The sequence below is a fragment of the Bubalus kerabau genome, chromosome 20 (assembly GCF_029407905.1).
Source record: "Bubalus kerabau isolate K-KA32 ecotype Philippines breed swamp buffalo chromosome 20, PCC_UOA_SB_1v2, whole genome shotgun sequence".
In the NCBI taxonomy this organism is placed as follows: Eukaryota; Metazoa; Chordata; class Mammalia; order Artiodactyla; family Bovidae; genus Bubalus; species Bubalus kerabau.
The window spans coordinates 8434967-8961802 of NC_073643.1; the positions used below are offsets into that span (position 1 = coordinate 8434967).

Consider the following 526836-nt stretch of genomic DNA (forward strand, 5'->3'; position numbering starts at 1 on the left):
TGGCTATTCTGGTTGGCTGCTGCCATGTAGCAAACCATCCAAAACATGATGTAAAACAACCACCTTGCTATCAGGACATGGATTCATACATTGACTCAACAAATACTTGAGTGACAGCTGTGTGCCATGTTCTGTACACGTGTCTTGGGAAAAGGTGCCTGAACTCAAGGTACTCGGTCCAGAAGAAAAGCTGCCGGGTAAATGTCTGTCTCTAATAAGGTCATTCCAACAGTGAACTGTTGTTCACAGTCCAGTGATGGCCTGAGGGAGGCCATGACTAAGACTTCTAGGAAGAACTAACACAGAAGGACAGGCCGAAATTGGATCTTGAAGGGTAAGTAGGAGTTTGTCTAGTAGAGACCAGGGACAACGGGCAATCCAAGCAAAGGACCGAAAAAGCGCAACAGCATCCATGAAGAGAAAGCTACCCATTTGCTCTAAAAGTTCGACTTGAACCAAACTGCCGTAGCTTAGATTTCCCCCAGAAACAGACATGAGAGGAGGATTTTAGCATAAGTTGTTTATTTTGGAATCTGAAGAGAGCAGGAGGAAAGAGCTGGGAAGAGATAAAGGGAAGGGAAGACGGCCAATAAAGGGGGCATTGTTAAATTAGTTACAGGCTCTGGGAACCTAAGCTTGGTCCCTTGAGAAGCTCTCAGAAGCGGGATGGAACACACACCACAGATTTCTCTGGACCCAGGGCTGAGGACACTGGGCTGTGTATGCGCTGACTCCTCCAGGCCACGGTGAGGGCTGCACCTCTGCTTTTCTGCTCAGTCTTCCTCCCTGATTAGGTTTGGTCCTCAGTCCAGCTCCCCTTCACCCAATAGGCTTCTCTTCCAACCAATCGGGGCTTCCCTGGTTGCTCAGATGATAAAGAATCTGCCTGCAATGCAGGAGACCGAGGTTTGATCCAACCAATCAGGATGCAGAAATAGGATTACCCCTACTTCTTTGAACCAGTCGGGGACCAGCCATGGGGCTAAGGAACAGATCAAACTTACTCTCCCATCATCCTCACCCTACAGTGATGGAGGGGTACGATCGACTGTTGGGACAGGCAACCTCAAAGTTCACCAAACCCACTCTGTCACACAGGAGATTACCCTTTGACTTCAAGACCTGGTTCAGGAAAATCTAAGGAATGGTGTCTTGTTTTCACACTTCCAGAGGGCTGCTTCTTGGAGCCAGGTATGGTAAGATGACCCACCTCTCAGTTCATCCAGTTTTTCTCTACTCTGTGGGTGTTTCATCATTCACTAAGGCTGCTGAGCTCCTACAGATTTAAGGTCTCTGGTTTTGAGTTTCAGCATCTGCTTCAACCCATTTTAGGAAACATGATTCTTTCCCAAGAAAAGAAAAAGGAAGGAGCTGGTGAAATTGAAAGGTGACACAGAAAAGCCCAGGACTGGGGTGATGGGCATTCAGGGAAGAGCACAGACCCTTTCCTGTGAGGTTAACTTAGAGAATAATAAATCAAAGAAGTCCCCTCCCCCAGTGAAGGTCACCTTGTATAAAAGGACAATTGTTCTGCCATGGTTTTCGATTATTTCCCTCTGATGCTATCTGCCCTGGTTGAGGGACTCTGGAGTACTTTTCAGTTTAACTGCTCAGAGAAGGGGCAAAGCATAAACCAAGTTGCCCAGAAGCCTGAGGTTCAAAGCAAAATGGAAAATTTCCCTGAGTTGAGACGTCAAATCAATTTAAAACACAACAATGAAGTCCGGTGCTGTGGACACAGAGGTGAGTGTCTGGAAGCCTAATATTTATTCTCCCTTCCCAGGTGGCTCAGTGGTAAAGAATCTGCCTGCCAAGCAGGAGCCACAGGTTCAATCACTGGGTGGAGAAGATCCCCCGGAGGAGGAAATGACAACCCACTCCAGTACTCTTGCCTGGGAAATCCCATGGACAGAGGAGCCTGGCAGGCTACAGTCCATAGGGTCACAGAGTCAGACATGACTGAGCAACTGGACGGCGGCAGCAGCAGCCCCTGTCCTCAAGCAGTGGCTCGGCAAGAACTCCAGGCTGACACCTAGGGGTGCGGCTCTGGAGAGGGAAGGGGTGGAGAATTAGACAGGCCAAATCAATTCTTGTAAAAGTTCAAGTTGAATCTTTAGGACTGTATTTTTCCCGGAACTGTTTACCATCCTTAAGCCTAAAGCAAACAACACAAATAAGATAACTGCTTTCTTGGAATTCACCACGCTAATATATGTGGGATCTTTGGTACTACGCCCCTAGTTATTTTTTGTCGGGGGAGGGTACAGGGAGAAAAGTGGGGTAGGGTGTGTGGGAAGGGAAGACTCTTAGGACCATAGTTCAGAAACTTTGCTGTCTATTACGATCACCTGGGGAGGTCTCTGGTTGGTTTAGTCGCTCAGTCGTGTCCGACTCTTTGCAACCCCATGCACTGTAGCCCGCCAGGCACCTCTGTCCATGGGATTCTCCAGGCAAGAATACTGGTGGGTTGCCATTTCCTCCTCCACCCAGGCTGTACTTCAGGCCAATTAAATCAGAATCCGTGGGGGTGGAGCCTGGCCTCAGTAGTTTTTAACACTCCCCAAGTGACTCGGGGCTTCCCTTGTGGCTCAGCTGGTGAAGAATCTGCCTGCAATGTGGGAGACCTGGGTTCCATCCCTGGATTGGGAAGATCTCCTGGAGAAGGGAAAGGCTACCCACGCCATGTCCATGTCCATGGGGTCGCAAAGTGTTGGACACGACTTTCACTTTCAGCTGACTCCAATGTGCAACCAGGTTTGAGAACCAGGGCTTGAAGCAGTGCTTCTAGTCTGCACGGAAGCACCAAGGATTTTGTTAAAATGCAGAGTCTAGCCCAAAAGGTCTGGGGTGGGGCCCAAGGGCCTGTGGTACCGATGCTGCTGTGGCTGCTCTAGGGACCATGGGTAGCAAGATCTTCAGATGTTTCTTTAACATAAGAGAGGAATGGAGCCAGTGACAAATCACAGCAAAACAAACAACTTTTCAGAACACACAGCTTCCTGCTTAAAATCTTTCTGAAAATGTTCCTCTTTGCTGTAGAGATACATTGCAAACACCCTACTATGGCTACAAGGAATCCCCTGGTAAATTTTCCCCAAAACAGTGATGCCAGGGTTCCATATACCTCCTCATCCAGAGCAATGAAACCCAAGTCTCTGTGGGTGGGGATTGGCCTTAGGTTGGTTTGTTAAGTTTGTTAAGTTCCCCAGATGACCAATGTGTAGCTAGGCTTGAGGACGCCTGCACTAATCCATCTGGTGGCTGTTATTTCCATGGGAATGCCCCATTCCCACCGATCCACAGGATTGTGGCGCACCAGCCATTGGATGTTGATTGGATGAGGGGCAGGCCGTGGGCATAAGTTACTATCTTGGGCCCCTCCCCTTGGGAGTTTGGGTGGGAGATTCCAGCGTGGTCTGGCTGCCCTTGTTAACCCAAGAGAAATGGCATAGGGAACTTTTGGCCACCATGTCTTACAGATAAACCAGGAACAGAGAAAGTGGTTTCCTATTAGAAACACGAGATAAGGCAAAACATTTCTAAGGACTTGGGGGTCTTCAGGTCTGCCATCCTGAGGTTGTCTATGGCCAGAGTGGCTGAGAACCTCAGTGACCACCACCTCTGTCTCTCTAAGAGGGCCAGCTTCCAGGTTGGGGGTCTTTATGTAACTGTCCCCTGTGACTCAGAAGTTCTGATGTGACCGACAAAACTTGAATAGTCAAATAGGAAAAATCTCTAAAACTCAAATTAAACACAACACTTCCATATCATCAGCAACTGATCTCCTCCGCTTCTATCCCCAACCATTAAAATTCTCGAAAAATGAGAAGACACTTCATAAGTTTCAACAATAAGGACTTCTCGGTTCTCAAATTGGTTCTCTTTATAGAACAATCATCAGCCTTGAATTTCTGCAGCTGTGACTTCTAAATCTAGACCTTCTGTGGATGTTGGGGGTGTAATTGCTTGTCTTGTCTGTTTTCTCATCTACAACATGGAATTAAGAGTACCAATCTGATCAGATGGCTTTTTGGAGCAACTCATAATAGGGTTATGGATCACGATACAGATGGTGTAGAAATGCTTCTCGTAAATGAGTCACCTTTCCCCAGAGCATTACTGGGAATAGTGGGAAAGAGGCCTTTGGAAAAGGGCTGTTGAAATCTCAGCCCGTCCACCTACAAGTTGTGTGATCTTAGGCAAATTACTTAACTACTCTGAGCCTCAGATTCCTCATTCCAGATACAGGCTAACCATGCCTATTTGCAGAACTTCTGTGGGGAGTGAATAAGATGATGTGTGAAGACACTGGGTATACAGTAGATGCTCAAAGACATGACCTTCCTTCCACAACCTCACTCTTGACCTAAGGTGGATTCATTAGGTTATGTTCTTACAGTTTTACTATAAGGAAGACTGCTCTTCTCTCCCCAAACAGCAATGGTTAAAACTGGATGAAGATTTCTCTCTCTCTCCTGTAACAAGCTGATCATAAAGAAAGTGAAGACATTCAGTCGTGTCCGACTCTTTGTGACCCCATGGACTGTTCCCCAGGTTCCACCGTCTATGGGATTTTCCAGGCAAGAATACTGGAATGGGTTGCCATTTCCTTCTCCAGGAGATCTTCCCGACCCAGGGATTGAACCCGGGTCTCCCACATTGTAGGCAAATGCTTTACCGTCTGAGCCACCAGGGAAGATTCATAAAAGAATCTAGACAAATAGGTTATATGGTGTTGGGTACCCAGCCTTTCATCTTATTATCCCACCATCTTCAAGGAGCAGCTTCCTTCTTTTTTTTTTTTTTTTTTAATTTTAAGATGGATTTATTTATTTTTGGCGGCACTGGGTCTTCTTTGCTGCGCAGGCTGTCTCCAGCTGCTGAGAGTAAGGGCTACTTTCTGTTTGTGGTGTGCAGGCTTCTCACTGCAGTGGTTTCTCTTGCTGCCGAGCGCTGACTCCAGGGCGTGCGGGCTTCAGCAGCTGCTCCCAGGCTCTAGCGCTCTGGCTCAGTACTTAACGGCGCACGGGCTTTAGTTGCTCCGCGACATGTGGATTCTTCCCAGACCGGGGATTGAACCCATGTCTCCTCCACTGGCAAGTGGATTCTTTACCACGGAACCACCAGGGAAGCCCGGGCGGCTTCCAGCTTGTAGTTTAAGATGGTGATTTCCCGCTGGCAGGAAGGAGAGCTGGAGAGATGGGGAGCGAACCTCTCCCCTTTGAGGGCATGACGTAGAAAGCCTACTCACATTCCATTGGGCTGAATGTGAGTTAGAAGGCAATCTCTGAGGCCCCACTTTTTGGGTTAAAAAAATCCCCAGTTCTCCCACTTACCATCTGTAGTCATGGCCAAGTCAGACTTGCAATGTCTTTGCACCTCTGTTTCCTAATCCTTATGGGGTTATTATGAAATTTAAATAGGTTAGTACATGTAAAGCACTTAGAATAGTTACCTAACATATACTAGACTGTAAGATATACTATTATTGTTGTTGTTGTTATTTGTTTAGCAACATGGCCACATCTCACTTTGAAGGAGGTTGGGAAATGTCCTTAATTAGATGACTGTGTGTCCAGCTAAAACTCAAGGGTTCTATTATTAAAGGAAGGAGGGGACAGAGGACATCTGAAGACAATTAGGTTCTCTCATGTAAGAGTTGCTAAAATAACTTTTACGAAAGTACTGTTGGTGGTGAGTGTTTGCAATCTCCAATTTGGGCCTAAAATACCCATGTCAACTGCTCTTTGTGTGATGGGGTTGACGTGATCCGTTCCTAGACATGGGACAATAATCAAAATAAGAATAACACGTGAGCCTCCGTGTTGAGCACTGTCTCAATTGTCTGTGACAGCCTGTTTAGAGATCCCACAATCCTCTGGTTTTATGAAAAGTATTTCTGTTCACCCGGTTCCCTCCCCAGATCTTGTGTGCTTATCACCTTGCAGGCACCAGGGTGGGAGTCTGTGATGAATTTCATTCTCAAATTTACAATACATTTTGAAGCTCTCAGGCGATGGTGGGGGGGCCTTCCCTGATGACTCAGATGGTAAAGAATCTGCCTGCAATGCTAGAGACCCGGGTTCAATCCCTGGGTCAGGAAGATCCCCTGGAGAAGAGAATGGCTACCCACTCCAGTATTCTTGCCTGGAGAATTCCACGGACAGAGGACCCTGGTGGGTTACAGTCCATGGGGGGCGGTCACAAAGAGTCAGACACAACTGAGCGACTAACACCTGAAGCTCTCAGAGGATCCCCCACTCTGAAAAGCACCCCACAAAGCCAGTCTACCTGCTTCTTCTCCATTAGCCCCCACCCCTGACTGTGCAGGACACCTAACTGGCTTTTCTGGTTGCAGATTCACCAGGCCAAGGGAGGGGAGAAACCCAAGTGCAGTGTGTAATCCGTCCCTTAATAAACCTTATGCAGACGAGGCCCAGGCCGTGTGACCCAGGCTCAGAGCCTCTCTCCTACCGTCCAAGGCATGTGCTGAAAGGAACAGTACCTTACCTGTGAACACAGGGGATGTGAATGTGGGAATTCCAAGACAAATAAACAGGGGTGATTCTTGGCATTATTAACGGGCTGCGTGCTAAGTCGCTTCAGTCGTGTCCGACTCTTTGTGACCCCATGAACTGCAGCCTGCCAGGTTCCTCTGTCCATGGAATTCTCCAGGCAAGAATACTGGAGTGGGTTGCCAGTTCCTTCTCCAGGGGATCTTCCTGACCCAGGGATTGAACCCGGGTCTCTAGCATTGCAGGCAGATTCTTTACCATCTGAGCCACCAGGGAAACCCTATTATTAACAGGCAATAGAATTTCTAGAGCCACATAATGCCTTCTACCTTTTATTTGCCAGCAACTCTTCAAGAATGCATTTCAGTGTATCTTTTTGTACAAATGCATGCTTTTCATTTTGCATGCCTGCCTGCCTGCTAAGTTGCTTCACTTGTGTCCAAGTCTTTGCGACCCTATGGACTGTAGCCCACCAGGCTCCTCTATCCATGGGATTCTCTAGCCAAGAGTACTCAAATGGGGTGTTTTATTAGTGCTTCTCGGACTCTTTGGCTAAAGATCCTAGCCACCCTTAAATTTCTCAGCTCCATCCTCTCTCTTTAGTCAAATAGTTAACCATCTAGAAACAAACCCTCCAATTAATTCTTTCTAAAGCAAATGTACTTGGTAAGCAAACACCCACTCCCTAAGTCGCTTGCTTAATACGCTCCTTTCAGAGAGCCTTCTGGAGAGAACCATGATGGATATAATTATCCTGCTTTTTCATCTCTGCTGTCCAGTTTTGGGGTGTGCTTCTGATCTCATTTGGGAAGATTCCTGGAGCTTCTTAGGTGTAGTCAGCTATGTGGGGACAGGTCTTTGCTCATCCAGTAACTGGGGCAGAGGAATTTGTACGTGGGCGCCTAATTAACACTATTCATTAGCATTAATTACCTTTTATTCATTAAAAGGTGTTGGCAACAGGAACCTGATTCACCTCTGTTTCAAATTGTTATAAGAGCCTACAACTTTTTTTTTCAGTCCTACAAAAGCCTATAGATTTAGCCCACAGAGCCTCCCCGAGGCACTGTTCACAAGCACAGGGTATTCTAGCTGCCACTTGTTCCGATTTTCCATCACTTTTGGAACTTTCTAGGGTGGCTCCTCCAAACTCAGCGGGTCTCCTCTCTAAATCCAGCACCCAGCCACGTGGGCCTCATTCTCAGACACATTCAAGGGTTTCCATTCATTTGTGAGCAATGTCTGTTTTGTTTGAATGTGATAAATGGGTCCCTGCAAGATATTGCAGGACAATTTGCCCTTCCTCCTAGAAACCTCAGTTATTTTCCACTCTCAGACCTGGTGTGTGGGGCGGTGGGTCGTCAACTAACCCGCCCTTCCGGGGGGACTGACCTGGTACACACACCCCACCTCCCAGTCCTCTTCTTGATCTTTGGTTTGGTAGGGACGTTACATGTATCGCCCATTTAATTTTCTACCGGCTTGTAAAGCAACTCTATTTGCCAGCAACTCTCTGCAGAGAAAGTAAAAAACCTACAGACCAAGAAAGTCTCAAATACCTGACCTTGACTTTGTTCAGTTCTCTAAGAAGATGATATATGCATATACACCCAGGCACACCCCTGTACCTCTCAGGGTCCGGCATGATCATGAGCTTGATCCGTGTCACTGATGGAATTTCTCCCCATCTCCCCCTCTGCCAAGCACAGTGTAATCACTGTTTATGGACCAGATGGAGGGGGGCAGGGAGGGCCGGTTGTTTTTCACCCTGGACAGTCATGAGGGCTGAAACCCCCTCTCAGCACATCTCTCAGCACACAAACAGATCCAGTGCTTCCTGAAGGGGAATTGTGTCCTTCCTCTGGAATTTCCTCTTCTAGTCCCTGATTCTTTGCTTAGCTAACTTTGAATAACGGCCCTTGAAAACACTTAAATGTCTGCTTCTGGAAGAAAAGAACCCTGGTCCCCAGGCTGACCATGCCACCTTTCCCTGTGCAGGCTGACGTGGGCCCTCCCCTGGCCTGGCAGAGATCCCCCCATCACTCACTCACTGCTTTCTCCCTTCTCCTGATATCATAGTCAATAAAGGAAGGGACAGTCGTACCGAGCTGTGTAGCCCAATCGTGCATGGACCTTGTGGATATTAGATCAGTGTTTCTTGAATCAGTGGCTGCAGCCAAGAACTCTGGGAGATCCATCTCTTTCATTGAGATCAAGACCCATAATAAGATTTCTAATTTTTATTTTTACTTTTAAATTTTATTTTAGTTTCATTTCAGCACGGCGCAGCTTGTGCAATCTTAGTTCCCTGACCAGGGATCTAACCCAGGCCCTCTACAGTGAAAGCATTGAGTCTTAACCATTGGACCACCAGGGAATTCCCAAGAAGGTTTTAAAAAAATCGAATAGAATTCAAGTTAAGGCAGTGCTTGACCCAAAACAGACCAATAATAAATTAGTTGCTGCTTATTTTTATACACTCCAAATATTAATACCTACTTCTAAATCAGCTGATTTTTTTTTTAAACCACACCACGTGTGGGATCTTAGTTCCCCTGGCCAGAAATAAAACTGATGCCCCCTGGGTGGAAGCTCAGAGTCTGAACCACTAGACCACCAGGGAATTCCCTAAATCAGCTGATTCTTTTTTTTTTTTTTTTTTTTGGAGGCTAATTGCTTTACAATATTGTGGTGGTTTTTGCCATACATTGACATGACTGAGCTATGGGTGTACATGTGTCCCCCATCCTGAACCCCCTCCCGCCTCCCTCCCCATCCCATCCCTCTGGGTTGTCCCAGTGCACTGGCTTTGAGTGCCCTGTTTTATGCATCGAACTTGGACTGGTGATCTATTTCACATATGGTAATATACATGTTCCAATGCTGTTCTCTCAAATCATATAACCCAATCAGCTGATTCTTAACCCCCCTATATTTTCTTAACCTTCCTTGGCCCCAGAAAACCCTAGTAGACACTCATCTCTCTCCTCAGTAGGTCCCGCATGCCCGCTCCTGGCTCAGAGTCAACACCCCCACCCCAGGTTTCTGGAGGGCCTCCCAGAGGGAGGGAGAGGGGAGAAGAGGGCCTGCTCCCTTTGTCTCAATTAGATGAAGCCAACTGATGGAGTCTCGGATACACTGTTCAGCCTGCAAAGGTGACACATACAGTCTTTTTAAAATGATGAATGTTAGTTACCAGTATTTAAAAATTGGGGTACTTTTTAAATCAGGAGCTCCCTGGTGTCCCAGTGTTAGGATTACAGGCTTTCACTGCCATGACCCCACGGTTCAATCCCTGGTCAGGGAACTGAGTTCCCACAAGCCAAGAGGTGCAGCCAAACAGTAAATATAAATAAATAAAAACTGGGATTTCTAGCAATACTAGGCCCCAAGTTTTGGGACTGAGCTCCTGAAAGCTGCATGGTGTGAATAAAGTAAAATAAAATAAAATACTGGGATTTCTAGCAATAGTAGGCCTAAAGTTTTGCAAGGCAGCAGTCAGGTGGAGCAGAAACCCAGCTGGCTCCCCTAAAGCATTCCTGCTCCTGTTCACCACAGTCCCCACCACTCTGTTACATCCCCCACAACTGAGTTTGTGTGTTGGGCTGATTTCATTACATTCTCAGATTCCCAAATGTGGCTGTATGGTAAGAACAAAATGAAACATTTCTGGTCCCTGTGTTTAAAGCACCAAAATACAGTGTGACCCAGGATAGCATGTACTTCAAGAAAAAAGGGAGTGAACTGACTCCTTTGTGTGAGGGAAGAACTGTCTACAAAGTTAATATTTAAGCCCCAGGGTATCTGGTTAGAAGACCATAATTCAAGAAGCCATTCTGAAACAAACCCGACTGATGCATCTACTTGTTTGACCGTATCTGCCTAAACCCCAGAGGATTTAAGGCCTCTGGTCAAATCGATAGAGTGTCTTGCAACTCAAACAGACCCTATCTACACCCAGACCCCGGTGAGTAGATCTGGGCCCAGTGTCTGCCTGTTCTCAAATTGAGGAATAGACCAGACTGACTGATAGCTTTCAGGGCTGAGTGGAAAGAACATTCTCACTTCTCAGCCAAGCTCCTGGTTTCCCTACAAGACCTTAATAATAAGTGGATGGGAAACAGGAAGTTCTGGGGTGGATAAATCACCTAGTCAATTGTGCTGGGAGGATTGAATTACAGTTGGAATTGGAGAACTCTATTTGTAATCAACCATAAATCACTATTTTGATTTTCTTAACTTTGGGAAGTAATTTCAAGCTAACCAAAAAGTTGCCAAAAAAAAAAAAGATTTCCTATAAAGTATTATCCAGACCCCACAAATGTTAACATTTTACGTAAGATGTGAATTGTGGAATTAATATGGATACGATGCAGTTATCTATCTAATGTACAGAATTTTATTCAGATTTCCCCTGCCATCATACTCAGGTTTTTTTCAAAGTCCTTTGGCAATTTCACTTTGCACTTGGCTCTCAAGTGTGGAACAATTCTTCAGTGTTTGTCTTTCCTGACCTTGATACTTAGTAAAATGTCCCTTGAGTTTGGTCTATCTTGTTTCTTCCTCGTGATTGGAGCTGGGTTATTCATTCTGATAAGAAGCCCATGGAAGTGACATTATCTCCTTCTCGATGCCTCACATCGGGAGGTACAATGCTGTCGGTGACAGTGACTTTGACGTCTGGTGGTGTCTCACAGGTCTCCTCCCCTGTAAAGTTACTTATAAATTCATAAGTATTCAAAGGGAAAACTGTATCTTCTGGGGACATACTCTGAGATGATGCAAATATTCTTTTCATTCTCATCATACTTTCATCCACTAATTCTAATATCCATTGATGATGATTGCCTGAAACAGCCATAAGTAGTTTTAAACTAGAATAATAATGAAGAGAAACATGCGTTAAGCGTATCTCTAAAAAATTCTCTATAAATGAAAATGTCCCTTGATCCTCTTTTACATAGCAGGTGGAAATCGCAAGGTGCCCACCTTTTCCCTGGATTATTGACACGCCCTCATCTCTGTGGAGTGGCCTGGGCTCCGCAGACCCTTGGCACTGCTGTGTCTCATAGCTTGCTTGTTGGGTATTATGACCTAGTGGAAACCATAATTTGACTCTGCGTAAACCCTCAACACACCCCACACAAGTCCTTTCTTCCATGCAAACAGATCTCCTTAGAGTCTCTGCATCTGTACCTGGCCTACTCATGGGGGACTTGTGGTGTCACCGGGCCTGTTCCTATAGGCTGGGGTGATGTCTTTCTTACCTGTCCACCTTCTCCTCCAGTTTAACAAATTATATACCTCCCACAAGTCTCAGCTCAAAGCTCTGTTCTGCATGAAGTCTTTCACAGGAGAGCAGGGCCTACCTTTTCTTGCTCTGATACTTTTCTGGATTTAAGAGTACAGTTTAGGGGAGTTCCTTGGTGGTCTAGTGGTTATGAACCCACCTTGCAATTCAGGGGACACGGGTTCGATCCCTGGTCAGAAAACTAAGATCCCACATGACTCAGACCAAGTAAAGCTGGGCACCACAACTATTGAGTCTGTACTCCCCAACTAGAGTCCGTGTGCCTCAATGAAAGATGCTACATGCTGCAACGAAGACCCGATGGAGCCAAAGAAAGAATAAAGTTTGGGTTTCTGCATTCATTCAACACTTCCTCTGGCAGGGAGGGAGATAAAGAAGGGTAATTCAAGTCCCTCAAGAAGAGGTAAGGAGGGGTGCATAAAATTAATGAATCGTAAAGGAAAGAAAACAAAAGCAAGCTTTATGAAACTCTGGAGGAAATCACAGAAAGGTGACTTTTGAAATGGGCCTGAAGGATGCAGGTTGGAGCTGTGGATGAAGTAGGCAGCTTTCTAGGCCGAGAAAAGCTGGTTATGGGTATAAAGCGGTCATACCTACAGAGACATGTGGAAATGTATTTGAGGTTGGAATGGGAAGCATCCTAGAGCAGTTGGGAAAGGGGCTGGAAGTGTGGGGTGTACCTCCTCCTGCTGGCTTTTACACTGTGCACAGAGACGTTAGCCCAGCTCCGAGCCTGGCGTTTCGGGACAATACTTCTTGCAGCAAAATGAAGGGCGGATTGAAAAAATACATCATTGGAGGAATAGGCATCCCATTGGGAGGCTTGCAGGCAGAAGATGAGCACATGGGTTTAGGCAGCAGTTGGGAAGAAGAGGACATTTGTCAACAACCAATGTAATTTTTTTTGTAATTCTGAAATCTAAGACGCTGAAACCCAAAAGTTTCCTCTCAAGCTGGCAGAAAATGTACCTGGAGAAACATCCAACTTAACCTGGGAGGAAGTTAGTCATTGTCTTTATTTGCTCCACTTCATGGACGAAAACATGGCCACAATCGTTTTCTGCTCCTCTCATCCGGAGGTGGTGTCTGTTTCCCTGCTTTCTGAATCAGGCTGCCCTGGTTACTGGCTTTGACCAACCGAATGAGGCGGAAATGAGGCTCTGTGGTTTTCAAGGCTGGACCTTAAGAGATCTGCAATTTCTGCTCATTTTTTCCCCTCTGGATGCCAACTTCTGTGTAGAAGTCCATCTACTCTGAACCCACCATACTGTGAGGAAGCCCAAGCTTCATGAAGGGAGAGAGAGAGGGGCCAGGTAGTGGAGCACTGAAGTGCCAGAAAGGAAGTGAGGAGAATGTGAATGAAGGCTTTTCAGACTTTCCAGGCTTGCCCTGCCCCCATTGAAATCAGCTGAGTGAATGACTCCAGTAAGCATGAGGAGCCAAAGAATCTGCTGCCAAGTCCCACCCAAATTCCTGACCCAGAGATTCATGAGTAAGATGGTTGTTATTTTAAGCCACTAATGTTTGGAAGCATTTATCACATGGCAGTAGAAAAGCCAAACACACGCTTATTTCATTCATGTGTTTTCGTTGCCCCAAAGGAGTGTACTTGATTCAAGTGCCACCCCACCACATCAAAGGTGTTATATAGTGTATGGCATATGTACCTTTTACCTTCCTAAATTAAAGGTCTGAGTTTTGAAGTCCATTTGGGCTCAGAGGTTTTCTGAGATGGGCTTGTCCTTTGTAATACAGAAATAGAGCTGTCTTGGCTTCCTTCCTCCCTTCCTGCCTTTGATAATGTCCTGCATGATGCCACAAACTACTTCTCAAGCCATTCCATGTGTATCTTTTATTTCTGCAGCTGCAAGATCCGTTTCTCTAATCCACTAGCTCTCAAACTTCAGTGCATATCAGAGTCTGCTGGAAGGCTAGTTCAAACACAGCCTCCTGGTCCTTGCCCTCAGAGTTTCTGATTCAGTGAATCTAGGGTAGGGCTTGAGAACTTCCCTTTCTGAGAGCTCCTGGGTGATACGGATGCTGTTGGTCTAGGCACCACACTTTGAGAACCACTGCTCAAGGGGAAAGGGCTATATTTTTTGTTATATTTACCCACCAGCTAGAGATGCTCAGCAAATGCTCAGAGATGGAATTGCTCTAAATATCATCATCTTTGCAATGCTTTTTTTTTTTTTTTAACAAACAAACAAACATGTTCACACACCCTTGTCACCACTACGACCACAGGGAAGCTAGGGAGCCACTTATTTGCCATCCATGTATCTTCCTAGAAGTGAAATATCTAGCAGATTTTGCCTATTTAAAAAAAAAAAATGATTTATTTAATTTTTTGACTGTGGTGGGTCTTCATCGCTGCACTCGGCTTTCTCCAGTTGCAGGAAGCGGGGGATACTCTTTAGTTGTGGTGCGAGGGCCTCTCATTGCCCAGGCTTCTCAGTGTATTGGCTTCTCTTGTTGCAGGGTGTGGGCTCAGCAGTTGTGGAGCATAGGCTCAGTTGCTCCATGGCGTGGGGGCTCTTCGCTCACCTAGGATCGAACTGGTATCCTTTGCATTGGCAGGTGGATTCTTAAACGCTGGACCACCAGGGCAGCCCAGTAATGCTTTTGAAGTCTTTTACTTCCTGAGGTCCTCCTGCGTAGGCCCTAGACTTAAAAGAAACGAATTCCTTGTTTTACTTGAGTGTATCGATCGTTTTTGCCTTTTTCTCAGCTCACAGGACATGGTGGGAAAACATGTCCCTTCAGACTTTTTCCCAAAGGTGTTTCGGAACAGATTAAGAGGGAATGGAATGCTTTCGCTGTGACCTGAGAGCAACCCTCTATTTGTGAACAAGGATTATTTCCTTTCCTCTGGGGCGTGTCTGAATAAAATAGAATATTTCTTGCCATTCTTTCACCAGACAGGAGAGTGTGCCAGGAAGATGTTCTTGTTGGCAAGGTGTCCACCTAGGCATTTTACAGACGGTCCACTGAGGTCCAGAGACGTGGGGCCCCTTGCTCCTGGTCACACGGCTGAGAAATGCAAGTGTTGAAATTCGGGTTAGCCTGACACGTTTGCCTGCATGCGTGGGGCTCCCTCATCCCCTCCCGCACCCCAAGGAAAGCACACTTTGCACGACCCACACAGTTTTCTAGCTCTCCCCCCAACATTTCCTCCCGAGGGCGATGGGACACTGATTCATCGTGACCAGGGACCCCCCCCCCCCCTCCAAAGATTTCCCCGTTCCCATCTACTGGCCAGGCGCGGTCTCCATGCATCCGCGCGATCGAGCCTCTGAGAGCGCCTGGAAGCGTCTCGCCTTCCAAGCCCGGCGATGAAGCTGGTTCCTCAAATTGTTCCCGGCAGGAGGGGCAGGAAATCCCGCCCGGCTGCGGCGGCCGCCGCGGCGGCAGGGGGAGAAGCTCCGGCCGGACCGTCCCGGCAGCCACACATCGATCTCGTTCGGGTCTAAGGTCCGGCCAGGTCGTAACTCCAGCCACTCTTTCGCCACCTGAAGTCATCGCCCCGCCCACCCCTCCATTCCCGTAGCCACGTGGCCCGGAGGCCTGGCTCTTCTCGGGGGCCCCCGAGCCGCGGGCCGGCCGCCGCCAGGTGGAAAGAGACAGGTCAGCGGCGACCCGCCCCCAGGAGGCGGCGCCTGGCTGAGCCGAGCAGCCGGCGGCCGCGACCCCAGGCCTCCCTCCGCAGACCCCGCGCCGCGCGGAGCCGCGCCCCCGCACCCTCCAGGCCGAGCAACAGGTGAAGCGGCCGCCGGCCGGCGCCGCCTTCGCGGGGCGGTTCCTCCCCGCCCACCGCGTGCCCGCCCCTCTCCACGCCCCCTCCCCTCCGCCCGGCGGCCTCCGCCGCCTCCCTCGGCCGCCGGAGGCTTCCCCCTCGCCGGGTCTCCTGCCGCGGCGCCCCCGCGCAGCCCGAGAGCCCGCGCTCGCCGAGGAGAGGGGGGCGCCGCGCGCTCTCCAGACTCGCGCCGCGGCCACACGGGCCCGGCAGGCGCCCCCCGCGCGCCCCGTCCCTCCGCCGCCGCGCTCCCCTCCCCCCCACTGGCCGGTGTCCCTGGGCTCTGAGCCGCGCGGCCCGCCTGGACGCGCCGGGGGTCTCCGAGGCGGGGCCGGCGCTGCCCGCCCGGGCGCAACGATGGAGGAGCCGCAGCGCGCCCGCTCGCAGACGGTCACCACCACCGCCAGCTCCTTCGCCGAGAACTTCTCCACCACCAGCAGCAGCTTCTCCTACGACCGCGAGTTCCTCCGCACCCTGCCCGGGCTCCTCATCGTGGCGGAGATCGTGAGTGCCTCGAGGCGGGCGGGCGGGGCCAGGGGCGCAGGTGGACCCCGCGCGGTGCTCCTCGCCCGGGAGCTTGTTCACATCCTTCAGACGGCTTCGGAGGAACGCTTTAGGCTTAGCCTCGCCTTCATCCCAAGGTGCCGAACTCCGAGACCCCCTCTCAGAAGAGGGCCCCTTCTCACCTTGGGCTCTTCTAGGGGAAAGGGTCATGAGCTTCGGGATGTTGGGGAGAAACCCGACCTCCTGAGCCCACTCTGCGGTCGTGGCGTGTGCCCGGAGCGGGATGCTTGGTGAACATTGAGTTTGTGTTCATGAGTGTCAGAGATACCTGGTGCCTCCCTCACCTGATATCCACGTGGGTGGCCTTTTCCCCAAAAGCAAAGCTTCTCGAAGATCAGGGGAGAAGACTTCTTTTTCCTAATTATCTCCTTGGAAGTAAAACTGAGGTGAATCAGGAAGGGTTTACGGAAAAATTCCGAGGGTCTCCTGTCTGGTGCTGTTTGAGGATCAAAGGGGTTCTTGTCTGGTGCTTTGCACATCGTGGTTTAAGACTCAGACAGTTCCTGGGGAGGGGGCACATGAACCAGCCTTCTCCTCTAGAGGAGAACGTGGACGCTGAGAGATCCAGTTATCCCCCCTTTAGGTTTCCTCCTGGCTGAGAAAGGTCCCGGGCTTGTTAACAGCTAACGGAGGCTACTGTGTACTCTCTTCACCAGGTGCCAGGGTCTCATCAAGCCCCTTAGACACCTTCCTGCCCTCATGTCCCGCACAACACTCCTATCCTATGAAAAGTGAAAGAAAGTGAAGTCGCTCAGTCGTCTCCGACTCTTTGCGACCCTCTGGACTGCAGCCCCTTTACCATCTGAGCCATCTGGGAAGCCCATCCTGTGAAGGGAGCTTTGATTATGATCCCATTTTACTTGTGAAGAAACTGAGGTTTAGAGAGAGGAAGTAGGTCCCACCTGGGGGTGGAGGTGGGATTCAAACCTAGGCCTGCCTGTCTCCAGGGCCCTTAACTGTTAAGGAGCATCCCTTCCTTCTGCCATATCTCGCGCAGTTTACTTGTGGCTGTTCAGTTGCGGCCCCATGGACTGCAGCCCACCAGCCTCCTCTGTCCATGGGATTTCCCAGGCAAGAATACTGGAGTGGGGTGCCGTTTCGTACTGGAGGGGATCTTCCCAACCCAGGGATTGAACCCACATCTCTTGCATTCCCAGGCGAATTCTTTTTTTTGTTTGTTTTTTATTTCCAGGCTGGTGTGTTTCAAAAAGGATGTCATACAAAAGGGCAGGGGACCATGGCTTTTTCCAATGGCAGGCGGAATTCTTTACCACTATGCCACCTGGGGAAGCCCCACATCCCTCATACTTTCACTTAAACCTTTGTGGGGTTGAAATCTAGCTTATGTGAGCTTGGGGCCATGATGGTACCAAAGTGCTGAGGACCCCAGATCCCCTGAGAAACCTGCAACAAAGCATGTAACATAGCTCATCCACTTTTCCAGAGACTCGGAGCACACCCCAGACCAACTGAATACATCCCCATTGCTTCCAGTGCATAGAGAGTTTGAAGTGTTGGTTTAGCCCATCCCCCATTTCGTTCCCCCTGCTGGCACTGAGGCTGGGGAGATCCAATAGAAAGCTCCGGTATTGGAATCACCTTGCAGGGCCTGGCTTATAGGAATTCAACAAATATTTGCTGTGTGGATGAAGGAGTTGGCAGGCTCCTCTGCTCCAGCAGAGCAAATGGCAGCTACAGGGACAGAGGTGGGCCTTCTACCCTGGTGTGGATGCGGACCAGGTGTAAAGTAAAACACCTCGTGTTTTCTGATTTATGATCAACAGACTCCATGTTCCATGCTTTCTCTGAAAATAGGAAAGTAAAAGAAAAAATGTAAATGGCCCACTATTATGTTACTAGAAATAACCACTGTTGATGTGTTGGCACGTAGACGTTTCAATTTCAATACGTTTTTTGAAACTGATGGAAAAACATGAGAAAAATTATCCTGAATGACTACGAGAGTTTTTATTTTGGCAGATCTCTAATGCACAGGTTTTAGAGTCACTGGCCTACCGGTAGACATCTAACCCTCCCCCACCATTGCCGTACCAGAGGTACCCACATTCCCATTTCTTAGACCCTTCCCCCACCAATGGTGTTATCCTTGGCTTTGTACTCTGACAAATGAGGCTTTAGCCCTCTTGGGCCACCCCTTCCCCACCCGCATTATACATACACCTTTATGTCTTTGGATTAGATCGATAACCGGTGCTGACCTTAGGATATCATAAACACTGTTCAAGAGGAGCCTCTGAGCGGTCTGTGGGTGCTTTTCCTTTGCTGTCCAATTTCTTGTTGTTCCTGGAGATTGTAATTTTCCATTTCTGAGTTCTCTAGATACTTAGTCACTGACTTTACTGTTTGAGTCTTCACTCAGGAAACTGAGAGACAGCAGGTATTCCATCAGGGTCGTTTTCTTGACCAGCCCTCTCTGGGAGTGTCTGATCCCCTTTCACCTGGCCTTCTCACCTGGACACAGCTGATGGCCTGGGGTCTCCTGCATGTGCCTGTTGAAAGCCCCTTCCCCCTTCTCCTAGGTTGATCCTTTGCCTCCCAGGACCAGTGTCCTCTGTCTGGGGGGAAACACACACCCTCTGACACACACATGCGTCTCCTAAAAAAGGGCGCATGTGTAAATCGAGAGGCGCATCTTTTGAAATGTCTTCATTCCACTGTTACACATAATTAATAGTTTGACTAGGTGAAGAATGGTAGATTGGAAATTTTTTCCTTCAGAATTTTGAAAGTGTTCCTCTGTTATCTTCTAGCTCTTCTAATTCTTTTTAAAAGATTCCAATTCTTGATCCCCCACCCCCTTTCTGGAAACCTGTAGAATCTGTTTTCTTCCCAGAGAGCTGTGACATGACAGTGGTGTGCCTTCACATGAGTGTTTTCTTATGTAATACCAAGAACCTGTTCTCTCAATCAGGAAAACTCATGGACATTTAAAGAGATTAAAAACTTTTTTTAAATTTATTTGGCTGCACTGGGTCTTAGTTGCAGCACATGAAATCTTTCATTGTGGTGCACACACTCTCTAGTTGTGGCACGTGGGCTTAATTGCCCCACAGCATATGGGATCTTAGTTCCCTGGTCAGGGATCGACTCCACACCCCCTGCTCTGCAAGGCGGATTCTTAACCACTGGACCACCAGAAAGTCCCCTAAAGAGGTTTTTTTTTTCCTGTTTGCATTATATTCATTTATTCAACAAATATATATTGATCACCAGTGTTGAGCCAAGTTACTTATTCTTTTTCTAGGCATGCTCCAAATTGCCTATGTCAAATGTTTAGAATGGCCCAAGAAAGTAAGTAACATTCTCTAAGCCTGCTTTAGCCATTGTAGTGGAAATTGCTGTAGAAATTTAAGAAACCTCCACTGAAATGCTGTTTTAACTAGAATTTCTTTTACACCATCTTAGCCTCCAGCACAGTGACTTTAAAGATTTAATGAGCATAAAAATCACAGTGAGCACTGTACTAAAATGCATATTCTAGAGTGCTGACTACAGAAATTCTGTTACAGCAAGTTTGCTGCAGTGAGAAAGAAAGCAGCATTTTTAACAAGCTCACTAGATACTATTGCAAAGTGTTCTTGGATAGTCCTTTGAGAAAACAGCTACAGAATGCTTAGATACTTTCTTTTATCATAATATGCTGTTATCTATAAAACAAATGTCAATAGCTAATTATTTTAAAAATTCCATTACTTACGATATTTCAAGCGAGTCAATTGATGATTGTAGAGTTTCTTCCACTTGTGCAGTTTTATAGATTACTTTTATCTAAATAGATGTTGGGAATGTGGAATGGGAGAGGGTGTCTTCATTCATCGGAAGAACACTTCATGAACTTACTGTCCATACGTATGTGCTCGTTAGTTCAGTCGTGTCCGACTCTTTGTGACCCCATGGACTGTAGCCAGCCAGGCTCTTCTGTCCATGGGATTCTCCAGACAGGAATACTGGAGTGGGTTGCCATTTCCTACTCCAAAGAGATTCTTAAAATTTTCTTTTTCATTTATTTTGGCCATGCCATGTGGCTTGTGGGATCTTAGTTCCCTGACCAGGTACTGAACCCAGGGCCCCAGCAGTGAGAGCACGAGGTCCTAACCACTGGATCGCCAGAGGATTCCATAGAACTCTTGAAAATGTTAAGGATCACCCTAAAGAGTATATACTACATTTTATTGATTCAGTATACTGTTTATATTTTATAAATATTTTCATTTTTGTTTATATTTTAACATCTGAGTCAGAATGTAGCTTGCAGTGGATGGTTTCTTGAACCGTAAGGAACCATGAATTCTTTAGTGGAGGCAGGGCAGGTTTCAAACTTTGCTGTTCCAGCCCTCAGATTAAGTTAGACCTGCCCCCAGAAGAATGTTACTTTCCGCCTTGAAAAAGCAAAATACTGAGACAAAGAGTTACTAAGAACCTGACTTCCTGCTTGAGCCTGGGGGAAATAATAGAGAGTAAAACAGTGTTTCCCCAAATCTGTTGTCAGGATCCCTCGGCCTGGCTTTCTCACAGAGGTGACCTGCTAAAACACCCTAGATGGTGCCGGTGTAACATGGTATGGCAACCAAATTGTAGTGGTTTCCTTCCTCTTCAAGTTTTATAACAAGCTAGAAGCAATCCAGGACTTGACCTGTGACTTGTAGGATGTTGTGATCTCATAACAGTTATGAGGATTGGAAGAATAAAAGTGATTTGTCAGAAGCTGAGTTAAATTGCAGCCTTCCTGTTGTTGGCGACTTCAAAATGAGTTATGTCATGCAGGTAATAATGTCCGATCACCTTTTGTTTACTTACTGTCATGAGCAAACTTAGTTGGGGGAGGACAGATAGGGTTTCCTGAGAACTGGCATCTAAATTAATTTATCCTTGGACTTGCCTGGCGATCCAGTGGTTAAGGCTTCAAGTTCGCAATGCAGGGGACGAGGGTTCGATCCCCGGTGGGGGAACTAGATCCCACGTGTTGTGCGGTGAGGCCAGGAGGAGTTAAATTAGTCTATCCTGTTGATTTCTTTTTGAAGAAGGATGAACACAGGTTTCTAATCTTGGTAGAAAAATGAGAAAAATGCAAGTATGAAAAAAAAACCCTTGAACTATGTTCCCCACAGTGGTTCCTGTCAGGCGTGTCAATATTGACCCAATGTTTGGGCGTGGGGAGGCTTTTCAGAAAGTTTTGGTTATTGTCATGCCTGTTCTCCTGGTGTTCAGTGCCCTGGGGTCCAGGGAGTCTGATGTCCTGAAGCTCTTGGGACAGTCCCCAGCCATGAAGAGTTGCTTCACCAGCTGCCTACAGCCCCACTGTTGAGAAACTCTGGGCGAACCTCTGTTTACCCCCTGGAGTAAACCATTCCAGGGTTTCTTAAGTGGTTGTGTGTTACTTATCTGCAGTTTTTTTAAAAATGCGGTCACTTACGAACTACTCCTTGCTTCCTGCTATGACCATCTGTGCTGGACGTCTTGTATTCGTCACTCAGAGGCACCCTCCACCCAGCTCTCCACCCTGTAGTGACTTGCACGGACCCGGCCGTCTCCAGGGTCCCCTCTGATGCTACACTGGATTCCAGGGGCCTCCTGGCACCTGTAGGATGTGGTAGGTGGGAGGGGAGCAGGCTCAGGGCGCTCGTTCTTGGGACTCCTCCCTGCCGGGGCTCAGCAGCCTAGCTGTGTCCCTCTGTGCAAGGCGGGCTCTGGCAGCCCTCGGCCCTGGGCTGTTTTCCCTGGCTCTGTTATCTGGTCACTCCCAGCCACTTCCTATTGCCAGGCCCTGCGTTATGGCTTGTGGTTTTCCTGCACCCTACCTTCTAAATAAGACCTTTATTACACTCTGCTCAGATTACCCAATCTGAATGTGCCAGTTTCCTGGGGAGACCTGATAAATTACCTTTCCTCATCAGCGTTCATTTCTTTAGGCATTGTGTTTTTTTTTTTTTTCCAATTTTTAAAAACATTTTTTCTTCTGCTCCTGGCTTTAAAAAAAATCATTGAAGTTCTTCAGTCATTCTTAATGGCTGCCTGCGTGCGTGCATGCTAAGTTGCTTCAGTTATATCTGACTCTTTGCAACCCTATGAACTGTGGCCTACCAGGCTCCTCTGTCTATGGGTTTCTCCAGGCAAGGATACTGGAAGGGGTTGCCATTTCCTTCTCCCGGGGCTCTTCCCAACTCAGGGATTGAACCCGAGTCTCCTGTGGCTCCTGCATCACAGGTGGATTTTTTACCTCTGAGCCACTGGGGAATCCCAATGGCCACCTGCTGCTGCTGTTGCCAAGTCGCTTCAGTCATGTCCGACTCTGTGCGACCCCACAGACGGCAGCCCACCAGGCTCCCCCATCCCTGGGATTCTCCAGGCAAAAACACTGGAGTGGGTTGCCATTTCCTTCTCCAGTGCATGAAAGTGAAAAGTGAAAGTGAAGTCGCTCAGTCGTGTCCGACTCCTAGCGACCCCATGGACTGCAGCCTACCAGGCTCCTCCGTCCATGGGATTTTCCAGGCAAGAGTACTGGAGTGGGTTGCCATTGCCTTCTCTGGGCCACCTAGTATCCCATAAATATCCAGGCTCCCACTGTTCAATTTAGGTTTCTTTCTTTCCTGTAAGAAGGTTGTAACAAACATTCCGTAAGCCCCCTCTTTCTGGATACTCTTTTGAGATTTTCTATGGATGTGTACTTAGAATTGAGCAACAGGGCATATGAATCTTCCTTGAAGTAAAATTTTATTGATGTCTACGTAAAATTTACCCTTTTTAGTGTACTGTTCTATGAGTTTGGGCATATCCAGGTTTAAGATACAGCTTTATTGAGGTATTAGCCATAAGAGATTGATGATTTTTCCTTAAAAACTAAAAATACAGCTGTTGTCTGATCCAGCCGTCCCACTCGTGGGTGTATATTGGGAGAAAAGACACACGCACTCCAGCGTTCACTGCGGCATTCTTTACAGCAGTCAAGAAACGGAAGCCGCCGCAGTGTCCACTGACAGACTCATGGATACAGAAGACGTGGTGCATACGTACAATGGAATATTACTCAGTCATAAAAAGTAACGAAACAATGCCATTAGCAGCAACATGGATAGATGTAGAGATGAAGTGAGTCAAAGACCATTATCATGTAGGATATATATGTCCTTTGCTGTACACCTGAAACATTTAAAATCAACTATACTTCAAGAAAAAAATGAAATAAAAAACAAAAAAGTAAAAGTAAAAATATACATGAAAAGTTGACCTTTTAAAGGTGTACAATTCAGAAATTTTTTAGGATATTCACAGAGTTGTAGGGCTCTCATCATTGTCTGATTTTAGGACGTTTCTGTCACCACAGAAAGAAACCTTGTATCTGTTAGCAGTCACTCCCTGGCCTCCCCTGGCCTCAGCCCTTGGTAGCAGCGAATCTGTTCTCTGCCCCCTGGATTTGTCTGTCCTGGTTATTTCTTGTAGATGAATCCTATACTGTGTGGCCCTTGCTGTCTGGCTTTTCACTTAACATAATGTTTCCAAGGGTTGTCCATGCTCTAGCATGTCTCAGTACTTCATTCCTTTTATTGCCAAATAATATTTCATTGTATCATACATATATATGTATTGTTTATCCATTCATCAACTGATGAACAGTTGGGCTGTTTCCACTGTTACGAACACACTGCTGTGAACCTTCGTGCACAGGTTTTGTGTGGACTTAGTTTTCAGTTTTCTTGGGCGTTTACCTAGGAAAGGAGGGTTGATTGATACGGTAGGTCTTTGTCTACTATTTGTCAGGGTACTGCTAGACTCTTTCCAAAATGGTGACCCTAACTTATAATTCCAGCACCAACACGAGTGTTCCAATCTCTCCACATCCTCCCCGAGATTTGTTTTCTGCCTTTTCTAATCATCCTACAAGGTATGAAGTGATATCTCATTGTGGTTTTAGTTTGTATTTCCATGATGACTATTGATGTTGAGCGTCTCTTTATGTCATTTGTCTAGCTTCTTTGGAGAAGTGTCAGTTCAAATCCTTGGCCATTTAAAAGGAACAACCAGGCCCTGAAAAGTTGAAAAGTAATGTCAACAGCAGCCTAATAAAGATAATGTTAACAACCAAAAAATCCTTTGCTATTTAAAAAACTAATTTCTCTAATTGTGGACTTGTAAGCATGCTTTTCATATTCTGGATACAGGTTCCTTATCATATATCAGATACGTGATTTGCAAGTATTTTTCTTCCATGCTGGGTGTTGTCTTTTCACTTTATACGATGGTTTCCTTTAAAGAACAAGGGTTTCCTAATTTGACAAAGGACAATCTGTGTATTTTTTTTCTCTTGTTGTTTGTATTTTTGATGTCATAGCTAAGAAGACTTTGCCTAATGCAGGGTCACAAAGATTTGCTTGTCTGTTTTTTACTGAAAGTTTTATAGGTGTTTTTTAGGGGGGCGGTGCTTCATTGCATGGCATGCGCAACTTCCCTGACCAGGGATCGAACCCGTGCCCCTGCAGTGGAAGCACAGAATCTTAACCACTGGACTGCTGGTAAAGTCAAAAGTTGTGTAGTTTTATGTCTTACATTTAGGTCTGTGGCTAATTTTGAGTTAATTTTTTGAGGAAGGAGGGTAATTTCGTTCATTTCCGTGTGGATATCTAATTGTCCTGGCACTATATGTTGAAAAGACAATTTTTTCCCCACTGAATTGTGTTGGCACCCATTGTTGAACATCATATGGCCATAAATGTAAGGGTTTATTTCTGCATTATCAGTTGTTTCGTTGATCTAAATATCTATCCTTGTGCCAGTACCACACTAACTGTAGCTTTGTAGAAAGTTTTGCAATCAGACTGTGAGTTTGCAAGTTTGTTATTTTTTGAAAATTGTTTTGGCTATTCTGGGTCCCTTGCATTTCCTTGAATTTTAGTATCATCTTGCCAATTTCTGCAAAAAGGGCTGCTGGAGTTTCAGTATGGGTTGTGCTGAATCTGTAGATCAATTGAGGGGATATTGCTGTTTGAAAACTGTTTTCTGACTCATGGACATGGGATACCTTTCTGTTTATTTACATCTCCTCTAATTTCTTTAACAATGTTTTGTAGTCTTCAATGTATATATCATATATTTCTTTTGTTAAATTTATTCCTAAGTGTTTTATTCTTTTTGATGCTATTGAACATGGAATTATTTTCTTAATTTCATTTTCAGATTGTTTATTGCTACATCATAGAAATCCAGTTGAGCTCTGTATCCTTAACCTTATATTCTACAATTTTGCTGATTTCATTTATTAGTTCTAATAGTTTTGTGTTGGAGTGGGGTTGCTCTATGTGTTTTTAAGGCTTTTGGTATTACTGCCCAGTTGTACAGAAAGGTTTATACCCATTGGCATTCCCTATAGTTCTGTTTCAGTGGGTTTGTGTGTTTGTGTTCTAGTGGTGTTTCAGTGGGTTTGTTTCTTCAAATACTCAAACTTTTAACATTTTCCAATTTTCTTGGAGTGGGAGATACTCTAATAAAACCTGATTTGGCATAGACACCCACCAGTCAGAGCATCAGCTAATATTCAAGGAAGCCTTGGACATGTGAAAAAAGAGATTTTTTAAAATTTAAAAATTTTAAAATTTAAAATTTTATTTCTGTGATGATTAAAGTTTAACATTTAAAATATGCTTATAAGCCATTTATTTCTTCTTTCAGTAAATGCCTGTTTTTCCCCTTCTACTCATTAAAACACACAAAAAAGGGCCCTTTCTGTCTTTAAAAATGTTTTAAAGATATAAAAGGGAGTGAAAAAGTGAAAGTGAAGTCGCTCAGTCGTGTCCCACTCTTTGTGACCCCGTGGACTGCGGCCCGCCAGGCTCCTCCGTCCATGGGATTCTCCAGGCAGGAATACTGGAGTGGGTTGCCATGCCCTCCTCCACGGGATCTTCCCAACTCTGGGATCGAACCCGTGTCTCCTGTGCTGCAGGTGGATTCTTTACTGTCTGAGCCACCAGGGAGTGAAGACATTTATGAAAATTTACCTCCAAGGAGGGAAATAAGATTGGATTGTGGGATGTATTTGAATAGGGAGGTTTGCTTTTTAACTCCTTATTTTTTATATGGTTTTAATTTTTTTGTGATGAGAATGTATTTATGCATTAATGTAATTAAATGTGTTCATTGTAAAAAACTTCAAATCATTTATATATAGAGTGAAAACTGAGTATCTCTGATAACTTACCTCCTTCACTGTATCCAGCATCTACCCCCATCTACTTAGTGCTCACAGACCTTTTTCTCTGTGTGTGCATATATGCACACACATGAATGAGTGTAGTATACATATTCTGCAACTTCGTTTTCACTTAGTGATATCTTGATGTTTTTCCATATTGCTTTTTTGTTGATTTGTAGGTTTCCTGTATAAGTATTAACTTGTTCATGTCACTTGTTGTTAGTATCATTCATGCCATTTTCATCAAAATAAGTTTCTAATTTGCATGAAATCTAGATCTTACCTTTATTCAGCCTTCTTGGGTTTACTTTGCTTAAACATGGCTTCCTGACACCCAGGATTATACAGATATTTGGAGAAAATACCATTCTTTTAAATGTTAAAAATATTTACCAGCAGAAGTTCCCTGGCTGTCCAGTGGTTAGGACTCGGCGCTTTCACTGCCAGAGCCTGAGCTCAATCCCTGGTCAAGGAACAGACCCTGCAAGCCATGCGGTGCAACCAAATATAAATAAATAAACAATTTTTAAAAAATTGTCATCTAAAGGCATAAGTTCTTTCTGTGTGGATAAGAATGTAATTTCATGATCATGGTATCTCCCCTGCCAGAGTGAAGTAAATCAGAAAGAGAAAAACAAATATCATATATTAATGCCTGTGTATGGAATCTAGAAAAATGGATAGAATCTAGAAATATGGTACTGATGAACCCACTTACAGGGCAGGAATAGAGAACAGACTTGCGGACCCAGCAGGGGAAGTAGAGGGTGGGATGAACTGAGAGAGTATGACTGACATTATATGCGTTACCATGGGTAAAATTCATAGCTAGTGGGAGGTTGCTTTATAGCACAGGGAGCTCAAGCTGGTACTCTGGTCGGGTGGGAGGGGGTGAGGGGTGGGAGGGTGGTCACAAGGGAGGGGACATGTGTATACCTATGGCTGATTCACATTGTTGTATGGCAGAGACCACCACAACATTGTAAAGCAATTATCCTCCAATTAAAAATAAATTTAAAAGAATGTAATTTCATTTTCCCCCCAAATGGGTAGCTAGTTGTCTCACCATTAATCATATTCCCATATATGTGTAACTATTTCTTGATTCTGAGTCAATTCTAAATTGACTGTAGCTTTACATGCATTTAAATATTCAGTAGGGTCAGTTCAGTTCAGTTGCTCAGTCATGTCTGACTCTGTGACCCCATGGACTGCAGCACGCCAGGCGTCCCTGTCCATCACCAACTCCCGGAGCTTACTCAAACTCATGTCCATTGAGTCGGTGATGCCATCCAACCATCTCATCCTCTGTTGTCCCCTTCTCCTCCCGCCTTCAATCTTTCCCAGCATCAGGGTCTTTTCAAATGAGTCAGTTCTTTGCATCAGGTGGCCAAAGTATTGGAGACTGAGCTTCAGCATCAGTCCTTCCAGTGAATATTCAGGACTGATTCCTTTAGGATGGACTGGTTGGATCTCCTTGCTATAAATCATACCCGTTTCTCTCTTTCTTGCTATGCTTTTGTATACTTACACTTACACTTGGAGGTGATTTTTAAAATCATTGTTCTTTACATTCCACTCTGATTTTGATTGAGACTGCATTAAATTTATAAATTAATTTGAAGAGATGTCCTTATGATATTGAATCTTACCACTTAAGAATATTGTTATCTATTTATTTAAGGTCAGTTTATGCTCTTGAAGCTCTAAGTTTTTGCCAGATGAGTCTATGTACTTCTTATTATATTTGATAAATAGGATTTATAAAAAATGAATTGAATTTGGCAATTTGTAACTGTTTATAGCTTGAAAAAAAGCTATTGATTATCTTGTTTTATATGTAGCCATTTTATTTGAATAATTAGTTCTAATTATTATTGTCCTAATTATTATAGTTAGTTCTATTATTATTTTATAAGTTATAGTAATATCTGAACACAGGTGGTTTTCTTCTTTTTATATTTATATTGTTTTTCATTATTGCATAGGTTAGGAATGATTGAGACGAGATGGATATCTTTGGCTGACTCATAACTTTAACTGCAGTGTTTCCAATGCTTTAATTATAATACAGGTTTTACTGTGGGTTCTGGTAGATATTCTTTATTGAATTAAGAAAGGGAGGTTTTACATCTTAATCAGGAATAATTGTTGAATTTGGGAGCTAGTATTTGGCTGGGAGGGTGCCTTTTGTTAGGTCAGCATATAGGTTTTTTTTCCTTCTATTTGTTAATGGAGTGAATTACATTAGAAAATCTAACGTTGAGTCATTCTTGTACTTCTGATATAATCTCTATTTAATTATAATGTATTTTTTAAAGAAACTACTGGATTTTAAAACTTTCTTTCTTAACTCTTGGTTTGATTTGTTGGTGTCGTATCTGAGGGTTTTCTGTTTGTGTTAATACAAGACCAGCTTCTAGATCACTTGGCTGTGTTCTGTTTTGTCTGACTTTGCTAATGTCACCTCAGCTTTTTTGGCTGGCATTTATCTGATATGTTCTTGTTCCTTTATTTTTAATTGGAGTGAGATTCACATAACATATAGGCATACTTCAGAGATACTGTGGTTCCAGACCAGGGTAATAAAGCAGTACCAAAATAAAGCTAGTCAAATAAATTTTTTGGTTTCCAAGTGCATATAAATTATGTTTACATTATACTGTAGGCTGGTAAGTATTTAATTCAATACATTTAAAAAACAATGTACATACCTTAATTAAAAATTCTTTATTGGTAAAAAATGCTAACCGTCCCCAAGTCTTTAGCGAGCCATAATCTTTTTGCTGGTGGAGACTCTTGCCTGGATGTTGATGGTTGCTGGCTAATCAGGGTGGTAGCTGCCGAAGGTTGGGGTGGCTTTGGCAGTTCCTTAAAATAATGCAAGAATGAAGTTTGCTGCATTCGTTGACTCTTCTCTTCATGAACTGGTTCTCTGTAGCATGCTGTGTTCTTTGACAGCACGTGACCCACAGTAGAACTTCTTTCAGAGTTTGCGTCTGTCCTCTCACACCCTGCCACTGCGTTATCAGCTAAGTTCATATAATGTTCTGGATCGTCAGCAGTAAGTGAGGTTCACCATCTTTTATGGGCAAGGTTTGTGGCACCTCAAAACAGTTATGATCCTATCATTGGAGATCACTGATCACGGATCACCATAACAAATGTACTAGTAATGAAAAGGTGTGAAATATTGTGAGAATTAACAAATGTGACAGAGACCCAAAGTGAGCAAGTGCTATTTGAAAAAGTCAGTAAGACTTGTTTGATACAGGGTTGCCACAAACCTTCAGTTGTGAAAAACAGTATTTTTGAAGCACATGAAAGGAAAGTGTAATGGAATGAGGTATGTCTATAAAAGTAGCTATTTAAAATGAACAAATGAATGACATTTAGTATAATACATTCGATCACTTTTATCCAGTTCTGGAACATTTTCATCTTCTGAAAGGAAACTGTCCCTTTAATATTTTCCTTTCTCTGTCATCTTGTTAAGCCTTCTATATTGATCATGTAACTAGATTTTAGTTCCATACCCAGTCTGAGAATCAGTCTTTCAATATAGAAATTTTTAACACATTTATATTTATTGTGATAACTTATTTAGAATTCTTAGTTTTCCTTATTTTTTTCTCTAGTGATTGTAAGTTATAAATTCCATTTCTATTTTGTTTGGAGTTATCTTTTAAATTTTACCCAAAGTACTTATATATATATAAGTATAGAGAAGGCGATGGCACCCCACTCCAGTACTCTTGCCTGGAAAATCCCATGGATGGAGGAGCCTGCTAGACTGCAGTCCATGGGGTTGCAAAGAGTTGGACACGACTGTGCTACTTCACTTTACTTCACTGATATATATATATATATATATATTTTTTTTTTTTTTTTGCTAACTCCCCAGAGAATTAAGATGTGTAACCACATAATTCCATTCAAAATATAACACTAACCTTTTCCTTATCATGCTCTTTGTGTTAGACAGTTTTTTATGTTTTTCCTAAATAGCATTTTTTGAGATACAATTCACCCACCTGAAGTGTACCACTCAGAGGCTTTTGGAATATTCACAGTGTTGTGCAACCATCATCATAATCAATTTTAGAATGTTTTCATCATCCCAGAAAGAAACTCCGCACTATTAGGGGTCATTCTCCATTTCTCCACAACCTCTTCCTATGCTGTCACCAATTCCACGTTCTGTGTCCATCACATTTGCCTGTTTTGGACATCTCATATAAATGAATCCCATAATATGTGGTCTTTTGTGCTTAACTTCTTTCACTTAAGCTAACATTTTCAAGATTCATCCATGTTAGAGCATGAGCGAGTACTTCTTTTCTTTTTATTGCCAAATATTGTTTCATTGTGTGGCTTCATTTTATCCATCCATTCATGAGTTCATAGATATTTGGGTTGTTTTCCACCTTTTAGCTATTGGTAACACTGCAAGAAAATTAGAGATACCAAGGGAACATTTCATGCAAACATGGGCTCAATAAAGGACAGAAATGGTATGGACCTAACAGAAGCAGAAGATATTAAGAAGAGGTGGCAAGAATATACAGAAGAACTGTACAAAAAAGATCTTCATGACCCAGATAATCACGATGGTGTTATCAATCACCTAGAGCCAGACATCCTGGAATGTGAAGTCAAGTGGGCCTTAGGATGTATCACTACGAACAAAGCTAGTAGAGGTGATGAAATTCCAGTTGAGATATTTCAAATCCTGTTTGATATTTCAAATTTGAGATATTTCAAATCCAAGATGATGCTGTGAAAGTGCTGCACTCAATATACCAGCAGATTTGGAAAACTCAGCAGTGGCCACAGGACCGGAAAAGGTCAGTTTTCATTCCAATCCCAAAGAAAGGCAATGCCAAAGAATGCTCAAACTACTGCACAATTGCACTCATCTCACACGCTAGTAAAGTAATGCTCAAAATTCTCCAAGCCAGGCTTCAGCAATATGTGAACCGTGAACTTCCAGATGGTCAAGCTGGTTTTAGAAAAGGCAGAGGAACCAGAGATCAAATTGCCAACATCCGCTGGATCATGGAAAAAGCAAGAGAGTTCCAGAAAAGCATCTATTTCTGCTTTATTGACTATGCCAAAGCCTTTGATTGTGTGGATCACAATAAACTGTGGAAAATTCTGAAAGAGATGGGAATACCAGACCACCTGACCTGCCTCTTGAGAAACCTATATGCAGGTCAGGAAGCAACAGTTAGAACTGGACTTGGAACAACAGACTGGTTCCTAATAGGTAAAGGAGTACGTCAAGGCTGTATATTGTCACCCTGCTTCTTTAACTTCTGTGCAGAGTACATCATGAGAAACGCTGGGCTGGAAGAAGCACAAGCTGGAATCAAGATTGCCGGGAGAAATATTAATAACCTCAGATATGCAGATGACACCACCCTTATGGCAGAAAGTGAAGAGGAACTCAAAAGCCTCTTGATGAAAGTGAAAGAGGAGAGTGAAAAAGTTGGCTTAAAGCTCAACATTCAGAAAACGAAGATCATGGCATCTGGTCCCATCACTTCATGGGAAATAGATGGGGAAACAGTGGAAACAGTGTCAGACTTTATTTTCTGGGGCTCCAAAATCACTGCAGATGGTGACTGCAGCCATGAAATTAAAAGACGCTCACTCCTTGCAAGGAAAGTTATGACCAGCCTAGGTAGCATATTCAAAAGCAGAGACATTACTTTGCCAACAAAGATCCATCTAGTCAAGGCTATGGTTTTTCCAGTGGTCATGTATGGATGTGAGAGTTGGACTGTGAAGAAAGCTGAGCGCTGAAGAATTGATGCTTTTGAACTGTGGTGTTGGAGAAGACTCTTGAGAGTCCCTTGGACTGCAAGGAGATCCAACCAGTTCATCCTAGAGGAGATCAGTCCTGGGTGTTCATTGGAAGGACTGATGCTGAAGCTGAAACTCCAGTAATTTGGCCACCTCATGGGAAGAGTTGACTCACTAGAAAAGACCTTGATGCTGGGAGGGATTGGGGGCAGGAGGAGGAGGGGACGACAGAGGATGAGATGGCTGGATGGCATCACCGACTTGATGGACATGAGTTTGAGTAAGCTCCAGGAGTTGGTGATGGCCAGGAAGCCTGGTGTGCTGTGATTCATGGGGTCGCAAAGAGTCAGACACGACTGAGCAACTGAAGTGAACTGAACTGAATGCTGCTAAGAACATACATGTACAAGTTTTTATGTAGACATATATTTTTGTTTCTCTTGAATGTCTTCCTAGGAGTAGAATTTGCTGGTTCGTATAACTATGTTTAACTATATGAGGGCTGCCAGACTATTTTCCAAAGCAAATGCTTAATTTTATAATCCCTGGGTTACTTTTTAAAAAACTAATTTCTTAGGAATAATTTCTTGCCAGTTGTCTGACGCTTTTACCCATAATATTGTTGTTTAGTCACTAAGTCACATCCAACTCTTTTGCAACCCCATGGACTACAGCCTGCCAGGCATCTCTGTCCTTGGATTTTCCCAGGCAAGAATACTGGAGTGGGTTGCCACTTCCTTCTCCTGGGGATCTTCCTGACACAGGAATCAAACCCATGTCTCCTGCATTCGCAGATAGATTCTTTACCACTGAGCCACCAGGCAGTAATACCGTTTGATATTACACCTGTAATACCAACTGACTCTTTTGATGACTACACATTTAAATTCTTTCATGCTACTTTTTGTGGCATTTGCTTTCTTGGTTTATTTTTCACTTTCAAAGTACTTCCCTGAGTAATTCCTTTAGCAAAGGTTTAAAGGTGTTGAATTTTTTTGAACCCTTGCACTTCAAAGAGCGTCTTTCTTGTCACCTTTATACTTGAGTAATTTCATTGGGTAAAATAATAGGTCTTAAAATTTCTTTCCATTAGTGCTTTGGAGATGTTGCTTCATTGTCTTCTAGTGTCCCGGGGTGTTAATAAGAGACCTGATGGTCTGGTAGTCCCTGGACAGGCCTGTGAGTTTCAATATCGTACCCCACCCCCAACCCCTAACCTTGTGATTACCATTCCCACCTATTTAGTTGCGGTACAACCTTGCATGAATGATGCCTTGCACATTCAATAACCTTAAGAATGTAGAAAGTTGGTACGGATGGTGTAGCAAGAAATGGTAGGTGGATTGTCATTACACAATCAGGGTGAAATGGCTCATGCAAGGCAGTTTTGCAACCATATGAGGTAATTATTACTGGAGCTTCAGGTTGATGTGGTTAGGAATAAAAGAAGATTGTTGACCTTCCACTTGGAGTTTCCTGAGTCCTGGTGAGATCTGTCCCTGGGCAGGCTGAATACCCTAACCCCATCCTGGGAGAAATCCAGAAGACCTTGAAACCCCTTTCAGGACAGCTGTAGCCTGATGTTCCCTGCTGAGAACAAACCTTTGCATCTATTTCAGTGAACTATGAGGTTTATGGTATTTAAGTCACAGGCTTGTTTTACTAGTTTTCAAACCCACAACTCTAGGGGAATCAGGTTCTCACTTCCTTTTTTCTTTTAATGTCCTTTTAAGTAATCAAAAAAAAAAAAAAAAAAAGTCTCTTTGAATGCTTTTGGAATTTTCTTCCCTTCTGTAGAGGGTGACTTAAAACTCATCTGCCCCAGCATTCCTTGGACCCTTTATAACTAATACTCAGATCTGTCTTCAGTGCAGGGAGATTCCTTGTATTTCTTACATCTCTTCTTTCTGTTTTCTCCTTCAAAAAAGTCTGTATTCAATCCAGAAGTTCCAGGAGAAATTAAACTATCTTCAATATCTTCTAACTTTTCTTTTATACATTCCTTCTCTGTGTTCTCTTGCAGAGTCCTAAGGAAATAACACTTACGGCTCAAAGTCAGATTTTCAGTTGACTATGTTCTTCTCTTCAGCCCAACTGCTGAATTTAAAAAAATGTTTTCTTATTGAAGTATAATTGATGCTGGGAGGGATTGGGGGCAAGAGGAAAAGGGGACGACAGAGGATGAGATGGCTGGATGGCATCACTGACTCGATGGACGTGAGTCTGAGTGAACTCCGGGAGTTGGTGATGGCCAGGGAGGCCTGGCGTGCTGCGATTCATGGGGTCGCAAAGAATCGGACATGACTGAGCGACTGATCTGATCTGATAATTGGTTTATAATGTTGTGTTTATTTTTAATTTTTGGCCACACCCTGTGGCTTATGGGATCTTAGTTCCCAGATCAGGGATGGAACCCTCCCTCCCTGCATTGGAAAGCAAAGTCTTAACCACTGGACCACCAGGGAAGTACCCCAACTGCTGAATTTTAATTTTGGCTTTGATAGTTTTAATTCCCAACGTTTTGTCATTCTTTTTACTTTGCAGTCCGGTTGTGTTTTATTGAATCACTTTAAGACTGTTGGGTATACAGTTGACCCTTGAACAACATCGGTTCGACTGCATGGTTCCATTTACAAGTGGATTTTTTTTTTGTAGTATCCAACCACAGGAGCCAAGGTTGGCCAACTATAAGTTTTACTTAGATTTTCAACCGCAGAGAGTTGAGGCGCTCCAAACCCGTGTTGGTCAAAAGTCAACCGTATTTAAGCTTTCCTTAGTTTATAGAGAGACCCCTTGTACTTGTTGAGTCTGTTGCTTCCCATATGGCTGTTTTCCTCAACCATTTGTTGATGATTGTTGGTTTGTAGGGCTTCCCTGATGGCTCCCACATTGAGGAATCCACCTGCAATGTGGGAGACCTGCATTGGATCCCTAGGTTGGGAATATCCCCTAGAGGAGGGCATGGCAACCCACTCCAGTATTTTTGCTTGGAGAATCCCATGGGCAGAGGAGCTTGGTGGGCTACAGTCCATGGGGTCGCGAGGAGTCCAACAGACTGAGCAACTTAGCACAACACAGCACAGTTAGTAATTGTAGATGGTTGGAGGCTGATTGGCTTACATGAGAATCCATGAGCCCTCAGGAATGAATGCGGGTTTTCATCATGTGACCTTTCAAGACATGATCTAGTGTCTTTTTTTAGAGAAAAAAAATTATTAATAGGGGGAGCAACGTTGGGGGAAGTGTGGCCGCTTGGACTTTGCTGTGAGATGTGCTAACAACTTGTTGGAGTGTCTGGAAGTCTTGAGGCTTTATCTTGGGGGCTATTTCCAGAAGTAACTGCTGGAGAGGGTGTGGAGAGAATGATTAACTTGGCAGCCTTCTAAGTCTTTAAATTTTTTCCTTATCAGATAACCCTTGGCTCATTCTTTTCCCCATCTGTGCTGTTGCCTTTAATCATTGGACTTTTTTGAGTATCTGCTTGGAAACTTCCCTTTTTGATGGTCCTGTTTCCGTCTCCAGGGCTGGAGACTGGAAACCTTATTCCTTGTCATTAGTTTGTTGCCAAAGCCTCCCAGGATTCCCTCATGGTTACATATTGCTGCTGTTGCTCTTTTCGGTTTTTCAGCACTACTGCGTATTTTAAAATTATTTGTATGTATGGTGTGTTTTATTTTTTGTCATTTCAATGGGATTTAGGGAGGATGGAGAGAGAAACATAGAGGTCTAGTCAGCTGCCTTGAGAGAGCTCTGCTGTTTCATTATTTATGTGAAGGCATATTGTATCATTTTATTTATTTTGCCTGTGCTGAGTCTTTGTTACTGCACGTGGGCTTCTAGTTGTGGCAGGCGGGGGCTGTTCTTTCGTTGCAGGGCAGGGGCTTCTCTTGTGGTGGAGCACAGGCTCTAGGGCGCACGGGCTTCCGTAGTTGTGGCTCTCAGACTCTATAAAGATGTGGTGCATGGGCTTAATTGCTCCAAGACCTATAAGATCTTCCCGGACCAGAGACCAAACGTCCCCTGCATTGCACGTGGATTCTTAACCACTAGACCACTTGCGAAGCCCTGTAAAGGCATTTTTTATGTCATATAAGGAATATTCACCTTCTTTCTGAGTTGAAAATGTGTTTTTCCAGCTTTTCATGCTTTGACTTTATTTACAAAAGCTTAAAGATGTATCTTTAAGTCTATCAGTTGTGTTTTTTCCTTACATTTGGTTCATTAGAAAGTTCTTTCTCCCTAACAAAGCTAAATGTAATTAATTATACATTGCTTTTTAAGTTTTTATTTATTTATGGCTGCGCTGGGTCTTCGTTTCTGCACGCGGAGTTTCTCTAGTTGCGGTGAGCAGGGGCTCCTCACTGGTGCGTGTTGCCCGGGCTTCTCACTGCAGTGGCTCCTCACTGCGGAGCACGGGCTCTGGGTACCGGCTTCAGCAGTCGCGGCATGCAGGCTCAGTCGTGGTGGTGCATGGGCTTAGTTGCCCCCCACAATGTGGGACTTCCCTGGACCAGGGATTGAGCTCGCGTCACCTGCATTAGCAGGTGGATTCTTAACCACTGGACCACCAGGGAAGTCATTACACATTAATTTTTAACCTGTATTTTTCTTGTAGTATGTTTTTCTGTTTAGCCTTAATATTAAAATTTACTTTAGCTGGAGGTAGAAGGTTGGCTCTGAGGTTGGGTTGTTTTTAGGTGTCTTCTCAGTTGTCTCAACGTGCTATACTGATAATCCGTAAGTCTGTTTTTCATTAACTAATGTGGATTGCTCCCTCTATCTCACTGATTTGGTTCATGTGTCTGTTTGGGTTCACCTCTATACTTCCTAGTCTATTCCAGCCTTTGCTCCCAAGTTTGAAAGATACATTTTGACATCTGACAAGGCAAACCACCCCAACCATAATTTTTAGAATTTTGTAAAAAGTCATTCATTGCCGTGCCCTGTCTTTTCTGTGAAGTTATCTTGGCTTTTAAAAAAAAATTTTTTTTTTAACTTTTTGGACTCACCTTGTGGCTTGTGGGAATCTTAGTTTCCCTGCTGCTAAGTCGCTTCAGTCGTGTCCGACTCTGTGCGACCCCAGAGACGGCAGCCCACCAGGCTCCCCCATCCCTGGGATTCTCCAGGCAAGAACAACGGAATGGGTTGCCATTTCCTTCTCCAATGCATGAAAGTGAAAAGTGAAAGTGAAGTCGCCCAGTCGTGTCCGACTCTTAGCGACCCCATGGACTGCAGCCCACCGGGCTCCTCCGTCCATGGGATTTTCCAGGCAAGAGTACTGGAGTGGGGTGCCATTGCCTTCTCCCTACCAGGGATCAAACCCCACACCCTCTGCACTGGAAGACGAAACCTTAACCACTAGACCACTGGGGAAATCCCTGTCTTGGCTTTTGATTGGGTTATTATATAATACCTAGATTAACTTTGGAAAAGAGGTTTATACTATATAGTTTCTAATAAGAAGATGCCTTAGCTGTTCCCTTGTCTTCTGTTACGTATTCCTGTTGATTCTTTGCTCTTCGAGGTCTTTTCCAGTCTATAATGTGAGTTTTACAATGTAAATTAATTATGCATATCTTAATTATTCAGTCATCAAATGTGTGTTGAATAATTGTGCTCTAGAACCTTTGTCTAGCATTTAGAATATAGTGGTATGATACTTTTCTATTTTTATTTAAGTGGATGGTCAATGATAGGATGTAAGACACGAAAAGAAACATACACTCAGAATGATATTGAAGGATAGTTTTTTAAAAAACTCTCAAATTTTCAAATTTGAGCAGAAACTCAAGAGTCATTTATTCCTTGTTGGCCTTTTGTCCTTTACTCATCTCACAGACTTAAATCTAAAATTTAACGGATGCAAAATACAGTTTCTTTCTGTTTTTGCTAAGGTTTATGACTAGAGGTATTCCCAGGAAGGTGGTAGTACTTTTCCTTAGGTGCACACTTTACCATTCATCTGCATTTAGAAGTCATTGATTTTTCACATAGATTATCTCACTTGATATGAACCAGCCCCAGACTTTGGGGAATTCCTTCTTTCATTCCCGTTTCTAGTTGAGCAACAATTTGAGGAAACAGCTCCCAAATTATATGTGAGTGAGTCAGCCGTACCCTGTGGGGTGCAAGTGAAACAGTTCCATTGGTTGCATCTCCCTCTTCCATACTCACCCAAGACATTCATGGTAACCACCAGGTAGAATCTCCCTTCTACGAGAAAGTAATACATCTGTTGTCTCGGTCAAGTTTCACTTGCAGACAACATCTGCTCTAGCTAGTGGGAGCAGCGAGAGACTGATTATACATTACTGGATGGCTTCCAGAATTTTTGGTGAGGCTGGAGGCTGACCGGCAGCACCTCCCAGAATGTCAGCCCAGACTTGGCCTGCCTGTCCCGGGAAGTGGAAGCAGGATCTCCTCAGGGCTCCTGGATCTTGGACCGCCCTAGTGACACGTGGCCCCACGAGCCCCCTGCTTATCTCTCAATACTCTGAAGCTCGGCATGGGGAACTGGGATTTCAGTTACAGCTGCCACAAAAAACCAAATGCTGCCTTGGCTGAGTCTGCCAGTGGGAATGCAGAAGGTGCCAAAGCATGTCTTCTGGCCCCACGATGTTGTCTTTGGCTTCTGAGTCCTGCATGGGTGTGTCTGCCCAAACCCCACCGTGTGTGGGGCCTGAACTTCCGTCTGACTTCCGCGTCTCCTGAGAGGAGGCCATGCTTCAGGGGGAGGGGAGTGGAACTGAGTGGTCCATGCAGTGCTCCCTACAGCCACCGTCATTGGGTTTCACCAGGGTCACAGAAGACCTCCTGGGATTTGTCACACTTCCAGAACATTCTAAGCACTCGCTCCTTTTACATCTGGATGTGCATCTTCCTGCCTCCTTCCCTTCCTTTCTTCCATGCGGCTTGCAGGATCTTAGTTCCCTGACCAGGGATTGAACCTGTACCCTCAGCAGTGAGAGCTCTGTGTCCTAACCACTGGCCTGCCAGGGAATTCCCTCTAGATGTGCATTTGATTTCTAGCTCTGTGACGTTGCACAACCGATCGAAGACTTCCTGAACTTCCATCTAGAATAATGAGAAGGGTGATGATGACTTTACAGGCTGGCAGATGGAGTGAGCTAACATACACATAAGCCCTATCCAAGAGGGAAATGTTAGTTAATTTCTTGGGTAAATGTTGGCTCTTTTCTTCCCTTCTTCCCTCAGTAGGTCCAGACTTTGTAGAATAATTGCATTTGAATGGGGCTGCATTTGGAATGAGTGGCCAAATCTTAGTTTCTAGTGAGTTCTCATGCACTCAGCAATGAGCAAGAATATAGAGTTTGCCCTCTGTGGCTTGTAGTGGAATTAGGGTTAGGATCAAACTTTTTCTCTGCTGCAAGGCATGCCTGGTCTTCCCAGGGAATCAAACCTGTTCCCCCTCCAGTGAGAGCATGGAGTCTTAACCACTGAACCACCATGAAAGCCCTAGGATCAGACTTTGAACTAAAGAAAGCTTAAAAGTTACATTGAGAACCACAAAGACCTGCTTATTTTAACTTTCAACATGGGTAGTTCATTTAGACTGTGAAAGATTAATAGAAAGATCTGGCCACAGTTATGAGTGATTCCAGCTTTGTAGACGCAGTAGGAAGGTTTCATCGATTTTTGTTCCTGGGTAGACTTTACTCAGAGAAGGTCTGAAAAACCACTGGGTGGCTTCATTTTCCAAAGGTCTGAGTTGAATAGCCTGTTTTGGAAAACAGGCAAGTCATCGACCTTCTTATCTTGCGTCACCCTTTCTTTCGTCTATCCAAAATCTAATTACCAGAAATACCACTCTCCAGGGAAAAAGTAATTGAGAGGAGAGAGACGTCTTTATCGTTGATTTATAACCTGCCTTGTTTCCAGAAAGAACTCGAGGCAGGACAGAAATCTTTGAATTGAGGTTTTTAAAGAATACAACTAGAAATCTGTATCAGTCACAGATTGACAAGCTTCAAAGATCACTTTAGAAAAAGAAACACTTAATCTGAAGCACTAAACCTGAACAGACTCGCAGGGCCATTCCGAATGAAGTTCCCAGAGACGGAAAGCCGCCGTGGTGTCTAACACAGGCAGGTCAACTAACGCTGTTCTGCCGGTGGCCTGACTCCACGTGCAGCCGTCACGGGGAGAAAATATGGAAGACTTGTCAGCTCGTCTTTCTTCAGCTTTAAATTTACTTGAGGAGGAAAAAGTCGGTGTGCTTTGAGGCTCTGGCCTTCTGATTTCAAGGACCAGCAGTTTCCTTAGAGATGGATGTTTGAGGAGATCTGTGATAGCAATATCTAATACTCTACTAGCCTGTACTTTTGGAAGTCATGGCTCCTTTAACTGTGACATGAATCTTGAGTGGTTTTTCTTTTCACTCACATGTCAAATGAGGAGCTGATGTTCACACTGCCCTGGGAAGCAAAGGTTGGATTTTTAACTTCCCTTCATGTGATGAGGTTGTTTTCGTGAGAGTTGGGAGACCAGAGCTCGGCTTACCTAGGCCCCTCATTAAGATCAGGCTGGCTTTGCTGCCAGCTGGGGAATGACGCTTGGATAGGAGTCGTGCCTGTTCTCCAGCTCTAGCAGCGCTTCAAAAAGACGGAGCCGTAATCCTTCTGTTACTGACATACAATTGAGAAGTGGGGAAGTTGTCTGCAGATTTAATCATGCCCCCAGAACTAAGATTCCTTCAAACTTCTGTGTATGGAATATCAAACAGCACTAAAAGCTATGCATGATTTAAAGAATGATATAACAAGTAACCATATGCTATCCACTCAGTTTAAGAAATAGAACATTACCTGATCTTAGAGGCCCTGGTGTGCCCTGCTGACTTCTGCAAAGGTGACCGCTGTCCTGGCTTTGTATAATGTAAAGTCAATGGTCTGGCCATTGTTCAGCCTTAACCTTTTTAAAAGGCATTTAAAAAGAAGTTATTGTTATTTTATAAGTTTTTTTTGACTGTACCTTGCTGCATGTGGGGTCTTAGTTCCTTGATGAGGGACTGATCCCACCCCCTGCAGTGGGGGCACAAAGTCTTAACCACCGGAGCACCAGATAAGTCCCAGCCTTGACTTGCTTTGAATGCTAAGAGAATATAGGATCACATAGTTTCTTCTATGACTTGCTGCTTTAATTCATCACTCAGTGTTTTCCATGTTACTACATGCAGATGTTCACACAGTTTAGAAATTGTATTGTAGTCCATTACACGAATATACTGTAATCTCCCTCTTCTGTGTTGATGACCGCCTGGATTGCCATGTTTTAGATGAAGTAAGTTCTCTTTCTTGTATTTCTCGTTTTTTTTCTTTCTCCTCTTTGTTTGTGAATTATTCTCTGTTTGTTCTGTCAGTCAATTCTCCAGCCATCATAACAGGCATAATAGTCTGTCATCCAAGTCAAAATGAATCTGTATTTTTTCCCCTGTTCCCAAACAAAAAGAAGATCTTGGAACTCTTAACTCAGATGACATCCCTCACAATCTAAAACTGTTCTAGGAGTTTAGTTCTGTCCTCGTTCCCACCTGCAAGCCAGGCACGACGCTTGTATACCAGCGACAGTTTGGTCTTATCTGCAACCCACACAGTTGCCAGACATCCATGCTCACTGTTCTTTCTTCCATCTCAGACCTCCTGTTGGCCTTTGTTTTTCTGAAAATCTTTTTCTTCCTCATTCTTGAAAGATTGCTAGGCCATATTCCACACGACAGTCATTTTTGTCTCAGTTCATTGAAGGTATCGTTCTTTGTCTTACTGGTTTCCATGGTTGTTGTCAAGAGTCGGCAGTCAAAATGTAGTTCGCCATTTCTTTTTAACTGAGCTGTTTTGCTTTTAAAATTGTCTTTGTCTTTATATATAGCAATCTCACTGTGTTCAGTCAGGCTGAGGGGTTTCTTTTTATTTATTCTTGGGTTTAGTTGAAATTCTTGAATCCAGTGATTGCTCTTTCAATAGTATTGAAAAATCCTCAGTCTTTATATCTTGAAATGTTGGAAGTATTGCCTTTCTCATTTTGTTTCGTCTCCTTCTGAAATTCTTAATGTGTATTATTAGATCCTTAAGCTCTATTTGCCATGTCTTTTATTTTGGGGGGCAGTATTTAAAAAAATTTTTTTTAACTAATTAATTTGAATTTGGCGGTGCTGGGTTTTAGTTATGGCATGCAGGATCTAGTTCTCTGCTGCTGCTGCTAAGTCGCTTCAGTGGTGTACGACTCAGTGCGACCCCATAGACGGCAGCCCACCAGGCTTCCCGTCCCTGGGATTCTCCAGGAAAGAACACTGGAGTGGGCTGCCATTTCCTTCTCCAATGCGTGAAAGTGAAAAGTGAAAGTGAAGTCACTCAGTCATGTCTGACTCTTCACGACCCCATGGACTGCAGCCCACCAGGCTCCTCCATCCATGGGATTCTCTAGGCAAAAGTACTGGAGTGGGATGCCATTGCCTTCTCCGTCTAGTTCTCTGACCAGGGATCAAACCTGGGCCCCCAGTGTTGGGAATGTGGAATAGCCACTAGACCACCGAGGAAGTCCCTCCCATATCTTTTAAATTGATAATTTCCAACTGTGTGTTCCTGATACACATATCAATATTATTACTGTATCTTCCAATTCAGTGCTTCTTTTTTTAGCTATTTAATTCATATTGTTGTTTTTTAGTTGCTGAGTTGTGTCCAATTCTTTTGTGACCCCTTGGACTATAACCTGCCAGGCTCCTCTGTCCATGGGATTTTTTAGGCAAGAATACTGGAGTCAGCTGCTATTTCCTTCTCCAGGGGATCTTCCCCTACCCAGGGATCAAAACCAGTTCTCCTGCATTGGCAGGCAGATTCTTTACCTCTGAGCCACTAGGGGAGCCCTGTTTAATTCATATACTCAAATTTAAATTTCAATTCTTTTACATTTCTAGAAATTCTTAACCTTTTTCAGATCGATTGTGCCCATCATAGTCTATGTAGACTCAGACCAAACCCAAAGGAGAGACTGCATATGAGGCCAAATGGAAAGGCATATTTTTTAACCCCTTTACCAGTTGCCAAGGGTATTGGTGAAATTGCTGAGGACCTCAGTATCCCTGTAGGAGGAGCCTCAAGGCTTCCGCTAGCATTCTCTCGGTCTTCTCTGCTTCCTCCCCGACCTCCCCTGCCCTTCAGTGTGGCCCAGCTCCAGTGTCCATAAGAAGCCTAGCTGTCTGGGTGCTGGGTTAGTTTCCGGTGGTGACCAGTGATGGGTGTGGGGCTCTGGCCAGTGCAAACTGACCTCTCTCTTCTCTCCCCTTCTTGTGTTTCCTCCTAGATTACTCACCCTCCTCACCTCTAAATCCTTCTGCCTCTATTGTGCAGGGAAACCATCTCCAGCTCCTACCTGCAACTTGTGTCTCTTAACCCACTGAGGGCGCCTCAGAACATAGGCTGCCCAGTGAGCTAGGAACCAGCTCCCTAGAGGGATGGCGTTAGACATAGGAACTTCGTCTTCTCTAACCTGATTGACTTTTGTTCTGTGCATGGTGTTGCTTGTGCAGCAGTAAAACCCTGGTGTTTCGTGTATCATTGTATCCGCTCTCGAGGATGCCACAGGGTCTGTACCTGTCTGGGCACCTTGGTGGCATTGCTGCTTCTGGGCGGGGGAGGGGTTGGCTCCGGCTCCCTGTGGACCCTAGCCTGGGTGACCTCCTCTGCATTCCTGGACAGAAGGAGGGCTGACTGAAGTTGCATCACCAGGAGATTACTATTTAGAAGGATCAGTTGGAGCCATGCCTGGCAGCACTCAGGTGGTTTTCCGCAGCCTGTCTCATGCATGGATCCTACAGACTGAGCAGTGCGTCACACCTTCCGCATCTCCTGCCACCTCCCACTCCTCCAGGGAGCTGTCTGTCTGGGTGAACCTGTTCGATGAGGCTCCCAGGCCTTCCATATTGTCTGTCATATGAGGGATGCCTTTTTCATGTTCTGTTTTTCGCACAAATGAGCGACATCTCCATGACACTTCCGTTTGTCCCCTAATCTTGAGAACAAAGGGGAAGGGAGAGAAAGAAATGGAAGCGTTCACCCTGGTGAAGGCCCTGCATGGTGGGTGTGGGTGCAGGCAGGTAAGACCCCAGGACTGCTACTATTGCTGTCAGATTAGGGCAGTCAGTGGCCGGGGGCAGAGCTGCCCTGGGGCCCTTACTGAGAGTGGTTGGAGCCGGCAGGAACTCGCCAGCGTGGCCCAGACTTACTGAGAGTGGTTGGAGCCGGCAGGAACTCGCCAGCGCGGCCCAGACTTACTGAGAGTGGTTGGAGCTGGCAGGAACTCGCCAGCGTGGCCCAGACCTGCAGAGCTCTGAGCGTCTCGTCACTTCTGTCAGCCTCGGATCAGTCGCTCAGTCATGTCCGACTCTTTGCGACCCCATGGAATGCAGCACGCCAGGCTTCCCTGTCCATCATCAACTCCTAAAGCTTGCTCAAACTCACGCCCATTTAATCGGTGATGCCATCCAACCATCTCATCCTCTGGCATCCCCTTCTCCTCCTGCCCTCAATCTTTCCCAGCATCAGACTCTTTTCTAATGAGTCAGCTCTTCGCATGAGGTGGCCAAAGTACTAGAGTTTTCAGCTTCAGCATCAGTCCTTCCAATGAACACCCAGGACTCATCTTCTTTAGGATGGACTGGTTCGATCTCCTTCCAAGGGACTCTCAAGAGTCTTCTCCAACACCACAGTTCAAAAGCATCAATTCTTCAGCGCTCAGCTTTCTTCACAGTCCAACTCTCACATCCATACATGACTACTGGAAAAACCATACAGCCAAAGGCATAGTCAATAAGGCAGAAGCAGAAGTAAATGTTTTCTGGAACTCTCTTCCTTTTTCAATGATCCCACGGATGTTGGCAGTTTGATCTCTGGTTCCTCTGCCTTTTCCAAAACCACCTTGAACATCTGGAAGTTCACGGTTCATGTATTGTTGAAGCCTGGCTTGGAGAATTTTGAGCATTACTTTACTAGCATGTGAGCTGAGTGCAATTGTGCGGTAGTTTGAGCATTCTTTGACATTGCCTTTCTTTGGGATTGGAATGAAAACTGACCTCTTCCAGTCCTGTGGCCGCTGCTGAGTTTTCCAAATTTGCTGGCATATTGAGTACAGCACTTTCACAGCATCATCTTTCAGCATTTGAAATAGCTCAACTGGAATGCCATCACCTCCACTAGCTTTGTTCGTAGTGATGCTTCCTAAGGCCCACTTGACTTCACATTCCAGGGTGTCTGGCTCTAGGTGAATGATCACACCATAATGATTATCTGGGTTGTGAAGATTTTTTTTCTAGAGTTCTTCTGTGTATTCTTGGCAACTTCTTCTCAATATCTTCTGCTTCTGTTAGGTCCATACCATTTCTGTCCTTTATTGTGCCCATCTTTGCATGAAATGTTTCCTTGGTATCTCTGATTTTATTGAAGAGATCTCTAGTCTTACGCATTCTATTGTTTTCCTCTATTTCTTTGCATTGATCACTGAGGAAGGCTTTCTTATCTCTCCTTGCTATTCTCTGGAACTCTGCATTCATATGCTTATGTCCTTCCTTTCCTCCTTTGCCTTTAGCTTCTCTTCTTTTCTCAGCTATTTGTAAAGCCTCCTCAGACAACCATTTTGCCCTTTTGCATTTATTTTTCTTGGGGATGGCGTTGATCACTGCCTGGGGTACAATGTCAGGAACCTCCGACCGTAGTTCTTCAGGCACTCTGTCTATCAGATCTAATCCCTTGAATCTATTTGTCACTTCCAGTATATAATCATAAGGGATTTGATTTAGGTCATACCTGAATGGTCTAGTGGTTTTCCCTTATTTTCTTCAATTTAGGTCTGATTTGGCAATAAGGAGTTCATGATCTGAGCCACAGGGCCCTTGCCCCTGCAGCAGGCCGCTGCTGACCCGTGCCTCTGCAGAAGACACTCAGACTCTCAAAGGCAGGTCTGGCTCAGTGTCTGTGGGGTCTCCTGGGGCACACAAGGTTTTGTCTGAGCCCTCCTAGTGTGTCTGGTGGGTATGGTGTTTGATTCTAAACGTGATTTCACCCCTCCTACCATCTTGCTGGGGCTTCTGCTTTGCCCCTGGACGTGGGGTGTCTTTTTTTGTTGGGATCCAACATTCTCCTGTTGATGGTTGTTCAGCAGCGAGTTCTGCTTTTGGAGTTCTCGCAGGAGAAGGTGAACGCGCATCCTTCTACTCCACCACCTTGGGTGTTATTGTCACCCTAAATTACATCATTCTTTCTAAAGAAAAGTCTTTGCTTCAGAGAAGCCCGTGGACTAGAAATGAGACTGGCCTGTATAGTGTTGAAAATCAGAATTCATCACCAATGTGTAAAAGTCAGAAATTTTAGGAAAATCTAGATTTCCTCTGATTTTCCTGGCGGTCCAGTACTTAGGGCTCCGAGCTTCCAGTGCCGGGGGCACAGGTTGGGTCCCTGGTCTGGGAACTAAGATCTGCAAGCCCTCTAGCACAACCATCCCCCTCAAAGAAAAAATCTTAGGTTTCCATCTTCTCTTGGAAAATTGGATCAGGCCCAGCAGTGGGCTCACAGTCGCTTGTGGCGGTCATCCTCTGGCCTCTGCCCGTAAGGGTGCTGGTTGCATGCATGTTTGACTCTTGTGGCAAAGCCCAAGATGAGGGGCTGAAACCAGGCAGGAACGTGTTTCTGTCCCACTCAGCAGCCACGTGCTAGCGGCACGCTCCGAAGTGCCAGGGTCCTGCCACGTGTGTCCTGTCCTCGCTGTGTCCTGTGCAGGGGCTCCCCGTGGTCCCAGTGCCGCTTTGTTCGTCACCATCGCGTCTGCTCCAGGAGGAAGACGGGGTGGAGTCTTCCTGAAAGCTGCATGTGTCATTTCTTTTCTGTTGGCACGTCCTGTTGGCGGAGCCACATCTGGCTGCAGCGAAGGCTGGGGAAACATGGTCTCCGTCTGTATGACCAGGTAAATAGCCAAAGCCCACTTCTTCATGAGCAGAGGAGGTAAGAGTGGGTCTTGCTCTATGCCCCGGAGGCCCCATGTTCACCTTCCTGCAGCCCTCCATCCTGGGCAGTCTTCTCACGACTGAGACCAACAGTCACTGCTGTTCCTGGTGGGCTTCACTCACTTGTGTTACCTGCTTGGTCCCAGGACACATTTAAGGTTGCTTTCTCAACTGTGCCCTGATGATCCTTTTCAACATGACACCCCCGGCTGTTATTCTGCTGCCTCTGTTTAGAATTCCCTTCCCTCCCTCTCCATGGACAGAGGAGCCTAGCGGGCTACAGTCCATGGGGTCTCTAAGAGTCGAACATGACTGAGTGACTTTCACCTTCCATCTTCACTTTCTCTCCCTTTCAGGCCTGGCAAACCCCCTGAGGATAACTCACCTCCTCCTTCCTTTCCAAGTTGAGTTCTCTCTGCTTTTTCCCATCCTAATACACAAACTGCTAATTCTACACGTTACCTGTTATTTACCTTCATATCCTGAAAGCCTAAAAAATACCTGGTACATAACACAGAGCAATGATCAGTACCGTTCATTGAATGTTCAGAGAAAGGCAGTGTCTAGAACTTCTGTAGACATTTTTTAATGCACCACAATGAAATAGCGTGTTGGTCATGGCCTTTCTAGTTGTAGATGATGGTAACTTGACCCAGACTGACTTGAACGACAACAGAAAGGAGGAGCATTTACTGATTCATGTATCTGAGAAGTAGAGGTGTGGGACTATCTTCAGTTACAGCAGAAACCAAGAGCTGAAATAAAATGATAGCAAATCGCAGTCTCTCTCTCCATCTCTTGGCCATGCTTTCTTCAGTGTAGACTTTGTTCTTAGGAAAGCTTTGTCTGCAGGATGACAGAGATGTCACCCACAGTTCTGTATTATTTTTATAGTTACTGATTCCAGGGGAAAAAAAGAACATGAATCTCTGTCTTCATAGCGATAACCAAGTGGAGGAAGCCCCACATGGGCCCGCGTTAGTTGTATGGCCGTTCCTGGTCCAGTCAGTGTGGCCAGGGAGACCGAGTGCACGCACCACACCCGGGTCATCTGTCTGCTTCTGGTCGGAATGGAGTCACCCCCTCAGCCTGCATTGCAGAGAAGCTGGATCTCCAAGGAGGGAGATAACGGGTAAGAACACGTGCCCATTATATCTAGGATGAGGCTAAAAGAGGTTATGGAGACCTAAAAGCACAACCAGAAAGTAGCAGAACTGGCTTCAAACCAGGTCTTTCTGACTCCAGATGCTGGGTGCTTAATTGACTGCACCTCACTGTTTCGAGCCAAAGCTTTGACTGTGGATCACAATAAACTGGAAAATTCTGAAAGAGATGGGAATACCAGACCACCTGACCTGCCTCTTGAGAAACCTATATGCAGGTTAGGAAGCAACAGTTAGAATTGAACATGGAACAACAGATTGGTTCCAAATAGGAAAAGGAGTACGTCAAGGCTGTATATTGTCACCCTGCTTCTTTAACTTCTGTGCAGAGTACATCATGAGAAACTCTGGACTGGAAGAAGCACAAGCTGAAATCAAGATTGCTGGGAGAAATATCAATAACCTCAGATATGCAGATGACACCACCCTTATGGCAGAAAGTGAAGAGGAACTAAAAAGCCTCTTGATGAAAGTGAAAGAGGAGAGTGGAAAAGTTGGCTTAAAGCTCAACATTCAGAAAACGAAGATCATGGCATCTGGTCCTATCACTTTATGGGAAATAGATGGGGAAACAGTGGAAGACTTTATTTTTGGGGACTCCAAAATCACTGCAGATGGTGATTGCAGCCATGAAATTAAAAGACGCTTACTCCTTGGAAGGAAAGTTATGACCAACCTAGGTAGTGTATTAAAAAGCAGAGACATTACTTTGCCAACTAAGGTCCGTCTAATCAAGGCTATGGTTTTTCCAGCGGTCATGTATGGATGTGAGAGTTGGACTGTGAAGAAAGCTGAGCGCTGAAGAATTGATGCTTTTGAACTGTGGTGTTGGAGAACTCTTGAGAGTCCCTTGGACAGCAAGTAAGTCCAACCAGTACCTCCTAAAGGAGATCAGTCCTGGGTGTTCATTGGAAGGACTGATGTTGAAGCTGAAACTCCCAATACTTTGGCCACCTCATGCGAAGAGTTGACTCATTGGAAAAGACCCTGATGCTGGGAGGGATTGGGGGCAGGAGGAGAAGGGGACGATAGAGGATGAGATGGCTGGATGGCATCACCGACTCGATGGATGTGAGTCTCAGAGAACTCTGGGAGTTGGTGATGGACAGGGAGGCCTGGCATGCTGTGATTCATGGGGTCGCAAAGAGTCGGACACGACTGAGTGACTGAACTGAACTGAACTGAACTTTTTCGAAAGTGAGTGACCCTGGAACTCCATCTTTGTATGGGGAAAAATGAGGTTTGGTGCCCGTATGTATGACCGTCAGAATACTGAATTTTCTTACAGCCCCACCATGGGAGGAATTTGTGTAGAAGCACACATTTAGCAAATTCCCTAGGGGTCCAGTGGTTAAAACTTCACCTTCCAGTGCCAGGGGTGCAGGTTTGATCCCTGGTCAGTCAGTCAGTTCAGTTCAGTCAGTTCAGTTCAGTCAGTTCAGTTGCTCAGTCGTGTCTGACTCTTTGCGACCCCATGAATCGCAGCACACCAGGCTTCGCTGTCCATCACCAACTGTGATCCCTGGTGGGGGAGCTTAAATCCCACATGGCTTGTGGCCAAAAAAACCAGAACATAAACAATAGAAGTGATATTGTAACAAATTAAATAAAGACTTAAAAAAATACTACCGATTTAGATATAAATTCCACTTTCCCTGGAGTACTTCTGGTGCTGTACCTGAAAACACTTTCCTTGGCCAGTATAGAACTCACTTTACTTTCACGGAAGTAAGAGGAGTTGGGTAGCTGGATTCTTTTCTTGGAAGGTGTTGATTACTTTAGTACACACATTCCCAACTGAGGCAATGTTATCTGCAAGGGAGGGAAAACTGGTTCCAGTTTGGGGGGAGTGCAAAAAATCCTCCTGTTATTTATGTATAAGTGCATATGGACATGGGCTTCTCTGCTGGCTCAGCAGCAAAGAATCTGCCTGCAGCGTAGGAGACCCCAGTTCTGTCCCTGGGTTGGGAAGGTCCCCTGGAGAAGGGAATGGCAACAGACTCCAATATTCTTGCCTAGAGAATCTGATGGACAGAGGAGCCTGGCAGGCTGCAATCCAGAGTCACCAGAGTCAGACACAACTGAAGCGACTTAGCAGCAGCAGCATATGTACATACAGTACATAAATACATGTATGCTTTATCTGTGGTATTTTTAAAAATAGTTTTATTTAGGCATAATTTATGTACCATAAATTTCATCTGTTTTTAAGTGTACACTTCATTGTTTCTTAGTAAATTCACCAGTTTCTTAAAAATATTTATTTGGCTGCGCTGAGTCTTAGTTGCAGCACATGGGATCTAGTTTCCTGACCACGGATCAAGCCTGGGCCCTCTGCATTGGGAGCGTGGAGTCCTCGCCACTGGGCCCCCAGGGAAGTCCCGGGTTGTTTGTTTTTTTGATGTTTGTATGAATTCTTTGTGTATTTTGGATATCAGCCCCTTATCAGATACATCATTTGGAAATCCCTTCTTCCATTCAGTAAATTGCCTTTCCAATCTAAACTCCAGTGTTGTTGGTGGTTTTCCTTTGCTGTACAAGCTTTTTAGTTCAGTGTAGTCCCACTTTTTTTTTTTTTTGTACTTTTGCTTTAGTTGAGCTTGCCTGAGGAGACACACACAAAATGATATTGCTAAGACTGATGTCAAGGAGCTTTATTGAGAGTTATCATAAATGGATGTTGAATTTTGTCAAACTCTTCTTCTGCATCTAATGAGATGATTTTTATCCTCTGTTATAATGCGGTATATCACGTTGATGCATTTGCAGATGTTAAACCATCCTTACATCCCTGAAATGAATCCTACTAGATCATGGTCTGTGATCCTTTTAGTGTCTTCTTGAATTTGGTTCCCTTATATATTACCCAGGATTTTTTTGCATCTATGTTCATGAGAAATCTTGGCCTATAATTTTTTCATCCCATTCATTCTCAAACCCACTGCAGTCAGCCTGTGACCATCCCACCCGACCGCATTGGTCAGGGTCGCCAATGCTGCCGTTTTGCCCCGGTCATAAGGTTTCGGTCCTCATCTTACTGAACCTACTTTGACGCAGTTGACGATTCTGTTTTTTTCTTTCGAGTACTTCCTTTTCTTGGATCTGGGCTACTGTCCTAAATTTGTTCTTATTTCTTTGATGTGCTCCTCATCTCCTTTCCTCATCTCCCCAAGTCTAAACATGGGAGTGTGGGGACTCAGGCCTTAGAATATTTTTCTTGCCTGTCTATCCTTATTGATCTCCAGAATCATGGCTTTAAACTTTCTCTCTCTCTCTGTCTGTGACTCCCAGTTTCTATCTCCAGCTTGAACTTCTTCCCCAAATCCCAGATTTGTATATACCAACTTACTATCTCTTGTATATTTCATTGACAGCTCAGTGCTAAGTGCCAATTTTGGGGAAATACACAGGATAGAGAACCATGTTAAAAGAACTCATGAGGATGCAATGAGCAAAATCCAGACTGTGCTTATAGGACAAATGATCCAATTTCTTAAAAAAAAAAAAAAAAAAAAAATTAAAGAAAAAAATAAAGGGAGTAATGGAAGAGAAACCTTATAAATTAAGAGAGACTTAAGAGGTAACTGTCAGTTGTTAATATGTGGGCCTTACTTGGATACTGATTAAGCAAATGGTTAAAAAAAATAAATTATGAGATTATCAGGGATATTTGAATATTTATAAGTATTAATATTAGATATTACTGTTAATTTTGTAGCCATGATCATGGTGATTTGGTTATATTAGGAAAAAAACATTTTTTAAAAAAAGTACCCAGAATATTGTCAGTTCTCACCACCTCCAATATTGCCACCAGAAGTCAAACTAGTGTCCTCTCTTGCCTTTTTATATGTATGTATAATTGCCTCTTGACTGATCTCCATGCTCTTATTACCTGTTTTCAGCAAAGCAGCCAGAGAGATCCCACTAAGACAAGTCACATGGTACCCCATCCATCTCGCTTGGAATAAAAGCCAAAGTCTGTTCAGTCTACACAGCCCTGTGTCCTCCTCCCCTTCTGGGTCAGCCTCTCCAGCCACTCAGCCTCCTGGCACCTGCCTTGTTTTTCTGCATAAACATTTATCACCATCTGACAACCCTACGTGTAATTTTGGGGGGGCTGATAACTCCCACTAGAAGGAGAGTGATGTGAGAACTGAGACTGTTTATGTTGTTCGTTTCTAATCCCCAAGAGCTTGAAATACCTCCTCACACATAGCAGACTCTAAGTAAATGTGTGTTAAAAGAAAAACACGTTTCATGGTGGGGAGAAACGGAAGACTTTAGGACGACAATGTTTACACAGGTTCCTTGGGAGTGAAGGACAGTCATGAAAAACGGCTGAGAAATGGGCCCCGCCCGAGTCGTGGAGAAGCACGTGCTTGCCTGGGTCGGGGCTGCCGTCACCCTCATTGCTGGGCTGTTCTGTCGTCTTTTCCCCTGTGGGACACTCTGTCATTTTATCTATGACAGCTGCATATCACTAGGCAGAACTTGGCCAATCCGTTCTAACAAGGAAGTGGAACTAGCTCAGTCGTGTCCAGCTCTTTGCGACCCCGTGGACTGTACCCCACCAGGCTCCTCAGTTGCCCACCAGGCTCCTCTGTCCATGGGGATTCTCCAGGCAAGAGCGGGTTGCCATTCCCTTCTCCAGGGGATCTTCCCAACCTAGGGATCAAATCCTGGTCTCCTGCATTACAGGCAGGTTCTTTACTGTCTGAACCACCAGGGAAAGGCCGCTTGAATTTCTTCTTCTTGGATTGAAGTCTCTTGAACTTGTCCTCTGTGGCTAATACTGACCATCATGTGGGACTTCCCTCCCTCCACCCTGTGGCAGGATGTTTATCGCTTCTGGCTCCCAGGATTCATTTGACAGCAAAAACACATCTTCAGTATGTTTCACACACATGCCCACTCCCTCCCCCGCCATAAGAGAACTGGGGTTTCAGAGAGGCTTCTAGAAGGAATAGTGAAGAAATGAGGCAATCGTGCAGAGGCTCCAGTGCACTGTTATTTATGGCTGGAATCCGATGCTCTGGATATTCGCGATGCCTTTGGAGTCTTTTCTGAAACTCAGTTTGTAATTATTCACTGGGTATTTTATTTGTAGTTCACTTGTTTCTAAAAAGAGTTTGAAGTAGCTTTTTGAGTATATATAACCCCCCATGCAAATATACACTGAAATTTAACCAAAGTGGGGAAAGCTCTAGCCCGGGAGAGCAGGAGGAGGCAGGTGAGTGAGCTCTGGGGTTGGGGGGTGGTGAAGCGGGGTTCAGTGGAGGGTCACCTGAAGCCCATCCTCTCTGCCGCCCACCAACCAGGAACTGGGGAGGTGTGCTCCTACCCTTGACTGCTGCACTTTGCTTGGTCATGCATCGTGGTTTTGTTTTTCTTTTCCCCCTTTGGTCATCAGGTTGTGCTTTTTACTGAAAAGTCTAAAAACTGGCTCTATAGCATCACTGAAGAAGCTGGATATAGGCCTTTGAGTAGACATTATAGATGATTGGTGTCTGTCTCAACTTCCTGCCAAGATCACGGCTCCCAGAGGCCATGAACTGTGACTGTTCATCTCAGTACTCCAGTACCTGGAAGGCAGGAGGAACTTGGTAAATATTTTATTGAGTAAATGAATGGTGTTACAGTTCTCCTTACAGGAAAGCAAGAAGCCCGTCAGTTGTTTGAGGGAAAGTTTGGTTGGTTGGTTTTTTTCTGGCTCGTTTTGTTTTGTTTTTCGTGTGTGTGTGTGTCGATTTTTTTTAAAGTTGTGTTAGTTTCAGGCGTACAGCACAGTGATTCAGATATATATATATATGTATCTGTGTGTGTGTGTGTGTGTATTCTTTTTTAAGATTCTTTTCCCTTAGAAGTTATTGCAGAACATTGAGTATGGTTCCCTGTGCTATACAGCAGGTCCTTGCTGATCATCTGTTTTATGTGTACTAATGTGTATATGTTAATCCCAGCCTCCTAATTTATAGCTCCCGCACCCCCTCCTGAGTCCTTTTGAGAGTTGTCTCACGTGAGCGGTTATGTCAGGAATGTTGAATGGCATCCTGGATCTTGTCCTCGAGGAAACTTGGGAGAACCTTCAGACGTGGGGTCCACCTGGCCTTTCCTTGTCGAGGGAAAGTTGCAGGCCTGGCATCACAGAGCAGTTGAAAGGGGGCCAGCGTTTCAGAGGCCCCAACAAAGCCGTCTAGGCACACACCTCGGCTCACCCGACCCGACCCAGGAAGGGAGCTTAGAACCCTCCGGGCATGTGGAGAGCAGCCCCTAGGCATTACTGCTTCCGGGGCAAGCAGTGGGCACCTGCTGGCGCTGGTTCAGCTGGCAGGCACAGTAGTGAAAAAGCAGGGCCCTTGCACAGAGTTATATATTAAACATATACCAAAAAATAAATATGCCAAAGTGGATGAAATCCCTGTAATTTCTGTAGACTAGTTAAGTGTATTGTGCCTGTCTCAACGTATCAATGTCCTGTTTCTAACGAAGTACTGCAGTTATGTACGATGGGAGAAGCTGGGTGATGGGAACCAAAGACCTCTGGATACTATTTCTGCAACTTCTTATGAGTCTCTCATTTAAAATAACAATTTTTAAAAATTAATTATTGAAGCAGGGACTGGCACCAGAGCTGGCTTCAGCCCCATGCTTCCCTGTGCCGAGCAGTAATTTCTGTCCCTTTTCCCGACTGATAACTACATATTGCTCCGTGCCTTTCTCCCCTTGGGAATATAAACTCCTTGGAAGCTGTATCTGTTTTGTTCACTATTAAATTCCCCTCCACTTAGCATGGAGCCTGGCACCTGTTTTTTGTGCCCAGGTGTTTGAATGAAGCTAGCACAGGTGACTTAGAATCTGAGGCTCTTCTGTCCTGTGGCAAGGAGAACGATGCCACTTCCTCCGGGCATTGGGAGAATTAAATGTCCATAATGTGGATAGATGCTGAAGCTCTGATACTTTGGCCATCTGATGCCAAGAACTGACTCATTGGAAAAGACCCTGATGTGGGAAGGATTGAAGGCAGGAGGAGAAGGGGACGCCAGAGGACGAGATGGTTGGATGGCATCACCGACTCAATGGATATGAGTTTCAGCAAGCTCTGGGAAATGGTGAAGGCCAGGGAGGCCTGGTATGCTGCAGTCCAGGGGGTCGCAAAGAGGCGGACATGACTGAGTGACTGAACGCGAATGACAACAATGTGGGTAGAACTCAGGACCTGCCTGGGAGCAAAAACTTTGAGAAAAACATCATGACTGTGTGTCATGCTGATTTTGATAAAGACGAAATTAACATGACACATCGGGGTTGGCACACTCTCCTTAAAGAGCCAGAGAACGTGTTTGGGCCTTTGCAGGCCATGCAGCTCTGCAGGACAGTGAGGAGCCATGGATTATCTGTCGCTGAGCGAGCCTGCCTGTACTCCAGTGCAGTTTTACTTGCAGACATTGAACTTGAATTTCATATAGCTTTCACTTTATGAAGTGTTTGCCTTCTTTTTATTCCACACCCCGCCCACACACACACTTTGAAAATATAGAACCCACCGTTAGCTCATGGGCCTGTGGACTCTGCCTTTTCCCCTAGCCCACTCTCCATATCACTGGCACTCACGCAAGCTCGGGAAACTTGAGCCTCTGGGGGCAGAGTTAATGTTTCCCCTCACAAGGGGTTGGTGTGATGGTCCCTCTCTTGGCCCGGAGGAAGGCTGCTCCTCTGGCCTCAGGAGCCCCAGCCTGCATCGCCCTCAGGAAGCCCCTGTGTGGGTTTCACAGAAGCCCCTCAGTTCCAGGCTCCTCGCGGTGGTCTCTTCGGGTGACTTGTCTCCTGGAAGGTCAGAGGGGTTTGGGCTCAGCCTGCTCGGCCCCTCTCAGCCGAGGGGGCGCGCGGTAGGGCCTTCAGCCCCTCTGTCACACACCGGTCTCCACTTTGGGGTTGGAGTTGAGATGTGCAGTGGAGTCAGGTTTGGGGTGCTTCTCATCTTTTAATTTGGACTGGCTGAGAGACACTGAATCCCCTTTCCTGCCTAAGTAGTTAAACTCACGCGATGAAGAATCAACAGGCTGCTTTGAGAACTGACATGCAATAAACCACTGTTTTTATTGGGTACCTTCTGTAATAATTGAACCCAGATGAGGTAAGGGAGTTCCCAGCTAGAAAGGAATAGGGTAAGGCTGTCTCCATTCCTTTAGACACACACACAGAGCCAGTCAGTGTTCTCAATTGGAGCTTTTTTTCAGTGTTTTGTCTTTATCAAAACTAGCCTGACACATAGTCATAATTTTTTTCTCAAAGTTTTATTTAAACCTCCTAGATATTTTGTTCCTAAACAGCCAATGTAGTGACAACTTTTACTCCTAAAATCATGAGACACTTTAGTGGCTAATACTTTTAAACTAGTACTAGGTAAATTATTTTCTTAGTGGTCAAATAAGTTTTTTATTTTGTCTTGGTGTATGACAAGAATTATAGTTATTCTGCCAATTCAGAATACAATTAAATTAGGACATTGGATTTAGGAAGATGAAAGTTTAGTAAAATATCTAAATGTCTGTTGGGATGCTTTTAAAAGTTGATTGGGTTGGTAGAATCTGAATAAACATTTTAGAAAATTATTCTTTGAATAAAATCTACATGTTTCATATATTCTCTCAACCATATAGAGATGGCCAAATCAATTCCATTTCTGTACACAAACAATGGATAGTTTGCAAATACAGTTTTTAAAACTTACTATATAAGACCTTTATGGAGCAGAACTATGAAACTTCATTGAAAGGTAAAGATCTAAGAAAGGAAAAAGCTATACCATGTTCATAAATGGGAAGCATCCATATTGCACGGATGTCAACTCTTTCCCAAATAATTTCATTCAAAGTAATTACAATCCAAATCACAAAATCTTTGTGTGGGTATGTGTAAGGTAAATTAGGCTGCTTCTAAAATGTGTTCCCATGTGAAGCAGGATGATAGTCTGAGGCCAAATTTAGAGGACTTTGGTGCTAGAATATGGAGTTTAGATATGATTAATATGACAATGTTTATTAGACTGGGTCAGAAATGTAAAACAAAATTTTTTTTTGCCTAACTTTAACGTTATAAGCAAGTTCTGGACACTCTCGGTTTCCCCGGGGGTTGCCAGGCATCTTCAGGGGAGACACTTTCCTTTGTGTTTGCGTCACCGTGGTGCTGAGCTGTGGTCATCCATCATGGGCTGATGACAGAAGAACAAGCAGAATGATTTTATAAAGGTCCACTTAGACCGAGGGAGGCCAAGTAATGCCAGAGTTCACAAAGGGGCTTGCAGCAGCTGGAGTAAAGTGACTGGAGAATTGCATCGTCACACAGGCTACGACATGGCTGGTAAACGCAAAAGAACTGACACGCTGCGCTTGGTGCCATATCTGAATTTCAGAGAGTGTTTAGTTTCATAAAATCTGGCCACCAAAACATAACTAGTTGTGTTGATTTGAAGTTTATTGGATTTGTGGTTTTTTGTTCTATTTAATTGCAAATTTGATTTTGTTTTATCAATGTGAAGGAACCATGAGTAACAGATGTACGTTTAAGAGACAGACTCACAGACTAAAGAGAATGAACTTATGGTTGCCAGGGGCAAGGATGGGGGTGGTGCAGGGATAGTTACAGGGTTTAGGATGGACATGTAAACACTGCTGTATTTAAAATGGATGAGCAACAAGGACCTACTATGTGCAGGGAACTCTGCTCAATGTTATGTGGCAGCCTGGATGGGAGGGGAGTTTGGGGGAGAATGCATACATGTGTATGTATGGTTGAGTCCCTTAGCTGTTAACCAGAAACTATCACAACATTGTTTGTTAATCAGCTACCCCCCAGTACAAAATAGAAAGTTAAAAAAAAAAAGGTCTATGTTTAGCTCTTGTTCATACTGACATTACACAACTTAGCTGTCGCTGAGGGCTATTGTAAGAATTATTTTCACTTTATTTTTTTTATTAAAAAAATTTTTTTGGCTGTGCCATGTGGCTTGTGGGATCTCAGTTCCCCGACCATGGATTGAACCCCGGGCCCTTGGCAAGGAAAGCACGGAGGCCTAACTACTGGAGCACCCTGTTTTCACTTTCAAGAGGCTCATGTACTGTTCAAAACTGAGAAATACTGAAACATGCTGGATAGGACTGGACTATGATGGAGATTTTAGTTTTCTTTCTGCACTGGAAATCTGATGGGAGGGGGGAAGGTGAATTTTGGTGGAGAAATTTGTCTTAGGTCAACTGTTGACAAGTCTTTAGGCGTTTCACTTAATCAGATGAAGAAACTGAGAAAAGTTAAGTGGCTTATCGAAAGCCCCGTAGCTGGAAGTGAAAGGGGATGCCAGTTCAGCTTGAATCCCTTCTATCAGGCTGTCACATGGGGTGAACCGTGCCCTCACTGCGTGGTGACGGCTGGATCCAGAAGGGAATGAATCTGGAAACCTTATTTCTTGAATTTTCCTGTTCCCACCTAACAGTCAGAGATACCTGGCGTCTGCCTGGTGTGTGGTGAGTTAAGTTAAGCCAGTGGCCTGAACGGTTAAGTCCTGGGCCCCGCATCCTGCCTCCTTACACACTGTTTATTTGTCTGTTTATTTATTTGTTCATTGTCAGGTGCTGTCTTTGTCCACCTTTTTTGGCTGCCATGTGGTGTGCAGGATCTTAGTTTCTCGACCAGGGATCAAACCTACATCCCCTGCGGTGCAAGCACTGAGCCCTAACCACTGAACCACCAGGGAAGTCCCGAGTCCTGTTCATCTTGAACAGGGCACTCAGCGAAACTCAGCCTTGTCTGCTTTCGCCTGAGTGACAAGTGTCCTCCACACGTCTGTTTCCGGGCCTTTGCTCTTGCAAATGGCCGTGGATGTGTGTTCTCGTGTGTTCAACCCAGCCCACTTGGAATCCACTTGCCTTTGTGGAAATCCGGTTTCCCTCTGCCACTCCCTTGAGTGTTCTGCTCCAGGTGCATTACTGGCCCAGTGACCCTGGAGAGATGAGCTGCACTCCTGGAGCCGTTATTAAATGACCTGCTGGGGCCGTGGGATGGCTTCACTCGGAGCTCTGGCAGCATTATTCCACGGGAACGATGCCCTTAGGGTAGTGTAATGTGCTGTGTTGCTTCACATGTTCCTGTCGGACTTGCGGTTCCATGGGTCATGACCCCTGCTTTGTTCACCCAGGTTTTTCTTGGGAAGAACAGTGGCTAGATCAACCACAGAGGTGCAGGAGGGCTGTGTGCCCACGTGTTTGGGTGCCTTAGTGTGTTGTTGATCCTTGGCCCCGCCAGTAGAGGGCAGCAGAGCAGCCCGCCTGATGCCCACATTTTCTTTATTTTAATAAGCTTCATGAGGTTACCTTTTCAGCTCGTTCCCCATATGTTTGCTCTCAAAAGATGGTTGCTTTTCTGGAAGATTTGTGTTCTGGCCACTGGACAAAGAGAATAAGTCTCTCTATTATGTGTTATGTAGAAAGATGATTTTAGGGAAATTGCCCTCTACTTTTGAAGAGGGATTACACCAGTTCCTGGCCTTGAATGGACACATGACTTGAACTTCTTAACCAGGCTATTCTCTTTTATGAAGCAGCATTCATGACATCAACGCCTCTTGTGGGATAAATGGCAGCCTCACCCAGAAAACCTCCTGGCTGGTCTCAGCCCTGTCTGCTGCTGGGGTGGATGCTCCAGGCTGGTTTGTCTGCCTGAAATCCCAGGAATGTCCTTATAGTATCTTGTGCAAAATGGTGGTGGTGAAAGATAACAACTTCTTCTGTTGTTCAACAGCCTTATCTGGAGGAACATTTAATTACCAGCTTGTGGTAGTTAAGGAAAATAAGGTTGTTAAACTCAGGGGACTTTGGCAGTTGAAATAGGAAAAGAAGATCTGTATATGGGAAGAATTTGGAGTAGTTTGGGTACAAATTTAAGTATTTGAAGTGTTTGTTTCTGAGGGAGCCCTGGCTAAGAATAACAGTTAAAAGTTAAAGATGCTGAAGGAACCCAAGTGTGGGTGGAGGTAAAGAGGTTTGGTTTGTGTCCCCAGCACACATCATGGCCATTGGCAGTGTACCTTGCTCATAGAATTTCCGCATAATCTCAGTAATCCCCTGGCTAAAAGCTTTGCATATTGGAAGATCTAAAATATGAGACATGCAATAGACATGACTTTTTGTTTTTAAATATCTTCCCTTCTCTTAAAATTTTTTCTTCAGAACTCTGGGTCTATTTCCAGGGAAACCCTAACTAGGAATTTCCTTATATCCAGTTTCTGCTTATAAAATGAAAACAATTCTGATTTTATATTTCATTTGCTCTTATCAGCCAGTCCCACATGGCTAGTTTAAGCCCATCTTGGTTGGATTCACACCTTAAAGAGTATGGTGTGTTTCCTGTGGAGAACAGTCCACGGTCCTGGACATATAGCATGAGGTTTAGAGAATGTCAGGGCACCATTTCCAAATGTAAGTTCTCTTCCTTCTACTCCTTCTTTTTGGAGAAGAGTTCAAGAGGGAGGATTGGATTAACTCAATGATAATATTGGCTTAGGTTACCCAGTATTTTGTAAACATGTTGGAGTACTTTGGGTTAATCATAGGAATGCCAGGATTCTATCTAGCTCGGCTGTTCCTACACTAGAGAGAGGTTTTTCTTACATGGGGGTCATTGAGAAACATAAAAAACCAGTGGAAAGGAATTTTTAAGAAAAATTGATCCGAAACTTAAATATAAAGCAAAAAGAGATTACCGAGTATGCTTTCAATATCCCACTGGAACATTGTTTAACAAGCCTCCGGCGGAGCACATGATATTCTAGGGTGGAAGCCAGCAGTTTTTTCTGTAAAGTGCCACTTAGTAAATATTTTAGGCTTTGCAGCCTGTTTGGTCTCTGAGGTAACCACTGAACTCGTTTTGTGAGCACAGCCATAAACGATGCATAAACAAATGCATTCAGCCGTGTTCCAATAAAACTTTATTTACGGGTGTTGACATCTGAATTTCATGTAATTTTCATGTGTCATAAAATATTTTTCTTTGGATTTTTCCAACCATTTAAAATATAAAAATCATTTTCGTTCATAAGCCCTATGAAAGCAAGCTGATATTAATAAGTGGCAAATGATTTTTGTCCAATTAAGGTATAGAATGATTTCTCCCATGTAGGGAAGGCCCATCAAGGGTAAAAGCTTTATGCCCTATAGGATGTTAACTGGTTTTTTGTTTGTTTTTGGCACAGCTTGTGAAACCTTAATGAAAGTGGTGGAAAAGTACAAGATGGAATCATGTGCCTCTGTTTGCTGTTCAGTTTATGCTGCCGAGTGCCTTTCACAGGCTCTTTCTGTTCCTATACCTTAGGGCCGCTGCTTGCTTCAAAGCTGGTTTTTGAGTCTGAGAGCAAGGATTTCCTGGGCTAAGGGAGGAAAAGGTGAAACACAGCTTCGGAAAGGCAGGTTGGCATCCCAACAAGCCAGGACCTTGGGGAAAGAGATGGACACAGAAGATAAGGAACCAGAGGCCCTGTTTAATTAAGCAGTACCCTTGTGGGTGCTTAAAGCCCCTGAGTACTTCAAGCCCAGAGGAGAGATCATAGCAGCTCTCAGAAGGCGTTGGCCCTTAACCTTTTGGGGAGGTCAGGGGTCTGTTGCCAACCAGGGAAATCTAAGGCTCCTCTCCTCATAAATTTATGCACACACACACACACACACACACACACACACACGCACCAAGTTTTGCCTGTAACTTCAGGGTCTTTTGAAATCCCAGACAGAAAGAGATTGACTCACTAAATTTAAACAAAAAATCCAGGGCCTTTGGTGTATAAACTCGTCGTCTTTGGTCTTTAATGCCCAGGGGCCCTATTAAACTATTAAAATAAAATCCAGTGGTTAGGACTCGGCACTTCCACTGCTGCTGCTGTCACTTCCGTCGTGTCCGACTCTGCGCCACCCCGTAGACGGCAGCCCACCAGGCTCCCCCGTCCCTGGGATTCTCCAGGCAAGAACACTGGAGTGGGTTGCCATTTCCTTCTCCAATGCAGGAAAGTGAAAAGGGAAAGTGAAGTCGCTCACTTCCACTGCAGTGGGTGCAAATTTGATCCCTGGTCAGGGAACTAAGATCACGCGTGCCACATAGCATGGCCAAAAACAAACAAACAAAAAGCTGTTCAAGTAATTTTCTCTCTCTAACCCCTAACCCTCACAAACAGCCACACACCCGACTGGGCAGCCTGCTCCTGTTCTCAGCGAGTTGTTCTTGGTCACCATTACTTGAACTCTCCACTCAAAGTCCAACTGCATAGGTCCCAGAATCCAAAATAAATAAATTTGGGTTGTAAAGAAGAAAGGTTTTTTAAAGAAAATCTTTGTTATCTGAGAGTCACTGCTTGCTGAAATGAAGGCTTTTCCTGGCAATCTTTCCCTATATTCTCATGAGAACACTTGTGTTAATATGTTGCAAAGATGACTTTAATCTTCCTATGGATAACTTTAATCTTCTCTAAGGATTCACTTGGTGCATGCCTACGTCTTAAAGCCTGTTAATGTAGCCATAAATTTCTAGGATTTTTGAGAACTCTGATGCATCAAAACTTCTGGTTTCAGCTCCCATTCTTAATGTGGTAACAGAGTCAAAACATGATTAGATTCAAGATTTTTTTTTTTTTAATCGTAACTCTTAGGTTCCAAACACTTAGTAACTCTGGTTACCTATCTTCAGATTTGAGGAAGAAAATAAGGTTCTTAATACTTTCTTCCCCATCATGTGATATGTTTCTAAAGCGTTCTGGCTTGATTGCATATGGATAGCAAGAGATCTATACTTAGCTTTCTTTTTACTCCCAACTTTAATTTTGAAAAATTTCAAATCTGTAGGAAAAGTGAAAGAACAGTTCAGGGACTTCCCTGGTGGGCCAGTGGTTAAGACTTCGCCTTCTAATGCAGAGGGTTTAATCCCTGGTTGGGGAGGTAAGATCCCACATGCTTCTAGGCTGAGAAACCAAAACATAAAACAGAAGCAATATTGTAACAAATTCAATAAAGACGTTAAAAATGGTCCATGTCAAAAAAAGTTTTTTAAACGGAAGAAAGAACATTTCAACCCACTTTTGTAGACTCCATTTACATTCCCAATTAGCATTTTGCTGCACTTGCTGCATCTCCTTATGTGTACTTATTTTAATTTTTGTTCCGTTGCTATGAAGTTTCAGGTATGACACTCCCTAAATACTCTAGTGTATCTCCCGAGAACAAAGGTACTCTTACATAATTGCAGTCCCTTCATCACACTGAGGGCATTTATTAATAGCATCAGTTCAGTGCTGGTGGTTTAGTTGCTAAGTCCTGCCTGACTCTTGACGACCCCATGGACTGCAGCCCGCCAGGCTCCTCTGTCTGTGGGATTTTCCAGGCAAGAATACTATCGTGGGTGCCATTTCCTTCCCCAGGGGATCTTCCTGACCCAGGGACCAAATACTTGATTGTTAATGCAGCTCTTATTCACATCCGCCAAATGCCCTTTAAAGTGAAAGTGAAGTCGCTCAGTTGTGTGTTGCGACCCCATGGACTGTAGACTATCAGGCTCCTCTGTCCATGGGATTTTCCAGGCAAGAGTGCTGGAGTGGATTGCCATTTCCTTCTCCTGATCTTCTCCTGATCTCAGGGGATCTTCCTGACCCAGGAATCGAACCCAGGTCTCCCGCATTGCAGGCAGACGCTTTCCCGTCTGAGCCACCAGGGAAGCCACCCCAGTATGTCCCGATCCTGTCCTTTCCCTCTACCTTCTGTTTCAGGGTCCAGTCAGAGTCGCACGTTGCATTTGGTGGCCTTGTCTCTTTGATCGTCTTTAATCTGGGAGTGTCCTCAGCCTTTCCTTGTCGTAGGACACTGACATTTAGGAGTCTAGGCCATTTTCTGGAATGCTCCACAGCCTGGTGTGTCTGCTTCCTCGTGATGAGATTCAGGTTAAAGCATGTGGGCGAGGATACAGGTGAGTGGGGCTGCGTGTTGCTGATCAGGGCCCCTCAGGAGGCATGTGACCACGGGCTGTTCCCGTGACAGCGTTGCCGAGCGTGGTCTCTGGGTTCCGGGCGTACCTGCGAGGTCTTGTGAAATGGGGCCCCCCTGTCCTCAGTCTTCGGGGGCCTGTTTTGAAGCTGTGTGCATGTACTTTACCCTAATACACATTCACCCGCTGATGTTCTTCTTGGCCCTGTGGCATCTGTTGCTGGAGGCTGCAAGGAAAAGCAGAAAAAAAAGAATTGAAAAGAAAAGTTCGTCCAAGTAGATCTGTGTAGAACCATCCCTATTGCTCCTTTATTTGTATAATTGCAGGAAACGAATGCTGTGAGCGCTCTGTAGTTCCCAGAGTGTGCAATCAGTCTCTGTGAACAAAAGAAGCTTAGTTGGGCTCCGTCTCCCCATAGAGAGACCTCCAAGGCAAATATTTGTCTGGGGTCGGTAGCCTGCAGTGATTGCTGAAAGTCTGGGTGAGGTTACAGAAACCTGGTGTTTGCCCTGGTGGCGCGCACAAGACAAATGAGGCAGAATTGTGTGAGCAGTTACACGTCGGTTTTCATGTTTAGTTAATAGACAGAACAGGGACGTGGGCTTCAGCAGCCCCGGCTGGATAAACAACCTCTGCAGAGTCGAGAGAAGAGTCAGCACTGTCTACTGCTGACTTAAAGGGACATTGAAACTTTGTAAAAGGTTTGACTGCAAAATAGATAACCAACAAGGACCTAGTGTATAACACAGGCAACTATACTCAATATTTTGTAGTAACCTATAAGGGAAAAGAATCTGAAAAAAATAAAGTGTAATTGAATCAGCGTGCTTGCTGTATACCTGAAACTAACACAATAATGTAAATCAACTGTATTTAAATTAAAAATAAAATAATAGGTTTGGCTAAAATCTTAGAAATATTTCTGCATGGATGTGAAACTTTGAGTGGATTTTGTTTTTTGTTTTATTTTTAAAATTTTTATTATAGTTGATTTACAGTGTTTTGTTAGTTTCTGCTGTATGGCAAAGTGTATCAGTTACACATATATCAAGTGGATTTTGTATTTCCTCTTTCCCCTTAGGGAAGTGAGCTAAAACATTAGTTTGGAGCAGTGGGTGTGAACCATCTAAGGGAAATGTTGGCCATCTGAATGCTCCTGGGGAGGTGTTCTGCAGAGCATGGTGGGATTTGGTCATCTCAGACATTTGTTTCAAACATGCTCCTTGTTTGTAAAGTGCCACCTCAGCGTCGTAGCATCATGTAGCCCAATCCTTTATGACACTGATTCTCAGCCAGGGAGTGGTTTTGACCCATAAGGAACATACAGCAAAATCTGGAACCACTTTTGATTGTCACTGCCGGGAAGGTGCCATGGGCATCTACCAAGGAGAGGCAGGGTGTTAGTCGCTCAGTCGTGTCCGACTCTCTTCGACCCCACGGACTGTGGCCTGCCAGGCTCCTCTGTCCCTGGAGTTCTCCAGGCAAGAATACTGGAGTGGATTGCCATTTCCTTCTCCAGGGATCTACCCAACTCAAGGAGTGAACCCAGGTCTTCCACATTGCAGGCGGATTCTTCACCAGGAGAGCTGCTAAAACATGCTGCAGAAAACAGATGCCATCGTCCGCCACACACACACATTGCCGATGAGAAAGGAATATCGGGTCCAAAATGTCAGGAGTACCAACGTGGAAAGCTCCTTTTTATATGATTTATCAGCAAATGTTTACAGTATATGAGGCACCAGGTGTTTGAAGAAAATTAAGTCACTCAGATGACTGACCCTGAAGCTGAAGCTCCAATACTTTGGCCACCTGGTGTGGAGAGCCGACTTGCTGAAAAAGACCCTCATGCTGGGAGAGATTGAAGACAGGAGGAGAAGGGGATGACAGAGGATGAGGTGGTTGGATGGCATCACCGACTCAATGGACATGGGTTTGAGCAAACTCCAGGAGATGGTGAAGGACAGGGAAGCCCGGCGTGCTGCTGTTCATGGGGTCGCAGAGTTGGACATGACTGAGCGACTGAACAACAACAAAGCTGATCACCTCGCTGGCAAAAGAGACAGTAGAGAATCACCACATTCTGGTACATTCATGTTTTTATTTACAAGCCACCCTAGCTGTTGGAGAGGAGGTGGCGCAGCAGGCTGTGAACAGGAACTTCCTTTGAGTTAGCATTTACAGGGTGAGTCAGTGTGGAGGCTTACAAAACCACTCTTCTGTTCAGACATTGGCATGACCCCTGCTTGGCATCTTATTACTTACCCGTTAACCACCTTTCTCTCTACAATGGCAACTATACTTAGGGTTTACACGTAAATCTTTGACTTTGGGTTTTTTTACCCATGAAATGTTTTATTGACTTTCGAGGATATCTTAACACAACTGTATTTGCATAAATCTTCTCACTTCGTTTCTTTTCCAGTCAGCTCTGTGCTGTTGACTCAGTGCATTTTGCTACACACCCATCCGTTGGGTTGCCTCTCGTTGCTGCATAGCCCTCCTCGGAGTGGATGTCGGTTAGCTGTGCTCAGGCTATGGCATCGACAATGGGGGCAGGGACTTTGGGGTGGAGACTGTTCAGGGCAGGATTCTGAAACCTCAGCATCATCCAGAAGGTTATTAACTCGAAGCTCATTGATCTCCCACACACACAGCATTTCTGAGCTGGTAGGTCTGGAGTGAAACTCTCATGTGATATTGCTGCTGGTCTGGGGGCCACGCTTTCGGAACCCCCAGTGTGGGACAAAAGTACGCATGGGGGACCATGATCAGGGAATGTGTGCAAAGGGGCATAAAGCTGCAGGGCAGTCTGGCCAATGTAAGCTCTGGGAAGACAGGACACTGCTTCCAGAAGGAGCTGAGATGAGCGTTAAGCTCATTCCTGTTAGAAACTCAGTTCGGGAAGAAAAGAGAAAAAAGGGAGATGGAGAGTGGGCTTTTTTTTATCCTATTAGTAGTAGTTCTATTCTGGGCTTCCCAGGTGGCGCTGGTGGTAAAGAACCTGCCTGCCAATGCCGGAGATGTAAGAGATGCGGGTTCTATCCCTGGGTCAGGAAGATGCCTTGGAGTAGGAAATGGCAACCTACTTCAGTATTGGGCTTGGAGAATCCTTTGGACAAAGGAGCCTGGGGAGTCACAAAGGGTCAGACATGACTGAGCACCCCCCATTCACAGTACTGTTATTACTACTCGTATTATGACCATCGTTGCTATTTACAGTACCCCTTCAGGATGGAGGAGGCATAAGCTTCCTTTCCAGAAAAATAAAACAGATGAAGAGTCACGCGCCCTCTCCCTCCCCGCCTCCTCCCGTGTCTGATTTGCTCTGTGGGAAGATGCTTTCAGGCTGAGTGGTCCTGCTCTCAGCAGCTTCGGACAACACAGAAGCAGGCTCGTGTGTGCGGACTATTAGGGACCTTAGTGGCATAAAGAAGAAATGACAAGCAAGCTGCAGAGTAGTCGGTCAAGTTTTCCGTACAAGGAGAAGCAAATGTACAAGCTCTTCCTCCCCATCTCTGTGTCTGTGCCCAGAAGGAGACAAGGTAAGTTTGTAAGAATGTCCAGGTGGCTTAGTAAAGAACCATCCTGCCGGTGCAGGAGATGTGGGTTTGATCCCTGGGTCAGGAAGATCCCCTGGAGAAGGAAATGGCAGCCCACTCCAGTATTCTTGCCTGGGAAATCCCAAGGCCAGAGGAGCCTGGAGGGTTACAGTCCATGGGTTTGCAAAGAGTCGGACACGACTTAGTGACTGAACAAAAACAGCAACCCTTAGCACATCCTTGGGCACCTCTACCACTCAGTCCTTCCCCAGAATCTGGGGTGTTGGGTGAGACCATGGGAGGGGCGCTGACATAGGACTTGAGGAGATTGGACGCCGACTTCGTTCACAACCTCAGTGTTACCTGAACTCTTCGTGTCTCACTGCCAGGCACGTAGTAAATGCTTAGAAAAAAATCTGAGCATTTACTGCTATTGGTTTTTAAAAACGGAAGTATGGTTAATTTACAAAATTGCGTCAGTTTCGAACGTAAAGCAAAATGATTCAGTTGTATATATATAATATATGTATTCTTCATCAGACTTTTTTCTGAAACCTGCTATTAGATTTGAATATGGGTTGATAGGAACCATGGAGCTTAGTGAATTTTCGTACATTATCTGCTAGATCCCATGGTGTCACCTTTTAATGAAAATAATGGCGTTGCATCCCTCGGAATTTAAGGTTCTAAACTGTTTCACAGTGTGGGGTCATGGCAGCCCCGCCAGTTAGAGATACACTATCGTCAGAAGGCTGTCCTGACAGCTCTGTGGTCAGCAGTGCCTGCGGGTGGATGGCACCCACGTGGGCACAGCCGCTGCCTGTGGGGTCAGGGAGCTGTGACGGAGTGCAGACAGAGCGAGGTGTCCTGGGGAGTTGGCGCTCAGGTCATACAACTTGCGTGGCTGATCTCTAGACACCTTTAACCCCCTTCTCTGAGCTGTGAAAAGCCTCACTCCAGCAAGAAAAGCTGATTTGAGTTTAAATCGGGAGGCACCCATGCCTGAGCTGAAAACCAGTTTCTTCTTTTGCCCCTATGCTGGACTCATGGCCCACAAAGGGTCCCAAACTTGGGGTGTCCTGATATCTCATTTTGCCTCAGAGTCCCACTCACTGAGAGCTCAGCCATGTTTTCGGAGATGCAGCGATTCTAGCCGAGGGTTTGGTCCAGCAGGAAGTTGGGAGTGGACACTGAAACCCTGCAGCAGCCCTGTCCATGAGCGCCGAAGAATTGATGCCTTCGAACTGTGGCGCTGGAGAAAACTCTTGAGAGTCCCTTGGACTGCAAGGAGATCAGACCAGTCCATCCTAAAGGAAGTCAACCCTGAATATTCGTTGGAAGGACTGATGCTGAAGCTGAAGCTCCAGTGCTTTGGCCACCTGATGCAAAAAGCCAACTCATTGGAAAAAGACCCTGCTGCTGGGAAAGATTGAGGGCAGGAGAAAGGGACGACAGAGGCTGAGCCAGTAGGATGGCATCACCGACTCAATGGACCTGAGTTTGAGCAACCTCCGGGAAATGGTGATGGACAGGGAAGCCTGGCATGCTGCAGCCCACTGGGTCACAAGGAGTTGGACACAGCTGAGTGACTGAACAACAAAGTCCAGTAGGGGCTGGGAGCTTCGTGTGGCGGTACCAGAGCTCAGTGAGCCTCCTTCCGTGGGTGAGGGGAGGGTTCGCTGCCTCTGGTGACTATCACCCTTGACCGTGCTGGGTTGGCCCTGCATCTTGCAGGATCACTTGGGAGTCTCATATCCAGTCTTTCTTTTCCTGGCTTAATCTTTAGAAAAGAGGTAGCAAACAAAGGACATTTCAAAACAGAACACAAGCAGAGTAGGAAATTCACGCTTTCTAAGGTTCGCCGTGTAAGTTACATGCGGGGGAAGGAGCAGTGAAGGTATGCTGCTGCTGCTAAGTCGCTTCAGTTGTGTCCGACTCTGTGTGACCCCATAGATGACAGCCCACCAGGCTCCCCCATCCCTGGGATTCTCCAGGCAAGAACACTGGAGTGGGTTGCCATTTCCTTCTCCAATGCATGAAAGTGAAAAGTGAAAGTGAAGTCGCTCAGTCGTGTCCGGCTCTTAGCGACCACACGGACTGCAGCCTACCAGGCTCCTCCGTCCATGGGATTTTCCAGGCAAAAGTACCGGAGTGGGTTGCCATTGCCTTCTCCGAGTGAAGGTATGGCTGATTTTTAAAATTTTTTTGATTTTTTTTTTTTTTTTTCTTTCTCAGTAACTCAGATATCCCAAAACTACTACATGGATTTTAACAAGCCACATGGGAGAACTCCCTAGCAGTCCTGTGGTGAGAACTCTGTGCTTCCATGGCAGGGGGCACAGGCTTGATCCCTGGTCAGGGAACAAAGATCCTGCATGCTGCAAGGTGTGGCCAAAAAAAAAAAAAAAAGTCACATGGGTACATCTCTGAGGGAAGGTTATTGGAAGATCCCGTCAGAATCCCACCGTGGAGGGTAGAGGAATTTTGCCTGCACTGCAAGGCGTAGCTTGGATTTACAGTCCAGCGTCCTTTCGCTCTAATGAAAAGTACATCTGATGCTCGAAACTCCTGATCCTCTGGAGGTGCTTTAGAGATGGCCCATCCAGTAAATGGCATCTTAGTAGGGAGCTTCGTCCCTGACTGCAAGGGGTGCCAAAACGAGTTCAATGAAACTAGGTTGGACTTACAAGCCCTTGACTGCTTTGTTCTAGGGGCATTTTCCTGCAACGCAAGAGAGCAGTCACACTGCAGTTGTGTGGGGGTTTCCTCATGGGAACCTGCGAATTTCACTGCCGGGATTGTCTGCTCATCCTTTATTATCAGCTCTGGGCACAAGCTTTGAACAGTGTCTCTGCACCTCTGGACTAACCATTTAGGAAGTACCCTGACTTGAAGGCAGGGTTGCGCTCAGGGAGTATGAGTAAGAAGAGTAAGATAGAAATTTTTTATTTTTTAAAAAAGTATTTATTTATTTGGCTGTGCCTGCGGGGTCTAGTTCCAGCTGGGCCCCTGCATTGGGAGTGCTGCCTCTTAGCCACTGGACTGCCAGGGAGGTCCCTGTGAGAATTTTTTTCTTAATATATCTTGTTTCTTTCTTTCCATTATTGGTAAGGAGGGAGAGTTTTCTAGAATGGGCCTGTGGGTCCGGCTGAGGCATCACTGATGGAGACCTTGACAGCCTCTTGCAGAGATGTTGAATTGTGAGTTCTGGTGAGCTTGATGCTTGAGTAAGTGGGGAACTTCCCGTCACATCCGTCCGCTTCTGTGTTCCTACTCGCCGACTCTGGAGCGCCTCGGTGGGCCTTTGGGCATCCATTCGGTGGGTGAAGTAAATGGGGAAACATGCTGTTTTCAAGCTTTACAGTTAAAGGAAGAAGAGATGTGACACTGAGCAGACACAGGCAGGATGGAGAGTGAAAGAAAGAGGCGCCACTGGTGCCAGGAAGAGGCCACGCTGGGCTCCCTGCAGTGAACGGGGCCGTGCTGAGTCAGTGTGCGAAAGGCCGGGCTAGACAATGTTGATACTCTTCCTGGGAGGCCCTTCTGAGGCCGTAATGGGCTACATTTCTAAGACTAAGTCCAGCCTTTCCCACACTAATTGGACTGTGAACCCTGTTTGCTGGACTGTCTCAGAACATACTTTGAAAAATGTGACTTAGGGAGCTGGTGGCATATTTTTTGGTGGCTTGTGGTGTTAGACACTAATTCCTACATTATCTGGGGTTGACAACCTATGTTATTCCTTTTAAGAAAACCAAATGCCTGTCCCCCACATCCCCTTTTTTAAAATGAATTAGCTCTTTTTTTTAAAAAAGTTTACTCTCTTACCTTTCTCTTTTTTTTGGCTGCATAGCGTGCAGGATCTTAGTTCCCTGACCAGGGATTGAACCCACAGCCCCTGCATTGGAAGCATGGTGTCTTAACCACTGGACACCACTTAACCACTGAGAAGTCTTAAATTAGCTCTCTTTTGAGAAGCTCTTGACATTTCTTGAAATAACTAGACATCCTCTGGGAAGTTCCAAAAGGAAATTCCCTGAAATCTAAAACTGTACTCAATAACTCCTCTCATTCCACCTTTCTGACTTGTTGGGATCCATCTCCTGGTGGAGCTGATTGGATGAGATTGAGGCCATTGTCTTTTTCAAAATATCCCTGGAGATGAACTCAGACCCTTCCAGATGCCTAGTGTTTTTAAGGGTGGTCTCGAGCCCTGACAGATGGACAGCTTCTCAGAGCAACTTAGAATCCAGTTGACAAAAGGCAGGACATTATGTGAACTTTTCTGTAAGAGAGTTTGTGGCCAAACGTTTAGGGCCTTACAGAGGCGTTGAGTCATTTGTGAGCTTGAAGCTCTGTGAATATGAAACGGAAGCTGAATAAAAAAGCACCTGCTTTGCGAATTTGGGAGTAGTTTTCTTGGACGGCAGCAACTTTCATTGAGACTCAGAATGTATTTGAGGGGGATGAGGTGTGGGGGATGAGGTGTGAAGGAGAACTGAATGACTTGAGTTGAAAGCTTAACTTTTCAGTTTTTAGAAACCAGTCGCTTACGTGGTGAGAGACCTCCTCAGTGCTGAGTTGTTTTTTTTTTTTCCTACATCGTAGAATATATGGATGCTGTGGGTTTAAAAAAAAATTCTTTTTTGATGTAGACTATTTTTAAGATCTTAATTGAATTTGTTACACTATTGCTCCATTTTATATTTTGGTTTTTGAGCCATGAGGCATGTGGGATCTTAGCTTCCTGACTAGGGATCGAACCTGCACCCCCTGCATTGAAAGGCAGAGTCTGAACCACTGGACGATCAGGGAAGTCCCTCTCCTTTTTTTATGTGAAACATCTTCCATTTATGAATATTTCAGAACTCCACCCTCAGCTGAAATCTGACTGGTTGTGAACCCAATCTGAAAGTCTGTTTGCCAATATGGTAGATATTTTGCTCTGATAAGAAAATGCTTTTGTGTATAATTTATTCCTAAAAATGCAGGACAAGACTGTGTTTGAAAATGGAACCACAGACTTACATGTTACTATTACAGGCCTGGATATTGGGAAGTGGCCTGGGATCTGAATTGGTAAGCTTCTCCGACTCTCAGGGCAGTGGAGGGAGAAGTAGGGGACCCCTGACATCGCTCTGTCACTCTGCAGCCGTGCGTCCTGGGACGGTCACTCGGTTCGGGCTTCTCTGCTCATCTGAACTGAGATTGGTGGTAGAATTGACCTCAGAATCGTGCAAGGTCTAAGCGTGTGGATACAGGGAAAGGGCTTGAAGCACCGCCTAGCCCTCAGGGACTGCCCAGTAAACGGTAGCTTATTTTTTATGTAAGACTTAAAACATAGATTAAGCAGTAAGTGTAGTCAACCGTGATTACTTCTCTAAAGTCAACTCGTCACATCTGACGTGGTCCATCGCACTTAAAATGACATTTAGCAGGAAAATAAGTGTTCATGTTGGAGGAAAGACTTACTGTTAAAGGGTAGGAGGCAAGAGGTACTCCTAACGTTGTCCAGATTTTATTTTGAAATGCGCATATTGCCAGTGGAAAAGTAAATAAAAGTGAGCAGAAGTCTAACCTTTATGAAGGGCAGTTCAGCAGCTGCGCTTTGTAAGGACAGACCCAGGTACTCTGACCTAGGACTTACACTGCTGTATAAGTTTATCCTACAGCGAGCCTGATTGCGTATGAAATGATATTTGTACAAGGTGGTTCCTTGCAGTGCTGTTGGCAGAGCAGGAGACCGGAAACAACTAGCAGAGACCCTATACTCGGGAACATTATGTAGCAGTTTAATGAGAAATAGGATGCTTTCCGCTGGGTCATTGAAAAAGCAAGAGAATTCCAGAAAAACATCTATTTCTGCTTTATTAACTATGCCAAAGCCTTTGACTGCGTGGATCACAATGAACTGTGGAAAATTCTGAAAGAGATGGGGAATACCAGACCACCTGACCTGCCTCTTGAGAAATTTGTATGCAGGTCAGGAATCAACAGTTAGAACTGGACATGGAACAACAGACTGGTTCCAAATAGGAAAAGGAGTTCGTCAAGGCTGTATACTGTCACCCTGTTTATTTAACTTATATGCAGAGTACATCATGAGAAATGCTTGGCTGGATGAAGCACAAGCTGGAATCAAGATTGCTGGGAGAAATATCAATAACCTCAGATATGCAGATGACACCACCCTTAAGGCAGAAAGCGAAGAAGAGCTAAAGAGCCTCTTGATGAAAGTGAAAGAGGAGAGTGAAAGAGTTGGCTTGAAACTCAAAGAAAACTTAGATGATGGCATCTGGTCCCATCACTTCATGGGAAATAGATGGGGAAACAGTGGAAACGGCATCAGACTTTATTTTTGGGGGCTCCAGAATCACTGCAGATGGTGACTGCAGAAATTAAAAGACGCTTACTCCTTGGAAGGAAAGTTATGACCAACCTAGACAACATATTAAAAAGCAGAGACATTACTTTGCCAACAAAGGTCCATCTAGTCAAGGCTATGGTTTTCCCAGTAGTCATGTATAGATGTGAGAGTTGGACTATAAAGAAAGGTGAGTGCTGAAGAATTGATGCTTTTGAACTGTGGTGTTAGAGAAGAGTCCTGAGAGTCCCTTGGACTGTAAGGGAATCCAACCAGTCCATCCTAAAGGAAATCAGTCCTGAGTTGGAAGGACTGATGCTGAAGCTGAAACTCCAATCCTTTGGTCCGATGTGAAGAGCTGACTCATTGGAAAAGACCCTGATTCTGGGAAAGATTGAAGGCAGGAGGAGAAGGGGATGAAAGAGGATGAGACGGTTGGATGGCATTGCCAACTCAATGGACATGAGTTTGAGTAAGCTTCAGGAGTTGGTGATGGACAGGGAGGCCTGGTGTGCTGCGGTCTATGGGGTCACAAAGAGTCGGACACGACTGAGCGACTGAACTAACTAACTAACTAAGGATGCTTCCTGGGCTTCCTTAGATGGCACTAGTGGTAAAGAACCTGCCTGCCAATGCGGGAGACTTAAGAGACATGGGTCGATCCTTGAGTTGGGAAAAACCCCTGGAGAAGGGCATGACAACCTACTTGAGTATTCTCGCCTGGAGAATCCCATGGACAGAGGAGCCTGGCAGGCTACCGTCCATAGAGTTGCAGAGTCGGCGACGACTGAAGGGACCTAGCACGCGTGCACACGCAGGATGCTTTCTACGTTCTTGGACAAGATCTCTAAAACGTGTTGTCAGGACAGCAAGGGGAGGCGGAGGGGGAGAGTTAAGTATAATTTGGGAACGATGCAGGAGAAACCAAGAGCAGCGTTTGCCTCTGGGTGGAAGGAGGGCAGGAGGGAATCTGCTGTGGCAAGAGAAACCCAAAAGGGATCTGGTGACCAGGAGGCGCCTCGCTGTCTGACTCTGCACCGCTCCATTTCCAGCTCTAGCAGCAGTGTGTTACCTGTTTGACAAAGAATAAGCAGGAGGTGGGACTTCCCTGGTGGCTCAGTGGCTAAGACTCTGAGCTCCCAGTGCAGGGGTCCTGGATTCAACCCTGGGTTGGGAACCAGATCTCACATGCCATAACCAAGACCCAGTGCAGCCAAATAAATAAATAAATATTAAAAAAAATTTTTTTTAAATTAGAAGGAATTTCCACCCCAACTTTCCTCTCTTCATAAAGGTGACAGCAGACTGTCAGCATAACGGTGCTGAGACCCTGGGGATTTCTCTCTAGGTTTAGGTCTCAGGAATGTATGGCTTTATTTTAATTTTATGATGAGAAATTTCAAGCTGAGTATAATATACTCCCATCTACCTACCACCCAGCTTCAGACTTTGTTAATTTATGCTGCTTCTATATTCCTACCCATTCTGCCTCCAGGAGGACTTAGAAGGAAATGTCATTTTACCTGTAAATATTTTAGTAAGTAGCTCTAAAAGATAGGAATTATCTTTTAATATTTTTGACAATAATTATATTTTAAAATAGAAAATAATTAAGTCAACTCCCCAACCCCTTCTCCGGTCACCACACTGTCCCACTTGAAATTTGACCATGGGGTTCTTTTCTCGAAATGTTAACTCTCAGTCTGTGCTTTGAGAGGTTTCACCACTTCATTCATCACTGCACCTTGCTTTTTAGATGCTCCCCAGAGAACTCCTTCCAGCATTTCCTACATGTGAAGTTTGTTCTTCTCAGCTGGACAGTCTGCTCACTTTGGTCCTGTGAACACGTAGTTAACGATGCTGTTGCCGGCATCGGTGGTTCCACTCTTCCATGTAACACTCTGATGAGCTAAGAAGGGCATGAGGCAACAAAATATTCAGGTATTTGTGTAGACTAGCTCTGCTGAGAAGGCAGGCGTGGCAGACCTGTCAAAATCACCCTCGAGAAAAACAACCCACAATGGGAAGTAGGGGTTTGTCAGCTTACATCAGGGCGCTTGACATCAAAGGCCTTGGGAGTTGCAATCAGTAATGTGCAGAGTGAACTTGAAAGTCAAGGCCCCTGTGGACTTCCTCCTGCAGGCGCTCTGTGCCGAGCAGCTGTGTCAGAGAGCGAGCTCCACGAGAAGCTTCTGCTTCTCACTGGAGATCTATGAGTCTGTTGTCGAAAACCTAAACTGACCTCAGTGCCGCTGCCCCAGTCCTTAATCAGGTTCCCTGTGCATCTGAAATGGAATTAGAGTTCAGAGAAACGAAACTGTACGCCCACACAAACACTTGGCTCATAAAAGCTGAAAAGCAGAAACAACCCAAATGTCCATCAGCTGATAAATGGACGAGCGACAGGCAGTGAGGCGCACAATGGAATGTTACTCAGCCGTTGAAACAGAGTGCATGCTACCGATACATGCTACAGCATGGAAGCCGGGCGCAAGGGCTGCGCATTACGTAATTCTGTTTGTGTGAAATGTCCAGGTCTGCAGAGACAGCAGACCACTGGCTGTGGTCAGTGGTCAGACCCTGTGGCTCAGGGCTAAAGGTGGTGATGGTGGCAGGAAAGGGGAGAGACTGCCAGTGGGGAAGGAGTTTCTTTAGTGATGAAAATATCCTAGAACAATGGTGCCAGTTGTACAGGTCTGTGGATACACTGAAATGCAGTGCATTGTACACTTTAAATGGGTAGGCTTTACAGTTGGTAAATTACATCTCAATAGGGACTTCCCTGGTGGTCCAGTGGCTAGGATTCTGTACTCCCAATGCAGGGGTCTGGATTTGATTCCTGGTCAGGAAAGTAGATCCTACATTCCGCAGCTAAGAGCTCTTATTGGGACAGCTGAAGATCCAGTATGCTGCAACTAAGACCCAGTACGACCAAATAAATAAATATTAAAAAATAAGTCTCAGTAAAGCTATTATTAAATACCATTGACACTTCCCTGGTGGCTCTGTGGTAGAGAATCCTGCCAAGGCAGGAAACGCGGGTTTGATCCTGCGTCTGGGAAGATCCCACATGCTGAGGACAGCTGGGCCTGTGAGCCACAACTGTGGAGCCACAGCCGCTGAAGCCCGCGCGCCCTAGAGCCTGCGCTCCGCAGCAGAGAAGCCAGCGCAGGGAGAAGCCGTCACTGCAGCTCGAGAGCAGCCCCCGCTCCCCACAGCTGGAGAAACGCCTGTGCAGCAGCGAAGACCCAGCACAGCCAAAAATAAATTAAAAAGTTATATTTTAAAGGCATTGGATTTACCTTCAAGTGCCTTGAAATGTACCTGAGTCTCTTCCTTGGCATCTGTTTTGGTTTTTGTCTGGACTGGGGGTGTGGTGCAGGCCCGGGGTTGGGGTGTGTTAGGTGAGACGAGGAAGGAAGGAGATGGGGCTTCCTTCCCTCTCTGAAACTCCATTGCAAATCTTGCTTCTCTCCCTCCCAGATCACTGGGAAACAGAAGTGACTTTATTTGACCCTGTGGTCTTATTTGACTTCCCACCCTTCATTCAAGGTTAGGACAGTGGTTCCTTTAGCAGCTAATGACGTCTTTTTTCCTCTCTCTGCCCCCACCCCAAAACTTGTTTTTAAAGTATTCTTGTACCTGTTGGGTGACAGTCGGTGACTTTCCTTTTCTGGAGTTGTCCTGTGTTGGCAGTTGTTTTGGTCTTCAGAAATCAGTGCTGGTATGAAAAAGACTGCCCCTTTTATTTATATGACCCAAGAAGGAGAAAGAGTTTAAAAACAACACCTGTAGGACTTCGCTGGTGATCCAGTGGCTAAGACTCCCAATGCAGGGGGCTCGGGTTCAATCCCTGGTCAGGGAACTAAGATCCCACATGTCACAAGACTTGGTGCAGCCAAATAAATAAATAAATCTTAAAAAAAAAAAAAAAAAGAGAGAGGAAAGAACCCAAGGGAATTCCTTGGTAATCCAGTGGTTAAGACTCCCAAGTTTCCACTTCAGAGGACACAGGTTCCATCCCTGGTTGGGGAACTAAGATCCCGCAAGCCAAGTGGTTTTGTGACCAAAAAATAAAAAAATAAAACAACACCCAGGTCAAAGGTGTATTTTCCTGCTGGTGAAAAAGCTGTATGAGCATGCTTCCCTGGGAAACATGGTGCTATTTAAATGGCATCGGGGACCTAAGTGGGACTCGGGTCGTGCACCAGCTTGTTCACTTGGCAATCTGCTAAAAATAGAAAATTGTATGGGGAGAAGGGGGTGCTTCTCCAGTGGCTCAACCGCAAAGAATCCACTTGCAATGCAGGAGACATGGGTTCATTCCCTGGGTTGGGAAGATCCCCCCGAGGAAGACTTGGCAACCCACTCCAGTGTTCTTGCCTGGAGAATCCCATGGACAGAGGAGCCTGGTGGGCTACAGTATATGAGGTCGCAAAGAATCGGACATGACTGAAGCGACGTAGCACAGCACTTGGGGAGAGACGGAGAAACACACAGCTGGTGAAAGTGTGCCTGTGTGTGTGTATGTGTGCTCAAGTGTGTATGTGTGGACTGGCTCCACAGACCTCCCTCCTGGGAAGCAGAGGGAGAAACACGTCCTGCCCTGACATCTTCAGAGGAGCATCCTGGTGAAGAACTCCCAGGTAGGGGAGCCCGGCCTTAGTACCCAGAAGTACTTTTGAAGAGCAGGGAAATGGTGGCTGTATTTGCTGGATCAGGAGGAGGCAAACCATGGTCAGGGGGCCAAGTCTGTCCTGGTGCCAGTTTTCAGAATGTTTGTTCAGACGGCCACACCCCTTTGTTTAGCTATAGGCTGCCCCCAGGTCTCAGCCACAGAGCCGAGTTACTGCGACTGTCTGTCCTGCAAAAGCCTGAGATATTTACTGTCTGGCCCTTCACAGAAAAACTTTGCTGACTTCAGTGCTCAATGATGGAGTTCCCTTCCCATGGGAGTCCCGGGAAGAGGCCTGTGTCCGTGGTACTTGGAAATTGAGTCCTTAGAAATCCCTTACCCCATAATATGAACTCTGGGAATGCTGGCTGTTTCTTTTTATGTTCTCCTATAAAGTGATGCAGGCCCCGCCCAAGGCCGATTGGTTCTTTTAGTTGCCGACGTGTTTGGGTGAACGCAGCAGTGGGCTTCTTTGGTGGCTCAGGTGGTAAAGAACACACTCGCACACACAGCGGTGAGTGGCTTTGAAACAGGCCAGGTGGATTTGGGGCATTTCTGGTGAACCTGGGCTTGTACACCAGCCCCGTGTTTCTGCAACTGAGTTGTCTGAGCTTTATTTCTCCATCAGGACCGACCTTCCTTTTCTGTCTGTCGGCAGTGATCAGACTTCTCATTTTACTAGTGGTTCGCAACACCACCTCTTGGGTCCTTTTTGTAGGAATAGTCAAGTGTGGTATCTGGGACCTGGGCTCAAAGCTATTTGCTTATAACATGGAAACATTTCTCAAGTCTAGGAGCTGTATCTCCTGGGTTCAGAAGCCTGCTTCCATCCACACGTGCCCTCGAGTTATCCCCTGTGAAAAATACTCTCTGGGCCTCTCCTTTCCAAGAGAACATGAACTTGTTATAAAGATTATAAATGCCTGTTTGCTGAAATGTTCTGTCTCCAGTGGGCAGGCTGCCAATTTAGTGGAATCATCTCAGGCTTATTGACCTGTTTGTCTTCTTCTTACATGAAGCTTTTCTAGGCCTCTCTGCAAGAGTGAAGGTTGGATCTCTTTTTCTCATTTAGGGAATTATCGCTGTTAAGCTCGTCTAAGGGAAAAGGAGGTTGGGGTCTCTCACATCATCAGGCCCAGGCAGGAGCTTGGTGAACTGTTTACAGTCAGCTCGACTGGCAGCAGCATCTCACTCCAGTTTTAATGGGAGCTGTATCACTGATCCTGTCTGTGACGCCACTTGTCTCGCTGTTCACACTGTCCGCACTATTTGCTGAACTCAGGTTGGGCAAGGTAAGAGGTGAGAAGGAGCCGTATTAACTGCGAACGTGTTTATTCTCTCCTGGCTGGCACGGTAGCCATAACACAGCCTCTCTCCTGGCTGACGCAGCAGCCGAGCAGCAGTCATTCATAACCATAATGTAGCCACAGCGTAGCCTCCGATGACGTAACCATTGTATCGCTCCAGTGTAGCCCCAGAGCAACAGCAGCCAGGGCTTTCGTGGTGAAGCTCACACGGGCGTACCACACAGAGTAGTCCGTGACCAAGCCGGTACCTAATGATGCACATGCACGGCACCATACATGATCTCAGTGTTAACGGTGCTTATTTACACTGCATGGGGTGCTAGAGTCTGAACACACCATCTTGGCTAATTTGCTCTCTCCCCACAGGAGCACTGGTTTGTGACCATCCCTGGGGGAGCATCACCTGTCTATTTAAATAGTGAAATAGACCTAGGGGTTCCTGGTGTAACTCAGCTACAAGGAAAAGTTCCAGAAATAGAGATGCATTGTTATTGACTGCCTTCAAAAACACCTCCATGGTCGCCTCTTCTTTAGGGAAAGAAGATAATGAGTTTCTTGGATAACACGTTTCTCCCGGGGGAAGGGAGGGGACTTGTCTTTCAACATTCAGTGGAAGGAAGATGTGACAGTACCTGTCCAAATTAACCAGTGTTGTTTCCATGAATCTGGGCTTATCAAGTTTTTCAACCAAAAATTTTCCCAACCTCTGAGAGCAAACTCGAGGATCTGAGGGTGAGGCCTGAAGCTACCCAGGTGGGTTTTTTTTGTTTTTTTTTTTGACAGGGGTGATTTTTATATTATATATTTAAAATTCCTGTGAGCTTTCCTCTCTGCAGTATTTCTGATTCTGATTCTCAATGAAAAGGTACTGTCTCAGTCTGCTCAGCTACTGTAACAAAATAGGCTAGGGGGCTTATAAACCACAGAAAAAATTTTGACTGTTTTACGTATTTATTTGACTGTGTTGGGTCTTAGTTATGGTATGCGGATCTTCGCTGCACCATGTGCGACCTTTTTTATTTTTTTAGTTGTGGCACAGGGACTCCCTAGTTCTGGCGCTCGGGCTAAGTAGTTGCGACACGTGGGCTCCAGAGCACGTGGGCTCAGTCGCTCCAAGGCATGTGAAATCTTCTCCGACCAGGGATCAAACCTCCGCCGTCTTCATTTCAAGTGAATTTTTAATCACTGGACCACCAGGGAGGTTGCAGCCACAGAAATTTCTCTCTCACAGTCCTGAAGGTGGGAGCTCCAAGGCCAAGGCACTGGCAGAGTAGGTGTCTGGTGAGAGCCTGTTTCCTACTTGGTAGATTGCTGGCTTCTCACTGTGTTCGTGCATAGCTGAAGGGGAGAGGGAGCTTCCTGGTGACTCTTTCATAAGGATCCAAACCCCATTCATGAGGACTCCATGCTCATGATTGAATCATCTGCCAAAGGCCCCACCTCCAGATAGCATCATATTGGGGGTTAGATTTCAGCATAAGAATTTGGTGGGGGGAGACACAGACATTCAGTCTGTTGAAGGTACTTAGTTATTTATCTGTGATAATACCTTTCCCCTAACTTCCCCCTGAATCTTTGGCTTAAAATGATGCTAAGATTATGTGGCTTCCTGATGGCTCAGCTGGTGAAGAATCCGCCTGCAACGTGGGAGACCTGCGTTCAGTCCCTGGGTTGGGAAGATTCCCCAGGAGAAAGGACAGGCTACCCACTCCAGTAGTCTGACCTGGAGAATTCCATGGACTGTATAGTCCATGGGGTCTCAAAGAGTCAGACAGGACTGAGAGACTTTCACTTTCATACTTAGGCAGAGGGCCAGGTTCTCCCCATGATTAGGTGTGTGTACAGTATTGCTGCTTATCAAAGGAAGCCCCCGGGGGCCAGTGGTTGACTGTAAAATGCCAGGCGGAGCATCTGAACCCACTGAGTGGGGGGCATCACCCTCCCAGGAGCGGTGGTAGACGGCATCACCTAGGATGCAAACACTTAATGGTGCCCATGAAAGAATCCCGCTCAGGACGGCTGGCTTAGAACCTACTCTTAGGGCCGCAGGTCTGTTCCCAAGCAGCAGCAGAGGCAGCCAGGTGGTGTGGAGGCCAGCCCGGCAGGGCCCCCACTGCACTCCTCCCACCCGCTGGCTGTCTCGGCGACATTACATTGAAACAGATCCTCCCCATAGCTCGCCCACGCTCAATGACATGCCTGGCTCTCCCCATGCAGCTGTTGCCAAAGGAAATGTTGAGAATGTGCCTACTCTGAAACACTGACGCCAGAAATATCTGTTTCCAAAAGTGCCTCTGGTCCTATGATGCCTGCCTGGTGAATAAACTCTGAACTCCTTAACCTGCTGTTTTGAGCTCTGCATTGTGGCCCCAGTCACCCCGTGTGTCTCACTGCCAACCCTCTGGCCTTTGCCCACATCCTTAAAGCAAGTGGGTGCCAAGTCCCAGCCTTGCCCCTGCCTGGAGGGCAGCCACTCCCATCCTGGCCTTCCTGAGGCTGTTAAGTCATCTTTGGGGACCCAGAGTCATTTATTGCTCCTCTTGAATGAATCGCCCAGCATTTCCTGTCGTGACTGCACTTTCTCGGCCCTTACCTTGGGCTGTGCTACAGGCTTTTCTGTTTCTTTCACCTCCCTGGCCACACTGAACATTCTGCAAGGGAGAGCGCTGTGTCTTTTTCCTTGCACACACTCTCCGGCCTCGTGCAAGCCTGGCTCTTTGCTTATCCTGGTGTCCAGTAACCTCAGTGACCTTCATTCAGCTGTTGGAAGGAGGGAAAAAACGGAGTTTTACACAGATGTGCTATAAATAGGTGCAATCCAGGAAAACTCAAGTTTACATGGAAACTAAATTAAAAGGTAATTCTGCTCCCAGACAGGATTTTCAGCATCTTGTGAATGGCACTTCTCTAAGGCTTATAAATTTTGATTTACAGCAACTTGATAATCTTTTAGGAAAAAAAATTGAGTGGTTTGAATTTGAAACTCTGAAATAAAAACTGCCAAAATAATCCCATTGTATTTTTCTTAGTTGCAGAATATCAGATTTGGCACACAAGGAAATTTTGGAGGGCAGCTGGAAGGGTCCATCCCAAACTATCAAATTATATAAGGTGTTCCATAGCCTCCAGCAGTCCTTAATGTAGGAGATATTTCAATTTTTAGATGACAGGTCAGAAATACTGAAGTATGAAATACACTAATAAGAGAAACTGCCTGGTCAATCTTTAGGAACATGGTGAATGGCCTCCTTTTCCATGTGAATTCTTTTCTGTTGCGTAATAGGTAAACCTTCCACCAGTGAGTATTAAAGCTCAGGAGTATATACTTATGTCTGTGTTATAGAGGTATGTGATCCTCACCATTAGGAAAGCAACACTTATTTGTTTTTTTTTTTTTTGAAAGATCAACAAAATTCACAGATCCTTAGCTATATTAAGAAAAGAGAAAAAAAGACTGAGACAAAATCAGAAATGAAAGAGGAAACATTACAACTGATGCCACAGAAATAAAAATGCTGTCAAGAGATTACTGCAAACAATTATACATCAACAAATTGGGCAATCCAGAAGAAACAAATTTCTAGTAACATACTATCTTTTATGACTCAGTCATAAAGAAACTAAAAATTTGAGCAGACTTATAACTTAGAAAGAGACTAAATCAGTCATCAAAAACCTCCCACCAAAGAAGAACCCTGGACAAGATGGCTTCATTGGAGAATTTTAACAAACATATAAAGGAGACTTAATACCAGTCCTTCTCAAATTCTTCCCAGAAATTGAAGAGGAGAGAACATGTCCAGGTGTATTCTGTGGAGGCAAGCATTACCCTGATCCCAAAAGGAGACAAGGGTACTACAAGGAAATTGTAGATCAATGTCCCTGTTGAACACAGATGCAAAAATCCTCAACAAAATACTAGCAAACACAGTTCAGCAACATGTTATACTATATATCATGACCAGATGGAATTTATTACTGAATGCAAGGATGGTTCACCATATGAAAGTTAATTAGTATATATAACATACCACATTAACATAGTGAAGGACAAAGGCTACATGATCATGTGTCAGGGAATGTTTAACAGGAGGATTCCTACGTGCTGTTTCTCACAGGTCCTTTGTTTCTTTTTAAGCGGAACAGCAGGCTGCTCCCAGGAACTGGGGTCATTGTGTGAGACAGGCTTCAATGTCCTTTAGTAAACATTCTCTTTACGACAAAACTGCTTAGTCTCGATCCCCTTTCTTGAGATATGGATTGTCTCCTGACCTTGTGACCATCACCATCCCTTGTTCCCTTGGTTACGGTTACTGTATGTTTGGTTTTCTGATCTTTATCATTGATGAAAGAAACTTCTTGTACTATAGCCTATATATACTCACAGAAAAATCATTAAAGCACCTTTGCTCCATCAGAGCTTGGGTCCCCATGTCTTTCTTTCTCTTTCTCTCTCTCTCTCTCCAGCTGATTCCCTGGAGCGCAGAGACCCGTCTTGCTCACTCTCCTTCCTGGCCTTCTAAGACTCTCTCGAGAAGGCACCCTGTGCCTTCACCCCCACTTGAGAGGGCGCCCAGTGCCTTTGTGAGAGACGCAAGTCCTGTGTCAAGGACTTTATTGGTTTTCTGCGTAAACCAGAGAGTATCAGCCTCTTCTCTCTTTCACTTTCTTATCTTCGCCTCCGGACCACCAGGTCTCAGTCCATTAAAGGACCCCAACAATCATTTCAATTGATGAAAAAAACACATTTGACAAAATTCATCACCCTTTCATGATAAAAATGCTTAGCAAACTGGGAACAAACTCCACGTAAGACTGTATATGAAAACCCATAGTTAGCATTGTACTCAGTGGTGAAAAACTGAAAGCTTTCCCTCTGAGATAAGGCAAGGATGTCCACTCTCCCTACTTCCATTCTACTGAGTACTTAAAGTCCTAACCAAACTAGTCAAGAAAAAGAAATAAAAGTCATCCAGATAGGAAATGAAGGAATAAAATTATCTTTCTTCATAGATGACATAATTTTGTATGTAGAAAACCCTAAATATTCCACCAAAAAAAAAAAAAAAAAAAAGCCACTGTTAGAGCAAATTAATGAATTAAACAAACTTTCAGGATACAAAATCTACACACAAAAATTCTACTTTTATAAGCTAACATGGAACAGTCCAAAAAGGAAATTAAATAATCCCACTTACAATGGCATCAAAAAGAATAAAATGCATTGGAATAAACTTAAGGAGGCAAAAGATTTGTATAGTGAAAATTACAAAACACTGCTGAAAGAAATTACAGAGGATACAAATAAGTGGAAAGACATCTGTGTTTGTGATTGGAAGGCTTTATATTGTTAACATGTTCATACTGCACAGAGCAGTCTACAGATTCAATATAATCCTATCAAAACCCCAAAGGAATTTGTTTTTCAAAAGCAGGAAAAAATTCTAAAATTCATATAGCATTTCAAAAGATCCTAAACATCTAAAACATCTTGAGAAAGAAAAGTAAAGCTAGCGTCCTTACACTTCCTGATTTCAAAACTTATTACAAAGCTGCAGTCATCAAAACAGCATGGTATTGGCATAAAGACAGATGTCAAGCTGAGTACTGTCACTATTTAACAATCCCAAGGGATTGTTTCTTATTGATTACCAGTCTCAGGAAGAACTCCAGACTCTTCTGCCGTTGTATCTGGATATTAGAGTTACAAGGAAAACGCAAGTGATGGGACAAGGCTTTACCTATATGGTGAACAGACATCAGCTTCAATAGTAGACATCAGTCACTCCTCATTCGCTGGTTCCCCTCATTAGCCAACACAGGGCAGTTGGCCTGTGAGCACCCCTCTTAAGCCACAGTAGAAAGACCTCAACCCTTCCCCTGTGTAGTCTGAAATACTGAAAGCTGGGGGAGTGCCTGAGGGCTGCCGTGTACATACTAACACAGAACAAACAAAGGAACATTCATTGCGCTTGAAACAGGAAAAGTTATTCCCACACAAAGTGATAAGCCCTGCTCAGGCTCTCTGGGTTCTTTATCTCTTGGGTAATGCAGTATTCCAGGCCCAAGGCTCATTATTATACAGCTGAATGAGGGTCAGAAGACTGCACAGACAAGACTGCATTTCCCAACAGCATACGGCCCAGTGGGTCAGAATAGAGAGCCCAGAAATAAACCCTCATGTCTATGGTCCCAGGAGGCGCTAGTGGTGAAGAACCTGCCTGCCAGTGTGGGAGACTTAAGAGACGTGGGTTCCATCCCTGGTTCTGGAACATCCCTTGGAGGAGGGCATGGCAACCCACTCCAGTAGTCCTGCCTGGAGAATCCCATGGACAGAGGAGCCTGGCGGGCTACAGTCCTCAGGGTCGCAAAGAGTCGGACATGACTGAAGCAACTTAGCACACACATCTATGGTCACATGACCTTCAGCACAAGCTCCAAGGAAGAAGGACAAGTGCCAAGGGGAAGGACAGTCTTTTCAACAAATGATATTGGGAAATTTGGAATATCCGCAGGCAAAAGAATGAAGTTGGATACATCCAATGAAGTTGGATACCTTACCTTACATCATATACAAAAGGGAACTCAAAATAAATTAAAGACCTCAAGATAAGACCTGAATTATAGAACTCCTAAAAGAAAACATAGGGGGAAATCTTCATGACTTGGTATTCACCAGTGATTTCTTGGATATAACACCCAAAACAGAAGCCAAAGTAGGGAAAACAGGACTACATCAAATTAAAAAATTTCTGCACAGCAGAGGAAGCCATCTGCAGAGTGAAAAGGCAGCTGACAGAATGAGAGAACAGATCTGCAAGTCAAATATCTGATACAGGATTAAGATCCAGAATATATAAAGAGCTCCTACAACTTAACAAGAGATTCAGTTTTTAAATGGGCAAAAAAACTTGGCTAGACATTTCTCCAAAAAAGATAGACCGATGACCAACAACAAGCTCATGAAAAGCTGCTCAATGTCACTGATCATTAAGGAAATGCAAATCAAAATCAAATGAGATACCACCTCACACCCAGTAGGGTAGCAGCTATCAAAAAGACACAGTGACAAGTGCTGCCAAGAATGTGGAGAAATTGGAGCCCTTGTGCCCTGCTGGTGGTGGTTTAGTCTCTCAGTCGTGTCTGACTCTTTGCAACCCCATGGACTATAACCCACCAGGCCTCTCTGTCCATGGGATTCTCCAGGCAAGAATACTGGAGTGGGTTGCCATTTCCTTCTCCAGGGGATCTTCCTGACCCAGGGATTGAACCCAGGTCTCCTGCATTGCAAGGCAGATTCTTTACCGACTGAGCTACGAGGGAAGCCACGTGCCCTGCTGGTAGGAATGTAAAATACTACAGCTGCTATGGAAACAAGTGTATAAAGCTTCATCAAAAAATTGAAAACAGAATCAACATTTAGGTGCTAGTCTCTCCCTAGGTGCCTGTCTGCTCCCTGAGTAAGAACACACCTCTGCTGGGGACTTCCCTGGTGACTTCCACTGCAGGGGGCGTGGGTTTGATCCCTGGTTGGGGAACCAAGATCCCACGTGCCTCTCAACCCTCTTCACCTCCCCACAAAAGAACACACCTCTTTCTTACTCTCTGACAGCCTGGGGCAAGGACTCCAGGGCTTTTCTGTCTGAAAAGGAAGGAAGGGAAGGGCCGGAGCTGATCTCCGGGGATGCTCATGGGTCTGTCCAGCTGGTGCGGGGCTGCACCCTCGGCACTGGCCCTCCCAGCTCCCTTTCTGGGAGAGCTGGAACAGTATGGCGCCTTCCTGTTGATGCTAGTCTTCCTGCCTGCAATGTGTTTGTGCTCATCTCCTGACAGGTGTAGACTGGACTGGTGTTCAGGGGCCAGGTACACTAGCTGGCAGGTGGTGGGACCCCGATGAGGTGTACATAATAACGTGGGGGTCGGACTCACCTTCAAACAGAGTTTGACATTCTTGATTGTTTCTAGGGGCCAGATGGTTGTCTTTCTGCATTTCCACAGCTGTGACCTCACTGACCGTGGCCTTCAGCCCGCTCTGAGCCTGGTCTAGCTGGGGCCAAGGGCATGTGATGAAGGTTGCCTGTCCCCTGGTGTTTCCTGGAGTGACCGTTATGATGTATGTGTGCATGCGTGCTCACTCTGTTGCGTCTGACTCTCTGCGACCCCATGGACTGTGGCCCGCCAGGCTCCTCTGTTCATGGGATTTTCCTGGCAGGAATATTGGAGTGGGTTGCCATTTCCTTCTCCAGGGATTATGATGTATAACTCACCCCAGTTTCCTTCTGTTTGAAACAGAAAGGCCTGATAATCATAAAACACGGAATCAAGAATGGCCTTTCCAGCTTCCTAGAAGGAGAGGGATCTGCCACTCGAGGGATCCAAGCTCTTGGCCAAAGATGCACAGCCTTATTTTCTACACTCAGAGGCAGTCAGACACCCACAAAGCATGTGGACCGAGGGAAGGACAGACTGCAAAGAACAGCAGCCCGGACAGACAGCTGCAGAGCTCCCTGACCTGGAATGCAGTGGTCCGACTTCCTTGACATGAGAGTAATTTCTCACACCCGCCGCTGTGGGGCAAGTGCCTGGCATCCTTGGCAGAGGGAAGCAGTTCATACCTCCGTGCTTGGCTTTTATTTCAGGGCTTTTAAGATTGACATTAAAGAGCGGCCGCGTGGCTCCTGATGTTGTACTGTTGACAGCGTGTGAACCGCTCTGTCTGATCTCCTCCCTTCCTGGTGCCTCAGGGAGGACAGAGGTGGAAATTCCTGCCCGCCGGTGGACACAGACTCACCCGGGGGGCACGTGCCTGCAGGGGGCCTGATGCAGTGGTGGCAGCGTACAGGAAGACCAGTTCATGTGAGGCGGGTTTTTTTGACCTCAGATGGAGCTGTGCCCCTGTGGGCGGTCCTGGGAGGGTCCGTAGCGGAGAGAAACCCCAGACCCGGCTTTGTAGACTGCTGTTTTCAACCTGACCTTGCCCAGGGGCGCGTGATCCTCTGCACCATGTGGCTGCGTGTGTCTGAATGAGATGAGTCACGCGAGTGGGAGTACCATGGACAGACAGTGATGCTGCTGAGAGGCAGGACGGTCATGGTCGTGGTGGGATTGGAGCTTCCCTCCACGGAGAAGACGGAGGTGCTGCTTCGTACTGACTCTCACCTCCCTGCCCCCCCACAGTGCCTTTTTCCTCTTGCTTCCTACTGCTTCCTCCCTATAAGCCTTTCTTTTCCTCCTCCTCCTTCTTTTTTTAGAAATTAAAAAAGATTATTTTTGGCGGCACTGAGTCTTCACTGCTACACAGCTTTTTCTCTAGTTACGGCGGGTGGAGGCTACCCTCTAGTTGCACTGTGGGGCTTCTCATTGCTGTGGCTCCTCTTGCTGTGGAGTATGCATGGGCTTAGTTGCTCTGAGGCATGTGGGAATCTTCCCAGACCAGGGATTGAACCCATGTCTTTGCATTGGCAGGCAGATCCTTAGCTACTGAGCCATCAGGGACGTCTCCTATAAGCCTGTCATCTCTTTGCTGTTCCTTAAAAGGTATCCCTTTTCCTTCCCCCCTTTGCCCGCGCTTCACCCAAACAGAAGGAAATCAGCAAGGAATTCTGCTGAAAGAAGCCGGCAGGGCTGGGAGCCAGGCGGGCGTCCGACCTCAGAGGGCTCCCTCAGCCGTGGGGGTGTAGGTCGCCTTGGGGTATTGCTGAATCCAGTCTCCTCACCCTGAGAGTGTGGCTACCACTCGGTCCTATTTTCTGGAAGGCTCTAAGCTCTCTGACCAGGACTGGCTGCTCCTTTGCTTACCATGGTTACCCAGGACCATGAATGAAGTGTTATTCACGGATTCCTGGAGAATGTTGGAGCTGGTGTGTGTCCCTTGTGAGGAGATCTTTGATCAAGTCATTGTCACCCAAGATCCCTTGTAAGTCCCTGGCGCATGGGGCTCCTGAGGGAGTCAGAGGGAAGGCAGGAGGAAGGGCCTTCTCAAAGCCAAGCTGCTGGAGACTTGTGAGAACTCGAGGGTGGCCCTAGACTGCATTTCTAACAAGCTCAGGGTGGTGCGGGGCCGGCGGAGGGGGTCGCCTACGTGACCACATTGCAGTGGGGCCCACACCCTCTATCTCTGCAAGGCTCAGGGACAGAGGCTGGCACACGATCGCCCGCCTGCCATCTGTTTTATTGTTGGCTGTGCTCGGTCTCTGTTGTGGTGTGTGAGGGCTTCCTGTGCTGTGGAGCGTGAGCTCTAGAGCTCTCGGATTCTCTGGTTGAGATGCGCTGGCTTAGTTGCCCTGCAGAATATGAGATCTTAGTTCCCTGACCAAAGATTGAACCTGAGTCCCTTTATTTTTTTAATTGGAGGATAATCGCTTTTCAATGTTGCATTAGTTTCTGCTGTACAAGGTGAATTAGCTCTAAGTATACGTCTACCCCCGTCCTCTTGAGCCCCCTTCCCAGCACCCCCACCCCACCCCTCTAGGTCGTCTCAGAGCGCCGCGCCCTGCTCCCTGTGTCACGCGGCCTCTTCCCACCAGCCAGCTGTTTCACACGTGGTGGTGTGTAGATTTCAGCGCTGTGCTCTCCATCCGTCCCACCCTCTCCTTCCCCGGCTGTGTCCACAAGTGTGTTCTCTGTGTCTGCATCTCTATTCCTGTGAAAGGTGGATTCCTAACCACTGGACTGCCAGGGAAGTCCCTGCCGCCTGCTTCTGTAGTTCTCTTGGAACACAGTTACTCCCACCCTCCTGCGTGTGTCTGTGGCCCCTTTCATGCCCCAGGGGCAGAAGTGAGTCGTCGTGATGGAGATCATGTGGCCCAGAAAGCCCCAAAAGTTTACTCTGTAGCCTTTCCCAGAAAAAAACATGCCAGCCCTACTCTAGCATGTCCTTCACCCCTGAGCCCCATGGTTCTAACTACAAGAACAGACCCCACTGTCTTCCACTGGCTACATAGTCTTGGACCCTTAACTGCCAAGATGCCAACTCTGCTAAGCATCCTCTGGAGGAGAAAAATATGAGACTAGTAATGACTGCTGTTTACCTAGATCTTTGGAGATCACAAAATGCCTTCAGACCTTGCAGCACCTTGATAGTGTTATACCCATCTTATGGAGGCACAGACTGAGGCTTAGAGGGGACAGAAAGTTAGTGATGAACCTAGGTCTTTGGTTCTCTCTACCTCCCACTCTGCTTCTTGGATACAGCCCATGTTGGGTGCACTTGGTGTATTAGTCATCTGTTATGTGCATGCTAAATCGCTTGTCATGTCCAACTCTTTGAAACCCCATGGACTGTAGCCTGCCAGGCTCCTCTGTCCATGGGATTCTTCAGGCAAGAATACTGAAGTGGGTAGCCATTCTCTCTTCCAGAGTCTCTTCCTGACCTAGGGATCGAACCCACATCTCTTAACGTCTCCGGCTTTGGCAGGCAGGTTCTCTACCGCCAGCATCCCTGGGAAGCTCTTACTGTGGAACCGATTACCCCCAAGCGTCACAGCGTGAAACAGCAGTAAACACGTGTTACATGCGCAGTGTCTGTGGATCAGGAATTCAGGATCCGCTTAGCCGGGCAGTTCTGGCTCAGGTGTTTACCTGAGGGTCAGTCTGGTATCTTCGTGGGTTGCAGTCAGTTAAGGCTTGGCTGAGCCTGGACATCCACTTCCAAGGCAGTCGCTCACCTGGCTGGCAAGTTGGTGCAGGCTGCCGTGGGAGACCTTGTTCCTCTCTCTCTGGTTCTCCCCTCAAGACCGCTTGAGTGTGCTCACAACATGATCCTTTTCATGACTTAGTCTCCCAAATCACGCAGCATCATTTCTGCCATACACTGTTCATCAGAAGCATTTGAGGGACGCTTGTATCTAAAAGTGCATCAGAGAATTTGTAGATATGTTTTTAAATTTTTTTTTTAAACACCAGAAGCATTTTAATTGCTGCTGCTGCTTAGTCACTTCAGTCATGTGACCCTGTGGACTGTAGCCTGCTGGGCTCCTCTGTTCATGGGATTCTCCAGGCAAGAGCACTGGAGTGGGTGCCATGCCCTCCTCCAGAGGATCTTCCTGACCCAGGGATCGAACCTGGGTCTCCTGCATTGCTGGCAGATTCTTTACCGCTGAGCCACCAAGGAAGCCCATTTTGTCTTGGGGTATAGCCAGTTAACAGTGCTGTGTGGTTTCAGCTGAACAGTGAAAGGACTCAGCCATACCATATACATGGATCCATTCTCTCCCAAACCCCGCTCCCATTCATGCAGGCAACCTCCCATTAAACACAGATATATTTTTAAACCAGCCCAGTGTGCAGATTCCCATTCCATTGCCTGCTGGCACCATTGGGCTTCTGTGGATTCCCTCTGTGATTGAAATTTTTAAATATTTGCTTATTTATTTGACTGTCTAGTCTTAGTTGTGGCAGGTGGGGTCTTCATTGTATCATCCGGGATCTTTTGTTTCAGAGCATGGACTCTCTGGTTGTAGCACACGAGCTTAGCAGTTGCTCTGCAGCATGTAAGATCTTAGTTCCCTGACTGGGGCTTAAACCCGTGTCCCCTGCATTGCACAGTGGATTCTTAACCACCGGGCCAGCAGAGAAGGCCCCCTTAGTGATTTAATTGGCCGTACATGTCAGACTAAAGTTCTAAGTATAAGCAAGGTGAGGTCACAAAGTACTGGCATCACCTAGGCTCAAGCCTTGTTCTGCTCTGCAGCACCTGAAGGTCTCCTCTAGTGGTATTTGAGGAGGGGTCAAGGAGGGCCAGGGGGAGACACCCACTCTCTTGGGGTGTGTGGAAGTGGGAAGATGACCAAGAACAAAGTGGTTTAAAGCCCCACCACCCAAGCCGGGTCATTCAGATCTGCATCTCCTAGGTCCTGGCCGCCTACTCCCATTTGAAAACAGTTTTTCTAACCTGACCTTCCCCGCCTCCCAGATCAGAAAGCAGAGGCCCAAAGAGACACAGTTTCTTGTTGGCGAAAGCAGCAGGTATTTAAGCACACTTCCGTAAAACGTCATAGGGGTGTACAGATTAAATTTGCCTTTCCAAGTCTTTGTATTGATTAATCCTTATCGTAGCTGCTGCCTACATTTCTTGTCAAATCTCTTTTCCAGGCTACGTCTGGGTCTGATGGATAAGTCCTAGACCAAGTTCATACTTCTGTGTCTCGCCACCTCTGTGGAATGTGCTTCAAGTGGAAGAACTCCTCTAGACAGATGGTGAACTCTGATTTCTTCCCACTGAACAGGGACTGGAGCTCCTGAATCTTGCATAAGCAGGGTTTGGTCACCCTCTAGTGGATAAATGAAAAAGGTGGCCATGCTTGCTGAATAGAAATGCTGCTGATAATTGCTTTATAATATTGTAAAGCAGTTACCTTCCAATTAAAAGAAATCAAAAAAAGAAAAAATAGATTATTAAATTTAAGATACATACATTTGGCATATGGATGGAAAATTTCTTGAAATCTAATTTTAACTATCTACCATGTAAACTGGTATGTGATAAAACATAATTATTGATGATTACTAATAGGAACTTGGGCTTCCTTGGTGGCTCAGCTGGTAAAGAATCTGCCTTCAATGCAGGAGACCCAGCTTGATCCCTGGGTCGGGAAGATCCCCTGGAGAAGGGAATGGCAACCCACTCCAGTATTCTGGCCTGGAGAATTCCATGGACAGAGAAGCCTGGCAACCATGGGGTCGCAAAGAGTTGGACACGACTGCACAATAGAAACTCAAAAAAAAGAGAAGCACTGCTGATCTGTGACGTGGGAGTGACTCTAAACAAAGATCCACTGGTGTTGGGAGCCGTCATCTTGAGGAGTGTGTGGTTCTTTGATGGTGCAGAGAAGAGGTACAGGCTTATTGTTCTGTCATCTCCTGTGGCCCAATATATTAATAATCTGACTTATTTGCAACAATGCAGGAAACAAATAAAACAACAGTATGTGCACGTGTGTGTATTTCCTGATGCAGAGAGTAAGTACAATGGTCCACAGCGGTGGTCCCCACCCTTTTTGGCACCAGGGATCAGTTTGGGGCTGATCCAACCACATTACATTTATTGCGCGCTCTATTTCTATTATTATTATATCATCTCCACCTCAGATCATCAGGCATCAGATGTCAGAGGTTGGGGACCGTTGGTCAACAAGATTGGCTAAATTTTGTCTATAAAGGGCCAGGTGGTAGATACTTTAGGCTTTGCAGCCAAAAACCATGGACCCTGTCGTCATAGCATGAAAACAGCCTTAGATGGTGCTTACATGAATGAGCATTGGCTACATTTGTGGACTGTATGTAACAGGCAGTGGGCTGAGGGTAGCCATGGACCACTGTTATCAACCCCTGTGCAGAAGAAGGAACTGGACTGTGTTCATCTCTCACACAAGGTAGTCAAGTCCTCAGGGGCCGGCACTCATGCCCTGCTCGCCATTGGACCCTTGGGCACCCAGCACTGCGTCTGGCTTGCAGCAGAGATGCTCTGGTGTCAGCCTCCGTTGGGTCTCCACTGTGGCCTGCAGGTTTCGTCTAGTTGTGGTGAACAGGCCTCTCTCATCGTGGAGCAGGGGCTCTCGCTCACGCAGACTGAGTAGTTGTGCTCTGAGGGCTTAGTTGCTCCTTGGCATGTGGATCTTAGTTCCTGGACCAGGGATCGAACCTGCGTCCCCTGCAGCACTGGACCACCAGGGAAGTCCCTGCCTACTCAGTCTTCATCTGCTTCTGACCATCCAGATGTGGTTGGGACCTTGTGCTTAAAGGTCTTGTATCAGCCTAGTTTCCTTGTGTAGAACTTGTCACAGTTCATAGTCAGATATCCATTGGTGGACCTTCTCCAGAGGCAGAAATGTCTGCTCCACTCACCATGACACCACCAGGGCACACTCAGTGAGCTTTTTGATTGCATGTTGTCACATGTGTGTGGTATTAAACACAGCAAGAGGACACCACTCAGCATGGTTGTACTGTTCGGTTCTCTCCTTGCAGGACACCTAAGAGTAAATCTAGAGGAGCTGGTCTCCAGTGGTACTTTATTGCAAGGAATCAATATGGTAAATGATTTCAAGCCCCATGAGGTATTTCAGAGGTGTGCTGAGCTCACCTGCTGGATCAGCGCAGCTCCGAGGGGCAAAGGCAGCTGGGAACAGCTGGTACATTGCTCCCAGGGTAGCCTAGTTCGTCATCAGAAGTCACCTGTCTGTTTTGAAGACTGAAAGACAAATGGTAATCATGCTGGTTCCAGGCTAAAGTCAGAAAGAAATCAGCCAGCCGGTAGTGCCTAGAAGAGGCCCTGGCTCGTAAGAGGCGCTCAGTACACATTTGAGTAAACGAGGCCCTTTGACTCCTCTCTGCAGCGGAACAGCTATCACAGGCTCAGAGGCTTCACGGGCAGGAGAGTCCTCATGGACAAACTCAGTGTCATTTTTCAAAACCTAAGGCATCTCTTTCCTTGGTTCGCAGGACATAGGATATGGAAGCTAAGGCATCTCTTTCCTTGGTTCGCAGGACATAGGGTATGGAAGCTGTGCATGGGCGAGTACACGCAGGGGGCCAGCCGGGCTCAGTGACAGCCTCAAGAGGTCACCAGGTGGAAGGCTTTCAGTGTAAAACATTTTTCTTCATAGAAAAGCATGGATATCTGGTACCATTTGGGGGTGGGAGTGGGGATGGGGCAAGGAATCTTATTCCTCAAGGTAGTAATTGAAGAATTCAGTTCACTGCATCATCTCTATTGCTTTTCTTCTTTAAAATATATTTATTTAGCTGTGCTGAGTTTTAGTTGCAGCATGTGGGATCTTTAGTTGTGGCAGGTGGGATCTAAGTCCCTGACCAGGATTCAAACCCAGGACCCCTGCGTTGGGAGCTCAGAGTCTTAGCCACTGGACCACCAGGGAAGTCCCATCCCTATTGCTTTCCTCCTCCTTGTTATCATTTGTTCAGGTCAGTATCCAATATTTATTATCATCTCTATGTAAATATTAGACTCACATATTAGAGTGAACTCGTAACTACAAACAACTCCTGTAGTTTCTTTTGGTTTTCACTAAAGTCAGTAACATGCATAATTTTTAAAAATTTGCTCACTTGTCTTTGTAGCTAATTGCTCTCACATTTGTCCAGTAGCCTTTCAGTAAAGTCTCCCACAAGCCAGTCCCATCAGATAATCAGAGTTCTCATTTTTCACTTGGACAAATTTCTCCGGGGGATCTCCCTTCACCTTGAAACTCCTGCCTTTCTGTTGGGCTGAATGTCTTGTTCCCTGGATCCCTTATCGTCCTCTTTCTTGGCTTCCTGCCTCACTTGGGGTGGAGCAAGTTCCCCAGTAGTCTCACCAGGTGAAAAAGTAGGGAAAATAACATTCAGCGCGGTGCTGATGGCCGTCACCATGCCTGTCTTTTGAGTCACTTGGCTCCAGTCTGACCTGGTTACCATCCACGCCTGGGTGCCTGTCATGTCTAGATTTCCCCTCCTCTGGGGGCTTACCAGAGTTCTGTTGGCTTACTCTTTTGTTCCTCCTTTAGAGTTTATGACCTCATTTTGTTGGGTCATATCCTTCAGTAGATTCCTGAGAAAGAATGTGTGGAAGGTGGATTTTTTTAGACATTGCGTATCTGAAAAAAAAAAAAAGTGTCTGCCTCTTGCTCTTCATTGGTAATTTTCCTGGGTCATTTCTGGGTTAGAAATCACTTTCCCATCTGAAACCATTTGCCATTATTTTCTAACATCCTGTCTGCTTTTGGAAACAGTGAAAAGCCATTCTGGTTTCTGATCCTTGGTGGATCTTTGGTCGTTTGAAGCATCTTTGCACCTGAGGTTCTAAGACTTCATGCTGAGCCTCAGTTGAGTCTGTTTTCATCCATTGTGCTGGGTACTCGGGGGAGCCCCTTCTAGGTGGACATTCATCCAAGCTTCAGAAAAATATGTTACTTTGGTCTCCTTTCCTATTCATCTCATTCTGATGAAAGTTTTCAAAGGGTTTGGGAAAGGAACAAAATTAGATTCTTGTGTTCATTTTGACATCTTTCCCCCCAAACCTAAAATATATGCCAAAGCTATAGGAATTGGCCCTGGCATAGCAGTGCTAGGTGGAGGCAATAGGGCTTCCCTGGTGGCTCAGCGGTAAAGAACCTGCCTGCCAATGCAGGAAACACAGGATATGCAGGTTCAATCCCTGGGTCGAGAAGATCCCCTGGAGGAGGAAATGGCAACCAGCTTCAGTATTCTTGCCAGGAAAATCCCATGGACAGAGGAGCCTGGTGGGCTAAGGTCCTTGGGGTCGCAAAGAGTTGGACACGACTGAGCGACTGAGCACAGCACATTAGCAGTCAATACAGATGAGTAGAATAGAACAAAGATTTCAGACACTGACCACCAGTATGTGATAACAGATCACCTGACCATTTGCGAGAAACAAATAAAATTGAACCGTCTTCACCCCATTTGTAGAACTCAGTTCTAGTTTGTTTACAGATTAAGCAAACACACAAAGCTCTCAGAAAATATCAGAGAATATTTTTATGATATTGGTTCTGAGGAAGCCCTTCCTAAGCACATAGGAATAAAAGAAAGCTCAACCTATTAATAGTGTAAAAATTTTAAACTCCCATGTGACTGAAGACTGAAGTTTAAAAAGTAAACTGGATGGGAAAAGATTGCCGCCTGTGTTGCTGGTTCCCGTTCCTGTTATGTAAATATTTCTACAGATCAGCAAGGACATGGTTTTGTACAAATATCAGTAAATCAGAACTGGAAGTGGCTAATAAGCCTTTGAAAAGATGCTCTTCCATCCTCACGAATGATCAGGACAACTCGAACTAAAAGAAGAAGGATCCTGTACATCACTGGTTCTTAGTGTGCAGTCCCTGGACCCACAGCACCGTTTGGGAATTTGTTAGAAACGCAGATTCTCAGGTCCCTTCCTAGATCTACTGATCACAAGCTCTGGCACGGAGCCTCTTCGCCTGAGGGTTAGTGAGCCTTTCCGGTGATTCTCTGATGTTGAGAACTGGTGCTGTGAAAACACGGTGGTCAATGTCGTGGATGAAACTCACGTCGCTGAGTGAGAGAAACCACGCATGGGGGTGTGGCCAATAAGATTCCATGTCTTTCAAGTTCCAGACCAGGGATGGTAGAAACCAGGGGACTTGCTCCCCTCGGAGGAAGGAAGAAGTTAACCGGGAGTGAGGGTGGAGCCCCCAGGTGCCCTGTTTCTTGAGATGGATGCTGGTGACACAGGTTAGTCCAGTTTGTGAAAATCCAGGGAGCTGCTCGCTTAGGGTTTGTGCACTTTTCTCTGCACTGTGCTTCAGCCCAGCAGTGAAAGGCAAAACATGAGCTCTCTCTCTCTCTCTCTTTTTTAAAACCAGGTTTTTAATCATTTACGACCTGGGCATTTAATGAGGTTGGAAAGGAAGAGCCGGCATGCTCTGATGAGATGAGTTAGCACAAGATTTTTAATGGCTAATTTGACAGTACTTCTGAAGCTTAAAATAGCCTAGAAATTGCATTTCTAAGACTATTATCCGGGAATTTGGGTTTGCAGGGATATACATTCTATAAGAATGTTCCCTGGACATGTTTTGTAGAAGCATAAAGGTGACAACTTAAATTTTTCTCCATAGGGAGCAGGTCCCATGAATTATGGAAAGCTGGGCCGCTGTTAGAATCGACGTAGATCTGGAAGGAGGGCCTCCGTGGTATGGCTGACCGAAAGACAGAAGTTATAGGCATCATATACCGAGTGATCCATATTTTTAAAGGAAAAAGAAAAGGATTTGCAGGTGGTAATGATAGTGATAAATGCAAGTGAAAGAAGTTAAGAAGGGTAGACATAAAATTTTTATGTTGGTTTCTCTTGAGAATTTACAGCTGGTAGCTGGGGTTATAACTTCTTCGTGTGCTTTATATATGCTTCGTCTGCTGCCAGGTTCATTTTTGCCTGCATTTATCACTCTCAAAAGGTTTTTTTAGGTCTCAGATTTACGATTCCAAAAAAAGTGTTAGCCTAAATAATGCTTGTCAGTGAAAAACAAACAGTATTTTTGAAGTCTGAGCAAATAAAGATGAAGAGTTTGTCTTAAATACACACACACACACCCCACCCCCAAGGAGATGAGCGTTTTTGTAGAGTGGTTTTCATCAGCGTTGGTTATAGTGAGAGACAAAAGTTGCTTCTGGGTGTGTTTCAGTTGCCCAAGAAATTCACTCAAGTAGGAATTTTCTTGAAGACAATTTTCAAGAAAACTGTCTTTTCTTGACAGTTCTTTTCCTGTGTTTGCTGATGAGATCTTGGGTGAAAGATTCCTACTCTTTGGCAGACTGCTCAGAGATATCGTCCTTGTCTGTAAAAGATGACCACTGCTAGCACGTTAGAGCATCTCTGGACAGTGGCCCCCACTTGCTTTTAATAATTGAAAGCATTTTCACATTCAGAGTCAAGAGCTCTTAGTTAAGCCCATGTAGCTGGAGTTGACTCATTGGAAAAGACTGATGCTGGGAGGGATTGGGGGCAGGAGAAAAAGGGGACGACAGAGGATGAGATGGTTGGATGGCATCACCGACTTCATGGACATGCGTTTGGGTGGACTCCGGGAGTTGGTGATGGACAGGGAGGCCTGGCGTGCTGTGGTTCATGGGGTCACAAAGAGTCGGACACGACTGAGTGACTGAACTGAACTGAACTGAGGTGGATGTGAGTTTATCCTGGCAACTCTGAAACCCTTGCACGCTCCTAGAGAGACACCAGCCCCATTAGCAGTGGGTCCTCCCATGGTTATTTCCTGGGTGAAATAACCTGGGTCAACAAAGGACCCTTCCCACCCCTTCAGTTTGAATCAAGAAGCCCTTGATGTTATTTCGGATCCTGCCATGCCAGATGACATGTGTTACCTGTCCTATTGATACAATGGAATGTCACATCTGTGTGTGTAGGTTACCGCCAGTTATGATGAATTCTGGACCATAACCCCAGGGGTGTGCATCTTGACACTTTCTGGAGTTTTATCCTGTTTGATACTTCTTCGCTTTCAATAAATTCCTTTGCCACAGGTGTGAGCCCCAAAGTACATAAACACTTCTTTGGATTCACATATGACATCAGGCAGATAAAAGAACCTCAGCTTTCAGCTCCAAGGAGGGAAAGTAGCAGTGTTCAGAGTCTACTCTCTGTTCCCCAGTGCAGACATCCAGACTTGGACAGGGAGGTGGGCTTGTCTCCATGAGCACTTTCAAAGGTCCCCCAGAAACCTGTCTTAGTGATGCTCACTAAATGATGCTCACAGGAAGTCTTCCTTCCTAAAGCAGGGCCTGAACTCTTCCCCTGGACCATCCACTTCTAATCCCATCCTGAGGTCCCAGGCTCGCTCCAATGAGATAGGTTGTAACCTGAGCCCAGGTCAGCCCTGCTAACCTGTTCGTATATTTCATCTTTTCAGCTGAGGAGGTGACACCCTAATCCACTGAGGAGTTTTTCCAGAGACTCGGGTGTAATTCCATTTTATTGTAACCTAGTCCATCAAAGCCGTGAAGGTCCTGACTCCTTCTGAAATTTGCCTTGAATCATTCACTTCCTAGTACTCACCAGCGTCTTAATCTTAAACACATCGTCTTCTTCTTCCACTTGGATTATTACAACAGTCTCTGAATTTGTCTCTCCAACCCCCACCCAGCCACCTACATGCCCGTTCTTGCCATGTAGCCAAAGTGATCTAACAAAAACTTAACCTGTTTATATCATTGTCTTGCTCAAAACCCTCCCTTAGTTCGTAGGATAAAGTCCAAAGTCCTTAGGTGTCCTGGCCCGCAGAATCTGACCACCGCCAAGCCTTCTAACATCTTGTACCCATGTCCTAACATCCTCCACTTTTCTACAGGTTCTAGAAGGCCCTTCCCCTGCAGCTCTCTGCTCGCATCATGCCCTCTGCCTGGGACAGCATCCACCCAGCCGTCTTTGTAGCTCTTAGTGGGTCTTCAGGCTCTTCCTCAGCATGGCCTCCTCTGATACTTGCCGTTCCTGCCCGCAAGCTCACAGCCCTGTTAGAGACTCTGGTCACACCCTTTATTTCCTTCATAGCGTGTTCACGATTGTGACTGTTCGTATATCTCCCCTCACGAGGCTCTTAAGTGGTGCATGAGCTAGTCTGCTCAGTTCCTGCCTGGCTCTGTCCTCAGGGCCCATGAGCAGGAAGCCTGGCCTGTGGTAGGTGCTCAGCTGTCAAGGCCGAATGACCAGAGTGATCAGAGTCCGTTTTGTGTCACAGCCCACGGAGAGAGCTGAGACAGGAAGGAAGCTGCTTGCTCTGTCATACAGCACCCAGCGTCCACCCCGGACACCTGATGCTATCTCCTGGGGATAGGTTTTAGATGCCAGCATTCCTGTGACTCAGGAATGAAGTCCTCCGGGCCCTGGAAGCGCTGGGTGGGAGACGTACACTTTGTTGTGGCCTCCCTCCTTGAGGACCGGGAATCCCCACAGTATGGGTCAGCATCCTTTCTCCACTCAGTGCTGACATGACAGAGCTTCGGGCTCGCCCTGCCCTGCAGCAGCGGTGAAGCCGGGCAACTGTTGCTGGAATAAACCCATGGCTTGTTTCTTGCCCCCTTGATGGGTATCGGGAACAGATCCCAGCCACAGATGTGTGTTGTTTTGTCCGTCTTTATCAGCATTAACATTTGTTGATGTTCATTCATTCATTTATGCATGCCTGCATGCCGCACCTTGAGACTTGTGGGATCTGCAGTCCATGGGGTCTCAGAGTCGGACACGACTGAGCGACTTCACTTTCACTTTCATGCATTGGAGAAGGAAATGGCAACCCACCCTAGTGTTCTTGCCTGGAGAATCCCAGGGACGGAGGAGCCTGGTGGGCTGCCGTCTATGGGGTTGCACAGAGTCGGACACGACTGAAGTGACTTAGCAACAGCAGCAGCAGCAGTTCCCTGACCAAGGATCGAGCCCAGGCCCTCACAGTGAGAGTGTTGCGTCCTAACCACCGGACGGACTGCCGGGGAATTCCAGGGCTGGCATTTAAAAATCAAGATTATCAGCACGTACAAACTTGAGTTTCTGTGTTCTCCTGTGGGTAGGCAGGGAGAAAGATCGAGAAAACCAGCCCACAACAATTGGCAGGAGCTGGGCAGAGACAAGGGGTGGGCTTCCTGTTCGCCTGGTCTCTGCGCAGCCTGCTCTGCTCTGTTCATTTTACCTTTCTGATATTTGCGGTAATGTAAGTTTGCCCCCAGTCACATTTGTTACATGTATCCATATGAATGCATGAAAGTTGTAGTTGACACTTTGTCTAATTGTTTTTTTCCTCTGTGTCCACTTCCTCCTCCTCCTCTGTTTTCTTTTCCATCTCCCTTTTCCTTCCCACTGCCTTTCCCGCTTGACAGGTTCTGGGACTGCTGGTGTGGACGCTCATCGCTGGAACAGAGTACTTCCGGGTCCCTGCCTTTGGCTGGGTCATGTTCGTAGCTGTGTTTTACTGGGTCCTCACCGTCTTCTTCCTCATCATCTACCTAACGATGACCTACACCAGGATCCCCCAGGTGCCCTGGACCACGGTGGTAAGCAAACCACGAGTGTTCTTCCTGTCCGTTGCCCCTTAGGTGGGATGGAGTTTAGTCCTCCAGTCAATTTGCGATGGTCTCTATGCCAGGGAAGCAGAGGGCAAAGCCAGGGAGAGCCCAGCACCAGTGTTTTACACCTGAGTGTGGAGCATCATGTTGGAAGGTCCAGGAATTCCTTTTAGGCAAAGTAGCCAAGCGGTCCTCAGAAGACTGAACCAAGAGAAGCTCTGTTCTCTTGTGTAACCTCTTGTTTTATTAATTCTCAATAAACAGTGACACCTGGATACAGGTGTGTCAGGGCACAGCCGCAGTAGATCTTTCATCCTTCCAACCCCTTCTGATGTCGTGGCTTTAACTCTTTGGGCAGCAGAGTTCTTTGATAGTGAGATGCAAAGAGTTAGAATGAAAAATGAAAGGCACTGCTAGAACAACGAGGTGTGCTCATATTTGGGAGCAGGAGCGGTCAAAAGTGACTGGACTGTGGTCCTGACTCCATGCGGGATGCAGGACAGCAAAGGGAAACACAGAGTCCAGAGATGCGGGCCGTGGATAGGTAAGAGGACATATAGATTACAGAACCGTAATCTGCTTGGACGCCAGAACAATACCCTAGACCTTCGGTGACAGAAATTTCTTGCAGTTCTAGAGGCTAGACGTGTAGGATCAGGTGTCAGCAGAGCTGGTTTCTGGTGAGAGCTCTCTTCCTGGCTTGCAGATGCCTGCCAGTCTTGCTGTGTCCTCACATGGCAGAGAGAGAGGAGAGGATGTGAACTCCCTTTCATTTCTTAGAATGAAATGACCCTCCTCTGACCCTAAATACCTCAAAGGCTCCTTAACCGAATACTATCTATCACTATCTATCGCATTGAGGGCTAGGGCTTTAGCATATGAATTTGAGGGAAAAACATTCTCTCCATAATATTCTGCCCACCCAAATCACACCCATCTCACATGCAAAGTGCATCCATCTCAGCGTCCCTCAAACTCATTCGAGCATCAACTAAAATCTAGGTCCAAAGTCTCCTTTTAAGGGACTTCCCTGGTGCTCCATGGTTAAGACTTCACACTTCAGTGCAGGGGACATGCGCTTGATCCTTGATCAGGGAATTAAGATCCCTCATGCCGCATGTAAAAATAAATAAAACAAAAAATAAAGATAAATCAGACAGGTGCTAATCCTGCTTAAAAAACAACCGCCCCCACCCAAACCAAAGTCTCCTTTAAATATTATCTGTGTCAGATACGGGTGAGACTTGAGGTACAGTTCACCCTGAGGCAAAATTCCTCTCCAGCTATGAACCTGTGAAACCAGGCAAGTTGAGTGCTTCCAAAATACAATGGTGGGACAGACACTCCCGTTTCAAAAGGGAGAAATAGGAAAGAAGGAAGGGGTGACAGGTCTCCAGCAAGCCCAGAAAGTTACAAGGCAAATTCCATCTGATCTTAAGGCTCCATAATAATCCTTTTGGTTCAGTGCGCTATCTTCTGGATCCACCTGGAGAGCACTATCACCCCAGTGCCTCTGCAGGGTCCCTCCCAGAAACCAGAGAGGTAGCCCCACCCTTTGAAACTGAGGAGGAACCAGCCTGCCCAGTGGGCCCATGACAGGAGTGCCAGCCCCGACGATCTCTGAATCGCCTTTCTTTTTGTGAAAGATAAAGCTGTGTCTCAGTCATATAGTTCTGTGGTTCTGTCCTACAGAATCCAAGAAGTTCAGCACCCCTCCTTCATTCTGGCCTGTCTCCATCCCCTTCTGTTCTAACTGGCAGTGTTTCTACTGGTATAATCCCTTACTTATTCGTGGCTTCTACTGAGATTATTATTCAATTGCTAAGTCATGTCCAACTTTTTGTGACCCCATGGGCTGCAGCACACCAGGCTTCCCTGTCCTTCACCATCTCCCGGAGTTTGCTCAAACTCATGTCCACTGAGTCGACGATGCCATCCAACCATCTCATCCTCTGTTGCCCCCTTCTCCTGCCTTCAGTCTTTCCCAGTATCAGGGTCTTTCCCAGTGAATCTGTTCTTTGCAATCAGGTGGCCAGAGTATTTGGAGCTTCAGCATCAGCCCTTCCAATGAATATTCAGGGTTGATTTCTTTTAAGATTGACTGGCTGGATCTCCTTGCAGTCCAAAGGACTCTTAAGAATCTTTTCCAACACCACAGTTCCAAAGCATCAGTTCTTCAGCACTCACTCTTCCTTATGGTCCAACTCGCACATCCATATATGACCACTGGAAAAACAATAGCTTTGACTAGACAGATCTTTGTTGGCAAAGTAATGTCTCTGCTTTTTAACACACTGTCTAGGTTGGTCATAGTTTTTCTTGTTACAGCCACACTTTAATTCTAGTTCCAAAATCTGTACCCAACTCTCTGCCCCAAATTCTGTATTCATCAGGGTTCTCTAGAGAAATAGAAGTAATAGAATGTTTATCTATATAAAAAGATTTGCTCCAAGAATCAGCTCATGGGCTTATGGAGCCTGAGACATCCCAAGACCTGCAGACAGCAAGTTGGAGGCCCAGGAGAGCTAAGAGGCCTGAGAACCAGGAGAGCTGCTGGTGTAAGTTCTAATCCAAAAGCTAGCAGGCTTGAGACCCAAGAAGACCTGAAGTTTCAGTTGAAGTCCAAAAGCAGGAACAAAGACTGGTGGTCCGAGCTTAAGGCAGTCTGGCAGAAGTTCCCTCTCACTCACAGGGAGGCCAGCCTTTTTTTGTAGTCAGGCCATTACTGACTAGGGTGAGGCCCACCCATACTAGGAAGGGCAATCTGCTTTACCCAGTCGGTCTACTGATTCAAGCATTGATCTTATCTAAAAACACCTTGATACACATCCAGAATAGCATACCAGCATAAGTTAACACGTCAGATTAACCATCCCAGCACTTTGTGTGATACATACTAAAGTGGGGGGATGTACCAAGTGGGATATGTGTTTGGGGAAGCAAATTGACTGACTCCTGCCTGTTTACCCAGAAACAAAAGTGAAGATTCCCCATGAAGACCTTCAAGAACCGGGTGCAGTTTCTGAGAGTTAAGTCCATAGTGGTTCCACACATGCCTGGGGCAATGGAGGCAGCCCTGGGGGAACTGGCACCCTGCTTCCCAGGCAGGTGCAGGAAAGACTGCCTCGTTTGGTTGAGGGAGTCATGGAAGGCTGGCACCCCGAAGTTGTGGCACAGGGGATCCAGGTGAGGGGCAATCACAGTGAGTTGGGGAGATTTAAGAAAAGCTGTTTTGGAGGAAGAGGAGTCTTGAACCAGGTCTTGTTGAGTGCTGGGAAGAAGATGAGCCTGGAAAAGCTACCATGGGAACCAGTGGTCCAGATGTGGGAATGGGCAGGACCCTGACTTCCACCTCTGCCCAAGTCTCAGTTCTGAGCCGATGCTCTGGACCAGAGGCTGGCAGACTTTCTCTGTCACGGTCATCCAGCTCCGCTCACCACGGGAGGGCTGCCTTAGACACTTAGTAAATGAACAAGCATGACTGTGCTCCAGCAAAACTTTTCACATAAAGACTGGCAGGTAGGAGACCTCCCTGGAGGTCCCGTGGTTAACCTCAGTGCCCCCAATGCAGAGGGCATGGGTTCAGCCCCTGACTGGGGAGCTAAGATGCCCACATGTTGTGAGCGGTGCAGGCAAAAAAGTAAAAAACAAAAAACAAACAGAAAAACCAGTAGACTGAGTTTCCCTGGCCTTTTCACACATGGGTGAGCAGCCCTGACAGGGAGGCGATGGTCTTTCTTGAAGCGACAAAGGGATTAAACACTTTTGAAGGGACTCCAAGTCTCGTTCTGCTGACTGCCTAGTCAGGATTCTTTATCTTGCTGACCTTCAGCCCAGAGCATCTATTAGTCTCTTTCTCTCCTCCAAGCCTAAGATTCCTTCATTGATCTATTACATTAAAAATTTAAAACATTGCCTGTAATGTTACTTTTTTTTTACTTGTTTAACGATGCTTCCTTCTAAAACTCCCTGGTTTTAAAATGCTCTGATTTGCATTTTCAGAATTTGTCATCATGAGGCATGTCCCCATTCTACCATAAGGAAGCTGAGGTTTGAAGCCTCCTGACTTTGTACAGGTTCACACATATCTGGGCCCATGTCTCTCGACTTCCACCCAGCAGTTTTTTTCTGCCATCGTCCTGCTCTGGGTGTTTCTCTGCCCGAGAAGTAATTAGAACCCTGGCCAGCAGCCAGGAGACCCCTTCACATCAGGAGCTGCATGCTCACACATGTGAGGAGATCAGAAGGTCAGACAAATGAGTGTAAACTCAGAAAGTATGGAATCCTTGCCACCCAGACCCATGGACTTAAACAATTGCAGAATAGTCTTCAACTAGAAATGAGCCGTGTTCCCAGAATCTCTAGGTCTTCTGTTGTTGGCTTTTTTCCCCCCTCCCTGGAGAATCCAGAAATCTGGGTTTCTGTTTCAGCTCCCCCATTTTGGAGATGTTTGCAGCCAAATTTTGGAAATTTCATGTACTGCCAGTAGATGCCAATAAAGATCAGGTGTGTCCGGCCTCTAGTTGGGATATTTTGTTTGCTGCTCTCATTGAGGAGCCCTTTTGCAAACCCTCATGCCTATGTGAGTGGAGGAAGTAGCATGCAGCAGGGACCCCCTAGGCGCCAAGGAGCCGCCTTCTCATTAGCCTCGTCCCCTGCCTTCTTCCTGTGTCCATGTGAGTGCCTTGCCAAGTGCGATTCTAGCTGCTTCTGGGGTCTGGGGGTGCCCAGACCTTCCCAGGCTCCCTAAACACTCTGCACCTCTGCTTCCCAGGGTCTGTGGTTTAACGGCAGTGCCTTCGCCTTATACCTCTCAGCTGCTATTGTGGACGCATCTTCCGTCTCCCCGGAGAGAGACAGTCACAACTTCAACAGCTGGGCAGCTTCGTCGGTGAGTGAGCCTGTCATCCTGGGAGTCTCCTCCTCCCTGAGGCCGGCTGCGGATCAGAGGGAAAAGGACAAAATTACCTCCAGGACTTCCCCAGGTGGCTCAGCAGTAAAGAAAGCGCCTGCCAGTGCAGGACAGGCAGGAGACGCGGGTTTGATCCCTGGGTCGGGAAGATCTTCTGGAGATGGAAATGGCAACCCACTCCGGTATTATAGCCTGGAGAATCCCATGGATGGAGCAGCCTTGTGGCTACAGTCCATGGGGTCACAAAGAGTCAGACGTGACTGGGTGACTGAATAAGAATAATTCTGCTGCCTACAGCATCCTTTTGGGGAGAGACAGAAGATGCGCACTCTAGGATTCTGTTTAAGTAGAAATTGTTGTTTACACCCTAACGGTGCCTAGAGGGATAAACCCTAGCGGAGTTTCCTTCCGGGGACTGTGATGGACCATGAGGGGCGTGGGATGAGAGGCTTCTGCTTTTTAATTCATGTACTTCTGTACTGTTGGCATTTTGGAATCGTGTGTATTTTTCAAATTTAAAAAACTAACTTTAAAAGTTTCTCTGAGATTGGCCTTAAAATATTTCATCAGCATCAGAAGTGTTAGGGGAAGTGGGCAGTTAGACAGGAAGGCCAGCAGGGTGATGTTAAAGCTATGGGTGATCCGTGGGTGTTTATTGTACCAGTGCTTTAAACTTATATTTCAAAATCTCTGCATGCATGCATAGCAAGTTGCTTCATTCATGTCTGACTCTTTGTGACCCCATGAACTATAGCCCACCAGGCTCCTCTGTCCATGGGATTCTCCAGGTAAGGATGGAGTGAGTGCTTTACCCTATTAAAAGATAAATAGCATAAGTCCACATGAGATTAAAAATAATGGTCTGTTGTAGTTAACACACACAGCAAGAATCAGCTGGGCAGTTGCAAACTATTATTTATAGGATGGATAAACAACCAGATCCTACTGTATAGCACAGGGTACTATATTCAATGCTATGCTATGCTGTGCTAAGTCACTTCAGTCGTGTCCGACTCTGTGCGACCCCATAGACGGCAGCCCACCAGGCTCCCCCGTCCCTGGGATTCTCCAGGCAAGAACACTGGAGTGGGCTGCCATTGCCTTCTCCATACCCTGTGATAAACCGTAATTGGAAAATGATATGAGAAAGAATCTATATCTATCCATCTCTCTATATATATAGGCTTCCCAGGCGGCACTAGGTGGTAAAGAATCCTCCTGCCATCGCAGGAGATGTAAGAGACATGGGTTTGATCTCTGGGTTGGGAAGATCCCCTGGAGGAAGGCAGGGGATTGGAGTAAAACTACAGGCTTCCCAGATAGTTCCAAGAAAGAAAAACAGCCCAAATCCATTCCAGAAGGAAGGTAATTGAACCAATAAAGCAGTTTTAGATGAGAAAACTTGGAGTCAAGGGATGCTGTAAGTACATTATTCGATGGAAGTGAAGTGATAACTTTTGCTAATTAGGATGAATTCTAAACCCTCTTTCTACTGTGTTTTGTTTTCTCCAGTTCTTTGCCTTCCTGGTCACCATCTGCTACGCTGGAAACACATATTTCAGTTTTATAGCTTGGAGATCCAGGACCATACAGTGATTCACCATTTTGAAAATTAAAAGGGGGAAAACAAAAGGAAGACTCACTGTAAAACAAACAAACAAAAAACAAACCTGTAGGTATAATGTATATTTCCAGAGATTTGTATTTAACTAATGTTTTTATATACTTAGTTAAATTTGCTCACACTGGTTTGTTACAATTAAACTGGATACTTATTTGCTGTAGCTTCTAATGAACTCTTAACTATCTTGTTGCTGTCTTCATAGACCTTATTTTCTTAGGCAATGTAGAAAGAGATGAACTGCTGATACAAAGAATGCATCAGCTTTATAAACCAAACTTTTAAAAATGCTAGATTCTTTTTTGATTAAACGTTGCAGAATCCAGGGTAACAAGGTGTCTCATTCAAGAAAGGAGACCTTTTGCTGAAGCCTGAGGCTGGGGGCTGCAGGGAGTTCTTCGCCCTCACAGGGCTGCCCAGGGTTGATACTGCTGGGAGACACTGTCCACAGGCCAGTGTGTCAGAGCGACCATCTCCCCAAGCCTGGGGGTCATTGGCAGCCATGATTCTCACACGCTGACTGGTTGGCACCAAAAGCATCTAATGGCCAGTAACCTTGGAGCTTAGTAATGAGCTCCCCTTAAGTGATGCTCTGAGCACAGTGGCTGATGCGCTGGTGGGTGGTTTTTCTAACACTGATCAAAATAAACTCATAACCCCCTTAAAAGAATAAATACTTGGGTGTACCTTAAAACCATCCTGCTGACCCCAGAGACAGAGTACCACATTGAGCAGAACATGTGTGACCCAAAGGCCCCAAATCTCTAGGCTCCAGCCTGAATAGTTTGTAACATTGTTATCAGCTCTTAGGAGACAGTAGGAAGATGCCCGTTTGGGAGGCAGATGTGCACTCAGAGGAAGTGTTCTCGAGCAGGATGGCTCTTGCTGGCACGGCAGTGTATTTTGGGTGATTTTTCAAACTGAGCCTCTTTTGAAAAACAAAAAACCACAGAAACGTTAGTGTAGTTGGTGACAGGAGCAGGTTCAGTCGAACACTCTGTGGACGTGGCCTCGTGGCCCCCGCCGTTCTGCTCGTGGTGGTGCCGTTTCTTTCTCCTGTGGGTTGTTTGTGCTGGTTTTCCTGTTCCTGTCATTCCTCACCCAAGCTCTGTTTCCCCCTGTATAAGAAGGAAACAGTTGGGATTTCTCGAGTGTCTAATGACACCCACCCCAGACCTTTGAAAGTAACAGTGAAGAATGTTCTCGGCTTGTGGGTCCAAAGTGGTTGCGGGGAGGGGACAGCAGGAGGGAGGGAGGTGTGGGGCATGGGAAGCCTGTCTGAGTCTCACCTGTAGTCTCGATGCTTCGGCTTCTGCAGCTCACACCTGCAGCTGCCTGGGGCTGCCCACGATCTTTCTGGAGTTTTGTTCCCAGGCATCGCCCGGACAGCCTGCGACTTGCTGGTTTTGCAAGAAAAGCTGAAATAACTAGTCAGGGTGTGTGCGCACCGCCTCTCTGCCCATCTTTCCCTCTCACACTCGCAGAAGCCTATTCACCTTCCACATACCTTCCGTGTTATCGATTTTTCTTAAATTGAAATACAGCGGGTTTACAGTGTTGTGTTTTAAGTGCACAGCAAGTGATAACCTTTAACATATATGTAAGCATATATATTCTTTTTTTACATTATCTCACATTACCGGGTGGGTTTTTAAGTCCTTTGTATTGCAGTTAAGCCTCCATGAAAGGCAGAAAAACTGTAACCTAAGAGGTCTGTTTCTGGAAACAGTCATGAGGAAGAAGCCTGTTTTTATGTTCTGTGTTTGTGTGTGTGTGTGTGATTTCTACAACCATGGCCACATTTATAGGAAGTAACTTCTGGGGTAAAAGGTTTCGTTAGCCAAGTTGAAATAGCCTCCAAATAGACTACAACCAACTGTGGACCTTTCCTAAACTGGGAGCACCAAAGGGATCAGTTTCAAGGGATCTATTTCAAGAGATCAGTGTTTCATTTGTGTCCATGTAGGGTGTGGGGGACTTGCCTTCACGTCTCTATTTGTGGCTTTTCAAGAGCATGACCCTTGGTGTTGCCTTGAAAGTTCACCTCCCCAAAACCACCCAAAAAACAAAAAGCATTTATTTTTAGCTGAAAGGAAGTTCTTATTTCTTCTTTTGAATGCTGACTTTGTTCGTTAATAATTTTTAAGTGTGAATTTTTAGACAACAAAATGATTCTCTGCTGAAGCTGTAAGTTTTGAGCTGGGTTTAATTTTTTTCTGGAATAAGAAGGAAAAAAAAAAAGCAAAGCCACATGCCACACAGCCTGCATAACAAAAGAGTAGTTTTCTGGGGATGAAAAATATTATTCCAAGTATAATAGAATGTGCTTACACTCTGTCGTCTTAGCCCTTCCAGCACCATCACATTCATAGAACTGAGGGGAGCGGGTTTCATGTGGTGTATTTACCCACTCATGACAAATCAATGAAATGCTTTAGGCGTTTAATTTCTCTCTATGGCTATTTCCAACTCTTAGCCCCACAAGGTAAATGTTTAGCCAGTATTTTAAAACTGTAAGAAAATCTAGAGGCAAGAACGTTCGGCATCAGTTACTTTTGTCCATTTTTAAATTCTCCCTTCATAGGAGACTCCCTGCCGGGTATCAGGGCACAAGTATGTTAAATACACAAGCTGTCTCTGCATAGAGCACAGACATTTAACAATACTAACTGAAGATGCAGCCCTGGGTAGGAAATCAATTTAAAAGTCTGAATTTCTGTTCCCTAGACAATTCTTAAATTGAAAAGAGATTTTCACAGGAAAAAAAAAAAAAAACAATCCAGGCACACCTTATTTTATTGCCCTTCACTTTACTGCACTTCAAAGATACCATGTTTTATACAAACTGAAGGTTTGAGGCAACCCTATGTGGACCAAGTCCATTTTTCCAGTAGCATTTCCTCACTTCATATCTGTGTCACATTTTGGTAATTCTCCCAGTATTTCAAACTTTCTCATTATTATGTTTCTTACAGTGATCTGTGATCTATAATGTTACTATTTGTTTTCAGGCACCACCAACCATGCCCATATAAGATGATGAATTTAATCCATAAATGTGTGTGTTCCGACTGCTCATTCCCCATCTCTCTCCCTCTCCATAGGCCTCCCTGTCCCCTCAGACAACAGTATTGAAATTAGGCCAGTTAATAACCCTGTAACGGCCTCTTAAGTGTTCACGTGAAACACGTATCTCAGTTTAAATCAAAAGCTAGAAATGATTAAGCTTAATGAGGAAGGCATGTCGAAAGCCCAGACAGGCTGAAAGCTCAGCGTCTTGTGCCAAACAGCCAAGTTGCAAATGCAAAGGAAAGGTTCCTGAAGGAAATTAAAAGTGCTACTCCAGTGAACACAAGAATGATAAGAAAGGGAAACAGCCTAATTGCTGATATGTAAGTTTAGGGGTCTGTGTAGAAAGAAGATCAAAACAGCCACTATTCTTGAAGCAGGAAAAAAAAAAAAAGCCTAATCCAGAGCTAGGTCCTAACTCTTTTTAATTCTAGGAAGGCTGAGAGAGATGAGGAAGCTGCAGAGGAAAAGTCTGAAGCTAGCAGAGGTTGGTTCATGAGGTTTAAAGAAAGAAGCTGTCTCTTTAAGGTTGGAGGTGAAACAGCGAGTGCTGATGTAGAAGCTGCAGCAAGTCGTGCAGAAGATCTAGTTAATTCATAAAAGTGGCTACTCTAAATAACAGATTTTCAATGTAGACAAATCAGGCTTCTATTGGAAGAAGATGCCATCTAGGGCTTTCAGAGCTGGAGAGGAGAAGTCAGTGCCTGGCTTCAAAGCTTCAAGGGACAGGTTGACTCTGTCATTAGGGGTGAAACACAGCTGGTCATTTTAAGTTTAGTGTTCACTTGCCATTATGAAACTCCTAGGGACCTTAAAGTGAAAGTGTTACTCGCTCAGTCGTGTCTGACTCTGCTATCCCATGGACTGTAGCTCATCAGGCTCATGAAATTCTCCAGGCAAGAATACTGGAGTGGGTTGCCATTTCCTCCCCCAGGGGGGGATCTTCCCGACCCAGGGATCGAACCCAGGTCTCCCACCAAGCAGGCAGATTCTTTACCGGCTGAACCACCAGGGAAGCTCCAGGGACCTTAAGGGTTATGCTGTATCCACCCTGCCTGTGCTCTGTCAGTGAAGCAACAAAAGCCTGGATGACAGCGCATCTGTTGACAGCATGGTTTACTGACTACTTTAAGCCCACCGTTGAGACCTACTGCTCAAAAGAAAAAAAGATTCCTTTCCAGATATGACTGCTTATTGACAAGGCACCAGGTCACCCAAGAGCTCTGGTGGAGATGAATACGAGATTAAGTTGTCATGCCTGCTAACACGACACCTGTTCTGTAGCCCGTGGATCATGGAGTCATTTCGGCTTATTATTTAAGAAATACATTTTGTAAGGCTTTGACTGCTGTAGATGGTGATTTCTCTGACAGATCTGGGCAAAGTCAGTTGAAAACCTTCTGGAAAGGACTGTTTTTAACAACTGGTGTCATTTAGAATATTCGTGATTCATAAGAAGAGGTCAGAAGAGCCACATTGCCAGCAGTTTGGAGAAAGTTGGTTCCAGCCGTCATGGAGGACTTTGCGGGATCGAGGCTTCAGCAGAGGAAGTAACTGTGGATGTGGTGGGAATTGCAGGAGAGCTAGTTAGAAGTGGAGCCTGGAGCCTTCCCTGGCTGTCAGTGGTTAAGACTCCACACTCCCAATGCAGGGGGCCCAGGTGTGATCCCTGCTCAGGGAACGAAGATCCCACATGCCGTGGAGCAGCCAAAAAGAGCCATCCGACAGATGGGGCTGGGTTGCTGCCTCTCCTCTCATGATAAAACTCTAACGGATGAGGAGTCGCTTATGGATGAGAAAAGATAGTGGTCCCTTGAGATGGAATCTACTCCTGGTGAAGATGCTATGAAGACTGTTGACATGACAACAGAGGATTTAGAATATTACATAAACTCAGCTGCTAAAGCAGCAGCAAGATTCGAGAGGACTAACTCCAGTTCTGAAAGAGTATGAGTGAAAGCTATCAAACAACACGACCGAGTGCAGAAATCATTTGTGAAGGGAAGAGTCGATCTATGAGGCAAACTTTGGTGTTGTCCTATTTTAAGAATAAGACGGCCACCCCAAAATGTAACAGCCACCACCTGGATCAGTCAGCTGCCGTCAACATCCAGGCCAGACCCTCTACCAGCAGAAAGCTTATGACTTGCTGAAGGCCAGAGGATTGTTACCATTTTTTAGCGAAAAAAGTATTTTTAAGTATGTACATTGTTTTTTAGGCATAATGCTAATAATAGGCTATAGTATAAACAGAACTTTTATATGCCCCGGGAAACCAAAAACATTTGCGTGACTGTCGTTATGGTCCGGGACCAAACCCGCCCAATCTCCGAGGAAAGCCCATATCAGCCTAAATACACACAGGTGCACACTGAAAGGGCACCCTGGGAATATTTCCTGACTTGGTGTTACGTAACTATCCTGGCTACGTTCTGCTGCCGAAGTGAATTGTGAGCATACAGAGGTAAAAGAAGTTCAGTGACTCTTCCAGTGCTGGTGACTTTTGGGCAATGAGAAAGATGAGAATATCTGTTGTTAAAAGTAAACTTAAGTGTTTGGTGTATATAAAAGAGTATCAGGTTTGAGGGAAAGTGCTTGGCAACCCAGAGGTGATGATTTTTCAGAAATTTAAGGTGAGTGGCAGGAAAGTTGAGGCATTCATTCATTCCATCTGGAAGGTGTATTTCATGTCAGTGGCAGACTTCTTTTCTAGAATATTCAGAGTAGCAGTTAAGTCAGGATGTAGCAGACCTTGCCACTGCATCCTCAGCGTCCCTTCTTCCTCTTGTCATCTGACTGCCCTAGTTTTTTTTTTTTTTCAGTATCCGCACCACCCACTTACACCCCAGCGACTTCAGGGAAAGCCAGCTCCACTGTGCTCTGGGATGGAGCGTGTGGCCAGGGCTAAGCCCATTCCACCCTGGCAGCAGCAACTGGCTCAGGCAGGAGGATGTGACCCAGGCTTGCTGGGGAGTTCCTAGGAAATGTACAAGCGGAAAGTTGTTGACAGTTATCTGACCACGAGGAGGAGCCAGCCATGGGATGAAGGCAGCTGGAAGAAAGATAAAGATGTAAAGATACTTCATGATGACACAGTTGAACCTCCAGCTCCTGCAGCCTAGTGGATAGAAAACATCTGTACTGTGAGAAGAGGAACTAGGTGAAAACTACGTAGGCTGTGGGAATGAAGTGGTACAACATTTCCAGAAATCTGAGTGTGTGTGTGTGTATATATATTTACATATATATATATATGAAGAGTCTTAAAAATATTCATTCCCTTTGATTTGGGGATCCTTCTCTTAGGAGTCTTAAGATTCATGCCCAAAGATGCTAATCCCAGTCTTATGTATAATAGGGGAAAAAATAAATTTGCCTAAAACCCTAACAGTAGGAGAATGATGGATCAATAAATCATTGAACGAAACTTTATAAATGAATGCAGTACAACCCAAGTTTATTCAGAATCAGAATTGGCTAGCACCATCATTAATGATTTAATTTTGTATTTCTCTGGGTCAGGAAGATCCCCTGGAGAAGGAAGGGCAACCCACTCCAGTACGCTTGCTTGGAAAATCCTATGGGCCAAGGAGCCTGGTAGGCTGCAGTCCATGGGGTCGTAAAGAGTCAGACACGACTGAGAGACTAATACTTGTATTTTTAAAACATTTTTAAAGCTGTGCTTGAACTGTGGTTGGTAGGTTGATTGTGAAATTGTAAATCAGTTGTTAAAGTGCTGTCTCTTTAAATATATAGAATGAGGAAAATAAGCTATACACACACACACACACAAAATCAATGTTGCCATGAAAAATTCTTTGTGAGGAATTTCTAACAGGAAATTTGTGGTATAACTCAGAGCTTAATTGTAAAGGATCATGGGGTGATTTTTAATTTCTTTGTTTTTCCTGGAAAAAAAAAAAGAATACACAGTGAGCATTTCTGTTCAGACTTTTTTTTAATAGAACAGTGAAATTGATCTGACCTGTTTGATAGTCACAATTATTCTTGGGCTGCATGGCTCTGCTGTGCTCAGATGTGTCTGACTCTGCGACCCCATGGACTATAGCCAAGTTAGTGGGCCCCCTCACTCTTGTGAGTGGACCCACCTAAGCCCTTGCTCCCCAGGGGGCAGCCCTTCGCACTAAGACATTATCACATTGTGTAGACATCTCCATGTACTTGGCCACAGGTCTGGTCTGTGGAGCCTCTTATACTCCAGGCCAGCACACGGCTCTTGTGCTGCCAAGCCTCTCGCTCAGCTTTTTAAAAAAGAAAAAATTTATTTGGCTGCACTAGCTCTCAATTGTGGCATGCAGGATCTAGTTCCCTGACCGGGGATTGAACCCTGGGTCCCCTGTATTGGGATCGTGGAGTTTTAGCCCCTGGACCACCAGGGTAGTCCCTCTTGCTCAAGCTTTTAAGTGATCATGATAAAGTGATTAACACAGAGTGGGCCACCACCAGTGATTACTTCTGATCGAGGCTGGGTGGCACATGGGCCAGCGGCAGTCAGGGAAACCCACTTCAGTCTCGGCTTCACTGGACTTGGAAATGACAGTGGTTCTCAAACTCTGAAATGCATCTGAATCATGTAGGAGGCTGAGGGCCGATCTTGCCAGAACACAGGTTGCTGAGCCTCATACCCGGAGGTTCTGATTCAGCAGGTCTGGGCAGATGGAGGGGGGAAGCGGTGAGAATTTGCATTTCTCACAAGTTCCCAGGTGATGCTGGGAACACACATCGAAAGTCACTGATTTAGGAGATCGGTGGCCCCTGGAAGGAAGAGTAATCCAGTGTTAGTTTTTTTCTGCTTCCCTGAGGCCTTCACAGCAACGAAGACCTCTTGTCGTCTCCACAGTGTGTTGTGAACCCTTGGAAAAGCAGAGAAGCGAAGATGTGAAACTATATAGAAAATGACACGCGACATCAACTTCATGCCCGTGGCATCTGGAGCTGTCACAGAGCACCTGCATGGCTGTCACTTTGTCACAGCAGGCCTGAGGTGCAATTGTCTTTGTTCTAGAGAATGAAATGGGAGTACCAGGCACCATGACTGTTGTCTAAACAGAAAACAGATATTGGAGGCAGTTTCTTTTTTTGGTCATGAAAATTTCCTAGTGTACACAAAAGTAGAGAACGTGGTGTCATGAATCCCTGAATGCTTCAGCTTTGGCAATGACTGGTTCTCAGACTTGAGCGTTCAGTAGAAGCACCTGGCAGACTTGTCAAAGCAGAGATTTCATGAGTTATCTCTACGTTCTAGAATTATCAAAGGACTTCTCCAGTGGTCCTGTGGTTAAGAGGCCAAGCTCCCACTGTAGGGGGCCTGGGATCTTAGTTGGGGAACTAAGATTCTGCATACCACGTGGTCCGACTGAAAAAAAAAATTATCAAGACTTCACCACATTAACAGTTCTCGGATGACAGGATAACACTGGCATCCAGTGATCTCATGAGGTAGGTTTTTGTGTTGTGTGGAAACATTTGGTGGTTTGATGAGTGATACCATCTCCTTTCAGTGATCCTGCTTGCTCATTTAAAAAATAACCCAGAACGCAGGAAACAGCATCTCTCTTGGATAGCGGTTTGACAGCTTCTTATAGAGATAAACCTGTGCTTACTTTGTGACCCAGCAAACCCATTGATAGTTGCCCCCACACACAGAAATGAGAGCTTCTGTCCACCAAAAAAATTTCACCAGAATGTTCACAGCTTTATTGGGTCAAATGGGATTTATCTCGATGCATCCTGTCGAGTGAAAGAAGCCAGAAACAAATGAGAATACTCTGTATTATGTCAAGTGTATCAAATCCGAGAAGAAGCAAAACGAATCTATAGCGACAGGAAGTGGGAAAAGAGCACGATGGAACTTTTCCCCCGTGGGCGGTGATTACACAGATGTACATTCACATACAGAACAATTAATAGAGCTGAACACGGAAGGTTTGGGCATTTCAGTGAATGTAGTTTATACTTCAAGGGCCCTTAGCACACATCCGCAGCCTCGCCCACACCAGATCCCAGGAGGCTCACACCAGCTGTGCCCGGCCTCGCCCACCTCGGAAAGGCTAATACTCGGGGCATCCGTTTCTCTCGCCCCCCTCCAGCCCAACTTCCGCGCCTCCCCGAGGGCGGAGGCTACAGCGGCCTTTCACTTGCTCACCGGCCGGGGCCGCCGAGGCTGGGTGGGCGTCCCCCGCGCGGGCCCGGGGCGCGTGCGCCCCGCCCACCAAGGCCCCGCCCCCGCAGAAGTCCCGCCCTCCCCACGCAGGCCCCGCCCCTCTGGTACTGGCCCTTGCCCTCCGCCGGCGGAGGCGGCCCGCGGGCTAGGGCCGCGCGATGTCGCACGGAGCCGGTCTCGTCCGCACCACGTGCAGCAGCGGCAGCGCCCCGGGAGACGGGGTCGGCGCGGGGCCGCTGGGCGCTAGCTCCTCGGTGACGCTGCTGGACCCCATCTACCCCCGCACCCAGGCGGCGATGCTGAAGGTGGCGCAGATGGTAAGAGAGGCCAGGGCGCGGGCCGGGGTCCCGCGGGGTGACGGCGGAGGGCAGGGTCCGGGGAGGGGACGCGCCCGCGGCAGGAGCATCGCGCCCCGGGCGGGGTCGCGAGCCGCCCCACTCAAGTTGGAGGGGGCTTCCTCCGGCGAGGAATTCGGCGCACCCCCCGGCCTGCTCCCCCGGCCCCTGCTCCGGGCTCCCAAGTTTCTCCAGCCGCTCCGCGGTGTCGGCCTGCCTGGGACCGTAAGAAACCACGGCCAAAGTTCCGAGCGTCTTCCTTCCTCTTCTCGGGCCGCGCCGCTTCGGACCCGCGCAGGGGGTGGGGAGTCCCGGGGGGCGGCGCTCAGGCCGCGGAAGCCGACCTCTTCCAGCTCTCTGGCCGCCGCGTCTTCCTCGCTAACCCCGCGCTGGGCTTCCTGCCACCGGAGCGGCCTCGCCCGAGCGCGGGGTCCACGGCCCGGCCTTCCCGGGGGCAAAAGGTGCGGGGACCCTTGGGGCAGCTGTCCCAGGCCCTGTCCCTCGACTCTCAAGGGAGGGCCGGCCCTCGGGGCCGCTGGACGGCAGTGGTCACTCGGGAGGCCTCTACTCTGTGAGGAGCGGGCATCTCTGGAAAGGGAGCCTGGCCGGGGCCCCCAGCAGCGCAGACCTTGCTCTGCCTGTTCCCCATTCTTCTCTCTCTTCCCGTTTTTCTTCCTCACAATTTTTAAACCTGAAACACCTTTCCCGTTTGTCTGATGTGTTTGGAAGCTCGGCCGGGCTCTTTGTGATTCCACTCCTGACAATGTTTGCAGCGAGAATGGTAGAGGGGAAAGTGGTAGTTTTGAAAGGAGGGAGGGATGGGGCTTACACACAAGGTCACAGACCCAGAGGCCGGGCTGCCTGGACACAGGGTGGGTGAGAGCCTCGCAGGCATCCACAGATCGTTACTCTGGGGGCCAAGGGAGCGTGGAGGGGGCTCTGGCTTCCTGCTGAGGCCAGACCTGAAGGGAAGAGTTCCCTTTTCTCAAAGAAGAGCATCTAGATGGACTAAAAATTAGGAAGTGGAAGTATTTTAGCTACTAACCAAAATAAATCATGCACAGCTGTGTTGGCTTTGAGTGAGGCATTTTGGGGATTCAGGCTAAGAGATCTGATCAGCCAAATAGAGGGGACCTACCTACCTCCCCATCCTTAAGAAAGATGAATGGGAGCCTTGGAAGGTGTATCAGGAGCTGAATGATGAGATTAGTGGACAAAGATTGGGGTCAGACCCATCCATAAGTTTAATAGACACAGACAGTGGAGAAGAGAAACCGCCCCTTCATTCTTCTAAATTAGCCTCTTAACTTTGGCCCTTGGGCCAAGTTGCCGGTGACAGTGATGGCCCTATGCCCCAGAGAGAAGAGAGATTTGGAGAATTGCATCTCTATGTGCCCAGAGGGCTCTTACACCTTCCTTCCCTGGGAACTGCCCTATGGATGCAGGCTGGTTTGAGCAGACCCCCTGGGCGTGAAGTTGCTGTTGCCATGGTCATGTAACTACACAGAGACCATTTAGGGCTGATCTCCTCCTCCTTCTCCTCTTCTTTGGGCGTCCCCCCAATCCACTACTCGAGGAAGGAATGTCCATCTGGATCCTCACAGAGTGTGAGCTGGAGCCAGGCCTCCTGGCATCATCCGTGTCCTTGAGGGGCCTGAGCTGGAAGGAGTGCCCTGGGCCCTGCAGGCATCCAGAGGGCCTTGCCTGGGGCTCCACCAGCACTCCTCATCATTTTGTTTGTTCATCAGACTTCGGTGAGTGCTGTGTTCACCTCTCTTTCTCCGGAAATAGATGGCTGTGACAAAGCCCTTGCCCTCAAGGATTCTGTGGTTTTGCTGAGAAGACAGACTTGTCCCCAAACTGCCTGGATGAGGTGATGAAAGATCTGTGGTTGCCCACATAAGGAAGGAAGGATGGAGGGAAGATTAAGGTGACATTTGAGTTGAATCTTGAGAGTTGAGTGTGGGTGTGTTGGGCTGGGCATGCCCTGTTGGCCTCCCAGTGACTTTATTCCGGTGATTCTGGGGAGGGGGGACATAGAAAGGAAGGAGACAGCATGAGATAAGGGCCAGTGTTGGGCAGTTCTTCCTGACATTTAGAAATTGGTTTATCTCTCTTATTGAACATCTTGCTCTGTCCTTAGCTCTGTATAAGCCAAGCCTGTGGAGTACAGCCGTTCACAAGATAGAGCCTTTCAGCAGAGACTGTGACATTTGCAGAACCATAATAGGGACGGAGAATCAGAATGTAGTTTAATAAGCAGTGAAGATGGAAATCTAAGTGTCTTCCAGAAGCTTCCTTTTTTTTTTTTTTTTTAATTTTTTTTTCAGTCATGCTGTGCAGCTTGTGGGATCTTAGTTCCCTAATCAGGGATTGAACCCAGGCACTTGGCAGTGAGAGCCCCGAGTTCTAACTACTGGACCACCAGAGAATTCCTAGACTTCCTTTATTTGCTCAGTAAATATAGAGCACCTGCTGTATGCCAGGACAGTGTGGAAGGCCCAGTGAACAAGGGGTCAGCCCCCGACCTCTTTATAGTGTAATTGGGAAAATAAACATTGAGTGGTTTTAAATATAAAATTGTACACGGGGACAAAAGTTATGAAGGAGAGGCCCACAGAGCAGCAGTCCCCAGCCTTTTTGGCACCAGGCACCAGTTTCATGGAAGACAGTTTTTCCATGGACTGAAGGCAGGGGATGGTTCAGGATGATTCAAGTCCATTACATATATTGTGCACTTTATTTCTATTATTATTACATCAGCTCCATCTCAGATCATCAGGCATCAGATCCCAGAGGTTGGGGACCCCTGCCACAGGGAATTAACTGGGAGGCCTACCCTGTCGGGGAGGTAAGAAAGGGCTTTTCTGTGGAAGGGATATTTGGAGGATGAGGGAACAGCATTACCAGAAGAAGGAAGAGCAAAGACAGGGGCTCAGTGACTAGAGGAAGGAGGAGTGATGATGGTTGGAGGGAAGGGAACAAGGCTGGGAATGGTGTGAGTGAGTCTGGAGAAATATGCCAGGACTAGCCCTTCCAGGGTCTGCCAGAGTGTGCTGAGAATACGGTGCTTGTTCTAAGATTATCCCGGAAGTAATCATATCAGTATCAGTCGAAGCGGTGGTTCTCCACCCGGGACTGCACAGCCGCCTAGGGTCATTTTGGAACTTCATGGAAATTTTCTGGTGGCTGTCGCTGGGATTAGGATCGTATTCAGGATGTGTTTCATTCATTTCAACAAAGTAACGAAGGCATCACAAGTATTTAACTATCCTGAAGAGAGGTGTTATCAGGAATACTGTTGAAGGAGACCAAGTGCGTGTGAGAGTCTGGGGAGAGTGCCTGAGTTTTTCTGGCTTCCTAAAGGCTTTCCAGGAGTTTGCGGCAAGTACAGACTTCCCTTGGGTATTCACAGCCCACATCCCAGATGGAGGTAGACGGTGGGGGACCACAGCCTCTGATATAACCATGAAAAGACCTGTTAGTGGAGAATTAGCAAGCATAGCCCAGAACGGCTCACCCTTCATATTCTGTCTCAGGTCTGTGGGGAAGGAGGAGCCCCAGTTAGGTTCCCAAATGCAGCCGGCACTCCCACGCCCTGCTTCGTGGCAGCTGGAGGGTTGAGGGCAGCAAAGAACCTCATGTCAAGGGTTTTTGACCCCTTGGGACTTCCCTGGTGGTCCAGTGGCTAAGACTCCAAGTTCTCAATGCAGGGGGCCTGGCTTCAATCCTTAGTCAGGGAACTAGATCCCATATGACACAACTAAGACCCGACCTAGCCAGAAAAAAGTCTTTCACCCTAACCCAGTCCCAATCCAACAACAAGAAACTGCTGTCCATCAATGGTCAAACAAATAAAAATAATAAGACATAACTTACAGGCTTTATTCCTGATAACAGAAGTTAATACTTGTTCATTGTAGAAACTTCGGGAAACCGAGAAAAAACTAGACCCTCCCACTCCCTCTCCCCCTGGGTTTAATATTGAAAGTAAAATTTTACACTATTTCATAGGCGACATACAATTTGCAGTTGTTGGTTTTGTCTTATTTTTACAAAAGTAGGATGACACGCTAGAGTTTGTAAAGTGCTTTTATTTGCTTAACAGGTGATGGATGATTTCTCATGTCACCTAAGGTTTGCACGCAATGAGGTTTTCAACAGTGTTTTTGCAGCCAGTTATGAAGGTACCGTGGTTTGTGTGACCAGCCCCCTCCCCTTTTTTTGTGGCTTGAGGAGCTTTTGGTTCTGCCTGTTGATGAACAAGACAGTGATGAACTGCCCTGCAGAGAAGTTTTGGTGTGCAAAGCCATTAACACTTCCTTATGACCTTTCACAGAGAGAGAGATGGAGTGAGTCTTGCCCTGCTGAGCGTGCTGGCCTTAAATAACTCTCTAGCCTTGTTAACATCCAGAAATCAATGGTTGTCTCTGTATCATCCAGAAATTTCCAGGAGCCAAATGTGGTAGTGATAATATTTTAAGTCACAGTCTTATTTTCAGTGTCTGATGGTTTAGAAAAGAAACAGGTGGACTAGAAGACTTTGTAAGGGTTTTATTTTATTTTATTAAGAGCTTCATAAAAAAAGATTTATTTCTTCAGCGTTTTACATCAGTCATTGGTTGCTGGTATGAAAATATCTCTTTTTTAATTCTTTGGCTCAAGGGTGATACCGTTGGTCAGAGTAGTCACGTGTCCTTTTCAAAAGCAAGAGGTCTTGGAGAAATCTGTATGTCCAGAATGAAACAAGAACTGTGTAATGTCCATTGCAGTCTCTGTCTTTTATCACCTACTTTTGATGTGGACCGTTTTTGAAGTCTTTATGGAATTTGTTACAGTGTTGCTTCTGTTTCTTATGTTTGGAGGCGTATGGGATCTTAGTTCCCCGACCAAGGATCAAACCCGCGTCCCTCAACATTGGAAGGCAAAATCTTAACCACTGACCCACCAGAGAAGTCCCTCTTTCCATTGAATACTGTGAAAGGCAGTTGTGTTTAAGCAATGGCAACAGCCTCCACGTACATCGGAAGGATGACAACACCCCATGGGTGTGAGGATTTGTTTATTCAGGCTGCAGATGATGTGGATTTCCTACCTACTGGCAAGAATTCCCCTTCAGGGCACCCCGAATAACTGTCCGCACCCCAGTCGGGAGCCACTGGCCAGAGGAGAGGGTCCTGATGAAAACAGCAGCTGAAGGGGTCCACCAGGCTAGGGGATGAGGGTGGGGATTTGGGGGCTGTGCGTGGTCCCACGTGAGTCCAGACAGTCACACAGGGTCCCTGGCATCACAGTGGATCTTGGAGACCCTCCAGGACACCCTCCAGGACATTCCGAGACCGCCCTGTGTGGGTCAGCACATTCGCTTCAGTTCTTTGCTCCCTTCCTCCCAGGCTCATCCCCCTCTCTCTAGGCTGACGCTTCCTGCCTGGGGCCTCTGGCCACCCATCTGTTTCCTCACCCTGCCATCTGCCCATGGCACCAGCCCAGGCCTGCTGCCCGGGAGCCTCCCGGTGACCCTCCGCCTGCCTCATGCTGTCCTCCTTTGTCACCAGTTTGGCTCAGAAGTTTCTTTGCCCGCTGCTCACTCCCGGGCATTCCTCTGTCGGGTCCTTAGCAACCCCCTGGCATTGGGGGCCTGGCTCAGGGCCTGGCGCTGGCTGCTGGCCCTCCATCCCCTAGCCTTCCTGAGAGATGAGGGCTCGCAAGGAGAAGGGGACCTCTTCCCAGCACAGCCCCATCCTCTGGACCGGTGGCGGCAGTGACAAGGCTCTTCCTTTCCCTGGGGCAGCCTTTTCCCTTTAAAGAAATAGGTGGACAGATTCATTGATAGAGAAAGAGAGAAATTGTCTGGAAAGTGGTTGCCACACATTACCCACAGAAGAGATTACTGTGAAATTTTCAGAGTAAAACGGGTGGAGGTGGAGACAGTGAAGGGAATTCAGAAGGGAATAGGAAAGGGAGAGGAGAAATTAAATAAATGCTTTTGGGCACAGAGTAAATTGGACCTTCTGGAATGCAGAGAGAGTAACTAAAGAGAGCATGACCTCCATACCTTTTCGCTCATTTCTTCCTCTCAGGTTCTCTTTATTCCCCTAGGGAGACGGCAACAATGCTAGTATTGTTTAAAGGGAAGTCTTTTTAAAACTTTTTCTCTCATATGATGAAAGTGATACTTAGCTAATAATAATAGAAATAATAGCGTTTATCATACAGTGAGTTCCTGTTAGGTGGCAATGACTGGGCTAGGTGTTTTACATGTGTGGGCTTATTCAGTCCTCAAAATAGTTAGTTCCTATAATTATCTGCATCTTACAGATGAGGAAACGGAGAGAAATTTGGTAACTTGCCCAAAATCACAAAGCCATAAATAATGAAGCTGCATTTGGGGCAGTTTGAGTCTAGATCTTGAACTCATAAAAGGACAACTTGGAGTCACTTTTTTTCATTATCAATACGCCATGAAGAGTTTCCCATGTCTTTAAACCTTTTTTATTTCCTAATTACGTATTTATTTGGCTGTACTGGGTCTTAGTTGTAGCACACACATCTTCGATCATCTTTGCAGCATGCAAGATCTTTAGTTGCAGCATGGGGAGCTAGTTCCCAGACCGGGGATTGAACCCAGGCCCCCTGCCTTGGTAGTGCAGAGTCTTAGCCTCTAGACCACCTAGGAAGTCCCCTCATGTCATTACAGCTTACCTGGGAAGGATGCTCTGGTAACTACATACGAGCCCATTATTTGGTTAGAGGACCCCCCGGCCCCTCTTTGGTGGACAGGCAGTCGCAGAGTTAGAAGGAGGTGCTCTGAGAAGTGCCAGCAGGCGCTCGTGACAGTTTCACCTTTTGCCAGAGATGAACTCAGCCGAGTGGGGAAAATCCCTCCCTGGAGTATAGGGCAGACAGAGTGTGCCTACTTTAGAAAGCATTTCGCGTATTTCTCTCTGGGCCTCTGGAAGGCTTAAGAGCGAACCATTAGTAGGACTTCCCTGGCTCCCTGGTCAAAGAACTAAGATTCTGCGTGCCACACAGAGTGACCAAAAAAAAAAAAAAGTTAAATCATTAGTACCATCCTTGTGTTATGTCCTAAGTTCCTCCCAAGAGAAGAACTAAAGTTCAAGTTTCTGCTTTGTCATGTCAGGCAATTTCACATGCAGTTTCCCTTTGGCTGATCCTTAATGACTATTTGTTAATTATTAACCCCTTCTTTTGATTGAATGAAGGCTGAGAGATTTTGTCACTTGCACAAGGTTGGAAAATTCTATTAATTTCTGGAGCCAGCATGGGAACCTAAGTGCCATGGTCTGACCCTTGCCCCCATGGTGCACTGTCTCTCTGTGCGTGGCGGACAGGCTCCCGGGCTCCCCCTCTGTGGCTGACACACCCTAGGGGGACCCCTCCCGTGAGTCACTTCATTGTTCAGTCACTCAGTCGTGTATGTCTCTTTGTGACCCCATGGGCTGCAGCACGCCAGGCTTCCCGGTCCATCACCAACTCCCGGAGCTTGCTTAAACTCATGTCCATCGAGTCGATGATGCCATCCAACCATCTCATCCTCTGTCATCCCCTTCTCCTCCTGCCTTCAGTCTTTCCCAGCATCAGCGTCTTTTCAAATGAGTCAGCTCTTCGCATCAAGTTGTCAAAATTTTGGAGTTTCAGCTTCAGCATCAGTCCTTCAATGAATATTCAGGACTGATTTCCTTTAGGATGGACTGATTGGATCTCCTTGCAGTCCAAGGGACTCTCAAGAGTCTTCTCCAACACCACAATTCTAAAGCATCAATTCTTCGGCACTCAGCCTTCTTTACAGTCGAACTCTCACATCCATATATAACTACTGGAAAAACCATAGCTTTGATGAGATGGAGTTTTGTTGGCAAAGTGATGTCTCATCCCATGAGTCACAACCCTATGCAATTCCATCCTCTCAAGTGTGGATGGGACCTTCGACTTTTTCTAACCATTAAGGAATAGCAAAGGAGATGTGATGTCATTCCCATGATTATGTCTTGTGCCTGGGCGAAGGGATGCTGCAGATGTAATTAAAGCTCCAAGTCAGTTGATTCTGAGTTGATCAAAAGGACGTTATATTCAGGTGAAAGTCCCTCAGTCACGTCCGACTCTTTTCGACCCCATGGACTGTAGCCCTCCAGGCTCCTCTGTCTATGAGATTCTCCAGGCAAGAATACTGCAATGGGTGGTCATTCCCTTCTCCAGGGGAGCTTTCCCATTCAGGGAATGAACCCGGGTCTCATGCATTGCAGGTGGATTCTTTACCATCTGAGCCATCAGCCTGGCTTAATTAGGTGACAGTCCTTAAGAAAGATACTGGGATCTTCCCAAAGGGACAGATTCTCTTGCTGACCCCGGAGAACTAACCTGCCTTGCTGGGCCCAGCAGAGGGCCACATGGGGCGCAGCTCTGGGTCGTGTCTAGAAGCTGAGAGCAGCCCTCAGCTGAAATCAACCAGAAAATAGGATCCCATAGTTGGAACAGCACATGAGCATGGTTGAGAACTCCAAGCCTCAAAGGAAACCCCAGCCAGGCCCCCACCTCGATTGCAGCCTTGTGAGACCCTGAGCAGAAGACTCTAGCCAGAGCTCCCAACTGCTGAAAACTGAGATTTTAAATGAATATCAGTTTAAGCTACCTACTTGGGGTAATTTGTTAGGCAACAGAAGATATCTCATACACCAACAGAAACCCGTGTCTCCTGCATCAGATCTGGTGTTTTCATGGCTGCTCCTTAGCAAGAAAGGCTGGGGAGTGGAGGGTCAACAGCTGTGCAGGAGGCAGGAGGTACAGTGGCCATTTAAAAAATATATTTACTTTATTTGGCTGCATTGGATCTTGGTTATGGCATGCGGGATCTCTGTTGTGGCACATGGGCTTACCCTACAGCATCTGGGATCTTAATTCCTGGACAGGGATCGAACCCATGTTCCCCACATTGCAAGGTGGATTCTTAACCACTAGACCACCAAAAAAGTCCTTACAGTGGCCATTTTTACAATAACAATTAGATAAGTTTTTATCTGGGCTGTGGTCATATGTCTTTTAATTCTTGTGCAGTCAATCTGTTGGTTGGAATCCTTGCTCTGGGCATTGTGCTAAATGCTTTAAAAGCCAAGAATTCACTCATCGTTAGGACCTGGGTTCAGATCTTCCCTGGTGGCTCAGACGGTAAAGCATCTGCCTATAATGCGGGTAGACCTCGGTTCAGTCCCTGGGTCGGGAAGATCCCCTGGAGAAGGAAATGGCAACCCACTCCAGTACTCTTGCCTGGGAAATCCCATGGACGGAGGCTGGCGGACTACAGTCCATGGGGTTGCAAAGAGTCAGACTCGACTGAGGGATTTTCTCTTGAAGATAACATCCTTTTGATCAACTCAGAGTCAACTGATTTGGAGCTTTAATTACTTACCTCTGCAGCATCCTTCCACCCCAGCATGTGACATAACCATGGGAATGACATCACATCTCCTTTGCTATTTCTTACAGCGGTATTTCCACTTTACAGATGAGGAGACTGTGTGGGGAGTTTAAATACCTTCTGTGCAGAAGAATGGCCTCCACCGCCTGGCAGTCCCACTGTCCTCCAGGGTCCTTCCTAGAGGCATTCTAAAAAATGAAAATGCTGATGCTCACATTAACTGTGGTTGTACAATTGTTAAAAATGTATTTCCTGTTTTTAAGTAAATAACATTCACATGATCAATATTTTTAAAGTGCATAAACTCTTCCAGTTTCCACATTTCCTTCCCAGAGGCTCCCAGTGATAACTGTTTTCTTGTATGTCATTGCTACTGCTAAGTCACTTCAGTCGTGTCCGACTCTGTGTGACCTCATGGACGGCAGCCTACCAGGCTCCCCCGTCCCTGGGATTCTCCAGGCAAGAACACTGGAGTGGGTTGCCATTTCCTTCTCTGATGCATGAAAGTGAAAAGTGAAAGTGAAGTTGCTCAGTCACGTCTGACTCTCGGCGACCCCATGGACTGCAGCCTACCAGGCTCTTCCATCCATGGGATTTTCCAGGCAAGAGTACTGGAATGGGGTGCCATTGCCTTCTCCCTGTATGTCATTAGGAGTTATTAATATTTTATGTTTCTGTGTGTGTGTGTGTCTGTCTCTCCATTGGCTTTCCACCTTGGGGATCATTCCGTATGCATGCAGAGTGTTCTCATTCTCCTCATGTTCCATAACAGCTGCGTTGTGTCCCAGAGAATGGATTGACCATATTGTTTTTTAACCAATCCCCTACTGACGGGCACTTATGTTATTTCCCATCTTTTGTTATGTCGCAGTGCTGTAGTGGATACCATTTTACATATCATAGTTCTCTGTGTGTACAAGATTCTCAGAAGGAGAAATCCCTAAAGGTGGAATTCCTAGGCCCGCTAGCTATTACCTGCCCTTGGACATTTTTTCTTCTGTTCTGTAACTCAGATTCACAAACATCTCCTGTGATCTCCTCCCGGGGGTGTCAGAGGTCTTCCGCATCCATTGTCATTGAGAGGCTCTACTTGGTGCTCAGGGTTCATAGTTCAAGCTCTCTAGACTCCTACTTGACTTGATTTAAGATGTTAAGGACCAGAAAAGTCTGGGGAACAAGAAGACCTGTGTGATCAGCATTGTTAGAATTTCCCAGAATCCATCACAGGGAGTGTTGAAGTCAAGCTTCTTAAAAATAGAGCTAGAAATGGGGATTCTTTTATTTATTTAATAATATTTCTTTTTATTGGAGTATAGTTGCTTTACAATGGTACACTAGTTTCTGCCGTATAGCAAGGTGAATCAGCTACGTGTGTACACACACCCCTCTGTTTTTTATTTCCTTCCCATGTAGGTCACCACAGAGCACTGCGGAGAGTTCCCTGTGCTGCACACGAGGTTCTCATTATAATGTTATCTGTTGTATACACGCTAGTGTATATTTGTCGATCCCAGTCTCCCAATCCATCCCACTGTCCCTTCCCCTCTTGGTGTCCATGCTCTGGTTCTCTGCGTCTGTGTCTCTGTTTCTGCTTTGCAAATAAGATCACCTCTACCTTTTTTTTCTAGATTCCACATATATGCGTTAACATACAATATTTGTTTTTTGCTTTCTCATTTACTTCATTCACTCTGTTTGACCGTCTCTGGTTTCCTCCATGTGTCTGCATATGGTACAGTCTCGCGCCTTATTATGGCTAAGTAGTACTGCAAAAACTGCCTGAATGAGGGCTGCAGTCAAGGGCAGGGGAGGACTAGACGATGGGTCTGAGAAGTCTAGCCTCAGCCTGATCTTGCCGGGAACTCTGGAGAGTGAGCTGCCCCACAGAGATGCTCCCATTTGGGGCAGTGGAGTGGGGCTTTTGTTCTGTTCATTGGCCACAGACCAGAGAAGGGGAGTCGATAAACTCGGTATGGGGGGCCTCTGAGCCAGACAGCTCCCACTGTGCAAGGAAAATCTTTAGAAGGTTGCGGGTGCCGTAGCTGGAATGTGTACACTGGCCTGATAAAGGAAAGCCCAGTGGAGTAGGGGGCTTCCCTGGTGGCTCAGTTGGTAAAGAATCTGCCTGCAACGCAGGAGACCCCGGTTTGATTCCTGAGTCAGGAAGATCCTCTGGAGAAGGGACAGGCTACCCACTCCAGTATTCTTGGGCTTCCCTGGGGGCTCAGCTGGTAAAGAATCCGCCTGCAATGCTGGAGACCTGAGTTCGATCCCTGGGTTGGGAAGATCCCCTGGAGAAGGGAAAGGCTACCCACTCCAGTATTCTGGCCTGGAGAATTCCATGGACTGTGTAATCCATGAGGGGTCTAAAACAGTTGGACACGACTGAGCGATTTGGGAGTGACTTTCACGTTCACTTTTCACTCACTTTCAGCGGAGCAGGGAACCTGTGGAGCAGCGCCTGCCTGTGTTTCTCAGGAGCCTTTGGAATGAATGGCTTTTCCTCTGGTTGATCTCTGCCAAGGCTCTAAGCTGGTGTGCTCTGGGGACAGACAAACCTGACCCAAGCCTCCCTCCACCTGCAGAACTGGTTTATCAGTATTCTTCCCTCAGGCACACCCTGGATCTGCAAGGCCAGTCTGCACCGAATTCGGATGTTAATTTCTGCTGTCCACTTAAGCAGTTTTATTATTTTTGTTTTCAACTCTCATTTGAAACAAGGGGAGATGAAAACAAATCAATATTTACTGAATGAAAAAATGAAATCAATAGGAACCAAAATTATTTCTGTAACCTTTCAGGAAAGAATTGTGAGCAGTATCATGGTGGTATAAATAACTTGACCATATCTGTTTTAACACCTTGGAGGGACCTAATGATTTCAGAGATGGGGGCCTTACTGATATATCATGTTTGTTGTGAGTTTCACATGGGAAAGGTAAAAAGAAACACCACTGACCTTGTGTTGATAATGTGACATTGGTTTTACAAGGGTCCTCAAGTGTCAGTCATTATGGAGAGTGTTTACTGACTGCCACTTTGAGGAGAGGAAAAACTGCAGTGTATACAGCAGGAATGAACACAACATTGTAACTCAAAGCAAAACTGCAGTGTAGGGACTTCCCTGGTGGTCCAGTGGTTAAGACTCCACCTTCCAATGCAGGGGGCATGAATTCGATCCCTGATTGGGGAGTTAAGATCCCGCATGCCTCTGGGTGTGGCTGAAAAAAACACCCTGCACTGTAATATGCGTCCCCTAAACCTGATGGCGTCTCCTTGCTGACGGAAAGTCTGCTGTCACAGCTTGCTGTGTACATTTGGTTCCAGGCCACCACGATAAAGTGAGTATCACAGTAAAATGAGACATATGAATTGTTTGGCTTCCCAGTGTCATATAAAAATTATGTTTGTACTAATTGTAGTCTGTTACCTCTGCAATAGCATTAGTCTAAAAAATGTACATACCTTAATTGAAAAATATGCTATTGCTAAAAAAAATGCTAACCATCATCTGAGCCTTCATGTGTCTTTGTCTTTTTGCTACTAGAGGATCTGGCCTTGATATTCGATGACTGCTGGCCGATTAGGGTGGTTATTGCTGAAGGTCGGGGCACCTATGGCAATTCCTTAAAATAGGACAGCAGCAAAGTTTGCCGCATAGGTTGGCTCTTCCTTGCATGAACGACTTGTCTGCAGCCTGCAGTGCCATTTGGCAGCACTTGACCAAACAGTGGAGAACTTCTTTCAAAATTGGAGTCAGTGCTTTCAAACCCTGCCACTGCGTTACCACCTAAGTTTATGTAGTATTCTAAGTCCTTTGTTGTTATTTCAACAAACTTCGTAACATTTTCACCAACAAACTTCACAACTCGGTCTCAAGACACCACTTCCTTGGCTCATCCGTAAGAAGCGACTTCTCATCCACTCAAGCTTTATCAGGAGAGGCAGCAATTCATTCCCATCTTCAGGGTCTTCTTCTAATTCTAGTTCTCTTGCTGTTTCTACCACATCTGCAGTTACTTCCTCTCCTGAAGTCTTGAAACCCCTTGAAATCATCTATGGGGGTTAAACTCAACTTCTTCAAAATTCCTGTTAATGTTGATATCTTGACCTCTTCATGTGAATTATGAATTTTCTTCATGGCAGCAACAGTGGTGGATCCTTTCCAGAGGTTTTCAGTTAACTTTGTCCAGATCCATTAGAGGAACCCCTGTCTGTGGCAACTATGTAGCGTTACAAAATGTATTTATTAAATAGTAAGATTTGGAAGTTGAAACGACTCCTTGATCCATGGGCTGCAGAATGAATGTTGTGTTGTGTGGTAAGTCGCTTCAGTCATGTCCAAATATTTGTGACCCTATGGACTTAGCCCGCCAGGCTCCTCTGTCTGTGGGATTCTGTAGGCAAGAATACTGGAATGGGTTGCCATGCCCTCCTCCAGGGGATCTTCCTGACCCAAGGATCAAACCATGTCTCTTATGTTTCCTGCATTGGCAGGCAGATTCTTTACCACTATCGCCACCTGGGAAGCCCAGCTATGTAGCCTTACAAAATGAATTTATTAAATAATAAGACTTGAAAGTTGAAATGATCCGTGAGCTGCAGAATGAATGTTGTGTTAGCCGGCATGATAACATTGACTTTGTACATCTCCATCAGAGATCTTGGATGACCAGATGCCTTGTCAGTGAGTGGTCAGATTTTGAAAGCAGTCCTTTTTCAGAGCAGTAGGTCTTAAAATATTTAATAAACAGTGTTGTAAACAGAATGTGCCATCATCCAGGCTTTGTTGTTCCATTTTGAGAGCGTAGGCAGGGTAGATTTAGCATAATTCTTAAGGGCAGCAGGATTTTCGGAATGGTAAATAACCATTTAACATTGCAATAGCCCCAAACAAGAAAATCAGCCTGTCCTTTGAAGCCAGGCCTTGACTTTGTCTCCAGCTATGAAAGTCCTATAGAGCACCTTCTTCCCTTCATGCGTCCTCATTCACGTCCAACTTTTGCTACCCCATGGACTGTAGCCTGCCAGGCTCCTCTGTCCATGGGATTCTCCAGGCAAGAATACTGGAGTGGGTTGCCATTTCCTTCTCCAGGGATCTATCCAACACGGGGATCGAACCTGCATCTCCTGCATTGGCAGGTGGATTCCTTACCACTGAGCCACCTGGGAAGCCTGCTATCTTCTTCCAGTAGAAGGGTATTTGTCTACACTGAGAACTTGTTTTATAGTGTTTTCACCTTTGTGAAATTATCTTAACTAGTGAATTATCTTAACTAGTTCTTCTGGAGAACTTGCTGCAGCTCAGCATCTGCACTTTGTTCACCTTGCACTTTGATGTTAAGGAGACGGCTTCTTTCCTTCAATTTCATGAACCAACCTCTGCCAACTTCAAACTTTTCTTCTGCAGCTTCCTCACCTCTCTCAGCCTTCCTGGAATGAGGAGAGTTAGGGCCTGGCTCTGGATTAGGTATTGGCTTAAGGGAATGCTGTGGCTGGTTTGGTCTACTATCCAGGCCGCTGAAACTTTCTCCACATCAGCAATAAGGCCGTTTTGCTTTCTTATCATTACTTTTTTTTTTTTTGCTGGAGCAGCACTTTTCATTTCCTTCAAGAATGTTCCCTTTGCATTCACAACTTGGCTAACTTTTGGCACCAGAGGCCAAACTTTCAGTCTGCCTGGGCTTTCGACATGCCTTCCTCACTAAGCTTAATCATTTCTAGCTTTTGATTTAAAGTGAGAGACGTGCGGCGACTCCTTTCACTTGAACGAGTGGAGGCCATGGTAGGGTTATTGGTGGCCTAATTTCAGCATTGCTGTGTCTCAGGGAGCAGGGAGGCCTGCAGAGAGAGTGAAAGATGGGCACGACTGGCCGGAAGACACAGTGCTCTTTGTCCCCACTGCTTGAGTGCACGTTTCCCAAGAAGGCCCTTCTCTTACAAACCGCTGTGCAGTTCACTCTTTCAAGAGGTCTGTGACATCAGTTCTGTGGCATCTAATCTCGCTGCCGTATTTGGGTTTCACCAGTTGACCCACTAACATCCTTTCTCTGGTCTAGTGTTGCCTTCAATGATTGTGTCTCCGCAGTCTCTTCAGTCTGGAATGGTCTGTCTTGTTTTGCATGACTTTGACATTCGTGAGGAGTCCAGGACAGAGCAGCCCTCTCACTGGATGTTTAAGTCGGTGTGGAAGGACCCTCTGACTCCCGGTGTTCCGTAGCCACCACGGAGGCAGGAGAGACAGAAAGGGAAGAACATGTGTTTGGGTCATGGTGACCTTATCTCCATTTTCCTACTTCTGTTTTCACAAAAGTCCCCTTTGCAGACTTCCTATCCAGAGTTAATAGTTCAGGTTGGACTTGATTGCATGTCCTATTAATAATAATAATAAAACACAACAGCTTAGCTCAAAGATAACATCCTTAGGGGACCTCCCTGGTGGTCCGGTGGTTAAGACTCTGTGCTTCCAATGCAGAGGGCACAGGTTCAATCCCTGGTTGGGGAACTTAAAGGTGACATTCTTAGAAGAGTGGCTAAAATTGCTTGAGGGATTATCACCCACCACGTCCTGTTCTGTGAACTTGCCTGAATTACCTCACTTAACGCTCAGCAATGGCCCTATCCTCTACTACTACTACTACTAAGTCACTTCAGTCATGTCCGACTCTGTGCGACCCCACAGACGGCAGCCTACCAGGCTCTGCCGTCCCTGGGATTCTCCAGGCAAGAACACTGGAGTGGGTTGCCATTTCCTTCTCCAATGCAGGAAAGTGAAAAGTGAAAGTGAAGTCGCTCAGTCGTGTCCGACTCTTCGCAACCCCATGGACTGCAGCCTACCAGGCTTCTCTGTCCATGGGATTTTCCAGACTATCATTTTTCATATTTTCGGCCAAGCACCCGAGTCCATAGTGATTACACCATCAGATATGGAGTCCGGCACAGTATTTAGCAGTTTCCCCAAACCCAGGCTGCTTCTCCCGGGCTGCAGGCTGGTTTCTGGTCGATAGCCGTGCAGAGGCAGCTCGTTGTCACCAATGGAGTGAGCGAGAAGGGCTGTTGGTTACTTCCTGTTTGAGGCTCTGCAGAGGCAGGATCCTCTACTCTTTTTTTCAAAGTCAGTTGAATGCAGGGGACTCCAAGCCCTAGTTTGCATATTTAAAGATAAGGAATTGGAAACAATCCCAGGGTCTATAAATAGCCTGCTTCCCCTCCCTAACCGTGCCCCCTCCAGCCTTGGAAGGATCTTTCCCAACACCCACTCCAAAGTAGTCCCCCCACCCACCGATTCCACCCGACTGCTGCCCCCATCACCCTGTCCTGTAGCTCAGTTCTGCTTTCTTCCCAGCACTTCTTCATCTGAAATCCCCTTTCTTACTTCTTCATCCGAAGAAGTGGTGGTGGTCTTCTCCACCAGGACGCAACTGAACCGCAAGGGGGCAGCGGCCATCCTGCCTGGGTCGCCGCGGGATGCCTGGGATTAGAAAGCACTCAAAATCTTTGTTGTTGCTGTTTGTCTTAGCTTTAAAAAAATTTTTTTTAATGAAAGTATAGTTGATTTGGGGCTTCCCGGGTAACTCAGTGGTAAAGACTCCACTTGTCAATGCAGGAGACGTAGGTTCGATCCCTTCATTGGGAAGATTCCCTGGGAAAGGAAATGGCCACCCTCTCCAGTATTCTTGGCCTGGGAAATCCCATGGATGGAGGAGCCTGGCGGGCTCCAGTCTCTGGGGTCGCAAAAGAGTTGAACATGACTGAGCGACCATACAACAGCTACAATAGTTGATTTACAATGTTGTATTCATTACTGCCATACAACAGAGTGATTCAGTTATACACATATATACATTCTTTTTTTAAAAATGCTCTTTTCCTTGGGACTTCCCCAGAGGTCCAATGGTTAAGACCCTGTACTTCCAGCGCAGGAGGCCTGAGTTCTATCCTGAGTTGGGGAACTAAGATCCCATGTGCTATGGGGTGCAGTCACACAAAAACCTTTTTTTCCACTATGGTTTTTACAGGATATGCATAGTTTCCTGTGCTATCCAGTAGGACCTTGTTGTTTATCCATCCTGTATATAGAAGCTTACACCTGCTAACCCCAGCCCCCCACTCCATCTCCCCCACCCCCTCCCCCGTGGCATCCATAAATCTGTTCTCTGTGTCCATTCAGAATCTTTTTTTTTTTCCTTGAATGAATGAAAGAAGATTTTCTTTACCAAAGCCTCTGTTAATAGCACTCGTTTCAGAAAAGTCAGCCTGGGTAAAGCGCTTGAGAGACATGGATCTTCTTCTGAAGACCCAATACTAGTTATTAATCATGATCATGAACAGTGATAGCGAGGGCAGAGGGGTGACCTGGCTGTGGAAGGGCCCAAGGCAGTGGGGCTTGGAGGCCAGGAGGCAGAAGGGGGAGCCGGTGGGGAGAGGCTGAATGCCTGGCCTGGAGTTTCTGGTGGAGACACGGTTCTGTGCTGGTGGCCAGTGTGGGAGAACCTTTCTTTTTTATTGAGTTGGGCTGACAGCTTTGCACTGACTCACACACTCAAAACAGGGGGGTCCGATGCCAGAGCAAACAAAGATGAGCCGTGGGATGAGAGAAGTGTCTGCCGGTCTGTCCAGCTGTCAGGACCGGGCTCCTAATTTAAAGCGTCACCAGCAAACACTGAACAGTTGCATTGCCATGGTGGATTAGAGACTCAGGGCACAGTGTACCTGATGCGGGCACCTCACTCTCGGACTTGGATTTCTGGCTTGAGTGATGAGCCTGTGCGGTCCTGGTCGTGGCTCCTCACCCAGCAGAGGCTCAGCTTCAGGTCATGGCGTCAGATGTTTATTTGGTGTCTCCTCTGTCCCAGCTGTTTGGGGGTACAGCAGTGAACAAGGCCGATCGTACCTTTCCCCGCGGGCAGAAGATGTAGAGGTGTTACACGTCATCACCCCCGAGGCCCCATTGTTTTAGGCACTGCTAGGAAAGGAAGCTGGTATTAACTTTGTGAGGACACAAATCTCATATCACTTAGAAAATCTATGCTCATTGAAAGAATTCTTGTAGACTAAACTAAAGGGAGATTTTATATACTCTTGAAAGTAAAGTCACTTAGTCGTGTCCGACTCTTGGCAACCCTGTGGACTATACAGTCCATGGAATTCTCCAGGCCAGAATACTGGAATGGGTAGCCTTTCCCTTCTCCAGGGGGTCTTCCCAACCCAGGAATGGAACCCAGGTCTCCCTCATTGCAGACAGATTCTTTACCAGCTGAGCCACCAGGAAAGCCCAAGAACACTGGAGTGGGTAACCTATCCCTTCTCCAGAGGATCTTCCTGACTCAGGAATCGAACCAGGGTCTCCTGCATTGCAGACAAATTCTGTACCAGCTGAGCCACCAGGGAAGCCCTTTTATATACTCTTGTGAATACCTAAAAAGGAAAATTGATGAAGGAAAATAAATTGGTGAAGATATTCCTAAAATGGCCCTTCTCTGCTAAATTCTTTATTTTTTTTTTTTTAAGAATCTTTATTTTTTTAAATATATTTTATTTAGTTATTTTACTGCTCCAGGTCTTAGTTGCAGCACTCAGGCTCTTCAGTCTTTGAGGCAGTATGTGGGATCTAGTTCCCCGACCAGGGATCAAACTCAGGCTCCCTGCATAGGAGCACAGAATCTTAGCCACTGGCCCAGACCACCAGGGAAGTCCCTAAGGAGTCTTTTTTATTTTTTAAGGAATCCTTTTTTAGTATTTTCGCATACTCTGGTCCTCTGTGTCATCAAGAGTGTGAGCAGTGCAGCATTCCTTAGAAGCGTCCAGGGAAGAAGTGATAGCCATCCGTGCTGGGCTCATAAGCCAGCTGGCTTTTGACTCCTGCTTCTGGGGATGATGCTACATGTGCCCGTCTCACCGTCTTGCCGTCTCCACCCCACAGCCTCTGGTTCCCAGGCTTTCCGAGAGCGCTCTGCTCTGGTCTTGGGGGTTTTCTTATGCGTGCTGTGACTCCATTCCCAAGTTTTGAGCTGGCACATGGTAGGCAACGGTGACTGCTCCACATCTGCTCTCTGCTCTCGCCAGCAGAAGGTGTAGACCCATCTCTGGCTGGAGGGAACTGGAAATGTGAGAGACGGAGCATCTCTGCATCAGTGAAGTGTGGTTAGTGTGAGGGCGGTGAGCCTGCTGCGGGAGGAGGCAGACAAGGACGTGATCTCAGCTACCCGGGGTCCTCCCGGCCTGCACTCACACCTGCCTGGGAGAGGAACCTGAGGCTGAGACCTGAGTCTGGGAAGAGAGTTCCGAAGGAGCCAACAGCCTGTGCAAAGGCGTAGAGTCGGAAAACATTCTTGGTCAGCTCCCAAGCTGGGCTGTAGGTAGCGGTGCAGTACGGAAGCTCTGTTTGTTGTTCTGTTGCTCAGTCGTGTCCGACTCTTTTTGACACCATGGACTGCCTGTCCTTCACTATCTTCCGGGGTTTGCTCAAACTCATCTCCTTTGAGTTGGTGATGCCATCCAACCATCTATCCTCTGTCGGCCCCTTCTCCTCCTGCTCTCAAATCTTTCCCAACATCAGGGTCTTTCCCAGTGAGTCGGCTCTTCACATCAGGTGGCCAAAGTAGTGGAGCTTCAGCATCAGTCCTTCCAAGGAAATCAGGACTGATTTCCTTTAGGATTGACTGGTTTGATCTCCTTGCAGACCAAGGGACTCTCGAGTCTTCTCTAACACCACAGTTCAAAAGCATCAGTTCTTTGGAGCTCATCCACCCAAAAAGCCTGCTGGGCTTTGATTGGGATTGTATTGAATCTATAAATCAATTTGGGGGATGGCATGTTAACTATATTGCATCTCCTTAGCCATCAAAATCTCTCCTTTTATTTAGGTGTTCTTTGATTTCTTTCATCAGTATTTTGTAGTTTTTGGCATACTATAAAGTTAGATTTATATCTATTTATATCTATTGGGGCTTATAAGTAATCTTGTTGTCAACAAAGAAAGCTGTTTGGGGTTTTTTAAAATAATTTATATATTTATTTGTCCATATGACATGTGGGATCTTAGTTCCCTGGCCGGGTATCAAAACTGTGTCCCCTTCAGTGGAAGCACAGAGTCCCAAATAAAGTTTTATTTTTTCCTTTTCAATCTATATGCCTTTTATTTCTTTTTCTTATTGCAACCTCCAGAAGAACATGGACTATGGATGGTGAAAAAGGACATCTTTGTTGGCTTTCTTAGAGGGAAACCTGCAGTCTCTCACCACTAAGTGTACTGATAGCGCTAGATTATTTTGATGTTGTTGTTCAGTCGCTCAGTTGTGTCCCATGAACTCTTTGCGACCCCATGAACTGCAACACACCAGGCCTCTCTGTCCTTCACCAGGTGATTTTGTAGATGGCCTTTATCTGGTCAAGGAAATTCCCTGCTATCCTGAAAGTTTTTATAATGAACGGATATTGAATTTTGTCAAATGCTTTTTCTGCGCCTACTGATAAGAATATTCAGGTTTTCTTCTTCTGTCTGTTAAGGGGCATACATTGATTTTCAAATGTTGAACCAGCTGTGGATTCCTGGGATAAACTTTAGTTAGTTGTTGAGCACTTATATTTTTATAAATTGTTGGAGTCAATATACCAATACATTTTTTAAAACATCTTTTATTTGAACTTTTTCTTCTAATTTGTGATGTATTTTTGGCTGGGTTGGGTCTTCAGTGCCGTCTGTGGGCTTTCTCTGGTTGCGGCATGCAGGGGCTGTGCTTCGCTGCAGTCTGCAGGCTTGTCATTGCAGGGGCTTCTCTTGTGGCTGGACGCAGGCTCTGGGTGCCCAGGCTTCAGTCTTTGCAGCTTGCAGGCCCCTTAGTGTGGCATTCAGGCCTTCGGGCACTAGGGCTTTAGTGATTGGGTGTGTGGGCTCGGATGTCCTGCAGCATGTGGAATCTTCCCGGGCCAGGGATCAAACCCACGTCCCCTGCACTGCAGGCAGATTCCTGTCCACTGTACCACGTGGGAAGTCCTGTGTCCTTATTGCCTGCAAGGAGTTGATCCAGCAGCTTGTAATGCTCCACCGAGACTTGGGCACGCTGGTAGCCGAGCTCGGGTTCTTCTCTTTCCTCTTCTTGTGGCTGTAGCCCTTTGGGGTTTTGCCTGTGTCTCACTTCTGCACACACGTTAGAACAGGATAAAGTTGTGAAACTCAGTTCAGAAACAGGATGTAGGAGGAAGCACTTGACTCCGTGGCTAGATCTAGGTTGACTCGCCTCGCCTTGCTGAGGCTCTGCTAAGTGCCAGGCCCAGGGCAGCCCTGGGGCCCATGTGTCCCTGCTGCATCCATCCCAGCGGGTCTCTTAGCAGGTGCACAAGGGAGGCTTTGTTTAGCAGGAGCTTTTTGCTCCTGTCTCTGTCCTCCCGGCTTCTTCCAAAGGCATCGAGACTGGGGCAGAGGCAGGGCTGCTCCGCGGGGACCGAAAGGCTCTGTGTCTTACCAGCAAGCAGCTTCCAGCAGCCAGGAGGCCTGGAGTGAGCCTGCAGGCCCAGGAAGGGGAAACGTAGGGAGGGGCTGGGCTGCAGCCTTACTGGAGTTGTTTTGTAAGCAGAGGCCAAGAGGGTGGGGAACTTTCTGAAGGAAAGTCTTTGTTTTCACCTGGCACACGGGTGATTTGAAAGTGAGAGTCAGGGAGAGTGAGGCATGGGAGAAAGGCCTGCTTTGAGGAGAGATGTCACTGAAGCTGGGGGCGCGGACCACAGTTAACTGTGCCTTTGAACCAAGGATGTGGTGGCTGGAGAGAGAAGCGGTCAGGGTCAAGGCATATACTTCTGCCCCGTGGTCTTATCCCCTCTGGGGAGTCATTTTCTAAAACCTGGCCAAAGAGCAGCAGAGGGGACGCTGACAGCGTGCTGGAGGCAGGGGGCCTGGCACATTTTTTTCTTTCATCCAGGGCTTTGTCTGTGCAAAGCTCTAGACAGGTGGCTCTGCCAGCTGGTTTGGAGCCTGTGGTCAGCAGTCTGAGGAATCCGAGGCAGCCGCCTCCCATTTGAGCTCGCAGGGGGAATTTCTCATCTGTCCCCGAGAGCTGTGATGCAGGAGGGGCTCCCCACGTCACCCCAAAGCTCCCCCGGGACATCTGTGCCACCTGTCACCCTCCTCCCTTCCTCCCCGCCGCCTCTGCATTCCTCCGGCTGGATTCTGCTCCTTATCCCCCTGCCGGACCCAGGCTCCCCGCCTCTGAGCCTTGCTGCTTCTCCCCCATCTCCACGGCATGTGTTTTCCAAGCCTGAAGTTGCACTGTGGCTCTTCCTGCTCAGTGATCTTCACTGGCTCCCCACTGCCCGCCCCTGCCGTCTCCTTTCTCAGTCCAGGACCTGTTGCCCCCTTTCCTGCGCCAGCTTTTCCATCACACGGGGAGGGTTTGCTTACCGTGGACAGCTCACCTGCCCCCGAATACCTGCCCCATGCTTCTCCAGCCTCGCCTTCCCACCAGGTTCTTCTGCTGGAAGCCTTCTTCCCCTTCTCCATGTGCTCAAATCCTGCAGCCCCTGAGTCCACCCTGAACCAGTCCCACTCTTTACAGAGGACATGTCTGCCTTCCTGCCCTCCAGCAGCCTTCCTCACAGATGATACCTCCCTGATGTTATTGTCCTTTGTTTTATTTTCTTAAAAAAAAAAAAAAAATTATTTGAGTTGCGCTGGGGCTTAGTTGCAGCATGCGGGATCTTGAATCTTCATTTGGGCACGTGGGCTCTTTAGTTACGGCATACGGGATCTAGTTCCCCGACCAGGGATCAAACCCGGGCCCCCTGCACGGAGTCTTAACCACTGGGCCACCAGGGAAGCCCTCGTCCCCTTTTTCTTTTAATGTCCTTGTGTCTGGGTCTGAGGCCCCTTGTCCTTTGAGGCAGGGCCCGGGTCTAAACTGTCCTTCCGGTGCGCTTACTGCCTGCTGACAACTCGCCGTGCTTAGATGAGCCACCAGTTAACCGTTGCTGTGTGCCAAGAGCTTCTCAAACATCATCCCGTGTGACTCTTCTCAGAATACATGTGCAGGGACTTTTAATACTTGCCCTTTGTCGAATGTTCACAAGAGCACTACCAGCTGTTCTAAATGTTTTGCTCGAATCGTCTCATTTAATCTTCACATCAGCTCTTTGTGGTAGGTTTTCTTCTTACCCCATTTTAAAGATGAGGAGACTGAGGCCTACCTAGCGAGGTTAACTGGCCCATTAGTACTTGTGTTAAGTGACTATTTGACCCACGGGGGTTGCTGGCATGCTTTACTGCTCCTTTCAGGCTCACTTGTTCCGACTGAAGACCAGCCTCTGGCTTACGCTCAGGTCTCCTTCTTCTCTCTCTGGGTGCCATACGACAATCGTGTACCCTTAATCGCTGTGGCTTTCCATCCGTGATACATGCTTACAATCCCTCAGTGGCTCTTGTGTACTTGCTTTGTCATTTTTTATCCCAGACTAATTTCTTTTTCCCCCAGGCTGGCACTGAGTTGGCATCATGCTGCCTGGGTTTTTAATCAAGGCATCCCACACCCACATTGTCAAATCCAGCAGGCACTTACTTCTGGCAGGCGCCCAGGGCTGGATGCCAGGCCTCCTGCTGGGGCCGGGCCACACAGCTTCTCCAAATATTTACTTCACCGGGATCTGGGCAAAGTGCTGAATGGCGTAACTCTCTCCCTCCTGAGTCAAGGTTTCCTTAGGATCATCCTTGGCAAAATGGAAACCAACGTAGCCTTGTGTTCCTAAGCAGGGCTGGGAACATCGTTAGGACTCAATAAATAATCACTGAATAAATAACTTTATTCTTCTTTCCACTGTAAAAACTGGAGTTGCCTGAATGGGAAACCAGGGAAGTTCTGAAAACAGATGCGTCAGTTAGCTTATGCTGCATGACAAACAGGCCTAAAATCTTGGTGGCATTACCAAGTCTTCACTGCTCACGTGGTGGAGGTCAGCTGCGGTTGGCCCTGCTGATCATGACCCCGGCTTGCTTCTGTGTCTGGAGGCTGGCTTCTCGTCCGATCTGGACTGGGTTCATCTGGGGTAACTGGGTTTCAGCACTGTCTGAGTGTCTGCCACCAGACATTTCCTTCTTAGACGCCACTGCAGGGAAGCCCAGACCTAGAGCTGGCGGAGGTAGCCTCGGAAACTGTCGGTGGCGTTTTTTCATTTTTCTCAGCTGAGCCCAGAGCATCCAGACCCAGCATTTGTCGCCCCATCAGAGCCTCTCGTTGAGGTCCATCCAGGTCGAGCATCTTTTTGGGGGTGTGACATGGGATGGAGGTGGGGATTTATGGAGCCGTCCTCAGCCATCCCCACTGCAGCCAGCGGCTGCGCTGTGTAATCGTCGGCGACCGGGTTCTTGGAGGCAACAGCTGCCTTCCAGCTGAGCCGCCCGAGAGCTCTCTGCCGAGGGGTTGTGTCTACGCCAGGGTCCCAGGTGGGGACCCAGATGTGATCCCTCACCTGGGCCCCCCGCTGCCCTCTGAACGGACCTCAACTTCCCTTTGCACAAGAATCAAAACACGAAACCCAGAACAATGCATATGCAACTTTCAAAACAGGCCAGGTGGGACCTTTTTTTTTTTTTTTGGTTTAAGCGCCTGCTCCAGCTACTATGGTTGCACCGCAAATTACCGCTAAAGTTAGTGTGTGTAAAATAGCCGTTCGCTAGGCTCACAGATTATGTGGGTCAGGAGTGTGGGCAGGACACGGTGAACAGGGCTTTGTCTTTGCTCCATGGTGACTGGACAGCTGGGAGAACTTGAGAGCTGATGCTGGAGGAGCCCAAGGCCTTGCTTTCTCGTGTGTTGAGCTAGGTGCTGACTGGTAACCCACCCTCAGCTGGGGCTTTGGCCAGACACCCACTCTCGGCTTCCCCAAGTGATGTCTGGTGGGAGAGCTCCAGGGGTGCATTCGCAGACGGGATGGGGGCTCAGGGAAGTTGCATCAGGGTCCCTGACCCAGCCATGGAAGGCCTGTGGTGTCACTTTGACCACCTGCCAGGAGGCCATTCAGGCAACCCAGGTTCAAGGCAGGGGATGCGTTCTGCTTCTGGCTGAGGAGCGGCCAGGGTCTAGAGGAGCACAGGAGCCTGGAATTGTTGCTACGGCTATTCTCTGAAAGCGCAGTCAGCTGGCATGCGGTAACGAGGGGTGAGATGTTCCTCCTTCCCCTCACTGCTGAGGCTGAGGGCGTCAGAATATCTCCTGCAGGGAATTTAAGCCTCTTGTGGAGTCCAGTCCCATCGTGTCTCCTACCCCAGACCATTGAGTCCTCAGGGAGAGCTTTATTAAAGCTTTGCCGGTGAAGCCATCTGCCCTGTCCACGTGCACGCGTGTTACGTTGCTCCAGTCGTGTCTGACTCTTTCCAACCCCGTGGACTGTAGCCCGCCGGGCTCCTGGGATTCTCCAGGCAAGAATGCTGGAGTGGGTTGCGATGCCCTCCTCCAAGGGATCTTCCGGACCCAGGGATCCAACCCACATCTCTTTCATCTCTTGCATTGGTAGGCAGGTTCTTTACCACTGGGACCACCACCTGGGACCTCAGCCTGGGGAGAAAAAAAAAAAAAACATAAAAGGGGGCAGAAGCAGGGTTCTGTGATTAAGAACCAAACTGTGGAATTGGGTGGAAAAGACTGAATCCTGGGGTGGGCACTTCCCACATCTCCATTTCCTCATCTGCATAAGAGTACAACCCGGGGCCAGGCTCATGGGAGGTACCTGATGAACAGTAGGGATCCCTGAGAATAAGCTTCCTCATTTCAGCACTTTGTAGAAAGCTCAGGTCCCAGCAAGGGCCGTTGACCCTGCCCCTGCACCCCCCAGTCCTGGAGAAGATTCTCAGCAGTCTCTCTTATTTTCTTTTAATAATTCATCAGGGAACCTCTGAGAAACACTAGCTCCTACTCTTGAGTCAGATCCTGGGGGGGGGGGGGGGTCTTTTCATCCCATTCTGTAGGTTTTAGAATCTTTAAAAAAGAGAGAGAGAGCAGTTCATGTATTTTCTGTTTTCCCCCATTCTAAATTAATACTGTGTTTCCTCGGTTAAGGACTTCCTGTTTCAATAGGATAATTTAGTAAAAGTGACGTTACTGGATCAGCAGATGTGCTAATTCTTTTTAGATACACGCCAATTGGGTGTTAAATCCGGCAGTGCCTCCCAAGCCTGCGTAGTATTAATCCTCAGGCGTTAGTTTGCTGCTAACTGTTACTTCTGGTTCAGTGTGTGTGTATTTGGGGGTGAAGCACCAGGACGCTCTGTGTGTTGCTGGAAGTTATTCTCATCGCATCTTTACCTGCGTTACCTGTGGCAGCAGTCACCACCAGCTCATGCCCAATCCTCCTTGACTTTTTTTTTTTTCTTGTACCTCGTGGCACATGGGATCTTAGTTTCCTGACCAGGGATGGAACCCTTGCCCCCTGCAGTGAAGCTTGGAGTCCTAACCTCTGGACCACCAGGGAATTCCTTCCATCCTCCTTGAATTATATCTTCACCTCCTTAGACTTCCCTTTGTATTTTTAATAGCTTTGTTGATGTATCATGTACATACCGTAAAAGCTCCTCGTTTTAAGCGTACACTTCAGTAATTTTTAGTAAATTGACAGGGTTGTGCAACCATCACCGTAATCCCATTTTAGATTTTTTCCGTCATTCCCAAAAGATCCCTCATGCACACTTGCTCCCATATAATTCTGAAGAAGCCGCTACTGTACTGCTGTATTTATCGCATCCATAAATATTTCAGGGTGTGTGTGTGTGTCTTTTTTTTTTGCCGCACCACGTGGCATTTGGGATCTTATTTCCCCAGCTAGGGATTGAAACTGGGTCCCCTGCGTTGGAAAAGCAGAGTTTTATCCACTGGACCACCGAGGAAGTCCCAGGGTGTGTCTCAGTCGCCCAGCACTCTACGTGCTTGTTGTGGGGGGCCCCTACTAAGGCAGCACCCCTCCCGCTTATGCCCCCAAAGCAAACCCCTGCGTTCAGTGCTGACTCCCGAAACCCAAGAGCTAAAGCCACGTGATTGCAGAGAAGAGGCTGCAGTCCACCCACAGGCCGTGTTTACACTGGGGCGCTGGTGAGAATCCAGTTTTGCCCCAAATTCAGTCCTGCGCCCATCATCGAAGGCCCCCTCTGTGCTGGGCCCTGTGGGTGCAGCAAGGAATTGCTCCTGGGCCCTGCCCTTGTGCCCACCACTGAACTGCATACAGAGAAGAATGCCCAGGGCTGGGGTGGCCGGCTAGTCACAGCACCACTCTGGCCTGATCTGCACCTGAATGTGTGTGTGTGTGTTTTGCAGAGCTTCCCTGATGACCCCTTGTTTCTGGGGCAAAGCCTGCACCTGTCTCAGATGCACCAGAGAAGCCTGCCCCTACCGGTCCCCTCCCATGTGTTAATGGTGGGACCTGTCCCGGGGGATGCTTTCTCTTTCTCTCTCCCCCTCTCAGCATCAGGGAGCAAGAGCGTGGTCCTACCAGGTGCCTGGAAGGTGGAAGGCCTCAGGAGTGGGTGGACTGTAAACTATTCATTCATTCCAACCAAACACATTATCTGTGGAGAATCCACATGCCATTCAAGGTCCTGACTTGGGAACACCAACAGTGAGCAAAATAGACCAAAACCCTCAGCATCATGGGACTTACACTCAGGGGTGACAGACAATAAAAAATAAACAGATGAAAGACCCTGCTTGCTGGGGCTTGAAGCAGAATAAGTGAGTGAGGAGGGACTACAAATGATAAAACACTCATCTTTTTAAAAAGCAGGGTATCGCGACTGCCCCGGTGGGCCAGTGGTCAGGATGCCACTTTCCTGTGCAGGGGGCACAGGTTCCATCCCTGGTTAGGGAGTTAAGATCCCATAAGCCTCCTGGGCAAAAAAAAATAAAAAGAAAAAAAAGAAAAAGAAACCAGAAGCGATATTGTAACAAATTCAATAAAGACTTTCAAGATGGTCCGCATAAAAAAAAAAAAAGCCTTCCAAAAAATGAAAAGTAGGGTATAAAACAGTGTGTAGGGGTTTCCCTGGTGGCTCAGTGGTAAAAAAAAAAAAAAGAAAAAAAAAATCTGCCTGCTAGTGCAGGGGACACGGGTTTGACCCCTGATCCAGGAAGATCCCACGTGCTGCAGAGCAACTAGGGCCATGAGCCACAGCTACTGAGCCTGCGCTCTAAAGCCACAGCTGCTGAAGCCCGCATGCCTCGAGCCCACGCTCTACAACAAGGGCAGCCACTGCGATGAGAGGCCCGCGCACCACATCTGGAGAGGAGCCCCCACTCACCGCAACTAGAGAAAAGCCCACGCAGCAACAATAAATAAGTAAAATTTATCTAGCGCAGCCAAAACTAAATAAAAACTATTTTAAACAACTGTATATAGCATGCAATCCAGTCTTTGAAAAGGAAAAATAATACTGCTGATGCTAAGTTACAGCAGTCGTGTCCGACTCTGTGTGACCCCATAGACAGCAGCCCACCAGGCTCCCCTGTCCCTGGGATTCTCCAGGTAAGAACACTGGAGTGGGTTGCCATTTCGTTCTCCAGTGCATGAAAGTGAAAGGTGAAAGTGAAGTCGCTCAGTCGTGTCTGACTCTTCGTGACCCCATGGACTGTAGCCTACCAGGCTCCTCCGTCCATGGGATTTCCCAGGCAAGAGTACTGGAGTGGGGTGCCATTGCCTTCTCAGGAAAAATAATACATATGTGCTCAAAACATCCATATGTAGAAAGAAATACCCTAAACTCCAGAGGTGGTAGTTATCTCTGAGAAGTGGGATTATGGGTGATTTTTTGTTTTCTTAGACACTTCATGAATTGATTTTCTATTCTAAGTATTGATTATGTAATTAGAGTGACCCTTTTATGTAAGCAGGATGCCTGACATGACTGTCATTTCTAAAGGGCCCCACCTTTCTGAGGCGGAGCCCCAGAGCCCTGCCTCCTAGTGTGAGAGCACTGGAGTCAAGGCAGGTTTCCTTTCTATTATCCAGGGTCCCACAGGCTGTTCTGTGCTTGCTCCCAGTGGGAAGCAGACAGAGGGTTCAAGCCCTGGGCTGAAAACAGAGGCCAGGAGCCAGGAGAGGGGCCTGGAGAGACACAAGCAGGTCCCATGGGCTGGGCGGTGTGGTGGGGAGCAGGGGTGTGCAGCCGTGTGCCAGGGCACAGCTGGCCCCGCTGCCCTGCTGTGTGACATTCAGCAAGTCGCTTAACCTCTGTGTGCCTTATTTTCCTTGTAAAAGGACAACAGGATTTGCCTCCTAGAGCACTTATCCCTGGGCCTGGGTAGAATGCCGTTAAAGATCTCCACGAGGTGTCATAAAGCGCCTTTTACAACTTTGTATGGAATTTTTTTTGGGGGGGGGGCAGTTCCATGCAGCTTGAGGGATCTTAGTTCCCTGACCAGGGATCAAACCTGTGCCCCCTGCAGTGGAAAGTGGAGTCCTAACCACTGGACTGCCAGGGAATTCCTCATATGTGATCTTTATAATACAAGAAAATGAAACAAGTGAATTTTACCACGGGACAGTCTGTTGACACATGCCTTTCCATGAGCTGGCGCGGGCCCATTTCCTGGAGACTGGAGGAGGGGGTTTCACTGACAGGCAGGGGTGCCTGTACATGAGCCCAGGGCAGAGCTCAGCCACAGCTGGAATATCGCAGTCTCCTGCCATCCTCCCGCCCCCAGGCAGAGCCACCGATGGGCCCGCTTACATCTACAGATACACTTCCCTGTCACGGCATCATCAGCCACATCTCTGACTTTTTGAACAAGCTCAGCTTTCATCTCTTGGGCTTTTCCAGAAAAGCCTCTTAGAACGGGTCTGTGGCCTTTTGATGTTGCCTTTCATCACTTACTTTCCCTTCTCCTGCCTGTGTCTCTCACTGAAACATTATTCCAAGGTCAGAAGGAAAGCCCTGCGAGAGGGTGGGGTGGTGACCTGCCGGCACCCAGCCCTGGCAGGCTCTCACACAAAGGTGCGTGGTGCCATCTGCAGCCAGACGTGAGCAGGGTGTTAGGGGACAGACCTGCTGGGGGGATGTCCCTGGGCAGTTCATCTCCTGAGCATCGCCTCTGGAGGCTTGTCCAGAAATTGTCTTAGACTTCAGATTTCCATTGGCTCTTTGAAGGAGACCCACCCAGCCTGAAAACCTGGGCCCACTGCCTGGCACGTGGCTGTGGACCTCAGATCTGCCTGTATGAGTTTCCCAAGTTCTCAGGGGGTGACAGTCATTTCACTCGGGTGATGTTCAGTTGGTTTCGTCTGCTGTGAAATTGAAACTCATGCTGCTTTCACAACACTCATCTCCTTTCTCATAGTAAGAATTCTGATAGCACGCAGTCAGACAGAACTCCGTCTAGGGGAGAGGGAGTGGTTTCTCATCCGAGGGAAAGCCAGGCTCTCTCCAAACAGTGCCATGGCAGGTCCGAGAGACGTGGCTTTGAGTTGAAGGCTCTTGCAACGTGACTTTTAAACCCCTGGAGATTTATATTAGATGACTTATTTTCAACTTGCGTGACAGTTTGTTATAAAAGAACAGATTGGGAATTCCCTGATGGTTAAGACTCAGAGCCTTCACTGCCAGGACCTAGGTTCAGCCCACAAGCCGCATGGTGCAGCCAAAAAAAAAGAAAAGACCTTTATGAGAGGATCTAGAGAATTCCCAGGGATGGGGGAGCTTGGTGGGCTGCCGTCTATGGGGTCGCACAGAGTCAGACACGACTGAAGCAACTTAGCAGCAGCAGCAGCAGCAGCAGAGAATTCTGTGAATAGAGGAGCCTGGTGAGCTACAGTCTGTGGGGTTGCAAAGAGTTGGATGTAACTGAGCAACTAACACACACACACACACACAGGAGGCCGCCAGAGAAACAAATGAGTCCTTTAGGTGGTATCACACTGATATTACTCTAAACAGAACTGATTGTGTCTTCCAGAAATTCTCCAGCCTGCTTCACTTCAGTTTCTCTGAGTTCAGACTTTTTTAACTGGGAACACGAACAGGTCCTAATAGATAAACAATAAGGACTTAACAGGGAACTATATTCAGTATCTTATAATAACCCATAATGGAAAAGAACCTGAAAAAGTATATGTGTGTGTGTATATATATATATATATAACTGATATATATATCAGTTGTCCACATCCCAGCTCTTTTCTCTCCGTTGTCTGTTCTTTCTCTTGCTTCACCCTTCCGCATGCGCCCTGAGTGTCAGTCTGGAGGATTCAAGGCATTTGCAGAGGTTACTCACTGGCCCTGGAGGAGTTCCTGAAAAGCCTAGAATAAAGTACACTAGCTAAGATGCTGGCTAGCTAAAGTAGCAATGATGCCTCCTTGGGCAGAAAGGAAGCTTTTGGTAGCACGCACGAGTATACACCATCTGCCCTCTAAACGAGATTGGCCAGAATCGGGCTTTACGGAGAAGACTGCATGACTGGCGGCCTGAGACCCAGGGATGAGAATTCGGGGAGTCTTATTTCATAGTCAGGGTTCCCAGAGAAGATGGAGATGGGCTGGGGTCATAGAGCAATCGTGTGCTTCTCAGCTCAGCCCTGGGGCTCAGAGGGGAAGACCTGCCTGGGCCCCTTCTGTTGCTTGGGGAAACTTAACCGCGTGTCCTCAGACTCAGTCCCAGATAAAGACTGGTAAAAATGATTCTAATCTGTGCATTCAATGAGGTGCAAAATTGCTTCTCCACCTCGAAATCACACTGCATAATCCTGGGTTATTTGCATTTTAAGTGAATTAAACCACCCCAGCCTGTGTGAGAGGATCCATGTCAGGTGGAGGGACCCCCCCACCTCACTCCCCAGATAGAAGAGGGCTGAAATAGGGGGATGTTGATGGAGCAGCCGCGCTGTGACTATCAGGCACACTCCTAGGTGAAGCAAAGACTCCCTTTGGAGCTTTGAAACAGCCTCAAGGCATGAATCATTATATCATCTGTGGCCAGTGGGCTGGAGAGGAACCGAAAAAATGAAAATCTTCAGGCTGCTCATTAGCGAAGGGAAATATGCAAACATTGAGGGTCTCCATGTGTCAGGGCCACATTCTTCTGCTTTGATCTGTTAAGTAGAACACTCTTCATGCCCACTTTAGGCCTCAAGCTGAACTGTTCTTTGCTGGCTGACATCCCTGTAACCTAGGCCCCTGATAGAATGCTAGAATGAGGAGCTTTAGAAAACAGCGTTTTTAGCATTGGCCAGCCTTAGATTGATTTCGTGATTGAATTATCTTTATAGCTGCTCACTTTCTGCAGCTAGGTTTCCCCACGGCAGCACAGTAGCTTGAGGGCTACACTTGAAGCCAGATAGTTCTTTATTATGGGGACTGTCTTGTGCATAGAAGGGTGGCAGCATCCTCCCACCACACACACACACACACACACACACACACTGTGACAACCAGGAATGTCTGCAGATGTCACCAACTGTCTCATAGAACACAACAGGCCCTTGGACAATCACTGTTCTGTAGGCCAGAGGCAGCAGGAAAGATTTAACCTTTGTCCTAAATTGGTTGTGCTTTTAATATTGACCGAGACTTTACATACGTTTAACACCTGTGCGTTATCAGTTCATCCCCCGTTTGGGGTGAGCAAGACTTTCTTCTCTGTGAGTGGCCTTCACAGAAACTCAGCCTTCTCTTCCCTCTTCCAGTCTGCCCTCCCATGGTATTCTTTTTTTTTTTGGCCATGCCGTGCAGCATGTGAGATCTTAGTTCCCCAACCAGGGATTGAACCTGGATCCCCTGCATGGGATGCGTGTCGTCTTAACCACTGGACCACCAGGGATGTCCCTCCCCTGGTATTCTTATGTTGCTAATAATTGACCCAACCTAGTCATTCATTACTAGGTCATGAGTTTATTACTTCTGCACACTCATTCATTCAGGTAACAATATACTTAGCGAGTTCTCATAGCAGGCCCCAGGATGCTGGGGGGACGGGGCGTGGAGCAAGCAACACCTTGTAGCCGGGATCCCCACACGTTTGATGATGCATCTGGCCTCCTCAGCTCATTCATGCTCAGGGCTTGCATTTTGGAGAGCAAAACTGCATCCAAAGTGGAGGTACATGATCCCTGGAATCAGACAGCCTTAAGATTCAAATCCCTCCTCCACTGCTTACAAACTGGGTGTTAGTCACTCAGTCGTGTCCAACTCTTTGCGACCCCATGGACTGTAGCTCACCAGGCTCCTTGGTCCATGGGATTCTCCAGGCAAGAATACTGGAGTGGGTGGCCATTTCCTTCTCCAGCGGACCTTCCCAACCCAGCTATTGAAATGCATCTCCTGCATTGCAGGCAGATTGTTTACTGTCTGAGCCACCAGGAAAGCTCTAACTTGGTAGCCGTGGGCAGCCGTGATGGAGCCTGTCTGCCTGCATTTCCCCACAAGCAGGCATGGGGGGGATTTTGCTGACTCGGCAGAGTTCTGGGACATCGTAACGAGATCATGTACATCAACCACTCAGATCAGATCAGTCGCTTAGTCGTGTCCAACTCTTTGCGACCCCATGAATCACAGCACGCCAGGCCTCCCTGTCCATCACCAACTCCCGGAGTTCACTCAGACTCACGTCCATCGAGTCAGTGATGCCATCCAGCCATCTCATCCTCTGTCATCCCCTTCTCCTCTTGCCCCCCATCCCTCCCAGCATCAGAGTCTTTTCCAATGAGTCAACTCTTCGCATGAGGTGGCCAAAGTACTGGAGTTTCAGCTTCAGCATCGTTCCTTCCAAAGAAATCCCAGGGCTGATCTCCTTCAGAATGGACTGGTTGGATCCCCTTGCAGTCCAAGGGACTCTCAAGAGTCTTCTCCAACACCACAGTTCAAAAGCATCAATTCTTCGGCACTCAGCTTTCTTCACAGTCCAACTCTCACATCCATACATGACCACTGGAAAAACCATAGCCTTGACTAGACGAACCTTTGTTGGCAAAGTAATGTCTCTGCTTTTGAATATGCTATCTAGGTTGGTCATAACTTTCCTTCCAAGTAGTAAACGTCTTTTAATTTCATGGCTGCAGTCACCATCTGTAGTGATTTTGGAGCCCAGAAAAATAAAGTCTGACACTGTTTCCACTGTTTCCCCATCTATTTCCCATCAAGTGATGGGACCGGATGCCATGACCTTCGTTTTCTGAATGTTGAGCTTTAAGCCAACTTTTTCACTCTCCACTTTCACTTTCATCAAGAGGCTTTTGAGTTCCTCTTCACTTTCTGCCATAAGGGTGGTGTCATCTGCATATCTGAGGTTATTGATATTTCTCCCAGCAATCTTGATTCCAGCTTGTGTTTCTTCCAGTCCAGCATTTCTCATGATGTACTCTGCATATAAGTTAAATAAACAGGGTGACAGTATATAGCCTTGACAAACTCCTTTTCCTATTTGGAACCAGGCTGTTGTTCCATGTCCAGTTCTAACTGTTGCTTCCTGACCTGCATACAAATTTCTCAAGAGGCAGATCAGGTGGTCTGGTATTCCCATCTCTTTCAGAATTTTCCACAGTTTATTGTGATCCACACAATCAAAGGCTTTGGCATAGTCAATAAAGCAGAAATAGATGCTTTTCTGGAACTCTCTTGCTTTTTCCATGATCCAGCGGATGTTGGCAATTTGATCTCTGGTTCCTCTGCCTTTTCTAAAACCAGCTTGAACATCAGGAAGTTCACGGTTCACATATTGCTGAAGCCTGGCTTGGAGAATTTTGAGCATTACTTTACTAGCGTGTGAGATGAGTGCAATTGTGCGGTAGTTTGAGCATTCTTTGGCATTGCCTTTCTTTGGGATTGGAATGAAAACTGACCTTTTCCAGTCCTGTGGCCACTGCTGAGTTTTCCATATTTGCTGGCATATTGAGTGCAGCACTTTCACAGCATCATCTTTCAGGACTTGGAATAGCTCCACTGGAATTCCATCACCTCCACTAGCTTTGTTTGTAGTGATGCTTTCTAAGGCCCACTTGACTTCACATTCTAGGATGTCTGGCTCTAGGTCAGTGATCACACCATAGTGATTATCTGGGTTGTGAATGTCTTTTTTGTATAGTTCTTCTGTGTATTCTTGCCATCTCTTCTTAATATCTTCTGCTTCTGTTAGGTCCATACCATTTCTGTCCTTTATTGAGCCCATCTTTGCATGAAATGTTCCTTTGGTATCTCTGATTTTCTTGAAGAGATCCCTAGTCTTTCCCATTCTGTTGTTTTCCTCTATTTCTTTGCATTGATTGCTGAAGAAGGCTTTCTTATCTCTCCTTGCTATTCTTTGGAACTCTGCATTCAGATGTTTATATCTTTCCTTTTCTCCTTTGCTTTTTGCTTCTCTTCTTTTCACAGCTATTTGTAAGGCCTCCCCAGACAGCCATTTTGCTTTTTTGCATTTCTTTTCCATGGGGATGGTCTTGATCCCTGTCTCCTGTACAATGTCACGAACCTCATTGCATAGTTCATCAGGCACTCTATCTATCAGATCTAGGCCCTTAAATCTATTTCTCACTTCCACTGTATAATCATAAGGGATTTGATTTAGGTCATAACTGAATGGTCCAGTGGTTTTCCCTACTTTCTTCAATTTCAGTCTGAATTTGGTAATAAGGAGTTCATGGTCTGAGCCACAGTCAGCTCCTGATCTTGTTTTTGCTGACTGTATAGAGCTTCTCCATCTTTGGCTGCAAAGAATATAATCAATCTGATTTCAGTGTTGACCATCTGGTGATGTCCATGTATAGAGTCTTCTCTTGTGTTGTTGGAAGAGGGTGTTTGTTATGACCAGTGCATTTTCTTGGCAAAACTCTATTAGTCTTTGCCCTGCTTCATTCCGTATTCCAAGGCCAAATTTGCCTGTTACTCCAGGTGTTTCTTGACTTCCTACTTTTGCATTCCAGTCCCCTATAATGAAAAGGACATCTTTTTGGGGTGTTAGTTCGAAAAGGTCTTGTAGGTCTTCATAGAACCGTTTGACTTCAGCTTCTTCAGCATTACTGGTTGGGACATAGACTTGGATTACTTGGTCATGGTGGAGAGATCAACCAGTCAGTACACGGTAACGATGGGGTAAATCTTCCATGGCAGAACAGTCAAACTGAGACAGAAGGAAAAAAAGCCAGCAGTAACTAAGGACATGGAGAAGGCAATGGCGCCCCACTCCGGTACTTTTGCCTAGAAAATCCCGTGGATGGAGGAGCCTGGTGGGCTGCAGTCCATGGGGTCGATAGAGTCGGACACGACTGAGCGACTTCACTTTCACTTTTCACTTTCATGCATTGGAGAAGGAAATGGCAACCCACTCCAGTGTTCTTGCCTGGAGAATCCCAGGGATGGGAAGCCTGGTGGGCTGCCGTCTATGGGGTCGCACAGAGTCGGACACGACGGAAGCGATGCAGCAGCAGCAGCAGCAGGAACTAAGGACATGCCGCCTTTGTGAACGTTTCCCAAAGTGCGGTGTGAATCTATGTTATTCATTAACCAGACCTCCTCAAAGCAGAGAGATGAACTCAACCTCTGAGAAGAAGGCCTCTTTCTTCAGATTCTTTAGAACTCTATGATTAATATATTTCTTTTCCATCTCAAACAAGGGCTCACACTGACCAAAGGCTTATCTGTACGTGCATAATTGCAAAAAAAACAAAAACACTTCAGCGAATTGTGTACTCAATGCTGACCTGTCAATATGATACATAATTTCTTTGTCTCAAAAATGTATGAAACCGCACCTCTGACTTCTGCTCAGTGGAGGAGTTCGCAGAGTTTCTGAGAATCTGTTTGCCAGGCTATCATCCTCAGCTTGACTCGAATAAAATTCTCTTATCTATCTTCTTTGCTGGATTGTTATTTGATTTCCTGTCAACAGTAACTTACTGTCTGCCAGCTGGTAGGTTATTTGTATGAAGGGACACCTTGGTGGGTCAAAAATAGTCAAGTATTGGCAACTTCCTAGGTCAGCCTAACATGTAAACCTAGGGCCAATATCTGACCGACTCTGGAGGTTGAGCAGATAAGGGGAGTGGTCCTGCCTGGCTCTCTCCAGAATTCCTGCCCTCTCTCTAAGGTTACACCCTGCTGCTGCATAGACTCTTTAGAGCGGACATGCCACTCCCTCCCATCCTCAGTGTTCCCAGGGGCTCGTGCATCAAAACCTTGTCCTGTGGGGAAACTGCTGTTCCCTGCCAATTTGTGAGGAAGTAACCGCAATTGTGGCAGCTCCTCAGTTCCCTGTGGTTGGTTGTGTTCCTGTTGTTTTGTTTTATAAATCTGTCTTATCCCTGTGTTCATTTTATCTTATTTTGTTTTTTTTGGGCATGTGGGATGTTAGTTCCCTGACCAGGGATCGAACCCGAGCCCCCTGCAGTGGAAGTGCAGAGTCTTAACCACTGGACCTCCAGGGAAGTCCGTGTTGTTTGGTCGTTCGTCCCCTGGGTGGGCGTTCCTCTGATGTCTCTGTGTTCCCACCCCAGGCCACGCTGCTGATCGCCTTCATCTGCGTGAGGAGCTCTCTGTGGACGAGCTACAGCGCCTACAGCTACTTTGAGGTGGTCACCATTTGCAACTTGATCATGATCCTCGCCTTCTACCTGGCGCACCTCTTCCGCCTGCCCCGCGTGCTCACCTGTATCAGCTGGCCCCTGTCGGTAAGGGAGTGGCCCGGCTGCGCTCCGCCCGCACGGGTCAGGACGCCGGCTGGGCACTGGGGCCCGACGCCCTTCCAGCCTACCCGCCCTGCCTCCTTGGCTGCTTCAGCCCTGAATTTCCCACTGCTGGGTGGCCCTCTCTGCCTCCGGTCTTACTGGCCTCTAAAACTGACCTTCAAGCTGCAAGAAAGCTGTGCTTCTCATCTTGATGCTTCTTTTCTCAAGTGACAGAAAATGGGCTGTGTGGCGGGTGGGGGGGTGACCTGGAGGCAGAACGTGGAAGGATGAAGCTGATAGAGGTGCTGCGTATTCACACTGTCATACGTATAAGATCTGTCAGCTGAAGTGGACAGGCAGAGTCTGAAGAAAGATATCAGAAGTTGCTAAGGTTTCTTCTTCGCATTATATTATTTTTTAAATGGCTTTATTTACACCTTGGTGACATGTCATACAATTGCCGATTGAAGTGTACAGTTCAGTGGATTTCCGTATGTTTTTAGACTTGTGCAACCGTCACCTCATTTTTAGAATATTTTCATCACCTCAAAAAGAAACCCTGTACCCTTTAGCTGTTACCTCCTACCCCTCATCTCCTCCAGCCCTGAGCTACTGCTGATTGACTTTCTGTCTCTATAACTTTTCCTGTTCTGGAGATTTCATGTAAGTAGACTCATATATGTGGTCTTCTGTAACTAGCTTCTTTCACTTAGTAGAGTGTGTATCGGTTTATCTATTTATAGCAGTATCAGTACTTCATTGCTTTTTATAGCTAACAAATAATCCATGGAAAGGATATACCATAGTTTGGTTTTTGTTGACTTGTTTGTTTGCTGGGGGCGCACCACGTGCCATGAGGGATCTTAGTTCCCCAACCAGGGGTGGAACCCATGCCCCCTGCAGTGCAAGCACGGAGTCCTAACCACTCAGTCACATTTTGTTTATCCATTTATCATTGATGCATATTTGGGTGGCTTCTGCCTTTTGGCAATTGTGAATCCTGCTGCTGTGCACATTTGTATACAAGTTCTGCATATGGACGTGTTTTTATTTTGCTTGGGAATATACCTAAGGGTGGGATTGCTGGGTCACATGGTAACTGTTTAATTGCTTGAGGAACTGCCCGGCTATTTTCCAAAGTGGATGTACCATGTTGCATTCCAGCAGTCTTCCCACTCGTTGTTTTTCAGGATTATTTTGAATTGTTGTATTTTCATAAGGACTTTATAATCAGCTTTTCAGTTTCCACAAAGAAGTCAGCTGAGATTCTAATAAGAATGACATTGAATCTGTAGATAAATTTGGAGAGTATTGCCATTTTAATAATAATATAAAGTCTTGTGATCCATGAGCATAGAAGGTTTTTCCTTTATTTAGATCTTCTAAAACTTCTTTCAACAATGTCATGTAACTTTCAGAGGATGAGTTTTACACTGTTTTTGTTCAGTGTGTTGCTAAGTATCCTACCCTTTGTGATACTATTTCAAATGTAGTTATTAATTTCATTTTCAGATTGTTCACTGCAAGTGGATAGAAATACAATTGATTTCTGTTTATTGATCTTGTATCCTCAATCATGTTGAAATCATTTATTAGATCTAATAGACGGTTAGTGGACTCCTTAGTGTTTTCTATCTATGGGAGCATACTGTCTGTAAAGAGATGGTTTTACATTTGTTTGCAGTCTGGATGCTTTTTACTTCATTTTCTTGACTTATTGCAAGAAATTGAATGTTGAAGTGGCAGGAGCAGATATCATCTTGTTCCCAATCTTAGGAGGAGAGTATTAGGTTTTTATCATTAAATGTAACATTAGCTGGGGTTTTTGTAGATAAGTGTTAGTCATTCAGTCATGTCCAACTCTTTGCAACCCCATGGTTTGTAACCTGCCAGGCTTCTCTGTCCATGGAATTCCCCAGGCAAGAATACTGGAGTGAGTAGCCATTCCCCTCCTCCAGGGGATCTTCCTCATCCAGGGATCAAACCCAGGTCTCCTGCATTGCAGGCAAATTCTTTACTGTTTGAGCCACCAGAGATGATATTGATTTTCCAGGCAAGAGTACTGGAGTGGGGTGCCATTGCCTTCTCCCTCAAATAGAAGAAGTTACCTTTAATTCATTTGTCTATTAAGACAATCATGTAGGGTGATTAATCTCTCTAGGATTCTGTTATTGCACTGATTTTCATATGTGGAACTATCTTTGCATTCCTGGGGGAAATTCTGATTGGCTGTGATGTATAATTCAGTTTACATGTAGCTGGATTTGGTTTGCTAGTCTTTTGTTGAGCATTTTTGCATTGATATTCATAAGAAATATTATTGGTCTGTAGTTTGCTTGTGATGTCTTTGGTTTTGTTATCAAAAGTGTTTCCTTCTCTTATGTTTTTTAGAAAAGTTTGGGAAGAGTTGGTATTGATTCCTCTCTAAATGTTTGTAATTCTGCATGGAAGCCATCTGGTCTGGGCTTTTCCTGTGGGTAGTGTTTTATTATTCATTCAGGTTCTACTATTTTAGATCTTATTCAGATTGAGTCATTTTCAGTAGCATGTCTTTCTAGGAATATCTCCATTTCATCTAACTTACCTAACTTATTGGTGTACAGCCTATCACAGTATTCTTTTAAAATCCTTTTTATTTCATCAGTAGTGAAGTCTCCTCTTTCATTTCTGATTCTGGCCATTTGAATGTTTTTCCTCTCTTGTTTTTTTCCCCTTGGTCAGTCTAGCTAAAGTTTTCTTTATGATGTTGATCGTTTCAAGGAACCAGCTCTCAATTTCATGGACTTTCTCTGTTGTTCTTTTCTCTGTATCATTCATTTCTGCAGTAATCTCTGTTTCCTTCTTTCTTCTTGTTGTGGGTTCTAGCTTGCTTTTCTTTTCCCAGTGTCCTAAGGTGAAGGTTTAGGTTATTCGTTGGAAACCTCTCTTCACTTTTAATATATGCCCTAACAGCTACAAATTTCTCTGTAGAGCGCAGTCCACTATCGGTGGCCCTAAGCCCCAGTTCACCCTTCTGATCTGGTGTTGGTAGGGAAGGGGTGGCATGAGGAGAAGCATCCTCTTGTTGTCAAAAGACAGAGACCCCACCTCCTCCAGGACCTGCAAAGCCCCCATTTAATCGTGGAGAGTGAATGGGGGCATAAAGAGATGGCCCTGTGGACCCAAGGGAAGCAAAGACGGGGTCAGCCCCTTCCTGCTGACCCTCGGCAGTCTGGCCTGCAGGCACATTTTCAACAGCCAAGAAGAGGGAAGAAAAAATGCAGGTAGAACTGGGAGGACTGTTGTCTGCAGAATGGGGAGGCCCTCCAGGCAGCCATCAAAGCCAGCACGTTGTGAACCCAGACCTTTCTCTGCAGCAGAAGTGAAGGCACACATCTCTCTAAGGGGCTTTGCTTCTCAGAGCTGGAACTGCACTGAAACGCTCCAGCCTGGAAGTTGCAAGCAGCTCATTTGCTTGTTAGGAGCTTTAGCCGGAGGTCCAGGTAACCATGGACAGCCTGACCTCAGGAGTGCAGCCATCCTTAGGGACCTGTCTCCTCACCTGAGAAGCATCTTTGTCTTTGCCACCTCTCTTCCTGCTTTGCCCAGCGTCTTTTCTCTCCTGCTTGGCCTCATCCTGGCCAGCCGTCCTTTCTTGTTGCCTATGAGCTCCACTGCTCCTGCTGGGGTGTTACCGGAGAAGAGGAAGTGTCTCCGTCTCCCCTCTGTCCTTCTCTTCTGAGAACCGGGAGTGGAGCTCCCTACCCACTGGTCTGCTTTGTTTCTGCCCCAGGAACTCCTGCACTATTTAATCGGTACCCTGCTCCTCCTCATCGCCTCCATCGTGGCAGCTTCAAGAGTTACAGCCAGAACGGACTGGTGGCTGGAGCGGTGAGGACGTCTCCCAGGAGGCGGCAGGGAGGAATTCCTATTCTGAATGCCCACTTTCTTCCTCACAGGGCAGCAAAGGGATTGTTCTCTGGGGCCTTTCTTTCTCAGGATCAGTCTCCACCTTGATCCACCAGCAGCAGTCCCCAGGGAGCCTGAAACTTGGGCCCATGGCAGAGGGTATCAGGTGGTGATGGGCAAGGCTGTGCAAACTCAAATGGCCCCAGCGGCCCAGACCTCTTTCTCTTACAGCCACTCCTTAAATCAGGGGATAAGTAGGTTTTAATTCTCATGCTTGCCCTGGTCATTTGCTCGGGGCTGTCTCAGCCCTGTGCAGGGAAGGGTTCTGAGGCACCTTTGGGGCCCAGGGAACAGTCCTGTGATCAGCTATCCACCATGAGTCTCAGCTTTGCCATTCCTGACTATTCATAGTATTCAGGCCAGGAAATAACACTCCTGTACCTTTCAGAGGTGAAGACTGACCCACTGGCTAACCTGAATAGAAGTAGCATGAAGTGGACAAAAATAGAGCACGGTGGGAGCTATGTGTATTTATCACCCAGAGACGCACAGATGTGTCTATGTGAGTGTGAGTCACTCAGTCATGTCTGACTCTTTGCAACCCCATGGACTGTAGCCTGCCAGGCTCCTCTGTCCATGGAATGAATTCTCCAGGCAAGAATACTGGAGTAGGTAGCCATTCCCTTCTCCAGGGTATCTTCCCAACCCAGGGATTGAACCCAGGTCTCCCACACTGCAGGCACATTCTTTACTGTCTGAGCCACCAGGGAACCCACATGTGTCTTAGAAGCCACATATGGGAAGCCATATTTTTTAAAAGATCTATAGGTTCCTGTCATCTGATTTCTGATTTAGCTTATTGTTTATAGTTTGGAAGCCTGTGGGCTACAACCGATTTGCCTCACTTTTCAAATGAGTTTGAGGAGAAGCTGTCTATGTGGTAGTCACTCACTTCCACATGGAACTCAAAATCTCTTGACTTTGGGCTGAGAGCCAGTGAGTGCCTGGGATTCCACCAAGGGTGGAGTCTGCAGGGGGCAGAAGGTCAGCAGAGGGGCAGCCAGACCTCTGAGCACTCACACCCCTTGAGCTTAGTCATTCAGTCGTGGCCGACTCTTTGTGACCCCATGGACTGTAGCCTGCCAGGCTCCTCTGCCCATGGGATTCTCAAGGCAAGAATACTGGAGTAGGTTGCCATTTCCTGCTCCAGCGGATCTTCCTGACCCAGGGATCGAACCCTCATCCCCTAAATTTGTGCCCCTTAAGCCCCTCCCATTCCTCTTCCCCACCGTGGAGGTTAGTTTCCAAGAAGAAGCATGTTTCCCACCTGCCGGCTGGCAGATGAAGCACAGAGGAGATTCGTGCCCACCGTGTTTCAAGACCACACGGGCAGAGTCCCACTGGGTTTTCTGATTCAGGTGGCACATGACAGTACCCGGACTCCCAACAGCCCCCACTTGTCCTCCACCTGTCCTGTGGGAACCAGCATGGACCTGGAGAAGCCAGAAGAAATGAAAAGATACAGTCCCTGCTGTATGAGAAAGTGATGCTCTTGCTTAGGAGGCCAGGGCCATGAAACAATTAACACACAAGGCCCTGTCGTCCAGAAGCACATTATGTAGCCCTGTAATAAACTGTTCAATTATGCGTGAACAGTTGGGGAGCAGGACAGTGTATAATGTGCTAATTGTGCAGAACAGACAATGAGAGGCCGGGACAGGCTGTAATAGGCTGATTATGTGGTGCAGACAATTGGTACAAAAGGAACCAGGGAGATGGACAAGGGGGAAGAGGAGGCTGATGGGGGCTGGGAGGGCAGCCACGTGTGGGAACCAGCAGGCAGGCAGGATAGTCCTGCACTTAGGTTGGCTGCTGTGGGCCATTCCTGCTGGACCTCCGGGAGCCCCTGGCCATGCACTTTGGGGGGCCTGTGGACACCTGGGCAAGGTGAGCAGAGAGGAACCCTGGGCTCAGACCTCTGGTCTGGCCTGGCTGGCTCCACTGCCCTGGCTTAAAGAGTTGACCTCCCATTCCTGCTTTCTTGAACTGCAAAAACATGGGGGGGAAGGTAACAGCTGCGCTCCCATCTGGCAGAGCTATGAGGCTAAAGGAAGCCACGCATGTGAAGGGCTGATGAAGTAATGCCCCATCAGCGTTAGCACTTGCTGCTGCAGGTGCTGTTAACCAGAGGTCCCCAACCTCTGAGATCTAATGGCTGATGACCTGAGGTGGAGCTGACGTAGTAATAATAGAAATAAATGTAATGTACTTGAATCATCCTGAAACCATCCCTCTTCCCTGGTTCGTGGAAAAATTGTCTTCTCTGAAGCCCAGCCCTGGTGCCAAAAAAGTTGGGGACCTCTGGGACAAGTCGCGCGAGGCTACAGGCTTCCAAGTTCCAGGCAGACACACCTGAGTCGGTGTCTGCTTCTCACTCCATCATTTAATATTCCTCCGTGAGGTCCTTTAAAGTGTTAGTGAAGTTGTTAGTCACTTAGTCATGTCCGCGGAGAAGGCAATGGCACCCCACTCCAGTACTCTTGCCTGGAAAATCCCATGGACGGAGGAGCCTGGTGGGCTGCAGTCCATGGGGTCGCTAAGAGCCAGACACGACTGAGCGACTTCACTTTCACTTTTCACTTTCCTGCATTGGAGAAGGAAAGGGCAACCCACTCCAGTGTTCTTGCCTGGAGAATCCCAGGGATGGGGGAGCCTGGTAGGCTACCGTCTATGGGGTTGCACAGAGTCGGACACGACTGAAGTGACTTAGCATAGCATAGCATAGCATAGTCATGTCCGACTCTTTGTGACCCCATGGACTGTAGCCCTCCAGGCTCCTCTGTCTGTGAAATTCTCCAAGCAGGAATATGGGAGTGGGTAGCCATTTCTTTCTCCAGGGGATCTTCTGACCCTGGGATCGAACCTGGGTCTCCTGCATGGCAGGCAGATTCTTTACCATCTGGGAAAGTGAAGAAGCTAAAGAACTTCCCCACCAGGGAAGCCCGGGAGGTCCTTTGCCTACCACAAATGAGAAGGCTGCACAGGGGTGGGTGCTCACAGCGGAACACGGGAAGGACAGGCACGCTGCTTGAACTTACTTCAGCCTAATGTTACTTAAATATGTGTAAACCTGACACCAGGTATGGGGCCTCAACTTCTGGCTCCAGCACAGCTGGGAAGCCAGACAGAACAGAAAGCCTTTGTGGATGAAGTGCATATGATGCTACCATACCAAGATCCATTTGAACACTGAATGTTAAGAACCCCAAATAAAATGTACTGTTCCTCCTTTTCCTGTCTTATTAGTCCAGGATAAAGAGCGGGGCACGTAGTTGTCTGGAGAAGAGGTGAGGGGTGGTGCCCAGAGGCCTGGCTGTGACCCAGTTGCTGGCCTGACCGGGGCCAGGGCATCACCCCTCTGACTGCGTGAGGACAGGTGGCCAGGTCAGATGAGTGCCTGGGCTCCCTCGCGGCCACAGCCAGTACAGGAAGCAGGCACAGGGAGGAGCTGCCGGAGGGGCTGCCCGCGTGACTGGCCCTTGCCCTGGGCACCTCCTGGCCCCTCTCTCTTGTGCAGGTCTTCGGCTTCCTGGCCACCTTCCTCTGCCTGGCGAGCGTGTGGCTGTCCTACAAGATCTCATGCGTGACCCAGTCCACAGGTGAGTTCTGGTCTGAATACAGATGACCAAGAAGGTCCCTGTGCTCAGGAATGGGAGGACATGAGCTCTGGAGCTTGGCAGTAGGGGACCACTTACAGAGCACCATGCTGTCTCCATGGTACCCAGGGTCACCCCAACATTCTCATTCTCTTGATGGCAAAGCGTTTTCTTTAAATGAGTTTCCTAATGACAAAAATAAAAGGTAGTATATTTAGAAAATAGAAATAAGAAAAAAAAATTTTTTTAATAAAAACCATTATCACACTACCAAGAAATAGCACCTGCTGGGTGTCTGTCCCTTCAGCATTTCCTTGCTCTGAATTCACAAAGAGAGAGATGTGCCTTTGTTTTTTGGGCCATGCCATGCAGCTTACAGGATCTTAGTTCCCTGACCTGGGATCAAAGCCAAGCCCCCTTCAGCGGGGGTGCAGAGTCCTAACCTCTGGACCGCCCGGAAAGTCCCAAGAGATGTGCATTTATTAAAGGATCAGACTTCATGTATGATGTTGCAAACTGCTCCTCTGCTCCTACCCAGACCCTTATCGGTCACTTGCTCCACATTATTAAGTGTCCTGCTCTGGCATCCATCAGGCTCGGTGGTGTTGCACTGGTCCCTTTGCATGTCAGCATTGTAGTTTACTGAACTTGTCTCCTATTTGGGCACATTATATATATATATAGTTTTTTTTAATTAAAAATTCTTTTCTACTCAACAGTGCTGTAATGAACAAATGAACATCCTTGTAAATATACCCCAAGACACATAACCTAATGTTTTTTCACCTTTAGAATAAATTCCTAGAAATAGGATTGCTGGAAGTTGAACCAGTTATACTTCTTTCTTTGAATCAGCACTCTTTGCTCATTATTCTTTTCTTTGTTTTTAAAACATACATTAAAAATATCAAAGCACCTTAGAGAGGGCTTGCCACGGTAGAGCTGCAGTCTCCTTCTAATAGTCTCACTGGCAAAAAGCTAACAGAAGGCTGGGTGGACCGAGCCAGTCACCAAGGACCACGGTAGTAGGATTCCCTTTAGGGAAAATGTCCAGAATAGACAAATCCACAGAGACAGAGAGTGGAGTACCGGCTTGGGGCTGGGGGCAGGGGATACAGGAGTGACTGCGTACGTGTTTGGGGCTTCTTTTGGACACGATGAGACTGTCCTAAGATTGTGTGGATGGTTATACAATTCTGTGAATATAGTGAAAACCACGGAATTGCACACTTTAAATGAGTGAACTGTGTGGTAGATTAATTATATCCCTGTGAGGCTGTTTAAAGAAAGAATGAATGACGAAAAAAGAATGTGAGAAAGTTAATAGGTAATGTCTAAAAGTGATACATCAATCAACGTTGATATAAATGTTAAATTTATGGAGGAAAACCCGAAGGAAATAGCTGAAGGAGTTAAAGTACCTCTGAGAAAGAAGCCTGGGGTGGGGAGGAGCGGGGAGGGGAATCTTTTATTTCGTTTTTACAAATGGACTAAAATAGCATAAAGTATTGGTGTGGGCGGAGGAACGCAGCGCATGCGCAAGCCCTGGGGCAGCCCTGAGGACCCGGCCCCCTCAACCCTGCCCTTCCCTTCCCCCAGACGCCGCCTGACGCCCCCAGGGACCCCCAGCCCTGTAGGAGGCCCTGCAGGACGTGTGACCCCGCGGATGGAGGGTCATGAGCTGGCGACCCCAGAAGAAACCGGGGTCTCGGCCTCGCACCGGATCCCCCGGCTGGTAGGCGCGGGAAGGACTCCTTTCGGCTTCCAAGCGGGTCCAGCCTCTCTCTCCAGCCTTACACACTTCATCAGAGAATATTCCTCCCTCTCTGGGAAAGAAAAGCAACCGCCAGGAAAATCTGATCTCTTCCTCCAGCTTAAGAACTGCCTCAGGGACTGATGCCCACCCCACCCCCGCCCCCACCCCCCACCTTTAAGGTGATGGGGGGAGCGGATTCTGAATACTCTTGTGCAGCCTGTCCCTCTCTCCAGCCCTCGGGAGGAGCACTGCCTTAAATTCTCTTCGGAAAACACAGCCATCATCTTATTTATCTCGCTTGGAAATCCGGTCTTGAAGGCACCCTCTTCCTTAAAAGTGAAGCCTCGTGGTAGCACCATGCGGTCAGCCAGTCACCAGCTAGGAAGGTGTCACGGGCCCTTTCCCACTGTGTATGTGTGTTTTTAAATAAAATGTTGACTTGGCCAATTGCAGGAGTTCTTATTAAATTAGAAGAAGGCTGTCAAACCAGAGTGAAACACGTGCTACCTGGGAAACCACTAGGTTCCTGTGCCCACCGGAGGGGAGAGGAGGAAAGAATGCATATCATCCTGGCCTCAGAAGACTTGTGTATTTTCAAAGTACACTGAGGGTGGAAACCAGCATAATTCACATAAGAGTCAAAAGCAACTTGGGCAGCCTTAAGAAAGCAGGAAATTCTGACACATGGTACACCATGGATGAACCTTGAAGACATTATATTAAGTGAAGCGAGCCAGACATGAAAGGACAAAATACTGTATGATTTTAGTTACATGAGGTGCCTAGAGTAGGCAAAATTCACAGAGACAGAAAGTAAAATGGCGATTGGTTGCCTCCAGAGTCTGGAGGGCGGAATTGGGAGTATTTAATGGGTAGGTACAGTTTCTGTTTGGGAGGGTGAAAATATTCTGTTCTGGTTGGGTCTTCCTTGGCAGGCAGTCCAGTGGGTAGGCTCTTTGCTTCCACTCAGGGGCTGCAAGTTTGATTCCTGGTTGGGGAACTAAGAACTCATATGCCACCAAAAGAAAAAAAAATACATTCTGGAGATGGTGGTGACGGCTGCACATTAATCTGAATGTAATTAATGCCTAAAAATTGTTTAAATGGTTAACTTTTCTGTTATGTATATTTCACCAAGAGTTTTTCTTCTCTTAAAGCAAAGCAGGACCTTCTGTCTAAGGCTCCTAAGTAACTGACGAGCTTCTTGGGAAATGGAGAAAGACAGAGACGCCCACCTACAGCCCAGCAGAGGCCAGCACCCTGTTCTAACAGCTAAGCCTTCTTACAGGTCTAGAGAATACAGGTCTGTCATCTCAGGGGCAGTGCCCACGAGTAAGCCAAACTCTGCCCCCACCACCCCAGCTCCTAGCGCAGGGAGGTGACCCACCAAGCAGTCCCAGCCAGGCAGGACCAAGCAGAGATATGAGAGGAGGGACATTTGGACCCATAGTGGGAGGATGGTTAGGACTCCTCGCTTCCACTTCAGGGGGCATGGGACCTGTGGGGACCTGCCCCAAGGACCAAGAGCCAGTTTTCATTCATCATGACCACTGCAGGCCTAGGAAAGGGTGTTGACACCAGGGACCCTGGGAGGTGAGACCAAAGTGGGTCGGCCCACATGGTCTCCCATGAACAGGCGGCAGAGCCCTGGGGAGGGACCTGGAAGGTGGGGTGGTGCCCTCCATCAGGCAGGCCTCTGCACAGACGTTTCTCACCATCCACAAGCTAAAAGACTTCTGCTCAGTGAGGCTCCCAGGTGTGGCCACAGAACTGGCCCTTCAGGGGCCCCATGAGGAAGCCCACCTGTCCCGAAGGCCGGGCAGAGGAGGGGGGAGACCCCAGGAGAAAACCAAGGGCACATGAGGTCAGGGCTGGAGATGGGGTTTGAGTCCAGGTCCTCACCCTGGACCTGGAGGCTCAGCCTGGACTTGAAGGCTCCGTCCTCAGCCTGAGCCTTCAGTCAGGATGCTCAGGTGACCCAAAGCTGGCCCACTCCCTGTGCCACCACCTCCCAAGCCTCGTCCCCAGCCTGGGTTGCTACCTTCTGTTGCCATGGAGATATTGCAGGCCTTTGGGTCCCACTTCTTCCCCACTGTAGGGCGGTTTCTGGACTGTAGCAGTGAACAGGGGCTCACAGAGGTCAATTTTTATTTTAAATTTTTTAAAGTTATCCTATTTTTTAAATTAACTCATTAATTTGGCTGGGTCAGGTCTTAGTTGAGGCACTCGGATCTTTTCCTTGCACACTCGAACTCTCTAGTTGTGGCATCAAGGCTCAGTAGTTGCAGAACACAGGCTTAGTTGCCCGAGGCATGTGGGATCTTAGTTCCCCAACCAGGGATTGAACCCTGGTCCCCTACATTGCAAGGCAGAATGTTTACCACTGGACCATCAACGAAGTCCCTGGATGTTGATGTTCTGTTGAAAATACACTCCTCTGTAATTGATGACACTGACAACGGGAGCCCCTCACACAGCCCTAGGAGAAGGCTGGCCTTGCACCTTGGCTGGTCCAGGGAGACACCAGGAATGGGAGGTGAGCTTCTGAGAACCTTCCAGGATATCCTGGAAGAGCCAGGCTTCCTCCACCTCCAGCCACCAAAAGCAGGTAGATGAATGAACAGAAGAGGCTACAGCCCCATGTAGCGCCTTCCTCCAATTGGCATGCTGTTCCAATTAACGTCATTACTCTTATAGACTGACTTCATTATAAGTCAGTGTTATAAATGTAAATGAATAATTTATATGGATGTCATATTTTCAGTTTTATATAATGGAATTCGATGTGGTTTCGATTGACAAGGGGGACTTCGCTGCTTTAAAAAAAAAGGCACCCCTGGAGCTGAAGGGAGCTGCCAGCCTGCCCACTAGACACCAGACGAATGGACAGGGCGACCAGTCCAGGTTGGAGAAGGCAAAATAGCAGGAGAAACTTCCTCAGGAGGCCGCGGTGACCATACCTGGTGCCGCTGAACCTTGTCCTAAGGAGACTGAGGCAACTGGTAGCTTGTTGGGGATTCACTGTCAAAAAGAGACCATGATTAACTCTATATAGAGTTGTACAAAAAAGGAAAGGCTAGTATGAAGTGTTGCGCCGCCGGATTCAGTTCTGAAGAGGGATTAAACAGTCAATAGCCAGAAAGCTATTGATCTGGTCGAAACTATCAAAAAAGGAAAAAGAAACGCCAGGCCGGGGATGCACGTGGAGGGGCGGCCGCAAGCGCCGCCGGGGTCGCCAGAAGCCCCACGTGACTGAGAGAAGCAGAAATCTGGATTTTTAGGCCAAACAAAACTTGCGTGGGCTGGCTGCAGCTGGTTTGCAGAGCACCCCCGACTCCTAGCGGCAGTCCTGGGGCAGGCAGGGGAGGGGCGGGGGCGCAGGAAGTCAGCGGCTTCCTGCGCCCGCTCGGGCGGAGCCCTCCCCGGGGAGCGCCTCTGGGCGTCGCCACTGCTCCCCGCGGGCTCGGTTTCCTTCAGCGGAGAAGCACCCGGCCCCGCCGGTGGCTGCTCGGCTCCCCGCGCCCGCAGCGCCGCCTTCTGGTGGCCGTGGGGAGCGCCGCTGCCCGGCCCGGAGAGCCGAGACATCCGAATCCAGGGTTCGGGATCAGAAGCACAACTTGCAGGTTTTCTTGGAACCTCAGGCACTCAGACGCATCATAATTCCCTAGTTAGTGATGCTCACGCGCTGATCACTGGCTTCTGACCACATTTAACTACACGCTTCTCACCCCATCCCCGCTCCTAGTTCTCCTGTCTTTCGAAATCTCCATTCACCACACCTTTGCTTTTCTTACCACATAATTCTAGTTTCGCTCGATGTATTGCCTAAAAAGTGCAGATAAGTATGGCAGTTCTTTATAATTAACCGAAAAGGACCCCATGCGGTATGTCATCCTTTCACTGTGTTGCTGTAACAGACACACCACCCCCCGCCCCCGCCTCCTTTCAAGCAACACTTAGCAGCCTCTCGGCCCTTTTTCGCACCATCTCTTAATCCAGACCAAGGACCACGTGTCTGCCCCGCAAAGGCTGTGACCAGTTTCACTCCAGCGCAAGCACAGAGCTGGGCCGCAGGCTTCACTGACAGCTTTTGACTGCCACACCAGAGCTTTCCTGTGGACCCCGCCATGGGTTTGCAGCCCGCAGTTAGGAGAGTTCCTGCCCGTAGGGGGATGCTGGCTAATTGGACACAGCAGTCAGTGGATACATTTGTCCTCCTCACCGGAGACAGATTGGCCTGTGTTTAACCGCTCAGTCGTACCGACTCTTTGTGACCCCGTGGATTGTAGGCCGCCAGGCTCCTCTGTCCATGGGATTCTCCAGGCAAGAATACTGGAGTTGGTTGCCATGCCCTTCTCCAGGGGATCTTCCCAACCCAGGCATGAAACCCACCAGGTCTCCTGCATTGCAGGCGGATTCTTTACCGTCTGAGCCACTAAGGAAGCCCAGACTGTCCTGAGGCAGATTTTATACAGTGTCTCCCATGGGACCCTGCAAACGATCACACAGGGTGGTCCATTCGGCAGCTTCCTACTGGCTTCAGTGCCCAGGTAGGTGGTCCATCTGGGTCTGTGAGTACAAGCCAAAAATAGGCCACAGCTGCGCCAACTAACTGCCTTACTCAGGGGAGACCTTGGAAGACAGTAGTGAAGGTTGCTGACCCCAGTGGTTGGAGCTCGGAGCATCTGACTCTTCCAAGGAAAGAAAATAGCCTGGAGGGAGTGGTGAGCGGCCAGGGACATCCCCCCACGGCCCCCTGCAAGAAGTGGGTGGGCAGAAAGCCACCACGATTCTCAAATGAGCAAGTCATTTGAACAAGAAGTGAGTCACCTTCCAAATAAAATTCCTGGGTAAGGAGGCCACTGAATGCCAGGAAGAAGGCAACCCAGGAAAACCGCTATACAGATGAATCTATTTTACAATAGCCAAGACAGGTGATTGACAGGGTTAAAAGGGGCGGGCAGAGCGGACCAGAGGAGTCGTGAGCCTGCGCGTAGGAAGCAACGCGAGAACCTGGAGTGAGTCCGCGAGGCCTGTGCGCGAAGACCTACTCGGTGCGAGCTGACTGCCCTCAGACCAGGTGAACCAAAGCCATGGGACAAGCAGGGACAAAATTCAGGTATGGATCGGCTCTCCGGATTCACCCCACCCAGGGGGAAGCCCTGCATATTCCTGAACTTACGGAATACTGGCTGTAGTTTTGCGGGGGGTTCTTTGGTTGGCTTTGGTCTGGACTGTGCTTGCCTCTCTTTCGTAAGAACCTGCTAAGGGTCCTCTAAGGGTCACATGCAAGTTCCAGGAAAGGCGTTTCCCTGTAAAGTTCGCCGAGCATAACGTTTGAGACAGCGCCTTCTTCCTGGGAGAAGAAAGGGTGCACGATCTTTTCACCTGAGGTTTTGGATGGCCAGGGGTGCAGCACGGAGTTTCCACGCTTCCTTGGGAGCTGCACCCCCGCTGTCAGGCCGATGGAAGCCGGGAGCTTTACTCTGGGTGCTTAGGGAAGAAGGTGGCCTCGTTCATTTCCGCCACGCTCGACGCTTCCAACGTGGACGGAACTGCCACTTCCCTCATACCTGGCTCTTAGTCTTCAGTCTGAGGTATGGCTAACAGTGTATTTTTTAAGTGGGGGCGGGGGTGGCGGCGAGTTTGCGTCTACCTGGCGTAGCACACAATACACTCATGGCCCTGAATTCTCCAGTGAGAGAGCCTCAGTGTTTGGACACAACTTGTTATCATGTGAACTGTTGGTGGGTGTGCAGGCGTCTCTATAACGGCTTCACAGGCCAAACGCTTTTGCTGAGTGACCCACGCTCCCCTCAGCTGCCTTCCAAGTAGCCATCTTGAGAGCTGCATCACAGCTCAAAAGAGACGTTTCACAATCAGTTAACAAGCAACTTGGTAGTAACCACAAATTATGGCAAAAATCCCAGCTCCACTGGCCCCTTTGCATATTGTCTAATGAGAGACAGTACATCCCAAACCTGGGAATATTCCTGTAACCTCCACCCCGAGACGTCAGACCTGTGGCCGTATTTGAATGAGGGCCCCCATACCCAATAATCTTGGAAGCGCTTTAGGCACTGTACCCTAGCACCTCCTTCAGACCAGTGAGAAACAGGTGCCTGTTACTCATTGCACAGCTGATGGAGGCCTTTTACCATGATGGCTCCTCTGGTTCTCCTGGCCCTCTGAGCTGGTGGTGGTGGTTTAATAAAAAGTATAATAGACAATGGACGTGAGTCTCAGTGAACTCCGGGAGTTGGTGATGGACAGGAAGGCCTGGCATGCTGCGATTCACGGGGTCGCAAAGAGTCGGACACGACTGAGCGACTGATCTGATAATAGACAAACCAGAAGAACATAGAGGTTGAAGAAATTTTGGCCAAAAATATAATAGACAAATAAAATGTTACATATTTAAAGGAGATAGTGTGGCGATTTGACATATGTCTACTTTGTGAATGATTACCACAGTCAGGTTAACACATCCGTCACCTCACAGCTACCATTTTTTTTTTTTTTTTTTACGTGTGTGGTTGAGCTTCTGAATTTGAGAATTTCCTCCTGCCATTGAGAAGGAACTGTGAACGTGACTAACCTCTGGTCAAAACAGCCTCCAACTTGACATCCTGCAAATCTGAACTAAGTTCCATAGGTGGGATGAGCTCTAGGAAGTTCTGTCGTGAAAACACTATGGATCTTGCCCAGTCCCTAAGCCTCTGACTTCACCCACAGGTGTCTTCCCTCATGGAGTGCTAGTCTCATGAAAGCCAGCTGACAAGAAGCAGTGAAGAAGCCCACCCTGCTCCGAGGTGAGCAGGTCCTCTATAATGCTAGAGCCTTTCAGTGAAGGCAAACGGTGGATGGCCTGCAGCAGTGGGTGTCCCATGTGATGAGCTGAATTTCACGCAGAACTTTCTAGTCAGTGCACTGCCCACCCCCGCTCTCCCAGGAATCAGTGAACGATATCTGTGTATCAGCTCATGGACTGTCACTTATGACCCAGCTTTAATGGTCAGGTCTTTGGGCCCCCCAGGACTGGACTCTTAAAGAGATCCCATATATTGGATGACCTCCCCTTGGAAACATAACAGTTTTCAGATTCAACATTTACATCATATGTATAGTTATATGAAATAACCACACCTAGAGAACAGTGTTGAGACAAACATATGTGGAAAAGCCAACACGTGTGGCCATTACCTCTTGCTGCTGTTTAGTCGCTAAGTTGCAGGCGACCCCATGGACTATAGCCTGCCAGGCTCCTCTGTCCATGGGTTTTCCCAGGCAAGAATACTGGAGTGGGTTGCCATTTCCTTCTCCAGGGGATCTTCCTGACCCAGGGATCAAACCCAGGTCTCCAGCATTGCAGGCGGAGCCATCACCTCTACTGCAGACCAATGGACTGTGCTCAAGTCCACCATAGTTGTAATGGAACCACCGTAAAGCTTGAGATGCCTAGTGAGGAATCACTGCAAAAACTTGTATCGTTGGTCCACTATCCTAGAGTCCTCAATGAGGACTTCCACAGGGCCACCTGGTCTGTCTTCACCTATTGACAGCTTGCACAAGAGTGATTGGCCCCTCTGTCTACCTGAGCTCCTAGGCATTCAAGGGCTTTTGCACCTGCTTTGATCTCAGCAGGTGGATGGGTGGATGTTTCATTTTGTTCAAATCTACGTAGATAAACTTGACCACTTTGTCCCAGATATTCTATGGTCACCCTCCCCTGCCCACCGTCTATGCCATTGAAAAGTAGCAACTCCTGGGCCAGAAAGGAAGATGATTTGGACCATCCCTGATGCGGAGATGACACACCTCAGCTGATCACGTGTGAGCATGGCTGGCCCCAGAAGCGCACTGAGGTCCAGGGGAAGTGAGTGACTCTTTTTTTCTCTTACAAACATGGACCAGCAGTTTCAAATGTCCTTCCCCTAATATTCTAGTTCTCATGATGTTGAAAATCTCACCTTCACCTAACCTGCTGCAGGGTCCCAAGGGCCAGCGGCCAATCAAGACAAGCGTGGAAGGTCCTGGAGGTTCATTTCCTCTTATTTTGGGAGCTTATTGGAGAAATGGCTCAAAAAGACTGAGTTAGCACAATAGAAAAATATACTGATTCCAGCTCCTGGGCTTTAAAAATTTTTTTTTATTGGAGTATAGTTGCTTTACAATGTTGTATTAGTTTCTACTGTAAGCAAAGTGGATCAGCTCTATACATATATACATATATTTTTTCTCTTTTTTGCATTCCTTCCTATTTTACGTCACCACATAGAATCGAGTAGAGTTCCATGAGCTATACAGTTCATTCTCATTCAGTTCAGTTGTTCAGTCGTGTCCGACTCTTTGCGACTCCATGAATTGCAGCATGCCAGGCCTCCCTGTCCATCACCAACTCCCGGAGTTCACTCAAACTCAACATCCATCGAGTCGGTGATGCCATCCAGCCATCTCATCCTCTGTCTTCCCCTTTTCCTCCTGCCCCCAATCCCTCCCAGCATCAGTCTTTTCCAATGAGTCAACTCTTTGCATGAGGTGGCCAAAGTACTGGAGTTTCAGCTTTAGCATCATTCCTTCAAAAGAACACCCAGGGCTGATCTCCTTTAGAATGGACTGGTTGGATCTCCTTGCAGTCCAAGGGACTCTGAACAGTCTTCTCCAGATACACAGTTCAAAAGAATCAATTCTTTGGCACTCAGCTTTCTTCACAGTCCAACTCTCACATCCATACATGACCGCTGGAAAAACCATAGCCTTGACTAGACGAACCTTTGTTGGCAAAGTAATGTCTCTGCTTTTGAATATGCTATCTAGGTTGGTCATAACTTTCCTTCCAAGTAGTAAACGTCTTTTAATTTCATGGCTGCAGTCACCATCTGTAGTGATTTTGGAGCCCAGAAAAATAAAGTCTGACACTGTTTCCACTGTTTCCCCATCTATTTCCCATCAAGTGATGGGACCGGATGCCATGACCTTCGTTTTCTGAATGTTGAGCTTTAAGCCAACTTTTTCACTCTCCACTTTCACTTTCATCAAGAGGCTTTTGAGTTCCTCTTCACTTTCTGCCATAAGGGTGGTGTCATCTGCATATCTGAGGTTATTGATATTTCTCCCAGCAATCTTGATTCCAGCTTGTGTTTCTTCCAGTCCAGCATTTCTCATGATGTACTCTGCATATAAGTTAAATAAACAGGGTGACAGTATATAGCCTTGACAAACTCCTTTTCCTATTTGGAACCAGGCTGTTGTTCCATGTCCAGTTCTAACTGTTGCTTCCTGACCTGCATACAAATTTCTCAAGAGGCAGATCAGGTGGTCTGGTATTCCCATCTCTTTCAGAATTTTCCACAGTTTATTGTGATCCACACAATCAAAGGCTTTGGCATAGTCAATAAAGCAGAAATAGATGCTTTTCTGGAACTCTCTTGCTTTTTCCATGATCCAGCGGATGTTGGCAATTTGATCTCTGGTTCCTCTGCCTTTTCTAAAACCAGCTTGAACATCAGGAAGTTCACGGTTCACATATTGCTGAAGCCTGGCTTGGAGAATTTTGAGCATTACTTTACTAGCGTGTGAGATGAGTGCAATTGTGCGGTAGTTTGAGCATTCTTTGGCATTGCCTTTCTTTGGGATTGGAATGAAAACTGACCTTTTCCAGTCCTGTGGCCACTGCTGAGTTTTCCATATTTGCTGGCATATTGAGTGCAGCACTTTCACAGCATCATCTTTCAGGACTTGGAATAGCTCCACTGGAATTCCATCACCTCCACTAGCTTTGTTTGTAGTGATGCTTTCTAAGGCCCACTTGACTTCACATTCTAGGATGTCTGGCTCTAGGTCAGTGATCACACCATAGTGATTATCTGGGTTGTGAATGTCTTTTTTGTATAGTTCTTCTGTGTATTCTTGCCATCTCTTCTTAATATCTTCTGCTTCTGTTAGGTCCATACCATTTCTGTCCTTTATTGAGCCCATCTTTGCATGAAATGTTCCTTTGGTATCTCTGATTTTCTTGAAGAGATCCCTAGTCTTTCCCATTCTGTTGTTTTCCTCTATTTCTTTGCATTGATTGCTGAAGAAGGCTTTCTTATCTCTCCTTGCTATTCTTTGGAACTCTGCATTCAGATGTTTATATCTTTCCTTTTCTCCTTTGCTTTTTGCTTCTCTTCTTTTCACAGCTATTTGTAAGGCCTCCCCAGACAGCCATTTTGCTTTTTTGCATTTCTTTTCCATGGGGATGGTCTTGATCCCTGTCTCCTGTACAATGTCACGAACCTCATTGCATAGTTCATCAGGCACTCTATCTATCAGATCTAGGCCCTTAAATCTATTTCTCACTTCCACTGTATAATCATAAGGGATTTGATTTAGGTCATAACTGAATGGTCCAGTGGTTTTCCCTACTTTCTTCAATTTCAGTCTGAATTTGGTAATAAGGAGTTCATGGTCTGAGCCACAGTCAGCTCCTGATCTTGTTTTTGCTGACTGTATAGAGCTTCTCCATCTTTGGCTGCAAAGAATATAATCAATCTGATTTCAGTGTTGACCATCTGGTGATGTCCATGTATAGAGTCTTCTCTTGTGTTGTTGGAAGAGGGTGTTTGTTATGACCAGTGCATTTTCTTGGCAAAACTCTATTAGTCTTTGCCCTGCTTCATTCCGTATTCCAAGGCCAAATTTGCCTGTTACTCCAGGTGTTTCTTGACTTCCTACTTTTGCATTCCAGTCCCCTATAATGAAAAGGACATCTTTTTGGGGTGTTAGTTCGAAAAGGTCTTGTAGGTCTTCATAGAACCGTTTGACTTCAGCTTCTTCAGCATTACTGGTTGGGACATAGACTTGGATTACTTGGTCATGGTGGAGAGATCAACCAGTCAGTACACGGTAACGATGGGGTAAATCTTCCATGGCAGAACAGTCAAACTGAGACAGAAGGAAAAAAAGCCAGCAGTAACTAAGGACATGGAGAAGGCAATGGCGCCCCACTCCGGTACTTTTGCCTAGAAAATCCCGTGGATGGAGGAGCCTGGTGGGCTGCAGTCCATGGGGTCGATAGAGTCGGACACGACTGAGCGACTTCACTTTCACTTTTCACTTTCATGCATTGGAGAAGGAAATGGCAACCCACTCCAGTGTTCTTGCCTGGAGAATCCCAGGGATGGGAAGCCTGGTGGGCTGCCGTCTATGGGGTCGCACAGAGTCGGACACGACGGAAGCGATGCAGCAGCAGCAGCAGCAGGAACTAAGGACATGCCGCCTTTGTGAACGTTTCCCAAAGTGCGGTGTGAATCTATGTTATTCATTAACCAGACCTCCTCAAAGCAGAGAGATGAACTCAACCTCTGAGAAGAAGGCCTCTTTCTTCAGATTCTTTAGAACTCTATGATTAATATATTTCTTTTCCATCTCAAACAAGGGCTCACACTGACCAAAGGCTTATCTGTACGTGCATAATTGCAAAAAAAACAAAAACACTTCAGCGAATTGTGTACTCAATGCTGACCTGTCAATATGATACATAATTTCTTTGTCTCAAAAATGTATGAAACCGCACCTCTGACTTCTGCTCAGTGGAGGAGTTCGCAGAGTTTCTGAGAATCTGTTTGCCAGGCTATCATCCTCAGCTTGACTCGAATAAAATTCTCTTATCTATCTTCTTTGCTGGATTGTTATTTGATTTCCTGTCAACAGTAACTTACTGTCTGCCAGCTGGTAGGTTATTTGTATGAAGGGACACCTTGGTGGGTCAAAAATAGTCAAGTATTGGCAACTTCCTAGGTCAGCCTAACATGTAAACCTAGGGCCAATATCTGACCGACTCTGGAGGTTGAGCAGATAAGGGGAGTGGTCCTGCCTGGCTCTCTCCAGAATTCCTGCCCTCTCTCTAAGGTTACACCCTGCTGCTGCATAGACTCTTTAGAGCGGACATGCCACTCCCTCCCATCCTCAGTGTTCCCAGGGGCTCGTGCATCAAAACCTTGTCCTGTGGGGAAACTGCTGTTCCCTGCCAATTTGTGAGGAAGTAACCGCAATTGTGGCAGCTCCTCAGTTCCCTGTGGTTGGTTGTGTTCCTGTTGTTTTGTTTTATAAATCTGTCTTATCCCTGTGTTCATTTTATCTTATTTTGTTTTTTTTGGGCATGTGGGATGTTAGTTCCCTGACCAGGGATCGAACCCGAGCCCCCTGCAGTGGAAGTGCAGAGTCTTAACCACTGGACCTCCAGGGAAGTCCGTGTTGTTTGGTCGTTCGTCCCCTGGGTGGGCGTTCCTCTGATGTCTCTGTGTTCCCACCCCAGGCCACGCTGCTGATCGCCTTCATCTGCGTGAGGAGCTCTCTGTGGACGAGCTACAGCGCCTACAGCTACTTTGAGGTGGTCACCATTTGCAACTTGATCATGATCCTCGCCTTCTACCTGGCGCACCTCTTCCGCCTGCCCCGCGTGCTCACCTGTATCAGCTGGCCCCTGTCGGTAAGGGAGTGGCCCGGCTGCGCTCCGCCCGCACGGGTCAGGACGCCGGCTGGGCACTGGGGCCCGACGCCCTTCCAGCCTACCCGCCCTGCCTCCTTGGCTGCTTCAGCCCTGAATTTCCCACTGCTGGGTGGCCCTCTCTGCCTCCGGTCTTACTGGCCTCTAAAACTGACCTTCAAGCTGCAAGAAAGCTGTGCTTCTCATCTTGATGCTTCTTTTCTCAAGTGACAGAAAATGGGCTGTGTGGCGGGTGGGGGGGTGACCTGGAGGCAGAACGTGGAAGGATGAAGCTGATAGAGGTGCTGCGTATTCACACTGTCATACGTATAAGATCTGTCAGCTGAAGTGGACAGGCAGAGTCTGAAGAAAGATATCAGAAGTTGCTAAGGTTTCTTCTTCGCATTATATTATTTTTTAAATGGCTTTATTTACACCTTGGTGACATGTCATACAATTGCCGATTGAAGTGTACAGTTCAGTGGATTTCCGTATGTTTTTAGACTTGTGCAACCGTCACCTCATTTTTAGAATATTTTCATCACCTCAAAAAGAAACCCTGTACCCTTTAGCTGTTACCTCCTACCCCTCATCTCCTCCAGCCCTGAGCTACTGCTGATTGACTTTCTGTCTCTATAACTTTTCCTGTTCTGGAGATTTCATGTAAGTAGACTCATATATGTGGTCTTCTGTAACTAGCTTCTTTCACTTAGTAGAGTGTGTATCGGTTTATCTATTTATAGCAGTATCAGTACTTCATTGCTTTTTATAGCTAACAAATAATCCATGGAAAGGATATACCATAGTTTGGTTTTTGTTGACTTGTTTGTTTGCTGGGGGCGCACCACGTGCCATGAGGGATCTTAGTTCCCCAACCAGGGGTGGAACCCATGCCCCCTGCAGTGCAAGCACGGAGTCCTAACCACTCAGTCACATTTTGTTTATCCATTTATCATTGATGCATATTTGGGTGGCTTCTGCCTTTTGGCAATTGTGAATCCTGCTGCTGTGCACATTTGTATACAAGTTCTGCATATGGACGTGTTTTTATTTTGCTTGGGAATATACCTAAGGGTGGGATTGCTGGGTCACATGGTAACTGTTTAATTGCTTGAGGAACTGCCCGGCTATTTTCCAAAGTGGATGTACCATGTTGCATTCCAGCAGTCTTCCCACTCGTTGTTTTTCAGGATTATTTTGAATTGTTGTATTTTCATAAGGACTTTATAATCAGCTTTTCAGTTTCCACAAAGAAGTCAGCTGAGATTCTAATAAGAATGACATTGAATCTGTAGATAAATTTGGAGAGTATTGCCATTTTAATAATAATATAAAGTCTTGTGATCCATGAGCATAGAAGGTTTTTCCTTTATTTAGATCTTCTAAAACTTCTTTCAACAATGTCATGTAACTTTCAGAGGATGAGTTTTACACTGTTTTTGTTCAGTGTGTTGCTAAGTATCCTACCCTTTGTGATACTATTTCAAATGTAGTTATTAATTTCATTTTCAGATTGTTCACTGCAAGTGGATAGAAATACAATTGATTTCTGTTTATTGATCTTGTATCCTCAATCATGTTGAAATCATTTATTAGATCTAATAGACGGTTAGTGGACTCCTTAGTGTTTTCTATCTATGGGAGCATACTGTCTGTAAAGAGATGGTTTTACATTTGTTTGCAGTCTGGATGCTTTTTACTTCATTTTCTTGACTTATTGCAAGAAATTGAATGTTGAAGTGGCAGGAGCAGATATCATCTTGTTCCCAATCTTAGGAGGAGAGTATTAGGTTTTTATCATTAAATGTAACATTAGCTGGGGTTTTTGTAGATAAGTGTTAGTCATTCAGTCATGTCCAACTCTTTGCAACCCCATGGTTTGTAACCTGCCAGGCTTCTCTGTCCATGGAATTCCCCAGGCAAGAATACTGGAGTGAGTAGCCATTCCCCTCCTCCAGGGGATCTTCCTCATCCAGGGATCAAACCCAGGTCTCCTGCATTGCAGGCAAATTCTTTACTGTTTGAGCCACCAGAGATGATATTGATTTTCCAGGCAAGAGTACTGGAGTGGGGTGCCATTGCCTTCTCCCTCAAATAGAAGAAGTTACCTTTAATTCATTTGTCTATTAAGACAATCATGTAGGGTGATTAATCTCTCTAGGATTCTGTTATTGCACTGATTTTCATATGTGGAACTATCTTTGCATTCCTGGGGGAAATTCTGATTGGCTGTGATGTATAATTCAGTTTACATGTAGCTGGATTTGGTTTGCTAGTCTTTTGTTGAGCATTTTTGCATTGATATTCATAAGAAATATTATTGGTCTGTAGTTTGCTTGTGATGTCTTTGGTTTTGTTATCAAAAGTGTTTCCTTCTCTTATGTTTTTTAGAAAAGTTTGGGAAGAGTTGGTATTGATTCCTCTCTAAATGTTTGTAATTCTGCATGGAAGCCATCTGGTCTGGGCTTTTCCTGTGGGTAGTGTTTTTATTATTCATTCAGGTTCTACTATTTTAGATCTTATTCAGATTGAGTCATTTTCAGTAGCATGTCTTTCTAGGAATATCTCCATTTCATCTAACTTACCTAACTTATTGGTGTACAGCCTATCACAGTATTCTTTTAAAATCCTTTTTATTTCATCAGTAGTGAAGTCTCCTCTTTCATTTCTGATTCTGGCCATTTGAATGTTTTTCCTCTCTTGTTTTTTTCCCCTTGGTCAGTCTAGCTAAAGTTTTCTTTATGATGTTGATCGTTTCAAGGAACCAGCTCTCAATTTCATGGACTTTCTCTGTTGTTCTTTTCTCTGTATCATTCATTTCTGCAGTAATCTCTGTTTCCTTCTTTCTTCTTGTTGTGGGTTCTAGCTTGCTTTTCTTTCCCAGTGTCCTAAGGTGAAGGTTTAGGTTATTCGTTGGAAACCTCTCTTCACTTTTAATATATGCCCTAACAGCTACAAATTTCTCTGTAGAGCGCAGTCCACTATCGGTGGCCCTAAGCCCCAGTTCACCCTTCTGATCTGGTGTTGGTAGGGAAGGGGTGGCATGAGGAGAAGCATCCTCTTGTTGTCAAAAGACAGAGACCCCACCTCCTCCAGGACCTGCAAAGCCCCCATTTAATCGTGGAGAGTGAATGGGGGCATAAAGAGATGGCCCTGTGGACCCAAGGGAAGCAAAGACGGGGTCAGCCCTTCCTGCTGACCCTCGGCAGTCTGGCCTGCAGGCACATTTTCAACAGCCAAGAAGAGGGAAGAAAAAATGCAGGTAGAACTGGGAGGACTGTTGTCTGCAGAATGGGGAGGCCCTCCAGGCAGCCATCAAAGCCAGCACGTTGTGAACCCAGACCTTTCTCTGCAGCAGAAGTGAAGGCACACATCTCTCTAAGGGGCTTTGCTTCTCAGAGCTGGAACTGCACTGAAACGCTCCAGCCTGGAAGTTGCAAGCAGCTCATTTGCTTGTTAGGAGCTTTAGCCGGAGGTCCAGGTAACCATGGACAGCCTGACCTCAGGAGTGCAGCCATCCTTAGGGGACCTGTCTCCTCACCTGAGAAGCATCTTTGTCTTTGCCACCTCTCTTCCTGCTTGCCCAGCGTCTTTTCTCTCCTGCTTGGCCTCATCCTGGCCAGCCGTCCTTTCTTGTTGCCTATGAGCTCCACTGCTCCTGCTGGGGTGTTACCGGGAGAAGAGGAAGTGTCTCCGTCTCCCCTCTGTCCTTCTCTTCTGAGAACCGGGAGTGGAGCTCCCTACCCACTGGTCTGCTTTGTTTCTGCCCCCAGGAACTCCTGCACTATTTAATCGGTACCCTGCTCCTCCTCATCGCCTCCATCGTGGCAGCTTCCAAGAGTTACAGCCAGAACGGACTGGTGGCTGGAGCGGTGAGGACGTCTCCCAGGAGGCGGCAGGGAGGAATTCCTATTCTGAATGCCCACTTTCTTCCTCACAGGGCAGCAAAGGGATTGTTCTCTGGGGCCTTTCTTTCTCAGGATCAGTCTCCACCTTGATCCACCAGCAGCAGTCCCCAGGGAGCCTGAAACTTGGGCCCATGGCAGAGGGTATCAGGTGGTGATGGGCAAGGCTGTGCAAACTCAAATGGCCCCAGCGGCCCAGACCTCTTTCTCTTACAGCCACTCCTTAAATCAGGGGATAAGTAGGTTTTAATTCTCATGCTTGCCCTGGTCATTTGCTCGGGGCTGTCTCAGCCCTGTGCAGGGAAGGGTTCTGAGGCACCTTTGGGGCCCAGGGAACAGTCCTGTGATCAGCTATCCACCATGAGTCTCAGCTTTGCCATTCCTGACTATTCATAGTATTCAGGCCAGGAAATAACACTCCTGTACCTTTCAGAGGTGAAGACTGACCCACTGGCTAACCTGAATAGAAGTAGCATGAAGTGGACAAAAATAGAGCACGGTGGGAGCTATGTGTATTTATCACCCAGAGACGCACAGATGTGTCTATGTGAGTGTGAGTCACTCAGTCATGTCTGACTCTTTGCAACCCCATGGACTGTAGCCTGCCAGGCTCCTCTGTCCATGGAATGAATTCTCCAGGCAAGAATACTGGAGTAGGTAGCCATTCCCTTCTCCAGGGTATCTTCCCAACCCAGGGATTGAACCCAGGTCTCCCACACTGCAGGCACATTCTTTACTGTCTGAGCCACCAGGGAACCCACATGTGTCTTAGAAGCCACATATGGGAAGCCATATTTTTTAAAAGATCTATAGGTTCCTGTCATCTGATTTCTGATTTAGCTTATTGTTTATAGTTTGGAAGCCTGTGGGCTACAACCGATTTGCCTCACTTTTCAAATGAGTTTGAGGAGAAGCTGTCTATGTGGTAGTCACTCACTTCCACATGGAACTCAAAATCTCTTGACTTTGGGCTGAGAGCCAGTGAGTGCCTGGGATTCCACCAAGGGGTGGAGTCTGCAGGGGGCAGAAGGTCAGCAGAGGGGCAGCCAGACCTCTGAGCACTCACACCCCTTGAGCTTAGTCATTCAGTCGTGGCCGACTCTTTGTGACCCCATGGACTGTAGCCTGCCAGGCTCCTCTGCCCATGGGATTCTCAAGGCAAGAATACTGGAGTAGGTTGCCATTTCCTGCTCCAGCGGATCTTCCTGACCCAGGGATCGAACCCTCATCCCCTAAATTTGTGCCCCTTAAGCCCCTCCCATTCCTCTTCCCCACCGTGGAGGTTAGTTTCCAAGAAGAAGCATGTTTCCCACCTGCCGGCTGGCAGATGAAGCACAGAGGAGATTCGTGCCCACCGTGTTTCAAGACCACACGGGCAGAGTCCCACTGGGTTTTCTGATTCAGGTGGCACATGACAGTACCCGGACTCCCAACAGCCCCCACTTGTCCTCCACCTGTCCTGTGGGAACCAGCATGGACCTGGAGAAGCCAGAAGAAATGAAAAGATACAGTCCCTGCTGTATGAGAAAGTGATGCTCTTGCTTAGGAGGCCAGGGCCATGAAACAATTAACACACAAGGCCCTGTCGTCCAGAAGCACATTATGTAGCCCTGTAATAAACTGTTCAATTATGCGTGAACAGTTGGGGAGCAGGACAGTGTATAATGTGCTAATTGTGCAGAACAGACAATGAGAGGCCGGGACAGGCTGTAATAGGCTGATTATGTGGTGCAGACAATTGGTACAAAAGGAACCAGGGAGATGGACAAGGGGGAAGAGGAGGCTGATGGGGGCTGGGAGGGCAGCCACGTGTGGGAACCAGCAGGCAGGCAGGATAGTCCTGCACTTAGGTTGGCTGCTGTGGGCCATTCCTGCTGGACCTCCGGGAGCCCCTGGCCATGCACTTTGGGGGGCCTGTGGACACCTGGGCAAGGTGAGCAGAGAGGAACCCTGGGCTCAGACCTCTGGTCTGGCCTGGCTGGCTCCACTGCCCTGGCTTAAAGAGTTGACCTCCCATTCCTGCTTTCTTGAACTGCAAAAACATGGGGGGGAAGGTAACAGCTGCGCTCCCATCTGGCAGAGCTATGAGGCTAAAGGAAGCCACGCATGTGAAGGGCTGATGAAGTAATGCCCCATCAGCGTTAGCACTTGCTGCTGCAGGTGCTGTTAACCAGAGGTCCCCAACCTCTGAGATCTAATGGCTGATGACCTGAGGTGGAGCTGACGTAGTAATAATAGAAATAAATGTAATGTACTTGAATCATCCTGAAACCATCCCTCTTCCCTGGTTCGTGGAAAAATTGTCTTCTCTGAAGCCCAGCCCTGGTGCCAAAAAAGTTGGGGACCTCTGGGACAAGTCGCGCGAGGCTACAGGCTTCCAAGTTCCAGGCAGACACACCTGAGTCGGTGTCTGCTTCTCACTCCATCATTTAATATTCCTCCGTGAGGTCCTTTAAAGTGTTAGTGAAGTTGTTAGTCACTTAGTCATGTCCGCGGAGAAGGCAATGGCACCCCACTCCAGTACTCTTGCCTGGAAAATCCCATGGACGGAGGAGCCTGGTGGGCTGCAGTCCATGGGGTCGCTAAGAGCCAGACACGACTGAGCGACTTCACTTTCACTTTTCACTTTCCTGCATTGGAGAAGGAAAGGGCAACCCACTCCAGTGTTCTTGCCTGGAGAATCCCAGGGATGGGGGAGCCTGGTAGGCTACCGTCTATGGGGTTGCACAGAGTCGGACACGACTGAAGTGACTTAGCATAGCATAGCATAGCATAGTCATGTCCGACTCTTTGTGACCCCATGGACTGTAGCCCTCCAGGCTCCTCTGTCTGTGAAATTCTCCAAGCAGGAATATGGGAGTGGGTAGCCATTTCTTTCTCCAGGGGATCTTCTGACCCTGGGATCGAACCTGGGTCTCCTGCATGGCAGGCAGATTCTTTACCATCTGGGAAAGTGAAGAAGCTAAAGAACTTCCCCACCAGGGAAGCCCGGGAGGTCCTTTGCCTACCACAAATGAGAAGGCTGCACAGGGGTGGGTGCTCACAGCGGAACACGGGAAGGACAGGCACGCTGCTTGAACTTACTTCAGCCTAATGTTACTTAAATATGTGTAAACCTGACACCAGGTATGGGGCCTCAACTTCTGGCTCCAGCACAGCTGGGAAGCCAGACAGAACAGAAAGCCTTTGTGGATGAAGTGCATATGATGCTACCATACCAAGATCCATTTGAACACTGAATGTTAAGAACCCCAAATAAAATGTACTGTTCCTCCTTTTCCTGTCTTATTAGTCCAGGATAAAGAGCGGGGCACGTAGTTGTCTGGAGAAGAGGTGAGGGGTGGTGCCCAGAGGCCTGGCTGTGACCCAGTTGCTGGCCTGACCGGGGCCAGGGCATCACCCCTCTGACTGCGTGAGGACAGGTGGCCAGGTCAGATGAGTGCCTGGGCTCCCTCGCGGCCACAGCCAGTACAGGAAGCAGGCACAGGGAGGAGCTGCCGGAGGGGCTGCCCGCGTGACTGGCCCTTGCCCTGGGCACCTCCTGGCCCCTCTCTCTTGTGCAGGTCTTCGGCTTCCTGGCCACCTTCCTCTGCCTGGCGAGCGTGTGGCTGTCCTACAAGATCTCATGCGTGACCCAGTCCACAGGTGAGTTCTGGTCTGAATACAGATGACCAAGAAGGTCCCTGTGCTCAGGAATGGGAGGACATGAGCTCTGGAGCTTGGCAGTAGGGGACCACTTACAGAGCACCATGCTGTCTCCATGGTACCCAGGGTCACCCCAACATTCTCATTCTCTTGATGGCAAAGCGTTTTCTTTAAATGAGTTTCCTAATGACAAAAATAAAAGGTAGTATATTTAGAAAATAGAAATAAGAAAAAAAAATTTTTTTAATAAAAACCATTATCACACTACCAAGAAATAGCACCTGCTGGGTGTCTGTCCCTTCAGCATTTCCTTGCTCTGAATTCACAAAGAGAGAGATGTGCCTTTGTTTTTTGGGCCATGCCATGCAGCTTACAGGATCTTAGTTCCCTGACCTGGGATCAAAGCCAAGCCCCCTTCAGCGGGGGTGCAGAGTCCTAACCTCTGGACCGCCCGGAAAGTCCCAAGAGATGTGCATTTATTAAAGGATCAGACTTCATGTATGATGTTGCAAACTGCTCCTCTGCTCCTACCCAGACCCTTATCGGTCACTTGCTCCACATTATTAAGTGTCCTGCTCTGGCATCCATCAGGCTCGGTGGTGTTGCACTGGTCCCTTTGCATGTCAGCATTGTAGTTTACTGAACTTGTCTCCTATTTGGGCACATTATATATATATATAGTTTTTTTTAATTAAAAATTCTTTTCTACTCAACAGTGCTGTAATGAACAAATGAACATCCTTGTAAATATACCCCAAGACACATAACCTAATGTTTTTTCACCTTTAGAATAAATTCCTAGAAATAGGATTGCTGGAAGTTGAACCAGTTATACTTCTTTCTTTGAATCAGCACTCTTTGCTCATTATTCTTTTCTTTGTTTTTAAAACATACATTAAAAATATCAAAGCACCTTAGAGAGGGCTTGCCACGGTAGAGCTGCAGTCTCCTTCTAATAGTCTCACTGGCAAAAAGCTAACAGAAGGCTGGGTGGACCGAGCCAGTCACCAAGGACCACGGTAGTAGGATTCCCTTTAGGGAAAATGTCCAGAATAGACAAATCCACAGAGACAGAGAGTGGAGTACCGGCTTGGGGCTGGGGGCAGGGGATACAGGAGTGACTGCGTACGTGTTTGGGGCTTCTTTTGGACACGATGAGACTGTCCTAAGATTGTGTGGATGGTTATACAATTCTGTGAATATAGTGAAAACCACGGAATTGCACACTTTAAATGAGTGAACTGTGTGGTAGATTAATTATATCCCTGTGAGGCTGTTTAAAGAAAGAATGAATGACGAAAAAAGAATGTGAGAAAGTTAATAGGTAATGTCTAAAAGTGATACATCAATCAACGTTGATATAAATGTTAAATTTATGGAGGAAAACCCGAAGGAAATAGCTGAAGGAGTTAAAGTACCTCTGAGAAAGAAGCCTGGGGTGGGGAGGAGCGGGGAGGGGAATCTTTTATTTCGTTTTTACAAATGGACTAAAATAGCATAAAGTATTGGTGTGGGCGGAGGAACGCAGCGCATGCGCAAGCCCTGGGGCAGCCCTGAGGACCCGGCCCCCTCAACCCTGCCCTTCCCTTCCCCCAGACGCCGCCTGACGCCCCCAGGGACCCCCAGCCCTGTAGGAGGCCCTGCAGGACGTGTGACCCCGCGGATGGAGGGTCATGAGCTGGCGACCCCAGAAGAAACCGGGGTCTCGGCCTCGCACCGGATCCCCCGGCTGGTAGGCGCGGGAAGGACTCCTTTCGGCTTCCAAGCGGGTCCAGCCTCTCTCTCCAGCCTTACACACTTCATCAGAGAATATTCCTCCCTCTCTGGGAAAGAAAAGCAACCGCCAGGAAAATCTGATCTCTTCCTCCAGCTTAAGAACTGCCTCAGGGACTGATGCCCACCCCACCCCCGCCCCCACCCCCCACCTTTAAGGTGATGGGGGGAGCGGATTCTGAATACTCTTGTGCAGCCTGTCCCTCTCTCCAGCCCTCGGGAGGAGCACTGCCTTAAATTCTCTTCGGAAAACACAGCCATCATCTTATTTATCTCGCTTGGAAATCCGGTCTTGAAGGCACCCTCTTCCTTAAAAGTGAAGCCTCGTGGTAGCACCATGCGGTCAGCCAGTCACCAGCTAGGAAGGTGTCACGGGCCCTTTCCCACTGTGTATGTGTGTTTTTAAATAAAATGTTGACTTGGCCAATTGCAGGAGTTCTTATTAAATTAGAAGAAGGCTGTCAAACCAGAGTGAAACACGTGCTACCTGGGAAACCACTAGGTTCCTGTGCCCACCGGAGGGGAGAGGAGGAAAGAATGCATATCATCCTGGCCTCAGAAGACTTGTGTATTTTCAAAGTACACTGAGGGTGGAAACCAGCATAATTCACATAAGAGTCAAAAGCAACTTGGGCAGCCTTAAGAAAGCAGGAAATTCTGACACATGGTACACCATGGATGAACCTTGAAGACATTATATTAAGTGAAGCGAGCCAGACATGAAAGGACAAAATACTGTATGATTTTAGTTACATGAGGTGCCTAGAGTAGGCAAAATTCACAGAGACAGAAAGTAAAATGGCGATTGGTTGCCTCCAGAGTCTGGAGGGCGGAATTGGGAGTATTTAATGGGTAGGTACAGTTTCTGTTTGGGAGGGTGAAAATATTCTGTTCTGGTTGGGTCTTCCTTGGCAGGCAGTCCAGTGGGTAGGCTCTTTGCTTCCACTCAGGGGCTGCAAGTTTGATTCCTGGTTGGGGAACTAAGAACTCATATGCCACCAAAAGAAAAAAAAATACATTCTGGAGATGGTGGTGACGGCTGCACATTAATCTGAATGTAATTAATGCCTAAAAATTGTTTAAATGGTTAACTTTTCTGTTATGTATATTTCACCAAGAGTTTTTCTTCTCTTAAAGCAAAGCAGGACCTTCTGTCTAAGGCTCCTAAGTAACTGACGAGCTTCTTGGGAAATGGAGAAAGACAGAGACGCCCACCTACAGCCCAGCAGAGGCCAGCACCCTGTTCTAACAGCTAAGCCTTCTTACAGGTCTAGAGAATACAGGTCTGTCATCTCAGGGGCAGTGCCCACGAGTAAGCCAAACTCTGCCCCCACCACCCCAGCTCCTAGCGCAGGGAGGTGACCCACCAAGCAGTCCCAGCCAGGCAGGACCAAGCAGAGATATGAGAGGAGGGACATTTGGACCCATAGTGGGAGGATGGTTAGGACTCCTCGCTTCCACTTCAGGGGGCATGGGACCTGTGGGGACCTGCCCCAAGGACCAAGAGCCAGTTTTCATTCATCATGACCACTGCAGGCCTAGGAAAGGGTGTTGACACCAGGGACCCTGGGAGGTGAGACCAAAGTGGGTCGGCCCACATGGTCTCCCATGAACAGGCGGCAGAGCCCTGGGGAGGGACCTGGAAGGTGGGGTGGTGCCCTCCATCAGGCAGGCCTCTGCACAGACGTTTCTCACCATCCACAAGCTAAAAGACTTCTGCTCAGTGAGGCTCCCAGGTGTGGCCACAGAACTGGCCCTTCAGGGGCCCCATGAGGAAGCCCACCTGTCCCGAAGGCCGGGCAGAGGAGGGGGGAGACCCCAGGAGAAAACCAAGGGCACATGAGGTCAGGGCTGGAGATGGGGTTTGAGTCCAGGTCCTCACCCTGGACCTGGAGGCTCAGCCTGGACTTGAAGGCTCCGTCCTCAGCCTGAGCCTTCAGTCAGGATGCTCAGGTGACCCAAAGCTGGCCCACTCCCTGTGCCACCACCTCCCAAGCCTCGTCCCCAGCCTGGGTTGCTACCTTCTGTTGCCATGGAGATATTGCAGGCCTTTGGGTCCCACTTCTTCCCCACTGTAGGGCGGTTTCTGGACTGTAGCAGTGAACAGGGGCTCACAGAGGTCAATTTTTATTTTAAATTTTTTAAAGTTATCCTATTTTTTAAATTAACTCATTAATTTGGCTGGGTCAGGTCTTAGTTGAGGCACTCGGATCTTTTCCTTGCACACTCGAACTCTCTAGTTGTGGCATCAAGGCTCAGTAGTTGCAGAACACAGGCTTAGTTGCCCGAGGCATGTGGGATCTTAGTTCCCCAACCAGGGATTGAACCCTGGTCCCCTACATTGCAAGGCAGAATGTTTACCACTGGACCATCAACGAAGTCCCTGGATGTTGATGTTCTGTTGAAAATACACTCCTCTGTAATTGATGACACTGACAACGGGAGCCCCTCACACAGCCCTAGGAGAAGGCTGGCCTTGCACCTTGGCTGGTCCAGGGAGACACCAGGAATGGGAGGTGAGCTTCTGAGAACCTTCCAGGATATCCTGGAAGAGCCAGGCTTCCTCCACCTCCAGCCACCAAAAGCAGGTAGATGAATGAACAGAAGAGGCTACAGCCCCATGTAGCGCCTTCCTCCAATTGGCATGCTGTTCCAATTAACGTCATTACTCTTATAGACTGACTTCATTATAAGTCAGTGTTATAAATGTAAATGAATAATTTATATGGATGTCATATTTTCAGTTTTATATAATGGAATTCGATGTGGTTTCGATTGACAAGGGGGACTTCGCTGCTTTAAAAAAAAAGGCACCCCTGGAGCTGAAGGGAGCTGCCAGCCTGCCCACTAGACACCAGACGAATGGACAGGGCGACCAGTCCAGGTTGGAGAAGGCAAAATAGCAGGAGAAACTTCCTCAGGAGGCCGCGGTGACCATACCTGGTGCCGCTGAACCTTGTCCTAAGGAGACTGAGGCAACTGGTAGCTTGTTGGGGATTCACTGTCAAAAAGAGACCATGATTAACTCTATATAGAGTTGTACAAAAAAGGAAAGGCTAGTATGAAGTGTTGCGCCGCCGGATTCAGTTCTGAAGAGGGATTAAACAGTCAATAGCCAGAAAGCTATTGATCTGGTCGAAACTATCAAAAAAGGAAAAAGAAACGCCAGGCCGGGGATGCACGTGGAGGGGCGGCCGCAAGCGCCGCCGGGGTCGCCAGAAGCCCCACGTGACTGAGAGAAGCAGAAATCTGGATTTTTAGGCCAAACAAAACTTGCGTGGGCTGGCTGCAGCTGGTTTGCAGAGCACCCCCGACTCCTAGCGGCAGTCCTGGGGCAGGCAGGGGAGGGGCGGGGGCGCAGGAAGTCAGCGGCTTCCTGCGCCCGCTCGGGCGGAGCCCTCCCCGGGGAGCGCCTCTGGGCGTCGCCACTGCTCCCCGCGGGCTCGGTTTCCTTCAGCGGAGAAGCACCCGGCCCCGCCGGTGGCTGCTCGGCTCCCCGCGCCCGCAGCGCCGCCTTCTGGTGGCCGTGGGGAGCGCCGCTGCCCGGCCCGGAGAGCCGAGACATCCGAATCCAGGGTTCGGGATCAGAAGCACAACTTGCAGGTTTTCTTGGAACCTCAGGCACTCAGACGCATCATAATTCCCTAGTTAGTGATGCTCACGCGCTGATCACTGGCTTCTGACCACATTTAACTACACGCTTCTCACCCCATCCCCGCTCCTAGTTCTCCTGTCTTTCGAAATCTCCATTCACCACACCTTTGCTTTTCTTACCACATAATTCTAGTTTCGCTCGATGTATTGCCTAAAAAGTGCAGATAAGTATGGCAGTTCTTTATAATTAACCGAAAAGGACCCCATGCGGTATGTCATCCTTTCACTGTGTTGCTGTAACAGACACACCACCCCCCGCCCCCGCCTCCTTTCAAGCAACACTTAGCAGCCTCTCGGCCCTTTTTCGCACCATCTCTTAATCCAGACCAAGGACCACGTGTCTGCCCCGCAAAGGCTGTGACCAGTTTCACTCCAGCGCAAGCACAGAGCTGGGCCGCAGGCTTCACTGACAGCTTTTGACTGCCACACCAGAGCTTTCCTGTGGACCCCGCCATGGGTTTGCAGCCCGCAGTTAGGAGAGTTCCTGCCCGTAGGGGGATGCTGGCTAATTGGACACAGCAGTCAGTGGATACATTTGTCCTCCTCACCGGAGACAGATTGGCCTGTGTTTAACCGCTCAGTCGTACCGACTCTTTGTGACCCCGTGGATTGTAGGCCGCCAGGCTCCTCTGTCCATGGGATTCTCCAGGCAAGAATACTGGAGTTGGTTGCCATGCCCTTCTCCAGGGGATCTTCCCAACCCAGGCATGAAACCCACCAGGTCTCCTGCATTGCAGGCGGATTCTTTACCGTCTGAGCCACTAAGGAAGCCCAGACTGTCCTGAGGCAGATTTTATACAGTGTCTCCCATGGGACCCTGCAAACGATCACACAGGGTGGTCCATTCGGCAGCTTCCTACTGGCTTCAGTGCCCAGGTAGGTGGTCCATCTGGGTCTGTGAGTACAAGCCAAAAATAGGCCACAGCTGCGCCAACTAACTGCCTTACTCAGGGGAGACCTTGGAAGACAGTAGTGAAGGTTGCTGACCCCAGTGGTTGGAGCTCGGAGCATCTGACTCTTCCAAGGAAAGAAAATAGCCTGGAGGGAGTGGTGAGCGGCCAGGGACATCCCCCCACGGCCCCCTGCAAGAAGTGGGTGGGCAGAAAGCCACCACGATTCTCAAATGAGCAAGTCATTTGAACAAGAAGTGAGTCACCTTCCAAATAAAATTCCTGGGTAAGGAGGCCACTGAATGCCAGGAAGAAGGCAACCCAGGAAAACCGCTATACAGATGAATCTATTTTACAATAGCCAAGACAGGTGATTGACAGGGTTAAAAGGGGCGGGCAGAGCGGACCAGAGGAGTCGTGAGCCTGCGCGTAGGAAGCAACGCGAGAACCTGGAGTGAGTCCGCGAGGCCTGTGCGCGAAGACCTACTCGGTGCGAGCTGACTGCCCTCAGACCAGGTGAACCAAAGCCATGGGACAAGCAGGGACAAAATTCAGGTATGGATCGGCTCTCCGGATTCACCCCACCCAGGGGGAAGCCCTGCATATTCCTGAACTTACGGAATACTGGCTGTAGTTTTGCGGGGGGTTCTTTGGTTGGCTTTGGTCTGGACTGTGCTTGCCTCTCTTTCGTAAGAACCTGCTAAGGGTCCTCTAAGGGTCACATGCAAGTTCCAGGAAAGGCGTTTCCCTGTAAAGTTCGCCGAGCATAACGTTTGAGACAGCGCCTTCTTCCTGGGAGAAGAAAGGGTGCACGATCTTTTCACCTGAGGTTTTGGATGGCCAGGGGTGCAGCACGGAGTTTCCACGCTTCCTTGGGAGCTGCACCCCCGCTGTCAGGCCGATGGAAGCCGGGAGCTTTACTCTGGGTGCTTAGGGAAGAAGGTGGCCTCGTTCATTTCCGCCACGCTCGACGCTTCCAACGTGGACGGAACTGCCACTTCCCTCATACCTGGCTCTTAGTCTTCAGTCTGAGGTATGGCTAACAGTGTATTTTTTAAGTGGGGGCGGGGGTGGCGGCGAGTTTGCGTCTACCTGGCGTAGCACACAATACACTCATGGCCCTGAATTCTCCAGTGAGAGAGCCTCAGTGTTTGGACACAACTTGTTATCATGTGAACTGTTGGTGGGTGTGCAGGCGTCTCTATAACGGCTTCACAGGCCAAACGCTTTTGCTGAGTGACCCACGCTCCCCTCAGCTGCCTTCCAAGTAGCCATCTTGAGAGCTGCATCACAGCTCAAAAGAGACGTTTCACAATCAGTTAACAAGCAACTTGGTAGTAACCACAAATTATGGCAAAAATCCCAGCTCCACTGGCCCCTTTGCATATTGTCTAATGAGAGACAGTACATCCCAAACCTGGGAATATTCCTGTAACCTCCACCCCGAGACGTCAGACCTGTGGCCGTATTTGAATGAGGGCCCCCATACCCAATAATCTTGGAAGCGCTTTAGGCACTGTACCCTAGCACCTCCTTCAGACCAGTGAGAAACAGGTGCCTGTTACTCATTGCACAGCTGATGGAGGCCTTTTACCATGATGGCTCCTCTGGTTCTCCTGGCCCTCTGAGCTGGTGGTGGTGGTTTAATAAAAAGTATAATAGACAATGGACGTGAGTCTCAGTGAACTCCGGGAGTTGGTGATGGACAGGAAGGCCTGGCATGCTGCGATTCACGGGGTCGCAAAGAGTCGGACACGACTGAGCGACTGATCTGATAATAGACAAACCAGAAGAACATAGAGGTTGAAGAAATTTTGGCCAAAAATATAATAGACAAATAAAATGTTACATATTTAAAGGAGATAGTGTGGCGATTTGACATATGTCTACTTTGTGAATGATTACCACAGTCAGGTTAACACATCCGTCACCTCACAGCTACCATTTTTTTTTTTTTTTTTACGTGTGTGGTTGAGCTTCTGAATTTGAGAATTTCCTCCTGCCATTGAGAAGGAACTGTGAACGTGACTAACCTCTGGTCAAAACAGCCTCCAACTTGACATCCTGCAAATCTGAACTAAGTTCCATAGGTGGGATGAGCTCTAGGAAGTTCTGTCGTGAAAACACTATGGATCTTGCCCAGTCCCTAAGCCTCTGACTTCACCCACAGGTGTCTTCCCTCATGGAGTGCTAGTCTCATGAAAGCCAGCTGACAAGAAGCAGTGAAGAAGCCCACCCTGCTCCGAGGTGAGCAGGTCCTCTATAATGCTAGAGCCTTTCAGTGAAGGCAAACGGTGGATGGCCTGCAGCAGTGGGTGTCCCATGTGATGAGCTGAATTTCACGCAGAACTTTCTAGTCAGTGCACTGCCCACCCCCGCTCTCCCAGGAATCAGTGAACGATATCTGTGTATCAGCTCATGGACTGTCACTTATGACCCAGCTTTAATGGTCAGGTCTTTGGGCCCCCCAGGACTGGACTCTTAAAGAGATCCCATATATTGGATGACCTCCCCTTGGAAACATAACAGTTTTCAGATTCAACATTTACATCATATGTATAGTTATATGAAATAACCACACCTAGAGAACAGTGTTGAGACAAACATATGTGGAAAAGCCAACACGTGTGGCCATTACCTCTTGCTGCTGTTTAGTCGCTAAGTTGCAGGCGACCCCATGGACTATAGCCTGCCAGGCTCCTCTGTCCATGGGTTTTCCCAGGCAAGAATACTGGAGTGGGTTGCCATTTCCTTCTCCAGGGGATCTTCCTGACCCAGGGATCAAACCCAGGTCTCCAGCATTGCAGGCGGAGCCATCACCTCTACTGCAGACCAATGGACTGTGCTCAAGTCCACCATAGTTGTAATGGAACCACCGTAAAGCTTGAGATGCCTAGTGAGGAATCACTGCAAAAACTTGTATCGTTGGTCCACTATCCTAGAGTCCTCAATGAGGACTTCCACAGGGCCACCTGGTCTGTCTTCACCTATTGACAGCTTGCACAAGAGTGATTGGCCCCTCTGTCTACCTGAGCTCCTAGGCATTCAAGGGCTTTTGCACCTGCTTTGATCTCAGCAGGTGGATGGGTGGATGTTTCATTTTGTTCAAATCTACGTAGATAAACTTGACCACTTTGTCCCAGATATTCTATGGTCACCCTCCCCTGCCCACCGTCTATGCCATTGAAAAGTAGCAACTCCTGGGCCAGAAAGGAAGATGATTTGGACCATCCCTGATGCGGAGATGACACACCTCAGCTGATCACGTGTGAGCATGGCTGGCCCCAGAAGCGCACTGAGGTCCAGGGGAAGTGAGTGACTCTTTTTTTCTCTTACAAACATGGACCAGCAGTTTCAAATGTCCTTCCCCTAATATTCTAGTTCTCATGATGTTGAAAATCTCACCTTCACCTAACCTGCTGCAGGGTCCCAAGGGCCAGCGGCCAATCAAGACAAGCGTGGAAGGTCCTGGAGGTTCATTTCCTCTTATTTTGGGAGCTTATTGGAGAAATGGCTCAAAAAGACTGAGTTAGCACAATAGAAAAATATACTGATTCCAGCTCCTGGGCTTTAAAAATTTTTTTTTATTGGAGTATAGTTGCTTTACAATGTTGTATTAGTTTCTACTGTAAGCAAAGTGGATCAGCTCTATACATATATACATATATTTTTTCTCTTTTTTGCATTCCTTCCTATTTTACGTCACCACATAGAATCGAGTAGAGTTCCATGAGCTATACAGTTCATTCTCATTCAGTTCAGTTGTTCAGTCGTGTCCGACTCTTTGCGACTCCATGAATTGCAGCATGCCAGGCCTCCCTGTCCATCACCAACTCCCGGAGTTCACTCAAACTCAACATCCATCGAGTCGGTGATGCCATCCAGCCATCTCATCCTCTGTCTTCCCCTTTTCCTCCTGCCCCCAATCCCTCCCAGCATCAGTCTTTTCCAATGAGTCAACTCTTTGCATGAGGTGGCCAAAGTACTGGAGTTTCAGCTTTAGCATCATTCCTTCAAAAGAACACCCAGGGCTGATCTCCTTTAGAATGGACTGGTTGGATCTCCTTGCAGTCCAAGGGACTCTGAACAGTCTTCTCCAGATACACAGTTCAAAAGAATCAATTCTTTGGCACTCAGCTTTCTTCACAGTCCAACTCTCACATCCATACATGACCGCTGGAAAAACCATAGCCTTGACTAGATGGACCTTTGTTGGCAAAGTAATGTCTCTGCTTTTCAGTATGCTGTCTAGGTTGGTCATAACTTTTCTTCTAAGGAGTAAGTGTCTTTTAATTTCATGGCTGCAGTCACCATCTGCAGTGATTTTGGAGCCCAAAAAAATAAAGTCTGACACTGTTCCCACTGTTTCCCCATCTATTTCCCATGAAGTGATGGGACCAGATGGCATGATCTTAGTTTTCTGAATGTTGAGCTTTAAGCCAACTTTTTCACTCTCCTCTTTCACTTTGATCAAGAGGCTTTTGAGTTCCTCTTCACTTTCTGCCATAAGGGTGGTGTCATCTGCATATCTGAGGTTATTGATATTTCTCCCGGCAATCTTGATTGCAGCTTGTGCTTCATCCAGCCCTGTGTTTCTCATGATGTACTCTGCATAGAAGTTAAATAAGCAGGGTGACAATATACAGCCTTGACGTACTCCTTTTCCTATTTGGAACCAGTCTGTTGTTCCATGTCCAGTTCTAACTTTTGCTTCCTGACCTGCATATAGGTTTCTCAAGAGGCAGATCAGGTGGTCTGGTATTCCCATCTCTTGAAGAATTTTCCACGGTTTCCTGTGATCCACACAGTCAAAGGCTTTGGCATAGTCAATAAAGCAGAAATAGATGTTTTTCTGGAACTCTCTTCCTTTTTCGATTATCCAGCAGATGTTGGCAATTTGATCTCTGGTTCCTCTGCCTTTTCTAAATCCAGCTTGAACATCTGGAAGTTCATGGTTCACATATTGCTGAAGCCTGGCTTGGAGAATTTTGAGCATTACTTTACTAGCATGTGAGATGAGTGCAATTGTGCAGTAGTCTGAGCATTCTTTGGCATTGCCTTTCTTTGGGATTGGAATGAAAATTGACCTTTTCCAGTCCTGTGGTCACTGCTGAGTTTTCCAAATTTGCTGGCATAGTGAGTGCAGCACTTTCACAGCATCATCTTTCAGGATTTGAAAGAGCTCAACTGGAATTCCATCACCTCCACTAGCTTTGTTCATAGTGATGCTTTCTAAGGCCCACTTGACTTCACATTCCAGGATGTCTGGCTCTAGGTGAGTGATCACACCATCATGATTATCTTCGTCATGAAGATCTTTTTTTGTACAGTTCTTCTCATGAGCTATCTGTTTTTTACAGAATAGTGTGTATATGTCTACCCCAATCTCCCAATTCATCTCACCTCTTCCTCCCTTAGTAAAGATAAGTTTGTATTTTTACATTTGTGACTTTATTTCTGCTTTGCACATAAGTTCATTTGTACCATTTTTTCTAGATTCCGCAATATAAGCAGTATTATACATTTGTCTTTTTTGGACTTCACGTTGTATGACAATCTTTTTTTAAATTTTATTTTAATTGGAAGCTAATTACTTTAAAATATTGTAGTGGTTTTTGTCATACATTGGCATGAATCAGCCTTGGGTATACATGTGTCCCCCATCCTGAACCTCCCTCCCCATCCCATCCCTCAGGGTCATCCCAGGGCACTGGCCCTGAGTGCCATCTCATGCATCAAACCTGAACTGGCAATCTATTTCACATACGGTAATACACATGTTTCAATGCTATTCTTTCAAATCATCCCACCCTCACCTTCTCCCACAGAGTCCAAAAGTCTGTTCTTTACATCTGTGTCTCTTCTACTGTCTCACATATAGGGTCATTGTTACCATCTTTCTAAATTCCATATATATGCATTAATATACTGTATTGGTGTTTTTCTTTCTGACATTTCACTCTGTATAATAGGCTCCAGTTTTCATCCACCTCATTAGAACTGATTGAAATGCATTCTTCTTAATGGCTGAGTAATATTCCATTGTGTATATGTACCACAGCTTTCTTATCCACTCATCTGCTGATGGACATCTAGGTTGCTTCCATGTCCTGGCTATTGTAAACAGTGCTGTGATGAACATTGGGGTACATGTGTCTCTTTCAATTCTGGTTTCCTTGGTGTATATGCCCAGCAGTGGGATTGCTGGGTCGTATGGCAGTTCTATTTCCAGTTTTTTGAGGAATCTCCACACTGTTCTCCATAGTGACTGTACTAGTTTGCCTTCCCACCAACAGTATGAGTGTTGATTCCCTTTTCTCTGCACCCTCTCCAGCATTTATTCTTTGTAGACTTTTTGATAGCAGCCATTCTGACCAGCATGAGATGGTACCTCATTGTAGTTTTGATTTGCATTTCTCTGATAATGAGTGATGTTGAGCATCTTTTCATGTGTTTGTTAGACATCTGTATGTCTTCTTTGGAGAAATGTCTGTTTAGTTCTTTGGCCCATTTTTTGATTGGGTCGTTTATTTTTCTGGAATTGAGCTGCGGGAGCTACTTGTATATTTTTGAGATTAATTCTTTGTCCATTGCTTCATTTGCTATTATCTTCTCCCATTCTGAACACTGTCTTTTCACAGCTTTAGTTTCCTTCATTGTGCAAAAGTTTTAACTTTAATTAGATCCGATTTGTTTATTTTTACTTTTATTTCCATTACTCTGGGATGTGGGTCATAGAGGATCCTGCTGTGATTTATGTCAGAGAGTGTTTTGCCTATGTTTTCCTTTAGGAGTTTTTTAGTTTCTGGTCTTACATTTAGATCTTTAATCCATCTTGAGTTTATTTTTGTGTATGTTAGAAAGTGTTCTAGTTTCATTCTTTCACAAGTGGTTGACCAGTTTTCCCAGCACCATTTGTTAAAGAGATTGTCTTTTCTTCATTGTATATTCTTGCCTCCTTTGTCAAAAATAAGGTGTCCATAGGTGCATGGATTTATCTCTGGGCTTTCTATTTTGTTCCATTGATCTATATTTTTGTCTTTGTGCCAGTACCATACTGTCTTAATGACTGTAGTTTTGTAGTATAGTCTGAAGTTAGGCAGGTTGATTCCTCCAGTTCTATTCTTTCTTAAGATTGCTTTGGCTATTTGAGGTTTTTTGTATTTCCATACAAATTGTGAAATTATTTGTTCTAGTTCTCTGAAAAATACCATTGGTAGCTTGATAGGGATTGCATTGAATCTATAGAGTGCTTTGGGTAGTATACTCATTTTCACTGTATTGATTCTTCCGATCCATGAACATGGTATATTTCTCCATCTATTTGTATCATCTTTGATTTCTTTCATCAGTGTTTTATGGTTTTATATATGTCTTTGGTTTCTTTAAGTAGATTTATTGCTAAGTATTTTATTCTTTTCATTGCCATGGTGAATGGAATTGTTTTCTTAATTTCTGTTTTCTCATTGTTAGTGTATAGGAATCCAAGGGATTTCTGTGTGTTAATTTTATATCCTGCAACTTTACTATATTCATTGGTTAGCTCTAGTAATTTTCTGGTGGAGTCTTTAAGGTTTTCTATGTAGAGGATCATGTCATCTGCAAACAGAGTTTTACCTCTTCTTTTTCCAATCTGGATTCCTTTTATTTCTTCTTCTTCTCTGATTGCTGTGGCTAAAACTTTCAAAACTATGTTGAATAGTAGTGGTGGGAGTGGGCACCCTTGTCTTGTTCCGGACTTTAGGGGAAATGCTTTTAATTTTTCACCATTGAGGATGTTTGCTGTGGGTTTATCATATATGGCTTTTATTATGTTGAGGTATGTTCCTTCTATGCCTGCTTTCTGGAGGGTTTTTATCATAAACGGATGTTGAATTTTGTCAAAGGCTTTCTCTGCATCTATTGAGATAATCATATGGTTTTTATCTTTCAATTTGTTAATGTGGTGTATCACATTGATTAATTTGTGAATATTGAAGAATCCTTGCATCCCTAGGATGAAGCCTACTTGGTCATGATGTATGATGTTTTTAATATGTTGTTGGATTCTGTTTGCTAGAATTTTGTTAAGGATTTTTGCATCTGTGTTCATCAGTGATACTGGCCTGTAGTTTTCTTTTTTTGTGGCATCTTTGTCTGGTTTTGGTATTAGGGTGATGATGGCCTCATAGAATGAGTTTGGCAGTTTACCTTCCTCTGCAATTTTCTGGAAGAGTTTGAGTAGGATAGGTGTTAGCTCTTCTCTAAATTTTTGGTAGAATTCAGCTGTGAAGCCATCTGGTCCTGGGCTTTTGTTCGTTGGAAGATTTCTGATATAGTTCCAATTTCTGTGCTTGTGATGGGTCTGTTAAGATTTTATATTTCTTCCTGGTTCAGTTTTGGAAACTTATGCTTTTCTAAGAATTTGTCCAGTTCTTCCAGGTCATCCATTTTTTTGGCATTGGTTGCTGATAGTATTCTCTTATGATCCTTTGTATTTCTGTGTTGTCTGTTGTGATTTCTCCATTTTCATTTCTAATTTTGTTGATTTGATTCTTCTCCCTTTTTTTCTTGATGAGTCTGGCTAATGGTCTGTCTATTCTATTTATCTTCTCAAAGAACCAGCTTTTAGTTTTGTTGGTTTTTGCTATAGTCTCCTTTGTTTCTTTTTCATTTATTTCTGCCCTAATTTTTATGAATTCTTTCCTTCTACTAACCCTGGGGTTCTTCATTTCTTCATTTTCTAGTTGCTTTAGGTGTAAAGTTAGGTTATTTATTTGGCATCTCTCTTGTTTCTTAAGGTAAGCTTCTATTGCTATGAACCTTCCCCTTAGCACTGCTTTTACTGAATCCCATAGGTTTTGGGTTGTTGTGTTTTCATTTTCATTTCTATGCATATATTTTTTTCTTTTTTGATTTCTTCTGTGATTTGTTGGTTATTCAGAAGCATGTTGTTTAGCCTCTATATGTTTGTATTTTTAAGAGTTTTTTTTTTTTTCCTGTAGTTGACATCTAATCTTTACTGCACTGTGATCAGAAAAGATGCTTGAAATGATTTCAATTTTTTTGAATTTACCAAAGCTAGATTTATGGCCCAGGATGTGATGTATCCTGGAGAATGTTCCATGTGCACTTGAGAAAAAGGTGAAATTCATTGTTTTGGGGTGAAATGTCCTGTAGATATCAATTAGGTCTAACTGATCCATTGTATCGTTTAAAATTTGTGTTTCCTTGCTGATTTTGTTTAGTTGATCTATCCATAGGTGTGAGTGGGGTATTAAAGTCTCCCACTATTATCGTGTTACTGTTAATTTCCCCTTTCATACTTGTTAGCATTTGCCTTGCATATTGTAGGGCTCCTATGTTGGGTGCATATATATTTGTAATTGTTATATCTTCTTGGATTGACCCTTTGATCCTTATGTAGTGTCCTTCTTTGTCTCTTTTCACGGCCTTTATTTCAAAGTCTATTTTATCTGATATGAGTATTGCTACTCCTGCTTTCTTTTGGTCTCTATTTGCGTGAAATATCTTTTTCCAGCCCTTTACTTTCAGTCTATGAGTGTCCCTTGTTTCGAGGTGGGTCTCTTGTAGACAGCATATATAGGGGTCTTGTTTTTGTATCCATTCAGCCAGTCTGTCTTTTGATTGGGGCATTCAACCCATTTACATTTAAGGTAATTTTTGAGAAGTATGGTCCTGTTGCCATTTACTTTGTTGTTTTGGGTTCGAGTTTATACACCCTTTCTGTGTTTCCTGTCTAGAGAAGATCCTTTAGCATTTGTTGGAGAGCTGGTTTAGTGGTGCTGAATTCTCTCAGCTTTTGCTTGTCTGTGAAGCTTTTGATTTCTTCTTCATATTTGAATGAGATCCTTGCTGGATATAGTAATCAGGGTTGTAGGTTTTTCTCTTTCATCACTTTTAAGTGTGTCCTGCCATTCCCTTCTGGCCTGAGTGTCTGTTGAAAGATCAGTTGTTACGGGAATCCCCTTGTGTGTTATTTGTTGCTTTTCCCTTGCTGCTTTTAATATTTGCTTTTTGTGTGTGTTCTTCATTAATTTGATTAATATGTGTCTTGGGGTGTTTCACCTTGGGTTTATTCTGTTTGTAGCTCTCTGGGTTTCTTGGAACTCTCTGGGTTTCTTGAACTTGGGTGGCTATTTCCTTCCCCATTTTAGGGAATTTTTCAACTGTTATCTCAAGTATTTTCTCATGCCTTTCTTTTTGTCTTCTTCTTCTGGGACTCCTATGATTCTAATGTTGCATTTAACATTGTCCCAAAGGTCTGTGAGGTTGTCCTCATTTATTTTAATTCTTTTTTCTTTTTTCCTCTCTGCTTCATTTATTTCTACCATTCTGTCTTCCACCTCACTTACCCTATCTTCTACCTCAGTTATTCTACTGTTGGTTCCCTCCAGAGTGCTTTTGATCTCAGTTAGTGCATTATTCATTATTGATTGACTCTTTTTGTTTATATTTTATAGGTCCTTGTTAAACATTTCTTGCATCTTCTCAATCTTTGTCTCTAGTCTATTTATCTGTAACTCCATTTTGTTTTTAAGATTTTGGATCATCTTTACTATCACTATTCTGAATTCTTTTTCAGGTAGACTCCCTATCTCCTCCTCTTTTGTTTGGTTTGGCAGGCATTTATCATGTTCCTTTACCTGCTGAGTATTTCTCTGTCTTTTCGTTTTGTTTATATTGCTGTGTTTGGGGTGGCCTTTCTGTAGGCTGGAAGTGTGTGGTTCCTCTTTATTGTGGAGCTTGCTCCCTTTGGGTGGGGTTGCATAAGTGGCTTGTCAGTGTTTCCTGATTAGGGGAACTTGCATCTGTGTTCTGGTGGGTAGAGCTGTATCTCTTCTCTCTGGAGTGCAATGAAGTGTCCAGTAGTGAGTTTTTGGGTGTCTATGGGTTTGGCATGGCTTTGGGCAGCTTGTATTTTAATGCTCAGGGCTGTGTTCCTGTGTTGCTGGAGAATTAGCTTGGTATATCTTGCTCTGGAACTTGTTGGCTCTTGGGTGGAGCTTGGTTTCAGTGTAGGTATGGAGGCTTTTGGATGATCTCTTGTCGATTAATGTTCCCTGGAGTCAGGAGATTTCTGGTGACCTCAAGTTTTGGATTTAGGCCTCCTGCCTCTGGATTTCAGTCTTATTCTTGTAGAAGCCTTAAGACGTCTCCATCCATACAGCACCGATGACAAAACATCTAGGTTAATGACGAAAAGTTTCTCCACAGTGAGGGACACCCAGAGAGGTTCACAGAGTTACATGGAGAAGAGAGATGTTACATAGAGATGACCAGGAGGAGAAGAGGGGGAATCAAAGGGGAGAGAACAATCTAGCCAGTAATCAATTCCCTATGTGCTCTCCACAGTCTGGAACACTCAGAGACATTCACAGAGTTACACAGAGGAGAAAAGGGAAGAGAGAGAGAGAGAGAGAGGTGACCAGGAGAAGAGGGGAAGTCAAAAAGGGAGAGACCAGTCTAACCAGCAATCAGTTCCCTAAGTGTTCTCCACAGCCCAGAACACCCAGAGAGATTCACAGAGTTAAGTAGAGAAGCAAAGGGGGAGGGAGGAGATAGAGGTGACCTGGGGGAGAAAAAGAGTCAAAAGAGGGAGAGGGCAATCAAGCCAGTAATCACACTCCTAAGTAAAATTGGGTACTAAGATTGGATTCTTAAAGGTACAAAACTGATAACAAATACCAAAAAGCAAAGATTACAAATTCAGGGTAGACGTTAGACTCTCAAAAATACAATATTAAAAAAAAAAAACAAAATCACAAAAATTATAAAATATATATATGAAGTTTGCTTTTAAAATAGGGTCTTTTTTTTGCAAGGTAATAGTAGGTTATAAAAATGAAAATTAAAGGAGTAGGGACTTCCCTGGTGGTCCAGTGGCTAAGACTCCATGCTGTCAATGCAAGGGGTCAGGGTTTGATCCCTGGCCAGGGAACTAGATCCCACGTGCTGCAACTGAGAGTTCACATGCTGCAACTAAAGAGCAAAGATCCCATGTTCTGCAACTAAGACCCAGCATGGCCAAAATAAATATATTAAAAAAAAAAGGTCACAAAAGCTTTATATTAAAAAAAAAAAAAGAAAATTAAAGGAGTAGTAGAGGACTTAAAAATTAAAAAAAAATTTTTTTTAATGATAATAGTAAGAATATATCTAGGAATTTCTCTGGAGCTGTTGCAGGCAGTGTGGGGTCAGTTCAGTTTCAGGTAGGTCCTTGTTCCAGCTTGTACGTCTCAAGATCTGTAGGTCTCTTCCAATGTAGTCGGTGCTAACTGCAGGGTTTTAATCTGTTGAACCTGTCAGTTCCAAAGTGGTTCCCTCTTTATTTTGGCTTCTGTTTGCTGGTCTCTTCAGTGTCTAATTTCTGCCCTGACACAAGGGGGCGGTGGTGCTCACTTATTTAGGCTCACTTGTTCAGTCGTGCTGTGGGGAGGGAGGAACACTGCAAACAAATACTGCTGGCAAACAAATATCACTGGCGTGTGTGGGGAGAGCCCGCAGTGTCTCGGCCACAATGGGTTTGCCCCCGCTCACGGGCGTGCGTGCTTTCCTGGTCTACACTGCTCAGGCTCCAGGTTGCTCTGCAGGGGAACTGTCCAAAGCGGGCCCTGGGTTGCGTGCACTTCCCAGGTCTAAGCTGCTCAGGTTCAGGTTCTTGGGTACTCCACAAAGGCGCAGACTCGGTTGGGCCTGCATTTTGTGTCCTTCCCAGGTCCGAGCAGCTCAGGTGACCGGGTGCTTGGCAAGCGCACTCTCCCCAGGTGGGGGTGCATCTTATCGCCTCCCCAGTCCCAGCCCCTCGGTTTCCTGGGTGTGCAGCGGGAGCGCCATCTCAGGTGTGCCGATCTCTGACTGTGACCCTCCTGGTGGATGTCAACCATCCAGGATCCCAGAAAGACTTGGTTAGCAACTGGAGCCTGCTCACAGTTTGCCGTCTCTGGGGCCGAGATTGCCCCTTTACTGCTCTGGCTGCCCCCTGCCTGCCTCCCTGTCTCCAGTGGGGGATGGGCCGGTCGGCAGCCAACCAGCTCTCCTGGTATTTGCTCAGTCCTGTGTTTTGTGAGCCGGCCAGCAGTGTCTTAGGTTAGGGCTTTCCACAGGATAGTTCTCTCTCTTTTTTCTCTCTCTGGCTATCCCACAGTTTGGGTTGCTCCCTCAGATTGCCCTCAGGGCATTCAGTCCCTGTCCTTACCCTAAGCAATGCAGCCTGCGCCTCCATGCGCATGCTCCATGCGAGTGTCTAGGCTACTTCTCAGCTGGGAGTTGCCGTTAGGCTCATTATCTGTGGGTTTGTTTATTTATCTATCCTCCCAGTTATGTTGCCCTCTGAGATTCCAAAACTCCCCACAGACCTGCCAATGAGAGGGTTTCCTGGTATTTGGAAATTTCTCCTCTTTTATGACTCCCTCTCCGAGATGGGTGTCTGTCCCTAACTCTTTTGTCTCTCTTTTTACCTTTTATATTTTGTCCTACTTCCTTTCGAAGACAACGGGCTGCCTTTCTGGGTGCCTGGTGTCCTCTGGCCAGCGTTCAGAAGTTGTTTTGTGGAATTTGCTCAGCGTTCAAATGTTCTTTCAATGAGTTTGTGGTGGAGAAAGTGGTCTCCCCGTCCTGTTCCTCCACCATCCTAGGACTGCCCCCCTCTGTAACAATGTTTTTATAGTCTTTGATTTTTATAAAATTTTATTTGGTATTAGCAAGGGATAGTAAAATTGTCACAGAAAGTCAGCAGCAGATCCATGCACACCCATAAATCTGGTATATGAGAAAAGGCAACACTCTGTTAGAGGAGCAGAGTCACTCATTGAAACAATCAATGAGAAGGTATGAGATACTCACATCACACAGAAAAATCAAGGCAGGACCAAAGTACTACATATAAGGTGTGAAAATCCTTAAATATTTTAGAAGATAGAGAACATCTCTGACCCACATAACTACAGAACCAAAGTTAAAATATATTTCACAGAATAGGAGAAGATACGTCCAAGGCATGTTACAAAGGGTCATATCTATAAAATGTCAAGAACTCTCAGGATGGACATGTACACACTGCTATTTTAAAAAATAGATAACCTACAAGGACCTACTGTATAGCACAGGGGACTCTGCTCAGTATTATGTAACAACCTGAATGGGAAAAGAATTTGTGAAAGAATAGATACATGTGTAACTGAATTACTTTGCTATACACCTGAAACTAACACATTGTTAATCACCTGTACTCCAATATAAAATAGTTGTTTGGTTTTTTTTTTAAAGAACTTTCTAGACTTTGCTGGTGGTCCAGTGGTTAAGATTCTGCCCTCCCAATGTAGGGAGTGCAGGTTTGATTCCTGGTAAGGGAATCAAGATTCCACAGACAATAATAATAAAAGAACTCTCAAATGAGGAAGAAACAACTCAATATTTAAAAAAGGTGGCCAAGGTTATAAACAAACCACAGACCCATGGAAGCCTAAAAAGTAAACAAATGAAAAGCTGCGCAGCCTCACATGTCTCTACTGAAGCTGTTTTAGGCAAATTTCTTTCAGAATGAATGATGGAATTTGTAATGGTTTTTTGTTTTCAAGGATGAGGATGTTGAGATTGTGGTTAATGAACTAGGGCATTGGGTCATTTATGATACCCCTAACTCTGGGTTTTTCACAATGATGCTCTAGCAATTGCTGTGTTGTACAATTTTAGTACTTGATTAGTAATTGTTATTGGCTGATCACTGCTTATAGGTGTTGGAGTCATGATGGAGGTTACTCTGGTAACTAAATAGAATTATGCTCGGGAGGAGGTAATGAGGAATGAGAGGAAACAGTTCCCTCAGGCATTTTTGGTCTGATACAGTGTAGAGGTTTTTCTTTGGCTAAGAGAGATGGATTTGGGTAAAACATGTTGTAGTCAGAAGTGATGACACTGGTTTTTAGCTATCTGAAAAATTTAATGATAGTAAGGGGCAGTGCAGGATCATTGGAAAAGAGCCTAAGAGGTTAGAGAATTTGAAGAGGTTTGAACGATAATTCAACTTTAGATTTGGGGTAGTACGGTTGATTTCTAGGGCCAGAATAAAACCTGAAATAGTCACGGCCAGGGCAGCTCGTTTCCAATAACGAGGCATTGTTATTTGTGGAATTTTTGTGGGGGAGAACAGTGTTGGAGAGAAGGAATCCAGTGAAGATGCTTCCAGCTAATGGACGTTTGATGGAATGGATTAGGAGCAGGTGATTTTCATTGAGAAGAGAGAGAAGCAAGGTTGTTCTGGGAGTGGGAGGAAAATTTGCATGCTGTAGACAGCTGGGAGCAGTGTGGTAATGAGAGTGGTTAACAGGGCTCAGGCATCGGTTACAAGGAGTTAGCAGTTTTCATCATCAGGTCTTTGGAATAAGAACCGGTGAGGACGAGGCTTCCTGTTCTCGCGAGACTTCGGCGACGGGGGAGGTTGCGGTGAAAAGGTATGGCTTTCCATAAGCTTCCTGTTTTTTGAATGTCTTGTTCACCATTTAAATTGTGGAGCATGGATCCGGAGCTTGCAAATGCTATGGCTTTGAAGAAGGCATGTGTACACGTGTGCAGGAAGCTCAGTAAGGTTGACTCATGCCATCGTTGCCTTAAAGAGGCCTAGTTGGCTCAAGTGGAGAAAGCAGCCAGTTTTTGGACGTTATTTTGGGTGAGTCCAGTCTGGTGGGTCCATAGGGTCGCAGAGTCGGACAAGACACCAGCTACTGAGCACGCATACATGCACACATGGCTGTAAGCAGTGTGGTGGTGGCTCCAAAGCATATGTTCTCATTTGAATGAACTTATTGTTTCTATTAGGGCGTGAACGTGGGTAAGTAGAAAAATTCCTGTGACACATCTTGCACTTGAGTGGAGCAGGGCTGAATGGGGGGGGGGGGCCCTCTTGCTGAGGGAATTCACGGAGGGAGGCCAAATGGGGTGGATTTTCCAGTTGCGGCTGGAAAACAAGCCCTATGAAGGGAAGCTGGGGTAATTTAAGCATAAAAATATGTTGTATATTTCATGTTAAGTTGAATAAGAGTCATGCTAATTGATACAAGAAATCCAGTATTTCCCATGCAGTTATATAAGATTACTTGAGGGAGGAGTTTCCTGGTGGCCTAATGGTTAGGATTCTGGGCTGTCATTGCTGGGGCCCAGATTTGAAACTTGGTCTGGGAACTAAAATCCCAGGAGCAGCCTAGTGGGATCAAAGGTGGGGGGGGGGGGATTGCTTGCAGGGCAGCTGGATTGGCTTCTGTTTGGCCATGTCATCATACAGTCAGTAAAAAGGTATAATTCCATCTCCTTATCCAGTGAGAAATTGGAAAAGGTTGTTGGCAGTACCAAGAATTAGTATTGTAATTAGAGGAGGAAGTATTTGAAAAATCGTTTCATGTTAGGGTCTGTGTGTATATATCACATTAAGAATTCTATAATCATGTAACAAGTATAGCTACTAATGCAAATATTATTGACGTCATCTCTTTTGAAGCTAGATGATCATTTGAAGGTTTGGACAGTGATTCAGCGTCTGTTAGAAATCATTCTTGGCCTGCTGTGCCGTGCTTAGTCCCTCAGTTGTGTCTAACTCTTTACGACCCCATGGACTGTAGCCTGCCAGGCTCCTCTGTCCATGGAGATTGTCCAGGCAAGAATACTGGAGTGGGTTGCCACGCCCTTTTCCAGGGGATCTTCCCAACCCAGGGATCAAACCCAGGTCTCTCACACAGCAGGCAGATTCTTTACCGTCTGAGCCACCAGGGAAGCCCAAGAATACTGGAGTGGGTAGCCTATCCCTTCTCCAGGGGATCTTCTCGACCCAGGAATCAAACCGGGGTATCCTGCATTGCAGGTGGAATGGATGAATATTACTATAGGGATTTGACTGGTAATAAAAACATATGAGATAATGGCTTTTAGGTAGGTTGAATATATGTAACTTTATATTTAGAGTTTGTTATAATTGGTAGTGTTAATATAAATAGTCTAATTGCTGTAAAAGAGACAAATAAATGTATGCCTTTTATTTAGAGTTGCATGAGTGTTTGGCTCCTAAGACCAAGTGATGACTGTTGCCCTTTAAAAGTCTGAAAAAGACATCCTGTTAGGTCTGGAGGCCTGAATTAGCAGTTCTGGCGTACTTTCCTGGTAAATAAGAGAGTTTGAGCACAATAAATCTAGTGGGTTTTTTTTAAACTATGTTGGCAGTAGAGGGGCCAGCACATAATTTTGGGGATTGAGTGATGGGGTAATAGGTAAGAGTTGGTGAATTAAAAGAGCATTTTCTCATGTCAGTGATTTTTTTTTCCCCCCAAAACGCATGCTTTATATTTAAATCTAAAATTCACGGGCTATAAAACACTTATTATAACAGTCAAACTTATAAACTCCTAGGTAGTTTATAAATATAGTGACTTGATATTATGGTTTAGTACAAGGGCTAATATATTAAGATCCTAAAAATGAAATTTCCACCTTATGAATTAAAGAATAAAATTATTTGAATACAATGCATAAGTAGACCCAAACTCTCTTGACTAGCTTGGCCTATTGATTTCCTCTGTTGTTTTCTGCTTCCAGTGTTGTTGATTTCTGATCTTTGGTTTTAATTATTTCCCTCATTTTGGGTTTATTATACACTTTTTTTTCTAATGTCTTATTTAGTTCCATTTTATTTATTTTTTCCTTGGAGTATAGTTGCTTCACATTGTCGTGTCAGTTTCTGCTGTACACATCGTGACTCAGCTCTAGGTATGCATATCTCCTCTGTGTCTCTCTGTGTCTCTCTGTCTCTCTGTCTCTCTCTCTCCCTCCCTCGCCTCCCTCTGCCCGCAGTCCCGCCCCTCTAGGTCATCACAGAGTGCCAAGTTGGGCTCCCTGTGCTGTAAGCAGCTTCCCGCTAGCTCACTGTTTACACATGGCAGTGTGTATATGTCAGTGCTGCTCCCTCTCCTTCCCTCCGCTCCGTGTCCACAGTTCTGTTCTGTAGTCTCTGTTCTGCATCTCTGATCCTGCCCTGCAAATTGGTTCATCAGTACCTTTTTTGTAGATTCTATATATATGCGTTAATACACGGTAATTGTGTTTCTGACTTCACTCAGTACGACAGACTCTGGGCTCATCACTGTCAGTGATGGCTTCATGTTAGGGCGTGATGTTTACCTTTGTGCTATGATGAGCGCATATAGGGGGTGTAAAGCAGTCATTACTATATTAATTCCTATGAGGATAATGGTGGTGTTTGATCATGAGAGGTGATAATACTACACATAATTCTCCAGTTAGGTTGATAGTTGGGGGCAGGGCTAAATCTGTAAGACATGCTAGGAGTCATCACGTTGCTGTGAACGAAGGTGTGTTTACAGGCCTTGTGCTGGGATGGTTGTTGGGCTGCAAATGCGTTGTTGGTGTGAGTTTCCTAGGAGACGGGTATAGTCAATGTGACACTGGAGGTGATGATTCAGGCAGCAGCGGCCCTGAAATCTGTGTGTGGATCCATAGCCTCCCACTATTACTAGTATGGCTGCAAGGACTGTGGACTCTGTCCTGGGGGGCTTCTGTGTGGGCTTTGGGTGATCAGAGCTGAAGGCCGTCACATGTTTTAACTGAGGTCTAGTCTGCCTTCTGAAAGTGAAAGTTAAAGCGAAAGTTAAGTCGCTCAGTCATGTCCGACTCTTTGCCACCCCGTGGACTGTAGCCCACCAGGCTCCTCCATCCATGGGATTCTCCAGGCAAGAATACTTGAGTGGGTTGCCATTTCCTTTTCCAGGGGATCTTCCCAACCCACGGATCAAACCCAGGTCTCCCACACTGCAGACAGATGCTTTACCTTCTAGTCCTATGAAAATGCTACATCAGGAGGTAGGTATTATGTGTGTTCGACATTGAATTATGAAGTTTAAAAAAAATTTTATTGAAATACAGTTGATTTACAGTGTTGTTACCTTCTGCCGTACAGCAAAGTGATTCTTATGCGTGTGTGTGTGCTAAGTCGGTTCAAGTCGTCTCTGACTCTTTGCGACCCTAGGGACTGTAGCCTTCGAGGATCCTCTGTCCATGGGATTCTCCAGGCAAGAATACTGGAGGGGGTTGCCATGCCCTCCTCCAGGGGATCTGCCCAACCGAGGGATTGAACCCATGTCTCTTATGGCTCCTGTATGTCAAGCTAGTTCCTTACCACTAGTGCCAGCTGGGACGCCATACACATGCATATGCTCTCTTTTAGTGTTCTCTTCTGTTACGGCTTATCACAGGATATTTAATATCATTCTCTGTACTATACAGGTGGACCTTGTTTATCCATCCTGTGTATAAAAGCTTGCCTCTGCCAACCCCAGCCTCTCACTCCACCCCTCCTCCAAGCCCGCCCCCTTTCGCATCCCCCAGCCTGTTCTGTGTCTGTGAATTCCTCAGTTTAATGAGCCCTCAGTGTTGTGGATATATCCTAGTGCTACTAAGAGGGGGAGGGACCCACTAGTGTGTAGAATAAGAAAGTCCTGCCTGAAGTTGTTCTCTCTGATTACCCCCATTGAGTAATGACAAGTGTCGGAACACTAGTTGCTTCAAATAAAATATAAAATAGTGTTTGTTCCATGGCAGCCAATGTTAAGATCAGCAACATTTGTAATATTACTAGCATGGTGATGGAGAGTTTCTAGGGGGCGGTTCGGGATTCTTTGGACAGGCAGGATTGGCTGTCTAGAAGTGTGAGTGGCAAAGTCCTGTTGTTAAAACTGATTGTGCTGCTCAGAGGGAGTCACAGAAGAAACTAGTGAAGAGTTGAGATCGTTCTCATTAAATTGAGAAGAAATAGGCTTATTCCACTAATAATTCCATTCCATTAAGCTCTGGGCTTCAGGGTTAATTCAGCTGGTATTAATTTTTGTTATTAGAATCGTGTTAGTGGTATTAATATAATTATAGAGTTAATTTTAACATTGGAAAAACTAAGATTTTGTACCTAGTTGATGCCATACATGTTTGATCTGTTACTAATGAGGATAGTTCAGGTGCTGTTTCTCATGCTCCGAATACTCACAGAACAATGGGTATTCTACTAGCTAGACTTAAACGTGTGTTTAGAATTATTAGCTTTGCTATCATGAATAGTGATATTATTCCTTCAAGGCATCATATCTAGTAAGGATATTGAGGTCAATATATTAATAATCCTACAAGAGATAAGTGTACATGCCTTAGTAATATTTATGTATACTAAAAGGCACTAGATAATTATGAACTTAATCATACTGTAATGAGTCAATATTATTTTAGTTTAAGTTAATGATCATATTCAGTTTATTCTAGTCCTTTTTGGGTGCATGTGTAGACCAAACTAATTGCTGTTGATGCAATTAGAAACAGGGGTTTGATGAGCATAGTTTGCTTTTTAAAAACATTTTTTGGAGTAGAGTTGATGTTTGTTAGTTTCAGCGTAGAGCAAAGTGATTCAGCAGATTCCTTACCATCTGAGCCACCAGGGAAGCCCAGCACTTACGCATATATTCACTCTTTTCCAGATTCTCTTTTTATATAAGTTATCATAGAAAATGGAGTAGAGTTCCCTGTGCTATACAGTAGGTCCTTGTTAGTTATCTATCTTACATGTAGTAGTGTGTGTATGTTAATCCCAGGGTCCTGTTTATCCCCTCTGCTTACATTTCTCCTTTGGCTACCATGAGTTTGCTTTCCATGTCTGTAGGTCTGTTGCTGTTTTGTAAATGAGTTCAATTGTGTCCGTTTTTCTTAAATTAGACTCACACGTGAGTCATGTCATATGACATCTGTCCTTGGCTGTCTGACTTATCTCACTTAGTATGATAATCTCGAGGTCCATCCATGTAGCTGCAGATGTCATTATTTCATTCTTTTTTATGGCTGAGTAATATCCCGTCGTGTATATGTACCACATCTTCCATTCCTCTGTTGATGGACATTTAGATTGCTTTCCTGTCTTGCCTATTGTAAATAGTGCTGCAGTGAACCTTGGGATGCATATGTCCTTTCAGTTTATGATTTTCTCCAGATAATGCTCAGGAGTGATATTGCTGGATAATATGGTAATTCTGTTTTTAGTTTTTAAAGGAACCTCCGTACTGTTCTCCATAGTGGCTGCATCACTTTACACTCCCACCAACAGTGTAGGAGGGTTCTCTTTTCTCCATACCCTCTCTAGCATTTATTGTTTCTAGACTTCTTGATGATGGCTGTTCTGGCAAGTGTGAGGTGAGACCTCATTGTACTTTTGTGTGTCTCTGATAGTGATGTTCAGCATCCTTAGTAATAGGTACATAATAGTCATACCAAGTTTGCAAAATGTCAGTATCAGGCAGCAGCTACTTGAAAGTCAAAGTGGTGATTAGATGTGAAGTGAAATTTTAAATAGTCTAAGAAGCAGATGATCAGGAAAGTAGAATCAATCATTACATGTTGGCTGGGGAATCCTGTAGCCATGAAGTATCATTACATGTTGGCTGGGGAATCCTTTAGCCGTGAAGTAAGCTGATCCATATATCCTATCTGAAATTGCAAGAGGTGTTTCCTACTATTCTGAGGTTTGTGAAATGTGTAGTAAACACCCCAGACAGTTGTCACAGTTTGTTGCTCAGTTGCTCAGTCATATCTGACTCTTAACAGCCCCATAGACTGTAGCCCACCAGGCTCCCACCAGATTTTTTTCCTGGCAAGAATATTAGAGTGGGTTCTCATTTCCTCCTCCAGGGGATCTTCCTGACCCAGGGATCAAACCTGTGTCTCCTGCATTGGTAGGCAGATTCTTTACCACTGAGCCACCTGGAAAGCCCCAGGCAGTTCTTGGAGGGTGTGTCTTCTGTGAGTCTATGGCAGGCACAAGTGCTGAGTGCCTCAGTGGCTAGTGGGACTGAGGTGTTGAGGGGTGGTCCTCTAGTGGATTTAGAGGGTGAATGCTTGGGGTCAGCATCCACCTAGCCCAGGTATGGGGGCAAAGCTTGAATAATGGAAGACTCAGAAAATGGTGGTATTAAAGAGGACTTCTGAAATCATGAAAAGTATTAATCTTGATCATTGATTGTAGAAAGTGATAAACATCTTTTACTGTTGTGACTGTGTAACTATTACTCATTTAATACTATTGTATCATGATTGGTCAACAGAAAAATAATAGAATTCTATATCACCAAAACTAGCATTTAATAGAAAAACCTGTAATCACTTTTTAAATCCAGATGCATATCAGAATTAACTTGGAATTTTTTGAAAAATACAAAAGCCAAGGTATTACTTTTTTTCTCCAAAGCTCCAGATATGTTTCTAATGAGCAGCCATGTTTAAAAACAACTGGACTATATGATAATCTTTTACTTTTATCTAGTTTATTTCACTTTCTTTATTTCATATTCAGTGCTCCCATTTCATTTAGTTTATGTTTTCCAGTTTCTCTGTCTCTTCTGTTTTTTTTATTTTCTTTCTCAAGCGTAGTGGGAAAACTTTTGCATACATATGTATTAAATTGTGTATGGGGGATTCCCTGGTAGCTCAGCTTGTAAAGAATCTGCCTGCAAGTGTGAGACCTGGTTTGATTCCTGAGTCAGGAAGATCCCCTGGAGAAGGGATAGACTACCCACTCAAGAATTCATGGGCTTCCCTTGTGACTCAGATGATAACGAATCCACCTGAAATGCAGGAGACCTGGATTTGAACCCTGTGTTGGGAAGATCCCCTGGAGGAGGACATGGCAACCCACTTCAGTGTTCTTGCCTGGAGAATCCCATGGACAGAGGAGCCCTGTGGACTGCAGTCCATGGTGTCACAAAGAGTCAGACATGAGTGAGAGTCTAAACACATGTAAATAGTGTGTATAATACATATATTTTAGAAAACTTATGAACTTTTGCCTAACTAAAAAATTTAAGACATTTTGATTCTACTTGTTTGACTTAGTATGAATAGAATGCTATATTTCTAATTAAAAAAAACATGCAACAAGTAATAAAGTTTTACTGTATAACACAGGAAACTAATCAACAGCTTATAATAACATTTTATAAATAAAAATAATCTGAAAAATAATATGTGTATGTGTATAACTGAATCACCTTGCTGTGCACCTGAAACATTGTAAGTCAACTGTGCTTCAATAAAATATGTTTATTAAACAAACAAACAAAAAGAATTAGTCCAGATCGAAGTCCTCTTTGAACAGTTGGTGTAGGATGGCCTTGGCAGGTGCTTTCTTGGACAATGTCTCATCATCAGTATGTTGTGAGAGTGTTAGTAGACTTGTGAGAATTCTCGTGTTGAACTGAAATCCTATGACGAGGCCAGGTGTTGTTAAGAGAGCTGAAGGAGCTCCTGAAAGGAATCAAGGACTGAGATTTACTTGGACATGCATGGGTTTGATGGGTCATGATGTGTTGTGTATGCATGTGAGAGTTGGACTGTGAAGAAAGCTGAGCGCTGAAGAATTGACACTTTTGAACTGTGGTGTTGGAGAAGACTCTTGCGAGTCCCTTGGACTGCAAGGAGATCCCACCAGTCCATTCTGAAGGAGATCAGCCCTGGGATTTCTTTGGAAGGAATGATGCTAAAGCTGAAACTCCAGTACTTTGGCCACCTCATGCAAAGAGTTGACTCATTGGAAAAGACTCTGATGCTGGGAGGGATTGGGGGCAGGAGGAGAAGGGGACAGAGGATGAGATGGCTGGATGGCATCACCGACTCGATGGACGTGAGTCTGAGTGAACTCCGGGAGTTGGTGATGGCCAGGGAGGCCTGGCGTGCTGCGATTCATGGGGTCGCGAAGAGTCGTACACTACTGAGCGACTGAACTGAACTGATGTGTTGCCATGTCAGTAGAGACTTACTAGTAGGGTGACTGCATAGCTTGAACTAGTGGGACAGCAAACTCGGGGATCATGAGTGGAATGAGAATGGTCACTGCCATAGGGCTGTGCTGCCCTGATATGTAGCAGCGCAGGAGCTCCCCACCATTCAGTGAATTAACGAGCGCCCTGCTCCAATACTGGCTGTTAATCATATGGCTGAGGCTGTGGGTTCACTAAACAGGCTCACAGTTGTGATGAGGACTAGCACAGGGATGAGATGACCTGGGGTTCCTTGTGGTACAAAGTGATCCAAGGATGCTTTTGTTATGTGGGGAAAAGCAGGCGTTACAGTTCCTGCTCCTGGAGGGATCGCTGGACCTGAATGTGTTGGGGGTTGTGTGGTGGGTGAGGGAGGGTGGTAGGATCCTAGTAAACTTGTTGACCCAATAAACAGAGTGAGTGAGTGAAATACTCGTGTTCAGGTCTGTCCTCTGAGATTGTAAATGGCTATTATTTGGGAGTTTTTTGATTAATTGGAGTATAGTTGCCTGACATTGTTGTGTTAGTTTCTACCAAACAGCAGAAACAATCAGCCATACATATACATGTATCCCCTCTTTTTGGGATTTCCTTTCCATTCAGGTCACCACAGAGCATTAAGCAGCGTGCCTTGTGCTACATAGTCAGTTCTCGTTAGTTATCTACTTTATATATAGTGTCAATAGTGTGTATGTGTCGATCTCAAGCTCCCGATTCATCCCACCTCTCTTGCCCCCAACTCGTATCCATAATGTTTGTTGTGCCTGTTTCTGTTTCTGCTTTGCAAATTAGATCATCTGTACTATTTTTCTAGATTCCACATATGCATTCATATACTATATTTTTCTCTTTCTGACTTCATTCCGTATAACAGTCTCTACGTCCAGCCACGTCTCTTGAAATGACTCAGTTTTCTTGCACCTTATGGCCGAATGATATGAATGGCTGTTATTTATTTTGCTGTGAGTTGGAGGCATCATTGTTGAGTAGAAGTGATGTGGTTATAGACTTGTGGTGTAGGTGTGGGGAATACAGTTCTTGGGACTAGACCAATGAAGATAACAAGAGAAGTCCTGTTATTGTTGGGGTAATGAATGAGGCCAATAAATTTTAGTTCATTTTCTTTCTCAAGGGATGGATTGTTTTTTGCATTTGAGTGAGTTTTAATTCTAGGTTTATGTAATAAACGTATTTTAAAATTATTCATTGGACTGTAATAAATAGGCCTAGAATGACTGAAATAGTAATGAATTGATGTCTCTAGTTGCAGCAAATCATTAAGGGGAGATTTTAACTCCCATCTTTAACTGAAGAGGTTCATGCTGTTTAGCTTCTTAGTGGATTTATGATATTTATGTGGACCATTTCTCAAAATATCCTAGTGGAACTAATTCCAGGACGATAGATATGAAGCTGTGATTTGATCTACAAATTCCTGAGCACTGACCATAGCATAGGCCTCGCTGTGTTGATACAAGGGTTGTCTGGTTTAAGATGCTCCTGGAAGAGCATCTATCTCTTTTTAGACCCGATGAAGGGCCAGCTCATGAGTATAAAACATCTTTAGAGGAGACTGAGATTCTCTTGTCATTTCTATGAGTAGAACCACTCGATTATCTCCTTCTAAGCAATCGCAGTTCTCCAGGCTTTAGGTCTGATGTAGGGATCATAGAGAGGTCAGAATTGAAAGCTTCATAATCAGTGTATTCGTAACTCCAGTCTCATTGTTGCTCTACAGTTTTTAGGATCAGAAAAGGATGAATCGGTAACAGTGGCAAGGCAATTAAGATGAGGATGATGACTGGTAAAATTGTTCAGACTGTTTCAACTTCTTATGCATCTCTTGTGTTTGTATGTGTGTGTTTAGTCATTAGCATGAGTGAAAGTGAAAATCTCTCAGTTGTGTCCGACTCTTTGTGACCCCATGGTCTATAGCCTGCCAGGCTCCTCTGTTCATGGAATTCTCCAGGCAAAAATACTGGAGTGGGTAGCTGTTCCCCTTCTGCAGGGGATCTTCCCGACCCAAGGTTCAAACCCAGGTCTGCCACATTGCAGGTGGATTCTCTACTGTCTAAGCTTTAGTCACTAGCATGAGTGATATAAAAAACCAGAGAGCTAATGAAAAAAATGATGATTCATATGTGATCATGAAAATGTAGGAGCTCTTCTGTGATGGGTTATATTGCCTCTTGAAAGTCTAGTGGAAAAGGATATGCCATGGAGAGAGAGTGAGTTTTCACCTGTATTTTAAGTTGAACAAAGTTATGTAATTTTTACTCTATCTCATTTATTGAGAAGTGCATAATTATCATGGTGTTTGCTTGAAACCAGTAGAAGAGGGTGTGATTCCTTCCTTTCCTAATTATTTTAGACTGATGTAAGTGGGTTCTTCAAATGTGTGATGTGGTGGAGGGCCTCGATGTAATTACTCTGAGTTTGGAAAGTTATTCTACTGTTGAGACCTCTTGTTGTGATGCAAATGTTTCTCAGATTATGAAAATTATTAGTATGAGTGCTGTAAGTGGAAGGCAGGAACCTGTTGATGAAATGGTATTTTATGTTGTGTGGGCACAAAAGTAGTAGGAAAATCCTGGTGGTATTCCAGATAAACCAAGAAAATGTTTTTGGAAGGAGGTTTTATTTGCACCTATAAATAGCATTACAAAATGTATTTTTCTCCTGTTGGATTGAGTGTTTAACCCAGGAGTAGCAGGAATCAATGTACAAAGCCTCCTGTGATAGCAAAAACACCTCTATTGACAATGATGAGGTCGTTTAGTCACCAAGTTATGTCTGACTCTGTCACCCCATGGATTATAGCCTGCCAGACTCCTCTGTCCATGGGATTTCCCAGTCAAGAAAACTGGAGTGAGGGTGGGGAAGAAAAAAAAAAAAAAAGAAAACTGGAGTGGGTTGCCATTTCCTTCTCCAGGGGATCTTCCCCACCCAGGGATCGAACCTGCATCTCCTGCATTGGCAGGTGGATTCTTTACCACTGAACTACCAGGGAAGCACCTCTATGGTGATACATAGTGAAAAACTACAACTATGCAATGTGTATTGTGAAGGACAATATCTAGGGATGAGCTGGTGATAACAATTCCTGTTAAACTGCTGCTGCTGCTGCTAAATCACATCAGTCGTGTCCGACTCTGTGCGACCCCGTAGATGGAAGCTCACCAGGCTCCTCTGTCCCTGGGATTCTCCAGGCAAGAATACTGGAGTGGGTTGCCATTTCCTTCTCCATCCTGTTAAACTACCTATTGTCAAAAGGAAAAGAAATCCTAGGGCTCCTAGTAGACGATCATTTGCTGTTATCTCTGTGAATAGTTGCTCCTCTGCTGCTGCTGCTCAGTCGCTTCAGTTGTGTCCAACTCTGTGCGACCCCATAGAGGGCAGCCCACCAGGCTCCCCATCCCTGGGATTCTCCAGGCAAGAACACTGGCGTGGGTTGCCATTTCTTTCTCCAATGCATGAAAGTGAAAAGTGAAAGTGAAGTCGCTCAGTCATGTCTGACTCTTAGCGACCCCATGGACTGCAGCCCACCAGGCTCCTCCATCCATGGGATTTTCCAGGCAACAGTACTGGAGTGGGGTGCCATTGCCTTCTCCATATAGTTGCTAGTCAGCTAAATACTTTTACTCTACGGTAGGAATAATTGTGGTAGCTGACATAAGATATGCTTGTGTATCAACATCTGTACCTACTGTGAATATATGATGGGCTCAAAGGATAAATTCTAGAAAGCTGATGGATATCATGGCTCAAACTCTGCCCATCTATCCTGAGGGATTTTTTTTTCCTGAGACTGTACTTGCAAGATTATTCCAAATCCTAGTAAAATAAGGATATAAACTTCAGGATAATTAAAGAATCAGAATAAGTGTTGAATATAATTGGGTCTCCTTCTCCTCCTGCAGGACCAAAAAATATATTGTGTTTAGAATGTGGTCTGTTAATAAGAAGGTCATTCCAGCTGCTGATACCAGTAATGATGATGATAGGAATATAGCTGTCATCAGTACAGATGATACGGATAATGGTGTTACCTGTATTGAGATGGTTTTGTATGGATGATTGCACTAATGATATTAGTCCGCCTAGGACTAAAGAAGCACCTGCCAAATGTAGGGGGGGAGTGGTAAGGTCACTGGAATCTCCTGTGTGAGCTTGATTTTCGGCTATAGGTGGACACACAGTTCAGCCTCTGCCGGCACCCACGTCAGCCACTGATGTTGTAAGAAAGAGTGTGGGCCTCTGAGTTTTGTCGGTCTTTTAACTATTTTGAGGCTTTCAGTGGCTAAGCTGAAGATCTCACATGGTAAATGTCACACTGCACTTGAAACTACGTGGGTTACTTTCAAAATATCTTTTGATACTGATTTCTAACATAATTCCGCAGTGGCAAGAGAAAAAACTCCATGATTTCAAATCCTTTAGACCATGAAAATTTTGTCCCTTGTTTTATGTCCCTGGATATGTTCCACTCTCTCCTGGTTTATAGTCTATGGGAACTTGAATAGAATTTGTTTCCTGCTGTTGTGTGGAAATTGTATACATCTTAATTATGTTGAAAAAATACACAATTAAAGGCTTTGTGGTCTAGACAATTGTATTTATGTCATGAATATAATACACAAGATATAATCAGTCTGTTGCTGCTGCTGCTGCTAAGTCACTTCAGTCGTGTCCGACTCTGTGTGACCCCATAGACGGCAGCCCACCAGGCTCCCCCATCCCTGGGATTCTCCAGGCAAGAACACCGGAGTGGGTTGCCATTTCCTTCTCCAATGCATGAAAGTGAAGTCGCTCAATTGTGTCCGACTCTTAGCGACCTCGTGGACTGCAATACTTATTAGAGTTTCGGTATCTCTACATTTGGGCATTTAAGATTCTTTTGTATTTATTTGAAACAGCTAGATACTTCATTACTTACTTGTCTAATTAGAAAAACTTGAGTTTATTAAAGACCCGGTCATTTAATGATCCTTAATACTGTAGTTAATACGTCAACTGATTTTCCTCAATGATATAAATTTGCACTAAAAGTATGATTCGAAAATGAAAAATAAATGGGAAGGCAACAGTTTTTGGATGTAGTTTGGGGTGAGAACACATACTACTGTTAATAGTGTGGCGATTCTCCTCAGCATAATGTTGTTTGAATGGATGTGTTCCTTTTTTACTGGGAGTAAAAGCAAATAAATAGAAAAATGCCTGCTTGCAACTCTTGTGCTTGATTGGAGTAGGGCTGAGAAGAGGTAGTGGGGAGCTTTTGCTGAGGGAGTTCAAGCTGGGAAGCCAAATGGGGTGGGTTTTCCATCTGCGGCTGGAAAACAAGTCCTCTGAAAGGTAAGTTAGGATAGTTTAGACGAAGGAAAAATTTGTTGTAAATCCTATACGTTTAACTTGAATAAGAATCATGCTATTGATAAAATAAATTGGATATCTCTGATGAGATTATATAAATTTACTTGCAAAGGAGCTGGATTTGAGTTACCTCCTGCTCAGTCATGCCATCATCCCTCAGTAAAAAAAGATATAATTCCAACTCCTCCTCATCCAATAGAAAGTTGGAGAAGATTGTTGGCAGTTCCAAGAATTAGCACTATCACTAGACAGAGGGGGAAGTATTTGAAAACTTGGTTTGTGTTCAGGTCTGTGTGTATGTATCATATGGAGAATTCTATAATAGATCATGTAACAAGGACAGCTACTGGTGTGAACATTATTGAAGTCATCTCTTATGAAGCTGAGTGATCATTCGAAAGTTTGGTGATTCAGTGTCCGTTTGAAGTCATTATTTCTTGGCTTGAGTGAATGAATATTATTGTGGGGATTAAACTGGTAATAAAAGCATATAAGAGTGGCTTTTATGTAGGATGGGTGTATGTTAGGAGATGTTACAGTACGTGTTTACACTTGGTAGTGTTGATATAAATTGTGTAACTCGTGCGAAAGAGGCAAATAAGATTACTCCTTGTGTTTGGAGCTGCATCAGTGTTTTGACTCCTGAGATTAACGGATGATGATTATGCTTTAAAAGCCTGAAAAGGCCATCCTGTTAGGCATGGGGGCTTCAATTAGCAGTTCTCAAATGCTTTTTCAATAAATAAGAAGGTTTGAGCTTCTGTTACTAGATTAACAATCCTCATGGGTTCTTTAACATTGTATTTACAGTCAAAGGACCCCCAAATAATTATGGGGTTGAGTGACAGGAGTCAGAGAGGGAAGAGGTAGAGAGTTACAAGGGCATTTTCTCATGTCTGTGATGGTTTAATGTTAGGAGTGTGATATGTATAATTACCTCATTGTGTTATAATAGGGAGTGTAAAGCAGTCATTTCTATAGTAATTCCTATGATGATAATGGTGATGTTTGATCATGAGAGAGGTGATATTACAAATAATTCCCCAGTTGAGTTGGTAGTTGAGGGCGGGGCTAAGTCTGCAGGGCTTGCTAGGAGTCCTCCTGTTGTGAATGGGAGGAGCATTTGTAGACCTCATGCTGGGGTGGCTGGGCTGTGGATGTGTTGCTGTGAGATTGCTGGGAGAAGGGTATAGTTGCTGTGATATGGGGGTGATTATCAGGGCAGCAGCTGCTCCATAGCTTCAGGGTGTTTGGATGAGAGAGGCTAGTGCTGCATGGCTGACAAGAATGCAGTGAGCGGCTGTAAGTCTGTTTGGTGTAAACCCTTTGAGCGAGTGAGGTTTATTCCGCAGAAGGAAAGAATGAGAAAGGGATCTGCCCTGAAATCTGTACGTGGGTTTGAAATGGTTTTGACCGTACACGCTGTAGCTGCCCTGTAAAATTACTAGTATGGCTGCAGGCCTGTGGACCCTGCCGGGGGCTTCTGTGTGGGCTTTGGATGGTCAGGGCTGAAGGTCAGAGGTGTTTTTTTTTCTGAAGGCTGTTATGCATGTTAGTCCCATGAAAATGTTAGATTAGGAGTCCAGTATTAATTTGTATTCAATGTTGAATTATTAAGAAGTTTGAATTTAATTTATTTTTAATTGGAGGGTAATTGCTTCACAGTGTTGTGTTGGTTTCTGCTGTACAACAGTGTGGATCAGCCATGAGTATACATACATTCCCCTCCCTCTTAACCCTTTCTCTCACCCCTCCCTCTCACCCCACCAGGTCATCACAGACCTAAGCTCTGTGTGTTACACATCAACTTCCTGCTAGCTATCTGTTTTACATATGGTAATGTATATAGTTGATGTAAAATACTGTATTAATTTCTGCTGTACAGTAGAGTTGATTCTTTTTTGTCGGACTTCCCTGGTGGCTCAGCTGGTAAAGAATCCACCTGCAGTGTGGGAGACCTGGGTTCAAACCCTGATTTGGGAAGATCCCCTGGTGAAGGGAAAGGCTACCCACTCCACTGTTCTGGTCTGGAGGATTCCATGGACTATGCAGTCCACTTTCACTTTCGTACAGTCCACAGGGTCATAAAGAGCTGGACACAACGGAGTGACTTTCACATCACTTTGCCATTGTGGTCTATCACAGGATACTGGATATAGTCCCCTCTGCTGTACAACAGGACTCTGTTCATTCACTCTGTATGTAATAGCTCACATCTGCTAACCCCAGCCTCCTGTACTGTCCCTCCCCCAGCCCTCACCCTTGGCAACCACCAGTCTCTTCTGTTTGTCCATGAATTATTAAGCAGTTTCATGAGCCTGTAGTCTTGTGGTTATATCCTAGGGCTATGTGGAGTGGGAGGGATCCTACCAGTGTGTGGAACAAAAAAGTGTATATATTCAGATCCTGTCTGGAGTTGTTCTGTTTGGTTACCCCACTGGGTAATGACAGTAAATGTTAGAACTAGTATTGTTTCAAATAAAATGTAAAATAGGGTTTGTTCTATGGCAGCCAATGTTAAGATTAGGAATATTTGTAATATTACTAGTATGTTGATGGAGATTTGGGGGGAGGTTTAAGGACTCTTTGGACAGGTGGATTGGCTAGCTAGAAGTGTGAGTGACAAAGTCCTGTTGTTAAAGCTGATGAGGGAGTCACAGAAAAAGCTCGGGAAAAGTTGAGGCTGTTCTTATTAAATTAACTGAAAATAAATAGGCTTATTCCACTAATCCGTAAGCTGTGGCCGGTAGTGTTAATTAGGATGATGATATTCTTTGAGAATCGTGTTAGTGGTACTAATGTTGGCATAATGATTTTTATCATTGGAGAAGGTTAAGATTTTGTACCTAGTTGGTGCCACACGTTTGATGCTGTTACTAATAGGAATAGTCCAAGTGCAGTTCACAAGCTGCAGATACTAGGAGGACAGTGGTATTTTGCTGGCTAGACTGAAATGTGTTTTTAGAACTATTGGTGTTGCTCTCATGAACAGTGATCATATTATTCCTTCTTGGCATAATAGTGAGGCTATTAGGTGAGACCAGTATGGGAATAATCCTATAAGAGATACTGTACATGCTATGATAATATATATACTAAAGACATTTGATAATTATGAACTCAATCATAATCTACTGGGTGTGTGTATACATTTATACATTCATTCATTTTAGCTTAAACTAATGATCATATTCAGTTGATTCTAGTCCTTTTTGGGTTCATCCATCAGTTCAGTTCAGTTGTGTCTGACTCTTTGCAACCCCATGGACTGCAGCATGCCAGGCCTCCCTGTCCATCACCAACTCCTGGAGTTTACCCAAACTCATGTCCATTGAGTCAGTGATGCCATCCAACCGTCTCATCCTCTTTCGTTCCCTTCTCTTCCCGCCTTCAATCTTTCCCAGCATCAGGGTCTTTTCAAATGAGTCAGTTCTTCGCATCAGGTGGCCAGAGTATTGGAGTTTCAGCTTCAACATCAGTCCTTCCAATGAACACTCAGGACTGATCTCCTTTAGGATGGACTGGTTGGATCTCCTTGCAGTCCAAGGGACTCTCAAGAGTCTTCTCCAACACCACAGTTCAAAAGCATCAATTCTTCGGTGCTCAGCTTTCTTTATAGTCCAACTCTCATATCCATACATGCTGCTGCTGCTGCTAAGTTGCTTCTGTCGCGTCCAACTCTGTACGACCCCATAGACGGCAACCCACCAGGCTCCCCCGTCCCTAGGATTCTCCAGGCAAGAACACTGGAGTGGGTTGCCATTTCCTTCTCCAATGCATGAAAATGAAAAGTGAAAATGAAGTCGCTCAGTCGTGTCTGACTTGTAGCAGCCCCATGGACTGCAGCCCACCAGGCTCCTCCGTCCATGGGATTTTCCAGGCGAGAGTACTGGAGTGGGTTGCCATTGCCTGCTCTGTATCCATACATGACTATTGGAAAAACCAAATCGTTGACTAGATGAACCTGTGTTGGCAAAGTAATGTCTCTGCTTTTTAATATGTTGTCTAGGTTGGTCATGACTTTTCTTCCAAGCAGCAAGCATCTTTTAATTTCATGGTTGCAGTCACCATCTGTAGGGATTTTGGAACCCCAAAAAATAAAGTCTCTCACTGTTACCATTGCTTCCCCATCTATTTGCCATGAAATGATGGGACCGGATGCCATGATCTTAGTTTTCTGAATGTTGAGCTTTAAGCCAACTTTTTCACTCACCTCTTTCACTTTCATCAAGAGGCTCTTTAGTTCTTCTTCACTTTCTGCTATAAGGGTGGTGTCATCTGCATATCTGAGGTTATTGATATTTCTCCTGGCAATCTTGATTCCAGCTTGTTCTTCCTCCAGTCCAGCGTTTCTCATGATGTATTCTGCATATAAGTTAAACAAGCAGGGTGACAATATACAGCCTTGACATACTCCTTTTCCTATTTGGAACCAGTCCGTTGTTCCATGTCCAGTTCTAACTGTTGCTTCTTGACCTGCATACAGACTTTTCAGGAGACAGGTCAGGTGGTCTGGTATTCCCGTCTCTTGAAGAATTTTCCAGAGTTTGTTGTGATCCACACAGTCAAAGACTTTGACATAGTCAATAAAGCAGAAATAGATGTTTTTTCTGCAACTCTCTCACTTTTTCAATGATCCAGCAGATGTTGGCAATTTGATCTCTGGTTCCTCTGCCTTTTCTAAATCCACCTTGAACATCTGGAAGCTCATGATTCATGTATTGTTGAAGCCTGGCTTGGAGAATTTTGAGCATTACTTTGCTAGCATGTGAGATGAGTGCAATTGTGCAGTAGTTTGAGCATTCTTTGACATTGCCTTTATTTAGGACTGGAATCTTTTCTAGTCCTGTGGCCACTGCTGAGTTTTCCAAATTTGCTGACATATTGAGTGCAGCACTTTCACAGCATCATCTTTCAGGATTTGAAATAGCTTAGCTGGAATTCCATCACCTCCACTAGCTTTGTTCGTAGTGATGCTTCCTTAGGCCCACTTGACTTCACATTCCAGGCTGTCTGGCTCTAGGTGAGTGATCACACCATCATGATTATCTGGGTCGTGAAGATCTTTTTTGTACAGTTCTTCTGTGTATTCTTGCCACCTCTCCTTAATATCTTCTGCTTCTGTTAGGTCCACACTATTTCTGTCCTTTATTGTGCCCATCTTTGCATGAAATGTTCCCTTGGTATCTCTAATTTTCTTGAAGAGATCTCTAGTCTTTCCCATTCTATTGTTTTTCTCTATTTCTTTGCATTGATCACTGAGGAAGGCTCTCTTATCTCTCCTTGCTATTCTTTGGAACTCTGCACTTAAATGGGCATATCTTTCCTTCTCCCCTTTTGCCTTTCGCCTCTCTTCTTTTCACAGCTATTTGTAAGATAGAATGTCTATCTAGTCAAAGCTATGGTTTTTTCCAGTGGTCATGTATGGATGTGAGAGTTGGACCATAAAGAAAGCTGAGCGCTGAAGAATTGATGCTTTTGAACTGTGGTGTTGGAGAAGACTCTTGAGAGTCCCTTGGACTGCAAGGAGATCCAACCAGTCAACCCTAAAGGAGATCAGTCCTGAGTGTTCATTGGAAGGACTGATGCTGAAGCCGAAACTCCAATACTTTGGCCACCGGAAGCAAAGAGCTGATTCATTGGAAAAGACACTGATGCTGGGCAAGATTGAAAGCCAGAGGAGAAGGGAATGACAGAGGATGGGATGGTTGGATGGTATCACTGATTCGATGGACATGAGTTTGAGCAAGCTTTAGGAGTTGGTGATGGACAGGGAAGCCTGGTGTACTGCAGTCCATGGGGTCACAAAGAGTCAGCCATGACTGAGTGAACTGAACAAATTGTGAAAATTTTTGCTCTAGTTCTGTGAAGAATGCTGTTGGTAATTTGATAGGGATCACATTAAATCTGTAGTTACGTTTGGTAGTATAGTCATTTTCACAATATTGATTCTTCCAACCCAAGAACATGGACTCTCTTTCTGTCTGTTTATGTCTTTGATTTCTTTCATCAGTATTTTATAGTTTTCTGTCAACAGCTTTTTTGTTTCCTTAGGTAGTTTTATTCCTAGGTGTGTTATTCTTTTTGTTGCAGTGGTAAATGGGATTGATTGCTTATTTTCTCTTTCTGATTTTTCGTTGTTAGTATATAGGTATGCAAGTGATTTCTGTGTGTTGATTTTGTATCCTGCAACTTTACTAAATTCACTGATTAGCTCTAGGAATTTTCTGCTAGTATCTTTAGGGCTTTCTATGTATAGTATCACGTCTGCAAACAGTGAGAGTTTTACTTCTTATTTTCCAGTCTGGATTTGTTTTGTTTTGTTCTTCTCTGATTGCTATAGCTAGGACTTCCAAAACTATGTTGAATAACAGTGGCAAGAGTGGGCATTCTTGTCTTGTTCCTGATCTTAGAGGGAATGCTTTCAGTTTTTCACCATTGAGAATCATGTTTGCTGTGCGTTCATTATAGGTGGCCTTTATTATGTTGGGGGAGGTTGCTTCTGTGCCCATTTTTTGTAGAGTGTTTAATCATAAATGGGTGCTAAATTTTGTCAGGTTTTTCTGCATCTATTGAGATTAGCATATGGTTTTTAATCTTTCATTTTGTTATTATGGTATATCGCATTGACTGATTTGCATATATTGAAGATAAACTTGGGATAAATCCTGGGATAAACTCAACTTGATCACACTATATGATCTTTTTAATGCATTATTGATTTCTTTTTGCTAGAATTTTGTTGAAGATTTTTCCATCTATATTCATCAGTGATATTGGCCTTTTCTTTTTTTGTGATGTTTTTGTCTGATTTTGGTATCAGGGTGATGTTTGCCTCATGGAATGAGCTTGAAAGTGTTTCTTCACTTGAAATTTTTTGTAAGAGTTTAAGAAGGATAGGCATTAGCTGTTAAATTGAAGTATACTTATTTTTAATAGAAATAAATGACAAATAGTAAAAAGAATTTATAAGTTTCTGTTTGTCTTATTTCTGATGAATGTTACTGTTTGTGAGGCAACATGAACTAGTTAGGATGCAAATGTGTTCTAAATTGACTCAACTATTATGGTGTGGTGGGTACTTGTGTGTATCGTGATATTGGAGGAAGGAAGCAAGAGTGGGGTCTAGAAAAACAAAATAACTACCTCATGGGGTTGCTGGGCTTCCCAGGTGGCACTAGTGTGAAGAACCTGCCTGCCAATGAGGAGACCTAAGAGGTGCGGGTTCAGTCCCTGGGTTGGGAAGATCCCCTGGAGGAGTGCATGGCAACCCACTCCAGTATTCTTGCCTGGAGAGTCCCCGTGGACAGAGGAGCCTAGTGGGCTACAGTCCATAGGGGTTGCTAAGAGTTGGACACAACTGAATCAACATCACACACACACACACACACACACACGACTGCTGTAAGAATTCAGTGAAATATTGTACAGAAAAGTCTCTTAACAGCATGCTAGACAGCAGGCAGGCACTCAGTACAGTTTACTTATACATTTTCTTATTCATACCCTGTGCCAAGATTTGAAGTCTGTTTGATTTCAACAAATGAAAGCAGTGAAAAAAGGATTATAAATATGTCAAAACTGTGTCCTGAATTTGATTGTGATCAAACATAATTATCTGCTCCTGTCACTTCTTTTTGCACTTTCTGGCTAACTCTAGGCAAAAACAGTGGGCTAAATATTTATATTGATTCACTGTGATCAGATAGATAGGACCTTCTAAGGGATAGAATTTTTAAGATGAAACGAAAAGAGCCAAAGAAGAGGTCAGCAAACTGGGACACTTGTAATGTTACGATCCACAAAGCGCTTTATGCGTCCCACTGCTCCTTCACATCCGTGATCCTTACACAGACGAGCCAAGCATGGATGATACCAGTCTCATTCATGGGCGAGAAGGACACTGAGGCCCAGAGAGGTGAAGTGACTTGCGACAGTCACGTTCTGGGCAAAGCCAGGTCTTACACCCAGGCAGTTTTTATTCCTATTATTCCGCCAAGATCAGTGGCCTGTTCAAGAGCTGACAATGCAGAGGGAAAATCTTAGAAACGGGACAGCCTGTTTTCCCAGCAATGGAATGTCAGTACTCCAAACGATGAGTGTATGTATTATATATATTATATATTTTGGTTTAATAGTATTCAGTTAAGCGGTGAATAAAAATCTTAAGTCTGAAAGTAGTCCAATATCATTTTGGTAAATCTATTGGAGGGTGAGGAGTTATGCTTTGGTGTTAGCCTTTGTCCATTGTGAGTGAGGATTTGTTGAAGAAAATTGTGTTGATTTAATAAACCATGTATCAGTCTCTTAGTGGCACAATGGGCTACTTTGGGCTGTTGGCTGTTTATTCAGCAAAGAACAATCAGGAAAGCTCACTTGGAGGGCACTTGGGGACAAGAGAGGCAAGCACGTGAAGGGCCATGTTTGTGTGACTCTCATGGAAAATACACTTTGGTGATGATGAAGTATGGGAAGGGCAGCTATGCTGAAAGGAAAAATCGAGGGTAGGGGAAGATCAAGGGCAGTTGGCTTGGAAGCTTACCCAGCAAAAACATGCACTGTTAAACCAATTACAAGGATTATAGTGTCTTAATTTTTAGGAAGGATTGATTGTTGAAGAAGCCAAATTCCAGTCTGCAGAAACACCAACTTAAATTTGAAAGAGAATTGACCGATAAATATTTAGGTATCTTTTCCATGTCTCTGAGAAAATTACGAAGCATCAAGAGGGCATGCCCCACACCTCATTCCAGCCTGTCAACATCCTGGCCCCAGGACGCAGGCTCTTTAAGTCGATGAGAGAAGTCCGGGGCCTACAGTTGGGCTCCATCATGTTCTTTTCGCTCCTTTTTTCCACCCACCTTTCCCTGATTAAAGAAACAGCTGGGTGTGCACGCCCAGTAGCGCACGCACGCCTGCTCAGTGGCGTCCAACTCTTTGCGACCCTCCTGTCCATGGGATTCTCCAGAAGGGAATACTGGAGTGGGTTGCCGTGCCCCGCTCCAGGGCATCTTCCCAACACAGGACTCGAACCTGCATCTTCTGCATTGGCGGGCAGATTCCTTACCAGTGCGGCCCCTGTCAAGACTGAGGTACAGTTGATGGACAGTGTTGTGCCGGTCTCTGCTGTACAGCAGAGTGACTCGGTAATACACATAGAGACATTCTTTTTTTAAAAGATACTCTTTTCTATAATGGTTTATCCCAGGAGATTGAATATAGTTCCCTGTGCTATATAGTAGGACCTTGTTGTTTTTCCATCCTGGTTTGCATCTACTAATCCAAGACTCCCAGTCCATCCCTCCCCCAGCCTCCTGGGCAATGACCAGTCTGTTCTCTGATTTCTGTTTCATAGATAGGTTCATTGGTGCTATATTTTAGGTTCCACACAGAAATGACAGCGTATGATACTTGTCTTTTTCTTTCTGACTGACTTCACTTGGTTTGATCATCTCTAATTGTACCCATGTTGCTGCACTTGTCGTTATTTCATTCCTTTTTGTGGCTGAGTAATATTCCATCGTATGTATGTACCACATCTCCTTTATCCATTCATCTGTTGACAGACGTTAGGTGGTTTCCATGTCGTGGCTGTTGTGAATAGTGCTGCTATGAACATAGGGGTGCATTTCCTTTTTGAATTAACAGAGCTTTCTCCGGGCACACGCCCAGGAGTGGGATTGCTGGATCATATGGCAACTCCAGCTTTATGAGGAACCTCCATGCTCTTCTCCATAGTGGCCGCTCCAGCGTACATCCCCACCAGCAGTGCAGCAGAGTTCCCTTTCCTTCACACCTTCTCTGAAAGAAGGTTATCTTTACAAATACAGATGGAGTTTCGCTCCTTCGGAATTGAGTATATAACCTGAGACAAGCAGGAATCAGTGCACAAAGCCTCCTGTCCTGGGGAAGGGCTCTTGCTGATAATACGCAGTGGAAAAGTGCAGCTGCCCAGTGTGGGTCAGGAAGGACCATAACTAGGGATGAGTTGGTTCTAATAATTAATGTTGAGTTCTTAAACTACTGTCAAAAGGGAAATCCCTAGGTCTCATAAGAAGGCAGAGTCTCATTTGATGTTTGTTACCTCTGTTGTTGTTGTTGGTTGTTCAGTCAGTAAATTGTGTCTGGCTCTTTGTGACCCCATGGACTGCAGCATGCCAAGCTTCCCTGTCCTTCACTGTCTCCCAGAGTTGGCTCAAACTCATGTCTATTGAGTCAGTGATGCCATCCAACCATCTCATTCTCTGTCATCCCCTTCTCCTGCACTCTATCTTTCCCAGCATTAGGGTCTTTCCCAATGAGTTGGCTCTTTGCAGCCGGTGGCCAAAGTATTGGAGCTTCAGCATCAGTCCTTCCAATGGACACCCAAGACTGATCTCCTTTAGGGTGGACTGGTTGGATCTCCTTGCAGTCCAAGGGACTCTCAAGAGTCTTCTCCAACACCACAGTTCAACAGCATCAATTCTTTGGTGCTCAGCTTTCTTTATAGTCCAACTCTCACATCCATACAGGATACTAGAAAAACCATAGCTTTGATTAGACAGCCCTTTGTCAAAAAGTGATGTCTCTGCTTTTTAATACACTGTCTAGGTTTGTCATAGCTTTTCTTCCAAGGAACAAGCATCTTTTAATTTCGTGGCTGCAGTCACTGTCCATAGTGATTTTGGAGCCCAAGAAAATGAAATCTGTCATTGTTTTCACTTTTCCCCATCTGTTTGCCATGAAGTGACAGGACCAGATGCCATGATCTTAGTTTTGTGAATGTTGAGTTTTAAGCCAGCTTTTTCACTCTTCTGTTTCACCTTCATCAAGAGGCTCTTTAGTTCCTCTTCACTTTCTGCCATTAGGATGGTGTCATATGCATATCTGAGGTTGATGTTTCTCCCAGTAATCTTGATTTCTGTTTGTGATTCATCCAGTCTGGCATATCGCATGATGTACTCTAAATAAGCAGAGTGACAATATACAGCCTTGATGTATTTTTTCCCCAATTTTGAACCAGTCCATTGCTCCATGTCTGGTTCTAACTGTTGCTTCTTGACCTGCATACAGATTTCTCAGAAGGCTGGTAAGGTGGTCTGGTATTCCCATCTCTTTAAGAATTTAAAGAGTTTGTTCTCATCCACACAGAGGCTTTAGCATAGTCAATGAAGCAGAAGTAGATAGGTTTTTTTTGAAATTATCTTGTTTTTTCTATGATCCAACAGATGTTGGCAATTTGATCTCTGGTTCCTCTGCCTTTTCTAAATCCAGCTTGAACATCTGGAAATTCACGGTTTATATACTGTTGAAGCCTTATTTGAGAATTTTGAGCATTACTTTGCTAATGTGAGAGGAGTGCAGTTGTGTGGTAGTTTGAGCATTCTTTGGCATTGCCTTTCTTTGGGATTAGAATGAAAACTGACCTTTTCCATTCCTGTGGCCACTGCTGAATTTTCCAAATTTGCTGGCATATTGAGTGCAGCACTTGAACATAGTCATCTTTTAGGATTTGAAATAGCTCAGCTGGAATTCCATCACCTCCACTAGCTTTGTAGTAATGCTTCCTGAGGCCCACTTGACTTTGCAGTCCAGGATGTCTGGCTCTAGGTGAGTGACCACACTATCGTGGTTATCCGAGTCATTAAGACCTTTTTTTTTTTTTTTTTTTTTTTTCAGTTCTTCTGTGTATTATTGCCACGTCTTAATATCTTCTGCTTCTGTTAGGTCCATACCATTTCTGTCCTTTATCAAGCCCATTTTGCATGAAATGTTCCCTTGGTATCTCTAATTTTCTTGTAAAGATCTCTAGTCTTCCCCATTCTGTTGTTTTCCTCTATTTCTTTGCACTGTTCATACAGTGTTACCTCTATTAAGCGTTACTAATCGGTGAAATAGTTTCACTCCTATAGGAGTAGTGATCATTATAGCAGCTGATGCAAAGCATACTTGTGTATCAACATCTTTGCCGACTGTAAATATATGATGGGCTCACAGGATAAATCCTGAAAGTAGATGGATATCATGGCCCACCTATCCTAAAGATTCTTTTTTTTTTTGAATAAGAAGTCAAAATGTGTGAGATTATTCCAAATCCAGGTAAAATAAGGATATAAACTTCACAGGGTGACCAAAGAGTCAGAGTAAGGGTTGGCATAGAACTGGATCTCCTTCTTCTGCAGGGTCAGAAAACATTGTGTTTCGATTTTGGTCTGTGAAGAAGAGAGTCATTTTGGCTGGTGACGCTGGTATGAACGGTAATAGTAATACAACTGTTATCAATACAGAGCATACAAATAATGGTGTCTGGCATTGAGATGGATCAGTTGGCTTTACATTAATGATAGCACTAAGGAAATTAATAGCTCCTAGGATTGAAGAAACACCTCCTAAATGTAGGGAACTGAACCGTAAGGGTGACGGAAGCTCCTCCATGAGCTCAGTTTCCTGGCAGTGGTCGTTACGTAGTTCAGCCTGTTCAGCCCCGGTTTGCACCACTGATGCAAGTGAGAGTAAGAAAGAGCGGGGGAGGAACCCGAAGCTTCTGTTGTTAATACGCGTGAAGCTGTACTGGGTGCTCCGGCTATCAGTGAGACTAGTCAGCTTCCAAAACCTCCAGCCATGACAGGTACAACTGTGAAGAAAAAGACTGACGGAGGCATGGGCCGTCACTGCTGCATCGTGGACTTGGGCATCTCAGAGCCGTGCTCCGGGGTGACCGAATTCAGCATGTATTAGTTGGCTTAAGGGAGAACCTACTGTTCCAGCCCAAGCACCAATTAATAAACATAGGGGGACTTCCCAGGTAGCCGGGTGGATAAGAATTTGCCTGCCAATGCATGGGAAATGGGTTCAATCCCTGGTCCAGGAACAAGAATGAAATAAACTGTACTTGCTTAGGGCTTTGAAGGCTCTTGGTAGTGGTAAGATTGGTATGAGGGGTAGAGTTTATGTGGAGATTGCAGTTAACATTGGGAGGAAAGTCATTTGCTGTGTGTGCTCAAGTTATTGTTTATGGAGGGGAATATGCTTAATGATGTAGCGTGTGGAAGTTGTATGGGCTTTCCTAGTGGCTCAGACAGTAAAGAATCTGCCTGCAATACAGGAGACCCTGGTTAGATCCCTGGGTGGGGAATATCGCCTGGAGAAGGAAATGGCAACCCACTCCAGTATTCGTGCCTGGAGAATCCCATGGTCAGAGGAGCCTGGCGAGCTGCAGTCCATAGGGTCACAAAGAGCTGGACATGACTGAGTGACTAACACATGCAATGCTGTAGTAATTATTAGTGTAGGTAAAATATTCTTGTCATTTCTTGACTTAATTCTTTTATTTTTTGGCCATGGTGCATGCGGGATCTTAGTTCCCTAACCTGGGATCAGACGCATGCCCCCTGCAGTGGAAGTACAGAGTCTTAAACCCTGGACAGCCAGGGAAGTTGCTTGAATAATTACTCATTTGGGTATAAATCCTGATAGTGGTGGGAGGCCTCCTACTGATAATAGAATAGTGAGAGTGAGTGAGATGGGTGTTTTGTTTCGTGTATATGATCATGCTGACGTAGTATTGGTTGAACTGTGAATGAATAACATAAATGTTATGAGTGTTATTATATAAATGGGTGGGTGTAGGATTGTTCTTGTTACTTGTCCCAACAAGTAGGGGCAGTTGATGAATAAGCTATGATTTTTTTGTTTGATTTAGTCTGCCTTATCCCCCAATTATAATGGGGAGTGTGGATATAGGTAGTACTAAATTTAGGTTAATGGAGAGTGAAATTTGGTATAACCCTGACAGGTGGTTGCAATTTTTTGTCACATTAATAGGATTCGGCCTGCTGTTAGTGAAATACCTTCTGTGACTTCAGGTACTCCAGGGTGGAATGGGGAGACTCCTCCTCTTATGACTAGGCCACTGTTATTATTGATGATGTGTTGGATTAAAGATTTTTGTGATGGTTCATTGGCTGGTGTATAGGGACTTCGCTAGTGGTCCAGTGCTTGAGATTCCATGCTTCCACTGCAAGGGGCTCAGGTTCAGTCCCCATCGGGAAACAGATCCTGCATGTCCTGAGATGCAGACAAAAATTAAAAAAAAAAAAAATTAAATAATGATGGCTTAAATTGTGAGTAATATTGATGCAGTGGCTTCTGTTAAGAAGTATGTAGTGGCTTATTCTATAGCTCATGGGTTAAAGTTATTGTTAGGATGGGGAGGATACCTAGTATGTTTATGTTAAATCTGATGCAGATAAGTAATCAGTGTGAGCTAGTTGTTACAATTAAGGTGCCTGAAATAATTTTCTTTGTGTGCCTCACAAAAGAAAATGGGGTTTCTTAGTACAGGAAGGCTATAAACCATCATTTTCAGGGTCTATATGGGCCTGATAGCTTATTTAGCTGACCTTACTATGGGATGTAGTATAATGTGGTCGTACCAAGAGTTTTGGATTCTTAAGTGAAAAGGATATGAAAATGTAGTTGCTCAGTTGTGTCTGACTCTTTGTGACCCCATGGACTATAGCTTAGCAGGCTCCTCTGTCCATGGGGACTCCTCCAGGCAAGAATACTGGAGTGGGTTGCCATGCCCTTCTCCAGGGGATCTTCTCCACCCAGGGAGCAAACCCGGGTCCCCTGCATCGCAGGCAGATGCTTTACCACCTGAACCACCAGGGAAGCCCCAAGGGTCAGTCCAGTTCCTATAATTCTAGAAATAAGATGTAAACCTCTGTCACTTACTCTATCAAAGTAACTTTTATCAAACATATTGTTTATGTTTGTGGGGATATGTTTGACAACACTTTTGATAAGTAGTGAGATGTATCATTCAGATGGGGCTAGTGGCCCCATCTGAAACTTTTTCAGGGTAGAGGTATGAGTGATCATACTGGAATTGTGGGTAGGATGCTCAAATTCATATGAAGAAAATTGTTAGAGATTTGTGTTTTTGTTGTTTTTATTTTGCCATACCTCAAGGCAAGTGGGATCTTAATTCTCCAACTGGGGATTGAACACAAGTCCCCTGCAGTGGAAGCGTGGAGTCTTAACCCTGGACAACCAGGGAAGTCCCTAGTAAGAGTGTTTGGATAATGAAGTTAGTTATATATGGTTCTGGTATGTGGGGAGCGTGGAATGCTCCTAGGAGCAGGATTGCAGTAAAGATATGATGATGATAGTGGTGTATTCTTCTGGGGAATATGGCGAACGGGCCTGCTGCATATTCCATGCTGAAGCCAGATAGGGGTTCTTCTCCTTCTGTTAGATCCAAAGGGGCACAGTTAGATTCTGGTAGGGTAGAAGTAATCCAGTAGGGGATGTGATGAGAACATTATTCATAAACGTTCTTGTGTTGTGAGAAGGGTTGGAAGGGCAAAGGATTCATTTATTCCCTTCAGTCACTCAGTCGTGTCCAGCTCTTTGCGACCCTATGAACCGCAGCACGCCAGGCCTCCCTGTCCATCACCAACTCCCGGAGTTCACCCAAATTCATGTCCATTGAGTCGGTGATGCCATCCAGCCATCTCATCCTCTGTCGTCCCCTTCTCCTCCTGCCTTCAATCTTTCCCAACATCAGGGTCTTTTCACATGAGTCAGCTCTTCACATCAGGTGGCCAAAGTATTGGAGTTTCAGCTTTAACATCAGTCCTTCCAAAGAAATCCCAGGACCAATTTCCCTTAGGATGGACTGGTTGGATCTCCTTGCAGTCCAAGGGACTCTCGAGTCTTCTCCAACGCCACCATTCACAAGCATCAATTCTTTGGCGCTCAGCCCTCGTTATAGTCCAACTCTCACATCCATACATGACCACTGGAAAAACCATAGCCTTGACTAGATGGACCTTTGTTGGCAAAGTAATGTCTCTGCTTTTGAATATGCTATCTAGGTTGGTCATAACTTTCCTTCCAAGGAGTAAGTGCCTTTTCATGACTGCAGTCACCATCTGCAGTGATTTTGATAAAAGGGGAATTTCCTCACAGTCCAGTGGTTGGGACTAATACTCTAACTGCTGGGGCCCCAGGTTCAGTCCTTGGTGAGGGAACTAAGATTCTGCAAGCTGTGCAGTGGCTCGATGAAAAAAGAAAATGGTAAAAGGCTAATTGCTACTGATGCTTCATGTGAAATTGTCTGTGTTTCTGCTTATAGGAATCTAGTTAGTGCATATTTTGAGTTTGAAGCTCATCTGGATGACATGGATGATATAGAGGGGCTTCCCAGGTGGCTCAATGGGTGGACAATCCACCTACAACAGGAGATGAGGGTTCGATCCCTGGGTCAGGGAGATCCCCTGGAGAAGGACATGATAACCATTCCAGTATTCTTGCCTAGAGAATCCCCATGGACAGAGGACAGTCCATAGGGTCGCAATGAGTTGGACCTAACTGAAGCGACTCAGCACGCACACATTGGATAATAGAATGGAGTAGACTGCAGCCATGAAATTAAGACGCTTGCTCCCCTTGGAAGAAAAGCTATGACAAACCTAGGCAGCATATTAAAAACCAGAGACATTACTTCGCCAACAAAGGTCCGTCTAGTCAAGACTATGGTTTTTCCTGTGGTCATGTATGGATGTGAGAGTTGGACTGTGAAGAAGGCTGAGCGCCGGAGAATTGATGCTTTTGAACTGTGGTGTTGGAGAAGACTCTTGAGAGTCCCTTGGACTGCAAGGAGATCCAACCAGTCCATTCTGAAGGAGATCAGCCCTGGGATTTCTTTGGAAGGAATGATGCTAAAGCTGAAACTCCAGTACTTTGGCCACCTCATGCGAAGAGTTGACTCATTGGAAAAGACTCTGATGCTGGGAGGGATTGGGGGCAGGAGGAGAAGGGGACGACAGAGGATGAGATGGCTGGATGGCATCACTGACTCGATGGACGTGAGTCTGAGTGAACTCCGGGAGTTGGTGATGGACAGGGAGGCCTGGCGTGCTGCGATTCATGGGGTCGCAAAGAGTCGGACACGACTGAGCAACTGATCTGATCTGATCTGATTGGAGAAGACTCTTGAGAGTCCCTTGGACTGCAAGGAGATCCAATCAGTCCATTCTAAAGGAGATCAGTCCTGAGTATTCATTAGAAGGACGGACAGTGAAGCTGAAGCTCCAACACTTTGGCCACCTGATGCAAAGAACTGACTCATTTGAAAAGACCCTGATGCTTTTGAAGATTGAAGGCAGGAGGAGAAGGGGACGACAGAGGATGAGATGGTTGGATGGCATCACTGACTCGATGGACGTGAGTCTGCGCAAGCTCTGAGAGTTGGTGATGGACAGGGAAGCCTGGCGTGCTGCAGTCCATGGGGTCAGAAAGAGTCAGACACAATTGAGCGACTGAACTGACCTGACTCAAGGAATGCCATGTCTAGAAGAACGGGATTAAATATTAAGAAACATTTTATTAAGGGAGAGGAGTGCAACCTCTGATTATAAAAGTTTAAGTTTTACGAAATTACAGGGCTCTGTCACCCTAACAAACCCTTTTCTTGGGCAGAGTAATTATGAATTAATTACACTAAAATTGTATCCCTAATTATTTTTAAAGCACTTTTGTAAGGTAGGCTTATTTCTCGTGTCCTTTCATACTGGGAGAAATCCAGCGTATATGGAGATCAACTTGGATGGCTCTATTATGAACTCAGCTCACATAGGACTTTAATCATTGAACAGATGATCACAGTGGTTACAGCACTGGGGCGTCCTGAGCGGACACTGGTCATAAACCTGCTGTTGCTGGAACTCGAGAATAAGGCTGTGCTGTTAGCCATAGGGCGACCAGTTCTCTTGAGTTTTTGGATCAAAAGATGTTTCATTATTCTGACCACCAGGTGTAGATTTTAATCACTTGGAGGCTTTTTATTCTTCGAGGTCACCCCAACCAAAATTGTTGACCCATATGAAATCGTTAGCCATTAATGGTTTAATTTTTGCAGTTAATTAAAACTCCACAGGGTCTTGTCTTATTTTGTCATTCCCGCCTCTTCACAGGAAGGTCAGTCTCACTGACTGAGAGTGAGAGGCAGGGAAGCCTTCCCGTGGCCGTGCTCACAATCCGTATTAGAGAGCAGATGGGTCGCTGTCTCGCACCGTGAGGGTGCCGCCCGTCTTCCTGACGTCGGTGGCAGGTGGAGCCTCTCGCGCTCGTTATGCTAGAGGCAGTGTGAACAGGCCCAGCTTATGTCTGCCAAGTTCCTTTTATTTTTTAAAATCTTCCCATAGGTGCCTACCTGTGTTGGTTTAACAATATATTTGATAAATAGTTTACTATTGGTTTAGTGTTACTTACTATGATCAGCATAGTATTAGTCATTGATGTAAGCTTATGCTTACACTGCTTCTTATTCATATTAAATTAGTGCTTCTATAAATTAATAGATTAGTTCAGGGTTAAACTAGGAGTTGATTAATTTGCCGTTGGTATTAAGATAATGTTGAATGCTTTCTTAACTGATGGCTAGGTATGGTTGCAGACTGTTTCTAAAAAGCTGTACCTTTTAGGATGAACATTTAAGTTACAGTTTTCTGAGTAATTTTTAAAGTTGAACTAAAGTTCTTTTCTGGACAGCCAGCTTTCACAGGCTTGTTTGGCTTACCACGTCTACTTACAAATCTTCTATTTTGCCGCATAGATGAATCTGTTCTGGGAAACTGATTAGCTCATCTGGTTTTGGAACATTTAACTTAAATTCTCTTTGTTAAATATTTACTAGTTAAATTATGCAAAAGTAAAAGGGATAAGCTCTGATTTTTATTACTTTTACTATTTCTTTCATCACTCCCTTACGGTACATTTTTGGTTGTTTAGTTGCTCAGTCACGTCTGACTATTTTTCAGCCCCATGGACTGTAGCCCACCAGGCTCCTCTGTCCATGGAATTCTGCAGGCAAAAATACAGGACTGGGTTGCCATTCTCTTCTCCAGCGGATCTTCCCGACCCAGGGATGGAACCCGGGGCTCTTGCATTGCAGGCAAATTTTACTGCTGAGCCACTGAGGAAGCCTAATGCCAAAAACATTTTGAATTTCTGTCTCCTATACTTAATTTTTTAAATTAATTTTTATTGGCGTATAGTTGCTTTGCAGTGTTGTGTTAATTTCTGCAGCCCGGCACAGTGGATCAGCTGTGCGTATACATATACCCCCTCTTGCTTGGATGTCCTTCCCGTTCAGGTCGTCACGGAGCACTGGGTCTCCTGGGCTGTGTAGTAGGTCGTCATTAGTTATATACACTGTTGACGTTAGGTATACGAGAGATATCAACCTCAGTCTCCAGTTCGTCCCCCACCCTCAGCTGGGCCCGCTTGGTGCCCACACATTTGTTCTGTGTCTCTATTTCTGTTTTGCAAATAAGATCATTTGTACCATTTTTTCTAGATCGCACATATGTGCATTAATGTGATGTTTTTCTGATTTAATTCACTCTGTATGCCAGTCCCTAGGCCACGTCTCCGTCAGTAACCCAGTTCGGTTCCTTTCTGCCTAATGCTCCACTGGACACGTGTACCATAGCTGCTTTGTCCGTCCATGTCGATGGGCGTGTTTGTTGTTCCCATGGGCTGCTGTTGTAAATAGTGCTGCAGTGAAAGTTGGGGTGCCTGTGTCTTTTTGAATTATGTTTTTTTCTGGGTATATGCCCAGGAGTGGGATTGCTGGGTCATTATCTCCTGTGCTTTAGATACTGGGTGAATGTTTTATATAACTTGTAGTAGCTGAATGTGTGGGTGGCTGGGACTGGATTTAGTTCAGGGTGTTTGTGAATCATGCATTCTCCTGGGTGTGAGCTAGGTGCTCTAAGCTATACTTTGATTTCTCCAAGCACCTTTTCTGGTCTGCTGGGCTTCCCTGGTGGCTCAGCTGGTAAAGAATCCGCCTGCAATGCGGGAGACCTGGGCTCGATCCCTGGGTTGGCGAGATCTCCTGGGGAAGGAAAAGGCTACACACCCCAGAACTCTGGCCTGGAGAATTCCATGGGCTGTAGAGTCCATGGGGTCACAGAGTTGGACACGACTGAGCGACTTTCGCTTTCACTACCTCGTTACGACTTCCTTCCTCTCCTAGTCTGTTAAGTGGTTTATGGGTTAATGTAATACTTGAAGAGCGTGATGGGCAGTGTGTGTGTTTCATGGCCTGATTCAATTAAGCACTCGATTCTGAATTTACTACTAAATCGTTTGGTTTTCAGTTTCATGAAAACTTTTTTGTCATAGGAAATAAGTTCTTGAAATAGAAAATGTAGCCCATTTCTCCTCATCCTGTAACGCACACATCTGACCCTGTGTTTTTATGTACTCTGAATATGCTTGCTACAGTTCATTTTTAGGGTTGAATATGCTTGCTACAGTTCATTTTTAGGGTTTGCTGAAGATGGCAGCGTATGGACTGGATTAGCAAGCACTGATGAGGTTTACCTGTGTTTATCGATTATAGAACAGACTCCTTTACACGTATAAAGCTCTGCTAAGTCCTAAGTGTGAAGCTGTTGCTCGTAGTATTCTGGTGAATACTTTTGTTACTGTAACTATTTGGGTCCAGGGCTTGGTGTAGCGGGGTATCTAATTCTAGTTTGGGTTTCAGCTGTCCTGTACTCAGGAAACATTAACGTCACTTTCAGTTTCTTTCTGCTGTGGCTTTTTAAGGCTTAGAACGTGTTTGTTGTGGTGGTTATTCTGTTACACCTTACAGTGGTCTTTTCTATTAATTTGGATTACTTGTATGACTAATGGTGGCTGACAGGAAATTTACCACCCCTAGATAAACTTACTCAGACTTCATTTATGGCTTAATTTTGATTGCTGCTGTTTCCCTTGGGGGTGTGAGTAAGCCGGGCGTTGTGAACTACTGTCTTCATGTGCTTGATACTGGCTCCTTTTAATCTTCATGAAAACAAGCAGGCTGGGAGCAAACCCATGTTAATGGAATTCAGTGTCTTCCTTTTAAGTATTTTAGCTACATTAACAGGTGAGTTTGTATATTTTATGTAATAACATAGCTTAGGTATGGTTGATCTATATAATTTATGTTGAATTGAGTGTTGATTTTTTAACTTACTTTGGTAAAACATACACTCCTTATAAAGACAGACACTTCACTAGAACTAAGTAATTCACTGGTACGTTTAGGGTTATTTTCTAGCTCTGTTTTCCTTTGAGCATGAAAATGTTTGTTAAATAGATCCACTAATAAATTCTGTGTATTTGTATTTTTTGCCTTGTTTTGGGGGTTTGGCATGATGTTATAGGCATACAGAGCATAGCATTTAGTGGGGGTGGTAAGGGCAGTTTGTTTAGCGGGTTACTTACTGTTTAATGCATACATACGTGTACACATCCACAGGGAATGTAAACTAAAATGAGGCTGTCTCAGTGCTAGACTGGCCGTAATAGATTGTCTGAGATGAAACGCGAGACAAGAGGGAGGAACCCAGCATGCACATTGCCAATGAGAATATAATCCAAGTGGTTCCACCACCTTGCAGACCCATTTGGAAGTATTTAGCTATGTTGAACAGAGAAGGCAATGGCACCCCACTCCAGTACCTTGCCTGGAAAATCCCATGGGTGGAGGATCCTGGTGGGCTGCCGTCTATGGGGTCGCACAGAGTCGGATACAACTGAAGCGACTTAGCAGCAGCAGCTATGTTGAAATTGCATATACCCCCGACCCAACAATTTCATTTCTAAATACACACCCAACACATGTGCACAAAATGTTCAAGTATGTTTATTCGGTGCCATACTGGTTGAAATGATCAAGAATTTAAAATTTTTCTATCAACAGAGAAATGGTAAGTGAACCGCGGCATATACGTTCAATGAAATACTAAGTAGCAAAAATAAGCCGACCAGTTACATGTATCAGATAAACTTCAGAATACTATTGCCTGAAAAAAGCAACTACACATGCTGCGCACTATGGATACATCTGTACATATAGTGCAGACAAGAAACACAGAAAGGATGTCCACAAATTCAAAATCGTGTTGACCTTTGGAAAAGCAAAGAGTAAGATTAGAGGTGGTGGTACTTAAAAGGATAACTTCATTTTCTCTTTAAACGGGGACCCTTAAAGAATGGCAAAACGTTATGCTCTACTAAAGCTGGGTGGTATCTACAACAGGCATTATCTGCACTGCCAGTGCCTGACAGATTTCAAAAATTAAAAATAAAAGTAGCCAGGGACTTCGTGGCAGTCCAGTGGTTAAAGAGATCGTGTTTCCACTGCAGAACACAGGTTGCCTCTCTGGCTGGGGAACTAAGACCCCACATGCGGCGTGGTGCCGCCAAACCAAGTAACCAAATGGCGTGGTATCAGGGAAAGAATACCACTGCCCACCATTTATTAAACCAATTTCCTGTGGTACACATTATTTGTAGAATTGTAATTTAGTATAATTACAATTTTCTATTTTAAACTGTTGTCCGTTAGACAGGCCTCCCCCAATTTCTTAAACAGGAGGACAGACACTGTTGATCCCTAACCCATGGTCCTTTCTCTTGCCAACAGAACCAGTATTGTTTAGCTATCAGAAGGCTATGTGCTTCACAGGGTATTCACAACCGAAGGGGAGGGATCTTGATAACTTTAAGCCAGTCGCAGCAATTCTGTTCTCCATGTTAATAACTGATTTGGAAATAGGCATTTAATGGCTGCTAGTAAAATAGGTGAAGTCTACCAAGGGGCTTCTGTGGAAAACCATGGAGAAACATGGACATTGTTGTACAAGCAGATGACGCCTGGAGATGTCACCACTGTGTTACACCACAGAGGGTCAAGTTCAGTTTAGTTCAGTTGCTCAGTCGTGTTCGACTCTTTGTGACCCCATGAATCGCAGCACGCCAGGCCTCCCTGTCCAACACCATCTCCCGGAGTTCACCCAGAATCAACGTCCATCGAGTTGGTGATGCCATCCAGCCAGCTCATCCTCTGTTGTCCCCTTTTCCTCTGGCCCCCAATCCCTCCCAGCATCAGGGTCTTTTCCAATGAGTCAACTCTTCGCATGAGGTGGCCAAAGTACTGGAGTTTCAGCTTTAGCATCATTCCTTCCAAAGAACACCCAGGGCTGATCTCCTTTAGAATGGACTGAGTTGGATGTCCTTGCAGTCCAAGGGACTCTCAAGAGTCTTCTCCAACACCACAGTTCAAAAGCATCAATTCTTCGGTGCTCAGCTTTCTTCACAGTCCAACTCTCACATCCATACACGACCACTGGAAAAACCATAGCCTTGACTAGATGGACCTTTGTTGGCAAAGTAATGTCTCTGCTTTTCAATATGCTATCTAGGTTGGTCATAAATTTCCTTCCAAGGAGTAAGCGTCTTTTAATTTCATGGCTGCAGTCACCATCTGCAGTGATTTTGGAGCCCCCAAAAGTAAGGTCTGACACGGTTTCCACTGTTTCCCCATCTATTTCCCATGAAGTGATGGGACCAGATGGCATGATCTTAGTTTTCTGAATGTTGAGCTTTAAGCCAACTTTTTCACTCTCCTCATTCGCTTTCATCAAGAGGCTTTTGAGTTCCTCTTCACTTTCTGCTGTAAGGGTGGTGTCATCTGCATATCTGAGGTTATTGCTGTTTCTCCTGGCAATCTTGATTCCAGCTTGTGCTTCATCCAGCCCAGCGTTTCTCATGATGTACTCTGCATAGAAGTTAAATAAGCAGGGTGACAATATACAGCCTTGACGTACTCTTCCTATTTGGAACCAGTCTGTTGTTCCATGTCCAGTTCTAACTGTTGCTTCCTGACCTGCATATAGGTTTCTCAAGAGGCAGGTCAGGTGGTCTGGTATTCCCATCTCTTGAAGACTTTTCCACAGTTTATTGTGATCCACACAGTCAAAGGCTTTGGCATAGTCAATAAAGCAGAAATAGATGCTTTTCTGGAACTCGCTTCCTTTTTCGAAGATCCAGCAGATGTTGGCAATTTGAGCTCTGGTTCCTCTGCCTTTTCTAAATCCAGCTTGCACATCTGGAAGTTCACGGTTCACATATTGCTAAAGCCTGGCTTGGAGAATTTTGAGCGTTACTTCACTAGCATGTGAGATAAGTGCAATTGTGTGGTAGTTTGAGCATTCCTAGGCATTGCCTTTCTTTGGGATTGGAATGAAAAGTGACCTTTTCCAGTCCTGTGGCCACTGCTGAGTTTTCCAAATTTGCTGGCATGTTGACCGCAGCACTTTCACAGCATCATCTTTCAGGATTTGAAAGAGCTCCACTGGAATTCCATCACCTCCACTAGCTTTGTTCGTAGTGATGCTTTCTAAGGCCCACTTGACTTCACATTCCAGGATGTCTGGCTCTAGGTCAGTGATCACACCATCATGATTATCTGGGTCGTAAAGATCTTTTTTGTACAGTTCTTCTGTGTATTCTTGCCACCTCTTCTTAATATCTTCTGCTTCTGTTAGGTCCATACCATTTCTGTCCTTTATCGAGCCCATCTTTGCATGAAATGTTCCCTTGGTATCTGTAATTTTCTTGAAGAGATCCCTAGTCTTTCCCATTCTGTTGTTTTCCTCTATTTCTTTGCATTGATCGCTGAGGAAGCCTTTCTTATCTCTCCTTGCAATTCTTTGGAATTCTGCATTCAGATGCTTGTATCTTTCCTTTTCTCCTTTGCTTTTCGCTTCTCTTCTTTTCACAGCTATTTGTAAGGCCTCCCCAGACAGCCATTTTGCTTTTTTGCATTTCTTTTCCATGGGGATGGTCTTGATCCCTGTCTCCTGTACAATATCACGAACCTCAGTCCACAGTTCATCAGGCACTCTATCTATCAGATCTAGTCCCTTAAATCTATTTCTCACTTCCACTGTATAATCATAAGGATTTGATTTAGGTCATACCTGAATGGTCTAGTGGTTTTCCCTACTTTCTTCAATTTCAGTCTGAATTTGGCAATAAGGAGCTCATGATCTGAGCCAGTCAGCTCCCGGTCTTGTTTTTGTTGACTGTATAGAGCTTCTCCATCTTTGACTGCAAAGAATATAATCAATTTGATTTCGGTGTTGACCATCTGGTGATGTCCATGTATAGAGTCTTCTCTTGTGTTGTTGGAAGAGGGTGTTTACTATGACCAGTGTGTTCTCTTGGCAAAACTCTCTTAGCCTTTGCCCTGTTTCATTCCGTATTCCAAGGCCAAATTTGCCTGTTGCTCCGGGTGTTTCTTCACTTCCTACTTTTGCATTCCAGTCCCCTATAATGAAAAGGACATCTTTTTTGGGTGGTAGTTCTCAAAGGTCTTGTAGGTCTTCATAGAACCGTTCAACTTCAGCTTCTTCAGTGTTACTGGTTGGGGCGTAGACTTGGATTATTGTGATATTAAATGGTTTGCCTTGGAAACGAACAGAGATTATTCTGTCGTTTTTGAGATTGCATCCAAGTACTGCATTTCGGACTCTCTTGTTGACCATGATGGCTACTCCATGTCTTCTGAGGGATTCCTGCCCACAGTAGTAGATATAATGGTCATCTGAGTTAAATTCACCCATTCCAGTCCATTTCAGTTTGCTGATTCCTAGAATGTCGACATTCAGTCTTGCCATCTCGTTTGACCACTTCCAATTTGCCTTGATTCATGGACCTGACATTCCAGGTTCCTATGCAATATTGCTCTTTACACCATCAGACCTTGCTTCTATCACCAGTCACATCCACAGCTGGGTATTGTTTTTGCTTTGGCTCCATCCCTTCATTCTTTCTGGAGTTATTTCTTCACTGATCTCCAGTAGCATATTGGGCACCTACTGATCTGGGGAGTTTCTCTTTCAGTATCCTATCATTTTGCCTTTTCATACTGTTCATGGGGTTCTCAAGGCAAGAATACTGAAGTGGTTTGCCATTCCCTTCTCCATTGGACCACATTCTGTCAGACCTCTCCACCATGACCTGCCCGTCTTGGGTGGCCCCACATGGCATGGCTTAGTTTCATGGAGTTAGACAAGGCTGTGGTCCGTGTGATCAGATTGACTAGTTTTCTGTGAGTATGGTTTCAGTGTGTCTGCCCTCTGATGCCCTCTTGCAACACCTACCGTCTTACTTGGGTTTCTCTTACCTTGGACGTGGGGTATCTCTTTACAGCTGCTCCAGCACAGCGCAGCTGCTGCTCCTTTCCTTGGACGAGGGGTATCTTCTTTCTGCCACCCCTCCTGACCTTGAACGTGGAGTAGCTCCTCTAGGCCCTCCTGCGCCCGGGCAGCCAGAGGGTCAACCCAGAGGACAAAAACAGAAGGATGGGCAGGAAAACATGGAAAGAGCCTGGGTCCCTGGTGACACTCCTGAGCCACTCAGTTTATCACCTGTGGAACTGAACCACCCAGACTTCTTGTGAAATAAATTTTCCTTAGTGAAGTGTTTTAGGCCTTCCCTGGTAGCTCAGCTGGTAAAGAATCTGCCTGCAATGTGGGAGACCTGGGTTCGATCCCTGGGTTGGGAAGACCCCTGGAGAAGGGAAAGGCTACCCACTCCAGTATTCTGGCCTGGAGAATTCCATGGACTGTGTAGTCCATGGCGTCGCCAAGAGTCGGACACTCTTTCTGAGTGACTTTCACTTTCTAAGTGTTTTAAGACCCACCTAGTTAGATGCTCTGCTCCTTGTGGTTGATTGTATGCTGATAAAATCATGCTCTTTATCAAAACACAGATGAATGAAGAATGGACAAATTCCAGTGAGTTCGTGATGACTCTAAAGATCTTGTTATTCTCATACGTCTGGAGGCAGGAATTTTGCAAACTACACGAATACCTGTAGCTTTACCAGAACCACCCTAGCTTTGCTTCACTTTCCCAGTCACTGAACAGCCTGAACGAGAATGAGCCTGTTTGGGGGACTGTTACCCATACTAGGAAATGTGACTGAGTCCAAATTTGCTGCTCTGGAAGTATTTGAAGGCCTTTAGTTCACAACATTCTTTTGTAACTCTTCACTCGTGGTTCCCTAGAGATGTTGTTTTAATGTGTGTTCTAGCTTTCCCAGAGGGAGAGCCCACAGGTGGACACGGTTTTCCCTGCCCTTGCCCCACGCCCTGGCAGATCCAAAGTCCAGTATTCTCACCCACGTTGTAAAGCCAACTCCTTAGAAGTCTGGAGAACACGTTCATTTAAACACTATGCTTCTGTAATAAACAAACAACTACAAAGGTATGAACAGTGAAGTGGATTTATTTAGAAAGACTATAAAATTTGACACAGACACACAAGGCCCACAGGATTTAAAATTATTAAATATAAAAATGATTGGCTATAAACAATGTAAAAATACATTCCCCAGCCCTCACACAGAACATAATTTAAGTAGAGCAATTATAAAATCTCTGCACTGTATGCACATTTCCCTTTTAGAAGAACTGTTCTCAAAGGTCTACTTATATAAACTTACCATAACCATTAATAAGAAATTAATTTACATTTGAGTTTGCCCTTTTCTGTAACAGTGGCTTTGGTTTCAAGTTCTCCTTGAATTTTTACTCCTAACTCCTACCAAAGCAGATGGAGGCTAATTAGTCGTGGGTCCTGCTTAAAAAAGTGAAGAAAGGTTCTAGGATGACCTGAAATACCAGTGAAAATATCTTTTGGTGACCAGCCAGGAGCTTCATTCTGCGCCAGTGAAACAAGCAAAGTGACACCTCGGGGACAAGGAGAGCTTAAGCTCCGCACCGGCCTGCTGAGGCCATTCCTTCAACCTCCCGAGTGGGGACCCTGAGGGCGCCCAGATGGTCTGCCGCGAGTGCCCGCTGGGCGGAGATGATACAAGGACCACGGCACCTGCCTACCACAAGCTGGTTCTCTCTGAACCCGGGTTAGACCTACACCAGTTCTACTCCCTTATTTAGCACACCCTGTGAACACACAGAGCATCCTCGACAGGTTCCACGATCTCCCGAGCAGGCAGTGGTGACGTTGCCACTAGCAACCAAACCGACACAAACAGATAAGGGTCTGCATCAGGAAGACAGCAGAGCTTGTGTTTGGGCATCTGTCTGAAACCATCCATGACACAGTGGCAGATGAGAAATTAAGGATGGGGTCATTAGCCTATCTCATTGGAAACGAGTCCACGCTGGAGTCAAGTGAAAACTCTCAACAAGAGGACAAGCAAGGTCTAGGCTGGGAAGCACTTGGTTAGAAAGGTCCCGCTGTAAAAAGACCTCCCTTAAGAATGGTCTCATTCAAAGTGCCCTGGCTGGCTCTAAGTTAGCCTGCCGGCAGCAAACAGGTCTTCGATTACAGCTGGTTGTGAAGTTCCCCTGAGGGTGGGCTGGCACTCTCTTCCACCATCAACAGTACTGAACTGGGCAGGCGTCTCGGCACTCCCTTTCTTAAGGTCTCCTCTGAAGAGAAACTAGGGCAACATCTGTGTGGGAACAAGAACCCTAAAGATCCTGCTGTGAATCTCTGCAATGGGACAGGCCCGGGAATCTGAAGAAGCTGCCACTGAGCAGCCAGAGCCCCAGGCCCACCTCTGCCGGCTGCTGGAGCAGTCCCTGGCCCATCCTGGTAAGGGGACAGAGCGGGGACGCTCTCAAATCAAAAATCAAAGGTTGAGGTTTTAAAGTAAGATAGGCTCCCAAGAAAACACTGAACAGAACCTTAATTTCAGGAGAAATAATCATGGCAAAAAGGAGTGAACCATCTTCTGTCTCATGGAATGAACTCATCTCTTCAGACACGGACAGTGGTGGACTGCACTGTGCGAACGCGCATCTTTGGTCCTTAGGGTGGCGGCGGCTTCCGTTTTTCTATGTGTACTTTTACATGGGGTTGCTGACACTGTTGCTTTTATAACATGTAAAATATCAGCATCTCCCATACATTTTCTATTAGGCTATAAAAGGTCTCAGAAAGAGTTAATAATTATATCCTAAAATGTTACAGTATAATTTTAAGGCAGAGTGAGATATGGTAAAAGCCTGGGTTTTACATGTGTAAGGGAAAAACGTAGACCAACATTTAAAATAATATCTCAAATATACATTAAACTGTATCTAGTCATCAAAAAGCGAAGTCACAGCTAAGCAAATTAAGAAGTGAAACCATTTATAAATGGATGAACTTCATCACGCTGTTTATACTGCTATAAAGCATAATTTGAAACCTAACCCTAGTAACAATGATGGAATAATTTATCAGTTGAGCTATGTGATTTTAAAGACACAGCTGCTCTTACCTCCAAACCAAACTTCATCTGACGCAAGTTTCAACTGTTACAAAAAAAAATTTTTTTAAGCCCTCTGGCCGTATTTGTGGTGACTGATACACAGTCCAATCAATACTGATCAAACTGTCATCCTGCCTTGCTCTCCAAAAATCAGCGGTTTAACACGGACCCAGGGTCTACAGGAGTGGCCGCGCCCCGCGGCAACCTCGTGCACCCATCCCCTCAAGCCGAAGCATTCAGAGGCTCGGTGAGGTGCTCTCTCCTCACGGTGGCCTCCCCTTTTCTCGGCCGGGGCTCCTTAAATTTTTCACGGAGCATAAAGGAGAACTCAGCCACATATGTAAGACTTGCTAGCATCCCAAACACCTGAGGAGGGAAAGGGGACAAAGATTACACGAGGAATTCTGGAGTATACTCTCACATTTCCTACTTGACTCTGGACCCATTTTATGCAAAGAAGTGGATTTATTTTATACGCATCATTCTTAACATCACGTGTGTGTGCTCTTGTGCATCATGTGCGTCGTGTCTAACTCTTTGTGACCCCATGGACTGGAGCCCACCAGGCTCCTCTGTCCATGGGATTTCCCAGGCAAGGATACTGGAGAGATTGCCATTTCCTTTTCCAGGGATCGAACCCATGTCTCTCGAGTCTCCTGCATTAAGCAGGCATGTTCTTTGCCACTGGTGCCACCTGGGAAGCCCCATTCTTAACATTAGTTTAAGTTAAAAAAATTTAAGATCAGGTCATCAAAAAATGCAAAGTTAAAAAAAATTTTCAGAATAATGCCCATTAGTCAAAGTCTCCCACAATACTAATGTCCTGTCTTATGTGTGTGTGTTCAGTGCCAATCTCTGAAGCTAAGGTTAACAGATGAAAACCCAGTCCTACAACATGATGCAAAACAAGACTGCTAGCAAGGTTAGACCGACACAGATGAAAGGAGCAGGCAACCACGCCTAGGCAAAAATGGAAGGTTATTCACAGCAAAACCTTCTACAGGGAAGGTACTTTTCAATTACCTACAAACTACGTTGCAGTTCACTGTCCCACCACAGTGATACAGCGCCGTGATGCCACTACCTACTTCCTCAAGCCACTTCCTCATTGCACTCATCTAACATCTGAGCAAACATTCTGAGAATTCTGTCAAGAGACAGAAGAACAGTTCAAACTTAGCTTCATCACTAACAAGACCCTTAAGGACGGGGCCAGAAGAGTGCTCTGCAGAAAGGGACATCGCTGGGGGCCCGGCTGAATCCCTTGCGGGACCAGGGCTGCAGCTCCGCGGTGACACCTGGCTGGCGGCCGCCGCAGCCCCGGCCCTCCACCCTGCCGCGCTTCACGGGAAAGCAAACTGAACTTCCTCATTCACCGGAGCGTCCCCGACACATCCAGCCCACATGCCACGAGCAAGTCCACCCCTCAAAAACCCAAGGCCCTCTTCCCCTCTGGAGTCTTCATTTGGCTTGATGGCATCTGTCCCCTTATTTGGCTGGCAAATATATCCCATACTTCAAAGGCCAGGCCAGATGTCACCTTGTCTGTGACGACTGCCTCAGAGAGCTCTGGTCTATACAGGACCCCCTGTGCATATCACCCAATGATCTTTTTTGCTTTTTCACTCACATCAGAATTTTTTTTTTTTAAATAGACTTCCTCACTCATTTAAATCTATATAATTTTCATACATAAAAGGTAATTTTCAGCATTTATAAATACTGAGCTTTTAAACCACCACTCTTAAACATATTCAATGAGACTGAATACTCTAACATTCTAACACATCACCTAATTAAAACACACAAATAAGCTTTTAAATATCTGGGAATTTTGGGAATTTTAGGCTCCCTCCCACCCTCCATGAACTGAACATCTCCTCAACTTTATTTCACTTTTCACTTCCTCCACAGGATTTTTATAGTAATACACTTTTATATTTGAAATTACTGCTTCATTCTTCTGCAACAAAAATGACTATAAACTGAAATTAACCATAAGACTTTCTCTTAAGTACTAAGATGTGTTCATCTAAGTAGGTAGATAATATTACAGCCAGCCAATTGTCTGAATGCCTTTTGAGTTGTTCTAAGCAGTGTGAATGATCTATATGCTGATGTTTCCATTAATTACAACTTCAGTTTTGTTATGAACAAAGCATTAATTGGAAATCGGCTGACCAGTGAGAAGACTTGTTTATTAATTGTTAATTGTTCATATTCACAGCACTGCTGCTGCAGCTAAGTCGCTTCAGTCGTGTCCAACTCTGTGCGACCCCACAGACGGCAGCCCACCAGGCTCCCCCGTCCCTGGGATTCTCCAGGCAAGAACACTGGAGTGGGTTGCCATTTCCTTCTCCAATGCATGAAAGTGAAAAGTGAAAGGGAAGTCGCTCAGTCGTGTCCGACTCTGTGCGACCCCATAGACGGCAGCCCACCAGGCTCCCCCGTCCCTGGGACTCTCCAGGGAAGAACACTGGAGTGGGTTGCCATTGCCTTCTCCTGGCCCCGATTAAATCCACGATCCTTGATCTCCAATTCTGAAATTCAGAAAGCTACAAAAAAAGTTTCATGATTTACTTGGCTCAAAATTGACACAAGACAAAACTATTTAGTCTTTCCCATCTCTTTTACTGTGAATATTCAGAATAATATTAATATTCAGAAATATTAATGTTCGATAACAAGGTGCTGCTCAGACTGTCCAAAGGTGTGTGATAATGTACAGTTATTGCCCTTTCTAAAATCCAGAATATTCTGAATTCTAAAAAACACTTGGCCCCTCAACGATTTCAGATAAAAAGATGTTTACTTATCTATTTCTTATGTTAGACTGAACTTTGGGGGTCATACCTCTGTTATTCCCTATACTTACAACAGCACCTGATATGTATAAGTGTGTTCTGTTGAACTGAAAAGGGGAGAAATTTTAAGATAATCAGTCAATCCTACCACTTCCATTAGCAATAATGTCCATAGGCAGAGTAAGTGGATTTTTGTTAACAGAACTCAAATTCTAAAGACAGGTTCTAGGTTTTTAAGGCTATCATATTTATTTGCTTTTAGGTCCTCTGTTGAAAATTACACTAAAAAATAAGTTAGACAAACTACTCTCCCTTATTGTATAACCTGTTAAGTACTTCCAAATTCTGTATTTGTAAGCAGACAAAAACAAGCAGAGATAAAGGGTACTTACGATTGCAGCAATTTCAGCTATGGTATTGTCATGTGTCAAAGTGAAAATGAGGGATGCCACAAAGAACACCAATCCTGTGCCCAGAGTAATAAAAAAGTCCTACACACACACGAAACACAGAAGGGATAGACAGCAGGGTTAGGCTGGTTGAAAACAGTGTGTTTTGCTTTTTAACTTTTAAAAAAAACAGTGACTTCTTTCTTCTTTACTCAGACTTACATATTTCAACTAACTTTCCAATAAGCTTGGTATTTCATAAATGCCCTGTAAAGGAACACCCTATAAATATGCACATGCTATATTCAGAAGGTAATCTTTTAATAAAAACAGTTCTCTATTATCACCTACGTGTGGAATCTAAGAACTTAAAATCCATGTATGTAACTTTGAAACAGACCCAAAGACACCGAGAAACTAGTGCAGACCAGTGGGGGCAGGGGAGGGGCCAGGTGGGGGGGACCAACTACCTTGTTTAAATAAGCAACAAGCTGGAAGTACCATACACACAGGAAAATCCAGCCATTATTTTGTAACTGACTTTAACTGGAGTATAATCTATAAAAATACTGAATTGCTGGGTTTTACATCTGAAAGTAATATAAAATCAACTATATACCATTACAAATAAGATGAAACACGTGCATGTATGTTTACCTTTTCCTTTAGGACATAAAGATCAAAGCCGTAAGATTAAATACCATATTACTTCCAGAAAAAAAAAAAAAAAAGGCATTTTTCTTTCCTTTCCAGGTAACCCAGCTAGGGTGGCCTCTCTCATAGTACTTTGTTGCTTTTAAAGTACAAAGGACTGCCCGTCGTTAACACAATAAAATTACACCAATAGTCTGTTTTTTAGTAAGCTTTGTTGTTTTCAACAGCGCCCACCAGGTCATCCAGCACAAGCCTGTATTAATAGGATGAGATTATCTACCCTGTAAGAGCACGCAGAGCTCATCAGAATGCAGCTTACAGCACTGGAATAGCTTCCTGGTTTCCGAGAGCGCGCGCTCTCAGAAGCCGAGTGCGCACACTGCTTGACACACAGACCTGATTCAGAGGAGAGACTGGAGACGTGACCGCCACGCCACAGGGTTTCCAGTCTGAGCGAGTTTACATTCGCCACTGAACCTAGCTAGCATCAGTAAAACCACCCAAAATAGAATTCACTCTTTTGTTAGTTCAGCATTTATAAAAAACACTTGATTTTTCTCTTTGCTTCTAAAAGAGGTGTTTTTCTCCAAGTTACTTTTCTTTTTTTCTATCCCTTTGAATTATTTCAAACCTGTTACTTATAAAACTATTAATATTTGAAGTACACTCGAAGTATTTAAACAAGACACTCATTTTGAGACAGAACGCAGTATTCAATAACATGGGTTCTGAAGCTAGACTACCTGAGTTCACATCCCAGTAATGTTCCTTCCTAGTGACATGACTGAGTTCGTTACCTCAGCGCTTCTTCATCTGCAAGATGAGTAGTAACAATACCGTACTCATAGGTGACTCTATAGATTAGAGTTCTTTAATCCAGGAAAACTTCGCAGACCAGTGCCAGATACACAGTAAATGTTTCCTAAACACTGGCTATTGTTGTTCTTGATGTAATGGGACAGAAAAGATTCTCTCTTCAAAAAGATTACTAGTCCACCCTAGATACCACAACCACTCTACACTCAAAAACATTTTCTCAAAAAGAAAACCTTACACAAAAAAATGTTAAGTATATTAGAAAGCAGACAGAGTAATTTTTAAATCAAAGAAACAGGACTTACTTCCTTACAATGTTAGGCTGAAAAGTATCTAAGACCCAAAAGAAATATTGTAAGGTATTTTACAAAAGCTATTTTGAGATGAAGTGACTAATTTTTTTTCGTCAATATTTTAAAATCAGTCTTTACTCATAAATTTTTAAATGCTGGAGTTTGATGTAATAAGTGTTCTACATTTTGCTTATTTTGACCATAAAAGTAGAAAATGTATATTGTTTCTCGTCCAAAAGATCAATGTTCTTATGCACAACTAACCATTTCTAGGCTTCCTTGGTGGTCCAGGGTGCGCTCCCTGGTCTGGGAAGAGCCCGCCCGCCATGGGGGAGCGAAGCCTGTGCTCCAGCGGAAGTCACCGCACTGAGACGCCCGAGCGCTGCATTAGAGGGCAGCCGCCGTCACAGCCCGAGAAGGCCGGCCTGCGGCAACGAAGGCCCCGTGCAGCCAGGAAGTAAAGAGTACTCGACAAACACTAACCGCTTCTAAAATACTTTTATGGAAAGTAAACTTTTATGGAAAGTAGTGCTATTTGGCTGTTGGACGAGAAACGCATGAATGTGGTCATCAGAGGCTTTGTGGATTTGATTCAGACTCTACCTGATTTTCAAAGTTATTTTTTAACTGTTCAGTATCAACTTTTTGCTGCTTCATTTTTCATATGTACTTTTTTATTGACGTACGGCTGATTTATCTTTTTGTGTTCACTTCAGGTGTAATGCAAAGTGACTCAATTGTGTTTTTTCAGAATATTCTATTACAGGTTTATGTTTTCTTCAGATTGTATTCCATTAGAAGTTATTATAAGATACTGAGTACTGTTCCCAGTGCTAGCAGTAAATCCTTATTGCTCCTCTATTTTATGTATATAGTCTCTCAATCCCACATCCCTCATTTGTCCCTGCTCTCTTCCCTCTCCTCTTTGGCAACCACAGGCTTGCTTTCTGTGTCTGTATGTGTGTGTGTGTGTGTGTGTGTATATATATATATATATCTCTTTTATATTATTTTTAAGAATCCACATAGTAAGTGCTATCATACAGTATGTCTTTCTCTGACATAGTATACTATTCTCTAGGTCCAGTAACATGTTACTGGAAATGGCAACATTTCATGCTAAAAAGAATTATTTTAAAGGACAGTATCCAATCAAAATGGTTTAATAGAAGGACGTGGAACTTGCTTCCTCCCACAAACACATGAAAAATACATCTACAGATGGAACAATTCTCCCAGAACACCTACTGAACACCAGCAGGAGCCCTCAAACCCCTGAAAGGACAGGAATGGTCTCCAAGTGACAGGCAGGATGAAGTGGGGGAGGGAAGGCAGCAGGACGGGACCTGTCCCCTGGGAGGAGCTGGAGAAAGGAAAGGTTCCCCCACTGCGGGAGGCCGCCTCACTGGCCAGGAGATGAGCGGCAGCCGGTCAGGCGCAGGCCCCCACCCTGCGGCCCCAGCCTGAGAAACTTCTCGTAGGGGCGGAGGCCGGGTGCTGAACCACAGGGGTTTAGAGGGCAGGCCCGCGGAGACGACCCGAAGAGGCCGGCATGTGCTCCGGCCACAACTTCAGGGGCTCCTGCCCCGGCAGGTACCTGGAAGCCAACGCCAGCAGGCTGCCCATGCACAGAGGCGGAGCTGGACCCAGGGGCCGTGCGGCTTAGGAGCAGGACTGCGGTCTCTCCCCACAGCTCTGGGAGCTGCCGGCGTCCATCTCTGTTGGCAGCCGTGTAAACTCAGCACCCACAGAACATCATGCGGACCACAGGTCCTCCCGTGGCTGGAACAGATGCAGCCTGAGCAGCTGGGGGCCTCCTGGACACGTACACGCAGGGCCTGGGCCGGGCCAGGGTCTGAACACCTCCAGAGCCCCACAGCAGGGGCACCACTCCTGTGGTCCTGGAGCCTGACGTCCGTGGAGCTGAGCTGGTGGCCTTGTGAACACCAGGCCAGAAGGACCCCGGGGCCAACTGAGGGCAGTCCCAAGGCTGAGATGGGGGGAGGGCAGAGCTGACCACGGTACGTCCTAATAGGTGCCAGGTGAGCAGACTCACCTGAGAGCCGCTCTGAGGAAGACTTAGTGGGGACGCTCCAATCCCCCCTACCTTGCACCACAACTCAGAAGCACATCTGGGAACTTCTACTCCCAACAGCTAGGGCACAAACCGGGCCCCTGACAGGCCAATGACAACCACAGAGCAAGGAGGCCCTGCCCAATGTCCGCTGCAGATGCTGCTCACAACGTCAGCCACACGTCCCAGCAAGGGGAGAACAGCGAGCAGATGCTGAGGAAAGCGGTGGCAGGCATCCAGGCTGCAAACAGCCCTCGCCCCCAAAAATATTAAACAGGGCTACACAGGGGTGCTCCCACATAAAAACAGCCCTCCAAAAAACCACCGCAGATAACTGCTTCTCCTAAATGCATACAGCAAGGGAAATGTAAGTAAAATGAGGAAGCACAGGAACCACTCCCAATTAAAAGATCAAGATAATTCCCCTGAAAGAACAAACAACAAAACAGACCTCTTCAGTCTAATACATGGCAAGTTCAAAAAGGAGATAATGAAAACAGTGAAGAAATTGAGGACTATTGATAGAAATGCAGATTACTATAAAAAGGAACTAGAAACTAAAAAAGGAACCAAGAAAAATTAGTGAATTCATTTCTTGAGATGAAAGTTGAGCTAAAAGTAGTGAATAGTGGAATGAAAAATGAAGAACAATTAAGTGACCTAGAAGATAGAATAATGGAAATCACCCAATCAGAACAACGGACAGAAAGCCAAATGAAAAAAAAAAAAGAAAGCGATATAAGAGACCTATGGGATAATATAAAGCATGCCAATCTGTGCACAACTGGAATTCAAAAAAGGGAAGAAAGAAAAGAGGACTGAAAATGCATTTAAATAAATTATGGCTGAAAACGTCCCAAATCTAAAGAAGGAAACAGATATCCAGGCACAGGAAACAGAAGGTCCCAAACAAGGTAAATCTAAACAGACCTACACAAGGCAAGACCTGTTTCTCCACAGAAACACCGCAGGCCGGAAGGGAATGGCAAGATGTATTCAAAGTCCTGAAAGGGAAAAGTCTGCAACCTGAGATACTCTACTGAAACAAAGAATTCCCCGAACAAGTAAAAACTAAAACAATACAGCAATACTAAACCCATCCTAAGGGGAATATTGAAAGGTCATCTCTAAACATATACAAATTTTAAGCATCTACAGGAAAGAGAAAATCATTATCTGAAAGTAAATCACTTAGGAAAGCCAGTATACAGATTAAAAAATCAAAAATTTCTGTGAAGTGGGAGGTTGGGGTTGACATATATACACTACTGATACTATGTATAAAACAGATAACCAATGAGAACCTCCTGCACAATATGCAGTGCTCTATGGTGACCAGAACTGGAGAAAATCCAAAAACGGGGCTACATGTATGCACAGAGCTGACTCGCTTTGCTGTGCAGCAGAAACACTGTAAAGCAACTATGCTCCAACGAAAACTCAAACAAAAACAGCATGGTTCTGGCACAAAAACAGATGCATATAGATCACTGAAACGGAGTATGGAGGCCGGAAGTAAACCCTGACCCTGGTGGTAGGAATACAAGTGGGCCTAGCCACGATGTAGAATAGTAGAATAGCATGGAGGTTCCTCAAAAACTACAAATAGAGTTGCCATAGATCCTGCGATCCCACTTCCAGGCATAAACCCAGACAAAACTGTAATTTGAAAATATGTACCCCAGGGTGCATAGCATCACTACTGTTGCCAAGACATGGAAACAGAATGTCCATTAATAGATGAGCAGGCAAAGAAGATGTGTGTGGGGGGTGTGTGTACACAATGAAATATTACTCCATAAAAAGAATGAAATTACACAATTAGCCGCAAAATAAATGGATTAATCTTACTAAGTCAAGTAAGTCAGAAAGAGAAGAACAAATACCATATCACTTATAGGTGGAATCTAAAACATGGCCAGATGCACCCACCTATGCAGCAGACTCACAGAGAACAGACGGGTGCTGCCCCGGGGCAGGGTGGGGTCAGCAGAGCACACTGGTGTATACAGGAGGGGTGGGCGGCACAGGGAGCTACGCCCAGTGTCCTGTGATAAACCAGTGGAAAGGCATATGAAACTGAATGTGTGTGTGTGTGTGTGTGTGTGTGTGTGTGACTGAATCACTTTGTTGTACAGCAGAAATTAACACAACACTGTAAGTCAACTATACTTCAGTACAATTTTTAAAATGCAAAAAAAGGAGGTAATAGATTCTTATGGTACAAAAGGGTATACAGAAAAAAGTAAATCTTAGGCACATTATCAATACAGGACCCAAAGCTGCTTCTCATTAAAACAATAAAATCTTAACTGGTAAAAACTATTTACCCTATCATCTTGTTTTTAATAGTTAAAACTTAACTCTTTTATCTTTCTCCTCAAAACTGTGAATTTCATAAATCAACCCTGCTAGTTACAATTCCTCATAAACAACTCTTGAGAACCTGAATGCTACTGAAGTACACGGTTCAACTTTTTCTTCCTTAAATGCAGGAACTCTATAAATTAGCTCATCTGTCATCTCACAAATCCATACTAAATGAAAAACTGAGGGGCAGACTAAGTCTTTAGAAAGTTATACATCTCTTAATTTTGTGAATATAAAATTGCCCCTCTACTTTTTTTTTCATGTGATTTAAAAATATTTTTATTGATATATTACACCTCTACTTTTATTAAAAGGGTTACTTCTAAATAATGAATATAACAAATACCTTCTAAATTCACTTAAAGACAAGGTTCTTTCATAATAAAATCAAAACAAAATAGCTAGAATTACACGCTGTTTTGCTGAAAGGCTCCGAAACCTGTCCCATTAGTTCCTTACTCCATCTCTCAGGTTCAGCACAGCGCCCGACCTACAACAGGCCCAGTGCAGAACTGCAGAACCCACACTCTGAAATGCGAGAAACCAAAGATAACAAAAACACCAGTTTTTAAAAAATACCTAATGTCAAATCAGATTAAACCACCAATACCTGTAAATCACTGGCAGTGTCTGTCACTGTAATTTCACCCTTCCCAACCACCCCATTTGGCAGGAAAACCAAGCTGCTTGGAGGCAGACCTGAAACAATGGATAGTCTTTTCCTGTGAGAGTTGTGAAAGCGCTACTACCGTGAATAACACAACTACACAAGATCCAAAAACAGGTTCGTTCTTGTCACAGGGATTGTGTTTTCTCGTGCTTACCGATGACTTGACTTTCGCGGGATCGACTCTGTCGTACACTGGAGTGCAGTACACGACCAAGAGAAGCAGACTCAGCAGAAAGGCGCTGCAGCTGACAAACTCAAAGAAGTAGAGTCCTCCACACAGAGTGCACTGCGACACCACCTCCTCACAGATGAAGGCCAGGAGCGACAGCACCTGCAGAAGAAGCGGAGCATCTGGCTTACCTGTTTCAGGGAAACCTACAGAATTCAGAGAATACCATCTTGCTCACTCAAGTATTTGTCGAGTGGAGACTTGGCAAACAAGCTTCCTCAACGAACCCGTTCAATCTACACGGGACTCAGTCCAGATTCCTTGAAGGGAATGTAAGTACACAGAAAATTAACTACTGTGTGCTGAATGCCAGAACAGGAGGAATTCAGGAATGTCCTAAGAGCACACGGAACAGGCACTCAACCTGGGGTTCAGGAAAGGCTTTCTACAGGGAAGCTGAGACCAGCAGGGCTGCAGAGTCAGTCTGGTGGGTGGGGAGGCAAAGGATAGGCGCAGTTTCAGGCAGAGGAGCAGCGCCCAGGAGGCCTGGAGAGGAGAGCGCATGCGCCACCCCACCCACCCACACAAAGCCCACACCCCCACTGAACTGAGAAGGGGCTGGGCCAGGAGGACCTGGAGAAGAGAGCGCATGCGCCGCCCCACCCCAACCACACACAGAGCCCACACCCCACTGAACTGAGAGGGGCTGGGCCAACACAGGGGAGGGGATGCAGCACAGCGATGGTGACATGAAGCCAGCGAGTAAGCAGAGGGACTCTCTAAGTGCCTCCATGGGCTGCCCTGGCGGTCCAGGGGGTAAGAATCTGCCTACCAGTGCAGGGGCACAGGTTCGACCCCTGGTCTGGGAAGACTCCACCTGCTGCAGAGGAACTAAGCCCATGTGCCACAACTGCTGAAGCGCCTAGAGCCCACGCTCTGCAACGACAAGCCACCGCAATGAGAAGTGATGCCCCGCAGCCAGAGAGCAGCTCCCGCTCGCTGTGACGAGAGCGAGCCACACCCAGCGAGGAAGACCCGCGCACTCAAAAATAAGTGTATGAATAAATAAACGCCTCCTTTTCCTAGTGTAAGGAATCTGAATCTTAAGGGTTTTTAAAGCAAAGGGTGACATGATCAGGTTTATGTTTTAGTAGTTCTAGCTACAAGATAGCGAAGGGATGTGGGAAAGGGCAAAACGGGGGGTAGCCATCCAGTCGGGAAGCTGATGCCAGAAATGAAGGCAGAGTTAACAGGGGAGTTGTAATGGATGAGAGTCAAACCCCTGATGATGGAGTAGAAGCCCTCAGCTGACAGGATGACTACAGACAGAAGAGGAAACAAGATAACACATATGTGCTTAAACACTTTAACCCAAAAAGGCACGTTTATTCATTCACCAGTCTCGCAAGTGGGCCTTTTCTTTGGGAGTGCGCCTGACTGGAATTCCTCTTCCCGTCTGCTGCATTAATCACCTCCATCATTTATGACTGCCACTTCCAGACTGATGTTATCTCAAGCAGGACAAGATCTGGGACACTCAAGAAGTAGCATGATGACTCCTAGAATCAGACTAGTTTTACTAGCCTTTCACAGTTGCCGCGCTCTTAATTCCACAGCAACTATTTATTAACTTATTTTTTGGTCTTTCTAAAGCTTCCCATTTATTTTCATATAAAAAATTCCTTTTCACATTCAATTTCAGTCTTGAAGTATTTAACTGGCCACAAAAAATATTTTAATGCATTCGCACTGAATGGAGAAGTTATTTAGCTAATTCGACAACTCAATTAAATGCCGGTGGGTTTTAACAGCGCTCCCAGTGTCCTGTGAAGAGGTACTAACACACCGATGCCTCACTGCAGAGAGAAGAGTCTCTGCTTTTTAAGAGGCAAGAGAGTTGGAGAGAGGATAAATTTATTTTAAACATGCTGCAAATGAGAGGTCTGTGGATGAGTTAGCTGCTGCCTGAGGCAAAAGGATATATGGGTCTGGAGCTCGGGGGACACATCTGAGGTGGAGACCAACATGTGGGAGATCACCCAGAGTTAGAAACACTGGCCCCCAGAACTGTGATGAACCCCAAGACTGGAGGGACCAACAGAGGGGGCTGCTGGCGGTGGTGATTCAGTTGCTCAGTCGTGTCCGACTCTTGGGACCCCATGGACTGTAGCCTACCAGGCTCCTCAGTCCATGGGATTCTCCAGGCAAGAGTACTGGAGTGGGGTTGCCATTTCCTTCATCAGGGGACCTTCTTGATCCAGGGATTGAACCTGCGTCTCCCCCACTGCAGGCAGGTTCTTTACAGCTTGAGTCACCAGGGAAGCCCCAAAGACAGGAGGAGATACGAGCGCAGGACAGTTAGAAGCAGCAGTTCAAAGGGTAGCAAATCAAGAAAAAGGATTTCTGTGCAGAGCAAGTGATCAGAAGTGCTGACTGTGGACTTCCCTGGTGGTCTAGTGGTTGAGACTCTGTGCTTCCAATGCAGGGGGCAGGGGATCTGAGGTCAGAGATCTGAGATCCCAGGCCTGCCGTGTGGCACAGCCAAACACAAGAACCACCACCAGAGTGCTGAATGCTACTCAGAGGTCAGGTAAGAACGATACTGAAACGCCACGAGAGACTGAGTTTCGGGGCTGCTGCTGACACCAACAGGGCCACCTCAGCGTGCTCGGCGAGGGTGGCTCACACTCCAGCGCCGTCCCCTGGCAGCGAGGGGGCGAGGCCGGCGACAGACACAGCCCAGTCGTCAGGTGCTGCCTCACGCGGCCAGGTGGCGGGCGGTGGTGGATGGGCTCGACAGGAAAGGCATTTCAAAACAGAGAACTCAGCATGTTTAAACACTTAGAAACCTACGCGGACTCTAGGAAGAAAAGAGCATCTCTAAAAGCAGGATTCAGGGCACAAGGTGTGGGCTAGCGCTGCTCTAGAGAAAGGAAGAGGGGGCAGAGACTCACATGGGCAGCCTGTGTGGGTTTTGTGGAAGCTGAGGGACCTTCCTTCTGAGCATTAAAACCTGATGGCTGATGAAATGACTGATGACCCAAGTCAAAGCCTACTGGGAAACGTCACCTTACTCAAGTCAGGCCAGCAGGTGCAACCAGATACATGAGTGGCAGTAAGACTGCGACCAGAATCAACAGCGACATCTCAGAACAGCTTTATCCTACAAAACACTGTCATCCAAGCAGAGGTCCTTGGTACAGCCTTTCTGGAAAACGGGTTAGCAATTTCTTTAAAAACTAAGCAGGCAACTGCCATATGACCCAGGAACTGCATTCCTACAATCTGCTCATTTCTTGGTCCAGAAAATGAAAATGTACATTCCTGCAAAAACTGATACGTGAATGTTCTTAACATTTTATTCAGCAGAGTCCCAAACTCTGAACACTCCAGATGTCCTTCAATGGTTAAGCAAACTGCGGTATCCATACCATGGACTACTACTCTTAGCGATAGAAAGGACTTGATATATGCAACAATCTGGATGAATCCCCCGAGAATTCTATAAAGTGAAAACAATCCCATCAAAAGGTTACATACCGCAGGATTGCATTCACAGAAGAACACAACTTTTAGAGATGGAGAACTAATCAGTGGTGGCCAGGACACGCGGGAGCTACATGGTAACAGAGCAGTTCTGGTTCTTGGCTGTGGTGATTAAGGAAGCTACACTTGATCCAACAGCACAGAGGTACACGAACATACACACGTGTGAACGCAAAGGACCTCCCTGCGCCTGTTTTTTTGCAAGTTCCTGTGATACTATGATTATTTTAAACAAATTTAGAAACAAATCTAAATTAGCATGGAAGCCTCTAAGGGATTCCCCCCCTCATACTGGCCACACAAAATTCACATGTGCCCACAACTGAAAGGAACAGCGTGTAAGGGTGAAAATAGATCCTATTTTGCTGTGATTTCCTGTAAGTTAATGAGGCATAAAACAGTCCAGAAGATCCCACACAACTTCCTCATATCAGACAGACGTTAGGTGAGGTGTCCCAGTCATGGCACCACAGACAAAGCAGCTCACCAAGACACGTCCCAGAAAGTCACTGTGCAAAGGAACTTCCTCTCCTGTAATTACAAGAAGGGTTTTTAATGTCTAGAGTGTACTAAGTGCCAAATGTGTAAAACTCCACTGCTGTGTTCCCTACTATGTTAAATCTTACCTGAATGTTAGGAGTTTCTCTACAAGCCATCTTCAGAATGTATCTAAGTTGTATGAAATGAACTGTGAGAAGGTAAGAGCCTAGAACTCATTGAGATGTGAGGACAGCAGCTCTTGAACCGTTCTTATTACGAGAATGAGACTCTCGGAACACTCATCAGTGTCCCTAAGACAAGAAAACCCTATCTGCAGTAGATACAGACCACTTATTTACTCTCCCCAAGAAAAGTGCAGCAGGAACCAGCTGGGCCAGAGCCCATCAGAGCCAAGTCATTACAAGCCCTCTTCCAAACTCCTCAAAGGAGGCGTTCTTACCGACCTTAACTTAGGGCTCTATCAGGAGGGGGGTTCAGCACAGACCTCCTAAGAGAAGGAAGGGGCACTATGTCAAGTTTGGGTATTTACTAGCTCCTGTTCCCAGTTAAAGGCCAGGAAATTAGCACTGTAAGTTATACTCAGTATGAAAACTCCTGACTCCCCATCTCTGTTCATACTAAGCTTCCTTTAAAATCTCCCACAGCTCCATGTGCTTCCCTGGTGGTTTAGTAGTCAAGAATCTGCCTGCAATGAAGGAGATGTTGGTTCAATCCCAGGGTCAGGAAGATCCCCGAGGAAGGCATGGCAACCCACCCCAGTATTCTTGCCTGGAGAATCCCATGGACAGAGGTGTCTGATGGGCTACAGACCTTGGAGCCGCAAAGAGTTGGACAAGACTGAGCGACTAAACAGCAAAAGCAACAGCAGCTCTACGCAGTCTCTAACACAAAACAAAGGGAACATTTCCCCATCTACACAAATGTCACATCATTACGTTGTATACATGAAACTAACGTTACAAGTCGATTACATCTCAATAAAAAAAAATTTTTTAAGGGTGTTGAGTACTATGTATCCAACACTGTAGTATGTGTAGGAACATGTAATAACAGAACAATAAGACCTATGTAGGGCTCAGCTGATAAACAGTCCGCCCGCAATGCGGGAGACCTGGGTTAGGAAGATCCCCTAGAGAAGGGAAAGGCTACCCACTCCAGTGTTCTGGCCTGGAGGATTCCATGAACTGTATATAGTCCATGGGGTCACAAAGAGTCGGACAGGACTGAGCAACTTTCACTTTTAAAACCTAGGTATAAGGAAAAAAAATTTTTTTTCTATCTCATACTTGAGCACTTGGTATAAATTCAGGAAAATGTTCAGATCCACCTGGATTAATAGCAGCCACAGAAGGATATGTGAAAAGCAAGACCCAGGCTCAGGACAGGCAGAAGGCACTCTGGGTGCGGCACAAAAGGAACAGAATCACACCAGTAAGGACCTGCAGGGCAGCCAAGAGGGCAAGAAGGCAGCTGACCTAACTGGATGGGGCATGATGAGGAAAATGATTAAGGAGTGGAGTGTGGTGATGTGATGATCCTGCCAGAGAGAATGGACTTTCCGAGGCAGGAACTGCCTGCCTGGTTTTGCTGGTTAGCAGAAAGGAGGGGTGGAGGACTGGGAGAGGCTGAAGAAAGTCACAGTCCAAGCGGAGGAGGGACCAGGGCAACTGGCACCAGGAGAGCAAGGGACAGGAAGTTGGACATTTCTCAGGGAGAGTCCTTAAAAAGCAAGTAAACACACTCCCAATTGTTAATCTAACAGCGACATAGAGTGTACTGTGGAGACCTACAGTGTGACTGATTTTAATCTCATATATATATATATATAATGTATATATTTGTAAGCAGACAGTTTTTTGCAATGAAAAAGAAAAGTGAAAGTTAAGGGAAGAACATCAAGAAATGTGTGGTCACCAGCATTAAATACCTAAGTGGTTGAAGATAGGAAAAGAGATAAGGTCAGTGAATCAGGTCAGGATATAATGGTGAACTCAACTCCTAAGTTCAGAGGCTCAGTGATTACTTTCTGGTAAACATTTTGCTCTCAACAGCATGAAAGCATCGTACTAAGTACTGCGTCCTGAATATTAGGCTAAGCACCTAACACAGCACACATGCCCAGGATGGCTCCTTCTAATGATACAAAATTGTACCCAAACGTAATTAAGGACATTATCAAGCTGCTAAGAGTTGGCAGGGCCCTTGGAGAACACGGTCTCCCACCCTTCTGTTTACAGCTGAGGGACTTAAATCTCTGATGGACTAACTCCCAAGTTAGCCACACACTCCTGACTCCCACTCTGTACTCATTTCCCCTAGAGCACTGTTTAAGTCCATCTTACGACTAGGTGTGTTTGTGTAGGATTTCCCTGTCAGCTGGGTTTTTGAAGTTACAAGCAGAGTTGTGTGCATTTCCCTTTTTGCTCTTAAGTCATACATTAAAACCACCATGCTAGAGTCAACACATTTGGGAAGTCTCAGTGACTGAAGATGCACTTACCGTTCTGGTGACCTCAACATTCAGATAATGACTCCTCCGTGTCTCCATTTCAGTTTCACTACCCTTTCTGAAACTTCAGTCTTCCCTAAAATTAACAGTCACCACACTAAATACTAATTCTCCATCACTGAACAGTCGACTGCCAAAAAATTTCTCATAAAAGAACTTTTTAATGTTTGCATTAATTGTAAGGCTCCATCTACACAATTCTATTAGTCTGTGAATTACTAAACTCACTTTAAAAAGCTTGTAGTGATACATAAGGTTCAAGTAAACAAATGTGTAGGCCTGTGGCCAGGCTAAGCCTCCCTTGCTTTCAGCAAACATTTACTCACAAAGGTTCAAAAGATACAATTTGCTGACATTATGGATCTTCTTTAAGGTAAAAACAGAGCACTTCAATTTAGAATGTATCAATTTTCACATTTAAGTCATGAAAAGAGCACCAATATAAGATAAACAGCTTCTAAGTGATTTGTTTCTTGGCACTTACAAAGTAACACTATTCACAATTTAATACATTTAAATCACTGGTGAACTCTAAATCAAACCGCTTGCCTGAAGAGTCATTATAATCCTAGTACTGTGCAGCCTTCAGGACACTCAGCTGGTACTATAAAGACAATGCTTGTTTGTGGCAGAGACTGTATCATACGTACTTAGATCACTGCACCAGTTTATTAGCAAGTCAATTCTCACCGTAAGACCAAACAAAAAAAAAAAACCTGCCTCAAAGAGTACAACAAAAACCTCACCAAGTAGGTGCGTAAGGACCAACCTAGGGGCAGGATAACTACTAAAGTGACTGCATGGACTGAGAACGGCAGCGACGCCTTATGGTGCCTTCGCAGCCGAGTCTCCATTTCCTCTTCAGCTCTGCAAGGGTGGGTGGACAAGCCTTTGACAAAACTGAGGTCAGGTGTGAAGGGCAGATATGGCCCTCTAACTCCCGGAGTCTGTAACTCAAGCGCCGGTCAGGCCATTTCGCTCCAGCCTCCCCTCCTGTTCGCAGGTGCCCTTGCACCCCCCTGGATCTGTCCTGGCACGCACATCCTGCAGAGCCTCAGAGACTGCAAAAACCTCAAGACTGCAAAGAACCTCAGAGGAGACCCAATTTCACCTCCTTGGCCTCCATGAATTTCCAAAGCACACAGTGTCTGGTTTGTTAAATTTCAGAATAAGACATTTCTCTTTTGGGCTTTTTGAGAATCTGGTGTGATTTATGGGTCTAGAATAATGAACACAGAAATGCACTGCATTTTGAATAAAATGTCCTCAGGCTTGCAGGTCCCTTGTTAAAGTACCTCCGCTTCTGACTACGGGTTTTTCCACTCCAGCTGTTCCTTATTAGAGCTTGCCAACTCTTTTTAATTAAAAATTAATTTATCTAAAGAAACCAACCTAAAGGCAGAGTTTGAGTTACGGCAAAGAAGACTTTGTCTGTTGCCCCTGGATGCATGAGTTTTCATTTACTCCATATAAAACTTTCTTGGGACTTTCTGGGTAAATCTATTGTTTTGAAGAGGTAAGACATTAAAACAGACAAAGTAGGAGCAAAAAGACAACCATCAGAATGAAAGGCAATACTGAAGAAATGTTTTTCTCAATCTATGTTAAAGAACATGTAATAAGCTCCCTGTAAACCAGGGGATTCGATTCCCTGGCAGTCCAGGGATTAGACCCTCCAGGCTTTCACTGCCAAGGACAAGCGTTCAACCCCCAGTCAGGAAACTAAGATCCTGAAGGCCGCACGGCAAGGCCAAACCAAGTGAAAAGGCTGGGCCAGGTTCACCATAAACCAACAAATGGATTTCAAGGAGACATTAATTTTCATTCTTTTGTTCTTTCTGCTTATGGATGATGGAGAAGAAGCAGAACAGTCTAACAATCCCTGCAAGGTAAACTCATCCCTCCCCCTTCTCTCCAAGTAGAAAGTCTACCATCCAAACTTATAGCTGCATTCTATTCAGAAGATATGGAACTACAGTTTATTAAACTATAAATTAGGCAATAGGAAACTTTACTTTAGATTTGCCAGTTCTCACTGGAAAGAAAAAAGAAAGGAAACTGAAGACATTTAATGGGCAACAGACCGACACTGAGGACGTCTTCTGAACAGCGAGAGTGCTTCAAATGAGCATTAACTCTTTCCTCTTCCAAAGACGCCTTCTACTTGTATAGGAACATTTTAGCTCTGAGGCAGAGAAACACAGCTGACATCTAAAGTCATGCAAGAGCTGAGGACAGGAAGAGCAGAAGGAAGCCCTTCTCGGGTAGGAGGATCCGTGAAGCAGAAGAACAATGGCAGGAGGGGCAGACGCCTCGGTAGGAACAGAAGGGCTGCCAGCACGCAGAGCCAGCCCGACCCTCTTGGGCCACAGTCACGTCCTTCCAAGCGACTTCCCAGTTATTCCCGGAAGTGATCATTTAGGGGGCTAAAAAGCTATATTAGGCTTTTTACTGCAATTTTTCTTTTCAATGAAAGTAGGTCATCTGAGTTCTAAGAATTTAAGTTCTGGTTATCTGACTTCTAAGAACTTAAGATCTTCCAAAGAAAACCAATTGGCTCTTTTCACTGGGGATGATTCAAAAACCAAACCCAAAAACATTCTAAATAAAGTCTGATTTTTCCTCTTGCAGAAAATGTTACTCATTGTTGGTTAAAACAGCACAAAGGAGCTCAATGTGCACGTGATCTGAATGAAAATGTAAATCTCAAAGACGGTTTGATATTTTCACTAGTAGATTTAAGGTCCTTAACCAACGCCTAAAGCAAACTGAAACTCAATGTCCCTGACAGAATGCCCTCACCCTGCTACCTTCACACAACTCACACAAAAAGCTGTCCTTTTGACTTTGTATTTGGTACACACACACTGCTCACTTAGAAATAATTCTTTTCCAGTTAGTATTAAAACTTGAGACAACTTATTGGAGACATCTCTCTCTACGCCTTGCGTAGTATCGGAACACTCTGTCCAACAAATTTAACTGTCCCGTTGGGTGCGCACCAGGAAAACCGAAGAACCAGATAAAAGATAAAAAAGCAGTTTGTAGTCCAAACACGGACACTTTGGGAGATAATGCAGGGTAATCGCAGGGAGAAGAGCCAAAGGTCGCTACACAGAAGCAGAGAACGGGTAAGCCGCTGGCTCGGCTCTCCGACGCATTTCCTGCGCCCGCCAAACACGCTGGGTGGTCCCGAACACCGGGCGGGCGGGGGTGGGGGCCGGGCCTCGAGGAGGGGCCCGGGGGGAAGGGGCGCCGGCCGCCCGCCGTGGGGAACGGCCCCTCCCCGGGCGGAGCGGGAAGGAACTGGGGATGTGGAAACGGCCGCCTCTCAACAGCAGGCAGGGCGCCGCTCGCTGCCGCCTCTCTCCCGCCCCAGCCGCGGACTCACCAGCTCCACGAGTTTGAGTCGCCGGAAGCCCGTGAGCCGGCTCAGGGTGAAGTAGGCGGCGAGGCCGCTCCGGGGGCCTCTGCCGGGGCCCGGGTGCGCCTCGGTGGTGGCTCTGTAGACCTCTCCGTTCTCCATCGCCCAGGGCCCGGGAACGCAAGGCCGCGGCTGGCGCCGACTCCACCGACTCGGCGGGCTAGGCCGTCACTTCCTGGGCCTCCGCCCCACTTCCGGCAGACTCCGCCCCGGCCCGCCCCCTGCCGCGAGGCCTTGCCTCTCTACTTGTAAAGATCCTCGGAGACTCGGGGAACATGAACGGCAAGTGCAACGTCCTGGGGATCGCAAACGTCCCGGCTCTCTCTGAAATGGCTGCTGTGGCCAGGCTGAGCAAGAGAGAAGAGGAGGAGGTGAGGCTGGACAGGCAGGCAGAAGCCAGACAATGTAGGGGCCTTGCAGAGCAAGGGAAAAAATGAATTTCATTTTCATTGTTACGGGTTATCTCAAAGGACTTTCGGGATTGCTCCCTCCTGCTTCTCTGAATTCCTTTCAGGCTTACGTGCCAAAACTGCTGCTATAGTCCTCCCGTATGTTAATTTTGTGTGAACTCATCAAGGAAGGTCATCATAATTTAGCAACCACAGCTGATCGATTTACATGCCATGCACACATACTTTCTTCACAACAATATAACGTAGGTGCTGTCATTACATTAATTTGACAGATGAGAAAACTGAAGCTGGAATCCAGCCCTCCCAGGTACAGAAGCCCCCGCCACATCCCCCAGTTCTTGTTATTAGAAAAAGGCTGTAGGTCTCCTAGGCCTTCCCTGAGTTCCAAAGAGCAGATTCAAGCAATTACTAATGAAGGAAGTGAGGAATGCAGAAACAAAAGCAGTCAAAACAACAGTTCAGGGATGAAACAGTCCTAGCTCTTCCTCAGGCGATGCCTGCCCATAGCAATCTGACCATGGACCCTGGAGGTGTTCTGCAAGAAGAACTAAGACCCCCGCGGGTGGTGACTACGGGCTGACCGCCAGCACACAGACTCCAGACTGGCTGGAACCAGACAGCGACGAAGGTTCCTGAAATGCCACCCTTACCTCCCCGCCAACCGATGAGAAGAAAGTTTCACCCTCTGCATTCTCACCCCAAATGCTGCCTTTAAAACCTTCTGATGAAAACCATTGGGAGTTCAGGTCTTTTGAGGACAAGCGGTCCATTCTCCCTGCTGGGTCCTGTGAGAAACACTATCCTTTCCTTCACTGCAACCCAGTGTCAAGTCCGGCTTTGCTGGACTGTAAGCCAGAGGACCCAAGTTCAGTTCAGAAACAAGGCCAAGAGGCTGAGTATCACATCCAAGGTCAAACACTCACGGGCAAGTGGAAGGTAGGCCCAGGGCATCTGACTCACAGCCCTGCTGCTGACCACTAAGCCAGAAGCCCCAGCCTGTACCCCTTGAGGGCCTGGAAACCCACGTGAAAGGGAGGGGATGCTGCTTCCACGTGCATCTTCTGTTCTCCACAGCCCCAAACCTCCCTTTCTCCCATTCAAATGGAACAAAAAGAGTAGATCCTATGCTGGGAGTGAGGGGGTGGGGGTGGATAATCTACAGTCAGCCCAAACTATCCTACCTTCTTTGATAAAACACATTCTTAACCTCTTGCCAAGGCCAAGCAGCCACCAATCCTAGCCAATAAAGCCTCTGTCTTTTCACAAGGGCTGTAAGAATTCATTGCCTTGTTATTCTTCAAGTCACTATCATCCCAAACTAGACACTACCTGTGTCTGAAATTTACTTTGAAATTCATCCCCCACAAGGAGAGAGAGATGGGTTAATGAACAGAGAGATGGATGAAAGGAGAGACTCGTGATAAAGCAACTGCAGGAACATGTTAATGGTGTAACACACGGGTGTTCACTGTACAATCATTTCAACTTCTGTGTTTGGATATTTTCAAAATAAAGTATTAAAGAAGGGACTTCCCTGGTGGTCCAGTGGTTAAGAATTCCCCTGCCAAAGCAGGGAACACCAATTTGACCCCCAGTCCAAGAAGATCCCACATGCCAAGGAGCAACTAAGACTGCAGACCACAAGCCCTGGCCCGGGCTCTAGAGCCTCCGCAGCAACAGAAAGCACCCTGGCCATCAGTGCACCGCGGTCACAGAACACCCCACGCCGGCAGAGACGAGAAAGCCTGAGCACAGACGCGAAGACCCAGCACAGCCAAAAACCCAACAAGTGAGGATGTGCATAGGTTATATACAAATACTACATAGTTGTAAAGGAAAGACTAGAGTCTCTGAGGATTCTGGTGTCCAAAGGGGGATGAAGTGAAGTGAACTGAAAGTCGCTCAGTCATGTATGACTTTGCGACCCCATGGACTATTCATTCCATGGAATTCTCCAGGCCAGAATACTGGAGTGGGTAGCTGTTTCCTTCTCCAGGGGATCATCCCAACCCAGGGATGGAACCCAGGTCTCCCACATCGCAGGCAGATTCTTTACCATCTGAGCCACCAGGGAGGCTCCCAAAGTGGGGTCGTAGAACCATTTCCCCCAGACACCAGAGGATGACTATAATTATTAGGGAGTCCTTTTGATGGGGGGCACCCACACAGAAAACTTTCCCTTCATTAATGAATAAACAACCCTGAATAAATGCTGGGACTGGGTACACTGAAATGAGAAATCTTATTTATGGAGAAAAGTTACACCAAATAAAAGGAAGATTAAAATTTGAAGATTACTCAGTTTTCTCCTTTAATAGCAGTATTTTTTTTTTAATGAAGGGAAAAAAACATTCAAAAAGAGTTTGGGAAAATATAATTTGAGATTTTCACTATTCAAAAAGTAATTTGGTGCTACTTTTTCATTAAAATTTTGTTTTCAGCAGCTCCTACTGAAACAACTTCAGGGCTGTCTTAACTATATTAGCACTGTTAGGCAGGAATGTGGATACAAATCTGGATCACAGACACCGACTGTCCTACAGGGACGCCCACAAACGACCATGGCACAAAACAGTGTGGATGCCATAAAACACAGAGGATCCAAATTATAAAAAAGAGGAAAAAAAAAGAGGTAATACAAATTAAATGTTTTGAGAATTCAGAGTCGAAGAAAATGACTTTCAGCTGAAAGGATCATCGTGGTGGAGCTTCAAGCCGGGGGTTAAAGAATAGTGGACTTCGGACGTGCAGGAAGAGGACAGTGGGCACAACAGGCAGAGTGGCAACAGCAAGAGAAGCCAAGATGTGCTCAGAAGAGCAGAGGAGGAAGGGCAGGGTGGGGAGGGAGGGCAAAGTGACGGCCCAGCCTGGGAGGGCCTGAGGAGGCAGGCTAAGGAGGCACTTGCCTTGTGGTCTAGTGGTTAGGACTCCGTGCTGCCACTGCGTGGGGCACAGGTTCGATCCAGGGTCCAGGAACTAAGATCTCACATGCTTCTTGGCACAGCCGAAAAAAAAGAAATCAGGCTAAGGAACTAGAGCTTTCCTTTACTGCTGAACAATGAGCAACCACAGAGGAGGAAAGTGAATGACCAGAGCTCTTCCTTGGGGGTGTTTTTCTAGCAGCCTTGTGTGGACCGGGTTGGTAACAGGCAAGCAGGGACTGTTGTAGATGTTCTGGAAATAGGAAAGAGAGGCTTGAACTCCGACAGTGGGCACAGAAATAGAGCAGAAGGGGTGGCCTGAAGAGACTCTGTGGAAGGGAAAACCAGTGCGATTTGGAGGTTGATTTGCTTGAAAAGGGGAGGAACTGGAACAGATGCTAAACTTTCAAGCCATGTAACAGACTGACGGAGAGATAGGGTGCACAGGAGGAATTACCTCTTGTCAGGATCAAAGCGTGCATTTCAAAACGTTAAAAGCATGACGGTCCTACAAGCAGAGTCAGCGTGCTTCACAGATTTATTTAACTTACTGGCAATCAAAAGAACGCAAAAACACTTCAGAGGATGATATGAACAATCGTGGGATGTGTGTGTCTATGTATGAAAAAAAATGGAATACGATGACTAGTTCCAAAACTAGCTGATGCTGTACAGGACATAAAACGGTTGCCTCTGTGATTAACTAAAGCAGAGAGAAATCATTTTCATCTCTATCAGGACAAAGTGAAGTCAGTCAGACAAAGACAAATATCATATGATATCACTTACAGGTGGAATCTAAAAACTGAGACAAATTAATCCACAGAATAGAAACAGACTCAGAAAAACAAATTTATGGTTGCCAAAGGGGAAAGGCAAGAGGAAGCGGAGGGATAAATTAGGTTGGGCTTGACACAGACACACAAATATATATAAAATACTCATCAAGGACCTGCTAGACAGCACAAGGAACTCTACTTAATATTCTTTAACAACCTACACATACAGGGAAAGAATGTAAACAAGAATGGCTGTATGTGTGACCGAGTCAAGTCAGTGGACACCTACAACAAAAGTCACACTGTAAACCGACTATACTCCAGTGTGGAGGAGAAACATGTCTCCATGCCTGCCATACCCGCTCAGGCCCTGGGGACCCAGGCTGGTGTCACACCCCTGCAGCCTTGGGTCCCAGCGATGAACTGTCACGAGACTGCGGGAGCCGGGGCGGGTGTGCCAGCAAATGAGCCCCGCTTGGGCATGGAATGCACAGTCCCCTGGTGGGACCACAGTCTCCAGATTCAGGCGGGCCCTCCTCCAGCTATACCAAGCCAAGGACACCCTCCCACTGGTGGACGCCGTGGGCTGGAGGAGCTCTGAGCAGCCACCCTGTCCACACGTGGCCTGGTGCCGAGTCCCCACCTCCAGCCGCCTTCCCTAGAGCGGCCCCACCTACGGGCAACAGCGCCCTAGGTGTGGCAGCTTGGCAGGGGTTGCTTTGTCTACGGAAGGGTGAAAGGGGAAAAGGCAGAGACGTGTCCTTGGGGTTTTGTCCTGGCACATGCCACCCTAACTGACAACCCAGAAACTCGACTTTTCCTAAGGTTTGACTGCCCCAACTAGCCCGAGCAGGCAGGAAGAAATGCTTCACCTTGTGGCCATTTCCCATCATTGTTCAGTCACTCGGTCGTGTCCGACTCTGACCCCAGGGACCACAGCACACCAGGCTTCCCTGGCCTTCACTATTTCCCAGAGCTTGCTCAAACTCATGTCCTTTGAGTCAGTGATGCCATCCAACCATCTCATCCTCTCTCATCCCCTTCTCCTCCTGCCTTCTCTTTCCAAGCATCAGGGTTTTTTCCCTGATGAGAATGAGTCAGCTCTTCGCATCAGGTGGCCAAACTAGTGCTTAGGGGCACTTCCTATTCACAAGGCCCGTGGGGCTGGAAACGACACCTGCCCTCAAGAAATGTCCTACGGTAGGTCACGAAAAGCAATTCCAAACAGGGCTGACTTTCAGGAAGCCAACTTCAAGAAGTAAATTTCACTCATATTTATTGAAAAAAAAATTTAATGGAAAATATGCTCCACACAGCTATTATTTAGAGACACGCAAATCGGAACTGCAAGGGGGTATCTCACTGTGCCAGTGAGAATGGCCAACCGCAAACGCCTACAGACAATGAATGCAGAGACGCCGAGGAAGGGAGGGAGCTCTCCTACAGGCTGAGGAAGCTGCAAACTGGCAACAGGCTCTGGAGAACAGTGTGTGGAGGTTCTTTACAAACTAAGCATAAAGCCAGTTGATGATCTAGCCACCCCAGTCCTGGACCTACCATCAGAGAAGCACAGGATCTGAAAAGGTGCACCAACATTCAGTGCCGCCCAGTGTGCGACGTCCAAGACACGGGGCCCCCAGTGCCCGCTGGCAGAGGAGCCGAAGAAGACGCGCCACGCGTACCGCAGGAGGCGATGGCAGCCCACTCCAGTGCTCTCGCCTGCAGAATCCCAGGGACGCGGGAGCCTGGCGGGCTGCCGTCTATGGGGTCGCGTAGAGTCGGACAGGACGGAAGAGACTTAGCAGCAGCAGCAGCAGCTACATGTATACAGTGGGATACTGGCCATAAAAAAACAGATGAATTGATGCCATTAGCAGCCACATGAATGGACCTAGACAAGATCATACTTAGTGAAGTAAATCAAACTGCGAAAGACAAGCATCATATAGGATCACCTACACTTGGAATCTAAAAATTGATACAAATGAATTAATTTATGAAGAGAAAAAGACTCACAGAGTTAGAAAACAAATGCATAATTCCCAAAGGGGAAATCAGGGGCGGGAGGGATGAGTTAGGAGGTTAGGGTTAACAGATACACTGCCCTATATATAGAAGAGATAATCAAGAAGGACCTTCTGTATAGGACAGGGAACTCAACTAAAACACTCCCGTAATAACCTATATGGGAATAGGATCCAAAAATCGAGACATCTATTATGTGTGCATAAGTGAATCAAGTTGCAGTGGACCTAAAACAAACAGCACTGTAAATCAACTCTACTTCATAGAAAATAAAAATTAAGAAAAGCAGAGCCAACCATACTCCCCACAGGCCTCAGGGACCCAGGTGGGTGTCACGTCCCTGGGGCCTGAGCAGGCCTGCGTCTGGAGGCTGGACTCGCATGGGACTGACGGAGGATGTGCAAGCAAATGAGCCCCCTTGGACTTGTACTGCCCACTCCCCTCTTGATGGGACCACAATCTCCAGAGCCAGGCAGGCCCACAAAAAGCCACAGGAAGCCTACTTCACCCAGAGATCTGTGGATCCTCCTGGGCTGGAAGAGCTTCGTAAAGTCACCTGATCTCCCCTCCTCGCATCCTGGTGCTGGGCTCCCACCTCCACCCTCCATCCTGAAAGTCCCCACACCTACAGATCACAGCACCCTTAGCAGAGCAGTTTTGCAAGGATGGGCATTTCTCCATGGGGTGAAAGGTAACAGGAAGGAGGAATGACACACAAGCCCCTGGGCGTTTCGTCTCACGCATTCCGCTCTCCTGGACAACCCAGGAACATGACTTTGCCAAGCGTCTGGCTGCCCAGGTAACCAGATCTGTATGTGGCAAAGTGCTGCCGCCTTGTGGCCCTTTCCTGTAACAGCACTTTAAAACCTGCAGCTCATGGGCACTTCCTATTCACAAACCCTGGGAGGCTGGAATCGGCACCCACTCTCAAGAAATGTCCTGTGGTAGATCTTGGAAGAATAATGCAAAACAGGGCTGACTTTCAAGAAGCCAATTTCAACAGGTAAATTTCATTCACACAGTTTGAAAAGAAAAAAAAAAAGTAGTGGAAAAGAGAACCCATTGGCTATTAATGTGCTGTGCTTCGTCGCCCAGTTGTCTCCGATTCTTTGCAACTCCGCGGACTGTCGCTCACCAGGCTCCTCTGCCCGTGGGGAGTCTCCAGGCCAGAATACTGCAGTGGGGTGCCATGCCCTCCTCACAGCTGTTAATAGAGAAACACAAATGAAAACCACAAGGCCAGGCCTTCCCTGGCGGCTCAGGGGTAAAGAATCCGCCTTCCAATGCAGGAGACATGGGTTCAACTCCTGACCTGGGATCCCACGTGCCACGGAACTCAGCCCATGAGCCACAACTACCGAGCCTGCCCGCCTCAACCACTGAAGCCCGCGTGCCCAGAGCCCGCGCTCTGCAACGAGAAGCCCCTGCAATGAGAAGCCCGTGCACCACAGCTAGAAAGTAGCCTCCGCTCTCCACAACTAGAGAAAGCCCTCGCATCACTGAAGACCAGAAGAGCCAAAAGTAAGTACATTTTTAAAAAAGAGCTACAAAGATGTATCACCTCACATCAGTCCCAACGGTCATCAGTAAAACATCTAAAAACATCAAAGGTGGAGACAGCATGGAGCAAAGGGAACCCTCCCATGCTGTTGGCAGGGATGTCAATTGGTAACGGCCACTATGGAGCAACCTGCGAAGGTCCCTTAAAACCTAAAAATAAACCTAGCATATGGTCCAGCAATCCCACACCCACACATATATCCAGAGAAAACTGTAATTTTGAAAGATATATGCAGCCCAATGCTCACTGCTGCACTATTTACAGCAGCTAAGACGTGGAGGCAGCCTAGATGCCCATCAACAGATGAATGGACACACAGGGGGACACACACACACACACACACACACACACACAGAGTGGAATATTACTCAGCCATAAAAAGGAACGAATTTGAGTCAGTTCCAGTGAGTTAGATGAATCTAGAGCCTGTTATCGGAGAAGGCAATGGCACCCCACTCCAGTACTCTTGCCTGGAAAATCCCATGGATGGAGGAGCCTGGTGGGCTGCAGTCCATGGGGTCGCTAAGAGTCAGCCATGACTGAGTGACTTCACTTTCACTTTTCACTTTCATGCATTGGAGAAGGAAATGGCAACCCACTCCAGGGTTCTTGCCTGGAGAATCCCACGGACAGGGGAGCCTGGTGGGCTGCCATCTATGGGGTCGCACAGAGTCGGACACGACTGAAGCGACTTAGCAGCAGCAGAGCCTGTTATACAGAGTGAAGTTAGAAAGAGAAAAATAAATATCATATATTAATGCAAACATATGACATCTAGAAAGATGATACTGATGAACCTATTTGCAGCAACAGAGATGCTGACAGAGAACAGACTTCTGCACATACCGGAGGAAGGGGAGCATGGGGTGAATTGAGAGAACAGCACTGAAACATATATACACATACACACCTATATAACCATATGTAAAATAGCCAGCCAGTGGGAATCTGCAGTCTGACACAGGGAGCTCAACCCTGCGCCCTGTGACAACCTAGAGGGACAGGATGGGGGACGGGAGGGAGGCTTTAGTGGGAGGGAATATAATTATGACTGATCTGTGCTGTTGTACAGCTGAAACCATAACAATGCAAAGCAATTTTCCTCCAGTTAAAACAAAATCAAAAACTAGAGTAGAAGCTAAGCAAATCATATTGTCAATCTCATTTCATTTACACCAGCAGAGGGCTGCAACGGCCAAGGAATGCTGCTGCTGCTGCGGCTGCTCAGTCGCTTCACTCGTGTCCGACTCTGTGCGACCCCACAGACGGCAGCCCACCAGGCTCCCCCGTCCCTGGGATTCTCCAGGCAAGAACACTGGAGTGGGTTGCCATTGCCTTCTCTAGTGCATTAAAGTGAAAAGTGAAAGTGAAGCTGCTCAGTGGCACTCAGACCCTCAGCGACCCCAGGGACCGCAGCCCGCCCGGCTCCTCCACCCACTGCTGCCTTTTTTCTAGGGCTTCTGCCTGCCTGTACATGCACTTGATTCCTCCATGGTGTTTGGGGGGAAAAAGACTACAAAACTCAGCCTCCTTGCTCCCATATCACTTGGGTATTTTAGTTCAGGACGGTTGGATTACTTGTGAGGGAGATGTGATGCAGAAAGGTAGACATCACAGCCCTTTCTAACACCATACCCCAAAATAAACTCAAAATGGATTAAAAGACTAGGAACTATAAAACTCTTAGAGGAAAACAGGCAGAACACTCTCTGACATAAGTCACAGCAAGATCCTCTATGACCCACCTCCCACAGTAATGAAAATAAAAGGAAAAACAAACACGTGGGGCCCAATTAAACCTAAACGCTTTTGCACAAGGAAGGAAACTATAAGCACGGTGAAGTGACAGCCCTCAGAATGGGAGAAAATAAAAGCAAATGAAACAACTGATAAAGAATTAATCTACAAAATATACAAGCATATCATGCAGCTCAACACCAGAAAAACAACCCAATCAAAAAACAGGCAGATGAATTAAACAGACATTTCTCCAAAGATACACAAATGGTTAATAAAGACATAAGATGCTCAGCATCGCTCATTATTACAGAAGTGCAAATCAAAACCTCAATGAGCTATTCTGATATTCTGACCAGTCAGAATGGCCATCATCAAAAAATCTACAAAAAATAAATGCTGGAGAGGATGTGGAAAAAAGGGAACCCTCTCACACTGTTGGTGGGAGTGCAAAATGATACAGTCCCTAAGGAGAACAGTAGGGAAAGTCCTTTAAAAACCAGGAATGAAACTACCATACGACCCAGCAATCCCACTGTAGGCATATACCTTGAGGAAACCAGAACTGAAAAAGACACATGTACCCCAATGCTCAGCGCGGCACTATTTACATTAGCTGTAAATAACTGGAAGCAAGCTAGATGTCCATCAGCAGATGAATGGATAAGGAAGTCGTGGTACTTATATACAAAGGACTATTTCGCAGCTATAAAAAGGAACGCATTTGAGTCCGTTCTAATGAGGTGGATGAACCTAGAGCCTATTAAGGACAGTGAAGTCAGTCACAAAGAGGAAGACAAATACCGAACATTAACACATACGTATATATGGAATCTAGAAAGATGCTACCAACGATCCTGCATACAGGGTAGCAAAGGAGACACAGATGTGAAGAACAGACCTTTGGACTCAGTGGGGCAAGGAGAGGATGGGATGATTTGAGGGAACAGCACTGAAACATATACATTACCAAATGTAAACCAGATGACCAGAGCTTAATGTATGAAGCAGGGCATCCAAGGCCGCTGCTCTACGACAGCCTAGAGGGATAGGGTGGGAAGGGAGGCAGGAGGGGGGTTCAGGATGGGGGGCCATGTGTATCTATGGCCGATTCATACTGACGCATGGCAAAAACCATCACAATACTGTCAAGTAATTATGCTCCAATTAAGTAAGTTTTTAAAAAAAGTTTTCTGATTGCTTAGGGAAAAGAGAAGTCCAATTTGGCAATGTGAATTACAGGGCATCTCTGCCATTAGAAGGCCACCACAGACTTGCCTCATACTGAGAGTCATTGATGAGTACAGAAAACATGTTTCCACTCATCATCAATTAAATCCTGCTGCTGCTGCTGCTAAGTCGCTTCAGTCGTGTCCGACTCTGTGCGACCCCATAGACGGCAGCCCACCAGGCCCTGCCATCCCTGGGATTCTCCAAGCAAGAACACTGGAGTGGGTTGCCATTTCCTCCTCCAGTGCATGAAAGTGAAAAGTGAAAGTGAAGTCACTCAGTCATGTCCAACTCTTAGCGACCCCATGGACTGCAGCCCACCAGGCTCCTCCATCCATGGGATTTTCCAGGCAAGAGTACTGGAGTGGGTTGCCATTGCCTTCTCCAAATTAAATCCTAGCTTTTGAAAAATGGGAAGCATTAACAGGGGTTCCCGAAGCAAAGACGTAATGGAAAGATAACCACTCTCTGCAGGCCACATTTTGTTTCATCTTCCCTGTGTTCGTCGAAAGAGACATATGCTCTCCTGGAGCTGCTGCATGTCAGTTTATAGAAATCAGCTTCATTTTGTTTTTTTAATAATTACATTGAGTGGCCATACCTCAGTTTATCTACCCAATTTCCCATGAAGAGGCCTTTAGGTTGTTCCCAACATTTTGCAATTAGCAACAATGTCGCAGAGAATAACTGTGTGAATTTTACTTTTGTATCCTCAGATATGTACCTTTGGGGTAAGTTCCTAGGTTAGGTGGTTACTGAGTTTGCACAGTTTTGTTAACTAGTGCAAATTTCCCTCACCAGAGGTTGTACTGTTTTGCACTCCCAGAAACAGTGCACACACCTGTTCCTCCAACATCTCCCACAAAGTGCATTCTCAAGCTTTGAATTTTTTTCATTCAGATAGGGAGAAATAATATTTAGTGTGATTTTAATTTGCATTTCTTCCTGAGAAAAATTGAATGTATTTACATATGTTCAAGAGCTACTTTTATATTATGTTTTACTTGTCTGTCCAAGTTTTTTGCCTATTTACATCCTATAGGGATTTTGGTTCCCCTACCTCTATTTTAAGAATTCTTCAAATATTAGGTATATCAGCTCTTTGTCTGTGGTACAACTTTTTTCTCTCAAACTTTTTGCCTGCCTTTTGCTTCTGTTAATGGTGTTTTTTGCCATCATGCTTTTTTTTTCCAGATTATTTTTAGATAGTTGAGTATACAATTTTTAATTGCATGTATATTGAGTTAAAGTTAGAAAGCCTGTCCCCATTTGGATACAAAAGACTTTTAAGTTTTCCTTTAGTCCTTGTATGGGTTCATATTTTACATCTAGGTCTGATATACCTGGGAGTTGATTCTTGTGACTGATGTCAGGGATGGATCTAATTTTACCTTTACAAACAGCTAGCACTTGATCTAATACCATTTTATACATGTGTATGTATACATACATATTTATATATATGCATATGTGTATATTTATATATGTAAATACATATGTATGTAATATGTATACATACATACATACATAAAACTGTTTTCTTGTAGAAAAAAGCACACAAGGCAGTGGGCTTTTCAGAAACGGTCACTTACACTAATACATTTAGAGCAGAGAGCTCAAAGCGCTTGCATAATCATGGGACTATTATTTAATGAATTTATGCAAATTAAAATTCCTTCCCTGGTGGCTACTAAAATTTAATTTGTGTAACACTTTACAGTTTAGAAACATACCCCCACATCCTCAATCTGGTTTACCCCATCGTAACTCTAATCCCAAGCAGGTTGTCCTCAACACACCGAGGAAGGGACTAAGGCCACAGAACAGATGACGCCGAGAGGCATGCACTGAGTGAGTGCAGCGACCCAGCTCTTCTGCCTTTTCCATGGTTCTCCACAGAACTGGCCCCAGTTCTTTCACATTAAGCCAGCTGTGGCTTTACAAAGTCCGTTACGAAGAAGGTGGTGGCTAAGACGCTCAAAAATCTCTTGCAAGCCAGGGCTGGATTAAGACTTTACTTGAAGGTTAAAGCTCTCAAAATACTGAGCATCTCCAGCAGCTAAAGAGCAGGAAAATATCTGGGAGTATAGCAAAAGATGTGGCTGTCCAGCAATTCCACTCCTGGGTATGTATCCAAAAAAACCAAAACCACTCATTTGGAAAGACACATGCACCTCAGTGTTCAGAGCAGCATTCCTTACAATTGCCAGATAAGCAAGCAACCTCAGAATCCATCAACAGATGAATGGATAAATAAGATGTGGTACATAAATACAATGGAATATTAATCATAAAAAAGACTGAAATTTTGTCATTTGCAGCAATACGGATGGAGTTGGAGGGCATCAAGCTAAGTGAAATAAGTCAGACAAAGATAAATACTGTATGATATCACATATATGGAATTTTTAAATTACGATGAACTAGATATAGAGAAGCTAGAACCACTAGAGAAGCTAGAGGTTACAGCAGCGGGGGAGGGGGAGGTAGAAGCTAGCGGGTGTGAGACAGGCCCCAGGATGTTCTGCACAACAGGGGAACATGGCCAGTGCTTGGTAATAACTTAGTGGAGAGCAATCATTAAAACTGTATTAAAGTTTTTTTTAAACTAAATAGTACTTAATAGTACTTCCTTAATAGTACTTCCCATGCACACAGAATTTGAAACGTGCACACATACACAAAACAGTGGGAGCCCCACCCAGGTAACGATGATGAAGCTATAACATTAAAGACAGAACATACCTTAATAAAAAATGCTTGGAGAGTCACATCCTACAGGATGTCAACTCAGATTTCTGAACCAAAACCTGGCTTTAAATTCTAAGGCAACATGGGGCAACATCAAATGCCTAGTCTGGCTACTGAGTTGTAACAGCAGCTCTGAGAGTGATCAGAGGAGCCCTGGAGGTCCTGAGAACTTCACAGGGATTCTGTGAGGTCAGACTATTCTCCTCCTCCCAAGAGGACACTTGCATTTTTCACTGGTGAATACTGGTTTGCACTGCAGCTGGAGTAAAACCAGGAGCACGCTAGCACAAGGCAAGGCAGTGGCAGCAAACTGAATCTGTAGTCCTTCTCTTCTTCACCACTCTGGGAAAATACAAAGCAAATCCACTGAAGAATTCCCTTGATGAAGTGAAGCCTTATTACGCTGCACCAGCTGGCACCAGTTCTTCCGCCGTTCTGTGCGGAAACGGAAGGACACATGCACACTTCTGCTGCTTCCTGAAGTGTTCCTGTACTACTGAGTGATCAGCTGGTGTAGCCACTTCTTTCAGCTACCTGCAAGAATTACTTATAGACCAACTGGCTCTTCAGGTGTATTTGGGAGACACTTTCTCAATAATGAATGAAGTGGTCCTATCAGTACAAGCAATATACACTGACAGTATCCGTTGCACTGATAGAATCTGAACTTTCCAGAAAAAAATTAGAATCTTGGAATATTTGTATCGGCCACTGAGCCTGACCGTTTCCCACCACTTTAAACTTTTCTAATGAGATTTAATAATAACTAAAAATATGTTATTTGGGGAGAAGACATTTTATAATGAGACATGTTAGAATTTGGAAGAACCTGGAGTTCAGCAAACTGATATTTTCTAAATCCAATGAATAAAATAAATAAATAAATAAATCCAATGAATAATGTTACAGAGTCACACAGGGGTAAAAATCTACTCCAGGTTAAAGACAGACCAATGGTTTTCTCCACTGTAGTTAGCCTGCAAAAAACACTTGTCAAGTCTTAGCACCGAAAGAGAAAACTCACAATTCTCTGGAAAAGCTATTAAAATACTCCTACCTTTTTCCACCTATGTATTTCTGAGGCTGCATTTTCTTCCTGGAATTCAGACAGCATTTCAGATCAGACGGAATACAGCAGATGAGAGAACCCAGCTGTCTTCCATTAAGCCAGACACTAAAGAGTTTATAAAAATGTAACACAATGGCACCCTTCAGACTTTTTTTAGTTTCACAGAGCTGTTTTCTGTAAAGTTATGCTAACATGAAATGGATTTACTATCGCTACTTATAAATGAATATTTTTAAATTTTCAGCTTTTACTTACCACATGGCAAATATAGATAAATGACCACATTAAAAATAATTCTTTGGGGTTCTTAGTAAGTACAAATATAAAGGAATCCTGAGAATTCCCTGCCAACCTAGTGGTTAGGACTCCACGCTTTCACTGCTGAGGGCCCAGGCTGGGGAACTAAGATCCCACAAGCTGTGAGCAAAAAATAAATAAAATAGAAGAGGAATCTTGTGACAAAAAATTTTGAAAATCACTGTATCTAAATTTTGGAAAAGTAAATTTTACCCCAAGACAAGACAGAAAAGAATTGTCACCAACTAATTTAAAAAGTTTTGGTAATACAATGAGTTCAAGGTACAGCTCTCCCCAAACCTGTGTGGTAGTGTGTGTGTGGGTGTGTATTACTCTCCCTCCAACTATATATAATCGTATTTTGAGAAACTGGAGGCATCATTATTTTATTGTTTCTTAAAAATATAACTATCTCCATATATGCTCTATCTGAAAAATATCTTTTAAAATATCCTTGAATTTCATGGACCTCTTCACATTACTCACTTCATGTATTTTTTTACTTTATGTATATATTAGAGTTCTTCCTATAATTCTCTAAAGTGACCATGATCACAGGATAAATCTTACAGTGAGAATTCCCTATCACTGTCTACAGTCCTATTTCAACATCAGATCAGATCAGATCAGTCACTCAGTCGTGTCCGACTCTTTGCAACCCCATGAATCGCAGCACGCCAGGCCTCCCTGTCCATCACTCCCGGAGTTCACTCAGACTCACGTCCATCGAGTCAGCGATACCATCCAGCCATCTCATCCTCTGTTGTCCCCTTCTCCTCCTGCCCCCAATCCCTCCCAGCATCAGAGTCTTTTCCAATGAGTCAACTCTCATTGGTGTTGGGGATCCATGAGGTGGGGATCCACTATTTGATAAAGACATTAATAAAGGTGTTACATGAAGGAGGAATTGCCCTATTCTGGCATTTTGCCAATTTAAGAAGCAAGTACTTTCTGTAAAGCAAAAGCCCACATAAAAAATTGTAAAGGATACTACCATTTGGGCTACTGTTAAGTTCCATAATGGGCCTTATAAATTGATATCTGATAGCTTTAAAGAAGCAAAAACAACAAGTTCTACATCAATCTTGGGATTCCCTGGTGGCTCAGTGCTAAAGAATCCGTGCCTGCCAACACAGGAGACGTGGGTTCAATGCTTGAGTTGGGAAAATCCTCTGGAAAAGGAAGTGGCAACCCATTCCAGTATTCTTACCTGGGAAATCCCAGGGACAGAAGAGCCTGACGGGCTGTTATAGTCCATGGGGTTGCAAGAGCTGGACTCAGTTTAGTGACTAACCACCACCACCAATTTTACATAAACTCTTTACAATGAATACAAAGAGGGAATACTTCAAAACTTGATTCATGATGTCAAACATAAACTTGATAACAAATACTGACAAGTCCATGAAAAGTATAGGCCAATTTTTCTCAGAAGCATGATGTAAAATCCTAACATAATATGAGCAAACCAAATTCAGTTTTATCAAGATCAAGTTAAATCTATTTCAGAGACACAAAGTTGGCTTAATATTTCTAAGAGGTAATGTAACTGATAATCATTAACAGAAAAATTATCTCAATATATAAAAAATTTTTTATAAAATTTAACACCTATCTATGATAAAATTTTATAATATAGACCATGGGGTCGCTAAAGAGTCAGACACGACTGAGCGACTTCACTTTCCCTTTTCACTTCCTTGCATTGAAGAAGGAAATGGCAACCCACTCTAGTGATCTTGCCTGGAGAATCCCAGGGACGGGGGAGCCTGGTGGGCTGCCGTCTATGGGGTCGCACAGAGTTGGACACGACTGAAGCGACTTAGCAGCAGCAGGAAAGAAGAGAACTTTCTGATAGAGGAGCTACAAAAAGCATGCAACAAATAAACTCAACAGTGAAATATTTAAAGCTTTCACTCAGGAAACAAGATAAAGATACTTCCACTCATTGGTTCCAGAGAATCCTACATTGGAGCGTGGGTGTCACAAAGTAAGACAACATTAGAAAAGAAGAAATAAAACTCATTATTTACAGATGACATAATTGTACTAGAAAAATATAAACTACAGATGGTACACCCTTCCATAACCCAATTTGTAAAGCGGAGGACTGTAGACCAGATGTGTGTATAATAAACTACAGATGAACTATTACATTAATAAATGGATTTTAGTAAGGTTGCTGGATAAGATCAATATAAAAAAAAAAGTGTATTTCTACATACCAGCAACAAAGTAACATTTTAAAAGGATGCCATTTAAAATACTATCAAAGAGAGAATTCTCTGGCAGTCCAATGGTTAGAACCCCTCACTTTCACTGCTGAGGACCCAGGAGTCTGGGAACTAAGATCCCACAAGCTGCACAATGCAGCCAAAATAAACAAACAAATAATAAAATAGCATTAAAAAATAGCTGGAAAAACAGCTACCGAAAGAAGATGCAACCTGAAATACAAGTACACTTGACACTACAAATACTGTGAGGAGAGACTGAAACCTATACAAATACAAAGATTTTCCTCTGCATAGTTTTGGAGGATATAAAAATTATAATTATCCCCAAAAGGATCTATAAATTCAATGCAATCTCAATCAAAATGCCACTTTTTTTTGGTGTGGCAATGGACCAGTTGACTCTGAAGTTTATATGGAAATGTAAAACATCAAGAATAGCTAAAATAATCTTTTGGAAATACATTAGAGGAGGGCTTAGGCTGACAGATAAAGGCTTCTTTTTTTAACTACAGAAATTGAGAAGGTAGTACTAGTACAGGATAGACAAACCAGCGTTATGGATAAGACAGAAAGCCCAGAAACAGACGCATCAACAGACAGTGCAGTTATGAGCAAGGTGACACTGCAGTTCAGAAGGACGCCGCCCTCCCCACTGCCGGAAGGGAGCTGTGAGCAGCCCAGACAGCGCATTCAAAGCACAGGCACGACTCTGCCAGCAAAGGTCCATCTGGTCAAAGCTATGTTTTTTCCAGTAGTCAGGTATGGATGTGAGAGTTGGACTATAAATAACGCTGAGCACCGAAGAATTAATGCTTTTGAACTGTGGTGTTGGAGAAGACTCTTGAGAGTCCCTTGGACTGCAAGGAGATCCAACCAGTCCATCCTAAAGGAAATCAGTCCTGAATATTCATTGGAAGGACTGATGCTGAAGCTGAAACTCCAGTACTCTGGCCACCTGATGCAAAGAACTGACTCACTGGAAAAGACCCTGATGCCGGGAAAGACTGAAGGCGAGAGGAGAAGGGGACAACAGAGGAGGAGATGGTTGGATGGCATCATCAACTTGATGGACATGAGTTTGAGCAAGCTCCGGAAATTGGTGATGGACAGGGAAGCCTGGTATGCTGCAGTCCGTAGGGTTGCCAAGAGCCGGACACGACTGAGCGACTGAACTGAACTGAATGATAACGAATTAACTGAACGCATTAAAAAAAAAAAACCCTTATCCCTACTTTACACCACGTACAGAAATCAATCCCAGGTGAATTGATGTATTGTAGAAAAGTAAAACAATAAAGCTTCTCGGGGGAAAAAAACTTAAAAGACTATCTTCACAACCTTTAAAAGTGAAGTCGCTCAGTCTCGTCTGACTCTTTGAGACCCCATGGACCGTAACCTACCAGGCTCCTCTGTCCATGGGATTTCCCAGGCAAGAGTACTGGAGTGTGCTGCCATTTCCTTCTCCAGGGGATCTTCCCAAGCCAGGGATCAAACCCAGGTCTCCCGCATTGCAAGCAGATGCTTTACCATCAGAGCAACATCTGAGGACAAGCAAACACATCTTCAGAACAGGTTAAGAAAAAAAAGTGCAAGGGCCAAACCACAGAATGAGAGAAGATATTTGCAATGCGTATCAGACAAAGACTAGTATTCTGAATATGTGAAGAATGAGTCAGAAAGAAGTCTAATATTTCCCTGTTTTTCTGAGGAGGGGAAAAAAGAAAAGATTCTTAAGACTCTCAAACAGGTACATTACAAATGAGGATAACCAAATGGCCAATAAACATGAAATGTGCTTAGTTTCATTAGCCATCAAGGAAATAAAATTAAAATCACAATGAGATTCTACTGTGTAAACAAAAATCCTGCCAGAATGACAGACAATAGCAAATGTGTACAAAGATGTAGAGCAACTGGAACTCTTGTATATTGCTGGAACTAATGCAAATTCCTTTTAGAAAACTGATACATAATTCACGTATGATAATTCACCCTTCTGAAGTGACAAGTCTTTAGTATATTCACAAGACTGAGGACTGTATCATTTCAGAACTACTTGTATAACCCTCAGCAGAAACCCTATACCTATTAGCAGTCAACCCTCAGTGCCCTCTCCTCTTGCAACCACTAATATGTCTCACAGAACTGGCCTGTTCTGGACATTTCATATAAATGGAATTACACATTTTGATTTTTTGTGACTGGCTTCTTTCACTTAATATGTTTCCAAAGTTCATCCATGTTGTAGTAGATATCAATATTTCATTCCTTTTTTTTTTGTTTTTTTCTGGCCATACCACCTGACTTGTAGGATCCTAGGTCCTGCAACAGGGACTGAGCCTGGACCCTCGGCAGCAAAAGCAGAGTCCTAACCACTGGACCACCAATTCCCCATTCCTTTTCATAGTTGAAAAATACTCCATCGTATGGACAGGCCACACTTTGTTTATCCATTTGTGCACTGATGGACGTCTGGGTTATTGTCACCTTTTAGCCATTATTACTAGCTGTAATAGCTGTACTGTTATACATAATGCTACTATAAACATCTGTATACAAATGTTTCTAGGAGGACATCATTCTCATTTCTGTTGGGTATATATCCAGGAGCGGAAGTGGTAGGTCTTATGGTAACTATATGCTTAACCTTTTGAAGAACCACCACGCTGCTATCCAGAGTAGCTGTGCCACTTTACATTCCCAACAGCAACATACAGGTGTTCTAATTTCTTCATGTATTTGCCAATTCTTATTTTTTATTTTTGGCTGTGAGGTGGGATCTCGTTGTGGCTTTGTTTTGCATTTCCCCAGTCAATACTAATGACATCAAGCATCTTTTTATGTGCTTGTCATTTGTGTATCTTCTCTGAAGAAGTATCTACTCAAGTATTTTGTCCATTTTAACACTAGGTTGATTTCCTATGAAGTTTTAAAGAGTTTTCCGATATTCTGAATACTAAACTCTTATCAGATATATAATTTGCAAACATTTGCTCCCAGAAATGCGACCTCCTATAACTTTGGAAAAACTATTTGGCTAAACATTTAATATCTGCTAATGTTGAAAATACACACAGCTTACGAATCCAGCAATCCAGGTCGACATACACACCCAACAGAAAGGAGGACACATTTCCACAGGACACGCTGAAGACTGCTCATGACAGCACAAGTCGTAACAGCAGGAGGAAGACTGAGTGACCAGCCAGGGGCCTGGCAGGAAGCTGAATCCCAGTGCCCGGGTGCCCCTGTCCTAACCCCTGCGCCTGTGTACACTATTCCTCCTGGTAAGGGAAATCCACAGGTGCAATCGGGATTCTGAGAGGGGAAACAGACTTCCATATTCTTGGAAGTCATCCCTCCATCTAGTAAGTAAAAAAGCTGAACACACTGAGAAAAATAATCAAGTCTCCTTGGATCTGTCAGAAGCGAGGGGATAGGGCCAACTGTACTCCCCCAAACTGGCGAGACAGGTGGGTGGACACAGAGAATCACAACTTAACTGAAGCAGAAACTTCCAGGCAGAAACCTTCTAAGGGAGACAGCGCTGGGGTGAGAGGCCCTGGACCGTGACTAACAGACTGCTGGAGCTCAGCATGGACAGGCCTGTGAGTTAAACACTATGGGGATCATAAGGGGATCCCCACAGTTTTGTGAGTTTTACGTCCAGGAATTCTACTAGAGTCTCAGAGGGAAATTCAGAGAAAAATCCCCTGGTGCTTCTGGCAGGGGAAGGAAGAAAGTAACCATTTTGAAATAAGTCAAAGTCATCTGTTCTTAACAAGGCCTGCCCTCAGCAGAAATTATTTTATTAGAGACTGAACATACTGGCAGGGAAATCCCCAACTCCAGCTCCCCCTAGAGAAGCATTCGTGAAGTTCAGAGCCCAGGGACACAGGCTTACTGAGAACTGATCACAGGACTATGGAAAGACTTCCTCCCCAACCCCTCACCATCACAGCACTAAAGGGTCCATTCACTGGCGCGCATTTTACCCCGTACATCATGTTCAGCTGTCAACAGAAAATCACAAGGCAGAGCAAAAGGCCAAAAAAAAAAAAAAAAAAAAAAACACACACAAAAAAACCAAACCACATCACAGTCTTTGAAGAGACACAGCAAGCATCAGAATCACATTCAGACTCGGCAGAAATATTAGAACTGTTAGACCATGAATTTAAAACAACTGTGATTAACACATTAAGGGCTTTAACAGTAAAAGTAGACAACACACCAAAACAAATGGGTAATTTAAGTAGAGAGACGGAAATTCTAAGAAATAACCTTTTTAAAAAACAGATAGAAAACTGTAACAGAAATGAAGAATGCTTTCCATGGGCTCATCAGTTGACTGGACTTGGCTGAGGAAGAATCTCTGAGCTGGACGATAGGGTAACAGAAACTTCAAAAACTAAAAAGCAAAGATAAAAAAAGACTGGGGGTGGGGGAGGGTGGGGAAAAAAAGAGGAAACAGAATACCCCAAAACTATGGGACAACTACAAGAGATGTAACATATACATGAGAATGCTAGGAGAGAAAAGGACGGAAAAAATATCTGAAGCAATAGTGACCAAGAATTTCCCCCAAGTTAACATTATTGAGAATTTCCCCCCAATTAATGTCAGATACTAAACCACAGACCCAGGAAGTTCAGAGAATACTAAAGATAACCACTCCTCCACCCCCACCCCTAGGCACCTAGGCATATTATATTCAAGCTGCATAAAATCAAAGATTTTTAAAATCTCAGAAGAAGTCAAAGGGAAAACACCGCCTATGGAGGACCCAAGGCAATAAAATAACATTCAATTGCTCTTCAGAAACCATGCACGCAAGGAGAGTGAAGCGTTGGGGGAGCTTACAGCGGATTACTCACGTGGGCCAAATTTAATCCCATGGATCCTGATATGCAGAAGCAGCAGGGTCAGAGCGAAGCGGTGTGCTGGGAGCAGAGACTAGAAGATGCAACGCTGTTGCCTTTGAAGATGGACAGGGGGCCAGGAAACAAGGAAGTCAGGCAGCCTCTAGAAGCTGGAAAGGAAGGAAACAGACGCTCCCTGGAGCCTCCTAAAGAAACCAGACCTGATGACACGTTAACCTAGCACAGCTGATTTTGGGCTTCTGCCCGCCAGAATAGATGATAACACATTTTTATTAAACCACTAAATTCTGCCAGTGTGTTACAGCAGCAATAGGAAACTAACACACGTAGCCCTGTCAACAGCTCACTAGAGAAACCAGTGTTTTTGCACAAGAAATACTGCGATGCAATGAGAATTAGTAACTATCGCTACAGGCAACGAAACGCAGGCTCCCCAGAAAACGGCAAGAAGCCTGACGCAAAGAAACAGAGATGTTAAGAGTCCGTTTATACACAGCTTAAATACAAGTAAGACTGAGCTATGGCTTTAGAGGAAAGGGCAGGAATTACTTGGTGGGCGGGAGGACTCGGGGGCGGGGGGCACGCAGGAAATACCAGTAACGTTGTCTTTCTTGATGCTGGTGCTGGTTATATGTGGTCACTTTGTGGTATTTCAAACCATACACCTGTAAGTTGTCTACTGTTCTGTACTGTGTACTTCAATCAAAAAAAGCTAGGAAAAAAAAAAAATTAAGTAGTTTAAAAACAAATTTCCTTGCAAAAGTTGGGACCAAAAAAGGTTTAAAGTCTAACCACAGTAAACAAAAGATCTTCAATTAGTTAAAACTGAACCTCATATAAAGTGAACAGTTATAATTAATTCAGGTAACAAAGCAATTCTGAGGGTTTTCTAGTATATCTCCAATGTACACAGGAAAAAAAAAAACAAACCATGAGTTGGTCTAGACATGCCAACATGGCAGACATGCCACAGTATACCACGAAGCACGGTCTGCAATTCTCTTCAGTGGCTTCACTTACTTCAAGTACAACTAGTTTAGGAAAACTGGCCTTTACAATACCAGAAAATTGCAGAATCGTTAAGATTTTATCAACGGCATTTTCCCCCTCATTTTATCAAACAAAATGTTTTCGCAAATTAATTTTTCCATGCCCACAAACACCCTAAGTTTTTCCCACACTGAAACAAATTATAACCCTCTCATATATTTTAGTATTTACATTCAACCATTAGGAGCCAAACACTACTTATAAAACTAAACAGATTTTAAAGTTATAATGAAAGAATTACGTTTGAAAGGAGAAGAACTGTCCTCAAATATTTTGTGGAAAAAAATCTTAGGAATATATATTATAAAGTTATAACAAAGACCAATGTAAACAGAAGTAACCGTTTTCCCTCAATTATCTGAAATTAAGCAATAGGTCAAACGTATGTACGTTCCTTAGTTGAACATCAGTATGAAAATCTAACTGTTCTTACAAATGTTCCAAAGCTGAGTTTCAAAAGGTGAAACCACCACCAGGTGATCTGACCTGGAAGGACGGTAAGAGCAGCCGTGTGAATCTGCCGAACTTCTAAAACAGTTTCTGCCCATTAAATAATGATTAAAAAAAGGCTTTATTTTTTTCTACTAGGAATGCTGACATTAGATTTGATAGTTCAAGACATGCTGATAGGGAAGATGTACTGATCAAGGTAAATTCCTAATTTAAGGAGACTTACAGGGTAGTAATCTCAGGTACTTACTTGTCTCTCAGAAGAGGAGAAAGCTTAATAATCCTCTGAAGTTAAATAAAATACTGACAAATCTTATTCTCTGTATGATAAATATAGATTTACATATAAGAGAATGCAACAAGTTATTTGAACCTGAATGCAGAGAATAAATACTTTATTAACTGATTACAGTTGAAAGTCACAAACAAAAAAGGGGTATATTAAGGCAGAGTCATATATATATATATATATATAGGTAAATATATATATATATATAGATATAGACAAATCCAGACTGTTATACCTCTTTACATTTTAACCTCTGCATTTTTCTTTTATCCATTCAGGCAGTGTGCTTTCTTTTTCTTCTCAGTTAAAGAAACAAATCTTGACCAAAGTTTCTAAATCACATTTTGATAACTTATAGGACCATGGATTAAGACAGTGACTAGTGTATCCAATGCTACCTGACAGGATTCTCAGCACATTCCATGTGTGGTGGTATAGTTACGGTGGGGTGGAAAATCTGACAACTGATCATCCTTTTCCAGCAAAACTACTACATAATTCTTTAAAAGATTTCTTAACAGTCTTAACTAAAATAAGCTTGGACTTCCAAGTCAGTCAAATGCCCAAAGCGTATTATTTTTCTGCCCTTCCCAAACCCTCCTAGATGTTTTAACTAGCCTTCAGAATATGATCCCATGGCTGTATTTCACATCTATAAATTTGAGTTTTTCAAAATCCAAAATTACTTTCTTATGCAAAGTGGCGATGCAAACAGCAATCCTACATAGTGTAGAATAATTTTTTCTGTATAGTTCCCTTTTATTAAAAAATGGGCAACCACACACACAAAAAAAGGACATAAATTTAGTCCATCTGAAAAAGCACTCCAGCTCCCTAATCCCACTTCTGAAGGAGAAGGCAGAGGCAAGTTTACATTATCCCAGAAAGTGAATAAATGGCTTTATTTGGCATCTTCAAGAAGCTTCTCCTTCCGCAGGAGATGTAGGTGTGGTAGTGGAGACCGTCACTGGTTTCCGTGCGATTCTGTCCAGCTCCGCATGGACGTCTGACAGGATGGGCTTCTGGCCTACAGTGAAGAAAAAAGGCCACGATTTACACATAAGGCAAGGGATCTCTGACACCAGGGCATCTTCATTTAACAACTGCCAATGGTTTCACTAACTGTATCTAACACGCGTCTAAAAAACATATGTAAACATGTATTTACCTAAAATACATATATATCCAAAACTTTACACATATGTATCTAAACACATATATATCTAAAACTTTATCTAAAGCACATATATGTATATATAAACATCTTAATTTAAACATAAATTCCCTCATTTTCATTTTTTTTTTAATTTTTAATTTTGGGGGGGTCACACGCCATGTGGGATCTTAGTTCCCTGACCAGGGATCAAACTCACACCCCCTGCAGTGGAAGCACAGAGTCTAAACCACTGGACTGCCAGGGAAGTCCTTACAGTCCCTCATGTTAAACTGTAGGGTCTGTTACCAAATAGAAGTAAAACTAGCACCTACCATTTCATCTCATTAAGGTTTTTTAAATAAGAAGGCACAGAACAAACATAGAAAATAGCCAGAAAATAGCTAGAAAATAGCCAACAAAATTTTGTAATCTGGAAAGATGAGTGAGTGGTAATTAAATTAGCAACCCTGAGACAGGTAATCTTTTCTACACTGAGGGTGACAGAAGCCAGAAACTAATTCAATTTATACTCAGAAATCTGTAAGATTGAAAACGGTAGCAGCAGGTACTTGAGAAAAGGGTGGCAAGAAGGTGTGATTAAAAAAGAATTGGTTAAAGTCTGAACAGCACTTACAAAAACAAAAGGAAAAAACACTTCATCAAAATTTAAAAATTCTGTGTTTCACAGGACACTCTTAACAAAGTGAAGGGACAACCGACACAAGAATACTTGCAAATTCTATGTCTTCTATTTAGGGGAGACAATTCTTGCAAATTCTACATTTGAAAAATGTCCAATAAACAGAATATATAAAAAACACTTAGAACTCAATAAAAACAACCCCATTTTAAATGGGCAAAGAATTTGAATAGACATTTTACCAAAGAATAGATAAAATTATTAAACATGTGAAAAGATTTTCAAAATCGTTAGCTATCAGAGAAATTCAAATCAAAACCACAATGAGATACAACTTCACAGCTGAAATGATGTCTCTAACCAAAAAGATGGACAAGTGGTGACCATTTTGTAATGTATAAATGTATAATGTATAAATGTATAAATAAATATCAAATCAGGGACCTCCCTGGCAGTCCAGTGGTTAGGACTCTGAGCCTCCACTGCACAGGGCATGGGTTTGATCCCTTGACGGGGAACTAAGATCCCACATGCTGTGCGGTGTGGCCAAAACAAAAAAATCAAATCACTAGGTCGTATACTTGAAATATAGTATTGTTCATCAATTATATTTCACTCTAAAATACAGACATATACACAAAAATGTCTCTAACAAAAAAGACATTCTGGACTTGGATAAGCAAAACCAAAAGAAAAAACAACAAAAGCCCACAAAGATGAACAATAACACCTGTTGGAAAGGATGTGGAGAAACTAAGGTCCTCAAACTGCTGGTGGGAATGTAAAGTGGTGGAGCATTTTGGAAACTTTAAACACAGAGGTGCTACATGACCCACCAATCCCACACCTAGATTCGAACCCAAGAGAAATGAAAACACGTGCGTGTCAACTGAAGAATGGATAAATAAAAGATGTGTGCAGACCCACACAATGGGATTTTTTTCAACAGTAAAAAAATATTGATACATATGCTACAACATGGATGAAACTCAAAAACATTACTTTAAGTAGGCATGTACTGTTTCATTTATATGAAATCTCCAGACAGGCAAATACGAAGAGAAAGAAAGCAAATCACTGCCGAGGAGGACTGCAGGGGAGGGAAGGGTAACTGATAACAGGTTGGATTTTTTAATTAAAAAAAATTTTTTTTACAATGGTGTGTTGGTTTCTGAGATACAACAACTCAAATCGTCCATAATTATACATCCATCCCCTCCCTCCCTTACCTCCCTCTTCTCCCCCACCCGATCCTTCCAGATCATCATAGGGCACCAGACTGGGCTCCCCGTGCTCCCAGCAGCTTCTCCCCAGGATCCATCCGACCTGGTAGTGTATATATATTGCTAGTGTATATGCATGGCTGCTTCCTCCATTTGTCCTACTCCCTCCCTCCCCCACTGTGTACACAGGTCCATGCTCTGCATCTCTTTTCCTTCTCTGCAAGTAGGTTCCTCAGTGTCACTTTTTCTAGATTCCATATATATGTGCTAATAGTGTATTGGTTTTTTTCTGACTTTCTTCACTCTATTATTAGGCTCTAGGTTTAACCTTCTCACTAGAACTGTCTCACATTCCTTCTTTTTGATGTGGATGTTTTTAAGGAGATGAAAATGTTCTAAAATTAGGTTACGGTAATGTTGTGCGTGGATTCCCTGGTGGCTCAGCAGTGTAGAAGAATCCGCCTGCCAGTGCAGGAGAAATGGGTTCGATCCCTGGGTTAGGAAGATCCCCTTGGAAAGGGAATGGCAACGCACTCCAGTATTTTTGCCCAGAGAAGCCCATGGACAGAGGAGCCTGGTGGGCTACAGTCCCTGGGTATCAAAGAATCAGGCGTGACTGAGCAACTAAACAACAACAACAACTGGTTTGTGTAAGTCTGTAAATACATTAAAACACTGAAATGCACACTTTAAATGCGCAATACAGCTGTTAAGAAAGGAACGCTCCAGTAAGTACCTGACTTTTTGGCAGACGATGGTAAACCGCCGCCTCCGCCCGCAGCCCCACCTCCAGGGCCACCTCCAACACCAGGGCCTCCTGGGGAGCCAGTCTTCTTACTCAGCAAACTGTTAAAGAAATTTGCCAGGACACCTTCACTTGTAGCTCCAGCTATTAAAAAAAAAAAAAAAGGGATAAAAAACGTACTCAAAGCATTCAACTTTTCTGTAAATTATTACAGTAATGATACACAGAAAATGAATCACACACAGAAGATGTTCCACATCCAGGCCAACTTAAATCTTTTGAGGCTGGGTAACTTCTCTAATCAATCATATATAAAACAAAATATGAGTAAGTGTTAAGAATGCAAGATAATTATTAAAAACTTAAGAGTGTTATTTTTTTCTGTACATTTTATTTCTTTTTTGCTGTGCTAGGTTCATTGCTGAAAGAGGGTAGAGTGTTATCTTTAAAAGGCCAAAAGCATTTAAAACAGATGCTACTTGTGAATATATATCCCCTTTGAAAGGGGTTCTTCAAAAATAAAAATAGTTGCTTCAAGTATTACACAAAGCTGTCCAATCTGATATGAAAATCAGTAGAAGCTCTAAGAGATTAATGGACAAATAAGCAATTCACAGAAGAAAAATAAACAATTCACAGAAGGGCAATAAACAATTTACAGAAGAAAAATACAAACAGGAAAGAAATGCTAAGGGCGGTGGGAGCTCTTACTAGTTAGTATTTATAGAATGCTGATTAGGTTTAGGCAAACTCTAAGGCTCCATGTTGATGACAGGTAACCTGAACAACTGAGAAACATCAGGAAGGGGCATGAAAAGACATGAAGTCTCACCCACTAATCCCACATAGGGCAAGTATTCCTATAGAAATAACTATAATGCATACAGTTTTTTTTCTGCTTGTTAATTGCAAATAACCCATTTCAAGTAAAACATGAATTTCTCCAATGAACTATAGGTATAGTTCAGTTCAGTCGCTCAATCGTGTCCAACTCTTTGTGACCCTATGCACGCCAGGCCTCCCTGTCCGTCACCAACTCCCGGAGTCCACCCAAACCCATGTCCATTAAGTCGGTGATGCCATCCAACCATCTTATCCTCTGTCGACCCCTTCTCCTCCTGCCCTCGATCTTTCCCAGCATCAGGGTCTTTTCAAACAAGTCAGCTCTTCGCATGAGGTGGTCAAAGTATTAAGAGTTGCAGCTTCAAAATCAGTCCTACCAATTAACACCCAGGACTTATCTCCTTTAGGACGGACTGGTTAGATCTCCTCAAAGTCCAAGGGACTCTCAAGAGTCTTCTCCAGCACCACAGTTTAAAAGCAACGATTCTTCAGCACTCAGCTTTCTTTATAGTCCAACTCTCACATCCATACATGACCACTGGAAAAACCATAGCCTTGTCTAGACGGACCTTTGTGGACAAAGTAATGTCTCTGCTTTTTAATATGCTATCTAAGTTGGTCATAGCTTTCTTTTCAAGGAGTAAGCATCTTTATATTTCATGGCTGCAGTCATCACCTGCAGTGATTTTGGAGCCCAGAAAAATAAAGTCAGCCACTCTTTCCCCATCTTTTGCCATGAAGTGATGGGACCAGATGCCATGATCTTCGTTTTCTGAATGTTGAGCTTTAAGCCAACTTTTTCACTCTCCTCATTCACTTTCATCAAGAGACTCTTTAGTTCTTCTTCACTTTCTGCCATAAGGGTGGTATCATCTGCATATCTGAGGTTATTGATATTTGTCCTGGCAATCCTGATTCCAGCTTGTGCTTCCTCCAGCCCAGCATTTCTCATGATGTACTCTGCATGTAAGTTAAATAAGCAGGGTGACAATATACAGACTTGACATATTCCTTTTCCTATTTGAAACCAGTCTGTTGTTCTAGGTCCAGTTCTGACTGTTGCTTCCTGACCTGCATACAGGTTTCTCAAGAGGCAGGTCAGGTGGTCTGGTATTCCCATCTCTTTCAGAATTTTCCACAGTTTATTGTGATCCACACAGTCAAAGGCTTTGGCATAGTCAATAAAGTAGAAATAGATGTTTTTCTGGAACTCTCTTGCTTTTTCGATGATCCAGCATGAGTAAATATAACACAAAGCTTTTATAAAGTGCACACCATAGAGTGTATGTTAAAACTACACTGTAAGATGGTTCACAGTCTGATTCACTCTGAGTTTCTATCTCTATAGATACACAAAGACAAGACACTACTGCATAAAAAAGAAAATAGCTTAGGCAAGAGGTGGGATGACACTGGGTAGATTTCTATTGTGAAATACATTGTGTTGTTTACTCTTAAAAAGAGAGAAATGTACCTTTCATGTTTGGATCAATCTTTTTTGACCCAGCAGGGATGGGTGACACGCTAGCAACATTGGATGACACAGATCTGTTTGGTGTTCGAGGGGAGCCTCCTGGGACTCTTGGTGAGGCGTCCTAGGTAAAAAGGTGAAAGCCATATGTATAAAACCCTGAAAGCTCAACTTCACAAAAATTATCACATAAACAAGTCCTTTACAACTGGCCCCCATCTCTTCTACTGGTCCCTTTATGCTGCAAGCCCTGGACAAAAGTGTTTAGCAACCGTGTCCTCATTATTAGAATACCAGGGACCCCTCACATTTTAGCATATTAATTTTCCCTTCAATGGAAAAAGGGAAACACACAGAATAATGAAGCATGGTTATGAAAAGAAGCATGGGAGTCAGATCCAGACTCAAATCTGGACTTGCATCCTATCCCACCAACTTAATCTCAGATAAGCCATGATGTCCTAGAAAGCCTCCATTTCGCCTCCTGCAAAATGGGGATAAGGATAGGACTTGCCTCATCCGGCTGTTGTGAGGATTTATAAAACAACATACAAAAATGGTTCAGCCTAGTAATGGATACAGGGCAAACGGTACAAAATAGATCTTTATGATTTCAATATTCTAAAAGGGAATCAAAGTTTATCTTTTAAAATCTCACAGATTCCAGGGGAATTCTTAATTCAACTTTATATCCAAGTACACCCATAAGAGACAGATACACAATTAAAGAAACTAAGAACTAAAACAATATGCACTGCATTTTAATCGTTTAGTCAGGATCTGTAATACTGACCACAGGCCTTCCAGCTGCAGTTGGTGGTTGCTTTGCTAAAAGGGACTGGAAAACACACAAAAAGTCTAGGTTAGACATTCAGTCATGTATTGCTGTTTTTAAAGAAAATGTGTACAAGAACTGTGTAACCATTAACCATACTAAGTCTGCTTCTGATGTAATCTCATACCTGTAGCTTCATAAGAAACACTTGGTCATCTTCTGCCATAATTTCCTTCTCATGCACAAACTGAAATGAGCAATGCATAAATGAACAGGTCATTATGCTAAAGTCATTCATAACTCACTGTCTAGATTAGCACAATTTTTTAAAAACACTAAGAATATGAATATTACCTGTATCACATATACATGGGTGGACTGCCCTCCCCAGGGCCCTTCAGCAGAGCCATCCAATGCCGATCTGCACTAATATAAATGTCCATATCTGTGCTGTCCAACCTGTCAGCCAGTGGCTACTGAGGAGCTGCAATAACGGCTAGCGTGACTGAGGAACTGAACTTCTCATTTAGTTGTACTTAATTTACACTTAAGAGCCCATAAGAGCCATATGTAACCAGTTCCTACTGCACTGGACAGCACAATCCACGAGCCACACGCATATAGACTCTTATAAGATTTATACATGCTTATCAAATCTGCGCAACTCAGTGGTAAAGAATATAATGCAGGAGACACAGGTTCAATCCCTGGGTCAGGAAGATCCCCTGGACAACGGAATGGCAACCCACTCCAGTATGCTTGCCTGGAGAGTCCCATGGACATGGGAGTCTGGTGAGCTACAGCCCGTGGTGTTGCAAAAGAGTCAGACAAAACTTGGCGACTAAACAACAACAAAACAACAGTTAGGTGTTTTAAAAGGGCCAACAACATCCCAGTTGAGAGAAGAGCAACTTGCTCCTCATTTCCTGAAATAAAAATATAATATCCCTTCCATCTGCTGAACAATTAGAAAAAAAGGGGGGGGCGCTGCCAATGCCTCCTGCTCCCCGTTTCTGTGCAAGGCAGGCCGTTGTCTTGTTTGTCAACCAGCAGCCAGGGCGACCCTTTGGAAAGGTTAAGGCAGGCTGGATCCCACCTCCACTGCAGCTTGCCTGCCCGTCACTTTCCACCCCACTGAGCATGAAATCCATGAGTATGAAATCCAGAGCCCTGCCTGCAGCCTAATGCTGAGGCCCCGCAAGACCCTCGCTCTGCCTTTCCTCCCTCTGCTCTGGCCCTCCCGGGGGCTCTTTCCCAGCCCCTCCAGCCGCCTTACACACTCCTGCCTCAGGGCGTGCACGTTCTCTTCCCATGCCTCCATATCCTCCCCTCTCATCGGACCTGCCCTCCCCATTCCCGACTGTAACCCCCCACCCACCCACTTCCCCTCCCTCACTGGGCTTCCTTTCCAGAGCACAGACCACCACCTGAGTGATGGCATCTACAGATTCACTACATTATGGTCCTGTTTAGCACCTAATGCCTAAACGGCAGCTCAATAAATATTTGTGGAATGAATAAAAAACAATTTGAAGCACAACTTCGCTGGTAAAAGAAAGAATGGGAAAAAAATTGTTTTTAAAGTGTGCATTTCTTTTAATAGACATTCAAACCGAATAATGCACTAACTGAGTTTTCATTTGATGCTATGTGTCTTATTTCTAACTGCTCTATAAATGTTTGGACTTTTAATTAAGACCCTTATTATATGCTGAATCAACATTACTTTTTCCTGAAGCATGTTTAAATTAAAAGTCAGTGAGAACTTACTAAATGCGAATACTCAACTTTATACAGCTTTTCAGAAGTGTCTATACTATCTAACCATAAAACACCATCCTTAGCGAAATCAAGACATATGAAAGCAGAGTATCATCTGGAATCAGATTTAAAAATCTTAAGAATGACATGCAACAATACGGAATACAATGGAGCCTGGCAGCCCGCGGACCTGCTGAGCGCTAGTGCAAACAACTCATGACCGTGAAGAAGACGCGAGATCTGTCTCAAGAGCCAAAGGCGAATACAATTATTCCACCAAGGTTTTCCTGGCTTTTGATTGAGCCCCAGGTTGTAAAGTTCACAACTTGATAGAAATGAAACCCCTTACCTTTCTACCTACAATCTTAAAATTATGGGCTTCCCCCTCAGTTTAAAAGACTATTAAGACTATACACTAAAATTTACCTTTCGGACAGGTGGTTTAGTTATGATGTCTTCAAAATTATCTTCTGCTTTTAATGTTTGAAAGTTTTCATGTAATATTCCTATTTTCTTATCATTATCCCACCCTGCTGGACTAGAAAGAAACACAGATGATAAATTCTCAACCATTTATACAGTCATTCTTTCATTGATCAGATTAAGGAGAACAGTTTCTATGAAGTTAAATTTGACCAATTATGGAAAATTAATCTATTACAATACTCAAGTTACAGTTTACTAATTTCTACTTAAATTTATTAACTTTCTTGATTCTAGAACTGACATTACAGGTTTTTTGAGAGGAACTAATCATTAGTGTTACCTCCCCATTTATTCAGATAACTTTTCAAAGCATATCTAGGTTATTATACATTGGGTCCTTTATGTACCATTAGTCAATTAAAGAACAGATACACTGACTGATACATGCACCCAATAGATAGGTTAGATATAATAGCAGCCTTTCAAAAAGGCTCAGGCCAGCAGTAAATCTAAAAGGCAACAATAATAAATCAAAGCATGTTATAAATAAAATAATCTAGGAACAGATTCTCACCAACTCATCAAGGAAAAGTTTACTGGTCTCACTTCAAAACTGAAAATGATATAGCATCAAACTGCAGCAACAGTATATGACAGAACAATATACTTCGGAGCACAGTAGGGTTTTCCTGGTGGTCCAGTGGTTAAGACTGAGCACTTCCAATGCAGGGGGCAAGGGTTCGACCCTTGGTTGGGGAACTAAGATCCCATGTGCTGCGTGGCACAGCCAAAAAAATTTAAAAAAGCATACTTACATAAATACTGCATCTTTTTCCACAACAACAGCAGGAATCTTATAAGGAAATCCATAGAGTTTCTGGACGATGTACTTATATACTAAATCTATATTTTTATTTTCTTTTACTGAAGTGTATATAAGTGCTGCACCATCTGAATAATACCGTTAAAGAAACTTTTGGACAAACTCCATGAAGAGGTACTGTAAAAGTCTGCGTTCTCAGTTTAACATTTACAGCATATTAGTTTCAAAAATAATTTCCATGGATATAATTACACGGTAATCAAGAATTTCAAAATCATAAAGTATTTCACACATGTTAAATTCAAATCAAACAATCTCTACATAATTGATTTAACTCAGGAGGGCAAAAATCTCGTTAGCCAAGAAAGTAAAGGTAATTAACTGAGTCCACTACTACCTCTATATTTACAGCACATGAAGACAAGATTTGTTTTTGCTTTTTACCTTCTTAAACTTCATGAAGGAGGGATATTATTTATCAAAACAACTGTCTTGCCTTTTCAACAAAGGTAGTCGGCACTAGCATCTCTTATAGTTTTTACTAGTCTCAGGAATCAGGACCCTGGGGAGAAAGCTCAGGAAAGCCACTGAACAGAGAAGATGAACCATCAAGAAACATCAAGGAGCTTTCAGGAACAATCCACAGCAACTGCGACCAAAATGTGATATAACACAAGCCTACATGAAGACACAGTAACGAACGCAGATTCTAACTGTGACCTTTATCCAAATGACCTGTGGACCAAAAGATCAAGAGACGCCTGTAGAAAAAGGGGCCATGTGACTCCTGGCAGATGATGTGGTGGGAGTGGCTAATAGAAATCTGACCACTGCTCAGGGGGATCTGCTAGCACTTGATGCTGGGTCCCGAGAGAAATGGTGACTCAGGCCAGGAGGAAGTGATGAGACTGGTCTAACCTCTGAACTGGGATATTCATATTTTCTAGGACACGAACCAAAGCTTGAGAACCTTAAAATAGTATTGCGAAATATACTTAACTTGTCATAATACTTAATTTGGTAGAAACAAACTTCATAATCTTAAGTAAAAGCTTAACTGTGTGAACTTGTCAACCATCTTTCTCACAATGAGAACCAATTTATGATAATTTGGAAAATTTATACAGCTGGAAAATTTGCATTATAATGAAACATGTTTTAATTTTAAAGGAAACATGATTTTGAATTGTTGCCCTCACTCCCGGTGGCTCGGACAGTAAAGCGTCTGCCTGCAATGCAGCAGACCGGGGTTTAATCCCTGGGTCGGGAAGATCCCCTGGAGAAGCAAACGGCAACCCTCTCCAGTATTATTGCCTGGAAAATCCCATGGACGGAGGAGCCTGGCAGCTCACAGTCCTTGGGGTCGCAAAGAGTCAGACATGACTGAGCGACTTCACTTTTCACTTAAGTTCACTCACCCACACAGACACAAACCCACATACACAACTCACTCTCCTGAAGTGATATGTTTGTATTCTTTTAAAATCAGCCGGCTTTATTACAGGTCTGTAATTATTTTAGTGGACAATCTTCTTCCTGTTCACATCTCTCTGTATACATTTTCAAGTGTAGTTTTAAATAACCATTTAAAGAGAGTGCTTGTTCTCAAATTTTCTAATCTGCAAAGATAACTAAAAAGGCCATAAACACCTGACTTCAATTACTCCCACTTTTTGTTTTCTTTGGCAGACGAATGCCCTTTAATTCAACCCAACTAACCATTATGTGGCATGAGAAGAGAAAGGGCAGCAGAGGACAAAGTCCTGAAGGAAAAGGGGGAAAAGGAGGCTCCCAGGGTCAAGCGATCTTCTTCATTATTCGGCCAGGCTTTCTCCACGTGGTCAACGTGCACTAATGACGATGAAAACCTTCGGACACTCTAAACACGTGTCTGTCACTTACTCTTCCTATCTAGTCCTAATACCTATCATTCAGTCACTTTTCAGACCCACGAGCTTTGGTTCGGGAATGCAACTGCACCAAATCTGATCCAGGAGGGGCGAGTGAGCACACTTCTCCTTCACTGCTCTCAAGCCATCTGAAGTTTTCAACAGGAAATTCTAAAAGCATTCACTCACTGATTCATTTTATCCTTTGCTTAGCTGTATATTCATTGGTTCATCTAATCCTTGCAACCTAGACTACACAAGATTCCTATGATTGGTTTTCTAACCTTGTGATCATCAAAATTAACCCAGAAAGCTTTTTCAGAATTTAGCACAGATTTCTCCAGCCTTCCTTTTGAATGTTCCAATTCAGTTAACTCTTAGATGGGCAGAGCCAGATTTAAAAACCATTTAAAACCATTGCTCAGACTATGCAATGGGGATGAATGCATACTCTGGAGAAGATTAACATACTAAACATATTAAACATAAGAACACACAAACCCAAACACTGATCTTGCCCTACCACCCACCCCCAAGTAATGAACACCAGTTTTAAATGAGAATATTTACAATGCTAACTTGTTAGAATTTTGTGCTTAAGTCTGAGAATTATTTTTCTTAATCATAGTACTTTAAACACATCAAATCAAAGTTACATATTTCAGTACTTGCTTTTCTATCTCAAAATACCAAGATACTTGGGAATTAAAATGAAATTTCTAACCAGAGATAGGAAGATAAAAGTTTATGGAATTTCTAAGTTCATCAATTTACTCCTCAACTTAAATAAACAAACAGCTTAGAAATATTGCACCAACCAATGTATTAAAAGGATACACTGTAAACAAAACTTCCGGATATGTGACTGAATAAAATCAAAATGCTCATCTCTGTAGTCATGTTCTTTCTCCAACACACTAATGGCATCACACTAATGAGTTAAAATAATTTTAAAAAGAACAATATTAACTTTAAATAATAATATAATGATTTAAATTCAATTTTGGGTGGGAGAATATCACGAAACTACAACTCTGATATGGTGACTGATCGGTAGGACCTAGAGTATCAACTACTCCTATCTGTCTAGCGACTTTTAGTCCGAGTCTTGAGACTAATGAATGCTTTCATTACTTAAAGAAGTACTGACTTCTATGATATACTGATCTCTTTGGTGATAAGAACACCAAAGAGAAAGTTTTGGTACATAAAGGAAGAATAACAGGACAAGCTTATAAACGGCGGTTATACTTGTTAACTCAATGACTTACATTCTAGAACAAGTTCTCTAAAACATTCCGTATCTCCAGGGAGTCTGTACCACACACCATTTCCCCTTTGTTCCTCTGATGATCTGACAACTCCAAATTGACCTTCATTACTTTTCTGGTGCTTTTATTCACTCTCACTTCAATTTTACCAACAGTAGAAAAGAGGAATTACAGGGTATTTCTGAAATGTCACCAGTTCAATCAATGAAACAAATCTGATTTCTACTTGGCAACAAAAAAATGTTAGGAAAAAAATTAAAGCATGTTCCAAACATGACATCCAAGTAACGTCACCAAAACTTCTGAATTGGAAGCTTATGAAATCTAAAAATAAACAAGTATTAATTTGGGGTCCAATCTGTCATTTTTTGTCGTGTATATTTATCATAGGACGGTTTCCTTTATAAACAGCATATAAAATGTGGCATATTTGTCCATTCTATAGAACTGAGAGCATTTCAAATTATTAAAGATACATTTAATTACTATAATGACACTTGGCAAAGCGTGACAGTTTACTAAAGATATTGTTAACTGAACTGTGAGGATGTGGCAAGTAACAGGCTGAACCTCAATGTCCAGGGTCTGCAAAATGAGCTGAGTAACTCATCTAATCTGAGACACACATTCTCCCACACCCACATATTTTAAAACCTCTTAAACTCAAGTAGAACTGATGGTGCCTTAGATTCTACAAAATACTATAAATGATCTCTTCTGGCTTGAAAATTTTATGAATCTATGACTCATCTGATACTGATTCAGGTCCCTTTTAAACTCAACATTTTTTTCATTAGAAAATAAGATCTTTTATGAGGCAATCTGCAGTGTAAAAACAGGAAAATAGCTGCCAATAAGCAGCTGTTTGCCAAACAAAATCAAAACAAGCCACACGCGAAAGGACTCTACTGGGAGAGCTTAGGCCAGGTTTACAGAAAAGGTACAAGCAACACTTCCAACTACACCAGAATTACCGTTTGAAAAGCAGGCAACAAATTTTGACTTAATTATTTTAAATCGTACTCCTATTCCTTTGTTATTGGTAAGTTTTACTTTAAACTCTTCAAAAATTAAATTATATTTTAAAATTTATCATTTTTATTCCAAAGATGAATTCCATACCCTCTTTCAATTATATGCACAAATTTCACATTACTTTTTGATAATAATTTTAGATAGCAAAAGCATTTTCTTAACTAGTTCGTGGCTTACTAAAGTAAAAACACACTACTTAAGACCAAATAGGGAGAAGATGAAGTATAAATTACTTTTTAAAGGAAATCTGATTTTATTATAAAGTGTATATATACAGTGACAGAACGAAATTAACAGAATTTTTATAATAGCAACCCTACCAGAATCTCTTAATAAAAGGCTTTTGATAGATGCATATCAACTTTACATAATGAGCACTGATAGGTCTTTAAAATCAAGTCCATTTTATATACATAATCTCCTAATATATCAAGATATCAGCATATATAACTCAATGCAGGAAAATATTTTACAAACTTGATAATCATCATCTTACCTGTAATCTTTTCTACTAAACTGACTACACAATTTGAAGTCTAATCAGAATTAGGAAAATGAAATTCGATCACAATAGAACATCTGAAGTAACACTTTCTTTCCAAGAAAACTACGATTTAGATCACAAGGCTAACATGTGAACAGCATTCAATATTTTAAACTATTATTTCTAGTTTGGAAGTTACCTAGAAAAAGTAATGTGTCACCTCCACAAGGAGCCTAGAAAATAAACAACTGGTCATCCCGGGCCAACATCAGTAGCAGCATCTACAGGAAGCAGACTAACCTTTGTGCACACGACTAGCACTGGAACGCCCAGGTTCTGTGTGAGCGTGTCCGCACCCAGAGGCAAGAGCACGCTGTCATCCCTGTCCTCCTGTGACGCGGTACTTCTTCTCTGAGGGGAAGCTGGGAAATCTTCTCCTGGTTCAACATATTCTTGAAAATCTCTCACCACTGAAAATCAAAGTAAGGTAATTTAATACATAGTTTAGCTTTTCATTTCAGTAGGTAGCTTTTCTGCCATAATCTAGACACGTATTTTTTTTTTTTACTAGAGTTCATACTTGGTCTTTTAAGAAACAAAAAGGGTTTGAGAAATCTGCTTCGAAGACAGTACAGAAACACTGGACACTGGACCCACATTAATTATCAGGAGGCAGAACAAACGCTGAGTGGTTCCAAAGAGTGGGGTTCAATGCAGGCCTGGCTCATCTGGGCAAATTACTGTGGGCTAGTCACAACTGAGCTTTGTCCCTCTTCCTCTCTAACTCACAAAGGGCACTTGACAGATAAAGGAAAAGATAAATGTGTGTTGGCGGGGGGCGGGGGGTCCACAATTTAAAAGATGGTTCCAGATGACTTTCTAATAGTAACTTCTCTCTAAACTTTTTATTCAGGTCTTTTTATCTAGGTGCAATCTTGAGCCATATTTATTCTATCACTCCCATAAGAACTCATGAGGTATTACCAAAACTGATACAATTTTTAGAATTCATCTGCAAAACTATCAAAACCTTCACTTAAAAAAAAGCTACTGTGAATATACCAAGGACCTTAACAAAGTATACTTTGATTTAGTAATTCCTCGTCAAAGAATTCTTAAGGAACCAATGATATACACAGGGATTTCCACATGACTGATTTTCATGTTTAAAGGCAAAACAACAGCACAGGATAATAAGTGCATGAGGGAATATTATACAGAATCACAAAGGAGGAAAACTCTCCTAACTGACATGGGATCAAGGAAGAGGGTATCCTGGACAGTTGACCACGGTTGCTGTAGGAACACAGGGGCACGTGTACACCTTTGTGCATGCATGCTCAGTCGCTTCAGTCAGGTCCGACTCTGTGCAACCCTATGGATTGTAGCCTGACAGGTTCCTCCATCCACGGGGATTCTCCAAGGCAAGAATACTGGAGTGGGTTACCATGCCCTCCTCCAGGAGATCCTCCCGACCCAGGGATCAAATCCGTGTTATCTTCTGCATCACAGGTGAATTCTTTACCGCTGAGCTCTAGGAAGCCCATGCACACCTTTACTGCCCTTCAAATCAGAGGCTGAAACCTCACAGTGGTTCTCAAATCTGAGCACACACCAGAAGTTTCTCACTCAGCAGTCTACGGTAGGGCCTGAGAATATGTATTTCTAACAAACTCCCAGCTGTACTGTTGCCGGTCGTGGGACCACAGACTGAGAACCACCTTATGGCAGAAACTTAGGCAGGAAAAAGCTCCATAGGCAATGGCCAAAAAGAAAAGAAAGGTACAGATTAAAAGCAGTTAGATATCTTTTTCAATGATTTAGGACATACATTCTCTTAACGTTTTTACTGTTTCCATACACATAAATTTCAGTAAGCTGTCAAATTTCCCCTAAAAGTTATCAGCTAACGACAGCAAAGAACAGCAGCATGCCATCTGTATATTTCCTTAAATGAAGTGCAACACCAACATATGAAGAGCTCTCAGTGAAATAAAGAAGTGTGACGACTGGCTTACAACTTGTCAGAAACAACCCATGTTATTTTCATAATTTCCATGAAAATTTCCAACTTACGTGGGCACATACAAAATATATTATGTACTTCATAAACCATAAAACCAGCTTCACATCTTTATGTTATAGTGTTAACATCCTTATGGACATACTTCATTTTGACAAGGTTAATAAGATTGCTCCACTTATCAAGAAACTAAACTACTGAAAATGAGCAGCTGTAGAAAGATTCAGAATTTTTTAATCCTGAAATACCGCTCTCCAAATGAACACATACGGCCTTTTGGCAAAGAAGAAAGGGCATCTCTTCAGAAGAGTCTGCCATTATGCGTATGCTTCCAGTGTAAAGCTATATTAAAACCTAGCACGTCATCCAAACTGAATTTCAAAGGCAGTACTCACATTATGTTTCCATCATCAAATCTTTTTCAAACTCAAAAATTCCTAACAATTATGAAAGTCAACTAGGAAATTTTGTCTTCGAAATCTGTATTGTCTAGACTACTCACACTTTTGTTCCATTTCTTTCATTTCTTCAGGAGGAATTTTCAATTTGTCAATATGTTCTCTAACAACACTTGCCCATTTCTGTAAAGAATCCAAAGCAGTCCAAGGCTTTGACATGTCAACAACCAGCATAACCAGAGTGTCCTTCAGAGAAATGGCATCCAGTGAAAATTTAAGGAGGCCTTTGTGATATGGGTCTCCATCCAAGATCCATACATTACATCTTGTTTGATCTGCAAAAGACAAAGAAGGTTACCAAGGCAACAAGACAAAGTCATCTCATCATCCAACTCACAATACTACTTGGTATTCTATGGCAGCTCCACAGGAGAGGTCTCCTTTGGCAAGGTTCAACTACTTAGGTGACATCTACCAACTCAGTATATTCCTAATGAGTACTCAAGAAAATGATTTAACTGCCAACACAGAAAATGAGCATCCTCTACTTAGAATTTCTCAATCCCAAACCACAGACTGAATCACTTGTTTCTATTCTTACCATGAGAAGACCGAGTCATGCATATTCAAGATATTATATACAAAAATGAGAAAGCAAGTGATCTACAGGAGACAAAAATGGCTGATCAGATGAAAAAAGCTGGGATGTAGATGACATTTTCTTGTCAAAAAATGAGAAGACGGAAAAACGAGGGCAAAATATTCACAGAACACTCTTATTTCACTAAACAGGAGAGAAATGGAACTTAAAAACTGAGATTCTTCAAGGTCAGTGAGAAAGCTGAAGTTCACATACCAATACCTTAAGATGTTTAAAAATACCACCATACGAATCCCAATCCCAAACCCTAAACTATTTACTGACTGGCATGAGATAGTACGAATCCTGGTAAAATAAATGACACTAAGCAAAGTCAAAGACCAATATTCATATGGACAGCAGCACAACTTGAAGAAAGACATCAGGAAAATTAATTACAAGTAAACGACACTCACCGTCCCTGTCTTCATCATGAACATTTAAGTACAGATATTCCAATCCTCTTCCTTTCTTGTACTCCTCTATTCCCTGAATTTTTCTTATTAAGCTTGTTTTTCCAGCTCCATCTTCACCTGTAAAAAGGACAGATCTTTAAAATTATAATATGGACTATTTAAGGATGCTTTCTAGTGTGCTGAGTGAAAAACCCAATTGGAACTAGCTTCAACCAAGAGGGTAATTTGCCGGAAGATGACCAGGGAACTGTACAGGAGAAGATGCAGACTTCACCTCCATGATTCTCTCTCCATTATCTCCACTCCTCTTGTTAAGCCTCTATTTCTTCTATTACGAATAATCTCCACTGTGGCTATCTTTTAAGAAGCTCAACTTTTACACCATCCTCATTCAAGCTACAAGGAATAAAAGACTCTCTCTGTCATTTTTCAGTCTGAGGACCCTCAGGTAAAGACTTTTAGTTGGTCCAGTTGGCATCACGTGCACACACCCAAGGGCCACTCATGAAGGAAGGGTCATAGATAAAAACTGACCAGGGCAGGGACCTGTGACTGGCCTCACCCAAATCATGAAGCCATAAGAAATAAGTAGCAAAGGAAAGGGGTGAGTAACTTAGAGGCAGTGAGCTGAGTAAGAACAAGGGTAGAGAGAATGTAGAATAGACAAAAACTGTAGGCTTAAAAAATATTAATAGCAAGAAATCATGTGACTTAAACCTGGCACAAATTTCAGAAGCTTAAAACTAGGCCAGCTATTTGATGGTTTGGTGGGAGGTTTTTTTAAAAAGTTTTTTTTTTTTTAATATTGGGGCTTCCCTGGTGGCTCAGATGGTAAAGTGTCTGCCTGCAGTGTGGGAGAGGCAGGTTTGATCCCTAGGTCAGGAAGATCCCCTGGAAAAGGAAATGGCAACCCACTCCAGGACACCTGCCTGGAAAATCCCGTGGTTGGACACAACTGAGCAACTCTACTTAACACTGTCTTTAAATACTACGTGTTACTACTTCATGGACTTCTTTTGTTATTGGCAATATCATGTTATTAGTACTTAATAAAAGTGAATTTCTTGGATCTAAGGACTTATTTCTACAGATTCATGAGTTCTCTGAGAATTTCAAAATTATTTTCAATTTTCATGTTAAGCATTTAAGAAACTATATATATCCTGGATCTTCTAACTATCTTTAGCTGTCAGGAAACTGCAGTAGCCACCTGTGCATTGGTGTTTTCATCCTACTGGTGCCTCACTAAGGCCAAGTGACGCAGACAGAGCAGAGCAGAGGGCGGCCACGGGGCCAACTCACAACAAAGTGTCCCGGGGAGTCAACGCTGTTTTCAATCGCACTGCTCCTACTGGCTTTAAACCATCTCTCAACACTTCACAGCAGTAAGTGTAGCCTTTGCTATTGTTCAGTCGCTTCAGTCGTGTCCGACTCTTTGGGACCCCGTGGACTGTAGCCCGCCAGGCTCCTCTGTCCAAAGGATTTTCCAGGCAAGAATACTGGAGTGGGTTGCCATTTCCTACTCTAGGGCATCTTCCCCACGCAGGAACCGAACCTGTGTCTCCTGCATTGCAAGTGGATTCTTTACTGCTGAGCCACCAAGGAAGCCAGTATTTAAACAGATGCTTGGGGGAAAAACCTGTATTTAAATAGATGCGTGGAAGAAAACTATTTTCAGGACAGCGGTAAGTGTAGCCTTAACTAAGCAATAAAGAACTTGCCATTAAAAAGAGTACTTATTTTTCAGCACTATTTTTGCAGTAAACTATTAAAGATCCACCAAGGGAATTTCCTGGTGGTCCAGTGTTTAGGACTCAGTGCTTCCCCTCCTGAAGCTGGATTTGATCCCTGGTCAAGGAACTAAGATCCCACAAGCCACGTGGTGCAGACAAAACAACAAAATAGAGAGTCCATCAAAATAACAAACTGGGTTGAAAACAGTAATAACTATGATAATGACATGCATTCCGTGATGATCACACTTAAAACAGAAATCATAAATTCAACCAGTGAAAACGAAAACACAGACTTCAGTTTACTATTAAACTTATTTAATTTCAGCAAAACATCATTTGTTATACTGATTACTAATTTGAATGTTATCAGTTTTACAGTTTTTATGGCATTTACGTCATAAAAATTTTTTTTTTTTTTGGTTGCCATCGTGCAGCACGTGGGATTTTATCCGATCAAGGATCAAACCCACACCCTCTGCACTGAAAGTGTAGAGTCTTAACCACTGGACTGCCAGGGAAATCTCTATATAATTTGCTTTTGTAGTTCAAGAACTATAAAACAAAATTTAAGAATTTATATCTAGTCAACTAAGTGGGTATGAGCAACAGACATAAAACAGTCTAAATCATAGTTAGATCTAGGAAAACTTGCTTTTAAAGAGGGTCCTTGGCAAGATCAGAGGATTTTTAAGGCAGTGAGACTATTCTGTGTGGCACTATAATAGTAGATACAAGTCATCAGGCACTATATTTTCAAAGTACATAAAAACAGGCAGTAATTAGTCAGGTAAAACTTCACTTAATATGACCCAGGATTTAGCTTGTCGCTTTAATTTCCATTTTAGATGTTAGAAAGTGAAAGGGTATGTTTAGAAGAGTCAAAAAACTTGAGTTAGTCTCAACTTTTTTTAAACGTTTCAAATATATATTTTATATATAAACATTTCTGAATAAAAAATACATATACTTGAAGATGATCTTAAGCATAAACAAAAAGAATAAAACCACAGTAACATCAGTTAGAAACAATCACTGATAATTTGGTCATCTATGGTGAGATGATGAGTGATTCCTTAAGCTGTAAGTTTTTGTCTTCCTTTTAGTTTATCTAATTCTAACTGTAAAGGCTTGTAAACAGTTTCAGGTCAGAACTCCAAATTCATGACATTGTTTAGGTGGTTAGAATAGGAAAGCGGAGTCCAAAATGGCGGCGGCTAAAAGACAAAGACAGGAAAAGCCCAAGAAAACTAACGAAAGAAAATCCAAGGACCAGAGTGAGAACCTCGGGTGGAACAAACAGCCCTCCTGGCTAGCCCATTTTACACACGGCAGGCTCGGGGGAGAAGAAGGAACATATAAAAAGAGGAGCCAAACTGAGCCCCTCTCTTCTTTTGGGTCAGCCCACCTCACGCCTCAATGATGTATGTTCCTTTGCTTACCAAATAAAACTGAGCTGTAACCAAGCCATCAGCCATTTCACATTTTTGGTGCAGTGAGACAGAACCGAGGAAATTACACACTCCCCTGACGTATCAACAAATATTATCAATTGTGGGATTTTCCCTAGCAGTCTAGTGGTTAAGAGGACAGTGAAGATACCAAGAATCAACTCAGTGGAAAAGACCCTGATGCTGGGAAAGATTGAAGGCAAAAGGAGAAGGGGACGACAGAGGATGAGATGGTTGGATGGCATCACCAACTCAACAGACAGGAGGTTGAGCAAGCTCTGGGAGACAGAGGAGGACAGAGGAGCTTGGCATGCTGCAGTCCATGGGGTTGCAAAGAGTCAGACATGGCTTAGCAAGTGAACAGCAACAACTAGTGGTGAAGACTGCACTTCCGATACAGGGGGCACAGGTTCAATGCCTGGTCAGGGTACTGAGATTCCACATGCCATGTGGAGAAGTCAAATAAATGAATTAAAAATACATACACACACACACACACATATGCTGTCAATCATAAGGACACAGGCTTGCGATTCTAAGTTCTTGCAGCCATCGCTATGGCGTGGCCGTTTCCTTTTTCTGAGGTCTGTATACAAGTGGAAGGGCTCTCCCTCACTTTCCTGAGATCAGAGTTTGTTTACCATCATTCACTTCACTGGATTAATGGTTCTCAAAAATGCATCAGACTCCCCTGGGGGGCTTGTTAAAACACACTGCTGGGCCTCGCCTCCTGGCTTCCTGGTTCAGTAAGCCTGGGGTGGGGCCCACACATCTGCATTTCTAACAAGCTCCCAGTGTTGCTGATGCTGCTGGTCCAAGGACCACACTTTGAGAACCGCTGCACAGACATTTACTACACTAAGCCAAGCACTAGGAATACAGAGATCCACAGGTCAAAGCTGCTGTCCTACGAGCTCATAAACTGGAGAGGGGAAAACAAGCAGAAGAGGAGTTCAAGATGCTGTCATCAGGACTACAGCAGAGATGGGCAACAACCAGGAAGCCAGCCCAAAGGAAGACTCTGGTTTTGCCTGGAAGTCAAAAAGGGTTTTGAAGAGAAGGTAATATTTTAGTCAAACCTTGTAGTGTTCATGAACCATACTGAGTTACTCTCTCCAAGAAGTAGGGAAACACATCCAGAGCCTGGAGGCAAAGAAGTGTCCTTCTAGAAAAGACAGATAATTTGAATGCAAGAAATGTAGGATGTGAGGAAGAAAGGGGCCAGAAAGTGAGCACAAAGAGGGAATGCAAGATTATGAAGGGCATCCTACACCAGTCTCAGCTGCTCAACTACTTATTGTTCATCCCCATTTAGAGGTCCCATGAATAACTCACGGGGCAATATGCATAAAAGCAGTATTGTTATTTTGCCACCTAATTATTCATGTAACATTCCAACCTCAAGGCTTTGATCCACTGTTCCCTCACATTTAGAACATACTCTCTTCAGAAATTTATGTTAAGTTTGTTACCTAAGCTTCCTCCCAACCTCCTTCAAATGGCACCCCACTCCAGTACTTTTGCCTGGAGAACCCCATGGATGGAGGAGCCTGGTAGACTGCAGTCCATGGGGTCACTAAGAGTTGGACACAACTGAGCAACTTCACTTTCACTTTTTCACTTTCATGCATTGGAGAAGGAAATGGCAACCCACTCCAGTGTTCTTGCCTGGAGAATCCCAGGGGCAGGACAGCCTAGTGGGCTGATGTTTATGGGGTCACACAGAGTCGGACATGACTGAAGTGACTTAGCAGCAGGTAAACTGTTCCTAACCACTGTATTTAAACTCACAACCTTAGAGAAAAAAAAAATCACAACCTCCCAACACTCCTGCTGTGTGTTTTATTTTTCTCCACTGAACTTACTAACAGAACATAGGTTTGTTTGTGTTTTTTTTGCTTAGTCACTCTATCACCCAAAACTCCGGAGGACCAGGCATTTTTGTGTGCCGATGACTGCTGCATCCCTGGTGCTTACTAACTCTTCACAATGGAAGGTATATTCCTAAGCCGCCTAAAAGCAGCCACTGATAAACTGTCACAAACAAGAAAAAATGTGGCAAAGCAGTAATACAACTTTCACAAACCCCTGAATGAAAGATACAAATTTTGTCCCCTTAACCACTTAGGGAGGGTTTTTATTATGTATTGAAAGTGAAAGTACCACAGTCGTGTCTCTTTTGCAACCCGACGGACTATACAATCCGTGGAATTCTCCAGGCCAGAATATCGGAGTGGATAGCTCTCCCCTTCTTCAGGGCATCTTGCCAACCCAGGGATCAAACGTCAGTCTCCCACGCTGCAGGCAGATTCGTTACCAGCTGAGCTACCAGGGGAGCCCATGTATTACTATTTATTGTGTATTAATGGCTTTGAAATGCAAAAGCCTCAGAAGTTAGAATAGAAAAGGGATGAAATTTCAAGTTCATCACCATGTTTCTATGTAAGAAAAACTAAGACTGTCATCAACCTTTGTTCACCCACACTCTGAGCAGTCAGGACCACCGTAACCGCTGCTCCCGTCCTATGGAAGCAGCGGTGGCAGCAAACACAGGCGGCCGATCGCATGCAGCTCGGTCGCTTAGCGGCTCAGGCGTGTCCAGCTCTGCGACCCCAGGGACCGCAGCACGCCAGGTCTCCCTGTCCATCACCAACTCCCGGAGTTCACTCAAACTCACGTCCATCGAGTCGGTGATGCCATCCAGCTATCTCATCTCTGTCATCCCCTTCTCCTCCCGCCTTCATTCTTTCCCAGCATCAGGGTCTTTTCCAATGAGTCAGTTCTTATCAGGTGGCCAAAGGATTGGAGTTTCAGCTTCAGCATCGGTCCTTTGAATGAATATTCAGGACTGATTTCCTTTAGGATTGACTGGTTTGACCTCCTTGCAGTCCAAGGGACTCTCAAGCGTCTTCTCCAGCACCACAGTTCAACAGCATCAGTTCTTCAGTGCTCCACTTACTCTATGGTCCATCTCTCACATCCATCATATGCATTTAACCCACAGTCTAATTCCAACACAACCACACCTCTGGGGGCATGATGATTACCTCCCATTTGAGGATACTAGGGTTCAGAACTGTTAAAATGTCTATCCAAAGTCTCAAATAGTTAGGAAATGACAAGGTCAGGATCTGAAGTGATAAAAAAAATTGAACTCCAAAACACCCTCTTTCCTTGGGACTTCAGTGGTGGTCCAGTGGCTACGACTCTGTGCTCCCAATACAGGGGACCTGGGTTCCATCCTTGGTTGGGAACCAGACCCCACATACTGCAACTAAGAGTTCACATGCCGTAACTAAAGATTCCAAGTGTCACAACTAAGACCCAGTGCAGTCAAATAGATATTTTTTTTGAAGTGTCCACTTTCCAATGTACTACACACACACACACACACACACACACACACACACAAAACCTAAATCTTCAGAAAACAATTAAACATACTGCTTATTATTTCTGTCTTATGACAAAATAATAAAGTATTCCTGTTTCAGGGGCCATTTACTTTCAGAAGAAAAGCAATTTAACGCATTCCTCTCTCTCAACTGCCTTTGAGTGATGGGTGGTTCTGTTCCCACTCTCCTGATTCTACTCTAAGGACCACGAATGACATTTGTTTTACTATATTGGTAATTTCTTCTCTCCTGGAATTTTAGACCTTGGGGATCCATTTAAAGAAAAAATTTTACAACATTAAATTTGAAAAAGAGTATACTGTCAAATAAATGTAATATGATAAATATGGTAGAGATTTCCCCCCCACGGCCCCACCCTGGATTCTGAAATTTCTCATTTCTGGTAACAAATTCCAAATGTTCATAATGAGAATAAGGAACATTAAATAAACACACACAGGCTATAAGGAACTCCCATGACATCCTCTCTACTTACACGAGGGAACAGGCCAGGGCACACCCACAGACACTGTGGGGCATAGTGACAGCCGTCCCAGCCCCCAGAGAAGGCAAGTCAACCTTCTCACAAGCACTCCTGGGACTCCCCTGGCGGGACGGTGGTTAGGAATCCACCTGCCAACGCGGGGGTCACAAGAACTGAGCCTGCGTGCCACAAATGCCAAAGCCCGAGCACCCAGAGCCCAGCCTCCACAAGAACCAGCACCGCCACGGGCTCCGCCAGAGAACAGCCCCCGCCCGCCGCCACGGGAGACGGCCTCTCACCGCAACGAAGGCCCAGGACACCAAAAATAACCTTTAAAAACAAGAATATTCTAAATCTAAGAGAGAAGATTCTCGAGATGTTTGAGGATGCACTTTGCTTGCTGAAATAAAATCTTTTCAGGAACAAAATTTCTCCCCTCATCAACATTAATGACATTTAGAAGTTAAACAGTTGGCTGAAAAAGTAAATATTGATATTTTATACATTTTAAAATAAATCTTAAGCCTCAATTATAATGACCATTTTCTGCTGCTGTCCCTTTTGTTTAAAAAAAAAAAACACCTAAATGAACTCTGATATGATTTGTCTTGATGACAAATGTGGACAACTGAAAACAGATTTCCTAAAAAGAGCAATAAAGGCACATTGTAAACAAAACCTCATTTGTTCCCTAGTATTTCCAGAAAGCTCAACTGAGCCATTAGCAAACATACAGTCTTGTTCTGGGATTATACCCATTTTCCAATCATATCCCATGTGAGACTGTTTTTTCTCTGTCTTAACCCACAGCCACCTCCCAGCTCTCTTCTCTCACTATATAAACCTATCACTCAAAAGTGAACATTCACCAAGTCATACCACACTCTAACCCATTCCACATCCTACAGCTGAGTAATCTTCCCAAAACAATCATGCCACTCACTCTCTTAAGACCCTGAAAGGGATTCTAGTTAATAGTATTTAGAGGGAAATAAGGAGAAGGCAATGGCACCCCACTCCAGTACTCGAGTGGAGTAGCCTGGAAACTCCCATGGACGGAGGAGCCTGGTGGGCTACAGTCCACGGGGTCACTAAGAGTTGGACATGACTGAGTTGACTTCACTTTCACTTTTCACTTTCATGCATTGGAGAAGGAAATGGCAACCCACTCCAGTGTTCTTGCCTGGAGAATCCCAGGGACCGGGGAGCCTGGTGGGCTGCCGTCTGTGGGGTTGCACAGGGTCAGACACAACTGAAGTGACTTAGCAGCAGCAGAGGGAAATAAGCCAATGTGTGCGATTTACTCTGAAGTGAGTTTTTTCTTCATGGTTGCATGGTTATATGAAAAGGCAAAAACAGTTCAATACTAATAGCAGACTCTGGTTTGGGTACATGAGCACTAACCGTAAACTTCCTTCACCTTTTCTGTTAAGTTTGGAATTCTCGTTAAGATTTGTCAGAAGAAAACCCTAAGGGTCTCCTGCCATCCTCACAGTACAAAGCCAAGAGTAGAGGTCACTGTCCCTTACAAAGCCCCCTTCCCTTTCCCGCCTCTCTCTCATCAAGTCCTACCACGTGCACACGAGGCTCCAGCCACTCACAACTTCTTCCAGGGCAGCAGAGAGGCCTCGTTCTCTAAAGCTCCACACGCGCTGTCACTTCTTTCTGGAACTCCCCCTCACCACACCTGGAGAGCCCTGCCTTACCTCTCTGGTCTCAGCTCAGTGTCCTCTAGAGCCCCGCCTCCAGAAGTCGGGTTTAAGCAGCCTCCTGTGTTCCAACAATGCTCGCTCATCTCACTGCAGTGCGTCGGCTTATCCGTTTCCTTCAGTGTGCCACATCTGTCCCCTTCTTGCAACATCCTCTGAGCAAGTTCTCCTAACGGCAGCAGGGTATGAACTCCTTGCGTTTAAGATGCTTACAGGAAAGAAATTATCCCATTCTTACCAGGCACTGTCCTTGCTGGCTCATCAAAACCAGGACTTCCCTGGTGGCACAGTAGATACAAATTCGCCTGCCACTGTAGGTGACACAAGCTCGATTCCTGGTCCAGAAAGACTCCAGGTGCTGCAGAGTAACTAAGTCCATGCTCCACAACCCCTGAGCCCACGCTCTAGAGCCTGCAAGTTGGTACTGTTGAGCCTGTGGGTCGCAACTACTGAACCCACTGTGCCTAGAGACTGCGCTCCACAACCAGAGAGGCCACTGCAATGAGAAGCCTGCGCACAACTAAGAGTGGGCCCCACTCTCTGCACCCGGAGAAAGCCTACACAGAGCAGTGAAGATCCGGCACAGCCAAACATAAATACATAACAAACACCAGGAACCATGTCTCCGTCTCTTCAGGCTGCTATAACAAAAAAACCATAGGCTGGGTGACTTTTCAACAAAAGACATTTCTTTTAACAGTTCTGGAGGTTGGGAAGTCCAGGTCAAGATGCTGGCATGTCTGTCTAGAAAGCCTGGCTTCCTGGGTCAGAACAGTCTTCTCGCTGCGTCCCCTCATAGCAGGAAGGGTGAGAAGACAGCTCTCTAGCATTTCTTTCTTAAGCATGCCAATCCCATTCACGAGGGCTCCACCTTCACAAGCTAATCATCTGCCAAAGACCCCCATCTCCTAATGCCATCACACTGGGGTTAGAATCTCAACAAGAATTTGGGGGACACATTCACTCCACAGCATCGGTCCTGGTCACAGAAGATCCTTTACCACCATCATCCTTTTTCGGTTGTGCTGCATCTCCCCGCTACACACGGGCTCTCTCTAGCTGTGCAGAGCAGCGGCTGCCCTCCAGGGGCAGGAGACGGGCTGCTCGCTGCGGGGGTGCTTCTGTGAGGAGCACCGCTCTAGGCGCACGGGCTGCAGTAACGGCAGCCCGCAGGCTCCGGAGCTCGCAACAACGTTCTCATCTTACAACCACGTGGAGTCTCTATTTTCATAACAATACCTCATCTGTCATCGCTTATCTTGAGCCTTTACCACAATCTACTACGATGATTTACTATTACCTATAAAACTCTCATCAATAACAGATCATAAAAACTACCTCCTTCGCTAAACTTAGGAAAACTTTCTAGTCACTGTACAGAGTCATCAGTATTCAACTGCCTGGCTACAGCCAAGCTGAAATAAGTTTGAAGATACTAAGTCCATCATAAAACTTTCTCTCTTTATTATGCAATTAGAAGGATCAAAGTGTTAAATTCAGGATGCCTATCAGAATTGGTAAGACATTTTAAAATCATCTTTAATGGCCAAACTATTCAAGAAACAAGTCGCTAACCTCCAAGTTATTTTTGGAAAACAAAACACAGAGCCTAAAAGTAAAATCAACAAAAAACTACATACACACTTCATTTTATATAAGTAGCATCTTTAAAGTGGCAAGTAGGAGAATGGGGCCTGTGTGGCTTCAAACAATGCTGAAAGAATGCACCCACCTGTCATCTACAAACTTCAAGAAAGCCTTATCTTCACTTCCTTGGCCTTCAACTGGCGGCGAAACAGACACACCAGCATTAAGTGTGCCAGCCAAACAGGTTATGATCTGTAAACACACACTTGTACAAGAGAGTTCCTCTTGAAACAGACTAAGATGAAAGTCCTTCTATAAAGCACTCCTTAGTGATGATGTTAAAATTATTCTCTAAATAGTTTATCTAAACTTGCATTTACATACTAGATTTTCTTAGGTCATATTTTAAAGGAGTTCTGAAAACAAACCAGGAAATTCCCTGGCAGGCCAGTGGTTAGGACTCCACGCTTTCACTGCCAGGCTCAATCCCTGGTCAGAGAACTAAAATCCCACAAGCCACAAGGCATGGCCAAAAAAAAAAAAAACCCAAAACAAAACATAACTGGAGCTTCCGAGAAAAGATGGCAGAGATGAAGGACATGAGTTCATCTTTTCTTATGAGAACACCAAAATCACAACTAACAGCTGAAAAACCATTGACAAAAAAATCCTGGAACCTACCTAAAAAGATAATTCTGCATCCACACACACAGCGGCAGCCACAGTGACACAGCAGGAAGGGACACCATCATAATAACATCAGATCATATACCCGCAGGTGGGCAACCCACAAAATAGAAAACAATTAAAACCTGAGGTCCTCCCACAGGAGTGGAAGTTCTGAGCCCCACATCGGGCTCACCAGCCTGGGGATCTGAAAATGGGAGGAGGAGCCCCCAGGAGATCTGGCTTTGAAGGCCAGCAGACGCTGACGGCTGCAACTTCACAGGACTGAAGAAAACAGAAACTCTACTGTTAGCAGGCGCACCAGGACACAGGGTGAAAAGCACTAGCCGCATAAAAGCCTGGGCCAGACACATCTGCTGGTATTGGAAGGTCCCCTGCAGAGGCGAGGGGCTGCTGCGGCTCACGGCAGGGACAGACACTGGTGGAGGCAGTTCTGGGGAGTACTTAGTGGCAGGACGCGTCCTAGAAGCCACCATTTTTTCACCAGGACCTGGCCCCTCCCAACAGCCTGTAAGCTCCAGTGCTGGAGACCAACAGCGTGGGAACATGGTCCAACCTATTAGCAAAAACACAACTTAAAGTCTTCTCGAAAGCTGCCCACTAAACATATCCCCTTACACAGCCCTGCCCACCAAAGGACAAGATCCAGCTCCACCCACCAGTGGGTAGGAACAAGCCCTTCCCACTGGGAAACCTGCATAAGTCTCTTAGTCTCATCCACCACGGGGCAGACAGCAGAAGCAAGAACTACTACTCTGCAGCCTGCAGGACAGAAACTGCAATCACAGAAAGTCAGATAAAATGAGAGAGCAGAGTATTTCCCAGATGAAGAAACAACATAAAATCCCAGAAGAACAACTAAGGGAAACAGAGACAGGCAATCTGAGAAATAATTCAGAGTAATGGTAGTAAAGATGATTCTAAGTCTCAGAAAAAGAATGGAAACAGGACATCCCTGGTGGCGCAGTGGAGAGGAATCCACCTGCCAATACACGGGACACAAGTTCGATCCCTGGTCTGGGAAGACTCCATGTGCCACAGAGCAGCTAAGCCTGTGTGCCGCAGCTCCTGAGCTCCCCAGCAGCCACCAAGCCCACCCGCTGCAACCACTGAAGCCCACGCACCGGGAGCCTGCGCTCCGCAAGAGAGGCCGCTGCAGGGAGAGGCCCACACACGGCAGTAAGAGCAGCTCCCACGCGCTGCACAGAGAACGCGCCTGCAGAGCAATGAAGACCCGCACAGCCAAACATAAACTGATCTTCTTTCAAAAGAGAATGAAGGCACAGATTGAGATACAAGAAATACTTAACAAAGACCTAGAAAAACTAAAGAACAAACAGAGACAAACAATAACTAGATAAAAAATACACTAGAAGGAGCCAACTGCAGCGTAAGAGGAGGCACAAGAATGGAGAAGACAGCAGAATGGCAGAAAACACTGCCTCGGAACAGAGTAAAGAAAAAGAAAAAGAACAGAGTCTAAGAGACCTCTGGGACGACTTTGGATGCACCAACATTCGCATTTTAAGGGTCCCAGAAGGAGATGGAGAGAGAGAAAGGACCTGAGAAAATATCTGAAGAGACAATAACTGAAAATTTTCCTAACATGAGGAAGGAAACCGTCACCTGAGTTAAGGAAGCACAGACAGTCCCAGGCAGGATAAACCCAAGGAGGAATATGGCGAGACACATAGTAATCCAACTGACAAAAATTAAAGACAAAGAAGAAATATTAAAAGCAACAAGAAAAAAGCAATGATTAACAAAGAAGGAAACTCCCATAAGGTTATCACCCGATTTCTCAGCAGAAACTCTGCAGGCCAGCAGGGAGTGGCAAGTTATATTTAACGCGATGAAAGGGAACACTCTACAACCAAGAATACTCTACCCAGCAAGGTTCTCATTTAGATTCGAAGGAAAATTCAAAATCTTTACAGACAAGCAAAAGCGAAGAGAATTCAGCACCACTAGACCAGCTTTGCAACAAATGCTAAAGGAACTTCTCTAGGCAGAAAAGAAAAGGCCACAACTAAAAACAAGAAAATTACAAGTGCAAAATAACAAGTGGTAAAGTCTAACATACAGTAAAAGTAGGAAATAACCCGCATACACATATGATATCAAAACTAGCAATCATGGGCCGTCCCTGGCAGTCCAGTGGTTAAGACGCTGCACTTCCAATGCAGGGGGCACGGGATCCATCCCTGGTCAGGGACCTAAGATACCACATGCTGCACGGCACAGTCAAAAAATCAAAACTTATAAAACTAGCAATTGTGAGAAGAGGAGAGTACACACGCAGGATATTGGAAATGCAGTTATAATTAAAAGACCAGCAACTTTAAACAACCTTGTTTATGTACAGACTGCTCTATCAAAACCTCAAGGTACGGCTTTGCTGGTGGCTCAATGGTAAAGAATCTGCCTGCCAATGCAGGAGACACGGTTCGATCCCTGATCTGGAAAGACCCCACATGCCCTGAAGCAACTAAGCCCATGTGGCACAACTATTGAGCCCTCAGCCCTGAACTACTGAAGCCTGTGCACCCTGGAGCCTGTGCTCTGCAGCACGAGACCCCCCGTAATGACGAGCCTGCACGCCACAGCTAGACTAGCTCCCACGCACAGCTACTAGAGAAAAGCCCGTGCGGCAACAAAGACCAGCACGGCCAAAAATACATATACTTTAAAAAGCAACTTCAAGGTAATCACAAACCAAAAATCTACAATAGACACACTCACACAAAAGAAAAACAAATCCAAGCACAATGCCAGAGTTAGTCATCAAATCACAAGAGCACAAAAGAGGAAGGAAAGAAAAAAACCTACAAAAAAATTCAAAAGAATTAAGAAAATGGTAATAGAAACAGACATATCAATAATTACCTTAACTGGAAATGGATTAAAATCAATGAAAAGACAGAATGGCTAAATGAACACAAAAACAAACAAGACGTGTATATATGCTGCTACAAGAGACCCACTTCAGATTTAGGGACACATACAAACTGAAAGTGAGGAGATGGAAAAGGTATTCCACGCAAATAGAAATCAACAGAAAACCAGAGAAGCAATACTCCTATCAGACAAACAGGCTTTAAAATAAAGACTGCTACAGAAGACAAAGGAGGACACTACATAACGATCAACGGATCAATCCAAGAAGATACAACAATTGTAAATATATATGCATCCAACATAGAATCACATCAATGTAAGGGAAATACTAACAGCCATTAAAGGAGAAATTGACAGCGACACAGTAACAGTAGAGGACTTTACCACCCCACTTTCATCAATGGACAGATCATCCAGACAGAAAATCAATAAGGAAACACAGACCCTAAATGACATATCACATCAGATGGACTTAATATTTACAGGGCATTCCATCCAAAACCAGCAGAATACCCATTCTTCCAAGTGCACATGGAATATTCTCCAGAAATGATCACATGCTGAGCCACAAAGCAAGCCTCAGTAAATTTAAGAAAACTGAAATCATATCAAGCATCTTTTCTGGTCATAATACTATGAGATTAGAAATCAACTGCAAGAAAAAAAGACTACCAAAACACAAACATGGAGAGGCTAAATAATATGCTACTAAACAATCAATGGATCACTGAAGGAATCAAAAAAGGAAATCAAAAAATACCCAGAGTAAAATGAAAATGAAAGCACAAATATCCAAAAACCTAAGAGACGCAGCAAAACCAGTTCTAATAGGGAAGTTTGTAGCAATACAGTCTTACCTCAAGAAATAAGAAAAAAATCTCAAAAGCTTTTACATACATATATATAAATAATATGTACTATACATTTGAGAAAACTTACAAATTTTTGTCTAAAAAATTTATGAGATTTTTATTTCACTCGTTTGATTTAGTATGACTAGAATGCTAGATTTCTAATTAATAAACAGATATGCAACAAGCAACAAGGGTTTACTGTATAGCACAGAGAACTATAGTATCTTGTAATAACCGATAATGGAAAACAATTTCAAAAAATATACGCATATATGTATAGCTGAGTCACCTGCTGTGCACCCGGAACACTGTAAGTCAACTCTATGTCAATAAAATATACATATTAAGTTTAAAAAAATTTTTTAAGAAATAATAAAAATCTCAAACAACCTAACCCTTATACCTAAAGCAACCAGAGAAAGAAGAACAAACAAAACCCAAACTCAGTGGAAGGAAGGAAATCATAAAGATCAGAGCAGAAATAAATGAAAGAGAGATCGAGACCACCGAGACTAAATGCTGGTTCCCTGAAATGACAAGCAAAATTGATAAACTTTATCCAGACTCACCAAGAAAAAAAGGAAGAGGGCCCAAATCAATAAAATCAGAAAGGAGAAGATACAACAGACACCACAGAAGTGCAAATGTTTGGGACTTCCCTGGTGTTCCAGCGGTTAAGAATCTACCTTGCAATGCAGGGCACATGGGTTCAATCGATGGCTGGATAACTGAGATCCCACACGCCACAGAGAAAATAAGCCTGCCTGCCACAACTACCGCGCCTGTGCAGCTCAGCTAAAGCATTCACGTGCTGCAGTGAGAGATCGCAAGTGACACAACCAAGGCCCCATGCAGAGAGTGGGTAAAAATATTTAAAGAAGAAACCATAATACAATACAAAGGATCATAAAAGCAACAGGTACAAGCAACTACATGCCATTAAAATGGACAACCTAGAAGTGGACAAATTCTTCGAAAGGTACAATTTCCCAAGACTGAACCAGGAAGAAACTGAAAATATGAACAAACAACTCACAAGTACTGAAAAGTGAAACTTGAGATTAAAAAAGGCCCAACAAATCAAAGTCCAGGATCAGATGGTTTCACAGGTAAATTCTATCAAGCATTTAAAGAATAGAGAACACCTCTCCTAAAACTCTTTAAAAACTGCAAAGGAAGGAACACTCCCAAATTCATTGTAGGAGGCCACCATCCCGGATACCAAAACCCAACAAAGATAACACAAAGGAAAAAAAATTACTGGCCAGTATCACTGATGAACACAGATGCAAAATTCCTCAACAAAATACTAGCAAACTAAATCAAACAATACATTAAAAAAAAAAATCATACACCATAGTCAAGTGGGATATAACCCAGGGATGCAAGGATCTTTCAGTATCTGCAAATCAGTGTGATACACCATACCACATCATTAAACTGAATAAAAACCATACGATCACCTCAATAGATGCAAAAAAGCTTCTGACAAAATTCAGCACTCACTTATGATTTAAAAAAAAAAACCTCCAGAAAGTAGGCATAGAGGGAATATACCTCAGCATAATAAAAGCCATCTACAACAAACAAGGCTGTATATTGTCACCCTGCTTATTTAACTTATATGCAGAGTACATCATGAGAAACGCTGGGCTGGAGGAAGCACAAGCTGGAATCAAGACTGCCGGGAGAAATATCAATACCCTCAGATATGTAGATGACACCACCCTTATGGCAGAAAGTGAAGAGGAACTCAAAAGCCTCTTGAGGAAAGTGAAAGAGGAGAGTGAAAAAGTTGGCTTAAAGCTCAACATTCAGAAAACGAAGATCATGGCATCTGGTCCCATCACTTCATGGGAAATAGATGGGGAAACAGTGGAAACAGTGTCAGACTTTATTTTGGGGGGCTCCAAAATCACTACAGATGGTGACTGCAGCCATGAAATTAAAAGACGCTTACTCCTTGGAAGGAAAGTTATGACCAACCTAGATACCATATTCAAAAGCAGAGACATTACTTTGCCAACAAAGGTCTGTCTAGTCAAGGCTATGGTCTCTCCAGTGGTCATGTATGGATGTGAGAGTTGGACTGTGAAGAAGGCTGAGCGCCGAAGAATTGATGCTTTTGAACTGTGGTGTTGGAGAAGACTGTCGAGAGTCCCCTGGACTGCAAGGAGATCCAACCAGTCCATTCTAAAGGAGATCAGTCCTGGGTGTTCAATGCAAGGAATGATGCTAAAGCTGAAACTCCAGTACTTTGGCCACCTCATGCAAAGAGTTTTCTCATTGGAAAAGACCCTGATTCTGGGAGGGATTGAGGGGCAGGAGGAGAAGGGGACAACAGAGGATGAGATGGCTGGATGGCATCACTGACTTGATGGACGTGAGTCTGAATGACTCCGGGAGTTGGTGATGGCCAGGGAGGCCTGGAGTGCTGCGATTCATGGGGTCACAAAGAGTCGGACACGACTGAGCGACTGAACTGATCTGACTGACAACAAACCTATAGCTAACATGATACTCGATGGTGAAAAGCTGAAAGCACTTCCTTTAAGATCAGGAATAAGACAACGATGTCCAGTCTCTCCAATTCTACTCAGCATAGTTTTGGAAGTCTCAGCCACGGCAGTCAAACAAATGAAAGCAATCCAAATTGGGAAAGTAGTGGTAAAACTGTCACTGTTCGGAGATTAGACTATACACAGAAAATCCTCAAGATACCGCCAGAGAACTACTGGTGGCTAGTCAAGGAATTTAGCAAAGTTGCAGGATACAAAATTAATGCACAGAAATCTCTTGCATTCCTATACACTAACAATGAAAGATCAGAAAGAGAAATTAAGGAAACTATCCCATTTACCACTGCAACAAAAAGAACAAAATAACTAGGAATAAACCTACCTAGGGAGGCAGAAGAGCTGTACTCAGAAAACCGTAAGGTAGTGATGAAAGAAATCAAAGACAACACAAATGGATGGAGAGATGTATCAATGTTCTTGGACTGAAAGAATCAACATGGTGAATATGTCTGTACTACCCAAAAAGTGAAAGCGTTAGTCGCTCAGTAGTGTCTGACTCTTTGCAACCCCATGTACTATAGCCCACCAGGCTCCTCTGTGCATGGAATTCTCCAGGCAAGAATACTGAACTGAGTAGCCATCCCCTTCTCCAGGGGATCTTCCCAACCCAGGGATCGAACTCAGGTCTCCCACACTGCAGGCAGATTCTTTACCACTGAGCCAGGAGGAAAGCCCAAAGCAACCTACAAACTCAATGCAATCCCTATTACCAATGGTATTTTTCACAGAATTAGAACAAAAATATTTTAAATTTGTATAAAAATACAAAAGACCTCAAATGGCCAAAGCAATCCTGAGAAAGAAAAACAAAGCTGGAGGAATCAGGCTCCCTGACTTCAGACTAAACTACAAAGCTTCAGTAATCAAAACAGAATGGTCTGACACAAAACCAGAAATACAGATCAATGGACGCAGAAATGAGCCCACGCACCTGCAGTCATCTCATCTATGACAAAGGAGGCAAGAATACACAATGAAGAAAAGACAGTCTCTTCAATAAGTGGTGCTGGGAACACTGGACAGCTACATGTAAAAGACTGAAATCAGAACTCCCTAACACCATACACAGAAATAAACCCAAATGGATTAAAGACCTAAATATAAGGTCAGACACTATAAAACTCTAAAGAGAAAATATGGGCATAACAAATTCCAACAAGATCTTTTTCAACCCACCTCCTAGAGTAATGAAAATAAAAACAAAAATAAACAAGTGGGACCAAATTAAACTTAAAAGTGTTTGCACAGCAAAGGAAACCATGAACAAGATGAAAAGACAACTCTCAGAATGGCAGAAAATATTTACAAACCAAGCAACTGGCAGAAGATTAATCTCCAAATATACAAAGAGCTCAGAACGTCCATCGTGGCCCAGTGACTAAGACTCCACATCACCAATGCAGGGGACCCAGGTTTGATTCCTGGTCAGGGAACTAGACTCCACATGTCATAACTAAAGATCCCAAATGCCCCAGTGAAGATCAAAGATGCCATTAAGATCCAGTGCAGCCAAATAAATAAATATATGTTAATATATATGCATATTTATATATATACATATACATGTGTATACACACACACAAGACACAAACAGCTAATCCAGACCAAAAAAACAGAGTCAACCAAAAAATGGGCAGAATACCTAACAGACATTTCTCCAAAAAAGACATACAGATGGCCAAACACATGAAAAGATGCTCAACATCACTAATTATTAGAGAAATTCAAATCAAAACTACAATGAGGTAACACCTCATACCAGTCAAAATGGCCATCATCAAAACAATCTAAAAAAGTAAATGATGGAGGGACTTCCCTGGCGGTCCAGTGGTTAAGAAGCTGCCCGCCAATGCAGGGGACAGATGTGATCCGTGGTCAGGGAACTAAGGTCCCACGCGCTACAGGGCAACTGAGCCTGTGCACCACCGCTACTGAGCCCACGCCCCGGAAGCCGCGCGCCACGACTCCTGAAGCCCACACGCCACAAAGCCCACGCTCCGCAACAAGAGGCGCCACCACAACGCGGAGCCGCAACAAGGCAGCTACAGAGCAGCTCCCCGCGCCACGACTAGCGAAAGCCGGTGTGCAGCAATGAAGACCCAGAAGGGTCAAAATAAATACATTACTACTTTTAAAAATTAGAAACTAAATAAATGCTAGAGAGAGTGTGGAGTAAAGGAACTCTCTTACACTGCTGGTAGGAATGCGTACTGATACAGCCCGTAGGAAGAACAGCGACATTCCTTAAAACGCTAAAAACATTCACTACTCCATGATCCAATCATCTCATTCCTGAGCATATACCTGGAGAAAACCATAACTCAAAAAGAAACATGCTCTCCAATGCTCACTACAGCTCACTTTGCAACAGCCAGAATATGGAAGCAACCTAAGTATTCATCAACAGAGAAATGGATAAAGGAGATGTGGTACATACATACAAGGGAATACTACTCAGCTATAGAAAGAAATGAAATTGTGCCATTTGCAGAGACATGGATGGACCTAGAGATGCTCATACAGAGTGAAGTCAGAAAAATAAATATCACATTAACACATATGTGGAATCCAGAAAAATGGTACAGATGAACCTATTTGCAAAACAGAAATAGAGACAGACATAGAGAACAAACACAGGGACACCGAGGGGGAAGCAAGGGTGGGATGGATGGGAAACCAGGACGGACATACATACACTACTGTGTACTGAACAGGGAGCTAATGAGAAACCCACTGTGCAGCACAGGGGGCTCTCCTCACTGCCACGTGGCGACTAAAGAAGAAGGAAAGCCAACAGCATATATGGACAGCTGTGCATGCATAGCGGGTTCACTCTGCTATACAGCAGAGATTAGCACCTGACCTGCCTCCTGTGTGCAGGTCAAGAAGCAACAGTTAGAACTGGACATGGAACAACAGACAGTTCCAAATCAGGAAAGGAGGACACCAAGGCTGTATACTGTCACCCTGCTGATTTAACTTATATGCAGTGTATACAATGAGAAACGCTGGACTGGATGAAGCACAAGCTGGAATCAAGATTGCTGGGAGAAATATCAGTAACCTCAGATATGCAGATGACACCACCCTTATGGCAGAAAGTGAAGAGGAACTAAAGAAAGAGCCTTTTGATGAAAGTGAAAGTGGAGAGTGAGAAAGTTGGCTTAAAGCTCAACATTCAGAAAACTAAGATCATGGCATCTGGCCCCATCACTTCGTGGGAAATAGATGGGCAAACAGTGGAAACACTGACAGACTTTATTTTCTTGGGCTCAAAAATCACTGCAGATGGTGACTGTAACCATGAAATTAAAAACGTTTGATCCTTGGGAGAAAAGCTATGACCAACCTAGACAGCATATTAAAAAGCAGAGACATTACTTTGCTAACAAAGGTCCGTCTAGTCAAGGCTATGGTTTTTCCAGTGGTCATGTATGGATGTGAGAGTTGGACTATAAAGAAAGCTGAGTGCTAAAGAATTGAAGCTTTTGAACTGTGTTGTTGGAGAAGACTCTTGAGAGTCCCTTGGACAGCAAGGAGATCCAGCCAGTCCATCCTGAAGGAAATCAATCCTGAATATTCATTGGAAGGACTAACGCTGAAACTGAACCTCCAATATTTTGGCCACCTGATGTAAAGAACTGACTCACTGAAAAAGACCCTGATGCTGGGAAAGATTGAAGGTGGGAGAAGGGGACGACAGAGGATCAGAGGGTTGGATGGCATCACCAACCCAATGGACATGAGTTTGAGTAAGCTCCAGGAGTTGGTGATGGATAGAGAAGCCTGGCGTGCTGCAGTCCATGGGGTTGCAAAGAGTTGGACATGACTGAATGACTGAACTGAAACTGAAAAATTAACACAGTATAAAGCAATTATACCCCAACAAAATTTTTAGAATAGAAACAAGTAAATAAAATAGATAACCAACAGGGACCTAGTGTATAGCACAGGGACCTCTGTTCAATATTCTGTAATAACCTAAATGGTAAAAGAATTTGAGAAACAATACACACATGTACATGCATAACTGACTCACTTTGCTGCACACCTGAGACTAACAACCCTGTTCATCAACTACACCCCAAATATAAAATAGAAACTTAAAAACCCCTAACATACTTGGGCCACCTGATGCGAAGAATGGACTCGCTGGAAACGACCCTGACGCTGGGCCAAACTGAAGGCAGGAGGAGGAGGGGACGACAGAGGGTGAGACAGATGGCTGGATGGCATCACCGACTCAATGGACGTGAGTTTGAGTGCACTCTGGGAGTCGGTGATGGACAGGGAGGCCTGGCGTGCTGCAGCCCATGGTGTCGCAGAGTCGGACACGACTGAGCAACTAAACTGAACATTTCTTTAGATCAAACTATACCATAATAAAGTTATTTTCATGTCCTCATCCAGGCACTGGGCAACTTTTTCTGGAAGGGACTAGACAGCAATACTTCAGCTTTTGCAGGTCACATAAGGTCTCTGTCACATATTTATCTTTGGGTTCTGCCTCCCCAACTCTTCAAAAATGTAAAAAACAAACACCATTCTTAGCTTGCTAGCCACAGAACAAGAGTCTATAGGCCAAATCCTGTCCTAGTGGATGGACCAAAAGAAGGAATTTGTTAATCCAATTACAGTGAAATTCTCCACAGCAAATAAGCCTGTATTTCAAATTATTCATCTGAACCTATTCAAGTAAATCACTGTCTGTGAGCCAAGTACAGGATCCAAGCACTTAAAAGAACTTCGGTTTTACCATAAACCACCAATAGTCATCAGTTCTCACTTCGAAGCTCAAATCTGAACACCAAATTAGGGGAAAAAACTCCACATAAGGTAACCAAAACAGCATCAACATAAACATGTGCTTATGATGTTGTTTTATCTCAACAGATCTCTAGTTTAACACCAGGATGTAATGCCCATCAACTTTATAATATTTTGATGAATGAATTTATAAAGCTCTAGAAGATGGGACTTCCAGTAACTATAACCTTGTCACCATTAGTTGTGTGAACCAGGACAAGTCAGATACTTTCCATTTGCTCCCTTGTCTTCTAAATGGAGGTAGTGAAGTGAAGTTGCTCAGTCGTATCTGACTCTGCGATCCCATGGACTGTATGTAGCCTACCAGGCTCCTCCATCCACAGAATTTTCCAGGCAAGAGTACTGGAGTGGGTTGCCATTTCCTTCTCCAGGGGATATTCCCAACCCAGGGATTGAACCCAGATCTTCCGCATTGTGGGCAGACGCTTTACCGTCTGAGCTACCAGCTCCTGCTGCTAAGTCTCTTCAGTCGTGTCCGACTCTGTGTGATCCCACAGACAGCAGCCCACCAGGCTCCCTGTCCCTGGGATTCTCCAGGCAAGAACACTGAGTGGGTTGCCATTTCCTTCTCCAGTGCATGAAAGTGAAAAGTGAAAGTGAAGGCGCTCAGCTGTGTCTGACTCTTTGGCAACCCCATGGACTGTAGCCTTCTAGGCTCCTCTGTCCATGGGATTTTCCAGGCGAGAGTACTGGAGTGGGTTGCCATTTCCTTCTCCAGGGGATCTTCCCAATCCGGGGATCAAACCCAGATTGTCTGCATTGTGGGCAGACGCTTTACTGTCTGACCCACCAGGGAAGCCCCTAAATGGAGGTAGGGTGGGGTATAAAACCAGACGATCTCCAACCTTTAAAGTGACGGATTTAAAGTTCTAGGACTATTACAATCCATACCTTCTTGATCAGTGATATGATACACTGGGGTTTTTCCTAGACATTGGTGTTTTAAAAAGAAAACAAAAGCATGAATTGTGAAACTGAGCGGTTGAAACACTAAGTACACACTGTACTAGGTTAGAAACACCTTGAACACTTCCCATGTATGCCAATGTTTGAAGCGTTTTACAAATAATATCTCATATAATCCTCACAATAATCCTCAAAGGTAAACAGTATAATCTGAAAGATTAAGCAACTTGCTGAGGAAGGGTCAGCATTTAAATCCAGCAATGCTCCTCCACGCTATTATCTCTGTCACTGTTAGGAGCAGGTTCCAGCATTCTCCCCTCAGCTCAAGACAGACAGCGATGACAAGGGAAACGTAAGCGGTGCTCTGCCTCCCTTTCCTCCCAGCTTCCTCTTCTGCTGCCGCGGAAGGCTGAAGCACAGCACACTCCCTGCTGGGCAGAGGTGTGTGTCTCTGGCACCTGCTTTCTGCACAGAGCTTTGGTTCACACTTCCGCACACCTCTGTTGGAAACTTTACGGTCCACCGCATCATGACACTAATCATAACAGAATTCTAGCCTGCCATATTCCTTCTGTATCCGAGTAAGATACCAACATTGTAAAATGAACACCTCTGATTTGGCTTTGCATGATGTAAAATGAATTACTGGGCTTTCCTGGTGGTCCAGTGGTTAAAAATCCGCCTGCCAACGCAGGGAGCATGGGTTCAACCCCTGGTCCGGGAAGACTCCACACGCTGCGGGGCAACTAAGCCCACCACCACAGCTACTAAGCCTAGAGCTGGGGCTCCACAAGAGAAGACGCCTCGACGAGAAGCCCGTGCACCCCAACTAGAGAAAGCCTACGCGCAGCAACAGAGAACTCAGCACAGCCAAAAATACATTCTTATTAAAAAAAAAATAAAAAATAAAGCATCCTATTTCATCTGAAAGCTCTGGTGACAAGAGCCATGCGCAGTTACCACCGGAACTACTTCTGGGCTTGGACCTTCCGCATGGCTTTCCGTAAGTTATCTGGATGAGCCAAGGAGGGTGGGGGGTTGGTCTGCTCTTTGTACCGCAAACAGCATCTCTCTCCCTTCCTCAGCCAGCAAAGGCAGGGAGAAGCTACTAACCAGCCATAGGATCTGCGGCCACTGCTTCAAGACTACCTCCCTCCAGTGTGTCAAGGAGTGCGTGTGGTGGAAAGCCAAGCCTGAATCCCAGCTCAGCGCCACCCTGGGGTTCAAAGCCCTCTTCTACAAGACAGGGAACATGCTACAGAGTAAAGCACCCAGCAGAAGACTCGAGTAACAGGCACAACACACACCCGTCAGGTGGTCCTAGCCCTACCTCTGAATGTCATTCAGCCATCTACGGGACAATAAAAGCAAAACCTACCCTTTATCATTTCTCTCACTAGGCCTGAACTGAACAACACTGAGTTTAATTCAATAAACATTCACCAAGGCCAATAAATACCGATCCCAATGGTTATTAACAGTTCCTAGGCTCCAGAGGGTCAAGGTCACCCTAATGCAACAGTTCTTAATGAACAAGCATAGTATGTATTCTACAATTAAACTGCCTTTAAATTAATATGCCAGTTTTTAACCTCCCTACCAGATAGGCAAAGATTGACATGAACAGTCCCTGGTGTCACCAATGGTGTCAGACAAACAAGTACTTTCACACACTGACGGTGGGACACGTAGAACAGGACAACTTTCTGAGACTACTGTTTAATAATATTTAAGAAGACTTTAAAGATATATACTTTAGACCTAGCAACTCAACCTGTGGGAATTTATCCCAAAGATAATACCTGGTAAATGGAAAATGGGGTGTAACAAGAATAATCTGTTTACCCATCAAGTATAATTTTATGAGATGGGAAATCCATATCCATTACCGTACCAAAAAAAAAAAAAACCCGATACATAAAGATAGAAAAATCTGATTTCAAAATACGAGGTATGAGCCTATTTTGTTTAAAAAACAAACATGTACATAGAGAAAATGAAGACTGATTACCTCCAGGTGGTGAGATCACTTGTTATGGTCATTTTTCTAACTCATAAGTATTTTTTCTCTCTGGCAAGAAACATGTATTGCTTTTATCATTTAAAATAAGCAGAAGGTGTGCTACACATCATTTTAGTTCTCTGAATCCCAGGAAATATGAAAGACTCTTCCCTGAAAGGCCAGGAGGCTGCACGCTGCTACCCGCAAGCCCACAAACGGCGGGAGGGCTGACTCCGACTCCGGGGCCTCTGGGTGAGGGCCCACACCTGAGCAGCTCGGGACCTTCTCACCAGGCCTTCAGCTACAGCCACACGTCCCCTCCGTCCTGCAGCGCTCCCCTCCCCACCCGACTCGCAGAAGTTTACTCAGATGCCACCTTTTCCATAAAAAGCTTATGTAATCTGTTTAGCAATTACTTCAGACTGACACGTATGACTTTTTACTATACGCTGTGAGTCTTTCCCCACTGGAGTTATAAGCTCCTGGAGGGCAGGGACCAAGTCCTAGCGAGCCTTTTCTCCAGATGACCCAGCAGAGCATTTTGTGCACGCTCTAATAAATGCTTGATAAACTAATGAATAAAGAGGTTACCTGTGAGGTTTTTCTAACAGCCACTGCCCTCACTTTACAAACAAAATAAGGACCCCAAAAGGTTAGTCCATGGTCACTTTTTCTTCTTTTTGGCCTCACCACAAAGCATGTTGGATATAGTTCCCCAACTAGGGATTGAACCCATGCCCCCTGCATTGGAGCACAGAGTCTTAACCTCTGGACCACCAGGAAGTTCCTTGGTCATTCACTTAATAGTACCACGGTCCCATGCTCAACTTGGGTCTTTCCTTTCTCCTAACTCAAGGCTCCTGGTCTGCATTTTCAAAGGGTTTTTGCTGATCTTCCTTCATGTCTTATTACCTGACATGTATACTTCTCCCAGCTCTGTTTTCTGTTTTTGACAGTAGCTCTAGAAGGAAATAGATGAGCTTCTCTTGACAATTCTTAAACCTGTGTTCAGACTATACCTCTAGCTGGTCTATACCTCTATACCTCTAACAATGAACCTTTAAGCAAAAGATGGTCAACATTCATCCAACAGTTATTTACTGAGCACCTATTAGGGGCCAAACATTATTCAGTAACTAGAAAGCTCCTCTATTTACTGGCACCTGGCATTTATTGATAAAACTGACACCCCTAACATTCTAATCCCATGGATGGAGGAGCCTGGTGCGCTGCAGTCCATGGGGTCGCTAAGAGTCGAACACGACTGAGCAACTTCACTTTCACTTTTCACTTTCATGCACTGGAGAAGGAAATGGCAACCCACTCCAGTGTTCTTGCCTGGAGAATCCCAGGGACGGGGGAGCCTGGTGGGCTGCCGTCTATGGGGTCGCACGGAGTCGGACACGACTGAAAGCGACACAGCAGCAGCAGCAACATTCTAAAAAGAGGGGGCTACAAACTTCTGCCCAAAGGTCACATCTGGTCTGCTGCCTCTTTCTGTAAATAAAATTTTACTAAATACTGCCACCCCCATCCACGAATGTATTCTCTATGGCTGTCTGTGGGCTACAAGGGCAGAGCTGAATAGTTACAATGGAGACCATATGGCTCACAGAACCTAAACTATTTACTATGTGGCCTTGATAGGTTGCTGACCATCGTAAAATACCATTATGCCACTGGACTCTCAAAACACTTTATATTTGGTATATTTTACAGCAACAGTAACATATAATAGGCAATAGTTTTGTTAATCCTTTGAAAATTACCAGTCCAACAGCATAGCTGTGATAGCATTATTCCTTATATCACATTCCTGTAAGCAATCATGCCAGCAAACAGCGCCACCTGATAAAAATCTGTTTCTCACAAGTCATACAACTTTGGGGATCTTTAATCTCAGTTTCTCTCAAACGGTTCCTAACTGAACAATTTCATTCTTTTCAGAGTCAGCCCTTATACAGAAAACCACTCACTTCCTTGACAAGTTACTTCCCTGAAAAGATCTCTAGTCCAACGTGTATCTTGAGGTCTCCTACTTGCAATAATTCAAACATAAAAGAAATGAATTTTATTTCTGATGATGCTCAGTATTTTGTGAGACTTTTTTTGGCTGCACACTATCCTGAACTAGTAATGTCTTCAGGGGTAAAAAATGCAGACTCCAGATTTCTTCCCTGAGCAGAATCAAACCGTCCACATATACAAAGAAATACTTTATTAGTTTAAACCCAGTTACAGCATGTTTTCAAAATATTTCTTCAAAAATATACAACTCACAAGCTTTACAATTAGAAATAATTATAGAATGTCAGAGGAGGTACTTCAGAGATCACTAAGTCCAAGTCTCTTAACTTTCAGAGGAGGTACGACTTCAGAGATCACTAAGTCCAAGTCTCTTAATTTACAGATGAGAAAGGTGAGGCTTACATGGGCCAACCAACCAGCTTTCATTAATTCACAATGGCCTCAGAACAGGAAGTGATACTAATGTCTCATCTATCAGCCGGGCACCATGCTGGCGTCCAAGGCTACGTATGTATCTTCAGACAATTAATTCAATTAATCTTTATCAATGAGATGTTTTGCAAATGACGCAGATTACATTAGGAGAACCAAAGAAAATTCCTTAAAAACTGCTAAACATCTTTTACTTTTCCTACAAAGAAAGCTCTCTTTTCTTAAGGAGAGACTGCCTGGTGTATAGATTAAGAATACTGGCTCTGGAGCCAGGCTGCACAATTCAGAATCCTGATGTTGCCCCTTTCTGGCTATATAACCTCAGGGCAATTTTTCTTTCCTGATCTTTACGGGGATAATTTCGGTATGTAAACAATCCTAATGTGCCTGGTACATGTAACTGCCTATAAATTTGTTGCTGTTGTTATTTTCCTTAGGTAGTCTTATCAAAACATGGTTAAGTAACCCAAGGTATGGAGAAAGTGCCCTCGACAGCGGCTACTAAAATTCATATAACTACAATCACTATAGTCAAGTTTGATTAAATAGTAAGGGTAAAGAGAAAAAAGTTCTTAAAAGGACCGTTTTTAAGTTAAATCCTACTAAAAACACACACACAAGAAGTTCTGCCTTTTAATATCAAGAACAAACAAGTTCACTCTCAAAATCCTTCAAGCAAGAATGACTGAATGCTCATGCCAGAGTGTTGCCAGGTTTCACCAGGGCTCAGACACAAGTAATTGACTTCTTCAGCACAAACGCCATGACAACAGAAGCTACATCCCAGAATCCAACAAATATTTCGATTTTACTTTAAAATAGTTATTAGTATTTTCACTTAAAGATAGCCTTTTTAAAAAGTTATGCAGTAGAAAGACTAGGTGGCACTTTCTCCCTTGAAGGAATTTCTATCAAAAGTCCAAAATCCTCACCAACAGCAGAGGGCAGGGTCTTTACACCTGCGTGGCCTTGGAAAACTCACTGAACAGCTCTCTAAAATTCAGCATCTTATCTACAAATCAGCATTAACATCTACATCCCAAATTTGGGGAAGTTGGGAGGAACAGGGGCAGAGGAGGCAAACTAAGATTTGTATGTAAATGCTTTGAGATATGACCCAGAATCCCAACAGACTCCTGGGCCTGTATCAGAAAAAACATAATTCAAAATGATACATGCATCCCAGTGTTCACTGCAGCACTATTTACAACAGCCAGGACCCGGAAGCAACCTACATGTCCATCAACAGAGCGACGGTTAAAGAAGATGTGGTGCACGTATACAGTGAAATACCAGTCAAGTGAAGTCACTCAGTCGTGTCCAACTCTGTGACCCCATGGACTATACAAATAGCTGTGAAAAGACGGGAAGCAAAAACCAAAGGAGAAAAGGAAAGATATAAGCATGTGAATGCAGAGTTCCAAAGAATACCAAGGAGAGATAAGAAAGCCTTCCTCAGTGATCAATGCAAAGAAATAGAGGAAAACAATAGAATGGGAAAGACTCGAGATCTCTTCAAGAAAATTAGAGATACCAAGGGAACATTTCATGCCAAGATGGGCTCGATAAAGGACAGAAATGGCATGGACCTAACAGAAGCAGAAGATATTAAGAAGAGGTGGCAAGAATACACAGAAGAACTGTACAAAAAAGATCTTCATGACCCAGATAATCACGATGGTGTGATCACTGACCTAGAGCCAGACATCCTGGAATGTGAAGTCAAGTGGGCCTTAGAAAGCATCACTACAAACAAAGCTAGTGGAGGTGACGGAATTCCAGTTGAGCTATTCCAAATCCTGAAAGATGATGCTGTGAAAGTGCTGCACTCAATATGTCAGCAAATATGGAAAACTCAGCAGTGGCCACAGGACTGGAAAAGGTCAGTTTTCATTCCAATCCCAAAGAAAGGCAATGCCAAAGAATGCTCACACTACCGCACAATTGCACTCATCTCACACGCTAGTAAAGTAATGCTCAAAATTCTCCAAGCCAGGCTTTAGCAATACGTGAACCATAAAATTCCAGATGTTCAAGCTGGTTTTAGAAAAGGCAGAGGAACCAGAGATCAAATTGCCAACATCCGGTGGATCATCGAAAAAGCAAGAGAGTTCCAGAAAAATGTCTATTTCTGCTTTATTGACTATGCCAAAGCCTTTGACTGTGTGGGTCACAATAAACCGTGGAAAATTCTGAAACAGATGGGAATACCAGACCTCCTGACCTGCCTCTTGAGAAACCAGTATGCAGGTCAGGAAGCAACAGTTAGAAATGGGCATGGAACAACAGACAGGTTCCAAACAGGAAAAGGAGTACGCCAAGGCTGTATACCGTCACCCTCCTTATTTAACTTCTATGCAGAGTACATCATGAGAAACGCTGGACTGGAAGAAACACAAGCTGGAATCAAGATTATCAGGAGAAATATCAATAACCTCAGATATGCAGATGACACCACCCTTATGGCAGAAAGTGAAGAAGAACTAAAGAGCCTCTTGATGAAAGTGAAAGAGGAGAGTGAAAAAGTTGGCTTTAAGCTCAACATTCAGAAAACTAAGATCATGGCATCCGGTCCCATCACTTCATGGGAAATAGATGGGGAAACAGTGGAAACAGCGGCTGACTTTATTTTTCTGGGCTCCAAAATCACTGCAGATGGCAACTGCAGCCATGAAATTAAAAGACGCTTACTCCTTGGAAGGAAAGGTATGACCAACTAGATAGCATGTTCAAAAGCAGAGACATTACTTTGCCAACAAAGGTCCATCTAGTCAAGGCTATGGTTTTTCCAGTGGTCATCTATAGTTGTGAGAGTTGGACTATAAAGAAAGCTGAGCGCCAAAGAATTGATGCTTTTGAACTGTGGTGTTGGAGAAGACTCTTGAGAGTCCCTTGGATTGCAAGGAGATCCAACCAGTCCATCCTAAAGGAGATCAGTCCTGGGTGTTCATTGGAAGGACTGATGTTGAGGCTGAAACTCCAGTACTTTGACCACCTGATGCAAAGAGCTGACTCATTGAAAAAGACCCTGATGCTGGGAAAGATTGGATGTGGGAGGAGAAGGGGACAACAGAGGATGAGATGGTTGGATGGCATCATCCACTTGATGGACATGGGTTTGGGTGGACTCCAGGAGTTGGTGATGGACAGGGAGGCCTGGCGTGCTGCGGTTCATGGTGTCGCAAAGAGTCGGACATGACTGAGCAACTGAATTGGACTATAGCCTGCCCAGCTCCTCCGTCCATGGGATTTTCCAAGCAAGAATACTGGAGTCAGCTGCCATTTCCTTCTCTAGGAGATCTTCCCAACCCAGGGATTGAACCCAGGTCTCCCACACTGCAGGGAGGCTCTTTACCATCTGAGCCATCGGGGAAGCCCCTGATGAACTACTACTCAGCCATTAAAAGGAGTGAAATAGCGTCATCTGCAGAGACATGGATAAACCTAGAGACTCATATAAAGTGAAGTCAGAAAGAGAAAAAAACATGTAATACTGCTTGTATGTGGAATCTAGAAATGATACAGATGAATTCATCTGCAAAGCAGAAACCGACACAGATGTAGAGAACAAACCAATGGATACCAAAGTGGGGAGGGGAGGCTGTAATGAGCTGGGAGATTAGGACTGACATACACATACTACAAATTACACATACATACATACATTTGTACATACACATATATACAAATTATATAACTAATGAGAACCTACTATATAGCCCAGGGAACTCTACTCAATGGTCTGTGGTGACCTAAATGGGAAGGAAATCTAAAAGAGAAAGGGGTATATGTACAGCTGGTTCACTTTGCTGTACAACAGGAACTAACAACAATGAAAAGCAACTATACCCCAATAAAAAGTTTTAAAATAAGAAAGAAAAGAAAATGTGTTGAGGATGGCTCACACACAGGCAAATACTGCCAGTTTTGAGTCCTTCCACCCCAGGCAGTGGGAGGGGAGGCTGCAGAGCAAGGTAAAGCTAAACTGCCATTTGTGTTCGGGATATATAATGTTTGATCACTGTTCCTGTTTTACATAGTGGTTGGAAATTAACATCTTTTTAGTCTCAGATTTGGTTTTTTTAAATATGGGACTCCAGAGATCACCATAATTCATATTATGAAAGACACACTAGAGCCAAGCATCCTTTGCCTAGCGCCTCCAAACTCATAACAAAGAAAACCACAATCCCCCTTTATACATTCTTCTCTTCCACCAGCATAAACTGAAGGCAGCCATAATACACGACGGTGAAATGTGCTTAAGAAATCTTTACGAGGTATTCCAGAAAATTAAAACTGGTTATGTAATCAGTATAAAAATCTGTTGTCAGCTTTTTCCCAAAGCTGAAAAGGACTTTGATGAAATCCCAGTAGAACTAGTACCCTCCCAAAAATTTTTTTTAATTATAAACTTGCATAACTTGGTATCAGGTGGAGCTGGAAAAGCTCATATAAAAGGAATCTATTTTACAGCAGAGAAGATATAGAACAATCTATTCTAAGTTTGGAGGGATGGAAGTCTAGGGCCTCTAAGTATATTCAGTCTTTGACCCAAAGACAAGTTTAAAAAAGCGTTTAAAAAGCATGGTGCAACCTCAGTGCAAATTAGACACATCAAGAAATGAACAAAGCTGTCACTTTTGTTTCACTAGAAACAGAACCATGTAAGTAACATCTAATGCGCTAAGGATTAGTTGGGAAGAACTTCTAAAATAAAAACAAAAATCAGGATCTTATCTTAACAGCGGCAGCATCTGAAAAGAAGTCTTGAGAGTATTTAAAAATACAACCAAAAATAAAAATACAACCCACCTCAATGAGGTCAAGCTGTGTTAGGTACATTTTAGTTTAAGCACTTAATAGAAATTTGTTTAAGCTAGTAGATCGAAAACATTTTCTGGATTTTTTCTTTTCTTTTTTTTTTTTTTTTTGCTTTTGGATTCTGTCTCTGGCCTATATTACCACTTATGTAGGTACTAACTCAATTTTTAAAATAAAAATATTTTCTAATCCACTTAAAAGAGATTCACAAAAAGTCATTGTGCTGTTATCAGTTCACAAACATTATCTCACTCAGTTGTCCCCACAATAAGAAGTAGGTATTATTTCTACAATGTCAATTTTAAGAAAGAAGAAACTGAGGGTCATATAAGTCAAAGAACCTGCTTCAGATCATTGGACTAGTATGTGATAGGGTCATGAGGGAACCCAGGTGAATCCGCAGTAGATACTTTCAATTACATTAAAAACAAAGGTAACACTAATTTTTCAAATAGCTTCATTAACTTCAATTAACGTCAAGAATCACACTGCAGACTGGCAGCAGTTCATGAAAAATGATTTGTTTTTCTTTAAACATTCCCATTAAAAGCAGACCCTGACAAATAGATTTGAATTTTGTTTCCTTTCCTGTTTTTAAATATAAAAAGTCTTGAGGCATCAATACCAAAGTTTTAAAATTTAACCGTCATCTTATGAGCCAAACTTCAAATTTTCACATCGCAAGAGTATCAAAGAAATCTCTCCTCTAAATGACTTTGGAGCTAAGCCTGCAAAAATGTGAACCTGTGACTTGTTCTCCACGTCCACCCGCAGACTCAGTCAAGAAACAAATACCTAACTCCCGGAGAGCAGAGGGGATACAGAACAATCAGGACACTCGACACATTAGACCATTTCTCCTTATTACACCCATGTGGCCAAAGGGGCTGAACGAGAAAGCTGTTTACTGCCCTATAGGTGTCAGTGAAAAAGGCAGCCGCAACACGAGCCCATTGTACCTATAAAAGCTGACTTAAATAAGAACATTTATCACAACTACCAGGTCTCCTTTCTAGCTTCTGTCAATTACACAAAGAGCTTGCTATTAAATATTGATGGCATGCTATATGCAACAGAACTCTGGCGAAGAGCCTCCTGCTACCAATTTTTGTTATGAAAGAAAAACCGTCCTTATTTTCGACGTGAAGCCCAAGCCACGAGCTCTGTCCGATGGGTTATCGCATTGTCCTTCCCAGGGGACGCTGTTAGGGCCACCCCCACACACACCCAGGGGTGGAGACAGGTTCTGGGTAGGGCGGGTCCCTGAAGGTCCCGGGACAGGGGTCCCAGTGTCTCTTCTCCCCAGCTGTCAGCGACAGGTCGGAAGGCGGGGCGGGGCCCGGCCAGGCTGTCCTCACAAAGCCAGCCAGAGCGCGGCGGGCGGACCCGGACTCAGGCCCGGGAGGACGCCGCGCAGGGCGGAGCTGGTGGGGGCACTTACCCAGCAGCAGCACGTTCTTCCCCGCGGGGAGTTTGGAGCGCGAGCGGGTGGAGACCTCACTGAGGATGCAGGACCTGGCGGGGAACAAGGCGCACGCTCAGGCCGAGGCCCCGCGCCGGAGGGGCTGCCCCGGCCTCCACGCCCGGACGGGGGCGGCCGAGAACGCGGCGGCCTGGGCCGGGCGCCGAGCCCCGGCGGGCACGCGACCCTGGACCATCCCCGGGGCGGCGTTGCCGGCGGGGACCAGGGAGGGCTGCGATCCTTACCAAAGGTTCTGTCCGTCCTCGTCGTCGCCTGCCGCGGCGCCGCCGTTGCCCGACGCTAGCTCGTTGGCTAGGGGGCCGCCTGTGTAAGTCGCGGTTAATCCTGGCGGACAGGAACCGAAGGAGCCGACTCGCCCCACGGCCGCCATCTTGGTAGGGAATCGCACCGCTCCCGGCAAAGCTGAATGAGCGCGGCGGCGGCGGCGGGAACCCGGATATGGAGCGTTCGCCGCACGGGAGCGGGGCGGGGCCTGCGGGGGTGGGACCCAAGCTCTGCAGGGACTGACGGAGTAAGAGAGGGCGAACTGCGCGTGCGCTGCAGACTGGCCGGCGCTGCGGGGTGCGCGTGCGCAGATTACCCGGCCGGCCGCCCTGTGCCGCAGCGCCAGTCCTAAGCTCTGCGGGTCGATTGCCGCCGCCCCCATCCCTCCCGCAGTCCTGGGCTGCAGCCGGGCGCCTTGGGGTGTGTCAGGGGAACAATGCTATCGTCCTCTCTCTCTCTCTCCGCCCCCCCCCCCCACCTTCCCCCCTTCGGTTCCACAAACCTCGTAGCGGGTGTGAAATTCCTGCAGTCACTGCTATCCCGGCTGCTGCAATTAGAATTGGTTTTTCTATTTACCTGAGACACAGCTATCATCCTGCAATCTTCTTTCACCATTGTTGTGCGCATTCTGTTTGCCTCATTCCTGTGTCTTCTTTCGTTATTTTAGTGGAGAACTTCCTCCGTTGGTTTTATGAGAGAAAAAAAATAGGGTATGGCTACGTTTTGGGAGACCTGTATTCAATCAAGGTCCAGGTGAAAGCTTCATGAAGGAATAATTGATAAAGGTGTTAATGATCTTAAGAGATGGGGTTAGCAAGAGCAGGAAGATTTAGGGCTGAAGGGAAAAAGGAAGGAATGTTCACTAGATCCAGAGAGCTGTAGCTATAAGAAAAGTTAATGAGCAAGATCTGTGGCTTTGAGTAAATGAACACAGCTCTGACCTCTCTCCTTCTGCCCTGAGGTATCCCACCTGTGTCACATTCGCCAAAGCCATCAGAAGCCGAAAGGCACGAGAACTCGAGCAAAGGAATCCATGCAGGTTTACCTATCTGAGCACAAAAAGGGCTTGGGAAGAGCAAACAGAAGATACCCAGCTCACCTTGTCTGTTTGAAAAAGCAGGCTATACTCAGTGATAGTTTGGCTGGGTATAGAATTCTTAGGATGCAAATTATCTTTCCTTATGTTTTTTTAAGGCCTTTTCCCCTTGTCTGCTAGATTTTAGTGCTGTCATTGAGAAATCCAAAGCCATTTTGATTCCTACTCCTTTGTTATGTAGTCTTTTTTTTTTTTTCTACTTGGATGCCTTTAGAACTTGCACAGATTTCCACTAACACACATACCGCTTCCAGTTTCTGCACTGTCATACTAATTATCCTGCCAAGTATCATAGATAAATAATTCATACTCTTACTCTAAACCAACCGCCCCACTTCTGCACTAGATTCCATCTCCTCTCCACCACTCAAGGGCATTGCTCCAACAATTCTCCCCGCCTTTCTCGAGATAATCACTTATTGATTTCAATTGGATCATTTTCTCTTGGCCCTCCCTACTCTTTCACCAGCTACCGCTACATTTCTTTCCTCCCTTTTACAGCAGAACTCTTTAAAATTGTTGTCTTTACATGCTGTCTTCAATTCCTCTTCCCCTTAGTTCTTAGAACTCACTTCAATCAGATTTTTACCCCATGACTCCACAGAAACTGCTCTTATCCTTGTAGTCAGTGATCTCCTTATTACTAAATCCAATGGTAAATTCTACTTCCTTGTCTTTTTAGCCTTTCAGCAACATATTCTATAGCTGATCATCCTTGCTTGATATTCTTCTTTACATGGCTTCCTGGTCACCGTGTTCTCTTGCAGTTTTTTTCCTGTGTCACTAGCTGCTCCTCCTCAGTCTCCTCCACCATTTCCTCATTTTCTTGACCACTTAATGGCTCAGGGCTCAGTATTTGTTCCTCTTCTCTATCTATACCCAATCCTTTGGTGATCTCATATAGTCTCAATAAATTCCATCTGTATGATAAATCTCCCAGATTTTTCTCTCCAGCCTAGAGCTCCATCTAGAACTCCAGATTAATACATCCCAACTGTTTCTTTCACATCTTCACTTGGATATTGAACAGCAGTCTCAAACTCAGCATGCTTTAAACTGAGTATCTGACCTCTTCCCCCAAATTCTGTTTCACCCATCACCTAACCTAGTGATCCCCAACCTTTTTGGCACCAGGGACCAGTTTCATAGAAGACAATTTTTCCATGGATAAGGGAGGGGGATTTGAGTGATGGGGAGCAGTTGTATATACAGGTGAAGCTTCACTTGCTTGCCTGCCACTCAGCTCCTGCTGTGTGGCCTGGTTCCTAACAGGCTACAGACAAGTACTGGGGGTTGGGGACCCCTGACCTAACCCACTAGGTAGCAGTTCCTTATTGCCTAAGTTATTCTTGACTCCTCCTTTCCCTTCACACAGCACAATTGAATACATCAGGAATCCAAAAGTCTTTACCTTCAAAATATACCCACAATCCAACTTCTTAACACTCACCCTCTGATGCTACTGTGAGCTATCTTCTCTTGCCTGAATTGCTATAAAAGGCTCTTCAATACAGCAGCTGGAGGGATCTTTTAGAAATATGAGCTAGGAGTACCCTGGTGGTCCAGTGGTTAGGACTCAGGGCTTTCACTGCTGTGGCCTGGGTTCAATCCCTGGTCAGGGAACTAAGACCTCACAAGCTGGCTTTAAATATATATATATATATATATAATTTTACTCTTTTACTCAAAATCCTATAGTGGTTTCTCATTTCAATCAGTAAACTCCAAACTCCTTAAATGACCCACAAAGTCTACAGAAGCTGGCCCCTATTGCCTCTCTGGACTTTTCTGCTCTAATTGGTCCCTCAGTTTCCCTACTCAGTCATACTGGTCCCACTGCTGTTCTTTAAACATATTGTGTATCCCTTTGATTTAGCTGTTCCCTCTGCCATGAAGGTGATATTGAAAGTGAAAATGTCAGTCACTCAGCCATTCCCAACTCTTTGTGACCCCATGGACTGTAGCCCACCAGGCTCCTCTGTCCATGGGATTTTCCAGGCAAGAATACTGAAAAGGGTTGCCATTTCCTCATCCATGATATCTTTTCCAACCCAGGGCTCGAACTCTGGTCTCCCACACTGCAGGCAGAGTCTTTACCATCTGAACCACCAGGGAAGCCCATGAAGGAGATAAGGAGCTGCCAAACCAATATCTTCCCCCAAATAGCCACCTGGCTACCTCCCTCTCCACCATCAATGTCTTTGTTCAGTTCTCAGCTTCTAGATGAAGTCTACCCTGACTACCCCATTCAACACTGAAATTTAAATCTTCACCTCTGCAATTCCAGGTTCTTTTTATCTTGCCTGTCTTTTTGTTTTCCATAACACTACCTTCTGACATAGTATAAGATGTACAGATTATTACTTCGTAACCTATTACCATCATCCTCTATATCTGCAGGGGATTGGTTCCAGGACCCCCAAACAGATACCAAAATCCATGGATGCTCAAGTATATGAAATGGGGTAGTTTTGCATTAAACCTTTGCATACCCTCCATATACTTTAATCATATCTTTGTTGTTTAGTGACTAAGTCGTGTCTGACCCTTTGGCAAATCCTTGGACTGTAGCCCACCAGACTCCTCTGTCCATGAGATTGCCTAGGCAAGAATCCTGGAATGGGTTGCCATTTTATTATCCAGGAGATCTTCCTGACTCAGGGATCAAATCTGTGTCTCCTGCATTGGCAGGCAGATTCTTTATTGCTGAGCCACCAGTTCAGCTCAGTTACTCAGTCATGTCCAACTCTTCATGACCTCATGGACCGCAGGACGCCAGGCCTCCCTGTCCATCACCAACTCCTGGAGTTTACTCAAACTCATCTCCACTGAGTCAGTGATGCCATCCAACCATCTCATCCTCTGTTGTCCCCTTGTCCTCCTGCCTTCAATCTTTCCCAGCATCAGGGTCTTTTCAAATGAATCAGCACTTTGGATCAGGTGGCCAAAGTATTGGAGTTTCAGCCTCAACATCAGTCCTTCCAATGAATACTCAGTACTGATATCCTTTTTAGGATGGACTGGTTGGATCTCCTTGCAATCCAAGGGACTCTCAAGAGTCTTCTCCAACACCACAGTTCAAAAGCATCAGTTCTTTGGTGCTTAGCTTTCTTTATAGTCCAACTCTCACATCTATACATGACTACTGGAAAAACCATAGCCTTGACTAGACAGACCTTTGTTGGCAAAGTAATGTCTCTGCTTTTTAATATGCTGTCTAGGTTGGTCATAACTTTCCTTCCAAGGAGTAAGCGTCTTTTAATTTCATAGCTACAGTCACCATCTGCAGTGATTTTGAAGCCCCAAAAAATAGTCAGCCACTATTTCCACTGTTTCCCCATCTATTTGCCATGAAGTGATGGGACTGGATGCCATGATCTTAGTTTCCTGAATGTTGAGCTTTAAGCCAACTTTTTCACTCTCCTCTTTCACTTTCATCAAGAGGCTCTTTAGTTCTTCTTCACTTTCTGCCATAAGGGTGGTGTCATCTGCATATCTGAGGTTATTGATATTTCTCCTGGCAATCTTAATTCCAGTTTGTGCTTCCTCCAGCCCAGTGTTTCTCATGATGTACTCTGCATAGAAGTTAAATAAGCAGGGTGACAGTATACAGCCTTGGCGTACTCCTTTTCCTATTTGGAACCAGTCTGTTGTTCCATGTCCAGTTCTAACTGTGGCTTCCTGACCTGCATACAGGTTTCTCAAGAGGCAGGTGAAGTGGTCTGGTATGCCCATCTCTTTTAGAATTTTCCACAGTTTATTGTGATCCACACAGTCAAAGGCTTTGGCATAGCCTTTATATATAGCAGAAATAGATGTTTTTCTGGAACCCTTTTGCTTTTTCGATGATCCAGTGGATGTTGGCAATTTGATCTCTGGTTTCTTTGCCTTTTCTAAAACCAACTTGAACATCTAGCTAAGCCACCAAGGAAGCCCTTAATCATTTCTCAATTTCTTATACTACCTCATAAGTAAGTGTTAGTTGCTCAGTTGTGTCCACCTCTTTGCAACCCATGGACTGTAGCCTACCAGGCTCCTCGGTCCACAGGATTTTCCAGGTAAGTGTACTGGAGTGGGTCACCACTTCCTTCTCCAGGGGATCTTCCCGACCCAGGAATCGAACCCAGGTCTCCCGCATTGTAGGCAGACACTTTACAACTGAGCCACCAGAGAAGCCCTTAATATAATGTAAATACTATGTAAATAGTTGTAAATACAATGTAACTGTTATATAAATAGTTGTAAATGCTATTTAAATAGTTGCCTGAGCAAGGCAAATTCAGGTTTTGCTTTCTGGAACTTTCTGGAGCTTTTTTCCCAAATATTTTTTTTCTTGGCCACACCAATTGGCATATGGGATCCTAGTTCCCAGACTAGGCATCAAACAGGCAAAGAAGAAAAGGAAAGATATACCCATCTGAATGCAGAATTCCAAAGAATAGCAAGGGGAGAGAAGAAAGCCTTCCTCAGTGACCAATGCAAAGAAATAGAGAGAAACAATAGAATGGGAAAGACTAGAGATCTCTTCAAGAAAATTAGAGATACCAAGGAAACATTTCATACAAAGATGGGCACGATAAAGGACAGAAATGGTATGGACTTAACAGAAACAGAAGATATTAAGAAGAGGTGGCAAGAATACACAGAAAAACCATACAAAAAAGATCTTAATGACCCAGATAACCACAATGGTGTGATCACTCACCTAGAGCCAGACATCTGGAATGTGAAGTCAAGTGGGCCTTAGGAAGCATCACTACGAACAAAGCTAGTATGGGTGATGGAATTCCAGCTGAGCTATTTCAAATCCTGAAAGATGATGCTGTGAAAGTGCTGCACTCAATATGCCAGCAAATTTGGAAAACTCAGCAGTGGCCACAGGACTGAAAAAGATCAGTTTTCATTCCAATCCCAAAGAAAGGCAATGCCAAAGAATGCTCAAACTACCACACAATTGCACTCATCTCACACAATAGCAAAGTAATGCTCAAAATTCTCTAAGCCAGGCTTCAACAGTACATGAACCATGAACTTCCAGATGTTCAAGCTGGATTTAGAAAAGGCAAAGAAACCAGAGATCAAATTGCCAATATCCACTGGATCATTGAAAAAGCAAGAGAGTTCCAGAAAATAAATCTACTTCTGCTTTATTGACTACACCAAAACCTTGACTGTGTGGATCACAACAAACTCTGGAAAATTTTTAAAGAGATGGGAATACCAGACCACCTTACCTGCCTCCTGAGAAAGCTCTATGCAGCTTTCAAGAAGTAACAGTTAGAACAGGACATGGAACAACAGATTGGTTCCAAATTGGGAAAGGATACACCAAGGCTGTATACTGTCACCCTGCTTATTTAACTTATATGTAGAGTACATCATACAAAATGCTGGACTGGATGAAACACAAGCTGGAATCAAGATTGCTGGGAGAATTATCAATAATCTCAGATATGCAGATGACACCACCCTTATGGCAGAAAGCAAAGAAGAACTAAAGAGCCTCTTGATGAAAGTGAAAGAGGAAAGTGAAAAAGCTGGTTTAAAACTAAACATTCAAAAAACTAAGATCATGGCATCTGGTCCCATCACTTCATGACAGATAGATGGGGAAACAGTGGAAACAGTGAGAGACTATTTTCTTGGGCTCCAAAATCACTGCAGATGGTGACTGCAGCCATGAAATTAAAAGATGCTTGATCCTTGAGAGAAAAGTCATGACCAACCTAGACAGCATATTAAAAATCAGAGATATTATTTTGCCAACAAAGGTCATCTAGTCAAAGCTATGGTTTTTCCAGTAGTGATGTATGGATGTGAGAGTTGGACTATAAAGAAAGCTGAGCACTGAAGAATTGATGTTATTGAACTGTGGTGTTGAAGAAGACTCTTGAGAATCCCTTGGACTGCAAGGAGATCCAAGCAATCCATCCTAAAGGATATCAGTCCTGAGTGTTCATTGGAAAGACTGATGTTGAAGCTGAACCTCCAATACTTTGGCCACTTGATGATGCAAAGTGCTAAATTTGAAAAGACCCTGATGCTGGGAAAGATTGAAGGCGGGAGTAGAAGGGGACGACAGAGAATGAGATGGTTGGATGGCATCACTGACTCAATGGACATGAGTTTGAGCAAGCTCTGGGAGTGGTCATAGACAGGGAAGCCTGGTCTGCTGCAGTCCATGGGGTTGCAAAGAGTTGGACAGGACTGAGCGACTGAACTGAACCATGCACTTGGTAGTCCTACAGTAGAAGTGTGGCGTCCTAACCACTGGACCACTACAGAATTCCCTTTCCAAATACTTTTAATCTGAGGTCGGTTCAATCTGTGGATGTAGAACCCACAGATACAAAGAGTGGACTGTATAAAATTTACTTATTTATTGCAACTTAATCTCTGTGGGGGCTTCACTAATGTAGCACTTTGTGCCAAGAACACAGCACAAGATTTGTTGAAGGTATGAATAAAGGAACAGATTTACTCTTTGTCACCAGGTTTCTAAAATTTCAGGATAATGATGGCCTGGATAATGGAAAATGATGACGATGATGGTGTTTGTGCATTTCAAGAGGAAAAAGGAATTTAAAAAATTCTTTAATACTTGAAAGCAGGAGCTCTCTTTTACAATACATTAGCCACTTTTTGATATGTATGTGTGTGTGCATGTGAGCATTCAGTTGTCTGACTTTTTGTGATCTCATGGACTGTAGTCCACCAGGCTCCTCTGTCCTTGGGATTTTCTAAGCAAGAATACTGGAGTGGGTCACCACTTGCTACTCCAGGGGATCTTCCTGACCCAGGGATGGAACCTGCAGCTCTTGAGTCTTCTGCATTGGCAGGCGGATTCTTTACTACTGAACCAAAATCCTTCTAAAATGTATTCCACATCCTCTTGCTACTTTAAGATGCTGCCTGAATACTGATTTACCTTTTCTTAAGAAGCTCTGGGCCTCTCTAGGTTTCTCAATAATAGTATCCTGCTGTTGTATGAGGAAGTCTTAGATCCTGCTGCGATACCCCGGGGTGTACCCAAATATCCTTTTTAGTTTGGCTTCTAATTCAGCTGAGCCATGGAGCCTGGAAGTGGGGAATGGAGCCCTAGTTAGAGGAGAGACAGCTCCTCTCTCTGGCTTTCCATCACTGAGGAGCTATGTCTCCTCTCTGTCAACCATCATCCCCTGCTTACTCATCAGCTTCCTCAAGGCCATCTGCTGCTGCTGCTGCTAAGTCGCTTCAGTCGTGTCCGACTCTGTGCGACCCCATAGACGGCAGCCCACCAGGCCCTGCCGTCCCTGGGATTCTCCAGGCAAGAACACTGGAGTGGGTGGCCATTTCCTTCTCCAATGCATGAAAGTGAAAAGTGAAAGTGAAGTCGCTCAGTCATGTCCGACTCTTCGAGACCCCATGGACTGCCCCTACCAGGCTCCTCCATCCATAGGATTTTCTAGGCAAGAGTATTGGAGTGGGGTGCCATTGCCTTCTCCGCAAGGCTATATAGTTTGGGATTCTTTTTCTCAAGAAAAGTGATCATTTGCAGGCACAAGAGCTCTGCAGAAAACTGGTTAGGGGGGAGAACCTTCTGGAGGGCTGACGGATGGCGGGCTGAGGTGGGGGGTGGGGCTGGTGCAGGCCACTTCCTCTTTCTGCCAGGGATGGCTCCCTCTGTGTTTGAGAACTGGGACAAAGCAGCCACCCCTCGGGCTGCTTCCTCTTGCACCAGCTCCCACCGGCTGTCTCTGGCAGATTTTCAAATAAGACTTGCTTCACCCACTGCGCCAAATGCTGGCAATCACAGTGGACACAAATGCCAGCTGAAAAGCCAAAAGAAAAAGGAAATGAGCAAGGCCAGGAGTGACCCCTTAGAGGCTGACTCTATGAACAATTCAAACAATACAAGAAGTTCAAGAGTCCCCTACATAATATATGATTTTTTTTTTCTTTTGTAACACCCCGATGTTTGAGAAAAAGCAATAATTCTAGAATTGGCAGAGTCTCTGCTTACAAACTTTCCCAGCAGGAGATCCAGGGACCCAATTAGAGGGAAAACATGCCTAATCTTGCTTTTTTTGCTTTCCTTTGAGTTGTGTTTATCTCATTCCAAGTACCTCCATAGAATGAATGCAATGATGGGTATTCAGTTCACATTTCAGTCACCAGTCCCTCTAAATTACACACCTACCCTCTCTCCTACCACTCACCTAGGACTTTTACAGGTGAGCCCTGAAAGAACGTCATGTCTTAGACAAAGAAAGAGAGGGGGAAACAGCCTGAGAGGAGAAAACAGGAACAGACTTTCTTAGGTGTTTTTCCCCCTGCATGGAAAACGCCTGAAAAATAATCTCTTCTATTTCTGGGTCGAAATTGAAATCCATGCCCTTCTTTCATTAAAAAAAAATATATATATGCCTGTGTATGCATATGTGTATAAGCATACCTGAGGATCACAGTTTACAAAGAAAAAACACTTCATTTGCTTTGAAATATATCATTGAAAAATACTATGCTCTGAATATTTTTTAAAATTCCAGAATAAAGCAATTATTAGAATTGTCTTTTCATTTCAGGCTGAGCTCCTCAGAACAATACCCATGTTCATTCCTGGAAAAATGGGTGATGAATAAAAGGGTAAAAACCTGTAAATCAATCCATATTCACATGGAGTAGATGCTCGGTGACACACAGGGAAAACAAAGGGGCTTATCTTTTAGGCTAGAGGAATGTTTATCTAAGCATTTTAATTATCTACTTATACGTTTTTAATACCGAATAAATAGGATTTTTAGAATGCTTAGTTGTCACTGTTGTTTTAATCTGTTCTTTACCACCAAAAAGAAGGAAAAGAGAGGTCCACTGATTAATGTATTGCTAGCTGGATACTTATTACATATGTTTTTGGAGGATCTCATTTCCTTGTATTCAGATGCTCTCAAGTTCAAGTCCATTACCTTTTTAAAGGAATAGTGATTTCACTGCAGCTTACTTCTTAGATTTCCAGAATTACACTCTTGCCACCCTAACTCCCTAAAGGAGAATATATTTAATAACTGACTTTATAGATTGAGATCTGTCAACATTAGATCATCACGGTCCTTACATTTTTCTACTCTGGGGGCTCTACCTGAGGCAAAAAATAGGAAATTCCATGGCATTTCCCCCCTTTTTTATTCCATGGCGCTTTTAGAAATGTGCTGTCTTTTGGGGCTGCAGGTGATTTCATATTCATAACAATTTAGTCTACTTTAGTCTACAGCTAATTATGGTTTCTTATTGCTTTGACTAAAAGTAATCCTAGGAGTATAACCTATTATATTCTGCACCAACAAAAACATTATGTTCATTTCTTTTTTCCCTACATGGGAAAGAGGATGAAAGAGGTGCCCAGTGGGAAGTTTCTAATAAGCAAAATGAATCAGTTATTTTACACCATGTAAAATTAAAGAGTTGTTTATTTGGAGGTTTTTGAGATTCTTAATCGATTCAGTGCATGCTAAATCGATTCAGTCATGTCCTACTCTTTGCGACTGTAGCCCATCAGGCTCCTCTGTCCATGGGATTCTCCAGGCAAGAATACTGGAGTGGGTTGCCATGCCCTCCTCCGGGGGATCTTCGAAACTCAGGGATCAAACTCACATCTCCTGCATTGGCAGGCGGGTTCTTTCCTACTAGCACCACCTGGGACACCCTTAAGGAGATTCTGCTGCTGCTGCTGCTACTAAGTCACTTCAGTCGTGTCCAACTCTGTACGACCCCAGAGACGGCAGCCCACCAGGCTCCCCCGTCCCTGGGATTCTCCAGGCAAAAACACTGGAGTGGGTTGCCAGTTCCTTCTCCAATGCATGAAAGTGAAAAGTGAAAGTGAAGTTGCTCAGTCGTGTCCGACTCTTAGCGACCCCATGGACTGCAGCCTACCAAGCTCCTCCGTCCATGGGATTTGCCAGGCAAGAATACTGGAGTGGGCTGCCATTGCCTTCTCTGTAAGGAGATTCTAATGATCTTCAAATTTTTACCATTAGAAAACAGAGGGACTTCCCTGGAGGTCCAGAGGTTAGGACCCAGCGCTTTTATTGCTGGGGGTGCGGCTCTGATCCATGGTCAGGGAACTAAGATCCTGCATGCTGCACAACCTAAAGAAATAAAGGAAACAGAAAATTAGCGTTCCTGAGTAGGTGACATCAGGAAGTAGAGTGTCCTATCCAATTCTTCCTCTGTAAATCTCAGGATTGCTTCAACGAATCAAACTTATCTTCTATTTCAGTTCATTGGTAAATGGAATAGCCACATAACCTACTAGAATTTTTACTCTGGTATACACACATATATATTTTAATATACTGGCTTTAGTCTAAGAAGTATATTGACCATATGATCTCTGGTTTAAAATTTTGCTTTAAATAGCAGCAATATTATAATGACTCTGACATTTTAGATTACTGTCCACATGATTCAACCTAAGTATTCGATTAAACAATGTTAATGAAAAATAGAATAAACCAGATAGCAGATGTGCATCATTTAGATGAAATAAAGTGTTTGGATTAGGTGTTCAGCGTGACTTCGGTGGGGTCATGGGTTACAGTCCAGGCTCCAGAGTCAGACCAATTTCACTTCAAATCTAGACTCCACAACTTACTAATTGTGCAACCTTGGAATTGTTTAAAATCTAAAGCCTCTAATACAGTTATGAGTGGTAAACAAACGAAATCTGACATGTAGTGAGGATTCAATAAACATCAGAAATATTTACTATTATTTGAAATAAATTTACCAGGTGTTTTGTACAGCAGGGTTTCTCAATGTTGGAATGGTTTAAATGTGCACATGAATTCCTTGGGAACCTTGTTAAAAAGCAGATTCTGATTTAGTAGGACTGGAATGGGGTCTGAGCATCTACATCCCTAACAAGCTTCCAGATGGGTATCTCTACCGCTGGACCACACATCAGGGATGTGTGGCAAAGAAGAACACATACTTTGGATTTATTCATCTGCAGACTAGAATCCTGACTCCAAACATGTCAGCAATATGACCTGGGCAAGGTCAAGCTTTCTCATTTCTACCATGGAGATGATAACATGTATTTCTAGTTAAATCAACTTTTTGAAAATAAAAAACAGTGAATTCAGGGACTTCCCTGGTGGTCCAGTGGCTAAGACTCGGAACTCCCAATGCAGGGGGCCCAGGTCTGATCCCTGGTCAGGGAGCTAGATCCCACAAATGCCACAACTAAGAGTTTGCGTGCTGCAACTAAAAAAGATCCCAGCTTTCTTTTCGGCCAGAACCGCCATCTTCCAGTGATTCGCCAAGATGACCAACACAAAGGGAAAGAGGCGGGCTACCTGCTACATGTTCTCCAGGCCTTTCAGAAAACATGGAGTTGTTCCTTTGGCCACATACATGTGAATCTACAGGAAGGGTGATATTGTAGATATCAAGGGAATGGGTACTGTTCAAAAAGGAATGCCCCACAAATGTTACCGTGGCAAAACTGGGAGAGTCTACAGTGTTACCCAGCATGCTGTTGGCATCATTGTAAACAAACAAGTCAAGGGCAAGATTCTTGCCAAGAGAATTAATGTGCGTATCGAGCATATTAAGCACTCTAAGAGCCTAGATAGCTTGCTGAAACGTGTGAAGGAAAATGATCAGAAAAAGAAGGAAGCCAAAGAGAAAGGGACTTGGGTTCAGCTGAAGCGCCAGCCTGCAAAACCCAGAGAAGCACACTTTGTGAGGACCAATGGAAAGGAACCCGAACTGTTGGAGCCCATTCTGTATGAATTCATGGCCTGATGGATGTAAAAATAAAGACCTGGACTGTAAAAAAATAAAAATAAAAAAGATCCCATGTGCCACAACTAAAGACCCTGCATGCTACAACTGAAAAAATATATATGTATCCAGCATGCCGCAACAAAGACTGGAAATCCTGCGTGCTTTAACAAAGACACATTGCAGCCAAAAAAGCAAATAAACATGTTTCAAAAATAGTGAAACTCAAGCAGTACCTGCCGTCTTATAGGTACTTAACAAATCTGAGTTCATTTTTTTCCATAAGACATGCTCTATTGGTTCATCCAATATGAAAGGCTATGATAGCCTTCCTTCCTGGCAAGGCTGAAAATTCCGATCTTCTTTGAAAACATCTTAGAATTTGATCATTATAAAATCAACTTCAATGCTGATTTAAAAGTTTGTCATTGCATGGCAAGCAGATCAATTCAGACCAGATGTTGTGGTAACACATCAGGAAAATGCCCCAGGCAAGTGGTGGTCAGCTTCACTAAGTACCAACACATGGCCAGTCTTATTTTAGTTTGACTCTCACCCTCTTCTTCCATCTCTGAACCACGTTAAATCAAATCCAAGACATAATATTATTTCACCCATAAATATTTCAATACCTATCTTTAAAAACTAAGGGTTTTTTCCTTTAAAGACATGACCATGATACCATTATAAGAATCATTTCTAACAAAATTGCAACTATTGAATTTATGCATGTGCACATGCTCAGTCACTCAGTCATGTCTGACTCTCTGTGACCACATGGACTGTAGCCCACCAGGCTCTTCTGTCCGTGGGATTCTCCAGGCAAGCATACTGAAGTGGGTACCCATTTCCTTCTCCAGTGGTTCTTCCCGACCCAGGGATCGAACCTGCGTCTCCTGCATCGGCAGGCAGATGCTTTACCACTGAGCCATCTGGAAAGCACATTGAATTTACAGCATATGTAAAATCACCATCCAATTTTTACTATAGTTAATGAGATTTGAATGCATGTTAAAGTAGAATTCAAAACAGCCCCACACTTAAGAACAAAGGGAATATGCCTGTTCCCTAGATGCTGCGCTTGTCAAAGAGGGACAAGGCAGTCATCATCTTACCTGCAGGACTGACATCCTCGGCGTCCCTCTCCTCACGGCCAGTTTGAATCGCTCTGCCAAGTCTAGGTGTGGATTTCCTCTGCACACTGTCCTCTGTACTCTGAGCAGTCCCTGCTTCATTCTCTCCATCTGACAGAAAGAGACTGCTTTTAACCTTTGCAAGGAGCACGCCCCTCTGCGCACGCTGATCTGAGTTCTAAGCTCACACAAAGAGCTTAGGGTTCTAGGAGCTCATAAATATTAGACCTGGAAAGGCTAACCAGGTCTAACAGCCTAGTTCAGCCACTAGATCTGAAAACTGAGGTGCAGGAGTGATAAGTCGACTTGCCCTGTTTCAGGATTCTCTCAGAAGCTCTCAAAATAAGGGCAAATCATTGCACATGTGATCTGATCTTTCCATGATGATAAAATTTCAATTGGGGAGTTTGATCTCTTATTTTATAACATATTTTTTGTCTTGGAGATTAAGAAATATATACGATTAGAGCAAAAACATGTCATTAAAGAAGATGAAAGGTTTTTCATCATTGTCTGAAAACCCATGGGTTCTTTTTGAACCCATATAAAATTTCTATTTCAATTTATAATGATAAAATATTTAAAACATATAAATATAAAAATCAATATATATATGTTATATTAATATGCATTGCTACTGCTGCTGCTGCTAAGTCACTTCAGTTGTGTCCGACTCTGTGCGACCCCATAGACAGCAGCCCACCAGGCTCCCCCGTCCCTGGGATTCTCCAGGCAAGAACACTGGAGTGGGTTGCCGTTTCCTTCTCCGATGCATGAAAGTGAAAAGTGAAAGTGAAGTCGCTCAGTCATGCCGGACTCTTAGCGACCCCATGGACTGCAGCCTACCAGGCTCCTCCGTCCATGGGATTTTCCAGGCAGGAGTACTGGAGTGGGCTGCCATTGCCTTCTCCATAATATGCATTAATAATATGCATATTATATAAAAGTAACATATCACCATAGATATCCTTCCTGCTTAGAATTTTTTATTGAATATATTTAACATACAAGACTATAAATTTAAGGTATATAACCTTAGAATTTTTTAAAGAGAATGCACTCTACTCTCATCCTTTTCAAATTCTTTCTTTAGAGGTAGTCTCATCTTAAAAACAGGTGAATTTCATTCTCATGCAGATACATATTTATATATTCAACTATGTTTTAAATTTTTACATGAAGGCTATATACTATGTGTACATTTTACAAATTGCTTTTTTCACTCAACATTATTCTTTCAAGATTGAGTCATATAGATATATAGGAGGGTCTTCGATCATTCATTTTAATTGCTATACTATAGAATTCTACTGTACGAATAATCCAGTTTATTTAATCCATTCTCCCTCAAAAGAAGACCTAAATTGATCTGCTAGGTATCTTTTATTAGACTTATCACGAGGTACCCTATCCCTTGGAGGAGGACGTGGCAACCCACTCCAGTATTCTTGCCTGGAGTATCCCATGGACAGAGGAGCCTGGTGGGCTACAGTCCACAGGGTCGCAAAGAGGTGGACATGACTGAAGCAGCTCAATATGCTCGATGGCATTGATTTGTTTGTTATTATTTATTATTTATTAATGGAATAATAATAAAGGTTATGTCCTTGTTGGTTGCAGATAAATCAGCCTGCTATCGCTGTTAGTATATTAATCCCATATCCACCAATTTTGCTGACTATTTTATTCGTTTCGAGATTTTCTGGTGGGAGGATGATATCATAGCCCACCACTTTCCTCAGTACTTCTTACTGTAACAGGGTGGGCTTCCCTGGTGGCTCCGTGGTAAAGAATCTGCCTGCCAATGCAGGAGACTCAAGTTCAATCCCTGGGTCGGGAAGATCCCCTAGAGTAAAAAATGGCAGCCCACTCCAGTATTCTTGCCTGGAGAATTCCATGGACGGAGGAGCCTGAAGGACTAGAGTTCATGAAGTCACAGAGTCAGACACGACTGAGCAACTAACAACAACGGTAATAAGATAGAGAAATTGGATTTATCAGAATTTTAGGGGAGAGGGTGACTGAAAGCTAGAGAAACAGATGGCTTGGTGGGCCTATTCCTCTTGCAAGAAGCAGCCAGAGCTGGGGACTGCCCATCCAAGGCTTCATGTACAGAGGGCGTCACGGGTTTGAAAAGGGGGGTGACCTGCAGCACTGCTCGGGGACCTCATGAGATAGTGGAGGTTGCATTCTTAGTGATGTGATCCCCTCCTCTGTGTCTTAACACATCTTCAGTAAAAAAAAGAAAACAATCACATCCTTCATCTCACTGATATTTTTGCAGGAACCACCGAGAAGGTGGAATTTTGTATCTGGACATGATGCAAGGTCCCTGGAACCGAAGCTGCCAGTATCCAAACAAGCAGGAGGACGTGGAGCCACGGTCCCGGGGAGGCAGCAGCAGGAGGGCCCCACTCCACCACTCGGGTGTGCAGTAATGGGGGGCGCACGGTCCAAAAATAGGATTCACTTACCTTTTTTGCCAAAATTTCTTCTTTTAAAGTCTGAGATTGCTAATTCTTTGGCCTCCTTAAAATTAAAGTGTGATCTACGGAGCATGAGAAAAAAATATCACCATTACATTATCTCCCTAGTGACTTGTCACAGGGCAAAATTCCATCCTTAGCTTCATTTCTTCAAGGCCATCTACACACATAATGAGTTATGGCCTTCTGGTATCTGAGGAGGCAATAAACCAAGTCTGCATGACTAATGTTAATGTAGATTTGTTGATTCATTTAATCCACCAATGAAAAGGAAAAAGACAATAGGAAAATCTTGGAATGTTGGGTCAAACTACCCGAGTTAAATCCTCACTGTTTTATGATTAATCCTGTGCTGTTTGGGGCCATCACTTAGATTCTGTTGCCTCAGTTTCTTCATCTATAAAATGGAAATGAATAAATAGTGCCTACCACATAGGATGGCTGTGAAAATTAAGTGAGTTCAACTTAATCAAGCACTTAGAACATTGTCTACCTCATAGAAAGCACTATTTAGGACTTTCCTTGTGGTATAGCAGATAGGAATCCGCCTGGCAATGCAGGGGACATATGTTCTATCCCTGATCCAGGAAGATCCAACATGCTGCAGACCAACTAAGCCTGCTGGCCACAACTACTGAAGCCCATGAGCCTAAAGCCTGTGCTCCACAAGACAAGTCACTGCTATGAAAACCCCACGCACTAAAATGAGAGAGTAGCCTCTGCTCACTGCAAATGGAGAAAGCCCACGCACAGCAATGAAGCCTCAGAACAGACAAAATATATAAATAAATAAATAAAAATTATCCAAAAGAGAAAGCACGATTATTATTAGCTTTGATTACTAGCATCATCAGAGAGGAAGCAAAACTCTGCTTTTTTGAGGAATGGCCCAAAGAGCAGCTCATTTTGAGGAAATAAAAAGTTGGGAAAATCTACCCACCTACTATGATTGACATAGTATGATCTTCCAACAACACAAGAGAAGACTACATATGGACATCACCAGATGGTCAACACTGAAATCAGATTGATTATATTCTTTGCAGCCAAAGATAGAGAAACTCTATACAGTCAGCAAAAACAAGACCAGAAGCTACCTGTGGCTCAGATGGTGAAATCCACAAATTCAGACTTAAATTGAAGAAAGTAGGGAAAACCACTAGACCATTCAGGTATGACCTAAATCAAATCCCTTATGATTATACAGTGGAAGTGAAAAATAGATTTAAGGGACTAGATCTCATAGAGTGCCTAATGAACTATGGACGGAGGTTCATGATATTGCACAGAAGACAGGGATAAAGACCATCCCCATGGAAAAGAAATGTATAAAAGCAAAATGGCTGTCTGGGGAGACCTTAAAATAGCTGTGAAAGGAAGAGAAGCAAAAACCAAAGGAGAAAAGGAAAGATATAAGCATCTGAATGCAGAGTTCCAAAGAATAGCAAGGAGAGATAAGAAAGCCTTCCTCAGTGATCAATGCAAAGAAATAGAGGAAAACAACAGAATGGGAAAGACTAGAGATCTCTTCAAGAAAATTAGAGATACCAAGGGAACATTTCATGCAAAGATGGGCTCGATAAAGGACAGAAATGGTATGGACCTAACAGAAGCAGAAGATATTAAGAAGAGGTGGCAGGAATACACAAAAGAACTGTACAAAAAAGATCTTCACGACCCAGATAATCACGATGGTGTGATCACTCACCTAGAGCCAGACATCCTGGAATGTGAAGTCAAGTGGGCCTTAGAAAGCATCACTATGAACAAAGCTAGTGGAGGTGATGGAATTCCAGTGGAGCTATTTCAAATCCTGAAAGATGATGCTGTGAAAGTGCTGCACTCAATATGCCAGCAAATTTGGAAAACTCAGCAGTGGCCACAGGACTGGAAAAGGTCAGTTTTCATTCCAATCCCAAAGAAAGGCAATGCTAAAGAATGCTCAAACTACCACACAATTCCACTCATCTCACATGCTAGTAAAGTAATGCTCAAAATTCTCCAAGCCAGGCTTCAGCAATACGTGAACCGTGAACTTCCTGATGTTCAAGCTGGTTTCAGAAAAGGCAGAGGAACCAGAGATCATTGCCAACATCCGCTGGATCATGGAAAAAGCAAGAAAGTTCCAGAAAAACGTCTATTTCTGCTTTATTGACTATGCCAAAGCCTTTGACTGTGTGGACCACAATAAACTGTGGAAAATTCTGAAAGAGATGGGAATACCAGACCATCTGACCTGCCTCTTGAGAAACCTATATGCAGGTCAGGAAGCAACAGTTAGAACTGGACATGGAACAACAGACTGGTTGCAAATAGGAAAAGGAGTACGTCAAGGCTGTATATTGTCACCATGCTTATTTAACTTCTATGCAGAGTACATCATGAGAAACGCTGGGCTGGATGAAGCACAAGCTGGACTCAAGATTGCTGGGAGAAATATCAATAACCTCAGATATGCAGATGACACCACCCTTATGGCAGAAAGTGAAGAGGAACTAAACAGCCTTTAATGAAAGTGAAAGTGGAGAGTGAAAAAGTTGGCTTAAAACTCAACATTCAGAAAACTAAGATCATGGCATCCAGTCCCTACACTTCATGGGAAATAGATGGGGAAACAGTGTCAGACTTTATTTTTGGGGGCTCCAAAATCACTACAGATGGTGACTGCAGCCATGAAATTAAAAGACACTTACTCCTTGGAAGGAAAGTTATGACCAACCTAGATATCATTTTGAAAAGCAGAGACATTACTTTGCCAACAAAGGTCCGTCTAGTCAAGGCTATGGTTTTTCCTGTGGTCATGTATGGATGTGAGAGTTGGACTGTGAAGAGAGCTGAGTGCTGAAGAATTGATGCTTTTAAACTGTGGTGTTGGAGAAGACTCTTGAGAGTCCCTTGGACTGCAAGGAGATCCAACCAGTCCATTCTAAAGAAGATCATTCCTGGGTGTTCATTGGAAGGACTGATGCTAAAGCTGAAACTCCAGAACTTTGGCCACCTCATGTGAAGAGTTGACTCATTGGAAACGACTCTGATGCTGGGAGAGATTAGGGGCAGGAGGAAAAGGAGATGACAGAGGATGAGATGGCTGGATGGCATCACCGACTCGATGGACATGAATTTGAGTAAACTCTGGGAGTTGGTGATGGACAGGGAGGCCTGACATGCTGGGATTCATGGGGTTGCAAAGAGTCGGACATGACTGAGCAACTGAACTGAACTAAGTATGATTGAAAACAAAGAATCGGGAGCAACGGAGAGCAGAGACATTGAGAGTGAAAGGAGGCTTTAAAGAAGAGGGACTCAGGATTCCCTGGTGGTCCAATGGTTAAGATTCCAGGCTCCCAAGGCGGGGGCGGTGGGGGGCACACTGATCCTGCATGCCACACAGTGTGGCCAAAATAAAAAAAAGTTGTGGGACCAGGTAGAAATGGTTTCTCCTTTGAAGTTTCCCATAGAACAATGTCTAGATGCCTGGTCCTGGCATTGGGGGAATTATAAACGTTTTTCGCCATCTGTACCCTCCAGAGCGATCAGCTTTTGTTGCAATAATGCTGCATGAAAAGGCAGCCTGTAACTCAGCACAAACGACACCATGTATGAATTTATGGGTCTGCAGGTCAGCTGGAATTGGTTCCAGACTGTGGGTCTGCTCCACAGGGCTCATTCTGTGGTATAGGCTGAGGTTCGTGTTCTTCTTCTGATGGAGGTCAGAAGCTTCCAGAGGCCTGGGAGCAGAGCTCACACACACACACACACACACACACACACACACAGTTGATGGTATATAGCTCTGCCCCCACTCCATTGACCAAAACAAACCACATGGCCAAGGCCAGCATCCATGGGAAGGGGAGGTTCTGTTTTCCCATCTGTGGAGGTAGGTCAGAGGCAATAGAAATATATCCTGAACAAATTCTCACTTTTCACACCTTCTGTCTAAGATTTTATGGTTTCAGTTGTGTCTCCTCTCAGCCTTTCGTTTCTTTCTGCAGCATGCAGGGTCTTAGTTTCCCAACTAGGGATCAAACCTATGCCCCTTGCAATGAAAGTGTGGAGTCTTAACCACTGGGTAAGTCCCAGCCTTTTCTTAGACTAAAGAATTTAAATCTTCTTCTCTCCTGATAGACATCACTCCCTTCTGGCTTTGCTTTCACCCTTGGTCTCCTCATCTTGTTAGACACGACCCATTTTGTTGGTCTTCTTGATTTTATGTCCACATTGAACCGTTGGGCTTCTGAGTAAAGCTGGAAATATTGGGTTGGCCAAAAAGTTCATTCAGGTTTTTCCGTACTGTCTTACAGAAAAACCCAAAAGAACTTTTTGGCCAACCCAATAGATGCCAGTGTTCTTTTCTGGGATCAGGATAAATAAAACTAATATTTTTAGACTCAATTACATGCCAGGTACAAAGCTAGACGTTCTTCATTCCATGTCAGCGACACTCATACACTGTTTCTTTCAATCCTGATGGATCAAGCACCTCTAGGGATTAGGCAGGCACCCAAGTGAAGTGAGTGGGATACTGTAGTTTGCTCACATCAGATGTAACTGCATTGCACAGCAGTATCATTTACTTTATTCACAATCGAAAGGAACTCCTGTTGAAATGTAAGCACCATTCTTTACTTAATAACTTCTGCAGCAGGCATCTTGCTCTACACCCATCATAACTCTTCCTATGGGTCACTTTGGAGTAACATGTTACATTGTCTTCTTTCGACACAGACACACTTTATTCTCTTTTTAACTTTCCCTCTTTTTTGGCCATGCTACCTAGCTTGCAGGATCTTAGTTCCCCTACCAGGGATCAAACCAGGGGCCCCAGCAGAGAAGTGCCGTCCTGAACACTGGACCTCCAGGGATTTCCTGACTATACACGTGTGCTCAGTTGCTTCAGTCATGTCCAACTCTTTGCGACCCTATGGACTGTGGCCCACCAGACTTCTCTGGATTCTCCAGGCAAGAATACTGGAGTGGGCTGCCATTTCCTCCTCCAGGGGATCTTATCCACCCAGGGATCAAATCCCTCTTACGTCTCCTGCATTGGCAGGTGGGTTCTCTACCACTAGCGTCACCTTGGGAGCCCTGACTATATACACAGTTTATAATTCAACATTTAGACTTCTCTTCCACAAATCTGGAGAAGGAAATGGCAACCCACTCCAGTATTCTTGCCTGGAGAATCCCATGGAGGGAGGAGCCTGGTAGGCTACAGTCCATGGGGTCACAAAGAGTCGGACACCACTGAGCAACTTCACTTCACTTCACTTCACTCCCACAAAGAGAACAACTCTTTTATAATTTTCCTTAAATATACAGCTCTCATATATTTAATTTTCCCATTTCTGTTAGGGATATACACTCAGAGATAGTTCACTTCCCTCTTAGGTATAAGACAATGACTACACAAGAGTGATGTCAAGTGGCAGCTGACATTCAGCCGTGTCGTCAGGGTTTCCTTCAGGAAATGGTGAGGACTGAGGTGAAACAGAGAGTGCGTGCCCTCCCACGCACCATCCCTCAGCTCTGAACAATTACTGCCATTTAGGAATTCAAGCCCCCCCCAAATCCAGATTTTTCATATAAAAATTCCCAATTTTTAAGTGTCACTAACCATATTAGTCAGGATAGATTAAGTTATGTTGTAGTAACAAACAAACCCTCAAATGTCATTGGCTTAGCACAAACTCAGATGCAGGTCAAGAGGATTCTCTTATCTGGTGACTCAGGGAGCCAGGATCCCTTTATCTTGTGATCCTGCCACCTCCATAGATGGTTTCCAAGACCACCACTGCAGGGCAGAAAGACATGCAAAGTGCACACCAGCTCCTAAGTGCCTTGGTCAGGCAATGACACACATCATTTCAATTCACAGTCCATTGATCCCATGGAGTTGCTTGAGTCCAAAGAAGACAGGGAAATTAAGGGGAGCAGTTGGATATTTGATGACCACTCATTGCCCCTACCATAGCAAGTAATTCAAAACAAATGAACAAACAAGAAAAATCCCTTGGCATAGCAAACAAAATACAAATGCAGTCTAGGATCCAATCCAGGGACTAAGAATTATTTTGTGGTTGTAAACAACTAGGGCTTGGGACTTCCCTGGTGATCCAGTGGCTAAGACTCCATGTTCCCAGCACAGGGGGCCTGGATTCAATCCCCGGTCGGGGAACTAGATACCACATGCCATAGCTAAAGATCCTACATGCTGCAACTAAGACCCAAAGCAGTCGAATAAATGAATAAACATTTAAAAAAAAAAAAAAAACTAACTAGAGCTCAAAGAGATTGTGTCTTGCCCAAGCTACATAGTTAATAAATGGCTGAACTAAGCCCATATTCTTTTTCCACACCATGCTACTATTATTGATCGAATAGTATAGATGGATATTCAGGCTTCCTAAATAACCCTTAAAACTCTTCTCTCTCTGGCACTAAATAGAATTTCACAATTAACAAGAACCTTATTGACTCTAAGATGTGATTTGTAGGCTTTGCATAGTCCAGTGGTTTCCAACCTTGAGTGAGCAGAGGAACAGGCTGGAAAGCCTGTTCAGACAGAGTGCTGAGCCTGACCCCAGAGTTTCTGATCCAGGAGGTGTACATTATATATCTTTAAAAAAATTGTTTGACAACTTATTTATTTATGTATTTTTGGCTGTGCAGGTCTTCTTTGCTGTGTGGGCTTTCTCTAGTTGCAGTGAATGGGGACTACTCTCTAATTGTGGTCTGTGGGCTTCTCATTGCGATGGCGTCTCTGGTTGTGGAGCATGGGCTCAGGAGTTGTGGAGCATGGGCCGAGCCCGTGTCCCCTGCAATGGCAGGTGGATTCTTCACCACTGGACTACCAGGGAAGTCCCACATTATACACTTTAATATATGTATACTGGCCTCGGTAAAAAGTTCTACACCATACTTCTTGCCAAAAAAAATTTTTAATTGTTTTACAATAATTCTAATTTTTATTTCTAGTGGGACACAGCTACCATAATTTTATTACCTTGCATAAAAAATACCCACCAAAATAACAAAAGTGATGGAAAATAAAGTTTCAACATCCACAGGTTTGTGCATGTAGGGGATATTAAAGTTGCTACCAGAGACTTCCCTGGCAGTTCAGTGGTTAGGACTCCATGCTTTCACTGCAGAAGGCATGGGGTCAATCCCTGGTCAGGGAACTAAGATCCTGAAAGCTGCAAAGCACAGCCAATAAATAAATAAATACTACTTCCTGGCTGTGTGACATTGGGCACATTGCTTAACCCCTCTGAATCTTAGTTCTCTCCTCTATAATGAATGAGTTGAATGGGGCTCATAGGGGTATTGAGGATTAAATAAAACTAAGTATGTATAGGGGATTCCTTAGCTAGAAAGCATAAAACAAGTAACTATTATTCATCAGCGTAATCTGGAAAATACTTTTAAGAGGGACTTCCCTGGTGGTCCAGTGGCTAAGACTGCGGTTCCAATGCAAGGGGGCCTGAGTTCAATTCCTGGGCAAGGAACTAGATCCTGCATGCCTCAACTAAAGATTCCCCATGCTGCAAGGAAGATCGAAGGGCCTGCATGCCAGAGCTAAGACCCAGAGCAGCCAAATAAATAAATAAAAATATTAAAAATAAGTAAATAATTAAGACAGAAGTTTTTCATAAAAGAAGTCTGGACGTACACAATATATGGTAAAATATATGATACTTTATCAGTATATCCAAGCTGATACAGTAATCACACTATATCTTCTAGACACACTCGTAGTAAAGAATCCACCTGCGAACACAGCAGACACAAGGACTCAGGTTTGACCCCTGGGTTGGGAAGATCCCCTGGAGTAGGAAATGGCATCTGATTCCAGTATTCTGACCCGGAGAATTCCATGGACAGAGGAGCCTGGCGGGTTACACTCCAGAGAGTTGCAAAGAGTCAGACATGACTGAGCACATCAACCCTAGGACATAAGCTTTCGTCTTTCTGTTCTACCCTTCTCAGCCTATGACCTCCATTCTCAAGGTCACCTCATGTCCCAAGATGACTTCTAAAGGCCAATCATGACGTCCATGTCACAGGCACCAGTTAGGAGGAAAGAGGAAAGAAGGATATACCGCCTGGTTTTCAGAGCCCTCCCTTTAGCCCCATAGACATTTCCTCCTACATGTCATTGATGAGAATCTCACAGCCTCATCTAGCTACAAGGATACTTGGAAAATGTGGTCTTTCAGGCAGGTGTATTGTTTCCCCAAATAAAATTACAGTCTGTTATCAGGAAGGCAAGGAAGGCACTTCCAAGATCGTCCAGTGGATAAGACTCTGTGCTCCCAATGCAGGGGCCCAGGTTCAATCCCTGGCCAGGGAACTAGAACATACATGTTGCAACTAACAGTTCACATGCCACAACTAAGACCCAACACAGCCAAATAAATAAATAACAAACAAGGAAGGCAAGGAAAAGGATGTTGGGGCAGGCATTTCTGCTGCAGCAGCCAAATTATTATCATTAGGCAGCTGGATGAATGAACAAAGAGAGCTAGACTTATGATTCATGATTTAAGATAATAGTTAAGGCTGAGCTTCCAAACTTCAATGTGTATTGAATCACCAGGGATTGTGTGAACATGCAGATTCTCATTCAGAATCTCAGAGGTCAGGATGGAAATTTTATATTTCCAACAAGCTCCCAGATGATGGTCTGTGGACCACACTTTGAGTGAAAGTGAAAGTTACTCAGTCATGTCTGACTCTTTGTGACCCCATGGACTGTAGCCTGCCAGGCTCCTCTGTCCATGGAATTCTCCAGGCAAGAATACTGATGTGGGTAGCTGTTTCCTTCTCCAGGGGATCTTCCCAACTCAGTGACTGAACCCAGGCCTCCCACATTGCAGGCGGATTCTTTACTGTCTGAGCCACCAGGGAAGGGCCTAAAGCATCGTTCCTAACATTATTGGCACTTTCTCCAACAACTGGAGGAAAACAGCTGACTCAGTTGGAGTATTACATGGGGACCTAAGGGCTAGGGGTGTTTTGGCGCCTGGATTTGGAGTGAGTAGAAACTGGCTAAAGCAGAATGCACAGTTTGCTTCAACTGAACCTACTATGGCAACTTTTCCCATAGTTTCTGCCCTGTCTGCAGACAGACTGAAATCCACTTTAGATCTGGGTTCCTAGGGCACTGTGATAGTCTTGAAAGACCTACCTCTGAACTTCTCAATATATGAGAAAAATAGGTCTTTATTTGGGACTTACAGTCACTTTCCATGGAGGTGTTGGGCTGGGCTGGTGCTCCAGTCATGATAATCAGCAGTGACATCGGTATGATCCTCACTGAAGCAGCTCTCCATGTAAATTGAGCTGTAATCGTGTGTGGCCTCAGTGACTTCGTCCAGGAAGCTGGGAGTGTTTGATGCCGCTGGAAAGCCTGTGTCTTCTCCAAGGACCAGTCAGGGGCAGAGTTTAAATCAGTAGTGAGCCCTACAGCAGTGGTCAAGTCCAGGGCTGGTGTGGGGAAGGTCATAGCCAGGGTGGACAAGGCAGAGAGGATCAGGGCTTTCCTGGGCATGGTGCAGAGAGTGAGTGTGGAGTGCTCTCTAAGGTAAGCAGGAAGGCCAGCAGGCCCTCCATGTGATCCCTTTCCAATCCACTCTTCATTTTCCCCACTCTTCACCCCTTTCTTTCCCTCCTTGCATGGATCCCCATGTGTCCTCTTGCATCACCATGAAAGCCCATCACAGAGCTGTGATTTGCTTTGCCAGGCGAAAGACTGCACCAAGTCATTGCATAATCCCCTCTGATGTTTTGAACAGTTGCTCTAGAAGTAGATGAAAATACCCCCCCACCCTTTCAGTTTTTATAACCCATTCAGGAGTGAGAATGCTATTTTTAGGGCACAATCATCTTCAGAGCTCTTGCTGGCCTCAAGAAAATGTCTCCAATGCTTTAGGGAAATGAAGTCAGTTCTCTTTTTCTCTTTCAGCTGGTATCCAGAATGGGTTCTTTCTTTGTAGCAACAGGAAACAATTCATTGTTCACATCCAGCTGAGAGAGTTTCAAATCACTGGAACTTAGGGTACTTTCCTGCTTTATGGCCTATGCAGTAAATGAACTTGATATCCCCAATTCCACCTTGGTGTAGGAGGGTAAAGGTGATTATTTTGTTCCAAATGACTCAGAGCATTGTCAGGTATGCATGGAGTGAGGTTGTCATAGCGAGGCAAGGGTTTTGGTGCATGAGGTTTATTGAGGACCAGAAGGTGAGAGTGGAGAAGAGAGGATGAGGAGACAGTGGAGCAGATGCTCATCAGCAGGTCTCTACTGCGGCTCCTGGGGCTTCATCCTCTTAGGACTCTGAAGGTCTGCTGGAACATGTCTCAAAGACATCCCACTGAGGGCAGAGACGGGGGCTGTGTAGACCCTCACTCCCATCCCTCAGGGACTTAGGGCTTAGTCTGGGGCGTTAACCATCTGATGCCCCTGGCCTGCCCTAGAGTGGACTAAGAGCCCCACTTCCCAGGATCAGAGACCGTCTCAGCCAGAGAAATGAGGAAGCCCTCTAGGATGGCAAAGGATGTGTGGATGGGACCCTGACAGCCCCTACGACAAGGGTCAGAGTCTGAGTCGTAAATGAACCATGTGACCCACATTTAAAACATACAGTATGGGGGTACTTCTCGGTGGTCCAGTGGCTAAGGTTCCACATTCCCAATGCAGGGACCCCAGTTCCATCCCTGGCCAGAGAACTAGATCCCACGTGCTACTAAGAGTTCACACGCCATAACTAAAGATTTGCACACCACAACTAGACCTCATGTGCAGCAACCAAGACCTGGCACAACCCAATAAATAAATAATTGGTATATATACATACATACATATATATATATGTATATATAGACACACACAGTATGGGGAGGTCCCTGGCGGTCCAGTGTTTGGGACTTGGCGATTTCACTGCTGAGGGCCTGGGTTTAATACCTGGTTGGGGCACTAAGACCCTGCAAACCTCTTGGCCAAATTAAGAAAAAAAAAAAACACTGAATGACCATTTTTGCCTTGCAAGGCCTATTTGCTTTTGAGTAAAGCAGCAGAGAATCCAGCTGTAGGTATTGGCTATGCAGCAAAAGCACACTGGAACTGAAACCTTCACCACATGCAGTTCCCAGCCCCCTTCTCCGGCTCCACCCAAAGTAAATGAGGTCACCCTCTCCCTGTGCAGTCAACACAAGTCTGGGCAGAAGGCGACGGCTGGTCGACACTCAGCTGAAAACCCAGACAGCAGCATTGGCAAGAGACAGGAAGGAACGGGGGCGTGGACTCCATCATCGCTATCTAGACAATTCAGGGAAGGATGCTCAGTACCTGAGATGGCCATGACAATGAAGCCCAGCGCATCAGAGGTCCCGAGGATGTCTATGCCTACACCAGAGCTCTCGCAGACAAATCAGAAGGCCCACAGAGACACTGTTTGAAATCCGTCTGTTTTCTCTTGTTCATAAAAATAACACACACTTCTGGTAATTGGAGAAAACTTAGAAAATACGAGATAGGGACTTCCCTGGTGGTTCAGTGGCTTAGACTCCAAATGCCCAATGCAGAGGGCTTTGGTTTGACCCAAGTATGGGAACTAGATCCCACATGCTGCAACTAAGACCCAGTGCAGCCAAATACATAAATATTAAAAAAGGAAATGCAGAAGAAGGTAAAGAAGGGGAAAAAGTCAACTGTAATTGTTCTGTAATCATGTTCTGACCCTGTACAAATATATAAACAAAATAGATAAATTTATCAGCATATAAAGAAAATCAGATATTTTATAATATAATCATGTATTAGAGCCATCTTTTTACATACATGGCTTTGTATCCTGTTTTTCATATAACATATCATGGGCTGTGTGAATCTGAATGTCACTGACAATTCCTCATCATCTCTCTGCCATCTGAATCCTATTCCATCACCTGGATGGGCCATAAACCATTTGACTATTCTTCTATGAATTCTGGGTGAAAACCTTTGTATTGGGGCTCCCCTGATGGCTCAGAAGGTAAAGAATCTGTCCACAGTGTGGAAGACCCGGGTTTGATCCCTGTGTCTGGAAGATCCCCTGAAGAAGGGAATGGCAGCCCACTCCAGTATTCTTGCCTGGAGCATCCCATGGACAGCGGAGCCTGGCAGGCTACAGTCCATGGGGTTGCAAAGAGTCAGACATGACTGAGCTCCTAACACTTTCACACTTTCACCTTTGTGCAGACTGCCTCACCTGTGGGTATTTTGTCAGGATGTCCTCTCAGATGTGTGACTACAGAGTCAAAGGGAATGAGGCCAAAAGTCTGGGGACTGAGCGAAGGAGCAGCCTCCACACAGCCGTCCCTGGAGAGGATCTGTGACGTACAGAGACAACTCCCCTGGCCATGGAGTTGCAAGCCAGGCAGGGTCCTTGAGCTTGCAGGTACCCTAGAGATGGCCCCCTCCCACACCCTATTTCTTATTTTTCAGATATGAAACTGAGTCCCCAAGGGGTTAAGTCACTTGCAATTCTTGACCACTTGATAATGGCCAAGAATTACAAGTGACTTAACCACTTCTGGCACTTCGGCCACTTCTGGCATATGTGTAAGCTCTCAACAAGCCTCTCTGAGAGGAGCCCAGATGGACCAGACTTGGCCAGGCCATCAGGCTCCGGACTTGGGTTGTTTATAGAAATTAAATTACATCATGACACGGAAGATGGAATGGCCAGGTGGCTGACTGCCCAGCTAGAAGGAAGGCTATGTTCTTCTGTTGTTCAAGAACCTGAAAGGGTACCTCCTTCCCCATCAGCTGACGACACATAATAGGATAAAATATCTCTGCCTTCATTTGGAAGAAGCACAAGGTTTGGTGGAGTGCCTAGGAGCCAGAATAAATCAGAAGGAACACAAGGCATTGGGTCAGACTGAGTCAGTGAAACCACGCTGGGAAAGGCAAGTACTTTCATGACCGCAGTTCATACTTTCCTTGTTTGCTGAATGAAGACTTGAACTCCAGGTCTGGTGTGTACGGCAGACACTGTCAGAGTCCTGCTCATATTCCCTCCACACACACAGTCCCTAAGTATATGAACCACTTCCTACTACAAGCACCTGAGAAGTGTACCCGGAGGACTTTATCTAGCTACAGGAGTCTGACTCAGACCCACCTGGACAGGCAGGATACAAGTGCAAGAAGCCGTCTCCCAGAGCAACCCTCAACCAATAACCAGTGGGAGTTGGTGCTTAAAAATCCCTGTTTCCAGGACTTCCCTGGTGGTCCAGTGGCTAAGACCTTGTGTTCCTAATGCAGGAGGCCCAGGTTCAATCCCTGGCCAGGGAACTAGATCCTACATAATACAATTAAAGATCCCGCATGCTGCAACTAAGATCCGGTGCAACCAAATAAATACTTTATATAAAACTGAATGAAGAAAGTGATGATGTTTGATTTCTGGAATTATACAATAAAAGGCACTAGGGTTTTCTCCTTCTCTAATATCACACTTTCTGGGGGAAGTCAGCTGCCATGTTATAAGGATCCTGAAGGAAATCAATGGAGAGGTCTTTGTTTTGTGAAAATGAGGTTTCCTGTCAACAGCCAGCAAGGAACTAAGAACCTTCTGCTAAACAGCCATGTGAGCGACCCCTCTTGGAAGTGAATCCACCAGGTCAGATCAGATCAGTTGCTCAGTCGTGTCCAACTCTTTGTGACCCCATGAATCGCAGCACACCAGGCCTCCCTGTCCATCACCAAATCCCGGAGTTCACTCAGACTCACGTCATTCGAGTCAGTGATGCCATCCAGCCATCTCATCCTCTGTCGTCCCCTTCTCCTCCTGCCCCCAATCCCTCCCAGCATCCGAGTCTTTTCCAATGAGTCAACTCTTCACATGAGGTGGCCAAAGTACTGGAGTTTCAGCTTTAGCATCATTCCTTCCAAAGAAATCTCAGGGCTGATCTCCTTCAGAATGGACTGGTTGGATCTCCTTGCAGTCCAAGGGACTCTAAAGAGTCTTCTCCAACACCACACTTCAAAAGCATCAATTCTTCGGCGCTCAGCCTTCTTCACAGTCCAAATCTCACATCCATACATGACCACAGGAAAAACCATAGCCTTGACTAGATGAACCTTTGTTGGCAAAGTAATGTCTCTGCTTTTGAATATGCTATCTAGGTTGGGCATAACTTTCCTTCCAAGGAGTAAGCGTCTTTTAATTTCATGGCTGCAGTCACCATCTGCAGTGATTTTGGAGCCCAGAAAAATAAAGTCTGGCACTGTTTCTACTGTTTCCCCATCTATTTCCCATGAAGTGGTGGGACCGGATGCCATGATCTTCGTTTTCTGAATGTTGAGCTTTAAGCCAACTTTCTCACTCTCCACTTTCACTTTCATCAAGAGGCTTTTTAGTTCCTCTTCACTGTCTGCCATAAGGGTGGTGTCATCTGCATATCTGAGGTTATTGATATTTCTCCCAGCAATCTTGATTCCAGCTTGTGTTTCTTCCAGTCCAGAGTTTCTCATGATGTACTCTGCATATAAGTTAAATAAACAGGGTGACAATATATAGCCCTGACGTACTCCTTTTCCTATTTGGAACCAGTCTGTTGTTCCATGTCCAGTTCTAACTGTTGCTTCCTGACCTGCATATAGGTTTCTCAAGAGGCAGATCAGGTAGTCTGGTATTCCCATCTCTTTCAGAATTTTCCACAGTTTATTGTGGTCCACACAGTCAAAGGCTTTGGCATAGTCAATAAAGCAGAAATAGATGTTTTTCTGGAACTCTCTTGCTTTTTCCATGATCCAGCGGATGTTGGCAATTTGATCTCTGGTTCCTCTGCCTTTTCTAAAACCAGCTTGAACATCAGGAAGTTCACGGTTCACATATTGCTGAAGCCTGGCTTGGAGAATTTTGAGCATTACTTTACTAGCATGTGAGATGAGTGCAATTGTGTGGTAGTTTGAGCATTCTTTGGCATTGCCTTTCTTTGGGATTGGAATGAAAACTGACCTTTTCCAGTCCTGTGGCCACTGCTGAGTTTTCCAAATGTGCTGGCATATTGAGTGCAGCACTTTCACAGCATCATCTTTCAGGATTTGGAATAGCTCCACTGGAATTCCATCACCTCCACTAGCTTTGTTCATAGTGATGCTTTCTAAGGCCCACTTGACTTCACATTCCAGGATGTCTGGCTCTAGGTGAGTGATCACACCATCGTGATTATCTGGGTCATGAAGATCTTTTTTGTACAGTTCTTCTGTGTATTCTTTCCATCCCTTTTTAATATCTATTGCTTCTGTTAGGTCCATACCATTTCTGTCCTTTATCGAGCTCATCTTTGCATGAAATGCTCCTTTGGTATCTCTGATTTTCTTGAAGAGATCTCTAGTCTTTCCCATTCTGTTGTTTTCCTCTATTTCTTTGCATTGATCGCTGAAGAAGGCTTTCTTATCTCTCCTTGCTATTCTTTGGAACTCTGCATTCACATGCTTATATCTTTCCTTTTCTCCTTTGCTTTTCACTTCTCTTCTTTTCACAGCTATTTGTAAGGCCTCCCCAGACAGCCATTTTGCTTTTTTGCATTTCTTTTCTATGGGAATGGTCTTGATCCCTGTCTCCTGTACAATGTCATGAACCTCAGTCCATAGTTCATCAGGCACTCTATCTATCAGATCTAGTCCCTTAAATCTATGTCTCACTTCCACTGTATAATCATAAGGGATTTGATTTAGGTCATACCTGAATGGTCTAGTGGTTTTCCCTACTTTCTTCAATTTCAGTCTGAATTTGGCAATAAGGAGTTCATGGTCTGAGCCACAGTCAGCTCCTGATCTTGTTTTTGCTGACTGTATAGAGCTTCCCCATCTTTGGCTGCAAAGGATATAATCAATCTGATTTCGGTGTTGACCATCTGGTGATGTCCATGTATAGAGTCTTCTCTTGTGTTGTTAGAAGAGGGTGTTTGTTATGACCAGTGCATTTTCTTGGCAAAACTCTATTAGTCTTTGCCCTGCTTCATTCTGTACTCCAAGGCCAAATTTGCCTGTTACTCCAGATGTTTCTTGACTTCCTACTTTTGCATTCCAGTCCCCTATAATGAAAAGGACATCTTTTTTTGGGTGTTAGTTCGAAAAGGTCTTGTAGGTCTTCATAGAACCATTCAACTTCAGCTTCTTCAGCGTTACTGGTTGGGGCATAGACTTGGATTACTGTGATATTGAATGGTTTGCCTTGGAAACGAACAGAGATCATTCTGTCGTTTTTGAGATTGCATCCAAGTACTGCATTTCAGACTCTTTTGTTGACCATGATGGCCACTCCATTTATTCTGAGGGATTCACCTACACAATGTCTTCACTGCCACCTCATGAGAAACTTCAAGCCATAACTACCCATCTGAACCACTCTTGAATCTCTAACCAACAAAAATCGAGATAATAAATGCACGTTGTTTTGAGCTGCCAAATTTTGAAGAAGTTTTCTACACAGCAATAGACAACTAATAAAAACATTTCACCAACAGTGTGCAAACATATTTTTTCCCTAAGATCCCAAGTAATATCAATTCTTATTATTATGTTGTAAATTTAGTAAGAAAAGTAGAACCTAAATAAACATGATTCCTGCTTAAAAAAAATTGAAGAGACAAAACCCTAAATTTTTTTTTTTTATCTCTGTTGCCTTGCAGGTAGGATATCTTTCTTCTGTACCATCTCACACAGGTCCCAGTGGGAGTGGGTCCCAGACACCCACAGCAGTAACCTGCTTGTTAACATATCCTCCATTGGTTCACTTTCCTTCTGGCTTACTTTCCTAATCCCCTATCAGATCTCCTGTCATTACCTTCAACTCAAATCCTGAGTCTGAATCTCCTGCTAGGGGAATCCAATCTAAGACAACTGTAGGAAACCCTGATATGAGAAACTTCAATCAGTGGAGTAGACACAAACTGATACAGATGTTAAAACTGGCAGACAAGGACATTAAGATCATGATTATAACTGTCGTCTGCATTTTCAAAAAGCTAGAGGAAAGATGGAACATAATAAGATAGGACATGGAAGATGTTTTAAAGCCCAATGGAATCTCTAGATATGAATTAAAGAGAGGAAGGCAACCCAAGATAAATATAGGTAATGGACGAGGATCCCAGGGTCCTCATCGAATTATAATAGTAGGATTAGGTTCAGATACATAAAACAGATGGAGAGTGGTAATTAGTAGCACTTTAAACAAGAGAGAAGCTTATTCCTCTCTCAACTAAGAGAAATCTGGAGGTAGCCACTGCATAGCTGAAAGGGGAGCTCCACTATGCCATCAGATTCAGTCTGGTCTGTCTGCCTTCCTTCCTTTTCTTTCTTTTGGCTGTGCCGTGCAGCATGCAGGAACTTAGTTCCCTGACTAGACCTGTGCTCCCTGCACTGGGAACATGAAGTCTTAACCACTGGACTGGCAGGGAAGTCCCCATCAGCCTGATCTTTCCACCCTATTATCCTGTGTGCGTAGCTTCCATCCTCTCACAGCCCAAGGTGGTAACCAGAGCTCCAGCCACTACATCCATCTAGGCAGCAGAAAGAAGGAAGAGCAGGCGAGCAGACAGGAACCTTTCCTAGTAGGTCAATTCCCTTTAAGCAGTGTGTCTGGAAATGACACAGAACTCTTCCATTTAGATCTCATTGTCTAGAACTTCTTCATGTGGCAGCCTGGAGCTGCAAGGGAACCTTACAATTATAAATCTTAGCTGCTAAAATCAAAGTTGTGTTACTAAGTAGAGAGGAAAGAACAGCTGTTGCGTCAGATAAACCAGTATTCTCTGACTTACCAAGAAAGATCTGGACTTCCCCGGTGGTCAAGTGGTGGTTAAGACTGTGCTTCTTAACTCAGGGGCTGCAGGTTCCATCCCTGTTCAGGGATCTAAGATCCCACATGCTGTATAGTGTGGCCAATAAAAAACCTCCAAAAATCCAAGACTTAGAGATGTTTGATGTAGAGGGCTGCAATGGGAAGGACAGAAAACAGAGATTTGATGAATGTTTTAGAATCACCAAACCAGTTAGATCTCCACTTTGCATCTGCCTCATACATGTGGAACATAGGCAATCCAGACCAAAAATGGTTTAAAGCTCTCCATTAGCTATCATGGCTGTACAACAAACCAGAGTGGCATAAAATAACAATCATTTATTATTTCTCACAGTCTTATGGATTGGCTGCAGTCAGTTGGCAGCTCCCTGGGTCTGAGGAGGTCTAAGATGGCCTGTGGCCTTGGATTGGCTGTCACTGTGACCCCTCTCCATATGGTCTGTCATCACTCAGTAGTCCAGCTCGTGCTTCCAAGAAAGGGAAGGTGAAAGCTGCAAGGCTTCTTGAGACGAAGGTCCCAGAATGTGCAAAATATCACTTTTGTGGCATCAATTAGCCAAAGCAACTCACGAGGCCAAACCAGGTCTAACAGGCAGAAAACAGACTTCATCTTTAGATGGAGGAGCTGCAAAGCCAATGTTAAAGCGGCATAGACACCGGGAGATTTGATTCATTGAGAACCAGCCTGTTAATAAACTACTGTAGACTCTAAAGAAATTGAACAAACTGCCTGAAGCACTCTCAGAATGGAGCCATCCCCATTCCGGAATCTTGAGATCTTATCATTTCAAGGCCTACTCCCTTCTTGCTCACTCTAGAGCAAAATCTATCAATAAACAAGCCCTTCCCACCTCACTTCCCAGCTGAGGACAGACCAAAAGCAAGAGCATGACATTTACATCAGCAGAGGGAACCAGTACCCACTACCTTGAAAAAGCTATCCAGGCTCTTGGGTATGTACAGTTAACAAATGAAAAATAAAATGACCAAGTCAAAGGAAGAATTAATCCCAGAGGACATGGAGATAAATCAGAAACTAGAAGAGAGTGTAATCTAAAAAACAAACACAGGAGCTCAAATCAGTGCTCGGTGATAACCTAGAGGGGTGGGTGGGGTAGGAGGTGGGAGGGAGGTTCAAGAGAGAGGGACGCATGTACACCTATGGCTGCTTCATGCTGATGTATGGCAGAAACCAGCACAATATTGCAAAGCAACGATCTTTCAATTAAAAACAAATTGAAAAAAATTTTTAAAACAAAATAGTTTAGTGACTTCAAAGAGATTTGAGAAGCTATTATATTTATAAAACAAGAACACAGTACTGTGGGGAAAAATAACAGTCAACAGCACAAGAAAAATCTTTGGAAGTATAATGGGAGATATAAAAAATTCAACAGAGAGTCTGAAAGAAAAGGAAACATCCCAGGAAATGGAAGAAACAAATCAAAGAAATGAAAAAATAGAAGATATAATGAAGATAGAAAACCAGGAAGTTCAACATCTAAACAGTAAGAAGTCAGTAAAGAGAGAAGGTGGAAACCAAAGGAAGGAATTTATTAAAGAACTATGGAATAAAATTTCCAGCAAAGATATATGCCCCTACTTTGAAAAAGCCTTCTGAGTTCCTGACATAGTAAGTTGAAAAAAAAAAAAAAAAGAAGTCTAGATACCAAAGGGAAACTTTAGAGGATCATGGAGTAAGAGAAGACTCTAAATCCTCCTGGGAGGGTAAGAAACAACAGGTCACCAATAAAGGAATAGTTGAAGCATCCAACTTATTACCAAATATGAAAGGTTTAGACATTTTCTCTCTCAAGTATCCTTTCTGCCAAAGGAAGATGTGGTATATAGGACGCAAGGGAACTCGCCAAGGATTGCTATGAAAAGAAGCTCCAGCTTATCAGCTGTTTAAGCAGCCTGAATGCAATGAGTTCACCTCAGATCAAAGACTCACTGAGCTCTCACAAGACTATTTTTAAGAAAAGAATACATTTCAAACAACAGGAAAAGGAAGAAGAAGCTAAATGATATGTCATGTAGTAGAGAAAGCAAATGTTTGATCTTTCAGTGGCAAAAGAGAACCAATTAGAAACACTAGAAAAGAAATGTATAAGATGCGTGAAGCAAAGACAAATCACAGGGTGATTCTGAAGAACTGGGAATATAAATGTAGTAGACATTGCATTAATGTTATTCCACTGTAGGATTATATGTCTATACATTTTTCTGTTGATGGACTTTTGATCTGTTTCCAGTTTGGGGCTATTGTGAATAAAGTTGCTGTGAAAATTCTTGTCTTTGTCCATGGTGTGAATCTCACTTCTCTGTGTGTGTGTGAGTCTCATTCTTAGCTCGGGTCTTTTTCACTTGCTGTTTCCTCTGTCTGGACCATTTACTTTCCTATGTTTACAAGAGTGGCTCTCTGCCACAGTTAACTGTCAGATGGTGGCAGGAGGGGACAGGCGAGTGGCCGGAACACTTGGGGGCTGGCTGAGCTCTTCTTTCTCTTGTAGTTTCAGTGTCTTTCTGTGAGGTTTCTCTTTGTGTGCTGCTTTTGTTAGGGGAGCCACTGACTGAAACCGCCAGCCCTGGCCAGGCACCATAGTAACCACTCGCATGAGTTATCTTAAACAGGAGGTCCTGGTAAGGAATGTGGAACTAACAAGCTACCACCAACTGGAAGAATTGAAGAAGGGTCAAAAGGAGAGAGGAGACTCCAGTCCACATGTCCTACCAGTCTCCCAGAATCCTTCTGTCTGGAATCTATCTTGGCTCAGTATGTGACACCAGGAAGGCCCCTGAGTCAGAGTGATTGGCCAGAGACAACCTGGAAACTAATTCCATCACCGTAAAACCTGAGATTGCGAGCCACATGGCAGAGCAGTTCTCCTGGGATCCCTTACCCTGCTGCTCCCTGCCTGGGGCACCCCTTCCCAATAAAGTCTCTTGCTTTGTTAGCACCTACGTCTCCTTGGGCAGCTCATTTCTAAGTGTTTGACAGGGGCCCACTCTTGACCCTGGAAAGGGTCCCCCTTCCTGCAACTGTTTGAGCTTCTTTCCAGCATGGCAGCCTCAGGGCAATTGGACTGCTTTTCCATGGCAGCTTTATCACCCTTTATGATCTGGTCTTGGAATCACACAGCATTGTTTCTGCTGTGTTCTTCTGGTTACAAGCAAATCACCCACCCACTCAATGTAAGGGTAAGGAAATACATTCTGTGTCTTGACAGATGAGTGATAAGACTCTAGGTCTTGATAGATGAGCATGTGGAATGGGAGTTTTGTTTTGTTTTTGGTCTTGCAGCATGTGGGATCTTAGTGCCCGGACCAGGGATTGAACCTGCTCCTCCTGGTTCAATGGAGCCACTGGACCACCAGGGAGGTTCCCTGGAATGGGACGTATTATTACAGCCAATTTTTGGAAAATGCACTCAGCCATACTATCCATACTCTATGTGGTTTTTTCATAGAACTTATTATTTTCAGATATTATTGTATTTCTTTCTTTGCTTGTGATCAACCATCTCCCTTTACCAAAATATATGCTCTAAAAGGTCAGGAACCCTCTCTTCATTATTCTCTATCCTCTCATCAGTCCCTGAATGCTGCCTGTAAAACTGAATCCTCCTAAAATCAAATTCCCCTGCTGAGTTTATAATTAATCCATCTAAAACTTCATTCCCTTTCTTGTCCTGTCCCTGTTCCCCTCAGGATTAAAGAGTAGCAAACAAAGGGGAGGACTGAAACCAGGCAGGATCCTGTAGGGCCTTCCCATGCAAAAATGTCCCTCCATGGCCCCCACTTCTTGTTTGGGAAAAAAAAAAAAAAAGACTTTAGTCTCCTGGGCCTTCCCTGAGTTCCAAAGAGCATGCTCAGGCAGTTAATGACTACGACAAGAGGCACAGGACTTGTAGTTCCTCCAGAAGGGATAGACACAGCAATCTGATGCATATCTCACAGTTCTTCCGCAAAAGCTAAGACTCCCACAGAGGTGGAGGATGGTGACTGCATGCTGACCATAAGCACACAGACCCCAGAGTAGTTGGAAGCAGAAGACTGAGATTCCTGAAACATCACCCTGTTACTTCACCACCAACCAATTGGAAGAAGGTCCATGAGTTGCTCACACATCCTCCCACCCTTAACACTGTCTTAAAAAACCCTTGCCTGGGGTCTTCCCTGGTGGTTCAGTGGTTAGGGGTCTGCCTCGTGATGCAGGAGACACGGGTTCAATCACTGGTCCAGGAAAATTCCACATGCTGCAGAGCAACTAAGTCCATGTGCTACAACTACTGAGGCCACGTGCTCCAGAGCCCGTGCTCCACGATGAAGAGTAGCCCCCAGTCACCACGACTAGAGAAAGCCCACATGCAGCAGTGAAGACATGGAATTTCTGTAGTGTAGTGGTTATCACGTTCACCTCACATGCAAAAGGTCCCCGGTTCGAAACCGGGCAGAAACAAGGTACGAAGACACAGCACAGCCAAAAAATAAATAACTAAATAAATACAATTATATAAAAAAAAAGAGAGAGAGAGAAAACAATAACCAAAACCTTGCCTGGAAGCCTTTGGGGAATCTGGGGTCTCTTGAGCATGAGCTGCCCATCCTACTTGATTAATGTCTGCAATAAACACTCGCAAACAGTTTGCTGCAAACACTTGCTCATGTCTCGGCCACAGAAAAGCAGAGTGTGTCTTGGTCATTTACTGTTACACAACAAACTATCTGACTTAAAATTCACTGACTTAAAACAGTCACTTGTATCATTTTTCAAGAGTTCCGGGGGTCAGGGATTTGAGCAGACTCAAGCCCATCACCTCTGCTCCACGTGACATCTGTTGGGACATAATGTCCACCACGTCCGATGTCTCAGCTCAGATTGTTCACGAGGCTGAGGGGCAAACAGGAATGGTTACGCTGGGATGGCGTGTCTGGGGCTCTAGCTTACTCTGGCCGATGAGTGACTGGCTTTTCTTCCATGTGGTCTCAGAGGTTTTCCCTCACGTGGTCTCTCCGGCAGGATGGTCACTCAACTTGTGTGGCTGCACGGCTCCCGGGAACTTCTGCCTGGAACTCTGACTGCATCCTATTGGCTACAGCAAATCAGGGCCCAGCCCAGATGCGATGGGAAGGGGACACACACACCAGGCACAAACACCAGTAGGCACGGGTTATTGGTGGCCACCAATGAGGCAGCTGGATATACATGCAAATCCTGGCTCCTCGGCTTGCTAGCTCTATATCCTTGGCCTAATTGCTATGCTTCTCTTAACCACCATTGCCTTCCTTATCTATAAAATAACCAGGATACAATTCCTTCTGGGCAGAATTACTCTAGGCATGAATGAGAAAAATGTGTATTATGCTGGACATAATCACCGCATGGGGTTTCATAGGAAGAAGTGAAGCATTAGAAAGATGTGTAGGGGACTTTCTTGGTGGCCCAGTGGTTAAGACTCTGTGTTCCCAATGCAGGAGGCACTGGTTCGATCCCTGGTCGGGGAACTAAGGTCCTGCATGCCACGTGGCGAGGTAAAAAAAAAACAACAAGAAAGAAAGATGTACAAACCATAAACTTGACAGAACTGTGAGAACATAAGCTCTTGGTGAGCTAAAGAAATCTTTGGGAGGACGTTAGACTTCCAAGCAGCCAGAAGTTAGAATCTCAAAAAATTAAAAGATACAGTGATTCCAGTATGGTTCCACTGGTGAAGAATTTCTTCTCTCTCTTTTGTCCTGAATTACTTTCTTCTCTTTGCCAATTTCTTGGATGTATTTTAAATTTAGCTTTTCTCTTCTTAGCGCTCTTGTTGACTAATTTCCTCTGCCTAGTAACCCCTTGTTCTATCCAAAAACCTGAAGCCTCACGAAGCCCTTCCCATGGTCATCCGCCTTCCCCTCTAGAAGAGAAATCTCTTTAAGCCTCTCCTCTAGAAGAGAAATCTCTTTCAGCCTCATCCCTATAACTATGTCCTTTCTCCTGGCCTCCCGCCTTATCACTTCCACTGTGAGGCTCCTCCCCAAGGAGAGATTTCAGAGCAATGACCTTTAACCCAATGAGAGTCCCTCTCCTGCAATCTCCAGTAATCTTCTTAGGTGTTAATATTTAGCCTTACCTGGTAATACCCAGGTGCCCACAGCCTCATCAGCAGAACCTTTTGAAATATTTCCCTTGCTTCTTGCCTCTGCTCATTTGATGGGAGATTTCTATTCTGGCAAGAGGTCAGTGGAAATGACAGCTTTTTCAGTAGAAAGAATACACTTTGTTTTTTCACTTTTTTTCTCTTTTTTTGGCTGCACCGCTTGGCATGTGGGATCTTAGTTCCCCAACCAGGGATCGAACCCGCCCGCCCTCTGCAGTGGAAGTGCAAGTCTTAACCACTGGACTTCCAAGGAAGTCCTGAAAGAACACACTTTGAAAGTCAAAGATTTGATGAGGGGACAGAAACTGTTTCTCAGAGGTGCTCTGAGATAAGTCACAGGATAATTAGCACTTTATCAAAGGCATGTGATCAATGTACAGGGAGAAAGGTGATCAGTTCTCTCCTAACTTTAGAGGGCAGGTCTGGAGAGAAGCCTTAGTTCCTGCTTGTCTAAGATGCTTCCAGAAGATGGTGATCCTGCTCATCTGGGGACCACACTTAACCAGGAAATGCTACTAAGTAGACAGGAAGGAGGGACAAGCTACAGACATCTTTCTACAACTCTGAGAGGCAGTAGGCCAACGTCCTTTTATTTCCAGGCATTTCCTTGCAACAAAAATTCTGGGCTTTGAGGACAGATAGAGCTCTCTACCCACCGGGTAGTCTTCAGCAAATCACTTAACCTCTCTGAGACTCAGTTCCTCATTTGTAAAGAAGGAGGTGGGGTTGGATAAGCAATAAGGTCCTACTGTATAGCACAGGGAACTCTATTCAAAATCCTGTGGTAAACCATAATGGAAAAAAATATATTAAAAAAAAGAAAGTCTATGGGACTTCCCTGGTGGTCCAGTGGTTAAGAATCCACCTTGCAAAGCAGGATACGTAGGTTTGATCCCTGGTCAAGGAACTAAGATCCCTCATGGTGCAGGGACAACTAAACCCATGCAGGGCAACTAGAGAGGCCCCCACCCCCACACCCTAATGAAGACCCAGGGCAGCTAAAATTAAAAACAATTTTTTAAAAAGAATGTTTATACGTGACTAGGCTAAAACCTTTAGCTGTGTGGATCATAACAAACTGTGGAAAATTCTTAAAGATATGGGAATACCAGACCACCTTACCTGGCTCTTGCGAAACCTGTATGCAAGCCAAGAAGCAACAGATACAACCTAACATGGAGCAACAGACTGGTTTTAAACTGGGAAAGGAGTACGACAAAGCTGTTTATGTTGTCACCTTGCTTATTTAACTTATATGCAGAGTATATCATGTGAAATGCAGCGCTGGATGAGGCACAAGCTGGAATCAAGATTGCTGGGAGAATTATCAATAACCTTAAATATGCAGATGACACCACCCTTATGGCAGAAAGTGAAGAAGGACTAAAGAGCCTTTTGATGAAACTGAAAGAGGAGAGTGAAAAGGCTGGCTTAAAATTCAACATTCAGAAAACTAAGATTATGGCATCCAGTCCCATCACTTCATGGCAAATAGATGGGGAAACAGTGGAAACAGTGACAGACTTTATTTTCTTGGGCTCCAAAATCACTACAGATGGTGACTGCAGCCATGAAATTCAAAGACGCTTACTCCTTGGAAGAAAAGCTATGACCAACCTAGACAGCATATTAAAAAGTAGAGACATTACTTTGCCAACAAAGGTCCATCTAGTCAAAGCTATGGTTTTTCCAGTAGTCATGGATGGATGTGAGAGGTGGACCATAAAGAAGGCTGAGCACCAAAGAATTGATGCTTTTTGAACTGTGGTGTTAGAGAAGACTCTTGAGAGTCCCTTGGACTGCAAGGATATCAAACCAGTCAATCCTAAAGGAAATCAATCCTGAATATTCATTGGAAGGACTGATGTTGAGACTGATGCTCCGATACTTTGGCCATCTGATACGAAGACCCAATTCATTGGAAAAGCCCCTGATGCTGGGAAAGACTGAAGGTAGGAGAAGGGGACAACAGAGGATAAGATGGTTGGATGGCATCACCAGCTCAATGGACATGAGTTTGAGCAAACTGCAGGAAATAGTGAAGGACAGGGAAGCCTGGCGTGCTGCAGTCCATGAGGTCACAGAGTCTGGTCGGGACTGAGCAACTGAACAGCATGTGTCCAGAGACGCACACGTCACTTTGCTGCACAGCAGCCACCGGCACAACACTGTAAATCAGCTGTGTTGTGCTCAGTCGCAAAGTCGTGTCTGACTCTAAGCGACCCCTCGGACTGTAGCCCACCAGGCTCCTCTTTCCATGAGCTCTTCCAGGCAAGAATACTGGAGTGAGTAACCATTCCTTCCTCCTTCCCTACCCAGGGATTGGACTTGAATCTCATGTGTCTCCTTCATGGGTACGCAGATTCTTTACCACTGAGCCCCACACGTCAATAAAGATAAATAAAATGAAGAAGCGGGTGGGGTTCATACCAGCCCCACTGAACTGTCTGGGGGATTTGAGACACAGCATGTAGGATGGCCCAGCAGTGTCTGGCACAGCTAGGTCCTCGGTGAATGGGGCTGAGCCTCACGACTGTAAGGGCAGAATCAAGAGACCTAAGCAAGAGCCTGACGTCTTCGGTTTCTCCCTGTTCTGAGTGAGGATGTGGCTTTGTTTTCACACGTCCCGCGTTAGTCAGCAGCAGCGTTTGTGGGCGTGCTCCCAGTGCTCCACCGGCTGCTCTGCTTTGATGGGTACCCTTGAGCCTCCTTCGGGCAAAAGGAGGCAATGCTCTGGAGTCACGAATTGAAAGCCTCTTTCTCATGAGCTGTCACACCCTCCAATGGGAAGGCGTCTGTCATAAGATTGTTTTCCATTAACATTCCCATGACACCTTTGCCATGGATCCTTCTTCAGTGACAGGAAATGAAAATATTCCACCGTTCTTATGGGTGCACATCCATTTTCTTCCCCTGCACCCACAAAAGCATTTTTTGGGGAGAATATGCACTCTATTCCCAAGCTTCTGGCATTCCTAGATGTCCTCAGTAAGCAGCAAGACCCGCAAATCCGTCAAAGGACTTATTCTGTTTGCTCGAAACTTCAAATTGCTTTGTGATAACCAGAGACTGCTCTGCCAACAAACAGGAGAGAGAACTACCAGACTTCTCTCTCGAGGTTTCTGCCTGTTTTGACTGCTGCAGTCGACACCCACATGTTGTCTAATGTATACTGATGATTCAACGGAAGGCACTACAAGCAAAACCAGTTGTTTCATGCCAGAGAACAGCCTTCAACTGAGCTGACTTTCTATGATGAAGGCGACAACTTGATTTCTGGAGGTGAAATTTCTAGCTTTCTCTCTCCACGGGCCTGGGAAGAGCATACAGCTGTATGCTTCATTCATTACTTTATATCCCCAAGTTTATTTCTCCTACTGAAAGAGCTAATTTGCTTCACCCATGTTAAAAAAAAAAAAAAAAAACAATTATATCACGAGCACATTTTCTCCTCATTTAAGCAAAATTCCTAAACTGCAGTTGCTACACTTTCTAACTTAGATCTAAACTAGATGCTGGGAGATGTAGAGTTGTTTAAAAAGAAATAAAATGGAGTAAGGCTGGATAGTGACTTGGGGACATCAAAGATACCAGGACTTCCTGGTCGTCCACTGGTTAAGACTCCATCCTTCCAATACAGGGAATGCAGGTTCTACCCCTGGTCATGGAACTAAGATCCCACATGCTAAACAATGCAGCCAAAAAATAAAAAAGTAAAGATGATGCCCAAATAGTTCACTTCATTAGTTGGGAATATGTATTCACCAGCACAATATGTATTTCAGAAACCTCCTAAGTTCAAGTCGAGTTAAGATTTTTTTACCTTAAAGCTATTTGATACTAATCAGTATATTAAATGTTTAATAAATAAAAATAGTCCATGAGATAGACTAATTAGTTGGGAGGACACTCTGATGAAGAAAAAAATATGAACAGAAGCAAGAGGCATGCAAATTCATTTTTCCTCCAGAGACCACACATACTCAAGAAAGTTGATAAAATCTCCCCATTTTCAAGCCTCTGCTGTGCTATGCTTAGCTGCTCAGTTGTGTCCGACTCTTTTCAACACCATGAACTGTACCTGCAAGGATCCTCTTGCTCATGGGATTCTCCAGGCAAGAATACTGGAGTGGGTTGCCACACCCTCCTCCAGGGGATCTGCCCATCCCAGGGATCAAACCCAGGTATCCCGCATTGCAGGCAGATTCTTTACCATCTGAGCCACCAGGGAAGCCCATATATTTTCATACAGAGAGGTAGACAGACAGACAGACAGACTGTTGGATGGATAGATGGATGGATGGAGATAGACAGATAGATTCAAGGTACTCTTCTCCTTCCTACAGAGACCTGTTTGCCGAGGCAGCAAATATTTCTTGAGTGTCTAACCCATGCTGGGCTCTAAAGGTGCTGGAGGCTGTGAACAAGACAAACAAGTAGCAGTCATTCATTCCACGTGCTGACATAGGATGATAGTTAAGACTCTTCTGGTTACAAGAAATAGCAACTCTAGCAAATGTAACAGAGAAGGCAATGGCACCCCACTCCAGTACTCTTGCCTGGAAAATCCCATGGACAGAGGAGCCTGGTACGCTGCAGTCCATGGGGTAGCTAAGAGTTGGACACGACTGAGTGACTTCACTTTCACTTTTTACTTTCATGCATTGGAGAAGGAAATGGCAACCCACTCCAGTGTTCTTGCCTGGAGAATCCCAGGGACGGGGGAGCCTGGTGGGCTGCCGTCTATGGAGTTGCACAGAGTTGGACGTGACTGAAGTGACTTAGCAGCAGCAGCAGCAAATGTAAGCAAAAATGGGAATTTATTGGAAAGCTACTACTGGAAGACCTACACATCCAAGCCCTGGATAGGGGGCAGAAGCAGGAAATCATGGACCTTCCCCTTTGGGCAATGATGTCATTATGGTGACTCAGCCCCAACAAGTGCCAACCACTCTGTCTTTCACTTCAAGTTTCTGAACAGAGAAACTGATTGGCTCAGGTTGGGTGAGGTGTCTATCCCTGCTCCAATCAACCATGGCCAGAATGGCAGGTTCATGTGGTTTGAACCTGCCCCAACACACTTTAGTCTTCCCAGAAACTGAAAGGTTTTGTGAATAGAGCAGACACTCTATTTAGCTTCTATATTTTGTAGCCCTAATATTTAAATAGGTTCAGGGTTATATTTAAAATATTTAACAACTGATAGGCAGATGACACCTCCCTTATGGCAGAAACCAAAGAAGAACTAAAGAGCCTCTTGATGAAAGTGAAAGAGGAGAGTGAAAAGGTTGGCTTAAAATACAACATTCAAGAAACTAAGATCATGGCATCCAGTCCCATCACTTCATGACAAATAGATGAGGAAACAATGGAAACAGTGAGACACTATTTTCTTGGGCTCCAAAATCACTGCAGATGGTGACTGTAGCCATGAAATTAAAAGATGCTTGATCCTTGGGAGAAAAGCTATGACAAACCTAGACAACATATTAAAAAGCAGAGATAGCACTTTGCTGAGAAAGGTCTGTATAGTCAAGCTATGATTTTTCCAGTAGTCATGTAAAGTCATGCACCATAAAGAAGGCTGAGTACCTTTTGAAACTGTGGTGTTGGAGAAGACTCTTGAGAGTCCCTTGGACTGCAAGGAGATCAAACCAGTCCAGGAAATCAGTCCTGAATATTCATTGGAAGGACTGATGCTGAAGCTCCAATACTTTGGCCACCTGATGCAAAGAGCCGACCCATTGGAAAAGACCCTAACGCTGGGAAAGATTGAAGGCAGAAGGAGACGGAGATGACAGAGGATGATATGGTTGGATGGCTTCATCAGCTCAGTGGACATGAGTTTGAGCAAGCTCCGGGAGATGGTGATGGACAGGGAAGCCTGGCATGCGGCCATCCATGGGGTTGCAAAGAGTCAGACATGACTGAGGGCCTCAACAACAACAATGACCCAGGCAGTGACTAGCCAGAGCAATGCTGTAGCCTGGAAACAGGGTCCAGGAGGGTCCCTGCTGGATCAGGCATTAACCCTGTATAGTTATGAGGTCATGAGACGATATGAGATATCCTATGTGAGGAGCCAGGGTAGCCCGGGAGAAGTGGGCCTTTGGGGAATCTTCCTAGAAGTTCAGGTGCCCTGGAATAGATTCCAAGATATAGATTTATGCGGAAGTGGAAGTAAAGTCCGATGCTATACAGAGCAATGTTACATGGGAACCTGTAATGTTAGGTCCGTGAATCAAGGCAAATTAGAAGTGGTCAAATAGGAGATGGCCAAGAGTGAATGCTGACATTTTAGGAATCAGCAAACTAAAATGGATTGGAATGGGTGAATTTAACTCAGATGACCCTTGTATCTACTACTGTGGGCAAGAGTCCCTTAGAAGAAATGGAGTAGCCATCATAGTCAACGAAAGAGTCCAAAATGCAGTACTTGGATGCAATCTCAAAAACGACAGAATGATCTCTGTTCGTTTTCAAGGCAAACCATTCAATATCACAGTAATCCAAGTCTATGCCCCGACCAGTAATGCTAAAGAAGCTGAAGTTGAATGGTTCTATGAAGACCTACAAGACCTTTTAGAACTAACACCCAAAAAAGATGTCCTTTTCATTATAGGGGACTGGAATGCAAAAGTAGGAAGTCAAGAAACACCTGGAGTAACAGGCAAATTTGGCCTTGGAGTACAGAATGAAGCAGGGCAAAGGCTAATAGAGTTCTGCCAAGAGAACACACTGATCATAGCAAGCACCCTCTTCCAGCAACATAAGAGAAGACTCTACACATGGACATCACCAGTTGGTCAACACCGAAATCAGATTGATTATATTCTTTGCAGCCAAAGATGGAGAAGCTCTATACAGTCAGCAAAAACAAGACCTGGAGCTGACTGTGGCTCAGAATACGAACTCCTTATTGCCAAATTCAGACTGAAACTGAAGAAAGTAGGGAAAATCACTAGACTATTCAGGTATGACCGAAATCAAATCCCTCATGATTATACAGTGGAAGTGACAAATAGATTCAAGGGATTAGATCTGATAGAGTGCCTGAAAAACTATGGATGGAGGTTTGTGACATTGTACAGGAGGCAGGGATCAAGACCATCCCCAAGAAAAAGAAATGCAAAAAGGCAAAAAGGTGGTCTGAGGAGGCCTTACAAATAGCTGTGAAAAGAAGAGAAGTGAAAGGCAAAGGAGAAAAGGAAAGATGTACTCATTTGAATGTAGAGTTCAAAGAACAGCAAAGAGAGATAAGAAAGCCTTCCTCAGTGATCAGTGCAAAGAAATAGAGGAAAACAATAGAATGGGAAACACTAGAGATCTCTTCAAGAAAATCAGAGATACCAAGGAAACATTTCATGCAAAGATGGGCTTAATAAAGGACTGAAATGGTACAGACCTAACAGAAGCAAAAGATATTAAGAAGAGGTGGCAAGAATACACAGAAGAACTGTACAAAAAAGATCTTCACAACCCAGATAATCATGATGATATGATCACTCACCTAGAGCCAGACATCCTGGAATGGGAATTCAAGTGGGCCTTAGGAAGCATCTCTACAAACAAAGCTAGTGGAGGTGATGGAATTCTAGTGGAGCTATTTCAAATCCTAAAATATGATGCTGTGAAAGTGCTGCACTCAACATGTCAGCAAATTTGGAAAACTCAGCAGTGGCCACAGGACTGGAAAAGGTCAGTTTTCATTCCAATCCCAAAGAAAGGCAATGCCAAAGAATGCTCAAACTACTGCACAATTGCACTCATCTCACACGCTAGTAAAGTAATGCTCAAAATTCTCCAAGCCAGGCTTCAGCAATACGTGAACCATGAACTTCCAGACATTCAAGCTGGTTTTAGAAAAGGCAGAGGAACCAGAGATCAGATTGGCAACATCCGCTGGATCATTGAAAGAGCAAGAGAGTTCCAGAGAAACATCTATTTCTGCTTTATTGATTATGCCAAAGCCTTTGACTGTGTGGATCACAATAAACTGTGGAAAATTCTAAAAGAGATGGGAACACCAGACCACCTGACCTGCCTCTTGAGAAATCTGTATGCAGGTCAGGAAGCAACAGTTAGTTCCAAATAGGAAAAGGAGTACATCAAGGCTGTATATTGTCACCCTGCTTATTTAACTTATATGCAGAGTACATCAGGAGAAAAGCTGGGCTGGAAGAAGCACAAGCTGGAATCAAGATTGCCAGGAGAGATATCAATAACCTCAGATAGGCAAATGACACCACCCTTATGGCAGAAAGTGAAGAAGAACTAAAGAGCCTCTTGATGAAAGTGAAAGAGGAGAGTGAAAAAGTTGGCTTAAAGCTCAACATTCAGAAAACTAAGATTATGGCATCCAGTCCCATCACTTCATGGCAAATAGATGGGGAAACAGTGGAAAAAGTGAGAGACTTTATTTTCTTGGGCTCTAAAATCACTGCAGATGATGACATGCAGATTGTGCAGCCATGAAATTAAAAGACATCTGCTCCTTGGAAGAAAAGCTATGACTAACCTAGAAGCATATTAAAAAGCAGAGACATTACTTTGCCAACAAAGGTCTGTCTAGTCAAAGCTATGGTTTTTCCAGTGGTCATGTATGGATGTGAGAGTTGGACTATAAAGAAAGCTGAGCACCAAAGAATTGATGCTTTTGAACTGTCATGTTGGAGAAGAATCTTGAGAGTCCCTTGGACAGCAAGGAGATCCAACCAGTCCATCCTAAAGGAAATCAGTCTTGAATATTCATTGGAAGGACTGATGCTAAAGCTGAAACTCCAATACTTTGGCCACCTGATGCGAAGAGCTGACTCATTTGAAAAGACCCTGATGCTGGGAAAGATTGAAGGCAGACAGAGAAGGGGATGACAGAGGATGAGGTGGTTGGATGGCATCACCAACTCAATGGATGTGAGTTTGAGTAAACTGTAGGAGTTGGTGATGGATAGGGAGGCCTGGTGTGCTATAGTCCATGAGGTTGCAAAGAGTCAGACATGACTGAGCAACTGAACTGAACCTGATTTATTAGAAATATGATCCCAGGGAAGGCCATTAACAAAGTGGATAAGGACCTCCCTGGAAGTCAGTGGTTCAGGAGATGGGCATTTGATCCCTTATCCAGGAAGATTCTCTGGAGAAGAGCATGGCAACCCACTCCAGTATTCTTGCTTGGAAAATTCCATGTACCGAGGAGCCTGGCAGGCTACAGTCCATGGGGTTGAAAAAGAGTCAGGCATGACCTTGCCACTAAACACCAACACATCACACAATCAGGGGTTGGGTGAATCCACAGATGTGGAACCACAGGCTGACTACCGGACTTGAGCATCTGCAGAGTTTGGTATATGTTGGGGCTCTGGAGTATCAAGGAAGGAACGAATCATGCTTTCTTCTTTTCTTAAAATTTTATTTATTTTTATTTTTGGCTGCATTGACTCTTTGTTGCTTTGCTCGGGCTTTTCTCTAGTTGAGGCGAGCAGGGACTACCCTCTAGTTGCAGTTCACAGGCTTCTCGCTGCAGTGACTTCTCTTGTTGCAGAACATGGGCTCTAAGCATGTGGGCTCAGCAGTTGCAGCTCACAGGGTCTAGAGCCCAGTGGTTTTGGCACAAGGGCTTAGTTGCTCTGCAGCATAGGGAATCTTGCCAAAACAGAGACTGAACCAGTGTCCCTTGCAATGCACGGCAGATTCCCAACCACTGGACCAACAGGGAAGGCCCCAAATCATGCTTTCATGATAATGAAAACTGAAATTCCCACCATCTGCTGCCTGCAAGCAAGAGATCCAGAAAAGCCAGTTGCAGTTAGAGTACCTGAGAACCAGGGGAATGGGTGGCATAAGTTCTAGTCGAAGTCCAAACATCTGGAAACAAGGCATAAGGCCAAGTTCTTGGACAGGAGAAGATTGACGGCCCAGCTGGAGCAATCCAACAGAAATGGAACTTTCCCTTCCTGTCTCTTTGTCTGCCTTCCTCTGTTCTACTCAGTTCCTCAACAGACTGAATGAGGCCCACCCACACTGGGGAGGGCCATCTGCTTTGCTCTGTCTACCTATTCAAATCCTAATCTCACCTGGATATATCCTCACAGACACACCCAGAAGAATGTTCAATCAAATATACGTGAGTTGGACCATAAAGAAAGCTGAGCATCAAAGAATTAGTGCTTTTGAGTTGTGGTGTTGGAGAAGACTCTTGAGAGTCCCTCGGACTGCAAGGAGATCCAACCAGTCAAGCCTAAAGGAAATTAGTCCTGAATATTCACTGGAAGAACTGATGCTGAAGCTGAAGTTCCCGTACTTTGGCCACCTGATGTGAAGAGCCGACTCATTAGAAAAGACCGTGATGCTGGGAAAGATTGAAGGCAGAAGGGGATGACAGAGGACAAGATGATTGGATGGCATCACCAACTCAATGGACATGAGTTTGAGCAAGCTCCAGGAGATGGTAAAAACAGGGAAGCTTGGTGTGCTGCAGTCCATGGGGCTGCAAAGAGTCAGACATGACTGAGGGACTGAACGAACAACAACAACAAATATCTGGGCCCCTCGTATCTCCGTCAAGTTGACCCTTAAAATTAACCATCACAGATGCCCTCAGGGAAAGCTTGAGAGGGTAGCTTTACCCTGATCCCAGAAGGAGCTCTGGGGTGTAAGCCACACTGCATAATTCTCCCCCGCAGAGGCAAGGGAGCCGGCCTCTGATATCTCAGCAGCTCACAGTCACTGTTTCACAGTCAGAGCAGACAGGGCTCTCCTCCCCAGCATGTCTGACTCTCTGTGCCTGTGACTGAGCAGCTACAGGTGCTGGAAGTGAAACCACCTAGAGAGTCCGGTGCAGGATGGAGCCCTGACGTCATCTGCACCAGTGGGATCCAGGCAGGTTGCCAACTAAGTGGTTCCAAAGTATTTCAACTTCGCTGGTGGTCCAGTGGCTAAGACGCTGCACTCTCAATGCAGGGGACTCAGGTTCAATGCCTGGTTAGGGAACTAGATCCCACACACTGCAGCAAAGATTGAAGATCCCATGTGTACAACTAAGACCGGTGCAGCCAAATAAATATTTTTTTTAATAATAATAATAATAAATAAATAAAAAGGGGGAACTCCCTGGCAGTCCAGTAGTTGGAACTTTTCACTTTCACTGCTGATGACATGAGTTTGAACCCTAATTGGGGAACTAGGATCTTGCAGGTCACGTGGTCGGCCAAAAAAAGAAAAATAAATAAATAAAACGGTTGAAGTAGATGATTTTACCCCCAATCTTTCGTAAATAATTTCTCCCCTAATAACATTAAGAAATGTCTTCACTGTCTCTAGACTATGCCTAGATTTTGAGATTCAAAGATAAATAATATATGCAGTGGATACTTGGCTTTTTTCCTTGGCTTCTAGACTCTAACCTCACTTTCCTATTTGCTGCCCCCACATCTGGGGTCTTAGTGGAAAGTTGTGGCAGCATCGTAAAAGGAAGGTCCTTGCTGATCAGCTCCAACCCAGACCGAGGGCTTGAACCTCTGAGCTGGGGGGTGCCCTCTCCTAGAGTTTGGAATTGGGAGCGAGTAATACCTGGAGGAGATGGTCAGGACGTCACTCCTTGCATGCAGCAGAACTTGCTGACTACCCGCTTCTCGAGTGTGGGCTCTGCGGAGGTTCCTGACACGTGGCGTGGAACCCTCCTGCAGCCTAAGGGCTACACCTTCTCCATGCCTGGCCACACACACTTGGTTCTCTATAAAGTTAGCCATGTGGTTTTTTTTCAAAAACTCTCTTCTGAGATTTTATATACAGGTACCTGAACAAACAACTGTGTTTCTGCCAAGAATTTTTTTCCCCAAATATTGATGAAAAGATTCATCTATAGGCCTCTTTCTCTGTCTGGCTCTTTATCCAATACCAGTTTGTTTACCTATGTGCCGTGACCTAGTTTCTAAGCATAATGCTGTTACCCAGGCCTATTGTTTTAGGCAATGTTTATGTGCATTGTTTTCTTTTGTTCTTTGTGGATAAAATGTCTTAATAGGCGTAAGATGAGAATCTGAAGCAGCAAAAATCAACATCTTGAGCGGTCTTCCATCCATCTCCACTCTCAGCAGCACCCAACAAAAACATTCCAAACTGATTAGCAGATGCAAACTATTATATTCAGAATGGATAACCAACAAGGTCCTACTGTGTAACACAGAGAACTATATTCACTATTTCATGATAAACCATCACGGTTCAGGGAAATGAACATGAAACAGAATATATATATGTATAACTGAGTCAATTTACTATGCAGCAGAAATTAACACAACATTGTCAATCAACTATATTTCAATAAATTTTAAAACCCCAAATAGATGAAAACCTATTTGCTTTGAAGACACGCAACAAAGAAACTGAAAGAAAAAGGAGTGAAATAGGTGTGCAAGCAGGAGAGAGTCTTCTATCTTATACTTTTTTAAATCATAAAAAATGAACTCATTATTATCCCAAAATTTCTTGAGGCAGAAATTCAGGCACCTGATTATTCTATAAAATCAAAGTGACAGCATCCTTGGAGAAACAGTTGCCTGGCAACTCGGAACAAAGGATTGTCTTTAGATTCCTCTGGAATCTTGTGTATCTATTTTGGTTTTTCTGTTGAGCTCATTTCCCTCCCTACAACCCCCAGACTGAACAATTTTGGAGGAAGAATTTCACTCATAAGAAAGTATTTTTTTCCTCCAGAAGGTATTTTTAAGAAGTACAGCTATCTTTACGCAGTTGAATCGCTCTATTTTCAGGACTGGTACATGAACATGTAAGAAAAGAAAAATAAAAATGCATTAACACGTAAGAAGCAGAAAAATGCCAATTAAGAGGTTTCAGACAGAGATGTATGTTTTGAGGCTAAAAGCCAGACATCAGCTTTCTAACAGAAGGTATTAATTCAGAATCTCACCTAAGACCAAAGTATAATTCAGCCAGTTGAGAGATGCTTTGCAAACTCCTACCTCTTTGTTAGAGCAAGAAGAGCTGTCTGGGTAAGCTCTTATTCACCAAACTCAGAAGCCCTACATCTCCCCTCTTCTGAATTAATGATGTAGTCCCAGATCTTTTTCCTCTCTTCAGTGAGATAAAGAGTAAGGTATCTGCATCCCTAATTATTCTTTTGCCTATAAGCAAGATAACCTGAGTGAGAGATCCTATGCAAAAGGGAAACTCCTGGAAGGATTGGAATAACTCACAAAAGCCCAACCAAATAACTTGGGAGTAGGTAGGAACCAAGGTGCTAGAAGTTGAGAGGCAAGAACCACAGAAAGGTTGAGAAGGAGAAAAAGGCAAGCAGAACCCCATGATGAGAACAGTGAACTTCACATACCCTGGTAGTGCTCACTCAACATTCATAATCCCTGGAGAGAATGTCACATTGGCAGAGTTTAGATCAAAAGACCAAGCTTGCTGTCCCAAACCAGGGAGAGGAAGAATCTCTACTAGGAGGACCTTCCGCAAACCCCTTCAGCTTCCATGAGGTAAGGGCATATAGATTTAATCACATACAGATGGTCCCCAGGGGCTTCCCTGGTGGTCCAGTGGCTAAGGCTCCAAGCTGCAGGGGGTCCAGGTTCAATCCTCGGTCAGGGAGCTAGATCCCACAGGCCGCAACCAGGAGTTCACACACCCCAAGAAAGATCCCACCTGCTGCAACTAAGATCTGGTGCAGCCACAGAAACAACAGTTTTTTTAAGTTAAAAGAAAAAAAAAAAATACTGGCCACAATAGGGTGATGGGAAGGTCATTTCCCAAAAAGAAACTCTGGTGCTATTTAGAAACGAGAATGAATGCTAAGAAGCCAAAGAAAACATTTATCATTGTCTGAGTTTTATTCCCAGAAGCAGAAACGGAGGCAGGGATTCTTATACTCTTACTCTTCAAGAGACATCCTGAAGCTGTGCTTTCAGGAGAAACTCGTAAGAAAGTAGGAGAAGCAGGATAGAGCAGCGAAAGAGGCTAAACAAAGATGAAGTTTCAGATGAGGTCTAATTTCAGCCTGACCACAGTCTGGAATGCAGATGACGCCACAGAGTTGTGCCCTTTGAGGCAAGGGGGCTCAGTTTTTTTATCCTCATCTCAGTCAGTCATTGGCTGCACCATGCCCTGAGGCGAATTATTAATAGCACCGCCCAGGCATTTCCCAATAAGGTGGATCCCCCTGGCCAAGGATAATTCTCCCGAGAAGGGCATCAGCTTGAGCCATTAGCAGCATCACTGGGAATAGCTGGGCAAAGGGATGCTAACACACCCAAGGACACAAGTGTCTACTAACAATCATAGAAATAAAGGCAAGGTAGTTGGGTTTGATTCACTACACCTAGGGTTTCCCATCTGTAGACCTGGTGCAAGAATCCTGGGGCTGCCATTTATCCATATGAAAGGGACTGATTACTGTCGGACTGTCTCAGTGGGGATAATAATGTAATTAACAGAAAGACACCAGCAGAGTCAGAGGAGGTAAAAATGTCTTTACAGGAAAAAGATAATGACAATCCAATCAAAAAATAGGCAGAAGATTTAAATAGACATTTCTCCAAAGAAGACATACAGATGGCCAAAAAGCACATGAAAAGATGCTCAACATTGCTAATTATCAGGGAAAAGGAAATGAAAACTACTCAGAATGGCCATCATCCAAAAAAATCTACAAACAATAAACACTGGAGGGCTTCCCTGACAGCTCAGTGCTGAAGAGTCCACGGGCCAATGCAGGAGACACAGGTTCGATCCCCGGTACAGGAGGCTCCCACATGCTGCAGAGCCGCTGGGCCCGTGTACCACACATACTGCCGTCCATGCTTGAGAGCCTGGAAACTGCAACTCTTGAGCCCAGATGCTGCAACTACTGAAACCGTCTTGCCCTAGAGCCCATGCTCAGCAATAAGAGAAGCCACCCCAACGGGAAGCCCTCTCAATACAACAAAGAGTATCCACCTCTCTATCCAATCTCCACAACTGGAGAAAAGCCCTCACAACAACAAAGACCCAGCACAGCCAAAAATCAATTAAATAAATAGATAATTATTTTAAACAATATGCCAGAGGGGGTTTAGAGAAAAGGGAACCCTCCTACACTAACGGTGAGAATGTACATTGGTAACAGGCACTATGAAGGACAGTGTGGAGGGTCCCTAAAAAATGAAAAATAGAGTTATCATATGATCCCTCTCCTGGGGGTATATACGGAGAAAACCATAATTCAAAAAGATGCATGCACTCCAACACTCACTGCAGCACTGTTTATGATAGCCAAGACGTGGAAGCAACCTAACATCCGCTGACAGATGAATGCATAAGCAAGATGTGGTACATATGTACGACGAAATGTTACTCAGCCATAAAAAGAACAAAACGATGCTATTTGCAGCAACACAGACGGACCTAGAGGTGATCACACTAAGGGAAGCCAGACAGAGGAGGACAAATGTCATATGATATCACTCATATATAGAATCTGATATTTTTTTAATGATATAAATGAACTTATTTACTGAACAGAAACAGATGCACAGATTTCAAAAACAAGCTTACTGTTACCAAAGGGGAAATGTGTGTGGAGGGGATGATAAATGAGGAGTTTGTGATTAACATACAAACACTGCTGCTGCTGCTGCTAAGTCACTTCAGTCGTGTCCGACTCTGTGCGACCCCATAGATGGCAGCCCACCAGGCTCCCCCGTCCCTGGGATTCTCCAGGCAAGAACACTGGAATGGGTTTTCATTTCCTTCTCCAATGCATGAAAGTGAAAAGTGAAAAGTGAAAGTGAAGTTGCTCAGTAGTGTCCAACTCCTAGCGACCCCATGGACTGCAGCCTACCAGGCTCCTCCGTCCATGGGATTTTCCAGGCAAAAGTACTGGAGTGGGGTGCCATTGCCTTCTCCCCGAGAATCAACAAGGACCAACTAATACAGCACAGTGAACTTTACACAACATTCAGTGATAACCTACATGGGAAAAGAACCTGAAAAAGAATGAACATATGCAAATGTATAACTGAATCACTTTGCTCTATACTTGAAACTAACCCATTGTAAACAAACACTGTAAATCAATTATCCTCCAGTAAAATAAAAAAGTATCAGTCTTCACCAGGTAAATGGTGCAGCTAGCTACAAGATCCAGTACACGAATTATTGGAACGAAATAGAAATGTACCTCAAGCCTCACTTTCCTATAAAAACATAACTCTTTGTCAATATAACTAGTAGTTATTATGAGATAAAACAACATGGAAAAAAATAGAACAATATTAAGCGAAATAAAATGTCTGTCTTCAAATCGAGTACCTTTTCATCTTATCCTCTTAGGCCATTAATTGCCACTTTAACCTCATCTTGGTCTCCCGACTCATCTATAAGAATACTTAACTTTCATTTTGATATTTGGCAAAACTAATACAGTTATGTAAAGTTTAAAAATAAAATAAAATTTAAAAAAAAATTAAAAAATTTAAAAAATTAAAAAAAATAAAAATCATCATAAAAAAAAAAGAATACTTAACTTTCTTTTGGTTTTTCAAGTTTCAAAAATGTTTTTAGCCTGGTATACTTTTTTCAGAAAATCACTTCTAACTCTTCTCCTGCTGATCCATCCAATAACCCTATTTAGGTTTTACTGGAGGAGGCAAAGTGTTAAGTGTTTCATCACCTCTTTAGTTCTAGAGGCTAATAACAGAAGAATAAAGGCTCCTTCAGAAAAATAAACCATTAAGAAAAAAGATAATGAAGCTTATGGATATAGTCAAAGATCTAACACTAAAGGAGAGTTAAAGGAACAAGATTACTGGAAAAAAGAAAAAAAGAAACTGACTTTCTAATGCACTGAAGAAATGCATCAGAAAAAATATATAAAAGAAGTCTTACAGACCTAACAGAGAATTTGACAATGATTAATGATATATGCATAGAAAACTAAGCACACAAAAAAACACACTATTGTTAATTACAAGAAAAACAAAACTATACAAGAAAAGAAACAACCATGATTAACATTTATAATACAAATAAACCACATTTCTCATTATGATTAACAACATTAATGAGAAAACATTTCTGCATTCTCAGTGACCTAAATATAAATGTAAATAAAATCTGTCCCTGGAAGAACAGAATCCATCTGCCAATGCAGGGGACACGCGTTCAATCCCTGGTCTGGGAAGATCATACAGGGCATGGAGAAACTAGGCCCGTGCACCCCAAGTGCTGAGCCAGCGCTCCAGAGCCCACAGCCTGCAGCTACTGAGCCCGAGTGCCACGACTACTGAAGCCCGTGCACCTACAGCCTGTGCTCTGCAACAAGAGACGCCGCCGCAGTGAGAAGCCCGCGCACCACAACCAAGAGTAGCCCCCACTCGCCACAACTAGAGAAAGGCCACACAAAGCAACGAAGACTCAGCGCAGCCAAAATAAATAATTTGTTAAAGAAATCTTGGAGACACCTCTCTCTCTTTCTCTATTATACATATTAATATATAATATATACCTTGTATTATATATCACGTAATATATATTTTATGTTATATATCATATGTGTTTGCTGTTCAGTCACATAGTTGTGTCTGACTCTTTGTGACCCCGTGAATGGCAGCATGCCAGGATTCCCTGCCCTTCACTCTCTCCCGATGCCATCCAACCATCTCCTCAGTCGCCCCCTTCTCCTCCTACCTTCAATCTTTCTCAGCATCAGGGTGTTTTCCAATGAATTGGCTCTTCGCATCGGGTGGTCAAAATATTGGAGCTCCAGCTTCAGCATCTGTCCTCCCAGTGAATATTCAGGGTTGATTTCTTTTAGGGTTGACTGGTTTTATCTCCCTGCTGTCCAAGGGACTCTCAAGAGTCTTCTCCAGCTCCACAGTTGGAAAGTATCAATTCTTTGGCTCTCAGCCTTATTATACATACATACAAATACATATATATGTATAATATATATATACACACACATATTTGGCCATTCATGTACATATATATGGGCTTTCCTGGTGGCTCAGATGGTAAAAAATCTGCCTGCATTGTGGGAGACCCAGGCTCTATCCCTGAATCGGGAAGATCCCCTGGAGAAGGGAATGGTTACCCATTTTGGTCTTCTTGCTTGGAGAATCCCATGGACGGAAGAGCCTAGCAGGCTACTGTCCATAGAGTCGCAGAGTCTGACACAATTGAACAACTAACACTTTCACACACACACATATATATGTATGTATGTATGTATATGCATGCATGCATACACACACACACACACACACACACACACACACGATACCAGTAGTCTTCACCCAGTTTGGGGGGGAAAAAAAAAGATCTCCAAATATTGTCAGAACGTTGTCAGATGTTCCCTGAAGAGTAAAATCCTCTCAGTTGAGAACTACTGTTCTAACCCGTTTATTACACTTTCTCTACTAAATAGTTTGATGAGGATTTTATTTCTCTGACTTGAAACTGACTGATTCAGAAAGTCATAAATTATGTCAAAATTCAATAAACAAAATATTAATATAAGTATTTAGAAATATACAACCAATAAAAGAATAAACAAATTAAGTATTAAATGCAATTGCTCCCAAAGAACAGAACTGAAGGAAGGAGGGGTGATTTTGAACTTTTAAACATGATTTTGTTGTCTTAATGTGTACATATATAGCTGACCAGGTAGCTGATCAGGTAGAAAGCTCCAGAGATAGACTCAAAAATTCTTGTAAGAAATGAAAGAAGTGTTTATTCTGATCTTTTTTCTAATCTCATCTAAACCATATTCTCTTGCATTTTGCCTAGAGGTAAGTATGGCTGTCATCTAGCTTGAATTATATGCTTGTTTCTTTTCCAAGATGACTCTAATCTGCCTCCTCCCTAACTGGGTGGAGAACTGGCTTACCTGGTTGTAATTATGCAGTAGTCAGAGAAGACAGGAAAAAACACTCTGGTAAAGATTCTTAAGAACACTGAAATAACATTAGAATCCCTAGATCTACACGGGTAGATCTACCCTCTAAAAACGAGGCGGTGGAGGAGGTGAGGGCGGTTGAGATTGCTTGGATGCATGTCGATGCTACTTACTTATCTAGACTGTCTTTCCCCAGTCTCCATCTACCCCTATCTCCCTCACATTGTACCCCCAGTACTAGCTCTAATTCAGCCTTGCCTCCCCCCACCACAACAAGTGAAGCAATCTTGGGACTGAAGTTCTTATGTATTCCGTGTTAAGTCGCTCAGAGTGGGACCCGACTGAAGTGACGCAGCAGCAGCTGTGTTAAGTACATACTACATTTCGTTTATCCATGTATCTGTTGATGGACATTGGACTGGTTCCACCTTTTGGCTATTATGAATAATGCTGTTATGAACTTGGGTATACAAATACTTGTTCAAATCCCAGTTTTCGATTATTTGGGCTATATGCCATAGAAATTGATCATATGGTCTGTGATTAGCTTATTTTATCTTTTTTTTTATGATTAGCTGTTTGAGGAACCACCTACTGTTTTACACAGCAGCTGTAACATTTTACATTCCCACCAGCAATGCACAAGGGTTCCAATTTCTTCATATCCTCACCAACACTTGCTATTTTCAGTTTGCCTTTTTTAAAAAAATACTAGTCATTCCAAGGTGCATAAAGTGGTATGTCATTGTTTCAATTTGCATTTATTTCCCCACTGGTAAGTGATATTGAGCATCTTTTCTTGTGCTTATCGGCCATTTGTGTACTCTCTTTAGAGAAATGTCTATTCGACTTCTTTGCTGCTGCTGCTAAGTCGCTTCGGTTGTGTCCGACTCTGTGCGACCCCACAGACAGCAGCCCACCAGGCTCCCCCGTCCCTGGGATTCTCCAGGCAAGAACACTGGAGTGGGTTGCCATTTCCTTCTCCAATGCATGAAAGTGAAAAGTGAAAGGGAAGTGACTTAGTCATGTTCGACTCTTCACGACCCCATGGACTACAGCCTACCAGGCTCCTCCGTCCATGGGATTTTCCAGGCAAGAGTACTGGAGTGGGGTGCCATCGCCTTCTCCGATTTGACCTCTTTACCCACTTTAAAAAATTTTTATCCATTTATTGGGCTGCGTTGGCTCTTAGCTGTGTCACGCCAGATCCTTTTTTGCAACTCTCTGGATGTGGTGCGTGGGCTTAGTAGTCGCAGCTCCGGGGCTTGGCTGCTTCGAGGCCTGTGGGATCCCAGTTTCCCAAGCAGGGATTGAACTCACGTCCCCTGCACTGCAGGGCAGATTCTTAACCACTAGACCACCAGGGAAGTCCTCTTTGCCCACTTTTTTTTTTTATGCCAATATAAAGTGAAGCTTTATTCTTGATGATGTGGTCAGGTATCTTGGGTCAGATAACAAAGAGAAACGTCCTTCTTCACCAATTTTTGAAATTATATTTTTTTCTTTTTTTGTTTTTTTTTATTACCATTTTAAAATTATATTTTTAATTGGAGGACTGCTCCCTTTTTAATCAGGTTGTTTCTATGTTGCTGACTTGCAGACACTCTTTCTATATTCTGGATATTAATCCCTTATCAGATATAATTTGCAAATATTTTTCCCATTCCGTGACTTGCCTTTTCACTCTGTTGACAGTTGTCCTTTAATACATGAAAGTTTTAATTTTTTATAAAGTACAATTTGTCTACTTTTTTCTTTTGGTGTCATAACCAAGAAATCATTACCAAATCCGCTGTTATATAGTCCTTCCACTATGCTTTCACCTATGAGTCTTGCAGTTTTAGCTCTTACATTTAGGTCATTGATCCATTTTGAGTTAATTTTTGCATATGGTATAAGAAAAGGATCAAACTTCATTCTTCTGCAGGTGGATATCCAGTTTTCCTCTTCTACCCTTCTGTTTCAGCTTTTTATATTTAACTCTGGCTTATTTTAAAATGATTTTTTGAAGTTTAATATTGATTAAAGGTCTAAACAAATTTTCTTCTCAAGTTATTATGCCATCTTCCAAAGCAATATCCTTGCCCTCCTCAGCCATTATTTTGTAAGAGCTTTACTGAGATGTAATTCACCTACCATAAAACCTACCCACTTAAAGTGTACAATTCAATAGTTTTTAGTATATTCACAGAGTTGTACAACTATTATCACAATTTTAGAATATTTTCTTCACCCCAAAAAGAAACTGTGTATACTTTAGCGGTCACCCTCATCTTCCCCCAACCCCTGCCGTCCTAGGCAACCACTATCTCTATAGACTTGCCTATTCTGGATATTTCATTATTATTTCATAATAAAGAATATGTTGGGTTTTTAGATAACTGACTTATTTCACTTAGCATAATGTTTTCAAGGGTCATCCATATTGTAGCTTGTATAAATACCTCACTCCTTTTTAAGAATAATTATTTTATTATTATTCATTTTTACTGTGCCAGATCTTAGTTGTGGCATGTGGGCTCTAGCTCCCTGACCAGGGATGGAACCTAGGCCCCCTGCATTGGGAGCACAGAGTCTTAGCCACTGGACCACAGGGATGTCCCTCAAAACTTCATTCCTTTTTATAGCCAAATAATATTCCATTGTAAAGATACACCACATTTCATTTATCCATTCATCAGTTGATAAGATATGTAGGTTGTTTCCATTTTTTGGTGTGCTGTGAACATTTGTGTATAAGTTTTGTGTGGACATGTGTTTCAAGTTTTTTTGAGTATATACCCAGGAGAGGAATTGCTAGGTCAAATGGTAACTCTATATTTAACCTTCTGAAGAACTGCCAGACTGTTTTCTAAAGACGCTACACCATTTTACATTCCCACAGTGTTATTTCTCCACATCCTAGCTGACATTTATTATTATTTTTATTATTATAGACCTGCTAATAGATGCAAAGTGGTATCTCATCGTGGTTTTGATTTTCTTGATGGCCAATAATGTTAACTATCTTTCCATGTGCTTATCGGTCATTTGTACATTTTCTTTTACCCAACTATTCTTTATGTCTTCTTTATCATATCTATCTATTCTGTTCTTTTTAACTCTCTATCCTCTCACCTGGAGAAGGAAATGGCAACCCACTCCAATGTTCTTGCCTGGAGAATCCCAGGGATGGGGGAGCCTGGTGGGCTGCTGTCTATGGGGTCTCACAGAGTCGGACACGACTGAAGCCACTTAGCAGCAGCAGAAGCATCCTCTCACCAGAACCATACCTCTCTTTCTTATCCTATATGTTTTAATATCTGGTGGACTATTCTCTGAACTCCACTCTCCTTCCATTTCCTTTACTTTTTCTGAATTGTGTTGGGTATTTTCTCTATTAATTTATGGGGAGAACTTTAGAAACTGACACATTACCATGCTAACAAAAGAGACAACTTTCTTAACAACCATTCTTTATATATTTCCTTAAAGTATTCTGATGCCATTCATATGTGCTCTAAACATCTATGGTGATTTATACCAGAAATAGCATATGCACAATTTGTGACTTTAATGAAATATTATTCCAATAGCTTTAGAAAAGCAATTGACACAAATGAAGTGTGTTAACTTGAGTCAAGTGATACCAAGAGATAATGCCTGATTTGAAGAAAGAGGTTTCCTTGAAATATTTCTCCTTGTTGTCCCTTAGCAAAGGAAGACTTAGTAAGGTAGTCTCTTTGCATAAATTTCAATTCTCCAGCATTTGATTAAGCGTGACAATTGGGATTCTCCATGGAAACAGTGGAGCAAGATGCTACACCTTCCCAAAAGCATAAAAATAATGCTCTCTTATTTGTTGCCTGGCAACAATACTCCTTGCACTTATTCACAGGGAAATTTATTTTTGCTGATTGGTATAACTTTGGCAGGGAAAGGAAAGGAAAAAAATAGTTATTTCAAGACTCAAACACTGAGAGGACAGTTCAACCTTTCCCTTCTTTTAAAGACCCGTGTGAGGTCTTCATAACTTTAAATAACATAAAAGGCATATACCATACAAAAGCATAAAGCATAAAAATATAAAGGCAGAGTGAACACGATCAGAGAGGGGCCTTCACTGAGAATCTTTGAGGGACTTCCCTGGTGGTACAGTGCATTAGGATTCACCTGCCAGTTTGATGCCTGGTCCAGGAAGATCCCACACACCCAGGGCAACTAAGGCATGCACCACAACTTAAGCCCGCACGCCCTAGAGCCCAGCCATCAGAGAAGCCACGGCAATGAGAAGCCACGCACCACTAGAGCGGCCCTGACTCTCGTAACTAGAGAAGGCCTACACGCAGCAACAAAGACTCAGTGCAACCAGAAACTAATTAATTATAAGAAGAAAAAAAGAATCTTTGAGGACAAAAGGTCTTTGATTAAGGGACACACTAGATGAAGCCCTTGAGGTTCTCAAGCGGCGTGGGTTCAAACTGCACTTCTAAGGCTTATCGACAATGGGGCTCCGTCTCAATTTCAGTTACCTCCAATCCCAGTTGGTCCCGGTGATACATAGTAATTTTGTTCATGACTCTTTCTTCCCTCCCCATCCTCACTATGGCTTATCATGGAAGAGTTAGGCTGAGCAAAAAGTTTTGACCTTACATTTTTACATACTACTTTATACTTACATACTACTTTAATATAATTGAAAAAAACTCCCAGTGAAAGATATGAAAGAATTAGTTAGAGGGAAGCTGATGAAGATGATGTGGAAACTTCATCCCAGATATTCCCTGGCCCAGACAATGTCTATATTAAGTGTATCTATAAATACACAGAGAAGGGCTGGAAGCACAGACACCAAAATGAATGAGAGTTACAAATAGAAAGTGGAATCTGAAAGAATCCTGACCTTCTTCTTTATATCTTTCTGTACTGGTTGAATCTTTTGCATTGAATGTATATTCAGTTCAGTTCGGTTCAGTCACTCAGTCGTGTCCGACTCTTTGAGACCCCATGAACCGCAGCACGCCAGGCCTCCCTGTCTATCACCAACTCCTGGAGCTCACTCAAACTCATGTCCATTGAGTCGGTGATGCCATCCAGCCATCTCATCCTCTGTCGTCCCCTTCTCTTCCTGCCCTCAATCTTTCCCAGCATCACGGTCTTTTCAAATGACTGAACTCTTCTCATCAGGTGGCCAAAATATTGGAGTTTCAGCTTCAACATCAGTCTTTCCAATAAACACCCAGGACTGATCTCCTTCAGGATGGACTGGTTGGATCTCCTTGCAGTCCAAGGGACTCTCAAGAGTCTTCTCCAACACCACAGTTCAAAAGCATCAATTCTTTGGCGCTCAGCTTTCTTTATAGTCCAACTCTCACATCCATACAGGACCACTGGAAAAACCATAGCCTTGACTAGACAGACCTTTGTTGGCAAAGTAATGTCTCTGCTTTTTAATATGCTGTCTAGGCTGGTCATAACTTTCCTTCCAAGGAGTCTTTTAATTCCATGGCTGCAATCGCTATCTGCAGCATTCTTGGAGCCCAGAAAAATAAAGTCTCTCACTGTTTCCACTGTTTCCCCATCTATTTGCCATGAAGTGATGGGACCAGATGCCATGATCTTCGTTTTCTGAATGTTGAGCTTTAAGCCAACTTTTTCACTCTCCTCATTCACTTTCATCAAGAGGCTCTTTAGTTCTTCTTCACTTTCTGCCATAAGGGTGGTGTCATCTGCATATCTGAGTATATTACTTACCCCCAAATCAATGAAGTTATTTTCCACACAAAAAGGAGAAAGAATCCTACTGACCTCCACTTTTTCATCAACTGGTACCCCCGAATTCCCCAACTTCAGTTCTTCACTATGTCTTCCCCACTTTCTAGCTTCAGTCAGTCCGTGAAAACAACCAAGTGTCAAAGAATCAACGTAAGAGAACTTCCCTGGTGGTCCAGTGGTTAAGACTCTGTGCTTCCACTGCAGGGGGCCCAGGGTTCAATCCCTGCTTGCGGAACTAAGATCCCACAAATCACGTGGTGCAGCTAGAAAGAAAAAAGTAAAAGAAGGAAAAAAAAAAGAAAAGAGTTCTGCTCTGATTCCAGTTCCAGCCCTTCACCTCTCTGTTAGGACCTCAGCCTCCAATCTGCAAAGGGAAGGGCTGGTCTAACTAGGAATTAGGAAGTTATATACTTAGAGAAGCCAAGGAGGGACAAATGACGGGAACCAATGGGGCTGTGCTGGACCCAGGAGCCTGCCCAGCCTCAGGGAGGTACCACTGCAGGCCCCGAGGGGCCAGCTTTTCCAAGTTCTCCAGACTGGAAATCAGGTTTTTATATGAAATCTCCTGATTTTTTAATATTAGCAAATATATTTTAAAACATTTTGGCAATTCCTTGCAGGCCAAATCAAGCTCACCTATGACTCCATCTGGCATGTGGTGAGCTGACTGAGTCAGAAGCTCTTTAAGGCTCCTTGTTTCATGCTCAGTCCACTTGGGCGCCATCTAGTGATGTTGACCGTCACAGTTCCCGGGAAAAGGACTTTTTTTTTTGGCTACACAGCATGGCATGCAGGATCCTAATTCCCCGACCAGGGATCAAACCCACTCCCCCTGCAGTGAAAGCACAGAGCCTTAACCACAGGACCACCAGGGAAGTCCTTAAAAACCTTTTAAAACAGATTGGTTAGAAGATAATTTATTTGTATGCCCTCAAAATTAATTTTACTATATGACTTCTTAAATGGGCTCTCAGGTATAATTAGAATATAATCAGATAGATCAAGATCATACACGACTTACACTTCTTGGGGAACACAGGATTACGCAAGTGAAGAACATTTACTTACCACATTCCAGGCGCTGTTCTGTTTTAAAGTATTTTATTTAATCCTCCCCATAATCCTATGAATTAAGTACTATTACTACCCTGATTTTTCAGTGGAGACACTGAAGCCTAGAGAGATTGTGTAACTTACATGAAATCACACCCCCACTTACTGGTGGAGCTGGGATTAGAAGGCAAGCAGCCTTAGTCAAGAGGGTGTGCGCTTCTAGACAGAAGCTAGATTAGGGCATCACCGTTCCAATAGTCACTTCAACTGCAGATAACAAAACCTAAGGCAAAAACAAGGCATGGTGGGGGTAGGAGGATTTCTGGCTGTGGAAATATCTGGAGCTCAAACAACGGCATCTCTCCCCGCTCCCCCACGCAGTTCTGCCTTCTTCCGGTTTGTCTAATCTCAAGAAGACACAGGACAAACACGGTACCTTCCAGCTCCACAAAGCAATGGGGAAACAGCGGCTATTTAGCGAAAGGTCCTGGGGATAAAAAGGCTCATGTTTTGGAAAAAAACAAAAACAAAAAACTGGATCCTTACCTAACACCACATACAAAGATGAACTCCAACAGACTGAAGACCTACATGTGAAGATAAACATAAATATTTAAAATGAGAAAATGTGAGAGACTATCTTAAGAAGGACTTCAATGAAACTCAAAAGCACATGCCATAGGAAAAAACTGATAAAACTGATGATCTACTTATGTTCAACGAAGAAGACCACAGAAAAAGCTAACAGACAAATAACAAGAATAGAAGACAACTGTAATGTCTAAACTGATGGGTGAATATTATCTGGGATGTGCAAGAGACTCCTGTAAATCGACAAGAAGAAGACAAGGAATCCCGCAGGAAAATGGGCAATTTATAGAAGAGAAAGCAAAAAGGCTAACAAGCCTGTGCTGGATGATCAAGCTCACGAGGAACTAGAGAAATGGGAAACAGCACTGAGAATTCACTTTACATTTTTTAGACTGGCAAAAATTAGAAAGATGGGTAATGTCACATGTTGGCTGGGACTGGGGGCACAGGGTCCTGCAGGCCCTGCTGGCAGGAGGGATACAGACGTTCTGGAGAACAGTCAGGCACTTTTTAGTGACATAAGAATATACACACCTTGAAAGTAAAAGTGTTAGTCGCTTAGTCGTGTCCAACTCTTTGTGACCCTATGGACTGTAACCTACCAGGCTGCTTTATCAGTGGGATTCTCCAGGCAAGAATACTGGAGTGGGTTGCCATTTCCTCCTCCAGGGGATCTTCCTGACCCAGGGAACGAACCCAGGTCCCCTGCATTTCAGGCAGATTCTTTACCATCTGAGTCACCAGGGAAGCCATACACACACCCTGGGCTACAGCATATATCCCCAGCTATATGTCCCAAAGGAATCTTCATCCTGGCCCAGATGGAAACCAGGATGAGAGTATTTATCACAGTCGAGTTTGTGCTCACGGGTAGCTGGACATTCAAGCTTGTGGGAGTGAAAACACAAAACACAGTGAAGGACTTCCCTGGTGGTCCACTGGCTAAGACTCCACGCTCCCAATGCAGGGGCCCAGGTTCGAGCCGTGGTCAGGGAACTAGATCCTTCATGCCACAACTAAAGATCCTACAGCCACAACTAAGGATCCCGCCTGCTACAACAAAGATCAAAGATTCTACGTGCTACAACCAAGACCCAGCGCAGCCAAATAAATAAATATACTAGAACACACACACAGCAGAGGCCCACCCAGCTGACCCAAGGCAGAAAGCAAGAGAGACCCGCAGGGCAGGAGAAGTGCTATCAGGCTACCCTTGCTGTGGTGACTGCTGGAAAGAGGGTGGAAAGGGGGAAACCAGGACAGCAGGAGGGGGCAGCCACCATCTGGGGTTCCCAGACTGAGTAAACTGAGGTCCCCTTGTTTCCACCTCTGAATATGAACTCGGAGCTATGGATTTTTAAAACTCTTACTTACTTATTTATATTTGTGGTTGTATTACATGGCTTGTAGGATATTAGTTCCCCAACCAGGGACTGAACCTGGGTCCCTGCCAGTGAAAGCGTAAGTCCTAAGCACTGGATTGCCAGTGAATTCCCTAAACCTTTTATTTTATAAAAAAAAAAAAAATGACCAAGGAGCTCTATCCCCCTGCATGGAGAACCCACACAGAAGAATGGTATATAATATCTGCACAGAGGCTCCCTCTTGGACAAGCTTCCCTAGGTGGTAACTGAATTCCCAGAATGCTAGGCCCCTGGAGTGAGGGCCTGGGCTATGATGATCCTGCTCTTTAGTGACATTGGGTCTACCTTCCTTGTGTTTCTGGATGTATAAATGAAAAGCATGAACTTGCCTGAGTTTGAATCAGCTCCACCCTTCACTAGCTGTGACCTCTCTGTGCCTGAGACATCGAGTCTCTAAGACAAAGATCAAAACACAACCTACATCATAGGTTTTTTGCTGAAGAGTCGTGAGTTGCTGGTGCTTTAAGTATTTAAACAATTCCTGGCACCAGGTAAGGGCTATAAAAAAAAAAAAAAAAATTGGCCATCGTATCAAGACCACTTGGGATTTCTGCTTCTTGGTCCAGATTAAGCCAGATCTATTCTATACCTGCCAACACCAGCTATCCCTGGTCCTAATCTACTTCCATGTTGCACACATGCAGTTCAGTCGAGCCAGCCTCCTTGGATGGGAGGGAAAACTAGTGTGTGGCCGGCTCCTGAGGATTTAACAAAGCCAGCATCTGTTGCCTTTTTCAAATTCCCCCCAGGACATGTAATAAATGCTATTATTAATACTATTCCTTTTTTAAAGATGGGGAAACTGATGAAACAAAGAATGACATAATGAAACTCAAAGCATTCCCTGACATAAATCATTCCAATGTTTTCTTGGGTGAGTCTCCTAAGGCAATAGAAATAAAAGCAAAAATAAACAAATGGGACCTAATCAAACATACATGCTTTTGCACAGCAAAGGAAACTACTAAAAAAATGAAAAGAACGCCTACAGAATGGGAGAAAATATCTGCAAATGATGCAACCAATAAGGGCTGAATATCCAAAATATACAAACAGCTCACACAACTCAACAGCAAAAAAACACAAACAACCCAATCAAATACATGGGCAGAAGACTTACACAGACATTTCTCAAAAGAAAACATACAGATAGTCAACAGGCACATGAAAAGATAATCCACATCACTAATTAGAGACATGCAAATCAAACTAAAATTCTCACATCAGTCAGAATGGCCATTGTTAAAAAGTCTACAAATAATAAATGCTAGTGAGGATGTGGGGAAAAGGGAGCCCACCTACACTGTTGATGGGAATGTAAGTTGATGCAGCTGCTACAGAACAGAGTATGGAGGGGCCCCAGAATGCTAGAATTACCTTATGAGCCAGCAGTCCCACTCCTGGGCATATATCCAGACAAAACTATCATCTGAAAAGATACACACAACCCTCTGTTCATAGCAACACTGTTCACAACAGTCAAGAGATGGAAGCAACCTAAATGTCTATCAACAGATGAATGGATAAAGAAGATATGGTACACACACACAAGGGAATACTACTCAGCCATAAAAAAGAATGAAACGATGCCATTTGCAGCGACATGGATGCAACTAAGATGATCACACTACGTGAAGTCAGATAAAGACAAATGCCATATGATATCACTTATATGTGGAATCTAAAATATGGCACAAATGAACCTATCCATGAAACAAAAACAGACTCACAGACATAGAGAACAGACTTACGGTTGCCAAGGGCAAGCGGGTGGGGGAAGAATGGATTGAGAGTTTGGGGTTGGCTGATGCAAACAGTTATATACAGGATGGATAAACAACAAGGTCCTACTGGATAACACAGGGAACTATATTTATGTCCTGGGATAAACCACATGGAAAAGAATATATGTATATACATGGCCGTGAATGTCTCTGGGGCTACTGGCTTCCCCAATATCTGAACCCACCATCGCCAGGACTACCATAAAAGGAAATCAAATGATGGGCTTACTAAGACATCAAAAGCATTATTTTCCATTTCCAAAGTTGTACTTGTTCCAGTCAGTGCTGAGTGGGGAGGAAAAACTAGCATTAACCTCTTCATTAGTCAATCCTCCCCCACCAGCCTGATTCAGCCCCCTAAACAATAGACGTAATCACACTGAACAATTGTTTGTTTCCATGTCTAGACACAGAGCTTGCATTTGAAAACAAAAAAGAACAGAAAAAGGAAAGCACCCTGCTGTTTTTTAATCCTTTGTGTCAAACTTTTTCTCTGCTTGGATGCCTTTCTTGTGATCAGGAGATATATATTCAGAGTATCAGGTCTTTAAAAAAACAAAACAAAACAAAACCTTTTTATAGAGGGATTAGTATTAATTTAGGATAAAACAATATATTTAAACAGCCTCTAGTCTGAGTAGAAACAAGTTCTTTTAAACCTTAGAAGATTCAGAAAATGATGAATGGGGACTTCCCTGGTGGTCCAGTGGTAAGACTCCACAGTCCCAATGCAGGGAGCCTGGGTTCGATCCCTGGTCAGGGAAGTAGATTCCACATGCTGCAACAAAGATCTGGTATAGCCAAATACAAAAAAAAGAGAGAACAAACCACTGGTTACCAGTGAGGAGAGGGAAGGGGGCGGGATAAGATACACAGAGGTGATTAAGAGGTAGAAACTACTATGTATAAAATATATAAAGCTTCAACAATTTATTGTATGGCACAAGAATATAACCAGTATTTTTATAATAACTATAAATGGAGCATAACCTTTAAAAATTGTGAATTGCTATGTTGCACACCTGAAAATTAATTTAATACTGTACATCAACGATGCCTGGGGGAACTCCCTGGCAGGCCAGTGGTTAGGATTCCACACGTTCACTGCTGTGGCCCGAGGTTCAATCCTGGCCAAGGAACTAAAATCCCACAAGTCTCAAGGCACAGTCAATGATCTTTTTTATTAAATTAAATTGAAAACAACTATGTCTCAATAAAAAAATTTTTTTAAGAAAAAGAAATGGAGGCCTAGATGAAAACAGCAGTTGTTATATTTGCCACAAACAAGGGCGACCATGTCTCGGGCGCTGCTGGGCCTGTGCTTTTGACCTTCTCATCGCCTCCTTCAGTCACTGGGTTCCTTTATTTCTGCATGAACTCTGACCCCTCCATTGACCTGTCCCTTTTCATTTCCTAATATCATCAATTACCCAGCTTCCTTCTTACCCTGGGTCAGGGTGACAGCCTAGCTCACCTGGTGACTTCATATAGCTAAGCTCAGCCGCCGTCATTTTCATTGCTAACCTCTGGATAAAGCCAAAGCCTTATGTCATTTTTGCATTGTGGATATGAATTACTATCTGAAGATAAACCTGAGTGTTATGATCAGGAAACAAACATTGTTTTTAATCCTACAAACCAGAAATGGGTCAGCCCTCAGTATCTTTTCACACCGTGCTGGTTTCTCACTTTTTATTTTTCTCAAAATTAACAGAATACAAACCAGCAGGGAACACTCACAGTAGTTAGCTTGACTGCTGTCTCTCACTGAAACTAACCTGTCAATTTTCCCCTCTCTTTTCCCTACTTTAAAATCCTCTGCCTTCTATAATATCCTTCTGGGGACAAAGTCCTTCAGAGTGTCCAGTGTCCAGTACAAACAGAGCCTTGACACACACTGGACGCTGAAAATGCTTTGAATCCAGAATGGTAGGGACATGAAATGCAAATCAAAAGCACAGTGAGATAGCACCCCACACCTGTCAGAATGGTTATCATCAAAAAGACCATAAATAACACAAGTTGGCGAGGATGTGAAGAGCTGAAATTCTTGTACGCTGTTGGTGGGAATGCAAATTGGTGCACCCACTGTGGAAAACAGCATGGAAGTTCCTCAAAAAACTAACAATAGAACCACCATTATGATCCAGCAAAATTGCACTCCTGGGTGTATATCCGAAAAAAGTGAAAACACTAATTCGAAAAGACATATGCACCCCAATGTTCATAGCAACATTACAGCCAAGATATGGAAGTAAGCTAAGTGTTCATTACAAAATGTAATGGATAAAGACGATTTGGTGTATATATATAATATATATGCATATATAATATAAATTACATTTATATAATTATATATTAAATACAATGAATTAAACATTATATTATAATATAAAATATATATGCACATTATGCATACATTATATATATATACAATAGAATATGACCCAGCCATAAAGAAGAATGAAATTCTGTCATCTGCAACAATATGAATTGATCCACAGGGCATTATTCTAAGTGAAATAAGTCAGACAAAGACGTATACTGTATGTTATCACTTATGTGTGGAATCTAAAAAATAAACAAACTAATGAATGTAACAAAACAGAAACAGACTCACAGATATGGAGAACAAACTGGTGGCTACCAGTGGGGAGGGGAGAGAGGCGAGATAGGGGCTGGAGATTAAGAGGTACAAGCTAAGATGGATAAAATAAATAAGCCACAAGAATATACTGTATACCACAGGGAACATAGCCAATTAGTTTATAGTAACTTTAAATGGACTATAATCTATTAAAATTTTAAAGCGCTATCTTGTCAACACCTGAAACTAATATAGTATTGTAAATCAGTGAAGCCCCTCAATTATGTCCAACTGTTTGTGACCCCATGGACTGGGGCCTGTCAGGCTCCTTCGTCCACGGGATTTTCCAGGCAAGAATACTGGAGTGGGTTACCCTTTCCCTCTCCAGGGGATCTTCCCAACCCAGGGATCAAACCTGGGTCTCCCACATTGCAGGCAGACTCCTTACCGTCTGAGCCACTAGGGAAGTCATTGTAAATCAACTATACTTCAATAAAAAACCATTTCCTAATGGTAGGGACATGAAATAAAGCAAGTCTTGTCTGCTTGCAAGTGCACAGGACAAGCTACAGAGAGAGCTGGGTCTGATTTTCCAGCATTTGCTGCAACTGAGTGAAGTTCAACTGCTACAGTGACCACAGGAATTAAACAGCAGCCAAGAGCCAGAACAACCAAAGTTACCCACAGGAGGAAATACCTTGATTTACCCGCATGTGCCTGACTTACTATAGCAACAGCGCTGCCTTGGCCTCCTTGTACACTAAGTCCCCAGGAAGGAACCTTCAAGCTGCAAACTTTCAAAGATGCAAACTTGCATCTGGTTCCACAAGGAACCAGAACCCCTGCCAGTAACGCCAGGCATGAGCGAAACTGCAGCCTGGCGATCCCTCAGCCCTACCATCTCCCACCTCCCCTCCCTCCTCCAGGCAGTCACTCTTCTTGCCTGCTCACTTGATGCCAGCCCCTGTATGCCAGGTATTATAGTGTCTTACTGTACTTGTCAAGATATTGTACTATAAGGTTAAAAATGTTTTATTTTGTGTGTGTCTGTTTTTTTTATGTATTTTTGTGTGAAACGTATTGTAAACCTATTACAGTATAGTACTGTATAGTCAATTGTGTTAGCTGGGTACCTAGGTTATCTTTGTTGGACTTATAGAATGCTTTCTTCGAATGGAATCCATTCATATGTAGGGGACTTACTGTACCGCCTAAGCAAAAGGACTCGTGGTCCTATTGTTCTTCCCCCTGTTTTATTGATAAACGAAAAGGCAAAGGTAGAAGGCATACTCCAGGTTGGCAAAGCTCTGAGACTGAACCATCTGGATTGAGGAGGAGAGACAGGAGGGAGAGACATGAAGTTGGCATGCACCAGTGTCTCTGGAGATTCAGAGAGAAACAAGTCACAGAAGAGACATTTCTACAGAAAGACAGTGGCTAATTCTTTCAACAAATACAGACTAAAAGAGCAGTGACAGGTCACAGCCAGACTCACTACAGTTACTTGTGTCTATCGTTCAGCCAAGCTCTTGAAATTCACATTGGAACTGGACCCACAATGTTTAAACCTGACACTCCAAAAGGAAGTATTATCTTAGTCAGATCACACATCCTCAAAGCAACTGGTCTTAAAATGCTGAGCCTAAACATACAACAGTATAACTTGTGCTGGGGTGCCACCTAGTGGTCAGCGGTAAATTTATGTTTTCAAGTTAGCTAAGCTGGAATCACAGAGAAGGCAATGGCACCCCACTCCAGTACTCTTGCCTGGAGAATCCCACGGATGGAGGAGCCTGTGGGCTGCAGTCCATGGGGTCACTAAGAGTCGGACACGACTGAGCGACTTCACTTTCACTTTTCACTTTCATGCATTGAAGAAGGAAATGGCAACCCACTCCAGTGTTCTTGCCTGGAGAATCCCAGGGACGGGGGAGCCTGGTGGGCTGCTGTCTATGGGGTCTCACAGAGTCAGACACAACTGAAGTGACTTAGCAGCAGCAGCAGCAGCAAGCTGGAATCAAGATTTCAGGGAGAAATATCAATAATCTCAGATATGCAGATGACACCACCCTTATGGCAGAAAGTGAAGAGGAACTAAAAAGCCTCTTGATGAAAATGAAAGTAGAGAGTGAAAAAGTTGGCTTAAAGCTCAACATTCAGAAAACTAAGATCATGGCATCTGGTCCCATCACTTCATGGGAAATAGATGGGGAAACAGTGGAAACAGTGTCAGACTTTATTTTGGGGGGCTCCAAAATCACTGCAGATGGTGACTGCAGCCATGAAATTAAAAGAAGCTTACTCCTTGGAAGGAAAGTTATGACCAATCTAGATAGCATATTCAAAAGCAGAGACATTACTTTGCCAACAAAGATCCATCTAGTCAAGGCCATGGTTTTTCCTGTGGTCATGTATGGATGTGAGAGTTGGACTGTGAAGAAAGCTGAGCACGGAAGAATTGATGCTTTTGAACTGTGGTGTTGGAGAAGACTCTTGAGAGTCCCTTGGACTGCAAGGAGATCCAACCAGTCCATTCTGAAGGAGATCAGTCCTGGGTGTTCTTTGGAAGGAATGATGCTGAAGCTGAAACTCCAGTACCTTGGCCACCTCATGTGAAGAGCTGACTCATTGGAAAAGACTTTGATGCTGGGAGGGATTGGGGGCAAGAGGAGAAGGGGACGACAGAGGATGAGCTGGCTGGATGGCATCACCGACTCGATGGACGTGAGTCTGAGTAAACTCTGGGAATTTGTGATGGACAGGGAGGCCTGGCATGCTGCGATTCATGAGCTCGCAAAGAGCCGGGCACGACTGAGCGACTGAACTGAACTGAAGAGGCAAGCGAAGTTGCTCTAGTCATGTCCGACCCTTTGCGACCCTATGGACTGTAGCCTGACAGATTCCTCTGCCTGTGGGATTCTCCAGGCAAGAATACTGGAACAGGTTGCCATGCCCTACTCCAAGGGATCTTCCTGATCCAGGGATTGAACCCGCGTCTTTTACGTCTCCTGCACTGGCAGGCGGGTTCTTTACCACTAGCACCACCTCGGAAGCCCGGGATGTAGGTATACACACCTGTCCCAAAGGTCTAAACTCACTCTGTCCAATACATCTGTAATGAGAGCCACAGATGTGGGAGGTGTATGGAGAGTCAGGGACCAGGTTCAAGGCCAGTTCTGAGGTTTAGTGTGATAATATCTTGGAATGGGTGCAGCAGCGGCTGTAGACATGGGCGTAGGTTCCTCAAGAATGGACGGTGAAAGATGCTTCTAGGTTTTGAACCGGAAGGCCTGCACCCAGGCCGCTGATCAGGTCTAAGGATCTGGTGAATGATCCCCGAGACTACAAGGCACTGAGCCTTGTCCTGCATCCACAGCTCTGAGTTCAGGGATGTCACGGACCAGGCTGTGTTTACTGAGGTTCAGCAGGGTGATGACCAGTCACGCGGAGGGTGCCCCATAGTGAAACCCCATGGGATTTAGCTGCTGTGTTGGTGAGAGTCACCTGGCCTAGCACGTCCCAGGCTGATACAAACACACAGAAGTCTAGGCCCAGGAGGGGCTGCTGACTTCCTGGAGGCTGAATGTGACCCTGGATAGCCAGATGTTCCCATCTGCACCTCACTCCACCTCCAGCACGCACATCTACGGTGAGATTGTTTAGGATCTGAAGCTTGCACCACTCTTCCTCCCACAGAATGCTGCTAATCAACTGGTTTTCTGACTGCTCAGTTCCTTCTGAATCCCCAGGTATAAAAAACATGTTGGGTTTACCCAGTGGATGACTGGGTTTGGCTTTCCTTCCCTTGGCGCCAACCACTAACACTCATCAATGCAGCCAACAAGCCCCAGGGAGGAAATGAGGCTGTCCTACATGCGTGGGGCAGAACAGCCTCCTCCCCATCACAGAAGGTCCAGGGACATTTAAAACAGTTGTTTACAGACTTCCCTGGTAGTGCGGTGGCTAGGACTCCTAGCTCCCAGTGCAGGGGGCCCAGGTTCGATCCCTGGTCAAGGAACTAGATCCCACACACTGGAACTAAGAGTCTTCATGTCACAGCTAAAGATCTCACACGATGCAAGAAAGATTGAATATCCCCAGTGCCACAGCTAGGACCAGGTGCAGCCAAAGAAATAAATATTTTAAATTAATCAATTACAAAATAAAACAGTTGCTTAATGTTACCTCTTAATTGGCAATGGCCGAGCAGTCCTAAACACAAAGAATATGAAACAATTCAAAACAGGGATTTACAGGTACTGACCTACCTAATAAACTGGACATTCCTGAAGCAGGTTGACTGGAGTGACAGACAGCAGTTCTGGAAAGAAAAATGACCATAAGAGAGAAGTCTTGTTTAATTTACCTAAAGAGTATCCGCATTTGGCTTTTCTTCCATCGGCTCCTTCTATTGACAAATTGTGTCTGCACAGCTACTGTGCAATGGAAGACAAGGTTCACGTGTAAAGATGTTAGTTGTGAGACTGGGTGAAATACCAGAAAATCAAAAAATATCTCAACGATCATTGTGAAGGATTAACTAGATAAATCAGAACACACTTGCACCATGGAATACTAAGTAACCGTTGAGGAAAAGGTAGAGAAAACAACAAAAGGACAAAAATACATGAGAAAGAACGGTTTTTAAAACACTAGATGAGCATGTGTGCTAAGTCGCTTCAGTCGTGTTCGACTCTTTGCAACGCACCAGGCTCTTCTGTCCATGGAATTCTCCAGGCAAGAATACTGGGATGAGTTGCCAGAGGATTTTCCCAACCCAGGAATCAAACCCACGTCTCTTATGTCTCCTGCACTGGCACCACCCGGGAAGCCCAAACACTGAACATCAGGTGATAAAGGACAGTGATCCCTGCGGGGCAGGAAACAGAACTCTTCATATGGTCTGACTCCTCCCTGCCCCTCATTCTCTCTGCTCAAGCCACAAGGAGTCTATGTCCATCTCTCACACTCAGTAGGATCCCTCCCACCACCAGCCTTTGCACCTGCTCTTCCCTATCCTTTTTCATTTCTACCTTTCAGATCTAGCTTCTTCAGGCTCTCTCTGAGTCTCCTGACTCCTGGACTAGGTCACATCCCCCAAAGAAGCACTCTTAGAACAGTATTTTTCTGCTCCTCTGCTCCTCATTTGTTACAAAATATTATATAATACACATGAACACCAACATATTAGCCCTGATGATATCACAACACCAACATTTCTAACATAAACGTACAGTTTTCATTCCATGTTATTACAGGATTTATGTAGGACTGTACATAACGAAATAGTAAATTTAGATGACACAAGCAAAAATCAAATCAGATTTATTCCTTAGTTTCATTTAGAAACTGAAGCAGTTAGGATTGGCATTATGTGATTCAGCATTATGTTTCAGCATTATGTGATAGAACATCCAAATTGACAATGAATAAATTTTGCATGCAACACACACACAAATACAGTCTGGAACTGGTGTGGAGTGTCTAAGATATCATTAGGAATGCAGGTTCTTTAAGCTTTACACTCCTCTATCCCAAAGACCTTGGCTTCAGGGTCTAAGATAGCTGTTAGAGCTCCAGCCATCACATTTACAATCCAGACAGTAGGATGGAGAATTGGGAGAAAAGAGAAAAAGACATGCAACAACCTTTTAAAGCAGTAGTTATGTGGTTATACCTGGCTGCCCAGGAAAAGTAGGAAAAGGGAGTGTTTGACAAGTGAAAATTACATACTGTATGACTTTGGGTTTTTTTGTTATATTCAATGTTTTCTTTTTTACTGACGTATAGTTGATTTATAATGCTGCGTTAGTTTCTACTGTACAGCAAAGCAAATCAGTTATACACATACCCACACTTTTCTAGATTCTTTTCCCATATAGGTCATTACAGAGTACTGAATAGAGTTCCCTGTGCTATACAGTAGGTCCTTATTAGTTATCTATTTTATACACAGCAGTGTGTATATGTCAATCCCAACCTCCCAGTTCATCCATCCCACCCTCCCCTGACTGTATGACTTTGGAAGATGAAGGCATTTGGAGTAAGTGGCTGAGTCTCTACTTCAGACATGTTCACGTTCTACATATTTTTAAAGGTGGGGGAATGTGTGATTCTCAGGAACTTAAGAAACTGATTACCAGGGGTAAGTGGCTGGAAAAGGGTAAAAATAGAGTACTGGGGAATGGGGCAGTGCAAGTGAGGCGAGGGCTACCTTCTCTGAGGGTGGCTTCTTGTTCTAGAATCATGGTAACGTGGGTTGGGAGGAACTGAGAATGACTAGTAAAGGCTACAGGGCTTCTTTTGAATATGATGAAAATGTTCTGGAATTAGATCGTGGGGGTGATCACACAACTTTGTGAATATATTAAAAATTACCAAACCATGCACTTTAAATAGATGAATTGTGGGACTTCCCTGGTGGTCCAGTGACTAAGACTCCGTGCTCCCAATGGAGGGAGGGGCCTGGGTTCGATTCCTGGTCAGGGAACTGGATCCTACATGCCCTAGCTAAGGGTTCACATGCCTCAGATAAAGACCCCATGGGCTGCAATGAAGATCGAACATCCTGCGTGCTATAACTAAGACCCAATGCAGTCAGATAAATAAAAATAAATATTTTTACAAATAATAAAATAAATAAATAGATGAGTTGTATGATACATAAATTATATATCAGTATAGCTACTTAAAAAAAAAGAAGCAAAGATAAGCAAAGAAACTGATGAACATAAAGGTGTATTTAAAACACATACACAATGACAACAGCCAAACTGGGGATTAAGAACACAGTTCTGCTTGACACTTCTGCTTCATACCAGTGCGTGCTTAGTTCCTAAGTCGTGTCTGACTCTTTTCGACCCTATGGACCGTAGCCCTCCAGGCTCCTCTGTCCATAGGATTCTCCAGGCAAGAATACTGGAGTGGGTTACCATTTCCTCTTCCAGGGGATCTTCCCAACCCAGGGATTGAATTAGTGTCTCCTGCGTCTCCTGCATTGGCAAGCAGGTTCTTTACCATTGAGCCACAGTAGAAGTATAATAATGGACAATCATTAGGGCTATGTGCTCCCACGGGCACACATGGAATAATTTTTATTTCAGGCATATGAAGGCATGCAGTTGATTAAAACATACTGAACATATAAAAAATGAATTCTGAATAATTTTTTAGAAAAGAAATAGCCATAGAGATTGTCGGGATATCAACTGACTCCTTGGAAAATTGATAATTATAGGGAAACTACTAAGTATTCCTCCTGCCTTTCTGATATACACTGAATTTCAGTGTAACCGAATATCTCTGTGGACAAGGGAAAGGTTGTCAGTGAGGAAGAATTCTAGCCAGGGCTAGGACCAGGGAAAGGCGAGGGAGATCCTAGCGTGTGAAATCTATGGATTCTAGTTAAGAGATGCAGGAGTGTCAAAATTTGAAAATTGTTTCAACTACTAGCAAAATAACTGATTAACACAGTGGTCACTAGCACTTCTGAAATCATTAGGGAAAAGGCTGACAGGAAATGTATAAAGATCAGACAGGCACTATACAAACCCAAGGAACAATCTTTTTCTTAATTTTTTTGGCCATGCTGCAAGGCATGTAAGATCTTATTTCCCTGACCTGGAATCAAACCCAGGCCCTTGACAGTAAGCTTGGAGTCCTAATGGCTGGACTGCCAAGGAACTCCCTAGGATCAGTTTTTTTTTTTTTTCTTTTAATTTTTTTAAATTTATTTTTTAATTGGACAAAAATTGCTTTACAATGTTGTGTTGGTCTCTGCTGTACAATAACACAAATCAGCCATAATTATACATATACCCCCCTCTCTCTTGAGCCTCCCTCTCCCCCTCCCACCCCTCTAGGTCATCACAGACTGGGTAGGATCAGTCAGATTCTACCACACTGGGTAGGATCAATGCTAATGTCTCACACACACATACACACACACAAATGAGATAGCAGGACTTCGCTGCTTACCCAGTGATTAAGACTCTGCACTTCCAATGCAGAGGATGCAGGTTCGATCCCTAGTCAGGGAACTAAGATCCCACATGCCACACAGTATGGCCAAATGCTAGACTAAACTAAACTAAAATACACATCAAAAAAAAATGAGAGACTTCCCTGGTGGTAGCGGTTAAGAATCCACCTGCCAAGGCAGGGGACATGGATTGGATCCCTGTTCCAAGATGATTCCACATGCTGTGGGGTAACTAAGCCCATGCACCATAACTGCTGAGCCCACACCCTAGGGCCCATGCTCCACAAGAAAAGGCACCACAATAAGAAGCCTGTGCACCGCAACTAGGGAGTAGCCCCCAGTCACTGCAACTACAGAAAGCCCACGTGTAGCAACGCAGACCCAGAGCAGCCCAAAGTAAATAAAATTCTTTTAAATGAGATAGCAAATATCATATACCTCCAGACAGTGATGCAGAAAGTGCACAGCACCACCCAGGAAGGATTCTCAAGGGAAAAAAAAAATTGAACCATAATATAATCAAGCCTTTAAAACTGATCTCGGGCCAGCTACCAGGGAAGATGGCTCAGTGGTAAAGAATCCACCTGCCAGGGCAGGTGACACAGGTCCAGTCCTTGAACTGGGAAGATCCCACATGCCCCGGAGCAACTAAGCCTGTGCACCACCGTTGAGCCTGTGCTACGGAGCTCAGGAGCCGCAACTACTGAACCCCAAGTGCCCTGGAGCCCATAGTCCACAAGAGAAGCCACTGCAATGCCACATCAGTCGCGTACGACTCTTTGTGACCCCTTGGACGGTAGTCCACCAGGCTCCTCTGTGCACCGGATTCTCTGGGCAAGAATACTGGAGAGGGTTGCCATGCCCTCCTCCAGGGGATCTTCCGGACCCAAGGACTGAAACAGTGCCTTTTACGTCTCCTGCATTGGCAGGTGGGCTCGCTACCATTAGCAGCACCTGGAAAGCCCCAGTGAGAAGCCTGCACACCGCAATTAGAGAGTAGCCCCCGCTCGCCACAACCAGAGAGAAGCCTGAGCAGCAATGAAGGCCCAGCACAGCCAAAACTAAATAAATAAAAATTAAAAAATTACAGTCTGACCTCTAGGGCACAGGAAATACTGAGCATAAAGGAAGCAATACACCAGATCTCAAAGGAGGGTTCTTATATTGGACTCTAATTTCATCAACCAGTCAATGAAAGAAAAAATAAAAGGGGAGGAAACTGCTCTAGATTAAGAGAAACATAAGACTTAAAAGACTTATAAGAAACACAAGAGACATAACCAAATAAAAGGGATCTTGTTTGATCCTGATTTTAAACAGAAATTATAAAAAGAGCATTTTTATACAATAGAGGAAATTTGAGTACAGCTTGGTAATTGAATATTAAGGCATTATTTGAAATTTTGTTAGATGGGATAATGGCATTGTGGTTAGGCAAGAAAGTATTTGGATATTCCTTTCGAGGTTGCATACTGAAGTGTTTAGAAGGAAATGGGTATGATGTCTGGGTCTTGCTTTAAAATATTCCAGCAGCAAAACATCAGAAGAGGGAAAGAGTAGACAAAACAAGTCCATGATGAGATGAAGCTGGGGGTGAACACACAGAATTTGTTACATTTTCAGCAAAACCCCATCTTACAGTGTGCAGCCTAGAGAAAGTCTCATAACCGTGCACAAGGGCAAGGGTGGGATCTGTGGCTATGTTTGTACTTTTTTGGTTGCACCTTTTGGGTTAGCCAAAAGGTTCATTCGGGTTTTCCCAATGAAATGAAAATTGGAAATGACTTAAGAGTCTTGTCCATAAGAGACAAATCTGCTAACGTGAGGAGCCAGTCCTGTCAGCAGGCATTCCCTCCTCCTCCTACTTAATGAAACCCCGGTTTTATTGATTCCCCCACATCAGTGTCTTGTGGATGCATCGCAATGAACCCAAGGGATGCATTGGACTCTCTTTGGCCAGTAATTGATCCAGTGGTGGGCAGGCAACCTATCTGACCAAGGAGAACTAAGGGAAGAGTTTGGTGAGAGGCTTCTGGGGACAATTCAGTACTGCACTGATTCTGAGACACATTCTTTCATTTCTGAAATTGGCAGACTTCTCACAATCAATCTGTCAGAGGACTGCTGTGGTATATGAGTCATTCCCCACGGGTGTGCAAACTTGATCCAAAGCCTACTGGTTTGTGACATCTTCTGGTAAGATCCAGAGAATGTCAGAACTAAAACCTACAGAATGGGGTTCCTTGAGATAACTGGTGATTCCGGAGGAGACTGCTGTCCTGCCAGTGTTCCTGGGAGCACAGAGAGTGGTGTCTTGGGGAAGAAGACAGACAGGGAAGGCACTGAATTGAAAAGCAATTTAAAGTGGAACTCTGGTGGGAAGATGTTCTGAAAATGCCATAACTAATTTAGATCATTTCTATTTTCTTGTTTTGTATGTTCAAGAGTAACATATAATATTTTTAAATTTTATGTTTTTGTCTCAAAGAGGTATTTTATAAGCACCAAATAAAAATTCTAAGGGTTAAGAAAGCATTAAGCCAGTTTAATTGTCGGCACTCTTTATTTTTAATAGTAAATTGATAGCATCTTGGGTTTGATGAAACGTGGTACCTACTTGTTAGAGAATAAAGCTAGAAAAGGAAAATGCTTTGCCCTCTTTGTCCGCTTCCTGCTTTGGGTACCAAGACAGGCAAGAGTACGATGCTCAGACTTACGGCAGCTATCTTGGGACCGCAAGAGGAAGACAGACAGAATCCCAGGGATGCCAAATAGCATCTTGACATTGTGAGCCACTGACCTACCACTGGAACAGTCTACCTACAAATTACTCATCAGTGAGATAATTAGTGACTTTTCCTGTTTTTTAGTTTTTTTTTTTTAGACTTTGGCCACGCTGGGTGGCATGCATGATCCTAGTTCCCTGACCACATCACCTGCAGTCCCCCTGCAGTGGAAGCATGCAGTCTTAACCTCAGGACCACCAGGAAAGCCCTTTATCATTTATGAGATTTTTATGTAGGGATCATACCACCAAACTATACCTAAGTGATAATGATTTGGTGGAATACTGAACAGTAGTTAAAATAAACTGTACATGTTTATTTTATTTTAAACTGTACATGTTTAATATAAGTATATATTACATGTTTATGATATACTTTGTATAAATATTATATATTCTGAATATATATTTTTGCAGGTTCGATCCCTGGATCTAGAAGATCCTCTGGAAGAGAGCATGGCAACCCACTCCAGGATTCTTGCCTAGAGAATCCATGGACAGAGGAGCCTGGTGTGCTGTAGTCCATGGGGTCGCAAAGAGTTGGGCACAACTGAGTGAACTAAACTGATGAATATATATTTAAATCTTAAAAAATGCAGTGTTGGGCTAAAATAGTTTCAGAGTGACCCTATCAGTGTGATGTTTATATAAAGTTTAATGAGTGAAAATAAATGTTTTTTATGCGTATATTATGTTTTAAACATGGACTTCAGGGAAACATACCATCTTTAGAGCAGTGGCTACCTCTGGAAAGGGAGTAAGGGAAATAAAATCAGGAAGGGAATATAAACTGGACTCATCTATACCAGTAATGATTTTCAAAAGAAAATGTGGCAAACATTGACACTGGTCAAATCTGAGTGGTAAATAAACATCATAACATATTCTGTACTTCCCTATGTTCTAAAATCTCTCATCATCATGATCAAATTTTAATTACTTGATTTTTCCATATTTATAGTTGCAATAATTTTCCAGAATTCATGTTTCAGAGAGTAATAAAAATGTTTAATATATTTTTTCTTCACTTGTAAATTGGAAATGTCCTCAAGGAGAAGAAACCACTGAGTCACTAAAAACAAAAAAATTCTACCTTGGCAGTTTGACACAGAATCAGATATTGGTAATGTTTGCACAACTTTGTGAATATACTAAAAACCATGAAATTGCACATTTTATTGGGTTGGCCAAAAAGTTTGTTCAGTTAATAATGCATTGTTCGATAAGTATCTTGGTGAAAATAAAAATGTGCTTTTTTTACTTAAAACTAAGCGAACTTTTTGGCCAATCCAATAAAAGGGTGGATTGCATGGTATGTGCTTATATCTCAGTTTTTAAAATTAGATGTCAAAAAAACCCAAAACCAATGACCTCTTATTTTTCAGGCTTTGCCAAAAAAAACCCCAAACCAACAACCTCTTATTTTTCATGCTTCTGGGGGTTGACTGAGCAGTTTTTCTGCTTCATATGATGGGCGCTAGGATCACTCACCTGACTGCATTGATCTGGCAGTTGGTTTGAGTTGGAAGGTTCAATAAGGCTTCATTGTTATGTCAGGAACCTTGGTACTGGCTGTCAGTTGCGGCACCTTGGATCTCCTTCCCATAGTCTTTAGCAGCACAGCCTCGCAGGACGGCAGGTGAGTACAAGAGCAGAAAAGTGGACGCTGCCATGCCTTTCAAGGGCTAGAACCAAAATTGGCTCAGGATCACTTCTACATTCAGTTGGTCCAAGCACGTCACAACTCATCTTCAAAGCAGGGGGAAGAGCAGCACGTGTCTATTGGGATGGGAGGAACTGTTGGCAACCATCCTAGGAGACAGGCTTCCACAAGTGGTGAAGACCACAGAGGTTTGAGGCACTGTGGGTGCACAGCCATACCATCACTAGCTGGACGTGAATTGACTCGTCATGGCTGGTGACACAGCAGAGACCACTGACATTCTCCATCTCCCACTTCTGAATTAACTCTTCTCCCTCTCTATAAACGAGAGAGAGCTGCCAATTTTGAAAGATGAGAGACAAGACCCAAGATGTCTTCAATACAGGTGAATTCCAGAAACTTTAAAGCTGAATGTAGAGGTTAAGGTAACAGTTGCTTATAGTCTTGTTATTTGGGAAAATGGGTTAACATCTGGGCCTCATTTTCCTAATCTGTGAAATGGATAAGGACCCACAGTGGGGACCACATGTGAGCAAGTGAAAACTGGCTCTGCTGACAAGCCTGGAGACTAAGAAAGTGAGACATAATTCTGCTAGCAGAACGTCCCCAGCTGGACATACACAGCTCTCACAGGATATGAACATGTCCAGAGAAGCTTACGCCATGATTGTTGTGGCAACAAGACAGAAACAAAGCCCTCCACAAGCACAACAATGATGGAACACCTTCTTCTGACATGAGTGGTGCTGCCCCTTGACCAAGGATAACTCCAACCTTGCTCTAATCCTCCTGCCTCCTGGATAAAAACTAAGACACTGGAACTCTGATCGTCTGCTTCCTGAATGCATCCAATTCCAAACTGCCAACCCCCCAACTTTCCTAATCCCTCTTTAAAATCATCCAGCAAGCTTTGGTCGGAGTTCACACCTTCAAGCCCACCAAAAAGTCCACACTGGAGAAAAGCCATACAAATGTGAGGAGTGTGGGAAGGGCTTTAAGTGGAGCCTGAACCTCGACATGCATCAGAGGGTCCACACAGGAGAGAAACCATATAAGTGTGGGGAGTGTGGGAAGCACTTCAGTCAGGCCTCAAGTCTTCAGCTTCATCAGAGTGTCCACACTGGAGAGAAGCCCTACAGATGTGATGTGTGTGGTAAAGTCTTCAGTCGGTCTTCACAACTGCAGTCTCATCAGAGAGTCCACACAGGGGAGAAACCTTACAAGTGTGAGATGTGTGGTAAGAGCTTCAGTTGGTGCTCCAATCTAACAATTCATCCAAGAATCCATGCTGCTGATAAATCCTATAAAAGTCATAGGGGTGGTAAGACCATCAGAGATTCAACTTAGGAGAAAAGTTCTATAAAATGATTTAAAAAAATAAATAAATAAAATAAAATAAAATCATCCAGCAAGTGCCCAAATTCTATTAATTTCCTGCTAATTCCTTTTTTATTGGGAGGCTCCTCGCAGCAGCAAGATCAATAAACACTTCAGGTGTCTTTTTATGTGGGTTCTAACATACTCATCAAAAGACATACTAGAATATTCATATCGGCCTTATTAGGCATAGACAAAATACCCAACTACTCAGCAGTAAATGAATACCTCAATTATGATACATTTGTGTAATGGTACATTACGTAACAGTGAGAAACTAACTTCGCTCAACGTGGACACATCTTGTAAGACGGAGCAAAAGAAGCCAGATTCTCAAGAAAATATACTGTGATCCACTCTTATTCAGTTTGAAAACAGGTAAATAATCAATGGGGTTAGCCGTCAGTTAGGAATCACCCTTGTGGGGGGGATGGGAGGAGGCACGAGGGGGCTTCTGCAGGTGGGTAACCTGTCATCCTTTCTCTGGGTGCTAGTTATGTGGATATGCTGAGATGATGAAAATTCAAAAATCAGTGTTTATGCTTTGTGTACTTCTCTGTGTATATATTAATATGAATTAGGGTTGTTTTTTTTTAATGGGCAACCATGTTAAAGGGACATGGAGCAAACCTGAAAAAGTTCCCAATTAAAAAAGCTGAAACAATTTGAGCAACAAGATCATGTAATATTGGGTTATAACCACAATATAAAATAAATGTCCATGTAAAGAGGATGTGGTTTATACAGCAATGGAATACTATCCAGCCATAAAGAAGAATGAAATAACACCATCTGCAGCAACACTAACGGCTAGTCACTTCTGCGGTCTTTCTCCCTAAAACCTATTACCCTAGTCTCACCATGAAAAAACACTGCTGCTGCTGCTAAGTCGCTTCAGTCGTGTCCGACTCTGTGCGACCCCATAGACGGCAGCCCAGCAGGCTCCCTCGTCCCTGGGATTCTCCAGGCAAGAACACTGGAGTGGGTCGGCATTTCCTTCTCCAATGCATGAAAGTGAAAAGTGAAAGTGAAGTCGTTCAGTCGTGTCCGACTCTTCGCGACCAGGCTGCTCTGACCATGGGATTTTCCAGGCAAGAGTACTGGAGTGGGTTGCCATTACCTGTATAGACCCAAATCCAGGTCCATTCTTCATAAGTCCTAACCAGTATTCTTCAAAGCTGTCAAAGTCATCAAGAACAAGGAAAATCTGAGAAGTGATCAGTCAAGAAGAGCCTAAGGAGGGAACTCCCTGGCGGTCCAGTGATTAGGAATCGGATGGCCGCCTAGGTTAGATACCTGGAGAGGGAAACTAAGATGGCACAAGCCGCGGGGCACAGTCAAACAAAAGCCTAAGGACACATGAATAAATTTAATGTGGCATCTTGGACAAGATCCTGGAACAGAAAAGGGACACTAGCTGAAAAAAAAATTTTTTTTTAATTTTTTAAACGCTGAATTTAAAAGTTAATACTAATATATCAACCGAGGTGGTTTCTCATATGTGACAGACGTACCTCAGTAGGGTACGTCTTGAATAATTAATCAAGATGCTCACAACAAGGGAAACTAGGTGAGGAGTACGCAAGAGCTCCAAGTATCATCTGCAATTTTCCTGTAAATCTAAAACTTCTAAAATAAAATGTTTTATTTTGCTTTCAAACACGGACCCGCAACTGGGCTTTCTCACAAAGCTGTGAGAAATTCTTACAGGTGTACAAGCCAAGTGCAAGGCTCAATGCTTAACACATAGATATGAGGTGTAGTTTGGTTTCATGCGAAATAAGGGACAAGAATTCCAATACTCATCAATTGTTACCAACTGTTATCCGTGTAAGCACAAGGGACCCCGTACAGCCCAGCCCAGCCCGGCCAGCCCACGCGCAGGCGAGCCAGCGAGCGAGCGCGCGCACGCCGGCCGGCGCGCTCACGCCGTGGGGGCGGGGCAGCGAGGACGCTGGCGTAGGGCGGGGCCAGGCGCAGTTCCCACGGTGGCCTCGGCGCCCGGAAGTAGTGTGTCAGGGGACTCCGCGGGGCGGAAGCCGCGCAGAAGTGGAGGCAGTGGCGCCCCTCGGGCAGGGGACGCTGCTGGTGCTGTTGCTAGACGACGCGAACTAGCCTTCGTCACTTCCTTAGCCCGCCGTCTGCCCACTCCCCAGGCCGGAACCCAGGGACCCGGAGCCGGGGTGGGCGCAGGCTCGTCCTCCGACGTCCAGGACAGCAGCCAGCTGGGCAGCTGGAGTGGAGGCCACGCCACCTGCAGGGAAGAATCCGAGCCGAGGCGGGAAGATGGCTGCAGACAAGCCTGCAGGTGAGGCGCCCGCGCCCGCGCGCTGGAGCGGCGGGAGCGGGCAGACCCTGCGCTGCTGCCGCGGGGCCCCAGGTGGAGACTTCGGGGCTGCTCTCTTTGGGGCGTGCATTTCTCTCCCTTAGACCCTCCCTCGGCCGCCGCTAATGTGAGTCTTTGGGCCCGAGGTCCAGTAGTTTCTTACCAAGTGCAACACGAAGCCGCTTCTGTTCGCCTTTGCCTTGCTCTTCGGAATTTCTCTGGTTTAAAAAGCATGAGTCTAGATGGCCGTTTCACAGACTTTTCGACTTCCCACTGGGGAAGGCAGAGCAAGGAAAGTTCACCCCGGAGACGCAGCGCCGTGATGCCCGTGGCTCAGGCTACGACACTTACCTGGGTGGCTTCGGCCACACCAGCCTGCCTGTGGTCCGCGACGTCCTGTGTAATTAACTTTGTCGAAACCACTTATTGAAATAGGCATAACGTTATCGTGTCTCACTTCGGTCTGTGCTCTCTAGTGCCTTGTTATTTAGAACCTTTTTCCCTCTAGTTCATCAAGATTAATCTCAACGGTTTTCTTTATGGATTACTATTCCATTCCTAGACTCTTCTCTATTTGAGGAATATAAAATTCTTTCCTGCCTACCTCTGGGACGATCTTGATACCTGTTTCCTGTAAGGAAATAATGTTCTCTGTGGCATCCATCCACGTTTTGTTGGAAGGCGCTTAAATTACAGGTTTTAGAAGTGGTCAACACAGACTTTTTACAATAAAATTTATATATTTTTTAAGAGGGAAAAGAAAATGTGCTCCAGGATTTTTTAATTAGATCCTGATCTCAATAATTGACAAACTGGATTTGATATTAAAGTGAGCCAATCCTGATACATGCGTGTGTGCTCAGTTGCTGACTCTTTTCAACCCCGTGGACTGTAGCCCGTCAGGCTCCTCTGTCTATGAAATTTTCCAGGCAAGAATAGTGGATGGCGTTGCCATTTCCTACTTCAGGGGACCGTGCCAATCGTAATACAGGTACAGATAAGTAAAATCATTAGAACATCTCTTCAGTAATCTAAGAAAAACAAGAGAAAAGATCTAGAAAGTGGGGCTAAGCATTTAGAGCGTGCTAGAGAATTTTAGGTAGGCTGGTCAGGAAAAGCCTTTCGTGAGGTGATGGTTGAGCCCAATGAAATGAAGTGAGCCTCATGGAATGGGGAGGGGTGGGTTGAGAGAAAGTTCCACACAGGGATAAGCTTGGCCTGTCCAAGTCTGATGGAGAAGGCGATGGCACCCCACTCCAGTACTCTTGCCTGGAAAATCCCATGGACGGAGGAGCCTGGTAGGCTGCAGTCCATGGGGTCACTAAGAACCAGACACGACTGAGCAACTTCACTTTCACTTTTCACTTTCATGCATTGGAGAAGGAAATGGCAACCCACTCCAGTGTTCTTGCCTGGAGGATCCCAGGGACGGGGGAGCCTGGTGGGCTGCCATCTATGGGTCACACTGAGTCGGACACGACTGAAGCGACTTAGCAGCAGCAGCAGTCCAAGTCTGAACCAAAGGGACCAGCATGTTGTTGTTCAGGTGCTAAGTCATATCCTACTCTTTGTGATTCCATGGACGGTAGCCTGCCAGGCTCCTCTGTCCTCCACTCTCTCCCAGAGTTTGCTAAAATTCTTGTCCATTGACTCCATAATGCTGTCTAACCATTTCATCCTCTGCCGCCCCCTTCTCCTCTTGCCTTCAATCCTTCCCAGCATCAGAGTCTTTTCCAGTGAGTTCACTCTTCACATCAGGTGGCCAAAGTATTGGAGTTTCAGCAACAATTATTATATACTAATAAATATATATATATATTTATTTGCCAGTGAATATTCAGGCTTGATTTCCTTTAGGATTGACTGGTTTGAATTCTTTGCAGTCCAGGGGGCTCTCAAGAGTCTTCTCCAGCACCACAGTTTGAAAGCATGAATTCTTAAGTGCTCAGCCTTCTTTATGGTCCAACTCTCACATCCTTACTAGAAAAACCATGACTACTAGAAAAACCGTAGCTTTGACTATACATGCCAGTCTATCACTGCTTCCACTTTTTCCCCTTCTGTTTGCCATGAAGTGATGGGACCAGATGCCGTGATCTTAGTTTTTCGAATGTTGAATTTCAGGCCAGCTTTTTCACTCTCCTCTTTCACCCTCATCAGGAGGCTCTTTCTTTCCTCTTTGCTTTCTGCCATTAGAGTGGTATAATCTGTGTATCTGAGGTTGTTGATACTTCCAGCAGTCTTGATTCCAGCTTGTTATTTCATCCAGCCTGGCATTTCACACGATGAACTTTGCATAGAAGTTAAATAACCAGGGTGACAATATACAGCCTTGTTGTACTCCTTTCCTAATTTTGCATGTCAGTTGTTCCACATCCAGTTCTAAGTGTTGCTTTTTAGCCACATACAAGTTTCTCAGGAGACAGTTAAGGTGGTCTGGTAATCCCATCTCTTTAAGAATTTTCCACAATTTGTTGTGATCCACACAGTCAAAGGCTTTACTGAAGCAGAAGTTTTTCTGGAACTCCCTTGCTTCTTCCATGTTCCAAAGAACATTGACAATTCCATCTCTGGATCCTCTGCCCCTTCGAAACCCAGCTTGTATATCTGGCAGTTCTCAGTTCAGGCGCTGTTGAAGCCTTGCTTGAAGGATTTTGAGTATTACCTTGCTAACATGTAAAATGAGTGCAATTGTACAGTAGTTGGAACATTCTTTGGCATTGCCTTTCTTTGGGATTGGAATGAAAACTGACCTCTTCCAGTCCTGTAGCCAGTTTTCCAGTCCACTACTGAGTTTTCCAAATTTGATGACATATTGACTATAGCACTTTAACAGCATCATCTTTCAGGATTTGAAATAGCTCAGCTGGAATTCCATCACCTCCACTAGCTTTGTTCCTAGTGATGCTTCCTTTCTAAGGCCCACTTGACTTCACATTCCAGGATGTCTGGCTCTAGGTGAGTGACCACACCACTGTGGTTATCTTAGTCATTATGACCTTTTTTGTACAGTTCTTCTGTGTATTCTTGCCACCTCTTAATCTCTTCTGCTTCTGTTAGGTCCATACCATTTCTGTCCTTTATTGTGTCCATCCTTGGATGAAATGTTCCCTTGATATCTCTAATTTTCTTTAAGAGATCTTTAGTCTTTCCCATTCTATTGTTTTCCTCTATTTCTTTGCATTGGTCGCTTAAGAAGGCCTTCTGGTCTCTCTTTGCTGTTCTCTGGAACTCTGCATTCAGTTGGGTATAGCTTTCCCTTTGTCCCTTGCCTTTCATTTCTTTTCTTTCCTCAGCTATTTGGAAAGCCTCCTCAGACAGCCACTTTGCCTTATTGCATTTGTTTTTCTTTGGAATGGTTTTGTTCACTGCCTCCTGTACAGTGTTAAAAACCTCTGTCCATAATTCTTCAGGCACTCCAGATCTAATCCCTCGAATCTGTTCATTACCTCCACTGTATAAGGAATTTGATTTAGGTCATACGTGAAAGGCCTAGTGGTTTTATCTACTCTCTTTAGTTTAAGCCTGAATTTTGCAATAAGGAGCTCATGATCTGAACTACATTCAGCCCCAAGTCTTGTTTTTGCTGACTGTATACAGAGTCTGTATCTTTGGCTGCAAAGAACATAATCAGTCTGATTTCGGTATCGATCATCTGGTGATGTCCATGTGTAGAGTCTTCTCTTGGGTTGTGGGAAAAGGGTATTTGATATGACCAGCATGTTCTCTTGACAAAACTCTTGTTAGCCTTTGCCCTCCTTCATTTTTACTCTGTGGCCAAACTTGCCTGTTATTCTGGGTTTGTCTGGACTTACTACTTTTGCATGCCAATCCCCTATGATGAAAAGGACGTCTTTTTTTTTTTTGGTGTTCGTTCTAGAAGCTCCTCCGTCCTTGGAATTCTCTTGGCAAGAATACTGGAGTGGGTAGCCATTCCCTTCTTCAGGGGATCTTCCTGACCCAGGAATCAGTCCCGGGTCTCCTGCATTGCAGGCAGATTCTTTACCATCTGAGCCACTAGGGAAGCCCATAGGTCTTCATAGAACTGGTCAACTTCAGCTTCTTCAACATCAATGGTTGGGGAATAGACTTGAATTACTATGATGTTGAATGGTTTGCCTTGGAAACGAACCAAGATTATTTCATTGTTTTTGAGACTGCACCCAAGTAATGCATTTTGGACTCTTGTTGACCATGCGGGCAACTCAGTTTCTTCTAAGGGATTCTTGCCCACAGTGGTAGATGGTCATCTGAATTAAATTCACCCATTCCCATCCGTTTTAGTTCACTTATTCCTAAGATGTTGATGTTCACTCTTGCCATCTCCTGCTTGACCACGCCCAATTTGTCTTGATTAATGGACCTAACATTCCAGGTTCCTATGCAGTATTGTTCTCTACAGCATCAGACTTCACACTACACACATCCATAGCTGAGTGTTGTTCCCATGTTGGCCCAGCCACTTCATTCTTTCTGGAGCTATTGGTAATTGCCCTCTGCTCGGAGAAGGCAATGGCACCCCACTCCAGTACTCTTGCCTGGAAAATCCCATGGATGGAGAAGCCTGGAAGGCTGCAGTCCATGGGGTTGCTAAGAGTCGGACACGACTGAGTGACTTCACTTTCACTTTTCACTTTCCTGCATTGGAGAAGGAAATGGCAACCCACTCCAGTGTTCTTGCCTGGAGAATCCCAGGGACGGCGGGGCCTGGTGGGCTGCCGTCTATGGGGTCGCACAGAGTTGGACACGACTGAAGTGACTTAGCAGCAGTAGCAGCTTCCCAAGTAGCATATAAGACACCTTCCAACCTGGGGGCTCACCTTCCAGTGTCATATCTTTTTGCCTTTCATACATGTACTCATGTCCATGGGTTCTCCAGGCAAGAATACTGGAGTGCATTGCCTTTTCCTCCTCCAGTGGACCACGTTTTGTCAGAACTCTTCACTGTGACCCATCATCTTTGGGCCCTGCATGGCATGGCTCATAGCTTCATTGAGTTGCAAAACCACAATAAGGCTGCTATCCATGAAGGGAAAGGTGACCAGCATATTCCTTCTCAGTTTAGGACATTGTGTCTCCCCCAGCTTTACCATACCTACTTGTCCATATCAGTGCCCTTGCCTGGAATGACCTTTTTAGCTCTGAAATCTATCTAGGTTTCAAGTCTTACCTCTGTTATTCTTCTACTTAATCGTTCTTTGGTTTGCCAGAATTGAGTGCCAAGCCCTGCCTTTGATGTTGAAGAAATGGATGTGACACAGCCCCTGCTTTTGACGGTCTGCTCTTCAGTGTGTTAGAGACAGCCCCGTAACAGTGACCCTCCCACTTGGGAAGAGCTGTGTAATATGTGTCACAGAAAAATAGGGTTTAGAGTGATTGTTGCTTTGATTGGTTTAAGCTTATAGCCCACACTGTAGGAAACTTCCTGCCTGGATAATCAGGTTGACTTTGTAATAAGTAGGTAAGGATAGAGTTAAATAAAACAAAACTGGAAGCCCAGAGACTGAAACCAGCTAATGTTGTGGATTAATTTATTCAGTAATATTCACCAGTTTAGCCTACCCTGCCAGGCACTGCAAAGTCTCTGTCCTCATGGAGCTTGTAATATACATGAAAGGCAGATAAATATGTAAACAATGTAAGAAATAACTAGGATTTCAAGCTGTGATAAATTGTGAAGACGGACTCTCCTAGGGATTCAGTGGTGAAGAATCCACGCTTCCTCTACAGGGAGCGTGGGTTCCATCCCTGGCCAGGGAACTAAGATCTCACATGATGCATGGTGTGGCCCCCCCAAAAGAAATGTGAAGAGAAAATAAGAGGATAAAGGATAACTGAGAGCAGGGATCCTACTTTGAGTGGATTGATGAGAGGAGGAAGGGCTCTGTTAGAGACGACATTTGAACAAGACCCTGACGATAAAGAGCCAGCGGGCCGAATGGGGGAAGAAGGATACCAGGTGGGAGGAGTATCCACTGTGCAGACCCCTTGGACAGCAGGAAGACCCCTGGAGCCTAAGCACCGTGAGGACAGGCATGTTTGTTTAGTCGTGTGCTACCTCCAGCTCCTAGACCAACAGCTGGTGTGTATCAAAGCACTCAGCATATTCATAGCCTAGTCAGCAGAAGAAGCATGGCAAGAGGCGGTTAGAATTGTGGCAGAGGTCAGCTTCTTCCAGCCTTGTACAGGCCATGGAAGAAGGTAGGATTTCTTTCTAACTAAAGAGGAGCCTTAGAGATTTCGGCAGGGGCATCCAAGACCTTTTAGTGGCAGCGTGAGAGATCTAGTTCTGACCAGAAAGAGAACCCGGGCACCCTGCCTTGAGAGCTCGAAGTCTTAGCCACTAGTCCATGAGTTCTTGTTTTAAGTGAGCCAGGTAAGTGATGAAGAGTTAGGAGCCTGGGGTGTGAAATCAGACAGCCTAGGTTCATCCTGCTTGTGCTACTTGTTATTTGTGTGACCTTGGGCAGATTTTTTAAAGAAACCATTTTTTTAAGCCTCAGTTTTCCTGTGTGGAGAAAGAGAATGATTATATCTACCTCACAGTTTTGGAAAGGGGTTAAATGGGCTCAATGTAGGCCCTGGTTTTTAAAAATACTGACTAGTATTACTTTAGGGTAGGGGTTGATGGAGAAGAGGGGCAGGTGTGAGAATCTTTGAAGGAGTGAAATTGGCAGAACTTGTGGATAACTGGGACTAGTTGGTGAGCATGAAGCCTTGCTCCTTGAGAAAGGTTCTAAATTGAGCCTGTTTCTTCATTTGTAAAATGGGGGTCCTAATAGTCTTTTAATTTATTCCTAATAGCTTCCTGATGTATTTACCTCACCTGGTTATAGTTTGTGACCATCAGCTGAGGTGAGGTGTGTGTTTGCTGATTACCTGAAAAAGGGAAAGACGACCAGATGAGTAATAGGAAGTCAGGAGAAGAGTATTTAAAGATGGCTTTGAAATCTTGAGCCAGGATGACTGTAAAAATGGCGAGAAGACATGAAAGGACCTGGTGACCGTCGTATAGAGTGAAGTAGGTCAGAAGGAAAAAGACAAATATCATGTATTAACGCATACACGTGCAATCTGAAAAAATTGAAATAGACAATCTTATTTGTGAAGTAGAAATAGACATGCAGACATAGAGAACCAATATATGGGCACCAAGGGGAAAGGAGGAATGTGGGAGGAACTGGGAGACTGGGGCTGACATGTATCACTACTGATACTATGTATAAAATAGAGGACTCACGAGAACCTAGGGTGCAGCACGGGGAACCAGCACAGGGAACTCCACTCGGTGCTCTGTGGTGACCTCCATGGGAAGGCAGTCCAAAAACGAGGGGATATATGTATACGTATAACTGGTTCATGTTGCTGTACAGTAGAAACTAACACAACACTGTAAAACAGCTGTACTCCAATAACAGTTTTTTTTTAAATGGTAGGAAGAACAAAATGAGAGAACTTTAAGCCAAGGCTACTTTTATTTTATTTTAAACACCCCCAACGCTTTGATTGTTATTAAGTATATAAGGTAAAAAATATGAAGTCCTCTATCACTTCTGCCCAATCGCACTCTCCAGGTAACTGAGTTTGTGTGTTCTTCCAGACTATCCAAGCTCACATCAAATATGTATTCATACACGCACACACACACACACACACACACGTGTCCGACTCTTTGCAACCCCATGGACTGTAGCCCTCCAGGCTCCTCTGTCCATGGAATTCTCCAGGCAAGAATACTAGAGTGGGTTGTCATCCCTTTTCCAGGAGATCTTCCCCACCCAGGGGTTGAACCCCAGTCTTCCACATTGCAGGCAGATTCTTTACCACCTGAGCCTCCAGGGAGAACCATGTATATGTGTATATGTATGCCAAAGAAAAATAAACTGTGCAATACTGTCTTGCCATTTGCTTTTTTCACAGTCCAATAAGGAATCGGTGGTTTTTTTTAAACCTTTTTATTTTTTAATCAAAATGTAGTTAATGGAGTCTGTACATAAATTATCTTTAAGTGACCTACATAAGATATTTTAAGCGTTTTTAACATTTAAGAATTGTCTTATAATTCCAATTTAAAATGTATAATTGAGTAAATAATGGACTTAGAGTTGTGATTGTAAATTGAAGCCTTTATATTGCATGCACATAATTAAAGAGTCACTGTTCTCATAAGCTTAATTTTTTAAATTTATAAGCTGTTTGAGTTCTTAGGAAATTTTGTATTTTTAAGTCAAAGATTGTTGCTAAAATGGGTTATATTAAATTATTTAAAGTGGTTAAAATTTTATGTTTGAAAGTGTAAGTGAAATCAAACATTCATCACAGCCCTTTAAATGAAAACTCCAAATAGAGTAAGAGGATCTAAGTTGAATGTATAAGTTTGAGGAAAAATTTCAGCTTTCTGAGCTCATAGATTAATAAGTATTAATATCTGAAAACTATAGTAAATCTATGCCCCCAAACTACTCTCAGGTATGAAAATAAAAATGCTTATCTGCACTGGTAGTGTTCTGCTTTGCCTGTCTTCCCCAGAGTGTGCTGATATTCCTGGTGCTTGCTGTTCTATTCTTTATCTCTCCTGTGTTCAAGTCTGTAGCGTTGCTGGTCACATGGTACTCCTCTGAGCTGTGGAGAAAGCAGCCATCGTATGTAGGACTTTGCTAAGACAGGTATACTTGGTCCAGTGATAGAAAACCACATGTGAGGTTTGTGAACCTTGGCTGGATGGTGGCTTTAGTAAACCTGAATTATTTTTCTTTGAAATGGCATCCTTCTTATTTAAAATTTTCCTTCACAAAGGCATCAACATTGTTTTGCAAGTATAGCAGCGGACTTCATTAGGCCTTCATTTCTTTTGTCTTGGGGGAAAATTTTCTTTCCTTGAACCTCATCGGAGCTCTACTTGGAAAAGTGTAACTTGTATGGAAGATCCTCCTCCAATCAGATTTGAATTGTTAACATTCTGTACTGGAATCTGTCTGGGCTTTCAGTTAACTGACTTTTTTCAGTTTGGGGAAAGTGGTGTGTTTCTTTTCTACTTAGTTTAAACCTAATTGTTTGGTTAGAAATGAAGCCTGTTGGCTTAAAAAACGTCAAGGTTTGTGTGCCAAAGAGCTCTGTACGCCTCAATGGTCAGCCCTGTTCATTAGGCCAGAGTAGAAGGAAGGTCAAGCTTATGGATGAACGGTCATATACTCTTGCAGTTGGCAACGGAGACTATTTTTGGACAAATAAAGACACATTGTGGAATTATGTGCAGACTCTTTCTGGTAAGAAGTCAGTTACCTCCAAAATGAATGTTTTAGAGACTATTCCTTGGAGAAAACTTGAAAAGTGCATAAAGATAAGGAAAATAAAAATAATAATCTCATTGAAGTAGTATTTTTTTCCCTTAAGTTTTATCTTGAAGTAAAAGAATGTAAGTAGAATAATGGCTGGTTAATATGTAAGACAGAGAAGGCAATGGCACCCCACTCCAGTACTCTTGCCTTGAAAATCCATGGACAGAGGAGCCTGGTAGGCTGCAGTCCATGGGGTCACTAAGAGTCGGGAACGACTGAGCGACTTCACTTTCACTTTTCACTTTCATGCACTGGAGAAGGAAATGGCAACCCACTCCAGTGTTCTTGCCTGGAGAATCCCAGGGACGGGGAAGCCTGGTGGGCTGCCGCCTCTGGGGTCGCACAGAGTTGGACACCACTGAAGTGACTTAGCAGCAGCAGCAGCAACATGTAAGAGGCTGTTTATGAGCTCAGTTCTCTAAAATGTCTGTTTCAGAGTCTCTTGTCAGCCTTAGAGTCTAGCTTATCAACGTGCTTCTGTCCTTATTTAGAGGATTTTAGGAGATTTACTTTCACTTTTCACTTTCATGCATTGGAGAAGGCAATGGCAACCCACTCCAGTGTTCTTGCCTGGAGAATCCCAGGGAAGGGGGAGCCTGGTAGGCTGCCGTCTATGGGGTCGCACAGAGTTGGGCACGACTGAAGCGACTTAGCAGTAGCAGCAGCAGCAGGGGCTTCCCTGGTGGCTCAGTCTCCTGCCTGTAGCGCAGGAGACCTGGGTTTGATCCCTGGGTGGGAAAGATTCCTTAGAGGAGGAAACAGCCACCCACTCCAGTGTTCTTGCCTGGAGAAGCCCATGGACAGAGGAGCCTGGTGGACTTGTGGGTTACAGTCCATGGGGTCGCGGAGTTGGACACGACTGAAGCGACTAAACCATCACCACCACGGTTTCTAGGGGATAATGGTAGCAGTGGCCACATGAACCAATCTGTTCTGGTGGAAAGTAGAAGCTTGACTCTTCAGTGACTTGGTGAATTGTCTTGTGTTTCCCTCTGCCCTGTATTTATAACTCACAATTTATAAATGACATTTGGACCCAGAAGCCCTGTTAAAGAATGGCATCTAATGTAGGGAGGCTGTATTTTTAGAAGAAGCTGTGGAGATAACTTGACGGCAAACTAAGAATTTGGGGTATTTGGTTTCAATTTAGTGTACTTCTGTATGAGGGGAGATACGTCAGGTTTCCTTTAATAATTTTTTTAAGTATTAATATCTATGTTCATTGTTAATATGTTGACTTTACCTAGAGTTGAGGTTCCATCTCAATCTAAACTCATACTTTGCTTTTTGGGGATCCTGAAATCCTGTGTCCTTAGTTTTACACATTTTAAAGAAATTGGTCTTTACTGTAATTGGGCACTTGAAAGTTTTGCCAGGCAGGTGTATTGTGTAAGCAGTTGACTTAACAGAAACTCACTGTTACTAGCTTTTTAATGAAAAAGACTCTGTTTGACAGAGTCTTCTCAAACCAGTGAGCTCTCTTCATCAAACTATTAGTTTTTCCTCTGTTAGGACTCAGTTCTTATCTATCTGTATGCAAAGTGGAAATGAAATACTAATTTATGTAACTTTAATTATCAGAAGTAACACTTCTTATAAACCCAAATACCGGAATACCTTTTTTTTTTTTTGGTAGCAGATCTGTCTTAGATAAGTTCACAAGTTGCATTTTGTTTTAAAGTATGTGGTGATTCTCAAGAGTATTCAGTCTAAAAATAGGGGTTTCACAGTGATCTAAGGAGCTGTTCACACTAAATGTAATTCATTGTTTATTTGTATATTTAAAGTGCAGAAATAAGTATTTTGTTTAAAAAAAGCCACAGTGGAGTCCTTAGTTCTGTGATAGGGAAGGTGGGAAGGAAGCTAATATTTAGTTACATCTCTAAGCAAAGGGATAGGTGGCCAAGGGAAGACCAGACTGGAAATGTGACTAATTCTAAGACATGTGTTTTCATTGTACTGTGACGATAGGGAAACTGGGAGTCTTTACTGGCTGTTGTTATGTGCCTGGCCAGGGCTTCCACATGCTCATCTCACACACCAGCAAAGTAATGCTCAAAATTCTCCATGCCAGGCTTCAACAGTATATGAACCAAGAACTTCCACATGTTCAAGCTGGATTTAGAAAAGGCAGAGGAACCAGAGATCAAATTGCCAACATCCACTGGATCATCGAAAAAGCAAAAGAATTCCAGAAAAACATCTACTTTTGCTTCATTGATTACGCCAAACCTTTTGACTGTGTCGATCACAACAAACTGTGGATAATTCTTAAAGAGATGGGAATACCAGACCGCCTGACCTGCCTCCTGAGATCTGTATACAGGTCAAGAAGCAACAGTTAGAACTGGTTGTGGAACAACAGACTGGTTCCAAATAGGAAAAGGAGTATGTCAAGGCTGTATATTGTCACCCTGCTTATTTGACTTATATGCAGAGTACATCATGCAAAATGCTGGATTGGGTGAAGCACAAGCTGGAATCAAGATTGCCGGGAGAAATATCAATAACCTCAGATATGCAGATGACACCACCCTTATGGCAGAAAGTGAAGAGGAACTAAAAAGCCTCTTGAAGAAAGTGAAAGAGGAGAGTGAAAAAGTTGGCTTAAAACTCAATATTCAAAAAACAAAGATCATGACATCCGGTCCCATCACTTCATGGCAAATAGATGGGGAAACAGTGACAGACTTTATTTTGGGGGGCTCCAAAATCACTGCAGATGGTGATTGCAGCCATGAAATTAAAAGATGCTTGCTCCTTGGAAGAAAAGCTATGACCAACCTAGGCAGCATATTACAAAGCAGATACATTACTTTACTGACACAGGTCTTTATAGTCAAAGCTATGATTTTTCCAGTAGTCATGTATGGATGTGAGAGAGTTAGACTATAAAGAAAGTGGAACGCCGAAGAATTGATGCTTTTGAACTGTGGTGTTGGAGAAGACTCTTGAGAGTCCCTTGGACTGCAAGGAGATCAAACCAGTCAATCCTAAAAGAAATCATTGGAAAGACTGATGCTGAGACTGAAGCGCCAATACTTTGGCCACCTGATGTGAAGAACTGACTCATTAGAAAAGACCGTGATGCTGGGAAAGATTGAAGTCAGAAGGAGAAGGGGAATATAGAGGATGAGATGGTAGATGGCATCACCGACTCGATGGACATGAGTTTGAGCAAGCTCCAGGAGTCGGTGATGGACAGGAAAACCTAGTGTGTTACAGTCCATGGGGTTGCGAAGAGTCTGACATGACTGAGCAACTGAACTGAACTAAGGGCTTCCTAAAATCAGGTCTTTTGACACTGGGTTCTTTGACATGCTCCTGGAAAACAGTTTTCTAGGCCATTATCAAAAAATACCAGGACTTCCCATGTAGTCCAGTGGTTAAGACTCCACACTTCTGCTGCAGGGGGCACAGGTTTGATCCATGGTCAGGGAAATAAGACCCCACATGCTGAGCAGTGCAGCCCCACCAAAAAATGCCCATGCCATAAGGGTGCCTGTGGTTTAATGAACTCTCACAAATCCAGAAGCAACCCGCCCCCCCCGGCCCCGCCACAGTCTCCTCTGATAGATCTGCGGTCACTAGACCCCTTATCTTACTTATAAACCTTAACATTAGTTTTAGACAGACATTTATTTAATGTTTGTTTTTATTTGTTTATTTGGCTACACCGGGCCCTAGTTGCAGCTTGTGGAGTCTAGTTCCTCCACCAGGCATCGAGTTCCTCCACCAGGCCCGAAACCCAGCCTCCTGGATTGGGAGTGTGAAGCCTTAGCCACTGGAACACTGAAAGTCCCTAGGCAGGCATTTAAAAATAAAACTTAAAAAAAAAAAAGTGATCAGTGATCATTGTAAAAATTTAGACAGTTGTTGTCAAATGCAAGTTTGTGTGCCTGAGGCACAGTGAGGCCAAACCAAGATGTCAGAGTTTGGAGCAGAAAAAGGTTTATTGCAGGGCCGAGAAAGGAGAATGGGTAGCTTGTGCTAAAAAAACCCCAAACTCCCCCAACAGTTTGTAGCCAAAAGTTTTTGTAGGCAAAACCTGGGTTGAGAGCTGCAGGGTTTGTGGCTTTCTCTGATAGGCTGGTGGTGAGGTAACCAGAATCGTGTGCTCAGCCTGAAGTTACCATCCTCCATTGGGTAGGGACAGAGTTCCTGCAAAAGAACTCAGAGATACATATATTCCTTGAGCAGGAACCAGGGCCCTGCCCTGCCGTTTCTCGACTGCTCCATCTTCCCTGTTTATTGTTTGAATCTGCCCTTTGAACTTAAGGAAGATCTAGGAGTTGGAAGCTTTTTCCTACAAGCAAGAAATGGGACAGGACGTGGGGGTGGGGGGGTTAGGGGGAAGGGTCAGAAAGTTTTGTATCCAGGAAAACACCATAGACGGAGCCCTCCTGGGTCTCACAGTTAAGAGCAATAGGAAGGAAAGTCAAATCTCTCTTCTGTCCCGCTCCCTGAAGGTGACAACTACAAACTGGATGTTTATCCTTCCAAATGTTATTCTATATACATTCAGAATATCTGTGTATTTTTATAAAACATGGAGCTCTGTTGTATAAAACTGTTTGCAGTCTGCTTCTTTTATTTAAGAAGATGTTGAGGATGTTTCTCCACGTCAAGGCACTGTCGGGACTCAACTTTTAACAATTGTTTAGTGTGCCATTGTATTTCTGTACCACAGTTTACTTAGCAGTTTTCTTAACTGAAGGATGTTTATTTCTAGTCATTCACTATTATAAACAGCGCTGCAGTGAGCATCTTTGTGTATTTGTAGAGTGAATACCTGGAAGTGGGGTTGTTTGGTCAAGAGGTTGTACATGGACAGGTATTGGTGATTACTTCCCAGGAGGTCTGACCAATTTACACTCAGACTCAACAGGTGTTGTCCTTGAGTAGTTTAAAACTTGCATTAGCTGAGATTTTTGCATTTATTTGGGATTTTTTTTTTTAATAAAAAACTAATTTTTAAAACAGTAAATTGTAGGGCAGAAATAATATATACGGAAACTTCTATTAAGGAAGCTTTTTAAATGTATTAATCCTGGCTTTTCGATTTCTAAGCCTATGAAAGCCTTCATTGCTTGGTAATTACCTATGAATTCTTATCGGTGTCATTTTCTCATTGTTAAACGTTACTACTTCCTAACCAGATGATAAACTTCTTGAAGGCACCTCACATGTGCTTATAAATTCTTTGTGCCTGGCATAGGTTCTTGAATATGTGAGATTTGGGGTGTATTGCTGTGGTGGGAGGCAGATCTAGTTCTTTTCTTTAAGACAGGAGTTACTTGTTTTTCTTTCCTTCTTTCTGGCTGTGCTGGGTGTTCGTTGTTGCGTGCAGGCTTTGTCTAGTTGCAGCTGCTGGGCTCTAGAGCACTGACTCAGTAATTGTGGTGCACGGGCTTGGTAGCCCCGTGGCATGTGGATTCTTCCTGGACCAGAGATTGAACCCATGTGTCCTCTGCGTTGGTAGGCAGGGAAGTCCCAGATCTGATATTTTGAAGAAAGCACGATATTCTCAGCCTGGATGTCCTAATGGACAGAGCTGTAATCCTTATATAAAGATTTCCACAGCAAAGGGAGACATTTTTTAAGTTTTTGAAAGAATGCTTCATTCCTCACGAATTAACATTAGTTAACAAACGTTCCTGATGGTTCAGTGGTTAAGAATCTGCACTTCCAATGCAGGGGGCAGGGTTTAATTCCAGGTCTGGGAACTAAGATCCCACATGCTGCATGGCCAAAAAATAAAAATAAATATAAAAAATACCAGTTATTCATTGTGGTTGAGAAAGGTCTGACTTTGGCAACTCCAGGAGGAAGAAGACAAGAGGAAAACTCGGGATGCGTTCACTGGACAGCTGTTACTTCTCAAGAACTATCAAACTTGTGTGTTTGCAGATCAGGGAGCAGAGAAGCACGAAGGGCCAGGTCCGTCCTCTGGGATCACTGATCAAGAGAAGGAGTTGTCCACCAGTGCTTTCCAAGCTTTCACAGTAAGAAACGGTTTCTCTTAATCTGTTCCATTTTTAGAATCTGTCAAGCGTGATATTTTCACCGTAAATTTATGATCTTTGCTCTGTACTAATTTAAGAGTTAGCTTCAGAGAGTAGGTTTAGGTTTAAATTTCTTTAATTTTAGAGTTTAAATATCGTGAAAGGAATGGGAATAATCTGAGCCATTGCCAAGTTTTTGTGTTTCCAAAATCATATCACAGTTTTTTAATTGATGTGACTATTACTTCATCTAGTGACTTTAGTATATTTAGGGGGATTATATCTTTGTAAAAGCTTTTAAATAAAGATGAATGAAATATATTTGGAAATGAATGTAAAGTTCTTAAAGTTGGTATGTGATTTTGTGTATTTTTGTTTTAGGCTGGAAATTACGATGTCTGTCTGCAACATCTTGCTTGTCTACAAGATATAAACAAAGATGATTATAAAATAATTTTGAATACAGCAGTAGCTGAGTTTTTTAAAAGTAACCAGACAACAACAGATAGTTTGAGACAAACACTTAACCAGCTGAAGAATCAGGTAATACCATACATGAATTTCATTATAAAATATTGTGGTGCTCTCTATGAAATGAAATTAGCAAAGTAAAATTAATGTGACTTTTTATTTGATATTAGTAGCACAATTTCTAATGTATCTGCAACATTTGTATTAGTTTTATTTGTATACAATTCATTTTCTAGGAAATGAAGGTATGCTATGTGATCTTACATTCTGTTGCATTTTAAACTTGAACAGAATAAGCTAATATACAAAATCTGAATGAGCTTTGGAGTTTTGAGAAAGAATTAGAATAGAAATATATGAAAAATGTAGCTGCTGAGATTATAATCTTACTTATAACTGAAAGATCTGATTATTAATAATAATGTCATTGTTTTAGCATTTGAGGTCAGGAAATGATTAATTTTTTAAATAGAAGATACAATTTATTTACGGTTTGGGACTTGCCTTGGTCATTGGTCTGGTCATAATAGCATCTCAAGGTTAGACCTTTGATACTGAAGAGGGCTGGTGGCAGACCTTCAGTGCTGACCGCACAATGAGACCTTACATAACTAAGAACCTCTGTCGGACATCTCTTATTCTTCCCAGTAGCCCGATGAAGTAGCTACTACATTTTTTTTCTCATTTAATAGACTTGAACGCTAAGGTACAGATGACTTGTGCAAATTGTCCAAAGACACAAAGCTTTTACGTAATAAGAGCTACGTGAACCCAGTTCTGTTTGGCTTTTGAGCCCCCGTGCTAAATTCATGAGAACCACCATACTGTAGCGTGACTGTGGGCCCATTCACTCAGTTGCATCCCACTCTTAGACCCCATGGACTGTAGCCCACCAGGCTCCTCTGTCCATAGGACTTTTCCAGGGAAGAATACAGGAACAGGTTGCCGTTTCCCCCTCCAAGGGATCTTCCTGACCCAAGGATTGACCAGGGATCCATCTACTAGAACTCGCACCCCTAGAGCCCGTGCTCCACGATGAGAAGCACCTGCTCTGCGACTGGACAGTAAGCCCCGCTCTCTGCAACTGGAGGTCTGTGTGCAATGGTGAAGACCCAGCACAGCCAGAAATTTACAACAAAACCTTAGGTCCTATTGACAGTGTGGGAGATTTTAGATTAAAAATGTTGGCCTGTGTTCCTGCTTATTCAGATTCTTCCACCTTTACTCTTTATTTTCTTACTGTTAGAACATAATCTCCTTGGATTGTTTTATAGGTACACTCAGCTGTTGAGGAAATGGATGGGTTGGATGATGTTGAAAACAGCATGTTGTATTACAATCAAGCAGTCATCCTGTATCATCTGCGGCAGTATACAGAGGCCATATCCGTTGGCGAAAAACTTTATCAGTTCATAGAACCTTTCGGTATGTCATCTGTCAAGAAATTTGCCTATCTCCTCACACTTGCAAAGGTCTGTGATACTTGTGTCTAGATAACCTAAATCAGAATCCTTTATGAGTGTTTAAAGAAAGAAAAGGCAGTGTCAGATTATCTTAATGGTTAGAAAAAATAAAAATTCTATCACTTTTAGATGAATCTAGGTTTTTCTTTAACATCCTGCTATTACCCCCACCCAGTCTTTGAAGATAACTGTTGGAAATGCTGTTTCTGATTGGAAAGATTCACTGATTTTTTTTTTTTTTCTTTGCTCTTTAAACACTGCCTTCATGTACCTGATCCTTTCTTTCTTGACTGCTGTGTTAAGGAAGGGGTGTTTTGGAAGTGAGGGGGACAGGGTAGTATTTTACTTCATATATTGCCTAATTAAAATTCTTGTAGGTAATCATAGAGTAGATCATATAGAATACAATTAGCCTTTTGTTAACTAGCTTACAGTTACCAGCCTCGAATAAGAATGCTAAGAAAAGTAAGGACCACTGCTCCGTGGTGACCTGAATGGGACAGAAATCCAAAAAATAGGGGTATATGTTTAAGTATAGCTGATTCACTTTGCTGAACATCAGAAACTGACACAACGTTGGAAAGCAGCTATACTCCAATAAAAGTTAAAGTAAGGGCACGGAAAGAAGAGGGCGTGAATAAAGCAGCAGCAAAGCTGGACCTAAGAAACGTGTAGAGAGGGCTGTTGGCTTCCAGCCTGTGAGCAAGCAGATTTCAGGTGTCTTGTTCTCCACGAGGTCTTTCTTTCAAATTCAAAACACTAGTGTGTGTTCTTGATTTATAAATCCCTGATTGCTGTTATGGTCACTGTAGGACAGATGCTGCTTTGGGAAGATTCCAGGTCCCTGAGCTGACGGCTGGCTGGACAGCTGTCACTGTGGCTCCAGGGAGGCCTTTTCCAGACACTCTTCTGCCCCTCAGCCCTGAGGACGCCGTGCCAGGCAGGAGTGATGAAAGACTGTATGACTAGGGACCAGATCCTTGGCCCTGTAACGCTGGGAATCACAGTTCTACTTCTAGGATGGCATGGATGTGTTTTCTCTCTAAAGCTGGTTTTTACAATTTCTGAAACAGTGGTCATCTGTACCATGTGCTGTACTACGAGCACAATATAGCAGAAGGGGATGACAGAGGATAAGGTGTTTGGATGGCGTCACCAACTAAATGGACATGAGTTCGAGCAAACTCCAGGAGATAGTGAAGGACAGGAGAGCATGGTGTGCTGCAGTCCATGGGGTCACAGAGTCAAACACAACTTAGCAGCTGAACAACAAACACCAACTCAGTATTCAGATCCATTTTCCTTCTTTGAAACTTTTTTTTACTTTATTACTTGCCTCTTCATACAATATAAGTTTATTGAGCAGGTGCTGTTTTGGAGTCAGAAGATAATAATGAATGCAATCAAGTCTGGCAGAGAGAGCAATACAACAAATATGTATTGTGAGGTAGTTAAATCCTGGGAAGAAAGGATTACCCCTAAAATGGGATAAAAGGATTGACTGGGGATGTCATTTTTAGATAAGGTGATTGAGGAAGGCCTGGAATAAGACAGTGTTTGGAAAGTGGCTTGAGTGAAGAGGAGAGGCAAGCGCTGCAATGGGCGGGAAAGCGTCAGAGCAAGAGGTTGTAGAGTACGCAGAGGCCCTGCGGTGATGGCCGTTCCGGGGAGTGAGGACGGTGTCACCGGGACAGGAGCAAGCGGGGCCCGGGGAGCAGCACAGACCCGGCACTGTGGCCTGGGTAAGCACTGGCGGGTTCTCAGCTGAGGTGGGTAGCCCTTCTAGACGTGCGACCTTGGCACGTCAACTGCATCGCTTATAAGTGGATTCCACCATGGCCGCTGTGTAAGCGCAAGCGTGGAACAGGAAGGCTTGTCAGTCCCCGGATTGCACCCCGGCCCCATCACTGGAAGCATGGCGTCCTCACCCCTGGACCACCAGGGGCTTCCCCTGAAATGTTCAGTTCTTGATTATAGCAGCCTTCTTTTCTTTTTGGCATTTAATAAATTTCTATTGGAGTATAACTAGCTGCTTTCCAGTGTTGTGTTAGTTTCTGCTGTACAGCAGAGTGAATCAGCTACATATATCCCCTCGTGTTTGGATTGCCTTCCCATGTAGGTCACCACAGAGCGCTGAGTGGAGTTCCCCGTGCTGCACACCAGGTTCTCATTAGTTCTCTGTTTTATGCATAGTGGTGTATAGGTGTCAGTCCCAGGCTCGCAGTTCATTCCATCCTGCATTTTTCCCCTCGGTGTCCATATATTTGTTCCCTGTGCCTGTGTCTCTTTCTGGCAGCCTTCTCTTAGACCCTTTCTGTTTGTCTTTTCTTCTGAAAGAAAAGGAGAATGGTGTCATGTCGTGTACCAGGTTACCTCTCCTTCCTTCACTGGTTCTTCTTGGGATTTTTCTCATTGGGTCTTCCTCTTGGCTGGTTCAGCTTCTGGTGTACTCCAGTCTACATCTTGTTTCTTTTGTGTCTCTGATCCCTGTGTTTATTTTCTCTGTCTCAGTGCCTAGAAAGGAAGTCTGTTTTCCTAGAGTCACAGACCTTTTTAGAGTTAGATGGAACAAGTCCTTCTTGTTCACCTAGTCCACCCCCTGCCATCAGGCACGGGAAGTATTCTCTCCACTTTTCAGGTCAATCAGCTGAGTTTGAATAGTTCCATGATGTGCAGAGGCTGTGCATCTGTTAAGTAACCAGGCTGTGGAATTAGGGTTTCCTTCCACCTAGCATAATACTCCTCATTATAAGCGCTGATATTTGGTAGAGACTGTGCCAAAGGAATTTCAGGCACTAGAATCCTGATATGTGAGGCCTTGGGAAGCCTAATAGGATGGCATAGTTGGTACTGCACTTGGCTTCCACACATGGCTCTGGAGAATGAACACTCCTTCAGGTAAAAGACGCAGGCTTTGCTTTTTAGAGCTTTCTGTGGGGGGAATGGTCTGAGATGTTATTTTGGATTGTGACTTTTCTTGTTTGTTCTTTTTTTCCCCCCAGAAGAAAAATTTGCCCAAGCAGTGTGTTTTTTGCTCGTAGACCTGTATATATTAACCTACCAAGCTGAGAAAGCTTTACATCTTCTTGCTGTTCTAGAAAAAATGATTTCACAGGGAAACAATAACAAAAATGGAAAGAATGAGGTGAGTGTTCTGAGGTGATCAGACTAAACTGTAAAGTATGTTTAGTATTTGTGGTTACTAAGTAGTATTTTAATAGGTTTATTGAAATATAATTCACATACACAGAATCTATCATTTGAAACTGTACAGGTCAGTGGTGTTTAGTGTACTCACATAATTGTGCAGCCATTACCACTCTCTGAATTCCAGAACATTGCCATCACTCCAGAAAGAAACCCTGTATCTGTTAGCCATCATTCCCATTCTCTCCTTCCCTCAGCCTCTGGTGCCCACGGGTCTGCTTTCTTTCTTCCTTTTGTTTAATGATAGCTTTGCTATTACTTTTTTTTTTTGGCTGCACTGGCTCTTAGTTGCTGTGTACAGGCTTGTCTAGTTTCGGTGCTTGGGCTTCTCATTGTGGTGGCTGCTTTTGTTGCAGAGCACAGGCTTTAGTATTTGTGGTGCATGGGTTTAGTTGCCCCACAGCATGTGGGATCTTCCCAGACTCTGGATCGAACTGGTATCCCTTGCATTGCAAGGCAAATTCTTAACCCACCAGGAAGTCCCAAAGAAAGTTTTTTCTTTTTTTTTTTATAAAAGATTTATTTATGTTATTTTTAGACTGTGGGGGGTCTTCATTGCTGCGTGCAGGCTTTGTGTAGTTGTGATGAGTTGGCTTCAGTAGTTGGAGCACACAGGCTCAGTAGTTCGGGTGGGCAGGCTTAGTTGCTCCAAGGCATGTGGGATCTTCCCAGACCAGGGATCAAACTGGTGTCCCTTGCATTGCAAGGCAGATTCTTCACCACTGGACCACAGGGAAGCCCATAGAGAAAATTTTTAAAGAGGGAATGACATGATCTGTTCTGTGTTTTAGGAAGATAATCAGTTTTGCCCAAGTAACATCCATGCTTTTTAAACCTAGCCCATCATTATACTCAACTGTGAGCTTAAGAGTTTCCTGTCAACCACCCAAATGGGACCTGGGATTCAGAATTTTGAAAATGTTCTCTAGGTGATTCAGATTAGCTCACTTGTAAATCAGTGATTTCAGTTATGGTCAAAAATATTTAATCTTGGATAACTTTATTTTACCACCCTACAGACTGGTAATAATACCAACAAAGATGGATCTAATCATAAAGCTGAAAGTGGAGCACTAATAGAAGCTGCAAAGTCAAAGATACATCAGGTAGTGTAAAGTTTAAGAGGAGTTGTACCTGACATATATTTACTTGTAGTTATGAATAATGAAGGATGTGATCATTGAAAACAGTAAGTAATTAAAGGCATGCATGTTTATTGGTTTTGAAGTATTAAAGTTTAGAAGCACATTTATCTAAGTATATTTTGCTTAAGATGATAATGTAATATTATTTCTTTTAATTCTCTGTAGAAAATTGAGAGAAATGCCCAGGAACGTATTGGATGATAAAAATCAGTTTGTAGAATTTGAAAATTCATTGTTAACCATATACAGTTAAGGATTGATAAGATTTTTGTTTGGAACTTAGATATAAATTTCATTCAACCATGTTTTAGTTTTTAAAAGTGTATTCCAAGGAGAGAAAACTTTTTTTTAATGTATATTCCAAGAGTACAGTAAAAATAATCCAAAAAAAGTTTTTTAAAACCCACTTTCACAAGTACCTGGTATAACTGTGTTGTGAATAGATTGGGTTTAATTTTCTTAACTAGAAAGTAAAACTTCTTGAGCATGTGTAAATCCACCACGGTTCCTACCTACTAGTGTTTTTCTTTTGGCAGTATAAAGTAAGAGCATATATCCAAATGAAGTCCCTAAAGGCGTGCAAAAGGGAAATCAAGTCTGTCATGAATACAGCGGGGAATGTAAGTTTCTTGACTTTTCTTTTTTTTTTTTTAATGAGTAGCTTTTATGTCCCAAATTTTCTTATTTGCACCGTAGGTATTTGTCAGTTTTAAGTAACTTGCGTTTATTATAGTGTATGTATACTGCCAGATATAAACCTTTATGTTGAGTTCTGAGCTACTGATCATTCTGTGTCTATAATTTATTACAGTATTTTTCTCACTTAAAACTGTAACAAGCATTTCCCTGTTAGTATACAGCTGTCCAGAATTCTGTGAGTGGTTTATCACAATTAACTTAACATTTACTGTTATTAGATACGGTAGTATTTTTTTTCGATTATACCCAAAACATTTATTAAAGGTAAATAATTTGGTTGTTCCCCAAACCTGCCCCTTCCACATAATCTTTTGCTCGACAGTACCTTCAGTTTGATTGGTGCTAGAGTATTTTGAGTTAAAAATACCCCTTCCTTTCCCTCCACTCCAACCCTGCACTGTTAAGTAGCCTTAAGACAGTAAAGAGACAGATACTTTTAGGAAAACTGTAAATTAAAAGTGTGAAGTCATAAAGAGATACAGTTTATAGTAGGAAAAGTTCAGGAAAGTTGACTCTAGAAATCTCAGGTAGGATCCAAATTAGCCACTGGGTCAGTTTTAAGGGATTTCAGACCTGAGGGGTAGACTTGAGGCTATTATCAAGTCTTTTCGGGGAGAAAAGACATGATTCCCTTTCTTAAAGGATGCTATCATCAAAGGGAAAAGATGAACAGGAAAATAAATCATTGTTAGTCATACCCACATCAGGGAAAACTTCAGGAGCAAGTTTCAGGAGAAGCAAAAGATGGTCTGTGATCCAAAACACGATTATTCTGTTGTTGAAATAATCACCGTTGAAAACAGGCATTCTGTTAGGAAATTTTTCCATCCATAAAATGACACCTTTTTCCCCTTACTTGGAAAAGCATTTAATTATTTGTACTTTGAGTTCTAATGAAGGTTGTATTTGTGTCCTAGAAGATAAGGGAGATCACCAGTCTATAATAATCATTAAGATGAAGGCTCTAGTTCTGTTAAATTGGCTTTTAGTTAATAGTATAATAGATGAAGACAGTCAGTATTGTCTGCAAAGAATACTTTGCAGACTATATTCTTATTCATATATGTTGTATGTATTTTTTTAGGTAGACATTTAATAATTCAGGTTGTAAAGTGCTGTCTGCCAGGTTTCATTGTTTTAGATTGTGGAAACAAGAGGAAAGTCAGAGACTGTAGATTTCATGACCTTGACTTAACGTGGTTTGGTTTTGCTGTTAACCACATGCCAGTGCAGTGGTGTGATTATGATCTCACATTTGGCGTCTGAGAACAAACTGTAAGAAACTTGTGTTTTCTTTACAGTCTGCACCTTCCCTGTTTCTTAAAAGCAATTTTGAGTACTTAAGAGGCAATTATCGAAAAGCTGTGAAACTGTTGAATAGTTCAAACATTGCTGAGCATCCAGGATTCATGAAAACAGGTAAGAAAATTGTGAAGTGTTGGTGTTTTCTTCCTGATTCTTCTACGCCTTGTTGCTTTTTGTTCTACGCCTAGGCTGCTATTCCAAGTGATTTTTTAAATGAAAATATTTTTTATTTCTGCTGCAGAAAATTCCTAGAATTTTCTTTCATTACTTGTTTCCATTTTAAAAGATGCCTCACTTCTCCTCCTTGTCTTTCACCTCGGGTAGTCTTTCGGTCGTTCTGGTTTTAATACCAGCTTAGAAATTGGACTTCAGGAATGCTCTCATTTCCCAAACGAAATGACAGTGATTTTACTTTTTCTCTTCTCTCCCATAAAAGCAGTGATATTATGAAATGTTTTTTAGACTATTATATCGAAAATATTTTTATAAATTAAGAATATACTTATTGCTATCTATTCTTTCCTCTATTTGGAAAGCCTTAACAAATTGCTTAATATTAATAGTAAAATGAAAGGTAAAATTTGCAGCTCTCATTTAAGTTCATGTCATTGCTGTTTTATGGAGAAGGAGGAAGAAAATCGGTTTATTCAAGAAATGAAGTTAAACTAGTGAAAATATTTTGGACTAAATGCAGAACGCAAAAGATGAATAAATATTTGTTTCATCTGACATTCTGTTTAGACCGGTGCACAAAACACACATGTAAACACACTCAAACCTCCCCCTCTTCACCCCTTCAGTTCAGTGGAGTCATAAAGGAAAGAAAAAGGCGGTGTTTTCCATTATAATTCTCTCAGGTACTCAGCTTATTCTGAGTACCTGTGTCTAATTCTGCTAAATTTTTATTTTTCATGTTTTTATTGTTGTAATTTCCCCTCAGAGACCCTCTTAACACCCAAACTGAAATGGTCTCTCAGACTAAAAAGATAATATACATTGTAGAAATTTTACCTAGGATTGTCTTGATACTGATTTCAGAATTGATGTTGTCAGTCTTTAAAATGGAGTCAGACATGCAGTTGACTAGTCAACACTTATAATCTAATAGGAAAGATTTTATATATAGTTGTATACTTTATGTATTGATATTTTTAATTGTATTTATTTTAAAATCTTTAATTTGCTTGCCATATATAAAATTCAGTGTTTGCTGCTAATAAAGTAGGCCTATTAGAGAAGATTTGGGAATAGAATTTTTCTTAATTGTTCATAATGCCACCCACGAGAAACAACCTCCTTTAAGACATACCTCTTACTCTTTTTCTTCAGCCTAGCTTTTTTCTTCCTTAAATATTATCACTGCTTAATTTTAAGGTAAAATTTAAATTTAAATTAAAAATAAGTTAAATTTAAAGCAAAATGAAGCGAGCCTTCCGTCTTTAGCATTAAGCATTGAATGAATATTCTGATTATTAATTTTATCAGTCTAGTTTGGTGTTTTATATCATTGAGGAAAAGACAGACTGTCAGCCAATTGTTTAGGAATGTTTGGGAAACCATTTAGAAAAAGAGAACTAAAGCTTGGATTGCTTTCATTACACCAAAATAAAATCCAGACACATGCAGGATTAAAATGTAAAAATAAAATCATAAAGACAACAAAAGAAAACTTGGATGACTATCTTATTTTTGTGGTGAAGAAGCCTTGATTAAACATTATGCAAAGTCTCAGAACCATACAGTTTAGGAAAGATGACTAAGTTTGACCACATAAAAATGTGAAACTTTTTATGATTAAAAGCATAAGCATACGCATACACACACTCTAACCAACTCACAAGACAGACGACAAGCTGGACATGGGGGGAGTCATGGAAACCCACGGGACAGAAGGTTTCTATAATATACACGCTGGCAGGTAACCAATGGGAACACATCTGTAACCAGGTCTTTTAAAGGGATTAAGAGCTAGGAAGAGGCAAGTGTACGGGAGAAGAAATACAAACGCCCGACTCACACAGGAAGGTAGATGCTCTGCTATCATCGTATTTAAAGGAGTGTGAATGGAAAGAAGAGTGAAGACAAGGTTGAGCAAAACAAAGCAGGATTTTACACGTTCCATTTACATGTTCTTAAATATACTTCTGTCGCTTCTATAACTTGCTGCTTTCCTCCCAGAACTGTTGTGTGGATGCAGTTCATACTTATTACGTTACTAATAAATACTTCTTGTCTTCTGCATTTTTGTATCATTTGCCTGTGGTTATTAAAAATGAAGTCAGAAAAAGATAAACAGGCTAACAATCAGTATGCTAAAAAAATCAATAAGCTAGATTTACTTATCACTTTTAATAAGAGATTTTAAGAGAAAGGAGGTTACAGAATTTTCAGATGTTTTCCTAAATTTCGAATGCCTTGTAAACTGTTCTCTAGTGTCCGAGTGAATGTAGAATTAACTCAGGCCCCAAAAGCCTGATTCTTGTAGGATGTGTATCAGCAGTAAAATTTGTTTGTGGATAAATTTGTGTTTTTCTCAGGTGAATGCTTGCGGTGCATGTTCTGGAATAATCTTGGTTGTATCCATTTTGCCATGAGCAAGCACAATTTGGGAATTTTCTACTTTAAAAAGGCTCTACAGGAGAATGACAACGTCTGTGCCCAGCTCAGTGCAGGCAGCACCGATCCAGGTGAGCCCGCGGACGGGAGCCAGTTTGTGTTTCACTGCTCGAGGAAAGCATGATTTCAGAGAGCAAGTATCTGGTTAAAATGCACGGCATGGTCCTTACATACACATGATCCCACCCCAGAAATTGACTCTGGAGTTTTAGTGGATATTGCTACTTTGTGTAGCAAGGTGTTAGGAATAATAATCAAAAAAGGTTAAATTACATTCAAATTTGTGGATTTGAAATAACAGTAATCTCATGTGGTAATGTTACAAAGCAAAGTATTTTCCTAAAATTTCTTAACTCTGCCAAACTAGTTTATTTTTTTGTTTGTGGTTTTTTGTTTTTGTTTTTGTTTTTTTTTAATTCATTTTGGCTGCTCCAGGTCTGACTTGCAGCACTCAGGATCGTCTTCCTTGCAGCATGAAGTATCTCTTTAGTTGAGGCATGCAGGATCTAGTTCCCTGACCAGGGATCAAACCCAGACCCCCCTACCTTGGAAGCGTGAGGTCTTAGCCACTAGACCACCAGGGAAGTCCCTAAACTAGTTTTATTCTAGCCTTTTTTTTTTTCTTCAGGGGGTTTCATATGTGATACTGTTGGCAGCACCTGACAATCTTTAAGCAAATTTATGAAGTTTATTCCTTTATATTCTTAGTATATGGATCCTTGATCTGAAATCCTTAAAATCAGGTAATTGTGTAGCTTAAAGACTATTTAGTTGATGAAAAATATATCCAAAAAATCACACATAGTCTCTCTCTGTCCTTTTTTTTGGCCACACCACACGGCTTGTGGGATCTTAGTTCCTCGACCAGGGATCAAACCTGGGCCCCAGCAGTGAAAGCGCCAAGTCCTAACCACTGGACTGCCAGGGAATCCCTCCTCTCGTTTTCTTACGGCCTATGAAAGAAAGGAGAAGAGGGAGGCAGGGGAGGAGATAGATAGCATCACTGCCTCAATAGATGTGAATTTGAACAAACTCCAGGAGGTAGTGAAGGCCAGGGAAGCCTAGCTTGCTGCAGTCCATGGGGTCACAAAGAGTCAGACACAACTTAGTGACTGAACAGCAGCAATGAAACTTAGAATAAGTGAATGAACACTAGTCATTGTAGGTATAGGAAATTTTTGTTTCCATAGTAAAGTTCCCTAAAACCCTAACATTAGCTGAATACTTCTGGTTAAGAAAATACCTGATGATAAAATGACTGTGATGTGCTTAGTCACTCAGTCTTGTCCAACTCTTTGCAACCCCATGGACTCTAGCCCACCAGGCTCCTCTGTCCATGGGATTCTCCAGGCAAGAATACCGGAGTAGCTTGCTATGCGCTTCTCCAGAGGATTTTCCCAACCCAGGGATCAAACCCAGGTCTCCCGCATCGTACAGGGATTCTCTACCATCTGAGCCACCAGGGAAGCCTAGCTGAACTGAAAGTGAAGAGGAGGGGCATCTTCTTACAGGTGCTAAGAGTGTGGAGAGGTAGTGTAAGGTTCATTGGAGTGAGAGAGGGTCCTCCTGTCTCTGTCTCTGCTCTCCTGGAACATTGTTGCCTGAGGAGCTGGCACATTAGAAGACACATCTCTGGTTCCATGAGCACAGACAACTGAGATGCCTCTGGAGGATATTTGTTGGGTCGGGGGTGGAGATCATCATTGTGGTGGGAGGTGTTTACACCTTCAGATTGAGGATTGGGCTCCTCGGTGTCAGATGAGGTAGTGGTTGAGTACTTAGTGAAGAAATGTTTTCAGTGGAGCTGCTATTTTAAATCTAATGATTTGTTCTCATCTGCTTTTTATCATCAGGCAAAAAATTCTCAGGAAGACCTATGTGTACATTACTAACCAACAAGAGGTATGAGTTGCTGTATAACTGTGGGATTCAGCTGCTTCACATTGGAAGGCCGCTCGCTGCATTTGAGTGTCTGATTGAAGCGGTTCAGGTTTATCACGCAAACCCCCGCCTCTGGCTGCGGCTGGCTGAATGCTGCATTGCTGCCAATAAGGGAGTGAGTCTCTATCTTTTTGAACCCCCACCCCCACTTGCTGCCCCCCTCCCCTTGCTGACTCTCAGGGAATTTGTAAAGATAGTCTTCCGTTCCTTATCAGTTGGACAGAATTTAGTTTCGTGAAGTCATGTTTTCACTTTCTGGCTCTTGGTGAGAATGACCGCATGTGTCAGCAGTCACGGTGAAAAGTCGAAGCCGTTCAGAAGGTCGTATCTGTTGCAACAGTGGTCTGCTAGCTGCCGGAGCAGGGGCCACGCCGTCAGCTGGCGTGAAAGTGCTGTATGCACCCGGAGATTAAACGGGGACTGCTGATAACACTGCGAGTGTGGAAAGAACTGTGTTACGCTGTGTCCTCCAGTGCCCGCAGGTTTCCTTCTGATTCAGTAGATGGTGTGGAGTTAGTGGATTACCAGGCTTTTTCTCTCTGACATGTGTCCATCCACAGGGGTTATGAGAAATAGACCAGTTTACACTAGCGTCCGTGCCTAGATTATCGCCAAACAGCGGGTGACGAAAGCCTTTTGGATCTCAGGTCGGGGAGGGGTCAGTGGGAGGTGGGGGAAAGACAGGTCGTATCAGAATCACCAGCTGTCTGTACCACCCCGTCTGCTAGCCACCCCCGCCCTTGCTAGGCTCTAGGGGGTATGGCATCCAGAGGTTTTGCCTGGCATGTCTGCCATGGGGAACAGCACTTCCTGAAAAGCAGCTACAGGAACTAAAGGGATTAAAGAGGTGTGTCTGCCTGGCAGTTGTCACACTTGATACAAGCAGTTTGATTTGAGTTTGCTACCACTGGGGGTGAATGTTGTCTTTGAAAGGCTTTAGTGGGTTATTTCATTGTACTTTTCCTTCGTATCAAGAGATAGCTTTCTTAATGGGTAATTCTTAAATTAACTGATAAACAATTCTAGGTATAATTTGTTTTTTTTAAACAAAAGGGATCTCTAGAAATTGCTTATTCTCTTTAATGAGATGAATTTAATTAGTGTTGGAGGCTCTAGTGAGGTTTAATTATTTTCTTTTAAAATGACTTATTTTTAGAAATTGGTGCTTTTAGGATTGTCTGTCTTCTATGGATTTCATGAGGGTTGTTTTTTTTTTTTTTCCTCTCCTGTTTTCTTCTAGAAAATTGTGAATTTTTTTAAAAATAGCAAAAATGATTTGGTTGTGAAAACCTGGTAGATACCAGAACACTCACAATCCTGTGCTATTAACAGGAAATTTGCCATAAATAATTATCTATCTTTGCACTTCTCCTCCATCTAGAACCTGAGGTAAAATGAGCCCCAAAATACTCTTGAGCAACATGAGAGAGGAAAATCCCAACAGGAGAAATTATAATGTCCAAATAAAATTGTGCAACATTTCTTTTAATTTACTCCGGACAGAAGGAATGCTGGACAAAGTTTTACTGTCTGAAAATACACTCCTTTACAATAAGCAGTAACTTGGTGACGCCAAGGAGGTGACTTCGTCCTCATGATCAGTGCATGTTGTTGCAGACCTCTTTTGGCAGATGCAGGGTTTTTGTTTACCTGAGCAATGTATAGTATATATAAGAAAATATTTACTAAATAAAAAATACAGACTCAATTAGAGTACTTAAGAGAAGACTACTTAAAAAAAAATCACCACATACCGTTTACTTTTCTGGATATGTGCCATTTATTTTTCTGAGTTCTGAAAATTACATCTTGAGTGTGGTTACTGCCAAGCCACTTTAAAATTATGACTGTTTTAATCACATAATATTTTACATTAAGACCGTTCTGGCACACTCTCTGGCTGTTGGTATCCTATTGACTCTGTGGTCTGTTTTGTGGATTTTTAGTCCCATCCACATCTAGCCATCTGATCAGCTTCTACAGCCTTAAGGATCAGGGAAGAGAGTATGGGCAAGCTGTTGAAAGTTTTTATCACCCCTGCCAGGAAAAGAGGTCAGAAGAGAAGGCCTTCTAATCGTGGTTCAGAACATCTACCCTGTCTTTATTTTTCACTAGTATTCCTTAGCTGCCACCTCAATAAAAAAAAATTAGTTCCAGTCACTCAGTCACTTTTATTGTATTTTTTATATGTCATGTAATTCTTTCTAAAATGAAGATACATGTAAATCCTTGCTTTGTTAAAAAGTCACACGTATATGGAGGTAGAATCATGAGAAAGTTGCATTAGGTAGCGAGAAGTAACAGCACAGAAACAACGCGTTGAGAGCTGGACTTTTTGTAGGGCAGAGTTTATCTCTGCGAGTTCATGTGAGTTGTCACCAGTCTGTTCTTGTATATGAGAACCTGCAGGACTTTATAAAATGCAGGTAAATCAGAGACTTAGCATGAAGCGGGGGTCGATAAAGGAAGTTGGCGCCACCAAGCTCCTGTATTGAGATTATGTATCATAGTGAAATATCCTAAAATATCTCTATATGAGCTAGTAGCTTTTACTATTTTCAGTTTAATGTTTACAGGACTGTAGGATTTTAATTTCCTTGAAGGTAAGAATCGTGCCTACGATAAATTTTGACATATATAGCTTGCTTGTGTATATATTTTTGATGCTGTAATTAATACTTGCAGTTAAGAAGGGAGAGATGTGTGTCTTAGTAAATGGAACTGCTTCCCTTCTCTCATTCACTGTGATTCTGTGGCTCTTACTTTCTTTAAGAAAGAAAACGCCCATAGTGCCCGTCATATCCAGCATGGTGCCTAGGGCACAAACTGGTCCAAATAAATCATTCTGAATAAACACTTGAGTCATTCTTTTTAAATACATTCTTTTTTAATATTCTTCTCCATTATAGTTTTTCGTAGGATATTGAATATAGTTCTCTCTGCTGTGCAGTCGCACCTTGTTCCTTGTCACTCTTGAATTGCTGTTTGCCTCAGATTTATCTCAGAGCTTATATAATAAAGTGCAGTGTATGCCGCCGACTTTCAGCCTCATGTACTCTTCTCTTCATTGCCAAACGTTTATCACCCCAAACTCCACACTGATGGATCTTAAGAAGGTTCTTAGAGTAATTGTGAAAGGTCCTGGGTTATTTTTCATACCCCATCTTACAATTCCATTAAATTAATTAGAAATGATTTGTGTTTTGTAGACTTCTGAACAGGAAACAAAAGGTCTTCCAAGTAAAAAAGGAATTGTACAGTCTATTGTTGGTCAAGGCTATCATCGTAAAATAGTTCTGGCATCACAGTCCATCCAGAATACTGTTTATAAGTAAGTAGTTTGCAAAGAGAAAGTGTATATGTTTAATACTATTTCATAATAGTGTTATGTATTTAAAAATATGGTTGGAAATCACTTCATAGGAGGAGCCATTTTGTAACTAGATTTTATTGCTGCTTCAACAAATAGACTGCTATACACAGGTCAGCGGCGAATGTTATTTCATACATGATTTTGGTTTATCATATCCATGGGTGTTGAGGTTGTTGCCCTAAGAAACCCTGGTCTATTCAGTGCCATTATCCAGAATGTCCAGAAGAGGGCATCTTGTTGTTTCCTTGTTATATAGTTGATCATTGATGCTTTTCATTTAGTTATTATTTTCTCATAGTCCAAAAAGCTAATTCCTTAGTACTAGGAGAAAAAAGCACTATTATATATATATCAACAGAGGTAATATAAAGCTGTCTCATGTAGAACAGGTTTTCAATTGAACAACTTTTAAATATGACCATCTTTATCTCTTAAAAAGATTCCAATTTGGAGTTGCTACTATTTCTAAAGTAGTAGGCTTTGTAAAAAAATTTCTGCTTTTCTCTTCTGTCCAAAGTAAAATTGTTCAGTGCCGTTTAAAAGTTTTCCCAAAGTTTCAAAAATGTATCTGGCAATAATTTGCTCTTTATTTCAACGGTAATACAGATTTCTTTCAAAGACAAGTTAAAGCATCACTTCCCTACCATTTTAAAATTGTTACACCTTTTCTCCCTAATAAAGCTGATTCAGCTTGATATATAAAGCCAACAGAAAATTATATAAAATCTCAACAAAGTTATAAGACTGGTAACATTACTTTTTCACAAGGTAACTGTAAGTAAGATATTTTTAAAAGCAAACATCAACCAAAACAAAGCTCAGATGTGAAAATCTACTTTTTCCCTTCTTTTCCGTTCTGATTGTATCTGTCCTGGCCTTCACTACAGTTCTTATTGTCTGTAACTCCTTTATTAGATTAACACTGACATTGCAGGTATCCGTCAGGTTGTCCCCGAGGTCCCATTCCAGTAGAAACAGCGTCGTGTATAATGTATATACTTGCAATCTTTTGCTTATACTTTACATCGTATATACAGACATACCTCCCTGTACTGCACTCGGCTATTCCTATGTTGCCCTTTGCAGATGTTGCTTTTTTTTTTTCCTTACAAATTGAAGGTTTGTGACAGCCCTAAGTGGAGCAAGTCTGTTGGTGCCATTTTTCCAATAATAGCTCTTCACTTTGTAATCTCTGTGTCACATTTTGGTAATTCTTGGCACGTTTTCAGACTTTTTCGTCATTATTTACACTTCCTCAAACTTTTTCGTCATTATTTGATATGGTGATCAGTGATCATTGATGGTACTTTTGCAAGATTTTGACTCGCTAAAGGGTCGTGATAGTTAGCATTTAACAATTAATATTTCTTAAGATATGTACATTGGCTATTTTTTTTAGACATGATGTTGTTGCAAACTTAATAGACCACAGCATAGTGTAGGCATTCCTTATATATCCAGTGGGAAACCAAAAAATTTTTGTGTGACTTATTTTATTGTGATACTGTCTTTATTGTGGTGGTCTGGAACCGAACCCATGATGTCCCCAAGGTACTCCTCTATGATATTTAGGCTTTGGATTCTTTAGCATTCTCTCATAACTGCTTGTATTACCATTTCTACCTGTCCGAGGGCAAAGCCTTTATTATTTAGTTACATTGGTTTTATTCCTGATAATAGGGAAGTCTTATTTATGGTTGTCGTTTTGTTAGCTGACTTGGGTTTGATCTTTTCAGTGATGGACAGTCTTCAGCCATTCCTGTAGCCAGTATGGAGTTTGCAGCCATTTGTCTCCGAAATGCCTTGCTGCTGTTACCTGAAGACCAGCAAGATCCGAAGCAGGAAAATGGATCTAAAAACAGTAATCAGTTAGGCGGCAACGCGGAGAGCGGTGAGAGCAGCGATGCTTGCAGGTATCCCGACCGCTTCGACCTCCCTCGGCCAGGTCTGCGGGGCTTCGTTAGCTTTGTCCAGTAGATGAGTTCCTAAAATCTGCAGCCAGAATTTCCAAAGTTTTCTGTTTTGAGTGATAGGAAGTATGAATGTGTAAGTATTTCTGGGAAATTCCCTGGTGGCCTAGTGGACTCCACGCTTTCACTGTAGAGGCCTGGGTTTAGTCCATGGTTGGGGAACTAAGATCCCACAAGCCACGCAGCATGGCCAAATGTATATACAAATATATATATATATATATATATATATATATATATTTTTTTTTTTTTTTTTTTTTTTTTTTTTCTTTCTCTACAAGAGAAAAAAAAGGGGAAGGCTAAGTGAGGAGAGCATCTCAAAAAAGAAAAGTAGAAAGTCAGCTTTTCACCGCCATGAGGAATCATTGCAAGAAATCCTGCTGCTGTCAGAGATGGCTTTTTTAAAAAAACCTTTATTAAAATAAATACTTAAATCCCTAAAACTTCTCTTTTCTTATTATTTTCTGCCTTTTCTCTTAACATACTAAACCACTGACCTTCAGGATATTTCTGTATATTTCTGATTTTCTACATTAAATGAAATATTATGCCAATCTATAGAAATTGGGGGTCTTCCCAGGTGACTCAGTGGTAAAGAATCAACACAGGATTGGGAAGATCCTCTGGAGTAGGGAATGGCTACCCACTCCAGTATTCTTGCCTGGAAAATTCCATGGAGACAGAAGCATAGTGGGCTACAGTCCATGGGGTTGCAAAGAGTCAGACATGACTGACTGACTAAGCACTGAGCGCACAGAATTGGGAGAACTCTATCCCTAATAAAACAAACACTATTATATGTAAAGAGCTCTTTTTTACATATGGCACCTTTAAACTCGAGTCTTCCATCTCAGCATCTTTTCTAAGATGCTAAAAATATAATGTTTATTATAGAAAATTTGAAATAAAAATTTTGGAATTTTTTTCCCTCCATCAAGGGGTTATGCTTTACTGTAGTTGGTAAAAGACAACTAGAAGAATGAGAAATTTGTAAAAATACTGGAATGGTTTCCTTTATATAGTAGAGATATTGTTTTCTGTTACAGATTTTTTAAAGCGGTAGGGAAAAGAAGCTAATACATGGTATAGCTTTTTTTTTTTTTTTTTAATTTCTTGGCTGCACCGTGGAGCATGTGGGATCCCAGTTCCCCAACCAGGGATTGAACCTGTGTCCCCTGCATTGGAAACACAGAGTCTTAACCACTGGACCACTAGAAAAGTCCCTATGGTACAGCTTTAACATGTTAGTGATACTGCATTACCAAGTATTTTTCAGTTTGATTCTTTTACACTTTTTTCATAAAAAAATTGCATGAGAGTGGGGATAGGGAGATGAAACTTTATCAATATATTTGATTATTTGTGCTCTTCATAATTAGGACTCTATCTTTATTTTAGCAGTAAAAGCCACGATGGAGACAAATGCATTCCAGCTCCACCTTCTTCCCCATTGAGAAAACAGGAGTTAGAAAACTTAAAGTGAGTATCTAAACAAAATTAGCATTGCATTGGTCCTTTATTTTGTTAATATTATGAATTGCATTGATTAAGTGTCAGATATTAAACCAACCTTTCAGTCTTGTGATTTAAGCCTACTAGGCAGGATGTATTTATTACCTTTTTAATAAACTGTTGGATTGAATCTTTTTGTGAGGAGTGTTTGCTCCCATGCTCACAAGAAAAGGTGGTCCATGCTCTTCATTCCTGTAGATGTCTTGTTTAGGTGTTAGTTTCAGGGTTATGCTGAACATATGAATGAGTTGGGAAGTACTTCCTCTGTTTTCTGAAAGAGTTTATCTAATATACGTGTTGCTCCTACCTCAGATGATTGATAGAATTCACCAGTAAAACCATCTGGGCTAGGGTCTTTGTGGGAAGGGTTGAATAGTGAATTGAAGTTCTTCAGTAGTTAAGTGCTATTCAGATTTTCTATGTCTATCTCTATCAGTTTGGGTGAGTTATATTATTGCCTATGTAGATTTACAAACCCCATTATATTTGCTTTGAACAGTCATGTATATGTTAAAAGAAACAGAGCAGTCATTTATGTCTAACTACATGAGTACCATTTCCTGATGATTCTAATTTTTATAGAAAATCATTTCCCTTCAATCTGAAGATCTCCCATCAGTTTTTCCTAAGGTTTTATGTTGTTTTGTTTTCCTTTTTAAATCTAAAGTTGTCTTCATTTCCTCTTCATTCTTGGAGGATGTTTTCATCGCATAAAAGTGCTTTAGGTCTTGTTCTGTTTTCAGTCGGCTTTTCCGAGACGGCACCGCGTCGTCTCTGGCCGCCAGTGTCTGACCTCAGCCGCTGCGTTACAGGTGCTGTTTTCCTGTCCCCGTGGATTGTCTGTGTTTCATTCAGCAGTTAGACTATGATGGATCTAAGTGGGCTTTTCTTTGGTTTTAACCTCCCTTGGTGTTAGCTGACTTTCTTAAATCTATAAATTTATCTTTCAACAAATTTGGGATGTTTTTGACCAGCATCTTTTCATGTTTTGGAAATAGGGTTATGGAACCCTGGAAACATTTGGAAATGTTTCAGCATCTCTTTAAGAATGATTTCAATAATAGGACTGCAAATTAAAATGGAAAGAAAGAGCCATGATTGCTTATGTTTTCACCTACCAAGTTGCAAAAAGTGACGAGAGTACAGTTGAGACATTTCTATATTGCCAGTAGCATTGTAAATTTTTGGAAAGCATTTCATTTAATCACATTCTTTCCAACAAGCATTAGTGCTAATCTGTGCTAGCTGCAGGGGAATCAGAGGTAAAAGAAAAGGCACTGCTCTCAGTAGCAGATGGCAAACACTTAGGAGAAAACGGCGTTACTTAGTAGGCTAGTTACCAGGTGGTGGGATATGGGGCGTGTCCTTTCTTCTTGTGATAATTTGATCACCCTAATAAGTGGGGAATGACTTCACGTTATAATTTTACATTTCTTTCAATCCAAGGTGCTCAATCTGATGCCAAAGTTTATTGATCACCTATATTACTTTTACTGTGAACCTCCTATTGGTAGGATTTACTGTTTTATTAAGGAAATTGATCTTTATCATTTGTCTTATAACACTGTTTCTGATATTTAGTTATAAAACAGTTTCATGTATTAAGTATCATATTTATCAATCTTCTTTACTTTTTTCCCCCATTTTGTGCGGTGTTTAGAAAGGCCTTCTTGCCTCCAAGATTTAAAGAATAATTTAGCCACAGTTTTCTAGCACTTTTTGTTACACTGTCACAACCACCAATCTAAATTTTTCTTTTATCTAGAATTTATTTTATATAAGCTTAATAATGTAAGGCTCTCTCCATGTTTCATGTAATTTTTCATAATATATTTGATTAATTTCATTTACCTTTCCAAATAAAGCTTTGGACAGAGCTATAAAATGCTAAGATTTGTGTCTAAATAGTTTACAGTTACATTTTTATAAAATAAAAATAATAATAATAAATAAATAAATGTGTGTGTGTGTGTGTGTGTGTGTGTGTCTGCATGATAAGTCTGGAGGGATCTGTGTCAGAACCTTCATAGTGGTGGGATAACTGATGATTTTTATTGTTACTGGAATATCTGTTTCTTCCAACTTTTAAAACATGAAGTTACTCCATTAATCTTAATGAATCTCTTTGGAGGAAAGACTGGCCATGTGCCCTTTTCTGGTCGTGTATCATCAGATCAGTGTGTTGATGGCATGGCATCACTGTCAGCGAGCTTAGGGCTCCAGGCACCCTGTTCAACAAAGCAACAGCCTTTTTTGTCTGCGCTGAGTCTTTGTCGCTGCCCCGGCCCTTCCCTGGTTGCAGCGAGCAGAGACTACGGGCTACTTGTGGTGTCTGGGCTTCTCTCGTGGAGCACAGGCTCAGCAGTTGGGGCGGACAGACTTAGTCGCCCAGACCAGGGATCGAACCCACGTGCCCTGCCTTAGCAGGCAGATTCGTAATCACTGAACCACTAAGGAAGTCCAAACAACAGCTTTTTATCTCTTTATTCTGTCAAATTCCCACTTTGCAGTAATATAACCTCTCTTTCCTGGGTTATATATATGTGTAAATTCCCACTGTATCTTATTTTTGGGAAGAAAGCATTAATCTTCTGATTATATGAGGAAAATCTAAACGCTCAAATTTAGTTAGAAATAAGTTGGTCGTTTAAGGTTTTAAAAGCAGCGTTTTTGTTTTTAACTTAAGGATAATTAAATTTTTTTCCCAAGGTTTTATTTAAATTTTCTTGAATTCTTATTTCCTATATGAGTCAGAAGATAGCAAGAAAATAAAAAATACTATGACAAATTACTGGTGAAACAATGACAAAAGATACAAAAGAATATAGCTATGGAGTGAAATAAAATGAAGTTAAAAAAAATCAAATTCCAACCATATAGCTAAAATAAACTCACTATGTTGGATTTTTGTCCTGAGTGGAAACGTGAAAAAACAAAGCAAATTAAGTAAAGCTAATCTAGGTTTGGTATAAAGTGAGCTGATGTAAAAGGATGGATTGTAAATTTCAGCCAAGGCTGCATTTGGGAAAACGCTTTAAATTTGCCCCAGAAATGTACAGTTTCCCCCAGGACGCCTACTGTTTGCTACAGTCGTCTCTGTCTGTGGGGCCACCACATTTCACACGTACCTCAGGGCTCCTCTGTCATTAGTAGGTTACTCTGTAGGGTGAAGAGTCCAAGTACGGTAGAGGCCCTGCAGTGTAAGTGAATCTTAGCCAATCTCAGGCTGCTTTCCCTCCTGTTGGGCGGCAGCTGACCAGCTTCCTCTGTGTCCTTCCAGTGAGATTTCTCATTACCATCCCAGCATATATATATATGGATTTTTACACTACAGCCATAGCCTTCTACACTGCTCTGTACCTTACTTTTTGCATTACAATGTGTCTGTAGAGATAGTTTGTATCAGTATAGAGCTCGGTTTCATTCTTTCTAATGGGTGCATTAGACTTCCCTGGTGGCTCAGACAGTAAAGCGTCTGCCTACAATGCGGGACACCTGGGTTCAATCCCTGGGTCGGGAAGATCCTCTGGAGAAGGATATGGCAACCCACTCCAGTACTTTTGCCTGGAAAACCCCATGGGTGGAGGAGCCTGGTAGGCTACAGTCCTTGGGGTTGCAAAGAGTCGGACACGACTGAGCAACTTCACTTTCACTTTCACTAATGGGTGCATGCTGCTGCTGCTAAGTCGCTTCAGTCGTGTCTGACTCTGTGCGACCACATAGACGGCGGCCCACAGGCTCCCCTGTCCCTGGGATTTCCAGGCAAGAACACTGGAGTGGGTTGCCATTTCCTTCACCAATGCATGAAAGAGAAAAGTGAAAGTGAAGTCGCTCAGTCGTGTCAGACTCTTCGTGACCCCATGGTCTGCAGCCTACCAGGCTCCTCCGTCCATGGGATTTTCCAGGCAAGAGTACTGGAGTGGGGTGCCATTGCCTTCTCCAGTGGGTGCATACAATTGCATTATATGGACGCATACAGTTGCGTTTTATGGATATGACTATTTAATGTTGACTTATAGTTACAATGTTGTCAGTTTTTGCTGTTATAAATAATGCTGCGGTGACTTATCATTGTACACAGTTAAGGGGAATCCTTTATGATGAATATTTGCAGCAATATTTGAGTTGGATTTAATTTTTCAAGTTTATTTGAAAGAGTGCTAATCTTAGGATTGCTTTATGTGTGCATGTAATTTAAGATGTTTCTGCTTCCACACTGGTTGAACAGCTACAGAGTTGTGTAATTTAAATTTACCTTCTGTAAGGGGCACTATAAAACAGAAGGGTATGTGCAGGGTGGCATTCATCCTCTCAGAGAGTGTTGTGCCTTTCACAGCTGTTTGCTTTCCACACATTATAGCAGGAGGATTGGTGGTTTTCAGAGAGAAAAAAAAATTACTTCCCTATTTTTGTGGAAAGGGACAGAGGGTCTCCATAGGGAATTCCATCATCATAAAGTGAGGTAAGATGGGTTTGCTGATACATACTAACCTTTTTTTCTTATGGAGCAGATGGGAGAAGGGAAATGGAACAAGATGGAAGGAGCCTTAGGGTAGATTTCTAAAAAGAACCGCTGGGCAGGACAGTAGTAACCATAATGTGGAGACAAATGGTGTGGGGGAAGGACTCGTAAAAGATTTGTGTTGTAATTTTCAAAGCTATAAAAGCTCTCAGCGTAGTTGGGTGTGTTAGAGGGCAGTTCTGTGGCAGGAGCCAGCTGTCTTCTGCAGAAAGGAGGAGCCTGAGCACATTGGTTCTCCATTGAGATCCTAGAATTGTCAGAGATTTTATCTGTTTCTAACCTGAATTCATTTATACGATTGGAAACGTGTATGAGGAGTGCATAGTTTAGTTTTTATGGACTATTATATTTGACCCCTCTGTGCTCTAATACCCAAGACACCAATGCAAAACCTCATTTCCTCTTTTCCAGCATAACTAATACGCAGTAAATTATCATGACTCTTCTAATGACCACTTCTTACTGTATGGATTCAGACAGAGCTTCTTGACTAGTTTCCTTTTCTTTTTTTTTTTTTTCGTTTGTACATGAATGAAGATGGTTCCCCCAAAAAATCATTCTAACCAAGTTACAGGTATGTTTTCAGAAGGCATAGGATACCGGAAGCAATTGTGAGATTCTGTATTAAAATCAAGGTAGCTTTCAGAAAAAAATATTCTCAAAATTAAAACAGAAATTTGTCCCCCAAGCAGGAAGAAGTCTCAGAAATTAATAGTTTAATCATGAGGCTCAGATGAATTTAGAGATACTGATACATTGGATCAAGAAGGCATGCATATAATGACACTGTAAGAATATTCCTTTATTTCCTAACCACCCAAAGCAAAGCCATTGGTTTCATGCGGTTAAGAAAACACGTGCGCAGACACGCATACTCACTCTCACTCCAGTCTTGAGTTAAATAAGTGCTCTGACTTACATTATTGAAATGAAAGGTGATTCTATTTCTCAGTTTTTGTCTGAGAGAAATGAAAATTTGTCCACGTAAGAATTTTAAAGCAGCTTTTACTTTTGATAGACAAAAAGTAGAAATGAAATAGCCTAGGCATGTATCAGTGGGAGACTGGCTTAACTAAATTGCTGGCTAGGAATTTCCTAGTTGTCCCGTGGTTAGGACTCCAAGCTCCCATTCCAAGAGGCAAGTGTGTGATCCCTGGTTGGGGAACTAAGATCCCACATGCGACTCAGTGCAACCAAAAATTCTTTCTAACATAAATAGGGACTTCCCTGGTGGTCCAGTGGCTAAGACGCCATGCTCCCAACGCAAGGGGCCTGAGTTTGATTCCCTGGTCAGGGAACCAGGTCCTGTATGCTGAAACTAAAGATCCCACGTGCCCTAGGTAAGATCGAGTGAAGCCAAATTAAATTTTTTTTTTTTTTAATTTTAAGAAATAAAATAAATTACAGGCCACTCTGTATATTGGAATACTACTCAGCTGTAAAAAGAACAAGCTGCTGCTGCACTAGTCAACATGATGCAAATCTCAAAACATTTTGTTTCTTCTTTTATTCAGTGTAAGGTACCTACTGTACGATTCTATTTATACCATTTGTACGACAGGCAGAAGCTATCCTAACTTATTTTCATAGAAATGGGAACAGTGTTTGGGGAATTGACTGGAAGGAATCTTTCTGGGGTGAAAGAAATATTCTGTATCTCAAACTTACCAAACTGTACATTTAAGATGATGTATTTTAAGATGATATAAAAATCATACCTAACTTTAAATGGTTTTAAGAAATTTTGAAAATTTTCAAAATTCATAGAACTCTAAATATATTCTTTGGGGGAATACAATTAACCAATAATGATTCATGAATGGTCAGTTTCTCTGACATATCACTCATAGGGTGACATGTGGAAAACTTGGTGTTTTAAGAGCAACAAAAAAACTCTGCTTGTATTTTACGTGTATTCCTTAGACCCTAAAGCCTCAGTATCTAAGATCACAATCACTCATCACTGGGCCCTGAGCACGTGGGACACGGCTGGTGAAAGGCACACACAGATGTATGATACACACCTATTTCAGGACTTCTAAACCCGTAATATATGTCAGTAATGTTGTGTATTGATTATGTTGAAATGACATTTTAGATATATTGGGTTAATTTTAAAATATGGAAATTAATTCCACTTTTTTTTTTAATGTGTCTACTGGAAAATACAAAATTACACTCATGGCCCCGATTACATTCCTCTTGGACAGTGCTGCCTCTAAGGTTTTAGAACCATTTGAAGTGTTTGTATTTTTTGACACGTGGTTTTTACCAGTGTGTGATACTGTTCCTATGCCAGTTTTCTCACATGCCATAAAATTTAGCCGAGCGTCTCATCAGAAAATTTCATCTTTAAAAGGCCTAACTCCCAAATGACTCTTACAGTGCAAAAACATGTACAGGGCTGATATTTTGGCCATGTGCTTTGATTTAAATATTAATGTTGCCACGTGCATTTGGGAGATAATGATTTTCTTACACACTATACACACCTAATATATTATAAGGGTTGACTTCTTACACTATACACACCTAATATAAGGGTTGACTCTTTTTTAAGTCAAAATTTATTGACTATCACTGATAATTGGCTTAGCGGTAACGAATCTGCCTGCAGGAGTCGAGGGTTCAATCCCTGGGTCAGGAAGATCCTCTGGAGAAGGAAATGGCAACCCACTCCACTATTCTTGCCTGGAGAATCCCATGGATGGGGTAGCCTGGGAGGCTACAGTCCATGGGGTTGCAAAGAGTCAGACAGGACTTAGCAACTAAACAACAAAATAACGGATCACATATTTTTAAAACAGCTGCATTGAGATATAATGCACATACCATACAATTCACCCGTGTAAAGTGTACCGCCCCGTGGCTGTTAGTCTATTCACAACATTGTGCATCATCGCCGCAGTCAGTTTCAGAGCCGTGCGCCCTTTGGCTGTAACCCCTTTCTCTTCAGCCTACTCCCCAGCCTTAATCAATCCACTTTCTGTCTCTCTAGATTACCTGCTTTGCACTTTCCTGTGAATGGGATTCTGTAATATGTGGGTTTTATGACTGAATTCTTTCACTTACAATACTGTTTTCAAGGTTCATTCAAGTTGTAGCCTATATCAGTATTTCATTCATTTTTATTTCTGAATAATATTCCGTTGTATGGATATACCACATTTAGTTTATTCATTCATTTTGGATTGTTTGCATCTTTAGGCTACTAGGAATAATGCTGCTCTATACATTCATGTACAAGTCTTTGTGTAGACATGCTGTTTATTTTTCTACCTAGAAGTGGAATTGCTGGGCCCCATGGTAACTATTTAATTGTTTAAGGAATTACCAGACTGTTTTGTAAAGTGGCTGCACCATTAACAATCCCACCAGCAGTGTATGAAGTGAAGTGAAGTGAAGTTGCTCAGTCATGTCTGACTCTTTGTGACCCCATGGACTGTAGCCTACCAAGCTCCTCTGTCCATGGGATTTTCCAGGCAATAGTACTGGAGTGGATTGCCATTTCCTTCTCCAGAGGATCTTCCCGACTCAGGGATCAAACCCGGGTCTCCCGCATTGTAGACAGATGCTTTACCGTCTGAGCCACCAGGGAAGTCCAGCAGTGTATGAGAGTTGCAATTTCTTCACATCCATACCTACCGACACTTGTTATTCATCTTTTTTATTATATTGATACATTGTAGTGGGTATGAAGTGGTATCTCACTATGGCTTTGATTTGCATTTCCCTGAAACCTAGTGATGTTGAACATCTTTTCATGTGCTTATTGGACACTTGTATCTTTTTCTTTAGAGAAATGTTTATTGAAATCCTTTGTCTGTTTTATAGAGGGGTTGGTTGTCTTTTTTATTGTTGAGTTGTAAGAGTTACTTATATATTCTAGGCCCAGGGTCCTTATCAGATATGCTATGCTAAGTCACTTCAGTCATGTCCGACTCTGTGTGACCCCATAGATGGTAGCCTACCAGACTCCCCCGTCCCTGGGATTCTCCAGGCAAGAACACTGGAGTGGGTTGCCATTTCCTTCCCCAATGCATGAAAGTGAAAAGTGAAAGTGAAGTCGCTCAGTCGTATCCGACTCTTCGCGACCGCATGGACTGCAGCCTACCAGGCTCCTCCGCCCATGGGATTTCCCAGGCAAGAGTACTGGAGTGGGGTGCCATTGCCTTCTCCGTTATCAGATATATGACTTGTAAATATTTTCTCCAATTCTGTCTGTTGTCTTTTCAGGTTTTTTGCAGGTATTTTTGAATCTCAAATATTTTTGATTTTGATAAAGTTCAATTTATGTTTTATTCTTTTATTGACTGTACTTCTCGTGTCATATCCAAGAATCCTCTGCCAAATCCAAGGTCATGAGATTTACCCCTATGTTTTCATCTAAGAGTTAAAAAATTTTATTCAGCACTACATTTAGGTCTTTGATCCATTTTGAGTTAATTTTTGTATATGATATGAGCTAAGGGCTCAACATATTAATCCTTTTGCATAGAATATCTTATTAATAGGCTTCCCTGGTAGCTCAGACAGTAAAGAATCCACCTGCAGTGTGGGAGACCTGGGTTTGATCCCTGGGTTGGGAAGATCCCCTGGAGGAGAGCATGGCAACCCACTCCAGTATTCTTGCCTGGAGAATCCCATGGACAGAGAAGCCTGGCAGGCTACGGTCCATGGGGTCGCAAAGAGTTGGACATGACTGAGCGACTAAACACATCTTATTAATAGTAAAGAAAGAAGTCCACAAGTTTAGTCACATTAACATTTCATTGTTGTGTGATATTTTAATAACTGTCCTGGGTATGTTGCATGGGTATGTCTTATATGTTGCATATTACAGGACATCTTTGTTATTCATTCTGAGATTGTGATATTAACAAACTTTTAATTTCTAAAGATAAATTAGAGGCTTCTCTAGAACCTGGAAAAGAGTATAACAGAACTGGAAAAGGGCAAGAAATAATGTTGGGGCCAATATGGGAAGTGTCCGTATGAGAAAAATCAGCATACAAAATAAAAACAAAATTTCAAATTAGTCTTTTTTTTTTTTTTTTTTTTTGGCTTTCACAGTTAATTTCAATATTTCTTTCTTTCTTTTCTTTTTTTTTTTTAGTAAGAGGCTCAAAATGGATAAAAGGAAATGTTCGGACCAAATGTTCGGACCAAATTTAACTCGGCCCAGTTATTCCACAAGTATAAATTATGGAACCTTAATTGGTTCTTATAGACTTCTGATGTGACACCCAGTGAATCATTTCCCATTCACTTAAAAGGGACCTCCCGTGGCCCAGTGTTTATAAAAGAGGATGAGCCAAACAAATGGTGGATAATATAAATATCACAGGCAGTTTTAGTGTACTTAAGGAATCCTATTTCTTCTGGTCTTAGCCAAGTACTTCTATTGTAGTTGGAGAGACATACCTAAAACAGTATCGTGACTAATAATCTCCTGACTCTCATATTGCTCTTGTTAGGAGCTCAGCCCCGATTCACTCTCTTAACTGGGTCTGATCTACGGAAACGTGTTCATCTAGGAAACTCTTCCAGAAAAGGGAACCTGCCTGTGGGATCCATCCTTCATCTTATCAGCAGCTTGTCTTCACACAGCACGATTCACATCTGAGTCCCGGGACCCCACTTAGATGAATGGTGATCGGATTAATCACAAGCCAGGGCTGGGATAATTCCTCAGTGGTCTCCCACTCTGGAGAAACCCCACAGGGCTCCTGCTGGCATTGGACAAATCGTTTAACCCGTTTGGGCCTTTCTTTCCTCTTCTGTCAAGTTGGGTTGCGTGATCTTACGGCCCTGCCGTGCGTGAGATGCTGTGTCTGTGATGGTTGCATTTCACTTGCTGCCTGGGGTAGGACTGGATTCCTTGAGATGCTAGATTTGGTTGAAGAGGAAAACTTCCTCAGCTTTTTTGGGCTGGTCCTCTCTTGGTATTGGATTTGGGGTGTGTTTATCAGTAAGGCTCTTAGTAACAGAACAGTTATTAGAAAGCGAAGTGTTTACAGAAGACATAAAGCTTTACATTTTAAGAGCTGGAGTTGACAAGTTTAACATTTTCTAGATTTCTGTAGATAAATGGAAACAGTTTGAAATGTACATTTAAAAAATTTTAAATCCAGTACCATATTCAATTTGTTAGAAGAAATTCTTTATAGGATGTTTTGAGCCAATTTTTCAAATAACATGTGTCACAAGGTCACTTTGTGAATTTATTTACCTTTGACAAATGGTGACTGACTGGGCTTACCCCCAGTGTAGCCTCTCTTGATATGGGTTGAGCTGTTTGCCAGCAACGGTCCATCTAGTCAAAGCTATGGTTTTTCCAGTAGTCACGGATGGATGTGAGAGTTGGACTGTAAAGAAAGCTGAGTGCCAAAGAATTGATGCTTTTGAACTGTGGTATTGGAGAAGACTCTTGAGAGTCCCTTGGACAGCAAAGAGATCCAGCCAGTCCATCCTGAAGGAAATGTCTTGAATATTCATTGGAAGGACTGCTGCTGAAGCTGAAACTCCCAATATTTTGGCCACCTGATGCGAAGAACTAACTCATTGGAAAAGACCCTGATGCTGGGAAAGATTGAAAGCGGGAGGAAAAGGGGATGACAGAGGATGAGATGGCTGGATGGCATCACCGCCTCGATGGACATGAGTCTGAGTGAACTCCGGGAGTTGGTGATGGACAGGGAGGCCTGGCGGGCTGCAGTCAGTGGGGTCACACAGAGTCGGACACGACTGAGCGACTGAACTGACTTTGCTGTTTTAGGCACTTGGTTTAGATTCATTTTACCCACAGAATATATGGCTTGACACATTTTAATGCTCAGTCTTAAATGGCTTGTTGCTGCAGTTTGGTCTTTTAAGGAAAAAAATTTCCCCATTTCTCTCCTTTCTTTGTTCTTCTTTTTTGTTCTGTTCTTTACCAGGGGTTGGCATTCTGTGGCTCTAGAGCCAGCTCCTCCAGCGTGTGGAGGGGCGGGCGGGGTTGTATGGGATCCCCCACGGTGGAGGGGTGCGCAGCAGGGCGGGTGAAGCAAGCATGTCCCTTCCCCTGAGGTATAGTTCTTCCGGTCTGATGACCTGTCAGATCCACTGAGCGGTTGGTCAAGTAGATTGGACAGTGACTCGAGGAAGTGGTGGAGCAGGTTGGGGCGGCGGGGGGGTCAGTATTTTAAGTAGCAGCTATCAGAAGTGAAGCAATTTCTCCAGAGCCAAGCGTGTTTCTGGTGTTACCAGTTTGCAGGAATTATGCAGCGTGGAGTGTTGTTTCCCAAGAGGAAATAGAGGGTGAGCGAGAGGGTGTTAAGAGATGCCTCAGGGTGGATGAGAAGGCACTCCATCCGAGAAGAGGAGTATGAATGTTAGTTTCATGCAAGGGAACATACTTGAATGTGATGACTCTTGAGCAGAGAGTTTTGCGTTCACGTATTCAAGTATTTTTTAATAGGGAGCTTGCTTTAATAGTAGAATCTTTCACCCTGTTCTGATTTGACATGGTGTCTCGTGGGGGAAAAGGTAAAAACTGAGGAAAACCAGTTTTTACCTTGTACACAATTATAGTTTGGGAAGTAGAATCCTGCTGCAAATCTTACATGACTGATTTCTGGACCCAAAGTGGGCTTGACAGTGGGCTGGAGCAGTAATAGCCCCCCTACTGTCAGGAGAGGCCAGGGCAGGCTTTTCCCAGCAAGCCTGCCTGAGGCGAGGCCTGTCCTAGACTCTGGCCCTGGAGCCTACGTCTGGAAGCCGGAGAGGAGTTGGCTTCCTCAGCAAGGTGGCCTGCCACCTGGGCAGGTGGGCGTCTGGGTGCCAGAAAAGTAGATCTGCGGTGCTGAAAGCTGAATCTTACAGTGCTGGCCTGTTAAACACCTACGCAGACACTGAGAAATTGCTCCAGCCTTTGTGTAGGAAACAAAAGAGGCAAGCTTCTGCTTTTAAGGAGCTTGTGTTTTGCCCTGGCCTTTGGCAAGAGTCACAGACGGAAACGAATATTCAGCTGTGTGACTGTCATTCAAGTGGCCGTGAGCTGATGATGGCCTAGGGCCTCTGGAGACCTACGCCTTTATTTTATTTTTATTTTTTATTTATTTATTCTTGACTGCTCTGGGTCTTGGTTGCTGCGCACGAGCTTTCTCTAGCTGCGGCGAGCAGGGGCTCTGCTCTAGCCGTGGTGGGAGGACTTCTCTTGTTGCGGAGCGCGAGCTCCAGGGTGCGCAGGCTTCCGGAGTTGTGGCACATGGGCTTAGTTGCCCCGTGGCATGGTGGGATCTTCCAAGCAAGGGATCAAACCAGTGTCCCCTGCATTGCAAGGCAGATTTTTAACCACTAAACCACGAGGGAAGCCCAAGACCCCGGCCTTTAAAAGTCATTCTTTCTCTTCATAAGCAGTGCATATCTGAGTGATGAATGAATGTTTATTGCCATTCAAAAAAAAACTATAAATAAACCAAAAGAGGAAATTAAGTCACCCTAATCTCACCACACAGAGCTCATCACTGAAGTGCTCCTGAAAACAGGAGATAACCAGCCAGTGCCTCCCTCCTTTGGGCCCTGGAGTCTTCCATCACAGAGGACTCCCCCTGGGCGTCGTTGCCGTGGGATGGCCTTGTTAGTGAAGACAGCTGTTGGAGACATGAGGATGACTGCAGGCTTGTCGGGAAAATCCCTTTGGTAGTGACACTGCTTGCTGCCCTTAAGCGCTCGCTTCTGTGAACAGGGTTCAGATTTTAAATTAGGTGCTCAGTAACAAAATTTAAACTTGTAACGTTTCCATTAAATTCTGTTTTCTTCCTGTTTAAAAAGGCAGATTATGGGACTTCCCTGGCAGTCCAGTAGTTAAGGCTCCATGCTCCCAATGCAGGGACCGCAGGTTCTATCCCTGGTCGGGGAACTAAGATCCCTCGTGCCACACAACACAGCCAAAAAGTAAAAAGAACAATAATAAATGATAAAAAGATAGGTTGCATGTGCATGCATAGTTATGTATGCACTAGAAAAATCATAATGTAATCCATTCTTTATACTTTATTTTTAGGGCAGTCTTGTGAACTGACAAGCAGTGTGATAGTTTGGGAAGAACCATGAATGGGGAGTCCACGGCGTTGACTGTTAGTCCTGACCCTAGTCATATACTCCAAGCTAGAGAATATATTTAGTCACTTTGGATCTCAGTTTCATAAAGCAAGGACCCACACTAGGCAGTCTTCTAGCCCTTATCGTCACAGCTCAGGCCATCAATCTCAGTTTCCTCGTGCCAGTCTACTATTCTGCGTTGTCAGGGGTTGCAGGGCTACTTTTCCTTTAGTGGACAATTTTCTAAGGTTCCAGCAACCAGGAGTGAGGCAGTGAGGAGGAAACAGGCTGCTTGTGAATTTGCCCGCCTGTGGTTTTACCAGAGGGGCATTTCTAGTCAGAGAATTTCAGAGTTATTAGAAAACTGTGTTGCTAGGATGGTCACATTCTTCCCAGACTGAAATTACAACTGGAGTGCACTTCATGATATACATATGTATTGTAATTTGTAAACATAACTCAAAACCCTGTATCTAATGTCAGGTCATTTGTGGTTGGCCATTCAGACCTCATTTCTATTTGACAAGGGTTTATTTTAAGATTGCTTTGTGGAGCGGTTGTTTAACATTCAAATGATCTATTAGTGTCAAGTCTTTAGCTAGAGTCGTTTTAAATGAGCTGCCTGTTAAGTAGAAAACCAAACAGAAGTTTACGTTTCCAGCCCAACCTAGCCAAATCAGTGTAACTTACATTTTTATCTTCACATTTATTCGTCCTGGTTTTTTTTTTTTTTTTCCTTGAATATTCATTTAGGATAATAGTACCTATGTGAATGAAATTCTTTTAGTTACTGTTGATACTGTGGCTTAGCAAAAGCGATAGACTTCTTAATACTTTCAGAGAAGAATGCTTTACAGTAAGCTGAGCTTACTGTAAAAAATGGATTTTTTTTAACATCCGAAAAAATGGATTTTTCGGTAAGTTAATTGTGTTTCTTAGCAGAGTCGCAAATGTGCTTCCATAGCTTAATTTCTAGGATATTAAAAGAAATGTTATATGGGAGTAAGTTCCCACTAGACACTTAATGACATTTTTTTAACAGGCTAAGCATATGCTGTTGACTCCAGAGGGTTATTTTGTGGGAGATGGGATGGAAGCTAAAGATGATTTAGGTAAACAGCTAAACTGAGCCTCAGGTGGTGGTTTGTACATCCTTCTAATTCTCACCGTTAGCACTGTGGCTTCCCCGCTCCTTGCCTGGCGTCCAGGTTGCCACAGCCGGCAATCTAGGCCGTCCTCTCCTCTGTAACAAACGTCATCCTCGCCGCCCTGTGACTCAGGTCTCCTCAGCCCTCGCCTTTTGTGTTCCAGATGCTCCATACTCGCCTGCAGTGCCTACGTGGCTCTGGCTTTGGGTGATAACCTTATGGCTCTGAATCACGCAGATAAACTTCTTCAGCAGCCCAAGCTGTCAGGATCTCTGAAGTAAGTGTGACTCACCCTGTGTGTTTGTTTTGTTTGGAGGGTTTCTGTGACTCTGTGGTGCATATTGCCTCTCTGACTTCCCCAGTGGAATGTAAATTATCTTAGGGAAAGCAAAAAAGTTTCTTAATTTGCTAATTTTTTTTTGTTTGGTAGTGAAACCTTTTTTCACTTGTTGCACTGCGAGGGTTATTGGAAACGGCTGCATGCGGAAGCAGAAACTCTGGACTCTGTATTCTGGGTCTGAGGGGGCACATTACCACATACTAGCTCCCAAAACAAGCTGAGTCCTCAGTGAAAAGACCCACATGAAAAGGAGTTTGGTCAACAGGATAAATCTGCTTTGAATTTAAAATATTTTCCCAAACAACTGCACCATTTCCAGAGAGCATGAGACTTACTTAAACTCTTCAGATGCCTCTTCAATATTAATGTCATTGTCACTCTAAAATTTTCTAAAGCACATCATCTTTCCTTTTATGAAAATTAAGTAACATGCAGCATTCTTTGAATCTTTATATGATGCTGATGCTGGAAATTTTATCCAAGGCCATGTGTACTCTGCGTAACATCAGGACAGTTGCTTTTGCATTCTTCCTGTATGCACATAGTTACACCTTCCACAATACGTTCCTTTCCCTTTCAGTGGCCTTTGTAACATGCAACACTTAGAACTGTGAGGTCATACCCTGAGGAACAGTTCTGTAAATGTTTGTTTTTGCCTTTTATAAAAGTAGTACTTTATACAAGCATCTACGGTTAACATTGATTGGGACTTACCTAGCGGTCCAGTGGTTAACACCCCATGCTTCCAAGACAGCGGGGCACGGATTTGATCCCTGGTCAGGGAAGTAAGATTCCACAGGCTGCACGGCGAGGCCCCCCACCCCCGCCACCCCCCGCAAAAAAAAAAGCATCCAGGAACTTAGAGACTTTGTCACAATTCAAGTATGAGAGCTTCTGCTCTCCTGTGAGAAAATTTCATCTACACTCCAGGCCTGGAGGGTCCTGGGCTTGAGATCAAGGCAGTCAGGTTGCCCCAGTGCTGAGAAGTACCAGCCAGGAACCTTGGCCTGTGCCTGCCAGACACCCGCTGCTCAGACTGTGCTGTGCATGGCCATCGGCGGAGCAGAGTTTTGTGTATGTATTTCTTTTAAACAAAAATGAAATACAGATCCTTGCTGCTTTTTTTTTTAATTCTTTGACTGACATGGTCATCACTGTTGTGAAATAATCCTAATTAGATTCTTTCCTTGGCATTTGTGGCAGGGTTTTCAACCTCCTTTATCAACTTCTTCCCTCTGAACTTCAAAGCAACAACATTCTTAGGTTTTATTATTTCTTGAGGGATTGGCCATGTCTGATCATTTCATCTGTAATTCTCTTTAACCATTCTACCCTCATCTGTGGTTTCTAATCACGAGCCAGAACCCCCATCTCTGCAGTGAGGATAAGCCTTTGTGCCTTAGACAGCCCAGGTACCACAGCGGCTTTACCTTCGTGTACCTCGTCCGAAGGTCTGGGCTTTGCGTGTCATGAAGGCATTTAATTTTTTTTTTTTTTTTAAGTAAATTCACAGAATTTGAAGTGGTTTGAACTGGTTCTCTGAATTTGTATGTTTATGGGTGGGAGGAGGGTTTTTTTTATTTATTTGGCCTTGCCAAGGCATGTGGGTTCTCAGTTCCCTGACCAGGAATCGAATCAGCACCTCCTGCTTGGAAGCATAGAGTCCTAACCACTGGACCACCAGGAAAGTTTAATGTGTCTGTGTTTTATAATGATTATTGGCTTATGGATTCTGGTTTAATGCAATTTTTTAAATATCTTATTTCAAAATAAATTTAAAGTTACTGATTTTTTAAGTTGTCATTTCTAATAGGGTATCTGGTGGGGAAGCAAAATGGAAGAGCATTACATATACAATAGATTAATAAGAACCTAATTTGTAGCACAGGGAACCCAGTGCTCTATGCCGACCTGCATGAGAATAGACCTAACAAATAGTGGGTATGTGTATGTGTGTAACTGACGTACATGGCTGTGCAGCAGAAACTAACACAACAGTGGAAATCAACTATACTCCAGTAAAAATTAATTTTAAAAAGTGGGGGCATTACAGCTGCTGCTAGTTAGAAGAAAGAAATTGCTCAATAAAGAGATAGCTCTTAGGAAAAAAAGAGGGAGAGATGAGATGGCTCTTGGGAATTCCCTGATGGTCCAATGGTTAGGACTCCGTGCTTTCACAGCTGAGGGCCTGGACTTGATCCCCAGTCAGGGAATGGATCCCACAGGCCATGCAGCAGAGCCAAAAAGAGAAAAGAAAGAGAACTGCTCTTGAGTGTGCACAAATCCCAGAAAATGGTCAAATTGGAAAGAGTCTAAGGTTTGAGGACTCGAGGACTGAGTCTGTGGACAGACTCAGTTGGGACAGGCTGGCTCAAGGAGATGGGAACTGAACTGGCCTTTCAGAGGAGTTAGGTTTTGGCCCGGCTTTGCACCCCAGGAGGCAAGGCTGCAGGCAGCGCAGTGGGGTGTCCGCCCAGGACAGTGACGGGAACAGAGGAGCCTTTGGGGGAGTGAGACGTTGACTGAACACAGGAAAGCAGAACCCAACTGTGGAGAGCTTTAAATCTACAAAAGTTTAATTCTCAAGTGGAAAGAGTCATTAGGATTTTGAGCAAAGGATTATTATGTCTAAGGCTGTTTTAATTTTGAGAAATCAATCAGATGATCTTGGGGAAAATGGCTCAAAGCAAGACACTGGAAGAACCAGGCTATTGTAAACCTGGAGGAAACACATCTGCCTGGCAGTAGCTGCACCCGGGAGAGAGGATGTGAAGGGGAGGACACTTGTGCAGTATAAGTGAAGCTGATCCAGGGGCTTCCCTCATGGTCCAGTAGTTAAGAATCCACCTGCCAATGTGGGGGACACAGGTTCTATCCCTGGTCGGGAAAGATCCCACATGCCGTGGGGCAGCTAAGCCTGAAGCCCATGTACTACAAGCACTGAAGCCTGCAGGCACCTCGAGCCTGTGCTCTGCAACAAGAAAAGCCACCACAGCGAGAAGCTCGTGCCCCGCAGCTAGAGAGTAGCCCCCGCTCACCTCAACCAGAGGGAGCCAGCATGCAGCAAAGAACACGGACCCAGTGCAGCCAAAGTTATAAATAAGTTTAAAGAAATAGAGCTGATCTGACCCAAACAGAGTCTGGTGCCCCGGTGCCTTCTGGCTGATTTGGCAGCACAGGCTGCTGCTGCTGCTGCTGCTGCTAAAAGTCACGTCCGACTCTGTGCGACCCCATAGACGGCAGCCCACCAGGCTCCCCGTCCCTGGGATTCTCCAGGCAAGAACCCTGGAGTGGGTTGCTGTTTCCTTCTCCAGTGCATGAAGGTGAAAAGTGAAAGTGAAGTCGCTCAGTCGTGTCCGATTCTTAGCGACCCCATGGACTGCAGCCTACCAGGTTCCTCCGTCCATGGGATTTTCCAGGCGGCAGCACAGGCTGGAGAACCCTAACTCTGACCCTCCACTCCCGGGGCACACACCCTAGGATCTGCCACTTCCTTTAGAACTTCGCCGCTTTCTGATGGTATTTTCTGTATAAATAGAACAGCATACACTTGTCAACTGTATTTTAAATTTTTATTGAAATACACTTGATTCACTGCCCACTTTTAAACTGCTGTCTTGATGTGTGTCATCCTTCTTAGCTAACATAAAAATTATTGTATTTTTTAAGATATTTTTAAAGAGAAAAATTTAAGTGATTCTTAACATACGTGAAATTTTTACATATACACCAGATTTTATTATACATTGGGTATTTTTGTGATGACCTACGTTTCAATTTGAAACCCGTTTTTTTTTTCATTTCAGGTTCCTGGGTCATTTATATGCTGCAGAAGCCCTCATCTCTCTGGACAGAATCTCTGATGCTATTACTCACTTGAACCCAGAGAATGTCACTGATGTCTCCTTAGGGATCTCTTCAAACGAGCAGGACCAAGGTTAAGGAAGACATGTTTGATCAGAACTCTTCACCATTTCTACTCCCTTTCCGTTGTTAACTCAGGACATATAGAAATTTAAGGGCACGGTTGTGAAGGGGAGGGAGTTATAGGTCGGCAGTCTGTAGTTGCGGCCATACTTACTATGTACTAATTGCTAAATTCTAACTTTTGAAATGCTGATGGTGTTAGAGCGGTTTGGGTTTTTTTGGGTTCTTTTAATTTATTTATTTGGTTGTTTGGAGCCTTAGTTGCAGCATACAAACTCGATTGCAGCATGTAGGATCTAGTTTCCTGACTGGGGATTGGACCTGGGCCCCTCCTTTGGGAGCGCAGAGTCTTCACCACTGGACCACTGAGGAGTTCAGAATGATTTGTTTTTATTCTTAAACTGTGTTTTTCTCTGTTGAGGGATTCCACAATCCCAGGGAGAGTACACATTCAAAAGTTGGTTTTAAATCATGGCTACATTTTTGAGGGAGCAAGACTAGAATTCCCTTTATTTGAGGTTATCTCTCAGACGTGGGGTGCTGGTGGGTGGCAGGTGGCATTCTCGTGTCTTTTATTAGAACCTGTGTGCTTGGGCGCCGAGTCATGTCTGACTCTTTGCAACCCCATGGACTGTAGCCCTCCAGGCACCCCTGACCATGGTGCTTCTCCAGGGAAGAAGATTGGAGTGGGTTGCCATGGCCTCCTCCAGGGCATCTTCCTAAGCAGGGGTGGAAGCCAGCTCGCCCACGCTGCGGGCAGAGTCCTACCATCCGCGCCACCAGTGTTAGCGCCTCCACTCCGTAAACAAGGAAATACTGGGGCAGATGGCCTTAATACTAGATTTCCATTTCCTAAAGAAAATCAAGCGTTTGGAAAATATACTCTTTTGTCTGGCCCCCTCAGATTTATGTTCTTGTCTTTGTAGGATCAGACAAAGGTGAAAATGAAGCAATGGAATCCTGTAAGTAAGACATTTTGTAAAGACTTCAGTAGCCCAGACTGCTTCCCAAAGACTCGCCCTCGAGCCTCCGTGGCCTTCCTCTGCCGCCCGAGGACAGCCAGGCTTACTTCTGGGCAGCTTCGCGGGCGGTGGACGGGTTGCCTCCGAGCCCTGGCCTGGCCTCTTCACGCGGGTCTGCTCTTCTCCCCAGCCGGGAAGCGGGCCCCTCAGTGCTACCCCAGTTCCGTCAGCTCGGCCCGGACCGTGATGCTGTTCAACCTGGGCAGCGCCTACTGCCTGCGGAGCGAGTATGACAAAGCCCGCAAGTGTCTCCACCAGGTGAGGCCGGGCCGGGCCGGGTGCCTCGTGGAGCAGCTGGCAGGGGCTTGGAATTGCTGGGCTCTGTCATCCTGTTTGCCTTCTGACTTCTGGTCAGTTTGTTAAACATTGGAATGTGACTCCTCCAGACACACTCTTTTTAAAAAGTACTCACTTGGCTGTGCTGGGTCTTAGCTGCGGATGCAGGGCCTTTAGTTGCTGCTTGCGGGATCTAGTTCCCTGAGCAGGGACTGAACTCAGGCCCCCTGCACGGGGAGCACGCAGTCTTAGCCACTGGACTGCCAAGGAAGCCCCCAGACATATTCTTGCAACGTACACAACTGACTGTTGTTGCAAATGAACCTAGGCACCTAATGGAGAGTTGTCCTGAAAATTTTAATCATCAATATTTCAAAAGATTGTTAACCACATCTATATCAGTGCTCAGTCAAATCAATAATGAATGGTGTTCCATATAGTTGAACCCAAGGCAGCTGTAAACCTTGCATACTAAAACAATAAAATATCTGAGACATATTTTAAGTGAAAAGAACAAATAAATGCACAACACTTTTTATGTAATCCTGTATATGCATAAAGGATCTCTGGATGAATACACCAGAAGCCGCTAACATTGGCTTCCGGGGGTGACAGGAGAGATGCGGTGTAGCTGGAGCACTGAGGTGGGAGACTGTTCCCTGGATACCTGTTTGAATTGCGTGAATCTCTGTCCACTCAAAAAGTTAAATTACAGATAAACCTTTTTAGAAAGAAGGGTTCACAAAGTCAGTACCCAAGAAATTCTGCACACGATAAAAGTCCCTGGCGCTGTGTAACTAAACTAGACCTCTGACTTCTCCCACCCAGAGGGGCCGCATCAGCCGGTCTCGGGAACTTTTGATCGGGGCTCTTTAGGTCCCCTGCCCGTCCTTGGAGCAGTCACAGGCAGGGACCCAACCTGTAGTAGGGGAACAGGTACTGCCATCAGCAGCCCCAGAGGGGTTCCACAGAACTGGGAAGGGCTCATCCTCAGATGCATGTTAATGCAGGACATTCCTGGCGGTCCAGTGGTTAGGCCCACGCCTCCACAGTAGGGGGCATGGGTTCAGTATCTGGTTGGGGAGCTAAGATCCTACAAGGTGCAGGGCATGATCAAAACAAAACAAAAAACAAGCATAGGCAAGAGCTAGAAAAATCCCAAGCAGGAGAAGACCAAGAGAGAAGGAACGCTTTCTCCTGTTAAGAACTCGTTACGGACTAAGCAAGGGAAGATAAATATGTACTGAAAATTACATGTCTAGTTTAATTGTGAGGGATGAAGACAGACAGCTGAGGGCCATCCGAGCAGAACTGTAGTGTCCCAGTGAGCTCGAGTAAGTTGGCTGACTCGACATTGGTAGGTTGACATTCTTTTTCTTTTCTTGGCATTACTCGGAGTTTGTATCTTAAGCTACCCGTTTCTCATGGGTCTCTCTCTTGTTTTGAATGAAGGCGGCCTCAATGATCCATCCCAAAGAGGTGCCCCCTGAAGCCATCCTGCTGGCCGTCTACCTTGAGCTACAGAATGGTGAGTGGTTCTTCTCTTGACTATAGCCCTGCAGAGAGCCAGAGATTTTTGGTGTCTGCTTTTTCTCTTAGAAACGGAAGAGATATTAACCATCACATTCTTCTAAACAAGGAAGTTTCTGATATCTCGCAAATTCTTAGTTCTTGCAGGTTAAGTGTATATCATTTTATCTGTGAAAATCCAGAATAGCATAACTTCTGACAATTATAATTCATCTCTACTAATTAACCTTTCTCTTAGGCATCCAAATGACTCTTAATTGAGAACCTGAGACAGAGTGCAGTGGCTTTGAGTTGTACACCTTAGTGTTTTAAACACAGATGTCGTTAATAAGCTTTGCCGTAAGCCAGTTCCTGCTGAGGATTTTTTATTCAAGCCTAAATCCAGGTCATGCCTCTGGGGGCATATATGACCTAGAAGAAAGGCTGTGGGCCCTACATGAGAGATGATGTGAAGTAGAAAAGGAGAGCTGAATGGGAGAGATGAGGGGGGGACAGAAGCATTAAGAGTTGTTCGTCATACCCCCTTGCTGATCGTGGAAATCCTTACAAGCCTCCCCTCTTTTTATTGCTGAAGAAGGCGCCCAGCAGGCCTCATCCTCCTGAAAGGCGTGGCAGGGTTAGTGCACAGTCTAGAGCCCTTTTAAGTTCTCAAACTGGGCTCCACCTTAAACTCAATACAGAGCTTCTAACAATTCTGTCCCCTAGCTCACATGCTGAATTTCTTAAATCAGCATTTCCCAGGATGGTGCAGGGGCATTACGTGATTCTAGTGCCCAGCAGCGGTCGCAGACCACTGCTCTTCTCCATCATCTTTTCCTCCCTTTTGAGACTTGACGGGCTTGCTTTGTTAGGTGGTGCTATTGTTATATGCTTTTTTGTAATGGGAAGTGTTTTTATAGGTAATACCCAGCTGGCCTTACAGATCATCAAAAGGAATCAGCTGCTCCCTGCAGTGAAAACACTCTCTGAAATGAGAAAGAAGCCAGTGTTCCAGCCCGTCCACCCGATCCAGCCCATCCAAATGCCAGCGTTCACTGTGCAGAGAAAGTGATAGCGTGCCCGTGGAAAACTGTTACCTGAGACCCAGGGGAATATTTACAAGCCTTTTTAGTTGTATCACAGCAAAATGAATAAAAGACAGATGCTGAAGGGTGCTAGTTTTGAAGACACAATTTTGAAACGATTTTAGCCCCTGATTTTTATTTTGTTTTTTTGTTTTTTTTTAATTTTTTTTGGCTGGAAGCTTAATACAGTTAAGGATTCATAAACTCATTTTCATCTGTTTTCCATATAATCTTTGCTAGATTATTCATTTTAAGCCATTATGTGATATATCTGTCAAAGGCAATTAAAACAGTCTTATCAGAACAGTCTCGGTAAATACATTTTGTCTTTTTTGCAATGGTTACAGTATGTTGGCATTCAAGATTTCATGTTAAAGTTTTAAAAATGGATACCACATCATGAGCAGATGAGTAGCCAGGCCAGAAGTTGCGCAGGGCAGAAGGCAGGGGAGGCTGACGTGTCATGACCTAGTTGTGACTAAAGGGGCCAGAAAATGCATATAGTAAGGCCCGTAGGGCTAGTCAGGTGGGTTAAGAAGCGTTGACTGATAGGAATCAATTACAGCTTAAAAATTACAGATGACAACAAACAGCATTCAGGGCACTGGCCACGTTCACCCTCCTGTACCGTCAGGCAGAAGCACCAGTTAGGGAGTCTGTGAGCAGGGAGTTCAAGGCTCATCGCTAATCACGTTGCAGATGCAAATGGGAACTTAAAAGCTTCTTTCTCATAAGAGACAGGTATGTGTTGCGGGATTGACCTGGCCAAAATTTGTCGATAGGGTCAATATGTTAAACTTAAAAGCAGAAAAAACAAAACACTCTGCAGACTGACTCTGGAGAACCTGGGTAGCCTCCCAGTCAGTATCAGGCTTGGTGGCCTCATGAAAGCTGGCCGTTCAGGATCGTCCCTGCTGCAGCATCTCTCTAGTTCCTGACCTGGAAAACCGGGCTCACACTAGCTGAATGTACACGGTTCCTCAGTTTTCACAAATGGGAGAGGGGAGCGTTTAGAGAAGCACATGGTTTAGCAGAAGCTGCATCTGAATTATTCTGTTGCTGAAACCAAACATTTTAGTTAGGGATCTATAGGAACTGAGTGTGATGTGACCAGACACTACCCAGGAGTGACTTGGAGAAGGGGGCACGGTTTTCCTTCCATTTGAACCTGGGATGGGTGTGCACAGGGCTCGCCTGCTCTTGCCATGTGCCAGTTGCTTTCCCTGGTGGCTCCGCAGTCAAGAGTCCGCATGCCCGTGCAGGAGACGCAGGTTCGATCCCTGGGTCAGGAAGATTCCCTGGAGAAGGAAATGGCAACCCACTCCAGTATGCTTGTCTGGAGAATCCCATGGACAGAGGAGCCTGGCGGGGCTACAGTCCATAGGGTTGCAAAAGAGTCGGACACGACTTAGTGATTAAACAACAAGTTGTTTTATATACAGAGTAGATTCCTTCCTGGAGGATACAGAAAACAGAGGTGGGGGCCCTCTCGAAGCCTTTTCCAAATGAGATGGGAGTCGTAGGCTGCACCAGTATTGGTCCAAATCTGCAGGAGCTGCTTCCCCAAGCCCCAGATCTGCAGCAGTTCTGTGGGACCCACATGTGTGTCGCAGGATGGTGGCAGCTTTGCCTGTTGCTGTTCAGTCGCTCAGTCGTTTCCAGCTCTTTGTGACCTCATGGACCGCAGCACACCAGGCTTCCCTGTCCTTCACTACCTCTCCAAGTTTGCTCAAACTCACGTCCATTGAGTCATTGATGCCACATCTCCTGTCACCCCCTTCTCCTCCTGCCCTCTATCTGTCCCAGCATCAGCGTCTTTGGCAGTGAGTCAGCTTTTCGCATCAGGTGGCCAAAGGATTAGAGCTTAACCAGGGCATTTTCCAGACAAAGCCCACACGCTTCATAAATTGCGAGCCCACCAGGTCTTGGGTAGCATATGCCTGTAATTGAACTCGAAGGCAATACATCTTTGGAGACATCTCAAGAAACTGAACTTCCCCCACTTGCTGATTAGTTACAGGGAAAGCAGGAAGAGCTAAGAGGCAGATGAGGCCCCAGGTTGCTGTTAAATAAGAATACCCTTGGCTGTGAGTAGCACAAAGTGGATCCGTGACTTAAAGATAGTCTCTATCCCACTTGAGAAGGGGATCCGAAGGCAGCTGGTGACCTTGGCTTTGGTGCCTAGTGATGCTATCAGGGACTCAGCTCTGTTTTCCCACAGAGCATCTGGACTTTTGTCCCCCTGGTCACAGGATGTTCCAGCATCATATCTGCACTGAAGCAAGAAGATGCAAGCAAGACCTCCTTGGGGGTCCAGTGGTGAAGAATCCTCTTGCCAATGCAGGGAACACAGGTTGGATCCCTGGTCCAGGAAGATTCCATGCACCGCGGGGCAATGAAGCCCATGCTCCGCAGCAAGAAAAACCACCACAAGGAGAGCCCTGAGCTCCACAGCGAAGAGTAGCCCCCAATCACCGCAATTAGAGAAAGTCCGCTCGAAGCAGCAAAGACCCAGCGCAGCCAAAAATAAAATTTGAAAAGAAGAGGGTAAAGGCACCCTGTCGTGATCAGAAACCATCAGGAACAAAGTTTCCCCAGAAACCCTCAGCAAACCTCAGCCTCCATCTCTGTAGCTCAAATCATGTATCCATCCTTAGCTGCAGTGCTGATACAACCCTGCACATCTTTTGAGAAGGCTGGTGAAGGGTTTTCCCAGCTGGAGCGCTCTAGATCTGATGCACTGTTGTCAAATTCTGACCCCAGCAGTCCAGCTCTCCCCTCCACAGCCGCCCTCAGCAGATCTGGGCGCAGTAAATGTAGGCTCTTCACCTCTGTGACTTGTCTTTCTGAGTCCATCAGCCAGGAAGGCTTCTCGCACTCATTTTTTCCACCACAGTCTGAACCACCATCTCTGCTAATGGAGGGGCTTCCCTGGTAGCTCAGCTGGTAAAGAATCTGCCTGCAGAAAACAACAAAATTCTGTAAAGCAATTATACTTCAATAAAGAAAAGAATCCTCCTGCAATGCAGGAGACCCTGGTTCGATTCCTGGGTCAGGAAGATCCCCTGGAGAAGGGATAGGCTACCCATTCCAGTATCCTTGGACTTCCCTGGTGGCTCAGCTGGTAAAGAAGCTCCATATTCTGGCCTGGAGAATTCCATATAGTTCATGGGGTCACAGAGTCAGGCATGACTGAGCAACTTTCACTTACTGCTAATGGAGTTAACCCTAACTGTGCTGAGAGGTTTTAGATGCCATGTCCTGGAAGTTTTTCCTCACTGTCCCAATTTCTCCACCCCCCTCCCCTCCCTGACCCTTTGTGTCTCGATCATACCTTTCTTTTATGGTAGATGATGTTCTGCAGTTTAACAGGTATGGGGGCTCTCAAAGGGTGGTGTCATAGCTGATGGGGTTGTGAATTCTGAGACACGCCTCCTTAGCTTTTGTTCAAGCCCCACCACGTGTTCAGCAGCCCAGTGGGCCAGAATTCACAGCATGGGTCCCTTCACAGACTGCGCAGGGCAGTCCCCAGCAGAGCCAGTGCCTTTAAGGGTCTCTCCTGCCCCACTTGTACCCCTACCCCCTTCTCAGAACAGCACTCTTGGTGTTCCCACCATGCAGAACCCCTTATGGGCCAGTCTGCTGGGAGCTCTGCCTCTTACTCAACCCAAGTGACTTGATCTCTGTTGAGCTTTTTGACCCTCTGCGCAATGAAGCTAACTTTCCTCAGGGCCTCCTGTGAAAATTAAAATGAGATGCCCGAATGCAAAGACATTCACTACAGGTGAGTGCATTTACCTTCCTGTTGCCCAAAGGACCTGCTCAGCCCAGTCATCCTCGATGACTTGGAAGCCACCTGGAGGAAGGTGACCAGTGCCATTGTGAACCCTGGAGCCAGACTGCTGGACTGGCTTCAAATCTCAGCTCTTTCACCGAGACAGACTTGATCTGCAACATGCTATTTTGCCTCTTTGTGCCTCAGTTTCTTTCTTCATCTGTAAAGTGAGGACAATAACAGTCCCCCTCTCACAGACTTGGAATGAGGTTAAAGCCCTGGACATTGTTGTTGCTGGATATGAGCTCCAACTGTTCAAAAGGAAATTCTTAATTTTTTTACTGTGTAATATGAAGGATAATCAAAGCAGACTGCTGAGCCACTGGAACTGGGGAGTTGGGTGGTAGAGAGTGAGGGGACCCTTCCAGGTAAACGACTGCCTCCTGAGCTCCAGCTGTGTCCAGTGTCTGGGCCACGAGGAGTGTTCAGTATATACGGGTATCCTATGTTCTCATCCTATGCGTAACCTGTCTCACCCAGGCCCTCCTCCTTTGACAGGAGGTCCCTTTCCCACCCTTTACTCCTCTCATCTGCACCGCAGCACAGCTCCGACCCCCCAGAGAGGTCTCTGCACACCAACCACTCCCCTCTCCCCAGCTGAACCTCTCTTACATCCAGCGTGTTACATCCAGACTGGAATCTGCTGTCCCCCAGAGTGGTCCCCATTTCCCATCCCTAGGACTCGGTTCCTGTTTCCGTGTGTACACACTCTGGCCCTTTCACTCGGCCCCTTGGTCCCTAACTCCCAGGGAGATTCCCTGCTCTGTCCCAAGCCTTCATTCATTCCACACATGCTACCCAGAGGTACTTCGGGGATGGTAAGCTTTTCAGGGGAGCCCCGATGGTAACCTGGTGGATTTTTCAGGCTGTCTACTTCTTTTCTTCATCATCTTTTCTTCCCCTTCCTGGATCCTGAATACTTTGGAAACAGGACTGTGTGTGTACAGTGTGTGGATTGTTCTAGATAATAAAGTCTGCAGCACAGATTCTGGGTGCCTTCCTTTCTTGGTCGGGCAGTGTTACAGGAACTGCTTCTCTCAAGGTGGGGATGGCTTATTAACATAATCCCAGGGTTTGCGGGGGGCCTCAGCATCCTTGACCCTCTGAGCCTCATCAAGCCAGTTAAATAGTGACCCAGCATGGGTGGGTTACTGGTCAAACTCAGCCAGCCCAGCCTAAAGGAACCAAACCTATACCTTCACAGAGCAGTTTGCACCCTAGGCGTGGCTTCCTCCCTGGGAAGAACCGGGCCGACGTGCCGGCTCCTGGGTGGGAGTGGGAGTGCCCCGGGAGGAGGCACCGCAGTTCATTAGCCCCCTCATTTGGGGCAAAGGGGATCCGTGTGGTGACAAGCAATTGTCCAGGAGGATTTAGGCGGATTTGGCCAAGTGTCCCTGTGGGCCCCAAGCCTCCTCCTAATCCAGTCCACATTTCTGGCTACTTAGGATCACATTAAATGTCAAAGCCGGCGTTTAGGGAAATATCTACATTTCGGATGCATCGCCCTAGTCAAAAGAAAAGCTGGAGCGAACCTTCGAGCATTTGGCGCGAGAGGCGCTCTGTGTGGTCCGGAGTGTGAATGGGGAGAGGGGGGCGGCGCCCTCGCGGCCTCCCCGCCCAGGAATGCGGGCTTTTCACATGTAGAAAATGCTAATGCTTTGTCCCAGCCTCGGCCTCCCGGAGGCGCGGAGGCGCCCGGCCGGATTGTCCCAGCTGCATTTGCATGTGAGCGGCCCCTGGTCCCCGCGTCCCCACCCCCTGCGCGCCCCGGCCTCCCCCAGCGCGGCCTTCCTGGGGCTTGTGGGACTGCGCGCCGGCCGCCTGCAAGCGCCCTCTGCCCTCACTGAATCCCTGCTAAAGCCACAGGTAGCTAGCTACTCTGGACGAATAGCCTTTCCCCGGAGGCAGCAGGCAGGTGAATTTTATTTTTTTTACTCCCGTTTCAAAGTTTTATTTCACACTTTCAGTTACTTTTTAGGACACAGTGTAAGTCCATCGAGGCAGATCAAGAGTTTGCATGAACCATCCTGTCCAGTCTCCGCGATGGTCTGTGGCAAGAACCTGGCGTTTGATGTGACATTTTTCCCCCCAGGGGCTGCAAAGTCACCATTACTCGCGCGGCTCATCCTCAGAAGGAGCAGCCGAGGGCCCGCAGGTGGCGGGGGCAGGGGAGACTCCAAAGGATTAAGCGCGGGCCGCGGCGAAGGCGCGCGCGGTCTGGGAGGAACCTGCTCGGCCAGCGCGGTGCGCGGGCCTCGGGGCTCAGGGCGCCACCTGCTGGCGGCTGGGTCGACGCCGCGAACCGGCCCAGAGCAGCCGAGGTGGTGCCGGCCCAGGGAGCCCCTCTTTCCCCGCCAGGCTCCACGTTTCCCGGCTCGGAAAGCCATCCCACCCGAGGGCGCCGCGAATTAGCGACCCAGCATGTCCCAGCGCCGAGCTTCCGTTCCGGCCGACACCCGGGGGCCCAAATGCAGGCGGAAAACATAACGAGATCCTGCCCAACAAACGTAACTCCGTTCCCTCCAATCCTTATAGTGTTTCTTTGATTAATTACATTCCTTCTCATTTTACTAATTTTCTTATATTTATTGTGTTGGCTTTATTTTTAGTTGTTATAGTAATTTTCTTCTATTTCATTTTTGTTTCGTTATTCCACTTTATTATTTTACTCGGCTTATTATTTCATTTTATATTCATTTTGTTTTTACTAGCTTTATTTCATTACTTAATTTCATTTGTTCTGCTTTTATTTTTATTTTCTCTTTATTCTATTTTTTATTTTATTCATTTTATCTCATTAATTCATTTGTTTTTATTGTCTATTACTTTATTTGTGGTTGAAGGGAAAAGATGGATATCTTTTTCATCTTATCCTGAGGTGTATGTATTTTCCTGCCTCTGAGTTTTAATAGTGAAAATGAATACACTTCAGCTCATTATTTGCAGTGTCTGTCTCATCTCCACAACTAAATTGGAAGCACCTGGAAAGTCGGGAACAAGGTTTGATGTCATCATTGGGCCAGGGACATGTGTTGACCAAAAGCCATTAATAAATATTTCTCCAGCTGACACAATGTGAAACCCACACTGCATGTTTGATCAATCAGATATTTAAACTCCATCAAGGTACCTGCTCTGGGCCCAGACTCCCAGTCTCTAGAGCTCCAAGCCAAAATTAGGATGGGAGACAAAGACCCAAGAACTGGAACAAAGCATCAAGGAGGAAGTTTCACTTCAGGTGGTCAGGTAGAGGGGGCAGGAGACAGCCGCAGGTGACTGGACCTCAGAGGGTACGTTTCAGATTAAACTAGGAAAGAAGTTCTAAGATGTTTCGTTTTTGTTTTTCTTGTCACACTGCAGTGGGTCGTAGCTGCTGGAGAGAGAGTGGTATGTAATTTGAGGTAGGTAAGGGTTCATTTGTCAGCGCTGAAACCCTATGGTTCTTTGAGTTCCACAGTGCTCCCCACTTCCCCGAAGACCTTGTGCAATAAGGTATATGTCTTATGTTATTTGGGGGGAAGAGAAAAATGAATCACTATTTGCTATCAGTTCTCTGGAAAGCACTGTTAATTGCACTTATGAATTTTCACCTTCAGGTCAGATAAGATCAGTCGCTCAGTCGTGTCCGACTCTTTGCGACCCAATGAATCGCAGCACACCAGGCCTCCCTGTCCATCACCAACTCCCGGAGTTCACCCAGACTCACGTCCATCGAGTCAGTGATGCCATCCAGCCATCTCATCCTCTGTCGTCCCCTTCTCCTCCTGCCCCCAATCCCTCCCAGCATCAGAGTCTTTTCCAATGAGTCAACTCGTCGCATGAGGTGGCCAAAGTACTGGAGTTTCAACTTTAGCATCATTCCTTCCAAAGAAATCCCAGGGCTGATCTCCTTCAGAATGGACTGGTTGGATCTCCTTGCAGTCCAAGGGACTCTCAAGAGTCTTCTCCAACACCACAATTCAAAAGCATCAATTCTTCGGCGCTCAGCTTTCTTCACAGTCCATCTCTCACATCCATACATGACCATAGGAAAAACCACAACGAACCATAGTTCGTTGACTAGACGAACCTTTGTTGGCAAAGTAATGTAATGTCTCTGCTTTTGAATATGCTATCTAGGTTGGTCATAACTTTCCTTCCAAGGAATAAGCATCTTTTAATTTCATGGCTGCAGTCACCATCTGTAGAGATTTTGGAGCCCAAAAACATAAAGTCTGACACTGTTTCCACTGTTTCCCCATCTATTTGCCATGAAGTGATGGGACCAGATGACATGATCTTCGTTTTCTGAATGTTGAGCTTTAAGCCCACTTTTTCACTCTCCACTTTCACTTTCATCAAGAGGCTTTTGAGTTCCTCTTCACTTTCTGCCATAAGGGTGGTGTCATCTGCATATCTGAGGTTATTGATATTTCTCCCGGTAATCTTGATTCCAGCTTGTGCTTCTTCCAGCCCAGCATTTCTCATGATGTACTCTGCATATAAGTTAAATAAACAGGGTGACAATATACAGCCTTGACATACTCCTTTTCCTATCTGGAACCAGTCTGTTGTTCCATGTCCAGTTCTAACTGTTGCTTCCTGACCTGCATACAGATTTCTCAAGAGGCAGATCAGGTGGTCTGGTATTCCCATCTCTTTCAGAATTGTCCACAGTTTATTGTGATCCACACAGTCAAAGGTTTTGGCATAGTCAATAAAGCAGAAATAGATGTTTTTCTGGAACTCTCTTGCTTTTTCCATGGCAATTTGATCTCTGGTTCCTCTTCCTTTTCTAAAACCAGCTTGAGCATCAGGAAGTTCATGGTTCACATATTGCTGAAGCCTGGCTTGGAGAATTTTGAGCATTACTTTACTAGCGTGTGAGATGAGTGCAATTGTGCGGTAGTTTGAGCATTCTTTAGCATTGCCTTTCTTTGGGATTGGAATGAAAACTAACCTTTTCCAGTCCTGTGGCCACTGCTGAGTTTTCCAAATTTGCTGGCATATTGAGTGCAGCACTTTCACAGCATCGTCTTACAGGATTTGGAATAGCTCAACTGGAATTCTATCACCTCCACTAGCTTTGTTTGTAGTGATGCTTTCTAAGGCCCACTTGACTTCCCATTCCAGGATGTCTGGCTCTAGGTCAGTGATCACACCATCGTGATTATCTGGGTCGTGAAGATCTTTTTTGTACAGTTCTTTTGTGTATTCTTGCCATCTCTTCTTAATATCTTCTGCTTCTGTTAGGTCCATACCATTTCTGTCCTTTATCGAGCCCATCTTTGCATGAAATGTTCCTTTGGTATCTCTGATTCTGAAGAGATCTCTAGTGTTTCCCATTCTGTTGTTTTCCTCTGTTTCTTTGCATTGATCGCTGAAGAAGGCTTTCTTATCTCTTCTTGCTATTCTTTGGAACTCTGCATTCAGATGTTTATATCTTTCCTTTTCTCCTTTGCTTTTCACTTCTCTTCTTTTCACAGCTATTTGTAAGGCCTCCCCAGGCAGCCTTCTTGCTTTTTTGCATTTCTTTTCCATGGGGATGGTCTTGATCCCTGTCTCCTGTACAATGTCACGAACCTCATTGCATAGTTCATCAGGCACTCTATCTATCAGATCTAGGCCCTTAAATCTATTTCTCACTTCCACTGTATAATCATAAGGGATTTGATTTAGGTCATACCTGAATGGTCTAGTGGTTTTCCCTACTTTCTTCAATTTTCACCTTATCTTTCCTCAACTTATTATTCTGAAAAAGATTACATTTATGGAAAAGATGAAAAAGAGGTTTAGTGAACACGCTTATACCCTAGATACACCAGTTAACACTTTGCTAATATTTGCTTTGGGCTTTCCAGGTGATGCAGTGATGAAGAATCCCCCTGCAAATGCAGGAGACTTGGGTTCAGGTTCGATCTCTGAGTCAGGAAGATCTCCTGGAGGAGGGGCATGGCAACCCACTCCAGTATTCTTGCCTGGAGAACCTCATGGACAAAGAAGCCTGGCGGGGTATAGTCCGTGGGGCCACAAAGAGTCAGACACGAGTTAGTGACTAAACAAAAAGCTCACATGGGGTGTCTACCGCCTGGCACGGGCTGGGAAGGGTAGAAAGAAAGAAGCTTCCTTCCAGTCCTGGACCCCGTGGCTCCTGTAGCCACAGCCAGCAGTAGGGCCAAGGGCCCTTCTTGAACACCATTTCTGCTGTTCCCACAGGAAAGGGCTCCGTGGGAATGGCAGGGTTGACAAGAAGCCCGGTGAAGACAGCGCCCAGATACGACTTTCAGTGAGGCTCTTGTCATTCAAACTGGGCAAAAGATGGGTTTCTAATCCATGAATTTTGGGGAGGTGTCCCATTCTGCTTTTTCATTTGTTGGTGTACATCATCTCCTTGCCCACCCTCTCCTCCTGGATCTGGCTTCAGGGAATGTAGGGAACATTCACTCTGAAACCCAGCAGCCTGGGTCCAGATGCCAATCCCACTTACCACTTCCTGTGTGACTTTGGGTGAGTTACTGCACCTCTCTGTGCTGCAGTTTCCTCATTTGTAAAATGGCACCAGAATAATAGGAACCCCATAGGCCTGTTATGAAGCTCAAGTGAGTTGCTCTAGGAAAAGAGCCTGGCAGCTAGTAAGTACCAGTTCAGTGAAGGTTAAACAAATGAATGCAGAAGCTACTATAAAATGCCTTGTGGAGATCCCGAGTCGGGCTCTCTTCCGCAGTCTGGGAAAGAAAGAAGGATGGGTTCATGGCAAAGTCCTGGGCACTGCTCTGCTACTTCCTGGCTGTGTGACTATGTGCAAATTGCTTGCTCTCTCTGGAGCCCAGCTTCCACCTCTATAAAATGAGAGTGATGCCCACTTCAGAGGGCAGAGTCAAGAAGAGGTTCCTTAGCAAAGCTGCTCAGCAGATGGTCTCTAGCTGTTTCAAGAGGGGTGTCCTGAGTTTTTGATTTCTGCTTGTTAAAAGCCAAGGTGCACTGATGTCATGAATTAGGGGGAAAAGAGCCTCCCTTGGCTGCCGCTTGCCTGGAGTTGTTACTAAAACTTTTTCCACAACAGAAGGCAGGCTGAGGTTATGGGGGGAAATCAGGGGTCCCCAACCTCTGGGGTCTAATGCCTGATAAAATGACGTGGAGCTGATGTAATAATAATAATAGAAATAAAGGGCGCAATCAATGTAGTGTGCTTGAAGCATCCCCAAATCATCCCCTCTACTCCTGGTCCTTAGAAAAACTGTCTTCTATGAAACCTGTCCCTGGTGCCAAAATGCTTGGGGGCTGCTGGGGACTAGGACGGCAGAGAAGGGTCCTCTGTTTCAATCCCCCCACCCCTTTTTTGTGATATTCCTCAATCTTGAGGAGGAATGGGTACAGAAAGGGAATACAGTTTTGAACACACAGGTTAACATAAACTCAGCAGAGGAATTTGGTTTTGGTTCCATTTCCATTCCAATTTGTTCCAACCCTTCAAGGGAATGGGGCAACCACCACTTACTACTTCCTGCTGAAATGGGGTGTTGTTGCTATTGTTTGGTTGCTAACTCCTTCTCTTTTGTGACCCTGTGAACTGTAGCCTACCAGCCTCCCTCTATGCATGGGATTTCCCCAACAAGAATACTGGAGTGGGTTGCTTTTTCCTTCTCCAGGTTATCTTCCTGACCCAGGGATTGAACCTGTGTCTCCTGCTTTGGCAAGTGGATTCTTTACCCACTGAGCCACCAGGGAAGCCCAGCCTAACTTGGGGAATGGACACGGAGTTGGAAATAATCTCAGTTTCCAAGCTTAGCATCAGTATTTTATATCATGAAAACATTGCCTCTCTCTGATTATTTTGTCATAGCACCTGGACAAAATTTTGAAAATTAGTAGACATTACAATGAGGCTAACAATCAAAATGCATCTTTGTAGTATTTTCTGAATGTATCTTTTCCACCCTGGACATTGGGGTCAAAAATATGGTTTGGGGGCTTCCCTGGGGGGTTCAGTGGTAAAGAATCCACCTGTCTATTCAGGAGACATGGGTTCAATCCCTGGTCTGGGAAGATCCCACATGCTGCAGAGCAACTAAGCCCATGCATAACTATTAAGCTTATGTTCTAAAGCCTGAGAGCTGCAAATACTGAGCCCCATGTCCCAGAGCCCAAGCTCCAATACAAGCGAAGCCCACACACTGCAACTAGAGAAAAGCCCACATAGCAAAGAAGACCCAGCACAGCCAAAAATAAATACATAAAATTATTGTTTTTTAAAATAATTTATGGTTTGAAGCCATGTCCCTTGTGGTGCAGCAATTAAGACTCTGTGCTTCCACTGCAGAGGGCTCGGGTTCTATTCCTGGTTGGGGAACTAAGATCCCACACGCCGAGTGGTTCAGCCAAAAGGGTTTTTAAAATAACAAAAGTAAAAAAAAATAATAATAAAATGAAATATGGTTTGCAACAAAACAATAGCTTTCCATAATATTATTTAAATTTCTTACCCAGTTCAGCAGTATGATCTGAAAGTTATCAAGTGTTTCTAATATAATTTAATATACCAAATAATCCAATTTACTTTACTATTTTTCCTGAGATGCCTCGGGGCCCTTGGGAATACTCAAACTTAGCTAGAGAAAGAAACGTACAGTCTGTTATCAAAAAAAGCCCCATATTCCAGGAAATTTTTGTTCTTTTAACAGGGAGAAAGAAAACCAAATTCCAGGGAATTTCCTGGCTGACCGATGGTTAGGACTCAGTGCTCACACTGCTGAGGATGCAGGTTCAATCCGTGGTCCTGAAAGTAAGATCCCACAAGCTGCATGGCAGAGCGGGAAGAAAAAAATTCCCATCTTCTACCAGTTTACTATTAGTAACAAAGTTGATTTACCTAATTAAATCCATTCTAATTTTAATCACTCCTGACAACCCACAAAAGTCTTCTCTTAAAGTTCCCTTTTCTCACAAACCTTTTACCACGTTTTGTATCCATATGATCTGTCTCTTATTTTTCCCCATCCAGAAACAGCTCTTGAACAAAATTTTCACCATTTTTCCTCAACAAAAACATCTCCATTCTGTATTCCTTTTCTCACCTACAACGCATATAGCTGCTTTACACTCTGAAATGCTTTCCTTGTCATGCTAGTAGCGTTCATTACATATTTACAATTTTTAACCCTTAAAAGCCTTAACAAAACCAAGAAACAAGTAATTGAATTGTTAAACCAGCATTTTACTCAACATATTACATAATCTCCAAAAACTTAAATTGTTCTCATAGCACCCTTTCTCTTTAATGTGGAACGAGAGTGTGTTTAATAAACCCCAAACATCTTTTGAAGCTCTACCGATTAACCTAAGACTGAAGTCCCAGGCAAAGTGGGCTTTGTTTGTATTTTAAGGACACGATAAGAGCTCATGTCAAGCTTTCTCCTAGGCACATTTTTGTTCTCTCAGGATTAGAATTCTGAAAACAGTATTTTATCAGCCCAGCTTTCTCTGCTACAAAAATTGTCCTCCACATCAGACACAAATCACAACCAATTTACAAAATGCCAAAATAGCACAGTTCATACTCAAAAGAGAAGTTATCCAGGTGCACACTGGTGGACTTAGAGGTGTCTTGGAGCTTGTCAGCTCTCCTCAGAGGTGTCTTTTCGTCCCACCAAGGAAAAGCGTAGTATGGCCGTAAGGGCTGAGCAGGGGAGAAACAGAGACGATCCCCAAAACAAATGGTTTCCACTGGGAACGTCCTCTCAAACCTCCTCCTGGGGCCAGCGGCTCCTCACAGCCTTCCCAGCGCCTCATGAAGGTGGTGCCTTGGCTCGGGAACGACTCCCTCCCTGGAGCCCGATGTTGCAAGAACACAGCCTCATATTGGGCGCCAACATCTGTTAGCGGGACTTCCCTGGTGGTTCAGTGCCTAAGACTGCATTCCCAATGCAGGGGCCCCGGGTTTGATCCCGGGTCAGGGAACTAGACCTCATGTGCTGCAACTATAATGATCCCGCATGTGGCAACAAAGCTCTTGAGTGCTGCAACTAAGACTCAGCGAAGCCAAAAACAGTGAGTAGGCACTCCAAGACAGGGCAAGATCTCCAAAATACAATGCTCCTTAGAATACAGGTATACAGTAAGTAAGTAAGTAAGTGAAGTCACTCAGTCGTGTCCGACTCTTTGTAACCCCATGGACTGTAGCCCACCAGGATTCTCTGTCCATGGGATTCTCCAGGCAAGAATACTGGAGTGGGTTGCCATTTTCTTCGCCAGGGGATCTTCCCGACCCAGGGATTGAACCTGGGTCTCCAGCATTGCGGGTAGACACTTTAACCTCTCAGCCACCAGGGATATAGATGCATAGATATGGGTTCAATGCCTTTCAAAAGTATAAACTTTGAATCCAATAAAATAAGATTAAAGAAAGAAAAAAAAAATCTGTTTGTAGGTCCAGGTGCTCCCAGCTTAAAAGCCAGAAAACAAGCAAGAAACACCTGGAGTAACAGGCAAATTTGGCCTTGGAAAACAAAATGAAGCAGAACTAAGGCTAATAGAGTTTTGCCAAGAGAGCACACTGGTCATAGCAAACACCCTCTTCCAACAACACAAGAGAAGACTCTACACATGGACATCACCAGATGGCCAACACCGAAATCAGATTGATTATATTCTTTGCAGCCAAAGATGGAGAAGCTCTATACAGTCAGCCAAAACAAGACTGGGAGCTGACTGTGGCTCAGATCATGAACTCCTTGTTGCCAAATTCAGACTTAAATTGAACAAAGTGGGGAAAACCACTAGACCATTCAGGTATGACCTAAATCAAATCCCTTATGATTATACAGTGGAAGTGAGAAACAGATTTAAGGGACTAGATCTGATAGAGTGCCCGATGAACTATGGACAGAGGTTCGTGACATTGTACAGGAGACAAGGAGCAAGACCATCCCCAAGAAAAAGAAATGCAAAAAAGCAAAACAGCTGTCTGAGGAGGCCTTACAAATAGCTATGAAAAGAGAGGTGAAAAGCAAAGGAGAAAAGGAAAGATATACCCATTTGAATGTGGAGTTCCAAAGAATAGCAAGGAGAGATAAGAAACCCTTCTTCAGTGATCAGTGCAAAGAAATACAGGAAAACAATAGAATGGGAAAGACTAGAGATCTCTTCAAGAAAATTAGAGATACCAAGGGAACATCTCATGCAAAGATGGGCTCAATAAAGGACAGAAATGGTATGGGCCTAACAGAAGCAGAAGATATTAAGAAGAGGTGGCAAGAATACACAGAAGAACTGTACAAAAGAGATCTTCACAACCCAGATAATCATGATGATATGATCACTGACCTAGAGCCAGACATCCTGGAATGTGAAGTCAAGTGGGCCTTAGAGAGCATCACTACGAATAAAGCTAGTGGAGGTGATGGAATTCCAGTGGAGCTATTTCAAATCCTAAAAGATAATGCTATGAAAGTGCTGCACTCAATATGTAAGCAAATCTGGAAAACTCAGCATGGCTACAGGACTGGAAAAGGTGTTTTCACTCCCATCCCAAAGAAAGGCAATGCCAAAGAATGTTCAAACTACCACACAATTATACTCATCTCATACTCTAGCAAAGTAATGCTCAAAATTCTCCAAGCCAAGCTTCAGCAATATGTGAACAGTGAACTTCCTGATGTTCAGAAAAGGCAAAGAAACCAGAGATCAAATTGCCAACATCTGCTGGATCATTGAAAAAGCAAGAGAGTTCAGAAAAACATCTATTTCTGCTTTATTGACTATGCCAAAGCCTTTGACTGTGTGGATCACAATAAACTGTGGAAAATTCTGAAACAGATGGGAATACCAGACCACCTGACCTGCCTCTTGAGAAATCTGTATGCAGGTCAGGAAGCAACAGTGAGAACTGGACATAGAACAACAGACTGGTTCCAAATAGGAAAAGGAATATGTCAAGGCTGTATATTGTCACCCTGTTTATTTAACTTATATGCAGAGTACATCATGAGAAACGCTGGGCTGGAAGAAGCACAAGCTGGAATCAAGATTGCGGGGAGAAATATCAATAACCTCAGATATGCAGATGACACCACCCTTATGGCAGAAAGTGAAGCAGAACCAAAGAGCCTCTTGATGAAAGTGAAAGAGGAGAGTGAAAAAGTTGGCTTAAATTTCAACATTCAGAAAACAAAGATCAGGCATCTGGTCCCATCACTTCATGGCAAATAGATGGGGAAACAGTGCAAACAGTGGCTGACTTTATTTTTTTGGGCTCCAAAATCACTGCAGATGGTGACTGCAGCCATGAAATTAAAAGACTTTTACTCTTTGGAAGGAAAGTTATGACCAACCTAGACAGCATATAAAAAGCAGAGACATTACTTTGCCAACAAAAGTCCATCTAGTCAAGGCTATGGTTTTTCAAGTAGTCATGTATGGATGTGAGAGTTGGACTGTAAAGAAAGCTGAGCACCAAAGAATTGATGCTTTTGAACTGTGGTGTTGCAATCCCTTGGACTGCAAGGAGATCCAACCAGTCCATCCTAAAGGAGTTCAGCCCTGGGTGTTCACTGGAAGGACTGATGCTGAAGCTGAAACTCCAATACTTTGGCCACCTGATGAGAAGAGCTAACTCATTGGAAAATACCCTGATGCTGGGAAAGATTGAGGGCAGGAGGAGAAGGGGACAACAGAGGATGAGATGGTTGGATGGCATCACCGGCACAATGGACATGGATTTGGGTGGGCTCCGGGAGTTGGTGATGGACAAGGAGGCCTGGCATGCTGTCGTCCATGGGGTTGCAAAGAGTCAGACACCACTGAGTCACTGAACTGAGCTGAACTGAAACAAGCAAGGCTGGTGGAAAGGAAAATTAGCTTTATTTTGGATGCATGCAACCTGGAGAGTAGGGTGGACTCCTGTCAGAAAGCAACTCCCCCCCAACTCCACACAATCCTCAGACAAAAGCTTTCATAGGCTGCTTGCAGAAACAGCACGGTCAGCTCTAACAGTCATCTTGAAATTGGTCACAGGTGGTCTGTCCAGCATCATCTTGATTGTCTTAAGTAGAGTCAGTCTTCAATTCCAGGGTTGGTTTGTCCCCATTTCTTTGATGCCAGTTCTCAGAATTGTGGTAGCGTATGGCTACACATATGCTACATGGCTACAGTCTGGTTCTCATGTAGTTAACTTCTTCCACCTGGTGGGGGTTTCAGCCTTTAGCACACAGCTCACAGGATATGGTTCAGAATATTATCTATTGCCCTTGAGGAGAAACTGAAGGTCCTTGACTTTGCTTAATGACTAATCTACTATTAGTCATTAAGTTAAAGTTCAACACCATTCAGAAAACTAAGATCATGGCATCCGGTCCCATCACTTCATGGCAAATTATTGAGTCTTGTTGAACTGTTTTCCTTTATTTCTGCATTCTCTCACTTGTCTGATTACACTTATTCTTTGGCGAAAGGTTTTCCACAGACCAAAGGCAGGAGGAGGACATGGGGGGCAAGGACCACACAGTTCTGCTCCACTTCAAAACCTTCCTTTTAGGGAAAAGGCCTGCTCAGAAGGCTGCCCTCTGTCTGGAGTCTGAGTTTTCCAGGCCTCCTCTCTTGGGGAAGGAAATAAGGGTTTTCTTCCTTTCTGCCCTTCACTAAAAACAGCGTGAAAATCCCTGAGAAAGCCAACAGTGGCTGGGAGTTCCCTGGCGATCCAGAGGTTAGGACTCGTTGCTTTCACTGCTGTGGTCTGAGCTAGATCCCTGGTCAGGAAACTAAGATCCTGCAAGCTGTGTGGCATGACAAAAAAAGAAAGAAAAACGAACAGTGGCTTTGTGGATCAGGGATCCGAGGTCGATAGCAGCCCCCATCTGGCCTATCAGTCCCTCAGATACCATTGAAGTGGAGTGGCTGTGGCTAGTTTGCTATGTCTCGTGTGATAATTGTCCTGTCCACTTGAAGTCAGAATGTTTTCTAGAACTCTCAGTATGAGTTGTCTTTATCTATCATCTATCTATCTATCTATAACTGTAGTCCAGACCAGGCTGATCAGGAAAATAGTGGGCAGGATTCTAGGAGGAAATAACAAGCTTTGGTTCACGGATTCATTCAGTAAAATTCATTCAGTTAAGTTCAAGTCCTCTGGGCCAGAAACAACTCTGAACAGTGGGACTGAGGCCAGAATGGTGGGATTGAGGCCAGAATAGGGGAGAGAAAGTCTGCTTTCCTTGGTATGCTGCTGCTGCTAAGTCGCTTCAGTCGTGTCCGACTCTGTGCGACCTTGGTATAGTCTTTCATAATTTGGGGAATTTCAACTATTTTTCAGTTCAGTTCAGTTGCTCAGTGGTGTCCGACTCTTTGCGACCCCATGAATCGCAGCACGCCAGGCCTCCCTGTCCGTCGCCAACTCCCGGAGTTTACTCACTCATGTCCATTGAGTCAGTGATGCCATCCAACCATCTCATCCTCTGTCATCCCCTTCTCCTCCTGCCCTCAATCTTTCCTAACATCAGGGTCTTTTCCAATGAGTCAGTTCTTTGCATCAGTATTGGATGCGAAAGTATTGGAGTTTCAGCTTCAGTATCAGTCCTTCCAATGAATATTCAGGACTGATTTCCTTTAGGATGGACTGGTTGGATCTCCTCGCAGTCCAAGGGACTTTCAAGAGTCTTCTCCAACACCACAGTTCAAAAGTCAACTATGTTTAGCTGTTCAAAAAAAATTTGTGAAGGAAGAACAGGGAGGCTAATATGAGTAGCCAACAGGAGAATGGTCTCAGGACCCCCACCCACCAAAGGCAGGGGCCTTAAATATGACAGGTGAGTTTTGGGAGCCCAGAAAACCCTGGTGGCTGGCTTCCCTTCATAGGCCTACCAGAATTCCCTTTGCTGGGAAGGGAAAGGACATTTCAGGACTTCCCTGATGGTCCAGTAGCTAAGACTCCATGCTGCTAATGCAGGGGCCTGGGTTCCATCCCTGGTCAGGGAACTAGATCCCCCATGCTGCAACTAATCAGCCAAATACATCAATTATTAAATATTTTTTAAAAAGAAAGAAAAGGAGGATTTTTTTTCTTTTTTTTTCTTTTTTGCCACACCATGCAGTATGCAAGATCTTAGTTCCCCAACCAGAGACTGAACCCATGTCCCCTGCAAGAGAAGATCGGAGTCCTAATCACTGGACCACCCACGAATTCTTGAGGGATTTCTTCATTATGATCCAAAATAGACATGAGTTTAGGGTGCTGCTTGGCTGGACTTTCTCACCTTCAGAATCCCACTCTGTTGGAGAAAGCCCTTAATTAGGTGGAGCAGCCCTGACCCGACCTGCAGAGCTAGTGTCTCTCTTTTTAGAGAGTGATCCCACTGAATTAAAATTCAATTAATCCGACTTTAAGGGCAAGAAAGACTATTTGTGAAAAATCATTAAACAGCACATAAAATCCTTTGAGGAAGGGGGAATACTAGAAGTACAGCCTGGCTTTTGTTAAGACACTTTGGGCCCAATGAGTTAACTTTTTTGAGGAATTTTAACAAGATAGTGGTCAAAGTGGAATTTGTCCATGTCGTTTATTTAAGGTTTTACAAGGCCCTGCAAAGAGTCCTCCCCTGAGTCTGGACAAGAAGAGAGTTTTGTAACAACGTGGTGAGACCTATGAGGAAACCAAGCAACTGGCCTTGATGCTCCAAAACTGTCAGGTCTTGGGAATTCCCTGGCGGGCCAGTGGTTCGGACTCTGGGCTTCCACAGCAGGGGCCATGAGTTCCATCCCTGGTCAGGGAACTATAATTCCCCCATGCCTCGTGGGGCAGCAAAAAAAAAAAAAAGTAAGGTCCTAAAAGACACCGGAGGGCTGAGGGTCTGCCCTGATTAAAGAGGACTGTCCTACTGAATAGCACAGGAAACTCTGCTCAGTGTTATGTGCCAGCCTGGGTGGCAGGAGGGTTTGGAAGAGAATGGATTCATGTATATGTATGACTGAGTCTTTTGCTGTCTACCTGTAACTATCACACATTTTTAATCAGCTATTTTCCAATATAAAATAAAAAGTTAAAAAATAAAAAAATTTTAAAAGTGTGTATTTTACTGCTGAAAGAAATAGAGACACATATAAAAATAATAATAAAATAAAAGAGGATTGGAGAGACAGGACCTCAGACTGTGGCCTGTGGTCCTGGACTGGACCCTAGGAAGGGAAAAACAAACTCTCCCGGAAAGGAGCTGATTGAGACAACTGGCGAAATGTGAATACAGTCTGTGCATGAGATAGTAGTCTTGTAGCAATGCTAAATTTCCTGATTTAGACACTGTACTTTGGTTACATAAGATAATGTTTGTATTCTTAGGAAAGGCACAGGAAGTGATTAAGAACAGAGAAGGTCATCGTACTCCCTCCCAAATGGTTCACAAAAACAATATTTAATCTGTAGCTATAGGTATTTTACATCTATCTGTATTTTATACATAGGTACACATTTAACATATATACCTGCACAATACATATATATTATGTGCTATCTACATATTGCTGCTAAGTCGCCTCAGTCGTGTCCGACACTGTGCGACCCCATAGACGGCAGCCCATCAGGCTCCCCAGTCCCTGGGATTCTCAAGACAAGAACACTGGAGTGGGTTGCCATTTCCTTCTCCAATGTGTGAAAGTGAAAAGTGAAAGTGAAGTCGGTCAGTCGTGTCCGACTCTTAGCGACCCCATGGACTGCAGCCTACCAGGCTCCTCCGTCCATGGGATTTTCCAGGCAAGAATACTGGAGTGGGTTGCCATTGCCTTCTCCATGACCCACCTCCTGACCCCATGGACTGCAGCCTACCAGGCTCCTCCGTCCATGGGATTTTCCAGGCAAGAGTACTGGAGTGGGGTGCCATTGCCTTCTCCGATCTACATATTATATGTATATAATAATACACATGTATGGGACTTCTCTAGTGGTCCAGTGGTTAGGACTCTATACTTTCAATGCAGGGGCCCAGAGTTTGATCCCTGGTCAGGGAACTTGGATCCCTAGCCAAAACTGAATTAATTACCTAAAATAATTTTAATACACATGTATATATGGAGAGAGAGAGAGAGGGTGTGACTATGGATATGGGGAAAAGGTTAATCTTTAGGAATTCTGGGTGAAGGATACATGGGAATTCTTTGTATTGTCATTGTAATTTTTCTCTCCATCTAAAATGATTTTGAAATACAAAGTTAGAAAAAATAAAAATCAGTAAAACTAATAAATTAAGAAGAGATAAAAGCTAGGAAAGGGGACTTCCCTGGTGGTCCAGTGGCTAAGACTCTGTGCTCTCAATGCAGGGAGCCCAGGTTCCATCCCTAGTCAGGGAACTAGACCTCATATGCCTCAACTAAGAGTTTGCATGCCCCTACTAAGACAGCCCACATGCTACAGTGAAGATCGAGGATCCTAAGTGTGACAATTAAGACTGGGCACAGGCAAAAAAAAAAAAAGCTAAGAAAGAAAGAGGCAAGAAGGAATGAAGGAACAAAGAAGGAAGAAAAGTTTATGGCACTAAAGGAAACAGACAAAGTGTTCATGTCTGATGACACATTTATTGGTTTCCTCCTGCCCTAAAATAGGTACCAACAAACTGCACAAGAATTAGGAATCCCCCTAAGAGAGATTTCTAAGCAGACTGGGAAGACCAAAGTCACCTGCCTGCAGTCACTGAAAATGCACGGTCATCCATGTGTCTAGAGTTCAACCAAGAGTTCCTGAAGGCCACTGGAGCCCAGACCCCAGCTGATGACTTAGCTCCGCCTCCAAGGAGTAGGCAGTTGCATACGGGAGAGGGATGTGTAAAGTGACTGCAATGTGATTTGCCGGGAAACAAGACAGAAGCAGGAATGTGGAAGGAAACCTGCCAGAAATGTCTTACTCCCCAGGTGAGCACTTGAAGTAGGTTTTGAAGGCTGAGTAGGAGTTTTCCAGTAAAGGGACCTTGTGAGCAATAGTAAAGGGGACAGTCTGCCAAGCACAGTGGTGGAAGACAGGATGCAATACTGAGCGATTGATCAGCAAGTGGTTTTTCATTGAGCCAAGGCCACAGGCTGGGGGCTGGACAGGTGAGCCATTGGTGACAGGCGTACAGGAGGTCACGGGTTCTGAGCTGGGGTTGAAAGCCGGTGAAGGGGGGTTGCCTTGGATGCACAGATATCACATTTTGCACACAGACAGAGGGAATGTCAGGTACAAAAGTGCAGAGGTCGGGAATGAGCAAATCCCAAGGTGAAGGTCTGGTAAACACCTTGGAGCCTGGGAGTCTGCCCCAGGTGGGGCTGGGCTGCTTTGCTGCTCCCCTGAGCCTGCACATGTACACTTGAATCTTCAACCTAGATTACTATGGTCAGGGGCAAGGTGGCAAAACAAATGAATTTACGTATTTATAACAGAGAGAATTGAATGGAGAGGTTTGGCTGGACAGGAGATAGAACCCAGAGGTCAGGCAGAGCCATGGCCTCCAACTTTTTTGGCACCAAGCACCGGTTGTGTGGAAGATGATTGTTCCACATACCCAGAATTGGCGGGCTGGGTTGAGGCTGATTCAAGAGCACTACATTCATTGTGCACTTAATTTCTAATCTAATGTCCCAACTAGTAGGACAGGAGGTACCGGTCTGCTGCCCTGAGCTACAGCCGGAAGCCGCGGCCACTTCAGCTGGCTGGAAGGCCAAAGGAGGGGATGGACGTACTGAACCCAGGGGTCCCCTGCTGGAAGCCGGAATCACAGGAGGCCTGGAGATGGAACCAGGAAGAGATGCAACCATGGCTGGAGACTAGAGCTGCTACCCAAGGCAGAGAGAGAAGGGGAGAAAGTCCTGGACTTTCTCTTCTTTTAGCTCTCTAATCAACCATGTGCCCAGCCGTGTCCCACTCTTTGCCACTCCATGGACTATCACCTGCCAGACTCCTCTGTCCATGGGGTTTTCCAGTAAAGAATACTTGAGTGGGTGGCCATGCCCTTCTCCAGGGGGTCTTCCTGACCTAGGGATCGAACCTGTGTTTCTTGTGTCTTCTGCATTGGCAGGCAAATTCTTCCCACTAGAGCCAGCTGGAAAGTGTGTGTTAGTCGCTCAGTATATCAGATTCTGCGACCCCGTGGACTGAAGCCCACCAGGCTCCTCTGTTCACGGGATTTCTCAGGCAAGTATACTGGAGTAGGTTGCTATTTCCTTCTCCATGGGATCTTCCCAACCCAGGAATTGAACCCCGGTCTCCTGCATTGCAGGCAGATTCTTTACCATCTAAGTCACCAGGGAAGCCCCCTCAAATCAACTACTGGCTTCCTATTGGCCAAACCCAGCCAGAATCTGACTCAGGAACCTGGGAGCAGGACCTGGAGTTATCAGCCCTCTGATTCTCAGAACAGAGCTGGAGAGAGAACAGATCTGAGGGCATACAGGACCAGAAGTAGCCTAGCCAGGACGTCTCCGGGAATTGCTTTCTATCCTACACATAGGTTGCACAGTCCTTTTAGTAACATGATCAAGCCAAACTCACTCAATTCCCCAACATTCTGTAACCTGGGAAATGTATCCAAGTATCCAACTACTCAGGCAAAAAATTTTCGAGTCATCCCCTTTCCCACCTCTTGACTGCTATCTTTTTTCATCCAAGCCATCAGCACATCTTACTAACTCAACTTTCAAACTGCAGTGTATTTCATTACCTTGAGTAGGCATATTTTTCCATATGGTAATCATGGTATATACGTGTTCTCCATTGCCTGCCTGTCGCCTTATAAACCATTCCTAAACGTAGTTGCATAAACAATCACCATTTTACTATGCTCACAGATTGTGTGGGTCTGGAATTGAGACAAGGCACAGCAGAGGTGCTGGCTGGTGTCAGCTTCACAGTGCCTGAAATCTCAGCTGGGAAGATGTGAACACCTGGGGTGATTCTAAGGGTTTGAGACTAGAATCATCTAGAGATGACTTCACACACATATCTAACTTCATAGCTGGGAAGCCATGAATAGTTGGGGCTTCCTGGAAATCTATTCATCCATCATAATCGATCTAATAATCTATCATCTCTCTACCTGTCCATCTCTCCATCCATCATTATAAATGTTCAGAACCTCTCCACATGGCCCCTTTATTATGGTAGCTCAGGGTTTTCAGGATGAGTGCCCCATTGAGTGGAGAAGGCAATGGCACCCCACTCCAGTACTCTTGCCTGGGAAATCCCATGGACGGAGGAGCCTGGTAGGCTGCAGTCCATGCGGTCGCTAAGAGTCAGACATGACTGAGTGACTTCACTTTGACTTTTCACTTTCATGCATTGGAGAAGGAAATGGCAACCCACTCCAGTGTTCTTGCCTGGAGAATCCCAGGGACAGGGGAGCCTGGTGGGCTTCTGTCTATGGGGTCGCACAGAGTCGGACACGACTGAAGCGACTTAGCAGCAGCAGCAGCCCCATTGAGCAAAGTCTTGTTACAACGTTGTGTCCTAGATCAGATCAGATTAGTCGCTCAGTCATGCCCGACTCTTTGTGACCCCATGAATCGCAGCATGCCAGGCCTCCCTGTCCATCACCAACTCCCAGAGTTCACTCAGACTCACGTCCATCGAGTCAGTGATGCCATCCAGCCATCTCATCCTCTGTCATCCCCTTCTCCTCTTGCCCCCAATCCCTCCCAGCATCAGAGTCTTTTCCAATGAGTCAACTCTTCGCATGAGGTGGCCAAAGTACTGGAGTTTCAGCTTTAGCATCATTCCTTCCAAAGAAATCCCAGGGCTGATCTCCTTCAGAATGGACTGGTTGGATCTCCTTGCAGTCCAAGGGACTCTCAAGAGTCTTCTCCAACACCACAGTTCAAAAGCATCAATTCTTCAGCACTCAGCCTTCTTCACAGTCCAACTCTCACATTCATACATGACCACAGGAAAAACCATAGCCTTGACTAGACGAACCTTTGTTGGCAAAGTAATGTCTCTGCTTTTGAATATGCTATCTAGGTTGGGCATAACTTTCCTTCCAAGGAGTAAGCGTCTTTTAATTTCATGGCTGCAGTCACCATCTGCAGTGATTTTGGAGCCCAGAAAAATAAAGTCTAACACTGTTTCCACTGTTTCCCCATCTATTTCCCATGAAGTGATGGGACCAGATATGATCTTTGTTTTCTGAATGTTGAGCTTTAAGCCAACTTTTTCACTCTCCACTTTCACTTTCTTCAAGAGGCTTTTGAGTTCCTCTTCACTTTCTGCCATAAGGGTGGTGTCATCTGCATATCTGAGGTTATTGATATTTCTCCCGGCAATCTTGATTCCAGCTTGTGCTTCTTCTAGTCCAGCGTTTCTCATGATGTACTCTGCATATAAGTTAAATAAACAGGGTGACAATATACAGCCTTGACATACTCCTTTTCCTATCTGGAACCAGTCTGTTGTTCCATGTCCAGTTCTAACTGGTGCTTCCTGACCTGCATACAGATTTCTCAAGAGGCAGGTCAGGTGGTCTGGTATTCCCATCTCTTGAAGAATTTTCCACAGTTTATTGTGATCCACACAGTCAAAGGCTTTGGCGTAGTCAATAAAGCAGAAATAGATGTTTTTCTGGAACTCTCTTGCTTTTTCCATGATCCAGCAGATGTTGGCAATTTGATCTCTGGTTCCTCTTCCTTTTCTAAAACCAGCTTGAACATCAGGAAGTTCACGGTTCACATATTGCTGAAGCCTGGCTTGGAGAATTTTAAGCATTACTTTACTAGCGTGTGAGATGAGTGCAATTGTGCGGTAGTTTGAGCATTCTTTGGCATTGCCTTTCTTTGGGATTGGAATGAAAACGGACCTTTTCCAGTCCTGTAGCCACTGCTGAGTTTTCCAAATTTGCTGGCATATTGAGTGCAGCACTTTCACAGCATCATCTTTCAGGATTTGGAACACAACCTAAAACTATTAGGTGTACAGCAAAGTGATTCACACATATATAGTCTTTTTCAGACTTTTCCATTATAGGTTATTACAAGATATTGGGGGGGGGGGGCTTCCCTTGTAGCTCAGTTGGTAAAGAATCTGCCTGCAGTGCAGGAGACCTGAGTTCAATCCCTGTGTTGGGAAGATCCCCTGGAGAAGGAAATGGCAACCCATTCCAGTATTCTTGCCTGGAAAATGTCATGGACAGAGGAGCCTGGTGGTCTGCAGTCCATGGGGTTGCAAAGAGTAGGGCACGACTGAGCGACTAACACTTACTTACTTACAAGATATTGAATATAAGTCTCTGTACTATATAGTAGGACCTTGCTGTTTATCTATTTTATTGTTTTTAGTTTTGGCCACGAGGCATGTGGGATCTTTGTTTCCCGACCAGGGACTGAACTCACACTTTTTGCCTTGGAAGCATGGAGTCTTAACCACTGGACTGCCAGGGAATTCTCCTTGTTTATTTATTTTATATAAAATTGTACATATCTGCTAATACCAAATTCCCAATTTACTAGCAGATATTTTATCCCAATTTTATAGAAAAGGGAAACAAGGTGTAGAGAAAGATTTTTACATACAGTAAAAAATACACAATCCCTAAAAGAATAAATTGACATGGTCCTAGATGCTTCACCTTTTACTACTAAATTCAAGCACTGGTCTTTGGGTGTCTGACCTTGACATTCTAGTTTATGCAGTGTCTTCAGAGAATTCTGTGCACTGGCCACTGTGAGGGAACCGTTGGGCGAGAAGTGCTCTAGGTTTAGTAGTAGTGATTCTGCCAAAGTTGATGTTGTAACATGAGTATGCAAATGTCAAAAATTAGCAGAGGTCTTGGTCCATATATTAGTGGACAATTTTGTCCGTTTTGTCAGTATATTTTGCAGCCTTAAAGTCCTCAGTGACAAGTTTCTTCTGATGTGTTCTAATTCTAGGGTTTTAACCCGTTGTATCTTTAATGTTAAGACTTGTCTGCTAGAGGTCTTTATTCTTTAAAACTCTTTTTGAGGAACTTCTCTGGTGGTCCAGTGGCTAAGACTCCCAAGGCAGGCAGGGGGCCTGGGTTCCATCGCTGGTCAGGGAACTAGATTCAACAAGCTGCAACTAAGACCCAGCGCAGCCAAATAAAATACATATATATTTTTTAAAGTGATTAAAATGGTAAATTAGAAAAAAAAATTCCTTTTGTTTTCTGCAATACTATCTGTGGTTAACAAAAAAGATTCTTCCTCTGCTTCAATATTTGATAGTTGACATCTAAAGGGAATTCTCCATATATAAAACCCATACTTTCTGAAGATTATGGAAAATGACATCTTTCAGATTTCTAGAAGTTTAAGTGTCATGCAACAAAGCAGGAACCCCTGTTTCTCTCATGGACCTCATTTCAATATACCATTTACAGTTTGACAGAATGTATAATCTAAGATTTCTCTTGTTCTGTAGTTTATATTTATTTACAGATAAATATAATACAGATATTTTTTCGAATCGCGTGATTTAAAATTTTTCTTCCTTGCTATGATTCACACTTATGTAGGAGAGCACTTATGATTGAATTAAACTTTTGGTTTGATTGCATTTGCCCTACATTAAACTTTTTAATGCATGTTCTGATTTTTAAAAAATATTTATTTGGCTGCATCGGGTCTTACTTGCTGCACTTGGGATCTTCATTGCAGCCTGTGGGATCTTTAGTTGTGGCGTGTGAACTGTTACTTGCAGCATGTGGGATCTAGTTCCTGACCAGGGATTGAACCTGAGCCCCCTGCACTGGGAGCACAGACTGTTAGCCATTGGACCACCAGGGAAGTCCTGATTTTGGACTGGACTGAAAGAAGCCATGTCTTAATGTATGTGATAAACATTTAAAACTTTAATCCATGAGATTCTCTTTTTTGGCTCTGTATATCAAATGCACTATTTCTTTGGTGTGTGTGTAAGATTTAATAGTTCCATTGTGTGACTTGACAATGACATTTTGGGAAACATTCCCAGCAGTAATGTCTACAGTAGTTCTCATCGGATGCTAGACTTTTCAAAACCACTCTTCTAATAAATTTTGTTGTGAAAACTTAAAAAAAAAAACACACAGATAAATTGAGCTTCATTAAAATGTAAAATTCATTCAAAAGAGAATGAAAACACAGACTGGGAGAAAAATCTTTGCAAAGCATATATCTGATAAAGGATTCATAGCCAAAATGCATAAAGAACTCTCAATTAATAAGGAAGCAAAAAAACCCAATTTTTAAAAAGCAAAAGCTGTAAACAGACACTGCACTAAAGAAGATCTATGATTTTTAAATAAAACACATGACAAAAGGCTCAATATCATTAGACATCAGGGAAACGCAAAAAAACCACAGTGACCTACCACCATTCACCTTTAAGAATGGCTAAAATGAAACAAAACACATAACTGACTGTACAAAGCTTGGTGAGCATGTGGCCAAGACTGAACTCACATTCTGTGGGTAGAAATGTAAAATGGTACAAGCACTATTTAAAACCACTTTGTGGTTCCTTGAAAAATTAATACACACCTGCCATGTGATCCAGCCATTCCACACACATGTATTTTTCCAAGAGAAAATAGATACTAGTCCAAAGAAAGATTTGTGTATGAATATTTATAGCAATCTTATTTGTAATAGACAAAGCTTGAAAACAAACCGAAATGACCCATAAACCCAAATGACCAAGCAAACTGGTAAGTCAGCAAATTGCAGAGCATCCATACCATGGAATACTACTCAGCAGTAGTATTACTGAGAAGAAAGGGAGTACTTATCCACACATCATTATGAATTAATCACAAAGTAATTATGCTGATAAATTGGAAGATTGGTAATGACACATACACACTTCTATATATATAATAGATAGCTGATAAGGACTTACTGTATAGTACAGGGAACTCTACTCAATACTCTGTAATGACCTATATGGGAAAAGAATCTCAAAAAGAGTGGATATATGTACATGTATAATGAAATCACTTTTCTGTACACCTGAAACTAACACAATATTGTAAATCAACTATACTCCAATGAAAATTAAAAACAAATAGCAAAGTAATTATGCTGAGTTAAAGAAGCCAGAGCTCCATACCCCCAAGCAAAGTACAAATCATACAAAAGAATATGTATTATAGGGTTCCATGTACATAAAACTCTAGAAAATGCAAACCAACCTATAGTTATAGAAAGCAACGGGTAATAGCCTGGGGAGAGGTTACATGGTGGGTTTATCAAAGGGTCCAAGAAAACTTCGGGGAGTGAGATATATTTGTTCTCTTGGTGTGGTGATATCCATATATCCAAACTTACCAAACTGTGTACTTCTAAAAGTGTGTAGTTAATTTACTGTATGTCAATTATACCTCAATTAAACTGTTTTATTTATTTTTTGGTCATGCAGCTTGTGGGATCTTAGTTCCCTGACCAGGGAGAGAGGCTGGGCCCTCGGCAGCGAACCACTGGAGTTCCAGGGAATTCCCTAAAGCTGTTTGAAAAAAAAAAGCTGTGTAAAGCTGTTTTGAAAGAAAGAGAGAGAGAGAGAGAGGAAGGAAAGGAGGAAGAAGGAAAGAAAGGAGGGAAGGGAAGGAGGCCGGGCGAGAGGAAGGAAGAAAGAAGAAACTTAGGGATGTTAATCTGGCAGAAAATGTGGGGCAGGAGGGAAGGCAGTGTCCATTCATCTCCTGCTGTGTAACAAATGACCCCCAAATTTAGTGGCTTACAACAACCACATTATTATATTTCACAATTTTGTAAATCTGGAATTCAGATCGGCTCAGTGGAGAGAAGCCCTGTGGCACCAACTGGGTGGTATTCAGACTGGGATGGTCTAGGCGATCCATATGGCTTCTGCCACTTGCCTGGCGCCTGGTGGGGACAGCAGGGAGGCTGGGCTCAAAGGCCCCCTCTCTCTGTCCATGCTGATTCAGGGACTCTCCATGTGGGTCCCTCTTGACTTCCCTCTTGACTTCCTGTACCCTGAGGCACTATGGAGACCAAGGTGGAAGCTGTCAGGTCTTTCAGAGACTGGGCCAGGAACAGGCAGAGCATCCCTTCTGCCATACTCTGTACTGGCTGAAGTAGCCAGGAGCCAGCCCAGACTCTAGGGGAGGGGCAACAGACCCCGCCTCTCAGGGAAAGCCTTGAGTTGGAACAATCAGGCCAGGCTGAAGACTTACAGGGTGCTAAGCAGTTGAGTTGGGTATCTATGGGTAGTGGGAAGTGCTTGTGTGGAAGACGTACAGAAAGGGAGATTTGAGACAGGGCAGAGACGTCCTTAGGCTTCCCTAGTGGCTCAGTGGTAAAGAATGTGCCTGCCAACACAGAAGACTTGGATTGGATCCCTGGGTCAGGAAGATCCCCTGGAGAAGGAAATGGCAACCCACTCCAGTATCCTTGCCTGGGAAATCCCATGCACAGAGGAGCCTGGCCGACTTACAGTCCGTGGGGTTGTAAAAGTTTTACAGTCCGTGGGGTTGTAAAAGAGTGGGACATGACTTAGTGACTAAACAACAGAGAGGTCCTTGGCCATCAGGGTGAGCAGTCTGACTTCTTTAGGTAAAAGGGAGCCCTTTCAGCTACAAAATTGGAGACTCCGGAATAAGAGGCCAGTCAGGCTTAACAGTATGTATTGATTTATATATCTTTTGATTTTCTGCTATGTTTATTTAAAAGACAACTTTTATAGTTTTTGCCCCCCGACTATGAAAGACACACATTTCATTTCATAAAACATAAGGTGAGACCTACGCTTAAACCTGGTGGGCCACACGCAGCTACTGCGGGGTTTTGAGCTGTGAGTGACAGGAGGCAAGACCACATCTCTCTATTATGGAGGGGAAGAAGGGCATGATTGGTGATCTGAAATGCTGAGATCCAGGGGAGGATAGGCAATGACAAAGTTAAGGGGTAGGCAGGCAGTTTGTAAACCCCTCCACTGAATAAACATAATGAAAACAAAAAGGTAATATTTAACTGTGTGCTTGAATACTTATATGTATTTGGTATTATATTAAGCACTGTACATTTAGCGGCTCATTTAACCCTGATAGGCTAAGTGCTTGGCCCAGTCCTGCTATAAGCATGAGGAATCAGAGGCACAGAGAGATTAAGTAACTTGTCTAAGATCACACAGAGTGCTGAGCAGGGAGAGAAGCCTGACTGAGCTCTGGAGTACTTTTAACCATTCAAGCTGGATATCGACTTTTCAAGCTTCTTTATTGTAGTCTATAAAGGTCTAGGTGACTAGAGCTTATATATTCTCTGACTTGTTGCTATTCTGGACTCTGGGCTGTTAAAAGCAGCTGATGTGTGCTAAGCCACTTCAGTCACTCTTGGTGACCCTATGGACTCATAGCCCACCAGGCTCCTCAGTCCGTGGGGATGCTCGAGGTAAGAATACTGGAGTGGGTTGCCATGCCCTCCTCATTATAATAACTCCAAGGCCAGAGTCAGGGCAGAGTTAAGAGTTGGCCAGGTGTGTTGAACTCCATTCCCCTTCAACTGGCAGGATACAGACAAGGATTCAAGGGTAGTCTCTTTGGCTGGTAACACTTCCCCTGCTCCTAGTGGTTTAAGAGTTATTATGATATAAAGTTTTTTTTTTTAATATTCAAAAAGAATATTCTAGTGATTCATGTATTTTAAAATTATGTGAATGTACCCTGAGGATGATGGTGAAAGATGCAATTTTACATCAAAACAAGCTGGTATATCAAATATTTAATGAAAGGATCAGATGCAAAAAACAGATACAGTCGCTCTGATGGATGGAAATGTGGTAGAACCCCAAGCCCAGGCCTGAGAGAACAGCAGAGGCCAGTGTCCTCTTTGAAAAGAAAATATGGTTACAGATGAATTCGAGAAAGACTGCAAATTTACTGCCTACATAATTTTAGGGCTTTTTTTTTTTTTAAGAAGTAGTTCGTTATTGAAATACAAATGATTGATTTTCAGGTTTCAGAAAGATGTTTATGTATTCCCTTTCTAATTTAGGCAAAACTGGACGGCTGCTTGTTCCTCTCTTGCTAAGAAAGGGTGTTTATTAGCTAGGATGGCAATGAAAAATTTAATACTAGTTTATAGCAGGGGACTGTCTTTGACCTTTCATCTGGATATACAGCTCCCGTTCCTCTCATGGATAAGCTACAGCCTTATTAAAATCTCTTCCTAATTTGGTCTTCTCACTACACCATATTTAAAAAAATCATAACTTTATTTCTCTACAATTGGGATTGAATGAGTTGCTTAAAAAATTTCCCTCTCCCAAGGTATGGTGAATTAAGTCTTAATGGAAATTAGAAAAGTGCTAATTTAACAATTTACACTGCAGCCCTGCTTCCTGGCAATGTCCTGTCAATTCAGGAAAGGAAAGAAAGGGAAGCTACTTCATGAAGAGAAATCAACATCTTTTTCCTCCTTCTCTTTCTTTTTGCCTTATTCTGAGCAATTGTCCCCAGGAAACTAACCCACCCCCTGCTGTGGAGTTTGATTCCTCTTTCTGGAGTTACAGTCTTCCTGCTCCTTGGAGATGTCTCAGCTGACTTTCCATCTCTGCCATCCACTTGCAAGATATTTAGAGTCATAGGACCAGAAGAGCTGCTAATTCTCCCCTCCCCCTCTCTGGTCATCTTTTTTTTAAAAAACCTTTTTAGATGCTGGTGGGTGGGGCCAACCAAGAGGGAGACAGCAGGTCTGGCCCATCCCTTTTCTGACCCTCTGGGGCCATCTTCCTTCTGGCAATTCTCTTCCCCCATCTGTTTTCCTCTTGTTTTTGTTTAAAAAAAAAAAAAAAGAAAGAAAGAAATTAAAAACAATCAAAGAAAGGAAAAGAAACAAAAACCACGGAATACATCCACACCTCTGTTGAAGCAAGGCCAGTGTGGTACAAAATTCTGTAGGAAAATTCATGTGCCAGCATGCACACGCTTATTCACAGGTCTCAAACTGTGGAAGAAACTTGTGTTGGCATGAAAAACTCCTAATATGTATTAAATTTTTATATTGGAATGTAGTTGATACACAATGTTATTTCTAATATTCAAAGCATAAAATGTTAACTTCTCTTTCATTGGTCAAAGAAGGAAATCTGTCCCCCACCCGCCGCCCCATTTTATTGAGATATAACTGATGCGTTCTGGGTTTATTCCATAATAATTTTTGCACTCCTCCCACATTTGGGTGACTGTGCACTCAGTTCAGATTTGCTCCAGGTGCCAAGGAGACAGCAGCAGCAGACTAGGTCTGCTGGCTTGTCCTCGAGTTCTTCCCATCTCAAGGCAGCACCAGACCCCATGGTGGCTTTGTCCCACTAGGGTGGTGTTTCTGCAGCATGGGGCCTTCAGCATGTTAAGAGTTCCCTGCAA

The 526836-nt window shown here is 44.3% G+C and overlaps 6 protein-coding genes, 4 long non-coding RNA genes, 4 other non-coding genes and 1 pseudogene across 19 annotated transcripts; 9 read left to right on the forward strand and 6 right to left on the reverse strand.

The window, feature by feature from the left end:
- Positions 1-15730: 15730 nt before the first annotated feature.
- On the forward strand, positions 15731-109691 carry CMTM8 (CKLF like MARVEL transmembrane domain containing 8). Of its 2 annotated transcripts, none has more exons than XM_055558836.1 (4): positions 15731-16126; positions 102639-102812; positions 107599-107715; positions 109249-109691. In XM_055558836.1, the coding sequence occupies exons 1-4, from the start codon at positions 15980-15982 to the stop codon at positions 109330-109332; spliced, it is 522 nt and encodes a 173-aa protein (XP_055414811.1). In that variant the 5' UTR covers positions 15731-15979; the 3' UTR covers positions 109333-109691. The 2 variants fall into 2 exon arrangements, with proteins under 2 accessions (XP_055414811.1, XP_055414813.1); XM_055558838.1 differs by lacking the exon at positions 15731-16126 and adding an exon at positions 89152-89402.
- Positions 109692-118696: 9005 nt separating this feature from the next.
- CMTM7 (CKLF like MARVEL transmembrane domain containing 7) lies at positions 118697-166736 on the forward strand. Its single transcript, XM_055557238.1, is given in 6 exon segments — positions 118697-118927; positions 156819-156992; positions 160762-160819; positions 160822-160859; positions 164455-164536; positions 166133-166736. Coding segments are annotated over 6 exon segments (522 nt in total). The 5' UTR covers positions 118697-118768; the 3' UTR covers positions 166144-166736.
- Positions 156677-156749, reverse strand: TRNAG-UCC (transfer RNA glycine (anticodon UCC)). The gene has a single exon. It is a non-coding gene; the product is annotated as a tRNA-Gly (tRNA).
- Positions 166200-188508, forward strand: LOC129635510 (CKLF-like MARVEL transmembrane domain-containing protein 7). The gene is made up of 6 exons (XM_055558574.1): positions 166200-166305; positions 169767-169912; positions 178588-178761; positions 182532-182630; positions 186227-186308; positions 187905-188508. Exons 1-6 carry the CDS (start codon positions 166200-166202, stop codon positions 187913-187915), a joined length of 618 nt encoding a protein of 205 aa, XP_055414549.1. The 3' UTR covers positions 187916-188508.
- Positions 178446-178518, reverse strand: TRNAG-UCC (transfer RNA glycine (anticodon UCC)). Its single transcript has one exon. It is a non-coding gene; the product is annotated as a tRNA-Gly (tRNA).
- Positions 188509-191711: 3203 nt separating the features above from the next.
- LOC129634857 (uncharacterized) lies at positions 191712-256777 on the forward strand. The gene is made up of 2 exons (XR_008705953.1): positions 191712-193180; positions 256190-256777. It is a non-coding gene; the product is annotated as an uncharacterized LOC129634857 (long non-coding RNA).
- On the forward strand, positions 207071-248807 carry LOC129634858 (uncharacterized). The gene is made up of 3 exons (XR_008705954.1): positions 207071-208077; positions 211395-211486; positions 248447-248807. It is a non-coding gene; the product is annotated as an uncharacterized LOC129634858 (long non-coding RNA).
- On the reverse strand, positions 248949-271435 carry CMTM6 (CKLF like MARVEL transmembrane domain containing 6). 3 transcript variants are annotated; one of them, XM_055557236.1, is made up of 4 exons: positions 271147-271371; positions 261185-261361; positions 254157-254255; positions 248949-251326 (listed from the first exon to the last, which is right to left on the reverse strand). In XM_055557236.1, exons 1-4 carry the CDS (start codon positions 271279-271281, stop codon positions 251183-251185), a joined length of 555 nt encoding a protein of 184 aa, XP_055413211.1. In that variant the 5' UTR covers positions 271282-271371; the 3' UTR covers positions 248949-251182. The 3 variants fall into 3 exon arrangements, with proteins under 3 accessions (XP_055413211.1, XP_055413212.1, XP_055413210.1); XM_055557235.1 differs by lacking the exon at positions 248949-251326 and adding an exon at positions 253141-253515 and having other exon boundaries at positions 271147-271435; XM_055557237.1 differs by lacking the exon at positions 254157-254255 and having other exon boundaries at positions 271147-271396.
- Positions 271436-295609: 24174 nt separating this feature from the next.
- Positions 295610-348988, reverse strand: DYNC1LI1 (dynein cytoplasmic 1 light intermediate chain 1). Of its 2 annotated transcripts, XM_055557233.1 has the most exons (14): positions 347610-348988; positions 346994-347241; positions 346728-346801; positions 312891-313007; positions 311939-312169; positions 309714-309883; positions 307461-307554; positions 304727-304862; positions 303912-304023; positions 301912-301971; positions 301743-301787; positions 300953-301073; positions 298627-298779; positions 295610-295898 (listed from the first exon to the last, which is right to left on the reverse strand). In XM_055557233.1, the coding sequence occupies exons 1-14, from the start codon at positions 347658-347660 to the stop codon at positions 295786-295788; spliced, it is 1725 nt and encodes a 574-aa protein (XP_055413208.1). In that variant the 5' UTR covers positions 347661-348988; the 3' UTR covers positions 295610-295785. The 2 variants fall into 2 exon arrangements, with proteins under 2 accessions (XP_055413208.1, XP_055413209.1); XM_055557234.1 differs by lacking the exons at positions 303912-304023; positions 304727-304862; positions 307461-307554; positions 347610-348988 and having other exon boundaries at positions 346994-347253.
- Positions 348989-357567: 8579 nt separating this feature from the next.
- LOC129635378 (uncharacterized) lies at positions 357568-382056 on the reverse strand. Its single transcript, XR_008706257.1, has 5 exons — positions 381951-382056; positions 381340-381511; positions 363503-363576; positions 361011-361139; positions 357568-358253 (listed from the first exon to the last, which is right to left on the reverse strand). It is a non-coding gene; the product is annotated as an uncharacterized LOC129635378 (long non-coding RNA).
- Positions 358287-359945, forward strand: LOC129635376 (60S ribosomal protein L21-like; annotated as a pseudogene).
- TRNAR-CCU (transfer RNA arginine (anticodon CCU)) lies at positions 376786-376858 on the forward strand. The gene has a single exon. It is a non-coding gene; the product is annotated as a tRNA-Arg (tRNA).
- A 3713-nt stretch (positions 382057-385769) lies between the features above and the next one.
- Positions 385770-385842, forward strand: TRNAV-CAC (transfer RNA valine (anticodon CAC)). Its single transcript has one exon. It is a non-coding gene; the product is annotated as a tRNA-Val (tRNA).
- Positions 385843-417658: 31816 nt separating this feature from the next.
- LOC129635381 (uncharacterized) lies at positions 417659-432359 on the reverse strand. Its single transcript, XR_008706260.1, has 3 exons — positions 431875-432359; positions 423886-423938; positions 417659-417821 (listed from the first exon to the last, which is right to left on the reverse strand). It is a non-coding gene; the product is annotated as an uncharacterized LOC129635381 (long non-coding RNA).
- A 3077-nt stretch (positions 432360-435436) lies between these two features.
- CNOT10 (CCR4-NOT transcription complex subunit 10) lies at positions 435437-494011 on the forward strand. Of its 2 annotated transcripts, none has more exons than XM_055558327.1 (19): positions 435437-435731; positions 450998-451092; positions 451474-451635; positions 452838-452988; positions 456029-456171; positions 457253-457339; positions 457915-457998; positions 459379-459496; positions 461920-462069; positions 463852-464054; positions 467149-467270; positions 469049-469225; positions 470684-470761; positions 485712-485825; positions 489695-489825; positions 490742-490777; positions 490968-491095; positions 492566-492641; positions 493543-494011. In XM_055558327.1, the coding sequence occupies exons 1-19, from the start codon at positions 435710-435712 to the stop codon at positions 493692-493694; spliced, it is 2229 nt and encodes a 742-aa protein (XP_055414302.1). In that variant the 5' UTR covers positions 435437-435709; the 3' UTR covers positions 493695-494011. The 2 variants fall into 2 exon arrangements, with proteins under 2 accessions (XP_055414302.1, XP_055414301.1); XM_055558326.1 differs by having other exon boundaries at positions 435438-435731; positions 470681-470761.
- Positions 494012-526836: the final 32825 nt, after the last annotated feature.

Coding starts and splice junctions, on each gene's coding strand:
- CMTM8 (XM_055558836.1), top strand. CDS start 15,980: ATGGAGGAGCCGCAGCGCGCCCGCTCGCAGACGGTCACCACCACCGCC. Junction 16,127..102,638: donor TCCTCATCGTGGCGGAGATC/GTGAGTGCCTCG, acceptor CCCGCTTGACAG/GTTCTGGGACTGCTGGTGTG. Junction 107,716..109,248: donor ACAGCTGGGCAGCTTCGTCG/GTGAGTGAGCCT, acceptor TGTTTTCTCCAG/TTCTTTGCCTTCCTGGTCAC.
- LOC129635510 (XM_055558574.1), top strand. CDS start 166,200: ATGGAGGGTCATGAGCTGGCGACCCCAGAAGAAACCGGGGTCTCGGCC. Junction 166,306..169,766: donor TCCTTTCGGCTTCCAAGCGG/GTCCAGCCTCTC, acceptor GGTTTCCTTCAG/CGGAGAAGCACCCGGCCCCG. Junction 169,913..178,587: donor ATCAGAAGCACAACTTGCAG/GTTTTCTTGGAA, acceptor TTCCCACCCCAG/GCCACGCTGCTGATCGCCTT.
- CMTM6 (XM_055557235.1), bottom strand. CDS start 271,281: ATGGAGAACGGAGAGGTCTACAGAGCCACCACCGAGGCGCACCCGGGC. Junction 254,256..261,184: donor CCGCGAAAGTCAAGTCATCG/GTAAGCACGAGA, acceptor GTGTGTGTGTAG/GACTTTTTTATTACTCTGGG. Junction 253,516..254,156: donor TAGCTGAAATTGCTGCAATC/GTAAGTACCCTT, acceptor CTTTTTTTGTAG/CTTTCTGAATTTCAGAATTG.
- DYNC1LI1 (XM_055557233.1), bottom strand. CDS start 347,660: ATGCGCACAACAATGGTGAAAGAAGATTGCAGGATGATAGCTGTGTCT. Junction 347,242..347,609: donor GGATGATAGCTGTGTCTCAG/GTAAATAGAAAA, acceptor CCACCCCCGCAG/GCCCCGCCCCGCTCCCGTGC. Junction 312,170..312,890: donor TCATGATGAAGACAGGGACG/GTGAGTGTCGTT, acceptor TGTCTTTTGCAG/ATCAAACAAGATGTAATGTA.
- CNOT10 (XM_055558326.1), top strand. CDS start 435,710: ATGGCTGCAGACAAGCCTGCAG. Junction 451,636..452,837: donor TTAACCAGCTGAAGAATCAG/GTAATACCATAC, acceptor ATTGTTTTATAG/GTACACTCAGCTGTTGAGGA. Junction 490,778..490,967: donor AAATGAAGCAATGGAATCCT/GTAAGTAAGACA, acceptor TCTTCTCCCCAG/CCGGGAAGCGGGCCCCTCAG.